At 41.0% G+C, this 576,716-nt stretch overlaps 6 protein-coding genes and 2 pseudogenes across 34 annotated transcripts; 6 read left to right on the top strand and 2 right to left on the bottom strand.

Moving 5' to 3' along the window:
• The first annotated feature begins 84,513 nt into the window (after positions 1-84,513).
• LOC120367283 (small nucleolar RNA U13) lies at positions 84,514-84,607 on the top strand (annotated as a pseudogene).
• Positions 84,608-118,020: 33,413 nt separating this feature from the next.
• DLG1 (discs large MAGUK scaffold protein 1) lies at positions 118,021-396,102 on the top strand. Of its 24 annotated transcripts, none has more exons than XM_039477338.2 (27): positions 118,021-118,232; positions 119,435-119,484; positions 120,188-120,319; positions 138,702-138,868; positions 226,649-226,813; positions 258,423-258,521; positions 271,603-271,656; positions 288,151-288,201; positions 290,926-291,050; positions 293,077-293,246; positions 294,757-294,893; positions 300,839-300,983; positions 316,054-316,174; positions 320,284-320,440; positions 331,632-331,734; positions 347,827-347,941; positions 353,397-353,573; positions 358,272-358,338; positions 363,796-363,895; positions 372,224-372,265; positions 372,945-372,980; positions 374,387-374,437; positions 375,299-375,400; positions 375,661-375,833; positions 381,260-381,369; positions 387,689-387,780; positions 394,307-396,102. In XM_039477338.2, exons 2-27 carry the CDS (start codon positions 119,466-119,468, stop codon positions 394,411-394,413), a joined length of 2,817 nt encoding a protein of 938 aa, XP_039333272.1. In that variant the 5' UTR covers positions 118,021-118,232; positions 119,435-119,465; the 3' UTR covers positions 394,414-396,102. The 24 variants fall into 24 exon arrangements, with proteins under 24 accessions (XP_039333272.1, XP_074260158.1, XP_074260159.1 ...); XM_074404057.1 differs by lacking the exon at positions 118,021-118,232 and adding an exon at positions 118,563-118,762; XM_074404058.1 differs by lacking the exon at positions 118,021-118,232 and adding an exon at positions 118,774-118,866.
• Positions 396,103-405,927: 9,825 nt separating this feature from the next.
• MELTF (melanotransferrin) lies at positions 405,928-435,124 on the top strand. The gene is made up of 16 exons (XM_039477672.2): positions 405,928-406,143; positions 407,846-408,000; positions 408,994-409,093; positions 411,571-411,753; positions 413,251-413,407; positions 414,910-414,977; positions 418,492-418,679; positions 419,388-419,568; positions 420,281-420,432; positions 425,836-425,932; positions 426,794-426,988; positions 427,645-427,801; positions 427,886-427,953; positions 429,848-430,035; positions 432,451-432,649; positions 433,083-435,124. Exons 1-16 carry the CDS (start codon positions 406,095-406,097, stop codon positions 433,160-433,162), a joined length of 2,217 nt encoding a protein of 738 aa, XP_039333606.2. The 5' UTR covers positions 405,928-406,094; the 3' UTR covers positions 433,163-435,124.
• A 34,634-nt stretch (positions 435,125-469,758) lies between these two features.
• On the top strand, positions 469,759-494,860 carry PIGZ (phosphatidylinositol glycan anchor biosynthesis class Z). Of its 3 annotated transcripts, XM_039477588.2 has the most exons (4): positions 470,791-474,723; positions 475,561-475,608; positions 486,937-487,135; positions 490,652-494,860. In XM_039477588.2, exons 3-4 carry the CDS (start codon positions 487,018-487,020, stop codon positions 492,178-492,180), a joined length of 1,647 nt encoding a protein of 548 aa, XP_039333522.1. In that variant the 5' UTR covers positions 470,791-474,723; positions 475,561-475,608; positions 486,937-487,017; the 3' UTR covers positions 492,181-494,860. The 3 variants fall into 3 exon arrangements, with proteins under 3 accessions (XP_039333521.1, XP_039333522.1, XP_074260155.1); XM_039477587.2 differs by lacking the exons at positions 470,791-474,723; positions 475,561-475,608 and adding an exon at positions 469,759-470,783; XM_074404054.1 differs by lacking the exons at positions 470,791-474,723; positions 475,561-475,608 and having other exon boundaries at positions 482,749-487,135.
• Positions 480,196-482,657, top strand: LOC141585339 (eukaryotic translation initiation factor 3 subunit J-like; annotated as a pseudogene).
• NCBP2AS2 (NCBP2 antisense 2 (head to head)) lies at positions 494,450-495,360 on the bottom strand. The gene has a single exon (XM_003926198.4). The coding sequence runs from the start codon at positions 495,278-495,280 to the stop codon at positions 494,981-494,983; it is 300 nt and encodes a 99-aa protein (XP_003926247.1). The 5' UTR covers positions 495,281-495,360; the 3' UTR covers positions 494,450-494,980.
• Positions 495,361-495,419: 59 nt separating this feature from the next.
• On the top strand, positions 495,420-504,545 carry NCBP2 (nuclear cap binding protein subunit 2). Of its 3 annotated transcripts, none has more exons than XM_039477139.2 (4): positions 495,420-495,571; positions 499,283-499,464; positions 501,436-501,574; positions 501,992-504,545. In XM_039477139.2, exons 1-4 carry the CDS (start codon positions 495,494-495,496, stop codon positions 502,061-502,063), a joined length of 471 nt encoding a protein of 156 aa, XP_039333073.1. In that variant the 5' UTR covers positions 495,420-495,493; the 3' UTR covers positions 502,064-504,545. The 3 variants fall into 3 exon arrangements, with proteins under 3 accessions (XP_039333073.1, XP_074260156.1, XP_039333072.1); XM_074404055.1 differs by having other exon boundaries at positions 495,549-495,627; XM_039477138.2 differs by lacking the exon at positions 495,420-495,571 and adding an exon at positions 495,634-495,810.
• A 1,095-nt stretch (positions 504,546-505,640) lies between these two features.
• SENP5 (SUMO specific peptidase 5) lies at positions 505,641-569,785 on the bottom strand. Of its 2 annotated transcripts, XM_010336952.3 has the most exons (10): positions 569,602-569,785; positions 546,672-548,215; positions 535,528-535,633; positions 535,235-535,373; positions 534,884-534,931; positions 530,894-530,971; positions 515,676-515,813; positions 510,975-511,058; positions 509,181-509,231; positions 505,641-508,061 (listed from the first exon to the last, which is right to left on the bottom strand). In XM_010336952.3, the coding sequence occupies exons 2-10, from the start codon at positions 548,182-548,184 to the stop codon at positions 507,951-507,953; spliced, it is 2,268 nt and encodes a 755-aa protein (XP_010335254.2). In that variant the 5' UTR covers positions 548,185-548,215; positions 569,602-569,785; the 3' UTR covers positions 505,641-507,950. The 2 variants fall into 2 exon arrangements, with proteins under 2 accessions (XP_010335254.2, XP_010335255.2); XM_010336953.3 differs by lacking the exon at positions 510,975-511,058.
• Between the last annotated feature and the right edge of the window lie 6,931 nt (positions 569,786-576,716).

Raw genomic sequence — 576,716 nt, 5'->3', positions numbered from 1 at the left:
CTTGGATTTCAAGTTTGGGGGTGGAGCTGGGGGGGCAAAACATCTCAGGTGTGTTTCCTTCCCCTCTTTCTATCTCTTTTCCTTCTCCCAGTGCCCACTGGAGCAAAAGGGGGAGGCTCCCACCTCTTTGTTTTGTGTTGTGTCTTCCATCTTCCATAGGGCGGTCACCCTCATGGCCTGGACACCACCAGAAAAACAGGGATCTTCTCTAAGCTGTGGAGGAAATCATGAGGTGGGGCCCCCAGTCTCGACTTTTGGTATGGGAGATGCCAAACAAACAGGAAATAAAGATGCAATTACACTGCTTTACTCTCTCCCAAATAGCTACATTATGTTTTCTTTTTTACCTTTTTTTTTTTTTTTTTTTTTTTTTCTGAGTCTTGCTCTGTTGCCCAGGCTGGAGTGCAGTGGCACAATCTCTGCTCACTGCAACCTCCACCTCCCGGGTTCAAGTAATTCCGCTGCCTCAGCCTCCCGAGTAGCTGGGACTACGTGTGCATGCCACCATGCCTGGCTAATGTTTTATATTTTAGTAGAGACATGGTTTCACCATGTTGGCCAGGATGGTCTTGATCTCCTGACCTTGTGATCCACCCGCCTCGTCCTCCCAAAGTGTTGGGATTACAAGCATGAGCCAACACACCCAGCTGGCTCCATTATGTTTTATATTTATGTGTGATCCCTAGTCTTTCTCCAGATGAACATTGTTGCTTAGGAAGACATAAAAGTTAAGCAGATTATATATGTTTTTAATTTCTATTCTATGAAAGTCACTGTGCTGGGGAAGGGGAACAAAATGATAAGATATGGTCTCAGGCCCCAAGAAACTAATATTCTGTGAACTGTGAGCAACGTAAACAAGGAACTGAGCTGCAGCAGGAACCTGGAGATGCTTGTGAGGGGCAGTGCAACAGCTGACACAAGAGGACCGGGGTGCTTTGAATGAGATGCAGATTGGAAGGGGACTGAAGAAGTCACAGATGACGAAATGACTTAGATTTCAAGACTGGATGTCAGGAATACGCAGGGTTTGAGATGATCTGGTTTGGTTTTATAATGCTTTGCTGCTAGAATCGTAGCTCTAATCGCTCACCACATGCCAGGCCTGGTTCCTGGTTACTCCCTGGAGTTCAGGGCCCATGGGGCTGATGCATGGATTTGCACCCTACATGCCTGGCTCGTTTTTAATGAGACAAGTCTACAGCAAAACTTGACTCTTTTCAGGGTTTGCTGAAAAGATCAAAATGGTTTTTGAAAACAGAATGTCTCACAGAGGTTACCTCCCCTTTTCCCAGTGATCGCCTAGCTAGCTGCCTTCAGGATTGACAGCAGCCACAACAGCTACAGCTACAGCTTAAAATGCTATAGCTAGAACAGCCCCAGACATGGATTACGGCAAGCCAACTGGGCTCCACTCTAAAGAGGGTAAGGAAGATAGAAGATATTCTCCTTAGGAGCTGGTGGTGAAGCTAGGAGGCCCAGCATTTGGCGGTGCATTAATGCAACAAGTATTTATTGAGCACCTACTATATACAAGGTCTTGTTCTAGGCATTGAGAATACAGTGATGAGAGAGAGATGGAAAAGGACTACGTGCTAGTAGAGAGTATAAACAATAAGTAAAAAACAAACTAGAAACATGAACTATAAAAATATCAGAGTGGCCAGGGGCAGTGGCTCACGCCTATATTCCCAGAACTTTGAGAGGCCGAGGTGGGCGGATCATGAGGTCAGGAGTTTGAGACCAGCCTGGACAATATGGTGAAACCCTGTCTCTACTAAAAATACAAAAATTAGCCGGGTGTGGTGCTGTGCACCTGTAGTCCTAGCTACTTGGGAGGCTTGGCGAGAGAAGGTGGAGGTTGCAGTGAGCCGAGATCACGCCACTGCACTCCAGCCTGGGCGACAGAGTGAGACTCTCTCTCAAAAAAAAAAAAAAAAAAAAAAAGGGCTGGGCCCGGTGGCTCATGCCTGTAATCCCAGCACTTTGGGAGCCCGAGGCAGGTGGATCACGAGGTCAGGAATTCTAGGCCAGCCTGACCATCATGGTGAAACTTTGCCTCTACTAAACATACAAAAATCAGCCAGGCGTGGTGGTGCACGCCTGTGGTCCCAGCTGCTCAGGAGGCTGAGGCAGGAGAATCACTTGAACCCAGGAGGCAGAGGTTGTGGTGAGCTGAGATCATGCCACTGCACTCCAGCTTGGGTGACAGAGCAAGACTCTCTCCACCCACCTCCCCACAAAAAAAAAAAAATCAGAGTGGTAAGTGCTATGCAAAAAATTAAAACAGAGTGATTGGCTAAAGAGAAGTTGAGTGGCCCCTTTGGAAGAATTGATCAGCGAAGTTCAGCAAAAAATGCAATATTTCTTGTGGGCCTCTGAGTTGAGCATAAGTCTATACTCATCATTGAAGTAAATTGTGTTAATTGTCTCCACATGCCTTAGAACAGTTGTGTGTATTTTTTCTGACATTTACAGTTTCTAAAGTATTTAGCAATAATTTAATAACAAGCCACACTTGTTTCCTCTTAAGCTTCTATTAGATTGGATTAAGATAGTCCAGTCTATTTCTTTTTTTCTTTTTCTTTTTTTTTTTTTGAGACAGAGTTTCGCTCTTGTTACCCAGGCTGGAGTGCAATGGCGCGACCTCGGCTCACCGCAACCTCCGCCTCCTGGGTTCAGGCAATTCTCCTGCCTCAGCCTCCTGAGTAGCTGGGATTACAGGCACGTGCCACCATGCCCAGCTAATTTTTTTGTATTTTTAGTGGAGACGGGGTTTCACCATGTTGAGCAGGATGGTCTCGATCTCTCAACCTCGTGATCCACCCGCCTCGGCCTCCCAAAGTGCTGGGATTACAGGCTTGAGCCACCGCGCCCGGCTTAGTCCAGTCTATTTCTAGTTGAAGTGGATGGAGTGAGAGAGGGTTGCTTCTTTGGCTCAAACTGCAAATAAATCTGATAACCTTGCATAGAGAGCAATTTCCATGAAGAAAAATGGGGAAAGCAATCAATTCATTAAAGGAGGAGTCAGAGGAAAGGAAATGAGGGCACTGGGTATAGGAAGCATGGACCGTAAGTCGTGAGCAATCTTCTCATTTCTACTTGATGGGAATGTTATACCTCCTTTCTTGTCTGCCATTTAACAGAGCTAATCCTCAGCAATGGGTCATTTCCCCCTAAAATAACCTCTTGTTTATCTGAAAGGAACCTCTTAGGAGTACGCAATGCTTAATAGCCTTGCTGAGACACTGAGTCTAATGGTGTCACACCCTAAAACAACAAGCACGCTGGCAATTGCAAACTAAGGTTTCTGAGACTTTACAAAAAGAATCACCAATAAGACAATAACAAGCCCAAGGAAAAGGTCAGCTCATGCCAGTTTGGAGGCTGGGCTAGTACCGCCGTTAGAGGCAGATATAGCTGTCTCCTTCCCCAGGGAGGACCACTAATTAGTTCTGCTCTGTAATTTAAAGAGCTATCGATTTGTCCGTGACATTCAAGTATTTCTGAAGAATAGGGTTGAAATATGCTGTTTCAGAGCATTTTACCCCAAATGACCACATGGAATAGTGATTGGAATAATATATAGAAATGAAAGGAGCCATATTCCCTTAAACCCCATTATCGTTTTGATTAGCCAATTCACATTCTGTTCAACATTCTGCTTAATTTTCTTTTTCTGTATAGTGAAATCATAACCTTAAATGTTGTTCCTATTACCAGTGGGAGACTCAACAAGTTAACAGTCATCATGTTAAGGCAGAGTGCAATGGTTCACGCCTGTAATCCCAGCACTTTGGGAAGCCAAGGTGGGCGGATCATGAGGTCGGGAGTTTGAGACCAGCCTGACCAACATGGTGAAACCCTGTTTCTACTAAAAATACAAAAAATTAGCCAGGCATGGTGGTGCATGCCTGTAATCCCAGCTACCCACGAAGCTGAGGCAGGAGAATCACTTGAGCCTGGGAGGCAGAGGTTGCAGTGAGCTAAGATCATGTCATTGCACTCCAGCCTGGGCAACAGAGTAAGACTCTGTCTCAAAAAAAAAAAAAAAAAAAAAGTCACCATGTGTAAAATCAGTAGCCTAAGTGCACAAGACCTAGCTGGGCATGGAGGCCCATTCCTGTAATTCCAGCTACTTGGGAGGTTAAGGCAGAATTGCTTGAACCTGGGAGGCAGAGGTTGCAGTGAGCTGAGATTGCACCACTGCACTCCAGCACTCCAGCCTGCATGACAGAGCAAGACTCCATATCAAAAAAAAAAAAAAAAATTTTTTTAAAAAAGCACAATACCAAATGGGAGGGATCTGAAGTGATTCTTTCTTTTGTCTTCCCTGTGAGAGGGACAATTTGCTGACTTCCGAGGGGAGAATCTAGGTGAGGATTTGTAAAAGTCATCTTCTAGTACAAAGAGATACTGTGTTTTGGCATCTCAGAGGGACTGGAGCCCTCCACGGTGAGCAGAAAGAAGAAACTAGCTACCTGGAGAGAGAGGCGTGCTCATTGGCTAAAGGAAGACACCTTCTTCATGCCATTTGGGTCAGACAATAATAGGAAGAGTTTCTGCTTAGCAGGGAGCTAAAGCTGAGGTGCGAAGTAGCAGGGCTGCCATGTGTGAAAATGTAGGTGGCAGTAGTGGCGAGCAAGCCCTCTTCCCAGACCAGCCCACATCCCCTTCTCAGAGAATCAACTCCGTGTCTCGCTGCTGCGTCCCCTCAGCACTTACTCCCTTACCCGCTGGCAGCTGATTAGATCATGAGTAGGCATGTGACTCCAGCTGGTCCAATGAGACCCATTCTGCCCTAGGAATGTGAAATTGGCTCTCAGAAACTTAGATTTCTGGTGAGTGCTTGAACTATGGGTTGGTTATTGCTATGGTTTGAATGCATAAATACCTCCATGTTGAGACCGAATACCCAACATGATTGTATTAAGAGGTAGAGCCTTCTGGGAAGGGATTGAGTCATGAGTACTCTACTCTCATGAATGGGATTTGTGCTCTTATCAAAGGGATTGAAGAAAGTACCCGAATCCCTTTTTGCCCCTCCATCTCTTCTGCCACGTAAGAACACAGAGTTGATCGCTTTTACCGCCTACCACCATGCAACAGGGTTTCATCTTGGAAGCAGAGAGTGAGTCCTCACCTGACGCTCGATCTGCCGACTTGATCCTGAACTTTCCAGCCTCCAGAACTGTGAGAAACAAATTTCTATTATTTACACATTACCCAGTCCAAGATATTTTGTCACAGCTGCACAAACAGACTAAGACAGATAAAAAGCTAGTATCAGGGCACCCGTGTTCAAACACGGTTAAGTGAGCAAAGAAAAATAATGAAAGCAAACGCTTGCAATGTGCCAGACACTGTTTAAAGAACTTGCCATATATCGATTCAATCTCACAACAATCTTATGAGGTTAGTGCCGTTGTTACCTTCATTCCCACTTTACAAATGAGGAAACTGAAGAACAGAAGCTTAAGGAACCTGGAACTTACCCAGTCGCCAATAACTAAGTCATGGGCCTGGCATTTAGTACCCTGGCTTGGATACTGCGCTTAACCACACACCACATGCTTAACTGTTCTCTGGAGAGAGACAGAGAGAGAGATTGAGAGAGACAGAGGGGAAGCATGTGCTTTAGAGAGAGAAAGAGATTTGGAGAGACAAGCCAGTCTGGCTCTTGTCAGCTTTGCAGTTTCTGGCATTAATTCCTGTGAAGCCTGGCCTCATTTCCTGTCTTGGGGCTCCACCAGATCCCTCTATTTCTAATCAATGTTCTTTTTTGCTTCTGTTAGCTTGAATGAGTTCTGTTCATTGCAGCTAAATGCTCTCTGACTCAAGAAGTTGGAATACGAGGGAACATTTTCCACTAGGGGGTCTGCTAGAATTGTATTATGTTAATCAGTTAGAGAAGTATGTGAGAGATGTTTTAATTTTGCTCTTTTAAAAGTTCACACAGTATACTAAGCAGGGATAATCTAATTGCTTTTATAGCCAAGAGTAAGTGATTCTAATTTGTTCTGTATCTGTTCAATGCCTAGAACCAATGCAGTCACGCCTGCACTTCCACTTGGTGGAATTGGAACTGAATTACAGGGATAGAGTTTTGGAAAGGGAGTAGATTAACTGATCAGTCAGAAGAAGGGTATAGATGATACATTTTTAATGAGTCTTAATTTCTGTTTCTTAGCTAATGGGTTTTAATTTTTGCATGAGTTTTCCATTGCTGTATTACAAATCATCTCAAAAAACTCATTAGCTTAAAAAAATTAGTGTAGGCCGGGCGCGGTGACTCACACCTGTAATCCCAGCACTTTGGGAGGCCGAGGCGGGTGGATCACAAGGTCAGAAGATCGAGACCATCCTGGCTAACATGGTGAAACCCTATCTCTACTAAAAATACAAAAAATTAGCCAGGCGTGGTGGTGGGCGCCTGTAGTCCCAGGTACTCAGGAGGCTGAGGCAAAAGAATATCTTGGACCCCGGAGGTGGAGGTTGCAGTGAGCCAAGATTGCACCACTGCACTCCAGCCTGGGTGACAGAGCAAGACTCCGTCTCAAAAGAAAAAAAAAAAAATCACTGTATTATTTTACATGGTTTCTATGAATCAGGAATTCAGACAGGCCAAAGCAGAGATGGCTTGTCCTTGCTCCCCAATATCTGGGACCTCAACTGCAAAGACATGAAGTCCAAGTGTGGCTGGAGGCTAGAATCATCGGGGGGCCGCCTTTTGCTCATATGCGTCACTCTTCTTGTGACTACTGGCTAGTATCGCGCTTGGGCTGTCATCCAGAACACCTACATTTGACTTCTTCCTGTAAGTTCTCACACAACCTAAGGGGTCTTCCCCATAGCATTGCTGCTGGGTTCTAAGAACAAGCATCCCCAGAAAGAACCACAGAGCAGCTGCATCACTTCATGATCCAGCCCTGAAAGTTACATAGCATTGCTCCTGCCGTAGTCCCAGGCCTGCCCACCTTAGGAGGTAGGGGTGTAGAGCCTACATGTTGAAGGGAGAAATGTCAAAGTCACATATTTAGAAGATAACATTGGATGGGAGATGTTGCTGCAGACATCTCTGGAAACCCGCATCGAGGCAAAATACAATGACGAATGCTGACTTAAAAAAACACATTGTGTGGAAGCCTATAAGCCTCCTATTTCTTTAAAAAGCAAAGCATTTGGTAAAGGTTTAAGTAGCCTGATTAAAATTTTCACCACTTGAAAGAAACAAGTAACAGCAAGAGGACCAGCAAAAGACTGTGAGTGATGTGAAAATAATAAGAGCTTGGAAGAGCGTCCATCCTATTCAAACAGGATGTGTGACTCCAGACTTACAGACTTGAGGAAAGCAGATTTCAAAAATTCAAAATAGATGATCTCATGGTGAGAACCTCTGAAAGGGAGTATGGCTAAAAAAGGGTGGCTCTAAAAATAAAATTCAGAACCTAAAATTGCAAATGAGCCTAATGAGGAAGAGAAAAGGAGACATCCAAAGAAAACAGCATTTCGGCAGATGAGCGCCAATTTGAAGAGAACACACACAAAGATGGAAGGAGGGGCACAAAATCAAGGGTGTATACAGAAGAATGTCACAAACTCCTATGAATCTCAGAGGAAATCAAAAGCATAGAGAAGGCTGATATTTCAAGGGTTGAGGGAAGCTGGTGATAATCGAAAAGACCCATTTGAGGCCGGGCGCGGTGGCTCAAGCCTGTAATCCCAGCACTTTGGGAGGCCGAGGAGGGTGGATCACGAGGTCAAGAGATCGAGACCATCCTGGTCAACATGGTGAAACCCTGTCTCTACTCAAAATACAAAAAATTAGCTGGGCATGGTGGCTCATGCCTGTAATCCCAGCTACTCAGGAGGCTGAGGCAGGAGAATTGCCTGAACCCAGGAGGCGGAGGTTGCAGTGAGCCGAGATCGCGCCATTGCACTCCAGCCTGGGTAACAAGAGCGAAACTCCGTTTCAAAAAAAAAAAAAAAAAAAAAAAAAAAGAAAAGACCCATTTGACTGTGTGCAGAAGAACAGGGAAAGAACAGGCGCAATCCATGTTCAAACCATAATATCATCTGTTAAAACAACCAGTTAGCCTACTAGATGATGACACAATAAGTCTGGAAGAAAGAAAAGCTTCAGTGCAAACACAATTTTGTAACATTTCCTACAAGTGGCAGAGAGAAAGTCAAATGAGTTCCCTAACATCCTAGAGGGACCAAACACTCTAGGAGCTGAATTTCCTTTGTGGGGCATCATATGTGGAGACCTAAGGCAGCATTTGGGGTCCCAGAGGTCCTTCTGAGTCAGGGCATCTGGCTTCAGGATGTGGCTTGAGCACGTGACTCTGGATAAACTGGAATTGTCCTGCTTCTCTGTAAGATTCTTCTATACCATAGTGAGAGAGTCTTAGATAATCTTTCAAGCCCCTTCAAAGGAGAACATTCCAGGATTTGGGAAAGTTGTGTGTTTTACCTCTGTGAACACCCCTGTCATGGAGGATCTGCACTAATCAGTGTGCTGGGTCTGTGCTGAATAGAAGAGGTAAGTAGGGCCAGGTGCAGTGTTTCACATCTGTAATTCCAGCACTTTGGGTGCCCAAGGCGGGTGGATCATCTGAGGTCAGGAGTCCAAGACCAGCTTGGCCAACATGGTGAAATCCTGTCTCTACTAAAAATACAAAAATTAGCTGGGCACAGTGGTGGGCGCCTGTAATCTCATGTACTAGGGAGGCTGAGGCAGGAGAATCACTTGAACCCAGGAGGCCGAGGTGGCAGTGAGCTGAGGTTGCGACATTTCACTCCAGCCTGGAGGACTGAGCAAGACTCTGTCTCAAAAAAAAAAAAAAAAAAAAAAAAGATAAATAAACATGATTCTAGCAACTTGTAGGTAGTAACTAAAATTGTGCACAGAAGATCACACGATTTCTCTTTTGAAGGCTGGAAGGAAGAGAAAGCAAGTTTGTCTCCTCTGCTGCCAGAACAGAGAGGACACCCTGAGTTTACCCCATCTTTGTCTTGGTCTGTTCCTATCGACAAGAGAGGCTCCAGGTCTCGCTCCCTGCCCCCCAGGGAGGAAGGTAAGCCCACCGCACTGGGGTTTTTAATTCCGAGGGTAATCTCTTCCTTCCATGCCAGGCAGGAGGTGGGGAGACCCCCGGTGTCCAAGTCTTTGATCTGGGTTGAAGCAAAAGAGAAGGACTTCTATAAAACTGTCAGGCAGATGGGAAGGGGCCTTGAAAGAGAGGTTGTAAATGGTCAGTTCACCTTTGATCGGTCGCCCCAGATTCTTTTAATAGCCCAGGATTATGGGTTTAGAAGTGCCCTGCGTGTGTCCCCAAAGGAATCCTGTGACTTAAGAACAATTACATTGCTCTGAAAGTTCGGAGAGACTATACATAAAGGACTTTCGTTTTCATTAAAAAAGGAGAAAGAGAAAAGAAGAGAAAAGAAAACATTGGCTCAAATGGTGAAGTTGATCCCTAAGTTAGTAAAGTTAGTCATAAACTAGAAACCCAGTCTGTTTCTTTCCATGTAATAGGATATTCTCTGGCCTGGTAATGCCACTACAATCTATTAACTGATGAGGTACAAGATATATTTTTATTCCCCATTCCCCTGCCACCCAGACAAAAGAAACAAGGTATTTGTTGTCCGTTATTGTTGGATTTTTATTTCCTGCTATTAAAATGTAAGAAAAGCAGAAGCTTAATGCTTTTGTTTATAAACAAAAGCATATAAACAGATATTAGACTTCTGCACATAAAGAGATATTAGAGCTGACTGCTAAGTTCCAATGAATTTAATGTGTGTGGTCAAATACTTCATAGACAAACTGATTCATCATGGCTGGGTCTCTATGTCTTTCAACAGATGTCTCTATCCCCTCCTGCCCCCATCACCACTCAAAGAGAAGGAAAGTTTGCAATCTGTTGTTCGTCTTAAAATCTGGTCAGTCTTTTGCTAGGAAATATAAAACAGCTTCACGTTGGTGTTGACGGAAAGTTTGTGATTTAGGAGAAGGAAGCGACATTTCAATGTGGCTGGCTGTAGCCACGGCCCTTCTTGCTCAGTGAGCCCTGCTCTCTCAAGCAGGTTAACTGTGAACAGCTGTGTCCCCGAGCCACAGTAGTTGCCACACCCTGGGAATGTCCCATTTCCTGCCACAGCCCTGGCTTCCCCTGCATGTGCATCAGCTGGAAAGCAAAGTCAGATCTGTGAAGCTGAAAGGCTTGCCTGGCATTCGTCACATCTAAGCTGCCACCCAGACCCATTCCAAGCCCATGGGAGTCACAGGGAACAGTCACCTCTTTGTCTCATGAGCACCTTTGTTCCATGATTCTTGGTACCTACCTCCTTGTCCAGCATCTTTGGCCCTCACTTAGAAGCAGGATCCACTATTCCCTTGGCCAATACTGAGCCGTGGGGCCCAGATAGTGGTTCTGCAGCAGGTCTAGCCCCAATTACAGAATTAGCCAGTCCATCATTGTCTCAGAGTGGGGACAACCAGCATCTGCTAGATAGTTAGGACATTCTTTCTTGCAGTGAGATGAGAAGAGAATTAAATTCCTCACAAGGCCCCGACAGTCATATTCAAGGGCCCAGACCTGGGAAAGTGTACAGCAACCTCCTGAGAACTGGAGGGCCCATTTAAACTCACAGCAGACTCCTGAAGACTGACATTGGCAGAAAGGGATGGGGCCCCGCTCACAGGAGCTGATCAGGGGAGTCCTCTTAAAGACAAATATTGAAGACTTGAGATTTTTTCCATTACAGAATCGTTTTCTCATTTTTCCCGTCCTCAGCTACACACATTCATAAACGTATACCACAATTCCATCTTTATCTGATTATCAACAAGCACCAGAGATTTTCTTCCAATCCCTGCCTAGTGGTGCACAGCTTCTCAGGGGACAAATCGCAAGGAAATTGGTGAACTCCAGGTGTTTACATATGTATTTAAACATTCAATGCCTGAACCCGTCATCCCAGCACTTTAGGAGGCTGAGGTGGACGGATCACCTGAGGTCGGGAGTTGGAGATCAGCCTGACCAACATGGTGAAACACCATCTCTACTAAAAATACAAAATTAGCCGGGCATGGTGGGGCATACCTGTAATCCCAGCTACTCAGGAGGCTGAGGCAGGAGAATCGCTTGAACCCGGGAGGTGGAGATGGCAGTGAGCCATTGCCCTCCAGCCTGGCAGTAGTGAAACTCAGTCTCAAAAAAAAAAAAAAAAAAAAATTCAATGCCTGGGTGTTTATGATTCCAAAATATCTGGTTGGGGTGGTAAAAACCTCAGGCAATTTGAGACAAATGAGTGCAAGTATTCATATATTTACTGTTCATCTAACAAATAAATACCGAATGTCTTGTATGAGCCAGGAAGTATCCAGGGAACACAGAGGGGAACGAGACACAGACCATCACTGTTTGTTGATGCATAGATAAGCCCTTGGTGGATTAATCAGACCTCTCACATGCTTGCTGTTGCTCTGGCTTTTTAAAGAGCCTCCTTCTGTGTCCTCGGATCTGTGTCAGCTATCTCCGGCAGTCCGCTCGTGTCTGGCACACACGCACTCTGGGCTGCTTGGAAATAGGGCATCATCTCCACTCACTCTCATCATGATGGGATCTGTGTGCATATTGTAATTTTACATTTTTTCTGCTGGAGGTTACTCGTCATCTTAAGACTGTGGCTAGGAGAGCAGGTCCCAGAATGGTAGGCTCTCAAAGGGCTACTGGTGGTGATTGACCGTGGGAAGGCCAGGGGGCCCAGTCCTGTGGGGAGGAGAATGGGAGAACACAGAAGAAAAAGGGACTTCATTTAGAGGCTATTATTTCTGCTGTGTCATTCCTCTGAGCTTAACAGAAGTGGATTCTGGAGCCGTGCCAGTTCTGCCTTAGGTGAAGGGATTTTGTTAGACATCCAGGAAGTGGATTAGGACAGCGTGGAGGGATTGGGAATGGGAGGTGCACTGAGCCCCATTCCAGGGGGAGCAGACTTCCCAGGTAGAGGAGGCAAAGCTGAGTCTAAACCAGAGGATGAAGCTGGACAAGGGAGAAAGAAGCAAAGGCCTCGCATCCAAGAGATCACTCAAGGCCCAGCGGGACAAGCTTCTCAGCTTCTTGCCCAGGAATGCTTCAAAGCCCCCGAACTGTGGTTGGCAGTTTCTCAGTCGCCCTGCCTTGGAAACTTGGACTCCCCACCCAGGGATCATCCCACAACTCCACTGTCAGTAGCTCCTCAGATCCGTACACTCTTCAGCAGCTATCCAAGAACTGTCCCCAGGGGAATGGGGCACACAAACGGAACCCAGGGTCCCTTATCCTTAGCCACGGAAAACTGAACACAGAAACCCCATCTACCTCTATACATTCAAGAGAAAAAATGCATTCGTCACAGGATTCACCAGACTAATTATCAAATCTTTATGATATATGTATTCAATTTTTAATGAGCATGGGTCAAGAAATAGTTGCTGAGCTTTTGCCTACTGGACTAGGGGAATAAACCTCCTCTAATTCTCCTCCTCCTTGGGCCTTTCTCTCAGTCCCTATTCCTTCTTGGCGGCCCTCTATTTGTAAGAGAAGTCTTCTCAACCCCTCCCCAATCCTGACACCATCAAACCCAGCTCTTCCCTCTCACCATCCTTTCCTGCATCGGAGACTTAGAGATGTGTTGATTGGTTAGCTCCTCCGCTAGACTACCAGCTCTCTGAAGATGAAAACCCAAACTTCTTTTTCCTTCTTTCTTACTTTTTATTTTATTTTATTTATATTTATTTATTTATTTATTTTTGAGATGGAGTTTCGCTCTTGTTACCCAGGCTGGAGTGCAGTGGCGCGATCTCGGCTCACCGCAACCTCCGCCTCCTGGGTTCAGGCGATTCTCCTGCCTCAGCCTCCTGAGTAGCTGGGATGACAGGCACGTGCTACCATGCCCAGCTAATTTTTTGTATTTTTAGTAGAGACGGGGTTTCACCATGTTGACCAGGATGGTCTCGATCTCTTGACCTCGTGATCCACCCGCCTCGGCCTTCCAAAGTGCTGGGATTACAGGTGTGAGCCACCGCGCCTGGCCCCTATTTTTCTTTCATCTCCCTCAGTGCCTAGCACTATGCTTAGCACAGAGTGAGGAGCTCTGTAAACATTTGTCAGACAAGTGAATGAATGAGGGAATGAATGAAGGAGTCTAGAGATGCATCTGATGTGGATGCGGGTGACAGGGCAGACAGCAACAGCTAGGTGGGCATGAATGTGCCTGGCGCCCACTTGTGCCAGGCACAGTAAGGATGTCAATGCTGCTCCTTCACCTTCCTTCCAGCCAGAAAGGGACTGAGAGTATAATATGTGTGTGCATGTGTGTGTGTGCCTGGGGCTTGCTTCTTGTAGGAATACGGGGGTCCCTGCAGTTCCAGAGTCTTGAGAAGCACAGAATGAATGCTCTTTCAGATGGCATCCTTGTCAGTTTACATTCCAATTGCCTTCTCCCAAAAAATTAAATTGCCTTTTCTTCCTCAGGAGGTATAATAATCCCTGCAACAGATTGTTTCCTGTTCTATAAAATGACTCCCTTCTGCTCGCCACATCCCCGCCACAGCATTACCTTCTCTCAGTGTTTCCTACAGCCCTCTCTTAGGCTCCTTCTTCCTTTTCAAGTAAGCCTCCTTCTCCCTGAGCATGGGTCCGTCAATTGACCCTTAAACCTGACCTGGTCTCTGGTGGGTCTCAGTCCCAACTCAGCACGCCCTTGGCTTTTATGTAGATGACAAGAGTCTGTGCAATCTTCTCCCTGCCACTTTCCGACCCTCGGCTCCGGGAGTGTGTAGCCTGGGGAGTTTTTTTCATCTAATTTCCCAGCAAACTTAAACTAGACAATTGAAGATTCAATTAGGGAGTGGAGTTCTGCCTGCTGCCCCAGGGGAGTCCACTTAGCCTCTGAAAACCTTAGCTTACAGAAATCACCCCCATCTTTTCCAGATTCTCCCTTTTAGTAGGCTCCTGAGTTTTTGGAGGGTACCAGGCACTTGTGGTTAGCCAGCAAGGAGTGGGGTGGAGTGGGTGGGAGGTGTGGGACTCAATAAAGCAGGGGCTGAGGACAGTGGGAATGGGAACCAGCCCATGGAAGGGACCGTGGATGAGCTTTGTGAGGCCAGAGGCACAGAGGCCCCAGGGGCTCAGACCCACAGCTAGGCTTGAAGAAAGTATATTCTGATAGGGACTAAGAGTATAATACTCATGCGTGTCCATATGCATTCACACACACACCATCAAATAGTGTCCTGTGAATCTACCTCGGGTTAGAAACCCAGACAGGATGGTGGCATTGGGTGGGGAGTTGGTAAGTTGTGCCCATTCAGTCACTGTATGGACTAAGACTGGTTATGTTAACAAGGAAATAGGGCAATTTAGGCTATGACTTAGGGCAATGCCACGAGGTAAAAAAAAAAAAAAAAAAAAGCAGACAGCTCTTTGTTTTTTTGTTTGTTTGCTTTTGAGATGGAGTCTCTGCTCTGTTCGCCCAGGCTGGAGTGCTGTGTTGCCATCTCGGCTCACTGCAACCTTCTCCCCCCAGGTTCAAATGATTCTCCTGCCTCTGCGTCCCAAGTAGCTGGTATTACAGGCGTGCACCACCACGCCTAGCTAATTATTGTGATGGGATTTCGCTCCTGTTGCCCAGGCTGGATTGCAATGGCGCTATCTTGGTTCACTGCAACCTCCACCTCCAGATTCAGGTGATTCTCCTCCCTAAGCCTCCCAATGCCTGGCTAGTTTTTGTATTTTTCAGTAGAGATGGGATTTCGACGTGTTGGCTAGGCTGTTGCAGACAGTTCTCTCCCTCTCTAGATCCACCCATCCTCACATTCCCACCTCCAGCCTTCTTCATTTCCTCCTGCATAGAAAGAGGACTAGAGCTACAGCGATTCCATCTCCTCTGGCTTCTGACTAGATTCGGCCAATGAAGAGCCTTAGCAAATTAGGGGGAAGGAGAAAAGGGATGCCAGGGTACCCGTTTCTTTGGCTGCATTCCTGTGACAGTGCCCTGGGGTGGTGGATGTGGGGTAGAGTGGAAGAATCCTGGGTGCTGAGTCAGAGTGGGGAAACAGGTCTTCAGGGTTCTCCCTCCTCCCTGTCCGGTCTCCATATGCAAGCCTGGAGCCTGAAAGGCTGAAGTCCTGCCGGCCTCAGCTACTGCTCACCCCTACCCCGCCAACAGCCTGTGTTCGCCATTGTCCCTCCGCCCATCGTCAGCGGGGGAGCTTCCCCTGACAAGCCCCTCACCCAACCCTGCCGTCTTAACTGTTCTTAGGAGAATGTGAATACCTCTCATCCAACCCTGCCACCGTAACTGAACTTGTGGTCATGTATCTCCTTGCCCCTACCCTCCACGGCTGTAACTGAACTTACTCTGCAACACCCCCGCCCCTGCAAAAACTACCCAAACCTATAAAACCAACTCCCATCCCACTGCCCTTTGCTAACGCCCTTTCCGTTAGCCCACCTGCACCCAGGTGAATAAACAGCCACATTGCCCACACAAAGCCTCTTCGGAAGGTCTCTTCATTCAAAGTACGCTGCTTTTCCACACTCCCCCTGGTAAGGAGGTTTCAGAAGAGGCGCCTGAAGAAAACCTCAGCCCAAGGCCTCGGAGAAACAGACTTGGGAATGAAGACACTGGGCTAGGACTGCAAAGATGTGAGGCGTGTAGCATAGTGGGGCTGTCCTTGGCCACACTGCCCTCAGAGACTCCTGTGTGCTGGCTGGGCACCAGGTCTGGTGCGGGGAGGGCAGCTTCCCCGGGGAGGCTTGCTGGGTCGAGCCTCTGTCACTGCTTGCAGTCAGGTCTGAAAAATCACACAAAGGTGTTTAACTAGGCGCCAACTCCTCAAATACATATACCCACACAACGGAGGGAATGCGCCAAAATGTTATCAGTGGTTTCTCTTGATCAGGGCTGTCCAACAGAAACGTGGTATGAGTCACATACATAATTTTCTGATTTTCAGTACTTTCTAAAAACAGTAAAAAGAAGCAGGGAAAATTGATTTTAATAATGTATTTGTTTAATCCAATATATCCAGAATAGTATCATCTCAGGCATGTAACGAGTATTTTTAAAAGTATTAATGAGCCGGGCACGGTGGCTCACACCTGTAATCTCAGCATTTTGGATCACCTGAGGTCAGCAGTTCGAGACCAGCCTGGCCAACGTGCTGAAACCCCGTCTCTACTAAAAATACAAAAATTAGCCAGGTGTGGTGGTGCATGCCTGTAACCCCAGCTACTCAGGAGGCCGAGGCAGGAGAATCACTTGAACCCGGGAGGCAGAGGTGGCAGTGAGCTGAGTTGGCGCCATTGCACTCCAGCTGAGTGACGAGTGAAACTCTGCCTCAAATAAAGAGAAAGTATTCATGATATATTTCACATGTTTTTGATGTTTTTGGTACTAAATCTTCAAACTCCGGTGTGTATTTTGTACTTACAGTGCATCTCAGTTCAGATCAGCCACATTTCAAATGCTCAGTAGCAACATGTGCTTAGCTGCTGCCATGTTAGGCAGTGCAGGGCTGGGTGATAGGTGGGCTTATGGATTCTTAAAATATATTTTCCAAGTTTTCTACCATAAATATGCATTTTACATGTTATTTCGAAACTATAGTCTATAAATATGATCATATCTAGGTTTTGTTTATTTTCTATTTTATTTTAGTAGAAATTTTCTCTTTAAAATCCTGGCTTTGTCTGCCTCTGTGGTGGCCTAAGAATAAAAGGGGCTACTTCCTTTTTGAGAGAGGGAGCCCAGAAAGCATTGACTGGGCAAGGACTGCACTCCGCCCAACTTGGAAGCTCAGGAAGAGGAGGTCCGAGTGGTGGCAAACAGAGAGGGCTGCCCCAGGGTGGGCACTTGGGCTGGCTGAGGCCTCCTCTCTGCCTGGTGCTGCTTCCTGCATAGGTCTGACCACCACCCAGACCAAAGCCACCCTGCCCCACAACTGGGGTCTGATCAGACATCTCTCACTGGATCCCACTTAAAAATAGGCAACGCTTTCTTAGCAGCTGCATGTTTTTCAAGGAATAAGTGGGACGCTATGTTTAAGTTCCAGAAATTGAAGCTGGACTCAAAAAAGCAGGTCAGTTCTGCTCTGCCCCCAAAATTGAGTGCTTACTGTTTACTGTCGCATTTTGGAACAGTAAAAAAGAATAATTGTTTATAGCAGAGCATCAAGGAATGCACAGTCCTAGGCTTACATGAAATACTTGCGGGCTGATTAGCTGGTTGGCCAGTTGGTTAGTTGGGAAATGTCTGCCATGGGAAGGTAGAAGACAACTGACCCTTTGCCTAGAGACAGTTTGGAAATGGAAAAAACCCCGAAGTGGTCTCAGGACCCGATCCCCAGACCTCCCTATGTGACCTTGAGCAATTCACTTCCCTACCTGGAACGTTATGTTCCTCCACAGACAGGGGATTAAGTAGGTATCACAAGATGCTTCTGAGACCCATTCCAGTGAAAGCGTTTTGCGACTTTTGCCTCTGGAGGAAGCACTGAAAAGTCAGACAGTCCAAAGATGAATTTTAAAATGACTTCCAAGTCTGACTCCTGGGATAGCTAGAAGAGGAAAACCTGCGTTTATCATTAGGCCCAACATCGAATGGAAAAGAACTGCCCCAGAGCCAAGGACCTGAGTAGGTAGGATTCCATGGGAACTGCCTGGGCAGACAGCGTTTGCAGACGCAATGCTGCTGATATTTTTTTTCCAATGGAAAAGTCCTTATTGTGTGAGGCAATGTTTTCCACAGCTCTAGGGGCCTGTGGTCATTTCCTAACAAGATTTTCCCTATTTTGTGCAACTGTGGTATGGCATTTGAAACAGAGTGTTTTCAAGCTGAAACTCACTTAGGTCCTCCAGGGCCAAAGGCTGGTGGGTAAATTCAGGGCCTGGTGCATTCTGTGCTATAGTCTCTGTCCCTCAAATCAAGGGATACTGTGCTTTTCTTTAATACTTTGGAACTATAGCATTAGATGCATAAAATTAAAAATGATCAGAGCTATAAAGACTTTGAGAGGTCACCTAGTCTAATCTTCTTATTCTATAGAAGGGGAAACTGCAGGCTGAAAAGAAGAGGAATTGACTCCCAGCCACACATTCAGTTAGAGAGAAGACCACCCTCCTGAATCTTGATCCGGGTCCTCTGGACTCTTCACAACTTGCTATGAATGATTTAATATGTCTCAACTTTTCATTTCTACCTCCTGGACACCTGATGATACCTCTTTCTCTGTTTCCCGATTACTTCATTCTTGTTCTTTGGCTTTCTGTGTTTATTAGAGATAATAGACGGCCTACATGGACACACGAGTTCATTCCATCGATGTTCATCAAGAGCCTTCCACTGCCGAGGATGCAGGAAGAGTAAGTTACAGGTCCGCTGCAGCCTGGGAGAGTCACTTTCCCTGTGCGAGGCAGTGAGGATAGCAGCATCTGAGGAAAGTACTGCTTAGGCAGCACGGAGAAGTGGCTTGCCTTGTCTAAGGCAGATCAGGAATTGTAGAAGGAGATTGCTGGGCAAATAGAGATCTAACTACATATAATCGATACTGGTATTTTGGTAAAGGAGTTGACATCAATTTTTAGTGTATGAGGAGGTGTTTAATTTATCATGACCATCAGACAAGGACCGTGAGAAACAGGGCCTCCCCTGGATTTAGCCTCATCTAGTTCTGCCTCAGGTGGCAATTGTGCAGCCCCTTTCTCGACTTTATCTTTTTCGGTATTCAGCTTACACTGCTGACACAATGCACCTGCCCTGTTCACAGCCTAAAAGCCTCTGCCAAAGTCTCATCCCACTGAAGACACAGCCCTCAGGAAGGGACAGCAGGCTAAGCCAAGGGCATGACTGAGCTGAGCCAGTACCTTTGTCACATTCAGGAGGCACAATGGGACTGGGGATTCCCTTTCCACTGGGAGGCTGGGAGAGAGTGTGATGGGAGTCAGTCTTCCAGGTCTCTGTGAAAAGAAAGTCAGTTTGAAAATGTCAAACACTTGGCTCAATTAGTCCTTTCTCCAGGTTGGCCTTTACTTGGAAAAGGAGCACTAGTCAAGCCTTAAATGTCAGCGTCTTGCCTCTAAAACTGTGGGGTCAGGCCGGGCACAGTGGCTCACACCTGTAATCCCAGTACTTTGTGAGGCCGAGGCAGGCGGATCACAGGAGGTCAGGAGTTCGAGACCAGCCTGACCAACATAGAGAAACCCAATCTCTACTAAAAATACAAAATTATCCAGGTGTGGTGGCACATGCCTGTGATCCCAGCTACTCAGGAGGCTGAGGCAGAAGAATCGCCGGAACCTGGGAAGCAGAGGTTGCAGTGAGCCGAGACGGAGCCGTTATACTCCAGCCTGGGCAACAAGAGCGAAACTCTGTCTCGAAATTAATTAATTAATTAATTAATTTAAAAAAAACTGTGGGGTCAGGTAAACCCCTGAGCACTTCAGCCTGTGTACTCTTACACCAAGGCCTGGGCTCCCTGGCTATTAGTGGAGGGCAGTCAGACACCCTGCCCAGGAATCAGCCCCAGGGAAATGTCCCGTAGGTACCAAAGACTTTTGGATTTTGGTCTGTCTGTGAGTTTAATGCAACTCATTCCTGAGGGCAGTTCCTAAAACTTTAACCTTATATATTTGAAAGATGACAACTCTTTCAAAACACAACCAGACCTGAGCTTTAAGTCTCAAGCTTGGGTCCCTTTACCTGGCAGCTCTTCCTAGATCCAGACAGCCGCCTTCTCTGAGCTAATGCCTGCCTTGGCTCCTGTCTGTTACTCGCCTTCCCCATCCCTGTGAGGCACCATATGCTTAATGATAGCCTCTAAAGAGGACGAATCTCCCTTAGCTGTTCTCTAACTTTTGGAATGTACTGTCCCCTCTATAGCATTAAAACAGAACAAAACAAAACAAATAAAGGTCTAATGCAGCTGGAGAGCTAATAGACCTCTCTTTCCTGGGAAAAGGAAAACACAGATCCAATCATTTGCAGCTCCAGAAAAATCCCGCTGAGAGATGATCAGCCTCATTCCGGGCTAACTGCTAACGAGCTTGAATTCGCCTATTCAGTGATGGTCCTTTGTTCACGTCTCTGCTACCTGAATTGTCTTCTCACTCTGCCTTTGGACACAGTGAACCAGAAGTTCAGCTTAGGGGCAAGAAATGGCCTCTAGTCATCAGAGACCACCACAGTGATGTCTGGAAATTCAAGGCAATATAAGTCTGTGTTACTGGTTTTATGATGAGCCAGTATTACGAGAAACACTAGGGCATTTCCTGGGGAGATTATTTTAAATGACAGAGCTCTTTTTTATTGTCACTTCTCCATTCTGGCCGTAGAATGATTATTGAATATTATTGGGCCCTAACCATATTCACAAAATGTGATTGTCACCCAGTATTTCCATATTATTGCTCTAGATTGCTTTAAATGGAATATACATACAGGAATGAGTCAGTTTTAGGAGAAGAGGCTTATCCTCAAACCTTACATAACTGCACTGTAATCTTGACTTTGTCCTATCAAGCTACTGGGCTAAAGACTGACAAAGCAAGTCAGCCAATTCAGATTAACATCTCCTTTGACTGTGTCTTCCCCCCCCCACACCACTCCCCTCCACCTCCCATACCCCCCCCACCCGCCTACCCCCCACCCCACCGACACACACCAAATTAGCACATTTCTCAGCCATCATTCAGAACAATGGTTCTCAATTCTGGCTGCAATTAGAATCATCAGGGAGCTTTTTAAAAACAGAAAAAAAAAAAAAAATCAATGCCCAGGCCCTACTCCAAATCAATTAAAATAGATTTTTGGGGGATGGGCCTCAGGCATGGGAATTTTTATAAAGCTGCCATGGTTATATCCATGTGAAGCCATAAATGGGAATCACTGTTTTAAACTGGACCAAAATTAATGATTATAGGTTCTGCTTGCACACCAGGCAAGCACATTTAATATTTAATATTTATATAAAACTTAAGATCATCACTCCTTGAATCAAATAAAACCAACAGCAAGCTACGTCTCCATAGTGCGACCAAGTTACACAAGAAGAGAACAAAAAACAGAGATACTTGTTCTAATGCTACCTAAACCTAACCTGGCCAGACCTTTGGACACCCTCAAGCAATAACATACACAAGCAAATAAGTTTCCACCAAGTCTGCGCAGATGAAGACTTAACTCAGGGACGAGGGTTGTCACAGTCATGAGCTGGATTCCCAAGCGTCTGGCCTTGGCAACCAGTTATCCCCAGACTGGGTCTTGCTTTATATGTGCCCTTTAGCTAAGAGGACCTAACAGGCTAATGGGAGTCAGACTAGAAATCTGGCAGGACTGATGCCCCAGGATCCAGGCCGTTCTATTACTATTCCCAAAAGGGGAGCAATGGTAAATAAGAGCTGAAGTAGAATCAGCTTGTCAGTGGGACAGGGTAAGGGGACAGGTGAGGAGCGAGAGGGCTCAAGACAGATGACAATACACCTTGTTGAGTTCTCTTTTTCTTTTCTTTTTTTCTTTTTTTGAGACAGAGTCTCACTTTGCCATCTAGGCTGAAGTGCGGTGGTGTGATCTTGGCTCACTGCAAACGCTGCCTCCCAGGCTCAAGAGATTCTCCTGCCTCAGACTCCTGAGTAGCTTGGACTACAGGCATGTGCCACCACACCCGGCTAATTTTTTGTATTTTTAGTAGAGACAGAGTTTCACCGTGTTAGCCAGGATGGTCTCGATCTCCTGACCTTGCGATCCACCCACCTCGGCTTCCCAAAGTGCTGGGATTACAGGTGTGAGCCACCTCGCCCAGCCTCAGTTCTCCTTTTCAAGGTCTCTTCAGACAGAAATGTGCCATTCTCAGCAGCCCCTGAGACAGTTCCACGTCAGGCTTATCCATCCCTGTACCCACCATGGCCTAAAATGCAGGTTTGACTGTACTAGGGACCGGGAATGTTTGCACTCAGCTACAGTATATCCCAACAGCCATGTGTCCGTGACTTCAGCTTTCCAAAAACCTGGAAAGAAATCTGCTCTCCAAACAAATGTGAAATATTTGCAAGTTAAAAAAAAAAAAAAAAAAAAAAAAAGCTGGGTCTGTTTTCCATAGGAGAGAAAAAGAAAGCTGTAAATGTAATTAGGAGCAGATTATCTCCCCCATTCTTTTAAAGCAATGAAGATGTCGTAGGATTGCAAATCAGATATCTCTATGGAAGGACCATCTGGGGACACATGAATTTGGCAAACAAATTCAGGAAAGAAGGCTCCGCCTCAGCAGGGAAGCCACAGACCTGCGGCAGCCAGGATGTCTTTTCTGGAGCACAGTTGGTCAGTCATGTCCAGTTACCAGCTGCCCTCAGGATCAGCCTAAGGTGTGAGTTTGGGAGGGGAGGGATATGGCGAAGCTGGATGACATTTTTGAGATGGATGCTTCAGGTTGTCATGGAATCCTCAAGAAGAAGATGCCACAGTCTCCCATGGTCCCAATATCAGTTCGAGGAGGTTGTGTCCTGGGTCTAATCTCAGCTGTCCCCATCCCTAGTACTGTCATTAAACCATTGGCTTTTATTTCAGGCACCCTCAATGGAGAGAATGGAAAATGGATCATGACCACCTCCCACAGACTTAGCTCTACCAGAAACATGTCAAACTGGGAACTGCTTTGTCACGGGGATTGACAAAATGCTGATCAAACTCACAAGAGATGACAAGATTATTTAATGTAGGCATTGGAGTATTAGCATTGGAAGGAGTCGCTGGTATTATAGAGGCAACCATGAGGTTTAGCCAAGAGAAGGGACTTTCTCCATGTCCACACTAATTAATGCCAAAGATTGAATGAGAACCCAGAAACTCTCGAAAATCAGTACTCTTTCTACTACTCTCTGCTGTCAAATCTTAATGAGAACTAGAATATGCATATAAGATGTTCAATATATTCTTCTTTCAGAAAAGAAGGCTACTTGGGGAAATAACATCATGAATAGAAAGTTTTTGTAATGTGCAGAGGGCCAGTCCAGGGAATGTGCTGGAGAGAAGTAGATGAAGCTAAAATCCGATTCGCAAGGAACCGTGCTGGGAAATCAACCCAGAGAGACAGTCTGCTCCCCACAGTGGGAGGAAGGCAGACCAGAACAGCTGGGACAGTCAATAGCTCTCCGGATGGTCAATGAAGGAAAGAAGCGGGCTCCAAGAGGAACCTATGTTCCCGAATTCGACGTGGAAGTATTCTGAGAAAGGACAGAGAAACCAACTGAGGGAAAAGTTAATCCCTGCTTAACTGTTCCTTGTTCCTGGACACAAGCTGAAGCAAGTAAGAAGAATTTCCATCCTAGAACCCCAGTGCGAAAGCGCTGGTCAGTTGATTCATTTAACCTACTGCCAGCTCCAGAGAGGAGACCTGCAGGGAATTAAAGGGACACCGCCATTCTATGGGGGAAAAACTCAGCCGCCAGAATGAAACTGCAGTTGCGCCGGGCGCGGTGGCTCAAGCCTGTAATCCCAGCACTTTGGGAGGCAGAGGCGGGTGGATCACAAGGTCGAGAGATCGAGACCAACCTGGTCAACATGGTGAAACCCCGTCTCTACTGAAAATACAAAAAATTAGCTGGGCATGGTGGCGTGTGACTGTAATCCCAGCTACTCAGGAGGCTGAGGCAGGAGAATTGCCTGAACCCAGGAGGCGGAGGTTGCGGTGAGCCGAGATCGCGCCAATGCACTCCAGCCTGGGTAACAAGAGCAAAACTCCGTTTCACAAAAAAAAAAAAAAAAAAAAAAAAAAGAAACTGCAGTTGCGAGCGTTCCCAGACCAGTCCTGTGCCACCGTTCGCAGGAAAGATTCCCTTGATGCCAAACATGGGGCAGAGTTCCCAGGGGCTGTTGGGTAGGATATGGCTGCTTCCTCCCCCACTCTCTGGAAAAATACAAGCAAGGAAACTTGCACTTGGCTCTTGAATACACTCATTTTGTATATCAGTGTAACCTGAGCACCTAGCAACCGCCAGGGCTTGGTGTCTGGTGACTTCCCTTTTAGCAGCTCTGGAGACGGCCACAAGGAGCTGACTGCTCAGAGTCCAAGTCAAGCTTCCCTCTAGTTTAAATCAAACTAAAAAATGGAGGGTGCCAAGAATGTGATGGGGTGTAAGTCAACCCTAGAGCGCAGCTCCCCACTCCGCGCGAGAACCAGAGTCATGTTTGACGAAATGCCCCAAAGACATTCTTCGGAACAACCAAAATGAGATAAGGAGATTTCTTAGAAAATGATGAGTTTTATGTCAAAACGAGGATGGGACCAGGAGCGGTGACTCAACGCCTGTACTTTCTGAAGCCAAGGTGGGCAGATCACTTGGGGTCAGGTGTTTGAGACCAGCCTGGCCAACGTGGTGAAACCCGGTCTCTACTAAAAATACAAAAATTAGCTGGGCATGGTGGGGCACACCTGTAATTCCAGGTACTGAGGGCTGAGGGCTGAGGCAGGCTTGAACCCAGGAGGCGGAGGTTGCAGTGAGCCAAGATCGCGCCACTGCACTCCAACTTGGGAGACAGAATGAGACTCTGTCTCAAAAAGAAAGAAAGAAAGAAAAGAAAAAGAGAAAAAACCAAGAGTGAACTAGAAGTCACTGAAGTGGAGCACCAGGGAGCTGCCCAGGAGCCAAGCAGTGGGTTGACATGGGCCCAGACTCTGAGGAGCCATCTGCCCCTACATAAGGGGTGCAGGTCAACTCCCTGGGGACATCCTCCACCGAGGTCCCTCCCCCACCTCTTCACATGGTAGGCTTCAGGCCCATTTATGCATTATAGAGACCAGGAATGGAAACCAAATCTCTCCTGCATCCTTCATTCTGGCCTCTATGCCAGGAAAATCTCTTCCCACAATGCCCCGTGTTCATTCCCAGATCCTGAACAACAGGGCTGTGAAGCAAGTGTTGATTATGGAAAGGCAGTTACCCACTCCCCAGTCCTCTGAGGCAGGACTTGAGCAGTTCTAAAGGCCCACTCAAAGAGGGGGCTGACAGATCAAAGGATACGGTGCCAGCACGCATCAGCCCACTGCTGAGGAAGCAGTAGACGGCACCAGTTTCTTCCAAACAGAATCCTGGGTTGGAGAGGACTTGGTGATGGCCCGAAGCTGTGAGGTTCTGTCCCAGGAACTTGCAGAGGCTTTTAGGGACAGCACCTTGCTACCAGTCAGTGACGATGTATTGAGCATCCACCCTGTGTTGGCACAGGCAGACTTTGGGGAGGAAGCAGAGTCCACAGTTACAGAATTACTTTCTCATGAGAAAATAGATAGTCAAATATTACAGGTGCAGCGAGTGTTAGGAAGGAACTGTGAGGGAGCAATGGGAGCAGCTCGTGGAGCCTTCAGGGTCTGGAAAGACACCCCCCCCCCCCGCAAGGACGTGACGTCAACCTGAGACCTGAAGATGTGAGGGAATTAGACAGACAAATAGGGGAGATAGTGGGAACTTTGAATTGTCCCTCAAAGTCCATCTCCTTGGGCCAGGAGCAGTGGCTCACACCTGTAATCCCAGCACTTTGGGAGTCTGAGGCGGGCAGATCACGAGGTCAGGAGATCGAGGTCATCCTGGCTAACACGGTGAAACCCCCTCACTAAAAATACAAAAAAAAATTACCCGGGTGTGGTAGTGGGTGCCTGTAGTCCCTGCTACTTGGGAGGCTGAGGCAGGAGAATTGCTTGAAGCAGGGAGGTGGAGGTTGCAGTGAGCCGAAGTCTTGCCACTGCACTCCAGCCTGGGCAACAGAGTGAGACTCCGTCTCACCAAAAAAAAAAAAAAAAAAGTCCATCTCCTCTTCTTTCATAATCAGAATTTTTAGTCAAGTATAGGCTTCCCAGAAAACAACTGCTTTACCCAGCCTGTCTTAGAGCTAGATGTGACTATGGACCCTAACAGGAAGACGGAGCAAATGTATAGACGGTGCTGAGTTATGGGGACAAGGCTTGCCCTCCCTCAGCCGCCCTGCCCCTTCTTCTGGCTGGCATGTGGTCACGGCAGGGAGCCATCTTGAAGCAAGCTAAGGAAGGTAATAAGACAGAAGGAGCAGGGCTCTGATGACCTCACAAGCCAGAGCAGCCATGCCAACATGGGGCTTTATGTGAGAGAGAAATAAATTCTATTTTATTTAAGCCATTGTCATTTTGGTCTCTGTGACAGAAAGCAGTGTCCTGACTAATATATAGTCAGAGGGAACAGCAACGTGATTCTGCAAATCCTAACTTCATTTGATCTTCCCAAGAACCCAATAAGTAGGAGAATATTATCATTATTTTAATGTTACAGAAACTGATGCTTAGAGGGATCATTATCTCTGCAGTGGCAGAGGCTGGGACTCACAACTCAAGGCTTCTTCATGCCAACCCAGGGAGCAGCCACTATGCTACGCCACCTCCCTTTATCTAGACTGGGTTTAGTTGCTTCCTCCATTAGTGAGGCGAGTTTTTACCAAACCAACCACACTCTTTTTTTCTTTTTTTTTTTTTTTGAGATGGAGTCTCACTCTGTCACTCGGGCTGGAGTGCAGTGGCTTGATCTAGGCTCACGACAACCTTCTCCTCCCGGATTCAAGCGATTCTCCTGCCTCAGCCTCCCAAGTAACTGGGATTACAGGTGCCTGCCACTATACACAGCTAATTTTTTGTATTTTTAGTAGAGACAGGGACTCACCATGTCGGCCAGGCTGGCCTTGAACTCCTGACCTTGTGATCCACCCGCCTCAGCCTCCCAAAGTGCTGGGATTACAGGTGGGAACCACTGTGGCTGGCCAAACCATCCACACTCTTAACTTTATCCACCACACCTATGCCGGTCCACTCAGCAACACAGAGTCCTAATGGCGCATGCCCCGAGCACAGGAGGTTGAAATCCCTTCGTGAAGTGATGATTAAGGGGCAGGGATACAAGACTACTGTCACATTCTCAGAAAATATCTTACATTTTGTTCTTTTAGGCAGTGTTTGGAAGAGTCCCGTTCTCCCCCATTCCCACCCGTCCTTGCCTCTTTGCCAGCCCTACTTTGTGCAAAAGAGTCAGGAATTCTTGAAGACACCAGCACTCGGAGAGCCCGGGGGTCCTCAGCTCTTTCATTAGTGCAAGTGTCGTCTCTCCCTATTATGAGTCTAGACTTCTTAGCAGGAGCAGCCTGGCTCCTCTGGGATCTCCTTGGGAGAACAGTTCTGCTATTTTATCTTTTGTCAGCCCTTTGACTGATTGCATGGGAAATTGCAGGCTAAGCCATGTTCACACAAATCCTCAGCCCTGTTCTCCTACTGAGGCGCTCTGCAAGTTATGAATCCCCTCTGGGGTATAGCATTTGAATAATTAAGGTCTTATAATATTGATTTTATTCCTCACAGCCGGGAGACAGCTTTACACATGCATTTGGTTGATTGGGCCATCATGTGGCTCAGATGCTTGTAACTTGCAAAGATTTAACAGAGCCTTCTGTCTGCAGAAGACTGAAGCAGCCAGGGAGACTAGGCTGCTCACACCCGTAATCCAAACACTTGGAGAGGCCGACTGGCCTCTAGTGATCCTCCCACCTTGGCCTCCCAGAGTGCTGGAATTACAGATGTGAGCCACTATGCAAGCCTAATCCATTTTCTTTCTTTCTTTTTGAGACAGTCTGTCACTCAGGTTGGAGTACAGTGGCGTGATCTCCACTCACTGCAACCTACACCTCCTGGGTTCAAGCGATTCTCCTGCCTCAGCCTCCTGAGTAGCTAGAATTACAGGCTCCCACGACCACGCCCAGCTAATTTTTGTATTTTTAGTAGAGATGTGGTTTCACCATATTGGCCAGGCTGGTCTCAGACTCCTGACCTCAGATGATCTGCCCGCTCCGGCCTCCCAAAGTGCTGGGATTACAGACGTGAGCCACCACGAACAGCTGCCTAATCCATTTTCTAAACTGCTGTAAGAGCAATCTTCTAAAATGCATATCTGATTATCGTGGGATTTTGGAATTCGTTCGATGGCTTCCTCATGGCCTCATCACTGTAAAGTCCAAATTCCTTAGCACCCCTATAAGACTCTTCCTGATCTGGCCCCACCTCCACCTCTACCCCTCCCTCCACTCCCTGCTGTCCCCAGGTGCTATATAGTACCTGCAAAGGGCCGAGTCCTCACCCCTCCAGGCCCTGCCCACGTTGCTCTCTCTGCCTAGAATGACCTGCCTTCATCTCCTCACCTGGACAGCTTCTTCTGGACAGTCTTCTCTTCCAGGTGGCTTTCCTGACCACTCCCCACCCCCCGCCCAGCACCCTTGTCACACTGTCAGAGTCACCTGTGGCCTCATGATTTCCATGTGTATCTCCTCTTCTAGTCTAGGAGCACCTTAAAGGCAGGAGCTGTGTCTCATTTGTCTTGACCTAGAGTCTGGCAGCGCACCTGGCACAGAGTAGGTCCTCATTCAATGTGTGTTGAAACAATGAGGCTCTGTGGAACCCTAGGTGACACAATCATTTCCTCCCAAGATTTCTGTCGCTTCTACTTCACTAATTTTTTTTTTTTTTTTTTTTTTTTTTTTTGACAGAGTCTTACTCTGCCACCTGGGCGGAAGTGCAGTGGCGTGATCTCGGCTCACGGCAACCTCTGCCTCCTGGGTTCCAGCCATTCTCCTGCCTCAGCCTCTCGAGGAGCTAGGAATACAGGTGCCCACCCATTAAGTTTTTGTATTGGTAAAACTTCATGCAAAACTAATTTGAGCCCATGAAAGCAGTTATCTCAATTTATTTTTTCCTGTGGGAATGTGACTGTATTAATTTATTTAGCCATCCATTAATCAGTCACTTCAGTTAACGAATATGGGCAGGGCATGGTGACTCCTATTCACCCCAGCACTTTGGGAGGCTAGGGTGGGCAGATCACTTGAGGTCAGGAGTTTGAGACCAACCTGGTCAACATGGTGAAACCCCTTCTCTGCTAAAAAAAAAAAAAAAAAAAAAAATTAGCCAGGAGTGGTGGCGGGGGCCTGTAATCCCCACTACTCGGGAAGCTGAGGTGGGGGAATCGCTTCAGCTCAGGAGGTGGATGCTGCAATGAGCCAAGATGATGCCGCTGCACTCCAGCCTGGGCTTCAAGAACAAAACTCCATCTCACTAAATAAATACATACATAAATAAACAACAAATATGAAATGCATCCTCTAAGCCAGACCCTGTGCTAAGCATTAGGTTCATAAAGCTAAATAATACTCAGTCTCTGTCCTCAAAATGCTGACAGTTTGGTGGGAAACAGACAGGCAGACATACCATGACAAAACGATGTGGCTGACGTCACAGTGGACGAGGGAGGTGATGGATAAGGGAAGATAATGGATAATCCCTCGCAGCGGATAAGGGAACGTAACGAATGCTGGGTTAGGCAGCTGTCCTTTCAGGTTCTGCTATTCATATTCTCTCCTGGCTCCTAGATTAGAATTGCCTATAGTTCTCTTCCCCCGCTTGCACTACACTAAGAGTTCTTTAAGGACAGAGACCATGTTATTCACCTTTGTATTCATTCATTTATTCAACAAATATATATTAAATGCCTACTGCTGGGAAAGCTTTTCTACGTGCTGTGGTTACCACACATAGTGGGTTAGACTGACCTCCCAGCCTTGGTGGAGTTTACAAGGTGTCTATCTCAGTGCTGGAAACATGGCAGGCTGTAGAGAGAGATTTGTTAAATGAATAAACAGTGGCGTCAGAGGGATGTGAGCGTTGTCCTCAATCATCTGGAGAGCCACCGTGGGAAGAGGAACACACATATTCAAGGATGTTTCAAAGGGCAGAGCGGGGCCAGTGCAGGGACATTGCTTGGGCATTGGTCTGGGAAAATGAGGAACAATTTGTTAGTAAAAGCTGTTCCATGTTATGATATAGTGACAGTAAATGATAACACAGAAGCTTGTGGGAGAAATTTCTACAGGCCAGGCGCTGTGGCTCATGCCTTTAACCCCAGCACTTTGGGTGGCCCAGACGGGCGGATCATGAAGTAAGGTGTTCGAGACCAGCCTGGCCAACATAGCAAAACCCCGTCTCTACTAAAAATACAAAAAAATTAGCTGAGTGTGGTGGTGCATGCCTGTAGTCCCAGCTATTCGGGAGGCTGAGGCAGGAGAGTTGCTCTTGAACCTGGGAGGTGGAGGTTGCAGTGAGCCGAGATCTTGCCACTGCACTCCAGCCTGGGCAAAGGTGCGAAACTCTGTCAAAAAAAAAAAAAAAAAAAAGGAAACAAGGAAGGAAGGATGGAGAGAGAGAGAAAGAAAAGAAACAAAAAGAGAGAGAAAGAAAGAAAGAGAAAGAAAGAAAGAAAAAAAAGAAAGAGAGAAAGAAAGAAAGAAAAATAAAGAAATTTCTACGGTGAGTTCAAGGTTAAGCCAAATGACCTTCAGGTCCTTTCCAAATCTGGAATTTTATTTTTGAAAACACTGAGGTTTGTCAAAACTTTCAGCCATCAAGATACATGGCAAACTGGCCATTGACTTTGGAAATTTTCTCCGGTAAGGGAAACAAGCAAACACTGTCACCCATAACAGCATCACAGCAATTTTGCCCTGGGCATTTGGGTATACAGGGACTTCTCTGTCTTACTTGTCACCTGAATCACAACTCCTGGCTAAGTCAGGCTCTCAGGAGAAAATCAAGGGGCAGGAGGATGAGCGAGTGTTCACACACAAAAAAAGAGAAACTTCAAAATCTTCCTGGACTGAATTGTACGTCCATTTGACAAAATATTATTCAGCTGTTGTAGAGAATAAAATAGATTTATATGCATGTATAAAAGATAGATTATTAAGTTTAAAATTGCAAATTAGGGAATACTATTTAGGATATGACCACTTTTGTGTATTTTTTAAAAAGAGGGCATGTAAATATGTATACATAATTTTTCTGGATGGAATTATAGGAAACTGTTAATAGTTTACTTTTGGGGAATAGTTACAATGGAAAGCGGGAATGGGAGAAGGTAACTCAATTTTCATTTAGTATGTTTCATTTAGATGATCTGCCCGCTCCGGCCTCCCAAAGTGCTGGGATTACAGACGTGAGCCACCGCGCACAGCTGCCTAATCCATTTTCTAAACTGCTGTAAGAGCAATCTTCTAAAATGCATATCTGATTATCGTGGGATTTTGGAATTCGTTCATATTGATTCTATTTTTCTTTTTTTTTTGAAACAGAGTCTCACTGTACTGGCTGGAGTGCAGTGGTGCAAACTCGGCTCACTGCAACCTCTGCCCCCTGGGTTCAAGCGTTTCTCCTGCCTCAGCCTCCCAAATAGCTGGGACTACAGGCTCACGCCACCACGCCCAGCTAATTTTTATATTTTTAGTACAGACGGGTTTTACCATGTTGGCCAGGATGGTCTTGAACCCCTGACCTCAGGTGATCCAACCACCTCCGCCTTCCAAAGTGCTGGGATTAGGAGCACTTTGGATATACATGAACCACCTCACCCAGGCCTTGATTCTATTTTCTAATCATGTGCCTCCTCCCGATCTTTCAATGCCTACAGATCTTACCTGAATCATGGATTATAGCTTCTTTTTAAAATAGTTTTCTATTTAAAAACTTAAGATTTAATATTTTTCATTTTCCAGAAGCTAGAAAAAAGGGAGTGGGGACCAAGCTGGGAACCACCAAGATGGATTATACTAGCTCCATTTTTTTTCTTTTTTTTTGAGACAGAGTCTTCCTCTGTCGCCAGGCTGGAGTGCAATGGTGTGAACTCGGCTCACTGCAACCTCTACCTCCCAGGTTCAAGCAATTCTCCTGCCTCAGCCTCCTGAGTAGCTGGGACTATAGGCGCCCATCACCATATCCAGCTAATTTTTGTATTTTTAGTAGAGATGCGTTTTTCCATGTTGGCCTGGATAATCTCACATGCCCGACCTCGTGATCCACCCACCTCAGCCTCCCCTAGTGAGCCACTGTGCCCAGCCACTAACTCCATTTCTAAACATGAAAAACCAGAGTCAGTGGAAAGAAGGCATCAGGGAATGGGAGCCTCTTGCTGAAGACCAGGCTGTAAAAAGATACCTGAGCCAAGAACAGAGGCCGGATCGCCTGGGTTCCAGCGTGACTTCTCAGCTAAAATGACAAGGGAGAAGGAAATGGGGTAGGGAAGGGAGTTAACATTTGGAGAAGGCCTGCTGTGCAGAGGCAGTTTATACCATCACCGACCAACTGCTGTCCTTAGAAAGCCTTCAACAGCAAGACCCATCTTACCCTGAGCTTTCAGGGATGAAGTCTTTAGGCAGGCACAGAAGTTTGCTTTCTGAACCCAGAAGGAAAACATGATTTAAAAATTGTACCTACACAAACTCCATTACTGTGTATCCTGGGACTCTCATTTTTCCTATGGATCTTAGTTATTACAAACCTGTTTGTGGAATGCAATGCTGGTGTTCTAGAAGAGACCCTTTGTGTAGTTAAAAACTGGGCCAGGCACGGTGGCTCACGTCTATAACCCCAGCACTTCGGGAGGCTGAGGTGGTCTGATCACGAGGCCAAGAGTTTGAGACCAGCCTGACCAACATGGTGAAACCCCGTCCCTACTAAAAATGCAAAAAAATTAGCTAGGCATAGTGACACATGCCTGTAATCCCAGCTACTCAGGAGGCCGAGGCAGGGGAATTGCTTGAACCAAGTAGGTGGAGGTTACAGTGAGCTGAGATCACACCACTGCACTCCAGCCTGGGTGACAGAGTGAGACTTGGTCTCAAAAAATAAAATTTTTTTTAATAAATAAGTAAATGAAATTTTAAAAATTATATATGTAGTAAAAACTGTATGTTATCATTATGATAGTGAGAAAAAGTAAGGATTAACCTGGGAGTCCATGCCTGGTGCTGGCCAGGGGATTCAGAGCAGTATTTATGACCACTTGACTTTCTGTTTCCACCTGTGAACCCCAAATATCTGAGACAATTCTCTGTCAATTTAGAAAGTTTATTTTGCCAAGGTTAAGGACACGCCTGTGACACAGCCTCAGGAAGTCCTGACAACATGTGCCCAAGGTGGTCGGGGGTACAGTTTGCATTTATACATTTTAGGGAGACATGGCACATCAGTCAATATGTGTAAGATGAACATCGGTTCAGTTTTGTAAGGCAGGAAAACTCGAAGTGGGGGCTTCCAGGTAGGAAGTAGATAAGAGACAAAAAGGTTGCATTCTTTTGAGTTTTTGATCAGCCTTCCGTGAATCTGGCTCCGTGAATCTGGAGCTGTGATTTAGTCTGGCTCCGTGAATCTGCTTTTTTTTTTTTTTTTTTTGAGACGGAGTCTCACTCCATCACCCAGGCTGGAATGCAGTGGTGCCATCGGGCTCACTGCAACCTCCACCTCCTGGGTGCAATTGTGAATCAGCATTTTTATATAAACAATAGGGCAAAGGAAACAATGGGATATACATTTGTCTCAGGTGAACCTCAGAGGGATGATTTTGAGTTCTGCCAGTCCTTTGTTCACAAGGAAATTCCCCATGGGCAAATTGTGAGGGAGGTTTGCAGCTTCTTATCTTTTAGCTACCTTATTTAGGAATAGAATGGAAGGCAGCTTTGCCTGACAGCTCCCAGCTTGACTTTTCTCTTGGTTTAGTGTTTTTGGGGTCCTGAGATTTATTTTCCTTTCACACATTTATGAGCCTGAGTGGCAGGGCCTCCCTCACTTTTCCCAGCCTGGCTCTCCTCTGCACTCCTGGGTCTCAATCTCTGTTTTCCTCATTTTGGATTGGCAACCTGACCTTGGTTCTCAATTGCTTGTGGGATAGGGCTGGGGACTTCAGGGGTAGCAGTTGGGGGTTGGAATAGCCACTGTGGGAAATGGGACCTGAGATCAACTGATAAGCCTCATTATTTTTCTGGCTTTCACGGGGCCTCCAGGTTTTCTGGGACTGATAGGTCAGGCGGGATAGATTTCATAAGAGGGTTCAAGCTCACCCATTCTCCGTGAGCCCAGAGGACTTTTCAGGCCAGTGGCAGGCCAGATGTCACCTCACTGTTTTGGGACCTCTTCTAGGTGGGCAAGATCTACGACATCACTCCGAGTTGGTTGTGTTTCCTCTGCCTGTCATGAGGGTCTGATCAAAGTGGGGCACTGAGCTTACGCCTATTGCATTTCGGTTTGGGTGGTGACTTGATTGGAATCAAAGGTGGGAGAGTTTGCGGGAAAGAGAATGGACGGTATCCTTCCCTGTAGCCGTCATTCTGCCTGGGAGAGGCATGAACCTCTATGCAGGTGCCAACCTCTTTAGCCCACTGGAGATCAGAGGGGGGTGTCATTTCATTTATCTGTAAGAGCAGGGAGTGTTGTATGGTAGGGCTCTGCCATTTTCCAGTGACTCAGCCTGTGACCTTTGAAGGGCGATCTCAGAGAAAGAGAAGGGGCAGAACTGGAACTTGCCTTCTTGGGGCTCAGGTGGTGGTGGTTGCTGCTGCTAGTTTTAGAAATCAGATGGATAGAGCTGAGTTACTCCTACTCATTGGCTCATGGACGTCGGCATCGTGGGGCCCCGTGAAACCCCTTTCTTGAATTATTTCATTCCTTATTCCTTTTACTCCCCATCCTGCAATTCCATTTCCTTCTCTCACTCCAAATGATTCTTAGGCGTTTCATGTATGTCTTTTCGTTTGCATGTTTTCATACAAATAGCATTTGCAGTATTTTAAATTTATGTACATATTCTTTCTTTCTTTTTCTTTTTTCTTTTTTTGAGACAGAGTCTTGCTCTGTCACTCAGGGTGGAGTGCAGTGGCACAATGTCCACCTCCAGGATTCCAGCAATTCTCTTGTCTCAGCCTCCTGAGTAGCTGGAATTACAGGCGCCCACCACCACATCCGGCTAACGTTTGTATTTTTTGTAGAGACAGGGTTTTATCATATTGGCCAGGCTGGTCTCAAACTCCTGACCTCAAGTGATCTGCCTGCCTTGGCCTCTCAAAGTGCTAGGATTACAGACACGAACCACCATATCTGGCCTTATGTAAACATTCTATCTCATTATTTCTAACCTTTTTCCACATGTTTTCCCCATTTTTCAGTGTTCTTAAGATCCATCTATGCTGCTATGTGTACGTCTACTATTTTGCCTCAGTCCTGTTGCATTGTACTCCCTGGTGTGCATTCACTGTATTTTATTTCCCAATCTCAGTGATGGAAACTCAGGTAATCTCCAAGTCCCACCACAAATTACTGTGCAGGCAACATTTGCATACACCTCTCCTTACAGAATTGTGTAAGAGCAGCCTGGGATGTATAGCTAGTGGAGGCATTGCCAGCCTGTTATACTGAACGTGACTAACGATGCCTGCGTGTGTCTCGGAACACTGCCAAGGCAGACTTCTCTCAATCTGCGCACTGGCCAGCAGCGTACAGGAGTGGCCATGTCCCACATCCCTGCCGATACTTGGCATTACCTGTATTTCTATATTTTGCCAATATAAAAGGCATACAGTAACATCCTGCTGTTGTTTTAATTTTTTTTTTTTTTTTTAAGACAGAGTTTTGCTCTTGTCGCCCAGGCTGGAGTGCCGTGGCGCGATCTTGGCTCACTGCAACCTCTGCCTCCCCGGTTCAAGCGATTCTCCTATCTCAGCCTCCCGAGTAGCTGGGATTACAGGCACCCACCACTGCACCCAGCAATCCTTTGGTTTGTTTGTTTGTTTGTTTGTATTTTTAGTAGAGACAGGGTTTCACCATGTTGGTCGGGCTGGTCTCGAACTCCTGACCTCAGGTGATCTGCTCATCTTGGCCTCCCAAAGTGCTGGGATTACAGGCATGAGCCACCGCGCCCAGCCCTTTCATTCCTTTCATTTTTTGTGTTAACTAAGACTTCTGAGTCTCCCTTCCTGGTCGATGCATGGTATACCGCTCTGGTTCCTCTTCCAGGACTAAGACGCCTCCTCTTACTCCTCTCCGCCCGTCCCTGCCAGAATGCTGGCTGCGAATTGCTCACAGGTGAAACCCTCCCCAGGAATTGCCCTCAGCCCAAGGAAGCAGCTTCACCCACGCTTATGAACTCTCTATGGGGCAGCATCCACCCAGTGGCTAGTCAGTGCAAGGGTACAAAGCCCCAGTCCCTTGCATAAATTCAGGACATCTCTGAAAAGACATGCCAGCATCAGCATTTCCTTGTGGCATCAGCCGAGGCCTGTGCTGCACCCACATCACAGTTCAGATTCTCGCTCTGCCCAGTCCTGTCCTGATTCCTCACTCCCTCACAGTTGCTGCTGAGGCCACTCCCACAGAGACCTCCTGCTCACAACTCTCTAGCTCAGAGTCAGCTTCAGCAAAACTGACCTATGCCACGTTGTTAGCTTTTTGGAGTTTCATCTTCTGTATAATGTCTGTTTATATCCTTACCCCTGGGAGTTTTTTGTTTGTTTGTTTGTTTGTTTGAGACAGAGTTTTGCTCTTGTTGCCCAAGCTGGAGAACAATGGCACCATCTCGGCTCACCGCAACCTCTACCTCCCGGGTTCAAGGATTTTCCTGTCTCAGCCTTCCAAGTAGCTGGGATTACAGGCCTGCGCCACCACACCCAGCTAATTTTGTATTTTTACTAGATACAGGGTTTCTCCATGTTGGTCAGGCTGGTTTCTTGAACTCCCGGCATCATCTGATCCACCCGCCTTGGCCTCCCAAAGTGCTGGGATTACAGGCGTGAGCCACTGCGCCCAGCCCCATTCCCCATTTTTAATTAGTCATAAATGTTCAAAATATTTCTGTATTCTTCAAATTAGTCATAAATGTTCAAAATAATTAGTCATAAATGTTCAAAATATTTCCATATATCAATCTCTCATTGATTTAGATATTACAAATATCTACCCTTGTTCTGTTAACAGTCTATTAACTTTGTCCATGGGGACTTTTTTTGATTAGAAACCCCTACTTTTAATTTAATCATATTCATAAAAATTTGTCTTATGCTTTTGAAATTTTGTTTGGAAGAGGATTGATCACAAAGATATGTTCCTGCACTCTCCTCTGCTAATTTTATTTCCACTATTTTTCTTTAACCTTTTGTACTTAAGTCTTTAAAGCCTACAGCGTCTTCTGTTGTATGTAGTGTGAAGTAGGGTCCAGTTTTGTTTTCCTCTGTACAATAAGCCCATTTCTCAAATGCCATTTCCTACATAATCTGTCCTTCCTCAGTGCTGCGTGGAACTACCTTCATCCCGTATTAAGTTCTGACTTATAAATGGGTTTGAATCTGAACTCTCTATTCTGTTCTGGTGATCTGTTTGCATGGTTTTAAATTACCGCTTTTATTCTGATGTGTTGATAATATGTCCTTGTTGCTGTTGTTGAGACAGGGTCTCACTCTGTCACCCAGGCGGGGGAGCGCAGTGGTACAGTCACATCACTGCAGCCCTGACCTCCTGCACTCAAGGAATCCTCCCGTCTACGTCTCCTGAGTAGCTTGGACTACAGGCACGTGCCACCATGACCAGCTAATTTTTTTTTTCTATTTTTCGTAGAGATAAGGTCTCATGTTGTCCAGGCTGGTCTTGAACTCCTGGCCTCAAGTGATCTTCCTGCGTCAGCCTCCCCACCTGTTGGGATTACAGCCATGAGCCACTGCACCTGGTTATCCTTTATAACAGATAGAGTAAGAGCCCCTCTTCACTCTCCTTTTTATTTTATTTTATTTATTTATTATTTGTTTTTGAGATAGGGTTTCAATCCTGTCGCCCAAGTGCAATGGCATAATCTCAGCTCACTGCAACCTCTGTACCCCTGGCTCAAGCAATTCTCCCGCCTCGGCCTTCCAAGTAGCTGGGACCACAGGTGCATGCCATTGTGCCTGGCTTTTTTTTTCTTTTCTTTTCTTTTTTTTTTTTTTTTTTTTGGTAGAGCCGGAGTTTTGTCGTATTTTCCAAACTGGCCTCAAACTCCTGAGCTCAAGGCATCCGCCCACCTTGGCCTCCCAAAGTGCTGGGATTACAGGCATGAGCCACTGTGCCACGCTCCATTTTTAAAGGTCGCCTTAGCTGTGGTTCTTTGTTTCCAACCTGAGTGTCCTTCTTTGTCCTGTCCTGCCATAGTTTTTAGAGTAAGTTTAGCCCAAGTGCTTTGGACTTTATATCTGGGCTTGGTTTGGGTCAGAAGCCCTTGTTTCAGCGGGCAGCAGTGGGTCTGAATGGCGACTTGTGTCACTGGCAGCGAACACACAGGACAGGGAGAAACTTCAGGAAGAAGTGAAGCCAAGAGATGGTATCTTGCCTGCACTGGATGCTTTGAAGCTCTGACAATTCTCTGCACAGCAGAATCCAATCTGATTCAAGAGAAACAGTGAAAGGCACACAGATTTTAATGAGCCTGGGAACCTAATCAGACGTGGTAATGAATGAAATTACAATTCAGGCCTGCCAAGGAGAGCGAACTCTCTGGATCCGTGGTGGCTTGGCCCCTGCTCCCGAGGACCTCGAGGACCTGTCAAAAGCTTAGCTCATCGCCCACCCTGCATCTCCATTCCTTCTGCAGCTCTTCTCATCCTATTCCCCAAACCTCAGCTTTAAGGCATGTAGCATTTTCATTCTGTGATAATTAGGAGACGGTGAGCAGGCCATCGTTAGTCATCTGTGGTGTGAAGATGACGGGTGCTCCCGTTCTGGAGGTGCATGCGGGTTCAGACACGTCAGAGCTATGGCTAAAGACAGAAGCTGGTGAGGGGGAACGAGGTGACTCATCACCGAGACCTTGAGAACCAAGTTCAAGGAGAGAGCCTAGCTTTCCAAATGCAGAATCTGCTTTCTTTGAGGCTGCTGAGGCTCCACCCAGGCACGGTGGATGCCATTAACTTCTGTTCTCTTCTCACTGAGGACTGTGAGGCCAAGATAATCAACTGCAGTGCAGTCCAATCAGGTCTCCGAGCACCGCCCAGTTCTGCCACGCGCGTTGCTTGTGCCTCCCCCTTCTCCATGCTGTTCTCTTCCTCTCCTGCCATGGCATGCTCAGGTCCCTTCTTTCTGTTTCTTCAAGGCTCTTACTTCTCGGTTAGTGGTCTTTAAGAATAGACATTTTTGCTGAGTGCTGTAGTTCATGCCTGTAATCCCAGCACTATGAGAGACCAAGGCTGGAGGATCACGAGGTCAGGAGTTCGAAACTACCCCAGCCAAGATGGAGAAACCCCGTCTCCACTAAATAGGCAAAAATTAGCTGGACGTAGTGGTGCATGCCTGTAAACCCAGCTACTTGGGAGGCTGAGGCAAGAGAATTGCTTGAACCTAGGAGGCAGAGGTTGCAGTGAGCTGAGATCACACCATTCACACTCCAGCCTGGGTGACAGCGCCAGATTCCATCTTAAAAAAAAAAAAAAAAAAAAAAGACATTTTTGATTGATTCGTGTGGATGATGCTTCTTCCTCCAAGCGGCCCTAAATATACAGGTTGTTGGCTTCCCACATTTACCTCAAGAGTGCTAACCAAGTCTGATGGCTTAGTACTGTAGCTCTCATGTCTGTCCCCATCCTGCACCCATGCTGGCTCCCACACTGGTACAAGGAGGCCCGTGTCATCTGCTTTCTTTGGAAAAGAGTCACATCTTGATTGGGGCCCCAGCGGCCTGGGCAGTACCCTTGTTTGACCCATCTCTCTGCTGAACCTCGGGAGGCCTTACTGCCTTGCCTCTCTGCACTCCAGGCCACAGACCGCAGAGAATCACTCCAGGGGAGAGGCTTTAATCTCATCATCATTCTCCTCTCCTTTTGCTGCTCTAGGCAAATGTTGGGAGATGAAGGAAATGCATCAACTATCCTTTTGTTTCCTTTAGCTCATCTTTAAATGTACTGGCCAGCAGCCAGAGCCTCTAGAGGCTGCTTCAGAGACCAGCTACTGTGTCTTTTTTTTTTTTTTTTTTGAGACGGAGTTTCATTCTTGTTGCCCAGGCTGGAATGCAGTGAGGCTATTTGGCTCACCACAACCTCCACCTCCCAGATTCAAGTGATTCTCCTGCCTCAGCTTCCCAAGTAGCTGGGATTACAGGCATGCGCCACCACACCCAGCTAATTTTGTATTTTTAGTAGAGACAGGGTATCTTCATGTTGGTCAGGCTGGTCTCGAACTCTCGACCTCAGATGGTCTGCCTGCCTCGGCCTCCCAAAGTGCTGGGATTATAGGCATGAGCCACTACACCTGGTGCCACTGTGTCTTAAACAAGAGCAGGCTTGGCAGCAGGCCTTGTAGTGGACTTTTGGGATTTTGTGCTGAAGGATACAGGGGGCTTTATCCAGCGTTAGCCTGTCTGGAGTCAGGGGTGGATACGAAAGGGACTGGGCGGGCAGGTGGAGGGGGTTGGCTCCTTTTTTTAGAATCAGTGAGGGAAGGAAGCAGGCTGTGCTGTTTTAGGATGCTCAGTGTGGTTGTCTAGGGAGAGTCCTTTCAGAAGCCTTGAGACCTAGCATGTGGGTAGGTAAAATATTCACAGAAGGAGATTTCTCAGTGGTGGGGATCAAGTTGTTGACTAATCCAATGCACCCTTGAAAAATGAGATCATCCATTCTTTACCCCCAGCCTATTTCCTTAGGAATTCCAGATTTTCTGAGGAAACAAGGATTACAGTCCAGCCCTCAGTCGGGCCCTGGACAGGATGCTGGGCTGATTTTAGAGGGTCAGTCACAGAGTCTGCTCTGGTGCCAGTCAGATGGCGACCATATCTAGCAAGATGACAATGACCTTGTTTAGGGCTGTTGAAGATCCTGGAATGTTCCTCTGACTCTTAAACCCTCCGCTTGTCCACATGTCTAATTATAAGACTAGAGAAGCCATAGTCCAGCTCTTACAGGGCTAACAGTTTACCAAACACATAGGCAAAGAGGCTTCTTACAAAAAAAAAAAAAATGTATGCCACAAACTGGCTTTCCTGTATTTGGTCTCTCCCAGGGGTATTAAATATAACTCTTTACGTGCTTCAGCCTTCAAGGCACACCACATGACCAATAGACTTCCTTGTGTGGGCTCTAAATATGGCCTACCAGTCCTGAGGGGACCCTTGAAAGTTTGGTTACACTAAGTCACTCTGAAAAAGTTGTACGTGAGCAAGGAAAGGTGGGCGAAGACAGAGATGGACCCGTGAAGCTAGATATGAGGGTTCTCTCTCTGGCCCGTCATTCCTGCCCCTGAGCTACCACTTTCTCTCAGGGGCTTCTGAGAGCTCAATTCAGCTATTGGCAACGTGGGAGACCAAACACCCGGGATGAGCTATTTTCCTGGGACACTTGGGAGCCACTCAGCTTTACCTTCCTTTTTCCTTTTTTTTTTTTTTGAGACAGAATGTTGCATGGTCACCTAGGCTGGAGAACAGTGGTGAGATCTTGGCTCATTGCAACCTCTGCCTCCTAGGTCCAAATGATTATCCTGCCTCAGTTTCTTGAGTAGCTGGGATTACAGGCATGCGCCACCATGCCGGGCTAAATTTTGTATTTTTAGTAGAGATGAGGTTTCACCATGTTGGTCAAAAGTGCGGGGATTACAGGCGTGAGCCACCACGCCTGGCAGCTTTACCTTCTTGTAAGCCATTGGGTCCCTGAATGAGGAGAAACGAATGTGGAAATGGACCTATGCTCTTTTTTGAGACTGCCACCAGTTTGCAGGTACAAGGGTCCCTCAAGGGCTGAATAGTGGAAGAAAAAGAAACGTTCTGCGAATTTTGTGCCCTCATCATAAAAAAATAAATAATGGTTCAATGTTTCTTGAAAGGGGTAAGAGCCAGAACTTTCCAGCAGAAAGCTGGTCTCCTTTAGAAGAGGACTCCTGAGACTTAACTTCAAGTTTCCCGAGCAAGACACTCTGCACAGCCCTGAAACAGACCCAGGGGCTACAATGATCAGGCACCTATGTCAAAACAGTTCGTCTCCATCCCAACTGCGCAGGGAACTGTGCAGGCCGAACAGGAGTAGGTCACAGAAGCTTCAGCCAACCGTAGACAGAGCATTTCAAGCAAGTGAGAAATTCTCCCAGGTGCGTTGTGATCACGAAGAAAAAGAGAGGCAAGAGAAAAATAGAAGCTGTCAGAAACAGTGGCCTGTGACGGTATGCAGAAAGGACTCTTACTGCCCCTTCTGTCTCTAAATCTAACGAGCACATCTGTCTTTGTTCAGCAAAAAGTGGATGATGAGGGAAGGACAAAGAGCTTGGAAGAGAGGAATGATTTTTGTGTGCTTTGGGCAGAGACAGTGAATGGTCTCTTGGCTGCTTTAGCAGCCAGACTATTATAAAAGCGTAGGTAAAGTTCTTCTCATTAAGAGTGATCGAATAGGAATACGGCGAGGTGGGAGCATCCTGTCTACAGCAAAGATCTTCTGGGGACAATGACCACAGCATCTTTTATGTGGCCCCATATGAGTAACAAATCATTCCAAAACATAGTGGCTTACAACAACAGCCATTTATTTAGATCTCAGTTCTGTGGGCTGGCTGGGCAGGACTTCTGGTCTGGGCCAGCTTGGCTGAGCTCTGCTGGGCTCTCATGCACCTGCGGTCAGCTGGCAGGTCGGCTGGCAGTTGAATGATTGAGGATGGCCCATTCACACGTCTGGCAGCTAGCAGGCTGTTAGCAAGAGTTATGGGCTGCTGGGGTCACATGTCGCTCATCAACCAGGCTAGCACAGGTTTGTTCATGCGGCGCAGATTTCCAAGAGCAGCAAAGGAGGAAGCTTCGAAGCCCCTCGAGGCCTAAGCTGGGAACCTGTGCTGTCACTTCTAATGTACCCTGTTGATCAAGGAAGGCACCAGTCAACAGGGTAATCAACTATGCCGCTTTTCCTGGAACTGAGGGTTTTTCCAAGACGCAAGAGTTTCAATAAAAAAATTGATGAAGTTCTGGACAAACCAGTATGGTTGGTCACTCTAGTGGCCAGCTCAGATTCCCCAAGGGCTGGGGAACTTGACTAGCCATTTCTCCCAAGAAGATACATAAATGGCCACTAGCACATGAAAATCTCAACATCACTAATTATTAGGCAAATGCAAACCAAAACCACATGATACCACTTTGCACTCACGAGGATAGCCATTATAAACAATGACAAACAGAAAATATATGTTGGCAGGGATGTGGAAAAATTAGAATGCATATCGGTAGGAAATGTAACATGGTGCAGCCACTATGAGAAGTGATATCATGAATCCTCAAAAGATTCAACATAGAATTACCATATGGTCCAACAATTCTAGTTCTGGGTATGTACCCCAGGGGACTGAAGGCAGGGACTCAGGTATTTGACATACACGCCCACAGCAGCATTACTCCCTATCGCTAAAAGGTGGAAGCAATTGAAGTGTCCATCGACAGACAAATGGATAAACAAAATGTGGTATATACAAATGGCAGAATATTCTTCAGCCTTAAAAAGGAAAGAAATTCTACACGTTACAACACAGATGGACCTTGGAGATACTATGCTAAGTGAAATAGGCCAGACACCAAAGGACAAATATTGTATTATTCCGCTTACATGAGGTACCTCATATAGACAGTAAATTCCTGGAAACAGAAATTAGACTAGTGGTTGCCAGGGGCTGAGGGAGGGGAAGTGGAGAGGCTATTTACTGTGCGCAGAGTTTCAGTTCCGCAAGATGAAGAAGTTCTGGAGATGGATGGTGGTGACGAGAGCACAACCACATGAACGTACGAAATACCACAAATGGCACGTGCAAAATGATTAAGACGGTAAATGTTATGGCATGGATATCCTATCACAATTGAAAAAAAAAAAAAGGAGTGGGGAAATAGGTTTCCCTATTGAGGAGACGAGCTGCAAACTACTGTGGCTATTTTTGCCATCTGCCACAGGGGCAAACAGGAATTTAATGAAATAAAGCCAAGCTGTTGCCGTGGCACACAGTGTCTGAGTAAGCATGCTGGGAGCCAGCAGGCGGCATCCAGAGTGATGATTCTGATCCTCTTTCCTTTGGGAGCCAGTCGTTATTAGTACTGGCTTATAAGCCATTACTGGGGAGCTTATGATGATTCATTCAGGTGGGAGAAAAAAGACCATGTTGATGAGTGAATGAGGTGGGAGGATGTGTGGTAAGACTTTGGACCTGGCTGGAAAAACAGAATGAAAACAACTCAGAGTCCTAAAGAAATTACTGAAATGAACAGAGGAACGTGAACCACCTTTCCCTGCCTACCCTACTCCCTGGCACAGGGCTGGGCACAGAGCAGGTGCCAATAAATAACAGGCTTGAGGCAGTGACGGAGCCTGGCTCCCAGCGACCTGGCTCCAGGCCCTTTCTGTTTGCTGTTCATGGGATTGTGTTTATGGCAAACTCTGAGTGTGCTTGAATCTCTAATTCAGCGACAGGAGGAGCAGACGGCAGGGAGGAGTGAGGAGTCATCGGAAAGTGTGGATAGCAAGGCTGGGGTGAAGGCAGAGAGCTGCCGAAGGAAACCATGAAGCAGATGATCATGGAAAACCACCAGCCTCCCAGAATGCTGCAACTGCAAGGGACTTGGAGAACACGTCATCCCCTCTTCGCACTAGAAAGATGAGGAGAATGAGCCAGGAAGCTTCAGAGAGTTGCTTATGGCCACCAGGAAGTAGGAAGTGCAGAGCTGGTACTTGGGATACAGTTTTCTCACTTCTAAGTTGATGCTGTGTCCTCTATTTCTAATGACCTCCTTTTATTTTATTTCTTTATCTTGAGACAGAGTCTCATTCTGTCCCCCAGGCTGGAGTGCAACTTCTGCCTCCTGGGTTCAAGCAATTCTCCTGCCTCAACCTCCCGAGTAGCTGAGATAATAGGCATGTGCCACCATCCCTGGCTAATTTTTGTCTTTTTAATAGAGATGGGGTTTCACCATGTTGGCCAGGCTGGTCTCAAACTCCTGATCTCAGGTGATTCACCTGCCTTGGCCTCCCAAAGTGCTGGGATTACAAGCATGAGCCACTGTGCCCAGCCTATATCCAGCGACTTCTGAGTCCCTAATGTATCTTCTCCACACTAGTCACTGGAAGAGGGGGAGGTGAAGTCCCACCCAAACATGTCTCCTTTCCCCCAGATTTGATGCTCCAGGTGAAACCATGCCCTCTGGTACACAGCAGCAAGTCTTCCAGCTCTCCTCGCCCTAGAAAGCCTAGTACAGGGGTGTACCTGTCCTCTTATCAGCTGCTTAATTAAGGGGTTCCATTGTATTTCCCAGTCAATTTTCCCACTCAGCTCCCCAGGAGAAGTTATTTTTAAGTGTTACAGGAATTACAGTACTAACGAAGTCTTTCTTCTGGGATCAGTGATTAAGACTTAACTTGCTCTGGGTGTGTTACTTAACACTTAAAGGTCGTAGGTGGGCATAGCTCATCTCAGGGAAGTTGAAGTGCCTGCATCTGACTAGGACTGAATGCCACATCCCTCCCTGTTTTATTGGAGAGAAGAACTTCTTGGAAGAGCCCCAGTTGGGAAGCATCTGGCAAGTTGATTTATTGATCCACTTGTGTTTTCCAGCTGGATAGGCTTCAATAACTGGGAAAAGCTAGTAATGAGCCCACAGCATTTGGCACCATTCAGGACTCACTGTGGAGCTCTAGGAATCCCAGGATGGGAATCTATATACATCGATGAAGGGCCTGCTATGAATCAGTTACTGGGAGTCCAAGTAGACGAGATGAGGGCTCAGGAGACACAAAGTGCTTGGTGTCTAAGACCCACAGAGCAAGGGTTGGAGCCAAAAGCAAACAGAATCTGGAAATGTCAGCCTGACCCCCAGCGCTCTCCCCCTGCCATGGCTGCCTGTCTGGGCAGTGCCAGAGAAGCCTCTCGGGAGGTCGGGTCAGGCCAAGGCGGGAGCAGAAGCCGAGAAGCTGGGAACTAAGGCAGTGGGCTGGAGGGTAGAGAGTCATGGAGTGGGGGAAGCCCACAGAAGCCGAGCACGCAAACCAAGTGGGGTGGACACTGCATTAGTTAGGATACAGGCTCAGCTACACGGCACAGAGACCCAGAGTAACTGTGGCTTTAAAAAGATAAACGTGCTGGGCGCGGTGGCTCAGGCTTGTAATCCCAGCACTTTGGGAGGCCGAGGCAGGTGGATCACGAGGTCGAGAGATCGAGACCATCCTGGTCAACATGGTGAAACCCCGTCTCTACTAAAAATACAAAAAATTAGCTGGGCATGGTGGCGCGTGCCTGTAATCCCAGCTACTCAGGAGGCTGAGGCAGGAGAATTGCCTGAACCCAGGAGGCGGAGGTTGTGGTGAGCGAGATCGCGCCATTGCACTCCAGCCTGGGTAACAAGAGCGAAACTCCGTCTCAAAAAAAAAAAGATAAATGTGGTTTTTTTTGTGGGGGGAGGGGGTTTGTTTTTTTGGATTTTTTTGAGACGGTGTCTTGCACTGTCACCTGAGCTGGAGTACAGTGCCCCGACCTCGGCTCACTGCAAACTCCCACCACCGGGTCACATAATTCTCCTGCCGCAGCCTGTTGAGTAGCTGGGATTGCAGGCACACGCCACCACACTTGTGGTGGCTAATTTTTTTTGAATTTTTAGTAGAGACAGGGTTTCACTATGTTGGCCAGACTGGTCTCGAACGCCTGAACTTGTGATCCTCCCACCTCGGCCTCCCTAAGTGCTGGGATTACAGGCGTGAGCCACCGTAACAGGTCAAATGTGTGTTTCTTAAGCAAAGTCTGATAAAATGGCCGGCTCAGTGAAGTCATTGGAGGCTCAAGCTTCTTTTCTCCTTGTTCCAGCATCTCTAGGTGGTCACCCTCATGTTCATTGCTCAGCACAGCTCCCCACCACGTCCGCATTCCACCCGTGGACAGGCAGAAGTAACCCGGCTGGGCAGGGCCCTTCTCCTTGCAGGCAAAGAGAATACATGCACCATTTCTGCTCACATCTCATTGGCCAGAACTTGGTCACATGGCCACACCTAGCTACGAAGAAGGCTGGGGATGGTATTTATTTTGGGCGACCATGTGCTCTGCTAAAATGCCTACTGCTGTGGAAAAAGGGAAGAATGGACATTGGGGCACACCAAACAGTAGGCCATAGACGTAGACTAGCTGAAAGTGGGGCAAAATAGGGTCCACATGAGGCAAGTCCCAATACCAAGTGCAATGCTCCTCTGTGAAGCCTGTCAGGATGGTGGAGCCTGCAAATGATGGCTCTGCCCAGACACAGAGTAGACGAGCACAGAGAAGAGAGATTCCAGTCACTGGAAGAACTAAGGAAGGCAGCGTGCGGCATGCATTTGGGGTTTTTGTTTCTGAGACAGGGTTACTCTGTTGCCCTGGTTGGAGTACAGTGGTGCAATTTTGGCTCACTGCAGCCTTGACCTCCCAGGCTCCTGTTATACTGGATTCCATTCCTGCCACAATCTTGACACAACTGGCCTCTCGTCTTGGTGTGTTCCTTCTCTTTATCGACTGTCAGAATCCCGCCTCTACTTCAGGACCTGCTTCAAATGCATTTGTGGGTGCTTAAATAGGAGAAGAGATGGAGAAATACTTCCGCTGGTCTTCATGGGCCAATACAACGATACTTTGATGCTGAGATAAGCAAAGGAAAAGATCGCAGGGTAAGATGAAACTTGGGGCTCCAGACTGAGTTTATGCCTCCCCAGAAAGAGTTGCATCTCACTGGTTTTACTTAAGCAAGTGATGTTTCCACTGTGCTCCAAAGAGGCTGAAATCCTTGCCTTCTCCTCTCATTTATTTGTGGGTGAGACGGCTGTGCCCTCTAATGACCCACTGTCTCCCAGAGCCCAGATGCTTAACGCCGAGCCTTAGGCCGATGCTCTCATTCTCAGTAGGAATCTCTATGGGGATGGGGAGAGAAGATGGGAGCCAGGCTGGCATCATTACGAATATGTAATAGAGCCGGAAGAGTTGTGAAACCCAGGAGGTTCTGCTAAGCTGTTCCACAGTAAATAGTTGTTATAAAAATAAACTGATTCTGCTATTCAACAACAATGAGCAATACCCTAGGGTTGCCAGTGCTGGAAGTACTCATACGTCTCTGGGCACGCTGCTATGGGTACAGTCCAGCCCACGCAGCGCGCACACAGACTTGCCTCCTTCACATGTTCAACTGATGAATCTGTAGCACTGCAGCCAGGTACAGAGAAATATAAAGTCCCACATCTGAGCCAACAAAATAAAACGAAGCAACAATCACCAACATAAGGGAAGCAAAGCTTGGGTGCAGCTGGTGTAACAAAAAGATCTAAAGGTTTTTGGGGACTTCACGTTTAATGTGAGTCAATGGTAGGGAGTTCTGGCCAGTAAAACGCTACTGGCTTGAATGCGGTTAAGGACTATGTTACTCTGACCTGAAGCAGAATCCTGTTTCAGATGAGAGTAACATATAAAGAACATGCAGATAGGCCAGATATGGCGGCTCATGCCTGTAATCCCAGCATTTTGGCAGGCCGAGGCAGGTGGATCACTTGAGGGCAACAGTTCAAGACCAGCCTGGCCAACATGGTGAAACCCCGTCTCTACTAAAAATACAAAAATACGGGCATTGTGGTGGATGTCTGTAACCTCAGCTTCTCGAGATGCTGAGGCAGGAGAATTGCTTGAACCTGGGAGGCAGAAGTTGCAGTGAGATGAGATCGTGCTACTGCATTCTAGCCTAGGTGACAGGCAAGACACTGTCTGAAAGAAAAAAAAAAAAAAAAAGAAGAAGAAGAGCATCCATCTAAAAAGACTCCAGGATGAATCGAGAACTCAAAACTGTCGAGGTAAATCCAGAGAAATGAAACTCTACAGCCTGGAGGAGACCCAGAAGGCCATAACGACCATCTTCAAATACCCAAAGGGTTGTCATGGGGATAAGAGAGCAATGCATTCGTGTGGGCCCAAGGAGGAAGTTATAGCCTGGCCAATTTTGTCTCAAAATGGAATTATCTTAAAATGTAATGCTCTTTCTCGTGAGACAGTGAATTCTCCCTTACTAGAATTTGAAAAAGACTCTGGGTGAATCTGTATGAGAGGTGCAGTCATAGTAATTCACATATTAGATAAAGACAGGGCTAAGTTGCCGGGCGCGGTGACTCATGCCTGTAATCTCAGCACTTTGGGAGGCCGAAGCAAGTGGATCACAAGGTCAGGAGTTTGAGACCAGCCTGGCTGAGATGGTGAAACCCTGTTTCTCCTAAAAATATTGAAGAATTAGCCAGGCTCTGTGGCGGGTGCTTGTAATCCCAGCTACTTGGGAGGTTGAGGTAGGAGAATCACTTGAACCTGGAAGGTGGAGGTTGCAGTGAGCCGAGACGGTGCTCCTGCATTCTAGCCTGGGTTACAGAGTAAGACTCCATCTCAAAAACAAACAAATAAACAAAATAGACAAGACTAAGTGACCTCCTGAGTTTCTTTTAACTTTGAGGTTTTATCATCCCATACATTTTTTTCTAATAAACTTTTTGAGATAATCGTAGATGTATCTGCAGTTGTAAGAAATAATCCAGAGGAATCCTTTGTATTCTTTACCCAGTTTCCCTTCATGGTAAAACTTAGAGACTACTACAGTCTCACAGCCAGGATACTGACCACTTCAATGAGCCCTCATTCTTTTCATGCCTCCATACTCCCTGCCCTTGAGGAGCTACCAGTCTAAAGGAGAAAAAGACACGGGTGCAATAAAAAATCATGCTGGGGGAGCGTCAGCCAGTTGAGTGGGACCATGAAATTGAGTGGGACCAACCAATGCTACTGATGATCAGAAGACAGAGAGACCACATCTGCCTAAGAATATCAGGAGAGGCTTTCCAGGGGAAGTAGGTAGAACTCTACCAACAGAGATAAGCATACTTAGTTAAGGACCTGTGGCAGTCCAGCCTCATTATTCATTAAGAGTTAGAAAGAAGATACATTTTCTTGTGAATGGCTTTCTCTTGTTACAGATCTTTTCATTTATTTATTTATTTTAGCTAGGGTTTCACTCTGCCACCCAGGCTGGAGTGCAGTGGCACAATCACAGCTCACTACAGTCTCGACACCCACCCAACCCCACGTTCAGGTGATTCTCTCACCTCAGCCTTCTGAGTGGCTGGGGCTACAGGCACGTGCAACCTCATCTGGCTAATTTTTAAAAGTTTTTTTTTTTTTTTTGTAGCCAGGTGCCGTGGCTCACACCTGTAATCCCAGCACTTTGGGAGCACGAGGAGGGCAGATCACAAGGTGAGGAATTTGAGACTAGCTTGGCCAAGATGGTGAAATCCTATCTTCACTAAAGATACAAAAATTAGCTGGGTGTGTTGGTGGGCCATCACTAAAAATATGAAACTACAGGCATCATGGTAGGCACCTGTAATCCCAGCTTCTCGGGAGGATGAGGCAGGGGAATTGCTTGAACCCTGGAGGCGGAGGTTGCAGTGAGACAAGATCATCCCACTGCACTTCAGTCTGGGTGACAAAGTGAGACTCTCTGAAAAACAGAAAAAAAAAAGTGTGAGAAAAAAAGAAGCGAGACATAGTCCCAGCTACTCGGGCGGCTGAGACAGGAGAATTGCTTGAACCCAGGAGGCGAAGGTTGCAATGAGCTGAGATCATACCACTGCACTCCAGCCTGGGTGTTAAGAGCAAGACTCCGTCTCGGGGGGAAAAAAATTTTTTTTTACAGAGGGATTTCATCACGTTGCCTAGGCTGGTCTCAAACTCCTAAAGTGATCCTCCTGCCTTAGCTTCCTCAGTGCTAGGATTACAGGTGTGAGCCACCATGCCCAGCCTCTTTTTTTTTTTTCTTGAGACGGAGTCTTGCTCTGTCACCAGGCTGGAGTTGGAGTGCAGTGGTGCCTTCTCTGCTCACTGCAACCTCCGCCTCCTGGGTTCAAGCGATTCTCCTGCCTCCCGAGTAACTGGGACTACAGACGCGCAACACCATGCCCAGTTAATTTTTGTATTTTTAGTAGAGACAAGGTTTCACCATGTTGGCCAGGATGGTCTCAATATCTTGACCTAATGATCTGCTCACCTCGGCCTCCCAAAGTGCTGGGATTACAGGCGTGAGCCCCCACGCCCAGCCCATGTGCCCAGCCCCTTGGTCCAGATCTAATTCGTAACATCAAAGTGTCGAAGCGATGCTCAGAGAACCATTGGCAGCCCGTGGGCCATGCTTTGTCCAGTTCCCATGCATCCCGAGGGCCTATGTACAGTAGGTGCTTAGCATCTGCTGAGTGAATGCATGAGCAGAGAAATGAATGAATAGGTTACTGTCCCTGTTGTACCAGTTCCGCTCTCCTACCCCCAAAGTAGAAGAGCATGCAATAGCATGGAAAGCAATGGCATTGCTTTTGATTGCTGAAACCCTGGTAGTTTTCTAGTGCTACTGAAGAGCATGTGATGCTGATTAAGGCTGAGGTCACAGGTGCCCCAAACATCCCTGACCCAGGCCACTTCATTTTGTTTTCCTCTGTGGCTACAGGTTCAACACTCTATATACCGCTGTTCAAAGAAATCACAGAATCTATGGTTGTTGACCTTTTCCTTAAACATTTTGGTAATCGAGCCTGCAGAGCAAGTTTCTGTAACTAGTTGCCTTTGCCCCTGCCTAACTTCCTTCACCTCTGGGTTTCTGGTGTTAAGAAAGGAATGTTTCCTAGAAGCAAAGAATGGCAGAGCTTCGGGACTTGGGGTTTGTCGCGGCATGTGCGACAAACCGTCTGGCCCCACTCCCTTCTTTTACAGACTAGAAAATGAAGGCCAGGAAGGGGCATGGTCTGCTCAGTGTCATCTTGGGAGCCACTGGGAACAGAGTCCAGAGCTCCAGCCTCCTGGCTCTGCGTTTGATGCTCACTGTGAGGCATCCGGCTGTTTCCTTCTTCCACAAAGCCAGCCCCTCTCAGACCTCTTACTGATGGCTGTGTGCCAAGAGTTTCTAATTCTTATGACAACACGCGTAGGAATTGGGTGTACTTGGTTTTCCTTATGTACAGAAGCATAAAAAAGATCAAAGCACTTACAGTTTGATGATGTTCCTAAATGCAAGTTCAAATTGCTGAGTTAAACAGCCAGCAATTCTTTTAGAGGCCTTTCTGAAGCAATTACTCAGGATGGAATTAAACTGTGTTTGCCTTTGGTTCCTTCTTATTCCTCCCTCTGCCTGGAAGGAGGAGGAGCGGGGACCCAACAAAGAAAATCTTGAGCGACTATTGTTAATTGCAGATTTTTACCTGCCTGATGTTCTTTTGCTTTGCACATTAATTAAATCAAGACCAGGTGTCTTGCAGATGGGTTAGCTGCTGGCTATGGTATGAAATTAATAGATCCCAGCAAATGGGGAAGGGAAAAAGTTCCTGAGTTTTTTTGGGTCACTGATGCTGCTTCCCTCAGCATAAATTACTGCAGAGAGAGAAAGAACTCCTTGAGCTTAAGCAGTCTAGTTCATTAGAGAGCTTCCACAGCTGCTCACATGTTAATCATCTCCAGAGCCCCAAGAACAAGCAGATCCCCTCTACAGTAGACCTGGCTAGGCCATTAGATCTGAAGGAAGTCAGACTTCAAATGATGATTCTAAAGGAAATTGGTTCAAGATTTGAAGGTTTGTGACCTGGGTCGGAGGTTGCCAACAGGACCCTAAGCAGCAGCTGGGAGTCAGTGACGTGACCAAATGCTGGTCTCCTGCCTACCTACCCTGCCTCTGCCAGCTCTGATAACTTTCCTATCGCTGCCAACTCTGAGAAAGAGGTGATAGAAACAGAGCCAGGCTTTAAAAGGTGTCCTGGCAGTTTAGAGCACAGCTCTGCTCCTAACGGCCAGGGCCCTTGCTCCTCCACCAAGAAGAAAGACTTTGTATTTGAACACAGGGTGACGCCGCCTTCCCAGCTCTCTCATGGCTTGGGGTGTCCAATTCCATTGGCAAGGCCAGGTCAGGTTTCCGTCTGGGGGATCCAGGGTCAGTACTGAGGCCAGGATGAAGCAGGGGCTGGGGGATGCTGGGGCAGAGGGAAACAAAAGTCACTTCTTATTTACAAAGGACACGTTTGTTCTAGCGTGTAAAGCCCTGAGTTTTGCACAGTACTGGACCATTCACTGCAGCCCTGAGCTCACACTAACAAACTAAATGGTCCCAAGTGCTCCTCAAAGATCTGTCTTCCATGGTGACAATTCTGATTCACCACCGCTGGGACGGATTTCTGGACGAGACAGATGATGAACAACCAGGAGCCATGCAAGGGCGCCGTTTCGCCCACACTCTTTGGAGGCAGGCACACATGCTCTTTCTTTGCGACTGTAACAGACCATGAACCCACATTGGTTTGTGTAACTTGAATTCCTTTCTCAAGAACCCTGGACCTAGTCCACCCTCCCCTACAGTCAGTCAACCGAAATGTCGTGGTTTGGAGAGCTGGTAGAAATGACGCAGCTGTATCTGGCAGCTGATAGTCATGTTATGTCACTCTCATCCCAGAAACCAGCACAGTGTTTAAGGTAGTGATTTAATCTGTTCGTTCTTTGGTTTTCTGCCTTCTCTTTCCCCAGACCGATTCCCCAGCTGGCGCCTTGGCCCCATGACACTTTCATCTGTACTCTTCAGGTGCCTTCCAAAGTAGGGGGACTCATAGCTGGGGTTACCTCTAAAAATTGGGCCCAGGGGCCAGGCATGGTGGCTCACACCTTTAATACCAGCACTTTGGGAGGCCAAGGTGGGCAGATGGCTTGAGCCCAGGAATTTGAGACCAGCCTGGGCAATATGATGAAACCTCATCTCTAAAAAAAAAATCGAAAATTAGCTGGATGCAGTGGTGCGCACCTGTGGTCCCAGCTACACGGAGGCTGAGGTGGGTGGGGGGATCGCTTGAGCCCAGGAGGTCAAGGCTGCAGTGAGCTGTGATTGTGCCACCGCACTTCAGCATGTACAACAGAGTGAGACCCTGTCAGAAAGAAAAGGAAAGGAAGGGGTAGGGAGGAGAAGGGAGGGGAGGGGAGGGGAGGGAAAATCGGGCCCAAGGAAGGGACCTACCTGGAGAGGAGAATGGAGCAGGGCCACGACTGTATGAGGCAGTGAGGCACCTGAAACTCGATAGGCAAGGGACGGGGGTGCTCTCAAGGTTCTATGATCATGACGCTTACATGCCCTTGACACCACCACTTACATGATCTTGACAGTAAGTGTGTCTGTAAATTTTGCATCGGAGGTGTCTCGCTCGCCTCACACTCATTCTCGCCCCGGTGTGGAGGAGATTTCTGTTCCTGAAGTAGTTCACTTCACTGGTTTGTAAGCCCTGGGCAGCTTTTTAAAAAGATACCAATGCCAGACCCATTCCACCTGAACCTTTGGGCGTGGAGCCTGGGCATCTGAGACTCATCCGCAGGGGAGTCGACTGTGCAGCTGCGGCTGCCGGCTGCCAGCCCGAGGGCTCACTCTGGGCCCAGTAATAGACGGACGTTCTGCTGCTGTCTGCTGCAGTCGGGCCAGGACTCTGCTGTCTCTGTGCTTGTGCAAGTCATTTGTCTCTGACTTGTCCCCTTTGGGATTTTCTCTGGGCCCCACAAGTCCCGAGGTCTGGCTGGACTCCCACGCAGACTTAATCAGGCCGTCTGCTCTTGGCTACAATACCAGGCGCAAGCCTCTCCCCCTAGCTCCCAAGATCACAGCCGGGCTTTCAGCTAAGTTCCTTAGCTGCCTCTAGAGCAGGCAGAGACTTCCCATGGTGTGCTACGTTTTCTTTGACGTGGCCACAGATACCCCCAAATATTTTGGCAAATATTCCAAATATTGCAAATAATAAATATCCCAAATACCCAAGGACAAAGTGCCCCCCTCAACTTATTGAACACATCTTCTCTCAGACTGAAACCCGGGGAGGGGAAATGAAGATCCGTGCATATCTGACTACCCACCTCCCCCTTTCCCACGATCCTTGGAAATAAAAGAGCGGGTCTCCCTCCCCTCTTCCTGCTTTGCAGGGAATCTCCCCTACAGAAAACTCCTTGATCTAATCCTCCAGGCTTTTAGAAAATCCTCCTTCCTTAGCACTTGGCTTTTGAGCCTATTGTCATGTTTGGGACTCATAAACATTTAATTTGACAGTGAAACCTCAGTGGCGGCAGATATGAGCTCCTCCCCCGAAGCACTGAAACCGCCTGAACGGGAAGCCCCAGAGAAACAAGATTTATAGGAGAGAGAAACCCTCCTGAAACTCCTTCAAACGACATCATCTCCACTCTACACACCTCGTGCCAAAGCTCAGCACTTTCCACAGAGCCTTGGAACACACGAGCTGCGTTCTGGGTCTCTACTCATCACTCCCTCAGCATTTGGAGAGGAAGGTAGAAGGGAGACATTTTTATTCCCATCTCATATTTGTATAATGAGACAGAGGAGAGAATTAAGTGACGACTGGGGCCCTCAGAGGGCAGGCGGTGGAGTAAAGGAGACAGACGCTGAGACATGAAGGGTTCAGGAGAGGAGCTGGAGTTTCTGTTTGTGTATTCAACTTATTAGGCTCCTGTTTTTTCCTTTTTTGAGATGGAGTCTTGCTTGTTGCTCAGGCTGGAGTGCAGTGGCGTGAGCTCGGTTCAGCTCGCTGCAGCCTCTACCTCTTGGGTTCTCCTGCCTCCGCCTCCTGAGTAGCTGGGATTATAGGTGCGCGCCACCACGCCTGGCTAATTTTTGTAATTTCAGTGGAGACCAGGTTTCACCATGTTGGCCAGGCTGATCTTGAACTCTTGACCTCAGGTGATCCACCCACCTCAGCCTCACAAAGTGTTGAGATGACAGGTGTGAGCCACCACGCCCGGCTAAACTTATTAGGCTCTTAAGCAGGTCTCTTTCTTTTATTGAGAAAATTGAAGTCTCAGCTATGAAAAACTGAAAAATGCATAACTCATCTCTTTCTAGTTCCGAGTGCACAGTCTGGACGGGCCTCATGCACACTGATTTACCTGACTCTCCCCCTGCCCCCACCCACCCCCACCCACGCTCTGTCTCTCTGCCAGTCCCTCTGCAAACATTCCCTTTGTGGGTTGGTGCGGCTCACCTCTCCCTCTCCAAAGAGCTCATCCTGCCTGTCACTCCTCTCTCCTGCCCTGCCCCACTCTCCTACCCTTCTGTCTGAGGCTCAGCAGGGCTTCGTGCCAGCCCACAGGCCCTACTTCTGTAGCTGCGCAAACCCCACTAAGCCCTGCAGGCTTCTAGGAGCTAGGCCTGCCCTCCACAGGAGATTCAGAGCCACAGTGAGTCAGCAGCCCAGCTGGGCCTCTATCAGCTGGGGCATTCCCTGCTCTGAACCCTTCTCCTCGTCCTGCCAGCCCTTAGGACAGCATCTTCCCCCACACTGGGCCAGCAGAGTCCCAGCGTGGCCCCCTCCCCATCCCCATCCCAGCTCTGGAGCTGTCCCGCCGAATACTCTTGGCCTTGGCGGTTACCCATGTCTACAAGGCAGAGCAGCCCACAGCTGCTGGTGATGGCAGCATTCTGGAAGACTGAGGGAATGGGGTGTGGATACCTCCTCTCTGTGGCTGTGACCCTCTGGGTTCAAGGAGGGAGAACGGAACAGCTGCCAAGACTCATCCGCAGGCCCTGGGTGCCTACACACTCTGAATCACAGCTACTGTACCCTGCTGAGTCACTGCCAGGAATCTGAGGAGACAATAAGGGCCTATTTTAAAAAGATTTGCTAGCATACCCAGGCTTTTACAAATGCTTGATCATTATTGCCAAAAATAGGTATTGGTTCAGGGTCTCCAGCGCTGCATCAGCAGCTCCGTTGCTGAGGGGCCTGCACCGCGTGTGCGGTTCCTACCTCGCCACAGAGGGCCTGGTTGTCAGCAGGCCGGGCACCCCTAGACCCCACAGGGCGGGCATTAGGGACCACGCCTTTGCTGCTTGAGAGGAGGAAGGGGACCTGCAGGAGAAGCTCTCAGTGCCAACTTTAAAGAACAGAGATTGTGTCTTTGTGCCAACTGCTGTGAGTCACTTAATGCCGTTCCCATTCACGAGAAGAGAAAAATCTGGTACCCAGGACTAACCAGTTTGAATTTCTAGTTTCTTGGCAATCCAAGAATTTCAGGCTTCTATAAATAACAAGTCCTCCCACGCTCGCTTCTCTGATGGGGGCTGCCCCCTTTCCAACCTTGCATTCATTCAGTGAGCATTTAGAGAGCTATAGACCAGAGGTCTCAGAGCTAGGCTGCACCTTAGAGATTATCTCATGCAACCCCTCATTTAACTGATGAGCAGGGATGGGACTTGTCCAGGTCACAGAACTAAATACCAGGGTGCCCAGCCCTGGGGCGAACCCTGTAGAGAGGAAGATGGATGAGACACAACCTCTGCTCTCAGAGCCCCAGATGAGCGGGAGAAGCAGTCACTTGCTCAGAGAGCAACAATACAAGGGAAAATATAATTTGATCCACAAAATGTTGAAATGGCCAGGTGCGGTGGCTGACACCTGTAATCCCAGCCCTTTGGGTGGCCAGTGTGGGTGGATTACAAGGTCGGGAGTTCGAAACCACTCTGACTAATATGGTGAAACTCCGTCTCTACTTAAAATACAAAAGTTAGCTGGGCGTGGTGGCAGGCACCTGTAATCCCAGCTACTTGGGAGGCAGAGGCAGGAGAATCGCTTGAACCCGTAAGGCGGACTTTGCAGTGAGCCGAGATTGCACCACTGCACTACAGCCTGGGCGACACAGCAGGACTTCGTCTCAAGACAAAACAAAACAAAACAAAAAAAGTTGAACTGAAGAATCATGGGAAAGCAAAGACACAAGGTCATTCCTGCACAAAGAATCTGGAACGAGATCATGGGGAGGAGTATTAGATTGACCCTCCAGAGCTGAGCTGGATTTAGGCACTCGGGGAAAGAAGAAAGACAAAAGGGCTATGCAGGTAAAAGAAACAGCTTGACATGGCAGAGACGGGATGTGTAACGAATGCAGGCCAGAGTGGCTGTTATATAGGAAGTTGAAACTGAATGCTGGGGGTGGTAAGGGGAGGAGGTTAGGGGCCAGGATGATGGAAGGTATGGAGTGACAGGGTGAGGAATTTGAACTCCACCATCATCATTATCATCTAAAAGCACCACATGGCAAGGTGCCAGGCATTTTACTGTGCACAATTACTCATGTAATGCCGAGTCTGCACTTTATAGGAGCTTGGAATTCAAGAAAGAATAACATTATGGACAGATATTGAAGCTATATATTATACATAAATCAAAGCGATTTAACACGTAAGTATTTAGTGTAAGTAAGGGAGCAGGTGCATTTAATGGACTAGTGAGGGAAGAAGGCATCTGGGAGTTTGTTCCTGGAAGGATTCCTTCTATCCTCAGCCTCCCCTGTGCTCTGCAGCTCTGGGGAAGGCCTAGAAAAGCAGAGATATCACTCTTAATATTAGACACTGACAGTGTGGCTTTGTGTCTTCTAGATGGCTGATTTCTGAGATCAAGCAATTCCCAGAGCCTCCCATTCATTCCTATTAATTGCTCCAGTTCTTTTTTAAACCCAGTCCTGAGATTGTAGCCCCCGGAGGGCCACAGATTGGAGGGGACAGGGGGTGGTGGGCGGGGCCCACTGAGCACAGCTGTGCAGGCTATCTACTGCACCAGAAGTGGCAGGTAAGAATTGAAATCCAGACCTCCTCCTCTCATTGTCAAAATGAGCTGTGTCCATATGGCAGCGAGGGGGTGCTTTTTCTAATCCATACAAAGGCATTTTATGGGATTGTGGTCCCGACAGAGATGCGACCAAACAGCTTCTCTCGATAATGCCTTCCAGCCTTACCCTCCCACTACTTCCCACTATGGGACATGGGAAACACTTCCAGCCTGATGCCCTGGACCAGGTGCTCGCATGGAGATAACTCCCAGCTACTCAGCTCTCCATCCTGCACCCTTAGCTTGAGATCTGAGATGGGGTAGAGAGAAATGTTTGCTAAAATATATCAAAGACTCAGAAGAATCCACACACATACTCTAAGCACCTATTGAGTCTGGCCCTGCCGTTAAACTACTGAACAGACCTCTGACTATCCTGTCAGACTGGGTCAAACACAGCACTCAAAACTCCAATGTGTCCAGGCACAGCAGCTCATCCCTGTTATCCCAACACTTTGGGGGGCTGAGGCAGGAGGATCACTTGAGCCCAGGAATTCCAGATTAGCTTAGGCAAGACAGTGGGACCCTGTCTCTATAAAAAAATAATAAATAATAAATAACCTGGCATGGGAGCATGTGCCTATAGTACCAGCTACTTGGGAGGCTGAGGTGGGAGGAATACTTGACCCTGGGAGGTCGAGGCTGCAGTGAGCCTTGGTTGCGTGACTGCACTCCAGCCTGGATGACAGAGCAAGACCCCATCTCAAACAAACTAACAAAAACCCACTTCAATGCAACGTAAGGGTTGGAAGCCCCTCAGAGCCCATGATCAGCAGCAGCCCCCCCACCACATGCCATCCCTGACAGGCACTCCCCAGCTTCTGTCTGAGCACTTTAATTGAATGACAGAGCTGATCATCTCCAATGGCCACTTCATTGTGAGGGAGCTCTGGTTGTTCTAGCAAAGTCCTCTTTTTGTTTAGCTGCAATTAGACCTCTGTAACTTTCACTATTGATCCAGCTTCTGTTCCCTGTTGCCCTATAGATTTGTAGTTAAAAAAAAGAAACTGGGCTTGGCACGGTGGCTGACGCCTGTAATCCCAGCACTTTGGGAGGCTGAGGCAGGCGGATCACAAGTTCAGGAGTTCGAGACCATCCTGGCTAACACAGTGAAACCCCATCTCTACTAAAAATACAAAAAATTAGCCAGGCGTTGGTGGCATGCGCCTGTAGTCCCAACTACTCAGGAGGCAGAGGCAGGAGAATCGCTTGAACTTGGAGGCAGAGGTTGCAGTGAGTGGCTACATACCACTGCACTCCAGCCTGGGCCACAGAGCAAGACTCTGTCTCAAAAAAAAAAAAAAAAAAGAAAGAAAGAAAGAGAAGAGAAAGATAGAAGAAAGAAAGAAAGAAAAGATGAAATAGGAAAAGCCCCTCCACAATAAGTTATTCCTTCTTTGCCTCACTCATCTGTCTGCCTAGGGAGATCAAATTGCATAAGAAATGCCCTTAATACTCCCAGCTAAACATTTGCCTATGGCCCATATTATTACATTCTTTCCCATTCTTTGCCTTCTTCCTGTTCCCAGCTTCTGACTCCTGGGCTGATTTTCTGATCACAGGTCAGCAAGAGTCACTTGGATCTGATTCCCCTCCTGACATCCCTCCTCATAGCCTCCCACCGCTTTGATTCTGCTCCTCTGGGCAGCTCAAGATAAATCCTTTGCATGCATCAGCATCAGAGTCTTTATGAACAGTTGCATAGGTTGCGCATTTTCCTGCTGCATTTCAGCCTCCAGACCCTACGTCTGTTCCCTCGGGTTCCTGCCGTGGCACTCAGTGTTCCTGCCGAGTTCACTGGGTCCCTTTTGAGGGGACAAGATAGAGGCAGAAGAAAATGAGACCTCCTTCTCTGGGGTCCCATGGTCTTCCAGCAACACACCTACTTTTCCCAAATGGATTATTAGCTCTGAGAGGGCAGAGTACACCTCTTATTTATCTCTGGGTCCTTTATGGCGGAGTCCAAGCCAGGGCCCTAAGCGAGGTAGAGGCTCAGGAAGTGTTACTTGAGTGAACGAATGAACAAATGTTAGGAGAGTAGGGTTTTCTCTTTAACAAAGCCAGATACCTGTAAGGCATCTCCTGAAACAGTGATGATGAGGGTCTGTAATGTGGTACAGTGCTGTTGGTAGAGACGGAGAGGATAGAACAGGAATGAAAAGCAGTCTGGGGCCGGGCGTGGTGGCTCACATCTGTAATCCCAGCACTTTGGGAAGCCAACACAGGTGGATCACAAGGTCAGGGGTTCGAGACCAGCCTGACCAACATGGTGAAACCCCGTCTCTACTAAAAATACAAAAACACCAGGTATGGTGGCGCATGCCTGTAATCCCAGCTACTCAGGAGGCTGAGACAGGAGAATCACTTGAACCTGTGAGGCGGAGGTTGCAGTGAGCCGGAGATCGCACCACTGCACACCAGCCTAGGTGAGAGAGCAAGACTCTGTCTCAAAAAAAGAAAAGTAGTCTGAAGGGTAAATCATGAGAACTTGACCCGGAGTGAGTGGTCAGTAGAGACACAAGGTAGAGAAGGGAGAGAGGAGTCAAAGAGAAGTCCTCCAAGAGAGGGCAGCAGTCCCATGGATGAAATGTAGATGTTGAAAGGGCATGCCGACTGGGGCAGACAATTAGTTTGAGTTTGAGTTTGTGCCTTTTTTTTTTTTTTGAGATGGAGTTTTGCTCTTGTTGCCCAGGTTGGAGTGAAATGGCATGATCTTGGCTCACCACAACCTCCACCTCTCAGGTTCAAGCGATTCTCCTGCCTCAGCCTCCCTAGTAGCTGGGATTACAGGCACCCACCACCATGCCCAGCTAGTTTTTTTGTATTTTTAGTAGAGACAGGGTTTCACTATGTTGGCCAGGCTGACTCGAACTCCTGACCTCAGGCAATCCATCTGTCTCCGTCTCCCAAAGTTTGGGAAAGGCGTGAGCCACCTCGCCTGGTTGATTTTGTGCATTTTTGTGGTGACATCTGGACAAACAGCCAGAATTGTACAAATGGTTATTGGAGATATAAGATTTGATAAGACTACTGTAATAGAAACATAGAAATCTGAGATGAGATGATGGTGAGCAAGCGAGGGGGGAAAGTTTGCCTTAAGACTAGCTGCTGCGTCTTTTAGCTGTTGATGTCAGTACAAAGGCCCAGCTGTGCCTGTCTCAGAGCTGCGAAGAAGCAGAAAGAAAGAGAAGCTAGGATGTTCTAGGAACTGTGCCAAGCGCTCTACACAAGCCAAAATTCAATTCTTACTAGAGATCTAGACCAGCGCTATCCAACAGAACTTTCTGTGATGATGAGAACGTTCTCTGTACGTGCTGAAACTGCTAGCCGCATTTTGCTGTTGAACACTTGAAATGTGGCCAGTACACCTAGGAAATGGAATATTTAATTTTATTTAAATTTAATTAATTTAGGTATAAATGGCTGGGTGTGATGGCTCACACTTGTAATCCCAGCACTTTGGGAGGCTGAGGTGGGTGGATAATGAGATCAAGAAATCAAGACCATCCTGGCCAACATAGTGAAACCCCATTTCTACTGAAAATACAAAAAAAAAAAAAATTAATCAGGCATGCTGGCAGGTGCCTGTAATCCCAGCTACCTGGGAGGCTGAGACAGGAGAATTGCTTGAACCTGGGAGGCAGAGGTTGCAGTGAGCCAAGATCACGCCACTGTGCTCCAGCTTGGGCAACAAAGAGCGAAACTCCATCTCAAAAAAAAAAAAATTAGGTGTAAATGTAAATAGCCATGTACAGCTAGTAGATGTCATATTGGAAGAGCAGATCTATTTTAACCTCCTCAGTTCATAGGTGAGAAAGCAAAGTGATTTCTCGGCAAAATTACTTTCATTAATATGAACTAATTTGCAAACATTCCATTGTCATGTAACTCTTTTTGTATAACTGAGGCTATATGTGGTTACTATGAACCTGACATGGTTGAGATTTAAAGTCTGAATAACAAAAAAGATTTTTTAATGAATGGAGGGTTTGGGTAAACTTTTAAATTTGTTCTCAATGTTAGGGCCAACTGGATTTTTTGTTTTTAGTAATTTAGATATTCATTAACATTAACACAGATAAAATAGTCAACCTTGATTGAGTACTTATTATATGCCAGGTACTTGTATTAGTCATCTGTTGCTAAGTAACAAGATACCACAAAACATAAACATGTTGTATTAGTTTGTTTTCACGCTGCTGATAAAGACATATCTGAGACTGGGCAATTTACAAAAAAAAGAGAATTGGACTCAGTTCCATGTGGCTGGGGAAGCCTCACAATCATGGCGGAAGGCATGGGGGAGCAAAAGTCACATCTTACATGGATGGTGGCAGGCAAAAAGAGAGCTTGTGTAGGAAAACTCTCTATTTTTAAAACCATGAGATCTTGTGAGACTCATTTACTACCATAAACAGAGCAGGAAAGACCCGCCCCCATAATTCAGTCACCTCCCACTGGGGTTCTCCCATGACATGTGGAAATTGTGGGAGTTAAAATTCAAGATGAGATTTGGGTGTAGACACAGCCAAACCGTATCATTCCACTCCTGACCCCTCCCAAATGTCATATTCTCACATTTCAAAATCAGTCATGCCTTCCCAACATCCCCCAAAGTCTTAACTCATTTCGGCAATAACCCAAAAGTCCATAGCCCATCATCTCATCTGAGACAAGGCAAGTCTCCTCCACCTATGAACCTGTGAAATCAAAAGCAAGTTAGTTAATTCCTAGACACAATGGGGGTACAGGCATTGGGTAAATACAGCTGTTCCAAATGGGAGAAATTGGCCAAAACAAAAGGGGCTACGGGTCTCATGCAAGTCCAAAATCCAGCAGGGCAGTCACATCTTACAATTCCAAAATGATCTCCTTTGACTCCATTATCTCACATCCGGGTCACACTGATGTAAGAGGTGAGCTTCCATGGTTTGGGCAGCTTCACCCCTGTGGCTCTGCAGGCTACAACCTCCCTCCCAGCTGCTTTTACAGGCTGTTGTTGAGTGTCTGTGGCTTTTCCAGGCACATGGGGCAGGCTGTTGGGGGATCTGCCATTTTGGGGTCTGAAGGATGGTGGCCCCCTTTTCACAGCTCCACTAGGTTGTGGCCCAGTAGGGACTCTGTGTGGGAGCTCTGGCCCCACATTTCCCTACCACACAGAGGCTCTCCAGGAGGACACTGCCCCTGCAGCAAACTCCTGCCTGGGCGTCCAGATGTTTCCACACATCCTCTGAAATCCAGGCAGGGGTTCCCAACCCTCAGTTCTTGACTTCTGTGCACTTTCAGACTCAACACCACATGGAAGCTGCCAAGACTTAAGCCTTGTACCTTCTGAAGCCCAGGTTGTACTTTGGCCCTTTTTAGTCACAGCTGGAGTGTCTGGGACCCAGGGCACCAAATCCCTAGACTGCACATAGCATGGAGACCCTGGGCCTGGCCCATGAAATCATGTTTTCCTCCTAGGCTTCCAGTCCTATGATGGGAGGGGCTGCCATGAAGGCCTCTGACATGCCCTGGAAGCCTTTTCCCCCTTGTTTTGGGGATTAACATTTGGCTCCTCATTACTTTCTGCAGCCAGCTTTAATTTCTCCTCAGAAAATGGGTTTTCCTTTTCTATTGCGTTGTCAGGCTGCAAATTTTCTGAACTTCATGCTCTGCTTCTCTTATAAAACTGAATGCCTTTAATAGCACCCAAGTCACTTCTTGGATGCTTTACTGCTTAGACATTTCTTCCACCAGATACCCTAAATTATCTCTATCAAGTTAAAGGTTCCACAAATCTCTAGGGCAGGGGCAAAATGCCAGCAGTCACTTTGCTAAAACATAGCAAGACTCAACTTTGCTCTAGTTCCCAACAAGTTCCTCATCTCCATCTGAGACCACCTCAGCCTAGATTTTATTGTTCATATTACCATCAACGTTTTTTGTCAAAGCCATTCAACAAGTCTCTAGGAAGTTCCAAACTTTCCCACATCTTCCTGTCTTCTTCTGAGCCCTCCAAACTATTCCAACCTCTGTCTGTCACCCAGTTCAAAAGTCACTTCCACATTTTTGGGTATCTTTTCAGCAGCACCCACTCTCAGTATCAATTTACTGTATTAGTCTGTTTTCACACTGCTGATGAAGACATACCCAAGACTGGGCAATTTATAAAAGTAAGAGGTTCAATTGGACTCACAGTTCCACATGGCTGGGGAAGCCTCATAATCATAGTGGAAGGCAAGGAGAAGTCAGTCACATCTTATGTGGATGGTGGCAGGCAAAAAGAGAGCTTGTAAAGAGAAACTCCCATTAAAAAAAAAAAAAAAAAACCATCAGATCTCATGAGACTCATTCACTATCACAAACAGCACAGGAAAGACCCATCCCTATAATTCAATCATCTCCCACTGGTTCCTCTCATGACATGTTGGAATGATGGGAGTTACAATTCAAGATGAGATTCGGGTGGGGACACAGCCAAACCATATCACATGTATTATGTCACATAGTTTCCGAAGGTCAGGAGTGACTTAGCTAGGTGATTCTGACTTAGGGTCTCTGAGGTTGCAGTCAAAATGCCATGTGAGGCTGCAGTTTTCTGAAGACTTAACTAGGGCTGAAGGATCCACTTCTTTTGTTTGTGTGTGTGTGTGTGTGTGTGTGTGTGTGTGTGTGTGTGTTTTGGAAGTTCCACTTCTAAAATGGTTCACACATGGCTGTTGGCAGGGGGCCACAATTCCTTACTATATGAACCTCTCCTTTGGACTGCTCACAACAGGGCAATTGTCTTCCCCATGAAAAAGTGATCTAAGAAAGAGAGTGATCAAGCAGGAAGCCTTAATGCCATTTTATGACCTAGCCTTGAAAGTGACGTATCATCACATTTGCTGGATTCTATCGGTTACACAGAGCAATCCTAATACCATATAGGAGGAGATTCCATAAGTGTGTAAATACATGAGGCAGAGATTGTTGAGGACCATGTTGGAGATTGGCTAACGCCGTACTTCACATTCACAACCTCACTTTATCCTCACAAAACTAGCAAGTAGAGGCCATTATTATCTGCTTCTATAGATGAGGTGATTATGGTTCATAAAGGTTAAGTGAATTCCCAAGGTCTCTCAGGTAAGAAACAGCAGAGCTGTGTCTCCCCGTGTTCCTCGTGCAAAGGCTGCCAAACCCACACGTTTGTACTAGCAACCACTCTACCACACCAGGCCAGCGGATTCCTTCTCCATCCATTCTGTTGACTCAAGGCATTTTGCAGCTGCTAAATCTTTATCAGAAAACATTCATTCCTGATTTGTTAAACAAAATTTGAACTGGGAATAGAAAGATTTTTTTTCTTAGCAATCAAATGCAATTCATGATAGTAGCAAATGTACTACTTGATTAGAAAATATTAGACATACTGCCCTACCACTCTGAAGGTGCTCAATCTTTTCTGATCTCAGAAGCTAAAACATTAGACACAATCTAGTTAAAATCAGGAACAAAACTCTTTGCCATTACTACTATTCTTTAATATTGGGAAGATGTGATTCGTGCAATAAAATAGAAATAAGAAGTAGAATTATTCAAAAGAAGAAAAAATTATCACTAGAAATTCCCAGATAACTGAAAACACTTGCCAATATTAATGAAATTTTATCAAAGGGCTGTATCTAAACTACATGGCTCAGGGCAGTTGCCTTCCTGTAGATCGGCAATAACCAGCAACAAGATACGACAAACTCCCCTTGTGCCCCAGCTCCCCTGTGCCACCCTGGAGCCTGTGCTACAGCCGTGCTCATTCTGTGGCAAGCATTTGTGCTTGTCTTAGTCCCTTTGAGCCACTGTAACAAAATGCACTAAACTGAGTAGCTTGTAAACAACAGACATTTATTTCTCACAATTTTGAAGGCTGAGAAGTCCAAGATCTAGATGCCTGCAGAGTCAGTGTCTGATGAGGGTCTACTTCCTTCAAAGGCAATGTCTTCTCACTGGAACCTCACATGGTAGAAGGGGCTAACTACCACTCTGGGGTCTCTCTCTCTCTCTCTTTCTCTTTTTTTTTTTTTTTTTTTTTTGAGAGAGTTTCACTCTTGTTGCCCAGGTTGGAGTGCAGTGGTATAATCTTGGCTCACTGCAACCTCTCCCTCCCAGGTTCAAGCAATTCTCTTGCCTCAGCCTCCCAGGTAGCTGAGATTACAGGGATGTGCCACCATGCCTGGCTAATTCAGTATTTTTAGAAGAGACATGGTTTCTCCATGTTGGTCAGGCTGGTCTCGAACTCCTGACCTCAGGTGATCTGCCTGCTTTGGCCTCCCAAAGTGCTGGGATTACAGGTGTGAGCCACCATGCCTGGCCCTGGACTTTCTTTTATAAGGGACTCATCTCATTCATGAGGGCTTCCCTCACGACCTAATCACCTCTCAAGGGCCCTACCTTCTAATACCATCACCTTGATCATTAAGTTGTCCCATGTGAATTTTGGGGAGGCATGCAGTTCAGATCATAGCATGCCTTTTAATGGCCTGTGTGTGGAGCAGGTGGCCTGAAGGTAACCAGGTTAAGGTCTGGGAGGTGCCCCCGCTACATGAGGAAGCCTCATGCTGGAAGTGTTCCAGGTAATTCTAGGATTGTCCAACCTTTTGAGGGATCACAGGCAAGATCTTGCCTGCCATATTGGGTTTTCCTCTCAGAGGAAAATAAAGGATGGGAGATAGGATTCTGGCAGGAACTGGTCAGTCTCTCACTTGTAAAAGCCAAATAGAGTAGAAAGTGCCCTGGGTTTTTTAATCCAGAAGATCTAGGTTGGGGTCCTGGCTCTGGCTCTATTCACCCTGTGACCTCTGTAATCTTCACTCTCTTTCCCTGTGCAGGGAAAGTGGGATGGTCCACCGCCTAGGGGTTGTGGGGTGAATGGAATACAGTAAGGAGGGGGAAAGAGCTTTGCCAACTAAAGTACAATGGAAACAGAAAGTGAGACCGTTAGCATCAGTGAGGGCTCCATGCCAGCCTGCTGACAAAGCAGCATTCAGTGCCAGCTCTCTGACTGGTCCCCACACTGCATTTGATCCAGCCATAACGCTACACCCTGGTCCCACACAGGGCTTACACTTAGGTGAACTGACCACAGTGAGCTGCTTCAGACCCCTGTTGACTCTTTTTTATTTTTTTTTAAGATGGAGTCTCGCACTTGTTGCCCAGGCTGGAGTGCTGTGGTGCCATCTCAGCTCACTGCAACCTCCACCTCCCAGGTTCAAGCAGTTCTCCTGCCTCAGCCTCCTGAGTAGCTGGAATTATAGGTGCCCACCATCACACTTGGCTGATTTTTTTTTTTAGTGAAGACGGGGTTTCACCATGATGGCCAGGCTGGTCTCGAACTCTTTCTTTTGAGATGGAGTTTGCTCTTGTGGCCCAGTCTGGAGTGCAATGGCATAATCTCAGCTCATGGCAACCTCGCCTCCCAGGTTTAAGTGATTCTCCTGCCTCAGCCTCCCAAGTAGGTGAGATTACAGGCATGCACCACTGTACCTGGTTAATTTTTTGTATTTTTAGTAGAGACAGCGTTTCTCCATGTTGGTCAGGCTGGTCTTGAACTCCTGACCTCAGGTTATCTGCCCATCTTGGCCTCCCAAAATGCTGGGATTACAGGCATGAGCCACCACACCCGGCCCTGTGTTGACTCTTGTGGGCAGGGAGGACAGGCACAGGAATGCAATTATCTTACAAGATTATCTGGACCCAGTTTCCTAGTCCAAAGAGGAGCTTTGATTTCTCTGATGGTTTGTTTCTATTGCAATGTCTACTGTGAGGTCCCAGGGTCAAAAGGGATCATTTTTTAGGTATCACCTCCCTTTTCAACAGGGAGATGATAGTACATCCCATCTCAGGGCAATGCTTGATGCCCCTCTTGGGCTCTAGGTCTGGCCAGCAAGAGAGTTGGTGGCCCACAGTAGGTCCCAGGGGCAATGACAATGACAAGCTCCTGAAATGTCTTGGGGTGAGAGTGGGCAAATGCTGTGAGAGACGCAGAGCAAGGATGGAGGAAGGACAGCCTTCGCTGTCATCAGAACATAGTGGAAACGGGCAGGAGCTGGGAGGACACAGAATAGCCCAGGGAGCCAGGAGGAGACAGAAGCAAGGCGGAGGCTCTGGGCTCAGGGCCCCTAGCATCTTAGGAGTATGAGGTTGATTCTCCTGCTTAGAGCCCCTGCCTCTGGGGACCTTCAGAAGGACCATTCTGTAAACCAGATAGGATTTCCCAGGTGAACACTTCTCCATCCGACTCTTTCCTGCTATGTTGAGAAACATGGAGGTTCTGAGTTGGCTGACTCTAGTTCCTAAGCCCTCTGCTTAAAAGGAGCCGTTCAAGGCCGGGCGTGGTGGCTCAAGCCTGTAATCCCAGCACTTTGGGAGGCCGAGGCGGGTGGATCACGAGGTCAAGAGATCGAGACCATCCTGGTCAACATGGTGAAACCCCGTCTCTACTAAAAATACAAAAATTAGCTGCGCATGGTGGCGCACGCCTGTAGTCCCAGCTACTAGGGAGGCTGAGGCAGGAGAATTGCTTGAACCCAGGAGGCGGAGGTTGCGGTGAGCCGAGATCGTGCCATTGCACTCCAGCCTGGGTAACAAGAGCAAAACCCCGTCTCAAAAAAAAAAAAAAAAAAAAAAAGGAGCCGTTCCCCCAGCAGACTAGAAAGTGCATGTGTGTATGTGGGCCTGTGAGTGGTGGGGATGGGGGTGTTGCTTAGGAAATGGGGCTGGCTGCTCCCCATATTCCTGAAATGACAGCAAAAGCCTACATCCACAGCCAAGGCTGTGGGGGCTGCTGTGGAGTGGAGTGCAGACCCCCCAGGTCCCCTGCAGGCTGAGTATCTGCATTTGGAGACTCCTCCCCCTCAACTGGGTCAGCCCTGGTCACAGGACACTGCAGGGTCCCTATTGTGTTCCTGGAGGGAGCTGGACGGGGGAGCCTCTTGAGCTCCCCAGCTTGCCTGCGGGCCTGGCCCATGGATGAAAGGGCTGGCCGCTGTAACCCACAGCTGAAGCCCAGCTGTCCCTGTAAGTCTGCCCGGCCCACTTTCGGAAGTGTGTAGTCTGGAGATGATCCTCAGCTGCCTGCTGACAGCTAAGAAGCTACTCAAGTGTGGAGACGCCTGGTGCAAACTGCGCACGTCCCCAGTTGAGCCACTGTGCTGTCCTGTCTCCCCCTAAGTCCAGCATTTCTCTTCTGCCTCGTCTCCCCTGAAACTCTTTGTTTTCTCTCTCCCTCTCTGAATGTGTCTCGTCTCTCTGTCTATAGCACTGCCTCTGTAATTCCGTCTCCGTCTCTGTGCATGCCTGTCTATGTATTTCTCTATATTTACGTTTGCGTCCTGTCTGTGTGTTTCCATTTCTGTCTCACTGTGTGTTTCTGTTTCTCTCTGTCTCTCTTTGTCTGCCTTCGGCCTCTCTGTTTCTTTCTGTCTCTTTAACACACACACTCTCTCTGTTTTTTTTGTTTTTTTGTTTTTTTTTTTGATACAGAATCTTGTTCTGTCACCCAGGCTGGAGTGCAGTGGTGTGATCTCGGCTCACTGCAACCTCTGCCTCCCGGGTTCAAGCGATTTTCTTGCCTCAGCCACCAGAGGAGCTGGGATTACAGGCGACCACCACCCTACATGGCTAATTTTTTGTATTTTTAGTAGAGATGGGGTTTCACCATGTTGACCATGCTGGTCTCGAACTCCTGACCTCGTGATCCTCCCACCTCAGCCTCCCAAAGTGCTGGGATTATAGGCGTGAGCCACCGTCTCTTTAACACCCTCTGCTGTCTCTGTCTCTCGCTTGCTTTCTCTCCCCTGCCCCATATCTGTCTGTCCCTCTGCCTCTCTGTGTGTCTTTCAGTCCTAATCTCCCTGTCTCTGTCTCCTTGTCTCTCAGATTGTCTCCGTGCTTCTCTCTGTACCGCTGTCTCTTTCTGTCTCTGTCCACGTCTCTTTCAGTCATTGTCTCTGTGATTCTCTCTGCCTCTGAGACTCCCCTCTCTGTCTCTGTCTCTCATTCCTTCATTCTTGAGTAAAAGTGCCCAGGGAAAATGTCCAGCAAGAACGAGACACTCCTGGGCTCCCCAAAACAGAGCAGGGTGAACTGCTAGGCTGGGTCCATGTGCCAGGTTGGCTCAGCAGTTTGGCTGGGAACTCCCTTCTGGCCACACGAAGTCAGGGCCAGGGAGGGAAAGTGTCCAGCAGTAGATTCTGGGCATACGAAGCCAGGCTTCATCTAAGCTCACTTAAGAAGCAACAGTAACACACATCCTCCTGGCCTTAGGGAGCAGCAGAAAGGTGATTACATGCTGTGTCAGCTAATCCCATGAAACCCTGTGTCTCCCTCCGAGGAGTCAAACATTCTCGATCCTTGGATTCCTCAGTCCTTCCAAGTGACAGGAAAGACCTTCAGAAACCAGTGTCTGAACAACACACCCGCAGGAAAACCACAGGTCTCTGCTAAATCAAAGCGAGTGGGAATAAGCAGAGCTGAGGCTGAGGGATGGATCAAGAATTAATGAGGTTGCAAGTAAAACAATGTAGGACTCCAGGACTCCATAACCCGAACGCTTCAGAGAGGACCGTGGAGCCCGTGCTTCTGGCTGTACATACCTGTGATCAAGTTACACCCTCTCCCCACAAAACAGCCGCCTAGCAACCAATACAATCTGAAGCAGAGTCATACTCACAGCCATTTCTCTCGAATTAGGGGTCCTGTCAGCCACTCTTCATCTATCTGCTTAGTCTGTCCTACCAAAAACCCTTGGTAAATAGTCACCTCCCCATTTTGTAGATGAAGAAACCAAGGCTTATAGAGGTTAAGTAACTTGCCCAAAGTTACACAGGTAGTGAGTAGAAGAGCTAAGATGACAACTTGGGACTGCCAGGCTCCCAGCCAGCCTGTTTGCCTCACTGTAACTCTGAGGAAACATTTTTAGTCAAGTGGAGACGTTCTTTTCACATCTGAGTGTCCTTTTCTGTAGTTGGATCAGAGTATAGAGACATTTGGACACAATTAAGCATCAGGTCAAGCTGACCTCCCTTCCCTGGCTGCAGGCAGTGGGTGGTTTCTGAGCATGACCAGGAGCAATGCTGTTCCAATTAGTCCGAGTAGCACAGGCCCGCAGTGATGTCCCCGGAGCTTCGGCAAAATAGTTCCCTTGCCGTGTCTTCATCTCACCAGTGGTCAAAAGAAAGACATTAAGAGCTTAAGAAAAATAGATGAGGGAAAATTCGCAGTTGAGCAAATTCTATTTTGTTGTGTTTTCTTTGAATTGGGACAAAACCGGCATTCTGCCCATTGTTAGGGCAGAATACTTTTTCCACTGCACTTGACCTCAAGGTCTAAGAATGGAGGGGAGAGTGCGCTGAAGACTGCTCATCTGGGGCAGCGGTGATTACGAGGTATGCGTGTGCCATTCAGGTCTCAAGTCAGGGAAAATTTCAGAAACAAGAAGATAAAAAGAAAAAGGGGAAAAAGACGTTCAGCCCATTCCTCTGTGAATGCCCCACTCCGTCCTTCAGGGAGAAAGAGGTCTCATCCGCAATCATTGCTCCTGCAGATGCATAGCGGGCGGGGCAGCCTGAAAGAAAGCCAGGCAGTGTAACACGCTGCCACACTCAGAGATATTTAAACCTGCCTGGGCTCTTTGAGTTAATCTCCCCCTGCCATGACCTCATGGGGACAAGATGTGTGTATTTCGTGCCAGGATGAGGCTGTGGCCTCACATACAAAAAAAAGTTTGTGAGGTTTAAAATAATCCATTGCTCTTATTGTACAACAGTGACCCAGAGAGTACATGCCCAGAGTGGATTTTGGCCCAGTTGCCAAGCTGATGGTCTTTATTGACGACATAAACAGGATTCCATTTCATTCCACAAATACTTCCTAAGTTCCTACTGTGTGCCAGTGCTGAGCTAGACGCTGAGGATACGAAAATAAATCAGCCTTGCCCTCTGACCTGAAAGAGCCCATAACGCCAGTGAGATCAAATAGAAACTCAAAGAGGAAGGGTTATTCAACCTTCAGCAGATATTTTCGGAGGACCTACTGTATGCCAGACGTTCAGAACTAGAGATTTCTAAAATGGTAGTCTAATGGCAAATTTGACTGTCTTTTTTGATCAGTCAAATCAGATTCAATTCAGTTTCACGGGCAAGTCCCTATCATTTAGAAACTTTTTAAAAATATTCTTATTTATTTATTTATTTGAGACAGAGTCTTACTCTCTCACCCAGCCTGGAGTACAATGGAATGACCTTGGCTCACTGCAACCTCCACCTCCCAGGTTCAAGCGATTCCCTGGCCTCAGCCTCCCAAGTAGTTGGGATTACAGGTGCACACGACCACGTCTGGCTAATTTTTTTTTTTATTATTATTTTTAGTAGAGACGGGGTTTCACCGCGTTGCCCAGACTGGTTTCAAACTTCTGAGCTCAGGCAATCCACCTGCCTCAGCCTCCCAAAGTGCTAGGATTACAGGTGTGAGCTACCACACCTAGCATTAAAAATGATTTTTAACCCTGTCCTTTCTGCTAGACTGTAAGCTTCGTGTGGGCTGGGCTACAGACATGCCTTGTCCGCAGTGTGTCTTCAGTGCTGAGATGGGTCTGGTCTGGTGAGTTTAAGAAACACATGAACCTGGGGAAGATCCTAGGCTATGGGGGAGCAAAAGATGGAGAAGGGATGGGGAGCAAAGAGTTCACTCAAAACTTACCCTCTCTCTCTCATTCACTCTCTCATACACACACACACACATGCACACATACACACACACACAGAGTCAATTAAGGACATAGAATGAACTGTGGACCTCAAGCTCCCACAGCTCCCTGAACTTGTCATAAACTTGTCACAGTTCCCAGGCTTTGAGCCATGGCATGGCAGATCTCTTGGTTGGCTCTCTCAACACCCACTTCAACCCCTTGCCCTTGCCATGTCTACCATAGAGTCTAGAAAGCTGAAGTGCTTAATTTCTCAGCCTCCTTGGCACCTAGGGAAGGCCATGGGACACGGTTCTGGCCGGTGGGATGTTGGTGATGTCTCTGGGCAGGGCTCTTCTTTAAGAATAAAGAAGCAACAGAAGAAGAAGAAGGTATTTGCCTTTTGGACCTTCCTTCCCAGAACCTGTGTCCTGGGAGAAGTTAGTGAGCTGTCATGTCAGCCCTGGACTGCTCCCCACTGAGCTTCTTCCCTTCTGTTGTGGGTGGGAAGAGATTCCCTTCATTATCCAGGCCACTGTAGTGTTTCTGTTACTTGTTTCCGAACACAAGCCATATCTATACAAAAACTATTATTAGGGAGTTTCCATGTGTCACAGGCTTTACCTCCGTCAGTCAGCATGCAGAGAAGAACCAAGAGCTAACATTTATTGAGCATTTACTTTGTGCCAGACATTATTGCAAGTTATTTACATGTATCTACTCTTTACTGCTCATTATTATCAACCCCATTTTACAGATAAAGAGACAGGTTTGGTGCAGCAATATAGCTAGCAAACACCTGATGGCTGAGCTCTTCATCAGCCCCTATGTCGCCCCCTATCTCTTTAATCAAGTCATTCTCAAAGGGTGGCCTCCAGACTGCAGTATCAGCATCCCCCGGGGAACTTGTCAAAGGGGTAAATTCTCAATCCCCAACCCAGACCTCCTGGGTCAGATGCACTAGGGTGGAAGCCAGCCCTCCAGGTGTCTCGTAGGTGTTCGCAGGCGTGAGAGCCGCTGCATCCGTGCAGGTGGGGCCTCTCGAGCTCTCTTCTGACTCCCTTTGTCGCGGTTCCTGGTAGGCTCCTCCTCCTTGGACTCCAAATCTTGAGGTACTGGTTGAGCTCTGCAGCTACATTTATGCACCAAGAAAAAAAATTCTTTGCTGTTTTGGACCCAGGCCCACGTCAGGCTACCGGTCCCCAGAGCTACCTGAACTCAGTGGTGTCCCAAGACACCATCCATGCGATGTCTGAACAAGTCTTTCTACCTCTGAGTTAACCTAGCCCAGCCACAGCTGCGGCCGCATCAGTTCATTTGCCACGCCAATCTCTGTGGCCTCTTTCTTCTTACTCACGTCCCAGCCCCACCTGGAGCTCCCACTTCCCTCCCATTCTTTCTTTCCATATTTGATCCAGGCAGCCTCTAAGGGTCTCTGACATAGGGCCTGGAGCCACGCTGGTGTTTCTAATTTCTATTTTGCTACCTTTTTATTTTATTTTATTTTATTTTTCATAGACACAGAGCTGGAAGGGACCTGAGAGACCATGCAGTTCAATCCCCTGATTTTACTGGAAAACTGAGGCTCGAAGACGAGAGGTGATAGGTCTGTGTTCATCAGAGAGTTCACGACAGAATGATGTTCAGCTCCACTCTGCAGTGCAGGACGCCACATCTGACACCCAAGAGCACTTTCATGTCACCAGATCAGGACACACGCCTACTGATCGCCCTGAGGGCAAACAGGCACCAGATGCTTCAGCTCCGGTGGGTCAGTGCTAAAGGTCAAACTCTGGGCTAACCCGCACTCAGGGGTGTTCCTCGTGAGGTGTGGACAGAAATCTCAAACCAGTGAGGTGGAAAGGAGAGGGGACAGGGCTACTGGCTTGGCTGGGAAGAGACCAGAGATTTGCTACAGCAATCATTCCTTTTGGGTGGAGGCCAGTTCAGGCTTGGGCTGTCCATGGGGGAATGCTAAAGAGCTGTTTATGATGTCGATGGGGTTGAGGAAGAGAAAAATGAGGCTTATAAAGAGAAGACCTCTAAAGAAAGGCAAGAATGACTGGGTTTGTTTTCTCCAGGGCCACAAGGGAGATAAAGACAGGCCCTTCCAGAATGGAAGGTCCCATTTACTGCTGTGTTCCCTTAGTACAAGGCCCCATTTCTCAAGGTGACGGGGGCAAAGGGACATCACGCCTCCAAGGTGAGTCTCAGACGAGGGCCTCTGCCTGCTCTGGAGGATGGTTTAACAGAGGCTAAGCTAATGTAATTAAATTGTGCCACATGCAGGTGCCCAGCATAATTTTAAAGTGATATGAACATCAGAACCCTTGTTTCTGGATGAGTTATCTAGTTATGCCTCCTGGCATTCGCAGGCAGCCAGCTTCTTCCTGAGGAATTTCCACTAATCTCTTCTCCAGGAATAGACCTTGGCTCTTAAGGTAGTGTCAGTGAGTTCAAGATGTAGCTTGAGTCTAGCTTTCAGATCACCAAGCAAAACACCCTAGCCGTAGGCAAAGATTGGAGATTTGCAGAGCCTTCTCTGGGACCCTAAGACTAGTATGGTTGCAGTGGTCTGGAATCTTTGGAGTCTTCCCTGCTTCAGGGACCTGAGGACCAGGTTTGAGGGGGAAAGAGGTGGCATTGAGGGAGAGCAGAAGCTCACATGCTCGGGATAAACCTTAGCCACTCTCTGACCCAATTCTCCTTCCTCATCCACCCTTTCTTTCTGTGGCAGCCTCCCACCTCCTCTGCCTTCCATCTTCATGCCTCAAAGATTTAAACAATTTGGGGTGGAATAGTATTCATTAGTTTCAGACTCTGATTCTCCATGGGAGTGATCTTCAACCAAACAGAAAAGGTAATGGTAAAATACTTCATTCGGATTTACTTCAAAATAATATGAAATGGGGAAGTGGGTGGGGTTACAGTGGCAGCAGGATTGGCTCTGGGTTGATCATTGCTAGAGCTGTGTGATGGCATTATTCATAACAGCCAAAAGGTGGAAGCGATCTAAGCATCCATCGACAGAGGAACGGATAAACAAAATGTGCTACACACAATGGAATACTATTTACTCTTAGGGAGGAAGGAAATTCCAACACATGCTACAATGTGGCTAAATCTCGAGGGCATGACGCTAAGTGAAAGAAGCCAGTCATAAAAGGACAACTACTACATGATTCCACGTACATGAAGTACTTAGGGTAGTCAGATTCCTAGAGGCAGCAAGCAGAATGGTGGTTGCCAGAGGCTGGGGGAGGGAGGGAGAGGGATGTGTTATTTAATGGGTGTAGAGTTTCAGCTTCACAAGATAAAAATAGTTCTGGAAATTGTTGCAGAACAATGTGAGTGTAATTAACACTACTAAACCATATCCCTAAAATGGGTAAGATGGCAGATTTTGTATCTACTTTACCTCAATTAAAAATTTTAGGCGGGGTGCAGTAGCTCATATCTAATCCCAGCCCTTTGGGAGGCTGAGGCAGGCAGGTCACTTGAGACCAGAAGTTCAGGACCAGCCTGGCCAACATGGTGAAACTCCATCTCTTCTAAAAATACAAAAATCAGCCAGTTGTGATAGGCACCTGTAATCCCAGCTACGCAGGAGGCTGAGGCGGGAGAATCGCTTGAACCCTAGAGGCAGAGGCTGCAGTGAGCCAAGGAGATCACTCAAAGATCACGCTATTGCACTTCAGCCTGGGTGACAGAGAGACTCTGTGTCAAAAAACAAATAAAACAACTCTGAGGTAGTGATACAGGGACTACCTGACTCTAGAGATCAGAAAACCTGAATAGAGTGTGAAGAAACGGGGATTTAGGGACAGCAGCAGCTTGACGCGTCTACTTTCCCTCCATGTAGCATACCACTCCAGCGCTACCCGCCACCTCTTCCAAGCCAAGTTGTTGCTGGGGCCAGCAGGTGGGCATGAGCCTGAAAGAAATGTGCTGGATTGGTGAGGTGGGGCTTTCTCCCTCCAAGAGAGCCTGGATGAGACTCCAAGGGAAGTGTGGTTCTGGCCACATACATGTACTTGTCTCCCCACCCCCCAAAAAGCTAAGGAGGAACAGGTGAGCTGTGAGACCCAGGAGCAGAGAGCTCCTCTGCTCAGTAGGGAACACCTACCTGTCTGCCAGCTCTTACCTGGACCTTCAGAGACCAACAGCACCGAGGCCCCTCTACAACCTGTAGTTATAAAGCTGCTGAGCCACAGGGGTCAGGCAAAGAAACAACATACAGAGGAGGCTGAAGCCGCAAAGGGAGGAATGCACCAATATTCCAGAACGGGCTTCCAAAGAGCTTCCAAGGAGGCAGAGCACAGAGCACAGTGCAGCAGCAGCAACAACGGAAGAACTCAGCAAAAATGACCTGAAACTTCACAACATTCTTTTTTTTTTTTTTTTTTTTTTTGAGATGGAATCTTGTTCTGTCACCCAGGCTGGAGTGCAGTGGCATGATCTTGGCTCACTGCAGCCTCTGTCTGCCAGGTTCAAAAGATTCTCCTGCCTCAACCTCCTGAGTAGCTGGGATTACAGGCATGCGCCACCACACCTGGCTGATTTTGTATATTTAGTAGAGATGGGATTTAGAAAGAAAAGTGCCAAGCAGTTTCAGCAACACCTAGACATCGGAAGCAGGGCTTGTGGAGCAGAGGCACCCCATAGACTTATTGGGGTGATAGGAAGAGAACTGGGAAAGTAACGGTGTTCTAAATATCTCATTGGTGGAGGAAGGAAGCACCTGCAGGGGATGAATAGTCAGAGAATAGAGTGTCTAAGTGGAGAAATCATATCTCATATCCCTATAATACTAAAGAAACAGAGTTCGATTATGAATACCAGGAAAGGAAAGGTGATGTAACCATTCATGAAATGAAAATCTCCACATTAATAAGGTGGAAAGCAACCTGGCAAGCCACTAAAATTAAGAAAAAAAACCATGAGAAACATAAGCTGGAAGGAATAAAACGAAATACAACAGTGTACACTAAATGTGAATGAACTGAATTCTCTCTTTAAAAGACAGGATATAGAGTGGGCCAAAAAATCAACTCTATTTTTTTTTTTTTTTTTCCTGAGACGGAGTCTCACTCTGTCATTCAGGCTGGAGTGCAATGATGAAGTCTCAGCTCACTGTAACTTCCTCCTCCCGGGTTCAAGCAATTCTCCTGCCTCAGCCTCAAGTAGCTGGAATTACAGGCGTGTGCCACCACGCCCAGCCAATTTTTGTGTTTTTAGTAGAGATGAGGTTTCACCATGTTGGACAGGCTGGTCTTGAACTCTTGACTTCAGGTGATCCACCTGCCTTGGCCTCCCAAAGTGTTAGAATTACAGGTGTGAGCCACCAAGCCTGGCCACAAAAATCTATCTTAATGCTGTTTATAAGAAACAGACTTTATGGAGTGAAAGGAAAATTTAAAATCCAGGAATAGATCCATGTAGATGGGAAATTTTACCACATGGTAAAAGGGTAAAAGTGCCATTTCACATTATCAGGGAATAGATGACTATCTTCCCAAAGAATTCTGGGACAATCAGATATACATTTGGAATAAAGCAAATTTGAATCAAAAATCACCTGGGCTGGGCGCAGTGGTTCACGCCTGTAATCCCAGCACTTTGGGAGGCCAAGGCGGTGGATCACCTGAGATCAAGAGTTCGAGTCCAGCCTGACCAACATGGTGAAACCCCGTCTCTACTTAAAATAAAAAAATTAGCCTGGCGTCGTGATGCATGCCTGTAATCCCAGCTACTCAGGAGGCTAAGGCAGGAGAACAGCTTGAACCTGGGAGGTGGAGGTTGCGGTGAGCCAAGGTGGTGCCACTGCATTCCAGCCTGGGTGACAGAGTGAGACTTCGTCTCCAAAAAAATAAAAATAAAAATAAGAGAAATCATCTGAAGCAAAATAGACACACGCAAGAAAATGAAAAGACAAGCAATAGATTCAGAGAAGGTGTGTCCAACATATATTTATTAATAGACAAAGAAGTGATAGCTATAATTTGTAAAGATATCCTACAAATCAATAAGAAAAAGGTAAGCTACCAAATACAGCAATGGGCAAAGAATATGTACATTTCACAGAAGAGAAAAGCCAAATGGCCCACAAACCCATATAATGATATTCAACTGCACTTGGAATAAATGGGAAAAAGCACTTTAAAATAAGGCAATGCCTTTTTTCTCTCATCGGATCAACGAAAATGTTAAAGATTTACAATATGAAGTGATGGCAAGGGTTTGGGGGACTTTAAATACTATCTCTTTGGAAGTCAATTCGACATCTAATATAATTGTTTTGCTTAAACCTAATACAAGTTTACAAATGCCTTTCTTTTGCCTCAGAGACTCTGCTTCTCTTTATTTTAGAAGAAGGTACGTGCAGGAAGCGTTGTACAGGATGCTTAGCGCAGTATTGCCCTAAGGAAACACTGGAAGAAGCTAATGTCCACCAATAAAGGAGTGGTTAAAGAAACCCCGACACATAAAAACGATGATATCTTGCAGCTGTTAGAGTCAGATACCATATATTGAATATACAAAAAGATAAAAAATGTATCTTTGACATATTGTAAAGAGAAAGCATCAAGCTGCAGAATAATTTATACCATATACTGCTTTTGTAAAAAACAAACTAACGAACCCACAACGCTATATTGTACTTGCATTTTATAGGTGTGTAAATGTGGAGGGGATTGGGATTGGGGCGAAACGAAACTTTAGCTTTATTTATATTGTTTGAGTGTTTTGCAGTAAAAACGTAGTCATGCATTATATATATGGAATTAAAATACATGTTTAACCCATAGCAAGAAAAATACCTTCATGCTTTGAAGAGCATGCATTCATTCACATCCAGTATTAAACACCCACTGTAGGCCAGTCGCTATGGGAGAGAAGAAAATGAATGCTGCCCAGCTGTGTCCTGGAGGCACTCTCTGTCTGGTAGAGGAGATAAGATTTGTAAACCAGTAAGTGAAATTGTCAGCAAAATATGATCTGCGCCATAGGAGGCATACAAGCAAATGCTGTGGGACTTGTGAGAGATTAGTTCCTGGGGAAAAAAAAGAGGAGGAGAAAAAAGCAAGAAAGGCTTCATAGACAAAGCAGTGTGTGTGTGCAAGAAAGGCTTCATAGACAAAGCAGTGTGTGTGTGCAAGAAAGCCTTCATAGACAAAGCAGTGTGTGTGTGCAAGAAAGGCTTCATAGACAAAGCAGTGTGTGTGTGCAAGAAAGGCTTCATAGACAAAGCAGTGTGTGTGTGCAAGAAAGGCTTCATAGACAAAGCAGTGTGTGTGTGCAAGAAAGGCTTCATAGACAAAGCAGTGTGTGTGTGCAAGAAAGGCTTCATAGACAAAGCAGTGTGTGTGTGTGCAAGAAAGCCTTCATAGACAAAGCAGTGTGTGTGTGCAAGAAAGCCTTCATAGACAAAGCAGCGTGTGTGTGTGCAAGAAAGCCTTCATAGACAAAGCAGTGTGTGTGTGCAAGAAAGGCTTCATAGACAAAGCAGTGTGTGTGTGTGCAAGAAAGCCTTCATAGACAAAGCAGCGTGTGTGTGTGCAAGAAAGCCTTCATAGACAAAGCAGTGTGTGTGTGTGCAAGAAAGGCTTCATAGACAAAGCAGTGTGTGTGTGCAAGAAAGCCTTCATAGACAAAGCAGTGTGTGTGTGTGCAAGAAAGGCTTCATAGACAAAGCAGTGTGTGTGTGTGCAAGAAAGGCTTCATAGACAAAGCAGTGTGTGTGTACAAGAAAGGCTTCATAGACAAAGCAGTGTGTGTGTGTGCAAGAAAGCCTTCATAGACAAAGCAGTGTGTGTGTGCAAGAAAGCCTTCATAGACAAAGCAGTGTGTGTGTGCAAGAAAGGCTTCATAGACAAAGCAGTGTGTGTGTGCAAGAAAGGCTTCATAGACAAAGCAGTGTGTGTGTGCAAGAAAGGCTTCATAGACAAAGCAGTGTGTGTGTGTGCAAGAAAGCCTTCATAGACAAAGCAGTGTGTGTGTTTGTGGGTGTGTGGTGTGTGCGGTATGTATGCATGTGTGTGTGGTGTGTACATGCAGTGTCATGTGTAGTAGGTAGTGTGTGTGGAGTGTGGTGTGTGTTTACAGTGTAGATGTGGTATATGCACATGTGTATGTGGTCTGTGTGTTGCCTGCAGTGTGTGCATATGTATGTGTGGTGTGTATACAGTGTAGATGTGGCATATACACATGTGTATGTGGTCTGTATGTTGTATGCAGTGTGTGCATATGTGTGTGTGGTATGTGTGCAGTGTATATGTGGTATGTGCACATACATCGTGGTCTATGTGTTATATGCAGTGTGTGTGTGTGTGTGTGTGTGTAGTGTGTGTGCAGTGCATATGTAGCACGCACACATATGTATGTGGTCTCTGTTGTATGCAGTATGTGCATATGTGTGTGTGACGTGTGTACAGTGTATGTGAGGCATGTGCACATAGGTATGTGGTCTGTGTGTTGTATGTTAATTTGACATCTAATATGTATGTGGTGTGTATGCAGTCTATATGTGACATGTGCATGTGTGCATGTCTGTGTTCCCACAAACACGTGGGCAGAGGCCGGAAAAGAGTGGCAGGAGGGCCAGGGAAGAAAGCCCTCAGTGGGGTACATGTGAACAGCACAGATGAGAGGTGAATTTGGGCACGTGGGTGAGCAGTGAGCACGTGGTTTGACTAGCCTGATTGGGGAGCGTGGGTTGAAGACAGAAGTAGAAAGAGAGGTGAAGGTAAAAGTGCTCATTCACTGAGCGAGCATTTCCTGTGAGCACCCGGCCCTGTCTCCTCTTTGAGAACTTCGCTGTCTAATGGGGAGCGGGGAGAAGTTGTTTGGGGGCAAATATTTAATTTTATATTTTAAAGTGACTGCAATACCACATGCATGCCTGACTTCAGAATACAAATGGCCAGGCTGAAAGGTTGGATTCCATTTCTAAGGTGACAGAGAGCCCCAGAAGGTGTTTGTGCCGAGAGTGACACGCTGTTTTAGGACTCTCACCATGGCACTGTGAGCGGGGTGGATTAGAAGGCAGGGAGCCGAGCAGAGTGGCTGCAACAGGTCTTGCCAGAGGAGGTCAAGACAATGGTCTGGACCGGAGGTAATGGGAGCCTACACACTGGAGTGATGAGGAGAGAGAAGGGAAAACAGCAGATCTGAGCACTATTGTAAAGGGAAGATTGTCAGGATTTGGTGAGTGTGGTCTTGAGTATACGGCCTTTACAGTATTTTTGGAACACCTGAGCAGTGGTGCGTAACAGGAAGTTGGATGAAAGGATCCGAGGAAAGCCAGCTGGCTGGAGACAATAGCAGATCTAGGAGTCCGAGTTTGTGGGTGGAGGACAAAGTGTGGGGGAGATCATCAAGGGAAAGCATTGATGGGATGAGAAGAGGAAAGGTCACTCTGGAATCCCTCGGGATCCAATGGAACGGGAAAAGACCTAGGGAAAGATCCAGGATTTCAATTACCCAGGATGGTCACAGAAGAGTCAACAGAGGATTCTGTTCTGACACCTCCACCCCAAATGTGGGCTTCTGTCTTCCAAGGGCAGGAGGGCCCTTTGATTCTGTTTGTGCAGCTAACACTGGCCATGCAGAGCTGCCTCTGGGAGTTGACTGAGTGAGGCAGAAACAAGAAGACGGGGCCTCAACTACAGTGTGGAGGAGGGTGGGTGCACCCGGGACACCCAGGATATCAGGGCTGCTAACGGCATCCTCGGACTCACTGCAGCCTCTGATTGCATCAGAGTGGTCATGTCCATGGTGGTGGTGTTCTGCCCCTTCGCCTTCATATTGTTTGCTGGCTTCTTCCCAATAGTTTCCTTTGGGATGCAAATTCTCCAGGCCACAGAAGACAGGAGAAGGAGCAGACACGTCCTCTGGGGGGTACATGGACACAGGACTTTGGTTCACCCATGGTGAGTGGCGGGTGTCTTCTACAACCCCAAATTAAAGTCTCCTTTCATATAGATTTTTGTCTTTATGTCACTCAGGTTTTATTTTTCCATGAATAAAGGGCAAGCTGAGCTTTCAAGGCCTCCATAATTTGGCTCCGTTTGCTGAGCTGTGCCTGCCAGCTTCAATGTGTGCCCCCGATCCACTCTCCACCCAAGAGGCTGACCTCGAGTGGCTCCCTGGCTTCCGTTGGGTTCAGCCAGAGGGGAGCTCTAGGACCCCTGAGGAAAGGGGGACTGTGACGTCATGGGATCTAAGTGTGGATCCTGGTTTTACGGGCCATGATTCATTCAACTTTTCCCAAAGTTCCTCAAATGCTAAGCAGATTTCCTGCACTCTCTGTGATAGGCATCTCTTCTCTGGTCAAAATGCGGCCCCCATTTTTTCACTGCAGGAATAAATACCGCCCCATGGCCATCTCCTATCTGGGCAGCAGCAAAGCCTCCCCAGGCTGTTCTGCCCCATGGAAGAAAAGGCCTGGGGCCCACTCTTCCCAGTCTCCTTTTCTGGGAGGTGGCCAAGACTTGCTCCCATTAATCTGAGCAGAGGCCGTTTCCCATCTCTTCCTGCGAGTTACTTCATGGAGCTTCAGAGGAGACCTGCACTCTGCTCTCCTGGGATTACTGCTGTTCAGCCCACTCTTCTGCCAGGAGCTCCCTTCTCTGGATCTGACACGACTTTCTCTTCGGAGACAGGCCCAGCGGAAAGGATGCATTCGTGTTCTGCCCTGCATTCCTGCAGTGTCCCTCCGGTGCTGTGGCTGGAAATGATTTGTGCAGGGCACTCAGCCAGCGTCCCATACTCACAGACAGAGGGAATCCCAGCCCCTCACCCAGGAGAGGGAAGGAACCTCTCTCACTTTGACAGGGTCTGCCTCTCTGGTGGGATAAGCAGTGATTCTGATCTTCAGGAAAGATGGTGTCAAGAGCCTCTTCCTCTGAGGCCTAATTACAAAATCAATATCTTCAGGAACTCCTCCTCCTTTCCTGAGCTTCTGCAGGCAGACACTGCCCAGATAATGTTCAAACACGCATTCACCCTTCACGGCTTCCCGAGCACCACTCTGGCTGAGGAGGAGGATGGGATCAGCTGGGCCTGGAAGAATGGGCAGAGTTTGCTGAGGACATTTCAGGGAGGCAGATTAATTAATTTCTTTGAGCCTCAGTTTCTTCATCTACAGCTCTCCACTCTGAATTTCTAAGTCCCTAAAATGCAGGGACTTTCAAATAAGTAAAGTACCAAGAAAGAGCTTTTGTGGTTTATAAGTGTGATGACTGGGTTTTGAGAGGTGCCTTCCTCAAACCCGGAAGACATTATCATCAGCACATTACCTGTCTGAAGTGAAAAAGAGAAAGAAAAACAGGTAGCAAATATCCGGGGAATTTCTTTCACTGGTTGCTTTTAAATGCTTTAAAATTAACAGACAGTTTTATCCCCTATATGAAATCGGAAAAGTATGCCTATCTAAGGGTAAGGAAGTGACCAGGCATGGTGGCTCACTCCTGTAATTCCAGCACTTTGGGAGGCTGAGGCAGGTGGATCACCTAAGGTCAGAAGTTTGAGACCAGCCTGGCCAACATGTCGAAACCCTGTCTCTACTAAAGATACACAAATTAGCTGGGCCTAGTAGCACGTGCCTGCAGTCCCAGCTACTCAGGAGGCTAAGGCAGGAGAATCACTTGAACCCAGGAGACAGAGGTTGTGGTGAGCCAAGATAGCATCACTGCACTTCAGCCTGGGTAACAGAATGAGGCTGTCTCAAAAATAAAAAATTAAAAAAATAAATAAATAAAGCTAAGTGAGTGATTGATTACCTCTTGGTTCACACGTGAGTGTGTGGGCATGGGCGATGGTGGTGGTGATCATAATCTGTGGAACATGTGTGTAGATATAAGTGTAGGTATAGATAGAGATACAGATATATGTCACAGTCAGTGGAACCTAATATTAAAAATTCGTGGAAAGAGCTGTCAGTGCTGACCATAGCCAGCCGATCTGTGACCTAGACCAACCTCTACTGCTAAAATTATTGTGACCTTAGCAAGTCAGTTTCCTATTCTGAGCCTAAGTGTTCTCATCTATAAATGAGGTAATTGGACTAGATGACATTCCTGTCTCCTCTGGTTGTAAAAATTTGATGTTTCTCTGGCTGGCGCAGTGGCTCACGCCTGTAATCCCAGCACTTTGGGAGGCCGAGGCAGGCAGATCACGGGTCAAGAGATCGAGACCATCCTGGCCAGCATTGTGAAACCCCCATCTCTACTAAAAATACAAAAACTAGCTGGGCGTGGTGGTGTGCACCTGAAATCCTAGCTACTTGGGAGGCTGACACAGGAGAATCTCTTGAACCTGGGAGGTGGTGAGCCAGGATCATGCCATTGCACTCCAGCCTGGCAACAGACTAAGACTCTGTCTCAAAAAAAAAAAAAAAAAAAAATTGCAAGCTGTTAAGTGAGTAAACAGTTTTTAGTGCTCTCATTAGGTAAGTGTATTCTGCTTTGTGCAACTCAGTAAGAAAGCCAGGAGTCATAATACTTGGGTTCCCATCTTGACTCTGTCTTTCCATCTGATGAGCTTGGATAAGACAACATGTGTTTGAGCCTCAGTTTCAGGAAAGAATCTATCACTTCTCCAAAGCTCATGTACTCAGATCTCGTCTATCATTCCCCAGAGAAAGATTTTGTGGTGCAAAAACGAAAATGTTTCGGGTCTCATTTTGTCACTTCCAGCTAAGGAGACAGCATTTCTGAGCCTTCTCCCTTAGGCACCCTATCACAAATAATAAATGTTAGTCCATCCAATTTCCTGACTTAAGAGGCACCTCAAAATATAATCCCCTGGGGCTTAACTGGAGCATAAATGCACAGCAGATGGAAGTACCTTGGGGTTTTCTGCATGTAAATTCCCATTACCTTCTTAAGCTGAGTCTCGGTCCCTGACCATGTCCCTCACTTAGATGGCTCAGGCTGGCCAGACTAGTTATGGGACCATTTGGGAGAGGACAAGACCCATGTCCTTCTGGCAGTTTTCCATGATCTGGAATTCTAGAAGCAAAAAGAGCACCCCAGTGAGTCTCAATTCTTCGGATTGTATGAAAACCACCCTTCCTGTTAATTTGCTGGTAACAGAACACAACGCATAACTTCCTTGAACACAGGCACAGGAAAGAGGAATGTTTTCATGAGGCAACAGGTGGAAGAGGTAAGTATGAAGGCCCTGCCTCAAAGCACCGGCAAACCCAGATTTGATTCTCAGTGGATTACTTTCTAGTTATATGAGCTTGGATAAGTTACTTAAACGACTCTGAACCTCAGTTTCCCCCTCTCTAAATATCTACTTCCCAGCATGATCATGAAGCTTAGACTTCCTGTCTACAGAGCAGTAGTTTCCATGCAGGGATTTGCATTCATCTTCTCCTTCCTTCCACAAAGTATTATTAGAAATGTGACAAGTTGATGACTTGGCTTGGTGGCATCATGGACCCATTGTATCAGGCCTGTGCCTAACACTTCAGGTTCTTACCTTCTCTGATCTGGAAATGTTGCTGAAGCGGATCTGGGCTGGCTTATCGCGGTCCTGATAGGCGCCCTTCCCGCGGCCATCGGCAGCCCCAGCAGGTGCCCCACTCCGGGGTGCCACATTCTCAGGCATGGCAAACTCGGCTGGGTCTGGCAAACTCGGGAAGGACGGATGGACCCGGATCGGAGAACCACCCACCATTCTCAAGTCACACCCTACACTGTGCCATTGTGTGCACAATTTTTTGCCTGAACTGCCCTCCCCAATCTCCACATACCCAAGTATTTCTCGTTTTTCTTTTCTTTTTCTTTTTTTCTTTTTTGAGATGGAATTTCACTCTCATTGCCCAGGCTGGATCTTAGCTCACTGCAACTTCCACCACCCAAATTCAAGCAATTCTCCTGCCTCAGCCTCCCGTGTAGCTGGGATTACAGGCACCCACCACCAGTCCAGCCAGTTTTGGTATTTTTAGTAGAGATGGGGTTTCAACATGTTGGCCAGGCTGGTCTTGAGCTCCTGACCTCGGGTGATCCACCCGCCTCAGCCTCCCAAAGTGCTGGGATTATAGGTGTGAGCCACTGTGCCTGGCCATATTTCTAATTTTTCAGGTCCCAGTTCATCTATTTTTTTCTCCCCTTTACCCTCAATACTGGCAGCAAGGCCCTGTTCGAATGCCATGTTATGTGGGAAGCACTCCCTGACTTCTAACTGGAAGTAAACGCTGCCTCTTCTGAGAGACCACAGAGCTTTTGCTGCGTCTCTCATCATTTTTCCCTTCTATAATAAAGAAGAAAGAATATCGGTCCCTCTCCCTCCACCAGCAGACTAGGAAGCCCTTTGAGAAGGATCAACACTGCCCATGCATCATCCTGGAAACCCTAGGGAGAAAACCCCGAACAGAGCAGAAACCCAGCAAATACTATTGACTGAATAAATGGAGATAAAGGTATTTGGAGATTATGAGAAAGAGAAACTGTGCTTTTCAGACAAGAAATAGAAGAAAAAGAGAAATTACACTATCTGCGTACTTATTGTGTGAGACATCACAGTATCTAATCACAGAGGAAGAAAATGAAACTAGTAGAAGCTAAGTACTGATGTTATGTAACCATTAATGGGCACCGCTATATGCTAGGCACTGTTCCCAGAGAGCTCTGCACGCGTCATTTCATTTAATACTCACCACAACCCATATGAAGCAGTCTAATCCTCATTTTGTAGATAAAGAAACTAAGGCTCAAAGAAATTAAGTAGGTAACCCAAGTTTACAAGGTTCACGTAGAGGCAGGCTGTCAATTTATACACACCACATCAGACGTGGATAGTTGGTGGGTACTTCCATTTTCTTTCTTTTTATTTATTTGTTTGTTTTGACATGGAGTCCAGCTCTTGTTGCCCAGGCTCGAGTGCAATGGCACAATCTCACCGCAACCTCCACCTCCTAGGTTCAAGCAATTCTCCTGCCTCAGCCTCCCAAGTAGCTGGGATTACAGGCATGTACCACCACGCCTGGCTGATTTTTATATTTTTTAGTAGTGACAAGGTCTCTCCATGTTGGTCAGGTTGGTCTTGAACTCTTGACCTCAGGTGATCTGCCCGCCTCAGCCTCCCAAAATGCTGGGACTACAGGTGTGAGCCACTGTACCCAACCCATTTTCTTTAACCGATCATTTTGTTCTCTAGAATCTCAAATCCCACTGAAGAGCAGGAAACAAACAAAAAACTTATCAAGTAGAAGATATCATGGTTTTTTGTGGGGGAAGGGATGCAAAAGAATTTCAGTTTTTGTTTTATCCATTGTCTGTTTCTTTTGAACAAGTGCTGTGTTCAAATAACAGCTCAAACTTGCTTCCAGGACTGCTTCTCCTCATTCCCTCCTCCCCACAGTAAGGCTAGTCTTCGTCCTGTCCTCTGGGTTCTCACCACCTGAAGAGGAGAAGTTTCCCCTGTGCCTGCTCCCCGGGGCCCAGTTCACACCTGCAGCTAAAGCCCCTGCCAGAGAAACTTGGGATCTGTTCCCTGGGCCCTGGGCCCTGGGCTCAGCCGGGGCCTGGTGTTCCCTGAAAATCCAAGCTTTTCCAATTAACCAGTTTTCTTCTTTCTCTTTCACCAACAGACCCTGCCCACTCCAGGGCCTCCCGGGGCCCTGCTGTGGGTCTCCTACCTGGCTGAATTCACTTCTAATCTTTTCCAGGGGCTGCTTCAGGGGCAAGGTCTATGGGTGGAAGAAAAAATAAAGACCCTAGTCTTCATCTTACTAGGGTTCCCATACTTAGCAAATCAAAGCATGGGATGCTGGGATCTGCATTCTCTAACAGCCTGAGCCGGAGTCCTTGAACCCTCACTTCAGCACCAGCTCCTACTTCCTCCCTCCCTGCAAGCAGAGTCCAAAGTATCTCCAATGTTGACTTGAGGGTGCTTTCGGAGCAGAAAGGCAGAAGACCTTTCTTTAAAAGCACACATGCATTTGCTTCCCGGCTTTGGATCACTGATGGCAGGCCTTAGCAGCCTCTTAATAGGTTTGTTTTGTGGTTGGTTTATTCCTACTTTGAGGTGAGTGAATTTCACTCTGCTGCCTAAAGGAAGAAAGGCAGTTTGTAAGCCAAGTGGAGTAGCAAATGTCAGATCAGGCTGAAGGATGCTGAAGTTTCCCACAAGCCTCAGAGACCCTCTTGAACAACGTATTCTGCTGGTTTAGTGCAAGTGTTTTTCTCTTTTTCCCCCTCAGCCAGACTTTTGGGATCTGTTTTACTCACCTGGAAAATTGCATAATCTTGACAAGCCAAGCACAAAGCGATTAAGAGATTCCTAGCTGCTGCTGCTGCTGCTGCTACTATACACTGGCAGGTGCAAGAACGGACACTGGCCTCTAGGATTAAAGACTCTGCTTTCACCGGTAAGGAGACATAGAGAGCAGAGGCAATTCCACAGATCATTCTGATCAATGTGAACTAGTTGTGTCCAAAATATGTTGGGTCATAAATTTCAGGTAGACACAAAAGTAATGCACCTCCTTGATTACCTCAGTTATTTACAATTGACTTGGAGCAATCCCCAGTCTAAGGATTTAGTTTAGCAAATATGTATTGGGTTCCTGATGCATAAAAGGAAAGCCCTGGCCCGGTCAGAGCTTTGATTACAAAAATAACTAAGACATGGTCTTAAACCTCACATGGTTTCTGCTGGCTGGCTGTAGCAAGGAAGGGAGAAAACCACAATATGAAGTGTCTGCTCCCCTTAAAAACATGCTCCCTGTCTTGGAGGGGAACATCACACACTGGGAACTGTCAGAGGTGGGGGATAAGGGGAGGGATAGCATTAGAAGAAATACTGTAGATGACGGGTCGATGGGTGCAGCAAACCACCATGGCACATGTATACCTATGTAACAAACCTGCACATTCTGCACATATATCCCAGAATTTAAACTGTAATTTAAAAAAAAGAAAGAAAATTCTCCCTGTCTTAAGCCTGTTCCCTACCCTATTGCTTCAAAGCCTGGTTTCCAGGAGGATTGACTGACACGCGTCACCTCCCAGTCCCCTCCTGCATCTGCTTCCTGCAGTCCTCTGATTTAGCTTTAACTACAAAATCTACCTACAGATTTTAGTCTTTCTCTTACTACGGTTCCCATACGTAGCAAATCAAAATAAGATACATACTTATACTTAAAAAAAATACTCATCTTGGGGAAGGTGGGGCTGGTTAATGGGCACACAAAATAGAAAGAATGAATAAGACCTACTATTGGATAGCACGACAGGGCGACCATAGTCATAATAACGCTATTGTACATTTTTAAATAACTAAGAGTATAACTGGATTGTTTGTAACACAAAGGATAAATGCTTGAGGGAATAGATACCCCATTCTTCATGATGTAATCATTTCACATTGCACGCCTGTATGAAAACATCTCATATACCCCATAAAGATATCCGCCTACTATGTACCCACAAAAATGAGAATTAAAAAACATTTGTTCATTAAAAATATTTTTTAAAGTATTCATTTGTATCTTAATGCAAATGTAATTGGGCATGCTGTATTTTATCTGGCAACACTACGTCTTGCTAGACTTACCTGCCAGCTCTAACCTAACGACTGTTCCTTCCTTCTTAAAATGATTTTCTTCTTGAGCAGATGTAACACGGACTGACGTGGCTCTCTCCTGATCATCCTCCTTCCCCTTGGACCACACATTCAGTCTCTCGCACAGCCTTCCCTTTCCTCCATTTCCCTTAAATGTTGAGCTCCATTAGAGCTCCAGCCTCTGTTCTTCTCCCTCCCTCAGTCTTCCCAGGACATGTTCAACACCTCATCTTCAATTGCCTCAGCCAAGGTGGCATCCACTTGATGAGCCTTCTTCTAGCTCAGAGAGAATACTTTCTTGCGCTCACTCCAAGCTCTATGCCTCGTGGTCTCTTGGGCAACTCCAAGCAAGGTGTACCACAGACTTCCCAAGATCAGCATGTTGCAAATGTTACTCATCTGTTCCCTCTCCATTTCTCCTCTTCCCAATCCCGGTGAATTTACATCCAACCCGCTACCCAAGTCAAAATTCCAGCAGTGGCTCTTGATTTTGCCCTCTTCCTTCCCGCAACCCCCACATCTAATTTGTCTCCTTGCAGGTGAGATTCTGTCTTCTAAAAATTTTTCAGCTGTCCCTGTTGGTTCTCTGCCATTGCCCTGTTACAGACCATCATTATCTCTCACCTGACCGCAGCGGCAGTCTCCTAATCGGTCTCTCTGCCTCCGTTCCTCCTCTGTAGTCTATATTCCACAACTTCCCCTCCCTGAAGCACGTGCCTAACACAAAAGTCACATTACCTCCTTCCGTTATTTCATTGGTTTCTCATCAACCATTGGGGAGCTTGACACATGGGACTCTTCACCACTTGGTAAATGCCCACTTCTCCAAGTTTATCTGCAGACACAGAGCAACCCCAGCCATACTGAAAATAGTCTCTTCCCCAAGCACATGATTTGGTCTCCGAGTCTGATTTTACACATGTCAGGGCTTTCTGCAGCACAATCCTACCTACACTGGAAACCATGGAAAACTGCTTATCCTCTAAGCCTCAAGTCAGGCTTTGCCTCTTCCCAGAAGCCTCCCTACATTCTCCAAGAAAACATGGAGGGGGAGTGTACTCCATACTCTATGTTCCTGTGGCTGCCAGAGTCTAACACCTTGTACTAACCTCTGTTAGAAAGCTCCCTAGAGGAAAGATCTGTTTGCCAGTCTTGAATTTACTGTAATTGATTACACATTACCAGACGCTGAGCTCCTGGAACACAGAGACCCTATCTTTTGTTTGGCTTTGTTTTGTTCATATTTAGAATTTTTAAAATATCTGTAAGAATACAGAAATGAATACAACCAACACCTGTGTTTCAATTATCCGGAATTGACCACTATTACTATTTTGTTATATTTGCTTCCAGTCTCACCCCTTTGCTCTCTTCCCTCAGAAGCAAAATTGTAAGTAAAAGAAGCAGACAAGGGATCCTGGAGTAAGGGTCTAAGAACAGCAGGAGGGCTGAGGCACAGTAGCTCACACTTACAATTCCAGCACTTTGGGAGGCCGAGATGGGTGGATTACGAGGTCAGGAAATCGAGACCATCCTGGCCAACATGGTGAAATCCCATCTCCACTAGAAATACAAAAATTAACTGGGCATCGTGGTGTGCACCTGTAATCCCAGCTACTCAGGAGACTGAGGCAAGAGAATCGCTTGAACCAGGGAGTTGGAGGTTGCAGTGAGCCGAGATGGTGCCACTGCACTCCAGCCCGGTGAGAGAGTGAGACTCCATCTCAAATAATTAATTAATTAATTAATTAAAATTTTTAAAAAAGATCTGGAGTGGGGTGGAGGATGATCTGGGAGGTGAAGGAAATGAAACAAATGGAATCAGTTAAAGCATTCTTGTAATGGACTTTGAAACGGCAGAAGTTCACATATTTTTCTTTAAAATGCCCATTTTCCCATAGACTGATGGCCCACTTGAGCTGTATGTATACTGGTGGCAAACAGAAAACATTCAATGAAAGAAAACCTTATTCATGTGGTTTAACTTGGCAAAAATTTTTTTAGAAGATAGCATCACTGGCCGGGCATGGTGGCTCAAGCCTGTAATCCCAGCACTTTGGGAGGCCGAGGCGGGTGGATCACGAGGTCGAGAGATCGAGACCATCCTGGTCAACACGGTGAAACCCCGTCTCTACTAAAAATACAAAAAATTAGCTGGGCATGGTGGCACGTGCCTGTAATCCCAGCTACTCAGGAGGCTGAGGCAGGAGAATTGCTTGAACCCAGGAGGCGGAGGTTGCGGTGAGCCGAGATCGCGCCATTGCACTCCAGCCTGGGTAACAAGAGCGAAACTCCGTCTCAAAAAAAAAAAAAAAAAAAAAAAAAGAAGATAGCATCACTTTAAAACTCTAGCAAAACTTATTTTCAGTTTGTTTTGGTGCTTACTAACAAAAAAAACCCCAATAAAACAAACAAAACCTCTCTCCAACAGCCTGGAAGATTTTGCACCAAAATATTAATTGTGATTATCTTTGGGTGGTAGAATTGGTGACCATTTTATTTTGTTTGCCTGTCTGCATTTTTTTTTTTTTTTTTTTTTTTTTTTTTTTGAGACAGAGTCTCACTCTGTCGCCAGCCAGGCTGGAATGCAATGGCACTATTTCGGCTCGCTGCAACATCTGCCTCCCAGGTTCAAGCAATTCTCCTGCCTCAGCCTTCTGAGTAGCTAGGACTACAGGCACACACCACCATGCCTAGCTATTTTTTTTTCTTTTTTTGTATTTTTAGTACAGAGGAGGCTTCACCATTTTGGCCAGGATGATCTTGATCTCCTGACCTCCTGATCAACCCACCTTGGCCTCCCAAAGTGCTGGGATTACAGGCCTGAGCCACCATTTCCGGCCTGCCTGTCTACATTTTTTAAAGCAATGAAGAAGAGGAAAGATGCCTTTAAAAATATATTCTAAGTAATATTCAGGGAAATGTAAACAGTTTGATAATGTTTTTCGTGATAGACATAGAAGATTTGAAGAGAGGGAGAGTGTTAGCTGGCAGCCTGGAATTTGCAGCTTGGACTTTATTTCTCCCTAACAAGATTATAGATTGATTGTACCACCCAGGGAGCAAACAGCTGACCTCAAATCACATGCCAATACATTCACAATTAAACAATCACTGAAGAAGCTATAAAGCACACAAAATGCGCAGTAGTTAAAAATAATAAACAAATGAAGCTTCTGTGTTTTCTTGCCTGAGAACAAGGGCCTGTTCTTCTAGTCTTTATAATGAAATAGTGAGACTCTGTGGAAAAAAATACAGCAGTTGGTAAATGTTCTAAACGAAGCATTGCAAGTATGTCATAAACTCCGAGTGCTTCTGACTTCACCTGTGATCGGGTGAGAATGCTGGTTGGCTACGAGCAGGTGGCCAGTGGGCCTCTGGATATTAATTCACTTCAGAAAATGGCCATTAGGAAATTTCATTTTTTTCTTTCTTAAAGTCAAATTCCTGAATTAGGTTTTTAAAACAGAAGAAGTATTTCCTAGTGAGAAAGTGATTTATTTAGTTCTTCCACATTACTGAAACAAGCTTATGCTTTTTTTTTTTTAAGGTAACATCCCTGTTCAAAGACAGATTAGTTGATAAAAAAAAACAGTTTAGAAAGACTCGCAAAGTTTCCATTTGGGAAGCAAAACACCTTTCTCTATTGTGTTTATTCCTGTGCATTTGGCATAGCGAAGCGAAAACAAAAGCCCTGCTCCGTCCTCCTAATTAGCTGCCCACTTTGGTTTCATGGGTTTTGATTCCCTTGCTACCTGGGGGAGAAGAGTTGTGCTAATGCTTACTTTTTGGACATCCAAATGGTGGGGATAGTTTGTGGCAACCCCTCCACTAGCCGGTCCTGAAATACTTTTTTAGTGCGGGGTCAGGCATCTGCATTCCCTGAGGAAGCTTTCCTGGATAGCTTGCCAGGACACCACAGGGTGCAACCAAATCCTAGAGTATGAAATGAAAGAGGCGGTGGCGATATTTGTGCTTGATGGGCGGAGAACTGAGGATGGCAGGTCAGCCTGCTGGGCTCTATTCCAACAAATGTCCTTTAGACAGTTGATCTCTTTGCTGGGCCGAACTCTACTAGACACCATGTGGGATTCTGGTGACAGGAGGAGAATAACTGGAGATGTTTCTTGATTTCGGTTAGTCAGTTGACAAATCTTTATTGGGCATCTGTAATGTGTTAGATGCTAATAGATGCAAATAATTTTACAAAGAAGACAGACCTATGAAAGTGTTTCATAATTTACAGTGAGTTTTCATCTGCATTACTTCAAAGAAGATAAAACAGGCATGGTCCTTGCATTCAAAAATTCATAATCTATCAGGTGAGATAAAATATGTAGATAAATCATTACACTACAGAGTAGAATACGATACAGGTCACGAGAAAAAGGGCCAGACCCTGACCAGGGAATGAACAGCTATGCCGGAGTCACATGCCAATGCTTGCCCACCTCGGCGTTCAAAAGGGACAAGTCACGTCCAGCTCTGGTTCCAGCTGTGTCTGAGCAAGATGTACATGATGGAATCTCGACGTGTGAATAGAGAGAATAGAGTGGTTGTACTTTTGTCACCTTCAAAGTACTTAAAGGGTCACACTCTTGGTTTTGGTTTCCTGCTCAATGTCTTATGGAGGATGTGTACAACAGCCATTTGGTTGCCTTTGCAGAACCTGTACTTTTTTTGTTGTTGCTGTTGAGACAGAAGCTCACTCTGCCACCCAAGCTGGAGTGCACTGGCAGATCTCACCTCACTGCAACCTCTGCCTCCTGGGTTCAAGCGATTCTCCTGCTTCAGCCTCCAGAGTATCTGAGACTACAGGCAGGCACCACCATGCCTAGCTAATGTTTGTATTTTTAGTAGAGAATGGGTTTCACTATGTTGGCCAGACTGGTCTCGAACTCCTGACCTCATGTTATCCACCCCCCTCAGCCTCCCAGAGTGCTAGGATTATAGATAGGCATGAGCCACCGTGCCCGGCCTGAACCTGTACTTTAAAATTTTAAATCATTTTTGGAGCCCACGAGCTAATCAAATTGCAGTTGATAATTCAAGTGGAATTAGGCTGGGTACAGTGGCTCGTGTCCACAATCTCAGCACTTTGGGAGACCAGAGCAGGCGGATCACTTCAGATCAGGAGTTCAAGACCAGCCTGGACAACATGGCGAAACCCCATCTCTACTAAAATACAAAAATTAGCCAGGTGTGGTGGTGCAAGCCAGTAATCCCAGCTATTCAGGAGGCTGAGGCAAGAGAATCACTTGAACCTGGGAGGTAGAGGTTGCAGTGAGCCAACATCTGCCACTACACTCCAGCCTCGGTGACAGAGTGAGACTCTGTCTCAAAAAAATAACAATTATTATAATTCATGTGGAATTAAACCTCTTGACAATGGTCTAAGTCTCACCTTTGCACCATTTTCTAAAGCACCACAATTTAGGGAATAATTTTTTTCAGTTGTGGGGGATAATTTATAGACCTCAGTGACTTAGATTATTAACTTGGTCCTAAAATTTGTGACTCTTCAATACAAGTTCACAAAGATTCATCATGGTGCCTAGGGGAGACCTCTCTTGGCTAAGAGACAGTTTTTCAGTAAACATTCTTTGTTTCAACTCTTTATTCTGATAAATATTCTAAAATGGTGTAGAAAGATTTATTGCCTTGGTAATGAGGAGACATTATTTTTTTCTTGGGTAATTTAATATCTTGTAGTGTCTCAAATTTCTTATTCTGAGTGCCAGTTGCTATTGAACAGCACTATAGATAAGGAAGATAAAGGCATTATCAACAAATGTCTACTGACATCAGAAGTTTCCTTGAAAACAAGTAACTTACTAAACTTCCTCTGATATAATTGTATGTGTGTGTTGTTCTTCTGGTAATTTTAAAAGAATTTTTAAAAATAGTAATTCATTAGAGATTCTGATTAATCTGATATTTTTGCATTTCCAGTTTTGCTTATAATTTACTGCATTCATCTGGTTTTGTGACTCTCATGTCCTGATGTGTCCAGAAAGGTAAAGACCTGCCTTAGAAAGTCTTCCACATTATACAGCAAGAGAAATTAAGGAATGTGCCAAGTTCTTGAGCTTGATGTATCCTTCTTCTCCCAATTGGTTGAAACAAATAACTAGTATGCCTCTTAGGAACACAACAATAATCTGAATTCTTGGTCTGATTAAATAAAAGGTAGAAATTAATCACATTTATTTCCAGATAAAATCCACTAGTATCACCTGAAATCAAAAGCCACATAGAACGAATTTTGTTTCACTGGTCAGAGCATTTCTAATATGCCTCTGTGATGACATACAAATGAAGATGAGAAGCAAACTTAAGTCTACTGGCAAATATAGAACATGTTTCACGTCCTGAATGAGTGTGTCCATGTTTTTCTGTTTCCATCTGGATCCTTTTCAGTGTGATTACTTATTTTTAGGTTGGCATTTTAGCAGGAAGATGAAATGGCTTCAGGAAATAATGTGAAAGGTTAAGAAGATGGATGAGAAATGTAAGTCAAGAGCTGTCATAAAGGGAAACGTGGCCTCACAGTTTCATGTTCAGTGTATCTCTTAGAAAAACTAGATATCAGGCCGGGCGTGGTGGCTCAAGCCTGTAATCCCAGCACTTTGGGAGGCCGAGGCGGGTGGATCACGAGGTCAAGAGATCGAGACCATCCTGGTCAACATGGTGAAACCCCGTCTCTACTACAAATACAAAAAATTAGCTGGGCATAGTGGTGCGTGCCTGTAATCCCAGCTACTCAGGAGGCTGAGGCAGGAGAATTGCCTGAACCCAGGAGGCGGAAGTTGCGGTGAGCCGAGACCGCGCCATTGCACTCCAGCCTGGGTAACAAGAGCGAAACTCCGTCTCAAAAAAAAAAAAAAAAAAAAAAAATCTAAATATTGACTGGGCGCAGTGGCTCATGCCTGTAATCTCAGCTCTTTGGGAGGCCAAGACAGGCGGATAACAAGATCAGGAGTTCGAGACCATCCTGGCTAACACGGTGAAAACCTGTCTCTACTAAAAATACAAAAAATTAGTTGGGTGTGGTGGCAGGCACTGGTAGTCCCAGCTACTCAGGAGGATGAGGTTGCAGAATCGCTTGAACCCTGTAGGAGGAGGTTGCAGTGAGCTGAGATCATGCCACTGCGCTCCAGCCTGGGTAGAGGGAGACTCCTTCTCAAAAAAAAAAAAAAGAAAGAAAGAAAGAAAAAAAAAAAGAAAAACTGGATATCCATATTTCTGCTCAATCTCTATCATCGAACCTTGTAAACTTGAGTAGCTATGCCATAGTGTAAAGGATTGTTAGAGAAAGTATGGAACTTGAAGACATGTAAGTGTAGGAGAGGCAGTGTAACCAAATAATGAAGTGGAAACCAGGCCCTAAAACAGGGCTGTGCTATTTATTCTAAAGGCCTTTACAGTCATATGGGAGAAGGAGGTATGAACTAGCTAGAACAAGCAGCAATTTGGTAATGTTATTCATGTTGAACCGAGGCAACCTACCAAAACTGAATGACACAATCTTCAAAATAGTGTTGAGGAAAAAAAACCCTTACATATTGTATTATGCATATTGCATAAATATTACGCATATTGGGCCAGGTGCAGTGGCTCAAGCCTGTAATCTCAACACTTTGGGAGGCCGAGGAGAGTGAATCACGTGGTCAGGAGTTCGAGACCAGCCTGGCCAACATGGTGAAAATCCATCTCTATTAAAAATACAAAAAATTAGCTGGGTGTGGTGTTGGGCGCCTGTAATCTCAGCTACTCGGGAGGCTGAGTCAGGAGAATCACTTGAACCAGGAGGCGAAGGTTGCAGTGAGCCAAGATCGTGCCACTGCACTTCAGCCCAGGCGGCAGTGTGAGATTCCGTCTTAAAAAATGTATATATTATACGTATTGTATTAGGCATATTGCATAAACACTCACTTTTTTCTAACAAATTAAGAAGTCCAAGCTATTTTAGAAAGCTTCATATTGTCAGCCAGGTGCAGTGGCTCACGCCTGTAATCCCAGCACTTTGGGAGGTCAAGTTGGGCAGATCACAAGGTCAGGAGTTCAAGAACATCCTGGCCAATATAATGAAACCCCGTCTCTACTAAAAATACAAAAATTAGCCAGGCGTGATGGCAGGCGCCTGTAGTCCCAGCTACTCAGCAGGCTGAGGCAGGAGAATCACTTGAACCCAGGACTCGGAGGTTGCAGAGAGTCAAGATCTTGCCACTACACTCCAGCCTGGGTGACAGAGCAAGACTCTGTCTCAAAAACAAAACAAAACAAAAAAAGCTTCATAGTCTTCTCACTTCTTTATGTAGTGAGTAACTGATGAGGTAGTCAGCTCTGGCTATCCCTCTAGGGCATGTTGACCAGCTATAGTGACAATATTAATATCAGACAAAACAGATTTCAGGACCAAGAGTATTACAACAATGAAAGTGGATATTTCATAATGTAGACAAGTTAATTCAGCAAGATGTAACAATTCTAGATGGATGTGCAGTTAATAACAAAGCTTTAAAACACGTGAAACAAAAACTAACAAAATGCAAAGGAGAAAAAGAGGAATTCACGTGTAGTTAGAATTTCCCACAAAGTCCTATTTCAAAAATGATAGAAAAAGTAAATAGAAAAGCAGTATGAGCAAGTTACAAAAAACAAGTTACAGAAAACACGAACAACACTATCACCCGACTTGACTCATTACTCTTTCTAGACCAGTGTTTCCCGAAACAGCAGAATACACATTCTTTTAAAGTATACATTGAACATTCCCCGTCTCTGATCACAACAGAATTAAAATAGAAATTAATAACTGAAGATATCTGAAAATCTCCAACCATTTGGAGGCTAAACAACACAACTACTAAATAACCCACTGGTAACAGAAGAAATAAGATAAACCTAAAAAATATTTGAACTGAATGATATGAGCCTACAGTTTACTAGAGAAGCCTTTCATTATCTTCTTTAATCAGCTGAGGGATCAGAGAAGGCTATTTTCTCTCTTAACTTGTTTGCCAGCCCCTTTCATGTACCCTTCTCCCCAGGATAAAACAGAGGAGCAGTATTACCTAGGTCCTTAACACCTAGTAGTAAGAATTACTGTGTATCAGGCAGTGAGCATGCGCCAGGTACCGTGCTGATTGCTTTACTGACATTATCTCATCCAATCCTACAACAATCCACTGAGTTGGGAGCTCTTGTTAGACATTTTGCAGGTAAAGAAATAGAAGTACAGAGAGGTTGACTTGTTCAGACTACAAAACTAGTACTGTGGTGCCAATATTCAAATCCAAGCAGGATGCTCCTACAGCCCATGTGTGTCTGGCAACACTCTATACCAGCACCATGAAGGGCATCACACAATTCTAAGGGGAAGAAGGAGTGCTATTTATATTTTATATACTATGTTTTGGCCACAAAATGGCCTCTTATCAAATCATAGCTTTTAGTTACTTTGCAAAAAACATTACCATCTTTTTCTGGTTTAAAAAAGAAGCTTGGTAAAGTCTCTACTATGCTTACTCACTATAAGGTCTCAAGGACTGGTAAATGAATCATCTGTAAAGCAGTGCTCTTGGAACTAGAAGACACTGATGATCAGCTCTGTGGCGTCGGGCAAGTCACTTCTCTGGGCTTCAATTTCTTCATGTGTAAATCAGGGAAAACAATCACTAACTATAAGGAATATGTAAGAAAACACAAGTGGAAGTGGTTTGTAAACTAAAAAATAATATATAAATTTGAGGCAACTTTTTATGCTTACTGAGGGAGGACCATTTAAAAATGGATTTGGTATTACTTATATTAATTTACAATTTAAGCAGCAAGATCTGATCATTCATTGTTTTTATTGTGAATGATGACTTACGTAACACTTTCACTTCTGAATAAGAATTTTGGTATAAAGATTTACTTTCTTTGACGGTAAAGTTTTTTTTTTTTTTTTTTTTTTTGAGACAGTTTCGCTCTTGTTACCCAGGCTGGAGTGCAACGGCGCGATCTCGGCTCACCGCAACCTCCACCTCCCGGGTTCAGGCAATTCTCCTGCCTCAGCCTCCTGAGTAGCTGGGATTACAGGCATGCGCCACCATGCCCAGCTAATTTTTTGTACTTTTAGTAGAGATGGGGCTTCACTATGTTGACCAGGATGGTCTCGATCTCGTGACCTTGTGATCCACCCGCCTTGGCCTCCCAAAGTGCTGGGATTACAGGCGTGAGCCACTGGGCCCGGCCCCGATGTTAAAGTTTAAAAAGACTAGAGGGTACTTCAGCTGCCAGCCTTTGCCCTGCTTGTAAAGAGTACTGGAAACAGAGGCCGATGTTTCATAAAAATAAAAGGTTTGTACTTGTTCCATAACACTATGCATCAACATTTTTTAAATGTACTCCTCTTAATCCAAGCAATTTTGCTTCAAAAAATTCATCTTATGGCTAAATATTTGTTTACCTAGCATGGTTTTTCATAATGGAAAACTGGAAGCAACCAATTTAATAAGTATGACCATTTGATAAAACATTCTGTAGATAATAAAAAAAACCTATTCTGTAAAAGGTTGGTTTTTTATTTACCTGAGAAATTATTAATTTGGGGAAAATAAGTATTAAAGAGCAATATTCTATTTGTATTGCTCTTTAATACTTATTTAAGGAGGCTACACAAATAGAATTATCATGTGATCCAGCAATTTCACTTCTAGGTATATACCCAGAATACAAAACAAATTCTATTTGTATTGCTCTTTAATACTTATTTAAGGAGGCTACACAAATAGAATTATCATGTGATCCAGCAATTTCACTTCTGGGTATATACCCAAAAGAACTGAAGGTAGGGTCGTGAGGAGATAATTTGTCTACCTATGTTTATAGCAACCAACAAGTGAAGACAACCCGAGTGTCCATCAACAGATAAATGGATAAACATAAAGAGGTATATACATACAATGGAATTTAATTCAGCCTTAGAAGGAAGGACGTTCTGACAAATGCTATAACATGGTTGGACCTTGAGAACATTATGCTAAGTGAAATAAGCCAGCTATAAAAAAAGTCAAATCCTCTATTAGTCCACTTGCATGAGGCATCTAGAGATGGGAGGTAGAATGATGATCACTAGGGGTGGGGAGAGGGAGGAATGCAAAGCCATTGTTTAATGTGTGTGCAATTTTAGTTTTGCAAGATGAAAGCGTTCTGGGGATTGGTTGCATAACAATGTGAATGTACATAACACTACTGAACTTAAGCACCCACTTAGATGGTTAAAATGATACATTTTATATCCACTTTACTAGAGTTTAATTTTTTTTTTAATTTAAAAAGATAGGAATGAATTAGGCAGATAGGAAGGAGTGTTTCAGGCCCCCCTGTTAAAAAATAGGGCAGCACAGAAGAGCATGGTATATTCTGGGAGCTGCATATGAGTTTTTATGGCTACATATGCCAGACAAGATTGGGACTTTATCTAGAGAAGCAATATTGAATTGATCTGCTTAAGGCCACTCATCAAGTTGTGGGCAGAACGCTGGCAGGCTCACTCAGATCTGATTCCCATGGTGGAAGGTGTATGTTTATGTAAACATGTGATGTATGTTTAATACTCATCATAAATGGGAAACATCTAAATAAAACACTGATTTCACAATACTTAACATTTGACTCATTAACTGGATTGGCACATAGATTTTTCAGGGGGTAAATATCCCTTGTATATTTATCAGAAAACCATCTATCTATCAGGTGCTATGCTTGATTTTTGTCATTATCACACACCAAGCCTTTTTGAAGCTGTAAAATAAATGTATATTCCTTAAAAAAAAAAAGGAGACTACAGAATAAGATGTATGATACTACTTTTGTAAGAAACACACACACATATATATTTGCATGGAAAATACTAGACACGGCTACACCAAGGGACATGTCCATCAGCCTTATCCTCATAGCATCCTATATGGACCCGAGGGACAGGAGGGATTTCCTTGGGGCAGAGGGAGTAATGCCGTAATGCTGCTGCTAGCATTCACTCTGGACAGCCTAAAAGAGTTTATTTCTGTAATAAAATCTCTGATCTAATCATATCCCTAGAAAGTTATCTTTTACATCAAAGGAAACTGGAGTTGGGGGCCGGGCGCGGTGGCTCAAGCCTGCAATCCCAGCACTTTGGGAGGCCGAGGCGGGGGGATCACGAGGTCGAGAGATCGAGACCATCCTGGTCAACATGGTGAAACCCCGTCTCTACTAAAAATACAAAAAATTAGCTGGGCATGGTGGCTCGTGCCTGTAATCCCAGCTACTCAGGAGGCTGAGGCAGGAGAATTGCCTGAACCCGGGAGGCGGAGGTTGCGGTGAGCCAACATCACGCCATTGCACTCCAGCCTGGGTAACAAGAGCGAAACTCTGTCTCAAAAAAAAGAAAAGAAAACTGGAGTTAAGAATTTTAAGGTCGTCTCCTCCTTGAGGATGATTTCTAGAGTAAAAACTTACTCTGAACAGGAGTTTCTCTTGCTCACTACTGTACCAGCCTTCTATTCATGATCAAATTCATGAGGCACTCAGTGAGATTCTGTGCTCAGAGCCCAATTGCAACACACAGTACAATTTTGCTGACCATACCAAATACTTTGGCTTTGGAGAATAGATCTATTAACCCCCAGGAACCTGGTTGTGTTTCTCAAGCGATCCTAGCCTAAAAAAAACATATGTGGCCAGGCACAACAACTCACACCTGTCACCTGTAATCCCAGCACTGGGAGGCTGAGGTGGGCTGATGGCCTGAGCTCAGGAAATTGTGACCAGCCTGGGCAACACAGTGAAACCCCATCTCTACTAAAAAAAAAAAAAAAAAAAAAAAAAAAAAAAACACAAAAAATTAGCCGGGCATGGTGGCGTGCACCCGTAGTCCCAGCTACTTGGGAGGCTGAGGCGGGAGAATTGCTTGAGGTGCGAGAATTGCTTGAGCCTGCGAGACAGAGGTTGCAGTAAGCCAAGACCACGCCACTGCACTCCAGCCTGGGGGACAGGGCTAGACTAAGAAAAAAAAAAAGACATGTGAATAGGCTGACCTCAGAGTCAGCCTGGCCTGAGCTTGCCCTCAACCTGATCTGAACTTCCTGGCACTTTGGATTGGAGCAATAGTAGTCACACCTGAGTTTCCAGTACAAGGTCACAGTGCAAAGAAGAGAATCAAAAACACTGGTCCAAGAAGATCTTCCTAATCCCTTCCTAAATGAAGTGGTTAGATTAGAGATTTATGTTTGAGTTTTTATTCTCTGCTGATTTGTTCACAATTAATTTGCAAAGCTGTGTTAATAGACAGCTTCGTAAACAGAGATTCCAGAGGCTAGAGACCTGTAAGAATTGTACAGTATTGCAGCATTTCTTTGGAAGATTCTTCAAATTAGGCCATTAGCTGCATTCTTTTCTGGCTCAATTTAGAGTCACCAAACCATAGCACAAGAATGATTCACCAAACACACTTTGCTTTTCCTTTTCTGGTGCTTCATTTAACTGGTTTATGCCTCAGAGTAAAGCTATTATAACGGCATTATCCTTCTAATGAGGAACAGTGCAATGTTTTCCTGATGGTAATACCCAGAATTATGCAGTGTTTAAAAGCCACCATTCACTAAGGGAACACTCACTAAGTTTTCTATTGCAAATACTCTGGTCATATTAAAAATGAATGAGTGTAATTCTTTTGGTGTTTTAAAAAACTGTTAATTCTTTTAATAAATCATAGTTCCCAAAGGAATAAGAATAGTTCATTAGCAGTACTAATGAAAATTTCATCTTCAATAAAACTTAGCAGAATATCATTCCCTGTAACAAAATGTTTTCAGATGCTTTGTTTGCCAACTTTATTAGTGAAGAATGTTGTGGTCTAGCTTCATAAATTGAACATAATTGAGAGAAAGAGAAAGAGAAACCATCCTAGACAAGTAGTTATATGTATCATTTAAAAAATAGTGGCTCTAACAATAGTGTCAGAAATCTTCAGAGGTGCTGAGAAATTTTTTAAAAAATAAAGAGTGGCATAAAAAAACATCATTCTCAGTAAAATTATTTTCGGGGCATTATCTTTATTGCTGGGGTGTTCTCTTCATGCCTTCATTCATGTTTAACCAAGGAACCTTGAGAAGTTTGAAGCTGTTTGCCTGCTACAGACCATAAGCAAAGACTGCAGATTTGAATTTTCAGCTCCCAAGGCTTCAGCTTTGTGATTTCCTTCTCAAACAAATTTTCCTAGAGAAATATAATTTATTTTAGTTCCTGGCTCATAGTAGATGCATAATGCATATTAATTGAATGAATGACCTAATGAACAAGGCTTTTATTAAAGTAGCAGATCAAACAGTTTTTCTGTTTGTTATTGGGAACTTTTGCTTGTCCGTGGAAGTAACTGATGACCACCTGAATGAGAACACAGGCTGTTTATACCAAGCTTGCTATAGCGAGGGAGTGAACCACCATCACTTGCATTTGGCAGAGGCTCAAAGGCAGGCAGGGGAGTGGGAAAGTTTTATAATTAGAAGAAGAAGAAAAAAGGAGATCTTCAGGTATGGAAAAGCTGGAATGAAGATGACTAGAAGCAGGGCATTTTGTGTGGTTGATTTGAGGAGAATATTTGGCTTTCTCTGATTGGTTTTGAGTTGAAAGACAGGGCAAAAATTAGGGAAGCTGGCAGTCATTGACCAGGTTCTGATTATTGCAGGCCAATTGCAGCAGTGGTTGTTGTCTGATTTCCTGGGTTGCTTGCTGCAGAGGTTGTGGATCAGAGAGTTCTGTTGTCATATATGGTCTGGCGTGTATTTAGTCTTTCATCACATAAAGCAATTTCTTGAATTAACTTTCTCATCCCAATCCCCCTTGACATTTCAAAATGTAGTGGCATGCAAAGTGACTTACCAACCTGTTAAAAATCATACTTGATGTGAGTTGGGGTTGAGGAGGAAAGGTGATAGAAGATGATTTTTTTTTTTTTTTTTTTTTTTGAGACAGAGTCTCACTCTGTGGCCCAGGCTGGAATGCAATGGCGAAATCTTAGCTCACTGCAACTTCTGCCTGCCAGGTTCAAGTGATGCTCATGCCTCAGCCTCCCAAGTAGCTGGGATTACAGGTGTCTGCCACCACATCTGGTCAGTTTTCATTTTATTTTATTTATTTATTTTGAGACAGAGTCTCACTCTCGTCGCCCAGGCTGGAGTGCAATGGCACGATCTTGGCTCACTGCAGCCTCTCCCTCCCAGGTTCAAGCGATTCTCTTGCCTCAGTCCCCCGAGCAGATGGGACTACAGGCACCCACCACCATGCCAAGCTAATTTTTTGTATTTTTCGTAGAGACAGGGTTTCACCATGTTGACCAGAATGGTCTCGAACTCCTGACCACAAGTGATCCACCCACCTCGGCCTCCCAAAGTGCTGGGATTACAGGTGTGAGCCACCATGCCCATCTGGAAGATGAATTTTATTGGTAAGTATATGTTCTTCCAAACTGCTTGCAGTTTTACTTTTAACCATAAACTAATATTGGTTATGTAATTAAAAATTTTGCAAATTTGTTTAAAAATATACCCTTAAATAAAAGTACTAGAATATAAACTAGGACAGAAATATTGTATGACAACAAATAGTGCGTTTGTCTGTCTGTCTGTCTGTTTGTTTGTTTAGACGGAGTCTCCTCTTGTCGCCCAGGCTGGAGTACAATGGCATGATCTTGGCTCACTGCAACCTCTGCCTCCCAGGTTCAAGCGATTCTCCTGTCTCAGCCTCCTGAGTAATTGTAATTACAGGCACGTGCCACCATGCCTGGCTAATTTTTGTATTTTTAGTAGAGACAGGGTTTCGCCATGTTGACCAGGCTGCTCTCGAACTCCTAACCTCAGATGATCCACCTGCCTTGGCCTCCCAAAGTGCTGGGTTTGTAGGCATGAATCATCCTGCCTGCCCTAAACAGTGCTTTTACTTGGAGTTTTGTCATTAGTAGGAGGAAGAAACTTGACTTTTTCACTCACAGAGGATCTTCTATTTGTTTCTAGGAATTTTAGGGACTCATATACATAATAAATTTGGAAAGATTCTGAGAAGTAATTTTTAAATTATCTATGGGCAGAACCACATTTAAATCTTTCTAGTGAGGCTGGGCACAATGGCTCATGCCTATAATCCCTGCACTTTGTGAGGCCAAGACAGGAGGATTGCTTGAGTACAGGAGTCTCTACAAAAAAAATTTAAGGAAGAGATTAGCTAGGTGTGATGGCCTGGACCTGTAGTCCCTGTTACTGGGAAGGCTGAGGCAGGAGGATCACTTGGGCCTGGGAGGTCAAGTTTGCAGTGACCCACGATGGCACCACTGCACTGCAGCCTGGGCAGCAGAGCAAGATCCTGTCTCAAAAAAAGTAAAAAATGTTAAAAAAAAAAAAAATCTCCCTAGAAAGAATGTTACAGACTGCCTAGAAAAAAAGATCCTGGCTGGGTGTGGTGGCTCACACCTGTAATCCTAGCACTTTGGGAGGCTGAGGCAGGTGGATCATTTGAGGTCAGGAGTTCAAGACCAGCCTGGCCAAAATGGTAAAACCCCATCTCTACTAAAAACACAATGGCCGGGCGCGGTGGCTCAAGCCTGTAATCCCAGCACTTTGGGAGGCCGAGGCGGGTGGATCACGAGGTCGAGAGATCGAGACCATCCTGGTCAACATGGTGAAACCCCGTCTCTACTAAAAATACAAAAAATTAGCTGGGCATGGTGGCGCGTGCCTGTAATCCCAACTACTCAGGAGGCTGAGGCAGGAGAATTGCCTGAACCCAGGAGGCGGAGGTTGCGGTGAGCCGAGATCGCGCCATTGCGCTCCAGCCTGGGTAACAAGAGTGAAACTCCGTCTCAAAAAAAAAAAAAAAAAAAAAAAAAAAAAAACACACACACAAAAATTAGCCAGGCATGGTGGTGCACACCTATAATCCCAGCTACTGGAGAGGCTAAGGCATGAGAATCACTGAACCTGGGAGGTGGAGGTTGCAGTGAGCCGAGATAGCACCATTGCACTCTAGTCTGGGCAACAGAATGAGACACTGTCTCAAAAAGAAAAAGAAAAAGAAAAAAAGAAAAGGGGATCCTGCATTCTTGCCATTCTGGTCCTGTGATGGACCACTTCCTCCAGTTGTCTCATTCTTCCGAAGGGGTGGTCACTGCAGCATCTACTGCAGCACAGGGTAGCAGCAACTGGAGTTCTATCGGATGCTTTACTGCCACATCTACCATTGGAATTCTGCTTCGATGCGGCACGAAAGTCAGTGTACATCACCTGACTCCTCTTTATATACATTTCATTATAATTTTTATTTTTACTCAAATTATCACATGCAAATAGTTTCAAAATTCATAGTGGTAAAAGCCTTATAGAAGTACTTAAAAAGTAGTTTCTTGACCTCTCCTCCCTTCTCTACTGCTCCGATTCTCCTCTGCATAGAAACTTTCAATTCTTTTTTTTTTTTTGAGACAGAGTCTTGCTCTGTCACCAGGCTGGAGTGCAGTGGCGCAATCTCGGCTCACTGCAACCTCTGCCTCCTGGGTTCAAGTGATTTTTCCACCTCAGCTTCCCAAGTAGCGGGACTACAGGTGTGTGCCACCACACCAGGCTAATTTTTGTATTTTTAGTAGAGACGGGATTTCATCATGGCCAGGATGGTCTCCATCTCTTGACATTGTGATCCGCCCATCTCGGCCTCCCAAAGTGTTGGGATTACAGGCGTGAGCCACAAGTCCCGGCCAGAAACTTTCAATTCTTTTAACTGTTTCTTCTGAAATTCACTTTTATATTACTAAATAATATAGAAAACTGGTACTTTTGTTCAGTAATTAATGCAATCAGTTGATTTTCTATTATGTTTAGGTGAAGATTCCCCTCCTCCAATTACAATTGTATTTTCTTTATTTGTTGATGTTAAATCACTATTCATTGCTCTATGTTTTTGTTGCTAAGACTACAAAAATATTGCATTTTTAAAACAAATAGTCTACAATGATTATATTTTCTTTTTCTTTCTTTTTTCTTTTGAGACAGAGTCTCGATTTGTAACCCAAGCTGGAGTACAGTGATGCAATCTCAGCTCACTGCAACCCCTGCCTCCTGGATTCAAGTGGTTCTCCCGCCTCAGCCTCCAGAGTAGCTGGGATTGCACACAGGTGCCACCAGTCCTGGCTAATTTTTGTGTTTTTAGTAGAGATGGGGTTTCACCATATTGGCCAGGCTGGTCTCAAACTCCTGACCCAAAGTGATTCACCTGCCTATCAGCCTTCCAAAGTGCTGGGATTACAGGTGTGAGCCACTGTGCCTGGCCTCATGATGATAGCCTTCTCCAAAAGCCTTGGTTGGCTTTTCTTGTTGAAAGCTGAACTGATTGGAGGCTCTATGTATATCTGAGAGGTTCATAGACAGGTCTGCATTCTTGAAGAGCAATAAAATGACCAGCTTGACATTTTTTTAAAGCAGCTTTATTAAGATACCACTCACATACCATATAATTCACCCATTTAAAATGTATAATTCAATGGTTTTTCACATATTCACAGAATCGTGCATCCAAAACCACTATTAACTTTTGAACATTTTTATTAAAATAAAAAAAACCTCATCCCTTAGCCTTTACCTTCCAATCCCTTCCATCCCATGCTCCTCAACCCTAGGCAACAACTAGTCTACTTTTTCTTTATATAGATTTGTCTTTTCTGGATATGTCACCTAAATGGAATTGTGCAGTATGTGGTATTTTGTAACTGGCTTCTTTTACTTAGCATGTTTTCAAGGTTCATTCATGTCGTAGCATGTATCAGTACTTCATTCTTTACATTGCTAAATAATATTATGTTGTACGGGCATACCAATTTTATTTTTCCATCTACCAATTCATGGGTGTTTACATTGTTTCCGCTTTCTGGCTATTACCAATAATGTTGTTATAAATATTTGCGTATAGGTATGTGTTTTCACTTCTCTTTGGTGTGTACCTAGGAGTGGGATTGTCACATCATATGGAAATTATAGGTTTAACTGTTAAAAAAATGCCAGACTGTTTTCCAAAGTGGATGCACCATCTTACAGTCCCACCAGCAGTGTGTGGGGTTCTGAGTTCTCCACATCCTTTGCGCAATTGTTATAATAATTGTTATAGCTATGTCTTAACAGATACGTCTTTTTGATTAGAACCATTCTAGTGAAGTCTACCTCACTATGGTTTTTATTTGCATTTTTCTGATGCAAAAAAAAATGGCCTTTTGCTGTAAGCCTCCCAACTGTAAGTATCTATTGATCTTTTTTTCTGAGGCAATTCCATTTTTCTGAAAGGTATATCCCAGTTATAGCTAGCAGGAAGAAAGAGGTGGATGTGAAAGAGTTATCTCTGTTCAATATGCTGATTTTCCCTTAGTTTCCTGCACTACAAACACCACTATCTTCCTCTGTGTCTAGTGGTTCCAAATCTAAAGCTTCTCTTGTTCTCCAGTAAATAGAATTCTTGCCTTTTGGAGGAGTGAGGGAAGATGGTCACCTGTCTGAATATGTGGGAACCTGGATATCTAACTTCTTTACGTATTTAACAATTTCCTTGTTTTTGGCTCCCACCTCATCATACCTAGCTATATGCCATCTTCAATGGTATCTGGAGTCTCAATTTCTTAAACTGTTTAAGGTAAGTCTATCTGATTGTTTAAAGGTTTAAACATTTTATTAAGAAATATTTCAAATATTCACACACATGTCTGGAATAAATAGAACAGAAAACCTTGTATTCATCATGCAAAATCCGCATGTTTCCACATTTGTGATATGTATATGATTTCCCTCCCACTTGCTTTTTTTTTGGTACTTGCATTTTCCATTTGCCCAACCCCCAGCCCAGGCAGTTGGATTAGACCAATTCTCCATCTACTTTCTGTTTTGTTGGGGGTTACTAATCAAGCTTCTTTTTTTTTTTTTTTTTGAGATGGAGTCTCACTCTGTCGCCCAGGCTGGAGTGCAGTCATGCCGTCTCGGCTCACTGAAATCTCCGCCTGCCGGGTTCAAATGATTCTCCTGCCTTAGCGTCTCCTGAGTAGCTGGGATTATAGGCGCCACCACCATGCCTGGCTAATTTTCGTATTTTTAGTAGAGACAGGGTTTCACCACATTGGTCAGGCTGGTCTCGAACTCCTAACCTCAAGCAATCCACCCGCCTCAGCCTCCCAAAGTGCTGGGATTATAGGCGTGAGCCATGGCACCCAGCCACTCTCCTTTTTTTTTAAGGTTGGAGGAACAAGTTTCTCTTTGTTCTAATATTTTTGGAGTGTTTTTCTGAGAAAAAAAAAGAATAAAAATACAGTTTTATTCTGCTCTCTTGAACCCAAGCTTCTCCAAATTATTATGGTAGCATTTCTTACTAAATGTGTGCTTCTCTCTTATTCTTAAATTGCTTTATTCATCTTCATTAGTAATTGGTAATGCCCCACCCCCTTTAAATTATTGATTTATTGTTGTCATTATACTGTCTCCTACTCCCTTTGAGCTTGGCTTTGTTTATTCATGTGGTAATTTGCAATTTGAAATGATATCCAACTTGGGAAATTTTTGCAGCATTTTTAAAAAAGTGTATTTGGAAAAGTTTCTTCAACCGTTGCCCAAATTATTTATAAAAGGCAGAGGATGTTTTAATCACAAATGTTTAATCTCAATTGATAAAATTGTCTTGGGAAGAAATTAATTTAATTCAAAGAAAATTTAAATAGAAAGCAAGATTTAAATGATTCATTATTGTTACCATTCTCGTGAGTGTAAAATAGAAGGAAATAGTAAATGAATTTAGGTTTATACAACATGAGGAACAGGAAAATAACAGCCCTAGTGAGTGTCACTTCCCCAAAATGAAAGACTGGCACACAAGTCTTTGTTTTGGAAGGCTGTGGCAGTTTTCCATCCTAAATGAGATTGGTCACTGGACACAATCCACATATAATTGTGAAGAATCCTTTGGCTTCTCCGCTTACCAGAATTCTATCCAGGTCACGTCTCAGAAATGGAATACAAATGACTTCCTAAAATTCTAATAGCATTTCTTCAAATTCCAATTAAGTTTCCAAGTTTATGTTCTCCACCTACATAAAAATAATCTGACTGAGGGGCCCTACCCAAAGCCTTCTTTGAATAGATAATGGTAATCCTCCTGGCAGGGGGTGAGGTGAAGAGGTTGTTTCATGTAAGGAGATTTTAGTATAATCCTGAGGATTTTCATATGGGATCCTATGGTTCTGTCAATACCACAAGTTTTTCAAAAGCAGAAAAGCAAATGTGGTTAATTTAGAAATGTATCTTTAGTAAAGATTACTAGTTTCTCCTTACCCCCAGCTCCTACTCTAAAGAAAGAAGGATTATGCTGGAAATGTCAGTAACTTTTTGCTATCAGGGAAAACTCCTTTGAAAATTGTGTGCTGATGCTGTCTGGGAGCTCCTCTGGAGCTTACTTTACATGTTTATCAAACATGGGGATGGGAGTAGATGGGCACTTCCAGTTTGGATGTCCCATGTATCTAGAAAACCTCTTTCATACTCAAGGATACTTGTCTGGGTAAATGAAGGAGAGAAGGAAGCTACAAGGTATTTTAAACATATACCTTTGCATTATAAAAACCCCACAAAACAAAAAACTCCGAAACAAAAATCCAACTCTTTTAGTTATAGCATATCACCAGGGTGTGGATATGCATTTCTTTGAGGTCCTATTTCCATCAAAATTATCTCCATTGTTAAAGGCATTCAAATAGACGAGAAGTATACTGACTAGCCCATTACTTGTGCCTTATTTTATCTGAATCTCTCTCAGGCCCTGTCTTTTTTCTTTCACTTAGTCTCTCTCTTCTATCTCTCTGTCTCTATCTCTCACACATATACACCACTCTGTGCCCACAGTTTTTTGTTTTCTTTAATTTAGAAAAGGAGCCAAGTAGAGAAAAAGCAGCATAGATTAATGGAAAAAACAATGAACTAATGTTCAACCCAACTCCAGCCAGTTGTGATGTCCTAAACTAAGTTATCTTAGTTTCTTCTTCCTCCAAACCCTCCTTTGCAAAGTGGGAGATCATAACTAATGAGTTTATCTTACAGGTTACTGTGGACCTGCAGTGAGTTAAATCTGTCTTTGAACACTGTATGAAGAGCTATACCACTGTCAGAGTGTACCAGTTTACATGGGAAGCAGTTGTTAGTCCTATACTGATTTAACAATCCAATATACAATATACAGGAATTCTAGGGTGGCTCTTCCATTAAAAAGCATTAGTTCAGTGCTTAACTACCCATCATAGAGATGGAGATGTCCAATTGTCAACATTTTAAAGGGAATTGATTTCGAGTTGTAGCTTTTATTCTGTTAAGAATTATCTACGAGAAAGAGATCAGTCTTGGTACCACTAAAACTGGGTAAGATGAATTCTTGATGTAGACTAAAGTGTGCTAATACCATTTCACTATTCAGCAGGGACTGAAGTTTCAACAGCTTAGGACTGTGGTCTCAGAGGTCACCTACTTCAACCTTGTGTCCTGGGTATCTCCCACCCTCTGACACAGAATCCTTTCTGGCTTTATTCGGCCCCTTCCTGGTTAAAAAAAAAAAAAAAAAAATTCCACTACCTTGAGGCAGTTCTTCAGAATTTTGGGCAGTTTCTGACAAATCACGTTAAGGAAGAACTTCCTGTGTGCATCCATTGGTTGAATTTTCATCCATTGACTGTACTTGCCCACTGGGTACACAGAATAAGCCTGTTTGATGACTGAAGTTAAGCTCCCTGGAGACCTCTCTTTTCCCAATGAAATGGCCCTAGATTCTACAATTGTTCCCTGATTGCTGTGGTTACTCTCTTCTTTCCAGATGCTGGTTTGTTTAGATTCCTTTAGAAGTACTATGCTGCTAAGAAATCCCTCTAGGCTCTCATAGAGGTCTGACCAACATGGTCACTTTCATCATACTTGACCCTTTTCCTCTTCTTGCAGCCTAAGCTGGCATAAGCTTTCTGACAGCAGTAAATCCTTTTCTTTTAGTGATTGCCTTGGCACAGGTAGCATGCTGTTACTCTGCTGGAGTGAAAGCAAAAGGTGCAGAAGAGGCTGATGGGACCTGGGCACCTTTACAGATTTACAGGCTGAGGCCTGGATGGAGGAAAAGACAAAGACAGGGATGTGAAGCTGCAAAGGTGGATTGGGCAGGGGGATGGTTGGGAAGGGAAGGTTTGGAACTTAAGAGACAATATCTTTGACATTGACTCTCCGACATTTCAATAAAAGAATGGGAAGTCCGAGCCTTTCCCCGTGGTCCTTTGACTCCTAAGCCTTTTAAGCTTTCAAAAAGACAAGTTAACTTGGAGCTGGAAAGTGAACAGCTTTACTCACTAGTAGTTTGTTGAAGTAACTTCTGTTCATTCATCTATCGATAGACAGATAGAAAATAGATAGATAGATAGATAGATAGATAGATAGATAGATAGATAGGATAGATGATAAATGGTTAAATAGATATTGTGTGTGTGTATATATATATATATATGTATATATATTTAATGCGGAAGTTGGAAAATTAGATTAGATACTGTGTCTTATTCAATGGCAGCTGCTCACTACACAAAGTAAGAAATACTTTGAGGAAATAAAGGTTGTTTAGAAAAATCCAGATGTCAGGGCTGGGTGCCATGGCTCATGCCTGTAATCCCAACACTTTGGGAGGCCGAGGCAGGCAGATCATGAAGTCAGGAGATCGAGACCAACATCCTGGCCAACATGGTGAAATCCCATCTTTACTAAAATACAAAAAATTAGCCAGGTGTGGTGGCGCATGTCTGCAGTTCTAGCTACTCAGGAGGCTGAGGTAGGGGAATCCCTTGAACCTGGGAAGCCGAGACTGCAGTGAGCTGAGATCTCACCACTGCACTCCAGCCTGGCGACAGAGTGAGACTCCATCTAAAAAAAAAAAAATCCAGATGTCATTGCTTTGTATGTTGTGTGATGTGGTAGCCAGCTCAAAGAAGATGGCCTCCAATGAGTCTTATCTCTGGTATTCATATCCTTGAGGCTGATCTAAGTAACTGATAGGATATTATGGGAATGATGGAGTGTGTTATGGTCTGAATGTTTGTGTCCTTCTTAAATTAATATGTTGAAATCTTCACCTCCGAAGTGATCATATTAAGAGATGAGGCCTTTGGGAGGTGAGTAGGTCTTGAAAGTGGAGCTCTTCTAAACAGGATTAGAGCCTTTGTAAAAGAGGCCTGATATAGCCTGTTAGTCCCTTACACCATGGGAAGATGCAGCAAGACGGCTCCATTCATGAGGAATGGGGCTCTTACTAGGCAATGAATCTCTCGGTAATTTTATTTTTAAAATTTTTAAATTCTCATTACTGTTAGATCACATCTGATGGTGTTTTGATCCTGGACTGCTTAGTCTCTAGAACTGTGAGTAATATATCTCTGTTGTTTATAAATCACCCAGTCTAAGGTATTTTGTTATAGCAGCCCAAACAGACTATGACAGAGTGTCACTTGAGACTAAGTGATGAAAGGCATTGTAGTGTCTTCTGTCTTGCCCTCTTGAATCACTTGCTCTGTTGGACGTCAGCCACTACGTCATAAAGACACTCAAGCAGCCCTATAGAAAGGTCTTCATGGTGAGAAATTGAAGCTTCCTGACAATAGCCAGCATCAACTTACTAGCTATGTGAATGATCCATGCTGAAAGAGCCTCCCTTAGTCCCACTGAAGCCTTCAGATGACTGCAGCCCTGGTAGACTTCTTGACTACAACATCTTAATGCCCTGAGCCAGAACCACCTAATTAAGCCACTCCTGAATTCCTGACACACAGAAACTGAAATTTTTATAGCTGTTTAAGTTACTGAGCTAATAAGTTTTAAACTATTAAGCTTTGAGGAATTTTTTATCCAGCAATAATGAAGATGTGTAGAAATGAGGAATGAAGAGTAAAGAACCTTCATTCATTGTTCATATACGTTCATTTGCTAAGCACTTGCTACTTAGGTTAAGGGGTAGAACAAGCACTAGGTTCACTGCTGCTTTTGGACGCTGCTGACAACCAAATAGTACTGTCACACAGAGTGATAAGAAAAAATGACGCATCCTCTTTTCTCTTCCTCCTCCTCCTCCTCGCCTTTAGAGAAGGGCTAGGATAACATTGAGAATTCACACAAATTTTGTTTTTGACTCCTCAGTGTCCTCTGGGAAAAGGTGCATTGGCCTTTGTCCATTTGCTATCAGGTTGTCTGTCTTTGAGAGCAGGAGCTGGATCTTATTTATTTCTATCCCATTTCCTAGCAAGTGAACATATATGAACAATAAATGTTATCAAGGGAGAGGGCAAATTTCCCTCCCTCTTCTGAATTCTGCAGAGATTCTTAGAATGGTTACCATTTTATGGAATTCCATTCCCTTCCATGGAAACCATTCTTAGAATGTTTTCTTATCTGCCGGGCATGGTGGGTCATGCCTGTAATCCCAGCACTTTGGGAGGCTGAGGTAGGTGGATCACGAGGTCAGGAGTTCAAGACCAGCCTGACCAACATGGTGAAACCCCATCCCTACTAAAAATGCAAAAAAAAAAAAAAAAAAAAAAAAAAATTAGCCAGGTGTGATGGTGCGTGCCTGTAATCCCAGCTACTCGGGAGGCTGAGGCAGGGGAATTGCTTGAATCAGGGAGGTAGAGGTTGCAGTGAGCTGAGACCACGCCACTGTACTCCAGCCTGGGCAACAGAGCAAGACTGTGTCTCAAAAAAAAAAAAAAAAGAAAAGAAAAGAAAAGAAAAAAAAGAATGGTTTCTTATCGCAACATTCCATTCACAGTCCCTCAATGAAATCTTGAAAATACCATACATGCCATGAGCCATTTTCACTATTAAATAACTTCCATCCCTCTGTTAAGTTCCTGGCTTTTAGGAAACCCCTGCTTTTAGGATCAATGGTCTCTTCTATCCCATCTTCTCTATGCAATGTTGCTCTGTTGCTCAAGATCCCAGAATGCTTGATCGAGGAAAGCACAGAGGTCTGCTGCCAACATACCAACACAATTCTCTGTCAAGTTGTCCAAAATCATAATAGAAAGAGCCCTGGGGAGCTAGGAGACCTGAGTTCTGCGCTGCTCTGTTACTGATTAGCGTCTATGTCCTTGGACAAGTTGCTTCCCTTTTCTGGACCTGGGTTCCTTTAACTTAAACTGAGAGAACGGTCCTAGATAGGTTCTAAAGTCGATGGGTTCTTACAACAAGTTAGGATTCCAAGGTGAAATCCGAAAGGAAAACCACGGGTCAGTATACCTCTGACTGGCTGTTAAGGTTACAGACAATACGAGGTTCCTCGGCCTTCCTTTTAGTAGCCAATGGATACGGCCTCAGTGAGAGGCCGTCACGTTTACTGGGAAGAGCCTTCCGGTTTTGAAAGACAGGATCTCCGGGTTTCCAGTTCTGACATTCACTGGGGGTCACTTTGGGTAAATTCTCTCTGGACCTCCGAGTAGGGAGGTCCTTGTCACCTAGAAGAGGTTCTAAGACCTGAGCAGTGACTTGGAGAGCTTCCCGAGATTCTCCTTCTGTAACCTAGGTGGCTCAGCCGGAGAACCGGGTCCCGGCCGGCCCGTAGTTCCGCTTGGAGGTGCGCTCGAAACTTAAACCTGCAGCGCGGGCCGAGGGCGGCTCCGCTTCGGAGGACGCGGCTGCAGGTGAGGTCTTAAAGGAACCGTCAGAGTTTGGGTAATACCTGCGACGCTGACTGGGCTGGGACGCAGGCTTGGGGGAATGAATGAATGAGCGAATGAATGAACAAGCCTTCTTTCCCCACCCTTAAGCACACCCTACTTGGAATTAATCACTGGGACTTAAAAATCTTGTCCTAAAACCCTCAAACTCTTGCCAAATTAACCAGTGTGTCTATTTCACATGTCCTTCTTTAATGAACCCCCTCCCCCCACGCCTATCACTGAGGGACGAATAGTAACAGAATCAGCCTGGAGTGGAAGGCAGTGCGGAGTTGGCACCCCCTCCCCGAACTCCTCCCTCTCCCCCAGGCCCCGCCCTCCCCGCCCCCTGGGAGGTGCCGTTGGCTCCTCCTCAAGGCGGCTTTTCCCCGTTGGGGATCTGCCCCGGGGTCGCCAGGGGCTCTCTTCGCCGCGGAGTTGGAAACGGCACGAGTTGAGTGAGGTTAAGGGGTGTCTCGGAATGCGCGCCTTGGAGCTGGTGTAGGCGAGGTCACTCCTCTCTTCAGGCAGCCCGACCCTTCCCGGCCTGGCGCGCCCAGCTCGGAACTGCGGGACACGCCGGTGGGCTAGGGCAAGGTAAAGGCGGGCTCCTCTGGGGCCACCCCGGGCCACCTGTGGCGTCCGTGTGTTAACTCCTTTGTTCTCAGAGCCACTTCAGCGGCCGCCCTTTTAAGCGAGAAGGTTCCCTTAGGATGCGCTCCAGGTTCCCCTTCCGTTCCCCAGCCCTCTCCCGACCCTCCTCCCGTTTCCAACCCCAAGGTAGCAGCCGGGGAGCCCGGGGCTCGGCGCGAGCCGCCTCCTCACTTCCCATTGGCTGAGAGCGCCGGGAGAGCGGTCACGTGGGGGCGCGGCAGGCCAGCTCGGGGGGCCGCCATCTTGGCGGAAAGTTTGGGGGGAGAACGGTTGGGGGTGCGGAGGGAGGCGAGGTTCTGGGGGTGGGGCGGCCGGGCGGCAACTGGGCGAGCGGGCCGGTGGGCCGCGGCGAGCGAGAAGGCGGCGCGGCCGAGAAGGAGGAAGAGGCCGTGGGGGTGCGGCGGCCCAGGGGAGCTCCTCCCCCGTCCCTTCACCCCCTCCGCTCGGCTCCGCGGGCCCCGGGCGGGGCGGGGGTACGTGGAGTGGGGCTGGGCTGGGGAGCTGCTCCGAGTCGGGCCGGAGCGCACCCCAGCTCCGAGCGCACGCAGCTCGCGGGAACTTTGTGGCAGCGCCGCAGGTGTGGGGGCCCGCGGAGGTGTGCATGCGGGGCGCGAGGGCGTCGCGGAGAGCGGCCGCTGCCCTGTCCGGCCCCCGCTGTAGGCAGCCGGGAGGCAGCGAGCAAAGAGAAAGGCTTGCGAGAGGAGGGGGCCCGAGCAGAGCGGGCGGCCAGCCCCACCGGTCCCTTCTCAGCGCTCTGCGTCCGCCGCTGGCTCCGGGGCCAAGGGTCGGAGCGCTTCACCCGCCCGTCCCCGGGAGCAGGTGGGGAGTGTGGATACTTGTACGGGGGAAGAGGTGGCCTCAGGTTTAGGCTGTTAGTGCTCTTTGGGGAGGAGGACGCTTTCGAGGAGAGCTGGAAGCTGACTTCTATCTGTTCTTAATTTGGAGGGGTACCCAGTCATAGGAAAAGCTTTCCAGTTGACAGACAACTGCTGGGTTTTGAGGCTCTTTCTTTGACTTGGTAAAACTTTGGAACGTGGGCTTTTCAAATAGGGCTGCAAAGATGTTCTGTTTCGATGGGGGAAATGCTAGTTGAACACGATTCTCTCCTTTACTTCTTTTTTCCTTTCTGTTGTGTGTTTTTAAAGGTGTGTGCCCCCTTCCTGATTCTGGAGAAAAATGCCGGTCCGGAAGCAAGGTGAGAATTTATTCCCTAACTCTGTTGACTGTGTCTCTTGCTTTTCCATCTGTCAGTTTTTTTATTACTGTTTTAGAATCGTTTGTGTGACTTTGATGAGACAGCACGGTCCTAGCTTTATTACTTAGGGAATCTAAGCCTAACATCATTTCAGAAGATGGAAACACGAAAATGTTTGCTAAACTTTCTTAATATTTCTTTAATGATTAAGAGAGGCAGTTAACCTCCCCCCGAAAGATGTCCTTGAAAATTCTGAATTAGTGTTTTAGTATTTCACTTTATCATTCTTACTATGCACTATTCTGTGAGCAACTGTGGGATACTAAGAATTTGTATTTTGAAATGTTAACAATTTGGATTATAATGACATTGTAGATAATCTGCTTTTGCATCTGAGGTAATCTGAAACTGTTGCTAATAGTTAGATCTTTTACTTTGGCAAATTACCAGTATACATTTATCCCGAACTGCTCATCCTCCTCCGTTTTCTAATGTGATATATATTTTAAAATTTCTTTTCTTTCTTTAATTTTTTTTTTTGTTGTTGTTATTCTAAGGAATGTGTGTACATGAACATAGTGACATCAGTTGACCTCAAGGACTTGGGGAGCTATTTAGATGTCATGCAGAATTATTTGCACTAGTATGTGATACTTTTTTTGTAAATATAGAGTTGTAATCAGGCTCTGCTTTATCTTCTCAGATACCCAGAGAGCATTGCACCTTTTGGAAGAATATCGTTCGAAGCTAAGCCAAACTGAAGACAGACAGCTCAGAAGTTCCATAGAACGGGTTATTAACATATTTCAGAGCAACCTCTTTCAGGCTTTAATAGGTGGGAATTAAAACTTTGTAACTATTATGCCAACTAGGCTTTATTCTCCTCTCAATTCAGTTATTTTAAACTTAAGAAAATGATGTACTTAATTCTCTCTGAGGCGTTCGGTAACTTGAACATCTTCAGTGAGTTGTGTGTTTTTCATAGGCCAATAGCCTTTCCTAAAATACCCAGTAACGAAAAAACTTTCAGTATTATTTCAGTGGCTTTTGAGAACATTGTTTCACATTTTACTAGCATTAACTATTAAAAAATGTTGCAAAAATGTCTCAGAACCTAAAAAGGTGTGACTGAGTTACTGTTAGCTTGTTTCTGTATTTGACTTGTAAATCTCTGAAGTCATTGAAAGTGTTTGAAGGATTCTGCTGTTACTAAGAACGTTCAGTCCCTTTTAAAAAATTATCTATTTATTTTTAAAAATTTTACTTATTTATTTTTTCCCCCACCCCACACCCCATTCAGTCCCTTAATATAGACTTCTGTTTAAACTTGGCATTCATAGAGTCAGAATTTTAGACTTGGAAAATGATCTCATAGATGATCTTGTCTAATAACTGTATTTTACAGGCAAGAAAATGGAAAGTTTTATTCTTAATTGTAACTTAATTTGAAGTGGTGCATTGTTTGAAAGGAGACCTGGACAAATAATCAAAAGTCCTGAGTTCTTTTGTCACTAATCAAATGATATATACGTCATTTAACCTTTCTTATGCCACCATATTAGCTGTAGAATGTAGCTGGTGAAATGGAACAGTGGGTTTAAAGCCTTTTTTAAGTAGATAAATCCTTTTTAAAAGCATCTTCTAATATTTTGTGTATAATCCCCTATGTATAAAACCAGGTGATGTGTCTGGCTCTTTTTTCCAGATGCCTCAAAAAGTTTGTAAACCACTGAACTAGAAAGTTTGTCTCTTCGAGTTCTAAGAATGAAATAAAATTTTTTTTGACTTATCAGCTATATAACATTTAAAATAAGAAGACATATACTTAATTGTATTACATTTATTTCCTCAGTAACTTCCAAGCAGATATGGCCTTACATCTGTCTGTTGATAGAGTAATTGTTGGTGTGATTTGAAGACTACCTTCAAGTCAGTGTTTTTTTATCAAATATATTATTGATAAATGGATGCTCTCTGCTAAGTTTTACTATGAAAGATTTTTGTACAGACCACTCGATGCACCTGAACAATTTTAAAAAATTCAACTTTTTTTTTTTTTTTTTTTGAGATGGAGTCTTGCTTTGTCACTAGGCTGGAGTGTAGTGGCGTGATCTCGGCTCGTTGCAACCTCCACTCCCTGCAACCTCTGCCTCCGGTTTCAAGCGATTCTCCAGCCTCAGCCTCCCAAGTAGCTGTGTACGGTCGCGCCCCACCATGCCCAGCTAATCTTTGCATTTTTAGTAGAGATGGAGTTTCACGGTGTTGGCTGGGATGGTCTCGATCTCTTGACCTTGTGATCTGCCCGTGCCAGCCTCCCAAAGTGCTGGGATTTCAGGCGTGAGCCATTGCGCCTGACCAAAATTTAACATTTTAATAGACTTTTAGAAATATAAGAATACAGATCACAGTATAATGAACTGCCTTTTAACTACCACCCGTCTCCAAAAATTATTAACATTTTGCAATTTTTCTTTACATTGATGGACATTTTTCACACAGTTGAATTTCTAAGGTTTAAGGTCCAAATGGATGATCAAATTGGATTCCTCTGGAAAAACAGCAAAAAAGGAAGGGAAAGAGCATTTTTTCATTACTTGTTTTCTAAATCAACATTGAGCCTAGTAATTTGGTGGCGCCACTGATGGGAAAAACAGTTTACATATGTATAGAGAACTAGATAGACAGACTGCAGTCTTTGTGCGAAGGCTGTGACTTAAAATTAAATTGTTAGTGAAATAACTAAACAAAATCTACATTTTTATTTCTTTCTAGATTGGGTATGGATTTGCTGTCTTCAGAGACATTTTTGACCTGCCTTGCCTATTTTGAATGTGTCTCTTTTTACGCACAATTGAACTTTGATAGAATTAGCTTTCTAATTATTAAGTTCATATTTGTGAATCTTCTGTATAATTTCATTGGTTGTGAATTTACTTTGACATTTAGATTTACTTATATTTAATGTTTTATAAAATGTGGTACTATATCAGATTTTGGTGTAAGAAAAGTAATAGATTTTAGGACTTTTGAAATAGATACATTTACTAGAAGTTCTCTGTTTCCGTACTATAATTAATTGTTGATACTACTAAATTAATAAATGTGTTCTCTTGTGTTTCCTGAAATTTGGTTAATTCATTAACTTTTAATACTTAGTCTGAAAAATGTTTAGTCTGATAAGATTTTCTTTGTATTTTGCAACTCTACCACTGTTTTGAAACAGTGTCATAAATGTACTTTAAGTTTGTAAATTGCCCTGAGGTAAGCTAGTTTGTTGTGTCCACAGTATTTGCAGAAAAATCCTGGATTAATGTCTTTTTCTTTCATTAAGTGGCACTTTCTCTTTCTAATTGTTATGTGTGGACAACTGGATTAAAGGACAGCAGGGGTCTTGACAACCTGAGTTGTTTGAAAGTCATTGAGTGCTTAGATTTTTGACTTCCTTAGTTTGGAAATCATTTGCTGAGGCTACAGTGAATTATCTAATTATTTGGGGTGCTGAGTGTCTTTGAATTTGCAATCTGCATTGATTATTTATTGATTGATTCTTTGAACGGGTAGTTTATATTTATTTTTCATGCATTTAAAAAAAGTTTGCGTCTCTAGGGGTTTTGGTTGTTCCCACCTGTATTTGAGATATAGTTTAGGTTCCCTGTGCTATTCAGAGGGACAAGCATATGCATACTGTATTCTATTTGTTCTAAAATACCAATTTTTTTTTTTTTTTGAGACGGAGTTTCACTCTTGTTACCCAGGCTGGAGTGCAATGGCGCGATCTCGGCTCACCGCAACCTCCGCCTCCTGGGCTCAGGCAATTCTCCTGCCTCAGCCTCCTGAGTAGCTGGGATTACAGGCACGCGCCACCATGCCCAGCTAATTTTTTGTATTTTTAGTAGAGACGGGGTTTCACCATGTTGACCAGGATGGTCTCGATCTTTCGACCTCGTGATACACCCGCCTCAGCCTCCCAAAGTGCTGGGATTACAGGCTTGAGCCACCGCGCCCGGCCTACCAATTTTTAAATATTTCAATATCTATGTCATTTTAATTGACAGTGTTTTTGCGTTCTTAGTGACACGTGAAATGGCGCATTTTATAATTGATACTTGCTATTTAATTAAATATAGAAATCATTGGTCTAGTGCTGATAGATACTTGGTAGTATCTTTGAAGAATGGTTTAAAGACTTAAAAATTATTGAAAACAGAAAAGTTTTCTTAACTTTGGAGTTTCTGCTGATATGTTGTTTCTTTAGAGCTGAATATTTAAAGTTATATCTTAACAAAAGTCCATGAACTGCACATTTGTTTAAAATTTACTCCCAAAACATATCTGGTGATTATTTTTGTATAAAGGAAGATAAAGCCTGCTTAATTTCACCCCATGATTTAGGTGAGAACAATTTGAAAACTTGCTTTTGTATTCCTATTTTTTGTATTTAAGTTTTAAAATTTTGTGAGTAGACAAGATATGGTTTGATGATAATCAGAGCCCAGGTGTTCAGGTCCATAGTGGTTTCAGTTCATGATTCTAAGGTGTCTGGGATCTGAGGTGACACTGGTAGAGCCTAGAGACTTCAACAGTTTAACCCCCTGCAGTTATTTCATATGGGATCAGAGAACTCATCTACTTTTCTTGTGTATGAGAAGAATCTGGGCCCAAGATTAGGCTGGCTTTAGAGACTTGAGTAAGTTGAATCATGTGAATTGTATATTTTGTCTGCAATAAATAAGCTTATTTTAATGCAGTGTTTTATTTCTGCGGATATTTCAAAATGAAAGTGGATAATGTAATAATGCTGCCTCTATGAGTTTTTTAGTTACCTGTTCATTGGTTGCTGCTCTAATAGTTTGACTAGCCCTTATGAAAGGACATTACCCTATCTTTATTTGTAGATGCTAGATTTCAAAAGTATGACTCCTTTGCTAGCTTAACCATCTTTAAATGTACAGTTCAGGAGTGTGAAATCGGTTCATATTGTTGTGAAACAGATCTTCAGAATATTTTCATCTTGCAAAACTGAAATCATGTACTGATTAAACAATTGCTCCCCTTTGCTCTCACTTCCCAGCCCCTGGTGACCACCATGCTACTTTCTGTTTCAGTGAATTTGATGATGTTTGCTACTTCATAGAAGTATTTGTCTTTTTGCAACTGGCTTATTTCACTTAGTGTAAGGTCCGCAAGGTTCATTCATGTGGTAGCTGTTGACAGGATTTCTTCCTTTCTGAGGGTGAATAATTCCATTGTATGTATGTGCCGCATTTTATCTAGCCATCCATTGATGGACATTTGGGTTGCTTCCTTCTCTTGGCTTTTGTGAATAATGCTGTTATCAACATTAGTGTGCAAATATTTCGTCAAGACCTTGCTTTCAGTTCTTTTGGATATTTACCCAGAAGTAGGATTGTGGGATCATATGGCAGTTACAGTTTTAATTTTTTGAGGACCCACCTCAATGTTTTCCATAGTGATTACACCATTTTACATTCTCATCGACAGTACATAGGATTTCCAATTTCTTCACATCCTTGCCAATGCTTATTTTTTCTTTTTTTTGAGATAGCCATCCTAGTAAGTGTGAGCATATGACTCCTCTTCCAGTGTATGTAAAACATAATAATACATTTATTCAGCACTTTCTATGTGCTAATACAAATATATCATTTAATCATTGTAATCCTTTGAGGCATACATTCACCTATATGAGATGTTTGTACCATTTTATAGATTAGAAAACTGAAGCACTGAGAAATAACCACATCTTGCCCTTGGACCCTCAGATACTAAATTGTGGAGCCAGAAATTGAACTCAGCTGATCTGAATCCATAGGTGCTTCTCACTTTCAACCATTAGGATGTTCTTTAACATTTTTTACCAGCACTGAATATTTTAATCTGATAAAGAGTACTAAATCACAAGCATGTTTAAGACAGATGGTGATGCTTAGGATTACTAGTCTTTAAATGATTGTCGCTTTGAAGGAAAATATAATGGTAAAATGATGTTTATGATGACGGAATTCACACATTTTTTAAAAAGTGTATTTAGTAATCAGGATTTGAGATCTAGCTATAGTGGTAAAATGTTAAAATTTCTTAGATTTCTTTTGCATTATTTTGGTTTCACTGATGTTACGTTTTAGTCTATTGCTAACTGCATATGTGTGTGTATGTGTGTGTGTATATCTTTGAAGGCTAGATTTGAGTAAGGAAAACAGGATATGGATCACATTTTTGGCTAAAACTTCATGAAATTGAAGGATAATTTTATTAACTTTTCACTTGGTGGTTTTGATTTAATTAGATTGAGTTATTTCTTTGCTAATAGTTTGCTTGCTACTGCTCTGAAACAGTGTTTTGATTATGTTGAATCTGGTTGAATTCTCTTTAGAACCTTGGAATCAGAGTTGTAAAATATTTCTTCTAAGCCATTTCCTCTCCGTAGGGTCATATTTTTCCTCCATACAAAATCCAAACTTGGACCAGATATTACTATTAGTTGTCTGTCTCTTTACTCTCCTTACGGCATATTTTTCACAGCTATTCTTTGTCTTTTGTGAAACTGACTTTTTTTTTTTTTTTTTTTTGGGGGGAGACAGGGTCTCACTCTGCCACCCAGGTCGGAGTGCAGTGACGGCTCCCTGCATCCTCTGCTTCCCAGGCTCAAGCGATCCTCCTGCTTCAGCCTCCTGAGAAGCAGGGACTAAAGGTGTGAGCCACCATGTCTGGCTAATTTTTTGCTGAGACAGGTGTTGCCCAGACTGGTCTCAAACTCCTGAGCTCAAAACAATCAGCCTGCCTCGGCCTCCCAAAGTGCTGGGGTTATAGGCATGAGCCACTGTGCCTGAAACTGACATTTTTGAAGAACACAGTTCCTTCCACTCGTATTTTTTAAATTATAATTTTCTCATTTTGGGTTTGTCTGATAGATGTTTGTGATTAGATTCAGGTTATGTATTCCTGGCTTAGGATTCTAGACATCCAGAGATAACACAGTGTCATCTGCCTTTCATTGATGATAACTGATTTTGATTATTCAGTTGTATGTTGTCTGAATTCTCTATCCTGTAGTCACTGTTTTTTACCCCTTGCAGCTTATAGGCAATATGCGGAGACACATTAACACCGTATACGTATCCTACTTCTTAGCAAAATTTCCACCTATATTTAGCATCCATTGGTGATTCTTACTTGAACCAGTTTATACTATGGTTGTTGAAAAACAAGACTTCTAACAGTAACACTTCTCTAGGTTTTCCAGTTAACACTTTGCATTTTACTGTAATCAAGAGCCCTCCTTTTTTTTTCTGTGTCTTTCATGAACTTGCAGATACCTGTTTTTTTCCAATGGCTTGTCATTTATTACCATCCTTAATGATATTTGTGCTCTGAGTGATCCAGTGGGGGAACTTTCAAGCTTGTTCTTAAGTCCTTATGACATGCCCTCATCATTTTTTGGAGTGTTTTCTTAATTTTTGGCATTAACAAGATGTTCCAGGTTTATCTTGTACTTTTCCTACCCCAGCCCTGGAATCAGCCATTTCTCTGAGAAGCTCTGGCTCCTTTTAGTACACACCTTGTTTTAAGGAATATGCTTGTGAGTACAGTATGATTGTTAGTCAAATAGTATCTAAAGTGTTGAAATACTTTATTTTTGCCTACGAGCTTGACATCTTTCCTTTTTTTAATGTGTGAAACAAATTATAATATAAACTTAAAAATTTTATTGGATACTCTTTTTTTTCTGGGGATCAAAAATGACTTTTTAAATGAACATTGGTTTGGAAGAAAGCGTATTTGTGCTTGAGTAGATTTGACCATTGTAGTATGTGTTAGTATGTCATCTGCCCTTCATTGATGATATTAATATTTTTTTATTTGTTTTCTCTTTTTTATTCTAAGGGAGAAACAAGATGATAATAATTTTGATTACTCAATTGGATATTGTCTGAATAATCATACTTGCTTTTAGTCAATGAACTGATACGATTTTTTACCTCTGAAATGCTAGAGTTATATTTCTTTCTTTTTCTTTTGTTTCTTTTCTTTTCTTTTTTTTTTTTTTTTAAATGAGACAGTTGCGCTCTTGTTGCCCAAGCTAGATTTGCAATGGCATGATCTCGGCTCACTGCAGTCTCTACCTCCCAGGTGCAAGGGATTATCCTTCTCTGTAGCTGGGATTACAGGCATGTGCCACCATGCCTGGCTCATTTTTTTGTATTTTTATTAGAAATGGGGTTTTACCATGTTAGCCAGGCTGGTGTCTTGAACTCCTGACCTCAGGTGATCCACCTGCCTCGGCTTCCTGAAGTGTTGGGATTACAGGCTCGAGCACTGCGCCTGACTGGGTTGTATTTTAATGTTCTTCAGCTTTCTAGTTGCCTTTCCTGTAACTCTCCAAAATAAATTTATTATAAAAATAAATGATACATGTTCTATATAAAACATTTGAGATCAGATTATTATATGTTAAATATTGTAAACAAGAAAATCCTCATACCAGAGGTAACCACCTACTTCATCCATGGGGTGAATATAATAGAATGTTATTCTGTGTGTGTGTGTGTTTGTGTGTATGTGTGTGTGTATACACATGTGTACATATCTTTATTTTGTGAAACAAACTTCGTACCTAAATAAAATAATTCTGTGAGAATTGATACTTAAAATCAGCATTTAAGTTGAAAAATCTCATCTAGTTAAAATTATCCCTGAAAATCCTTGAGGAATTTAACACTATCTCTTGTTAATTACAGCACAATTGTTTTTTTCCTCTAGTAGAAAGGAATGATTTCTTCACTTGAGCCCTAGATAAAGTCATTCGCTTGTTTGACTTCTACTAAAAACACCTAATTATAGAATCATACTCAGCACAGTGAGATATAGGAAGATGCTCACATTTTGAGAGGCATATGAAAACTTAGACTACCTAAAGGAAGAATGTTCTTCTCATTTTTTTATTTACGATAGTCACTTATTGAATAGACAGAGTTGCCCCTTTTTTTTTTGTCGCGGGGGGGAAGGGAAGTAGACTGCCCTTGTGTTTGTGTAAGTGTAAATAGTATGATTTCTCTGTACTATACACACTGTTTTTATCCTCTGAAGTTTATCAGCAGATGTCTTTACGTGTCAATAGATTTGTACCATTTTATATTTATTTATTTTTTGAGACAGAGTTTCGCTCTTGTTGCCCAGACTGGAGTGCAATGATGCAATCTTGGCTCACTGCAACCTCCACCTCCCGGGTTCTAGCAATTCTCCTGCCTCAGCCTCCTGAGTAGCTGTGATTATAGGCATGCGTCACTGTGCCTGGCTAATTTTGTACTTTTAGTAGAGACGGGGTTTCTCCATGTTGGTCAGGCTGGTCTCATCAGGTGATCCTCCTACCCTCTGCCTCCCAAAGTGGTGGGATTACAGGTGTGAGCCACCGTGCCCAGCCAGATTTGTACCATTTTAAATGACTGTTTATATAGATTATAGTTTTTTAAATGGTTTTCTAGGAACATTTAGGTTCGTAATTTTTGTGAATTATAAATATCATATTTGCATATGCATTTTTGTTTCAATTCTTTACTATATCCTTAGGACAAACTCCTAGAAATGAATTATTTCGTCAAAGGGAGTGTGTATTTTAAGGCTATTGATGTAATTTGTTAAATACTCTTAGGAATGTTGTATTTATTTTTTAGGAAATATGTAGAAGAATGACTGATTCACCATACCTTAAACAATACAGAGTATTATCCATCTTTTTAGGATTTTCTACTCTGATATGTGGAATATACATTTAGTTATTTTTATGTTTTATTGTGCATTTTGTTGATTAAAGAAATAACCAAAGATGTAAGTAAGTCTTTTATTATTTTATTTCTTTTGTAAATTAGCTGTTTAATTTTTGCCCCTTCCTCCTTCTGTTTCCTTTTTCTTAGAGGTGTAAAATTTACATTAGGCATATCAACTCTGCCATGTAAATTGCAGATAACTTCTCTTGTTTATTATTTGCTTTAAAACTTGGATTTTTAAGAAAACATATGTTTATGTATGGTTAGATTCACCAATATTTTTCTTTATCAATATTGTGTTTTCTGCCCTTGATAACATGTATTGGAAACATCCCCAGTACTCTAAACCCCAAGATTATTATAATCTATCCCCAAGAGTATAAAAACATTCACCTGTATTCAGATTCTTTCAAGACTTTTTAAAAACATTTTAATTTTAAATACATTTGGAAATTATCTTGATATAAAGTATGAGATTGCCTTTAACAGAAATTTGGTATTTATCCCTTATACAGTTAAAAAAAATTAAGTTTTTTTTCAGCAGTTTCAAATTTATAGAAGAATTGAGTGGAAAGTATAGTTCCCATATTCTGAACCCCTCTTTCCCTTTTTCGTCTTGCAGGCCATGTGTGGTGGCACATGCATGTAATCCCAAAGCTTTGGGAGGCCAGGGAGGGAGGATCCTTGAGCCCAGGAGTTTGAGACCAGCCTGGGCAACATAGTAATACCCTGTCTTTAAAAGAAAAAAAAAAAATCAGACATGGTGGCATGCATCTGTAGTCCCACCAACTTGGGAACCTGAGGTAGGAGGATTTGTTGAGCCCAGGAGGTCAAGGCGCTAATGTACCTCAGCTTAGGTGAGATAGTGAGATCCTGTCTCTTAAAAAAAAAAAAAAAAAAAAAAAGACTAGGCACAGTTGGCTCATTTGTATAATCCCAGAACTTTAGGAGGCCAAGGTGGGAGAATTGCTTGAGCCTGGGAGATCACAGCTGCAATGAGCCATGATCATACCACTACACTCCAGTCTGGGTGACCCTGTCTCAAAAACAACAAAAATACCTTGCATTAGTGTGGTATATTTGTTTCACTTGATAAGCCAGTATTAACATATTGTCATTAGCTAAAGTCTGTAGTTTTACATTAGTAGTCACTCTGCATTGTACATTGACAAATCTGATGTGCACATTTGTTGTTTTGACACATGTATCCACTATTGTAGTATTGTGGATACATGTGTCAAAACAACCAATGTACAGGGGTCCCAGCTAGAGTGCCACAGACTGATACCTTAGCGGTGAGCAAGTGACCATTGCCACCTGAGCTTTGCATACTGTCAGATTAGTAGCGGGATTACATTCTCACAGGAGCATGAACCCTGTTGTGAACTGCGCATGTGAAGGATCTAGGTTGTGGGCTCCTTATGAGATAATCTAATGCCTGATGAGCTGAGGTGGAACAGTTTCACCCCAAAAGCTCCCCACCCCCTTTTCCGTGGAAAAACTGTCTTCTGTGGAACTGGTCTCTGGTGCCAACAAGATTGGAGACCGCTGTTGTTTTTCACTGCCTAAAGATCCTGTGTGCTCTTCTTCTTCTTCCCCCGTGCCCCACTTCTACATCCCCAACACAACCTCCTGGAAACCACTGATCTTTTTACCTCCATAGTTTTTGCCTCTTCTAGAATGTCATGGTTGGAATCATAAGTATGTTACCTTTTTAAATTGGCTTTTTTCACTTAGCAATGTATTTACGGTTCCTCCATGCCTTTTCATGCTTGATAGCTCATATCTTTTTATGACTGAATAATATTCCACTGTGTGGACATACTACATTTTATTTATCTACTCACCTGTTAAAGAACATCTTGGTTGCTTCAAAGTTTAATCAATTATGTATAATGCTCTTACAAACATTTGCTTGCAGGGTCTTGAGTTGACATAAGTTTTCAGCTTGTACCAAGGAACAAAATTGCTGGAGCATGTAGTATGAGTACGTATAGTTTTTAAGAAATGCCAAAGCTGCCTTTCAAAGTAGTTGTGCCATTTTGCATTCCTGTCAGCAGTGTGTTGCCCTGTGTCCTCATCAGCATTTGGTACTGTCGGTCCTTTGGATTTTAGCCATTTTAATAGGTATGTAGTAGTATCTTGTTTTAATTTGGAATTCCCTAATGATATCTGATATATGCTCATTTGTCGTCTCTGTCTTTGGTGAAGTGTTTGTATCTTTCGCCTATTTTTTAAAATTGGATTGTTTCTTCTTGAGTCGTAAGGAATTTTTGTATACTTTGGATATTAGTCCTTTATTGAGTATGTGTTTTGCCAGTATTTTCCCCATCAACTAAAATTACTATTTTCTCATAGATTAGAAATGTCACCAGTATTATGTTAAATTATTACATACTGTTGGGCTTGTATTTAGATTTTCTACTCTGACCCTAAGTTAGTATTGCCTTATTTCTTTAGTTTGAGAAATGTTCCATGGCTTGTGGGTTTCTTGGTTTAAGGTTATATAAGTTGTCACCAAAGCTAGAAAAGTTTTTTGCCTGTTTGAAAATTCCCTTTCTCTCATTCCTCACCCCTGGCCCCGCCACTGCCCCCTTGAGAGTATTTCTGGGATTCTACACTTTCCCATTACTCCCATTGTTTGCAAACTTTGAATTCTAGCAAGAAAATAACAAAGGTAATGAAAAGTTTTTATGTAAAAGAAAATTGAATATTTGAAGGCTTCTGAAATGTTTAATCTTGGAGATTTCCAGTTTTTTTTTTTTAATAAGAAAGATTGTTGTCTGTTCTGTTGGACTAACTGCTTTTCTTCAGTTTTAGTTTTTGAGAGTTTCTTAGTGTACATGTTAGAGTTTTTTGTGGCCTTAATAAGATCTTTGTTCAGTAATTGGACTTGTGAAGACCCAGTTTAGGCCAAAACAGGGAAAGCACTTGCTGATTATAAATGATAAATGAGGAATAGACTGCGATAAGACTGATCTAGTAGGTTTCAACAAAATTAATGTTTTCAGTTGTGAATCAACCAAAATGTAATTTTTTGCTAATGTGTATTTTAGTATTTCTGCATTTTCTTCTTTTCTTGCTTGTTGTAGTGCATCATTATTTTCAAAGAAAATAGTTTTTTACAGGGCAGTAAATAAAAATGTAATAGGTGATTTCAACTTTGTGTCTGGTATTTACCTGGTAAGCTTTCTGGATCTTTAGGTGAATATGGAATCACTTTTATCTATTGGCAGTCTCTTGACTACTCCTCTATGCTCCCATTTCATAGTAAAGGTTTAAGTTTAGAGTTGTACTCAAGTTAAAATTTTTGCATAGGTTTGTTGAAAGACTGCCGTTTTATACTGTGTAGTAAATTTGGCAATTCCTGATAAAATAGTATTGAGGAATGTGACTTTTGAAGCATTGTTTTGCTATAGTTGGATTTTGTTTTACGTAATGTGAAGTATGTGTGTGTGTGTGTGTGTGTGTGTGTGTATGTATAGTGCATATGTGTGTATCTATGTATAGTTATGAGTAGCCTTTACTACTGACATTGGATATTGAAACACATGTGAAATGATTTATGTAAACCAAATGACTGATACAAACCAAAATAGAGAAATAAATTTTTGTTGTCTGTCATAGAGGTGGTTAATTTAATTTTGAAATTTTTGTACCCATGAAAGAGAATTTTAAATATGTGCTTGAGCTTTTGTAGCACCTTAGACTATATAGCCTTCACATTTTTCTAAAAATCTACTTTTTAAATGTTTTTAAATAGAAAACCTTAGGTGTTACACAATCTTTTTTCTAAATTTTCTTCATCTCCTAAAGACATTATTGTTGTATCCTCTCTTGCCATTTATTTCTTTTACGTTTCTTCCAAAACTTATTCACTCTATTATTAATGACTGGTTCAATACCTATGTGTTCAGAGTAAATTAATTACTTCAAGAATGTTGTCATGAAGTTGCATTTTTGAGAATAATGGATTTTCAGTTTTGGCATGTTAAATAGATTTTCAGAACTTAGGAGAGTTGCTACAATTCCAGGGTTAACCGTGTTTGTTTTTCTTTTCCATTTGACTTCTGCTTGGGTGGTAACTTCTGTTTTGCTTTAGGCTGGGTACCTTATAGGAATCAGTGTTATGCTCTGCAGTTTAGAAAGATCTCAAGTCAAAGCATAAGTATTTTGAATCCTAGAATGTCATTTTGTAGAAGAACCTTGTCGGCTGGGTGGGCTGGCTCACACCCGTAACCCAGCACTTTGGGAAGCCGAGGTGGGCAGATCACGAGGTCAAGAGATCGAGACCATCCTGGCCAACATGGTGAAACCCTGTCTCTACTAAAAGTACAAAAATTAGCTGGGTGTGGTGGTGTGTGCCTACAGTCCCAGCTACTTCAGAGGCTGAGGCAGGAGAATCACTTGAACCTGGGAGGTGGAGGTTGCAGTGAGCTGAGATTGTGCCACTGCACTCCAGCTTGGCGACAGAGTGGGACTCCGTCTCAAAAAAAAAAAAAAAAAAAAGAAAGAAAGAAATGCCTTGTCATAATGATAATCTAACTTTTTTTTTATAGAAATGTGCAGTGATTTAATTATCTTTTGACATATAAAATGTAGATTACCTATAAAATCCAAGGATTGCTGATATCATGGGAAATATAAAATACAGGTACTTTCGACTCATAGGAAAAACTCAGTCTCTATAAGCATTTTTTCCAGACTGTGCCCTTTTTGATTAGATGCTCATTTGAAAAACCTTAGCTGATATAACTAAGGAATTGTAATGGGGAAACTACAGCATTGTAATGGGGAAATAGTTTCTGACGAAGTGTTATTGTGTTGTTCACCACTATAGTCTAGAACACCCCAGAGATGAAGAAATACGGTGGACAAATGCAATAAAATGTATAACCTATGGAATATTCAGCATGTCAGAGTGAAATGAGTCAAGATTAAAGATGATGTATAGAGTGTATATTTTTTCGGGAAAGTGATAAAAACTGTGACATACTGTCGTATCAAAGACTTCACCACAACTGCACATGTATTACCAGAAATATTTTAATACTTATGCATAGGTTTTTGTTAGCCAAGTATGGCAATTAATCTCTTTTTTAGGTCTGGAATTATCTGATGATATCACATACCTTGACCTCAGAAACAAAAGCCTCTAGGTAGATAATTACAAAATTCATGTCTTAAATGTCATGGGCTTGATTCGTTTAAGATCTCCCCTAGACTCACTCTGAGCTTATTTGTTTTATTCTGATAAAGTTTACCATTGTAACTATTTTCAAGTGTGCAGTTCAGTGGCATTAAGGGCATTCACATTGTTGTGCACCTGTCAATCCTGTTGTTCATCCTCCAGAACTTTGTCGTCATCCCAAATGTAAACTGAACCCATCAAGCAATAATTCCTCATTTCCTCTTTCGGCCAGTACCTGATGACCACTGTTCTGCTTTGTTTCTGTAAATTTGGCTATTCGAGGTACCTCACATAAGTGGAATTATACCATATTTTTCCTCTTGTGTTTGATTTATTTCACTTAGCATAATGCCTTCATGGTCACCCATGCTGTAGTATGTAGAAATGTCTTTTTTTAAGGCTAAACAATGTTACGTTGTATATATATGCCGCATTTGTTACCCATTCATCTGTTGATGGATTTTTTATTTGTGTTCACCTTTTGATTATTGTGCATGATGCTGCTATGACCATTGGTGCATAAATAATCTGTTTGAGTTTCTGCTTTGAATTTTTTTCAGTATATATACCCAGAAGTATAATTGATGGATCAAATGGTCATATTTTGAGGCACTACCATATTTAAATATTAAATAAATTTAATATTTTGAAGAACTTCCATACTATTTTCAACAGTGACTATGATTTTACATTCTTTTTTTTTTTTTTTTTTTGAGACGGAGTTTCGCTCTTGTTGCCCAGGCTGGAGTGCAATGGCGCGATCTCGGCTCACTGCAACCTCCGCCTCCTGGGTTCAGGCAATTCTCCTGCCTCAGCCTCCTGATTTTACATTCTTATCAACAGTGCACAGTTTCCAGTTTCTCCACATCCTTATCAACGTTTATCATTTTCTGTTTTTTAGATAGTAGCCATCCTACTGTGTGTTTACCCAGTTTATTTTGCCTTAGCCATGATATAGTGAAAATAAGGTATATATTTAGTTTTCTAGTCCATAGAAGCTTAGATATAGCAAATTAGAAAGGGCTGTTTAATAGATGAATGTGGGACCCAGTCAAGGCATTTCAGTTGACAGAAGCCAGACATGACTGAACTTTTAAAAAATTCACAAGTGGAACACTATTCCTTGATCATACTGGTTAAGTGAAATGTTCCTATATTCGAATTACTAGTCTAGATTGCTTTTGTTCTATACAGCAGCCAATAGCCACATGTGGTTATTTAAATATGTTAAACCTAAAATAAATACAATTATAAATTAACTTCCTTACTCACATTAGTCACATTTCAAGTGCTCAATAACCATATGTAGCTAGTAGCTACCATATTGGACAGTGCAGTTATAGAACATTTTTATCATTGTAGAAAGTGTTTTTGGCTAGCACTGGTCTAGATTAGAGATGTTATTGAAGGATAATACAGCAGTGTTCTGTTAGTTAATCCTAAAATAAAGGGACTGATGCGGTGGCTCATGCCTGTAATCCCAGTGTTTTGGGAGGCCGAGCCAGGAAGATAGCTTGAGCTCAGAAGTACAAGACCAACTTGAGCAACATAAGGAAGACTCTGTCTCTACAAAAAATAAAAGAATTAGGTGGGGTGCCATGTGCCTGTGGTTCCATCTCTTCGGGAGGCTGAGGTGAGAGGATTGTTTGAACCAAGGAAGTTGAGGCTGCAGTGATCATGATCATGCCACTGCACTCTAACCTGTGTGACACAGTGAGACCCCATCCCAACATAAATAAAGGGTTATAGACATTTAGAGTTTGAAACTTGACTCAGAATAGTGTAAAAGGGGCTACTTGAGATACTGATAACCAGTATCAGTATGAACTCTTGGGGTCATAATACTATAATGGGCATTTTTTTTTTTGTAAGAGATACCTCCATCTATATATACAGATATATCTGTAAACACATATCTCTTATGTATGTCCTGCTAGATAAATACACACGGCCACATGTGTATCTTCTACAAAAGAATTATAAATATTTCCTAATGTTTTGTGGAAGGTAGTTCATATTTAAATTTCCCTAATTGTTCTCAGAATGTCTTTTGTACCTCTTCCCCACAGCTTCCTCTAGACAAAGCTTTCAAGGCTCAGACACTGCAATTGGTTGCTGTTTTTCACTTCTTTTATACAGAACAGTTCTCACTTTCAAATACTTTTTTTTTATGATATTGGGTTCCTAAAGAGACCAGGCCAGTTGTCCTATAGAATGTCTCCTTCTGGGTTTGTTTCATAGCTTGCTTTTGGTGTCATTTATCATGTTTCTCTATGTCCTGTCTTTGCTGTGAACTAAAAGTTGGTTCTAAAGGCTTGATTAAGGTTGGAGTTAAACAGTTTTTGGTAAGAATACTTTGTAGGTGATACCCTGATCTTGAGTTTTTTATTTCTTTCATATGGTTATGTCAGCAGTTTTATATAGTGGTTCATGGTTTATAAAATGCTTCCACAGATAATTTTCTCCAGTAATATCTTTTTTTTTTTTTTTTTGTTTGAGACAGTCTTGCTCTGGCCAGACTGGAGTGCAGTGGAGTGGTGCAGTCTTGGCTCACTGCAGCCTCCCCATCCCGGGTTCAAGTGATTCTCCTGCCTCAGCTTCCTGAGTAGCTGGGATTACAGGTGTACACCACCATGCCCAGCTATTTTTTGTATTTTTTAGTAGTGACAGTTTTTCACTCTGTTGGCCAGGCTGGTCTTGAACTCCTGATCTTGGGTGATCTGCCCGCCTGGGCCCCCCAAAGTATTAGGATTATGGGTATGAGCTGCCATGCTTGGCCTCTAGTAATACTCCTAATATCCTGTGAGGTAGATTAATATTATCCTCACTGTACAAAGCATTAGTTTTTACCAGCCTTTTACTTGGAAAGTTCTGCAATTCCACTGGTATTAAAACTGAAAGGGGGCTGGACACAGTGGCTCACACATGTAATCCCAGCACTTTGGTAGGCTAAGGCAGGCAGATAACTGGAGGTCAGGAGTTCAAGACCAGTCTGGCCATGTTTTGGCCACAGTGAAACCCCATCTCTACTAAAAATAACAAAAATTAACTGGGCATGGTGGCACGCGCTGGAAGTCCCAGCTACTCGGAGGCTAAGGCAGGAGAATTGCGTGAATCTGGGATGTGGAGGTTGCAGTAACACGATCACACTGTTACATTTCAGCCTGGGCAACAAGAGCGAGACTCTGTCTCAAAAAAAAAAAAAAAAAAAAAAACAGAAAAGAGAATTAAGTTTGTCTCTATTTTGTGAGGTTCATTTTTTAAAAGAAATGCTAATGCTTTCAAAATAATGAGAAGCTGTAAGTATAAGTTATTCTGGCTAAATGTTTACAGTTATTATGAATTATTCTATACAGGATAATACTATTATTGTTACCTTCCCTTTAAAAAAAATCCAAAATTATACAAGTTGGTGAATAGGGAATTAAGAGTAGTGAACCTAAGCATTGTATAACTGCTACTTAGAGCTTCAGAATAATCAGGGTAAATGTACTAAGTTCCTATAATTGTTGCTGATTGTAGAGTCATTTGATCTTTTAAATTATCCTGTGCTATTACAAATAAATTTGTCATTTATTTTAGAGTTACATCATGACTTTAACTGATTGTTTCTAAAGTAGTGTAAAATATTTAATTTACTGTTACAAAATATTCAGACTAGAGGATATCTGAAAGCTTTTCTGGTTCTTTGATTTTTAACCTTTTTTTTTTTTGGCTTTGGCTCTGGCTAGAAGGGCAATTAAAACCACTTGAGTGATTTACATTCCCAGCTTATGTATCGGTGATGACTATATAAAATATCAGGAATAACTCATTATCTGTAGAATTTACAATAATGATACTAGCTACCATCTGTTAGGAGCCTATTCTGTCCTATAGTGCTAGGCATTTTGTGTATATTATACTGAATCCTTGCAACAATTCACAGTGGTAAGAGGCAAGTTACCAGAAGTTAAGTAGTTTGTCTGAAGTTGTAGCTAGTTGGTGATGGAGTTGGGATTTGAACCAGGCAGCGACTTTGAAGTGTAAAAAGCCTATGAATTTTACACAGTGCCCTGCAGATTCTGATATGATTGTGATGTAATGAAATAAGAAAATATTTACTGTTTAAGACATTATACGATGGGACTTAATTTACTAATCTAGAATAAAAATTGTGCTTTTGAGTTATGTTGTTGTAGCATTGTGTAATTTAGTTAGAAAATATAAATACTTACTAATTTTAATTTTCCTTCTTCTAGATATTCAAGAATTTTATGAAGTGACCTTACTGGATAATCCAAAATGTGTAGATCGTTCAAAGCAGTCTGAACCAATTCAGCCTGTGAATACTTGGGAAATTTCCAGCCTCCCAAGCTCTACTGTGACTTCAGAAACACTGCCAAGCAGCCTTAGCCCTAGTGTAGAGGTGAGATACAAAATTTGTTCTGAAGCTGTTTTTTAGTGATCAATTTATTTGTGCTGGTATGTTTTTTCATTTTATTAAAATATTTTATACAGAAGGATTTTTTGTGGAAGTATAATTTATAATAGAATAAAGAGAATGGGGTTAAAATATTTTTGAAAAGCAAAGCTCAGATTCTCTGTTGCCCCTGTTTTAAAATGTTATGAATTATTTGAGAATTAAAAAATTCTTTGCACGATAGATCTCTACAAGGCTTCAACTATGTGTAATTAAAATGGAAATGGTACTTTGAAAAGATGGTTTTCCTCTGGAATTCTTTCCTAAAATAGTTTTGTGGTCTAGGCCGCTAAGTTGTACCCATTTATCTCAAAGATTCTCTGTTTATTGGCTTGAAGGATGGCATTCAAACTCACTAGAGACTGAAGCGTAAACCTGAACATCAGCATTGGTTTCTACATTTCTGTAGTTAAAGCTATTTCTTTGAATATTCGTAACTATCTTAGTAATATTCTTTTTTTGTTGTGTTATACCAGGCGTCCCCAAACTTTACACAGGGGGCTAGTTCACTGTCCCTCAGACCGTTGGAGGGCCGCCACATACTGTGCTCTTCTCACTGACCGCCAGTGAAAGAGGTGCCCCTTCCTGAAGTGTGGCGGGGGACCGGATAAATGGCCTCAGGGGGCCGCGTGTGGCCCGCGGGCCGTAGTTTGGGGTCGCCTGTGTTATACTGTCGCCCACTTGGATGTGGTATAGCAGAGATACGAAGCATTTTGTAACAAGGATTCTGCCCAAGAAGCATTAGTCATTTGAAAGTGGCTGTCTGAATTTGAATCTGCCCTTTCTAGTTAGTATAAGGTAGTACAGTGCCTGGAAAATGGAATGTTTCTGTTTGGTGAATAATAAATCAGGAAAAAGTGGTGGTAGGCAGCAACCAGATAGCAGTTTGGTAAAGAAATTAGATGGTTTCTCAGTTTTTAGTGACATAGAAGTACAGAATTTTAGAGCAGGAAGAATCAGAGCGCATCTGATCCCTTACCTTCATTTTAAAGATGAGGAAACTCAGATTAAGAATAAAATGACTTGCCGGGCGCGGTGGCTCATGCCTGTAATCCCAGCACTTTGGGAGGCCGAGGCGGGTGGATCACGAGGTCAAGAGATCGAGACCATCCTGGTCAACATAGTGAAACCCTGCCTCAACTAAAAATACAAAAAATTGGCTGGGCATGGTGGTGCGTGCCTGTAATCCCAGCTACTCAGGAGGCTGAGGCAGGAGAATTGCCTGAACCCAGGAGGCGGAGGTTGCAGTGAGCCGAGATCGCGCCATTGCACTCCAGCCTGGGTAACAAGAGCGAAACTCCGTCTCAAAAAAGAAAAAAAAAATAATAAAATGACTTGACCCACTTTATTTAGCTAGTTTGGGCAATTCTACCTTTGAATTTCAGGCCTCTTACACAACTCAACAGTTTTCTTTATTAATTTTAGAACTTGTATGCTTCTCTTTGATTAGAAAGTATAATATTTATTGTGTGTGTCCTTATTTTTTCATGCTTTTATTTTTTTCATCACTTTTTCTAGGATAATTTTCATTTCTATACTCTTTATTTGATATATCACTTGCTTTTATAATAGTTCATTTCTGAGGTCTATTTGAAATGGCTTTCTAAAATGTCTTCAGTCAGTTACTGCTATGGTTTGAATGTGTCACCTCCAAAATTCAGCTGTTGCCAATGTGATAATAGAGGTGGGGCCTTTAGGAGGTGATTAGGCCATGAGGACTCCTCTATGCTTCATGGGATTAAGGCCCTTATAAAAGTGCCTCCACAGGTTGGGTGCGGTGGCTCACGACTGTAATTCCAGCACTTTGGGAGGCCAACATGGATGAATTGCTTGAGGTCAGGAGTTCAAGACCAGTCTGGTCAACATGATGAAACTTTGTCTCATGTCTAAAATACAGAAATTAGCTCTGCATGGTGGCATGTGTCTGTAATCCTAGCTACCAGGAGGCTTAGGCAGGAGAATTGCCTGAACTCGGGAGGCAGAGGTTGCAGTGAGCTGAGATTGTACCACCAAACTCCAGCCTGGGCGACAGAATGAGACTCTGTCTCAACAAAAGAGCCTCCACAAAGAGTTTAGCATTTTAGCTTGCCTTTCTGCTTTCTGTCCTGTTGAGATGCAACAAGAAGGCCCTTACCAGACCAGATGCCTGGATCTTGGACTTCCATCCTCCAGAATTGTGAGAAATGATTTTTTGTTTTTCATAAATTACCCAGTCTCAGGTATCCAGTTGTAGCAGCACAAAATGGACTAAGACAGTTATACAGTTTGTATTTCACATTTATTGTCTTAGTTCTAGGTTAGAAAACTTGCTTATGTAAAAAACATGTTAAACTTTAAGAGAATTCGACTTGCTTAATAAGAGAATTAATTGCTGACTAGTGTTTTCCATTGTCTGATTTAAGATACTTAACTTTGATTATAAAGCCTACAGTTCTTATACTTGGTATACTTATTTTTGTAGGCGATTGTTTAAATAATGGCTGGATCAGTGCAACCATTAAAAGTAAATACTTGACGTTGGTGGGAATGTAAATTACTACAGCCATTATGGAAAATGTATGGAGATTTCTCAAAAAAACTAAAATTAGAACTGCCCACCAGCAGTCTCATTAGTGGATATCTGTCCAAAAGAAAGAATATCAGAATATCAGTGGGATACCTGTACCCCCGTGTTTATTGCAGCACTGTTCACAATGGCCAAGATACGGAATCAATCTAAATACCCATCAACAAATAAATGGATAAAGAAAGTGTGGTGTGTACACACACACACATACACACACACACACACACAAAGTGGACTATGTTCAGCTGTAAAAAGAATGAAATCCTGTCATTTGCAACAACGTGAATAGAACTGGAGGTTATTATGTGAAATTAAGAAAGCCAGGCACAGAAAGATAAATATCACATGTTTTCATGTGGGAGCTAAAAATGTTGATCTCACGGAGGTAAAGAGTAGAATGGTAGCTACCAGGCTGGGAAGGGTGGGAGAGGGAAAAGATGAAGAGAGGATGGGTAATGACTTTACAAATACAGTTAGCTAGAAGGAATACATTCTGCTGTTCAGTAGCGCAATAGGGTGACTACAATTTATTGTATATTTCAAAATGGTTTAGAATACACAAAGAAATGATAAATGTTTGAGGTGATGGTTATTCTAAATACTCTGATTTGACCATTACACATTATATGCATGTATCAAAATATCACATGTACCCTATAAATACAGACAATTATGTATATATCAGTAATAATTTTTTTAACTGTAAATATTGATTAAGGTTGAATAAGTTGACAGTTTTGTAAACTGGAAGTTTTTTTCCATATAGATTTCATTCAGAAAGATCAGTAGTGCATTGAGTAGTGCATTGAGTTTCATCAAAAATGACATTGGAAACACTTCAATTTTTATAAAATTATGAGGCACTTATACCTTAAATGCTATTTGCAGCTCTGGGTTCTACACCTCCTGAAAGGTGTATTATGAACCTGATAAAGGCACTTCAAGTGAATAGGAGAATAAGAACTTTCGTATTGTGAATGTCAGATCGTATTAGTTTGGAAAGTAGACGAGAAGAGAGATCACAAAATGTTGTTTAGTGCGTGGCACGTGGAAAATGCTGTAGTAATGTTTGAAATCTGTTCCCATTCATGAGTAGACTCTAAGGGGAACATTGGGATATGTCCAAGTTCTAGATTTTTAAAAAGTAGCTAGTCCTAGATTTTTAAAAAGTAGCAAAAGCCTGTGTGTATCAAACTTGAGTGAGCAAGGTCAGCTGGCATACCATCTTACAGAGACGACAGTATCTTGACAGGTGTTTGTCTGAAAATGTAAATAGTTTTAAAACACACTGATAGATGATAGTTACAATGATATTTTTAAAAACCTGGAATGTTTGGAGGTTTAATTTCTACTTTTTGAGGGTGTTATGAGAGAAGATAAGTATGTTCCCCTTTCACCCATCCATTCATGCTTCATTTGGAAAACTTGGCTAAGTTATTATTTGATCTCGTTTCATTTGCTACTTTAGAGTCTTGGGGGCATGATGTTTAGGACTAAAAAGAGACTTAGAGAATCTACTTATTCAAATTAAAACAAGTAACTTAAAACTTCAGAACGTTTATTATACTGTAACTTGAAAAATTTGAAAATCATGAAACCATTTTGTCTTAAACAGAATTTAGGTTATTATACTTGTACACTAATTCTTGGATATAATGATCTCTTCCAACAACATTGTATATAACATGCCTCTTTCACTTCATGTTTGCTTTTGCAGGACTAAAAAAGGGTTATTTTTGCTAAAAGTATTTAAGATTGTTCAATTTCCACAAAAGCTGGCCTGTTACTCTCTTAAAATACAGATCTTCATCTTTTAAAGCATCTATCCAGTTTTCTTTGTCTTTGTCTTTTTTTTTTCTTTTTTTTTTAAATAGCAGTTGGTAACTGATCTGACTCTTGCCAGGTCATTTTTCAGTTACTTTGTGACCCTGTAACTTCTATTTCTTCTGATGTAGTAAATTTAAAGTGACAGAATTAGTGTCCCATTTTCTTAAAAAAATTTTTTTTATATAATATCTTTTACGTTGAGCCTATGTCGTGAGATTTTTGGAATAATGTTTAATATTTAATCATTGTTTCAGAGTGATAGGGATTTTCTTCTTTTTTGTACTTTTCTGTATTCTTTTTTTGTTGTTTTAGAAACAGGGTCTCATTCTGTTGCCCAGGGTGGAGTGCAGTGCTGCAATCATAGCTCACCATGTCCTCAAACTCCTAGGCTCCAGGTATTGTCCTTCCTCAGCCTACTGAGTAGCACCACTACACCCAGCTAAAACCATCTTTTTTGTTTGTTTGTTTGTTTGAGACAGAGTCTCCCTCTGTCACCCAGGCTAGAGTGCAGTGGTGCAATCTCAGCTCACTGCAACCTCTGCATCCCCGTGTTCATGTGATTCTTCTGCCTCAGCCTCCCAAGTAGATGGGATTACAGGCAGCTGCCATTATGCCTGGCTAGTTTTTGTATTTTTGTAGAGATGGGGTTTCACCGTGTTGGCCAGGATGGTCTTGAACTCCTGATCTCAGGTGATCCGTCCGCCTTGGCCTGACAAAGTGCTGGGATTACAGGCCTGAGCCACTGTGCCTGAGCCGAAAACCGTTTCTTTAAAGCAGGCATCCCCAAACTTTTTACACAGGGGGCCAGTTCACTGTCCCTCAGACCATGGGAGGGCCGCCACATACTGTGTTCCTCTCACTGACCACCAATGAAAGAGGTGCCGCTTCCTGAAGTGCGGTGTGGGGGCCAGATAAATGGCCTCAGGGGGCCGCATGTGGCCTGCAGGCCGTAGTTTGGGGACGCCTGCTTTAAAGTTTTTTGGAGATTGGGTCTTACTATGTTGCCTAGGCTAGTCTCAGACTCCTAGTGGTGGTCTCCAGCAGTCCTCCCACCTCAGCCTCCAGAGTAGCTGGGATTACAGACGTAAACCACTGCACCCAGCTCTATTAATTTTTAAAAATAACATGTCATTTTTATAAGAACAATTCTATTCTAAAATAAGAGTGAATTACTTTTAGAGATGTTAAGGAAGGATATATGACTAAAAAAAAAAAAAGCAAGACGAAAGAGTAGGAGGAATTACCTGATTTAATGGGACATTTCAATAGAAAAGCGTTGATTTATAAGGAAGGTTAGGTGACTCTTAGAAAAACCAAGATAAGGCAGGGCGCGGTGGCTCACGTCCGTAATCTGACCACTGTTGCAGGCTGAGGTGGGCAAATAACCTGAAGTCAGCAGTTGGAGACCAGCCTGGGCAACATGGTGAAACTCTGTCTCTACTAAAAATACAAAAATTAGCCAGGCATGGTGGTGCACACCTGTAATCCCAGCTACTAGGGAGGCAGAGGTATGAAATCTCTTGAAATTAGGAGATGGAGGTTGCAGTGAGCCAAGATCACACTACTGTACTCCAACCTGGGTGACAGGGTAAGACTCCCTCTTAAAAATAAATACATAAATAAATACATAAATAAATAGAGCAAGGTGAAAGAGTAGGAGGAATTGCCTGATTTAATGGGACATTTCAGTAGAAAAGGATGCACCCTACTCCTAAGCACAATACATTTCAACTGGAACAGAGAGTCAAAGGTTTAAAAAAAAAAAACAACCATAAAAGTAAAATTTTGGGGCTGGGTGTGGTGGCTCACACCTATAATTTCGGCACTTTGGGAGACCAGGGTGCGCAGATTGCTTGAGCTCAGGAGTTCGAGACCAGCCTGGACAACATGTCAAAATTACATCTCTACAAAAAATACGAAAATTAGCTGGGCATGGTGGCTCTCACCTGTGGTTCCAGCTACTCAGAAGGCTGAGGTGGGAAGATAGCTTGAGTCCTGGAGGTTGAAGCTGGTCTTGAACTGAGCTCAAGCAATCCACTTACCTTGACCTCCAAAAGGGCTGGGTTATAGGTGTGAGCCACCACACCCGATAAACTTTCTTGTTCAGTGAAGTATGTATAATACTTGCAGTAGTTGTCCTGTAAACATTTTTTTGAATGAAGTGAGAACTGTGGTTGTTTTTATTGTAATTAAAGAATGGGCCAAAGGTGATTATGTTTCTTCTAAATTTTTATTATACAGAATTTTGAAGATAGAGCAAAATTAGGAGAGTAATACAACAAACATCTATATAGATTCAATAGTTGCTAACATTTTGTCATAATTACTTTTCCTGTATGTATGTATTTTTTGGAACTATTTGAAAATCAGTTGCAGACATCATGGACTTAAACTATTAAAACTTTAGCACGAATCTCCTAAGAGTAAGAATAGTTAGGTATTATTCTGTGTGATCTTAGTACCATCATCACATCTGAGAAAATTAGCAGTAATTGTTCAATTTCCTCTCCAATCTATATTCAAAATTGTCCCCAGTCTATTTTGTGAGACTTAAAAAAAAAATCAGATAAATCAGTGCATATACCGTTTATGCATTTGATCTTTAGGTGTCTGTTTTTAACTGGGTTTTCCTAAAAACAGAACCTGAGATAGATTGCTTATGTGCTATTAGTTTATTTAGAGAGTTTATTCGTAGAGAGCAAAAGTGAGGGAAAAGGTGAAGAACTGTTATAGCAAGACGAAAACCTAATACAAAGATGCTTCTTGCCACTAAGTGTGACTGATTTTTGTATCCTCAGTATTGCATTCCTGAGAAGCTATGTATATTTCATGTTAGGACTCTGCAAGGAAAGAGAAAGAATTTATCTACTGGCTTCTAGTGGGCAGCAATTCCCCCATACTTTAGGGTTGTGGACTTGTCAATGTTAGTGATAGTAGTGTCCAGTGTTATGGTTAACAGGAAAGCCCCAAGTGAGTGGGGTGAGAGGAAGAGATGTGGACTGGCGGCCAAAGGCACGTGTGAAGATCTGGGGATGAATTTTGGAATGGGTTGGGAGTAAGTATACCAAATCTGATACAGCATCTCTGGTCTTTTGTAATCTAGTAGAATAGTCTTCCTTTTCTTCTTCCCTCCACTTTAAATGACATTACCTTTTTGAAGAGACCATGCCAGTTGTCTTACAGACTATCATACATTCTTTATTTGTCTAATTTGTTTCCTCATGTTATTTAACTCATTCTGGTAAGAGGAAGTTAGGTATAAAGGTTGATCAGACTCATTTTTGGTAAGCAGATGTCATAGTGATACTCAGTGTTGTATTTCATATTGCATCATCAGGAAGCACACAATATCAGGTTGTTGCACTTGTGGTGCTAAGTTGGATTGCTTAAAGGTAGGGACCTCCAGCTCTTCCACTGTAAAGGTATGTTTTTCTTGTTGATATTATGAAGTTTGTATGGGGTTGTACTTTGGCAACTTGTACTGAGTCAATTTCCAGCCAATGGTGATCATTGCCAAATCATTACATTTGAGGTTTCAAAACGTTATTTTTCTTTCTAATTTTATCATTCCACTCCTTTTCCTCAACTAGGATGAACTTCTGTTCCTTCTAAAAAGACAGGCTAAAGTTTACATTATTTTCTTTTAATGACCAGTTATTTGAGTTGTTTGTATGATAATCCCTTCTAGAGGTTGCTATGTTCCCCACTTTTTCTGGATTTCTCTCTTTACAAAGTTATCACTGTAGTCTGAGAGATTTTTATTTATTAAATGTTTATAATACATATCAGTTTGGGTGCTCATATTTATCTTTTACTAGACGAATCACTTGAAGGGATATCTGTGTTTTCTTTTCATATGCCACACTAGTCTTTGAGCATGTCCTTGCTTTCCAACAATTTTCCCAAGTTTATTTTGAGTTTTCAGTGCTCCCGAACTAGAATCCATGCGTAATGACTTTTTCTCTTTTTCTGTTCATAATGATTGCTTTTTCTTTGAGGTGGTATTTTTGAGAGGTAAGGAAGTGGACAGGAAGGTGACACATTCTTTCAACTTTAGTCTTTTACCCCAGAACTGGTAAAATAAAATTTGAAAAATATTGTGTGAGAAAGTAAGCCTTCCTTTCTTAAATTCTGATGTGTTCCACAAGAATGAATTAAAATAATAACTATTATTTTTCAAACAGCATAGTTTTAAAAGGCACCTCACATACATTGTAATAATTTGAATGTCACAGGAGCATGAATTCATTCTTGCTGTAGCCTCCTAACATACATGAGGTGAACAGATTTTGATTCTTAATACATGGAGCTTATATGTACTGTGTTTACTTTAGAATTTAGCAAACTGTCATTCAGGGATGTTGGTACTGCCCAACCTTGCGGTATTACCATATAGAAAAACTGAGATTAGAATTCAGAACTTCAGGCTTTAAGATTGATGTTTCTATTTTTGTTTAATAACTTTCTTGGCAATTGGACTTGTTACATAGACAAAGGAAAATATTGCAATAAAGTTAAAATAAGGAGAGAAAGGACTAATTTTCATAGAGAGAAATACAACAGGCAAGTTTATTTTATTTTTTTAAAAAAGCTGTAGAAATATAGTAGTATGCGGCATGACGATGTTTTGGCCAATCACAGACCACGTTAAGTAGCATCACTTAAGATTATATTCAAGCTGAGAAATTTATATCTCCTGGTGACATCATCGCGGTTATAACATTGTAGCACAGTGTATATCAAGTGTTTGTGGTGATGCTGATGTAAACAAACCTGTTCTGCCAGTCATATAAAAGCATAGCAGGTGTAATTAGGTACAGTACATAATACTTGATAAATATGAACAACTGTGTTACAAGTTTATGTATGTACTTTACTTTTAATCATTATTTTGTAGAATGTACTTAAACATTTTAGAAAAAAGTTAATTGCAGAATGGCCTCAGGCATGTCCTTCAGGAGGTATTCCAGAAGAAGACACTGTTTTCGTAGATGATTGCACCATGCATGTTATTGCCCCTGAAAACCTTCCAGTGGTACTGTCCAGTCATACTGATAATTCTGACCCTGGGAAGGCTCACGCTAATGGATATGTGTGTCTTCATTTTTAGCAAAAAGGTTTAAACAGAAAAAATAAAAATAAAAAAATAGAAAAAAGCTCATAGAATCAGAATATAAAGAAAATATTTGTATAGCGTTACAGTGTATTTGTGTTTTGAGCTAAGTGTTAAGGTGAAAGAGTCAAAAAGTTAAAAAAATTAAATTTATAAAGCAAAAAGTAAAGCCAAGTTTAATTTATTACTGAAGAAAGAAAAACGTATTTCTAGAATTTCTGTATAGATCAGCCTGGGCAGCACAGGGAGACCACATCTCTAAAAAAAACAAAAAAAATTAGGTGTGGTGGCTCATGCCTGTAGTCCCAGCTAATTGAGAGGATGAGGTGGGAGAATCGCTTGAGCCCAGGAGATCAAGGCTGCAGTGAGCTGTGATCAGTCCACTGCATTTCAGCCTGGGTGATGGAGCAAGACCCTGTCTCTAAAAATACTGTAAGAGAAGTGGAACAACTGCCATATTATGCCAAGCTGTTAATCTAGGAGAAAACTCAGCATTACATAGTTACTGAGAAAATAAAAGTCTCTGTGAAAGCTTAATTATGTCACATCAGTTAGATTTATCTGTTCCAAGAAGGCACCCCCAATTAGTTTTGAATTACAAGTTTTGATTATGTGACATTTTCAGTAACTCATCATTTGAATAATTTTGATTGCTCTATATCTGTACCTATTACTATTTTTAGTATTAGCATAGTGATATTTCATGTGTTCCTAAACCTCGTCCCCCTCCCGTTTTTTGAATTTCCAAAGTGATGCATGTTTATTGCAAAATTTCTGAACTTTATATGTTTTTAATTATAAGAAAGGCATATCAGAGAATAAATACTAACAGCTTCTGTTAATGCTTTTAATACTTTTTTCTTTTAGAATCTCATTCTCCTTTTTCGTCATGGAATATCTATAACCTCTTTCCTATCTTGGGCTTCTGTTCCACTCTTTATTTTATCCTGTAAATATGTTCAGAGATTCCATTAGAAAAACAGACAAACAGAAAAAAGTACTTCTCAGTAGGACCCTAAGTAATAATAATAAGCATATAGGATTAGCTGAATGAATGCATGCCAAATGGTTAAAAGAGGTTATCTCAGGAAAAGAATATAAAAAAAGACTTTCAACATTATGCTTCTCACTTTATAAGTGTGTTTAAGGTGTGCCTGAATTATTTGTGTAGGTAGATAATTTTTTATAAGGTAAATAAAGGAAAAAAGAGAACAGTTAATGTGGAAAAGGAGGGTCAGAAGCTAGGTTACAGAATATTGGGAATGGGAAGAAAAGAAAGAAAAAAAGGCAAACTAGTTTTTCAAGAGCTTAGCTAAGAAGAGAAAAAATGCTATAGGGTCCTACTAAGAAGTGCTTTTTTCTCCTGCCTGTCTCCTAATGGCATCTTTGAACATACTGTATTTACAAGATAAGGAACCAGAGGCCCAAGATAGAAAAAGAGGTTGTAGATACTGTGTGAAGGGAGAATGAGACTCCAAAAGAGAAAAGAATCAAGAGTATTTATTATCTGATTTTTTGGTGACATTTGCTACTGTGTACTCTTTGCTTTTGAATTTTTTTTAACTTCTTGGCAATTAGTTGCCCTGTTGGTTTTCTTTCATTTTGTGTTTTTTGTTTTTTTTTTTAAAGATTGTAATCATGCAGAAACTGTAGTAAATATTATAAATAACCATGTATTTACTACTACCTTAAAAAGATAAAATGGTGTAAGTATAGTTGAAGTCCCGTGTGTTTTCCACTGTAATCATGTTCTCCTGCCTTGTTCCCCAGAATTAACCTCTGTCTTGAATTTGGTGCTTGCCACTTTCATGCCATGTTCATCATTACAGTTTTCTTTACCTTTTTTGTGCTTGGGATTCATTGAGTTTCTTGGATCTGTCGGTTTATAGTTTTTACCTATTTTAGACATTTTTCACCAATTATTATTTCAGATTTTTTTCTCTCTTCCCTCCCCTTTGCTTCAGGGATTCCAGTTACATGTATGTTGGCTTGATTGACTTTGTCTGCATTTTACTGATATGATTAATCTTTTTTCAGTCTTTTTCCTTGATGTTAAATTTTAGACAATTTCTGTTGCTGTGTCTTCAAGTTCATTAGTCTTCTGAAGTATTCAGTCTACTGTTAATCTCAGTTAGTTTTTTATTTCAGACAGTTTATCTTTAAAAGACTGATTTAGTTTCTTTTTTCTTTTCCTCTCCCTCTCCCTGTTTTTGGAGACAGGGTCTCGCTGCACTGCCCAGGCTGCAGGGCAGTGATGTGGGCATGGCCTGCTGCATCCTCAGCCTCCTGGCTTCAGGCAGTCCTGTTGCCTCAGCCTCCCAAGTACCTGGGACTACACATGTATACCACCAGACTGGGCAATTTAAAGAAATTTTTTTTTGGCAGAGACGGGGTCTTGCTGTATTGCGCAGGCTGGTCTCAGTAGTTACGTTTTTATTTTTGTCTAATTAACACACTTATGCTTTTCTCTGTCTTCATAAACATAAGGGACAGAGTTAAAGTAACTTTTAAATTGTCTACTGATTTCTGCTGTGTCATTTCTGGGTCAGCTTTTACTGATTGTTTTTTTTTTCTCTTTGGGTTGTGTTTTCTTGCTTCTTTACATGCCTGGCAATTTTGATGAATTTGGCAGACATTGTGAATTTTACCTATTGGGGACCTACATATTTTTGTATTCTTTTAAATATTCTTGAGCTTTGTTTTGGGATGTTAAATTACTTGAAAAGAGTTTGATCCTGTTCAAACTGCTTTTAAGTTTTTTTTAGTGGAACTGAGCAACCTTTAGTTGTAGAAGGCTTACCCAGTGCCCCCTGTATTAAGCGTTTTTCCATTATTCTTGGCCTTGTGTGAGCTCTGGGTTTTGTTCCATTTGCTTCTTTCTAAGATTCTTTTTTCACCTTCAAGTTTTCTTATATGCATGTACTGATTAAAACTAATCTGAAGACTTGAGGGGAACTCTGCAAATCTCTGGCACTTTCTCTGTGCAGCTCTCCTTTCTGGTGCTCTTACCTGGGAATTTTAGCTCTGTGCATTCCAGCGCTTTCTCCTCAACTCAGGCTGCTGGGCTATGTTTCCCCCTTCTTCTGCTATAGCCTGGAAACTTTCTGGGCATTTACAGGACACACTTCATTTGTTTCTCTTCTCACAGGGATCACTGTTTTGCACTTTGTCCGATATTTGAAAATCATTGTTTTATACTTGTTCATTTTTTTAGTTTCTTAAGGTGGGAAAGTCAGTCTTCTTTTATTTTGTTACGGTTGGAAGCAATTGCTTGTTTATACAAAGCCATTGGTATTCTAAAATACTGTTAATTATCTTATGTGCCTATTAGGTGAAGTGTTACCATCCCAAAAGGCTTATATTTCAGTCCTTCTAAAGGTGCTCATATTACAGGGTGATTTCTAAATTACTTTTAACTGCAAATGACCATCTGAGGAGAACACATAGGCTTGAAATGTACCCTACTCAGTGCCACTTGGATATTTATAGATACTTAGAAAAGATGTGGTTAGTGTAGAATTTAACACAAATTGAATAATCATTCCTGAGTATGGCCTTAAAACCTGTAGTAGATATATGCAAGATTTTTTGAAGGCTTCCTAGGTATATTAAAAAATAATATAGTAAGGGGTTACATCATGAAGGTTATAAATATATGCCTACAGTACAGGGGAAAATCAGCTTCCTGTTCTGTGAGTGAGCACTACAGGTTGAGTATTCCTTATCCAAAATACTTGGGACCAGAAGTGTTTTGGATTTTGGATTTATTCATATTTTGATAATTTCATCATACTTCTTGGTTGAATATTTCTAATCTGAAAATTAAAAATCTGGAATGCGGCTGGGCATGCTGGCTCACACCTGTAATCCCACCACTTTGGGAGGTGGAGGCAGGTGGATCAACTGAGGTCAGGAGTTCAAGACCAGCCTGGCCAACATGGAAAAACCCCATCTCTACTAAAAATACAAAAATTAGCTGGGCATGGTGGTGATCATCTGTAATCCCAGCTACATGGGGAGGCTAAGGCAGGAGAAGCTTGAATCTGAGAGGCAGAGGTTGCAGTGAGCTGAGATTGCACCATTGGACTCCTGGGTGGCAAGAGTGAAACTCCATCTCAAAAACAAAAACAAAAACAAAACCGATAACAAAATCTGGAATGCTCCAATGAGTATTTTCTTTGAGGATTATGTTGGCACTTAAAAGGTGTTGAATTTTGGAGCATTTAGATTGTGGATTTTTGGATTATGGATACTCAGTCTGGAGTATTAATTTGGGATAAATGGTCACGTGACATTATAGTTCAGAAAGGGCAGTATCTTAAACAACTTAAATTCTATAAAATAGATGTTTGAGGCCAAATAGATTAGATAATTAACAAATGTAAACAAATGTAAATCATGACCCTAAACATCGGAGATGAATGTGAGGAGTTTGACTAAAATTGTTTTCTGAACTGTGGCTGGAATAATATATTAGACGTACCATTTTAATAATGTGTTGTTAAATAATTATATGTTAACTGATACATTTAGCTATTTAACTATTTAATCTTCTTATAGGTTTATAATTGAGTTGGCAAAACTTTTATTTTTACTGGGAAAATGGAGTGTCTAATTTTCAGGGTTGTTTCAAGCTGTTTTCAGTTTCGTAATCACCTGTAGTTTAAATATTAAAAGGCCGTTCTTTAATTCCACAAACATTCTGGCCACCATGCTATCCCCCAAGGTTATGGGGGTAAAATGGTAGGTACATGAGACATTCTTTTCCCTCCCTCCCTCACCCCCAATCTTGCTCTGTCACCCAACCTGGAGTGCAGTGGCGGGATCTTGGCTCATTGCAATGTACCCTTCCCAGGTTCAAGCGATTCTTCCACCTCAGCCTCCCGAGTAGCTGGGATTACAGGTGTGCATACCACCATGCCTGGCTGATTTTTGTATTTTTAGTAGAGACAGGGTTTTACCATGTTGGCCAGGCTAGACTTAAAATGCTGACCTCAAGTGATCTGCCCACCTTGGCCTCCCAAAGTGCTGGGATTATGGGTGTGAGCCACCACGCCTGGCCTCATGAGAGATTCTTCAGTCTTGTCCTGTTGGACCTTAGAATCCATTGGATTTAGAAACTGAACATAGGCTTGGTATAAGTTCAAGGACTCTTAGAAGCCATTGAGGCTTTTATTTTACAAAAGGGGAAGTTGAGACCCTCTCCCCATCTCCTAAAGAAAGTGCCTACTTGGCCGGGCGTGGTGGCTCACGCCTGTAATCCCAGCACTTTGGGAGGCCGAGGCGGGTGGATCACGAGGTCAAGAGATCGAGACCATCCTGGTCAACATGGTGAAACCCCGTCTCTACTAAAAATACAAAAAATTAGCTGGGCATGGTGGCGTGTACCTGTAATCCCAGCTACTCAGGAGGCTGAGGCAGGAGAATTGCCTGAACCCAAGAGGCGGAGGATGTGGTGAGCCGAGATCGTGCCATTGCACTCCAGCCTGGGTAACAAGAGCAAAACTCCATCTCAAAAAAAAAAAAAAGAAAGAAAGTGCCTACTTAAGTTACCCCAGCTGAATGATATTTCTGACTTGCTGTAGTGATTTTGAGCCTCTTCTATTATGAAGTCTGCCAAACCTAGGGATGCCTGGCCTCTCTGGGCTAGACTACTCTAGATGTCATAAAAATTTCACAAGAGAAATTTCAGAATACTAAGAGAGCAACCAGGTGTTTTACATAGCTCCTTATTTTCTTTCACAGAATGCAATGCCTCTTCAGTACTTAGATATTACCCACACTGTTTTCAGTATTCTAGTTAAAAATGATAAACTATTTAAGGAGACATGAGCCTTGAGCCTCATATGAGCTTTACTCTTTTAAGTTGGGAGCAAATGATTATTGTGTGAGTGGGGTGGGGAAAAGAGAGTATTCAACAGAGCTGTAATTTCCAGGCTACATCCTGCATGGGATAAGGGAAGTGTTGGCCCATGATGAAATTTACATAGCTACATACATGTGTATTTAGGTCTGAGAGGAGAAGACAAACCATTTTTTCTCTCTACTCTCAACACAGCACACTTCTGTGACTAGATGTATGAGGAGTTTTTTGTTTGGTGAAGGTTTTCTAGTGGACACCCACTGGGTGTCCTATAATTCAATTCTAATACTATCTACTTAGAGATAGTAGCATTCTCTAAGTAAATACAGTCCTGGCAGTATCTACTTAGAGACAGTAGTACTCTCTAAGTAGATAGTGTCAGATCCCACAGGTTGGGGGCTTAGCCCCACAAGACTGTCCCCACTTTATATATAGTAGATTGTGACCTATACTTCTGACTGACTAGTTATAAATAGGGGTTCATTCACATGACCCACTCTTTGGGTTTGATTAATTTGCTTGGATGGCTTTGAACTCAGGAAAATGCATATACCAGTTTATTATAAAAGATGTTATAAAGGATGCAGATGAACAGCCAGATAAAGAGGCACATAGGGCAAGATCTGGAAGGGTCCCAAGTGCAAGAACTTCTCTCCTGTTAGAGTTGGAGTCCTCAGCCTTCCCACCATGCTTTTGCTAACCCAAAAGCACATCGCATCTTGTTAAAAGAGTTTTTATAGAGCTTGATCTCCAGCCCTCTCACCCCTGCCCCTTTCCTGGAGGTTGGTGGGTAGAGCTGAAAATTCCAACCCTATAATCCTCTAATTTCATGGTCTTTTCTGGTGAAGAGCCTCATCCTTAGGCTTTCTGGGGGACTCACTCTAAGTTACCTCATTAGCATTAGTTGTGATCCAAAGGGCTAAAAAAAGACCCTCCCATTAGGAATTTCCAAGAGTTTTAGGCACCCTGTGACAGAAAAAAAGACCAATATATTTCATATTATACCACAGTAGATACATAGCTGTAACTGGAGTTTATTGAGCACTATTGGACTATTTATTGCCACTGTTGACTTAACAAGGTCAGCATTATTCTAAGTGCCCTGTGTGTATTATTTAATCCTCACATAACAGCCCCATTAGGTAAAGCAGGCGTCCCCAAACTATGGCCCGTGGGTGGGCCGCATGCGGCCCCCTGAGGCCATTTATCCGGCCCCCCATCACACTTCAGGAAGGGGCACCTCTTTCATTGGTGGTCAGTGAGAGGAGCACCGTATGTGGCGGCCCTCTAACGGTCTGAGGGACAGTGAACTGGCCTGCTGTGTAAAAAGTTTGGGGACGCCTGAGGTAAAGTAAGGTTAAGTCCCATTGAACCTGTCTCAAGTATATCCTGTTACGCTTTAAATAAAAGACTGTAGTCTGATACATGTCAATGATAGTAATAACATTGATAATACTTACTATTTGATAGTAAGTATTATCTCACTATTTGATAGGTTCTACCAAGTGATATGTATGTATTAACTCCTTTTCATAACCCTTACAGTGAAATTTGGTTTAGTCTGAAAGTTGGTGCAGCCCATGTGTATTTGAAATGTTAGGAGGAGGAATAGGGTATAAAAGGCAAGTAGGAACACTTCAATTGTTTGAACTTGAGGTCATTCATAATATCTGTAAACTATGAGGAAACTGTGGACAAAAATTAGATATAATACTCTTCCTTACTATGCATTGAAAACTTTTTTAGAAATTTTTTTGGATTTTAAAGTTTTTTACAGACAGGGTCTCACTTTGTTGCTTAGGCTGGAGTGCAGTGGTGCAGTTAAAGCTCACTGCATCCTCAAGCTCCTGAGCTCAAGCCATTGTCCAGTTTCAGCCTCCCAAGTAGCCAGGACTACAGGTGCAGGCCACCACATGTGGCTAACCTTACTATGGCATTTGTATAGGGGAATGTGGCTGGAAGCTTATGCTGAAAGCCAGCTATATCCCTCTGCCATGTACCCTCTCTTTTAGCCTGTCTTCAGTCCTAATAATCTTAGAGAAGGGACATCAATTCACAAAGTTAGTTTGGCTTCTGGGTTAAAAACGAAGACTTCTTGAGGAGTTTGAAAGGTTATATAGTTATACTATCTTTTTGTGGTGGTTTTCTTTGATCGGGGGGGAATCAGTGAAATGGATTTAGTAAGGTAATAAAGTTAAAATTTGCCATCATTAGTAAAATGTTATTTATTCATTTTTTTTAGCAAAGAAAAAAAGGCAAGTTTTATATATAATATTTTAAATTATTATATTTTGTTTTTCCTGCTCCCCTTCTCAAAAAACCACATGGAATATTCCATTCATTACTGCTCGAGAAAGTCATTACTTTGCAGGCTGCTGTTGCTGAAATGGTTTAGTGGAGGAAATGTTTGCCGGCATATTTTTAGTGATTTTTTTTTTTGGTAGTTGTCATTTGAGTATCCAAACTGTAGCAAACAAAGAGAAGCAGATTTAAATTTATATTGGGGAAACCTCCTTGTGGAGCATTTCATCAGATGATTTCCTGTCAACCTCATATCTTGAAAAGAGGGATTAATGAAACAGCATCTGAAGAAGGAGTGGACTCTTGTGGAATAAGCCCTGACATCTTCCACAGTGTTTTGTGGGGTAATTTCAAGTTCTTCAGATACAGGTTACATAAAGAAGATTGTAGGGCACGTGACAGACTCTGGTTTCTTGTATTTCAGATAGTAGAAAAATTGCTACCTCTAAGAATGGATCCTGGAGCCATCTAGCTACAGTTATAACTTTTTCATTTATGGTTTTATCTCACAACTCTATTTTTATTTACATTTTTTGTTCAACCAAGCAACTTAAAATAGTTTGGTTTATGTATAAAATATTGTAATGGTAAAGTAATGGATTGCCTGTGCATTGTAACCACAAAGGTAAGATATAATATGCTTTTCTGTATTTCATTGTTAGTGACAGATGTGAGAGACCCTTTGTTAACTGTGTAGTTTAAAAATAAGGTGTAACCATTGTTATATATTTGAAAATATATATTTGAATCCATGTGATGCTTAGTTTATATCCTTTGGAAAAGGCAGTATTTTGAAATGTGTTTTAGATAGCTAAAAATGTGTTGCACAGAAATATTTTTCCCTGAGATATTCAGGAAGCCTTTCTCCCAATAGCAAAGGTCTGTAAAGCCTTGATTATATTTAAATCTTCTAAACATATTCTCAGAGTTATTCTCCTCCCCTTTATTTCGTGTCCCAACATGCCATGCTAGTTGAACGTATAACTCATTTTGAGAACATTTTCAGGACTCTTCCATCTGTTGTAATTATAGTTAATTTTTTGTGTTTTTTTAGGAAGAGGAAAATAGTCAAGTGCTGATTGTGTTGCTCTTAGATGTTGATTTGGATTTAAAATTATTAAATTTGTACAAGTACTCCTTGAAAGTACTTGTTTTGAAGTCTGTTTTGCTCATTGTCTTCAAAGTACAGCATGCTTCACTTAATCTCTAAGTTTGGCTTCTTTTATTTTTGAGCACCAGTTTGCAGACATTGTGTTGTTATAGATTCAGTGTGCTTACACTTAAAATGTATCCATTGGTTTTTAAAATATGGAATAATTTACCTTTTTTTATTTCTATGCACTTAGGATGTCTCATAGTGATTGCTAATTTAAAATCCCAAACTTGTTGAGATTTTAAAATTATGTTCAGTAATACAGTTTACTTAAAAGAGTAGGTAAATTTGTAAATTCTGAAAGTAGGCTATTTTTCCTGTATAGTGAATTATATTTCATAAGAGAAAAAGCAGGAAAATTGATGAAAATTAGTTTTCTTTTCTTGTTGCTCCTAGAGTTCTAGTTCAAACAGTAGTTCGTGATTGGATACAGACATGCCCATTATCTGTTTCCATCCCCTGTTTATAAAGAGATGTCTTCTGTGTACCTCTAGGTAAACTGTCTTGTTGAAATATTCTTAATGAATGTTTAAAGGGCACATAAGCCTGGAAAACAGGGTTGTTGTTGCTTTTTCCCTCTATAAATTTTTTTCATGTTTGTTAGTGGTTGGTTCTTCCCTGTGATTTACCTTTTATCATTTCATTCATTTTGGTTTTATTTCCAATACTATAGCAAAGTTATTTGAAATGATCCATCTCTTCTCTCTGCTCGATCTTCCTTGATAGACTGAGAATTTTTTTTGCATTGACCCTTTTTTAGCAAAAGAGGGTCTATTTTGCTTAAAAGAATTAGATGTAATCATTACCCTAAAGTATTTATAAATTTTTATTATGTAACTGTTGAAGCAAAAATAGAAAAGGATGTAGGTTGGAAATTAGAAGCCTAAAACATTGTTTGTAGTTGCTTTTGAAAGCTAAATTAAAACAATTTGTTCAATTATTAGAATATACCCTTTGAACATATTTAACCAATAGCTCTAGCAGGAAGAGCAAAATTCTTGATTTTCTTTTCAACTAAAGGCTGCAGTGTGAACCCCATCTGTTATTCTTTTCTCCCTTTTCTGGTCTTTACAGAGCTTTGTGGTTTTATGTGTTTTAAAAGTCTGACAATGTAGTTGATGTAATTTTATCATGTTAATACTAAGACACCTTTCCAAATGAATTTTTTTCATCATCCGCCTCCCCTCTCTCCCACTTGTGTAGGCATGGTGAACTAGGTAGGCACGTTGCATCATTGCTACCATGGATACCCTTAAGTACAGGCATGTGGGTTGAGCTAAAGCAATGATGGTTAGTTTTTTGGTTGTTCCCCCCACCCATAACTATATGCTCTTCACAATGAAGACTCTTATTTTAAAACATTTGCAAATGACAAGGTTGTGAGATGTAATGACTAAATAATCACTGCTATTGAACTGCCAAATCTTAGTCTCCATTTACAGTAGTATTAATGGCATTTACTAATTTAAGACTGTCAAAAGTAGCTCTGCATTCCTTTCCTGATGAATATATTTTAAACACAAATGTAATTTTTGTTTTGTTTTGCCCTTTAGTGGAAAGGAAAATGTACTTCCTCTTTGAATTAAAAATAATACTCTTCTGGATTTAGGTATTTTATGGGGGGAAAAGATGCTAGTGAGCATTTCTACCATGGCAGTATTTCTGATTATTGTTTGTACACTTACATACATTTTTATATACTTTAATCAGCATGGATACAGTATTTTGTGCTTTTCCACATAATGTCTTTCTAAGAGATTTAATTTTGTGTTTTTAAATTCTTGTGTTCTTAGGTAGCTCCTTTGTAAATATGTCAGTTGAGGTAGAGTTAATATTGTGAGAGGCCAGGCAGAGAAGTGTCATTTTTGTCAGGCTCGTAATCACTGTAGGAAAATTTACTGAGAGCATAAGAAGCCCAGAAAGAGTGATTTAGGATTATTGTTATATATTGTTTATTTTCTTATGTTAGCAATAAAGTACTCTGCTTTAACTGCAGCTGAGGACATTAATGTTCTTTATTATAGAGGTTTCCCAGCTGTCAAGTAACTTCTGAGAGTTGTGTAACTTTAGTACCAGAATTTTTTTTTTTAAATTGCATTTTAGGTTTTTGGGTACATGTGAAGAACATGTAAGATTGTTGCATAGGTACACATGTGGCAGCGTGGTTTGCTGCCTTCCTCCCCATCACCTGTATCTGGCATTTCTCCCCGTATTATCCCTCCCCAACTCCCCACTCCCTGCTGTCCCTCCCCTGTTTCCCCCCCAACAGACCCCAGTGTGTGATGTGATGTTCCCCTCCCTATGAGTGTTCTCATTGTTCAACACCTGCCTATGAGTGAGAACATGTGAGTACCAGAATTTCTTTTTTTTTTTTTCTTTTTTTTTTTTTTTTTTTTTTGAGACGGAGTTTCGCTCTTGTTACCCAGGCTGGAGTGCAATGGCGCGATCTCGGCTCACCGCAACCTCCGCCTCCTGGGTTCAGGCAATTCTCCTGCCTCAGCCTCCTGAGTAGCTGGGATTACAGGCACGCGCCACCACGCCCAGCTAGTTTTTTGTATTTTTAGTAGAGACGGGGTTTCACCATGTTGACCAGGATGGTCTCGATCTCTCGACCTCGTGATCCACCCACCTCGGCCTCCCAAAGTGCTGGGATTACAGGCTTGAGCCACCGCGCCCGGCCCCAGAATTTCTTATAGTAGGATCCTGTCTTTCTCCATTGTTTGTTGTACTGCTTGCTGATCAACTAAGCAGAAAAGGGATGTTCTCTGTCTCCCTTCATTTTAGGGTTATTTAGCAGTTTAGATAGCAGGAGAAAAACCTGAAAAGAAAAAATTTTTTCCTGTATGTTCTTAATTAAGAAAGGAGAGGCCGGGCACAGTGGCTCATGGCTGTAATCTCAGCACTTTGGAAGGCCGAGGTGGACAGATAATGAGGTCAGGAGATCAAGACGATCCTGGTCAACATGGTAAAACTCTGTCTCTACTAAAATAGAAAAAGTTAGCCAGGCGTGGTGATGTGCACCTGTAATCCCAGCTACTTGGGAGGCTGAGGCAGGGCAATCGTTTGAACCTGGGAGGTGGATGTTGCAGTGAGCCGAGATCACGCCACTGCACTCCAGCCTAGTGACAGAGCAAGACCCTGTCTCAAAAAAAAAAAAAAAAAAAAAAAAAAGGAGAAAATAAACATTGATATTTCAGGAGATTCTCTTACACTCAGTGCCAGTTGTTAAATATTTTTGTTATTGAACTTATTTTCCGAAACTGTGGAGTCCATGTTAAGTGCCATTAGGGCAATGTTTGAAGTATATACAGTCTTAGGCATGTCTCCCAATTAAGGAATTGGCCATACATATATTTTAGAAGCTGCAGAACAGGTTTTCATTATTTCTGTTGACAGAACTTTTTTCAGGTCTTGTGAGGTGTTTCCTTCTGCTTTGAGTTTGAGCTCTTCCCCACCCCAGACAGGGTCTCACTCTCGTTCAGGCTGGAGTGCAGTGGCCTGATCTTGGCTCACTGCAGCCTCTGCCTCCTGGACTCAAATAATCCTCCCTCTTCAGCTTCCCAGATGCTTTGAGATCTTTATGCATAAAAGTTTCCTCTATTTGCAATGCAAGCTATTTATCCCAAATCTTACCCTTCAGATTCCAGTTTATAGATTACTTCCTCAGGGAAGCCCTGCTTGATTCCCCATTAAGTTAGGTTCCTCTACTTCTGTAAGTATAGTTTATTTTTCTTTTATGCCACACAGTATGTCATTTATTTGTGTAATTCTTCACTAATGTATGTTTTTCTCATTGGCCTGTAAGTGTTAGAAAAAAGTAAAACTTCTGTTCTCTGTGATATTCCTGGTGACTGACCAAGTGTTTGATATATAGTAGATGCTTAGTAAGTTTACTAATTGTTAAAAGAATGAAGCTTTGGAACAGATGGTATAGAAATTTATGGATTCAAAAAGTATTTTAGTTTTTAAAATGGGACTTTAGTGCATTTAAAGTCATATAGTTCTAGATTGACATCCTGGAATATCATCACTATAATGTATCTATTATTCTGTATTTATAATGCATTCAAAAGGATCCAGAAAGTGGCTTATCTTCTTATTGTTTTCCATGAATTTCTTAGTTTATGGTGGAAAGGAAGTACATCATCATGTCTAGCCACATAAATATTTGACTGAAATTTGACTGATTTGTTGATTTTGTTGTATATTTGTTTCTGGCTTATATTTAATATGGGAGACACAGAATCCTTTTTCATTTTATCAGGTGTGCTTCTGTCTGTAGACTCAACTTTAGCACTGTCCAGTAGAGCTTCATACAATGATGGCAGTGTTCTGTATCTTTGCTGTCCTGTCCACTGGCACTTGAAATGGAGTGGCTGGTTTGACAGGGAAACTGAATTTTTAACTTTAATTAATTTAAATGGACTTGTTATTAAGTTATTAAGTCTGTAACAGCCATTCCCACACACCAGCCAACCCTTCATTTATTTTTTAATCTGTTTTTGAGTGGACAACAAATTCACAAATTTAAAAATCAAAACTGTCATATAAAAGTTTATATAGATATGCCTCACTTCTATACCTTCCTCCCAACTCATATAGGAAACTGCTTTTTTGTTAGTTTCTATTTATCTTTCTAGTATTAACACAAATACAAGTAAATAAGAATATTTTTATGTATCTTTCCTTACACAATAAGTAATATGTTTCATGTGGTATTTTGCCTCTTGCTGGTTTTACTTGCAGTATCCTGAAGGTCTCTCCATTTTAACACATAGAGCTTTTTCTCATTCATCTTTACAGAAATGTATTTGATCATGTGGATGTGCCATAGTTTATTAACCATTTTAAATAAATTACCTGGCTGGGTGTGGTGACTCATGCTTGTAATCCTAGCACTGAGGGAGACTGAGGTGGGCGGATCACCTGAGGTCAGGAGTTCGAGACCAGCCAGGCCAACATGGTGAAACCTCATCTCTACTAAAACTACAAAAATTAGCTGGGTATGGTGGTAGGTGCCTGTAATCCTAGCTACTCAGGAGGCTGAGGCACGAGAATTGCTTGAACCCAGGAGGCAGAAGTTGCAGTGAGCCAAGATGGTTCTGCACTCCAGCCTTGGTGATATAGTGAGACTCCATCTCTAAATAAATAAATAAATAACTGACTGACCTGTAACAACCTGTTCTGTTGGAAAAAGATGAAAGTTGGATCCATACCTAATACTGTATATCAGAAAAAAAATTCAAAACGTTCAAAAGATATATGCCAGGTTTGAATAATGGTGTTGCCTCCAAAATTCATGTTGAAACTTAATCCACAGTGTTGAGATGTGTGGCCTTTGGGAGATGATTTAAGTCATGAGTGGGATTAATACCCTAATGAAAAGGGCTTGAGGCAGAAGGGAGTGCTTTCTTTTCCGTTTGCCATGTGAGGATAGAGTTCTCCTCCAGAGGTTGTAGCAACAGAGTGCCATTTTGTAAGCAGAAGCAGTCCTCGCCAGACCCTAGTCTTGCCAGTGTCTTGATCTTGGTCTTCCCTGCCTCCAGAACCATGAGAAATAAATTGTTACTGTTTATAATTATGTAGTCTGTGGTATTTTGTTATAGTATCACAAATAGGCTAAGACAATATAAATGTATTTTTGCTGGACAGTAAATTTCTTTCTAATCTTTTACAAGCTACTTCAGGAAACAACTTCGTATGTATGCCACTTCATATTTGTGCAGGCATATCTGTATGAAATGGGATTACTTGTTCAAAGAGTATATGCAGATATAATTTTGGTGCCTGGTGTCAGATTCCCCTCCATAGGAGTTGTGCCATTTTGTATTCCTACTGGCAGTGTTTGAGAATGACTTTCCCTGCAACATTATCAACAGAGTATGTTTTCAAATTTTTATATTTTTGCCAATGCTTAATGAGAAACGGCATATCAGTATAGTTTAAATTTTCATTTCTTCTGTATATTTAAGCAAGGTTTATTTTACATTTTTTTTTCTGTTGGGATATTGGTCTTTTTCATCTCAGTTTCTAGGAGTTCGGTGTTCATCAGGGAGATTAGCCTTTGTCTCTGATATCAGTTGCAGTTTTTTCTCTCATACTTTGTCATTTTTTATTCATGGTATTATCAGCACTTTTTTTCTCTTTTCCTCCCCTCCTCCTTCTCTCCCCTGTCAACTTCTTCTTCCCTCTTTTTTTCTTTCCCCTCTTGGCTAGCTTCTGCATTTGGGTCATAGTAGTAAGACCTTCCACATTCCAGAATTATAAAAAAGTCACCCAGGTTTTCTTTTGGTTACTTTATGTAGGATTTCACTTTTAAATCTTTGGACCATTTTAAGTTTATCCTGATGCATAGTGTTAGTTGTGGAACCAGTGTAATAATTTTCCAAATGTTTACCCATTGTTCCAGTGTCATTTTATTAAGAAGTCTGTATTTATTTTCTCCCTCTGAATTGAGATGCTATCTTTTGACACATAATAATTTCTCATATGTATTTGGGTATATTTCTGGACATTTGATTCTCTGTTTCACTAGTCTGTCTGTTCAGATTGACAGTGCTTTACTTACTGAAGCTTTATATAGTTTACCTTAACATCTAGTAGGGTTATCCTCTATCTTTGCTTCTCTGTTTTAGAGCTTTTCTTAAAAAAAAAAAAAAAAAAAAAAAAAAAAGATTATTTATATTTTTCTGTATACACTTTAGAATCAATTTATCTAGCCTAAGAAAAAAATATTTTAGTAGCAGGAACACTCTCTAAATTTAAAGTAGTATACAGTAAGGAATGTTTTCTGCCCAGTAGAGTGAGGCAGGAGAGCTGGATAAGTTTATCTCATACATCTTCCCAATACTAGTGTTATACATCTTCCCAACTGCTAGTGTAAATCAGAGGCTAGGCAGTAGTCTTCTTGATTCGTTATCCTGGGAGGCAAGGTTTTAAGTTTATTTCTTGTAGTCCTTACCAGTGGGTTTTTGTTAATAGGAGAAGGTAAGAGAGAGAGGAATCAAAGACATACTTTAACCGATTTCAGTAGTTTTCCAGCTCCATGACTAACAGTTGTCTGAGTCAAACCTACCTTTTGACTAAATCAGATGGGTTTATTTCTGATGCCAACTCTGGCTGATGTTGGATGCCCAGAGATCTGTGTTGAGAATTCTGATAGCAGGTTAAAAGGAAAGGGTGCTGTAATCAGTTAGTAGTCTTTGCCATGACTAAGAAATTGGAGAAAGGTGGGAGACTTGGCAGAAGATGGGATCATTTGTATTTAATATGTTTTGAAAATCGTTAACATGTTGTTGAGTGTTTTCCTGTAGCTTATATTAATGGCTTCATGATTTGAATATCTTATTTTGTCAGTTAACATTTGGATTCTTTCTATTTTTTCCTCTTAAAATGATATGCTAGAAGCTTAATCTCTGGGTATAACCATGATTCTTTAGGTGAGAGGAATCTCTGGTATTAAAGACATAAAAATTTCTAATGTTTTTATAAATATTGCCAAAATTTCCACAAGTTAATCGCCTTTAGACTATTTTTCCAGTTAAAACATTGTACTTTATATTAAATATTTTCGTTAAATTGTCTCTCCATTTCCATTTGGAAAGGGCTCGTTATAGTTCTTAATCTTATCCAAAATGATTGGATTTCTTTGAACTTTCCATAGTATATTGTTTATTTTTTTTCTTGAGACTAAATCTCGCTCTGTCACCTAGGCTGGAGTGCGGTGGAGCAATCTTGGCTCACTGCAACCTCCACCTCCTGAGTTCAAGCAATTATCCTGCCTCAGCTTCCTGAGTAGGTGGGATTACAGGTGGCCACCACCATGCCCGGCTCATTTTTGTATTATTAGTAGAGATGGGCTTTCACCGTGTTGGCCAGGTTGGTCTTGTACTCCTGACCTCAGGCGATCTGCTCACTTCGGCCTGCCAGAGTGCTGGGATTACAGATGTGAGGCCATCACGCCTGGCCTATTGTTTTATTTCTTAACTATTGTACCTTTTTCTTAGTGTTTATTATTCAGTCAGTGTTCATCTCGTGTTCACTTCACTCAGGACCTGCTGAATTGGAATAATAGGGATCACTTTCAAGTGCTACCCTATTTTCTGCTCATTCTTTTGCAATCAGACAAAGGATAACTAAGGTTTTCATTTTCCTTATTTTGTCACTCTCACTTTTTAAATTCCTTGCGTTATGATTTCTCTAGCAGTCACTCAACTGAAGTTATTGCCCTTAGAGTAAGCAGAATAGAGGATAATAACCAAAAAGCTCAGTCTGTGGAGACTGTCTAGGTTCTAGTCCCAATATTTGATTGGGACTAGGTGCTTTTTATTTGAACACTAATAATAAAAGTAGATTATAGAGCTGTGATAATCCCTGGTCTTCTGAGACAGTTTGCTGAAACTTCGGTTGCCAACAGTTTATAATAACTATGCTACTTATTTTGGTGATTGGACTAATTACTAATATTCTTCTAGGCTTCAGTTTCTTCATTTCTAATGTGGAGGAAAATAATGGTATCTGTATGCAGGGTTGTTAAAGATTACTTGAGCTAATACCTGTTAAGTATATGGAACAATGATTAGCACATAGTATGACTTCACTAATTGTTAGCGGATCTTTTTAATAGTTTTTATTAAATAGTATAATATGTAGCTTTCTGGTTGTATGGACAGTCTTTTCTGAATGAGTCTTACTCTTTTCTCTCTTTTATAGTCTCCTTCTTTGCCTCTTACAACTAGTGTGCTAGTTTTCTTTGTTAGAGGTGGTGGATGGTTTTAAGTTCAGGTGTTTCATTACAGCAAGCTGGAGATAGGAATAAAAGGATTATGAAAGAGGAGGAGCTTTAAAGATGCTTTTATCTATATATGTTTCTGCTTTATCAGCCTATTTTTGCTGCCTTTATTTTAGATTTTAGAGTGATGCTTTGCCTGGTTTTCTGATACATTTCCTCGAGTCTTCAGTTGTGAAAAGTTTCTGATTCTTTTGGTAATTCTTCATGTGGATAAAGAAAATATGTGCCCATATGTGGAGGTGTTTGTCATTTCAGTGGGTACTCAGCAAATGATTCTTTTAACTCTATAACTGATACAATTTTAGGGATTTAGTTACCAGAGAAATGTTGAATTGTTTTGGTTTATCAGTTTGGGACTTATGAATACAAAATTTGATTACTTTGGGTAAAACAGCTATCTTTTATTTAAATATTCATATTTATATTAGGGCACTTCTACTTGTAGGTTGTATTAAAATTTTCTATTAGTCCGAAGCTTTGAAAGAGGTATGAAATATTTTAAAAGAAAGTCTCAGTACAGATATTTCAGATTTTTAAGATTTTTTTTTTAAAGGCTTCAAATTTTTAAAATTTTAATAGTGATAGAAATGCTGCCCTCTACTGTTGGCCAGTTGTTTTACTGCTACGTAAGTGTTCAATAAGCTGTAATAGAATGAATTTTTTTAGTGTATATCATATTACTATGTTGAAGTATAACTATGTAAAATATCCTTATAATTTATTTATTAAATTATAATCAAGTGTTACCTAATAATGCTAACTACTTTTAAATATATTCATTGCCATTTTGGCTTTTAGAAAACTTGAGTCCTGGAGAAACTTTCATTTAGTCTTAGCTTCTCATTTTATCTGGTAAGTTTTAAGTACTTCCTAGATTAATCCCTTATGGTTATGTAACTCAGACCTTGTATTGGTAACTTATAACCAAACTATAGGTAAAGGTAAATTTTTTCTAAAATAATTGTTTTTAATTTCTCCTGTATAGAATGTTTGAACTTTTGAAACTTTTGTTTCAAAATGTTTTACATGTAAAAAAAATTTGGAATTTAAATCAGTATTAAATCTTAACATATTTATTTAAATGAGGTACTGCTTTAAAAAGTGGTACTGTTGAGCTAATTTTAACCTCTGATTCGTATTTTTCACCATGAGTGGAGGGATTAGAAGAGATTATTTTAAAGATTTTTTTTTACTTTGCTTTGCTGAGTGCCTACTGTATATGCAGTACTATAGAAGATGACCGTGGAAAACAAAGACTGTTACAGTTCTTCCCTTTTAGATCAGGAGTTGGTGAACTATGGTGAGTGGGTCAAATTGGACCACAGTCATTCATTTACTTACCTTGTATAGCTGCTTTAGTGCTACAGTGGCAGAATTGGGTAGTTGCAGCAGAGACCATGTGACCTGCAAGCTGAAAATATTTACCCTTTAGCTTTTTACAGACAATGTTTGCCAGTCCCTGCCCCAGATGAACTTCTGATCTAGTGCAAAAGATATATCTAAAAAGAACTAATTTTAAACAGGTGTTTATAGGACACGTAGACAAAATGCCAAGAGTAGTTTAAATAAAGCTAGCACATAATTAAGGAAAAAAATGGTGCTTCTTTATTAGTACCATTCTTCCATTTCAGTTGTATCTTAACATCATCTAATAATTCCCAAAGATTCAGGTATTGTACTTCATAGCCTGGTTATTTTCATCATCATTATTATTACTTTTCTCTGTGTAAAGTGCACAAATCTAAGTATGCAGCTTGATGCCTTTTTATAACTGTAATCACTATCCATATAAAGACATAAAACATTTCCAGTACTCCAGAAAGACTCCCTTTAGTTCTTTCCAAGACATTCCACCTTCCCCAGAGATAATTTTTTTTTTTTTACTTACATCACTATAGATCAGTTTTGAACTTCATATAAATGGGATCATCTAGCATATGTGATTACTTACGGCTTCATTTACTCAGCATCTATATTACTGTGCCTGCTGGTAGCTTGTTCCTTTTTTTGCTGGGTAATATTCCATTGTGGGAATTTGAATTGTTTCTCCTTTTTGGTAGATATGAATAAAGCTGTTTAAAACATTTTGTCCAAGTCCTTTTGTGTACATATCCACTAATTTCTCTTGAACACATACCTGGGAGGTAGGATTTTTAACATATTATAGAGCCCTTACCAGAAAGTTTTTGTTTAATAGGACAAAGGGAGAGGCAGGAATCAATGACATGCTTTCACTTACTTTATAAGTTCACTTAGTCCCCTGCTTCATTACAAAGTGGTGACTTTACATTTCTTCATAAGCAGTGTGACTAAGGCAGCCTGCGTTTTGACTAAATCAAACAGGTTTTATTCCTGATGCCAGCTCTTCTTGGCATCAGAAGAGGTGTCTAGAGGTCTTTGCTAAGAATTCTGGTAACAGGTTGAAAGTGCTGTGATCATCTAGTAGTCTTTGCCACGGTTGAGGGATTAGAGACGTGTTGGGGAGGCATGTAACGGAAGAATGGGATCATTTGTGTTTAGTATATTTTGAAAATTCTTACATATTGAATATAGTACATTTAAAATTACCTCATTGCTTGAATAAGTCATAGGCTTATTATTATTTTTTTTGGAGATGGAGTCTTGCTCTTGTCACCCAGGCTGGAATGCAGTGGTGCGCTTTCTGCTCACTGCAACCTCCACCTTCCAGATTCAAGCAATTCTCCTGCCTTAGCCTCCTGAGTAGCTGGGATTACAGGCACGTGCCACTTTCCTGACCTTAGGAGGTGATCTGCTTTCCTCAGCCTCCCAAAGTGCTAGGATTACAGGTATGAGCCACTGCACCTGGCCTTTGAATAGGTCATAGACTTCTTAATTTCATTTATTGTATTTTTAACTTTTAGAATGTCTGTTTGCTCTTTTTAGAGTTTCTATTTTTCTTAAATTTGATATTGCATCTAATTTGCACGTCTTTTCCTGTGTACTTAAAAATTGCCATTTTAAAGTTCTTTTCTGCTGTATTTCCAACATCTGTGGTTCTGCTGTGTGGGTTCCCTTTTGATTGTTTTCCTCTTATTCATGTTATCCTGCTTCTTTACATGTCTTAAACTTTTTTGCTGTGCTCTAAATGACATATAAAAGAACCATGGAAAGAGAAACAGTATTCTTTCCTTTTCAGGAAGCTGCAGTGAGGCTAATAAATTAGGAGTTGAATTTGTTTAGGCCTAGATTTCTGCTGTAATTAGTTTCACTTCGCTTCTGTTTTCAACTATCATAAGGATGAGAGATCAGTTTTGTGTTTTTCATAGATCCTTTCCACCAAAAGGACTTAAGGATCTGTGAACTGTGAGACTGCAGAAATGTTTCTTTGCTTTTATATCCCCATTCTCAGCCTGCTACACTGCTGTACCCTCAGTAAGTGCCCTACAAAGGTGATCTAATGTGTGGGGACAAATAACTCTCTATTTTAGGATCCTCCAGATTCTAACTTGTCATGCCAGCATACGTCATTAAAAGTGCCACTCCTTATCCCATCAGAGTAACTTAATCTATATCAGGTTCATTCTTTTGCCCACCTGAGTCTAGGCTTGTCAGATAACACTATTTAGGTAAGTGTCTGCTTTATGAAAGGCTTTTTTTTTTTTTGGAGTTTAGATTCTTTAATTTGTGTGCAGAAATTTCCATTTCCATTGTTGTTGTTGTTTTTTTTAATTGTATTTTGGGTTAATTGTAGATCCATGTATGTTTGTAAAAAAATAATGTGGACATCACATGTGCCTTTAACTCAGTTTCCTTCAGTAGCAACCGTAGCACAGTATCACTAGCAAGATACTGACATTAATACAATCAAATTACAGAATATTTCCATCACCATGAAGATCACTCTTGAGACTTTTTTCTAGCCACACCCACTTTTCTCTCATGACATCCCCTTCTTAACTCAAAGCAACCACTAATCTGTTCTCTATTTTTGTTATTTTGTCATTTCAGCAATTTTATATGAATGGAATCATAAATACATAAACTTTAGGGTTGGGTTTCTTCACTGAGGAAAATATTTGAGAGATTGCCAGGGAGTCAAATTGATGGGTCACATGATAGTTGCATGTTTGTTTGTTTTTTTAAAGAAACTGCTAACCTGCTTTCCAGAGTAGCTGTGTGATTATACATTTCCATCAGCAGTATGTGAATGATCAAGTTTCTCCACATCCTTGTCAGCATTTGGTGTTGTCTCTTTTTATTTTAGTCATTGTCATCAATATGTAGCCACATTTCCCTGATGGCAAATGATGTTGGACATCTTTTCATGTGCTTATTTGCCATCTGTGTATCTTTTTTGGTGAAATGTCTCTTTGTGGTCTTTGGCCCATATTTCAGTTGGGTTCTTTGTTCTTTTTACTACTGAGTTTTGAGAATTCTTTATGTAATCTATTATAGTATACTAGTCCTTAGACATTTGCAAATATTTTCTCCCAGTATGCGGCTTGTCTTTTAATCCTTTCTTTAGGATCTTTCATTGAGCAAAACCTTTTAATTTTGATGAAGTCCAATTTATCATATTATCCTTTTGGTGGCAAATCTAATAACTCTTAACCTAGCCCTATTGTCTGAAAATTTTCTCTTGATTTTTTTTTTCCAATTATGTTCATAATCCATTTTGGGTTAGTATTTTTTATTTTTATGGTGGTAAACTATACATAACATACAATTTATTATGCTAACCATTTTTATGAGACTGACATGCTGCCAACTGCGCAAAGAAGACCATTCTTCTAACCTTTTTAAGTATACAGTAAAATGGTATTAAATACGTTAGTGAGATGCAGCCATTATATTACCACTATCCATGTACAGACTATTCACCTTGCAAAAATCAAACGAGGATGATTATCCTAACCATTTTTAAGTATACAGTTAAATGGTATTAAATACATTCATGAGATGCAGCCATTACCACTATCCAGCTATAGATTCTGTTTTTGCAAAACTGAAGCCCCATAGCCATCAGTCAGTAACTCCTCATTCCCTCATCCTCTCAAACCCTGGGAGCCGCCATTCTACTTTGTTTCCTTGAATTTAACTATTCTAAGTATCACATATAAGTGAAGTCAGACCGTATTATTTTTCTTGTGACTGGCTTATTTCACTCAGCATCATGTCCTCAAGTTTCAGCTATAGTATATGTCAGAATTTCCTACCCTTTTAAAGCTAAATAGTATTCTATTGTGTGTCTGTACCACATTTTTCATACCCATTATTTCGTTAATGGATACTTGGTTTCCATATTTTAGCTATTGTGAATAATGATGCTATGAACACAGTATCTCTCTTTGGTTCCTGCTTTTAAAATCCAAAGTAAAGGCAGCAAAAGAAGAGGTTGATAAAGCAGAAACAGAAATGGGTAGAAGCATCTTTAAATCTCCTCCCTTTCATATCCTTTTTGAGGGAACGTATACTTTCCGAGTCCACAAAAGGGCATGGTTTTAGGGGCAAGAACTCCCAGCGTCATGTCCCCCTTCCATCTCTCTCTATCCAGAAGATTTAACGGTTTATGTTTAAATTTCTTGGATGTGGGAAGAAACTAAGAGTCAATCACTGCAGCAGAAGTTCTGAGGAACTCCTTTCATTGGCCCAGGGTCTTAGAGAAGGTGAGGTTCCTCCCAGGTTAAAAGTCCCCTTCTTTTACACCCCTCAGACTCCATGTTTGGATCCCCTTCCACAAACATTCTCGTGGAAGCTATTTTTCTCTATCCTGGATTTTCCCTCTGGAGTCCCCTTCCACACTCGTGGAAGCCTGTCTTGCCCTCCTAAACTCCATCTCTCTATTTCTTCCCTTCCACTCAGTGTGGAAGTTGCCTTCCTCTCCTGGATTCCATCTTTCTGGATTCTCTCACTCAGTATGAGAGGAACTCTCCTTCTCTGGTTTTCCCCCTCTGGGAACCCTTCTCACTCAGTGTGAGAGTGTCTTTTCTTTCTCTCACTCAATGTGAAAGTTAGCTGTTTCTTTCTCTCTCCTGCTCCTGTTTCTGTCTCTCTTTAAATAAAATCACTTTCTACAACACTTCTTGAGTCTGGCATTTACTGTGCACTGTGCTGTGGTCTCCTCACCCATTCTTGGGGAGTGATTGACAAAGAACTTGGAGAAATGTCCTCTCAGGAGAACTCAGGGGGCACCCCTGAACCCCTGAACCCAAATGTTACACTTTTATTTCTACCTCCAGCTTGTCTTGATGATAGACCTTGATGATAGACCTGTACTTAAACCATCCACCACTTCTAATAAGAGAGAGAGAGAACTAGCACACTAGTCATAAAAGGCAAGGAACAAGAACTATGAAAGAGGAAAAAGAGAAAGAATTATTCAGAAAAGACTGTTCTGTATAGCCAGGAAGCTACATATTTTACTATTTAATAAAAATTATTAAAAAGATCTTCTGACAATTAGTGAATCTTACCATGCTCTGGTCATCATTTCCCACACTCGACAGGTATTAGCTCAAGTAATCTTTGATAAACCTGTAAAATAGATGCCATTAGTTTTTCCGAGTTATTTATTCCATGATCTGTCTTTTTGATAAAAGCCTCTTTAATGGAAATGAGACAATATCTCATGGTAGTTTTGATTTGCAGTTGTCATATTGAACATGTATCTCTTGGCCATTTCTATGTCTTCTTTTGAGAAATATCTATTCAGGTCATTTGCCCATTTTAAAATTGGCTTATTTGTTTTTTTGTTATTCAGGCTCTTTATATATTCTGGTTGTTCAGGCTCTTTATATATTCTGGTTATTAATCTCTTGTCAGATGGGTAGTTTGCAAATATTTTCTCCCATTCTGTGGGTTTTCTCTTTACTTTGTTCATTGTGTGTTGCCTGTAGTTTTGAGGTGTTACCTCAAAAAAATCACTCAATCATTCATTCTTCTGCATATGGATATCCAGTTTTCTCGGCACCATTTATCAAAGGGACTATCTTTTCTCTATTATATGTTATTGGCATCTTTGTTGAAGATAAGTTGGCTATAAATCCATAAATTTATACCTGGATTCTTTTTTCTGTTCTCCGTGTCATGTTTTTATTTCAGTACCATGCTTACTTGGTTACCATAGCTTTGTAGTAATTTAAAGTCAAGTAGTGTGATGCCTCCAGCTTTGTTCTTTGCCTTGGCCATTTGGGGTGTTTTGTGGTTCCACATAATTTTTAGGATTTTAAAAAAATTTCTGTTTCTGTGAAGAATGTCCTTGGTATTTTGATAGGCATTGCATTGAATCTATATTTTATTTACCCACCTCTGCCTCCCAAATGCTGGGATTACAGGCATGAGCACTGTGCCTGTCTCTGAATCTGTAGATTACTTTATTTAGTATTGTTATTTTTATAGTATTGTTCCACTATTCCAAAAATGGAATAGCTTTCCGTTTTTGGTGTCCTGTTCAATTTTTCTTTCTTTCTTTCTTTTTTTTTTTTTTGAGACAGAGTCTTGCTCTGTTGCCCAGGTTGGAATGCAGTGGTATGATGTTGGCTCACTGCAACCTTCACTTCCCGGGTTCTCCTGCCTCAGCCGCCCGAGTAGTAGGGATTACAGGCACCCATCACTGTGCCTGGCTAATTTTTGTATTTTTAGTAGAGATGGGGTTTCATCATGTTGTCCAGGCTGATTTTGATCTCTTGACTTCAAGTGATCTGCCAACCTCAGCGTCCCAAGGTGCTGGGATTACACGTGTGAGTTCATTTTCTTTGGTTAGTGTTTTATAGTTTTCCTTGTACAGATCTTTAACTACTTTGGTTGAATTTATTCCCATATGTTGGAAATAGATGCTTGGTGCCACAAAGGAAAATTAGCACTGAGAAAAAGGATCTTTTAGCAACGCAATTTTTACTTCCTGGACTGCAGGAAGGGTACACTCACTAGCCATCATGCCATGAGAGTGCAATAAACAAAGGAAAACACACAACTTTGTCCCTCATGCTTTTGGGGTTGTCCTTACTGTTATGTCTGATCTCCACTCGATGGAGCCAGACCTCACAATCTAAACGAAAACCCAATTGCCTAACAATGTAAAACTTTTCTAAACAGGTAAAAGCAGTGGAGAGCTGGGACATGCCTGTGGGCACATCCAGCACAAATACCTTGGTTAAAGTGCAAGAACGTAGAATGTACTATGTACCTGTAAGCATGGCGTGTCTGACAGCTACATAGGATAGGGCTTAACAAAGTTAGTGGCACACTTACTATTTATTCTTTAACAAGAAAGGAAACTTTTAACAAGAAAGGAAACTTTAAAAAGGAACTTTTCTACTTCCCACACCATACATTTTATGTTCTTTGTAGCTATTATAAATACAATGGCTGTTTTAATTGCTTTTTCAGATTGTTCACTGTTGGTATATATAATGCTATTGATTTTTCATGTTGATTTTGGATCCTGCAACTTTGCTAAGCATGTGTATCAGTTCTTACAGTTTTTTGGTGAAGTCTTTGGGTTTTTCTAAGTATAAGATCATGCCAACTGTAAACAAGGCTAATTAATCTTCTTCCTTTTCAGTTTTGATGCCCTGTATTTCTTTGTTTTACCTCATTGCTCTGGCTAGGACTTACATTACTATATTAAATAAAAGTGATGAAAGTAGGCGTATTTGTCTTGTTCCAGATCTTGGAAGAAGGACCTTCAATTTTTCTCCATTCAGTATGGTGTTAGCTGTGGGTTTATGATATATGTCCCTTATTATTTTGAGCTATGTTTCATCTATACCAGTTTGTTACAGGTTTTTATCACAAAGGTATGTTGAATTTTATCAAATACTTTTTTGGCATCTATTGAAATAATCATATATTTTATGTTTTCAGTTCTGTTAATGTGATGTATCATGTTTATTGGTTTGTGTATGTCAAACCATCCTTGCATTCTTGAGATGAATCCCACTTAATCATAATGAGTGATCCTTTTAATATGTTGTTGAATCTGGTTTGCTAGTATTTTGTTGAGGATTTTGCATCTATGTTTATAATCAGTGGCATTGGCCTGTAGTTTTCTTTTTTTGTTGTGTCCTTGACTGGTTTTGTTATCACAGTGATGCTGGCCTTGTAGCATGAGTTTCAAAACATTGAATTTTTTTTTAAAGAGTTTCAGTAGAACTGGTAGAATTTAGTAGTGAAGCCATTAGGTCCTGGGCTTTTCTTTGATGGGAAACAATTTTTTATGTTTAAAAATTTTAATGTTTAGTGGAATGGGAGACTTTTATTATGGCTTCAGTCTTGTTACTTGTTATCAGCTTATTGACGTTTTCTTTCTTCATAGTCCAATATTGAAAATCATATGTATCCAAGAATTATCCATTTCTTCTAGTTTTTTAATTTGCTGGCAGTAGTTGTTCGTAATAGTCTCTATTTTTTTTTTTTTTTGTATTTCTGTGGTCTCAGTTGTGTTATGCCTTCTTTTTCATTTCTGATTTTATTTATTTGAGTCATCTTTTTCTTAGCCTAGCTAAAAGTTAGTTGATTTTATCTTTTCAAAAAACCAACTTTTCATTTTGTTAATCTGTATTGTTTTATTCTCAACTTTATTTCTGCTATGATCTTTATTATTTCTTCTATCAGTTTTAGGTTTGGTTTGTTCTTGCTTTTCTGGTTCTTTCAGGTACATTTTTATTTCTTTGAAGTCTTTTAGATTTTTTTATTTTTGAGTCAGGGTCTTGTTTTGTGGCCTATGCCAGAGTGCAGTGGAGTGATCATACCTCACTCTTGTCTTGAACTCCTGTGCACAAGGCATCCTGTTGCCTAAGTCTTTGAGTAGCTGAGACTACAGGCATGCCCAGACTCCAGGATCTTCAACTCTTGGTCTCAAGCGATCCTCCTCTCATGACCTCCTAAGGTGCTGGAATTACAGGTGTCAGTCACCATGCCCAGCCTCTTTACTACTTTTTTGATATAGGTGTTTATTGCCATAAAACTCCTGCTTAGTGTTGGTTGTGCTGTATCCCATAGATTAGGTATGTTGTGTTTCCCTTTTCATTTGTTTCAAGTTTTTAAGTTTCCTTCTTAATTTCTTTATTGAACCATTGGTTGTTTAGGAGCATGTTGTCTAATTTCCATACATTTTTGAAGTTTCTGAGATTCTTTTTATTGATATGTATTCTTCTTTGTGTGGTCAGAAAAGATATTTGATGTGATTTCATTTTTAAAAAATTTGTTCAGACTCATTTTTATGGTCTATGATGATGGTCCATTCTGGAGTATGTTTTATGTGCTGTTAAAAAGAATGTGTATTCTCCAGTACTTGGGTGGAATGTTCTATAAATGTCAGTTGGGCTATTAGGTCTAGTTTTTTTGTAGTCTGTCTCCAATGTTTATTTATTTTCTGTCTGGGTAATCTGTCCAGTTGTGAGAGTGAGGTGTTAAAGTCCCCTACTGTTATTTTATTGGATGTATTAACTATATATATATATATATATATACACACACACACACACACACACACACACACACACACACACACTTGGGAGCTCTGATGGATGAATATTTATAATTATTATATCCTCTTGCTGAATAGGCTGACTTCCTTATCATCATATAGTAATCTGGTCTCTTTTTACAGTCTTTGATTTGTAGTCTACTTTATCTGATACAAGCATAGTCACTCCTGAGCTTTTTTGGTTTCCAGTTGCTTGAAATATCTTTTTCCACTCTTTACCTTCAGTGTATGTGTGTTTTAATAGGGGAAGTAGGTTTCTTGTAGACAGCATGTAATTGCTTCTGTACCTTTTAATTGGAGAACTGAGTGCGTTTACCTTCAGTGGTATTATTGATAAGTAAACACTACTGCCATTTTGTTGCTTGTTTTCTGATTGTTTTGTAATTTTTCCTTTCTTGTGGTTAAGAGATTTTCTCTGGTGGTTTAATTTGTTGTTTTTTATTTTTAGTGAATGTATTATAGGTTTTTGCATTGTGGTTACCACGAAGCTTACAAAAATATAAGCAATTATTTTAAAGAGGTGACAACTTATCTTAGATCACAAAAGAATAGAAACGAAAACTTGAAAAAACTTCCACACTTTAACTTTATCTCTCCAAGAATTTCTTAGACTTTTAATTGTCCCAATTTGCCTATTTTTATATTATCTGCCACTTAACAGATTGTTGTAACTGTTATTGTTTTTGATAGATTTATCATTTGGGCTTTATATAATACTAGAGTCATGAGTGGATTGAATACCACAATTACAGTAGTAAAGTATTTTGAGTTTTTCTATATATATAAGTTTACCAGTGGATTTTATACCTTCAAATGTTTATAAGTTTTTTTAATTTTTTAAATTTTGTTTTATTTTTCATGATAGTGTCCTTTTTCTTTCAGATTCAGTAATTTTAGCTTTTTTTTGTAATATGAGTCTTGTGGTGGTGAATTCTCTCAGCTTTTGTTTGTGTGAGATTCTCTCTGTCTTTCATTTGTGAAGGATAATTTTGCTGGTAACAATATTCCTGGATGGTAGTTTTGTTTTTTTTCTCTGAGCACATTGAAAATTTGTTCCAGTCCCTTCCTGGCCTGTATCATTTCCATTGAGAAGTCTGCTGTCATACAAAGTAGAGCTTCTTTATATGTTACTCATTTCTTTTCTATTGCTGCTTTTAGGATCCTCTCTTTGTCCTTGACTTTTCAAATTTAATTATTATATGCCTTGGAGTAATCTTATTTGGGTCAAATATGTTTCTGACCCTTCTGTACCAGGATATTTGCATTTTTTCTCAAGTTTTGCAAAGTTTTCTATTATTATTTCTTTGAATAAGCTTTCTGCCTCATGCTTTTGCTCAACTTTTTTTGAACACTAATAATTCTTTTATTTTTGTTTTTGAGTAATTTTCTATATCTTGTAGGCAATCTTTGTTGCTTTTCATTCTTTTTTTTCTCCTATGTGTGTTTTCAAATAGGAGAAAAAGCTTACTGATTGTTTCCTCTGCTTGATCCACTCTGATATCGAGAGTCTCTAATGAAACCTTTCAGTTCAGCAGGCGTATTTCTCAGTTCCAATATTTCTGTTTGATTTTTTTCCTTTTTTTCTTTTTCTTTTTGGTGTCATGACTTGGGTGATTTTTAAAAATTACTTTGATTACTTTTTTAAATTTCTCAATACAGTTCTGTGTTATATTGGAGATCACTGAATTTTCTTAAAAATACTATTTTGAATATTGGTCAGAGAGCTCATATATCACCATCTCATTAGTTTCAGTTATTGAATCCTTGCTTTTCCCATTTGGTGAGATCATGGGTAGCTGTTTTGTATTGTTTACTGTGGATGTTTTATTCCAGCCCTCTCGGTCTAGCTTGTTTTGGTTTTTATTGGATATGTTTGCTTATAGGTTCTTTACTGTTAGGTTGCTGCCTCCTTTTTAGCTGTCTCTGGTTGCCTTAAGCCCAGGTTCTCCTATGTTCTGGTAAAGAACCAGAGCACTGTCCCTCCCAAATGAGGGAGATTCCAAAGGGGATGTCCCAGTAGTATGGGAATGTTGGCTAGGGTTTCTGCCCAGGGGACCTGTACACCACCTTCTACAGATGGTGCTGCTGAACATCTACTCTGATTTGGTGTCTTGTCTGACTGAGTTACAGAGTAGAATTTCCAGAGCTGGAGATGGTAGTCTTGCCTCCCTGCTTTGTTTCTGCCTATCCCCAGGGATATTTCTCCCTTCTGGCATTTGAGATGCGTCCTGTGGGGTAAGATAAGGGACAGTCTTCTGCCAGAGAACATTAGATGGTAAAGAAGCTGGAATTATACGTCACTCTTGCTTTTTCCAGTGTAAAAATAGTGAGTTGTGGGAAAATTTTTTGCCCATTAGGTGCTAGCCAGAATGAGGGGAGGAACATCATGGATGTGGAAGTCCAATTATTTTACCATCTGCTAGCATATGTATTTTTTGACTTCTCTGTGGCCCCTGGAACTGTCTCATCTTCATACTTGAGTTCTGGGATATTTCTGGTAATAATCTTGGCCATCTGTTTTGTTTTTGGTTTTCGGTGAGAGGAGTGAAGCCAGCTTGCTTCTGTGCTACTGTTTTGTAACCGGAAAGCTTCGTGATTAATTTTTGTTGGTTGAATTATCCTGTATTCCAGGAATAAATCCCACTGGATCATGGTGTATAATCATTTTAATATGCTGCCAAATATGATTTGTTAGTATTTTATTGAGGATTTTTGTATCACTGTTCATGAAGGATATTGGTCTGTAGTTTTCTTTTCTAGTACTATCTTTGTGTGGCCTTGGTATTTGGGTAGTGTTGGCCTAATAAAACAAGTTTAGGAGTATTCTCTCCTCTTTAATTTTTTGGAAAAGTTTGAGAAGGATTGGTGTTTTTTTTTTTTTTTTTTTTTTTTTTTTTTTTTTTTTTTTTTAAATCGTTGGTAGAATTCACCAGTGAAGCTGTCAGGTTCAGAACTTTTCTTTGTTGAAATATTTTTATTACTTATTCGGTCTCTCTGATAATTATAGGTCTATTTAGATTTTCTCGTTCTCCATGGTTTAGTCTTGATAGGTTTTGTGTTGCTAGGAGTTTCCCATTTCATTTAGGTTATCTGACATTTACTTGCTCATAGGACTCTATTATCCTATTTATTTCTCTAGAATTGATTGAAATGTTCTCACTTTTATTTCTGATTTTAGTAATTTGAGTCTACTTTCTTTCTTAATTCCACATAGCTAAAGGTTTGTGTTTTTGTTTTATCTATTTAAAGAAACAACTTTTGGTTTCATTAATCTTTTTCTACTGTTTCTCTGTTCTCTATTTTGTTTAACGCTGCCCTTGTCTTTATTATTTTTTCCTCCTGCTAGCCTTGTATTTAGTTTGTTCTTGTTTTACTAGTTTCTTAAGTTTTAAACTAGGTTCTTGATTAGATGTCTTTCTTGTTTTGTAATGTAAGCATTTAGAGCAATTATGTATTTCCTCCTTAGCAGTGCTTGCACTGTATACCATAAATTTTGGTATGTTATGTTTTTGTTTTCATTCATATGTGAGTATTTTCTAATTTTCTTTTTGATTTCTTCTTTAATTCATTGTTTGTGTAAGAATGTGTTAATTTCCATAAATTGTCGAATTTTCCAGTTTTCTATTATTAATTTTTGACTTCATCCAGTTGTAGTTGGAGATGTTAGATCATATATCTATCATTTCAAATTGATTGACACTCTGTATGGTGTCTCACAGATCCCTTAGGCTGTATTCACTTTTCACTTAAAGAAATCTTTTTCTTCCATTGTTCAGATTGAGTATTTAGTTGTTAGTTATTGTATTATCAGTTCTGTCATTTCCATTTGGTTCTTTGTGTCTTGTATTTCTTTTTTTTTTTTTTTTTGAGACGGAGTTTCTCTCTTGTTACCCAGGCTGGAGTGCAATGGCGCAATCTCGGCTCACCGCAACCTCCACCTCCTGGATTCAGGCAATTCTCCTGCCTCAGCCTCCTGAGTAGCTGGGATTACAGGCACGCGCCACCACGCCCAGCTAATTTTTTGTATTTTTAGTAGAGACGGGGTTTCACCATGTTGACCAGGATGGTCTCGATCTCTCGACCTCGTGATCCACCTGTCTCAGCCTCCCAAAGTGCTGGGATTACAGGCGCGAGCCACCGCGCCTGGCTGTGTCTTGTATTTCTTTAGCCTTTCTGTTTCTTTACTGAGAGTTTTTATTATTTCATTTGTTTCATGTATATTTGTAATTATTCATCGAGCTGTTTATATGACGCCTACATTAAACTCTTAGGTAAGTCTAACATCTGTGGTGTCTTGATGTTGGCATCTGTTGATTGTCTTTTTTATATTCAGTTTGAGATACTCCTGATTCTCAGTGATTTTCAATGGCAATTTGGACATGTTTTGTATTATGAGACTCTAGATCTTATTTAAACCCTGTGTTTTGGCTGACTTTCCCTGGCACTGTTCTGACAGTGAAAGGTGGGAACTGTTTTCTTACTGCTTAGTGGATGTAAAAGTTCAGGTTTCTCACACTGCTTCCTTCCACACCTAAGAGAGGGTACTCCTCACTCTTGTTGGGACAGGATGTTAGTTCCAGTTCCCCATGTGGTCTCCACTAACACTGCATGGGTGAGAATTTTTTGTTACCAGTGGGTTTGGATGAAAGTCCAAGCTTCTTACTTATCTGCTTTTGGAATCAAGGGAGTATTAACTTCATAAAATCAGTTGAGGACTGCTGGGTGCTAGTGGGAGTCCCAGCTCCCCATTATTCCTCCATTCATACTGGCTAGGAGAAGTTGGAATGCCCCATTACTGCTCCTCATGTGAGAGTATGCAAAAGTAGGGTTGTATGGCCTTATTACTGCTTGATAGTGGAGAAAATCCTAACTCTTGACTATACCTTTTCTAACATTCCCTCTACCCTCTGCCAGTGGAGAGGGTTGTCTCTTTACTGCTGGATGGGGACAAAAGTCCCAGCTTCTTACTCGGCCTTCTCTGACACAGCCAAAGTTGGGGAAGATGTTTGGGATACCTTGTTACAGCCTCGTAAGAGTGGAATTCCAGGCTACCTACTGGTCTTTGCTGGTGTGTGTATGGTTGGTGGCACAGTTTTTTTATGTGGTATTTAGCTGGAGTAGAACAGTTGTCATCTAAAAGTTTTTTCTTGCTTGGCTGCCCCTTTCCGGTCCTGTGGTAACAAAAGCCTGAAAGAGCAGGCTCTCATTGGTGTCTGTGGGTTTTTCTTTTATGGCATGAGGTGGGTCTGCACCCATTGGCGTTTCTGGTTTGCTCATTTCTTCAGCTGAAAGTCTGGGATAATGTGAGGTAAAAAAGAAAACTCAGGGACTGACCACCATGCCTATCTTAGGTTTCTACATTCCTAGTTAGACTGCTGCCCTCTTTTCACCTTTCAGAGTCTTTTTTTTTGTTTTGTTTTATATGTAATGACCAAAGATTTTAGTTGTTTGTATGTAGCATGTGGCATAGGAAAATGTCTACTCTCTATTCTTTCAAGTGGAAGCCCTCATTATTATTTTTTTAAATTGCATTTTAGGTTTTGGGGTACATGTGATGAACCTGCAAGATTGTTGCATAGGTACACATTTGGCAGTGTGGTTTGCTGCCTTCCGTCCCCTCACCTGTATCTGTCATTTCTCCCCATGCTATCTCTTCCCACCTCCTCACCCCCCCGCCCCTCCCCCATTTCCCCCCAACGGACCCCAGTGTGTAGTGCTCCCCTCCCTGTGTCCATGTGTTCTCATTGTTCAACACCCACCTATGAGTGAGAATATACGGTGTTTGATTTTCTGCTCTTGTGTCAGTTTGCTGAGAATGATGGTTTCCAGGTTCATCCATGTCCCTACAAAGGACGTGAACTCATCGTTTTTGATGGCTGCGTAATATTCCATGGTGTATATGTACCACATTTTCCCTATCCAGTCTATCATCGTTGGGCATTTGGGTTGGTTCCAGGTCTTTGCTATTGTAAACAGTGCTGCAATGAACATTCGTGTGCACGTGTCCTTGTAGTAGAATGATTTATAATCCTTTGGATATATACCCAGTAATGGGATTGCTGGGTCAAATGGGATTTCTATTTTTAGGTCCTTGAGGAATCGCCACACTGTCTTCCACAATGGTTGAATTAATTTACATTCCCACCAACAGTGTAAAAGTGTTCCTATTTCTCCACATCCTCTCCAGCATCTGTTGTTTCCCGATTTTTTAATGATCGCCATTCTAATTGGTGTGAGATGGTATCTCAATGTGGTTTTGATTTGCATTTCTCTGATGACCAGTGATGATGAGCATTTTTTCATATGTTTGTTGGCCTCCGGTATGTCTTCTTTTGTAAAGTATCTGTTCATATCCTTTGCCCATTTTTGAATGGGCTTGTTTGTTTTTTTTCTTGTAGATCTGCTTTAGTTCTTTGTAAATTCTGGATATCAGTCCCTTGTCAGATGGGTAGGCTGCAAAAATTTTTTCCCATTCTGTTGGTTGCCGATTCACTCTACTGACTATTTCTTTTGCCGTGCAGAAGCTGTGGAGTTTGATTAGGTCCCATTTGTCTATTTTGGCTTTTGTTGCCTTTGCTTTTGGCGTTTTGGTCATGAAGTCCTTGCCTACACCTATGTCCTGAATGGTTTTGCCTAGATTTTCTTCTAAGGTTTTTATGGTATTAGGTCTGATGTTTAAGTCTTTAATCCATCTTGAGTTAATTTTGGTGTAAGGTGTCAGGAAGGGGTCCTGTTTCTGCTTTCTGCACATGGCTAGCCAGTTTTCCCAACACCATTTATTAAACAGAGAGTCCTTTCCCCATTGCTTGTTTTTGTCAGGTTTGTCGAAGATCAGATGGTTGTGGGTATGTTGTATTTCCTCTGAGACCTCTGTTCTGTTCCATTGGTCTATATCTCTGTTTTGGTACCAGTACCATGCTGTTTTGATTACTGTAGCCTTGTAGTATAGTTTGAAGTCCGGTAGTGTGATGCCTCCTGCTTTGTTCTTTTTGCTTAGAATTGACTTGGCTATGTGGGCTCTCTTTTGGTTCCATATGAAGTTTAAGGTGTTTTTTTCCAGTTCTGTGAAGAAGGTCATTGGTAGCTTGATGGGAATAGCGTTGAATCTGTAAATTACTTTGGGCAGTATGGCCATTTTCACGATATTGATTCTTCCTAACCATGAACATGGAATGTTTCTCCATCTGTTTGTATCCTCTCTTATTTCGTTGAGCAATGGCTTGTAGTTCTCCTTGAAGAGGTCCTTTACGTTCCTTGTTAGTTGTATTCCTAGGTACTTTATTCTCTTTGTAGCAATTGTGAATGGCAGTTCGTTCTTGATTTGGCTCTCTTGAAGTCTATTAGTGGTGTATAGGAATGCTTGTGATTTTGCCCTCATTATTTTTAAAAGATATGTTTATCTTTTTTTTCCTAGTTGTTATGATACAAGCCATTGTCTATGTGACCTTCCACATTCTGAGCTGAGTAGGAGCTCCCAGACACTAATTATTGTGGGCCGTTTCTGTTTTTTGCACTCCTAAATTTTAGTCAATTAAAGGGCTGCCTGTTCTCCAGTATATAAATTAAATAACTTCCTAATTCATAGTTTTGTAGTAACAATTCGTTATGGACACCAAGTGATATTTGAATAAAATAATACATTTATTCTGAAAGGTGAATTTTCTTGAATAAAGCTAACAGCTAAAGTATACTTAGCATTTGTTGATCTGCTTCCTGATTCCTTTTTCCCCCCTCTGATTATAGATTGTCTGCCACATTCTTTGTTATTTAGTAAAACTGTGAAAATAGACTTTTCTTGACTTTGGTTCTGCAGTTGTAACTTTTCCCTGCCGCCCCCTTTAGGGACAACCCACTTTTGAAACTAGGACCACTGCTAGTGGAAAGAGAGTTTATGGGACTGGGAAGTTGAGTCCCATGAACACGGAGCTGAATAGTTTGGACTTTTATCTCATAGGCAAGGTAGGGCCAGCCAAATGATTATTTTGAACAACTATTGTTTGTATTTATTGTGTTAACAGTTATATCCTAGACCTATTCTAATGTGTAATAGACCTAGACCTATTCTAATGTATAATAGCCAGTTCCAAAATACATAGCCCTAAATGATTTTTTTCCTTCTTGGTCTTCATACTGTTATGTAGTCCCTTCTCCCAGTGAATAGGACTTGTCTGTGTAACCACCAGGATATTGTGGAAATGATGGTATGTGACTTCAAAGGCTAAGCTGTAAGAAAAAATTGAGATTTCCTCTTTGCTCTCTTGGATCACCTGCCCTGGGAGAAGCCAGTTGCTATGTCATGACAAGACTCAAGCAACCCTATGGAGAGTCTGCAGGGAGAGGAAATGTGGCCACCTGCCAACAGTCAACATCAGCTCATCAGCCATTTTAGTGACCCGTCTTGGAAGCAGATTATTTGGTCCCATTCATGCCTTTAGTTGACTTTAGCCTGGTTGACATCATCACACTACCTCATAGGAGACCACCACTCGGAACTACCTAGCTAAGCCTCTCTTGAATTCCTGCTCACAGAAACTGTAAGATAATTACTGTTTGTTGTCACTTCATGGCACTAAGATTTGTGGTAATTTGTTACACAGCAGTAAATAACTAATACCCTACATAAACTCCATCACTTGTGAAATACTGATTTCTAACATTTGGCTCTCCAAATTTTAATATAACTTCCTAAAGTTCTAGCACATTTGCAAAAGTTTGCTCTCTCTAACGTTTTTCTACCTCTCTGAGTTGTTACCCTCTCCAGGTTATTGAAGCCACGATGTTTCCATCTCCATTAGCCCCTTTGGTCTCCTTTTCAACTTCAATTATATAGTTCTTAAATATAGTCATTTACTAGCCAATGCTCTTGTCCTTCTCTTAAGCTGTCTTATTTTTGCCAGGTAAAACCTAAGTAGGTTCAGCCTTTTACCTTCTTAATGCTTTGTACTGAAAAACTGGAGAAAATTACACAGTTGGCTGCTTTTTATATTCATGAGCTTAGGTATCACATGGTCTGTGGTATCCACAATTCTCCTGGAATTCTAACATATTTCTCACATAAGCACACTTCGCTACTTTTCAAGATTACATCTGTGTGCTTTTTTTTCTCCTCATACCTCCTCATTTCCCCTTATTTGAAGAGCTTGCCTCATACCCAGTTAGAAAAAATGGCTATCCATAAAACCTCTTACTTTCTTACCACAGAATCCAAAATTCTGTTGCTTCCTCACTCTTCTTGTGTCTTCTTGTTACAATGGAAGAAGTAGCTCTCCTCTCAAAGGCCAGTTCTTCCATTTGTTCACTCCTCTGTATTCTCTTTTTTGTGAGGGACTTCGTTTCTTTTGTTATTAATTCTTCCTATCTTACTGTAATTTTTACCGCATGCAAACATACTATGTATTTTCCCAACTTAAGAAAACTCTTGATCACCGACTCTTATCTCCCTGCTGTCCTTTGTAGCTATATTTCTCTAAAGATTTATCTACATAGTCTCTCTTCACTTTCTCACTTTATTTTAACTCTTAAATTAGCTTTAATTTATCCCAGGCTTTTCATTTAATTGCCTTTCGCAAGATTTCCAACAACTTTTCTGTTGTCAAGTTGAATGAACTGTTTTCCTCTCCTATTCTCCAGCCTTTAATGGTATGTTCTACAATTGATTACTTTTTTAAAAAATATATGCATCCTCTCTTGGTTTCTGTGATAATGTACTCTTTTGTCTTTCTTTCAAACCTTACTGCTTCACCAGCTTTTCTAGCATTTTCCTCTGCCTTACCTATAATCTAGTGTTTCCCAGGGTTATGACCTTGATCTTTTTCTGTTTTTCGTTGTGAAGGGCAATCTCATTTATTGCCTTGACTTTAACCATGATCTATATATTGATGACTCCTGAATTTATATCTCTAGGTAATTTTTCTAGATTTTGTATTCAGAATCTTACTTGGCTATCTAATAGTTATTTTGTATTTAAAATATTCCATATCTTTTCCATTGCTTCCACCTAACACTGTGTTTCTCAAACTAGAAAACCTGTTAGTCATCTTTGTTTTCTACTTTGTTTGACATTTACTTCCTCAGTAAATCCTCTCCAATCTACCTTTAAAATATAAACTTAATCTATCATCTTCTTATCGCCACTGTTAGCACCCTTGTCTAAGCCATCGTCATTTCTTCCTTGGACCCAAGTTCTGAGTAGTTGATCTTCCTGCTTCCACTATGAACTCTGTATAACCCGTTGTCCACATAAATCAGAGTGGAAAAATATGCATATCAAATTCTCATTTCTCCCTTGCTTAGAATCCTCTGAATCCTCACAGTTGTAGTTAGAATAAAACCCAAATTTAGGCATATTCTGACATAATAGATCCTTATGAACTAAACCCTGTCTCATTCTGACTTAAGCTACTCTTCTCCTGGTTAATATACTAGCCTTCTTTAGTATGCCAAAATTGCGTTTCTTTTAGGTTAGGTACTTCTTGCCTGAAAGCTCTTCTTAATTTTTACATGTTTGCTTTCTTCTAACCCTTCAGTTCTCAGCCTAAATGATACCTCCTCAAAGAGGTATTATCTGATTATTTAAGTAAAATCTTTGCCACTCTTCTTGACAACATATAATTTGTTTCCTTTTCAGTGCTTACCACATTTTTAAATTATTTACTTTAATGTACAGATCCATAGGGAAAATAAAAATTATATGAATGAGAATCTTTCTGATACATAAATAAAAACCTAATAAATACTTATAATTTTTGGCATGTTGACATTTGAAAAATGTAATAGGAATTATATGTGTAACTTCAAGTGTTTGTCCTTCAGCAAATTATCAGTTTACTTAGTAGATTATATTCACATGAATTTTGCAATTAAATATATTAGAATAAATCTTTTGGTACCCCTTTGTCCCATTTGGTGGACACATTTAGACAATTTACATTTAATGTAATTATCAGTAGAGTTAGGTTTAAATCTGTCATCTTGCTATTTTTTTCTATTTGTCCCACCTGTTCTTTGATCATTTTCCTTTTACTGTCTTTTTTAATTAATTATTTTTAATGATTTTATTTTATTGTTAACTATTGCTTTACTTACTTCTCTTTGCTTTATTCTTTAATAGTTATTCTAGGTCCTCGAGTCTGATATTGACAGTATGCACCTCCCGGTTATCATAGTCTGTCTTCAAATATTATATCACTCTGCATATAATGTAAGAATCTTACAACATTGCGTTTCATTTTCCCTTCCCTTCCTTTATGTTATCATTTTCTTTTTTTTTTTTATTTTATTTTTTATTTTTTTTTAATATTTTTTTTTTATTTTATTTTTTATTTTTTATTTATTTTTTTTTTTGAGACGGAGTTTCGCTCTTGTTACCCAGGCTGGAGTGCAATGGCGTGATCTCGGCTCACCGCAACCTCCGCCTCCTGGGTTCAGGCAATTCTCCTGCCTCAACCTCCTGAGCAGCTGGGATTACAGGCACACGCCACCATGCCCAGCTGATTTTTTGTATTTTTAGTAGAGATGGGGTTTCACCATGTCGACCAGGATGGTCTCGAACTCTCGACCTCGTGATCCACCCGCCTCGGCCTCCCAAAGTGCTGGGATTACAGGCTTGAGCCACCGTGCCCGGCCGTATGTTATCATTTTCATATGTCTTCTACATGTTATAAAACCTGTAAAACTGTTATTATTTTTGCCTTAGAACATTGTCTTTTAAAATTAATAGACTTTATGTTTTTAGATTTACAGAAAAGTTGAGCGAAATATACAGAGCTACAGTCAATAAACCAATATTATACATTTTTATTATCTGAACTCCGTAGTTTGCATTAAGGCTTACTTTTTGTGTTATATAGTCTGTGAGTTTTGAAAGTGTAGGATGACATGTTTCATTGCCCTGAAAATTCAGTGTTTCACCTATTCATCTCTCCTTCCTTCACCTGGAACCCATGGCAAGCAACGATTTTTTTTTTCTTTCTGCACAGTTTTGACTTCTCCAGAATATCATATAACTCTTTACCAACGAGTGTGTGATTTCTAGATCATGTGATAAGAGTTTGTTTAATTTGTAAGAGATCACTAAACTGTCTTCCCAAGTAACTGTACTACTTTGCCTTTCTACCAGCAACAAATAAGATTTCCTGTTGCTCTTTTTATCAGCATTTGATATTGTCAGCATTTTAGATTTTTAGTCATTCTAATAGATGTGTAATAGTATCTTGTTGTATTTTGAAATTTGCCTATAACACATGATGTTGAGCTTCTTTTCATACCTCCCCCCCCCCCTTTTTTTTTTTTTTGCCTTCTGTGCAGTTTCTTTGGTAAAGTTTCTGTTCAGCTCTTCTGCCTGTGAATTGAGTTTTTTGTTTTCATATTATTGAATCTTAAGAGTTCTCTGTGTATTTTGGTGGCTAGTCTTTTACCAGATATGTTTGCACATATTTTCTCCCAATCTATATCATGTCTTTTAATTTTCTGAACAGTATCTTTTGCAGAGCAGACATTTTTAATATTGATGAAGTTCAACTTAACAATTTTTTTCTTTCATTAGTCATGCTTCTGGTATTATATCTAAAAAGTGATTCATTCAGAAGGTCACTTAGATTTTCTCCTGTGTTATATTCTAGGAGTTTATTATTTTTCAGATTTGTCTTTTAAAGAAATTTAAAAATCAGAAATAAAGTCTTCAATATTCACACAATTGTTTACCATTTTTTATGGTCTTTTATTTTATCTTATAGATCACTTGATTTTTTTTTTTTCCACCTGAATAACTTCTTTAACATTTTTTTGAAATGCATTTCTTCTGGTGATGAATTCTCTCAGCCGATGTTTACCTGAAGTATTTTTGTCTTCTTTTTTTTTTTTGAGACAGGGTCTCACTCTGTTGCCCAGGATGTAGTGCAGTGGTGCCATCTTTGCTCATTTCAGTCTTCACCTCCCATGCTTAAGTGATCCTCCCACTTCAGCCTCCCAAGTAGCTGGGACTATAGGCATGCCCCTCCATGTGCAGCTAATTTTTGTATTTTTTATAGAGACGGGATTTGGCCATGTTGCCTAGGCTAGTCTTGAACTCCTGGTCTTAAGCGATCCACCCACCTCGGCCTCTCAGAGTAGTGGGATTACAGTCATCAGCCACCATGACTAGCCTGCCTTTATTTTTGAATGATGTTTTTGATGAAAAAAAAGAAATCTGAATTGACAGGTCATTTCCCAGCACATTTAAAACCTCATCCCAATTGGTATGTTTTTATTGCTTCCACTTCTGTCATGATATTCATGTTTTCCTTTAAGTCTTTGAGCATCCTTAAGTTTTATAAAAGTGTTTTTGAGTTTTTGTGTGCTGATTCTTGCTTGCCTTTCTGAGTCTGTTCTTAGGAACTGACTTTCGTCCTGTGATGGCTCACAGTTTTCTGCTTCTTTGCATGTCTGGTAATTTTTCATTGGATGCCAGACATTGTGAATATAATTGAGTGTTCCTAAATATTGTTTTCTTTGAAAAATACTGCTATTTGTTTTGGAAGACAGTTAAGTCATTTGCAGATAAGGTTGATCAGTTCAAGAATTTTTTTTAAAGCTTTTTAAAAGTTGAATCTCAAGTAGCCTTTTCTTTAAGGCCAACTTAGTCTTAATACTTGACTGTCTGGGAGTCTAAATTGCTCTAAATGTTTATTGAAGTTCCTCTACTCTATATAGTTTGAACACCCCTCAGCTTACTGTGAGCTCTGAAGCTTGTTTATCTTAGAAGTCCCTTGCAATTTTTATTTGCCTAGCCTTCTTGAATTTTATGCTGATCATGTGTTGATTAGTATTCAGACTGAAATCTCAAGGGGACTCCCTGTGTTCATTTCTGGAACTCTTTTTCTACTTAATCTTCTTTACAGTATTCTCCCTTGCAAATTCCAGTGCTTCAGCCTCCTTGAACACCAGTCTTGATGTCAACCCAGTAAGATGGATGTGTTTGCTTGGGTTTCTCTATCCTGTGCCAAGTTCCAAAACATGGCCTCCAGGCAGGAAGCCAGGAAGATAGTAGAGCTCACTTTGTTTTCCTTCTCTCAGGTATCATAGCCCTTGTTGTCCAATGCTGAAAACTGTTGTGGCATGTATTTTTTCCTAGTTTTCTAGTTGTTTTAAGGCAAAAGGTCAAGTTCTGTACCAGTTAACTTCTTCCTGGCCTGATGTAGAAGTTTTTCATATTTTATTTATTTAGATTCTGTTTAACTTCACAATAGATTTAAGATGGTTACTCTAGAATAGGAACTACCACTTCAGTAGTTTCCTTAAATAAGATAACATTCTTGACTTTTTGGGATGAAGTAGATATAATGTATGTTCATTGTAGAATTCAGAAATAAAAATGTACCCAAGTCTCCTGTGTAAACTCAGACTCCGTATCTTACCTCTATTAACATTTTACTTTGTTCTAGTCATTTTTCTGTGATCATAACCCTTTTTATGCATATTTACGGGGCATAAACAGAAATATAACCCTGTTTGTTCCCTCAATTTGTAATTTGTGTTGTTTTTTGTTTTGTTTTGTTTTGCTAAAAGGCAAAATAGTCCAAGATACATGTTCTTTAAAAGTATGCATGTCTATCTGTTTTATAATGGCAGTTTAAGATTTCACCACAGGAATATATAACTATTTATTCAGAGAATGTGGGATCGATTAAACATTTTTTTATTCTGTGCAAAAGTATGATCTCTAGTCAGTTAAAACTCTACTCCTAAATTCATCCATTATACTTTCTGGGAATGTTTTTCCTCCTCCCTGAGAAAAACATTCTGTGTTGAAATTTTGCACTCAGTTTGGTTTGAAAACTGTGCTTTTCTTTTCTTAATTGTATCATCTGGGATTGTAAGCCTGTCTGTGTATTAGAACCAGATAGGGAGTTTTTAAAAAAAATAAAGATAGCCTTAAATTAGACTAAATCCTTGGGAATCTTATTTGCATATCTCACCATTTGGGAATCACTATTCAAAACCTTATCTCTGGTACTTTAGGTGTCCTTAAAATCCAACACCTGTGTGTTGATTGACTTAATAGGACATAAGATGGGACTCACTGCTGCTCAGCCACAGCCTCTCTGTGTTCATCTATTTAGTTTTTTTGGGACTTCCACCTAAGATACCGTTTCAAAGAAGTTTTATGGCAAAAGCAAATTTGCTTACCTATCAGAGCTGTGCTTCCAGTGTATAATGAATTTATTTAATTTCCTTGAACATGGAGAAGCCTGAAGCAAACTGTGGAAGATAGGAATCATGGCATGTTGATGCTTATGTAAAAAGGCTGGGAGCAGTGGCTTATGTCTGTTATCCCAGCACTTTGGGAGGCTGAGTTGGGTGGATCACTTGAGGTCAGGAGTTCAAGACCAGCCTGGCCAACATAGTGAAACCCAGTCTCTACCAAAAATACAAAAAAAGCCGGGCATAGTGGTGCACGCTTGTAATCCCAGGTATAGGCTGAGGCAGGAGAATCGCTTGAACCTGTGAGGCAGAGGTTGCAGCAAGCCGAGATCCCACCACTGCACTCCAGCCTGAGTGATAGAGCTAGACTTTGCCTCAAAAAAAAAAAAAAAGAAAAAAAGAACTTAAGTTTTAAAAAAACCTTTCAATAGAAGTCTAAGTTGAAAAATTATAGTTCTTACTTCTACTTGATAGTTCTTCTAATCCATGAATACAGAATGTCTATTTATTTAAATCACCTTCAGTTTCTACTAATAATGTTTTATAACTTTCAGTGTATGAATATTGTACTTTTATTACATTTATTACTAAATATGCTTTTTAATGTTATTGTTCGTGGAATTATTTTCTTAATTTTGTTTTCAGATTGTTCATTGTATATAATCCTAATTTTTGTATTTTACTCTTCTATCCCACAGTTTTAAGTTTTCTGTTGATTCCTTAGGGTTTTCTGCATATTTTTTACTTCTTCCTTGCCAGTCCATATGCTTTTTATTTTTCTTGCCCGATTACACTGGTTAGAACGTCCAGTATAGTTTTGAATAGGGATAATGAGAGTATAAATCCTTTCCTTGTTTCTGGTCTTAAGGAGAAAGCATTGTCTTTTATCATTAATGATGATGTTAGATGTACATTTTTTGTAGATGCCTTTATCATGAATAGTTGTTGAATTTTGTCATGTGCTTTTTCTACATCTGTGGAGATACTTAGTAGTTCTCAAATTGGTGATTCATTTGGCACAAAGAAACTTTTCATAGTTCTCCCCCGCAGATAGATGGCAGTTGTAGATCAGCTGTGCATTGCATATCATGTAGCCTTAAATGAGAACCATGGCAGATAATCAGATATTTATTGAACAGATATTCATGAAGTGCCTACAGTATGCATTTCTAACAAGTTCATTTGCTTCTGATGAATGCTAAAGATTTGGATCTAGTAGGTTAGAGGTCAGAGTTTTAGACAAATAATAACAAAGTTTTGTTTTCTCCATGAATTAATTTTTTTAATGGTTTTAAATATTTAAGCATAGAGCTATAAACCTAAGTAATACTGAGTCCAGTTCTAGCTTTTCCCAAAATAATAGTTTTCTTTTTGTTACCATGAGCAGTATCATTATCATTAGCATGGCTCTTCTTGCACCTTTTTTTTTTTTTTAAAGAGACAAGGTCTCTGTCATCCATTCATCCGTGCATGTACAGTGGTATGATCATAGCTCACTGTAGCCTGAACTCCTGTGCTCAGCTGTCTTCCTACCTCAGCATCCTAGAGTGCTGGAATTACAGGTGTAAGACCATACCATATGTTAGTATTCTTATATTCTTACTCACAGCAAAAGGTATTTAATCAGTTTTACCATATTTTTACTAAATCAATTTTGTAAGCCTGCTTGTAACAGCAATGTCCACATTATTGTGGGTTGTTCTTTGCCAGAAAAATTGATGGCAAATTCATAGGTAACTAATGGGAGTGCTTAATACCTACCATTTCAAAAAGACAGCAAGTAAAGCAAAACCACAGCATTAATTCTTCATGTAATTTAAGAAAAATAATATTTTTCTAACTTCATTTTTTATTTAAATCCCATATGGTTCTCTTAACAGCAGTGTGATCTACCTACATTTTCTTGACTGTAAGAACTATTAGACATTTCTGTTGGAGATAGTTTCTAATGTTGAAATTTTCAGTAAATAATTTTTTAAGTTCAAACTGTCACCATGGAAACTTAGGTGTTACATCAACTTAGTTATATGCTATAGCTTACTTAACATTAAGATGATTAGGTAACTTACTATATGTAAAGCAATTGGAAGAGTCATGAAAAACAATGCCTTTTTTTTTTTTTTAGCAGATATTACTATCATTTAATTCTTGTTTTTTTAGCAAGGTGAAAATTAAATTCAGATATTCTTTAAGATGTATACCTCTGGTCTTTAGATGTAACATCACTTTGTGATCTTACCTAAGTCCTCTGCTCTGTAGGAATTACAATTGTTTATATAAAGAGGCTAATACTGTCTTTGGTATAAAACTCAAATATTTATTGATTTACCATGATGTTTTGAAAGTCAGTGGGATGACAGTGACATGTCAAAATCATCTGGAAATTAAAAAAACAAAGGCATAACACTGCTCAAGTTGGTCTCCAACTTTAGCTTCTTATGGACTTAAAATTTGTTAGCTTACCCTTGTTTTGTGTTAATAACTCATCATTTGTTTGATAATGAATTAACATATAATAAAAAAGGCATGACTAAATAGTTTGATGTTTTTATTGAATTATTTGATCAAGGGTTAATGTGACAGGTGAAAGAGTTTTGCTGGCTGTTGCTTTTGTATTTTAACCCCTTTTTAAGATTTCAATTGACAGTGAAATCTTAAACATGGAAATGTAATACGTAATATAGGTAGTATTTATTACCATATATTTACTTATAAATTCTTATTTATAAGATTTGTTTATTATATAAATCTAAACAGGCAGTTCTGAGTAATGCAAACATTTTGATATTACTAATCTCAGCATCTTTTTTCCCCCTAATTTTGTTATACAATATTGAGAAAAACCCAATTTAAACAGATTAGTAATTGATAACTGTTTTAAAGCTTGCCTTACTGCCTTAAATTGTCATTCTGGCAGGTAGAAAGGATAGTAAAGACTTTGGACTTAACTAAATATGTAACCTTGGCTTGCATTTATTAATTGTTGAAAATGAGCTTTATAGTCAGACACGATTCTCATTTCTGCTAGCTGTTACACCATAGATAAATTATGTGACTCCTCCAAGCCTTGAGTTTCTCATTTATCAAGTGGACGTTGAAATAGCTTTTACCTCATAAGAGGTAAATCGTATTTAGATTAAGTAAGATAATTACATGTGTTAAAGTATATCCAAGTAATCATATTTGGATTAAGTAAGGTGATTATGTGTGTTAAAGTATGATTGTCAAAAAAGCAAAGTTCTTACACTTAGGCAAATATAGAATATGTGTAACAGATTGTATTCCACTCACTTATTAATAAAATAGTAAGATGTTAAATTTGCCCAGAGTGCATTTGTGGATCCAAGTATTTATAGGCAATGTTAATAGAAGGCTGCTGAGTTAGATAAGAAACTGATTAATATCCAGCAAGGCCAGGAATTTTAATCTTTGTGGTTATCAGGGCAAAAATTACTTGCTTCTCTATTGGATAAAAAGCTACAAGTTAACATACATAACCTCACTGTCTAGGACTTTTGCTTTTTTAAGAGACAGGATCTCACTCTGTCACCCAGTCTGGAGTACAGTGGCTCAATCATAGCTTACTACAGCCTTTAACCCCTGGACCCAAATGATCTTTCCACCTCAGCTTCTTATATTTATATTTATTTTATTTTAGAAATGGACTTTTGCTGTGTTGACTGGGCTAGTCTCAAACTTCTGGCCTTAAGCAGTCCTCTCACTTTGACCTCCTAAAGTGCTGGGACGGAACTTTTAGTAAATAGAAATGTACATTCTCCTAAATTAGAATTTCTCAACTTGGGCATTCTTGATTTTGGGGCTAGATCATTTTTTGTTGTGGAAAGCTGTCCAGCGTGTTATAAAATGTTTAGGTCCCTGGCTTCTACTCACTAGGTGCCCTTAGACTCTTCTCTTCTCCCTGATTGGGCAGCAGATATTGCCAAGCGTTCCTGAGGGTGCAAAATTGTTCCACGATGAAAACCATTGCCCTGGATAATTTTGAACAACCTTTCTCTCTGTTACAACATTGGATATACTACCAGGGTTTTTTTGCCTCTTTTTCCAAGCTTTTGATAATTTTTCTGACACATGAAAGCACTTTGCACAGTGCTTCACTAGTAGTAGATAATTGTTAAATGATAACTGCTACTGTTTTAATTATTTATTATTACTAATATGTTGTTTCTTAGGTAGTTTGACAGGCATTATTTGGCTGAATTTACCTGGGATATTGATTTGTTAGATAACATCATTAGAAAACAAATAAAACAACCTAAGACACTTTAGTGCAGATCTATCAGATCTACTCAGAGTTTCAAAATAGTCAAAATCAGTCATTTTTTCTGGTAAGTCCCAAAATCAAATTCATGTTTTTTAATACTCTCTTCTGCAGTTGTAGGTATGGTAAATTTTAACCCAGAATATATACATTGAACTCATTCATTCAGTTTACCAAAAAAAAAAAAAAAAAAAAAAAAATCAAACAAGAAACACTGGTTAATTCCTAATAATCATTAAAATGATTACAGCATAATATTGTAGTTGAATATATTTCATGTTTATTGTGTAACCAGCTCAATAAGGCAGACTGTATTAAGAGCACAGGCTAAGTAGACATGCTTGAACTTTGACTGACATTTTATTCTATTAGACGTGCTAAATAATGGGCTTGCTTATATAGTTTTAGGTGAGCAGACATGTCTGAACAGAACTGAATTTTATTAAGACTCAGTGCATACAACCTACATGATCAATGAGACAAATCCCCCATGTGCACAACAATTTTAGAAGTTGTATTTTGAGATTTACACAAAATGAGTTTACTTGGTAGTATTGGTAAATCAATTGTTATAGGTAAATACCAGTATTAAAACTTGTTATACATTTGTGCTTCCAGGCTTTTAAAATTAAAATTTCTAAATTTGAAAATGAAAGTTTTAAAATGAAAGAACATTGGTGACACCCCAAGGCACTGCAGCGAAAAAGGCTGAGAACTACAGCATAACAACTATAGTTCTGACTTAGTAAATGCATTTTTAAATATAAAGTCTTTTAAGGAGCATAGTTTACTTTTTCTTGCCCTAGTTACAGTTGACATTTGACTTTTCATTTAAGTTTTACAAGAGTCGTGTGATTTGCAGTTAATCAGATTGGAGAACCAGCTATTTCCTATACTGTTTTAGAAAGTAACCTAGTTTTCTCTCTTTTTCCCCTTATAAAATTATGTAAGTAGGAATGGAACAGAGTAGAGAATTGCATAGGAAATTGGAATTATGAGTGTTCTTAAGCAGGTTTGGAATTAGAGTAATGATTGGTGACAAGAGAATTTTTGTCTTTTGGCACACTGTCTCTGGTGTATAGCAAAATATAGTGTACCTTTCCACAAACAGCTTTACTTACTAAGCATATAGAGACATAAGATCATTGAGTATAAGTATATGAATTGATAATTTTAGTTTTGTAAAATATTTTGTTTGTTTGTTTGGAGATGGAATCTCACTCTGTCACTCAGGCAGTGCAGTGGCGCAATCCTGACTCACTGCAACCTTTGTCTCCCGGGTTCAAGCAATTCTGCTTCAGCCTCCCAATAACTTGGACTACAGGCGTGCCGCCACCACCATGACCGGCTAATTTTTTTGTGTTTTTAGTAGAGACAGGGTTTCACCATGTTGGCCAGGCTGGTCTCGAACTCCTGATCTCAGACCATCTACCCACCTCAGCCTCCCAAGGTGCAAGGATTACAGGCAGTTTTGTAAAATTTGGCAGTCTTCATTAGCAATTATATTTCTTAACCACAGTATAAATATAGTACTTATAACAACCCAAATAATAGTGGAAGAAAGAAAAGATAATTACACAGATGAAGCAGTAAATATTCCTTTGAGTGTTATTTAATTTTTTGATGGCATTTGTTAATTCAGCTTTTGAGTTTCAATAAATATTGTCCATTTAAATTGATGCTACTGCATAAGATGTAACATTTGTGTGCAGGATTTTAAATATAAAATACTCTAAGAATGACATTTTCATAGTGTTATTTGTTGCTTTGGCTGTAATTAGATAATGTTAACTTTTTTGCCAGTGGGTTGATTAAAAAGCCAAAGCACAGAAAATAATCTTTGAAACAGTAGATGAATCAGTGACATATCAATGAATTAAATTACTTAACTTTCCACATGGTGTAGATATACATAAAAATCAGTTCAGTAACATTTTCTCAGATTTTAAGTTATTTTGATGTATTAGAAAATATTGAACTTTTTTTACTGTCTAAGTTTAATTTTGTGATTATTCTACTTAACTTTAGCAGATGATTGATTTTTGTTGTTGTTGCTTGAATTGTTTATAGAGAAAAATGATAAGTGATTGAGGTACTCTTTTTACTATTAACTACATATTTTAAATCAGACTAGAATGTTTAGTGGTGTAGTAAGAAAGCATCACATACGACAAGCTCTGGGCTTATCTCTTACTAAACCATGTAATGAATCCCTTGCTGCAACATCTTGCCCCTCCCCCAAAGCAGCCAGCATATATTTGAGCAGAGTGGCTCTGTTCCAGTTGTATCTTATTCTCATGGAGGAGATAGCAGAGCTTAATACTGCAGCAAGTGGAGCTTCTGTGGTGAATCCGATGCTGGATTAAATTTTAAGGCTATTAGCAAGGCCTTGACAAAGTGGTGCTAAATGAGCACTTTCATTCTGGGAATTTGGCTATAATTTTATTGAAGCAGTTTTATTATGCAGGAAAAAGAAACAGCATCTTAATTCCAATCATAGTATACCGACTTGATCTCTGCTGTGGGGGTGGAAACAGCTGAAGAATGCAACATTTTAAGACAGTTTCTTTTTTAAAAAAAAAGAGTACTTTGGATCTAGAGTAAATGTTCAAGACAGTCAGCAAACAACATTCACCAAGGCATTTTTCTGGAATTTCAGTCTTGGATCGATTTAAGTACTCAGGGTCTGAAAAAATGTCTCCTAGCATCAAAAACTTGGATTGCTTTTCTCCGATGTTATGCCACTGTAAAGTAGCATGCACCAACAGCACAATATCCTTAATGTTTGGATGTAAGGTGGGTTTGAATAATATTTCCTTAAAAAGCTTGGTTTTTAAATCCAATAATATTTCAGCAAAGAAATATAGTTTAGATTAGATGATTTGATTGACTTTAATTCATGTAATAGATTTCCTGTCCTTTGTGTGTGTGACATGAGTAAGACACACAAATGGGTCTGTGCACACAGTTAAGGTATAGTAGAAAAGGATCTGATTTTTATGAAAGCTGCATATAAAATGCTGTCATTCTCCATTAATGAGGATTAATAATTGACTTGCTTTTTATGTTTTGCTACTGTGGAGAATGTAGTGTACAGAAAACACCATTGATATGCAGGATTGAAGATGCTTTCTGATATCACTTTGATGGAAGAAATTGCTTGTGGCAGGTTTCATATTTAAACTAATGCCATAGACTTTGTGATTTTGATACTAAATTGTGTTGCTATTTAGATTGTATAGAAGAAAAAAAGCTTTTAAACAAAATAAACACCGAAAGAACCATAACTTTACTATTCATTTCCTATAAATGAAACAGTGGTTGAGTAAGGTGTTCTATATATAAATGTAAAGTTTGCCTTAAAGATAAATTTATGTTTTTTTATATAAAATGCTAAATGGAAGAAAGAACAGATGCATTTTTACCTGATTTCTGCAATCAAAAACAACATATGGTTTAAAGCTATTTGTAGACAAAGAGAGCCCTCTACTGTGGTATTTGAGGGAATAATTATTTTCAAGTATTGTTTCAAATGAAACTTTTATTTTCTTTTTAGTTTTTGTAAGACTGAAACTTCTCAATTGATGGTGTGAAGGGGTCTCAAACTGCTAGCTGATTAAATTAGGCTGAAAGTTTTTTACCCCTTTATTAAAGAATATATTGCTTTTCTGGTCACCCAAGCAGTTTCCCCCTTCACTTTAAATTCTTTGTTGTGTCAGAGAATTCTTATTTTCCTAGTGAGATTTCAGAAATTTTCTGAACTAGAATATGGAAATGATTGCATAAGAAAAAGTATGCTGCTAGTAGAAACAGATTTTTAACAAATTTACAATTCATATTGGTTGTTCAACTATGAGCCAGTGTAAAATTCATATGCATTGTTTAAATAGCTAAGGCTACATTTTCTTTTTTCCCTGATTGTTAAGCCTGTTTTGTCATATGGTATGTACAACAGGGTGTTTTAGGAAAAGGATTTAAAATTTTTTAAGGAATGTTTCTATAAAGCTAATCACTGTAAAAAATGTTTGTAGGTAAATTAAACATCTAATTATGTATATAAGATGTTTTAAAATACTACCCTTGTTATAGAGTCAGTTTTAAGAAGTAACATGCCATTGCTTATGACTAGTCTGATAGTCTCAGTGAACTTTAAATGCCTCCCCTATCCTCTACTCCTTACACATTGGATTCTGTTAAATTGATTGTAGAACACCGCTTGAGGTTCTTGGTTGCCCTCTGGTGGGAAAATGAAGAAAATATTCTATTGAAAATGTCTTTGTTGTGGTCATACTTGGTAATTAAAGATAGTTAAAAGGGCATCTGAGTTATATGTTTACAATTTAAGAAATCAGATACTTTAATTTGGGAAATAACAAGAAGTGAATTATTTTGGGGCTTAACCATTTGTGGATAGAATTTTTTAAAATTGTTCTCCAAAATGTTTGAATTTTATGGCAGGTAGTATTGACAAGAGACTATGTAGAAATATAGTTTCTAAGACTACAGCATCCTTGCCACATTTTTTATTAGTGTATTTTGATAGATGCAAAATTAATTATTTGAAGCTTTGCAGAGAAACTGACAACTAAATTAATTAAAAATTTTAATATGTGATTAAAGAAGAATACCTATTGGGGGGAATTGTACCAGAATTATCCCACAACTTTTAGTTAGAACATTTCAGAAATAGCTTGAGACAATAAGGGTAAACACATGCTTCTTTCCAGTGTATAAGCCAATACCAATATTGCATGTGCAAAAAGTTTATCTTCTAATACCAGTGGTACTTCTAATGCCAATTAATAACTGTTCACTTCCTAATTTGTAGGCAAACTTGGGTGAGCAAGTAATCTTACTATGTAAATTCCAAGTCACATTTAAAACTAAGCTTACTATATTCATTTGTGACATGAGCTTTTGAAAAGGAATAAAAGCACCACCTTGTTTGTTGGAAATTAAATGTCTTTTTTAAAAGTCAGTTTTCTAGGTGACTAGAGTTTACCTCTTAACCATTCTTTTCTTTATGAGACATTTATCCAAGAAGGTTTTAGTAATAGATTATCATAAAGAAGCAATCTGTTTACTATAGAATCTTGGAAGTCTCCATGTGTGTCAAAATGAGAGTGTGCCTGCATGTTTGTAATTGGAGCAGTATCATCAAAAGATGAGTTAATTTCTGGTATCAGTCCATATGGAAAGAAGCCTGTTTATCTCTCATGTCTCATGTTAGAACTCAGAGAAAGGACCTTGGGTAATGTAAGGAGAATGCAGAGGACATTTAGATTCTTCTTCTTCTTCTTCTTCTTTTTTTTTTTTTAAATAGAGATGGGGTTTCACCATGTTGGCCAGGCTGGTTTCAAACTGCTGACCTCAAGTGATCTGCCTGCCTCGGTCTCCCAAAGTGCTGGGATTACAGGCATGAGATGCCACGCCTGGCCTACATTCAGATTCTTAATCTAGAGACTGTGAAGCTGTTTAGGAGGCAGTTCTTTGGGGGTAGACGTGAACAAAAATTAGCAAACTCATAGTGCCTCTAAAGGTATGCCAACTCTTTAGTGTAGAACTAGCTATTTCAAAATAGAAGGCACAGTAAGACCGGAGTCTTAAGATCCCTAGGAGGAGATGAGCTGTATGAAGATCAGAAACTTGTATTTTGTGAAGCTAAAGTTGTTTGTTTGTAATATCAAGCTGTTGAAAGTTCTTGCCTTTACTAACTACACTAAGAGAAGCCATGAGAATGCTTTTTGCAATAAAGCGTTAAAGTATGTTTGATGACAGGCAGTAATTGAAGTGAGAGAAGCCCAGAGGGAAGGCAAAACACCTAGTATAAAGTTAGGAGTGTTGTTTTGGGTGTCTTAGCTCCACAGCAAGATAGTGTAAGGTGTTAAAACCTTGATGATTCTATTTTATTAGAAAAGGTACTCTATTTCCACTTAGCTGTGATTCTTGACCTGGGATACAGGTAGCTTCAGGGACAAATCTGGTATGTCAGTGGGTACTCTACAGTCATCCTAACATCATTTTTTCTCAAACCTAGTTTTAATAAGAAAATGACTTTAAAAGTTTATTTTCATATTGAAACTTACAGTATAGCATTTGAGCGGGTTAAAGTATAATTTTTATGGATAATTTATGTAAGTGTAATTGTATACGTAGAATTTGTGTAAAAGATGAGATTTTCAAGAAATATTGTTCGTGTAGCCATGACTTCTTGCTGTGTTGCTTCCTATTCCTAATGTTTTGTTTTTTTGCTGTTAAAAGATAATTGGGTGGAAAACTTTGAGAAGCCCTGCCTTACAATTACATTATTTTCCCCACTACCCATCTCACTTCTCCCTGGGTGAAAAAGTGTTACAGCATAGATTTGAATGGTATGACCCATTTGCTTCACTTAGTTCACTTGTGCTTAACATGATGTTTGCAAATAATAAATTCTAAACCAACAATGACTTTAAGCAAATGGGTCCTTATCTTTTCCTCATTATAGTCAGCTTAGAAATATGCAGCTGCTACAACTTTGGACATCTTTTCCTCTTGGCCTTTGCTTCATTCAAAGATGTCTGTTACAGCACTAGTCATAAAGACAGGAAGAAGAGGTGGAAAGGGAAAAGGAGCATGGTTTATAATGCTAGTAGATATCTGCCTGTATTTCATTTATTAAAACTGTGTCACACGGACTCTCCTAGTAGTAAGGAAGAGTTTGGAACCTACTGTAGCCAGCTCTTCATGTCCATGGCTTCCTTTCTGATCAGCCAACTGTGGATCAGAAATATTTTGGGAAAAAATTTGCTTGTACTGAGCATATACAGACATTTTTTCTTGTCATTTATCCCTAAACAACACATTATAAAAACTATTTACATAGCATTAACATTGTACGAGGTAATGTATGTACTCTAGAGATGATTTAAAGTATAGGGGAGGGTGTACATAGGTTGTGTGCAAATATTACATATACCACCTTATGTCAGCGACTTGAGGATCTTCAGATTTCAGTCTCTTTGGGAGGTCCTGGAACATGTTCCCCACAGATACTGAAGGATACTATACAGTATTTAGCTTTTATAGTCTCTATATTAGACAAAAGCAAGGAAAACAGGCTGTAGTGTTGAGCAAAGCGATCTACAGTGTCTGACTTAATGCATATGCACAGCATTTTTACTGAAGTCTAATCAGACTTATTTAATTCATTCAGTTTAAGAATGGGGTTTGGGGTTTTTTTTTCTCTGTACCCCTCATCCGGCAGAGAAAGATAGGAGTTTAAATACATCATCCTAAAAGACTAAGGAGCTAGCTAGACAAATTAATTTACTTATCAAGTAATGTGTCTGTTCAGCTGAAACAAAGCAGAAAAGTCCAGTTGAGGCTCTCTTTTCACACATCTGGTTGGTAAAATGTCTACGTAAATGTTGAAACGTAACTTCATGGAGTATTTGCTTCCTGTTAATGTTTATTTCTTTTCTTTTTTTGTTGCTGTGTCACCCAGGCTGGAGTGCAGTGGCATCATCTTGGCTCACTGCAACCTCTGCTTCCCGAGATCAAGCAAGTCTCCTGCCTCCGCCTTCTGAGTAGCTGGGATTACTGGCGCAGGCGACTATACCTGGCTCATTTTTCTGTATTTTTAGTAGAGTCGGGGTTTCACCACGTTTGCCAGGCTGGTCTCGAAGTTCTGACCTCAGGTGATCTACCCACCTTGGTCTCCCAAAGTGCTAAGATTCTAGGCATGAGCCGCCATGCACAGCCCCTGTTAGGTTTCTTGATCCTTCTTACTTTTTTTGTTCCAACCTTCAGAAGCAAAAGTAAACATTGTAAAAAAGCTACCATTACACTCAAGTATAAGGAGCATGTCCCTTTACCTTTAGGGTATGGTGTATGGTAGCTAAGGTTTCCTTGAAATGGTTCAGTGAGCACTAATAGGTAACTTAAGATGCTCTTATTTAAGAATACTGTTTCAAAATAGACTTCAAATTGAAAAATACTCCATAATAAATAATGACCAATAGCAGTTTGCTTGTTAGAATTGGATTATAATAATTTTTTAAACAATAATTAAGGTTAAATGCCTTTTGATGTTAAAAGCACAACCCTCCTCTAATCTTCCTTCTTATAAGATGAAATGTGCTTTCTCTTGTCTGTGCTACCAAACCTTTACATTCAGCCAATATATCTAGGGTGCTATTCTATTTTGAAGTCCCTTTTTATTGACTTCATGGTTTCTCCAAAGGAAAAAAAAGTAATTTTTAGTGACTGTGGAGCTCCAGGTAGCTCCTTAGTCTTTTAGGATGATGTATTTAAACTGCTATCTTTCTCTGCCAAATGAGGGGTACAGAGAATAAACCCCCAACTCCATTCTTAAACTGAATGAATTAAATAATTTTTTCATGTATTGGTGAATAGTTTTTATTAGCACTTGCTGATAGCAGTGACCCCATAATATGTCTGCACCTAGAAATAGTTGATTGTTGTTCTCCTATATCCATTAGAACTGTACTGATATGTATTATTAGCCTTTTCTTTGAAAATCTATTACATTTTGTAATGTAATTTTTCTTATCCTTTAAGAATGTACTTATTTTTGAAATTTTCTTTTTAACAGTTTATATACTTATGAGTTTTTTTTAATAAATGGAAAGTGATAGTATGTTTTAAAATAACGTTTTGTTTTAAAATAAATACCACTTGTTTAAATATATAACATTGAAGCAGTGAAATAATTTCAGGAAGTTAAAATAGGGTATGTGCCTTTCTCATTTTTACAAAGAAAATTGTAGTCATTTACAATTTTTTGTAATTGTTTAATTTATTGATTAATTTATTCATTGATGTATTCACTCAGTAATTTATTACTATGCACTGGGTATATAGCAGTAAACAAAGGAACTCCTGCTCTTACGGCAATCATGTGTTACCTAGTGTAACTTTTATTAATTTAGAAATTCCGTCGGTGGAGATGCAGGAATAAAACTTTAGAGTATTAAATTCCACAGTGTACATAGTAATTTTGTTTAAAGCTCTGAATTAGTTGGCTAGGGCTGCCATAACAAAAAACTGCAGATTGATTGGTTGGCTTAAACAATAAATTTAATTTCTCAGTGTTCTGGAGGCTGAAAGTTCATGCTCAAAGTGCTGGTGAGATTTCCTCTGATGCCTTTCTCCTTAGCTTGCAGATGGCTACCTTCCTATTGCCTCTTCACATAGCCTTTCCTCTGTGCATACATATCCTTGCTGTGTCTCTCAATGTGTCCAAATTTTCTTATTTTATAAGGAAACCAGTCAGATTAAACTAACATACCCTGATGACCACATCTTCATCACCTTTTTGAAGGCCTTGTCTTTGAATAAAGATACATTCTGGGGTACTGGAAGTCAGGACTTCACAATATGAATTTTGGATGGGGAAGGTGGAGGATATAATTCAACCAGGGCTGATTAATAAAGGAAAGCCAGGGCTTCTAAGTTTACAAGCATGTGAAAGAGGCTTTGAATCTAGGCTTTGATGATGTATCATGTTTGTAAAACATTTTATTTATAAAGTTCACTGAACATTTGTATATTTGGTTTGAACAAATCCTATCATGAAGGAAGATTGCCAAGTGAGTAACTAAGGGTGCTTTGTTTTAAGAATATTCAAGTTTTAAATTACTTGAATTTTCAGATTAAGAAAGTCATGGTAGCCTTTGCTTCTCCATTTGGCCATCCTATGCCTGTTTGCTACTACCAGAGAAGAAATATTTTGAGCATGTGTTTAGGAATAGAAGGCAGGTAAGAAGACAGTAAATATTTTAGTAATCTCAATTTCAATTTCAAAACACCTGTGTGTGTTTGATGATGATGACTACCTGTTTGAATTCATATAGACCTAACGTATGTTATGTTAAGTGGGTGTTTTATGGGTTGGCTTTAGGAACTTAGTCATAATTTCCATTGTTATTTCAAATTTTTCCAGATAATCAAAAAGTACTAATTTTTGGGATACAGCGTATCTGTCAGTTGGGAACTTCTATACAAACATATTAGACAGCAGGAGAATTTATAATTCCTGATTGCTTATTAGTCTTACAGAGTAGAAAATAACAACTTTTGTTTTGTTTGACAGTATGTTTTAAGGAGGGAAGCAGTTGACTCTTTTTCTGGACTTACGGTCCAAGACTGGGTTTGTTCTGACGGTACAGCTGTGTTTTTTAAGAAAATGAATCTGTTTTAAGTTATCTTTGGCAGTTGCCAGAAATAAAGTACATAAAAAAGAAATCTTCCCTTGAAGTTCATAGCCATGAAGAGATGTGATACACAAACCACTGGGACCCCCTGGCAGAAGTTTTTTTTTTAGGTTTCCTCAGTTGGTTTTAGAGAAAAGAGCAATTCATATTTGACATATTTCACAAATTTGAAATGTAAATCATGATTATTATAAATTTTATTATGCTCTTTTCATTGTTTTTGTAAGTGTTGGATATTTGCTATACAGATTGCCTTGAACATTTCTTTTAGCTGACAATAACTTAACCCGCAGTGTGTCTAGAATATTATTCATCATTCTTTGTCACTTTTTTTGTGTGTTCTTTTATTTTTAAATATTTGAAGTTGTTTGTAAATAACAGAAGAATAAAGGAGCAATGGAAAACCTTTATTAGAAATTTTAATTAGAATTTAAACATAGCAAATAAAATCAGCTTTACTGGGATATAATTCACAAATAATAAGCTGCACATATTAAAATAGTACGATTTCTTAAGCGTTGACATCTGTGTACACCTGTGAAACCATCGCTGTAATCAAGATAGTAAATGTAGTCATCGCCTGGAAAAGTTTTCTCAACCTTCTTTTCAGTCCCTCCCTCTTGTCCTTCCCTGTTCTCTTCTCTCCCAGGCTGGTATCTGGAAACTTACATTTCAGGAGGATTTCTACCACTGACTGATCAAGTTGCTTACTGTGCCTAAACTGTTTGTAGAAAATATTATTTATGTCGAACACCTCTTTCGAAGAGTCTGGAATTTTGTCGTGTCCTAAGGCAGAGGCTGCCTATGTGACCAGCCCACAGTGAAACCCTGGGTTCTGAGTCTCTAACAATCTTTTATGGTTGATAGCATTTCACATGTGTTGTCACAACTTGTTGCTGGGTGAATTTAGGGAATCTTCCATGACTCCACTGGGAGAGGATTCTGGAAAGTTTCCTCCCAGTTTCCCCCAAACTTTGCCCCATGTGCCTTTTTTCTTTGTTGATTTTTGCTTTGTAGACTTTTATCATAATAAATCATAACTGTGTATGCGACTCACTTTCACAAGTCATACTAGCAAATCATTGAATCTGGGAATAATCTTGGGAATCATTCAACACAGGCAAAAAGTTAAAATTTTTGAATTCTTAACTGTTCAGCAAAAGCTTAAGGGGAAAAAAAAAGGAAAGACTTAATCTTGGAAATCTTTCAACACAGGCAAAAAGCTAAAATTTTTGAATTCTTAACTGTGTTGAGCGAAAGCTTAAGAAAAAAAAAGAGAAACTTACCAGGTTGGTATCTGAGGGATGATAGGATAGTGCTGATTTCTTTCCAGATAGAAGGAACCTTATTCATATGTTAAAAAGTAAGTTTTCTCTTTGTTATGTGAAAGATCTTAAGAAAGAGTAACAATATCGGAAAAACAATCCTTACAAATATTTAGAGTTGCTTTTAAACGACACCCCTGCCCCTACCCCCCAAACTAGAATTGAGTTCAGTGAACCCTAGTGGTCTACAAAAGTTTGACAGAGTATGATTTCTTGGTCATTTGCATGCTGTTTAAAATTTGCTTTTATTAAATATTGAGTAGATACAAACTAATAGGTATAAAATATATGTAGGTGTAAAGAATTGCCACGTAACATTTAAAATAATGAAAGAGTATGTAATAGCTATTCTGTTAGAAGTGCCCTGTTAGCTCTCCTCAGATTATTTGCCATTCCTTCCCAACTCAGTAATAATTCTGAATTCTATATTTGATATTCCTTGCTTAAAAAAAATTCCTAAACAATAAATAGTTGATTTTATGTATTTTTGAACTACCGGGTAATGTTGATTATAGTTGTTAGAGATTTTATGGCTTGTAGCTTTTTGGTTCAGCATATTATGATATGTTCTTCCTTTACTTTTCTTTTCTTTTTTTCTTTAACAACTCTGTTGACTGACCATTAATGTATAGAATCAGTTAGTAATTTTAATGTCAGATTACCAGTGTTTTCTGTTGAGGTTTATACATTTCTTGTCTTGTTTTGAATATCCTTACATAGCCAGAAGTCATAATCTCCTATGTAGTATTGTCTTCTAAAAGTTTTATATTTAGATGTTTTCACATTGAGATCTTTAATCTGCCTGAAATTTTTGTTTTGGTATGCTATAGGAGTCACATTTCATTTTTTCTAATGGATACCCCATTGTCCCAGTCTCATTTATGGACAAATTCTTTCCATGTTCTCAATGATATATGATGTCCTTAATTCCCACATGAGTCTGTTTCTGAACTCTTTTTGTTCCATTCATCAGTCTGTCTCACCCTGTGCCAATACACATTATCTTAATTACTAAAGCTTTAGAATAATGCCAGTTTTAATTGTTGGTTTTTAGATAAATAATTTTATATTTTATATACAAATAGTAATATCATTTATAAATAATAAGTTTTGCTGCCATTAAAAACATAAAATTCCTAGGTCAAATATTATATGTATTTAATATTTTTATAGTGTTAAATTGCTGGCAAAAAGTTACTTTCATTTATGTTTTTACTTGGCTTAGAGTTTCTCTTTTTCCACACTTTCATCAAAACTAGGTGTTATTGGGCATTTGTGGTTTTGTGGATCTGCCCAGGAAAAAGTGATAGATTATCGTGTTTTTTTTTTTTTGTTTTTTGAGACGGAGTTTCGCTCTTGTTACCCAGGCTGGAGTGCAATGGCGCGATCTCGGCTCACCGCAACCTCTGCCTCCTGGGTTCAGGCAATTCTCCTGCCTCAGCCTCCTGAGTAGCTGGGATTACAGGCACGCGCCACCATGCCCAGCTACTTTTTTTTGTATTTTTAGTAGAGACGGGGTTTCACCATGTTGACCAGGATGGTCTCGATCTCTTGACCTTGTGATCCACCCGCCTCGGCCTCCCAAAGTGCTGGGATTACAGGCTTGAGCCACCGCGCCCGGCCAGATTATCGTTTTAATGTGCATTCCTTTATGAGTGGGAGGATGAACACTTTTGCATTATTTATTATTTGTAATTCTTTATAAGATGAACTGCCAGTCTATGTTTCCTGCTCATTTTTTTTCTTTTTTATAAAATTGATTTGTAAGACCTTATAAATTTCAAAATTGGCCCTTTTGTAATATACTTCTGCTCTCCCTTCTCCTACTTCTCGTCCCTAACTGGTTGGCATTTTCATTTTAAGTTGGTGACACAAAAGTTTTAAACGTTATCTATTCAAATTTATTAGTCTTTTTTGTTTCTGAATAGCATTTCTTACTTAGACTTGACCACTCCAGCAGTAGGAACAAGTTTATTCATGTTTTGTTTAGTGTTTGGATCAGTTCTTTATTTTTAGGTCTGTGATCTAATAGGTAATTTTTTTTAAATTGAAGTTATGCCATAAGAATCTTGATTTTTCCCCCCCCCCCCAAGTGGCCATTTACCAAATACTATTTATTCAATAATCTATCATTCCTCTACTGATTTAAAATATTATCCTTATTACAGCGATTACATTTGCATATTTATTTGGTTGTGTTGTGGACTCCGTTCTACTCAAGGCTTTGTTTCTTTTTGTTTGTGCTGCTATCAAACTTTTAATTGTTGAGACCTTCTAATGCTTCTCTGTGAGAGAACTGGATAGAGCCAGCTGCCTCTCATGATTTTTAATTCAGAATTTCCTTGACTTCTCATATACTTGTTTTTTCAAATCATAATTACTAGTACCCTGCCACGTACTCTGACTCACCTAAATAAAATTATATTGATATTTTGATTGTAAAAACATTTTTATAGATTATTTTATTGGAAAATTCAAACTTAAAATATTGAGCCTTTATCCAAGAATAACTAAGTAGTGTTCCGTAGCATTGCTTCAGTAGCATTTTTAAGTTTTCTTCATAGAGATTGGCCCTTTACATTTAATTCAGGTTCTCTTTTTTGTTGTTTTGTTGCTGTTGGAAATGGGATCTTTTCTAACAGATTTACAAATACATATTATTTTATTTTTATTTTTCTAGTTTACATTCTCTCATGAGGTTGTACATACTATTTTATTTAATCATTTTTACTGAAGTATAATTTACATTCATCGTAAGCTGTGTCTGTGTAAAGCGTACAGTTTGATGAGTTTCAACAGCCGCAGCCCCCTGTGAAACCACTTCCATAGTTGAGTTACAGAATATTTTCCTCACTCCAAAAAGATTGTGCTCCTTTGTATTCATTAAACCTTCCACTCCCCACAAGATACCACTAATCTGCCTTTCTCACCACAAATTATTTTATATTTTCAAAAATTTTATGTAAATGGTTCATAGAATAAGACTCTTTAGTATGTTTTTAAAAAAACTCATAATAATGCTTTTGAGATTTATTGAGGTTGTTGTTTGTTGCAGCAATTTTCTTCTTATTGAAGAGGTGTATTCCAGTGTCTGGATATAAAACGCTTTGTTTATTCCTGTTGATGGACAGTTAACAATCTGTTAATTACTAAAGCTTTAGAATAATGCCAGTTTTAATTGTTGATTTATAGATACATAACTTTATATTTTATATACAAACAGTAATATTTATAAATAAGTTTTATGCATTAAACAATAATAAGTAATATTTATAAATAATGTTTTAATATTAAAGCTATTTTGGATGGTGGTATAGGGATATTCATGTACAAGTTTTTGTGTGGATGTTTTTATTTCTCTTTGATATCTAGTGGTTGTTTTCATATCCTAGGTATAAGAATGGTTACTTTCACATTCTAGCAGTGGATCAGTGTCTTGGTCACACCACATTTTTACCAATGCTTGTTTTTATCTCCCCTTTCCCCCCACATTTAGCCATTTTAGTGGATATGAAGTGGCTTAGTGGGTATTGTGGCTTTATTTGCATTTCTTTGATGACTTGTGATGTTGAGTATCATTTCATGTTTTACATGAGTAAATCTTTAGTTAAGTGTCTTGGGTTGAATTGTGTCTCCCACAAAAAAAGATATGTTGGAGTCCTAGCCTCTAATATCTCAGAATGTGACCTTATTTGGAGATAAGGTCTTTACAGCAAAATTAAATAGCAAAATTAAAATGAGGTTATTGGGGTGGGCTATTCCAGTATAACTGGTGTGCTTATAAAAAGGAGGAATTTGGTCAAAGAGACATGACACGGCAAGAATGCCATGTAAAGATGAAGGCAGAGATTAGAGTGATGCATATGTAAGCCAAGGAATGCCAAAGACTGCCAGCAAGCCTCCAGAAGTTAGGAAGAGAAGCATGGAACAGATTCTTCCTCACAGCCCTTAGAAGAAACCAACTCTGCTAACACCTTGATCTCAGACTTCTAGCCTTCAGGACTGAGAGACAATAAGCTTCTCTTATGGAAGCCACTCAGTTTGTAATAACTTTGTTGCAGTAGCTCTAGAAAACGAATGCATTAAGTATTGTTTATATTTGTTCCCCATTTAAAAGAATTGGATTGTTTGTATTGTTGAATTGTAAAAGATCTTTCTATATTCAGATATGAAACCTTTATCGGTTTTTATTGCACATTATTTTATTTCATTCTGTAGCTTGCCTTTTACTTTTCTTAGTGACTTTCAAAGAGTAAAAATTTTAATAAATCCCACTTTGTCAAAAACTTGCATCATTGTGCTTTTTGTGTTTTATATAGTAAATCTTTTCCTGCTCTTAATTTGCAGACAAATTTTCTTATATTTTCTTCTAGAAGTTTTATAGTTTGAGGTTTTACATTTAAGTTTGTGATTCATTTCAAATTTTGTGTCTGTCATGAGATAAAGGTTGATGTGAATTTTTTCTCTGTATAGATATCTAGTTGCTCTAACACTGTGTTGAAAAACTTTTTTGTCCTTCATTGGATTGCTTCTGTACTTTGTCAAAAAACAGTTGACCATATGTGTGTGAATTTATTTCTGAACTCTTTATTCTGTTTCACTGATATGTGTGTTTTCCGTTTGACTGATACCACACTGTCTTGACATCAGGTAATGTAAGTTGTATGTCTTCTGACTTCGTTCTTTTTAAAATTTGGTTCAGCTCTTCTAGGCTGTTTGCATTTCAACATTTTAGAATCACTTGATTATCTTCTTCAAAAAGTGTGGTGGAAATATTATTAGGATTGCATTGAAGCTATAAATTATTTGAAGAAAATGAACTTCCTAATAATATTCAGTCTTCCAAACCACAAACATATGACGTCTATTTCTTTAGGTCTTAATTTATTTGAGTAATGTTCTATAATTTACAGTGAAGACATCTTGTACATCTTTTGTTCAATTTATTCTTAAGTATTTTATCTTTTTTGGAGTGGTGCACCAAATGGAACTTAAGTTTTGGCTTTCAATTATTTACTATTAGTGTAAAAAACACAATTTGATTGATTAACTTGTAGCCCGCAATCTTACTAAAATCAACTGTTGTTTTAGTAGTCTTGTAAATCCCTTGTGGTTTTCAGTGTGAACAGCCAGGTCATTTGCAAATAGAGAGTTTTACTTAATCGTTACTGGTGTTACTTTTTTTCTTTTCTTTCCTGCCTTACAACCTCTTTTTCGTTTCTTTTCTCTTCTCCTCCCCTCCCCTCCCCTTCCCTCCCATCTCTGCTTCTCTTTCTTTCCTGCCTTACAACCACAGTTAGGGCCTCCAGCATAATGCTGAAAACAGGTAAGGCAAGTGAGCATCCTTTCCTCCGTCTTTTTATGTTCAGCATCTCACCATAGTGTACGTTAGCGGTAGGGTTGTTTGTTTTTTTAAACTTTTAGGTTCAGGGGTACATGTGAAGCATTGTTACTTAGGAGAACAGATTATCACATCACCCAAGTACTAAACCCAGTATCCAGTAGTTACCTTTCCTGTTTGTCTCTCTCCTCCCACCCTTCCCTGCTTTCTCTCTCTTGCTTCTGTTCTCACTGTGTGACATCCTACTTCCTCTTAACTTTCTGCTGCAATTGAAAGCTTCCTGAGGCCTCACCAGACTCTGATGCCAGCACCATGCTTTGTGTAGCCTATAGGACCATGAGCCAATTAAACCAACCTACTTTCCTTCCTTCCTTCCTTCCTTCCTTCCTTCCTTCCTTCCTTCCTTCCTTCCTTCCTTCCTTCCTTCCTTCCCTCTCTCTCTCTTCTTTTTCTTTCTTTCTCTTTTCTTTCTTAATGGGGTCTTGCTCTATCACACAGGCTGGAGTGCAGTGGCACAATCTCGGCTCACTTCAACCTCTGCCTCCTGGGTTCAAGCGATTCTTCTACTTCAGCCTCCTGAGTAGCTGGGATTACAGGCACATGCCATCATGTCTGGCTACTTTTTGTATTTTTTGTTTCACCATGTTTGTCAGGCTGGTCTCTAACTCCTGACCTCGTGTTCCGCCCACCTCAGCTTCCCAGTCCTCAGCTGGGATTGTAGGCGTGAGCTACCATGCCCACCTCGGAGTTTAAATCTATTGCTAAAATTGTAGCATGGTCTATTTCTCACTTTAAATTTCATTGGTTTTGCTTGTGTATTTTAAGGCCCTGTTATTAAGTATACACATTTATGGTTCTTAAAACTTCCTGGTGAATTAAATTTTTAGCAGTTTGAAATCTCTCTTTTTCTTTAGATAAATGCTCTCTGTCTTGAAGTCTGTTTTATCATATATTAATTTAGCCACTTTAGCTTTCTTGTATTTTATATACTCTTTTTTTTCGTTCATATGCTTTTAGTCTGTCTTTATAAAGTATCTCTCTCACTTTGCATGCAGTAAGATTCATGCTCAGATTCTCAACATCATTTAATGGTGGCCCAAGTCATATTTATTTAATTTGCCTTTAAATATGAGACATGTGATTCTTACTCATTAATTAAAATCAGTTAACATGCTAAATTCTATTAATTTTTTTAGTGAATTTGCTTGGATTTTCTAGCTGTGTACCAGTATCTCTGTAAGTAATGATTGTTTTATCAACTCATTAATTTTTTTTTTATTTTAAAGGTAATTTTGTGAATGAATAATACATCCACATGGCTTAAAATTTAAAAGCTATATGAAGATGAAAAGGTCTCCCTCTTGCCTCTTTCCCCCAGGTGTAAATCTCCTCTCATCAAGCAACTAAAGTTATCTGTTTCATGTGCCTCCTAGTTTCTCCGTATATAAGTAAATATGTGTATTTTCTCTCTCCTACCATCCCCTCAACTTCCCCCACCCTGCCACACACACAGGAGTATAGTCTACACTATTCTGGACTTGTTTTCACTACTTAACATTATATTCTGGAACTTTTTCTATTTCCATACCTGAAGACCTTTCTTATCTTTTTTTATAGCTTATGATATTCTCTTACTTGAATAGGGATGATTTATTTGACAAGTTCATTGTTACTGGATATAGTGATGGATGTTTTAAATTATTTGTTTTACAAACAATACTACAATAAATAACTGCCTACACACATTGATTCTAAACATGGCAATATATCTATAGGATAAATTCCTAAAAGTAGAAATATTAGGTCAGAGGTTATATGTATTTATAATTTTGGTAGAGGTTGTGAAATTGTCCTTTATAGAGGTAGTACCATACGTTCTACTGTGTATGGTAGTACCATAGATTTTACTATGATAAAACAGGCACTTTCATATGAATGTATGGTACTACCATAGATTTTATTATGGTACTACCATAGATTCATGTGAAAATGCCTGTTTTTCCCATGTCCTCATCAGTATATAATATGTTATTAAGTTTAGACATTTGATAATCTAATAATCTGAGAAGTAGTATATCAGCTTAGCTTGAATTTACATTTATCCTCTTGGGAGTGGATAAACATATTTTTGCACATGTAAGAATTACTTGATTTTTTTTTTTCTTTAAACTGTTTGGTTATTCTTTTTCCATGCATTAGAGAGAGGGCTGGAAGGTTTTGTATCTTTTTCTTAGAGACCTAGTAGTCTTTAAATGTGTTTGTGAAATTGGTAGTTTGGATTCAAGTTACAAATTTTTTTTTCCTAGTTTTTAACTTTTTGTCTTCTGGTCAGATTTATCAGTCTTTTTTTTTTTGTTTTTTAATTGCTTCTTAGTATTATGTTATAGTTATACAGGTCTTTTTATAATTATAAAAGAATTTCTCTAGAAGAATCTTGTGTTATAGTCTCATTTATAAAAATCTTTAGGATATTTTTTGTTTTAGCTACCCATTTTTCTCCTTGCTATTTATTGAATAATCCATCTAAATTTCTATTAATATAAGATAACAATTTTCATCTTTATGTCACTGATCTTTCTGTTAACACCACTTATTAATCAGGGTTTTATAATAGGTTTTAAAATTTGTTAAGATAGTGAACACTTATTATTCCTTATTTGTAGACTTTCTCTTTTTCTTTCTGGTTTTTTACATGAATTTTAGTTACCTCTTCTAATTCCTGCATAAATATTTGAATAAATGAACAGATTTTCTTTTGGCCTGTTTGTTGGGATTATGTTAAAGATAAATGTGTAGATAAACTTAGGAAGAAGATTATATCTTTGACTTAATTATTTCTACCAAGAATCTGATGTCTTCTTCCCTTTTGGTAAAGTTGGACATTTGGATACTTCGGTTTAATTACTTCCTGGGCATTTTACCTTTTTTGTTTGTATTTTAGATATGGCCTTCTATTTCCTCATATCATCTAATAGATTATTATTAGTTTAAATCAGAGATCAGCAAACTTTTCTGTGAAGGATCAGATAGTAAATATTTTATGCTCTGTGGGCCATCTACTTCCCAGCTTCCCCACTGTATTAGAAACGCAGCTAGAAATCAGCCATAGATCATACATGACGTATGAATGAGTGTGGCTGTGTTCCACTACAATGTGATTTACAAAAACAGGTAGCAGGTCATATTTGAAAGTAGTGCAACAAAATTTCCATTATACTTACATAGTTAAATGAAAGCAATTGATATCTATATATTCATTTTCTGCCTGGATACTTAACTGAAATCTCTTAATGTTTATTGTTGGTATATTATTTATTTATTTATTTATTTATTTTGTTTTACATTTCTCTTGGATTTTCTGGATTTACCATTAGGTCATCTATAAATTGTGATAATCTTATTTTTTTCTTTCTAGTTTTTTTATCTCATCTTTTTTTTCTTTTATCTCCTGAACAGTGTTAGCAATAGTTATAATAATGAAATGCTTATTTCTGACTTTAACGTGAATGATGTGTTTCCCTAGTAATCAGATTAATGGTGGACTTTGGGTGAATAAAAAGATAGTGTAAATCAAGAAAGTATCTGCTTGGCATGGTGGCTCATGCCTGTAATCCCAGCACCTTGAGGCAGGTACATTGCTTTGAGCTCTAGAGTTTGAGTCCAGCCTGGACAACCTGGTGAAACCCTGTCTCTGTAGGAGATTTGTCAGAGGTCAAAGTGTTGAGAGAAACTCAGAAAGGAACAGGCCTTCTGAAAGGTCAGAAGGCTCTGCATAGCTTGGGGGAGAATAGCGGAAGGCAGCTGTTTTCTAATCTTGAGGCAAAGGATGAGGAGTATGTTCAAGAGAGTGAAGGGGAAGTTATCTTCATCAGGCTTGTTTGTTTGAAGTTGTCCAGGAACTGACCTTTGTACGCATGACATTCCCTGAAATGGGAACAATAAATGTCTCTGGCCACTAGAGCCATGCAGTCACCTAGCTGCTCTTACATTGCATACCTGTGTCTCGTTTTAACCATCAGTTAGCCAGGGTCTGCGCGACAGACCCGGCATGTCTCTAAAAAAATACAAAAATTAGCCAGGTGTGGTGGCTCACGCCTGTGGTCTCAGCTACTTGGGAGGCTGAGGCTGGAGGATTGCTTGAGCCCAGGAAGGGGATGTTGCAGTGAGTCAAGATCACACCACTACACTCGAGCCTGGGTGACAGAGTGAGATCCTGTCTCAAAAGAAAAAAAGAAGAAAGAAAGCATCTTATATAATTGTTATTTTTTATTTTTATTTTATTTTATTTTATTTTTTGAGGTGGAGTTTCGCTCTTGTTACCCAGGCTGGAGTGCAATGGCACGATCTTGGCTCACCGTGACCTCTGCCTCCTGGGTTCAGGCAATTCTCCTGCCTTAGCCTCCTGAGTAGCTTGGATTACAGGCACATGCCACCATGCCCAGCTAATTTTTTGTATTTTTACTAGAGACGGAGTTTCACCATGTTGACCAGGATGGTCTTGATCTCTTGACCTCGTGATCCACCCCCCTCGGCCTCCCAAAGTGCTGGGATTACAGGCTTGAGCCACCGTGCCCGGCCCATGTAATTGTTATTTTTAAAATCAAAAGTATATACTGATTTTTTTTCAAATGCCATCTTAGAAAAATCCATAGAAATCATTTGACCCTTTACATCATAGATTTATTTGTTTACTTTTCAGTAGCCTACTGTAATAGCTGCCTATTAATGCTCTTCCTGCCCACCCTTCTGCCCCCTCAAAGATGTCTTTACCCTATAGATAGCCCCTTGAACCTGTGACTATGTGGCAAAAGGAAATTAAGGTCACAAATGGAAATGAGGTTTATAATAAATGGATTTTAAGTTAGGAAGATTATCCTAAATGGGTAGACCCAAAGTTTCCTTAAAAGTGAAAGAAGGAATTGGAAAACAGAATCCAAGAGATGACAGCCTGAGAAGGACTTGGCCTGACGTTGTTGGCTTTGAAGATGAAGGAAGTGGGCCTCCTGCCAAGCAGTATATATAGACAATCCCCAGAAACTGGAAAAGGCAAGAAAGCAGATTCTCCTCTAGAGCCTCCTGACACCCAGTGAGACACATTTTGGACTTCTCAACTACAGAACTATAAAAATTCTGTGTTGCTTTAAGCCACTATGTTTGTGGTAACTTACTATAGCAGCCATTGAAAAGTTGGTTCTCAGTTTTGGTGAATATATTTCACCATTAATTGTAATGTAGGTTTTAGTTTGGTTTGTAGTAGGAAACTGTCCAGTTACACTATTTTATTCCATGAGGTGGTGATGGTTGTTTTTAATCATAATGGATGTTTTTATTTGTTGATTATTTAGTATTCATTAATTTCTTTTTCCTTTTGACTTGTTAATGAGGTCAGTTATATTAAATGCTTTTTTGATATTTACCTATTCTGACATTTTTGGAGTGTATTCTACTTGGGTTGTAATAGTTTGATGTTCTGAGCTCTTTTGCTAATGTTTTATTTTGGGATTTTGTGTTCGTAGGCATAAGTGACTAGTTTCTAGTTGTTTTGTCCTTTCTGAGGAATTATTGTTTGAGAATGTTGTCCTTTCTTATGATTATTGTTTCAAGGCTTTATCTCATTCATTCATGGTCAGTTTTGGAAATTTATATATTCCTATAAAGTCATAACACAATTTTATTTGTACTGTATTTTGCTGCCCCCCTTTCCCTAATCCAGACTTAACTTCTGGGGAAAGTGGTAGATCCCAATATGGGTAAGGGATACCATTTTTCACCTGTATAGCTTTATTGTATGAAGGTTGAACACATTTTGATTTTTTTATTTGTCGGCATGCTCAAGGTGGTTTGGTATGTGGAAATCTTACCTTGGTATTTGACAGTTCCTTCCTTAAAAAGCTTGAATTAGTAATTCTTTTCTTCTTGGGCCTTAACCTTTTGGCAATTACTGTCAATGGTTTTGGGGATTTTTAATTCTTTTTTATTCCAAGCAAGTGAATTATCAGCTTCCTATATCCACTGGGGATTGGGTCCAGGATACAGCCTGCTGCCCATGGATACCAAAATCAGTGGATGCTGATAACCAAATCCCTGATACATAAAAGACCTAATACTTGCATATAAACTATGCACATCCTCCTGTATTTTAAATCATCTCTGTGTTACTTATAATACCTAATTCTGTGTAAACGCTACATAAATAGTTGTTATATTGCATTATTGTTTATTTGTATTATTTTTGTCGTATTGTTATTTTTTATCTTTTTCCCCAAATGTTTTCCATCTGCAGTTGTTTGAATCTGCAGATATGGAACTCACAGATAAAGAGAGCTGGCTATAGTTGGGAGAACTAGTTTAACCACAGGCAATAGTTTAATTGTACCTAAACTCTTCATTCCAGCTCCCAGTTAATGTGTATGACAACTAATTTTATTAACACACTAATGGAACAGGGAAAATCATACGGTGGTAGTTCCTATCACAAAGTAGCAGGTGTCTTACAAAGAGCATAGTTAACCTCATTTGAAAACAGTTTGTCTGGATGTGGCTCTAAACTGGTCCTGTAGCAGCTTTTGTCATGTTCAGGAAAACAAGCAATCTAGTATCAGTTGTTACAGGACTCTTCTGTTTCTGTTCCTGCAGCTTCATATTAAACCATTGTCTGGCCGGGCACGGTGGCTCAAGCCTGTAATCCCAGCACTTTGGGAGGCCAAGGCGGGTGGATCACGAGGTTGAGAAATCGAGACCATCCTGGTCAACATGGTGAAACCCCGTCTCTACTAAAAATACAAAAAATTAGCTGGACATGGTGGCTCGTGCCTGTAATCCCACCTACTCAGGAGGCTAAGGCAGGAGAATTGCCTGAACCTAGGAGGTGAAGGTTGCCGTGAGCTGAGATCGTGCCATTGCACTCCAGCCTGGGTAACAAGAGCAAAACTCCGTCTCAAAAAAAAAAAAAAACAAAAAAACATTGTCAAGAATAAAAACGAATAGTGTTTTGTATGCATTTTTTCATTGCGGTTAGCTGGTTTGAGATTTATTAGTAGAAAAATGAAGTCAATATAATGTGGAAATCACATTGACTCACGTAAATTTTCCTACACATGGGAATGGACTGAGCAGTGGGAATAAGATTATAATCTTTAGCTGGGGAATACAAAAGCTCTTGACTCTTGAGCTGCCTGTGAGCAAGGTGTTGTTTGTACTCTAAGTAAGTTAGGGCAAGGAAAACAATGGAATCTGTCATCTGCAAAGAGTCATGCTGGGTTAAGAATGAATCTTTCTGTGGCGGAAGGCCCTGGTGTGGGTGCTTGTTTTTAACTTAAAGCATCTATATTGTTTGGGCAACCACTAGCCTTATTTGAATTATAGTGTTGTCAGTTTGTGTACTTCACTGCTTGCTGTGGCTCTTGCCTGCCTGAGCCATACAGATTAATGACTGTTCTTTTTCCCAGACAGAGGCCATTTATTTTAACCTTGAAACCAAGAGTATAGTTTTGCTCTTGAAAGGATAATTTTTTAATTTTTAAAGATTGAAAAAGTGAAAGTAATGATTTTGGAGAAGAAATGGTGTAAATCCCTGTGGCTTTAAGTTAATGTATTTTATTGATCCTGAAATGTACTTTTCTCTACTGTTAACTTATCTCAAATTTGGAATTATTTGCAGTTGATGCACTTCACAATTTATTTGGTAGTATTTTTTTCTTTTTGGGGGATAAATATAATTAGTGGAGCATCTTAGAATTGATGGTACATACTGGATTCATGAAATACAGTACTTGCTAGTTAAATTTTAGAATTTAAAATGTCCTGGTTTTGACTTTCAGAAAACCGAGTCTTCGAATGGTGATACTGTAATCTTTAAATTTTGGAACTGTTTTCGAAAGCTCGTGACAGACTATATGACAGAGTTTTCTGAATATTTTCTAAAATGGAGATTTTACAAATTTTATCCTGTTGTATTTTGAGACAGGGTATTACTATGTTGCGCAGGCTGGAGGGCAGCATTCCTCCCTACCCCCTAGACTTAATTTAAAGTAATTTTCCCAAATCCTTTTGAGAAATTGGTTAAGGTTGTGCACATTTCTTTAGAAATAATGCTCACATCTCTTTACAATTTGCGCATGAAACGGAGTTTTGACTGCAGTCCATCATATGAGGTCAGATGTGGAGTTTTTCACTTGTGATATGTTGATGCTCAAAAAGTTTTGGAAATTGAAGCATTTCAGATTTTGGATTTTCAGATTAGGGATGCTCAACCTGTAATAGAGAATGGATTTTACCTTTGTTAACTATATTATGTAATAAAAGGTTTTCTTAAAGGTACAAGTACAATGAAACTCAAAAACTTAAGAGATTCCCACTGGCTAGAGATATGTCAGTTTGAGCTTCAGAAAAGATTTTTTTCAATAGATTTTATTCAGTCAAATATGTGTAATCCATCCATTTATCATGATAATTTTTATACTAATTTAAAGATACTTATATCCTATAAAATTTACTCTTTTAAAGTATACAGTTATATGCACAGAGTTGTACACCTAGCACCACTAACTAATTTCAAAAGGTTTTCCTCATCCCAAAGGAAATCAGATATTCATTAGCAGTTGATACCCATTTCTCCCTCGTGAGTGAAATTGCTGAGTCTTAAGGTACTTTATGTAACCTTTTAAGGAATCATCAAACTGTTTTCCAGAGAGATTGTACCATTTACATTCCCATCAGTAACGTATGAGGGTTCCCATTTTTCCACATCCCTGCGAGCACCTATCAGTCTTTTTTTTTATTATGGTCCTCATGTTGGATGTCAAGTAGTATCTCATTAGGGGTTTGATTTGCATTTATGTATTGACTAATGATGTTAAACATCTTTGCATGTATTTGTTTATTGGCCATTTGTATATCTTCTTTGGGAAAATGTTGAAATCTTTTGGACATTTTTAAATTGGCTTGTCTTCTTGTTGAGCTATTCTGGACACTAGATGTTATCAAATATATTATTTGTAAATATCTTTTCTCATTCTTTGGGTTGTCTTTTCTTTTCTTTTTCTTTTCTTTATTTCTTTTTTGTTTTGAGACTGTTGCCCAGGCTGGAGTGCAATGGCCAGTCTCGGCTCACTACAACCTCTGCCTCCTGGTTTCAAATGATTCTCCTGCCTCAGCCTCCTGAGTAGCTGGGACTACAGATGCGTGCCACAACACCTGGCTAATTTTTGTATTTTTAGTAGAGACGGGGTTTCAACTATGTTGGCCAGGCTGGTCTCGAACTCCTCACCTTGTGATCCGTCTGCCTCAGCCTCCCAAAGTGCTGGGATTACAGGCATGAGCTACCAAACCCAGCCTCTTTTGGTTGTCTTTCTTGATAGTGGCTTTGGGTAAACAAAAGTTTTCTGTTTTGATGAAGTCCAGTTTATGTTTTTTCTTTGGTTGCTTATGCTTTGGATGTCATAGCTAAGATATTATTGCCTAGTCCCAGCATCACAAAGATTTACACTTATGTTTTCTAACTGTAGTTCATACTTACGTTTTGATTAATTTTGTGTTAGTTTTTGTACCTAGTGTAAGGAAAGGACCTGATTTCATTGTTTTGTATCCAGTTGTCCCAATATCACTTGTTAAAAAAACTATTCTTTCTCCATTGGCACACATGTCCAAAATCAATTGACCATAAAGGTAAGGATCTATTTCTGGACTGCTAATTCTGTTGATCTATGTTTATTCCAGTACCATAGTCTTGATTAACGTATCTTTGTAGTAAGTTTCAACGTCAGGAGGTATGAGCCTTGTGCTTTGTTGTTCATTTTCAAGATTACTTTGGATATTCTGCATTTCATGCAATTCCATGTGAATATTAGGATCAGCTTCTCAGTTTCTGTGGGGGAGAACTGCCTGATGGAATTTTGATAGAGGTTGCATTGAATGCTATATGGAAACCTGATCGATCACCTTAGGGGATGGCAGGGAGCCAGTTTTTCAAATCTGTCTTGAAAACTAGTAAGTAAGGGTAATTTTCCTGTTTCACCTGTGTGAACCATACCAACAGGTAACCAAATAGTAGGTGAAGTATCTCTTTATACATGTATTCCATTGAGTTAATAAAAAAGAAATATAGAATTAGTTTGTCACAATTTTGCACATCCCAGTGAATGAATTAGTTTAGGCATTGAGTATCAATATCTGCTAACTTTTTTTTTTTTTTTTTTGAGACGGAGTTTTGCTCTTGTTACCCAGGCTGGAGTGCAATGGCACGATCTCGGCTCACCGCATCCTCCGCCTCCTGGGTTCAGGCAATTCTCCTGCCTCAGCCTCCTGAGTAGCTGGGATTACAGGCACGTGCCACCATGCCCAGCTAATTTTTTGTATTTTTAGTAGAGACGGGGTTTCACCATGTTGACCAGGATGGTCTCGATTTCTTGACCTCGTGATCCACCTGCCTCGGCCTCCCGAAGTGCTGGGATTACAGGCGTGAGCCACAGCGCCCGGCCAATATCTGCTAACTTTACAAAAAGAGAACCAGACATTATGTGCTTCCGAAGAAAATAACACACCACCACCTGTAGTCTCAACAAAAAACTAAACGTGAGGCTAATCAAGTTGTTGCATACAGCTACCAATTTGCAGGAAATGCAGAAGCAAAAGGACCCCTACACTGAAGGGACCCGTGATTTTGCAGTCATTTTACTGGAACCTCGATAGGTCAAATGCCTTGAGTTTTCAGTAATTACAGGGAATGAAAAAGGGTCAAGAGGGAACTTACAGATTAAAAGGTACTTAAAAAAACATTATTTTAACATTATTTCTTCCTTTCCTTTTCAGAGTGAGGCTTTTGTTTTGGTTTTAATTCCTTTCACATCCCTCCAAGTTACTTCATAGACATGGATACACACACACATACACATATAATGATACATATATACACTATTGCTTAAAAATGTTCAGTGTATTTATATAAAATTTAAATAAGTTTATGTACATATGTAGTTTTATGTATAAAATACATATCCTGTGTATACATATAGGTCTGTAGCTTTGAAACATTGTTTCCTTATTGTTTTTACTTTGTGCTATTAGAAGATGTAGATTTTTTGCCAATTTAACTTCTATGTAGTATTTCCTAGGATGGGTGTACCGTATTTCCTTAGACGTTTTGATAGTTGATTGATAGGCAGTTTGTTGTCAGGTTTTTAAAATTCCAAACTGTATTGAATATCCTTGTGCATTTATCTCTTCTAAAGTATATCCTAAGTTGTTGAGTACCTGTAGAGTTTCAAAAGATGGTACCAAATTTCCTTCCTTGTATCTACTACTGTACTGAGAGCACTTAAATTTTGCTTCCACTCAACTGAGTATGTGAACTGTGTTAGGTTTTCTAAGTATGTTTATGTTAACTTCAGCCTTGCTTATAGGATAAAATTAGAGAACCTTTTTTTTACTGGTTTTGAAAATAATTGAAGTTACCTGTGATAACACTATTCTTAATCATGTTTAATAAGCTAGGTAATGTTGATGGAAGCCAGATTGTTGTTTTCCATGTAATTGTACCATTTCACAGAAGGATGTTGTTTAAAAAGTGATACCAGAGGTTGTATAGTATCTTGCAGCAGTCAAGCTCATAGTTACGATTCTTTTTTTTTGTATGTATTTAGAAACATACATTTTTCCTCTTATCTGTACAACAGATATCCGGTATTCCTCCTTAATACTGTCTCTCATTCCTAGAAGTGGGATTACTAGATCAAGTTGTAAAAACATTTTCAAGGCTTTTGAAACATACTGCCAAACTGTCCTCCAGAAAGAGGCCTCTACTATGAATGTGGTGATCGATGCCCAGTTTCTCTGAATGCTGATGGTGTATTTTTTTTGCTCACTAAAGAAGTTGAACATTTTCCCCTCTAAGTTTACTCACCCGTTTTTTTCTACTCTTGTTCAGGGGTACATATGCAGGTTTGTTACATGGGTAAATTGTGTGTCACTGAGGCTTGGCATGGGAATGATCCTGTCACCAAGGTAGTGAGCATAGTACCCAATAAGTAACCATCCAACCCACACCCCCTTCCACCCTCCCCATTCAAGCAGTCTCCAGTGTTTATTGTTCCCATCTGTGTGCCCATATGTATTCAGTGTTTAGCTTCCACTTATAAGTGAGAACGTACAGTATTTTGTTTTCTCTTCCTGTGTTCGTTCACTTAGGACAATGGCCTCCAGTTGTTCCATGTTGCCACAAAGGACATGAATTAATTTCTTTTTATGGCTGCATAGTATCCTGTGGTGTATATGTACTGAATTTTCTTTATCCATTCCACGATTGGTGGATATCTTGTTTGATTCTGTTTCTTTACTGTTGTGAATAGCACTGCAGTGAACATATATGTGTCTTTTTAGTAAGATTCTCCCCTCTCTCCCTTCTCTCCCCTCTCCCCATGTCCCCCCTTACCCCTTTTCCCCCTTTCTCCCACCCTTCCCCCTCTTCCCTTTCCCTTCCCCCCTTCCCCTTCCCCTCCCTTTCCTTTCCTTTTCTTTCTTCTTTCTTCCTTCTTCCTTCTTCTTTCTTGGTTTTGTACACAGTAGTGGGATTGCTGGGTACTGACCCATTTGTATGCCTTTTTAAAATATCACTTTCCGTTTGCTATTATTTTTTAAAATCACTAATAAGAGCAACTTAATAAACCTTGGTTTGCTGTTGAAATTCTTTATTTATTGTGCCTTGTTTTGTGCCTTTTCTTTATGAGTAGGTGATGAGAAAGAGAATATTTTATTTTGATGTGGCTTTATTTATGCTATAGACCTCAGCTTGGTGTGAAATAGCTTTTTTATGTAATTACGGTAATTTTTTAGAAATAGATTGCACAGAGACGTATGTGCGAGGGGAGAGAGATTATAGTGAAAGGAAAAAATGAATGCTGTTGTCGGCTGGACTAATTTCCAGTTAGAAATTAAAATGGCTTACTTTTTAAAAATTTGTGTACAGGTTAACAGAGTAAGAAAACCAGACTAAGGTGAATAACTTTAGCTTTTCACGTTGACTTTATTTGAACAATTTTATCTTAGAGATACATGGTTCAGCTAACATTGGGTAAGAAATGAGCAATCAATATTCAGTCTTTTCTATCACCTAGCTTTGACTTATTATTAATATTTAAATTAAATAATTTTATTGTTGGCATCATTTCTAAAATAAAATTCTGTTTCTCTCAGATCTGATGTATGAAACCATAAATATACTTTTTATATTACTAAATATTGAGGAGTTGGCTAGTCATGAAAACCATGATTTAAGTTAAACTCACTTTGCTTATCAGGGCTTCTTCATATTTATTTTCTTTACAGAAATACAGGTATCAGGATGAAGACACACCTCCTCAAGAGCATATTTCCCCACAAATCACGAATGAAGTGATAGGTCCAGAATTGGTTCATGTCTCAGAGAAGAACTTATCAGAGATTGAGAATGTCCATGGATTTGTTTCTCAGTCTCATATTTCACCAATAAAGGTAGGATAGTATCTATTTATTATTGTTATGAATTATATATTACTTTTGTTATAGCTTATGCTCAGAGAGAAGTATTCTTTTATGTAGATTCCCCCCACCCACCCCCATTTTCGTTTCATAATTATGGAGACTTTCAAGGTACTTATTAGTACTCAAAAAAAATCTTAAAATATGTATTTTATAATTGAATGTTATTCAGTGATACTATCTTTAAGTCTAAAAATTCCCATGAAGGAAATAACTGTTAAATTTTAAATACCACACACTGAAATATTTTCAAACACTTGTTTTTCAGTATTAGTTGGTAGGTATAGAAAAAGAGCGTTCCCAGCACTTTGAAAGCCTGAGGCGGGTGGATCACTTGAGGTCAGGAGTTCGAGACAAGCCTGGCCAATATGGTGAAACCTTGTCTCTACTAAAAATACAAAAAAATTAACCAGACATGGTGGCACGTGCCTGTAGTCCCAGCTACTTGGAAGGCTGAGGCAGGAGAATTGCTTGAGCCTGGGAGATGGAGGTTGCAATGAGCCAAGATTGTGCCACTGCACTCCAACCTGGGTGACAGGGCAAGACTCCATTTCGAAAAAGAAAAAGAACATTAACATTATGTTTAAAGTCCAAATATGTCACTTTTCCTGATTGTGTCATCTCTCCCTTCAGAAGTAACTACAATCCTGAGTTTATTTACCCTTTCTTATTAAAATTCTACCATATTATTTAGACTGCTAACTAATTGTTTTGCATATTTTGGATTTCATAATAAATGGACTCATGCTGTATATCATCTTTAACTTGCACTTTTTATTCAGTATTCCTCAGATTGATTAATTTCACTGCTTTAGAGTTTTCTATTTTATGAGTATACTATAATTTATTTTACTTTTGATGGATATGGATTTATTTTCAGGTTATTACTGGTATAAGAAATACTTCTAAAAACACAGGTTATATATACATCTTTGTGGGTAATGCCAGACTGTTTCTCAGCAGCTGTGTCATTTTCATTTTCAGCAGCAATATGTAACAGTTTTTAATTGATCTGTATTCTCATTAATTGGTATTCTTATTTTTGGCATTATTTTGGTTTTGAAATGGTATCTGATTGTGATTTTAATGTGAAGTTTACTAGTAAGGTAGGATGTATTTATTGGTCCTTTAGGTTTTCTTATCTGTTACATGCCCATTTAAGATTTTTGCTTGTTTTTATATTGGGTCGTTCTTTTTATTGATTTGTATTTCTTTATATGTTCTGAATGCTAATCCTTTGCTGGTTGTATGTATTTTGATTAAGGCTCATTTCTTACTAGTAAATTTACCTGGATTTTGTAATTCTCTTTGAGGGGTGATATCATACTACTGGTTAAAATTGTTAATGGTCATAGTACCATTCAGATTTTCTATCAGTTAACTTTGCTAGGTTATTTTTTTCTAATAATTTTTAAAATTTCAGATATATTTTCAAATTATTAGTTATGATATCCTGTTAGTACCTTTTAATGACTATACCATATGTAGGCATGGCCCCTATTTTATTCATAATATCGTTTATTTCAGACTCTGTTTTTATTCACCATTCTTGCCAAAAGTGTCAATTTAAAGATGACCTTTTCAGAGAACCATCTTTAAAAAAAAAAAAAGTTATCTTGTGTCCCTGCCCTGTGTGCCACCACCCTTACCCCTCTGTTCTTATACACAGATACACATATATGTAGACATGTTTATGTACGTACATGCATATGCATATATGTAAATATAAATATACATGGAGGATAGCTGAGTATCAATTAAAGATTGTGTTCAGTATAAGTAATCTAATCCTCCCTTGGGGAACTAAAAGAGAGTTATGGAGAGTAAACAGCCAAAAAAAAATCAGTTGGCTGTTTACCAGTTAGTGGCAGAAACAGTTCTTTTTCTTTTATTCGTTTCTCTTTTTATCATTATTATTTTTTCTTTTTTGCTTTCTTTGAGTTTATTCTGTTTTCCTCTTTTTCTAGTTTCTCAAGTCAGTGGCTTATTGCAGTAATTACCAGTCTTCTTTTTTAATAGTATTTGTTTATAAATATTTCTTGAAACCGCTTTTTTTTTTTTTTTTTTAAATTGAGACGGAGTTTTGCTCTTGTTACCCAGGCTGGAGTGCAATGGCACGATCTCAGCTCACTGCAACCTCTGCCTCCTGGGTTCAGGCAATTCTCCTGCCTCAGCCTCCTGAGTAGCTGGGACTACAGGCGCACGCCACCATACCCAGCTAATTTTTTGTATTTTTAGTAGAGACGGGGTTTCACCATGTTGACCAGGATGGTCTCGATCTCTTGACCTCGTGATCCACCCGCCTCGGCCTCCCAAAGTGCTGGGATTACAGGCTTGAGCCACCGCGCCCGGCTGTATAATTTTTTTATTTCTGATGTTTTGAATTTCTAGTCATCCTTATTGTTACAAATCAACCAAAGCTAATTTGCACATGGCCAACTCTGGTCCTTTGGTAGATATGTTAGTAGTTTCTTGGGTATGTTTGCAGATTATGACATAAGCAGGCATTTAAACAGACAATGAGCCAGCATGCATATTTTATGTAGCCTATTCTTTAAATCTGATGAAACCCCAGCTTTCTGTTATTGCCTAAAATGCTCACTCTAGGCAGATAAGACAGTTTCAGACACAAGATTTTTTTACCCAGAAGAATCTCCAGACATCTTAGGGATTAAACTTAAGGTGTTATCTCTAAGGGTTTAGGCCTCTCCAGAGTCTTCCCTTTCCCTTACGCATGAGTGAATTGTGTCTCTAAATTAATTTAGCCAGTTCACATAACTGGGATACTATGGATTACACCAGTGAAATCTGATTTTGCTGTTCAGTAAGCCACTACTTCATCATTGAAAACCCACTTCATTATGATACTTGGTAAGACTTTTGGTGTAAATCAAAGATTAATAGGACAAAACCCTTTTAGCAGCCATCTCCCTATATGATTCTTATAATTAAATGCTAGGTGATCAGTCTTGAGATGTGAATTGGAATGCAGACTGGCCTTTGGGAGGGTTACAAGTTCTCCAGGTGTTTCTAATTTGTGGGCACAATTGCAAAGCATTATGCCACCACTATTACTGCTACTGTAGTTGGCGTTTGAACTGTACTGCTCCACTTATATGCGGGTCAAACAAATGCAGATCAAATTTGTAGGATGCAAAACCCATGTATACAGAGGGCTGACTTCCTAAGTGCGTAACTGACTTCAGGACTTCAGTATGTGAGGATTTGGCTATTCTCGGGCAGTCCTGGAACCAGTCCCTCATGAATGCAAAGCTTGAGGTATTTTCCTGCAGTACTGTGCTATCTGTGTTGAGCTGTTAATATTTACAAGTAAATTTCTGACGTTTGTTGAATTCTCACTCTAGAATGAGATTTAAATTTATCCTAATGAGAGAAAAAGCATTAATAGTTTAAGATTTTCACTGCTTTCTTAATCTGATTCATTTTTTCCTTAATTTTCTGACCATAAGAGATGAAGAGTCAGTTTTTTGGTATCTGCTTTAGATTGCTCTTTTTCTTTATATACACTTGCTTTTTGTTTATTATTACATGATAAAGGATTATGTCCCTCATAATTATGTCCCTCATAATAAAAGCTTTTTAAAGAAATATTTTATAGAGGCTTATTATTTAAAGGACTATGTTATTAAAATTAAAATGTCCTTTATCAGTTATAAGATGTACCTTTTCCACATTTATCGTTTCTGAAATTGATATAATCTTACAGTTGCTGGTATTTTATCATTGCCTTAGCCAAGTGGCAATTGTATATAACCTTTGCTGACACATTTTGCTAAGATCAAGGAAGTACCAGCATGCTTTCATGGGTCTTAGGGTACTACGGTAATAATTCATCTGGTCCCATGAGAAGCAGCAGAAAACCTGGCCATCTTTGTAGGCCATTCTCTTGCTCTGCCTTGTTCATTTCGTTTCCTTTTGTTAGGTATTAACAGAATCAATCTCTGCAACAATTATAAATAATCCTCTGGGGCTCGTAAGTGAAACCACTAGTCCCCTTTCCCTCACTTTGGTTTGCTGGTTGTCTGATTCATATTTGCAAATTCAATAGATAAGGATTTTCTATTCCTAGGAGAAAAAATTGTGTAAATTCTGTATTATGTTTTTAAATCACACTTCAACATGTTAATATATTTTTTCCTATTGTAAACTTACTAAACACATTCTTACGTGTCTGTTTCCTGTGTAATATAATGATGTATCAAATGTAAACTTTAAAAGCATAAAACTTGATACATCATGTTACCTGTTAACATTTGTACCATAATTTGACCGTGTCAACGCTCTGATATCTGTTTATCTCTGTTTTTATTAGGTTTTGTAAAGAAGCTATACTTAGTAATCTTTGGACAGGAAACATATTTAGTTTATTTCATTTTGATGAATTACCAGAAGTCAAATTACTGGGTCAAAAGAATATGAACATTTCTTAAGTTCTCGAAACTTTCTGACAGATTGTGATCTGATAGAATTGTAATTTAAGAATTATTAAGGCTGCTTAGTTTGGGGAATTTCTTCCTGCTTCCCCTCTTTCATTCATAGGTTACTGTGGCAGGTACCACATAAAATAATTATTTGAGGGGTAGAATAGATTTGGAGTGGGTAGGCATTATAGCAGAATAGGTAGGGCTCCTTTAACTTTTTGTTAGAAAACCAAAATTGAAGCGGGGGGAAAACCCTTATTTCGACATAAGAAAGCAAGCTTTAATGCTTTTTCATCTTAATTTTTAAAAAACCAAAATAAGTGTTAAAAGAAGCTGAACAATTTATTTAAAATACAATGTCAAGTATTAGACTAGTAGTCTCTTTTTTAAAATAAAAGCTAATATAGAAAGCTTTTCCACTTTTATAGTATTGTGGTTTGGAGCGAAGTGAACAGCTGTTATGCTACATGTAGAACTCAGTATGTAAATTATTATTTTTTAATTTGAAAAAGTATCTTAGAATAATGGTGGTTTGCTGATTAGATTGTAAATTAGGCACAGCTTTAGTCTTTACAATTTTAATAAAAGCTAATGGTAAAAAATAAAATTTAATAGATGCTTTAAAATCAACTCCTAGGATACTAGTTGTGTCAAGCAATACATGCATTTGGCAAACAGTTATTAAACATCTATGCTAGTAACTTTGTTGGACATCAGTGATTAGTATTTTTTATGGAAAGATAGTTAACACAGTATAATGTAACATGAAAGAAGGAGAAATTAAATTCTTGGAGTTTTCTGAAAAAAGCAAGATGATATTTGAACAAAGTGTTGAAGGATATATAAGACGGCAAGTCAGAGGCGGCGGCAGTTACTGGAGTAAATAAATACAGTGGGAGGGTGATAGTCATAAGAAAATGTAGGAACACAGGAAGGTCTGTGATATTATTGCTGATACTTAAGGTGCCTGTTAGGAAATGAGGGGAAGATGTAAAAGGCCTGTATAATGAATGTTTTAAGAAGTGTTTGCCACCATGAAACATGCTGTGAATTAATCTATTAGATGATTATGGTGCTGGTAGTGGTGGTGGTGGCTCTTATTACTGGAATAATGAATAAGGTAAGGTAGTGATTGGGTTACTTTATTCAGGGCTTGGCATAAAGATAATTATGATTTTATGATTTAAGACTCTGAAAGGGATACTTTCTTGCCAATTGGGAAGAATCTCAAGAGTGAAATTGGGGATATAATAGTTTTTTAAAAATCTTAATGCAGAAGAGAAGGACACAGTGGGTAAATTTTGGGGTTACATAAGAATAGTGTCGGGATTTCCAACTCTCTGGAATCCCCTCCCACATGGTGGGAGCTTCCTCTGGGATTTCCCCTCTGGAATCCCCTTCCACACTCTTCGCGGAAGCCTTTCTCTTCTTCTCCTTTCCTTCTCTACCTAAATAAAATCACCTTTCTGCAACACTTCTTGGGTTTAAAAAAAAAAAAAAAAAGAATAGTGTCAAGATTCTAAAACTAAAAATTAGCTGAGAATTAGGAAAAATTGTTAGAACAATAAATCAAATATAATCCTCAGCCTTTCCCCAAAAAAGTTTGAAATGTACACGAAGCAACAAGGAGGACAGTAGGAGCATAATTGGGTGTATGGGAGGTTGCTGTGATCATTGAAAAAACAAAGAATTTACTGGTTTTTGTCTTCAATGGCGACAAAAATTATGCTCAAACTATTATATACAAAGTTAACATTGCTAAGAGGGGCTTGAAATCAAACAAGAAAATTAGCAGATAATTGTGCTAAATAAGTATATCTCCTAGCATTTTATTTCATCGAGCAATACTGATAATACTGTGAAATGAAATCACTAGCAGCTCTTGGTAGTTTTTTAAAAATTGTAAGAAATGAGAATGGCAGAAAAATGAACACAAGCAAATACAGCCTTTTCAACCAAATGCTAGAGGAATATAATTTTTCCTATTTCTAGTATATAATGAGCAGTTTTTGAAATCAACTTTATTTTTACATCTCTGGAACATATTAAAATATTATTGAATTTTATCTATTTTAGATGGACCTGGTATACTAAAGCCAGCCTATGGTTTGCATACATTGACCACTAGATGGTGCTCATACAGAAGGGATTTTGTATGTGTGATAGTCAAGATTTTTCTAGATACATAACAAATCTATGTTCTTTTCAGTCTTGTCTTAGTACAGTTGTATGTTTTTAAATTTAATAGCCCACATTAGAAAGGAGTAATACAGATGCCTGTTACATTGCATTTACAGTACCTTAGCTTTGTAGTTACTTTGCATTTTTTCTTTCTTTTCTTTTTTGTACTTAGAGTTTCAGTGTTGCTTTTCCTCTTGTCCTTTACCTTTTTATATTTTTCACTAAGATTATTTCGTAAACTCAGCATGGTGGTAACCTCAGCTACATAGATGGCTGAGGCAGGAGAATGGCTTGAGCCAGGGAGTTCAAGACCGGCCTGGGCAACATAGTGAGACTCCGTCTCAAAAGCAAGCAAATAAAAGATTATTTAATACTTGCCTTTGTTTCTGTACCTAAAGACTGCTGGGTTTGCAACTTTAGAAACATACACAAATAATTGAGAGCCTATCCAGTATAAATGTTTAACTGTTTTTACTCCACTTAATGTTATAAAGTAAATATTCCTCATAGTCATAAATTTTTCATAATCATGTTTTGAATTACATAGCAATCTACTGAACTAATTGTATTTAGTTCACTAAATTAAGCTTTCTGCTATTGTTTAGGCTAGAATTCTATATTATCACTGAGAAAAAGAAAAATTAAAACTTTACAGAAAAAAGGATACTAATTATTTGTATATCATATAAAAATGTTAATAGTGATTCCTTTTGGTAGTTTAGGTTTGTATACCATCTTTTAATCTATTATTTTAAATAGGTTTTCTAGGTTTTTCCTTAATGAACTTAAATGTTGTTTTAATATAGTTTTATCTTTCATCTCTGCTATGTAATGAGTGAGGATATTCTAAAGCAAAAATAGTTGGTTGCCTTCCACTTCCCAGTCTAATGTGATGTGAAACCCCTCTTGTGATTTAGATACATAGATTTTTTTCGTGTGCATATACTGGCTACTGGCCAATGATGAGATGATCCTAGATTAGTGTAGGTCGCATAACAGCCTTTCCAAAAACTTGAAGTTGTTTTCTTGATGTGAATGGGCTTGTATAGGAAATTCATGCTTTGAAAAGTATTTGTTCCCTATACTTTGGAGAATATGGGAGGGAGTGATCTATCAACTTTAGATTGTACCCCTTAGTTCTTTGGCTCTGTAGGATAAATGTATGTACACTAAGAGCCTATTATTGTGTGTCTTTTGGTACCATTTACAGTTTGAAGTAGGATTTGCATTCAACAGTTGTATTCAGTATCTTCATCTGTTCTAATCCAGAATCACAGGACCCATATCAGTTTTAGGGTTTTCTCTTCCCCTTTTCTTAAGGTTTTCATCAGAAATGGATCAAGGAACATCTTTTAGGGCCAGACCAATTAGTATAGCATTTGTATATCAACCACATGAATCAGGTCTTTTTTAAGTACCTGGTCCATAGTAAAACTTGAATTTTTTCCCAGGAGGTTTTACCTTTTCCTTCAGAAGAGGATTCTTAGTTACCTGTCTACCCTAGTGTTTTCTTATATTCCCCTACTCCGAATTAGATAGGATCCCTCTATCTAGGGCCATAAATTGTCAGCTACTGCCTGCACAGTCCTTGAGAAGAAGCACCAAAGTTTCTGGTATAATCTCTGTCATAAAATATCTTACCCAAAAGAGTACCATGTAGCTCTCAACCCTTACTGAGCACATGTTCATATTTTAGCAAAGGAATCGTAGAGACAGCAGTTAGCTTTTTGTTTCTGCTGAGTCAAGATTTGCAGTGGACCTCAAGGTTGTGGTTTGACAAAAGGCTGCATTTAGTTGGTGCTGGTAAGCACATAGACAAGCAAGATTTTGTCAGGCCACATCTGAAAAAAATACCCATGGCTGAGGTTGGGACTTAGAGTATGCTCTTATCAACTTAAAGATTGATTATTCAACCAATAGTAAATTATCAGGTAGCGTTTTTATTCATGTATTGTTTTAAAATGACCATTATTGTAATATTTACTAATATAGCACAGTGTTAAGAGGACTTGCTTGGGAATTTGTGGTTCTCAAACTTGAAGGTTCATAAGAGTCACTTGGGAAGCATTTTAAACATAAAAATTCCCAGGTTCTCCCTGCCCCTAAAAATTTTGATGGAGAGAGGCTATACCAGTCTACATACTCAGCTAGCACCCCAGCAATTCTCAGGTTAACTATTATATTAACCTAGATATTAGATGTTAGAGTATGTTCATTCAGCAATCAAGTCATAATGTTTTGTGAACCAGAGTAGTATTTATGTAGAGCTGGATAAAACACATTTCACTGATTATAAAACAAAAAATTTACTAGTATTAATTCTTTTTCATTTTTAGAAATTTATGACCTTGTAATCTTAATGTTTATAAAATGCTAGAGAGATGATGCCCATGACTTCTTTAAAGTTCTTTTTTATCATAAAAGTTCCGGAAGTGAAATAGTTGTTTACTAATTAATCTGCCTTGAGTCTCAGTTAGCAATCATTAAAAACCAATACATGACATAAAATGATAGAGGAAAATCCATTTGTAATGAAGCACTCTCATTAGATACTAAGAGTTTAATGTAGGCAGCACTTTTGAACAACAGAGCCAGTGCCACATGACGTGTAAGATCCTTCCTGCTGTAGACATTTGGATATGAATAACAAAGGTTCTTTTAGTGAAGTAATTTTTAACAGTCAGAACTGTTTGCAGAGAGAATCCTCTTGGATGTTTTAATTCAGTTCCTATTTGTAATTTATATAAGCAGTGAAGGTGCCATTGGATTTTACTACACACTGTGGTTGAAACTTGGTAATCCAGGGTTTTTCCACCCGGTGCATTCAATCAGGCAGCCCCACAGGGTCTTGGTAGTCCAGTGTTTATAGCATCCTTCTTTACCTGCTAATCGACCTCACTTCCTGGATTTCAGTCCATCTAGTTGTCAGCTAACAAAAGAACAGCTTTTAGTTCCTGCAGACGCTGGTGAAAAAATAATCATGAGAAAGAAATCCACCTTATGTCGTCTTTTTTGTCTGCAAAAATAAACTCAGCCATCATACAGCTAACAGGTACAGAGGGAAGATATGAGCTCTTTCATAGGAAGAAATCGCTGAGAAAATGAGCATCATTTCTCAAGGTTTTTATTTTCCCTGATCTACAAGTGATGCTGCTGTAATTCTAGCTGCAGTTTTTACCGATCATTCACCACTCAGCAGCTGGTAGAGAAGTAAGCCTGCTTGGCAACCACCTGCAGGGCTGCAGAGATGAATTACATTTTCGGAAACAACACACTTCTATACTCTCGCGGCAGTCGAGGAGGCAATACTAGCTCTAGCCATGGCTCAGTAGGCCCAAAGCAGAAACACTGGGCAAAAAAGGGCTCGTCAGATGAACTGCAAGCTGAGCCAGAACCTTCACGCTGGCAGCAGATAGTTGCATTTTTCACTCGAAGACACAGCTTTATTGACTGCATCTCGGTAGCCACCAGCTCCACCCAGGTAACATACCACTTGTTGAAGTTATTTTCAATATATTTCTGTTTCTATTTGCTTTGTAAAAATGTCTTAATATAGATTTTTTAAATTTAAAAAAATAGTCTTATGCCTTGAAACCTTGGATGTTCAGAAATGTATGCTTTCTGTCCATCTGTGCAGATCTTTAGCACCAAAGGGGAGAACAAGAAATATTTTTCCTTATGCTCTTATGTAATACCAAACAAAATAGTCTCAGATTCAATAGAATGATTTTTCCAAAAATATAAACCCATTGATACGTAAATTAAAATGGAAATTAATAATGCTCATCTCCTTTTTAGACTGTGCTAAATGCTATAGAGTATGATGTCTGACCAAAGAAAATACTGGTTTCAATTTTTATGTGTTATTAGATAACCTTAGGGAGACTGTTTCAGTAAAGAAACAGAAGCTACTTGGAAATATTTTTATTTCTCAGTGTTTTGAAAATAGATTGAATGTAATATAATTGACTAGTATTATATATACTTAAATCTTAGCTATATTATGGCTTATTCAAGGAATTTAATGAATCCTTTTTGTAAATAAACATTATCTAGCTTAATTTGAAATTAGTAAATATGTGCAATTACACAGTCATGGGATTTTTTTCACATACTCAAATCACAAATTAAAGAGATGAGCAAATACTAAAAGTCTCTCAAAATTAAAAAAAACACTTAAAACCACTTCTTTTTGAGGAAATGAGCTATTAAGTATAGTGGGGGAAACAAAGAACAATGAATAAATAATTGTTTGAATGAAATACCTTTTGTTTGGTACAAGGGTGGATTGGGGAAATATTCTTATTTCTAAATATTTTTAAGCAGTCAATTCAATTTTAATAAAAATAAAAGGATGAGAAATGGTCTACTTTAAAAACAAGTTTAGAATGCTTTTGTCCTTTGACATCAGTGATATTTAAATTAATGGATTCCATGCATACACATTCCACATTCCTTAAGACCTTTTAAAATAAATTCCCTTAAAGCCATCTTTTAAATAAAATATTTAGAAGCAGCACAATAAATATAAACTCCAGCTGTCAACAGTTCTATAATTCTTCATATAATTTTTATGAATTTCTTTATTTTTTTGGTTACTAGAATTGTCTTTTAATAGTTTTGATTTAAAATAATGTCAGCTTTCTTAAGTAAGAAATTCTATTTATTATTCTTAAATATTTGGGAGAAATGGAATTACCTGGGCAGGGGGAGTCATTACATAGGCATTGAGGTTAATTTACAATCAAAACTTATTGATGGGGCAATGATTGATTTAACTCTTAATTTGAATACTGCCCCAAGAATTTTACTAATCTTACTTTGACTACAGTTAGGTATATCACAAAAGGATGCAAAGACTGAAGGCTGACATTGTTATTCATTGTAGATTAATATCAAATATTTTCTATTGTCAACAAGAAAGGTATGTTTAAAACTTTATGTGTGTGTGTGTGTGTGTGTGTGTGTGTGTGTGTATATATGGCTTATGTAAATACACACCCTTCTATAAATGTATACACACATAACACAGCATTAATATATCTGTAACTCAGTTTATTACAAGCATACAAATGAAAAGACAGGAAAAGTAGTTCATGTATAAAACTATTGAAACTACAGAATTATATTATAGTTACTTGGGATTTGGAGTAAAAAGTTGCTATCACTGCACTAAAATAGAGTCGTGACCTCTATTTGCAATCAATTCTGCAAAGCCATTTTAAATTTTATCACCCTCACCCAGTTTGGTTCAGAGCATTCCTATATGCTAATGCATGAGTTACTAATAGATCTTATTTCTTTCACACCTCTTTCTTGATTCTCATCTTGTCTTTTTCATTACCTTTCTATTTTATTTCCAGAAATACATATATTAGGGTAGAGGTTTTAGCTACTATTTTTCTTGCACTGGAGTACCCACATTTTATCTTTCATTTTATATATTTTTATAACTGATAAATCGGATAGTTCATATACCCACAATTTTTTTAATAACTTACTGGAGTTCATTTTACAACTTGAAGTATAATGGGACTGAAAGATAACCATAGACATAATTGGATCTTAGTTGATGCTAGAATACATTTTTAAATTTTCACTTACTGACTCATGGCTGGCAGCTTTCTTTTGTAGCACCAAGGGATTTATTGTTAGAAACAACAGATTGAAATCTCATACTTTATTGAGCATATAATATATACCTATGAATATAATAGGGTGATAGTGTTTTGTACTGTGATTGATAAATAAGAGGTCTCTTATTTCACTGATGTCAAAAATATTCTAAGATTTGATAGAAAGATTAACTTTGAATCTAATTCCTTGTGACTAAGCCACATTATACTTTTTGCAGATTGGAGAGTTGTTATAAGTCAAGTTCTGTTAGTATAAAAATTATCTGGTTTAATGTCCCCCCCAAATATAATATGAAAATTGTCTGGTTTAGTATTCTCCCCAAATATACACAATAAATAAAAAGAACCTTTACATACTTTAGAGTTTCATTTAAATTTCTCATCTGCTCTAGGTATTCACGTTCATAACTAAGATTATGTGCCAGGTTCTACTGTGATACCTGGAACTCACTGGAAAATCGTTAATGTTTTTGAATGACAAGGAAACTGAGTGGTTATAAACTTTGGCAAGAACACCTAGTTTCTCAGATAGGGTTTGACATGTAGTTGTTGCTCAATAAATGCTTATGGAATTAATTAATTTTTATTCTAGTCACCTCAGATGTTATCTTCCGGCCTTCCAAAATATGACACCTAATCTGATACCTCTTGAGTACCTGTATTTATTGGATCTTCTCTCTTCTCTCACAGGTCTTTGGTTTTTCACAGCAGTCCATCTCCTTTTCCACTGCCTTTTCTTATCCCCCTATTCTTCATATTATCCTCCAGTCACACTTCCCACACTTTCCTCACCCCTTTCAGTCCCCACTCAATAGTGATAACCATATAGCTTACAGACTGTCTCTTAAGTTTTTTCATTTGATTGTATCTCATTTTGCATTGTAAGTTTTTTGAGGGCTTATTTTGGTTTTTAATGTTAAATTAAAATGAGCTTTTTATGAATTACATTGGTGAAATCTTTTCTGTTTGGGGCTTCATAGTGTTTTTGTCCTCAATTTCAAAGAATTAATATACAAAAAGTTCTCTATGCGTTGTTGGGCTCTCCTTGGTTCCTCACCCTCAATATCCCTCCTATTCTTGTGTTTAGGATCACTTAATAATCTGCCCCATCCTGCTTAGCATACGCAGTCCTGTTCCAATCTAAGACCAGTTTTTATATTCAGCAGGGTTGTAATGAACTCTGGCACAGTGCTTCTGGACTTCACTTGATTTAATGCCTAGGTGAAAAGTTTTATCTACTTAGTGATACCTACAGTTATTAATGACAGCAGTAATCATATGAACTTTAAATAGCTGTGAAGTTTTGGGTCATTTTGAATGTGTATATAGCAGCTATTTATATATTTTGGACTACTAAAAAATCTCAACATATAGATCATTATGAATATTAAAAAAGGCTCCCCTGAAAAAAAAATTAGCATGCCAAATTAAGCTGAGAGCACCAAAGCTGTATTCTTAGTAGTAAATGGAACAGACATGAGATAAGTTGTCAGCATTGAAATAGAGTAATAAAATTTTCTTAAAGAGTAAATATTAGCTGAGTTGAATAATCTGCTTAGAGAAAAATCTATCCTATGTTAAAAATACAGGAAAATGTTGTTCAGATGCTTGTCTGGAAAAATATGTAGGCTAATTCATATATTTTTAAAAATATTATTTGTCCTAAACAGGTGCCTTCTGAGTTATAGAGGATTTAATTTTTAGAGCTATGGGTTGTATATATTGTTCAAAAAATAGAAACAATAACAGTATCAATGTCATTGAGTCACTTCTACCAAATGATTTAATATATATATTAATAAAGTACTTAGAACAGCATCTGGCACATAGTAAGTGCTACATTAGAGTTAGGTGCCCCTGTTATTTTAAAATTAGCTTTGATAGTATTTGAACAAATTCAAATACAGATTATTAGGAATTATAGCACCTAGGATAGCGCAGTACATTCAAACATTCAGTAAATATTGTTGACTGATTAAGTTAATTGTAAGTACAAGCCATCCACTTTTTTTTTTTAAAGAACAAGAGATCTCAACACCTTTAATTACAGGATTTAAGGGAGGTGCTCCAAAGAGCCTTTCAAATTCTTGATATGACTGCCAGTTTCCTGACCTTTCCTCCGCTCCTAACACTCCCTTCTACAAATTGCTAAAAACCAGTCACACGTAGATGACTAAATTTAAGTGATTATCCGCTTCTTTCCAGGCTCCCCTAAACATCCCCCAAACATACCATTAGGACTATTTTTAGATCCTACATCCCTTTTAGTCTCAATCACCACAAAAGGTCCAAACCATCCAGATTGCAACTCTGCCTTCCCTGTACCAAATCGCAAACTGCACATTAAACTTCTAATACCTGATTCCTGCTTATTCTCAAATAAATAATCTTGCTGTGTGTTCCAGCCTGTTAAAATAAATGAACTGTCTGTGTACCTAAAGTTCACCCCTTCACTTCTGTACTAGATCTTAGTGCCTTTGGTTGTTCAAGAACTTCTGAAATCCCCTTCTCTCTTCACTGCATCATCTATCTTGTTTCTATACTGTCCTTATATTTCCCCTATAAGTTCCATCAGCATATACACCTGCTATAATAGCTTTCAGTAAAGCAAACAACCAAGAAAACACTCTGCGTGTGAGTGAAGATTATCAAATCCAATAGTCAGTTCTCAATGTTCATTTTAGTTGACTCTACAACAACTGTTAACACAATTGATTACTCCCTCCTCTAAATTCTTTATTTTTCTCCTTTGACTCGTCAATAGTACTGCACTTTTAATATTCTACCAGCCTCAGTTTCCTTTACAGTATCCTCCTTTTTCCTACTGCTGAATGTTTGAACGTCTCAGGGCTCAGTCCTTGAACTCTTTTTATACTCACATTTCAGGTGATCTCATCTACTCCTATGCCCTTAAATACCATCAATATTTCTATCTTTATTCCAGAGTTAAACCCTGTACACTAGACTCTTCTACACAATATCTCCACTTCAGTTAAGCATCTGAAAGTTAACATATTAAAAAGAGAATTTCTAGTTTTATTGATGTCACATCTTTATTCAGTATGCCATTCACTACCATGCTGAAGACAAAAACCCGTAAAATTATCTACTATTCCTTTTTCCTTTGTTCCATATGCAGTCTAATGCCAAATCCTATTGGCTTTATATTCAAGATATATTTATGATCTGGCCACTTTTCAGTATGTCTGCAACCACTGATTCAGTATTTGTTGCCTGAACTACAGCAGTAGACATCTAACTTCTCTCTTGTTAATTAATATTCTTTGCTTCCTCTAAGGTAGCACCCCTTCACTCCAGACATTACTCTGTCTTCTTACCTGATTCTGTATTATCATAATTTTTTTTATCTGTGTTTTTACTTGACTAGATTGTCAGCTCCATGCGGGTAGGAGTTTTCTGTTATGTTTACTGCTATGTCCTCCTCAGTTTCTGTGACAGTGGCTGGCACATTGTAGATAACCAGAAAATATTTGATGAATGAGTGCAGAGACAGGGACATACAAACTTGTGCTAAGGAGGGCCAAAGCAGATGTGTTTGTCTTTTCCCTTAGACTTTCTGTGAAGCATGCATCACACTATATTTAGCATTATAATAGTTCTCTAGCTGATGATTCTTATTTGACCTCTGGGAAGAAATACACTTAAGGAGATAAGGTAGGGAGAGAAGAGAAACCATTCAGTTTCCTCGTAACTGGGATAACTATATAACTCAGACCAAACTATTTTTTTCTTCATATCTCAGGAATGGAATTGTTCATATTTATTAATGCAGTGCCTTTGTACTAAAGTAGTCTACACAGAAGGTAGGTAGACAGTTTTCTTAAACTGCTTTGAAAATGCTGACTCTGATTAATAGTAGGTTATTTTCCAGGGAAATTGATAGAAATATCCTCCTTTGGTATTGACTAACCAAACATTCACACGATAGAAGCTCTGTTGTACTGATAGTGAGATGCTAACTCTTGGCAGATACATTTGTTTCTTAATTTTCTACTCAAAAGGCCACTAACCTTGTGAAATTAATACAATGACTCAGACTTGGAAATCAGTTGTTCCCCCTTTTACACAAAAAATACTGTAGGATTTATTTTATGTCTGTTTTTCTGGAAACTTTTACAGTGCACCTACATGTACTGACTCAAAAATGTGTTTAAATGGTGTTAAAGAACCAATCATTTATATAATAGGACACTCTAGAAAAGCATAGAGATGAAGATTAAACAAAAAGTAATTGGTTACTATGATTATATAAGCTTTTTTACTTTACAAAATTGACCATACCATCAAGCAGTTGTATCCCTTGGTATTTACCCAAATGAATTGAAAACTTACATCCACACAAAAACCTGTACAGAGATGTTTATAACAGCTATGTTCATAATTGTCAAAACCTGGAAGTAACCGAAATGTTCTTCAGTAGGTGAATGGATAAAGTGCATTACATTCAGACAATGAAATATTATTCAGCACTAAAAGAAATGAGCTATCAAGTCATGAAACGACATGGAGGAACGTCAAATGAATATTACGAGGTGAAAGAAGCAAACCTGAAGCCAGTCTAGGAAAAGGATACACACTCTTTGTTTCCAACTAGATGACATTCTGGAAAAGACAAAACTATGGAAACAATAAAACGATCAGTCGTTACTAGGGATTGGGGAGAGGGATAAATAATAGAGCGCAGAGGATTTTTAGGACAGTATAGCTATTCTGTATGATACTATAATGGTGGAAGCATCATTAAACGCATGTCAAAACCCATAGAATATCCAGCCCCCAAAGTAAACGCTAATGTGTGAACTATGGACTTTGTGATGTGTCAATGTGGGCTGATTGATTGTAGCAAATGTACCATTCTGTTGCCTGGATGTTAGTAATTGGTAGTTTTTGTATGTGTGTGAGCAGGGGGCATATGGGAGCTAAAACGGCTCTAAAAAATATAAAGTCTATTAAAAACTATAAAATTGGTATCTTGATCTAGATTAGATTGGCTTAGCTTGAAGACATTTGAAATTTATGATATAAGGTCTTTATAGTTAGGAAATATGTTGTATTCATCTTTGTAGCTTCTGTATGGTGTCTTGTTTAAATGGCCTTACTGTCAAAGATAGATAGTGATAAAGAAGTTTCACAGACTATAATTTATATATTCTTAATATATTCAAACAAGTTTTAAAGTTAACCTTTAAAATAATGTGTTAATAACAGTACTGAAAAATGATTGACCCATATGCTCATGGGATCAGGACAAGAGTCAGCATAAGCAACATTTTTCTCCTTTTTTTTTGAGATGGAGTTTTGCTCTTGTTGCCCAGACTGGAGGGCTGTGGCACAGTCTTGGCTCACTGCAACCTCTGCCTCCCAGGTTGAAGCAATTCCCTTGCCTCTGAGTAGCTGAAATTACAAACATGTGCCACCACCACCACGGCCAGCTAATTTTGTGTTTTTAGTAGAGATGGGTTTCTCTGCGTTGGTCAGGCTGGTCTCGAATTCCCGATCTCAGGTTATCTGCCCACCTTGGCCTCCCAAAGTGCTGGGATTATAGGCATGAGCCACCGTGCCCAGCCTTTTCTTCTTTATTTTCAAGCACTGTTTGTCTTCATGAGAATTATACTTGGTATCTCTTGTCACAACTGTAATTCAGTAGTCATTTGGGTAATGATTTTGTTCAATGTCAGCTTACTAAACCATAAGATTCGCAAGAGCTGGTGCTACAAGGTGTGTGGTTTTTTTCCCTTGCCCAGAGCCTAGCATGGAGAATGCACTTGATAAATGTTTGTTGAGTGAATAAACAGATATTATATAGGTGTTAATTTTTATTTAATGTTGGCTAAGTGGAAGTTTGGAACTGCTAAATATAATTGAATTACTATAAATTTCCCAAGCCATTTCTATATAAAACTGGCTTAAAAACTAGCAAATCTATGTTACCAGATTTTGTAAAGTTGTGAGTTTCAGTAATTCAAAGCCCTCCATCAAAAAATTGTGAAGCATTTATACTTCTCCATATCTGAAGAACTTAAATTTTTATCATTAAAATTTTACTTAGTATCGGTTTCTTTAAAGAAATTTTAAAAAATTATTCCTTGTACTTCCTGGCACTAATATTTAGATAACGTTTTCAGCTGTCCATTTTTACATCAAAGTTTAGAATTTTGATAAAGATAAAAATAGTTGTTCACACTATGTGGAGAACAGTAGCCTACAATTATGAACTTTTAACGAAAAGTTTAAACCAGCTGATGTGGTAATTTTACAGGCATATGCAAATAAATCGACGAAGACTGGACCTATTTTGTGTAAATGCAAACCAACTGGCAGTGACACCTGGGAGCAGTGGAATGTTATAGAAGCCTAAACACAACTTAGGCCCCTCCAGACATTTATTTAAAAGACTTGTTCCTCCTCACTTCATAACAGGAGCACTGCCTGTACATTCTTTTTACTTTAGTAAGTCCTAGTTTGGTTGCATTTCTGAACAGTGTTTTCAGTATCTGTGAAATCAAAACTCTTACTGACCCAAGCAACTCTGAAGTATGAAGAAGTTATAGCTGTGACAGAATGGAACCAAATGATTGCCTTACAATTTTTGTTGTTTTGTTGTTCTGAGAAAAAGAATTGGGGATTATAACCTGGCGTTTAATTATTTGTTTATTTTTTTAACACCCACTTTCGAGAACAATAACTTGGCATTTAAATTAAAACAGATCCCACTCTCAGAAATATTTAAATCTGACAAATCTTGGTAGGAAGATCTAATGTATGAAGGGTTATACATTTGGAAAGAGATCAGCTGGAAAGTGTTTTGTGAGATAAAGAGAAAACAAGCAAGACGCATATCAATCTTCGAATTAATTGCTTTAGCCAAGCTAAGTACCATAGCAGGATTTTGAAGGGAGAGTGGAAAAAAAAAGGAAAAACAAAAATTATGTCATTACAATCACAATTTTCCAAACTGGAAGGCTATATACAGTATAGAGGCAAAATTCTTTCAGTTGAAAGAGCACAGCTGTATTAAATAGACTTTTTAATTATAAGTATTTTAAAGAACTGTAGGTGAAACTTAGACATTCCATATGTATATCTCGTTTGCTTGTTTTTTAAATTGTCATATTCATGGTTTGTGGGGAGAGGCAGTTGGCTTATTTTTACTATTGTAGACTAGGAATTGCAACAGAATTAAACCAACTATTATTAGTAAAAGTTAACACAGGTGTCTTAAAGCCATTTTCTGTTTTCTTCATTGACCTAATTAGCCTTCTTTCCCTCTTTTTAGAAAGCACTTAAAGTGGGAGTCAGTAAGCTACAATCTCCAGGCCAGATGTAGCCTGTTACCTGTTTTTATAAATAAAGCTTTTTTTGTTTTGTTTGTTTTGGTTTTAAGACAGTCTCACTGTCACCCAGGCTGGAGTACAGTGGTGCGATCTCAGCTCCCTGCAACCTCCACCTCCTTGGTTCAAGTGATTCTTAGGCCTCAGCCTCCCAAGTAGCTGGGATTACAGATGTGTACCACCATGCCTGGCTTTTTTGTGTTTTTAGTTAGAGATGGAGTTTAGACATGTTGGCCAGGTTGGTCTTGAACTACTGGCCTCATGTGATCCACCTGCCTCGGCCTCCCAAAGTGCTGGGATTATAACAGTCATGAGCCACCATGTCTGACCTTGTAAATAAAGTTTTATTGGAACACAGCCATGCCTATTTGTGTATTGTCTATGACTACTTTTGAACCACAATAGCAGCATTGGATAGTTGCAACAGTTACTGCATAGCCCATAAAGCTTCTTTTGTTCTTTCCAAAAATGTTTGCCAACCCCTAATCTAAGGATTGATGGAGTATTTATTTCTTTTTACAGCAACTATTTTAACAGGAAAAATATAATACATGGCATTGGTTAGATAAGTATTGGAGAACTGAACAGGCAAAATGAGAATGCCAAGGTAAAATCAAGAGTAACTTCTGGAAGTAGCTACCTATAGGGAAACAAAGGACCCTAACTGAGATTAGTAGAACCTCAGATGAAGGGCACTATGGATTTTTAAATATGAACCCTCAGTGAGAAGTTGTACTTCCTAATGCAGTTTGAATAGCAAATAATGAAAATATTTTGAGCAAATACACTTGACTAAGACATGCTTGTTTTCAAATAAGACATTATTAGGCAATTAGTTATTGCTAGATAGAGAGCAACATGAAACTGGCAGTTTTTTACATTTTGAAACTTCTGTTTTAAGGTTATCTAATTGCAAAACATCTTGAACACCTTCTGATTGGTGGTGGCTGCCCAAGAACACAGAAAGAACCTTTTAGCAATGTCTGCTGTGTAGGGGAAGGAATACTGTACCTACCCAATCTATTGCCCAAGTCATTTTAGAGTACTGATGAAACTGATCTCTTTTGAAGTCACATGGTTTTATTCATTCAACAAATATATGTTAAATACTTCCTATGTGTGCTTCTCTAGGCACTAGGTATATAGGAGTGAACAGAACAGAAATCTGCTCTATTAAAGTAGAAGACAGATAATACATATAATTATCTGAAATACAGTCACATGTCACTTAATAGGGATACAGTGTATGTTTATTTTTGCATATAATATACAAAAGATAAAAAGTATAGTATAATAAATATACAAACCAGTAAAATAGTATCATTCTGAAGTATTATGTAGTATACATAATTATATGTGTTATGCTTCTTTTTTTTAAATGGTGAAAAGATATGCATATGTTTAGAATTAGCCAGCTGGACTCAGTTTAGATGATCCTAATTTTGTTGGCAACATCCAAAGCATCATAATCAGGAGCCAGTCGAACATATGCCTTCTTCTCTCCATCAGGCCGAATCAGCGTGTCGACCTTGGCCACATCAATGTCATAGAGCTTCTTCACAGCCTGTTTGATATGGTGCTTGTTGGCTTTAACATCCACAATGAACACAAGTGTGTTGTTGTCTCCTGTCTTCTTCATGGCAGACTCAGTGGTCAGCGGAAACTTGATGATAGCATAGTGGTCCAGTTTGTTTCTCCTGGGGGCGCTCTTCCAAGAATATTTGGGCTGCCTCCAGAGTTTCAGTGTCTTGGGCCGCCAGAAGGTGGATCTTTTTTTTGTGGCTGTGGACACCTTTCAACACTGCCTTCTTGGCCTTTAAAGTCTTCACTTTGGCTTCGGCTTTAGGAGGGACAGGAGCTTCCTTCTTCGCTTTCGGAACCGTCTTGTGAGAAGGGTCCTATATGTGTTATACTTCTTCCTGTACGACTGGCAGTGAAGTGTAGTTGTTTACACCAGCATCACCACGAGTGTAATCCATTGTACTGCCACATTACTATGGCTATGACATCACTAGACAGTAGAAATTTTTCAGCTCTATTATAGTTTTATGGTACCACCATCATACATGTGGACCATTGTTGACCAAAATGTTGTTATGTGATATATGACTATATATAGTATTCTGGAGGAAAAATAAAGAAACAATAGAAAATGTGTGTATTTGTGTGGGGAGAAATAGAAGTAAACAACTCAAGAGAGTGATAACAGGGACCTGAATCATTATGGACTTGTAGAGGGTGAATAATATAAGGCAAATTTGATTACTGGGAAACATTAAGGGCCCATTTTAGGTTATTAGTCGTGAAGTCTGTGGTTGCGCTTATTTCTCTAGCCACACTCTGATAAAAAACAGGTAAAAAAGCATATTGCGATTGGTAATTTCATCCCCATTTGTCAATTATGTAACCGTATCTTTTACATTTTAGGTCTTTGTTTACTTTAAATTTTTAGTGGTTGGCTCATCCTTTACCAGGACAGGACCATCATTTGAATGCTGATAGAATACTGTATTTTCATAATGAAGAGATAAGAAACCTTAACTGAATATTATGAATCTTACAAGTAGAGATAGATTTATGAACTAGATGATCTGTCTGTATGAACTAGCATACTTGTACTCATGTTTCTGTAATTGCTAGACCTGTTTTCCTTTTTACCCTGTTTTGTTTTAAATTTAATGATGTACTTTTTTTTTTTTTTTTTGAGATGGAGTCTCACTCAGCCGCCCAGGCTGGAGTGCAATGGCCCATTCTCCGCTCACTGCAACCTCTACCTCTCAGGTTCAAGTGATTCTCCTGCCTCAGACTCTGAAGTAGCTAGGGTTATAGGTGCGTCACCACATCCAGCTAATTTTTTTTGTATTTTTAGTAGAGACAGGGTTTCAGCATTTTCTAGGCTGATCTTGAACTCCTAACCTCAGTTGATCCTCCTACCTTGGCCTCCCAGAGTGCTGGGATTACAGGCGTGAGCCACCACACCCAGCCAAAATTTAATGATTTACATTTTAATACCCTTATTGATTTGTTTAAAAATGTATTTAGTTTTATAAGTTTGCTTCTGAGATAGTTATGACATAGAAGTCATATGAAGCTGGTTCAAATAACGTATTGTTGGGTTGTTATTACACCAGTTTATGTGGAAGATACCTGTTTGCAGTGACAGGGCAAAAGGGCATTTGAATCAAAAAACAGATTTAAACCATAAAAAACACCTTTTTGTCAAGGTATTGGACCCCTGTTGAGTACAGTGATTCCTAAGCAGAGTTTTTATAAATCTACTGTGTTATATTTTATCCTTCTATAAACATTCAAAAGGCTTGCAGCTTTTTATAGTTTCTCTCTTACTTTTAAATAGCTTCTTTGACATTTAATCAGAGAAACATGCCACATTACAGCGTATCTTTAAACAAAGAACCAAAGAACTTAGATTAAGAATATTAATTATGCCATACAAAACCAAAAGAAGCTTCTTACTAACCAACAGTGACAGGACAGTTGGTACTTTTCCTTGCCATCTTAGTTATTGGTACCAAAAGATTTGCTAATGCATATATCTCATTTTCTCTGAAAATACGGAAGTGTGCATACAAAAATTAACTCAAGATAAAAGACTTAAATGTAAAACCCAAAACTATAAGACAACCTAAGAAGACAACCTAGGCAGTACCATTCTGGACATAGGGATGGGCAAAGATTTAATGATGAAGACACCAAAAGCAATTGCAGCAAAATCAAAAATTGACATATAGGATCTAATTAAACTAAAGAGCTTCTGTACAGCAAAGGAAATTATTAACAGAGTGAACAGACAACCTACAGAATGTAAGAACGTTTTTGCAAGTTATGCATCTGGAAAAGGTTTAATATCCAGCATCTATAAGGAACTTAAAAAAATTTACAAGAGAAAAATAACCCCATTAAAAAGTAAAGGACGTAAACAGACACTTTTCAAAAATGTGACCAAAAATCATATATAAAAAAAAAAAAGCTTGTCACTTTTCATTAGAGAAATGCAAATCAGAACCACAATGAGATACCATCTTACACCAGTCAGAATGGCTATTATTAAAAAACAGACAACAGATGCTGGCAAGTTTGTGAAGAAAAAGGAACACTTATACACTGTTGGTGGGAGTGTAAATTAGTTCAGCCATTATGGAAGACAATGTGATGGTTCCTCAAAGACCTAAAAACAGAAATGCCATTCAACCTGGCGATCCTATTACTGAGTATATAGTCAAAGGAGGATAAATTGTTCTGTTATAAAGACATGAATGCATAAGTTCATTGCAGCACTGTTCACAATCACAAAGACATGTAATCAACCTAAATGCTCAACAGTGGTAGGCTGGGGAAAAAAATGTGGCACATATACACCTTGGAATACTATGCAGCAATAAAAATGAACAAGATCATGTCTTTTGCAGAAATATGGATGGAGTTGGAGGGCATTATCATTAGCAAACTAATGCAGGAACAGAAAATAAAATACTGTATGTTTTCACTTGTAAGTAGGAACTAAGTGATGAGAACCCATGGGCCTATCAGAGGGTGGAGAGTAGGAGGAGGGAGAAGATCAGGAAAAATAACTAAATGGGTACTATTCTTAATACCTGGGTAATAAAATAATCTGTATAGCAAATCCCAGTGACACAAGTTTACCTGTGTAACAAACATGCATGTGTACCCCTGAACTTAAAATAAAAGTTAAATTAAAAAAATATGGTAGTGAATCTTTCTCTATATTCTGAGGTCAGTTTACCCCATTCATGTAACATGTTAATGTAAAATAACTAACTACTAGTTATCAGATAGTATGTTCATTTGTTGTCTTTGGAGTTTCATCTTATGCTATGAAAGTTATTTTAATTATTTGGTGAGAAAATGTTTTTAAGTATATTTAGATAGCCTTGCTACCTCATTTTTAGTGGCTGTTGTGTTAATAGACCTTCCTCATTCCAGACTTCCCATCAGTCAAAGATATACCAATTCTACATTCAAAATATATCTTGATTTGACTACTCATACATCCATTTTTAGCATTACCACCATTCACTTTAAGCCACCAGTAACCTTTCAGCTGGGTGATTACAGCAGACTCCTAATTGTCCCTTCTGTCTCTTCCTATATTAATTAGGATTCATATATATATAATAAAAACCACTTGAGCTGCTTTAAGCAGCAAGGGCTTTAATAAAAGTAGTAAGCTCATTCAGTATACATTTATTTTTTAATGAATCAAATTGAGGGAGGACGGTACATGGTCATAAATGTGGATGTGCAGAACACATGTATGTGGCTATATGTAATGAGGCTTCAGACCACTTTTATGAAAATCTGTGTTTTATGTGCTGGTTCTGTAATTTTAAGATCTTAAATTAGATGTAAAATATAAAGCTATAGAGAAAATTAAGAATCTCTAAAAACAAATCAGTTTAAACATTTTTTTCAGATAGCCATCCATTTGATACTGGTTTTTAAATGATACTTTAAAATATGTACAATGTATCCAATTTTATAGAAATTTGCAATTTTCTGCCGTGTTCCTTGTGACTGTTAATATTATAGCTCTGTTGTCATGGAAACAAGTCTCTGAAGGCAGCTTCAGAGGCTAATGATTCTATGGTGTTGCTATGGATAGAAACAACTGAGACCATTGCTAGTCACATGGTCAAGATTTTTTTAAAAACAACAACAACAAAAAAAACCTCTCCATCTGATCTTACTGAGTGATACAAATGGAACAGAACAAGTGTAATGGCATAACAGTCACTGTCTAATTAATGAAATAGTTACATAAGAGTTTTCAAGTTTAAAATGCTATACTGTATTCTTTTCTGTAATAATCAAAATATAATAGTTACTGTATATTGCTGCCTGATTATTTATATTGGAATCTTAAGTGTGACATTTTCTAATTTAGAATCTTAATACAGCTCCTCAGAGTTTTACCGTGTTCTAAAACCTGTGCCTAAAGCATCCTATTATCAGATCTAGTGTCTTTGCTGTTTTCTCATCAGTCAGCCTTCATTTGAATATTATTTGTTTAGAGTTGTATTTTTATTCACGTGAACTAAATGAATTACTCTGTTGTTCTGTAATTCTTTGTTACCAGAATCGATTATCATTTGTGGTTAGGAAATTGTGTGTATTGATAACATCATTTACTTTGTCAGCAGCGTTTGGCTACCTTCAGGGACATAGATTCTTCTTCAAGGAACTTGCTCAGTGCCCTGTGGAGAGTGGGATGGGTTAAGATGGTGTAAGCTATTTGAAAATTTTTTAAAATGGTATTCACATACTCATCTAAAGAAGATGATTCTAGAAGAGGCTCAGAGACAAAGGACTACAAGTGGGATTAAAATGTAACATTGAAGGATTCATAGTTTATCATAAAGGGTTTTGGAGAGCAACTGCCCAGTGGAGGAAATGTTTGTGCTTTGGCTTGAAATTTGACATATAAGCATGTACTTTTGTCTTATTTTGACTATCAAAGTAGATTATTAATCAGCTATTATCCAATTATTAGGGCTGGAGACTATTAGTAAAATAAGTTTAACATATTACATTTGTAACATTTTCAAACATTTAAAAAATGAACTTTAGTGTTCTTAAAAGAACTGAAGCAAAACAAAAAAACAACAGAGGCACAAGATAGTTTTTAGAGGTGATAGATACATTTATTACCTTAGTGATGGCGATGGCTTCATGGGTGTATGCCTATGTGCAAACTCTCAAATTGTATACGTTAAATGTGTGCAGGTTTTTTTATATCAGTTCTACCTCAGTAAAATTGTTTTAAAAAATAGAATTGAATTTAAAAAATAACTTTAGACTTTCATGACTTTGACACTTGATGACTACAGCCAGTTATTTTGTAATGTCACTCAGTTTGGGTTTGTCTAATGTTTAATGATTAGATTCAAGTTATACATCTTTAGTAGGAATATCCTGTAAGTATTGTACTCGCATTACATCTTATCACATAATACATGCTTTTGATTTGTCCCGTTACTGGTGACGTTAACTTTGATCACTTGATTAAGGTATTATCTGCAGATTTCGCCACTGTAATTAATAAATGTTTTGAGAAGAGACACTTTTGTATGAGTATATCCCATTCATCCACTGGAATGGACATTTCACTCAGCAGCAACAGGAATTTTTAATATTCATTAATATTTCTTGAATGAATTACTCTATTACTATGATGACTGCCAAATGATTTATAATTCCATAATGACATTTTTAATTAGCATTATGTTATAAGGAAATGGTCTTATCTTCATTTATTTACTCATGTATTTGTTTGTATCAGTATGAGCTCCCAGATTCCTGTTTTATTCAGTGGGATTTTATGCCATTGTTATCATTAATTGAGGCACAGATTGTTCCCAGTCTGACCAGTGGCAGCCCTTCAGGCCAACTTCTGTGTCTTTTGTCATCCTCTTTGAGCACTTCCTTTATTTTCTGGCACAGCAAGATGTCTACACTCATATTGTACTTTCTGAGCTCTAGCACTGGAATCAGCCATTTCTCCAAAGACCCATGGTTTTGTTTTGCTTTGCTTTGTGTTGTGTTGTTTTTAATTGCAGAACGAGTATTTAGAAATCAAGAGTTGGATGCTAGGTGTATTCATGCTGTTGAGCTATTAACTGCCCCTAGGTCCTCATAGTTAGCAGAGCTATGTACATGCATGCATACACATTTATATCTGTTTTTGTGTTTATCTATTTATATTGTAAACTGTTTATACCAGTACCTCCAATTTCAGTGTAGCACCATAGGTTCTCATGCTAATTTTCTGCCTTTCCATATTTATAACTCCCTTTTCGGACATGAAGAACCTTGCTCTCAATATCCTTCATGTATTTATTTATTGGATCAAAATGCCTTCTATATAAGCAGTCTCCTGTCACTATTGCTGCCCTAGATGGAGACCCTTCTCACTCTGCTCAAGCTCCGAAAGATCCTGTTTAGTCCCTGACAGTGCAAAACCTTATGCCAGACTACAGCTGCTGCCTTTTACATACTGTCTGTCTCAGTGAGGTTCCAACCACACACATCAGGCTGGCACTACTGCTCTGCCCATGTGGACACCCTCCTCACAATGCTTAGGCCTCAACATTCTTTGCCAGGCTGTTGCTTCCTCTCCACTCCCTGCGCACAGATGCTTTCCTCACACTGCTTGGGCTTCAGCAACACGCACTTTCCTATTCAAGAGGTCATCTACACCAAAGTCATGATGTTACTCTACCATATCATCCTCTAGAAGCTTTATATTGTTTACTTCTCTCAATTACGTCAGCAAACCAACTGAAATCAATTCTATGTAAGTTTAAGGGTAGGAATCAGTATTCGTTTGATTTTTCCATGTGTGTATTCACTTGATCCAGGCACAGTTCTTACAAAACCACCACACTTTTCTTATACATTCAAAAATCAGAAGTCTGAACCTATGGGTTTTCAGACCTTTTTAGAAGGTCATATAAGTATTGCAGTGAATGTCAGTTACTGTTGTTATTAATTTCGAGCTCATAACATGGAATTCAGAATTTTTTTTCTCCAGGAACAATATATAAATGGTGATTAGAGTCCCAGGCTACACACAGAGGCTTTATTCATAATATACTTTTTTATTGTGTTAAATATACATAAAGCTTACCATTTTAACCATTTTTAAGTGTACAATTCGGTGGCATTAAATATATCCACAGTGTCGTGCAAGTATCATCACTCTCCATCTTCAGAACTTTTCGTCATCCCAGACTGGGAACGTTGAAAGAGAAAGAAAACACAAAATCCAGCAGTTTAAAAATCTCTTTCTACAGGAAGTAATAAATCCAGGTAACAGGAGTCCATAATGTGAAATACATTTTCAGTTTATTTTTTAGAAAATGATAGTTAAAGATAATGATAATTGTTTTTCTGTTAATATTCCAATGGATCTCCCATCCTTCCTGTTGCATTTATATTAATAACACCACTGTGTGTTCCTTGTCAACAACTGGAAAAGTGTAATTCAGAATAAAGAAGCAAGGATAGGGGAAGGCACTCATAATCCTGCTCCCAGAGATTAATTTTTTAGATAGTTCTTTCCATTTTTTTACATGAGTTTTATCTTCCCTTTTTTACTTAATATTATGTCATAAGCTATACCCCATGTAATTTATAAACTGTTCTTACAGATAATTTGAAATATCTGTATGATATTCAATCTCATATAATTTTCTTTTCCTTTCTTTCTTTCTTTCTTTTTTTTTTTTTTTTTGAGATAGTCTTACTCTGTTGCCTAGGCTAGAGTACAGTAGCATAATCTTACTGCAGCTTTTTCCTCCCAAGTTGAAGCAGTTCTCCTGCCTCATCCTCCTGAGTAGCTGGGACTACAATTGTGCACCACCACACCTGGCTAATTTTTGTAATTTGTTTTAGTAGAGACAGGGTTTTGCCTTGTCCAGGCTGGTCTCGAACTCCTGACCTCAGGTGATCCACCTGTATCTTCCTCCTAAAGTGCATGGATTACAGGTGTGAGCCACCACAGCCGGCCTCAATCTCATATAGTTTTCATTTTTCTACTTTTTTACTTAACCATTCTGACATCTTTGGTATTTAGAATATTCCACAATTCACCAAATTGAAGCAATGTTCAACAGAATATCTTAAAACCTTAATACCTTAAAACACGTTATGAGATACCTTAAAACATTGAGTTTTAAAATTATTTCCTTAGGATTTCTAGAATTACTAAGTCAAAGAGTTTAGACATTTTTAAGGCTGTAGATATTTACTGCCAAATTACTTTTTCTAAAGTTTGTATGAATTTGTATATCCAACAGCAGTGTGAAAGGACCAGTTTTCATGCCATTTTAAAAACTTTTTGGAATTTTTTTATTGTGGTAAAATATGTGTAACAAACATTATTAGTCTTTAAGTGGAATCATGCAATTTTTATCCTTTTGTTTCTGGCTAATTTCACTTAGCATAAGGTTCATCTTTTAGCATGATTCATTTTTAAAGCTGAATAATATTCATTTTATGTATATTACCTTATTTTGTTTATCTGTTCATCTCCGGATAGGCATGTGATTTCTTTCCAGCTTTTGACTGTTGTGAATAATGCTGCATTGAACACTGGCATATAAGTATCTGAGTCCTTGCTTTCGCTTTTGGATGTATGCCTACCCAGTGCATATTTACCTACCTACCTAACCTATTTTTAGGTTTTTAAGGAACCACCAAAATTTTCCACAGAAGCTGTACCAGTTTACATTTCCCACCAGCCTTGTACCAGGGTTCCAGTTTCTACACATCCTTGCCACTACTTGTTACTTTGTTTTTTTGTTTTGTTTAGTTGGAGACTTCTCTAGCAAGGGTGAAGTGATATCTCATTATAGCTTTTATTTGTATAACCCTAATGAATAATGATGTTGAGTATCTTTTCATGTGCTAATTGGCCACTTGTGTATCTTCTTTGCAGAAATTATTCAAGTCATTTGCGTATTTGTTAATTGGGTTTTTTTTTGTTGTTGAGTTGTAAGAGTCTTTAAATGTTCTGAATATTAAACCCTTATCAGATGTATGGTTTGCAAATATTTTCTCCCATTGTGTAGGCTGTTTTTTCACTTTCTTGATAATGCCTTTTGGTGCGCAAAAGGTTTTAATTCTGATAGAGTCTAATTGATGTTTTCTTTCGTCACTTATGATTTTTAAGAATCCGTTGCCAAATCCAAGGTCACAAAGATTAACTCTATGTTCTCTTGTAAGAGTTTCATGTTTTCAAATCTTATAGTTAGATTGTTAATCTTTTTGAGTTAATTTTTATATATAATATGAGACAGGGGTCTATAGACCTTAATCTTTTGCATGTGGATATCCAGTTATCTCAGCCTAGTTTTTAGTCTGGCAATTTGTTGTTACTGCTTTAAGGCCTGTTAAGGCAGGCTATCCTCATCTACTTGATTTTAGTGTTTTTCTTCATCTTTTGCATGTGGATATCCAGTTGTCTCAGCACCATTTTTGAAGAGACTGCATGCATTTTTAATAAATCTTAATTTGACTAATTTGATAGGCAAAAAAGGTCATCACTGCCGTTTTATTTTGTATTTAGCAATGAAGATAAGCCTAGTTTTTAGTCTGGCAATTTGTTTCCTGTTTTAAGGCATGTTAAACCAGGCTGTCCTCATCTACTTGATTTTAGTGTTTTTCTTACATATGTTAAGTTATTTTATTTATATAGCAAATGGGTCTTATTACAAAACAACATCCCTGTGTTCCAGTTACATCCTTTTAAAAATAACTTAATCAAGCCAGGTAAACACTAAATTTCTTAGTTTAATTTATACAAGGATTCTCTCTGCATTGTTTTTTTTTCATTTTTATTGGCTATGTCTGGCATATAGTAGACAATGAATGTTAGTTGAATTAATTACAGGCATGTTGAGGCAGGTTATTGCTGTTCTTGATAATAGAAGTTAATATCACAGATATTTTAAATGATATAAATTCAGTTTTGAAGTACTTTGAATTTTATGTTTGTGGATTTGTAAACAACTCTCTGTCTGCCTGATTGGGCTAATATAATTACTTTTAGTTTCTGAATGCATAGAGGAAAGCAGTCAAATGTGTTCTGAATGGTAGAAAAAATAATATTTTTCAGTCTGTCTATGAAGCAAGTGTCTTATCTCCTAGATAGGGAAGGAATATCGTAAGTGATAATCTTTTATTATTATCATGTAAGCATCTAAAGACTAGTCACTCATTTTAATTACAGGATCATTAAAATTATTATTGGGGTATAAGTATTTTTAAAATAATTTCTAAAGAGTATTTTCTAATTATATTAGTGTAATAGTTTAGCTGTTGCATAGTTATTTCTGAAAATTATAATTTATTTTTATGGCACAACTTTCTGTTATGTGTTTCCCTTTTATTTTGGTGTTTTTCCTGATTGTTTGTCATTGATGATTTTTAGCCAACAGAAGCTGTTCTTCCCTCTTCTCCCACTGTCCCTGTGATCCCTGTCCTGCCAGTCCCTGCTGAGAATACTGTCATCCTACCCACCATACCACAGGTTTTTATTAGTTTCTTTTTTTCTTACAAAAATATCATTTGCTTTTAATGTTTTATTTGTGTTCTTTTTAAAATTGTTTAGCTGCTTTTTTGTTGAATTTGGTACTTTACTTTGGGCTTCAAATTGTAGTTTTAGGGAATTAAACATTTGGGATTTAATATAACTGGAGTCAAGATTTGCCATTTTATTAGGTTATCTGTGAAATGAGACACATTGTGAACTTCATAATATTGAACCTTAGATTTGTTTTCATGTCTTTATACTTGTAAATCTGCTTAAGACCTTTTTTTAAAACATTTTTACTTTAGAAAACTTAATTTTTCTAAAGTTAGTAAAAATCATTGTACTTTTGATCTTGTACTGGATGTATCATTTCATTTAACACTTTGTTTCCCATTATATATTTATGTATTTTGGAAATATTCTCTGTTACTTGATTAGATAACATACTTCACATTTATTAGGTAAAAATAATAACCAGCATATCTGGAGTATATGGGATCTCTCTGTGCTATCTTCACAACTTTTCTGTAAATTCGTTGTAAAATTTTATTTTTTAAAAATAATGTGTAACAGTTTAAAAATAAAATAATAGCCAATGTGAAAGAATCTAATCATTTTTACTTTTTCAAAGCTTTACTACTTATAGGGGTGACTTGAGACATTAACTGGCCTTCCAACAGTTATCGAAAGTCAAAATAATGGTACTGTTATTAAAGATAATAAAAAAGGTCTTTGGTATGAAAGATCATGATCTCATTTAAAGGGTAAATATATGCACCCATAGATTTTTTTGCCATTATTAATCTATAGCATAAAATCTGGGTAAACATTATCATGTTTGCTGTGTAAACAGTTTCAAAATAAGCTCCACTGGGGAAAAGAATGAGATATCAACTGCAGTTATTCACATCTCAATATCCTTCACTTCTCCTAAGAAGTGAAGTCAATAAGAGCATCCATATAACCCAAGAATTCTAGAGGAAATTATAGTGTTACAGTGACTTCAGCCTTACTTTATAAGACTGAATTGTGATAGTATTACTAGCATATAATTTTTGATTATGAAAATAATTTAAAATTAAGTCATAAATCCACCAACAATGAATAGATGAATCCAAATGGATATTCTCTCTATATTGCAGGAGAAAAATTGAATTTGTAAATAAAACATAATTCTGAGTAAGCAGTTTAAGGGTTATTATAAAATTGTAATGATGTAACATCTTTCCAAATATATAGAGTTTTTTTGTACAGTTTTTTTTTTTTTTTAAGTAAAATTGAAAGTTTATTTTACTCTTCTCACTTCAGTGAACTTTTGGTGTTAAAACAGTTTTCTGGAATCCTTTTGAGAGTTTGTATCAGTCTCTGTTCTTATATTCATTTGGGACCCTGTCTTTTCCTATTCAGAATTCTCTTGTTAATTTACTCCAAACTTAACATCTAACTTAACGTCTTACTACATTTGAAAATTGTTGAGATCTTGCATAGCCTTATAAAAATACAGGTTTTAGAGTCAGAATGACCTGGGGTTGGAATTCCAGTCCTACCACTTAACGTATGTAACTACACGCTTTACTTAACCACAGTGTTATGGACAGGAGTACTAACTTGAGGTGTTTTACACTGATTGAGAGGATAATTAATACATGTGAAGTACACATCAAAGCAACTGGCACATAATCTTGGCTGTTCATATTCTTAGTGTTATCTCATAGTTTGCTCTGAGACAGCAAACTAAGGAACACGTTTTTTGTTTTTTTGTTTGTTTTTAATGAGGATATTTGTTGAGGATACACAAGAAAAAGACCTCTTTATTCTGCGTAGCTTCACTTTGGGTTTAAAATACACTACAGAAGTTCATGAAGGATAGTTTAACCATTTATATTGTGTTATGTGAGAAGCCAGTGAGTGTACCTTACTTTTCAGAATAAGTGTGTTCCTAATTAGTCAAGTATAATATGTACATTATAAAATTAAAATAATGGACTAAAATGTCTGTCCCAAGTAAAATTTAAAATCCATACTTAACATATATCCCAATTTCAACATATTTAGTGAATATGTATTCTTAAAAGATCCACTACTTTACATTTAGATGCATTAGGATGTAATAGAAATAGAAGCAAAAGAAAAGATTTAGAACCTGGTCTGCCTTTGTCACTCAAACAAGTTACCCTCTCTGAGTTTCATACCCCCTTCATCTTTTAAAACTGGCGGGTAATGCCAACCTGACTACTTTAAAATGAGTTTGAGAGTCAGGCAAATTAGCAAGATACATAGATGATAACTTTTTAAAAGGTATGTTGTCTTTCATTATTTGTAGAATACTTTTATACTTTTCAGAGTACTTTTATATTGATCATATTGTTGGTACTTTATGAAAGCCCTCTACACATCAGAATTCTGCTTATTATACAGAGTGGCACAGGTAAATATAATATTCAGTTGCTGCTTAAGACTGCATAAAGAGCATGGACTTTATAGTCATACTTGACTCCACCACTTCCTAGCTTCACCTGTTTCTACATGTGTGATGGTGTGGAAATTACTCAACTTCTGAGAGCATCAGTTTCTCCACGTAGAAACTGAGTTCAGAGTAGGTAACAGATACTAGTTCTTACTGGGAGTGTAAATACATAATCTCTGTGATAACAGCCTATTAAATCTAGAGGCTTATTTCCACCCTGGAGTGAATACTCTGCTTTAAAAATGGATGCTTTGAACATTTATTTCTGTCATTTCTGAAAAGCTATCATTTAATTAAGGTATTGTTGAAAATGCTTTATAGCTAATTTATTGTGTGTGGTCTTTTTTGATATTTGAGCATGTGCTTTGAAGATGAATAGAACATTGTCTCTGTCCTCTAGGAACCACTAGGTGTTTGTGCAAGAGACAAGTTAACAAATAACTGCCACCTAATGTGAGAGTAATTACATCAGAAGTGTGTCCAGAGCAGAGCATCATAGTGCCTCTGGACCTTTTAAATTTCATGAAACATCTGACTGTTGGGTCTTAAATGATTGGATCATTAGTATAACCTAAAACGTGACTTGATATATTGTTACTCTGTGGGTAATGTTAAATATAATAGCATACTTTGGATTATGTGGATGAGCCTTTTTAATTGCTAACACTTGACTGAGTACCCTTATTCTGTTTGCTGTTGGAAAGGAATTATTTTGTATATTTTTGTACTATTTTCACAGTATTTCAAACTTAGCAAGAACAGTAAAAAAAAAAAAAAAAGTTTCATATACTTTTACCCAAATTCCCCACATCTGCTTTATCAATTTCTCTTTTTATATGTTTATATAACTTTTTTGTGAGCCATTTGGAAGTGACAGACTTGTGTGCCTTTCCCAAATCCTATTATTTTATAATGCTAAATACATTTTTATAAGAACATTACCACAATACAATGAACTAAATTGGGAAACTGACATTAACATAATACTGTTGTCTATATACCTAAATTTTATTTTACTAATTGCTCCAATAATGTGCTTTATAGATAAAAACAAAAATGACAAAACAGGTCCCTTGGCCAGTCTGAAGACCACACATTATGTTTAGTTTTCATGACACTATAGTCTCCTTTAATCTGGAATAGCTCCACAGTGTGTCTTCTGTCAGGTGTATGGCATAAAGAGAACCAGCTATTTATTTTACAGAATATCCTTCAATTTGTGTTCAATGCATTTTCTTTTCTTTTTTTTTTTTTTTTTGAGACGGAGTTTCGCTCTTGTTACCCAGGCTGGAGTGCAATGGCACGGTCTCGGCTCACTGCAACCTCACCTCCTGGGTTCAGGCAATTCTCCTGCCTCAGCCTCCTGAGCAGCTGGGATTACAGGCACGCGCCACCATGCCCAGCTAATTTTTTGTATTCGTAGTAGAGACGGGGTTTCACCATGTTGACCAGGATGGTCTCGATCTCTTGACCTCGTGATCCACCCGCCTCGGCCTGCCAAAGTGCTGGGATTACAGGCGTGAGCCACCGCACCCGGCCAATGCATTTTCATAATAAGATTGTGGTTACATTTTTTTTTTTTTACCAACTTTTTTATTGTAAAAGCAGATAACATAAAATTTACTATCTTAACCATTTTAAAATTTGCTGTGCAGCTGTATTATATACATTCATAATTGCTGTGCAGCCATCATCTATCTCTAAAACTCTTTTCATCTTACACACTGAAACTCTATACCCATTAAACAATAACCTCCCATTCCCCACAGGCCCAGTCCCTAGCATCCGCAATTCTACTTTATGTCTCTGATTTTGATCACTCTCGGTACCTCATGTTAGTGAAATCATGTAGTAGTTGTCTTTTTGGCTGGCATATTTCACTTAACATTAAGTCCTCAAGGTTCATTCATGTTGTAGCATTATCAGAATTTGCTTCCTTTTGAAGGCTAAATAATATTCCTGTGTAAATAACAAATTTTCCATATTCATTCGTTCATTGATGGACACTTGAATTGTTTCCACGTTTTAACTACTGTGAATAATGTTGTTGTGAATATGGATGTAAAAATACCACTTCAAGACACTGCATTCAGTTCTTTGAGGTTTATACCTAGAAGTGGAATTACTTGATAATACAAGTAATTGTTTTTTTTGGTTTTTTTTGAGGAGCCGTCATACTATTTTTACAGTGGTTGTAACATTTTAGATTTCCACCAAAGTGTACAAGGATTCCAGTTTTTCCACATCCTCACCAACACTTTTTATTTTCTGTTTTTTAAATAGTAGCCAGTCTAATTAGTGTAGGTGACTTCTAATTTTAATTTTGATTTGTGTTTCTATAATGATGAGTGACACATCTTTTCATGTGCTTATTGTCCATTTGTATGTCTTATTTGAGAAAATGTCTGTACGAGTTCCTTGACCATTTTTTAATTGGGGTGTTTGGTTTTATTGTTGAGTTTTAGGAGTTTTCTATGTAGTCTGGGTCTCACGTTTTGTCAGAGATATGACTTACCTGTTTTTTCTTTCTTTGCCTGTGCCTTTATGTTATATCAAAAAAATCACTGTCAATTCCAGTGTCTCGCTTTCACCCTGTGTTTTCTTCTAACAGTTTTATAGTTTTAGGTTTTACGTTTAGATCATGACCTATTATAGGTTGATTATTGAATATGGCATTTATTTCTGGATTCTGTTTTATTCCATTGTTCCATATGTCTGTCTGTATGCCAGGACCAGACTGTTGTTATAACTGTATCTTTGTTGTAAGTTCTGGAATCAGGAAGTTGAAGCCCTCCACCTTTATTTTTTTTTTCTTAGGGTCATTTTGGCTTTAAGGGTACCATGAAATTCTGTGTGACTTTTAGGATGAATTTTTCTCTTTCTTTAAAAACCCCATTGGGATTTTGATAGGGATTGCATTAAGTCTGTAGATTGCTTTGGGTAATATTGACATTTTTTGCAATAACAAGTCTTCTAGTCTATGACCACAGATCTCTTCCCATCTATTTATGTCTTAATTTATTTCATAAATGTTTTATAGTTTTCATTGTACAAGTTTTTTACCTCCTTGATGAAGTTAATTCTCTCTCTCTCTTTTTTTAACATTTAGGAGACTCAATGTTCTGCTGAAAATTTGTTCTTTTTTATGCTATGATAAACAGAATTGTGTTCTTAATTTCCTTTTTAGATTTTTCAGTGTTAGAAGAAATACAAATGATTTTTGTATACCGACTTTGTATCTTGCTACTTTGTTGAATTGGTATATTAATTCTAACAGTTTTTTTGTAGAATCTTAGGGTGTTTTACTTATAAGATTATATCATTTGTGAACAAATAATTTTGCTTTTTCCTTTCTAATTTGGATGTCTTTTATTTCTTTTTCTTGCCGAATTGCTCTGACTCTAGCTAGTGTCATGTTGATTACAAGTGGTGAAAGCAGACATACTTGCCTTCTTTCTAATCCTAGATGAAAACCTTTCAGTCTTTTACCACTGAGTATGATGTTCACTGTGGGTGTTTTGCATATGGTTTTTCTTATGTTGACATAGTTTCCTTCTATTCCCATGTGCACTTGAGAAGAATGTATGTTCTGTTGTTGTTAGAGTTCTGTGTTTATTAGATCTCTTTGGTATATTGTGTTTGTTCATCTCTTCTGTTTCCTTGTCATCTGTCTGGTTGTTCTATCCATTATGGAGAATGTGGTATTGAAGTCTCCAACTTACTGTAGAACCACCTTTTTTTTTTTTTTTTTTTTTTTTTTTTTTTTTTTTTTTTGAGGCAGAGTTCCACTCTGTTGCCCAGGCTGGAATGCAGTGGCGCCATCTCAGCTCACTGCAACCTCCAACTCCCAGGTTTAAGCAATTCTCTTGCCTCAGCCTCCTGAGTAGCTGGGATTATAGACAACTGCCGCACGCCCGGCTTTTTGTATTATTTGTAGAGACGTGGTTTCTCTGTGTTGGCCACAATAATCTCGAACTCCTGACCTCAGGTGATCTGTTTGCCTTGGCCTCCAAAAGTGCTGAGATTACAGGCATGAGCCAACATGCCTGACCAGAACCATTTCTTTCTTCCAGTCTGTCTCATTTTTGCTGCTTACATTTTGGTGGTCTGTTATTAGGTATGTAAATTTATGATTATTACATATTCCTGTATTGAACCTTTTATAAATATATAATACCTCTGTTGTCTCACAGCCTTTTTTTTTTTTTTTTTTTTTTTTTTTTAATTTAAAGTCTATTTTGTCCGTTAGGAGTACAGCCACTCCTGCTCTCTTTTGGTTACTATTTGCATGGTAACCAAATCAGTTTCTATCCTTCGCTTTCAGCATATCGTGTCTTTGAATCTACAGTGAGTCTCTTATGTACAGCTTGTAGTTGGAACATTTAAAAAATTTATTCTGCCAATTTCTATCTTTTGATTGAAGAGTTTATTTACAAGTAAAGTAATTATTGGTAAAAAAGGACTTACTTTTCTCATTTTGCTATTTATTTTCTTTACATATGTGCCTTGTAGCTTTTTTGTTCCTCATTTCCTGCATTACTGTCTTCTTTGGTCTTCGATTAATCTTTGGTAGTGAAACATTTAACTTCCTTTCTTATTTCCTTTGTGTCTGTTTTCAGTTATATTCTTTGTGTTTACCATGAGGGTTACATTTAACATCCTAGACACTTCTAATCTTAATTTATACAAGCTTAACTGCCTAATACACAAAACCTCTGCTCCTTTAACTGCTGTCTCAACCCCTTTCAGTTTTGATGTCACAGAATTACATCTTCATATATTGTATGCTCCAAAACAGAAACTAATAATTTTTAATGTATTAGTTTCTTAAATTCCATAGGAGACAAAATACGAAGTTACAAAGCAAAGTTATAATGTTAGCTTTTAGACTAATAATTGGTTTTCATTATTTACTAATACTGGCTCTATTAATGTTAAGCTTATTTATTTATTTGTAGGCAGGGTCTCATTCTGTAGCCTAGGCTGGAGCCCAGTGGTGTGATCACAGCTCACTGCAGCCTCAACTTCTTGTGCTCAATTGATTCTCCCTTCTCAGCCTCCTGAATAGCCATGACTACAGGCATGTGCCCACCACACCTGGCTAATTTTTGTTGTTGCTGTTTTGTTTTGTTTGTAGAGATGGAGTTTCATCATTATCCACAGGCTGGTCTTGAACTCCTGGGCTCAAGCCATCTGCCTGTCTTGGCCACCTAAAGTGCTGGGATTACAGGTGTGAGCCACCATGCCTGGCTAGGCTATTTTTTTTTTTTTTAGTTTGAAAATGTGGAATCATGGAAAACCAAAAGCAAATTTACACAATCATTGTTACAATACTACTAACTAGCATTTATGATTACCTATGTGTTTACCTTTACTGAGATCTTTATTTCTTTGTATGACTTTGAGTTACTGTCTAGTTTCCTTTCATTTCAACCTGAAATGCTACCTCTAGTGATAAGAAACTCCCTCAGCTTTTGTTCATCAGGGAACATCTTAATTTCTCCCCTACTTTTGAGGGACCATCTTGCTGGATATAGTATTCTTAGTTGACAGGTTTTTCTTTTTTTTTTTTCCTCTCCTCTTATTTTATCACTTTGAATACTTCTATCCACTCCCTTATGGCCTCTAGAGTATCTGATGTGAAGTCTGCTGATAATCATATTTAGGATCTGTTGTATGTAACAAGTCACTCCTTTTGTTGCTTTCAAAAATCTACCTTTGTTTTTGGCCTTTGACAGTTTCATTATAATGTGTCTCAGTGTGAGTCTGTTTGATTTCATTACTTGTTTATTGAACTTCTTGAATGTTTATATTCATGTTTTTTCATGAAATCTGAGAAGTTTTGGCTATTACTTCTTCAAATATTTTACCTACTCTTTTCTCTCTCACTTGTCATGCAGCTTCCCCAGGGCATTAGTTGGTCTGCTCGATGATGTCTCACGGGTCCCTTAGGTTCTGTTCACTTCTCCTTAATCTTTTTTTTCTTTTCTTCAGACTCAGTACTTTCCATTATCCTATCTTTATGTTCACTATTTTTTTTCACCTGCTCAAATATGCTTTTGAATCTCTGCAGTGAATTTTCAGTTACTGTACTTCTCAGTTCCTGAATTGTTTTAAATTTTTATTTCTCTTTATTGATATTTACATTTTGTTCATATGGCGTTTTCTTGACTTTGTCCATGTCTTTTAAGGAAGTCTTTGTCTAGTAGATTTGCTATCAGGTCTTTTTTTTTTTTTTTTAAGGGACACTTTCTGTTGATTTATATTTTTCCTTTGAATAAACCATTTATTCTTGTTTCTTTGTATGTCTTGTGATTTTTTCCCCCCGAAAATAGCATGTTTGAATTTAATAATGGGGTATCTCTGAAAATCAGGTTCCCCTTCTTCTCCAGGGATTTCTTTTTTGTTTGTTCTTGTTTTTCTGATTGTTGTGGGCTGTCAAAGATCAGCCTCAGGTGTAAACTTATGGTCTTCTTAGATATTTTCTGAGCCTGTGCTGTCCCCTGTGCATGCACAGTGACTTTCTGATTTCCTCCAAATGTGTGGTTGGTTTTTAATGTCCTAGTCTTCAAAGCCTGGCTCCCCAAAACAGGAAAAAGAAAACTGAATTGGTGTGTAGGTAGGGGAGGCCTCCAGCTCTTTGACCTGGAAGTCAGTTCAGCCTGAGAGGTTGGGGTAGGGTTTGCAACAATGAGAAGGAGATGCAACAGCAGCATCTGCAGCCTGTTTGCACCTTTGTGATTAGAAGCAGCAGGTAGAGCACAGATCTCCAATATTTGGAGAACGTGATTTTCTTTGCCTACCCTGGGTCATTGCAAGCATTACACAGTTGACTGAGGGATAGTACGGGGAGCTGCTACTGTGCTAAAGCTGCAAGTGAATGAAATTAGCTACAATTTACTGTCCAAGCCTTCACCTGGAAGTTGTAAGCCTTCAATAGATTCCAGAGTTCCAAATTATTTACGTCAGACGGATGCTGCCACTAAAACTGTTTTCTAGGTGGAGAGATGAATTTGTGGTGCTGCCTACTCTTGTCGTCTTGCCAGAATCCATCCCCTTTTTTACAGTCACTTTAACCTACAGTGATCACCTCAGTCATAGCATTTAACTTTTAATGCAATGTGTCTCAAATTAGAATCTAAGAAAATCTCTAGAGTTTGTGAGTTCTACATTGGAAAAGCACTTGTTTATAATTGAGTAGAGGAGAAACAGACATTAGCAAATAACATAATGAAACTTAGATAAATGCTGAGAAGGAGAAATACAGTGCACATTGTAAAAGTGCATTTTCCAAACTATTTTCATCTATTTTAAAATTACTGGATCTTAGAATTCATTTTAACACAATTTTTAAAAATGTAATATTGCCCTCTGAACTTCACAAGCTGCTTCAGTCTGTTACAGCAGCAATCACTGCTAGATCCTTTGTAATGAAATAGAATGGTAAAATTTGGGTGAGCCACGTGCCCAGCCAATAAACTTGATTTTTTAAAAATTCTACCAGAAGACAGAGCAAGACTCCGTCTTAAAAAAAAAAAAAAAAAAAAAAGGACTTTGGGATTCTTAACCAAGACAGTGGGTAGTAGAACAGGTAACATGGAAAATCAGACAGCAACAACTAAAAGACTTGGAAAGAGTCTATGTGAAATTATTTCAATTGAAGAAAAACCCTTCTGTAATCTCAGACCTTGTTCTAGGTCTCTCTGTACTTCCCTCTACCACTCAATGACATTTGAGTATAGGGGAAATCACATTTATTGTTGAAATTCATTTTCTCCATGTGTAAAAAAATAGCAACACCTGCCTTTACCCAAGAGGACTGTGTGAGGCTCTAGAGAAGTAATATAGAAGAAAATGTGTTGCAAACCATAGGAAGCTGTGGAAATGCTTATTCTATTACTAAATTTATATACCATTGTGTGTATTTCCAGCTTGGACAATAATGAAGTCCTGTAGTTCACTTAAGAGATTAGGGGTAGAAGCAGTAAAAGGGCAAGGATATTCCAGAAGGAGGAGCTAAAAAGCCCCTAGGTAATTTGCCCCAAGCCATCAGTAATAAGACTTATACATAATTTTGCTCACCCATGTTGGCCATTCTGGTCTTGAACTCCTGGTTTCAAGTGATCCACCGGCCTTTGCCTTCCAAAGTGCTGGGATTACAGGCATGAGCCACCATGCCCAGCCTGAATGCCAATATCTTAAGAGCAACCCAGAGCCAGAGTATTTCACAACTTTATTAACCTCTTTAAAACTGAGTCCTTGGCTCAAAATGATTTTTTGGTTTACTTTTTATTATGCAAAATTTCAGAAATACTCAAATCTAGAAAGACTAGTACAACGAACTCTACGTATATGCATCACCAGCTACAACAGTCAACTCCTGTATTTTTATTTGATCCACAGCCCCTCGTACTCCCAACTTTCCATTGTTTTATTTTGAAGTAAATATAACACCTTATGTCATTCTGTTTATATATATTTCAATATTAGCAACATTTTCTAAATGAATAGAATCAAAAGGTAATACAATACAATAATGATGAGTTGGTACTGATAAGCAGTTAACATAATAATTATGGTATAAATTAGATTTTCATAAAAACCAACTTTTTCCATTGTATGTTAAAAAATCAGCAGAAGGGCCAAAAGGCTTTCTTGCCATCATATTTTTAAAATGTAATTTCTTTCATAACTTTAAATATCCGATTCTTTCTTGCCCTCTTCTTCTATAATAGCTTAAGCAGAATAAAGTGAAATTATATTATTAATTTTTTTAGCAAAGTAAAACATTATCAGTGTGGGTAATCTCAGTATGCTTTTGGGAAATAAGTAATTTGACACATTTATAAAATCTCAAATGTCTGTAAGTTTAGTAGCTTTGCTTGAATAGCAATCTTACAATTTTTATATATTAAGTGGGCCTTCATGGAGTATTCAAGGGTAAACTTACTCAGTGGTGGGACTCAACAAAATACTAGCTACTCATTTTTAACTTACTGCTTTATGTAGCCCAAATGCATGCTGTATAATTTTGTTGTTGTTGTTTTTGAGACAGAGTTTCACTCCTGTCACCCAGGCTGGAGTACAGTGGTGTGATCTCGACTCACTGCAACATCTGTCTCCCAGGTTCAAGCGATTCTCCTACTTCAGCCTCCTGAGTAACTGGGGACTACAGGCGCATGCCACCATGCCCAGCTAATATTGTATTTTTAGTAGAGACGGGGTTTCTCCATGTTGGTCAGGCCGGTCTCAATCTCCTGACCTCAGGTGATCTGCCCACCTTGGCCTCCCAAAGTGCTGGGATTGCAGGCAAAACCCACCCCGCACCTGGCTGCATACTGTATAATTTTTTAGCCATGAAGCTAGGTTGTTTTTAAGCATTTTGTCGTAGCATCCAGTTGTAGTACTGTGCTGAAAATAATGTGTCAATTGAACTTTGAATATTCACCTTTATTGAAAGCCTATACATTTGGAAGAAAATGGTTATTTTGTGTTATAATGTTCTTTCATACAGCTTTTGTGTATAATTCTTTAGTTAATTGAAGTAGAACTATTAATGTTTATAAGCATATCTTCTAAAGTTTGTTTAAAGGGTAGTCATCTTTTTTATTCTCTGAAACTTACTGGACTTGGTACTTTTATAACTTTAAATATGCACAGCAAATAATTTTAAGGGGAATTACATCAGTTTTTTAATGTATTTTTCATTTGGTATTAATTGCATTTTATTCTTTAGTTTCATATGCATAATAATTTCTAACCTAACCAGAAAACCAAGATTTTTTCAATCCAAACTTAACTAGGTGTGTATTATTCTGCTTGTTTTTCTTGCTGTAATAAATCACTGTTAATTCTGTGAGGGTCTACAGGCGTCCCCAAACTGCGGCCCCCCCGAGGCCATTTATCCGGCCCCGTGCCGCACTTCCGGAAGGGGCACCTCTTTCATTGGTGATCAGTGAGAGGAGCACAGTATGTGGCGGCCCTCCAACGGTCTGAGGGACAGTGAACTGGCCCCCTGTGTAAAAAGTTTGGGGACGCCTGGTCTAGAATCACAGTGATAAGCAATCATTGCAGCTGAAAATAATCAGGGGTTTTTACATTGACTGTATTTTTAGTTTTCTGAAAGATTACAGTTCTTTTCTGTAATGGGCTTTTTTTTTTTTTTTTTTCTTGTTTAAAAACAGTTCACTTTTGGGAATAATTTTTTTTTCCTGAGTGATCAAATGATTGGAATCTTAATGGTATCCTTGGGAATAGAAAACAATGATTTCTAAGCAACCTAGGAAGAGTTGATCATACACTAAAGAATATTGATGTATTTTATGAGAAGGCTGTGGTGATCTCCTGTGTAAAACTTAAGAAAGTCATGGCTGTTGTAGCAGGAATAGCAATTTATTTCTTAAAAGCAAATCTAGTTTAACTGCTTAAACATTTATTATTTTCTGTTTGGTGCTGGAATAAGGATATATTGTTTTAACATATAAAAAGCTCATATAAGGTTATAACTTAAGAAATAACAAGTCTTTCATACACCGCTAACATTTGTGAACATTAATATGTAATGTTTTTATTTTCTTGTTAACATATTTGTAATTTTTTTTTTCTTTAAAGGCAAATCCTCCTCCAGTACTGGTCAACACAGATAGCTTGGAAACACCAACTTATGTAAGTTTCCTTTCCTCCCCTCATTCAAATAATTCTGCTTTTCCTGTTCAGTTTTGATACGAATACAAATATCATGGCACTATTTTCTCTAATACATTTTACTTAATATGCTCTTTCACTGTGTACTATAGCTTTATTGTAGTATGGTACTCCTTTGGTGGTTTTGTTTTTTTCTTATGTAAAACAGATTTTGAAATAGAAATTTATAGTTTAATTTTGAAATTTTGATAGCTAACTTTTACAAAAGGTTGTCTCTGGCCATTGGTCCCTTACATAGCACTATATATTCAAATCATTTTAGAAGTCTAATCAAATGACTAGATTTTTAGTAACTAGATTCATATATTAAAATAATTAGTTATAACTTTGTAATTTTTAATTGGTTAGTGCCTGTCTCTTAACTTCATTTGTTAAAAAGCCCTATTTCCCAGAAAGATCAATGGCCAGAATGACCATTGATCTAACATTTTTCACCCCAAAGGAAAATATCTTTGGAGATACAGATATAGTACCTGTGTATTACTGTTGTTGCTTTTTAATCAAATGGTACATAATTTTACAGGCTTTAAAAATTATTTCTCCCCTTTTTGAACTATAACTGGTCTTCTATCAGTACTTTAAAATATTTTATTTGGCTTTTTATTCTGTTTGTATTTATATGAATATGGGTTTATCAGATATTTGGGGATTTTTGAAAATATTCAAAATAAGACTTAATATACAACCAAAAAAGCTGTTCTGCGCTTTTTCTCAGATTCTTTATTTCATTCAACATTATCTTTCACACTGATGTAGAATATTTAATCAAGCAGAATTTTGCTAGTACTTTCTTCACACAGGATTTTCGTTCTTCCTCACTAGTTCTCTTTGTTTAGATATGTCTTGTATAGGGGCATAGTCAGTGATTAAAATGTTTTTATTGTAACATCCTTTCAGCTGAAAGGTTAATGTATAAGAACTAGTGGAGAAAATGATAATCTCAAAAGAAAATAAATTCACGTGCATTTTAGAGGAAATACCAAATTGAAAGCAAAATTAGCATGCCAACCAAGAAACTTAAAGTTGTGTAATTTCAATTTTGTATGACATAGTCTTGAAAAAATATTTTCTCTGCTAAGCAAGGTATGTTGGAGATCTTGAAGACCACCCCTGTGATTGAAGTTTCGCTAGAAGGACTCACAAGACCGAGCATATAGTTTACTCATAGCTAAAACTTATTACAGCTATATAGTAAAGTAAATAAGGATCTGTAATCAGATCATAGGGACTGTATGTCTAGAAGAAGCCATATTTAGACTTCCTTACACTTTCTTCCTCCTGTGAGGGGTCACCCATAGCATTTTGTCCCACAGCAGTGAAAATGCAGCAAACAACATTTTCTGCGTGTTTCTGCCCAGGAAAGCCAAGAATCAAGCTTGGCAATCAGGTTTTTTATTGTCAGTTGATCCCATAGAAGTCCTCTGTCTAGTACTTGGCAAATTTCCATACTCACAAAAGGAAAGCAGATGTTCAGCATAGTATGTATTATCTCTAACAAAGTTTAGACACATTAAACCACCCTATCAGTTGGGGAATCATGAGCTCCAATTTCCCAAGACATCAGCTAAGACTCAGTCTTGAAAGCAAGCCTTTTTAGAGAGAGTAGCCTCAGACCCAGTATGTTAAGTAACCCTTTTCTGTGCATAAGGAAATAAGTTAAATCCCAGTTTCTCAAGCAAGATTTGTCAAAGAGAGGTACTTTATCATATTTAAAAGAACACTATGAATGTTTGGTATTTTTGTCTCTTTAGTATTGATATAAAGGAATACCTGAGGCTGAGTAATTTATTTTATCTTTTTTAAAAAGTAGTTTATTTGACGATTCTGCTGGCTGGAAGGTTGGGCCTCTGATAGAAGCCTCAGGCTACATGGCAGAAGGCAATGGGGAGCCAGCATCTTCAGGATCACATGGTAAAAGAGAAAGCAAGAGAGAAGGGGAAGGTGCCAGGTTGTTTTTAACAATCAGCTCTCATAGGAAGTAATAGAGTTAGCATTCACTCATTACCATGAGGACCATACCAAGCCATTCATGAAGGATTCACTCCCATGACCCAAATGTCTCCCATTAGACCCTACATTTTAACATGAGATTTGAGTAACAAACATCCAAACTGCATAGCAAGTAGCAGCTATTCTGTGTGACCCTTGGAGCACACACATAGGCAAAAACCATGTGTTTTGTTTGAGTAAAACAACTTTAAACTTTCAGGAGACTGAGGAATTTCATTCCAAAATATAAAATATGTTCTAGAATGTTTTTAAAACATTTTTAATCCATTTGTTAATTCCCTGATCTCTTATTATTTGCTGTGTATTGATGAATATGAATAAGAAAAACTGTATCTGCCACCTTAAAACACATTTTTTTCTGGCTACAGTTGTCACACATTCCAGAATTAATTAATTGAAAAACTAATGCATATACATTATACACAATTCAGAGATATAAAGAGACATCCAGTGAAGAGTAAATCATTCTTCCACCCCTGCTCTCAATCTTTTGAGTTCCCCTTTTACCTAAAGCTAAAAGTGTTACTAACTTTACCTCCTTCTATGAATATTATGTATGTGAAGGCCCATCTAAGTGTTGTTTCCAAACTTTTACCCTTTAAAATCAATGCCCTAGTCATAATTTTTGTAGATATTCTTGTGTGTATGTGAAAGTGCAGTCATCCCTCAGTCATCCCACGGGAGATTGGTTCTGGGGGCCCTACGGATGCTCACGTCTCTTATATATAAAATGACATAGTATTTGCATGTAACCTGTGCATACCTTCCCGTATACTTTGTCATCTCTAGAATTACTCCTGATAGAATGTAAATAGTTGTTACATGCTATACTTTTAGATTGTATTATTTTTTGTAGAAGTTTTTAAAATTGTTTTTTCTTTTTCCCCAAATATTTTTCGTCAGCAATTGATTGAATCCACAGATGCATAACCTGTAGTTTCGGAGGAACAACTAGACATAATAAGAATATATTCATATAAATAGAATTGCTTAGAAACTGTTAATTTGGCTGGGCATGGTGACTCACACCTGTAATCCCAGCAATTTGGGAGGCCAGGCAGGCGGATGACTTGATGCCAGGAGTTCAAAACCAGTCTGATCAACATGGCAAAACCCTGTCTCTACTAAAAATACAAAAATTAGCCAGGCATGGTGGTGCACAGTTGTAATCTTACCTACTTGGAGGGCTGAAGCATAAGAATAGCTTGAACCCAGGAGGCGGAGATTGCAATGAACTGAGATGAGATCCTGGCAGTACCTTGACAGGTTAAACACAGAGTTATTGTATGACTCAGTGATTTCACTCTTAGGTATATACTCAAGAGAAATGAAAACATATCTATACAGAACTCGTAATGATGTTCATATCAGCATTATTCATAATAGCTAAATAGTGGATACAAACCAAATACATATCAACTGATGAGCAGGTACACAGTTTGTAGTATATCCAGACAATGAAATAATATTTGGCAATAAAAAGGAATGAATTACTGATGTATGCCACAACATGGATGAACCTTGAAAACATTGTGATAAGTGAAAGAAGCCAGACACAAAAGTCCACTTGTCGCATAATTTTATTTATATCAGAGAACCAGAATAGACAAATACATAGTTACTGAAAGTAGATTAGCAGTTGTCAGGTGTTTGATGTAGGGCAGAATGGGGAATGACTACTGATAGGTAGGGTTTGTTTATGGGGTAATAAGGATGTTCTGGAATTAGAAAGTAATAATGATGGCACAACTCTGTGAATAAACTAGAAACCACTGAATTGCATACTTTAAAAAGGTAGATTTTGTGGTATGTGAATATCTCAACATAATTTTTTAAGGTGAAAAAGTAGAAAAAGGTAAGTAATAACATAAAAGCAAATTAGAACAATTAATACATTTTAAACATCATGTTGCCAAAAGATCAAAAAGTTTATCAGTAGATTCTGATGGTGACAGTATGGGGTAAAAATATACTGATACATTTTTGTTAAAGTATAAATGGATAAAACTTCAGAAAATGCAATTTTGTGATAATGATCAAGTCTAAAAATCAGTACCTTTTTTCCTATATTTTTTCTTTTGTAACTTTTTGTACTATATCCAAGAAGCCATTGCATAATCCAACATCACAAAGATTTACATCTCAGTTTTCTTCTAAGAGTTTTATAGTTTTGCTTCTACATTTTGGTCTCTGGTTCATTTTGAGTTGATTTTTGTATAGTGTGAAGTAGAGGTCCAACTTCATTCTTTTGTATGTGGTTATTCAGTTTCCCCATCACTGTTGAAAAGACTATTCTTTCCACATCGAATGGTCTTGGCAAACATATAGAAAATCAATTAACGGTAAATTATGGGTGAAGGTGTACCTCTCTAATTTTTTTCAATAGTTTTCTGTGTACTAATCTTGCAGTTCTTTTGTTAAATTTATTTCTGAGCATTCTTTTTTCTGAGACAGAGTTTCACTTTGTCACTCAGGTTAGTGTGTTGGCCCAATCTCAGCTCACTGTAACCTCCACCTCCCAGGCTAAAGTTGATCCTCCCACCTCAGTCTCCCAGTACTTGCAACCACAACTGGCTATTTTCTTTTTTAATTTTTGGTAGAGATGAGGTTTTACCATATTGCCCAGGTTGGTCTCAAACTCCTGAGCTCAAGTCATCCACCTGCCTCAGCCTCCCAAAGTGCTGGCATTACAGAGGTGAGCCACCATGCCAAACCAGTATTTTATTCTTTTGACGCTGTTATAAATGGAATTGTTTTGTTTATTTTTGGAGTTTTTCTTATCTTTTATCCTGCAACTTTGCCAAACTCATTTATTAGCACTAGTAGTTACATAGTTTGAATTTTCTGTGTACAAGATCATGTCATTGGCAAATAGAGATAGTTTATCTCTGGATGCCTTTTATTTCTTCTTTTTATTTTAAAGGATGGGAAACTTCAGGATTTTGTTTTTAGTTTTTTTGAATTTTTTATTTATTTTTCAGTAGGTTTTTAGGGAGCAGGTGGTGTCTGGTTACATGAATAAGTTAGTGGTGATTTCTGAAATTTTGGCACACCTGTCAACTGAGCAGTGTACACTGTGCTCAGTGTGTAGTCTTTTTAGCCCTCACCACCTTCCCATGCTTTCCTTTGAATCCCCAAAGTCCAATGTGTCGTTCTTATGCTTTTGCATCCTCATAACTTAGCATCCACTTATGAATGAGAACATACTATGTTTGGTTTTACATTCCTGAGTTACTTCACTTAGAAGAATAATCCAGGTTGCTGCAAATGCCATTCTTTCATTCCTTTTTATGGCTGAGTAGTATTCTGTAGTGTGTGTGTGTGTGTGTGTGTGTGTGTGCGCGCGCGCGTGCGCGTGCGTGTTTGTACATACCACATATTCTTTATCCACTCATTGAACAATGGGCATTTGGGCTGGTTTCATCTTTTTTTTGCAATCATGAATTTGTGATTTGCACTGTTACAAACATGCGTGTGCAAGTATTTTTTCATATAATGACTCTTTTTCCTTTGGGTAAATACCTAGTACTAGAATTGCTGGATCAAATGGTAGATGTACTTTTAGTTTTTTAAGGAATCTCTGTACTGTTTTCCACAGTGGTTGTACTAGTTTACATTCTCATCAGCAGTGTAAAAGGGTTCCCTTTTCACTGCATTCACGCCAACATCTATTATGTTTATGGACATTCTTCCCAGGGGTAAGGTAATGTCACGTTGTGGTTTTGATTTTCATTTCCCTGATAGTGATGTTGAGTATTTTTCCATATGCTTGTTGGCCATTTGTGTATCTTCTTTTGAGAATTGTCTGTTCATGTCCTTAGCCCACTTTTTGATGGGATTCTTTTTTTCTTGCTGATTTGTTTGAGTTCCTTGTAGCTTCTGGATGTTAGTCCTTTGTCAGAAGTATAGATTGTGAAGATTTTCTCCCACTCTGTGGGTTGTCTGTTAACTCTGCTGATTATTTCTTTTGCTGTACAGAAGTTTCTTAGTTTAATTAAGTCCCATCTGTGTATCTTTGTTTTTGTTGCATTTGCTTTTGGATTCTTGGTCATGAAGGCTTTGCCTAAGACAATGTTTAGAAGGGTTTTCTGATCTTATCTTCTAAAATTTTAATGGTTTCAGATCTTAGATTTAAGTCTTTGATCCATTTTGAGTTGATTTTTTATAAGGTGAGAGATGAGGATCCAGTTTCATTCTCTGCATGTGGCCAGCCAATTATCCCAGCACCATTGTCAAATAGGGTGTCCTCTCCACACTTTGTTTTTGTTCGTCTTATTCAAGATCAGTTGGCTGTAAGTATTTGGCTTTATTTCTGGGTTTTCTATTCTGCTTTCATTCTGTGTGCCCATTTTTATACCAGACCCATGCTGTTTTAGTGACTATGGCCTTATAGTATAGTTTGGAGTCAGGTAATGGGATGCCTCCAGATTTGTTTTTGCTTAGTCTTCGTTTGGCTATGTGGGTTCTTTTTTGGTTCCATATGAATTTTAGGAGTGTTTTTTCTAGTTCTGTGAAGAATGATCATGGCTTTTTTTTTTTTTTTTGGAATTACATTGCATTTGTAGATTGCTTTTGGCAGTGTTGTCATTTTCACAATATTGATTCTACTCGTCCATAAGCTTGGGATGTGTTTCCATTTGTGTCATCTGTGATTTCTTTCAGCAGTGTTTTGTAGTTTTCTTTGTAGAGGTCTTTCACCTCCTTGGTTAGGTATATTCCTAAGTATTTTATTTTATTTTAGCTATTGTAAAAAGGGTTGCATTCTTATTATTTTATTTTAAAGAGACAGAGTCTCACTCTGTTGCCCAGGCTGGAGTACAGTAACACAACCTCAGCTCATTGCAGCCTCCGCCTGCTGGGTTCAAGCAATTCTCCTGCTCTGACCCCCAGGAGTAGCTGGGATTATTGGCATGCCCTACCACTCCCGGCTAATTTTTGTATTTTTAGTAGTGATGATAGTTCCCCATGTTGGTCAGGCTGCTCTCGAACTTCTGACCTCGGGTGATCTGCCTGATTACAGGTGTGGGCCAGGGCATCTGGCCTAGGGTTGAGCTCTTGATTTGATTCTCAGCTTGGCCACTGTTGGTGTATAGCAGAGTTACTGATTTGTGCACATTAATTTTGTATCCTGAAACTTTGCTGAATTCACTTAACCAATTCTAGGAGCTTTTTGAGTCTTTAGTGTTTTCTGGGTATACAGTTATTATATCAGCAGCAAACAGCAACAGTTTGGCTTCCTCTTTACTGATCTGGGTGCCCTTTCTTTCTCGTCTGATTGCTCTGGCTAGGACTTCCAGTACTGTGTTGAATAGAAATGGTGAAAGTGGGTATCCTTGTCTTCTTCCACTTCTCAAGGGGGAATGCTTTCAACTTTCCCCATTCAATATAATGTTGGTTGTGGGTTTGTCATAGATGGCTTTTATTACCTTAAGGTATGTAGGCTATGCTGATTTTGCTGAGGGTTTTAGTCATAAAAGGATGCTGAATTTTGTCAGATGCTTTTTCGCATCTATTGAGATGATCATGTCATTTTTGTTTCTAATTTTATGTGGTGTATCACATTTATTGACTTAATGTATGTTAAACCATCCCTGGTATGAAACCCACTTGATAATGTTGGATTCTCTTGGTAGGCTGTTGAGGATTTTTGCTTTTGTGTTCATCGGGGATATGTGTCTGTAGTTTTGTTGTTGTTAGGTCCTTCCCTGATTTTGATATTAGTGTGATACTGGCTTCATAGAATGACTTAGGGAGGATTCCCTCTTTCTCTATCTTTTGGAATATTTTCAATAGGATTGGTACTGTTTCTGACAGAATTCAGCTGTTATCTGTCTGGTCCTGGACTTTTTTTTGTTGTTAGCAATTTTTTAATCAGCATTTTCACTGCTTGTTACTGGTCTGTTCAGAGTTTCTGTTTCTTCCTGATTTATGTAGGAGGGTTGTATATTTCCAGGAATTTACCCATCTCTAGGTTTTCTAGTTTATGCACATAAATGTATTCATAGTAGCTTTGAATAATCTTTTGTATTTCTCTGATCAGTTATATTATCTCCTGTTTTATTTCTAATCGAGCTTGCTTGGATCTTTTTTTGTTTTGAGATGGAGTCTTGCTCTGTCACCCAGGCTGGGGTACAGTGGCACAATCTCAGCTTACTGAAGCCTCCACCACCCAGGTTCAAGCAATTCTCCTGCCTTGGTCACCTGAGTAGCTAGGATTATGGGTGCACGCCACCACGGCCAGCTAATTTTTGTATTTTTAGTGGAAATGGGGTTTCACCACGTTGACCAGACTGATCTAACCTCAAGTGATTCACCCATCTCAGCCTGCCAGAGTGCTGGGATTACAGGAGTGAGTCACCACACCTGTCCATTTGGATCTTCTCTTCTTTTCTTGATTAATCTCGCTAATGTTCTATCAGTTTTATTTATCTTTTCAAAGATTCAGCTTGTTGCTTTATTTGTCTTTTTATTTTTGTTTGCTTCACTTTCATTTAGTTGTGCTCTGATCATCGTTACTTCTTTTCTTCTGCTGCGTTTGGGTTTGGATTGTTAGGGTTTCTCCAGTTCCATTAGGTGTAACCTTAGATTGTCTTTGTACTCTTTCAGACTTTCTGATGTAGGCATTTAATGCTATTAACTTTACTCTTAGCACTGCTCTTCCTGTATACCATAGGTTTTGATAGGTTGTCTCACTTAGGTGTAATCTTAGATTGTCTGTTTGTGCTCTTTCACACTTTTTGATCTAGGCATTTAATGCCATGAACTTTACTCTTAGCACTACTTTTGCTGTATCCGAGAGGTTTTGATAGGTTGTGTCACTGTTACCATTCAGTTCAAATAATTTTTTAATTTCCATGTTGATTTCATTGTTGGCTCAACGATCATTCAGGAGCAGGTTATTTAATTTCCATGTATTTACATGGTTTTAAGGATTCTTTTTGGAGTTGATTTTCAGTTTTATTCCACTGCTGTCAGAGAGAGTACAATTGATATGATTTTGATTTTCTTAAATTTACTGAGATTTTTTTTGTGGCCTATTATATGGTCTGTCTTGCGGAATGTTCAATGTGCTGATGAATAAAATGTATATTCTGCAGTTGTTGGGTAGAATGTTCTGTAAATATCTGTTAAGTTCCTTTGTTTTAGGGTATAGTTTTAAGTCCATTGTTTCTTTATTGACTTTCGGTCTTAGTGATCGATATGGTGCTGTCAGCAGAGTATTGAAATCCCCACTATTATTGTGTTGCCATCTATCTCATTTCTTAGCTCTAGTAGTTATTATAAATTAGGTAACTCCAGTATTAGATGCATATATATTTAGGATTGTGATACTTTCCTGTCAGACTATCTTTTTATCATTAGAAAATTATTATTTAATCAAATGTAAACATAAGGAATTAGTAAATTAGGCTTTTTAAAAATCTTTCCTTGGACAAGTCTTGTACCTTTAATGTAATGGGATTTGTCTTGTTTGAATATATTAGTGCTAACTGATTAGAACCTTAAAATCCTTGGGCCGGTAAAGGACCAAGAATATCTGTCATAAAATTTTTTCTACTTAATTATGACCTATATGTACCTATAAGTAAAGGCTAAAATTGTACTAAGGCCTTTAATTATACTAAAAAGATAAACAATTTAAAAGTTAAACAGTAAATGCTATTCCATTATACCAGCAACAACCTGATGGAAATATGAATCCACTAACTATATTAACAAAAATGTGAAATATCTAGCGATAAGCTAAAAATGAAATATATAGAGTTTGTAGTAAGAAAACTATAAAACTTTACTGAGTAGCATGAAAGAGTACTTAAGTAGAGAACAGGTCATGGTGCTGAGCAGGAAAATAATGTAAAAATCTTCATTTTCCCCAGAATAATCCGTAAATTTAGTGTAATACCAGTCATAGCCCCCCAAAATGGGGGTGGGAGTGGGGGAGAGGTGGGAGAGTTAGGAGAGGGAGAGAAGAGAGAAAGCAAAAGAAAGAGACTGTGTGATTATGTTTTAGAAGGACAAAGTTGAGCTTAGTGGAATGATTTAACTGGAACTGTGCCATCCAGTAAAGTAGCCATAAGCCACATGTTACTGTTTAAAGTGGTTAAAATTTAAAAGATTTTTAAATTTTTCTTTGAAACAGAGTTTCGCTCTTGTTCCCCAGACTGGAGTACAACAGTGCGATCTCGGCTCACTGCAACCTCCGCCTTCTGGGTTCAAGCATTTCTTCTGCCTCAGCCTCCCACTTTGCTGGGATTACAAGCACCCACCACCACTCCTGGCTAATTTTTGTATTAGTATTTTTGTATTTTTAGTAGAGACAGGGTTTCACCATGTTGGCCAGGCTGGTCTCCAACTCCTCATCTCAGGTGATCCACCCACTTCGGCCTCCCAAAGTGCTGGGATTACAGGCATGAGCCACCGCACCCACCCAAAATTTAACAAAATTTAAAATTTAAATTTCATTCTGTTATTGTGGTAGGTCACATTTGTTCCTTTGTTGAGCTATCATTACCTCCCAGGGTTAAATCTCACTTGATATGGTAAGTAATCCTTTTAATGTGCTTTGAACTTGCTAATACCTTGTTGAGAATTTTAAAATCTGTGTTTATCAGGCATATTAGCCTGAAATATTCTTTTCTTACAGTGTCCTTGACTGGCTTTGGGATCAGGGTGATTCTGGCCTTGTAAAATAAATTTGAAAGAATTTGAGAAGAGTTTGGTATTTCCTATTCAGTTTTTGGGGACAGTTTGAGAAGGATTGGTATTAATTCTTCTTTAAATGTTTGGTAGAATTCAGTCATGAATTTATACTCATCATACTCTGGGCTTTTCTTTAATAGAAGATCTTTGATTACTGATAATCAGATTATTGATAATCAGACTTTTAATGCTCTGTTTAGAATTTCTATTTTTTCTTAATTCAGTCTAAGTAGGTTTACATTTCTAGGAATTTATCTTTCTTCTTGGTTAACCAATTTGTTGGCATATAATTGTTCATGGTAGTTCCTTATGATCTTTTATATTTCTGTTGTATCGGTTTTAATGTCTCCTCTTTCATTTCATGGCATTTACGGTAGCACCAAAAAATAAAGTAAAATGCATAGGAATAAATTTAACCAAAGAGGTAAAATATCTGTACAGTGAAAACTATAAAACATTGATGAATGAAACTGAAGAAAACACAGATAAATGGGAAGATATCCCATTTCATGATTGCGGAGATTAATATTGTTAAAACGTTCATGCTACCCAAACAATCTTTGGATTCAATGTAGTCCCTTTCAAAATTTCAGTGATACTTTTCATAAAAGTAGGAAATATGCTTCTAAAATTCATGTGGAACCGCAAAAGACCCCAAATAGCCAAAGCAATCTTGAACAAAAAGAACAAAGTTTAAGGCATCATCCTGCCTGGTCTCAAAATCTGCTGCAAAGCTGTAGTAATGAAAACAGCATGGTACTGGCATAAAAACAAACAGACCGATGGAATGAAGTAGAATTGAGAGCTCAGAAATAAATCTACACATTTATGGTAAACTGATCTTAAGAAAAAAATAGCAAGAACACACATTGGGGAAAGGACACTTTCTTCATCATATGGTATTGTAGTAACTGAATATCCACATGCAAAGAATGAAATTGAACCCTTATCTCATACCATATGCAAAAATCAACTTAAAATACATTCTGGATTTAAATGTTAAGAACAGACACTGTAAGACTGCTGAAAGAAATCATCGGGGAAAAGCAGCAGGATGTGGAGGCCCATGCCTGTAATCCCAGCACTCTTGGAAGAATGAGGTGTACAGATCACCTGAGGTCTGGGGTTCGAGACCAGCCTGGCCAACATGGTGAGACCCCATATCTACTAAAAATACAAAAATTAGCCAGGCATGGTGGCTCCTAATTGTAATCCCAGCTACTCAGGAGGCTGAGGGAGGAGAATTGCTTGAACTCAGGAGGCAGAGTTTGTAGTGAGCCCAGATCATGCCACTCCAGCCTAAGCGGCAGAGTGAGACTCCATCCGTTCGTCTCAAAAAGGAAGGGAGGGAGGGAGGAAGGGAAGGAGGTAGGGAAGAAAGGAAAGGAAGGAAGAAGACATAGGGAAAAAGCGTCTTGACATTGGACTGAGCAGAAAGAAAAAGAAAGGAAAAAGGAAGGAAAAAAGAAAGGAAGGAAGGAAAACAGGGGAAAAGCTTCTTGACTTTGGACTGAGCAGATATTTTGAAACCTGAAAGCATAGGCAATGGAAACAAAATAAACAAATGGGATTGCATCAAGCTTGTGCCTAGCAAAAGCAACAAACAATCAGCAGAGTGCAGAGACAACCTACAGAATGGGAGAAAATATTTGTGAACTGTAAATCTGATAAGGGGGTTAATATTATTAAATTTATAAGGAACTCAATTCAATAGCCAGAAAACACATTGGGACTGGTGGCTCATGCCTATCTGTAATCCCAACACTTTGGGAGGCCAAAGTGGGAGGATCACTTGAGTTTAGGAGTTTGAGACCAGCCTGGGCAATATACTGAGACCTCATCTCCACAGAAAAATTTTTTTACAATTAGCTGAGTGTGATGGCACATGCCATTAGTCCTAGCTACTCACAAGGCCGAGGTAGAAAGGATTGCTTCAGTCCAGGAGTTAAAGGCTGCAGTGAGCTGTGATCACAACGGTGTACTCCAGGCTAGGCAACAGAGTAAGATGCTACCTCTAAAAAAAATAAAAATAAATAAATAGCAAGAAAACAAATAACCCAATTTTTTAAAATGGACAGAGAACCTGAAAAGACACTGCACCCTCTCAAAAAGACCAAATGGCCAGCAAGTATATTTAAAAATGTTCAACATCACCAGTCATTAGGAAAATGCACAACCACAATGAGACATCACTTCACAGCCATTAGGATGGCTGATATAAAAAAAGACAAGATAAGTGTTGGCAATGCTGTAGAGAAAAGGGAACCTTTGTGTACTGTTGGTGGGAATGTAAATTAGTACAGCCATTATGGAAAACAGTATGGAGGCCCCAAAAACTAAAAATGGAGCCATGTGATTAGCAATCCTGCTTCTGAGTATATATCCAAAGGAAAGAAAAATCAGTACACCGCAGAGATACCTGGCTCCAGTGTTCATTGCAGCATTAGTCACAATTGCCAAGTTACGGAAACAACCAAAGTGTCTGTTGGCACATGAAGTGGATATAGAACATGTGGTGTATATACAGAGTGGAATGCTGTTCTGCCTTTAAAAAGAAGGAAATCCTGTCATTTGTGACAACTTGGATGAACCTGGATGACACTATGTTAAATAAACCAGGCAAAGAAAGGCAAATACTACATGATCAAATCTCAGAAGGTCAAACTGAAAGCATGAAGTAGAATGGGAGTTACCTGAGGATGGAGGGATTGAAGACCTGTTGGTCAACTGATATAAAATTTCAATCTAGAAGAAGTATCTTCACAAGATGTGTTGTATAACATGGCAACTAGAGTTAATGACAATGTACTGTACACTTGAAAATTGCTGAGAGTAGATTGTAAAGGATTCTCTCTCTCTCTCTCACACACACACACACACACACACACACACACACATGCACACACACACACACACGTTTTTGATAATAAACTCTTGGCCCTGCAAAGCTCAGTGTGAGTATGTTTAATGTTAGTGAATTGTCTTGGTATTTGAAAGTATCAGCAGTTTTAAGTTTTTGAGGATTAGGGAATAAAGTTACTAGTGGTCTATATAGCCGCTGCCTCATGTTTCACCTTTTTAAAAGTACCGAGTGCTACCCAAAACCCACCTTTCTGTGCTGCCTAGAAACCTACATGAATTGGCATTTAATTAAGCACCAGAAACATTTACTGAGCACCTACCTTATAAGGAAACTTAAAAGATGAAAAATCTTAGATTCCTTAAGGCAAATCTTAAGGTCATGATATCAGAATTTCATGTTAATGCCAAAAGGGCTGTATAAGTACACTCATTTGGAAATGTTTTCCAAAATAAAATTCTAGATTATTTAGAAATAAATGAACAAAAATGGAGCCCAATGTAGCAGTTGTGGGATTTGTCCTAATCCCTATGTCAAGGAAAATTTATAAAGTTTGAGGTTTTTAAAAACAGAAAAGAGTAAGCATAAATTGAGCATTAAACTCAAAAATCTTTTTTTAGAAAATCGAAAGAATAAGGAATTGTTAAAAGCAGAAAGTAATACCATGAAATGTAATAGACTCATCGATAATGTTAAAACTACTTTGGTAAAGACTGATAGACTTTTAGCAAGTCTTGAGCAAGAAACAAGATGATACCAATAACCTTTAGAATAAGAAAGGGGATATTGCTGCAAATAATAATTTTACTTTTACTCATAACAAAGGACTTCCAGTCAAGTGGGTGGGATATATACATGTGGAACCCTCCTGTACTCTAGATGCATAGACATGATCAACACATCTCTTGAAGTTACTCCTCAAACTGAGATTAAGAAATTTTATGTGTGTGTGTGTGTGTCTAAGTCTAAATATGAGCCTGGGCAATATAGTGAGACCCCATGTCTATGAAAAACAGATAAAAATAAACTTAGCCAGGCATGGTGGCATGTGCCTATAGTTTCAGCTACTTAGGAGGCTAAGGCAGGAGGATCACTTGAGTCCAGGAGTTTGAGGCCCCATTGAGCTATGATTATGCCACTGCACTTCCAGCCTGGGTAACAGAGTGAAATCCCAACTCTCTCTGTGTAAATACTTACATAATATCTAAGAGGAAAATGTCTTTAGATCTAAGGAAGAGGGAACAGAGTCGTAATAGGATTTGAATCCAGGAGAATCACAAGAATTCAGAACCCGAAAGGATAGTAGAGATGAGTTTCAAAAGTTCTCAAGGAAGAAACTCCTGGTTCCTCTATCAGACTTGAATTAAGGGTTACTTTTTATAGTAAGGTTAAGAAAGCAAAGTGGCTTATGTAGGTTTTGTTATTTCTCTTGTGGTTAACATTGCATAACAAACTACCCTGAAGCTTAGTGGCTTAAAAGAACAACAGTACATTTTTTCTCATAATGAATTAGATGGTTCTGCTTTACATGCTGTCAGTTTTGGGTACTGGAAAAGGTTGGGAGGTCCACATAGCCTTATTCACATGGCTGATAGTTGGTGCTGACTGCTGGGTAGGAGTGTAGCTGGGGCTTTTGGCTGATGTCTTTGGTTCTCCTTTGTTTAGATCTCCCTGCAGGCTGTTTGAGTTTTCCTCATGTTATAGCTGCTGGGTTCTAAAGAAAATACATTCTAAGGCAAAAGCAAATGCTACCAGGCATCAGATGACCTAGCCTCTGAAATCATATAGCATCATTTGTGCCACATTTATTTTTAGCTAGTCACAGAACTTGCCTAGATCCAATGGGAGAAGAAAGGGACGCCTTTTGATGGTAGGGTGGTTTAGTCATATTGCAAAAGGATGTCTGGAATGGAAGATGTGAGGCATCTTCAGAAATATAATTTATCACAATTCCCATTTGATTTAGATATTTTGCTCAGCCTCATATCACTAGAAGTTTTAAAGCAAGGATTCAAATCCATGTTCATCTGATTTCAGTGACTTGTTTCACTAGTGGCCTTTACTGTAGAAGTTAACGTCTTTCAGGTGAGACTAGGAAATAAATTGGAAGGAGATAAATTGTGAGCAAGTTATCTTGAATGGTGACTCTGATTTTGACACAAAACATGTACGTGAAATTTGTGACCAAGGAAGCACAAAAGTTCCAGATATAGAAGTGGAAAATTGCAGAATATGTAATGGAAAGAGCAAGTCATTCAGACTAGATGGTATGTAAGGTTTATGAAGGTGAGTGGTACACTGGGGTCAGTTCATTCAAAGACTTGATTACCAGATTATAGAGTTTGGATATTTTTAGGAAGGGAAAGTTTTGAAAGTTTTAGAGGAAGTGTGTTATGGGCTTTAAAAAGATCCTGTTTAAAACACAGTGACTTGGGCAGTGGGGAATACTAATCTAAGCAATTAGGCAGACTGCATTGACAGTATTCCATTCCAGAGGAGATTTAACAAGGCCTGAAGAAAGGCATTAGAAATGAGAGTGAAGAGGTGATGATTTTCAGAAAAATTAAAGTGTTCAAATCTGGAAGAGTTGGCAACTGATTAGATATGTGGATCAAGGCGGAGAAGGATCAGAGGTCAAAACTATTAAAAGCGGATATACCTTTCCTGGATTTGAAAGTCATGATACCACGAATGTTGTCAACTCATTAATCACATTTGTATTCCATGCCTTGAAAATCTTCCCCAGAATTATTAAAATGAAGCTATTTTGTTTGATTACTGTTGCACTTAACAGGTTTTCCTTAATAAATCATAGAAAAATACTGTCTTGCCATTTTATATTTTACACTCTTAAGTTTCTGAGCTGTTTCTTTTTTCCCCTGTAGGTTAATGGCACAGATGCAGATTGTGAATATGAAGAAATCACACTTGAAAGGGTAAAAACTATTATCTTAATCTGTTGTTTTAAAGAACTTTGCATATTGCACATTATATATACTGCTTTTTCATATAGAATCCAAGGGAGATCTTTCAAAAACGGAACTATATAACATTTTCTAAGTTTCCAGTTCATAAAATTGGCCAAGACATTTTCAAAACATGTTCCTTTGCTTTAGTAACCTTATTTTTTTAAGTAAACTTTTTGTTTTAAAATAATTTTAGATTTGCAAAGAAGTTGTAAAGATTGTCCCAAGGGTTTCCATTTACCCTGGACTCAGCCTCCTCTATTGTAACACCTTACATTACTAGAGTATGTTTGTTTCAACTAATAAGCCTATATTTATACATTATTATTAACTGAAGTCTCTGTTTCCTTACATTTTATGTTATTCTCTTCCAGAGGCTTATCCAGGACACCACGTTACATTTAGTTATCCTGTCATCTTAGACCCTTCTAGATTGTAATAGTTTCTCAGATTTTTCTTTTTTTTTTAAATTTTGTTTTTATTGTTTATATGCACATGGTAATGAAATATTGTTCATATTAAGTAAAGAGTATACTAGTAAACATGGTCATTGTGTCAATTTTCTTTTCTAGCAAAATAACATAGCTCTTTTTTTTTTTTTTTGAGACGGAGTTTCGCTCTTGTTACCCAGGCTGGAGTGCAATGGCGCAGTCTCAGCTCACCGCAACCTCCACCTCCTGGGTTCAGGCAATTCTCCTGCCTCAGCCTCCTGAGTAGCTGGGACTACAGGCACACGCCACCATGCCTAGCTAATTTTTTGTATTTTTAGTAGAGACGCGGTTTCACCATGTTGGCCAGGATGGTCTTGATCTCTTGACCTCATGATCCACCCGCCTCTGCCTCCCAAAGTGCTGGGATTACAGGTGTGAGCCACCGTGCCCGGCCCAAAATAACATAGTTCTAACAGACAAAACTGTGTTAAAAACTTAACGTGTACTCCCCCAATCAGAAAATGACTTAAGTGTGCAATGTGTAAATTTTCTTAAGATATGTTTTCTCCTTAATGTCTGCATTCAGGCCAGGTATGCTGGCTCATGCCTGTAATCCTAGCACTTTGGGAGGCCAAGGTGGGTGGATCACTTGAGGCCAGGAGTTCAAGACCATCCTGGCCAACATGGTGAAACCCCGTCTCTACTAAAAAGTAAAAATTAGCCAGGTGTGGTGGGGCATACCTGTAATCCCAGCTACTTGAGTCAGGAGAATCACTTGAACTCAGGAGGTGGAAGTTGGAGTGAGCCAAGACTGCATCACTGCACTCCAGCCTGGGCGACAGAGTGAGACTTCATCTCCAAGAGAGAATATTTGCATTCAATTTTTATTGTATGTTATAATAGTAATGCCACCTTATCTAGCTAGCATTTTATGGAAATTTAGTGTTCCACACAAGCAGATTTCTTAAGTAAGTGAATGTCTGTATATTCAAGACTAAAATCCTAGATAATTAGATTTGTGTTGGAATCCAAGAAAAATAAATCTGAAAGAATCTTTTACATGTGTATCTTTATTGTCTTCTACTTAAATTCGGATCACCTGCTCAAGTTAGGTGGCTACTGGAGTAACATTCAATTAAGCACAGTATTAATGTACTGTACATATTTTAATGTAGTAGTTTGTGATGTCTCCTTTTTATTTTATTCATTTTTTTATCCTTTCCCAGGGCTTTTAAAATTCCTTTTGTTTAGTCAGAACTATACATTGTATTCTTCACTGGTTGAAGAACTTGAGTGCCTAAGTAACTTGGTAACCTCCCATCATACACTGATACTGTTGTTAAGATTCAGGTAATTCATGAAGTTAGATTGAAAAACATTTTTTAATTAAGTTAGAATTTTAAGACAAATGGTGGTAGAGTGAGTGATTACACTATTTAATAATAAAAGTTTAGGTCCAGATATATTTGCTTACTTGAATTGCCTGAAATCAAGTTAGAACATTCTTGCAGATACAAATATTTTTTAATACCATTGCTTAAATCAATTATTTTTGAAGACTTTTTGTGGCAGTTGAAACCTTTCTGTGAAGCAGAAATCCAGTTTCTCCAGTTCATAAAACAAGAAAAAGTAGAGCTGCCTTGGCAAAATCTACTTTGCTATCAAGAAAATTCACCAATGTTAAGTTCTCAGGTTGGACTTTCAGTATTAAAAAATACTTTCTCTAATCAGGTATATTGGTTAAACATGTCAAGGATTGAGGCAGCTGTCACGTAGCATCTACAGTTTGGTCATTTAAAAATAAGCTGCTGGCAAGTTAGCAGAAGAAAAACACTATCGCCTCCCCCTTTTTTAAAGGCTAAAATGTATTGATTTTACCTATTCAGAAATAACAGCAGGAAGATCTCTTTAGCATTTGTCTCTTTATAAAGATGTGCCCTACCAAACATGGCTGAGGTGCAGTCTAAAAGAAACAGACTTATAGTGACACCTCTGCAGATGGGTGAATAATCCAAGGACAAGCTGCACATACTTTTAAAGAAAGAACTGTGCAGTAGACTTCAAACGTCCTTGGTATGTTTTCTTGAACCTCACCTGCTGAGCAGGTAATGCCTCTGAAGGACTTTCCTTTAGAACATGTCCATTTAATTTAGAATCTTTATATTACACATATACCTTTATTTGTTTCTACATCCTTTAATGACAGGAACCTGTCAACAAAGATAAATCATACTCATGTCAGTTTTTTTTCTTCTATCCTCAGGGAAATTCAGGGCTTGGTTTTAGCATTGCAGGAGGTACGGACAACCCACACATTGGAGATGACTCAAGTATTTTCATTACCAAAATTATCACAGGGGGAGCAGCTGCTCAAGATGGAAGACTGCGGTATGCTTTGCACTTTATATTGTGATGCCGAATCTACTTTGTGTATTTTTCTTGAAGCAGACTGGACAAGCGATAAATAGAAATAACAAACACTATCATAGTAACTAACATAGGGTAGATGCTTTAACAACATGCAAGTCAATGAATGAGATAATTATGTCTAAGCATTGTTTTACTGTTTTCATTTAGGAGTCCAGTTTTTTTAATCTTAGATATTATAACATTTCGAATAATAAATTTGGTTGATGGTTGAAATATTTGTGAGCATATTTATAGAAATCATGAGTTTCCCTTTGTATTTTCAAATACACTCGCAAAATATTTTCCATTTCCTCTATGGTTGGGAAGCATGTATGTAAACTTATTTAAGATATGGAGGGTAGAGGATCACACATCCATGTTGTTTCCCACACCACAAAGAGTAAAGTATATGCAAACTTTAAATAATATATTTTCTTAATTGAATAGATGAAAATAACATTTGTCTCTGTTTAAATTTAGTGTTCCATTTTGGAAGATATATTTTGCAAACTTTGGTTTCTTGGGGGAGGTCATAAATTATGGCATTTTTCCTATTTCCTTGTTGTTTGTTAAAATAGCGTGAAGTTTTAGGACAAAAGAGTTTATATAGTCTGTTAAAAACAGCATCTTATTTTAAGGCTGTTGGTACATTATGCAGTTTTTCAGTTTCTAAGCTTCTCACTGGATATGACAGGTGGTATATTAATGAAATAAAATAGATAGAAAAATTAATCATTTGACCATTCATGTAAATGTAGACATTTACTTCCTGATTCTGTTAATTAGATATAGAAATTTGTCAGGACCAGTTTTAATATTTTATTTATGTTTTGTTTACCCTCTCTATCCAAATTGAGATGACCATCTTTTTTTCCAGATGAAATACCATGTAATCGGAGACCAGAACTAGGGAAAAGGCTAAGACTAGGAACAAATCAAACTTTTAAAAAACATAATACCATGGCAAATTATAAGTTCTTTACCTAAGAAACCTTTGAACTAAGTGACCTAATCTTCAACTTTATACAAATTTCAAAAAATAACTTTATTCTTTTAAGTCTAGTATGTAGGTTGGAAATGGCACTCAAAAAATTATTTTTAGTTTATCTCGGTTTTCACACTATCTCTGTGATCTTAAACTTATTACTCAGACTATTTGAGCATCAATTTTCTTATCTTTGAATCACAGCTCTGTCACTTATTATCTGGGTGGCCTTAGGAAAGTTATTTAAATTCTTTATGCTTCAGTTTCTCCATCAGTAAAATAGGGTTTAAAATATATATTTACCTAGGCCGGGCGTGGTGGCTCAAGCCTGTAATCCCAGCACTTTGGGAGGCCGAGGCGGGTGGATCACAAGGTCAACAGATCGAGACCATCCTGGTCAACATGGTGAAACCTCGTCTCTACTAAAAATACAAAAAAAATTAGCTGGGCATGGTGGCACATGCCTGTAATCCCAGCTACTCAGGAGGCTGAGGCAGGAGAATTGCCTGAACCCAGGAGGCGGAGGTTGCGGTGAGCCGAGATCGCGCCATTGCACTCCAGCCTGGGTAACAAGAGTGAAACTCCGTCTCAAAAAAAAAAAAAAAAAAAAAAAAAAAATATTTAGCTTACATATGTCATGAGGGTTAAAACACCAAGAAAGTGCCTGGCATGTGGTTAGTGCTAAATAAATGTTTGCTATTTTCATAAAGTATATCTTAATGCCTACACAGAATAAGTGTGCAATAAGCATAAATGTGGTAGCTATAATTATTATTTAATATTTTTGTATAATCTGTTATTTGCACTATATTTTGTTTGTTTCTTTTCCTGGCCCTTGGGAAATGTTTATATTTGTTTTTGATATATTTTCTTCATTTACGTTTTTTGGAATTACTCCAGAATTATTTATAATTCTTATTACCTTAAAAATAAAAGGAACAAAATGTTGGTAAAGTAGAAAATTAATATTTAAAGTATCTTATATTTAATTTTATTTTTAATATTTACTTGTTTTCTCAGGGTCAATGACTGTATATTACGAGTAAATGAAGTAGATGTTCGTGATGTAACACATAGCAAAGCAGTTGAAGCATTGAAAGAAGCAGGGTCTATCGTACGCTTGTATGTAAAAAGACGGAAACCAGTATCAGAAAAAATAATGGAAATAAAACTCATTAAAGGTCCTAAAGGTATGTGGTAAGTCAAACTAAGATAAATCTTTAGGTAAGAAATCTCTGAGTTAAATATACCTATGAACTTTTGTGATATACATTCCAAGGTTAATAATATTAGTAATATTCTACAGAACTTGAGAGGATTTTTAATTTCTCTGTTATCTCTACTGATTTTCATCTTAAATAGAATTTTAGAATATTTGTATTTCTACCAAGATTGCAGTATTTGAAAAGTTCCTATGCTTTGGGTTTTTTTGTTTGTTTGTTTTTTGAGGCAGGATTTTGCCCTGTCACCCTGGCTGGAGTGCAGTGGTGCAGTCATGGCTTACTGCAGCCTCAATCTCCCAAGCTCAATCAGTCCTCCCAAGTAGCATTGACTACATGCATGCACCACCACACTGAGCTGACATTTTTATTTTTTGTAGAGACAGAGTTCTCCTTGCATTGCCTAGGCTAGTCTCAAACTCTTTGGCTCAAGCAATTCTCTCCCCTCAGCCCCCCAGATTGCTGATATTTCAAGTGTGAGCCACTGCACCTAGCCCAGAGTTCTTATGTTTATGCATACTTTTTATACATTTTACTGCTGTGAACATATATATAGATTTATGTTTTATACGATTTTTGTATTCAGTATTTGCTTAGCATATTTTTAAGAGTTTTTAAAAGTAGGGAACAAAATCTGTACTTATAAGTAGATTTGTTCTGGTTTGTATTAAATATTATTATGTTGAAGACTTTTCTCACATTGAAAGAGTGAAATATTTGTGTTCCTGAACACTTTGAAGTTAAGTATAGTATTGATATTAACTTGTGATAATTAATCTACAAAGTACTTTAAATGCAGATACACGGGCCATGTTAAGAAATGTTTATAATATATATTATAAGCAGTTACATCTGTAGTAAAGGACTATTAAGATGAGATTTCTAATTTTGAAAACTGATGGATTGAGGATAATTGGAAATATTAGTTTCACTATGTGGCTTCATGGAAGAGGGAAGATTTCATGAAATGAGCAAGGAATGGAGAGCTGAGAAATTATCTGATATTGAAGCTATGGGATTTAAGAATTACAGAAATTCCTTACTTAAAATTATTAATTCATAGAATATTGAAAAAGAACAAAAGTATTCACATTTTTAAAGCCTGTTGGTTCTGCCCACCACCACTTTTTTTTTTTAAATTATTTTATTCTTGTGAAAATATTAAGAAACATAATTGTGATGGAAACAAAAGTAAAACATAATTTTGTGATGTCGCTTTGGAATAACAAGTGCATTTGCAAAAAGATACTAAGAAGGAGCCCGAGGGATAAAAGGAATCTATTTGTAACTATAGGAGCAGCCATGTTTATAATTGTCCCTTGATTCTAGAACATATACTAGCAGATGACTAAATAGATCCTTTTCTATTTCAAAAAATAATAGTGTGGTGGAACTATTACCTTCTAGTTTTCAACCATTTCTTTCTGAGCTTAAGTTCATATTTATGGATAAGAATCTAAAACTAGTGTTTTCCAAACAGGTCTTGGGTTCAGCATTGCTGGAGGTGTTGGAAATCAGCATATTCCTGGGGATAATAGCATCTATGTAACCAAAATAATTGAAGGAGGTGCAGCGCATAAGGATGGCAAACTTCAGATTGGAGATAAACTTCTAGCAGTAAGTATAAGAAACCTGTTGTCTTTTAAATCGTTTTGTTGACTGTGTTTTTCTAATAGATATTGAAATTTCCGCATACCAAAAAGGTCTAAATGAAGTTTAAATTAGTAAATACTAGCCTTGCTGTATCAAATCCTAAAAGTGATTCTTGGTTATATCTTTGTCATTTCTGTTTTCTCTGCCGCTCCTCCTCCCTTTTCCTTTTATTCCTTTGTTGTTCTTGAAGGGTTGAGGGCTTATATGCACAGAAGTGTTTCATTATTATCCTTAGGTTTATAAAACGTCATCATTTGTTTGTGCATGACCCTTTTTTTGTTTTACTTCAATTAATAATATAACGAATTACCCAGTGCAAGAATTAGAACATCAACCATTTTGTGTTTCTTATTCCTTTGCTTCTTTTTTTTTTGAGACAGAGTTCTACTCTTGTTTCCTAGGTTGGAGTGCAATGGCACCATCTTGGCTCACCGCAGTCTCTGCCTCCTGGTTTCAAGCAATTCCCCCAAGTAGCTGGGATTACAGGCATGCGCCATCACGCCTGGCTAATTTTGTATTTTTTGTAGAGACAGGGTTTCTCCGTGTTGGTCAAGTTGGTCTCAAACTCCCAACATCAAGTGATCCACCCACCTCGGCCTCCCAAAGTGTCCTTTGCTTCTTAAAAATTATTAAATCAGGCCATGTATGGTGGCTAACACCTGTCTATAATCTTAGCACTGGGAGGCAGAGGTAGGCAGATTGCTCAAGCCCAGGAGTTTAAGACCAACCTGCACAGTACTGCAAAACCCTGTCTCTACAAAAAATACAGAAATTAGCCAGGCGTAGTGGTATATACCTGTAGTCCCAGCTTCTTGGGATGCTAAGGTGGGAAGATGCCTGAGCCCAGGAGATCAAGGTTACAGTGAGCTGTGATTGTGCCACTGTACTCCAGCCTGGTGACAGAGTGAGAGCCCATCTCAAAGGAAAAAAACAAAACAAAAAAGTTTAATTACAAACATATGCCTAAATATTTTGTTTAGTATTATTTGTTTTGAAGCTTTTTCAAAATGCTATTGCACTGTATTGAGACTTTCAGTATTTTTTTTTCACTCAGTATTGTTTTACTGAGACCCATGTCATTGCTTAATGATATATAGGTCTCAGTAAACCCTAAAGTTTGTTCATTTTATCTCTACATAATATTCCACTGCATAACTGTACTGCAATTTATTTGTCCAGTCTTCATCAATGTATTGGTTTGTTTTCACACTGCTGCAAAGAATTACCCAAGACTGGGTAATTTTTAAAGGAAAGAGTTTAATTGATTCACAGTTCTCCATGGCTGGTAAGGCCTCAGGAAGCTTAGAATTATGGAGGCGGTGAGGTGGGCAGTGGGGAGGGAGGAGCAAACACGCCCTTCTTCACATTCCAGCAGGAGAGAGAAGTGCCAGCAAGGGAAATGGCAAATGCTTATCAAACCATCAAATCTTGTGAGAGTCACTCACTATCACAAGAATATCATGGAGGAGCCACCTCTATGATCTAATCACCTCCTGCAAGGTCCCGTCCCTAACATGTGGGTATTACAATTCACAATGACATTTGAGTGGGGACATAGAGACAGACCATATCAATCAATAACTGTCTCAGTCCATGTTACTTAGGAAAACAGAATCTGAAGAAAAGCTAATGTGCTAAGGTGTTATTGGGAGATGTGATCTCAAGAAAACTAGAGTTCGTAAAAATGAAAAGTGAAGCAGAGAATGAATGAGAGCCAACAGAAGGTAGAATGTTTCTGGCTATAATTTTATAAGGTAGCCTGTTGCTTGTCATGTAGAACAGTCTACCAGGCAGACGCTGTAGAACACCATCCAGCCATCATAAACCTTACATCCAGCCATCCAGAGGAAAAAAAAGATGGGTTTATCTGCTGGCTCCTTTTCTTCTCCTTTCTCTTGTCTAACTCCTAGGGGTTGTCTCAAGCTTTTGGATTGTGTTACCCAACTCCCCTGGGCAGTTTCTAGGGAAGCCAGCTTCTGTGCTCCATGACACAGCACTTCACCCAAGCCCCAAAATGGTGGGCAGACCTAGAGTTGCGGTGGTATAGACAGGTCAGACATAGGTGTGTGCCTTGTTATGGCTCTCACTGTGTGGAGCACGTCATGGAAAACTGGGAAGGACCATGCCCAGTCCCAGCCAGAAGTGGCTGAGAAAACTGGGAAGGGCAGGAGACAAGATGAAAGTAGTAGGAGTCAGGACTCTCCACTGAGCAAGCAGCCAAGGCCTAGCAGAATCTGAAAAGACACATCAGCTGGGTCTGGCATAGAGTAGGTTGGTTTTAAAAAATCTATTTTAAGTCACATTCTTTTTTTTTTCTTTTGGTATTATGAATAATTTTCCTAGGAAGACCTGCTGTGTGTTCTGGTGAGCATGTTCAAGAATTTCACTTGACTGTCTACCTAAGCATGGAATTTACTGGATCATTGATTATCCTACTAGTAGCATTCTTTTTTAAAAAAAAAACTGTCCTGTTGTTTTCCAGGCTGCTTGTAAAAATTTACTACAACAATATAGAAAAGATTCCTTTGTTCTACATCTTGTTCAGTACTGTTTACTGTTGCAAGGAGATTTTTTTTTTAGTTAATGATGAGGAAAAGGAAAGAGCAGAACTTGAACTACATTTCTCCAACTTACCCTTTCACAGCTAAAATCACCACTCTTGCCTCAAATTATAACCACCCCTCACACACAAACACAGAGTCAAGACAGCCTTCTCTCTCCACTTGTTTTTTCTCACTTTCACTTTTTAATTTCTTGGCTACCATGTTTTGCTTTATGGTTTCTCTAGAACTGGTTTTGGTGGTAGGAGACAGCAACTTGTCCTGATACCATTGTGGCAAAACTCATTCTCTCTTAAATCAACTTTAATTGAGGCTTTTGTTCTCATAATTACCCTGAAATCATTCAAGTCTCAGTCCTTGTCTTAATTGACTTATCTGGCTGGAATTTGATGCACCTTTATCTTGGTATTTCTCTTCTTAGTAGCTACTCTTCAGTCTTCTTTTCTGGTGTCTGGTGTCTCCTCATATCCCTAACCTCTAAACATCGAAGTAATCCAGGACGCACTCCTTGTACATTTTCTTCTCATTATTATTCATTACAAAGGTCACTGTTTTTTTTTTTTTTTTTTTTTTTTTGAGATGGAGTTTTGCTGTTGTTACCCAGGCTGGAGTGCAATGGCGCGATCTCGGCTCACCGCAACCTCCACCTCCTGGGTTCAGGCAATTCTCCTGCCTCAGCCTCCTGAGTAGCTGGGATTACAGGCACGCGCCACCATGCCCAGCTAAATTTTTGTATTTTTAGTAGAGATGGGGTTTCACCACGTTGACCAGAATGGTCTCGATCTTTTGACCTCGTGATCCACCCGCCTCCGCCTCCCAAAGTGCTGGGATTACAGGCTTGAGCCACTGTGCCCGGCAAAGGTCACTGTTTTTTAACATGTAGGTCAAGACTCTGGTAAATGATCAAATAACGTCTAGTCTAAAACGTTGGGATCATCATCTTTCTTTCATGTTCCACATTGAATCCCTCTGCAAATTGTGTCAGCTCTTGTATCAGTTATTTAGTGATATGTGAGAAAGCACAAAGATTAATGGCTAAAAAATCATTACTCATGTATTTGTTTATAATTCTGCAGATAGGATAGGGCTTCACAGAAACAGCTTGTCTTTGCTTTTCTAGGCTGCAAAATCCACTGCTAGGTTGGCTCACACATATGGTGGGCAAGTTGGCACTCACCTGGGAATTCAGCTGGGACTGTTAATCAGGTGCTTAATTCTCCACTGGCCTTTTTGCATGGCTAGGTTGAATTTCATGCAGGATGATGACTAGGTTCCAGAAGTGAACTTTCCAAGAAGACAAGCAACAATGCATTGCTTTGATCAGTCCTCTCGTTCCTTCACAATTACTATACCTCATTGGCTAAAAAGCTAGTTATATGGCCAAGCAAAATTCAGTTTAGGAAGAGATTTTTACAAGGGTATGAATACCAGGATTCATGGCTTATTGTAGGCAACCAAAGAAACAGTATACAACAGCCATTTAATATGTATTTCAAATACATAATATGTATATTGCACAGTAATGTGGTAATAAATGCTTTGCATGGTAATACGGAACCATAAAAATGACCATGCTGCTGAAACTCTGCAAAGCAATGTTAATAATCAATGGGGGAAATTATTCTTTTGTGACCTTCACATTTTTGTGTGAAAAAAAATTAACAGCTGCTATTGTCAATTATAAAGGTACAAATAGGAAGATGAAAAATATATTAATGTTTTAGTACATGTTAATTTAAAACAGAAACATTAATGTTTTTCTTTGCAAAAAAGAATGTAACAAAGAGAAGAGCAATCTAAATGTAAAACAAACAGAAGGGTAGAAATAATAAATATCAGAGCAGAAATTAATGAAATAGGTAATAGGAAAGTCATAGAGAAGATAGACAAAACTGGAAGTTGGTCCTTTGAAAAAAATCAAAATGACAAACCTTTAGACCAGCCAAGAAAAAGAGAGAAGGCTCAAATCTCTAAAGCAAGAATGACAGAAGGAAAACAAGAGACTATTGTGAGTAACTTAAACGGGCAGATTGCTAGAAGAACACAAACTACCACTTCTTTTTTTTTTTTTTTTTGAGACGGAGTTTCACTCTTGTTACCCAGGCTGGAATGCAATGGCGCGATCTCGGCTCACCGCAACCTCCACCTCCTGGGCTCAGGCAATTCTCCTGCCTCAGCCTCCTGAGTGGCTGGGATTACAGGCACGCGCCACCATGCCCAGCTAATTTTTGTATTTTTAGTAGAGACGGGGTTTCACCATGTTGACCAGGATGGTCTCGATCTCTTGACCTCGTGATCCACCCACCTCGGCCTCCCAAAGTGCTGGGATTACAGGCTTGAGCCACCGTGCCCGGTCACAAACTACCACTTCTAATCAGTGTTGTATTTGAGATTCTGTCCAGGGCAGTAAGAAAAAAAAAATTTAAAAAAAATTCAGATTAGAAATGAAGAAATGAAACAATATTTGCAGATGTCATCATATCGTATATAGACTATTCTAGGGAACCTGCTAATAGAACTAATAAATTCGTTTAGTACTGGTTGCAGGATATATCACTACCTAAAAATCAGTTATATTTTATACAGACGATAGATGAATCGCCAACAAATAATTGGGAAAAAATGTCAGTTTGAGTATTAAAAAAGCAGAAATTTAAAATTAATTGATGTATAAATTAAAACATGCATCATTTTACGGATTTTTAAAATTAATTGATAATGTTTAATGTCAAAGGTCTAAGCAGACAGGCACTCTCATATTCTATGGTAGTGAGTATAAAAACCATTTACGAGAACAATTCAAATATCTATGCTCAATTGTGTTCTAATAATTTTTCAATTTAAATATGGGAATATTAACAGATATATGATAATATTTAATTATGATATAGTCACACAGTGCGGTACTGTGCAACCGTTTGTTACAATGTAGTAATTCTATTAATTTGTGTCCCAACATGGAACAGTCTCTAAGGTACCTTACATTAAAAATCCTAATGTAAGGACAAATATTTTAGTATGTTTTCATTTGTTCAGAAAAAAAAGAAAAGGTCTGAAACATAACTACGCACATTCCTAAATGCCTAAAAAGAGAGAAAAATAAAGACTGGGAGAATACGAGGGATGGAAGCTGGAATCAAAATGGGCCATTCTGTTAATGTACAACAACTTCACATGTCATGATAACCAACTTACTGATATCATAGACATCAAACATGGGTATTTTCTTTCCACATACCTTTATTTTCCTGATGCTCGTATATTCCCTCTCTTTTTGTGAAATTGTTTGCAAAACTCAGAAAACAAGTGAAAATGTCATAAATGTCTTTTGGGATTTTTTTTTTTTAGGTAAATAATGTATGTTTAGAAGAAGTTACTCACGAAGAAGCAGTAACTGCCTTAAAGAACACATCTGATTTTGTTTATTTGAAAGTAGCAAAACCCACAAGTATGTATATGAATGATGGCTATGCACCACCTGATATCACCAACTGTAAGTCTGTTAGCTTATGTTTGCTTAAGTTTATCTTATTTCTTCAGTTGTGATGCCCATCAGTGAAGTGGTCTCAGTATAATAAAGTTTAAACATTATAGATTTTTTTTTTTTTTTTTTTTTTTTTTGGAGATGGAATCTGACTCTGTTGCCCAGGCTGAAGTGCAGTGGCACAATTTCAGCTAACTGCCACCTCTGCCTCCCAGGTTTAAGCGATTCTCCTGCCTCCACCTCCTGAGTAGCTGGGATTACAGGTGTGTGCCACCACACCTGGCTAATTTTTGTATTTTTAGTAGAGACAGGGTTTTACCATGTTGGTCAGGCCAGTCTCAAACTCCTGACCTCGTCATCCACCTGTCTCAGCGTCCCAAAGTGCTGCGGTTACAGGCGTGAGCCATCGTGCCCAACCACATAATGCAAATATTTTTAAAGAAACTATTAAGCATTTTAATCTACTCGATTTAAAAAATCTATTTTAAGTCAAAATTTTTATAATTAGAAGGGGGGATCCCTTTCACCTTTATTATTTTATAGTAGCAATTACTCTTACATTTAAAGGGTTGATTTGCAAACTTTTATGTAAATAAGAGTCACAAAAGAACATTTTCAAATATTGAAATTCTTACATTGTTATAATAGTTTTTCAATTGAGCACAGAAATTTGCTTTAACAAGCAGCTTATTGTTTTAAAAGTAAAGTACAGGCATACTTCACTTTATTGTGCTTTGCTTTATTGCGCTTCACACTATGTTTTTTACAAATTGAAGGTTTATGACAGTCCTGCATTGAGCAAATTTATCAGCACCTTTTTTTCTTCAGTAGCATGTCCTCACTTCATGTCTCTTAATGTCTCTGTCACATTTTGGTAAATCTTGCAATATTTCAAACTTATTCATTGTTGTTAATCTACTATAGTAATCTTTGATCACTGGTTTTTGACGTAACTATTTTAATTGTTTTGGAATACCACAACCACCCTTATATAAGACAGCAAGCTTAATAATAAATGTGTGTGTTCTGACTGCTCCTCTGATGACCAGTTATTCCCCTGTTTCTCTCCCTCTCCTTGGGCCACACTATTCCCCAAGATACAGCAATATTGAAATTAGGCCAGTTAATAACTCTGCAATGACCTCTAAGTGTTCAAGTGAAAGGACAAGTCTCGTATTTCTCATTTAAAGTCAGAATGATTAACTTACTGAGGAAGGCATGTCCAATGGCAATAAAGGGAGAAAGCTAGACCTCTTGCTCTACAGGTAACCAAGTTGTGAATGCCCAGGAAAAGTTCTTGAAGGAAATTAAAAGTACTGTTACAGTGAATACAGTAATGATAAGAAAGCAAAACAATCTTGATTGCTGACATGGACAAATTTTGAACTAGTCTGGATAGATTAAACCAGCCGTAACATTCCTTCAAGCCAAAGCCTAATCCAGTACAGGACCCTAACTGTGCTTCAATTCTGAGAAGGCTAAGAGAGGTGAGGAAGCTGCAGAAGAGAAATGTGAGGCTAGCAGTGGTTGGTTCATGAGGTTCAAGGAAAGCAGTCATCTCTATAACATGAAAGTGCAAAGTAGGCTGGGTGCAGTGGCTCAGGCTTGTAATTACAGCATTTTGAGAGGCCAAGGTGGGCAGCTCACAAGGTCAAGAGATTGAGACCACCATCCTGGCCAACGTGGTGAAACCCTGTCTCTACCCAAAATACAAAAATTATCTGGGCATGGTGATACATGGCTGTAGTCCCACCACTCAGCAGGAGAATCACTTAAACCCAGAAGGTAGAGGTTGCAGTGAGCTGAGATCGTGCCACTCTACTTCAACCTGGCAACAGAGCAAGACTCTACCCACCCCCCAAAAGAAAAAAGAAAAAAGAAAATGCAAGGTAAAGCAGCAAGTGCTGATGTAGAAGCTGCAGCAAGTTACCCGGAAGATCTAGCTAAGATCATTAATTGAAGTGGCTACACCGAACAGCAGTTTTTCAGTGATGAAACAGCCTTCTACTGGCAAAAGATCCCTTCTAGGACTTTCACAGCTACAGAGGATAAGTCAGTGCCTGACTTCAAAGCTTCGAAGTACAGGCTGAGTTTCTTATTAGTTGTGAATGCAGCTGGTGATTTTCAGTTGAAGCCAATGCTCAATTTACCATTCCAGAAATCCGAGAAATTATGCTAAGTCTACTCTACCTGTGCTTGGTAACTGTAACAACAAAGCTTGAATGGCAGTGTATCTGTTTACAGCATGGTTTACTGAATATTTTAAGCCTGCTGTTGAGACCTACTGCTCAGAAAAAGACATTTCTTTCAAAATATTACTGCTCTTAGACAATGCACCTAGCTGGCCAAGAGCTATGATGGCAGTATGCACGAAGACTGATGTTGTTTTGATGCTTGCTGACTTGTCATTCATTTTGTAACCCATGGATCAAGGAGTAGTTTTAATTTGCAAATCTTACTATTTAAGAAATACATTTCAGGCTAGGTGCAGTGGCTCATGCCTATAATCCTACCACTTTGGGAGACCGAGGCAGGCAGATCACAAGGTCAGGCATTTGAGACCAGCCTGGCCAACATGGTGAAACCCTGTCTTTTCTAAAAATACAAAAAAATAAGCTAGGTGAGGTGGTGTGTGCCTGTAATCCCAGCTACTCAGGAGGCTGAGGCAGGAAGTTCACTTGAACCCAGGAGGCTGAGGTTGCAGTGAGCCAAGATCGCACCACTGCACTCCAACCTGGCAACAGAGCAAGACTCTGTCTCAAAACAAACAAAAAATACATTTTATATGGCTATAGCTGCCATAGGTAGTGATTCCTCTAATGGATCTGGGCAAAGTAAATTGAAAACCTTCTGCAAAGGATTCACCAGTCTATATGCCATTAAGGACATTCATGATTCATGGGAGAAGGTCACAATATCGACATTAACAGGAATTTGAAAGATGTTGATTCCATCCCTCTTAGATGACTTGGAACAGGTCAAAACTTCAGTGAGGAAGTTACTGCAAATTGATAGAAATAATAAGAAAACTAGAATTAGGAGTGGAGCCTGAAGATTTGACTGAATTGCTGCAATCTTGTGATAAAACTTTAACAACTAAGGAGTTGCTTCTTATAGATGAGCAAAGAAAGTGGTTTCTTGAGATGGAATCCACTCCTGGTAGGGGGAGATACTGTGAACATTGTTGAAATGGCAACAAAGGATTTTGGAATATTACATAAACTTAGTTGATTCAGCAGTGGCAAGGTTAGAGAGAATTCACTTCAGTTTTGAAAGAAGTTCTGCTGTGGGTAAAATGCTATCAAACAGCATCACATGCTTCAGAGAAATCGTTCATGAAAGGAAGAGACAATGGGTGTAGCCAACTGCATTTTTGTCTTATTTTAAGAAATTAACATGGGTATCCCACCCTTCAACAACTACCACCCTCAATATCAAGGCGAGACCCTCCACCAGCAAAAACATTACAACTTGCTGAAGGCTTAGATGATTGTGAGCATTTTTTTTTTAGCAGTAAAGTATTTTTAAATTAAGTCTTGTACATTGTATTTTTAGATACATGCTATTTCTTAATATAATGTGAACATAACTTGTACATGCACTGGGAAACCAAAAAAATTCATATGACAGGCTCTATTGCGAATTTACTTTATGCATTGGTGTGGAACTATAGTATTTCTGAGATATGCCTGTAATTCTGATGTTTCTGGTGCTGCTACTTTGTGGCCTGCACTTTGAGAAACACTGATTTACAATATATCTAAAACTTATGGGATTTTCTGTGCTCTTAGCTACACGAGGAAAGATACTATTTATCTCTGTACTTTAAGGCTCTAGTGCTTATATTTCTATGCAGTTGAATTGTGTTGCAGTTGATTGAATTGTTCTTAAAGTACTTACGTATTTTTAGGCTTCTTATTTTCTATTCAGTTTTTAAAATGTATAAGCTGAGAAGAGATTTAAGTATATTTTTTAATGTGTTTGTGTTGGTGGAAAAATGAAAGCCGTATTTGTTCTTTGCATTGAGTTAATTGTTGAAGAACCCATAAATAATAAAGATCTAAAATGTACTATGTATAATCTGCTTTTGAGTGTTCCTTTTTTAAATGGTAGAATTTTAGAAGTATTTGTGATTTTTACAATAACAGTGTTTGCAATTTTAGAACTGTCAAGATTCATCGTATTACTAATCATTATAAGTGAAAAACATATTTTGAAATCTGCATACTGCCCCCCAATAATGTATCTGCAGTATCTGCTCATTGATTTACTACTTAGTCAAGTATAATTGAATTATTCCTTAATAGTAATTAACCTGTCTGATGTTCAGGAATGGTGTCTTATACTTCTTTTGTGTCAAAGAAAAGAACTTTGCTACTTATTTGAAATTTTTACATATACTTTCTCTTGCACATAAACTTTATATATAGGATTTGTGTATTTTTAAAATAATAAGCCATTCCTCAATGCATGTGTCTTATTTTAAATGCTGCCTATCTAATAACCAAGTGCATATTGTGACAGGTGTTCCACGAGTAGAGTATTAGTGCCCTGATTATGATTATGTTCCTTTTTTTCCAATCTGTTATTGAACTAATAGAGCATTATGAAAAAGCTGAAGTTCACCTTGCAAGTTCAACTTTATTGAGACGTTTTGCTTCTCTTCCCTTTTTAGGCAACTGTAGATGTTGGTTTTGTTGTACACTTCTAGTTCGTGTTTATTCTGCATATGCAATTCATAAACAATTCAGTAGTGTTTTTTAAAAATCACTTGTGTTTAAAATTTTTTTGCATAAATGATTTTTACTTATTAGTTCTTCTGAAGCCCTCACTGTCACCCTACTGTCAGACTATTCAACTTACTATCTGTCCCTGTTAGTGGTGATCTGGTATTCTCTTCATCAATCTGGCTTTGGTTGAAGACCTTAGTACCAAGGCCCATTGTCATTTTGCCGCTATTACTCATGCTGTCATTCTTACTCATGTCCAAAAACCGCACTAATGATTATTCCAACACCCTGACTTGTTAGTTTCTTGGATCTTTTTGTAACTATCCTGCCCTTCACTTCAACTCAGTTACTTACTTCCAAGATAACACTTTAGATTTTATTATCTATTATTATTAATGTTTTCATCATCCCTAAAATATCGTTTAATCATCCCATTCTGTGACTACAACCCTCAGTTCATTTACCCCTATTCTAGCAATTCAACTTCATTTTGACCTTCAGTCGTTTGACATTATTATTTTGTTGCCCCTTGTCTCAATTTTTCTATTCGTATTAGCTTAATTTTCATGATTCATCATCATATTTACTTGGTAGCACATCTTCAAGTCCTTTGCCCCTTCTTCACAGCAAAATCCCCCAACACTGGTGCAGCCAAACTCTGCTGTTTCAAAGCAGAACGTGGCTGGAGAAAAGCACAAAATTGTGCTTTTTACTTGTGACCATAAATCATAGATGGTGCCGTACTCTTGCCTACAGTCCTACTACATTTCCCGAATTCACTCTCCTACTCTTAAGAATTTTTCCCTCCCCTCAAACCTTCACTTGCCATCCACTATTCAGTCATAATTGGTTATCTCACTTCATATTTCATATAAGCACCCAGAAGAGGATTTCCTTATTTTTCCACTTTCAGATACACCTATGTAACCATATTTTTACCCCACAACTCCACTTTCACTTGTGTTACAATGGGAGTAACTATCATTGCTCCTGTTGAAAACCAGGTCTTCCATTTGTATGCTGAAGGTCTTTATTTCTTGCCTGCAGGGAATCTGGTTCTTGCAGCTGTCGGTTCTCTCTTTTGCATAATCAAATTCTCTCTTTACTGGATCATTACCATCAGCACATGAACATGTTTACATATTCCTTATCTTAAGGAAGTAGACGGGACCTTCTTACAATGTCAAGATACCTCTCTATCACTGCTTGTTTTCTCTACTTAATATCACAAAGAGCTGATTTTCCTGCCATGTTAAGAATTATTCACATCAAAAAGGAAAAAAGCCAGGCACAATGGTGCATGTCTGTGGTCCTAGTTACTTGGGAGGCTGAGGCAGGACACTTGTTTGAACCCAGGAGTTTGGGGGGGTATAGTGCACTATGATTGCACTTGTGTCTAGCCACTGCACTCCAGCTGAGGCAACATATTGAGACCTATCTCTTTAAAAAGAAACATACCCAGTAAAGAAATGGGGAAAGTCTATAAAAATATTCTTTTATTTGAGACGGGATCTCACTCTGTTGTGCAGGCTGCAATACAGTGACATGGTCATAGTTCATTGTAGCCTTGAATTCCTAGGATCAAGCGATCCTTGCACATCAACCTCCCAAGTGTCTAAGACATCATACCCAGCTAATTTTTAAACGTTTTTTGTAAAGATAGGGTCTCACTGTGTTGCCCAAGCTGGTATCAAGCTCCTAGCCTCAAGTGATCCTACCTCAGCCCCCCACAAAGTGTTGGGATTACAGACGTGAGCCACTGTACCTGACCTCTTTATTTAATTTTTAATTGAAGTAAAACATAATGAGTAAGGGTACCAATTTTAAGAGTCTAGCTTAATGATCAGTCAGGTAACTTTTTAAAATTGCTATGTATTATTCCATTGCGTGAGTATACAACAGTTTTTTCATTTTACTGTTAAGTCACTTACAGTTTTGATCTTTTGTGAGTATAGCTGCTGTGGATATTTTTACACGTCTTTGTCAGACATAAGCACCCATTTCTCTTGGAGTGAGATTGCTGTGTTACAAGGTAGGCATATATTTAGTCTCCAGCTGATACTGCTAAACAGTTTCAGAAGTATAGGAGACAGTTAGTACCCCAGTTTTTCTATATTCCCATCAACTCTTGGTATTATCCATTTTTTAAATTATGAATAGTTTGGATATGTATAAAGTTATCTAATGATTTTATTGATGATGATTATTTTATTATGCCAACTCTTTCTGTTGATGAATGATTTTCAGCATTTTTGCCTGTGCTTATTGCTTTGACTCTCTTGTTCAGGGCAATGTCTGTTCATATCTTTTTACATTTTACTATTGGTTTTATTATTGATTTAAAGGAAGTTTTATGTATTTCAGAAATATCTCTAATCAGCTATATGTACTGCAGATGTCTTCATTGAGTTTGTTTTCTCTTTTCCCCTCTATAAATGGTGCTTTTTGATGGATAGAATTTTTTAACTCTTTGTCAATCTTTTCCTTTAAGGTAGTGCTTTTAGTGACCCATTGAAATTTTTCCTATCCTTTAGTCATAAGGGACCTCTAGAAGCTTTATTATTTTGCCTTTCACTTGTAGGTCTGATCCATTTTCATTTAATTTTTGCATGTAATGAGAGATTTTTTTTTAATATGCCAATATATAATTGATCCAGAACCATTTATTGAAAGACCATTTCTACCACTGAATTGCATTGGTGCTTTCATTATTTTAAGTGACCAAATATGTATGAATCTATTTCTAGGCTCTTCTGTTTCATTAAACTATTTATCTTTGTGCCACCTGCAGTCTCGTAATTATCATAACCTTATGATAAATGTTGATTTTTGTTAATGTAAATCTTGTTACTGTTAAGATTATGTTAGGTCTTTGAATTTCCTTTTTAATTTTAGGAACAAAAAAATTACAGATCAGTGTAGGAAGAATTTAAATTGAGTTTCTTAATCAGTCCATTAATATGGTATCTCTTCCTTTATTGAGATCCTTCTTACATTTTTTTTGCAGTGTTGTATAGGAGAGGTTTTATAAATCTTTTGTTAGATTTAGTCCTAAGTATCTGATGCTTTTCATGTTATTACAAATGTACTACTTTTTAAATGTTTCTAATTTTAACTGATATATGAGAAATATGACCTGTTTTTGTATATTAATTGCTTAGTCAACAGTCTTTCTAAATTCATTAATATTAAATTTTATAGATCTTTTGGACCCTCTGCATATATAACCATGTCATCTGTGAACAATGACAGTTTTGCTTTCTTTCCTATTTTTATGCTGTTCATTTTCTTTTTTCTTGTCTCATGCATTGGTAAGACCTCCAGTTCAGTGTTGAACAGAAATGGTGATAATAAATATCACTGTCATGTCCACGAACTGGGGGAACAGTATTTCGCCATTGTGTATGGTGTTACCAGCAAGTCTTTCGTAGATACCCTTTTTTATATTAAGAAAGTTTACCTTTATTTCTGGTTTATGGGAAGTTTTTATCTTGTGAGTATTCTTTTGTTGATGTGATAAATTACATTGATTTTCTAATGTTAAACCAGTTGTTGATGGGGAAAAAAAACCCACATCATTATAATATATATTATATATCATTGATTTTGAACTGCTTATATTTTGTTTAGGGTTGTACATCTGTACACAAGCATGAACTTATGATAGTGTCCTGAAATTTATCTGTCTTGTAATGTTTCGGATGGTTATTTCATCTCTAGATGTTTTGTTGAATTTACTAGTGAAGCTATATATCTTGTCTGGCTCTGGAGTTTTCTTAGGAAGGATTTTAGTTCTGCATTTTCCATAGCAGATATAAGAATGTTCAGATTTTCTGTCTCTTGTTGCCTAAGAGGACTAGATCACATTTGATTTTGTGCGTGTTTGTGTGGTGATTGTCAAGCACTGATGGAATGAGTGTTTCTCATGGAAGCAACCTTGCAAGTGAGCAGATATCAAAATTGGAAAACAATTTATGTACTATTAGAAAATATTTTTAGCAAGAATAGTAAAAGAAATCAAGAAGATTAAACAAGTTACACATGAACTATAGAAGATAAAGAGCCACAGTCAATGTTTATAACCAAAATGAGGTAATCAAAATATGGTACCCAGGAATAAAGTAGGAAAAAAAGAAGTCTATTGAATTTAACAGAGAATATAATTCTCTGCTGATGTTAAAATGCTCCTGTTTTTTGGCATTATATATCCTCTCACTTTTAACTTACATTCTCTTTAGCTGCAGGGCCTTGCCAAACTTCTCATTTGGCCACCAATCTCTTCTCACTTTAACTTCAAGCTCTTCTACTTGCTCTTCTATAAAATCTTAGAGGTGTTGAATCATTAATCTTAATATATAAGAAAAATGAATTAGGCACCCTTGTTTGGTGTTTCTCTGGGGGACCTTTTTGCATAAGATTTGGGGCATAAGAAGTAGTACTGTTTTATCTGATCCTTCTTTGAGGCTGTCATTTCTTTCAGATGAACATTAATTTTTAGTCCCTGTTGTCTGAGATTATGTTTTACATGTGAGATTAACTGCCCCAGAAAGGATGCATTGACTAAAGGGACAGCCTGGATGTATCAGGGAAAATATATATGTTTCTGGTTTGGGCATTTGACTGAATTTCTTGTCTAGTTGTTTTTTGTTTCATCTAAATATAAAAATGCAGCAAAAGAATTTAAGAGTCAAAAATCTGGGTTCTCCTGTATTGGGTCCATATATATTTAGGATAGTTAGCTCTTGTTGTATTGATCCTTTCACCATTATAAAGTGTCCTTCTTTGTCTCTTCTGATCTTTGTTGGTTTAAAGTTGATTTTATCAGAGACTAAAATTGCAACCCCTGCTTTTTTTTGTTGTTGTTCTCCATTTGCTTGGTAGATCTTTTTCCATCCCTTTATTTTGAGTCTGTGTGTGTCTTTGCATGTGAGATAGGTCTCCTGAATACAGCACACCGATGGCTTTTGACTTTTTACCCAGTTTGCCAGTCTGTGTCTTTTGATTGGGGCAATTAGGCCATTTACATTTAACGTTATTATTGTTATGTGCAAATTTGATCCTGCCATTTTGTTACTGGTTATTTGTTTTGCCCATTGTCGACAGTTTCTTCATTGCCTCACTGGTCTTTACCATTTGGTTCATTCCAAATACATAAAGCAAGTTCTTAATGACCTACAAAGAGACGTAGACTCCCACACAATAATAGTGGGAGACTTTAACACTCCACTGTCAACATTAGACAGATCAACGAGACAGAAGATCAACAAGGATATCCAGGAATTGAATGCAGAACTGGAACAAGTGGATCTAATAGACATCTACAGCACTTTCCACCCCACAGCCACAGCATATACATTCTTCTCAGCACCACATCGCACTTACTCTAAAGTTGACCACATAATTGGAAGTAAATCACTCCTCAGCAAAGGCAGAAAAACGGAAATCATAACAAACAGTCTCTCAGACTACAGTGCAATCAAATTAGATCTCAGGATTAAGAAACTAACCCAGAACCCCACAACTTCATGGAAACTGAACAACTGGCTCCTGAATGTTGACTGGATAAACAATGAAATGAAGGTTTCTTCGAAACCAATGACAACAAGAACACAACATACCAGAATCTCTGGGACTCATTTTAGCAGTGTCTAGAGGGAAATTTCTAGCAATAAATAGCCATACAAGAAATGAGGGAAGATCTAAAATCGACACCGTATCATCAAAATTGAAAGAACTAGAGGAGCAAGAACAAAAAAACTCAAAAGCTAACAGAAAACAAGAAATAACTAAGATCAGAGCAGAAATGAAGGAGATAGAGACACAAAAAAACCCTTCAAATCAACAAATCCAGGAGCTGGTTTTTCAAAAAGATCAACAAAATAGACAGACTGCTAGCCAGATTAATAAAAAGGAAAAGAGAAGAGTCAAATAGATGCAATAAAAAACGATAAAGGGGATATCACCACTGATCCCACAGAAATACAAACTACCATCAGAGACTACATCAAACAACTCTCTGCATATAAACCAGTAAACCTAGAAGAAATGGATAAATTCATGAACACTTGCACCCTCCCAAAACTAAACCAAGAAGAAGTTGAAACCCTGAATAGACCAATAATAAGGGCTGAAGTTGAGGCAGCAATTAACAGCCTACCAACCAAAAAAGTCCAAGTCCAAGTCCAGACAGCTTCACAGCCAAATTCTACCAGCCATACAAAGAGGAGCTGGTACCAATCCTTCTGAAACTATTCCAAACAATACAAAAAGAGGGAATCCTCTCCAACTCATTTTATGAGACCAACATCATCCTGATACCAAAACCCGGCAGAGACTCAGCAAGAAAAGAAAACTTCAGGCCAATATCCATGATGAACATAGGTGCAAAAATCTTCAATAAAATACTGGCAAACTGATTGCAGCAGCACATCAAAAAGCTTATCCATCATGATCAAGTAGGCTTCATCCCAGGGATGCAAGTCTGGTTCAACATACACAAGTCTGGTTCAACATACGCAAGTCCATAAACGTAATCTGCCACATAAATAAACCCAAAGACAAAAACTACATGATTATCTCAATAGATGCAGAGAAGGCCTTTGACAAAACTCAACAGCCCTTTATGCTAAAAACTCTCAATAAACTAGGTATTGATGAAACATATCATAAAATAATAAAAACTATTTAACAACAGACCCACAGCCAATATCATACTGAATCGGCAAAAACTGGAAACATGCCCTTTGAAATCTGTAACTAGACAAGAATGCCCTCTCTCTCCACTCTTATTCAATATAGTATTAGAAGTTTTAGCCAGAGCAATCAGTCAAGAAAAAGAAATAAAGGGTATTCAATTAGGAAAGGACGAAGGAGGAAGTCAAATTGTCTCTATTTGCAGATGAATTGATTATACATTTAGAAGACCCCATCGTCTCAGCCCAAAATCTCCTTAAGCTGATAAGCAACTTCAGCAGAGTCTCAGAATACAAAATCAATATTCAGAAATCACAAGCATCCCTATATACCAGTAATAGACAAACAACCAAATCAAGAGTGAACTCCCATTCACAATTGCTACGAGAAGAATAAAATACGTAAGAATACAACTAACAAAGGAGGTAAAGGACCTCTTCAAGGAGAACTACAAACCACTGCTTAAGGAAATAAGAGAAGACACAAACAGATGGAAAAACATTCCATGCTCATGGTTAGGAAGAATCAATATTGTGAAAATGGCCATACTGCCCAGAGTAATTTATAGATTTAACTCTATCCCCATCTAACTACCAATGACCTTCTTCACAGAACTGGAAAAAAAGCACTTTAAACTTCATATGGAACCAAAAAAGAGCCCTCATAGACAAGACAAACCTAAGCAAAAAGAACAAAGCTGGCAGCATCATGCTACCTGACTTCAAGCTATACTACAAGGTAACAGTAATCAAAACAGCATGGTACTGGTATCAGAACTGAGACATAGACCAATGGAACAGAACAGAGGCCTCCGGAGCAACACCACACAAATCTACAACCATCTGATCTTTGACAGACCTGACAAAAACAAGCAATGGGGAAAGGATCCCCTGTTTAATAAATGGTGTTGGGAAAATTGGCTAGCAATGTGTGGAAAGCAGAAACTGGAACCCTTCCTTACACCTTATACAAAAATTAACTCCAAATGGATTAAAGAGTTAAACATAAGACCAAATACCATAAAAACCCTAGAAGAAAACCTAGGCAAAGCCATTCAGTACATAGGCTTAGACAAGGACTTCATGACTAAAACACCAAAAGCAACGGCAACAAAAGCCAAAACAGACAAATGGGATCTAATTAAACTCCAGAGCTTCTGTACAGTGAAAGAAACAATCATTAGAGTGAACCAGCAACCAACAGAATGGGAAAAAATTTTTGCAATCTACCTATCTGGCAAACAGCTAATATCCAGAATCTACAAAGAACTGAAACAGATTTACAATTAAAAAAAAAAAAAAACTCATCCAAAAGTGGGTGAAGGATGTGAACAGACACTTTTCAAAAGAAGACATACATGAAACCAACAATCATGAAAAAATGCTCATTGTCACTGCTCATTAGAGAAATGCAAATCAGAACCACATTGAGATACTGTCCCATGCCAGTTAGAATGGTGATCATTAAAAACTCTGGAGACGACAGATGCTGGAGAAGATGTGGAGAAATAGGATCACTTTTACACTGTTGGTGGGAGTGTAAATTAGTTCAACCATTGTGGAAGACAGTGTGGCAATTCCTCAAGGATCTAGAAATAGAAATTTCATTTGACCCATCAATCCAGTTACTGGGTATATACCCAAAGGACTATAAATTGTTCTATTATAAAGACACATGCACATGCATATTCATCACAGCACTGTTTACAATAGCCAAGACCTGGAACCAACCCAAATGCCCATTAGTGTGTTAGACTGTACAAAGAAAATGTGGTACATATACAACATGGAATACTATGCATCCATAAAAAATGAGTTTGTGTCCTTTGTAGGGACATGGATGAACCTGGAAACCATCATTCTTGGCAAACTGACAGAAGAACAGAAAATTAAACACCGCGTGTTCTCATTCATAGGGGGGTGTTGAACAGTGAGAACACTTGGACACAAAGAGGGGAGCTGGGGTCTGTTGGGGAGGGCTATGGGAGGGATAGTGGGGGGGGGTGGGGAAGGGATAACGGGAGAAATGTTAGGTATAGGTGATCAGGGGGTGGTGGCAGCAAACCGCCTTGCCATGAATCTCCCTATGCAACAGTCTTGCATGGTCTGCACATGTACCTCAGAATCTAAAGTACAATTTAAAAAAAAAAGTCAAAAATCTGTAAACTCTGGATTTTTAAAAGGCTAGTAATTGTAGAGGTTCACATTGGTATCTCTTGATTGAGGGCCACATATCAGTTCACTTAAAAATCTCATATTCTTAGGTAGCACCCAGTAAAGCCTTTGGACTTTCAAAACTAAAAGTTACTGGTAGAAAGTCCTTTGGCTCAAATACAGAAGAGCATCTTATATATTAACTGGATAGAAAACAGTTGCTTTTGAATACTGCAAACCTGTAGTATCAATAGATACACTACATCTTTAAAATACCATAGTTTCAGTCTTTTCCTATTGTCTTTCATTCAGATCACTTTATTTCTTTATGTTACCTTTCTGGCCACTATAGTAATTTCAACTAATATGTCCTGCTTTTTTTACTCCAGTCTGTAATATAGTGTTTCTCTCCATAGAGGATACTCTCTAGTTTAATAAAAAAGAGATTGATGTTTGATAATTAAATAGTATAGCTACTTTTGAAGAGCTTTGTAACTTTATCATAGAGCCTCAAGAAGGTTAAATATTGCTTCCTGTGTGTTTTGGTAATGATTGGAGTAATTCAAGTGTCTTGTGTCTTTGTAAGCTACTGCTGCCATTTGTTAGCTATCTGGGTCTTTGGAAAGCATGGTCAGGAATTACTTCATAATTTTCTGTTCTTAGCTTTTGCTATAATGAAAATCTATATGTGGTATTTATTACTATTGTAATGAACCAATGGATGATTTTTGCCTCTTTTTTTTTTTTTTTTTTTTGAGATGGAGGAGTGGGGTCTCACTCTGTCACCTAAGTCAGAGTGCAGTGGTGCAGTCTTGACTCACTTGCAGCCTCCACCTCCCAGGTTCAAGCAATTCTCCCATGTCAGCCTCCTACGTAACTGTGACTATAGTCTGCGCCACCACACCTGGCTAATTTTTGTATTTTTTTTTGGTGGAGACAGGATTTCACTATGTTGGCCAGGCTGGTCTTGGAACTCCTGATCTCAGGTGATCCACCTGCCTCAGCCTCCAAAAGTGCTCGGATTGCAGGCATGAGCCACTACGCCTATATGGTTTTTGCTTAGTTTTCATTTTTGCTTTTTACCAGGTTTTTATTCTTTTATGGGTGAATTTAAAGGAATTGATATAAATTACGTTGACAGATTTGAGCTAATATAAGGACATAGTCTTTTCGCACTTACTGGAAAGCCTCTGGTTTCTATTATTCACATCACATTTAGACTTTGTATAATTCTTTAAAATAGTAATTCATTTGGGTGTGGTGGCTTATGCCTGTAATCCCAGCACTTTGGGAGACTGAGGTGGGAGGATTACTTTAGGACAGGAGTTTGAGACTAACCTGGGCAACATAGCATCCAGTTTTTTAGCTGATGATTAAATCTTCTCTACCAAATTCTGATATACAAAGGAGTGAATATAAATTACACATTAATCACTCATAAATGGAATACTGATGGGCTTGTTTCATTTTTAAAGTAATTTTTCACTTTTCTTTGTTTTGAAGCTTCTTCTCAGCCTGTTGATAACCATGTTAGCCCATCTTCCTTCCTGGGCCAGACACCAGCATCACCAGCCAGATACTCACCAGTTTCTAAAGCAGTGCTTGGAGATGATGAAATTACAAGGTAAGGAATTTTAACATTCATTCTTCTTCCATAAAATCAACTATTAATTGAATTTTAATCAGCCATGTAACATAGCAACAATTTTTAGGACTAAAAAATTTTATTGACAGTTAATGAGCTTAAAGCTTTATTTTTTTCCTTTGGAGGTTTCATTGAAGAGCCTCAAATATACAAATGTTTTATTTTTACAAATAAATTACTGCTCTTTTTTAAAAATTAATATTGCTTTTTTTTAAGGCTTGGTAAACTGTCCTTAGGAATTAGCTTAGTAAAACTAAATTAAGAAAATTCTTATGCATATTTAAACTAACATTTTATATATTCCATATATATACCATAAAAATATGGCAGTTATTTAATTTGTGTTCAGAATTCAACAAATGGTGAGTTTGCTTTGGTTTTAGCAGCAGGGTCTTACTCTTGCCCAGGCTTGAGTGCAGTGGTATGATCATAAGTCACTGCAGCCTCAAACTCCTAGAGTCTAGACTCAAACTATCCTCCTATATCTGCCTAAGTACTAAGATTACAGTCATGAGCCCCTGTACCTGGCTGCTGGTGGGTTTGTTTGTTTGTTTGCTATATATTCTTGATATTCTGACACAAAATTTACTTTCATCTAAAATTACTAACTGCACTGAAATTTATAGATTAACTGTCTTTTTAGTCCCAAAGAATTCCAATGAGGTAGAAAAAAATTGGTGAAGTAACATTACAGATCTTTTTCACATTGTTCAATATAGTAATAAGACACTGTAGTTTGCTTATAATTTGTACACGTATATTGTAGATTTAATATTAAAATGTGTGCCAAGTAATGTGTGTTTTTATGTTTATTGATTACATTATTAGCATTATAAATGTTTTTTACTTATCAGACTTCTGATTCTAGGCAGTGATCTTAAGGACAGATATGAGTGTTTGTCTCTTTTCTTTCATAAAAAATTAGCAATGTTGGAAACTTAATAGGTTGTCAGTTCATGTGTTTGGGATGAAAATTAGCAGAAATTGGCAATGTTGGATACTTAATAGGTTGTCAGTAATTGTGTTTGGGATGAAAATTAGCAGAAAGAATAGTGTTCTTATTTGTGTGTGATAGGAATATCCAAAGCTGCTAGTTTTCAGGCAGTGCTCCTAGAGTGATCTTTCATGGCCATTTATTTTTGTTACTTTCTAATAGTGCCTATTTAAGGCAGTCAAGAGGGAAACTGTAATACTGAATGGCTTATCTAGTCTTTAAACTCTTTGTATATTTTTGCAAACTAAAAAATAAGTTATATTTGCACCTTGATTGCTCTTCCTCATGCTGCTTCAGTTGAATCTCTTGTCTAGAATATTGCATTGGACTTTGATGTATTACTGTATAACAGGACTACCTGTTTTCGTACTCTTCTGTGAAACTCAGGTGGTTCATTACTGGATATGTCTTCTTAAAATGGTATATATTTTACCACTCCCTTTTGATAATCACAGTACTTTGTGATAATGAAGTACAGAATCTTTGCCTAGACATGAGAAGTTCTTCACAATTTGTAAGCAGTCTTTTTTTTTTTTTTTTTTTGAGACAGTTTTGCTCTGTTGCCAGGCGCCAGGCTGGAGTGCAGTGGCACAATCTTGGCTCACTGTAACCTCTGCTTCCCGGGTTCAAGCAATTCTCCTGCATCAGCCTCCCTAGTAGCTGGGACTACAGGCATGCACCACCACACCTAGCTAATTTTTCTATGTTTTAGTAGAAATGGGGTTTCACCATGTTGGCAAGGATGGTCTCGATCTCTTGACCTCGTGATCCGCCCACCTCGACCTCCCAAAGTGCTGGGATTACAGGCGTGAGCCACTGTGCCTGGTCAACTGTAAGCAGTCTTTCAGAAATTACCAATATCAAAAAAGTGAAAAAAATCACAACATACCTACACTTTGGTTCTAAGGTTTATTTATTAATAGATTTATTGAGATATGAATCACGTGGCAAAAATTTCACCTGTATAAAATATACAATTCAAGGCTGGGCACAGTGAATCACTCCCAGCACTTAGGGAGGCCTAGACGGGCAGATCACCTGAGGTCAGGAGTTCGAGACCAGCCTGATCAACATGGAGAAACCCCGTCTCTACTAAAAATACAAAATTAGCCGGGCATAGTGGCGCATGCCTGTAATCATAGCTACTCAGGAGGCTGAGGCAGGAGAATCGCTTCAACCCGGGAGATGGAGCTGGCAGTGAGCCTAGATCACACCATCACACTCCAGCCTGGGTAACAAGAGTGAAACTCAGTCTCCAAAAAAAAAAAGCATAAACAATTCAATTTGTGGTATATTACATCAGTTTTAAAAAATTGTAGTGAAATATATATAACATAAAATTTGGCATTTTAACTATTTTTAAGTGTATGCAATTCAATAATGTTAATTGGATTCACAGTTTTGTGCATCCATCACTATTTACAAAACCTTTTTATTACCTCAGACAAACTCTGTGACCATTAAGCAATAATTCCCCCCTTCTACTATCTTCCCAGCCCCTGGTAATCTTTAATCACTTTCTGTCTTTGTGAATTTGCCTATTCTAGATAGTTTATATAAGTGGAAACATATAATATTTATCATTTTGTGACTGCCCTATTTCACTTAAAGTAATATTTTCAAGATACATTAGTTAGCATGTATTAGAATTTCATTCCTTTTTACGACAATACTGTTCCATTACATGTATATGCTACATTTTATTTGTTCATCTAATGATGAGCCCTTGAGTTATTTTCACCTTTTGGTTATTGTGAATAATGCTGTAGCAAATACTGACATGCAAGTATCTATTGAAATCACTGCTTTCAGTTACTTAAGATATATATGTAAAGGTGGAATTGTTGGGTCATATGGTAATTCTGTGGTAGCTCTTTGAGGAACCACTAAACTGTTTTCCATGGTGCCTACACCTTATATTCTCACTATGAGTTTCAATTTCTTGACATCCTCATCGACTTGTTACTTTTTGTTTTGTGTTTTTTAATAGCCATCCTAGTAGTCCTGAAGTATCTCATTTTTTTTTTTATCTATTTCCTTAGTGACTAGTGATGTTGAGCACCTTTTCATATACTTACATTATTTGAAAATCAGAATGTATTTTCCCCTGGAAATACTGTTCCATTTTAGCTGAGTATTTTTTAATCAAATATAATTTCCTAATAAAAAATTCTTAATTCATACATATTTTAAAGCATAACAGGAACACTAAACCCAGAATTCACCATCTAATACAGGTAATAAAACATCACCAATATGGTAAAACCTACCTGTGCCCCTGCAAATAGGTTTTAATTATTTCATATAAAAAGCCTGAAGATGGGCAATTCCAGGATTGGTATGGTAATCTTAGGTCCATGGTGTCTTTAGTATACTCTTGGTTTCACTTTCCTGATTATAATATGTTGAAACCAGTGAGGAGATTTTATTATTCAGTTGTGTGGGGTTTTGTTTGTTTTGTTTTGTTCTGTTTTGTTTTTTGAGGAAAGGAAGGTAGTAATAATGTTTTGTCCTTGTTAGAGTCTGTCTGACTTTAGAAAATGACAGTAAAATTTCCCTGCATTTACCAGAGGTTAGAATGGGGTTATACCCTAACTTTAGCAAAGGGGCATGGGATTGCAGTGACTTATTTAGGATGGTTATGATTCATTCCTTTGAGACTAGAGAAAGGGCCTACCGTCTCTAATACAAAAGGATAGCTGCCTTTGAAACATCTGACTAGGGGCAGTGATTGCTTTGAAGGCAATAAAGTGTGTGCAACAACAGTTTTTCATGAGTATGCATATTTCCTGATTACGTTCTTTATTTTATTACTTTTAAATTTCCATATTGTTTTTTTCATTTTTGTTTCATTTCTGTTTTATATAACACGGTTTTTTACTTTTATATAAAGTTAAATTTTTTCCTTCAATTTGTGGGCTTTTAATCTCTTTATCCCATAGTTTTAGGAAAAAAAATTTATATAATTTATATTTTGTCTAGCTTTCTTAGTAGTGTGATAATATAAAAATTATCAATAGGTAGTTCTCACTGATAAAATATCAGGTTTTATATAAAATTTCCAAGATACTGAATATTTTTTTTTAATTTTTAGGGAACCTAGAAAAGTTGTTCTTCATCGTGGCTCAACAGGTCTAGGTTTCAACATTGTAGGAGGAGAAGATGGAGAAGGAATATTCATTTCCTTTATCTTAGCTGGAGGACCTGCTGATCTAAGTGGAGAGCTCAGAAAAGGAGATCGTATTATATCGGTAAGACATGTTCATCAAGATAATGTTTTTTTTATTTTCACTGGATGTATTTTTAAAGCAAGATTTTTTTAAATATCCTAAAGTATTGGGGATATCTTAGTTATCTTTTTATCATTTTACAGCTTAATTGTAGAATTATAGTGTCAGAGAACATACTTTTGTATAACAGGTTTTCTTTTGATACTCGACTCTCCTGAAGGATCAGTTTTTATAAATGTGCTTGAAGAAAGCATGTGTTCTGTATTTATTGACTGGAAAATTTGCTATGTGTCTATTAACTCAAGCTTGCTACTTATGTAGTTACTTATGTACTTCTTTGTACTTTAATCTGTTATCTTCTTGATCTGTCTTCTTGATCCATTGTTAAAAGACGATTGTTTTTAACACTATCCAAATGTAGCAGCAGGTTCAACAGTTTCTCCTCATAGCATGAGCTTTATTTACTATGTCTTTTGAAATTGTGTTATTAGGTACACATAGTTTTGTACTTGTTATTGTGTAATGATCATCTTCATTTATAATAATGACTTTGCTCTAGAGTCTATATTGTCTGATATTAATGTGGTCCATGTTTTTTGGCTTCATATTTATGTCATGTTTTCTCTTTTTACTTTCAATTTGTTTGTGTGCTTATGTTGTTACCTATACAATTTTTGACTAAAACTTAACTTACAGTTCTACTGTGACAGACTTTGGGAAGCTTTAATTCTAATCATGCTATTTATAGTGTTTTACTTCTATTTTATGTTTATACCCATAAATTGTCGTTTTTATTTTGTTTATTAAAAGTTAACCCACAGAGCATACAATTTTTGTTTACGATTCCGTCTTGCGTCTTCCTTCTGTGTTTCTCAGTAGACCGCTAACAGCATTTGGGTTGGACTGTTTTTCGTTGCATAGGACCATCTTGCTCATTATAGAAAATTAACCTTTTCTAAAAGCTTTCTTGTACGTGCTAGTAGATGTGCATGCTACATGCTACTAAAACTCCCTAGTCATTGTAAAAAGCAAAAATGCCCCTGAAATATCCAAGTGCACTGTAGTGCAAGCCCTTGGTTTGTCCTTTCAGCAGTGGTTCCTTAATCGTAAATATTCTAGACTTTTTCTGAAAATATTTTTATTTCACTTCACTTTAAAATTTAGTTCAGTCTAGAATTACAGGTTGATAGCTATTATCACTCAGCATTTTGAAGATACTGTTTTATATTGTCCGGTATGTTTTGTTTCTATTTAACAAAAAAGGTCTACTCTGTCTTGTTTGTAGGTGATTTGTGGGGGTTTTTTGCTGGATGCTTTTAAGATGCTTTGTCTTTGGTGTACTAAAAGTTTCACTAAAATGTGAAACTGTGTGTCTAGCATATTATTTATCCTGTATGGGATTCATTATGCTTAGTGAATCAGAGGAATCATGTCTTTCATCAGTTCTGGAAACTTAGCCATTTTCTTTTCAAATTTTGCCTTTCCCATGTTGTATGTACTCTGTCCCTAAACTCCTATGAGGAGATGTTAGTCTGGTTTTCATGTCTTTTAACCCTAGTTTCATATTTACAACTCTGTCTCCTTATAATTCATTTCACTCATTTCTTCAGGTCTGTTTTCTAGTTTGTAAATTTTATTTTCTTTTTTCTTTCTTTTATTTTTTCAGAGGCAGGGCTTCCGTGCGTTACGTAGGCTGGAGTATGTTGGCTATTCACAGGCACAATTATAGAGCACTATTATGGCCTCAAACTTCTGGGCTCATACTATATACCTGCCTGAGCGTCCCAAGAAACTGAAACTATAGCAGCTTAAATTTTCTTATCTATATCTAATCTGCTTTTAAGTCAAAGCTACGATTTTAAGATGCAGAAATTGTCAGCTTGGTTCAAAAAAGCAAGACCAAACTATATACTGTTTGTCAGAAATGTACTTTAAATATAAAGGCTCATGTATTGTAAGTAAAAGAGTGTAAGAAGGTATGTTATGCAAATAGCATACTAAAGCGTCTGTCTTAATATGAGACAAAATAAAATTTAAGACAAATAATGTTATTGCACATGAATTTCATAATTATAAAAGCAGCGAGAATGATGAAAGTATGATTTCATCAAGAAGACATACCTATAATACTTTCAAAATAGGTGAAGTGTAAATTGTCAGAACAAGGAAGGAAATGGACAAGTCTGCAGTCACATTTGGAGATTTAAGTGCCCTCTTCTTTTATTAATAGAACCAGTAGACATAAGGAAAAGAAGAAGAATCTCATTTCTTATTTCATGTCATATAGAAAAATTAACTTGAAATGGACCATAGAACTAAACTTCTAAAAGAAAACATACAAGGAAAGCTTAGTGAACATGGATTAGACACATTTCTTAAATAGTACCAGAGGACCACCAAGTCAGTTTGATAGAGAAGGGAAAGTCTTTTTAACAATTGGTGCTGTAATAACTAGATATCTGTATATAAAATTATAAACCTGAACCCGTCTTGGCTCCAGGCATAAAATTTAATTCTAGATATATTATAGATCTAAATTTAAAATTCAGAACCATAATCTTCCTAGAAAAAAATGTCAGAGACTATGTTTGCACACCTAGGGTAGCCAATAGTTCCTTGCACAAAATGCATAAAACACTAACCATAAAAAAGATGCCATTAATAAACCAAATACTTTGGGTGAAGTGACTCTTGCTTATATTCCCAGTGACTTAGGAGGCTGAGGCAGAAGGATCACTTGAGGCCAGGTGTTTGAAACCAGCCTGATCAACATAGCAAGACCTCATCTTTTTAAAAAAAACAGTTTTTTTTTAAATTAGCCAGGCATAGTGGTAGGTACTTGTAGTCCCAGCTACTTTGGAGGCTAAGGCAGGAGAATCACTTCAGCTTAAGTGTTTGAAGCTACAGTGAGCTTTGATACCACCACTGTACTTCAGCCTGGGCAACAGAGCAAGACCATGTCTTAAAACAAAAAACAAAAAAAAAAAAAAAAAACAAATAGGTAGACCACACAGTGGTTAAAAATAGTCTCAGCACATATGTGATATGCTACTCGTATCTAGAATATATAAGTATCTCCTATAAATCAACAATAAAAAAAAATGAGTGACCCAATTAAAAATGCACAAAAGACTTGAGCAGACACATCAAAAAAGGTATGTGAATGGCCAATAACCACTTGAAAAGTGGTTTGATGCTTAACTTAGGCATCAGAGAAGTGTAAAAACCACAATGAATATAGAGATTTGTAGGGATTTGGATGAGAGTGATGTAATTATTCCATACCTTGATTGTGGATGGCTACATGAAATTCACATTTGCCAAAACTTAACTATACATGAAAAGTGATTAATTATGCCTAGGTAAAAATAGATATTCTTAAAGTCATAATGAAATACTATATATATCTCACTTAGTTGAATGACAAAAGAAAAAATAACAACATTTGTTGATGAGGATGTGGAACAACTGCAGCCCTCATTCACTGCTTGTGGACATATAAAATGGTATATCACTACAAGACCTTTTAGGAAGGTTTTTAAGAAGTTAAACATACAACTAACCTTATCACCCAGGTTTTACCCAGGACAAATGAAAGCATACATCGACAAAAACCCTTTGACAAAAACATTCTTAACAGCCTTATTCATAATAATCTAGATCTTGAAATAACCCAAGTTTCCATCAACAGGAAAATTGCTAAATAAGTTCTGGCATGTTTACACAATATACTGCTACTCAACAATAAAAGTGAACAACTACTAAAACACAAAACAAGTATGTTGAGCAAAACAGATAAACAAAAATACATACTATTTAATTCCAGTTACATGATAATCATGAGCAGGTAACACTAATTTGTGGTGCTGTAAGTCAGAAAGTAGTTGCCAGTGAGTGGGACTGACTATAAAGTTGCACATTGAACATCAATGGAAAAGATACATGTCTTGTTTGGGGTAATGGTTTCATGACTTACACAATTAGCAAAATCCTTTCAGCTAAGCTGAATAAAATTTCCACATTTTATTGTTTGTAAAACATACTGTAATTTCTTAAAGTAAATTGTAGTATGATAAGGAAAAGTTAGTGACAAGGAGTGGACTTAAAAGATAAATATTGAACAAATTACCTGGTTATTTAGGGAAATAAAATTAGCTTAGAGCCTCACTTCATACTTTGTGTCAAAATAAATTTCCATTTAGCCTAGAGTTCAGTAATAGACATTTTTAAATTGTCCATTTGGAACCACTTTATATAGGTCATTGACACATTGCTAAAATGTGTGAACCAACCAACTCAACCTAGTTCACCCAGAACATTCATGGTTTGAGAACTGAATGCCCCAGGTCTGGAAACCCTGTGGTTTTAAACCCTCAATTTTAAAACTGAAAGTCTCAGGGCAGTAGGTCACTCTAATGTGAGTGCAGTTAAATGCAGCATTATGTTTAGCAGTATGCTCAGTAACCTTAAAATCTTAATGCTCAAGCCGGGCGCAGTGGCTCACGCCTGTAATCCTAGCACTTTGGGAGGCTGAGGTGGGTGGATCATGAGGTCAAGAGATCGAGACCATCCTGGTCAACAAGGTGAAACCCTGTCTCTACTAAAAATACAAAAATTAGCTGGGCATGGTTGTGCGTGCCTGTAATCCCAGCTACTCGGGAGGCTGAGATAGGAGAATTGCCTGAACCCAGGAGGCGGAGTTTGTGGTGAGCCGAGATCGCGCCATTGCACTCCAGCCTGGGTAACAAGAGCGAAACTCCGTCTCAAAAAAAAAAAAATTTAGGCCGGGCGCGGTGGCTCAAGCTTGTAATCCCAGCACTTTGGGAGGCCGAGGCGGGTGGATCACGAGGTCGAGAGATCGAGACCATCCTGGTCAACATGGTGAAACCCCGTCTCTACTAAAAATACAAAAAATTAGCTGGGCATGGTGGCACGTGCCTGTAATCCCAGCTACTCAGGAGGCTGAGGCAGGAGAATTGCCTGAACCCAGGAAGTGGAAGTTGCGGTGAGCCGAGATCGTGCCATTGCACTCCAGCCTGGATAACAAGAGCGAAACTCCTTCTCAAAAAAAAAAAAAAAAAAAAAATTTAATGCTCACTGAGCTTCTCAAGGGAAATGCCCTGAAAGCACTAGGGAAGAGTAGACTGATCAAAAAACTTAAAAGGAAAATTGGAGGACTGAATTTTTAATAAGGCCTTTGAAAACCTCCAGTGTATTCCTTGGAACCAGAAGGCCACACACATGTTCAAGGGCTGTGCACATGCTCAGAAAAGGCCTTAAAACTCACCTCTAGCTAATCATGAGCTTCTTTGCAAGCAGGAAGTGACAGTTTAAGGCAGTTGTTAACTGCTTATCTGAATGTTAAAGGTAGGCCTCCAACAGGCACACATAGCTCTTGGAAAAGAGTGGAATACTTAGAAGTTTCAGGCATTTAAGGAAATATCTGTTCAGTCATTAAGCTAACTAGGCAGACACTTCAGTGGCCAGACACAACAAAGAATACAGACTTTATAACATTAAGAAAAGTCACTAAAAGACAACAATGACAAACCCCGATAGGAGAGCAGGTCTGATATCCAGAGTTGCCATATTATATTTATTTTAATTTTTCAATATAAAATTTCAAGACAAGCAGAAGGAAAAGTATGGCCCATATACAAGAGAAAAATGCAATCAATGAAAATTGTCCCTAGGGAAGCTCAGACATGAGACATACTAGATAAAGACATTAAACCAGCTCTTTTAAATATGTTCAAAGAATAAAAGAAAACCATCCTATAGACTGAGAGTAAAGGAATAGTACTCACCAAGTAAAAAAAAATAAAGAGTTAAAATTATCAGTAAGAACCAAATAGAAATTCTGGAGTTGAAAAATACAATAAATTAAAAATTCTCTAGTCAAGTCACCAGCAGATTTGAGCTGACAGAAGAAAGAATCAGCAAACTTGAAGATGGGTGAATTGAGATTTTGATGCTGAAGAACTGAACAGTAACAAAAAAGAATGAAAAAAAAAGCAGCTTCAGAGACCTATGGAATGTTAACAAGTGTACCAACATAATGGGAGTGCATGAAAGATGGGAAAGAGAGAGAATGGAAGAAAGAATATTTCAATAAATACTGGCCCAAAACTTCTAAAATTCGATGAAAACCATTAATCCAAGAAGCTCAATGAACTCCAAGTTGAATTAAAGAGATCTACAACGTAGGCACATTACAATCAAACTGTCTAAAGCTGAAGGCAGAATCTTGGAAGTAGCAAAAAGAAGTGACTCATCACCCTTAATAAGATTAATGGCTGATTTCTCATCAGAAACCATGGAGGTCAGAAAGCAGTGGAATAACATACTCAAAATTCTGAAAAGAAAAAAACTCTGTTGATTATAACTGTATATCCAACAAAACTGTCTTTGAAAATAAAGGAGAAATCAGGATATTTCCAGATAAACAAAAGCTGAAAGAGTTCATCTCTCAAAACCTGCCCTGTAGGAAATACTAAAGAGAATCCTGCAGACTAAAATGAAAGAAAACTAGAGAGTAACTCAAATCTATGTGAAGAAATAAAGAGCATAAGTGAAGGCAGCTACGTAGGTAAATATAAAACAACATAAGGTACTATTTTATATGTAACTCTTTTTCTCCAGCCTGATTTAAAAGCAACTGAATAAAGCAATAATTTCAAATTAGATGTGTACACATTTTACAAAGATATAATTAACATGACAGCGTCACCACAAAGAGGGTAAAAAAACTAGGTTCGTATAAAATGTTTGTTTATTTTTAGAGGTAGCACCTCACTCTGTCACCCACCCTGGAGTGCAGTGGCACAGTCATAACTCACTGCAGCCTCAAACTCATTCACTCAGGTAATCCTGCTGCATCAGCCTCCTGAGTAGCTGGGACTGCAGGTATGCACTACCACACCCAGATAATTTTTTTTCTGTATTTTTTTTAGAGATGAGGGTCTCACTATGTTGCCCAGCCAGGCCTCAAACTGTTGTACTCAAGTGATGCTCCTGCTTCAGTCCGCTTGCCTGAGCCACCTGAGTCACTGGGATTATAGTCGAGAGTCACCACCCATCTGCCGTTAAATTTTTACTTGTAATCCAAGATAACCACTAAGAAAATTACTACAAAGTGTATGTAGTAAAAGAAATGACATGGGAATTAAAATGATACACTAGGAAATATCTATGTAATACAAAAATAATGTAGTCATTTAGGAATAGAAAAAGAAAACACAAGACATAGAACACAGCTAATTGAAGTAAATTCTACATTATCAGTAATTATGTTAAATATAAATGGATTAAGCACTCCAGTTAAAAGGCAAAAACGTTGATAGAGTAGATTAAAAAACAGAATCCAACTATACAGGGTCTACAAGAGAGACACTTTGGACTCAAAGACATAAAAATGTTGAAAGTAAAAGGGTGGAAAAGATACATTACACAAAAGTAGCCAAAAGATACCTAGTGTGGCTGTGCTAATATCAAGTATACTTTAAGAAAAAATTGTTACTAAAGGCAAAAGACATCTGTAATATATATATCATTATATAGTCATATATGTATTTTATAGTTATATACTCTAATTACCAATACATTTCTAGAAAGACATAAGCTATTGAAACTAACTCAAGAATAGAAAAATTTTTTAAATTTATAACAAGGATATTGAATTAGTAATCAAAAACTTCCAAAACACAAAAATCCCAGACCAGATAGCTGCACTAGTACATTCTGCCAAACATTTAAAGAATTAGCACCAGTCATTCACAAACTCTTCCCAAAAAAAGGAATAAGCATGAGGAATGCTTTCCAGCTCATTCTATGTGGCCAATATTATCCTTATACCGAACCAAAGATATCACAAGAAGAAAAAATTACAAAGCAATATCCCATATGAATATAGATATAAAAAGCAACAAAATAACAACCCGGATCCAGCAGCATGAAAAGGGATGAGATTCCATAAGCAAATGGAATTTATTTAAGGAATGCATGGTTAATTCAACATAGAAAAATTCTTAAATAACATAGAAACATACTTACCAATCAAAGTAAGACACCATCTTAATAAAGGACATAAAGCACATGATATCTCGGTAGACACAGAAAAAGCAATTGTCATAAACCAGCAGGTTTTGATGTTAAAAACAGTGAATAAACTAGGAATAAAAGCAAACTTCATGATAAAGGGTATCTCCAGAAACCCGATAGCTGACATCATATTAAATGGTGAGAGACTGAAAGCTTTCCCTTTAAAATCAGGAACAAGACAAGGGTTTCTGCTCTTCCTACTTCTATTCAACATGGTCCAGGAGATTCTAGGAATTAGGCAAGATTTAAAAAAAAAAAAAAAAAAAGGCTACCAGAATAAAAAGCAAGAAAACTATTTGCAGATGACATAATCTTGTTTAGAGAAAATCTTAAGAAAGACTATCAAGGTAATAAGTTCAGTAAAGTTGCAGGATAGAGAAAGAAAACATTTATACTATCAAAAAGAATAAAATACTTAAGTATAAATTTAAGGAAGTGGATAAACAAAAGGGATATATCTCCATTTTTAATGGATTGTAGTGGAGTATTATTTAGCCATAATAAGGAATGCAGTACTGATACATGCTCCAAGGATGAACCTTGAAAATATGTTAAGTGAAAGAAGCCAAGCACAGATGGCCGTATATTATATATCCCATTTATTTAAAATATATGGAATAGGTAAATTCGTACAGTCAGAAAGTAGATTCATAGTTGCCAAGGATGAAGAGGAGACATAGGAGTGACTGTCAGTGTATACAGAGTTTCTTTCTGGGGTAACAAAAATATTTTGGAATTAGGTGATAATGATGGTTGTACAACCTTACGAATGTACTAAAAACCACTAAACTATATGCTTTAAAAATGTGAATTCTATGGTATGTGAATTATTTCTCAATTTTCAAAAATGTTGGTGCAAATGAAAAAAAAATGACTATAAGGCTATTTATACAAATAGATCTCTTAGTACCGGAATTTCTTCTAAAATATCCTTAATAATGTATCTTCAATTGAAATGGTTCAATGATAGTGTGGAAAGGCTTTAATATATAGTTTCATTCAACAAATTACACTCTTAAGCGGGTTTGGTGAACAAAAATAATTCATCAACATTTTTCATCTTTTCTACAATAATTATGAAATATTATTTTTTCTTGCATTTCTTGCCTGGTTTGTTCTCCCAGGAACTAGGAGGATTTTCTTTATGCACTAAGTAGAACTATTTATACATTGTATTGAGTTCTGTATGGCCATCATCAGCAAGAGATTTTATCTAATTACCACATTGTTACATTTGTTTAGATTAGGGTTTTCAGATCTTGGTTTTCATTCAAGGGTAGGGGATGGGGGAGTGTTGGTGGTGGTGCTGGTTTGAGACAGTCTCTCTCTGTCACCCAGGCTTGCAATGGTGCAATCTCAGCTCACTGTAACCTCCGCCTCCTGGGTCCAAGTGATTCTTGTGGCTTTGCATCCTGAGTAGCTGGGACTACAGGCACACCTGGCTAATTTCTGTGTTTTTAGTAGAACAGGTGTTCACCATGTTGGCCAGGCTGGGCTGGAACTCCTGGCATTAAGTGACCCACCCATCTCAGCTTCCCAAAGTGCTGGGATAACAGATGTAAGCCACCGTGCTCAGCCTCAAGGGGCACGTATTTTAATTTAGTTGCATAATGGTTTCTTTTTAGATAATATAAAACACCAGATCTTTATGTAGTTAAAATGTTCTTTATGTATATTTATGATCCCAGGAATTTCTGGGCTCATAGTCAAATTTTTTAAAAGTGATATGTGATCTTTAACAGATTTTAGATTAGATCTCAACAAAACAAGTTTTTATATAAAAATTGCATGATGATCATTCCTTTCCAAAAATTTTCAGTGGAGGTCCTGAACATGGCTGTATTCTATTCATTGGTGGTTCTCAACTTTTTTTTAATTCAGTATTTAAAATTTATTACATTCAAGTATAATGCATCCATTAATGTTCTCTTAAGTTTGTCTTATTGTGAAAAAGGAACAATCTCTTAAGATAATGTACTATGTGTATATATATATATACACACACACACACATATATATTGTATGTGTGTGTGTGTGTGTGTGTGTGTGTGTGTGCACAAAGTATTGGCAACCTTGCAGAAACAAGAATTAAGTTGCCCCTTCTTCTGGAGTAGGATTGGTCACCTGCTGGTAGAATTGGATAATTACTTCACCGAAGGAAGCAATCTATTCAAAAAATAATTCCTGCTTCATTTAATTAACATTCTAATCAAATCAGTCCTTGCAGTCTGAGCTATTTTAATATTTCTAAATAATAGCTCTCCTATTATACTGAAAGAATGGAAGCTTTAGTTTATACAGGAAGAAAAATAATTGGAAATGTGTTGAGCAATAGCCGTGAGAATGTGGCAGGAGGTGAGTGGATGCTACAAGCAAAATGAATTTCCCTCTCATTGCTTGAGTCTCTAATAAAGTGTGCAAAATGGTGCCACTTCATTTTTCAGGTTCTCAAATTAAGGTACTTTTTTTGATGGATTGATGTCCAGCCTTCTGAAGGGAAGTGTTTTGACTTTGCTCACTTGACTAAGCAAAGTGGTTTTAGTAAATAAAATTGCTTTGAATGATAATATTTTGTTTTACTATACAGTATATTTTAAATAAATCAGAATGAGAAACATTTTAGTGATATGAATGATATTTTGTTTTACTATACGGTATTTTTTTTTTTTTTTTTTTTTGAGACGGAGTTTCGCTCTTGTTACTCAGGCTGGAGTGCAATGGCACGATCTCGGCTCACCGCAACCTCCGCCTCCTGGTCTCAGGCAATTCTCCTGCCTCAGCCTCCTAAGTAGCTGGGATTACAGGCACGCGCCACCATGCCCAGCTAGTTTTATTGTATTTTTAGTAGAGACGGGGTTTCACCATGTTGACCAGGATGGTCTCGATCTTTTGACCTCGTGATCCACCCGCCTCGGCCTCCCAAAGTGCTGGGATTACAGGCTTGAGCCACCGCGCCCGGCTATACGGTATATTTTTAATAAATCAGAATAAGAAAGAAACAAAAAGTTACTGCAACTAATTTTTTAATATATACCTACTCAAGAATAGGCTATTGTGATTTCTAATCAAAGTCATTATTTTCTCCCAAATTAAGATTTGGTTCCATTTACAGGTAAACAGTGTTGACCTCAGAGCTGCCAGTCATGAGCAGGCAGCAGCTGCATTGAAAAATGCTGGCCAAGCAGTCACAATTGTTGCACAATATCGACCTGAAGGTAATAAAATTCTTATTGTCTATAGTTACTCTTATTTTAGTTTTTAAAATTCTTCCTCGTAAATATTGTTTAACTTCCAAGCTTAACTTCCTTTTCTGTGCTTTTTTCCAATTTGTTAATCTGGTATTTGTTTAGTCTGAACCTACTTCCTTTTCCAGATGAAAAGTATTTTTTAATGATGTGGGAACTGGTATCCACAAGTTCTTTTGAGCATTGCACCATTATGTGGGTTAATTTAACTGTTTATTTTTTTAATCTGTTCTGTAACTGAAGTTGTCATACCTTTTAATGTCCCTTTTACTACTTTATTGATCTGAAAAAAAAATAAAAACCATTAAGCAGAGATAATGCCCAATAAAATAATAATGCCTCCAAAAAATTTTAGATCATCCAGCTTTTTTCTAGCTTTTGAATTAAGTTATAATTATTAATATCAAGATTTAAGGCATGTTTCTAATAGCTGTTACTACTATTTAAAATAAAGAGAAGAATGCCAAGTTTGGGGTATAATGTGTATCTAGGTAGTAAAGTATCAGTGATGTGACCTTATTAAGTTCCTAGGGGAAAAAGGTGGGAATGGAAAATTTGAGATCATGCCATATTAAACATTAAACATATGTAAGACTCTATTGTACATCAACATAAACACATCTGCAATCAAACCTCAGTGGAATTTAAAAAGCTTAAATACCCAAAAGAATTCATAGCATATTTGTTGATGCTCATAAACAACATGATGAAGAAGGAAAAAATGATGTAAGTAAAGGAGCTAAATGAATAATTCTGTAATTTAGCAACTAATTACATTTATTATTCTTTTTTGGAGCAGAATTAATTTTTTTAATCTAGTATGTCTTTTAGCTTACCAAAGTAGCATGTTGAGCATTGCTTGGTATTTCTTAAGTATGGGAGTTTCTTATATTCATACAAAGATAAGAGGTGGGGAAAATTTAACCTCAATCTAGTAAACCTTAGCCTTTTAGGCTCAGTAATTAGCAAGGGAAAATTGTTTAATTGGGAGTAAATTCCAAATATTAATTCACATCAACCAAACAAATAAGGACTAACATATGAAGTCAGAATGTCAATTCATTAATTTTTGTGAGAAACAAATCTGCCAGTGGGACCCCACATACTTTTATCTTCTGGCCAACACACTCCCATCCAGGGGGTATACTATGTGGAAGCCAGGTTACAGTCACTGGTTCTTTAGTGTTATAGACAGCCTCTCATTTATATGTTTATAAGGAATTTAAACTTTTTAGATATAATTAAGTGAAACTTAATATCTGCTCCTTAACCTCCACAGAAAACACACAAAAGCAGTAAGAAAAATGAAACATACACACATGCTTCTACCCATGCAACTTCAGTTCATATTAGCTAAAACTAAGAAGATAGGTATAATACCTGGACAACCAGGTACAGGTAAAGACTCCTTAAGCAGCTGAGATCTTGCAGAAGCCACATGGAAAGAGGGGAAGAGTTAAAATATGGAATGTTAAGAACATTTTCTGGTGGCAAAATTTTAGAATATGGTATAAAATGGCACCTCTTAAAGGTGAGGGGCTCATTTCTGAAGTATAAAAACGTGAGCCTTTGTTTTTTATTGCAAGCCTCATGGGAAGTGGGGTGAGCAGGCTGGAGCAGAAACCACTCGTGATTTGGTTTAGGAAAGCAGAGAACTCATATTTGGATAAAGCAGCCTGTCTCTTTAGATCAGATCATGTGACAGTATTTGGGTTTTAAAAGCTGTAAAAATTTCCTGTGCATCCATCTTTCCTGCACCCCTAGACTTTCTGGAAATAGCTAGTCTAACAAAATCTAGCAAAGTAATAAGTAATTGTTTGTTTTTCGTTTTTGTTTTTTGAGATGGAGTTTCACTCTGTCACCCGGGCTGGAGTGCAGTGGCACGATCTTGGCTCACTGTAACCTCCGCCTCCCAGGTTCAAGTGATTCTCCTGCCCCAACCTTCCAAGTAGCTGGGAGTACAGGCACCTGCCACCATGCCCGACTTATTTTTATATTTTGAATAGAGACAGGGTTTCACCAGGTTGGCCAGCTAGTCTCCTCACCTCAGTTGATCCGCCTGCTTTGGCCTCCCAAAGTGCTGGGATTATAGGCATGAGCCACTGTACCCAACCCCAGTAATAAGTAATTTAAAACTTGCCTTATATTCATACAAAGATAAGAGGTGGGGAAAAGCATCAAAGCTTAGTAACAGATTAGCTACACGTACACACAACACAAAAACATTAACACAAATCAGATGAAAATTTAACCTTAATGTTTTGTAGTTTATACATTCACTTTGAAAGACCACAAGTAGAAATATAAGAACTATAGGAAAAGATGAGTCAATAACCAAAAGAAATTAACTTTGACCTGATGGAACCTAGGAGAGAAGAAAGCAAACAAGTTAGTGAAATTAGAACACAAACACGGAGTCACTGCAGAAAACTCAGCAGGAGACATTAGAAGATACGATAGAAAAAGTAAACAAAATGAAGCAGAAATAGTGAGTCTGAGAAGACTAGAAAGAAAATGTCAGCAATAGAAGATAGGTAATTACTTTCCATATAATATATATATATAATTAGACTTCCTGAAAAATAATTTTAAAGAATGAATGTGTTAACTTATAATTCAATCAATTCAAGAAAACTTTCTTGAAGTAAAAAGAAATCAATTTTTATATTGAAAGGGTACAGCATAATACAGGGAAAATTGACTCAGAATGGCCAAAATTCAGACATATTCTTGTTAATGTTAAGAAAGAATTTTGGGGGACCCAGGCAAAAATACCAAGTCATGATACAGGAGTGAAAATTGGTTGATAGGAAAGGAAAGACTACTATAATGCTTAGTGAGCATGGAACAGAACAAAAAGAGTTAATTCACTTGTAATCCCAGCACTTTGGGAGGCTGAGGCAGGAGGATTGCTTGAGCTCCAGACTTGAGCACCACCCTGAACAACAAAGTGAGACCCCATCTCTACAAAAAAATTAGAAATTATCCAGGCATGGTGGAACATTCCTGTGATCCCAGCTACACAGGAAGCTGTGGCAGGAGGATCACTTGAGACCAGGAGATCAGGGCTGCAGTAAGCCATGATCATACCACTGCACTCCAGCCTGGGCAGAAGGGAAACCCTGTCTCAAAAATATATATATATTAATTTTTGCCATTTTAATAATTAGTGACCCTTAAATAAGTTTAATTTATCCACATATGCACTAAATATACTTTGCACTGATAGTTAACAAGGATAGGCTAGTTATCCTAGGTTAGTAATTGAATGGGCCCAGGAATTTCCCTCCCAGACGATCTTATAATGTGCTTCTATTGTTTGGTCTTTCCTTCTTTATTTTTTCTTTTTTGCTTCTTTTTGTGATTTCTGTACTTTTCTTTTGTATGACCCTTTCCAGATGATACTCTTTTTCTTTAATTGTATTCAATACTTTCACCCATTCTAGTATAGATGAACCCATTTTTATATCAAAGTGAATTTGCATTCTTTGATTATTCAGATAGCTACTGTTTAGTAGATAGCGTCTGTTTCAAGGGTTAGGCCCTTATGTAGATTACTCTCATATGTGTGTCTTTCAGACCTCTCCTGAACACCACACTTATGTGTCCTATTTGATTTCTTCAGCTGTATTTCTCAATGATAATGTTTCAGATTTAACATTTATGACATTTATTTATTTATTTTACTATTTCACTAAATGGCATCTCCATTCATGCTTAAGCCAGAAGTTCAGGGATCATGCTTGACTCCCTCCCCATTCACAACATCCCAGTCATAGCCACTAGTCTAGCCAAAGCCACTATCATCCCTTAACCTGAATTACTGTAATATCCTAACTTCTTTCTTAATTTTTTTCCAATCCATTCCCTATTCCTCAGCCAAAATGATCTTTTTAAATACAAAGATTGGGTTGAAGCATTCCCCATTTAAAACAGTACCCATGATACTCTTAATAAAATCCAAATCCTTTAATAGGCCTGCAAGATTCTTTGTAGTTGTCACAGCACAGCACACGTGATTTTACATCATGCCCTCGACTCTTTCCTTTGCTCCTTAAGCTCTAACCGTACAGGCCTTTTTTCAGACCCTTGACTATACCAGATTATTTCCTAATTGTCTGTTCATTCTCTTCTTTCTTAGAATATTCTTTTCCTCTGTTCTTTCGATGGCTAGTCTATTAGTCCTGTTCTCATGCTTCTGTAAGGATGTACCTGAGACTGGGTAATTTATAAAGGAAAAAGGTTTAATTGATTCACAGTTCCACAGTGCTGGGGAAGCCTCAGGAAACTTATAACCATGGGGGAAGAGAAAGTAAACATGTCCTTCACAAGGCAGCGGGAGAGAGAATAAGAACCAAGTGAAGGAGGAAGCCCTTATCAAGCCATCAGATCTCATGAGGACTTACTGTCACTAGAATAGCATGGGGGAATCCACCCTCATGATTCATTACCTCCCATTATGACCCTCCCACGATATGTGGGGATTATGGGAACTACAATTCAAGGTGAGATTTGGGTGGGGACACAGCCAAATCATATCAGCTAGTTCCTTCTCATAGCACTGATATTTTCACTTTATAACAGTTACACAGTTTATAGTTATATGTTTATTTAGGTGTCTATTTATTATGTAAGGCTTGCTGTATCCTCATAAGATAGGTAGCAGTATCCCTATTTACAGATGATGTAGTAGACTCAGATAACAAAGGTCTGTTGCCTTCAAAGTCTAGATAGTTTTCACTGGGAATATCTTGATGAGTGCTTAGTCTGTCAAGGTGATGTATGCTGTATTCTTTTACCATGGCTATGGTACTATTGCCTAATGAAGACTAAGTAAGTACCAGCAGTGCACAGAAGACAGACATTGCCTTAGAAATTTAAAAGGAGGGGATTATATTGCTTGGCATGATAAAAGTTACCATAAAGTGATATTGAAGTTTAACTGGGAACCTAAAGAATGGGTAGGATTTAGATGGGCAGAGAGAAAAAAATGACATCGTAGGTGAAGAATAACGGAAGACCAAAGATAGGAGAGTTAAAATTTTAAAGTATGTTTTGGGTTCTTTAAAAATGTGCCTGTCCTCCTTGCTGTGTTGCTGCTTACCTGTGTCTGCTTACTAATCAGTGACACTACAGCTTCATATTTTGTTTTAATATTATATATTTTTAACATGTATTTTTGTTGTACAGCACATTTAAAAAATTTTTTTTAGATTGTCAAAGTGTAAGTACTATGAGGGCCAAGGATAGAAGTTGAAGAGTCAAATTTTCTTTCTCAGCTGACTATTTTAAGAAGTACAAAAGGAGTCACCTGACACTCTGATAATCATCATCTTGCAGTTAGTGTCTTTCCTAAAGGCTTGGGATTCTGTGCTTTATAATCTTACATACAGACAGACAAAGAGACAAAGGTAAGCTTTTGGTAGAATTAAGTTTTTTATCTTTTAGGATCTATGGCTTGCTTATTAGTCTTCCATAAAAGTACTGTTAGGGGTTTTTCAGCTTGTATACTTTGAACTTTCTTGACTTGGATTCTAAATATGAGGAAAAATAATCTCTACAAGATAGTTGAAGGAACATTATCTTCCAACTTCTGTCAGTTTTATTAATTTCAAAGGCAAGGAATAATTCATTTAGGGGGGCCTCTATTGTGTTAATCATTTTGAAGAATCATTATCAGAAATTAGCTGGACGTGGTGGCTCACACTTAAAATCCCAGTGCTTTGGGAGGCCTAGGTAGGAGGATTACTTGAGCTAAGGAGTTCGAAACCAACCTGGGCAACATAGCAAGATCTTATCTCTACCATAACTTTTTTAAAAGTTTTTTAATTAGCCAGGCGTAGTAGTGCGCAGCCATAGTCCTAGTTGAGGCAAGAGAATTGCTGTGATTGCACCACTGCGCTCCAGCCTCGGCAACAGAGTGAGAACCCATCTCAAAATAAAATTTTTTTAAAAAGAAAGAAATTAAACATGGGAACTGGAAATGTAATCCAGTGCTCATTTTGGACTCCATATCCAGACATTACAAAATTTTGACAGATACTTCCTAGTCTATAATTTAAGAATCTCTTATGATAGAATATAATGATAAAACTGTATGCCATGCATGGTACTAACCATGTTACATTTATTAACTCCTTTAATTCCCAAGATAATTCTATAAGCACTGTTATCCCCATTTTATGTTATAGTTGAATAAGCTCTGCCATAAAGAGACTAATTTGCTGATTGCACAACTGTTAAATGGTTAAGATTTCTTCTAGCCCCTTTAAGGGAAGAAAACCTTTTCCTCCACCCTTGTATGTTCAGTAATAGGCCTGTGAATTAAACTCACAGATTAACATGAAAAAAAAAAAAAAGGGTTTCTTTCATATGGATGCAGGAGACAACAAAAGAAATACTGAGACTTTATTTTCATCATTCTTATACCAGCCAAAGAGAGAAGAGGTGGAGACAATCTGGGGAGATTACATTGGACTAGTGGCGTTTATTTGCAGGCATTTGTCATTTCTTATCACCCTTTTCAGTACTAGATAGGTAATCAAAATGGGTTTCAGTCTCCTACTTTACCACTTTCCTTGCTATATGTTTCTACTCTCCTGTGCTACAGTTAACCCTTGAATAACACAGGTTTGAACTGTGAGTATCCACTTACATGCATGTGCTGTTCAAACAAACTGGGATCAAAAATGCTATATGCCTTCCTATGTGAAGGGCTGACTTTTTGTATTGTCAGACTCCAAAAGGACTACTGTTAGACTTGAATATGTGTGGATTTTGGTATACATGGGATTCTGGAACTAATCCTCTGAATATACTAGAGAGCTACTGTACTTAAAACAACTAACTTGCCGTCTTAAAAAATTTCCCTTTTTCTTTTCTAGGGTAATTATAGTATCCATTCTCTGAGAGTTGTTTCTCTTGGGTTTAAGATATATATTTAATTAATATATTTTATTATGGTTATAAATGAATGTTTTTCTTTATAGGGATTACATGTTAAGAAGAGATTGAGGAAGTCCAGTTTCCTCTAGTGTGGGGGTGAAAACAAAGGTTAAAATTTGAAAGGGAAAATCAAATGAAAAAGCAGCTTTAAAATCTCTCTCCTTGTATAGGCGTACATATATTTATTAATTTTAGCCAGCAGTTCAGATGTTCCCTAATATGTTTCATGACAAGAAATATGGTTTGATATAGGAATTTTTGAGATATTGAATGGAGAAAATCTCTTATGTAAAATTATAGCTTTGCTGAGTTTTGATATGATTTCTAGGAGAGGGATGTCAATGACTTAACCGAAAAAAAGTATGAAACTCTTCCATCGGAATAAAAATATAAGAAAATTGGTGTGGTGGTTAAAGCCTGTAATCCCAGCACTTTAGGAGGCCAAGGCAGGAGGATCACTTGAGCCTAAGAGTTCAAGACCCCCTGGGTAACATAGGACACCCTGTCACTACAAGTAATTTTTTAAAATGAGCTCATAGTGTTGTGTGCCTGTAGGCTCAGCCACTTGAGAGGCTAAGGTAGGAAGATTGCTTGAGCCCAGGAGGTCAAAGCTACTATGAGTCGTGATCATGATACTGCACTCCAGCCTAGATGACAGAGCAAAATCCTGTCTCAAAGAAAAAAAAAAAATCTTAAAAAAAATAAAGAAAAAATACGTTGGTGGGGCTATTTTTAAAAATATACACAGGATGGGTAAAATACAGAGATTAGGCTGGGTGTAGTGGCTCACACCTGTAGTCTCAGCACTTTGGGAGGCTGAGGTGGGCAGATCACGAGGTGAGGAGTTCGAGACCAGCCTGGCCAGCATGGTAAAACCCCGTCTTTACTAAAAATACAAAAATTAGCCAGGCATGGTGGTGGGCACCTGTAATCTCAGCTACTTGGTAGGCTGAAACAGAGAATTGCTTGAACCTGCGAGGTGGAAGTTGCAGTGAACTGAGATCATACCACTGCACTCCAGCCTAGGCAGCAAGAGCAAAACTTCATCTCAAAAAAAAAAGGGGGGGGGGGTGGGTGGGGGGGAGATTGATAGGACTAAAAGTATCAATTGATTTGAAACAAAAGGAAAAGGTAGGAATCTTAACTAGGTAAATGAAATAGAAGGTTTAAAGGAAAAAGCAACTTTGAGGACGATGTTGAAGTATGTTTTGAACATATAGAAAGCTGGCTATGGGGAATTGTTAAGAGTAAGGCAGAGACTTGGCCAGGCACAATGGCTCATGCCTGTAATCCCAGCACTTTGGGAGGCCAAGGTGGTCAGTTCCCTTGAAACCAGGAGTTCAAGACCACCTGGCCAACATGATGAAACTCTGTCTTATAAAAATACAAAAGAAAATTAGCTGTGTGTGGTGGTACATGTCTGTCATCCCAGCTGCTGGGGAGGCTGAGGCACAAGAATCACTTGAACTAGAGAAGTAGAGGCTGCAGTAAGCCAAAATCACACCACTGGTCTCCAGTCTGAGCAAAAGAGTGAGACTGTCTTGGGTGGGAAAAAAAGGCTAAGCAAAGTCTATAGATACGAAGATCTGAATACAGTTGAACAATGTAAATCACAAATTTAAGAAATTATTGGAAATTGGCTTAGCTCTTCAGTATCTTAAATGTTTAGTATCTGAGACTATGTTAACTGCTTTGTAGTTAAAATTGATTTGAAACAAATCAATTATATCAATTCCTCATAGCCACCTTTCTATATTATATTAGTTATTAAGAAAGAATATTTTACTGCATCACTCTAAAAACTAATGTGTTCTTTTTTACAGAAAGTTTTTAAATTTCTAAAATGTAGACTATTTTAAATTACTAGGACTTCTATTATCAGATCAGCAAAATTGCTAAAAACTAATAATCCTGCATGAAATGTAATAAACCTCTTATTTAAAAAGCATTGCAGAGCTGTTAACGCAGTAAGGAATTAACAAAAAGTGAAGGGAAACTAGGAACTCAGGGCTAAGGAAGCACAGAAGTCTCTTTTGTTTCAAGAGCAGAGGTGAGCCAGTTAAATTTTCAGAAATTTTGCAAACTAAAACATAGCCTTTATTAAAAGTAAAATTATACAAATGTACACATAAATTATATTTAAAATAGTAAAATACTAAAAAACAAAGATAAACATTGGAAAGTCATCACTTCCTAGTTGTTTTTTAAGAAGTAAATTCATTGAAACATAAACCAGTGAGACTAATGGAAAATACAAAAAGAGATAGTAGATTTAAAGCTGAATTGCCCAGAACTCCTCTCCCTAAAAAAAAAAAAAAAAAAATTAGGAAAGCAAAACCAAAATTTGTTTAAAATGTACAATAAAACTAGATGAAAAGATGAAAGATATCCTATGTACCCCAAATATAAGCTGATGTAAACAAGGTATCAGCTGTATACAAGACCATCTGATATCAGCATCTATGTAAGGGGATGCAACAGGAGAAGCCCAGTGTTAACCAGTACCCACGAGAAAATGCAGTAGGACAATTTGAGAACACCAGGTGAACTGTAAGAGTTTTTGTATAGCTGTAGATTCCTGCATGTTGAGTGCAAGGAATCTACAGTAAGAAATGAAGGGGCTAGAGCAGTCTGGGCCCTATGACACAGTTCACCACCTCTAACTCCCTTTCCATTTAAAGCCCCACACTATGGAAGAACTGCTGGGAATAAAACCCAAATAGAATAGGATAGGGATAATAGGGCCAAAGTTTCAAAATAGAAGGACCAGATTTGCAGGGGTGAATAGCTTCAGGAAATCTCACAGTCCGAGATCATGTCTTTAAACATGTGAAAGAAACAACAAAATAGAGAGGTCTAGAGCTGTGAAGTTAAAAAACCTATCTTGACTCGTAACTTCTTTGTAAAAGTTGGGGAAAATAATTTCATATAAAAATGAGCAATAGGAAAAGATCATGATTAAATCCTGTGGAAACCTATTTGAAAAGTGAAAATAAGGATTAGAGTAATATCTCCACAGACTAAAACTACCAGAAAGACATAGTTTATGAAACGAATATAAACTAAAATTAATATTTCAAAACAACTTAAAGAAAAATGGTAGAATATGTGTAAGAAGAACATCAATAAATTGATAGAACTCAGAAAATTGTTAGAAATAAAGACATTGTTTTAAAGACTAAATTTAACTAGAAGAGACATGCTATTTCCTTAAAGCAATAGGATGAAAAAGAAGAAAAAATTTTAAAGCAAAAGTAGCTATTATCTTTCTACAACTTGACCAGTGTAGTCCTAAAGCCATTAGGTAGAGCAGAGCAAAATAGTTTAATGTACACCTCAGGGCTGGTGAGGTTTAGGAGAGCTTTGGTGGCCTGTTGGACTTACCCATGAGGATGGCTTCCATGCAAGATAATGCCTTGGTTTCAGGAGTCAGAGCCTGAGGCCTGGTAAGGAAAGCACATATGGAAATACTCAGCACCCAGTCAGGGAAGTGGATGGTTGATCAAATTGAGATTGGCAAAATTAATATATATGTTAGGTTATTGTTATTCATAATTTTCACTATTGAGAAGAGAGTTATAGATATGGAAAGGAAGAAAACTTAAATTTGAATCCTATAATGCTGGATTAGAATTGAAGAAATTGGTTTGAAGGGGTGGTTTTCCATTGATATAGATGTAAACATAAATATCTATATCAGTGTGTATGTATCTGTGTGTATATTATTTTCCCTGGCTCTGCTCATGGAGAGGGCTTGAGCCTAGTGCCACCCCAATAGCAATAAAAACCTAGCATCCAGATCTTGCCTTGCAAATATTATTCCCCACCAAAATTACTAAGGCTTTTTTTGTCAAATGGCAGATTCCCCAGGAGTCAGGGAAAGAAAATGCTAGATTGCTCTGTAATATCCTCTGCCAGATTCAAGAAAGTACTCAAGGAATGATGGAGACTTGGCAAATGGACACAGAATCTAACTTCAAGGGACTTTTACTGGCCAAATCAGGAACAATTTCAGCATTCAATTGGTGATAATAATGGCTGATTATAACCCACTGAATAAAGTAGGAAATCAGTTTTTACTAATATAAGTAAATTAATTAATTGAAAGTTTAATGAGAATGGAGAATTGTAAACAGTTTCAGTAACTTATTTGCAAAAGGAAAAAGTAACTTTACAGTGGAGAAACCTGGCAGACACAACTTTAATCAAGTGATTAAAGTTAATAACGTTGGTAATGGGACAGATCAAAATTGTGTACCACCTGATAAAGGTGTTTTGGGTAGAACGTAATGTCTGTGATATTCCTGCCACAGTTGGATAACCTCAATTTCATTGTATGGAAACTTAAGGCAAACCCAAATTGAGATGTTCTACAAAACAGTTTGACTTGTAATCTCTAACAGTATTAAGATCACAAAGTCAAGGAAAGACTGAGAAACTGCTGTGACTCAAAGAGACTAAAAAGATATAACAACTAAATGCAACAAATGATTTTGAATTACATCCTTTTTCTATAAAGAACATTATTGGTGACTCTTCATTGGGATCTGAGCATTAGATGGTAGTAATGTATTAATGTTACTTTGATTTTGATGGTTTTATAGTTACATAGGAAAATATCTGTAGGAAATACTGAAGTATTTAGAGGTGATGAGACATCAAGAAGGCAAATTGCTATCAGATGGTTCAGGAAAAACAGTTTGTGACTGCTTTAGTCTTTTAAAAAAATACTAGAAGAAAGAAACAAAAGATTTGAAAGTGACAGATACAAAAGATAGGCAAAGAATATTCAACATGCACATAATGGGAATCTCCTAGGAAGAAATCCAAAACAATGCTAGAAAAATACATAAATGAAATCTGTTCTAAAATTTTAAAAAGTTGTTTCAAACTACAGAGCAAAATGCCATAATAAAATTATTAGAATTTAAAGAGAAAAAAAAAACCCTGGAATTCCACTCCCCCTTCCCCACCAAAAAAACTAAAGAAAATTCGGTTGTTCTCAATTTATAGAAGGCAATGGAGTGAACATAAAGAATCAAAGAAAGAAACTGAATCAAACAGACTTTCACATATAAAGGCTGGAATCAAATGTGTCAACAAAGAATTAGAGTAATAATGTTTGTATAAACACTTCCTGGGGAGAAAGAACAAACTTCAGACATCCAAAATAATAGGAGGAGTGATACTGACATAAGGACTAGTGTTAGCATTAATGAAGATGATTTTAAGAAAGAGAGTGTATAATATGAAAAGGCTATGTGGTCTGACAATTTTGATAAGGTACAGTTATTAGAAAATGGGGGCAGAATTTGAAGATAATATGAAAACAGAATAAGCTTCCTGATTGCTTTAAAGTTTTTAATTGGATGTAAAAGGATAATATTTCCAATCAGATCTGGGATGATTGCTTATAGAAGGAGACCAAAAGACAAAAGCCAAACAAAAGTGACATTAGAACAAAAGGACAAATGTGTCTGGATTTTTATGCACACATACTTAAAAGAACAAATAAATGATACAGTGAGACTGTCCTTCAGTTACTATTGCTTCATAAGATACTACCCCAAGCTTAACAGATTATAACACCCTTTTAATAGATTTTGTAGGTTAGGAATTAAGGCAGGATTTTGGCGAGATGATTCTTGTTTTCTTTCTGGCATCAACTGAGGTCACTTAGTGGGACTTAGGTGGTGAATGAGCTGCTTTGGAAGGCCCAGTTTGGCTTTGCTCCCTTTGCCTTATGTATTGGTGGTGCTGGCTGGAAGTTTGGGCTCAGAGCACCATCATGTGACCTCTGCAGTATGGTGGTTTTAGAGTACTTAGTCTTGTTACATGGTATCTGAACAAGCATTGCAGAAGTGTTACGGAAGCTTCATAGCCTCTTCTAATCTGACTTTGAAAGTCACACAGGATTACTTCACATTTTTTGGTATACAAATGACTCAAAGCACTAACCCAAATTCAAGGAGAGGGAAATTAGATTCTGCTCTTGATGAGGAAATGGCAAGGTCACAGTGTACAAGAACATGTGGGATGTGGGCATCTTTGGAAAATATAATCTGCCACTGGTTTATTTATGTTAAAAGCTTGAATAAATAAGACAGGATAGTAAGAATAGAACTGAGATTAAACAATTTGAATCATTTCAAAAGTTAGCTCATCAAAGCATACGATTTCTAGGCTTCCTAATAAAGCATAATTTAACCCTATGCAATATATATGAATCATACCTATGACAAAGAAGTAAAGGTTAAAAACAAAGGACTACATACAGCTGTTAAAAAAAAAATCACGGACGACATCTGTATATATTATTGTGCAGTGATCTTCTGGATATACTATTAAGCAAAAAAAAGCAAAGCAGAGAAATATGTGTTCTCCTGCTTTAAGAAAGAAGAGAAATGTTGGCCAGGCACAGCGGCACACATCTGCAATCCCAGCACTTTAGGAGGCTGAGGCAGGCAGACCACAAGATCAGGAGTTCAAGACCATCCTGGCCAACATGGTGAAACCCCGTCTCTACTAAAAATACAGAAATTAGCTGGTGGTGGCGTGCGACAGTAGTCCAGGAGCATCACTTGAACCCAGGAGGCGCAGACTGCAGTGAGCCGAGATCACACCACAATACTCCAGCCTGGCAACAGAGCGAGACTCCGTCTAAAAAAAAAAAAAAAGAAATGTATCTGTTTGTGTGTGTATATATATACAGATATAAAAATATAGAATAAATGTATTTGCATGTTTGTGTTTATCTTTATATTGTTAAAAATGGAAAAATAAGCCTTTCTTTAAATGTTTACATATAAGGATCAGGACAGAATAGGATGAGAAAAAGGGATAGAAGCTGGACTTTTCAAATATTTGTGTTATATAGATTTGACTGTGGAATTATTTTACCTGCTTATAAAATCAGTGAAAAATTTTAAAGGCAAATTGAAGTTGAAAATAGAGTACAGTGGCCGGGCACGGTGGCTCAAGCCTGTAATCCCAGCACTTTGGGAGGCCGAGGCGGGTGGATCACGAGGTCAAGAGATCGAGACCATCTTGGTCAACAAGGTGAAACCCCGTCTCTACTAAAAATACAAAAAATTAGCTGGGCATGGTGGCGCGTACCTGTAATCTCAGCTACTCAGGAGGCTGAGGCAGGAGAATTGCCTGAACCCAGGAGGCGGAGGTTGCGGTGAGCCGAGATCGCGCCATTGCACTCCAGCCTGGGTAACAAGAGCGAAACTCCGTCTCAAAAAAAAAAAAAGAAAAGAAAATAGAGTACAAATGAATCTAAATGTATATCCACTTGGCAACAGTAATACTTAGGGAGGAACTATTCCAAGTAATTTTAAAAGGGTAATTGGCCAGGTACAATGGCTCACACCTGTGACTCCAGGGCTGTGAGACGCCATAGCCAGAGGATTGCTTGAGGCCAGGAGTTCGAGACTAGCCTGGACAACATAGCAAGATGTCATCTGTACCAAAAATATTCTTTAAAAATTAACCAAGCATGTTAGTGCGCACCGTGGTCTCAGCTGCTTGGAAGGCTGATGCAGGATTGCTTCAGCCCAGGAGCTCAAGGCTGCGGTGAACTGTGATTGTGCCACTGCAGTCCAGTCTGGGCAACAGAGCAAGATCCTGTCTTTAAAAATAAGAAAAAAATAATTACACTGTATATCTCTAGCTATAGCCTAAGAATAAAAAACTACATGAAATAGTTAACTGTTTACAGTAATCAAAACATGATATCATAGTGGTAGTGTTGGTGGTATAATTCACTGTTGCTAATGTAATATTGGATAAAATAACTAGGTCATTATGTGATACTTTTATTCTGCTATCGCCACTATCTTGAGAACCAGAATTACTCATATCCAACAAAGCAGATACAATGCTGAAATAGAAGAGATTAAGCAAAAACCCAGTGGTCCTAGTTTTTCTAAACTTATGATGTCCTTACGTATTTTTATTAACATCTCCATCAATCTGTAGTTTAACTTTGTCTACACATACTAAAGACAAGTTGCCATGGATTGATAATTATTGAATTATAATGGATACATTTTACTATTAAGACTATGTTTTTATTTTGTTTTATTATATTTTTGAAAGGATAGTATTTTATTAGCTATTAATGTGGAATTTTAAATGTTTCTAAGCTTTTTGATGAATTGTTGCTTCAGTTGAGCTTACTATCCATAAAACAAACTTGAGGATTATGGTAAAAGGAAGAGTAACTCAGCAGTAATCATGCTTACTCTTACTCTGTCATCTTAACCTATACAAACTCCCAGAGAAGTTGTTATAAGACAGGCTTTGTAAGAAACTCAGATTTGATATGACCTAATTGTCTGCAATTTGTTTGTTATGAATAGAGGGGTAAAAAATACATGTTTATAACCATGTGACTGCAGTGTTTTTGAAAAGGTGCTTAAACCTTTGTTAACAGGTTATTAATAGACTTAATAGTTTTAAATATATAGTTTAAAATAGTCCATCTTCAAAATCATATTTTTGTATAAAAAGTATTTTAAATGAAAATATTCATGAATGTCCCTTCAGACTGCTTTTGTGTCTTTTGAATTTTGACAATTTATAAATTATAAAATGAGTTAAAATAAATTTTGTTTATCAGTTGTTAAGGCATATTTTTCCCTTTAATGTTGACCCTGCACAAGTTCGGTATTTAAGTATATAAAATGAACTGATTGTCTCAAGGGGAAAAAGTCAATAATTAAAGCGTCTAGTGTATTAATTATTATTATAGATTTTTTAAATATAAAAAGTAGAATAAATCTTGATTTTTAAAATTTACACTTAAATTCAACAGTAATATAAGATTATTGCTGTCTGCTGCTTGGAAATTGTCATTTAATTAATTAAATGTGGTATAAACTTTAAAAGAACACATAAATTCTAGCCCAGCCAATTCTAATTTATGGTACATTTAGGTTATTAATAATTGTTTTGATATTTGTGTGTTAGACAACATTTTATGCATATTACTATATTAAGGTTCTAACCACATTTAATCAATTAGAGGACAGTTTGTGTATTTAACATATTATCGTCAAATAACTTATTATTTGAAAATCTATAAATGTATTTCTCTTTCTCTTCCATCAGAATACAGTCGTTTTGAAGCTAAAATACATGATTTACGGGAGCAGATGATGAATAGTAGTATTAGTTCAGGGTCAGGTTCTCTTCGAACTAGCCAGAAGCGATCCCTCTATGTCAGGTAAATTTTTTTTTACTTCTAATTATGGCAACTCTTAATTAGTTATGCATGTAAATTCTTTTGTATTTTTCACTATAACTTAGTTTTACCATAAGAAAATATATTGCAAATCAGTGTTGTTTTTCCATATTGATTCTCTGACAGTGCATCTTTCAAGAATTGAAATATTTTTGTATTAATAATTTTATTAATGGAAGTTATATAATCCTTGAATAATAATTATAGGATAAAGGAAGAAATTTTGGTGGACCAGAAGTTGTTTTTAGATTGATGTGTTAATAGTGACTACAAGCTTGATACTATTATATCTAATACTTAGATTTAACCTGTATCCCTTTCTAATATATTTTCCATTCAAGTAACATTTAATTACCTTGGCAATTTCCATAGTAACAAAGAAAGCGTATGTAAATAATAGTTTAAAATATGAATAGCCTGAGTAAATAATGCATATTCAGAAAATTTCTACACACTTTTTTTAAACACTTGAAAGAAGGCAAATATGTTAATTTTCTATAATATGTAAAGGTTAAGTGGCAACATAGGTCTAATAAATGGGTGCTATTAGTATGTAAACTGGGTTTGTTTTTTCATTTTGTTGGCTCATAAGACATTAAGCAGAAATCTGAATTTATTTGTATTCTGTATACTTCACTTTTAGTAGAGCTTTGATGACTTTTTTATACTATTATTGTAACATTAGCACTGTAAGTAATCTGAACCATTTTTTATAAATTATTATCTCATTCGTCCTGATACTCTTGGGTGACCTGTTCTTAATATGTTTCATTTATCCTTCTGATGAGAGATATATGTTACACATATAGACATGTATCCTATACACCTGTATATCTCTACACACAAACATGTACTCTGTACTTGTTTACATATGATATGACTTACTGTCTTCTCATAATCAATCTTACTGTGTGATACATCATGAAGGAAACTTTTCTTACTTTTCTTCTTTCTATCCCTTTTGTCTTCTGCTGTAAGTTGTTTGCTGCTTAAAACCCTACCAATGATGTGGGAATCTTAAATGCATCAGATTTTTTTCTCCTTTTGTGAATTCTAGCAGTACTTATTAAACTCTTATATTCCAAGGTCATTAAAAGTATATTATATTTACAAATACTTCAAAGAAGGAAAACTACATAGATTTTTGTACTCTCTTTTTTACATTTTCTTCCTTTTTGCTTATCCACATTTCCTAATTGTAATATAATTCATGTGTTGCCTTTTATTTGTGCTTGATTAAATATTTACAAAGGCATAAAAATCAAATCATATTAGGTTATATTTATTTTAGGTACATTTAGTAAATCATCTTCACTTTTTATCATTTTTAGAGAAGCAATGCTCTATTTTCTTCCTTTTTTTTTTTTTTTTTGAAGACGGGGTCTCACTCGTCATCCAGCCTGCAGTGCAGTGGTGCAGTCTCAGCTCACTGTAGCCTCAACCTCCTGGGTTCAAGCGATCCTCCTGCCTCAGCCCTGTGAGTAGCTAGGACTGTAGGCTTGTGCCACCATGCCCAGCTAATTTTTGTATTTGTAGTGAAGACAGGGTTTTGCCGGGTTGGCCAGGCTGGTCTCAAACTCCTGAGCTTAAGGGCCTCATCCACCTTGGCCTCTCAAAGTGCTAGGATTATAGGCATGAGCTACTGTGCCCAGCCTCTATTTTTTAAAATCATATATTATCAAAAGGCATATAATGAAAACTGTCACCTGCACCAGCCTGTAGTTTCATTCTCCAGAAACAAGCATTCTCTATTTTCCTAGCAAACTTCCTTTACCTCCTTATTTCTAAATATGCAGCCTTCACCTCCATATTTCTAAATGACATGCATATACTGCTATCTTCTACTTTACCAGTTTTGTACATCAGTGTTACTACCATGGTAGATGATAACTTTTCTCTGTAATACCAAACGACTCATTCAGTCTCATCATCATCACCCAAACATAGCCTATCTCTGTTAATAAAACTAATAGATTTTAGAGTCATGTGACTTTGTAATAGCTTTCATGACTCAGTCGAGTAGTACCCTGTGAGCTTTCTTTCTTCTGTGAACCTTCATTTTTCCTGGACTTAATAATTGTCTCGCCTTTTACTTAATTTTGCATGTACTTAACTACTAAGTATCTTTCCATATCTTCCAGTAACCACTGTAGAGTTTTTCACATGATGAAAACATGGTCACATATAGTCTGTCAGTTCAGGTTTTTTCCATTTTTCTGCTCCAGTCTAGACTAGTTGCTCTGTAAACTTGCTGTATATCTCTCAACTGGGACTTCCCTTTGCCATTTTTCTGTTCCCTTTGGCTGTCTACTATGTCACATGTTTCCTAGATGCCACATTTTCTTCTTTCTCAGTCTTCCTAGAGCACATCCTACGGTAAATTCCTGCAAAAAGGTGTGTGGGAGGTACCTTTTGAGTCTTAGCATGTCTGAAATGACTTTATTTTGCCTTCTGCCCAGTAGAGAATTTGGAATGTGTGGGAATGTATGATATCCTGTTTTATTTTCCACGAGCTCCCTGATCTTCTGTTTCTTTTGTGGACATATCTTGTGTATCTCATGGATTTTCTTCTGTGTTTTGTATTCTTTGCTTTCTCTGTTTTCTTGGGTTTTTTTCTTTAGTGTTTTATATAAGGCATTCTTTAAATATCCAGTGTTCCTTTCATTGTTTTACATTCTTATAAATAGAGAAATGAAGATAATGCGTTTAACTAGAAGATAATGGGGTAAAGTAGGGGATAAATTGGCTCTTACGTTTCCTCTGCTGTCCCACGTGATTCTGTTATTTGGTATAAATATCACTAGATGAGAATCCCTAATCTCCTGCCAATAGTATAAAGCAAGTTGCTAGAATTTCCATTTTCAGTATTTGAATTGTCCTTTTCATCCATTTCAGTCCAGCCACTTCCCCTTCTCCACCAAGTTTTAGAGTATACAAGTCTTCAAATTCAGTTTATCTGGAGACTAAACCTCTGGTCTTCTGTGGTTTTGGGAATGGGAAAAGGAACTTTGGTGGAGATGGTCTAAGTGCTACATACAATGTTTGAACTTCTGTTTTTAGTACAGTAACTTATCCCTGCCTACCTTGGTACTACTGTATACTTCTAATTTGTGACCATTTTCAGGGTTCTTGTGGAATAAAACTTGTTTCTATTACCCTCTCTGCTGACACTCCATTTATAGCTTCTTTCATTATACTAAATTTAATTAGCATCATCCAAAAGTATATCAAAATCTCTCTTCCCCTGTTGTCTTCTCTCTTTTGTGTTTTTCTTATTTTTTTGTCATTTTAATGAGTCAGATTGGAAAAGAAATAGACACAGTCTGCTATGGTTAATCAGAAGTCTTGCAGTTCTTTTTGAGATGGGGCCGTGCTTTGTTGGCTAGGCTTGTCTTGGACTCCTGGGCTCAAGGGATCCTCACACCTCAACCTCCCAAGTAGCTGGAACTACAGGCACACACCACCACACCTGAATCTTGTGGGGCTTTTTTAGTCATTGTATTTTTTATTTCAAAAGCAAAAAAAAAAAAAAAGGCTACAAAAAACTACCCACAGTATACCTCTTTATAAAACTCTGAAACAAGTAAAAACATACATTATATTGTTTAGTCACTCACATATTATATGATAAAACCAAACCAACAAAAAAAGAATGAGTCAAAGAAATAAACATTGTATTGTAAGAACGATGGTTACATTCTGATAGTGGTTAACTCTTGATCCAAGGAAATCAGGATCAGAGGGAATATACGCAGGTGAATTACTGATAAAGGTTTTGTGGGTAGTCTCAAGTATGATAGTAGGTTAGCAGATGTTCACTGCACTCTTATAATACATGTGATTAATAACTCACATTTTCCCATGGTTTCTTTTTTATGAATCAAATATATTAATAGAGAATATTAAAATGCTAACATAAGAGATTGTGGGTGGTTTCTTTTCCTTTGTTGTGCAATAATACAGTTATATTTTGTGATTCAAAAGATGACTTTTTATAATGTAAGAAAGTATTCTCCTTTTCTGAATGTCTTGACATTTGTACTGTCTCTAAAGGTGCTTTATTTTCTATTTTATATTATGTTTATTTGTACCCTCATCTTCTCTATGTTTGAATGTATGTTTAAGTGAGCCTTCCTACTTTTGATTCCCCTTCTTTCCCTAACACCTTTGGCCCCTGAAAGGACTTGAAATAACTCATTTGAAAAACCATTAACTACTAATTTATTTATTTAGCCATCAAATAATTCCACCCCTCTTGAGTTTTCCTTCAATAGATAGGTTCTTAAATGTTAGGTAGTGTGAAAAAAATTATAATTTGCATCCTAATTTCCAGTTGCCAAATTAGAACAAAAGAATGAATAAATTATATTATAAATGTAATTGTTGTGATCCTTTCTTATACTCTTGAGAAGGCTTATTTGGACTTAAGAATTTGATTTATGGCCGGGCGCGGTGGCTCAAGCCTGTAATCCCAGCACTTTGGGAGGCCGAGGCGGGTCGATCACGAGGTCAAGAGATTGAGACCATCCTGGTCAACATGGTGAAACCCCATCTCTACTAAAAATACAAAAAATTAGCTGGGCATGGTGGTGCCTGCCTGTAATCCCAGCTACTCAGGAGCCTAAGGCAGGAGAATTGCCTGAACCCAGGAGGCGGAGGTTGCGGTGAGCTGAGATCACTCCATTGCACTCCAGCCTGGGTAACAAGAGCGAAACTCCATCTCAAAAAAAAAAAAAAAAATTTGATTTATTTAAATATTGTACATTAATTAATCACATGGCAGGACACAATGTTTTTATCCAGTTTTAAAATATTCTTAACACTTTGCAATTACCATATTAAATTTTTACTTTTACCAAAATATTTGCCATCTGATGAAGTCATCTATAGTTAGTTTTCATCATTGTTATTGACTCTGAAACTATCAACTCTAGTATTGTAAACAAATGGAATGATTAACTGGCAGAATAATCACTATATTGATCTAGTCTTACACTCCACAACTAAGGGATAAATTTATCAGGGAATTTGTTTTCCTGTGTGTATCTAATTAAAGTAAAACGAACACTATATCTTAATACTTTTATTAATTTCAAACTCTCTCAATTTGTCTTCATTTTAGAATTCAGTTTAGGTTGCCATTAGATTACAATCCAGGAGCATTTTTAAAATTTTTCTTGTGATATTGAAAGAAACAGACAATATAATACAGTATTTTCATAACAAGTTGATTTTGCCGTTTCTTTTTGTCTCGCATGTAGTGCAGAATTGAACTAGGCATTATTTGGCCTACTGTGGTATATTTGATTATCTAAATTACATATACTTTCAGAATTGTATGTTTATTTACATATACTTTATATGTACTTTCAGGACCCTATGATACATTGATTAATATTATAACAAGTAATTAAGGACTTTTTTCTTCTGATTCTAGAGCCCTTTTTGATTATGACAAGACTAAAGACAGTGGCCTTCCCAGTCAGGGATTGAACTTCAAATTTGGAGATATCCTCCATGTTATTAATGCTTCTGATGATGAATGGTGGCAAGCCAGGCAGGTTACACCAGATGGTGAGAGTGATGAAGTTGGAGTGATTCCCAGTAAACGCAGGTATGTCTGTTTTTCTTACCACTTGAATGTGATACAACATAAATAATTGATGTTCTTTAAAATTTCTTTTAATTTGTGGCAACATGGATGGACATGGAGTACGTTATGCTAATTTTTAAAAAGCCAGGCACAAAAAGACAAAAATTAGTATGATCACATTTCTATGTGAAGTCTAAAGTAGTCAAAGTCATACAGAGAGTAGAATGGAGATTACCAGGGTTAGGAGGACTGGGAAATGGAGAGATACGAAGTGTTAATATGAGAAAGTTCTGGATCTCCTACATATAAGCATGGCAACTATAGGTAATAGTACTGTACTTGAAATTTGCTAAGAGGGTCTATCCTAAGTGTTCCTACCACCAGAAAAAAGGTAACCAGGTGAGGTAATGGATATGTTAATTAGGTTGACTAGTGATTATTTCACCCGTGTGTGTGTGTGTGTGTGTGTGTAATCATTAAGTTGTGCAACTTAAATATATACAATTAGGCTGAGCCTGCACTTTGGGAGGCTGAGGTGGGTGGATCACCTGAGCTTAGGAGTTCAAGACCAGACTGGCCAACATGGTGAAATCCTGTCTACTAAAAATACAAAAATTAGCTGGGCATGGAGGTGCACGCCTGTAGTCCCGGCTACTTAGGAGGCTGAGGCAGGAGGATTGCTTGAACCAGGATGCAGAAGTTGCAGTGAGCCAAGATCATGCCATTGCACTCCAGCCTGGGCTACAGAACAAGACTCAGACTCAAAAAATATATGTATATAATGTGTATATATAAATAATAAATGTATATGTAAATAATATTTTTATAATTAAATATATATAAATGTATATAATGTATATATAAATAATAAATTTTGTATAATGAAAAAATATATATATGTGTGTATATATATGATGCTGCCAAGCAGAAATTTTATCTAAAGCTACTAGTTGCTGAAAACAAGTATATATTAAGTCAGCATGCCATTTAGGTATAACAGTGAAGAGAAAACTCAAAGTGTCTATAGTTCATGTAGATAGATGAGAGGACCTAAATTTTTTGTTTTTGTTGAATTGCTTCTTTCATGCCAAAATTTTTGGAAATGTCTGGTAATATGCTTCACTTCCCTTTTTTCTTGTTTAAATTACACGTATTGGTACTGTTCACCAGTCTTTCCTCTTTGCTTTTAATGATTATATATAGGTAGATAGATAGATTGATTGTTGTTGTTGTTTTTTTTTTTTTTTTTTTTTGAGACGGAGTTTCGCTCTTGTTACCCAGGCTGGAGTGCAATGGCGCGATCTCAGCTCACCGCAACCTCCGCCTCCTGGGTTCAGGCAATTCTCCTGCCTCAGCCTCCTAAGTAGCTGGGATTACAGGGACGCGCCACCATGCCCAGCTAGTTGTTTTGTATTTTTAGTAGAGACGGGGTTTCACCATGTTGACCAGGATGGTCTCGATCGTTCGACCTCGTGATCCACCCGCCTCGGCCTCCCAAAGTGCTGGGATTACAGGCTTGAGCCACCGCGCCCGGCCGTTTTTTTTTTTAAGAGACAGGATCTTGCACTGTCGCCCAGGCTGGAGTACAGTCACATGATCATAGCTCAGTGAACCTCGGACTCCTGGGCACAAGCTATCCTCCCACCTCACCCAGTAGCTAGGACTACAGGTGCATGCATGTCACTGCACCCAAGCTAAGTTTTTTGTTTTTGTTTTTGTAGAGATGGGTTCTAGGTATGTTGCCCGGGCAAGTCTTGAACTCCTGACCTCAAGTGATTTCCTCACCTCAGCCTCCCACAGCTCTGGGATTACAGGTGTGAGCCACTGAATCCAGCCCTAGTGATTCGTTTTAGTGATTCATTGGTGCATACTTACCATACCGCAAAAGTGGTTAAGTACAGGCTCTCTTCGCAAAGGATGGTCCCAGCTTAGAGAACCCCTCCTAAAGACTGTGAAGTGCTGTTGAATGTCTCTGTTTTCATGGGAAAGATATTAAAATGTCCTTTCATAATTCCCCCAAGATAGCTTATTTATGAGATCTGGTTCATCCAAATCATTGTCTAGAAGTTCTTCTTTTTTTTTTTTGAGACGGAGTTTCGCTCTTGTTACCCAGGCTGGAGTACAATGGTGCGATCTTGGCTCACTGCAACCTCCGCCTCCTGGGCTCAGGCAATTCTCCTGCCTCAGCCTCCTGAGTAGCTGGGATTACAGGCACGCGCCACCATGCCCAGCTAGCTTTTTGTATTTTTATAGGAGAGACGGGGTTTCACCATGTTGACCAGGATGGTCTCGATCTCTCGACCTCATGATCCACCCGCCTCGGCCTCCCAAAGTGCTGGGATTACAGGCTTGAGCCACCGCGCCCGGCCCTAGAAGTTCTTCTTTAAGAGCTTTCTAAAGTAGTAAGATAACCAGCAAAAATAGTTAATGAGATAATAAAGAAATATTTATTACAACTAGTTCATTTTAAGTCAAGATTATGCTGTCATAAACTTGTTTTCTTATTAATTAGTTGGATTTATACCTATTTTGTAATTATTTCTAGACCTTTATAAATATTTATTTACTTGTTTTTAGAAGTTCAAAAGTAGTAGTATTAAATTACAATCAAGATTTATAATTATGATTTTGGGGCTTAGATCCATATATTTAGCATGATCCAACTATTTGGCTAGATCTTACCGTTGATGGCAGATCCTCTTTTAGCAATGCAGCGATCAGCATAACTTTTTTCCAGAAATAGAACATAGTCTGCTTTAAATTCGGAAATGCTTCCTTTATGCCTTGTTGAGTCAGTAGAAACTTTACATCTTAAATATCAAGGTCAGAGCTCCTCAAAATTGTCTTAGTACTTAGAGTCTCATATCTTGCAAAGGCTTTTTGTGCCTACACCCAGTAATAAACACTGCTGGCTTCATTGGAGAGGTTTTTTTTTTTTTCATTTTGTACAAAATTCTATAAGATTGTGTTTTAAAGCAAGAAATAATGTAAGAGAGATACCTTGAGACCTCTGCCAATTTCCAAATTCATGAGTAGCATTGCAGAATATAATCTTACTCCCATAAAATACAATAAGAAACCACAACTCATTATGCCATTAGTTCTTGAATGTGCATTTTCTTAAACAGAACTCTCTTTCTTAGACCTCTTCTAAAATAACAGGAATTGTAATTCCTACAATTCTTGGCTTTCTTTCAGGAATAATATTTGTAAATACAGACAATTTAAGTTGCTAAACTACACTAAACAAGATAATGACTAGAAAACAACGTTGAGTTGTAAAAGCTCACTCACTAAATACTAGTTTTGTGGTGCTGTTAATAGGTACCTAGGCAAGGTTATAAATTATTCATGTCATGGAGTCTCAGAATTGTTCTCAAATAGTAAAAATCATGAGTTTTAATTTTTTTTTTTTTTTTTTTTGAGATGGATTCTTGCTCTGTCACCCAGGCTAGAGTGCTGTGGTGTGATCTCACCTCACTGCAACCTCCTTCTGCCAGGCTCAAGTAATTCTCCTGCCTCAGTCTCCTGAGTAGCTGGGATTACAGGCACGCACTACCATGCCCAGCTAACTTTTGTATTTTTAGTAGAGATGGGGTTTCACCATGTTGGCCAGGCTGGTGTCGAACTTCTGACTTCATGATCCACCCACTTCGGCCTCCCAAAGTGCTGGGATTATAGGTGTGAGCCACTGCGCCTGGCCTTAGATTTAAAATTTAAATTCATGAGTGCTAAGGTCCTGTTGTACCCATAGTAAAACTGAATAGAGAGATGATAAGGAAAAAATAAAATGCATTTATTCATAGGCTTGTTTTGGTAGGCTTTTCTGTTATATACTAACAATTGCTATGTTGAAATTCAAGAATTTATTAAAGCTTAATTTACATGAAATTTTGCAAGATTTACATTAGTGTTACAATCTACGTGAAAAATTTGTTTCATTGTAGTTTATTTGCTTGCTTATTTTGAATAGGTAAAGTTCAGAATTTTAAAGATGTAAAAGCTTTACAGGCTGCCTCTCACAACACCCATTTCACCTCCATAGGGGTAAAGATGAACAGTTCTTATGTATCCTTCCAAAAATACTTTACAACTCTTATACACTGTAACTAGTTATTTATATATTTACACACACAAACACACACACACACACACACACACACACGTCATTTAATTCTAATTCTAATTCTGGCTTAAGTTTTTAATTTCCCACCTTTTTATTATTAAAAGTTTCAGAGCTATAGAAAAGTAAGTACAAAAAAGGCAGTAAGTAGTATAGTGAACCTCTACATATCCTTCTCACATATCCTTCTCCCACTTTCACCAATTTTTAACAATTTGCCACATTTGCTTTCTCTTCCTCAAGCTTAATTTTTAGCTTGTGTTCTTCATGCTAAGCTAATACTTAAAAAAACAAAACTTGGAAAATTGTTAAACTCAGAAATGGTGCCTCACACTTTCATATAATTTTGTAACATACACACACACACACACACACACACTATGTATTGATACTTTATAGCATCAGGTTTTGTTTCATAATAAATTGAGCACTTCATTTCATTTTTCAACAATTCTAATTTGGGGATGCAAATCTAGATGGCTTCTAAAGGTTTTAGAGTATAAAAATGCCCTTTATAAAGATAACAGTTCTGGTTATTTCTAGTAAGACTCCTAGATATGTTTGGTTTAAAAAAATAACATTCTTTACTTTGACAGAGTTGAGAAGAAAGAACGAGCCCGATTAAAAACAGTGAAATTCAATTCTAAAACGAGAGATAAAGGGGTGAGTATTTGACATCTCTTATTTCTGTAAATGCATAATTTACATAATTCCTGTTTGAGCTACACTGTTAAAATGAAAAGGATTTTGCTGTAAGCATTAATCATGATCAGCTCTTGCCATGGTGCTTTACAATGGTAGATGCTTAAATAAGCATTTGTTAAATTAAAGTACCCATTTCACAGACCCTTCCAAATTATCAAAACTGTCATTTGATATATTGCTAGCAACATACTTTTGGCCAAGCTTATTTTTATAAATGAAATGTATTTGACCTTCATTCAATTTTCAATTAGAAATTCATGTTACCAGGCCAGACATGGTGGCTCACTCCTGTAATCCCAACACTTTGGGAAGCCAAGGCAGGCAGATCAGCTGAGGTCAGGAGTTTGAGACTAGCCTGGCCAACATGGTGAAACCCCATCTCTACCAAAAATACAAAAATTAGCCAGCCATGGTGGCAGGCGCCTGTAATCCCAGCTACTCGGGAGGCTGAGGCAGGAGAATCACTTGAACCCAGGAGCGGGAGATTGTATTGAGCCCAGATCATACCACTACACTCCAGTCTGGGCGACAGAGTGAGACTCCGTCTCAAAAAAGAAAAAGAAATTCGTGTTACTAGTGTTAATCATAGCAGATAATTTGATAATGACTCTTCTAAGAAAATAGGCATCTCAGAATAACTAAGTTATAATCTAAGTTTACCAGTTATTACAAATGAATTTTGGGAAATTTTTTTGTTCTTTCCTTACATTATTCCTGCTGTTATTTCCTTCTTTTTTTTTTTTTTTTTTTTTTTTTTTTGAGATGGAGTTTCACTTTTGTTACCCAGGCTGGAGTGCAATGGCGCGATCTCAGCTCACCGCAACCTCCGCCTCCTGGGTTCAGGCAATTCTCCTGCCTCAGCCTCCTGAGTAGCTGGGATTACAGGCACATGCCACCGTGCCCAGCTGATTTTTTGTATTTTTAGTAGAGATGGCGTTTCACCATGTTGACCAGGATGGTCTCGATCTCTTGACCTCGTGATCCACCCGCCTCGGTCTCCCAAAGTGCTAGGATTACAGGCTTGAGCCACCGCGCCCGGCTGCTATTATTTCTTAAGAGAATCCATGTTTTAAATGCTGGAATCAATGTGAAGTTTTATTTGGCAGAAATAAAATGCCAGTAAGATGCATGAGAAGAAGTTTGTAGATAATCAAGAAATATATCCATTAGCCAGGCTTGGTGGCACATGCCTGTAGATAATCAAGAAATATATCAATTAGCCAGGCTTAGTGGCACATGCCTGTAGTCCCAGCTACTTGGGAGGCTGAGACAAGAGAATTGCTTGAGCCCTGGAGGTCAAAGCTGCAGTGAACCGTGATTGCACCTCTGTACTCCAGCCTGGGTGACAGAGGGAGATCCTGTCTCAAAAGAAAAGAAAGAAAAATATATATTGAGGCTAGGCAAGATGGCTTACTCCTGTAATCCCAGCACTTTGGGAGGCCAAGGCAGGAGGATCACTGGAGCCCAGGAGTTCAATACCAGCTTGGACAGCATAGCGAGACCCAATCTCTACAAAAAAATATATAAAACATTAGCCAGGCATGATGGCTTGCGTCGGTTGTCCCAGCTACTCAGGTGGCTAAGGTGGAAGGATTGCTTGCGCCCAGTAGGTCCAGGCTGTAGTGAGACATGAGCATGCCTGGGTAACATAGTGAGACCCTGTCTGGGAGGAAAAAAAAAAAAAGGAAAGAAATATATCAGTTCTTTCAAATGTATTTTAGAAGCGCATTTATTTTTCCTTCACTTTTAAGTCCTTCTGCTTGCATCTAAATATTTGGGCTATCAGTAGGTGAGAAAGATGGTACAGGCTTCATCCTATATTATGTATGTAATTCTTAATAATTCTGAACTCTCTGAAATGGAATATTCTAGCAGTAAGCCCAGAGAACAAACTGAATGCATGTTATGTTAAATACCATTTATAGCATTGTTTTATGTTTGGTTTTTTTTTTAACATAAAACAAAATTTTTATGTCTTTTGATCATATTTGAAATGAATGTGGAATGTTAACTCAGCAAATAAATTTACTGTCTGTACGTCTCTGGTATCAATAAGCACTCAAACTTAAAGGTTTAAAATTTAAAAGATGAGAACTATCTTTGGTCCAAGAAATTAAATCTGAGTAAATTGTATGTTACATTCAATTTTTTAGAAATAATAAATTCCTGGGGAGGGATAACACCCAGAGAAATGCCTGATGTAGGTGACGGGCGGGGGGATGGAGACAGCAAACCACCATGGCATGTATGTACCTATGCAGCAGTCCTGCAGGATATGCACATGTACCCCAGAGCCCACATACAAATAATAAAAAATCCTGGGGAAAACCACACACACACAAAAGGTGAATTCCTTTAAAATTTACTTGTAGCTTTCAGAAAAATACCAAATTATATAGTGTGATCTGAAGCAATATTAAAGTAGAAATTTGTATTAGGGGAAAAATCCCAGGTAAATGCCCAAGATGCGAAAAATGTGAATTTTTTATGCTTATTTTATGTATATCTTTAAAAATGATTTAGTACAGTATACCATCAGTAAATTGAAAAAGAGGTTGCATGTTGTAACTTTTCTTTCATACTGTAAGAAGTTAACTGGATTAACGACATATTTAAATCTTAGTCTTTTTGTTGACTGTAACCAACTTTATTCAGAGTCACTGTGTTCTAACACAGCACCAAAACTATGCATGATACTGAGTGGGGTAAAAATACGCTTGCCATTGATCAGAACTGCATTTCTTTCTCTAATGCCATTTCCTACTCCTCCTTCTCCTTTCCTTACATAGTGATTTGTGGACTTTATTTTCACTACAGATTTATAACATTTTAGTTTCTCATTAACATGTCTAACATTCATTTGGCTGTTTTGAAATACTGCATGTGGAAATTATATATTTAGATCATATATGTATCATGAATTTGTGATATTTTATCAATTCTTATATTACACTGTCTCTTGCAATATTGCATTAATGACAGTCAGTATTAAATGTAGTGCTTTCTATTGAAAATACAGAGAAACTAGAGGTAGCAAGTCTTCAGTTTTGTGTTTACACATTTTTGTCTTGTTTACTTGTGCGTTTTTTTCACTTTAAATAAGTTCTTCACCTGGAGGATATTAAATGTGATACAATTAATACATTTCTTAACTAACAAGCATTTCTTTCTGTCCTGAATTATGATATCTTTATGATATCTCATTTTGGCTAACTGCAAAGATAATAAGAATCAAACATTTTAAACTTCATGTTTCTTTTGGTTGTTTGCTGTGAAACTGACTCTGACCACTGTAGATGCAGTAAGAGGGATGAATAAACTTTTATAAAAAACACATCAGTTGTATCAGATATTATAGAATTACTGCTAAATTCAAAACCATTGATTCTTATGAATGAAAAGATTTAGATTTTCCCTAAATTAGATTGCCGTAATTTTTTTCTACTAAGACACTTTCTCTTTTCTAAAATTTGAATTTAAGCAAAGATTTTTATTTAAATAATGCTACTTGACAGTTTATAAAATAGTTATAAGCCCAGACTTCTCCATAATACTTTTTCTCTCAGTTGAATTTTTAACTTCTACTTAGAGTTCTCTTTTATCTAGTTCCTCAGAGCCTTCAAACTTTAAGATTGAAATCAAGACAGTCTGCTTGGCTAATGAACTGTGAACTTATTAATCCTGAATTAATTATATGAAAAGGTAAAAATGAAAGTTTAACCTTGTTTTTATAAAGATCTTTATCAAAATAAGTCTTCTCAAGTCATAGAATTTGAGCTAAAAGTCACTTTAATCTACTTTACTTTTTTTTTTTTTTTTTTTTTTTTTTTTTCTTAAAGATGAGGTCTCACTCTATCACCCAGGTTGGAATGCAATGGTATGATCATAGCTCAGTGCAGCCTCAGACTCCTGGGTTCAAGTGATCCTCCTGCCTCAGCCTTCCAAATAGCTGGGACTACAGGCACACACCACCACTCCCAGCTAATTTTTTGTTTGTTGGTTTGTTTGTTGGTTTTGTTTTGTTTTTTTGAGATGGGGTTTTGCCATGTTGCCTAGGCTGGTTTTGAACTCCTAGCCTCAAGCGATCCTCCTGCCTCAGCCTACCAAAGTGCTGGAATTACAAATATGAGACACTACACCTGGCTATTTCACCTTAATCACCTGGCATCACATGCTTAAAATAAGGGCATGCCAAAAACACACTGGTCTTGTCAATATACTTCAAAATAATAAATAATATAGCATCTTAAGATATGTATAAATGCAGAAAATCAGAACAAAAAAAATTCTATTCTTTCTATTCTTCCCTTCCCCCTCCAACAAATATAATTCTTATTGTCACTGGTAGGAAAGCATGTTTCCTTCAAAACATAAATGCCTATGACAGAGAAATGACAAAAGAAGCTATTTCTCTTTAATAGCCTTATCATTCTTGTGCTACATAATCATAAATCAATGAATGCACAAATGGGACATTCAAGGAAAAATAACTTTTTTCCAACATCTGTGCAATACAGGACATCAGATCAGCTACTCAACTCCCACGTTACAATTATGTGTAAACTGTTAGAATCTTAACTGCCTTTGTGGCTTTGGTGGACACCAAACTTTTTATTCCCTATGAAGGACATGGTGCCAGTGGATTAGCTGTGGTTCTGTTTTTATTTTATTTGCATATACTTTTAAAAATAGATAAGTATAGTAGAACCTAAGAATAACTAAATCAGTACTGATAGCATTCACATTGATCAGACTTCTGACTTCTTGCATGGCTAAGAGATAGCATTGATTTAGTTTTCTTCCCATTTTCTGGCTTATAAGCATTTAGTTACCTTTTATCCTTTTCCAGGAAGAAAAAAAAAAGATTTGTTTTTAAATATTCAGCATTAACAACTTTCTCATAATCGTTTTGGTATACTTTTTAAATAACGTCTTTTCTGTTAGTTCATCATAGCCACAAAAGAGATAAAGAAATAACTGTGGTCAGGCCAAAATAAAATGAAAATTACTTCCTAATAAATAAAGTGTAATTGAGCAGCAAAGTAACATTAAAGAACTTTTGCTGTAGAGCACTTAGTACTTAGAAATTTTTCTGGAAACATAGGGATTAATATAAACAAATGTTAGCTGGTTTGTACTGTAGTAGTAATTAATCTGATTTGCCTTTGTCAAGTAGCATTTTTATTTTTAGGTATAAATGAACTGTGCTCTTTGAAATTCTTAAGTATTTTCAGTTACAAAATGTTAGAATTTATACAAAAATAGAAATTCACTTTATATGAGATTAAAGTAAAATTCATGTACAAACTGCACACTGTGGTCATAGGAGTCAGCTTCCACAGAGCTGCTAGGCTGGGCCTTTGTACACACAGACAGTAGACATCCCTTTGTTTTGCCCCTCCTTCTCTTCTTCAGCAGTCATTCAATGACAAGCGTAAAAAGAACCTCTTTTCCCGAAAATTCCCCTTCTACAAGAACAAGGACCAGAGTGAGCAGGAAACAAGTGATGCTGACCGTAAGTATGTGGATCCAGTGGTCAACTGAAAATAAAATGTAGAGGGACCTACTGCCCTGCAGTTGGTTGTTACCATGGAGACAGTTTCAAGAGCTGCAACAGGTTGTTAATCGTCTTCAAGGGCAACCTAACAGATATAAATTAAGTTATATGCCAGTCTTTTTCTGGCACCTTAGGAAATCTTAATTTAAAGCAAACAACATTTTTAAGTTAAATGTTTATAACTTGAACATAAAAGTATGTATAAATAAGTACAATTATTTGAAGGAAAGATTATTATGAAAAACACAGCATTCATGCATTCAAAGAATATTTTAGAGGGAGAACATAAATAACTGAGAAGCTACCTATTGATTTCTAGGTATAACATTGCTAGTCTTTGATACTGGATTATCTAGAATCATTCCATTTTATCCTCTTTCTTCATTATAAGTACACAATCTGGATTTTACTTTTAAAATAGCAAGAAATGTTCTAAAATTTTGCTTCTCTACCTGAATCAGCTTTCATGCTAGAACTTACATTCTTTTGGCAGATTATAGTCAGTAGCTAGCTCATTTCAAAGTTCTAGAAATCTGTAAAAAAATGCTCTGTAAGATACATGTACCTGTAATGGTCTTGGAACTGTCTCTTACTGTAGCACCAATTTTATGCATTACTGACAACTATTTTCTTTGATTATCTTTTTATTGCTTGCTCTCTGGGGACTACTCTCTACAGGAGATCCCTGACGACATGGGATCAAAAGGCCTGAGTAAGTGATCAAAATACTCCCAAGTTATTTTTTAACCTCCATCTACACAGACCTACCTTATTCAGATACATTTTGAGATTCATGGTAGTGCCTTTCTGGCATGAGGAGGTGTATGATTTAGATTGCTTTTAGAATTTTTATGTTTATCACATGTTTGTCACATGCTTGGGACTTTTATTTCTCTAATACATAACTTTTTGTTTTTATTTTTCACATGTCATTTGAAGAATTCTCTGCTCATAGCTGTATTTTCCTTTTTGTAATTCTTATGACAGTTACTTTTGCTAGGAACTTCTAAAATATAAAGAATTTTAGGGGTTTTTTTAATCGTACTATCTGCCCTTATTATTAGAATTAGAAATATGCTTCCTTGAAGTTTTATGTTTCCTGGTTTTTGTTGTTGTTGTTAAAATAATTTAAAATAATTTTCATTATGTGTTAGAAAAGCATTACTATAATATAAAAGTATAAAACACAATAGAATACTACTCAGGTAGTTAGAATACTAGTCAAGTAGCAGTTTATTCAGGGGATAAATTGTGTATCTCTTTTTTTTGAGAAAGTTGTAAGTTACCACAAGAGTATAAGAACTATTTTGTTTTTCCATTAGCTAAGATGTTGCCTTTGTTTTTGGTTTTTGTTGCTGCTATTGTTTAATTTTCTAGCTAGTTAATACTCATATAAAGCATATAGGGTCTACTATGTAGAAGACATTCAATAAACATTGGAATGAATGAATGAAGCAAGAAGCCAAAATTAGCAAACAAAATTTTTAATTTGTGTGTTTTCAAATTGCTTAACTATGAAAATTTACCAAACATTACTGAGTAACTTTAGGTTACAGTGCTCATAGAAGTAATCTTTTAATTTACTGTTTTCTAAATGGTTCTTTCTATTTAGATTATTAAACATTTTGAAAACTTCTTTGTAATTCATTGATTATTAACCATATAGTCAATGTCTTTTAACTAAGACCTACATTAATAAACGTTAAATTTTACATAAGACATTTTTCTGATTTATGCTAAGTTTTTCCTGGAATTTTAATCTAAACTGTAGGTACTTTTATTTCAACCATAATTATTTAAGTTTGTATTAGATTGAAGACAGTGTGTTTATGTACAACTCTTTCTGTTAGACACAACTTATTATCTTTGCATGTACCCTTATAGGATTTAGTAAGGGCCACAGACTTCCTGTCACTAGTGGCACCCTTTTTTAAATCTCTTATGTTTGGGAAAAATTATCAATGAAAACCTCTAAAACTGGAAAATACTACCACAAGTTAGGTATGCTTTAGAATTTATTTTGAGATTGATAGCGTACTTTAGAGGTGGTATGGATCAACAAATGGACCCACAGATTTTTCTTATCTGTTAAGTGAACAAAGACATAGGAAACTCATAGAAAAACGAAACGAAGAATTTGGTTCCCATATTGATGTTATAATAGATGATAATTACACCTTAACCCTATATCCCTGGTTCTAGTAGATTGGGACTTTAGAAGAGAAATAATATGAAAAATGGTAACATTATCAGACAACATTATTCAGAAGTATTTTATTTTCTGGAGAGTGACCCAAGATTCCTTGAATAATAGATTTCTGTGCTTCATCTCACAGGAATTAAAAGAATTTATTCACCTGGTAACTTGATGAGCAGATCAAGATTTTATTCAGAAAATGTTAGAGAAGACAGAAAAATATTAGTAAAATTCTAAAACTGGGTATGATGGAGGTTATCACATAAAATAGATGATATAAGGCAGTTGACAAGGTGCCCATGATTATGTAGTAGTAAATACTGGGAAGAATAATGTGTTCAAGGACATTACTTGTGGCCTCAGTTATTTATATTCTAAAGTTAAGAATATAGGGAAGAGGCCAGGCGCGGTGGCTCAAGCTTGTAATCCCAGCACTTTGGGAGGCCGAGGCGGGTGGATCACGAGGTCGAGAGATCGAGACCATCCTGGTCAACATGGTGAAACCCCGTCTCTACTAAAAATACAAAAAATTAGCTGGGCATGGTGGCATGTGACTGTAATCCCAGCTACTCAGGAGGCTGAGGCAGGAGAATTGCCTGAACCCAGGAGGCGGAGGTTGCGGTGAGCCGAGATTGCGCCATTGCACTCCAGCCTGGGTAACAAGAGTGAAACTCCGTCTCAAAAAAAAAAAAAAAAAAAGAATATAGGGAACAAACTAAGCAAAATTTTGAGAGACTTTAATATAAGAAAATAAGTGCAACTTAATACAGGTAGTCAGCAGGCCTTATTGGAAGGCCTTATTGGAACAAAACTCATAAAAGAACTCCAAACAGAAGGTTAAGTTATTCTAGAGAAGCAAACCAATTGAAGAGACATAGAATAACACTGAATATCAAGAAAAAAATGCCTATCAGCTGTAAATTCACACAACATATTAAAAAAATGGAGTATTTAATTGAAGAGCGGACGGAGAAACAAGTGATACCAAAGAATACTTTGTATACACATGAATTCATTTGTTCTTTATTCTAAAAAGGAGAGAGTCAAGTAAATGATTGATTTGCCTTGTTGACTAGGGGAGTAGAGAAAACAGAAATTGTTTTACCAAACCTAATTTTGCTAAACAGAACTAATTGAGAATACAGTGGAAGTTTGGAAGAATTCAACTAAGTCATCATTTGTGAAAAGCTAGAAATAAAAACCTGTGTAGCTTTTATGGCTTTTAGGAGTTAATTTTGAAGAAGCTCAAAGGACTAAAGCTAGGTAAGATTCCTTTAACAGAGACTAAAAGGAAACATAACTGAATAAAAGATACATGAGGTACTCAGAAGTGAAATGATGACATAATGTTTGAGACAAAGTTTATTCTTATTACATGTAGCCTCTCCATTTTTACAACTTTCCATTTTGTACAACACCTCAAAAATTTCCTCAGGCACATAGGTTTCCTGTCACATATGTCTTCTTTCTTCTCATTTTAAGAACTTGTACATAGTTGTGCAAAGCTTGCAAATGCCAAAACCAAACTTATTTTCGTTTGCATTACGAATAAGATTTAAGAGTAGTATCATTGCTTCAGATTGGTGATGTAGTATTAGAGGAGAGCAGAAGAGAAACATGATATACTCTATCAGGAAGAAATGTTTGAGTACAAAGATAAAGGTTGGTTTGAGAGATTTAAAATCAAACATCATAAACAGGGTGGGTACAGTGGCTAACACCTGTAATCCCAGTACTTTGGGAGTCTGAGGCCAGCAGATCACCTGAGGTCAGGAATTTTAGATCAGCCTGGCCAACATGGTGAAAGTACCTATCTCTGCTAAAAGTACAAAAATTAACCAGGCATAATGGTGCATACCTGTAATCCCAACTACTTGGGAGGCTCAGGCAGAAGAATGGCTTGAACATGGGAGTTGAAGGTTGCAGTGAGCCAAGATCATGCAGCTGCACTCCAGCCTAGGTGACAGAGTGGGACTCTGTCTGAAAAAAATATATATATATCATAAATAAAATAAAAATAAAATCTTGAAGAATATATTTGTACCATGTATGTCACAGGGATAATTATCCTTACACTATGAATTTTTAACAGATAAGAAACAAGTTAACTCTCCATTAGAAAACTAGATAAGATGTGATAAGAATGTTTAAAAGATAAGCAAATGAAATAAGCATATAAAAAATGTTTGATTTCCCTAGCAATGATAAACAAAATGATGTTTTACCTGTCACTTTGGCAGACTTTTGTTTAAAAGGAAAACCCATGATGGAGAGAGTTCTGCTAAATGCCTGCTTTTATCGTACTACAATTGGGAGTGTAAATTGGCACAGCCTTTCTGAAAAAGCACACCTTTGACCTGCTAAATTCTCTTCAAAGAATTTATCCTAAGAGTGTAATTAGAGATGGAAATAAAGCCTTATATATCAGAATGCTTATTATAATATTATTTAGTAATAACAGCAAAAAATTTAAAAATATCTTAAAACATCTTAACAGGAAATGGCTAATGAAGTATGATTTATCCATATTATGTAATATTACATAACCATTGAAATCATATTTAAAGATAATGACATGGGGAAATGCTCACTATAAATGAAAAAAGTAAAATAGGAAACTGTACATATATTGCCTCAGACTTGTAAATAAACATGTTTGCAGCTATTTTAAATAGTTTTGCTTTGAACATTCTTATGCATGTGTTTTGGTCAGCACATAATGCCTTTCTGTTGGAGAAATACCTAGGAAAGGAATTGCTGAGTTATATGGATATGCATTTGTCCAGCCTTAGTAGATATTGCCAAATAGTTTTCCAAAGTAGTTTTACCAATTTGCCCATTTCTAATATATATATACTCCCGTTGCTACATATCGTTGTCTATGCTTGACGTGTCTGTTTTGATTTTTCATTTTAGCCATTCTGGTGGATGGTAGAGATACTTGTGATTTTAATTTGCATTTCCCTGACAAATAATTAACTTAAATACTTTTTAATATGTTTATTGATTATTTGACCATCTTCTTTGGTAAAATGCTTTGAAGAGCAACATTTTCAATTAATAAAAGAAAAACATTTTATTTTTCTAACAACATTACAAACAACTATGATGCTATTCTAGGGACTATACTTTGAGTAGTGAAGTTTTATTCTAGAGGAGCAAAGTAAAATGATATTTGAAAGAACTTGCAGAATTTGTTCTATAGCTTTTGGCAATCTTAGAGTATTTAAGGTAAGTAGGAGACATCCCAAAAAAAGATAGTGAAGACATTATAGTAACTTAAAGTTTTTGTTATATAAATGTCAGATATATTTAATAGTAGAAGAGTGGTAAAAATAAACCCTGTAAGTATTTGTTTATCCAGCCTTCATAATTGTCAACTGAAAATTTACCAATTCTGTTTCTTCTGTACTCCACTTAAACTCCCCTCTCTTCACCCCATTGCATTAACTAATTTTTCTTTAGTTTACAAACTAGAGATTACAGAGGGAATACCGATCGTAATATAAACAGAACTCTTTTTTTAATGTGGTATGCTTCTGGGAATGACATTTAAGGAAATAGGACAAAAGGTTAAAAGGTATATAAATGAAGACATCCTTAATTGTTGATACTTGTGAAAAACAGTTTAAAGCAAATAAAAAAATCTAAAAAATAAATAGCAAGGTAAATAATTTATCAGTCTAATAGAATATTATACACCCATTTTTTATTATTGCTATAAAGCCCATGTGGTGACATGGAAAGAAATATTTAAATATAAGCTTTTCTGAAACCTACCATTTTACATGTGCTTACATATATTAGTGAATTCTGCTTGCATTTTTAAAGTCCTTGCTTTACTTAAAATGTATGTAATCAAGATTAAGGAAGTTATAGCTTGTCTTTGAAAGTTAGAATAACAGACTCATTTTTCACCATAATACCAATTTAAGAATCCTTTTATTCAATTTGAAATCTTAAGTTCAGCCATTCTTAGTACATTTCACTAGTGCTACTTGATTTTAGGAGACTCTCTGGGTGGTATGGTATAGCAGATATTTATCTTCAAACATTTTCTTTTTTGTCTTTGTTTCTTAGAGACAGGATCTCACAGTGTCATCGACACTGGAGTACAGTGATATGATCATAGCTCACTGCAGCCTAGAACCCTTGGGCTCCAGCAGTCCTCCTGCCTCAGTCTCCCAAATGGCTTGAACTACAGACATGGCACCGCCAGGCCCAGCTAATTTTTTTTTTTTTTTTTCCACAAAGTGTCTCTTCGTGTTGCCCAATCTGTTCTCGAACTCCTGGTCTTAAAGTGATCCTTCTGCCTCACCTTCCCAAAGTGCTGAGATTATAGGCATGAGACACCATGACCAGCTTCAAACCTTTTTTTTTTTTAACCTTAAAAAATTGTATTTCCAGCTGAGTGAAGTGACTCGTGCCTGTATTCTCTGCACTTTGGGAGGCCGAGGTGGGTGGATCATATGAGCTCAGGAGTTGAATACCAGCCTGGCCAACATGGTGAAACCGGTCTCTACTAAAAACAGAAAAATTAGGCCAGGCACAGTGGCTCACACCTGTAATCTCAGCACTTTGGGAGGCCAAGACGGGCAGATTACCTGAAGTCAGTAGTTCAAGACCAGCCTGACCGATATGGAGAAACCCCTGTCTCTACTAAAAATACAAAAAATTAGCCAGGCATGATGGCACATGCCTGTAATCCCAGCTACTTGGGAGGCTGAGACAGGAAAATCACTTGAACCTGGGAGGCAGAGGTTGTAGTGAGCCAAGATCGCACCATTGCACTCCAGCCTGGGCAACAGGAGCTAAACTCCATCTTAAAAAAAAAGGAAAAATTAGCCAGGCATGGTGGTGTGTACCTATAGTCCCAGCTACTCAGGTGGCTGAGACACAAGAATTGAATCGCTTAAACCTAGGAGGGGGAGGTTGCAGTGAGCTGAGATCGTTTGACTGCACTCCAGCCTGGGCAACAGAGGGAGACTGTCTCAAAAAAAACAAAAAAAAGAAATTCCAGCTGGGTGTGGTGGCTCATACCTGTAATCCCAGTACTTTGGAAGGCTGAGATGGGAGTATTGCTTGAGGCCAGGAGTTTGAGACCACGCTGGGAAACATACTGAGACCTATCTTTAAAAAAAAATTTAGCAGGGCCTGGTAGCATATTAATTTAGGTTTTCCTGTCTCATTGAACGTTTTATGTTTTAGAAATGTAAGTATTAGTCTTTTTTTAAATTCAGGGAAGATATTTATTGAGAGAATACTTGAGGTTACATTTAAGTGGATGAGAAGAGTGTCTATTGTTTGCTAACCAATAAAGTTGTGAAATGGGGTCACTTTTAAGGAAGGGCCAGGCAATTTTTGGCTGGGTTATTTGTTTTCATTGTCTTTTTTATGTTTTGCAAAACAGCCACTGTCAATTTTATCAAAGCAGAGTTTCTGAGAAATATTAGTTGGTTTTAAAATGCAGTGTCGCAATTGGCACATTCCCTTCCAGCTGACTCTTTTGAGACATCTGAATTTATGACTTCTAAAATGCTTCATCTGTATGATCTCAGAAACATGGACTTTCATTTTCAGAAACAGGAGTGGAGCTGGACTATAAACAGCATCGCCTATTTATTTTTAATTACAAAGACATCCCTTCATTAAAATGAGCATCTATTTCCTTAAATATAGTTTGTCCCCTTTGCCAGTTATTGCTGTTTCAAAAACTGAATTAGATAGTGCCAACAATATTTTCTCTTTGGGTTGTATATCTACATTTAGACTAATTCAGGATCACTTTGCCTTTGTTGTCATATTCTACTTGCTATTTATAATAGAGACTTGTTCATAAACTGTTGTATAAAAAATAAGGCACTGTCCTTAATTACAGGTGTTTTCCCTTGCTAATATATATTTATTTGAAAAAATTAAGCTTTTCAAAGAAAGGAAAAAATGCTTTTAAAAAATTACTTTGTTGTGTATGGCTTATATTGCAACATTTTATGTCACCCTCTTTTATTTTGATTATTTGCTTTTATCAGCTTTTTAAACTCATGACACTGTGTTTTCTTTATTTGTCTTCCATTGTCCGGCAATTTCAGAGCATGTAACTTCTAATGCCAGCGATAGTGAAAGTAGTTACCGTAAGTGTCTTAAGTTACTTGTTCTTTTATCATTTCAAGTAATAAATCCTCTGCAGGGGTGGAGGGATTCTTAGTAATATGTTCTAAAAACCTAAAGTTAATATGATTAATATTAAAATCAGGGAGAGCCAAGTAAAATTTTATGCTTGAAAAAATCATAATATGTAGAAGTTAATTTATAAAATTTTAATAAAATACTAAAAATATTATTTATATACCTAGTACATACATATGTGTGTATATGTATTTTTTATTAGAAGTAAATACTTATATGGGGAAAAACTTGTATTTTGACATTTTGTTGAGTTCTGTTTTTAACATGTGCTAAAATAATGTTTTTCAGTAATGCTAAATTATAATTAGCTTTATTTCTGTTTTCATTCTTTTTCACCAATACTTATCTGAATCAAGTCATTGTTTATCACCAGCACTCGGTGAACAGAAGAAATAAGGAAGGAAACATTTTCAGTGATTGCTCAAAAAATAATGCTAATTTCTCTTCTGATGTTTTATATTACATTCTTGGTTTTATTAAGTGAACTACACAAGCATGTGATGTTTTTAAAGAGATTTGGGTATGGGAGAAGGGGAAAGTACATAATGTTATCATTTGTAGCACCTTAAAAATTAAAATTGCTTTTCTAACTTTTTTTTTTTTTACTGCTGTCTAAAATGAAAGTAATCTTGATTACAGATGAGTACGGCTGCTCAAAAGGTCCATCCTGTTAATATCAGTCCCTAATACTTTTCATGTTGACAGTATATACTTTTAACCATCATTCATTTGGTTGATTATTTTTCTACATAATAGTTACTTAATTTTTTTTTGGTGTGGAAATGATTTCTTGTATTTCAGCATTTTATTACTTATAACCAGAATACACTATAGAGTGGTTGAGTGGCTTTCTAGGCTAAAAAGAGGTAATGAAAGTATATACTGTCTGTGTCACCATTTGCATGAATTATTAAGGTATGGAATATTCAAATTGCATGTGTTTGCTAGTATGTAAGCCATGTTTTACATCCAGTACTTTAAATAACAGCTTATATTGGTTTTATATACTTTGATAATAAAATTGAAAACAAAGAAATACACACTTAAAGCAGAAAAGAATGTTTATGCCAATATATGGATTTAAAAGACCTGCAGCTACATACATATAAAACAATTGCAAAATTCATGGTAAAATTATGATAGGATCTCGATAATTAAAGAAAAAGTCTTCAAATACATTCTCCAATATTGATTGTTTTCATTGAACCACTTGGGTTAACACAATCCTTTCTAATTTTGGGTGTGGGGGCAAAGGGGATATGTATTAATTAAAAACTGCTAGAGTTTTTAATTTTGTAGTTATTTTCATTGGATTCAGATATAATTTGTAGACGCTTTCATTTAGAATATTTCCTAAGCTCTAAACTTTTAATTTAACCTTTAATTTAGAAGCTTTAACTTCTTATATGCTTTTAAGTTCACAGCAGAATATATTTATCTCCTTTACTATCACTGTGGTTTTTTTATTAGAAGAATTTAGTTTTATCTAAAGCTCTTTTTGATTCACGTTAAATTTCTTATTTTTTACAAAGCTTAATTTGTGAATTTTTTCATCAGTGTAATAGTGACAATAGTTTTACCTTTGTGTTTATAATTTTAAATTTTAAGGTAGTTGTAATTTTTTAAAAATATATTGTTTTCAATATTATAGTTGGTGGGAAAAGTAGCGTATTTTTAATAGTAACAAATTACCTAATATGTATATATATAGATAGAGCAGCTCATTAAAGCATTAATCTTTAACAGATTTAATAATTCTTAAATTCTAAATAAAGAAGTAGCACATAGCATCACAAATGATTTTAGATTTGATGATTATTTATAAAATAAGTTACTGATTTAAAAGCTCATTTATATTTTGTTTTACATTTAGCAAACTCACTTTTTTGACTTTATAATTTGCTGCTTTTGTTTTTTTTTTACTCAATTTTGCCATAAAGTACCTCTTTCCATATCTTTGCCATTTTCTTAGGAAAGTTCTAGTAATGTATATGTTGTTTATGAAGAATTAGATTAGCATCAGTTATCTTTATGTATTTTTCATCTGTGCCTTCACTTTCTAATAGGTGGTCAAGAAGAATACGTCTTATCTTATGAACCAGTGAATCAGCAAGAAGGTTTGTGAAGCCTATTGATGTTTTATAATCTTCTAGAAGAATATATTTTTAATTTGGGGAAAAAAAGTCTAATTCCCCCCCACCAAAATGTTGTATGTAGAAATTTACTACATGTAGTTTATGAAACATAGTTTATTCCACAGTATATTAGAATCTAGTCATTTCATATTGACTTTTATATTTGTGTTTTATTTCCTAAGCAACTTTTTTCAAGGGTTCTTGTTAATATCGCTATCTTCCGAATAACTCTTTTTTGAAATTCTTGGGAGCATCTTTAACCCTTCTCTGATCCTCATGCTCCTCAGCTAATCAGGTTCCAGGCACTATTGTACTTCTTTCTTATTTATGACCTTCTCTTCGTCCCTTCTACCACAATGTTAGTTCTTAGTCTCACTACCCACCTCCATTCTTCCAGCATGATCTTATACCACCTAGAGTTTACACTTCTTTAGATCATCTTTCTAAAACACTACTGTGATTATATCACTTCCTACATCTAATTTCTCTTCTGCCCTTCTTTGCTGTGCTTCCTTACAATTTCTACTTCAAAACCGTCTATAAAACACTGTATGTTATTCTGTCATTTGCAATGTAAATAAACATAATCTGCTAAAATACTAAATTTAACTTAGTTGAATTATCAAGTATATGACTTCTAGCAGGAGACTGAGTAAACTTTGAGATCTTAGTCAAGATTATAAAACAGCAAATTAGGCATCTTTGGTTAGTGGAAGAGGAAGATAGAGAAAGAAGAAAAAAATTCTTTGTAACAGTTACGGATATTTTTGTTCTCTGGTGAAATAAAATATATTGATATTTGTTGAATGTTAATTCCTTTTAACATGCAGTTTATTTTTACAGTTAATTATACTCGACCAGTGATCATATTGGGACCTATGAAAGACAGGATAAATGATGACTTGATCTCAGAATTTCCTGATAAATTTGGATCTTGTGTTCCTCGTGAGTAACCCAAACAACAACATTTAATTGTTATTCTTAACATTTCCTATCACTGTGTGTGGGAAAAATAAATATAACCTTTTTTTAATGGTTCGTACTTATTTTATCAGTTACTCTTCCATCGTCCATATTATTGTCCTTTCTCAGGTTTAAATTAATTTGATCTGTTGAATTTTACAAAACAATGATGTAAGTGGAAAATGGATTTATTGTGGGTTTTTAAAAATATTAAACACTTCCCAAGTTTTTTTCTGTTAAAGATACAACTAGACCAAAACGAGATTATGAGGTAGATGGAAGAGATTATCATTTTGTGACTTCAAGAGAGCAGATGGAAAAAGATATCCAAGAACATAAATTCATTGAAGCTGGTCAGTATAACAATCATCTATATGGAACAAGTGTTCAGTCTGTGCGAGAAGTAGCAGAAAAGGTAAGCATCAAACTAACCCAGAATATAGCTTCTAATCAGATATACCTTTGACAGTATGAAAGAGTGGTAGGATAGATACAGCACTGATCAGTTTTATTAATGTAATGAATTTGCTTATCTAAATATTTAATTGTACATGGCCTAGGAAAGTGCATAAAGATAAAATAGGTAGACCAAGAAAGTGAGAGGAGAAGTTATCATTGTAAGGTCATTTGCTAGAGATAGACCAATAAAGAAAGGAAAGAAAAAGAAAGAAAGAAAGAAAGAAAGGAAGGAAGGATATAAAGGAAAGAAAGAGAGAAAGAGGGAGGGAGAGAGAGAGAAGAAAGAAGGAGGGAGAAAGGGAAAGAGGGGAAAGAAAAGAAAGAAAGAATCTGACCACTTAATTTTTTTTAAAACTAACCGGGCATGGTAGCTCACGCCTATAATCCCAACACTTTGGGAGGCCGAAGCAGACGGATCACCTGAGATCAGGTGTTCAAGACTAGCCTGACCAACATGGTAAAACCGCGTCTCTACTAAAAATACAAAAATTTGCCAAACGTGGTGGCTCATGCCTATAGTCCCAGCTACTGGAGAGGCTGAGGCAGGAGAACTGCTTGAACCTGGGAGGTGGAGGTTGCAGTGAGTAGAGATCGCACCAGTATACTCCAGCCTGGGTGACAGAGCAAGACTCTCTCAAAAAAAAAAAAAAAAATTTAAAATTTGTTTTATGTCCAAAGAACTTTTCCAAAAACTACTGGAAAATGCCATTAACAATGTCAAAAGACAACTGATGGAGAAAAAAATTGCAAGAAAGGGGCCGATAGTCCCACTATGTGAAGAACTCATAAAAACAGGGAATAGAGGCCAGAAACCCAAGAGAAAAAAATGGACAAAAGAGGAGAATACATGGTTCACACAAAAATATGATAATAGGCCTCTGTACAGAGGAAATGATGTCCAGCCATAGTCATTATTAAAGAAATGTAAATTGGCTGGGCGTGGTCGCTCACACAGGTAATCCCAGCACTTTGGGAGACCAGGGTGGGTAGATCACCTGAGGTCAGGAGTTCAAGACCAGGCTGGCCAACATGGTGAAACCCCATCTCTACTAAAAATACAAAAATCAACCAGATGTGGTGGTACACACCTGTAATCCCAGCTACTTGGGAGGCTGATGCAGGAGAATCACTTGAACCCGGGAGGCAGAGGTTGCAGCGAGCCAAGACCGCACCACTGCACTCCAGCCTGGGCAACAGAGAAAGACTCCATCTCAAAAAAAAAAAAAAAAAAAAAAAAAAAAAAAAGGTAAATTAAAATTACTCTAAATTCCATTTCTCCCCTATCCTACTGGGGGAGAAATATGAAGACATTTTCTTCATGAGGCTGAGAGGAAACAGACAGTCGTTCATTGCTGGTGGAGATGCAAACTGGTGCTGCCTTTTGGAAGGGTATTTGGCAATATCCAGCAGCTACCCTTCAACCCAGCATTCCACTTGTAGGAATTTATTCCAGAGATACCCCAGCAGTGTGAAAACACATGGGCAAAAGGGCATTCATTGTAGCATTGTTTATAATTGTGAAATACTGAAAACCATCTAAATGCTCAGATAAAAGAGTGATTGAACAATTAATTTTACATTCACAAAATGAAGTTCTCTAAAACTGTTAATAAAGAAGGTATCTATCTGAACTGATACCTCACATGCAAAAGAGTATCTGTGGTATAAAATAAGAGGAAATGGGGAAATACATATCTCTACTCAGTTGTGTGAAAATAAACACAGGAAAAGTAAATCAACTTGATGAGATTGGTTACCTACAGAGGGAGGGAAGTAGAAAGGATGGGGAATTTGGAATGGATTGGAAAGGATGAGGTACAACATTTCTGAGCATACATATTTGTATTATTTTAATTTTTAGAAAGTATGTTAATATTTTACGTATTTTTAAAACTCAAAAATACAATCCAAGAAAGATGGGGGAAAGCAAAATGATACACAAATAGAAACTAAATAAACCCGACTGTATTTCAGATGAATAACTTAACTACATTGAGGAGGAGAGAATTCTTAATCCCAGAGATTCTTTAACGCAAGCTGAAAACAGACATATCTGTAAATAAAATCAAACTCTAATTAGTAGGTTTGTTGTGTGCAGTGTATGGGCTTGTAGTTCTGAAACTAATATATATCCTAGGGTTGATCAAGTAAACTAATATAATGACAGTAGTGAAAGTGAGGCTTGCCTGTCAGAAAAAGGGAGAGAAGGTAAAATGAACTCTGATAATTGGATTGGAGATACCAGACAATTAGAGCTATGACTATGAACCCATGAATTGTAATAGAGTAGATACAGAAATAGATGTGTATTTATATATACAGACATACATGTTTATTTGCTCTATCCACTGAGAAGACCTAAAATTAATACTGAATAAGCAATGAGAATATCTGTTGCTCAGATGTTGGCTTCTAAATATAATCCTTTATTTAAAAGATCCAGGACTCTTTAGATAAACGGCTGATTCTGGGGCCAGGACTGGAAAAGTTCAAGATGATCCTGTAAGAACATTTTGCTTCCTGAAAAATAAGGAAGCACTCAAAGAATCATGAGGTTATATAAAAAGATACAGGAACCAAACTGTAGAGTTCCCCACTGGCCAAGTCTGAGATAATTTGAATATCAAAATAAGTGATAATAACAGATTATAATACATAGAGTAAAATAAAAATCCTAGAGTCCATAATGACATAAACACAGATGGCCCCCAACTTAGCATGGTTCATCTTTACAGTGGTGTAAAAATGATGCATATTCAGTAGCAGCCATATTTAAAGTACCCATACAACCATTCTGTTTTTCACTTGTAGTACAGTATTCAGTGAATTACATGAAAAATTCAACACTTAATTATAAAACAATTACACTGGATGATTTTGTCCAACTGTAGGGTAAGTGTTCTGAGCATGATTAAGGTAATCTAGGCTAAGCTGTGTTATTCAGTAGGTTAGGTATATTAAACACATTTTCAGTTTACAGTACTTTAAACTAGTGGTATTTTGGGATGAAACTCCCATTGTAAGTCAAAGAGCATCTGTATGTGAGTAAATAAGTGGATAGAAGGGAACTATCCTTCTATGTGTCTACTAATCAAGGTAGAAGAAATGATTACATCAGAAAGTCTTTTGAAAACCACATGGTAATAATTGTTTCAGGCAAAAACCATCAATGTATTCTAAAATTAGTGAAAATTTGATGAAAACCGGGGTATTTATATAGTGTCAAAGTGTCCGCCCCCAAAATACCAGTTACAAAAGCAAAAATAATAATTTTGATAATTTTACAGTGGAGATATCAGATAAAACCTTAAACAAGTGATCAAAATTAGCATCACTAGTAGTGGGACAAATAGACATAATATTGCCTCCCAGATAAGACTGAGGAGGACACAACATTATGTCTGTGGTATTCCTGTCAAAAATATGTAACTTACCATCCGAGAGTGAGGAAACATACAAACCCAGGTTGAGGCATATTCTATGACGTAAATGTTTTTTACTTTTTAAAAATACCAAGAGCACAAAAGACAGGAACTGTGCCAGATTGACAGAGACTAAGGAGACTTTACAACTAAATATAATGTGTGATCCTGTGATCCTGAATTGGATCCTGGACCAGGAAATTTTTTTATTCTTTTCCAATAAGGAATATTAGATGGCCAGTTGGAATCAAATCATGATTATCTAAGAGATGCCATTGTTTTTAAGAAATATGAGGTAAAGGAACATTATGCAATTGATTCTCAAACTATTATGTAAATATATGTAAAGAGATAAAGCAAACATGGTAGAATATTAATATTTCAGTGTCAACTTACTAAAATTTTTAAGCAATCATGTAAAATATATCTGGTAAAAGTAGACAATGGGTTTATGGTGTCTATTATTTACTTTATGTTTGGAGTATTTTACAGTATTAAATTTTTTATTGTAAATGTGCCCATCAAATTGAAATTATCACGTACTGACTTGGACTCAAGTACTTGGGTTAGAAGTTGCATTATGGGGCCCAGCACAGTGGCTGACACCTGTAATACCAGCACTTTGGGAGGCCAAGGCAGGCAGATCACCTGAGGTTGGGAATTCAAGACCAGCCTGACCAACATGGGGAAATGCTGTGTCTACTAAAAATACAAAATTAGCCAGATGTGGTGGTGCATGCTACTTGACAGGCTGAGGCAGAAGAATCACTTGAACCCAGGAGGCAGAGGTTGTGGTGAGCCAAGATCACGCCATTGCACTCCAGCCTGGGCAATAAGAGTGAAATTCCATCTTAAAAAAAAAAAAAGAATCCAGCACTTTGGGAGGCAGAGGTGGGTGGATCACCAAAGGTCAAGAATTTGAGACCAGCCTGACTAATATGGTGAAACCCCATCTGTACAAAAAACACAAAAGTTGGCCAGGCGTGGTGGTGCGCACCTGTAACCTCAGCTACTAGGAAGGCTAAAGCAAAAGAATCACTCAAACCCAGTGGATGGAGGTTTCAGTAAGCCAAGATCACGCCACTGGCATTCAAGTCTGGGTGACATAGTGAGACTCCATCTCAAAAACAAACAAAAAACTGAAGTTGCATTATGAGGGAGGGCCTGATTTCAAATGTATTACAAGAAAAATGTCATAAATAGTAAGTACTTCTCTTCTTAACATAGAAATGCTCATCTGTATTAAAAACCTAAGTAGCCTTTGTCAATAAATTTAACTTTGCCACTTAAATCCAAAATTGGGGTCCCATATGCTAGTTTATGATAATTTTTATCAGTCCCTAATAAAATGAGAAATAAAAGGATTGAGTAGTAGTGATGAGGTTTCACAAATTCATTTATTTAAAATATTTTCCCTTACTCTAGGAATTGTTATCTTTTATGAAATGATAGCTATGGGGAGATGATAGTTTGGAGTCTTTATAAATGCCTTTTCTTTTCAAAATGAACAATAGGAACCTGGGCCTGGCATAGTGGCTCATACCTATAATCCCAGCACTTTGGGAGGCTAGGGTGGGAGGATTGTTTGAGCCCCAGGAGTTCAAGACCAACCAGCCTAGGCAACAGAGCAAGACCCTGTCTCTTAAGTCTTAAGGAAAGGGAGGGGGGAACTCTGTTGTTCACCATTTTGAGAGATTACTAATCTATGAAAACTAGGAACTGTATTTTCTTTCCTTTTTAAATATAACATTTGTTTGAAAATGGCAAATTAATTATGCCTAATCAGCCATTTCGTTTACTATCTAAAGTTTGCTGAGAGAAATGACAAGTTTGCTTAAAATGAACAAGGATCCAAACATATCATAATTTAGACTTTGTACATGTAGGAAATGTACCTTTGATATTATTGAGAATATTTGGTTCACTTGTTTTTTTTTTTTCTTTGTTCCCTTTATTTTAGGGCAAACACTGTATCCTTGATGTGTCTGGAAATGCAATAAAGAGATTACAGATTGCACAACTTTACCCTATCTCCATTTTTATTAAACCTAAATCCATGGAAAATATCATGTAAGTGTAAATGCCTAAGGCATAGCCTCTGAGTACAAATTCATTCACTGTAGGGTTTTTACTCTCCCTTCACCTCATTTTATTTATCTATAAAATTGAAATAATAGTGTGTATAGTCACCTCAGATTATGTGCTAAGGATTAAATAAGCACTATAGGTTATAAATTGTCATTGTAATCATCATCATTAATATTACTAAAGTATAAGGTAACATGTATTAGAATAGCCCCATGTGGCTAGTGGCTACTGAAGTATGCAACACAGCTCTCAGGTAACCATTAAGAGAATAAAAGAATGTATAACCATTACCTAATACTTTAGGGGGACAAAAAAATAAAATCTAAGTAAAAATTAAGAAAGAGCAAATAGAAACAGAACAGGTGAGGCAAAATCATATAAATAGTAAGATGGTTTAAACTAAGGCAAATATTAGACTACTAGACTAAACGTTCCAATTAAAAGACAAGGATTGTCAGAATGGATGAAGAAAAAAGTAAACTATATGTTGCTTTCATCAGACACTCCTTCCTGTGGGAAGGTGGAAAGCAAGAGAATAGAGAAAGATATACCATGCTAACATTAACCAAAACAAGGCTGATTTTTATATTATTGTCAAAATATACTTTAAGGCAAGAAGTATTACTGGAGATGAAGAGTGACATTTCATAAAAGTAAAAGATTCACTCCAACAGGAAGATCTCTTTATACATTTGTTTGTACTTAATAGCATTCTCAAAATATATAAAGTACAAATTGACAGCTGCATAGGGGCAAAAAGGTAATTCCAAAATCATCGAGGGGAACCTAACACATTTGTCAGGAAGCAATTAAATAAGAAAACAAAAAATCAGTGAAGGTACAGAATAACACAAATGTAAAACTTTACCTATTTGACATGTTAAATACTGCTTTACCTAATTGACATGTGTTAAATACTGCACTCAACATCTGCAAAATGCGTATCAACTTCAAGTGTACGTGAAACAATTCCAGGACTGATCATTTGCTGGATTATAAATTTCCAATGATAGAAAACAATATTCTCTGACCATAATGAAATTTAAATGGAAACCAATAATTAAAGGATAAATAGAAAATGCTCATATGTTTGTAAATTAAGCATTATTCTTCTGAGTGAGTCAAAGAAGAAATCACAGAATAAATTAATTGATGTTTTGATCTAAATAGTAATGAATTGCCCAGTGATGAGTTTGGAGGCTGTTGTGGCTTTGTTGAAGGAATATACGTAGCTTTAAATGTTAGGAAAGAATGTTGAAAATCAAATATTAGGAAAGTTGAAAGTCTAAGATTTTGACAAATTAGAAAAATATCAGTCAGTTAAACTCAAAAAAGATAGAAGGCAGGGCACAGTGGCTGGCGACTATAATCCCAGCACTTCAGGAGGCCTTGGTGGGTGGATTGCTTAAGTTCAGAAGTTCAAGATCAGCCTGGGCAACATGGTGAGACCCTGTCTCTACTAAAAATACAAAAAAATAGCTGGGCATCGTGGTGTGCACTCAGACAAGAACTGCACTGACAGTCTGTTACTATTTTGGAAATCTGTTCACCATTTTGATTGGTTTTGGAACTCTAAAGTCTGAAGGCTTATAACTTCCAGGGGAAGGTTTGAAAGGTTAATTTCAGCTCTTAATATGTTAGCAACTACCTATTTCTCTACCCTTGGCCCCATAGCATGCAGCTATGCACACATTTTTCAAGCAGCTTGCATAGGGTTTGTGGGAGCCAGTGTGGACAATAAGGATTCTGTCCTCCAAATATCAGGGATCTTTGCTCTGATAGCTAATTACTGCTTCTGATCACAAAGGAGCAGCCATACAGCCTACGGTGAGCCATTGTTGCAAACCCCACTGTCATTGTTACAGGCCCCTCCACTTGAGGCTGAAGTGACTTTCAAAGATTTAAAGGGCCATTGCCTTCATTGGTGATTAGTGAGGAGAAGAAAAAAATAAAATAAAAACAAAGAGCTAGTGCCTCCCCCCTCCTCCCCAACCACACAAACACACTCCTTTCCCCCACCACCAGCCAATCCCCCACTTTGGGAGCCAGGTCAGGACATTCAAAAGTAACCACATATACAAGGAGTTATTTTCACGTCCATGAAAATTTACAGGCTTAGAAAATACCTGTAAAGACTATAAGTTTACACCTCAGGCTGATCCCTGGTACAGAAACACCTTGCAACAATAAACAATAAAATTCATTTTAAATAAAACGGCAAATCCTGGGAAAGGAGAATTTGATCTCCAGAGTTACCACATTGTAAAATTCAAATGTACAGTTTCTAACAAAAAAATCACAAGGCATATAAAGAAATAGGAAAATATAGCCCATTCAAAGGAAAAATAAACAAACTATCCCTGAGAAAGAGTTAGACTTACTAAATACTGTAAAACAAGATGCTAAATGAGCCGAAAAACATGGACAAACTTTTAAGAAACTGATAGGCCTTACACAGTGGCTCGTGCCTATAATCATACTTCCTCAATCACTTGGAAGGCAGAGGTGAGAGGATCACTTGAACTCAGGGGTTCCAGACTAGCCTGGGCAACATAGTAAGAGAGCTTGCCTTTATAAAAAGTAAACAAAAGTTGGCTGGGCACAGTGGCTCACGCCTGTAATCCCAGCACTTTGGGAGGCCAAGGCAGCCTGGGCAACATGGTGAAACCCCATCTCTACTAAAAGTACAAAAATTAGTCAGGCGTGGTGGTGGGCACCTGTAATCCCAGCTATATGGGAGCCTGAGGCATGAGAATCGCTCGAACCTGGGATGCAGAGGTTGCAGTGAGCCAAGATCACACCACTGCACCCCAGCCTGAGTAACAAGAGCAAAACTAAAGTAAACAAAAATTAGCTGGGCATAGTGGCGAATACCTGTAGTCCCAGCTACATTCGAAACTGAGGTGGGAGAATCTCTTGAGCCTGGGAGGTCAAGGCTGCACTGAGCCAAGATCACACCACTGCACTCCAGCTTGAGCAACAGCAGACCTTGTCTCCAAAAAGATAAAGGAAAAAAAGATGAAAAAGATACATGAACAGAATGGAAATATCAACAAATCTAAAAAGAAACCAAAAGGAAATTCTGGAGCTGAAAATAACTGAAGTGGAAAATTCACTAGAGGGATTCAGGCAGATTTGAGCAGACAGAAGAAAGAATCAACAAATTTAAAGATAAAACAATTATTTAGTCTGAGAAACAGAGAAATGATTGAAGAAAAGTGAACAAAGCCTAAGGGACCTGTGAGACACCATCAGGTAATCGGTGTACACATTGTGGGGGTCCTAGAAAGAGAATAGAGAAAGGCAGAGAGATTATTTGAAGAAATAATGGCCAGAAACATCCTAAATTTGATGAAGGACACAAATGTAAACATTCAAGAAAATCAGTGAACTCCAAGCAGGATAAACTTCTATACCCACACTGAGGCACATTGTAATCAAACTGTCAGAATACGGAGAGAATCTTGAAAGCAGCAACTTACCACATACAAGGAATTTCCCAGTAAGATTATCAGTAGATTCGTTGTTTTTGTTTTTTGTTTGTTTGTGTGTTTGTTTTTTGAAACAAAGTCTCGCTTTGTCACCCAGGCTGGAGTGGCTTACTGCTTACACAGGTTACTGCTGCCTTAACGTGCTGGGCTCAAGCAGCCTCTCACCTCAGCCTCCCAAGTTGCTGGGGCTACAGATGTGCACCACCACACCTGGCTAATTTTTGTATTTTTTATAGAGACAGGTTTTTAACATGTTTCCCAGGCTAGTCTCGAACTCCTGAGCTCAAGTGATCCACCTACCTCAGCCTTCCAAAGTTCTGGGATTTACAGGTGTGAGTACGGTACCCACCATGCCCACCTATCAGCAGAGGGTTTTTGTTGTTGTTGTTTCCTTGTTTGTTGTTGTTGTTTGCTTGTTTGTTGTTTTTGAGACAGGGTCTTACTCTGTTATCCAGGCTGGAGTGCAGTGGTGCAGTCTTGGCTTACTGCAACCTCTGCCTCCCAGGTTCAAGTGAATCTCCTGCCTCAGCCTCCCTAGTAGCTGGGATTACAGGCTCCCACCACTGCACCTGGCTAATTTTTGTATTTTTAGTAGAGACAGTGTTTCACCATGTTGGCCAGGCTGGTCTCAGACTCCTGACCTCAGATGATCCACCTGCCTCAGTCTCTCGAAGTGCTGGGATTACAGGTGTGAGCCACCGTGCCCCACCAGCAGATCTTTTACCAGAAACTTTGGAGTCCAGAAAACAGTGGGTTCAAAACATTGAAGAAAATAAGAAATTTAACTGTCAACAAAGAATCCTATATCTGGCAAAACTGTTCAAAAATTAGGGCGAAATTAACACATACCCAGATAAAAACAGAGAGTTCGTTACCTGTAGTCCTACCTTACAAGAAATGCTGAAGAGAATTTTGTAGGATGGGATGAAAGAAAACGAGACAGTAACTCTATAAAATATCAAAGCAAACATCATAATTAATGGCAAAATATGGAAGGCTTTCCTTTAAGTTGGGAATAAACTGTCACATACTTACCTAGCTGCAGCAATAATCATCCACTTATGACCAATCTTGTTTCATCTGTCCACTCACACCCACCTCCTCACATCTTCATTCCAGATTATTTTGAAACAAGTCTCAGATGTTCATATCATTTTGTCTATGTATATCACTGTATATTTGAAAAATAATTTTTCAAAAAAATCACTGATTATCATACTTAATAATTCTTTGATATAGTTCAAATTTTGCTGGTTATTTCTTAAATTTTGTTTACGTTTCTTCAGTTTGTTTATTGGAATAAAATTTCAAATAAGATCTGTTCATGGCAGTTGGTTAAGTTGTTTAACCTATAGCTTCTCTCTTCACATCTCTCTCTTTTATGCCCCCCCTAACCCCACCTCCCATTTATTTGTGATGGAAACCAGGTCATTTCTTCTACAGAGATTTTCCCAGACTGTATTTTCTGATTACCTTCTGATGATGTTATTTATATGGATGTGTGTCTCCTTGTTTTCTATAAACTGATAGGTAGATCTGTAAGTCATTTTAATATGAAATTTTGATTAAAGTCAAACTGTCGTAAATTAATAGCTTTTTGGCTACATTGAGCCAATGCAGAACTTGTTAAAACCCTCTGGCAAGGCCGGACACGGTGGCTCATGCCTGTAATCCCAGCACTTTGGGAGGCCAAGGTGGGTGGATCACGAGGTCAAGAGATCGAGACCATCCTGGTCAACATGGTGAAACCCCGTCTCTACTAAAAATACAAAAATTAGCTGGGCATGGTGGCGCACACCTGTAGTCCAAGCTACTCGGGAGGCTGAGGCAGGAGAATTGCTTGAACCCAGGAGGCGGAGGTTGCGGTGAGCCGAGATCATGCCATTGCACTCCAGCCTGGGTAACAAGAGCGAAACTCCGTCTCAAAAAAAAAAAAAAAAAAAACCCTCTGGCATTCGAAGTATACAGCAGCATGTTCAGTGACTGAGTCTAGTTTTTATTTTTATTTTTATTTATTTTTGTCTTTGTTTCTGTCACCTAGGCTGGAGTGCAGTGGCACGATCTCGGCCCACGGCAACTTCTGCCTTGCAGGTTCAAGCTATTTTCCTGCCTCAGCCTCCCAGGTGGCTGGGATTACAGTCATGTGCCACCATGTCTGGCTAATCTTTATATTTTTAGTAGAGATGGGGTTCTGGCTTGTTGGCCAGGCTGGTCTTGAAGTCCTGGCCTCATGTGATCTGCCCTCCTCTGCCTCCCAAAGTGCTGGGATTATAGGCATAAGCCACCATGCCCAGTCTATTATTTTTATTTTCAAAAATCCCAGAAACAGGTCAGGCTTGGTAGCTCACACCTGTAACCCCCCAGCACTTTGGGAGGCCAAGGCAGGTGGATCACCTGAGGTCAGGAGTTTGGGACCAGCCTCTGCCCAACATGTTGAAACCCTGTCTCTACCAAAAATACAAGAATTAGCCAGGCTTGGTAGCACACACCTGTAATCCAGCTCCTCATGAGGTGGAGGCAGGAGAATCACTTGAACCCGGGAGGCAGAGGTTTCAGTGAGCCAAGATCACACCACTGCATTCCAGCCCGGGCAACAAGAGCAAAACTCTGTCTAAAATTTTAAAAATCCCAGAAACAGCCAAAATGATTCAAGTTTTTAATGATGTTCATATATTTTCAACAGAATTCAATATATTCAATATATATTTTCATGATTTTCTGTTTTATATGTCTTGTCTCCTTTGTAATCTTTTTTTTTAAAAAAAGTATTATAATGTATTAATTATCAATTTCTAAATTTATTTGCATAGGGAAATGAATAAGCGTCTAACAGAAGAACAAGCCAGAAAAACGTTTGAGAGAGCCATGAAACTGGAACAGGAGTTTACTGAACATTTCACAGGTTGGAACAATGTTGTAACAGTCCTCTTTATTATAGAATTTTGCTTTGAAGCCATGTGAACTGATCCATTCAAGTGGATTTTGAACTATGCCTCCATCTACCAGTAGTAACTAGTACTGTCATTTTCAGAATAAACCCTTAAGGTCAGTGGTTTTGTCCCATGGGAAATTCATCTAGCCTAGGCAGTGGTGCTGGGGAATCCAGATTTAATGTGTAGGCTATTTATTAGAACAGCAAAAAGGAATTTTCACACTTGACCAAAGAAAAATAGATTTAGATATCATTATTCTATGAAACTCTGATTTTTCTCTTATACTTTATAAATTTTGATCCATTTTCTCTAGCCATGTTGAGGTATTATTGGCAAAACTTGTACATATTGAAGGTGTATAATGTGATTTGATAAACATATACATTGTAAATTGATTAACACAATCAAATTAACATGTCTTTCACAGTTACCATTTTGTGTGTGTAAGGAAGATGCTTAAGATGTGCTCTTTATTAACTATGGTCACTATGCTGTATATTAGATCTCCAGAACTTACTCATCTTATAACTGAAAGTTTGTACCCTCTCACCAACATCTCCCATACTCTGCAGTCTGCAGTAGGGGAGATGTTGGTGAAAGGGTACATCGCCATCCTACTCTCTGTTTCTATAAGGTCTACTTTTATAGATTCCACATGTAAATGAAATACAGAATTTGCTTTTCTGTGTGGCTTATTTCATATAGCATAATGTCCTCCACTTTCACTCATGTTGGTTGTTGTAGATGATAGGATTTCCATTTTTATGGTCTAATAAATATTCCATCGTTGTATGTATACCATACACACACACACACACACACACACACACACACACACACACATGTATTTGATACATTTGTTGTATTTGTTTGTTGGTGGTGTTTGTTTTTGGTCTTTCGTTCATTTTCAAGGCAAGGTCTTGTTCCATTGCCCAGGCTGGAATACAGTGGCATGATCATGGCTCACTACAGCCTCAACCTCCTGGGCTCAAGCAGTTGAGCCCTCTTCAGCTTCCTTAGTAGCTGGGACTACAGGGGTGCAACACCACACACTGACTGATTTTTTATTTTTGTAGACACAGGGTCTCGCCATATTGACCAGGCTAATCTCAAACTCCTGGGCTCAAGCAATCCTCCTTCCTCCGCCTCCCAGAGTACTTGGATTACAGGTGTGAGCCACTGCACCTGGCCTACAATATTTTCTTTATTCATTCATCTTTTGACAGACACTTAGGTTATTTTCATATCTTGGCTATTATTGATTATGTTGCAGTGAATATAGTAGTGCACATTTCTCTTCAACATACCATTTTCTTTTCCTTTGGGTTTTTATTGTTGTTTGGAGACAGAGTCTCTCTCTTTTGCCCAAGCTGGAATGCAGTGGGATGATCTCAGCTTGCTGCAACCACTGCCTCCTGGGTTCAGTTGATTCTCCTGCCTTAGCCCCCCAAGTAGCTGGGACTAGAGGCATATGCCACTACACCCAGCTAATTTTTGTATTTTTAGTAGAAACAGAGTTTCACCATGTTGACCAGGCTGGTCACAAACTCCTGATGTCAAGTGATCCACCTGCCTCGGCCTCCCAAAGTGCTGGAATTACAGGTGTAAGCCATCGCACCCAGCCCAATTTCCTTTCCTTTGGATGTATATCCGGTAGTGGGATTGCTAGATAATATAGTAGTTCAATTTTTAATTTTTTGAGGGATATCCACACTATTTCCTATGATGGCTTTACTAATTTATATTCTCACCATCAGTGTACAGGGTTCTCTTTTCTTCATGCCATTGCCAACTTGTTATCACTTATCTTTTTGATAACAGCCATCCAAACAGGTCTAAGGTAATTATTTCATTATGGTTTGGTTGGTTGGTTGTTCGTGACAGAGTCTTGCTCTGTCACCCAGGATGGAATGCGGTGGCATGATCTCAGCTCACTGCAACCCTGTCTCCCGGGTTCAAGCAATTCTCATGCCTCAGCCTCCTGAGAATAGCTGGGATTACAGGTGTTCACCACCACACCTGGCTAATTTTTGTGTTTTTAGTAGAGACAGAGTTCTGCCATGTTGGCCAAGCTGGTCTCAAACTCCTGGCCTCAAGTGAGCCACCACGCTTGACCTCATTATGGTTTTGATTTCTATTTCCCTGATGATTAATGAGGTTGAGCCCTTTTACTGATACCTGTTGGCCATCTGTATATCTTCTTTGGAAAAATGTCTACTCTAGTTCTTTGCCCATTTTCTAAATGGATTATTTGGTTTTTTGCTAATGAGTTCTATGAGTTCCCTATATATTTTAGATATTAATCCCTTATCAATTACATGGTTTGGAAATATTTCCTCCTCTTCAATAGGTTACCTTTCCATTTTGTTGATTGTCCTTTGCTGTGTAGAAGGTTCTTCATTTGATGTCCCACTTGATTATTTTTTATTTTGCTGCCTGTGCTTTTCTGCCTGTACTTTCGAAAAAAATCATCCAAGTTCAGTGTCAAGGAGCTTTTTTCCCTATGTTTTTTTCTAGGAGCTTTATGGTTCCTGGTTTTACATTTAAGTATTTAATCTATTTCAAGTTAATTTTGTATAAGATAAGGATCCAATTTCATTCTCTTACATGTGGATATTCAGATTTTCCAACACCATTTATTTAATACATTAGCCTTTCCCTATTGTGTATTCTTGGCCCCTTGTCAAAGATTAGTTGCCCTTTAATCTGTTGAAATATTATTTGGTTTTTTTGTTTGTTTGTTTGTTTGTTTTGAGACGGAGTTTCGCTCTTATTACCCAGGCTGGAGTGCAATGGCGCGATCTCAGCTCACCGCAACCTCCGCCTCCTGGGTTCAGGCAATTCTCCTGCCTCAGCCTCCCGAGTAGCTGGGACTATAGGCACGTGCCACCATGCCCAGCTAATTTTTTTGTATTTTTAGTAGAGATGGGGTTTCACCATGTTGACCAGGATGGTCTCGATCTCTTGACCTCGTGATCCACCCGCCTCGGCCTCCCAAAGTGCTGGGATTACAGGCGTGAGCCACTGCGCCCGGCGAAATATTATTTGTTTAAAAAAAAAAAAAGAGTAGATAGCAATTCCCCGATATTCTTATCTTAGTTTGTCCTTTGAGTTGCTCCTCAAGTCTTTGGACATTTTTGTTGTTGCTGTTTGTTTGTTTGTTTGAAATAATATCAGCCTGTCTTTGACATTCACATTGAGTATCAGTAAGGGTCAAGGTTTTGTAAGCCTTTTGCTTTCTTATTTTATTTATTTTTTTTTTTTCAAACTAATTTCAGACTTAAATTGAAGTTACAAGAATAGTACAGGGAAGTCTCATGTACCCTTCACCCAAATCCTCAAGTGTTAACATTTTACCACATTTGTAATTTTTTTTTTTTTTTTTGAAACATTTGAGAGTAAGTTTTAGGTAGATGCCCCTTTAGGTAGATGTGTATTTTCAGTGTGTATTTTCCAGGAAAAAAAAAAATTTTTTTCAGTGTGTATTTTCCAAAAAAAGAGATATTTCCTTATCAGGAAATTTAATAATGTCTCATCTAACTGTAGATCTTCTTATTTTACTATTCTAATCCCTTTAGAGCGAAATGAAAAAAATGGATTCTCTGTTCCAATACAGGATTAATTTCAGGGTCACATATTGCATTGAATTATCAAATCTTTAATGTACTTTAATCTGAAATCGTTCCCAAGTCTTGTTATTCATGACCTTGACTGACATTTTTGAAGAGTAAAAACTTTGTTTGTTTTTGTTTGTTTGTTCTGAGACAAGGTCTCTGTCTGTGGCCCAGGCTAGGGTGTTGTAGCGGTGCAATTTCAGCTCACTGCAACCTGCACCTCCCAGGCTCAAGTGATCCTCCCACCTCAACCTCCGGAGGAGCTGGGACTATAGGCTAGAGCCACCATGCCCAGCTAATTTTTGTATTTTTTGTAGAGACGGGATTTTGCCATGTTGCCCAGGCTGGTCTTGACCTCCTAGGCTCACCCAATCTGCCCACCTTCACCTTGACTTCCCAAAGTGGTGGGATTACAGGTGTCAGCTACTGCACCTGGCCAAAGACTAGTTCTTTCTTTTTTTTTTTTTTTTTTTTTTGAGACGGAGTTTCACTCTTGTTACCCAGGCTGGAGTGCAATGGCGCGATCTTGGCTCACCGCAACCTCCGCCTCCTGGGTTCAGGCAACTCTCCTGCCTCAGCCTCCCAAGTACGTGGGATTATAGGCACACACCACCATGCCCAGCTAATTTTTTGTATTTTTAGTAGAGACGGGGTTTCACCATGTTGACCAGGTTGGTCTCGATCTCTCGACCTTGTGATCCACCCGCCTCGGCCTCCCAAAGTGCTGGGATTACAGGCTTGAGCCACCACGCCCGGCCAAGACTAGTTCTTTCATAAAATGTCCCTCCCTCAATTTGGATTTATCTGACGTGTTCTCATGATTAGATTTAGGTTATGCATTTGGGGCAGGAATAACAATGAAGTAAAGATGTATCTTTCTGTACAAAAAGGTTTACAATGTCTACTTGTGCGATTACTTGTGGTGCTAGATTTAATCACATGGTGAAGGTGTCTGCAGCCTTAATGCTTTACCGGTTTCTTCCTAAGGAGTATCCTGGTTTACTTGCCATTCTATTAATGAATTTAAAAAGTAAGCAAAATGTGTGTTTCCCAAGTCAATTCCTGACTAGCTCTTTTCTCCTAAAATAAATCCTTCATGCTGTTGTCAGCCTACACTGTGAAATGCTCTGGGGTTTTGTCCTGTGCTGTTGGAGTGCATCAAGATGCCAAACTCACAAACCAAGTGTTTTTGTCAAATGAACTGAGTCTTCAGGGACATTGAGGCATGTCGGTATTTAGCTCAAAAGGTAGAACTCTCACAAAACTGATACTAGCGAATATTATGTTACTTAAAATTTTTGGTTACTCAGGCATTCTTAGCTACATATGTTATAAGCCCTTCCTACGTACATACAACTTCTTTCTTCTATGAACATAATCTCAGGCACCAAACAGTGTTATTTAAAATCTCCTTTTGACATTTTATGTTCAGTTTTTCAGACTGTGGAAATCTACATCTATGATGTGCTTCCAAATCATTGGACATCTTTTTGTAGTTTAATAAGTGACTTACTTAACTTGCAATTCTGAATTATTTCATTTATATGTAAACTTTTTTATAAGAGACAAGGTCTGATTTTATCACCCAGGCAAATGGTACGATCCAGTGGTACAGTCATAGCTCACTGCAAATGTGAACTCCTGGGCTTAAGACATCTTCCTGCTGTCTCAGCCTCCCAAGTAGCCAAAAGGACAGGCACGCACCACCATGCCCAGCTAACCCTTTTTTCTTTTTTTAAACACAGGGTCTCACTATGTTGCCCAGGCTGATCTCAAACTCCTGGCCTAAAGCAACCCTCCCAGTTCAGCCTCCTAAAGTGCTGGGATTGCAGGCCTGAGCCATCATGCCCAGCCATAAACATTTTCTTTCTTCTTAAAAAGTTGCTCATGCTTAGGGTTGTCTAGTGATACTTTGTGTTTTTTGTTCGTTTGTTTTTCTTAAACTGATCCTCATCCCTCACAGACATCAAGGGCTTCAGCTGTTTCCAAAGACTTAGTTGTTAGTAATTGTTACTCGTTTTTTCATACATTATTTCAGGCAGCAAATAAACATTGATGGTGAAGTCTCTAACCACTAACAAGCCAGCTTATATAACTCAGTTCACCTACACTACAGTACCTGACATGCTAGCATACTGAAGAAAGTAGTATCAGTCTGTAATCAGCTCTTTTCCCCCACAATCCTACCCAAAAAATAAAAAAGTATCCACACATCATCCTCTCTGTGGGATTGTACCCAGTTTCCTTTTTTCTACATTTATGGAGAAATCAGGAAAGTTAAGAAAATAATTTATTTTAAAAGAATAAAACTAGGCCAGGCATGGTGGCTCAAGCCTGTAATCCCAGCACTTTGGGAGGCCGAGGCGGGTGGATCACGAGGTCAAGAGATCAAGACCATCCTGGTCGACATGGTGAAACCCCGTCTCTACTAAAAATACAAAAATTAGCTGGGCATGGTGGCACACGCCTGTAGTCCCAGCTACTCGGGAGGCTGAGGCGGGAGAATTGTTTGAACCCGGCAGGCGGAGGTTGCGGTGAGCCGAGATCGCGCCACTGCACTCCAGCCTGGGCAACAAGAGCGAAACTCCGTCTCAAAAAAAAAAAAAAGAATAAAACTAATATATGCCCAGATGGTAAAAGAACAAAAGAAAAGGTCACCAAGTCTTGTGATCCATTTTTAAGTAAAAATTTTATACTATACAAATAGGAAAATTAATGAAGTGAGCTGTTTTTTTCTTTTTCAGCGAACAGTGCATAAATGGTGATTCTTCCTGCAAGAGTAACTTTTTCAAAGATACTAGCTTCTACTATTTCACCAATAATTGTAATGACAAAAATAGACAATTAATTGAGATTTCTGATTTTGTTTCTATCATTACAGCTATTGTACAGGGAGATACGCTGGAAGACATTTACAACCAAGTGAAACAGATCATAGAAGAACAGTCTGGTTCTTACATCTGGGTTCCAGCAAAAGAAAAGTTATGAAAACTGATGTTTCTCTATTTCTCTTTTCCACAATTCCATTTTCTTTGACATCTCTTTGCCCTTTCCTCTGGAGTCTTTCTTCAATACTTACTTCATGGGGAATTATATCCCACACATCATGGTCTGCAGTTGCGCTTATTTTTTACATGTAGTGTCTCCTTCAGATTATATCATGTGTATTATTTAATGTCACTATTGGTTAGTGGCCATTTTTCAGAACTGAAGATGGAATGGCCTGATCAGCTATTAAGAATTTGGGGAGACGCAGAAATTGTGGTAAAATTCCTTAATGTTTAAGGGAAAGTAACTTTAAGAGATTTATGAAAAGCTTTATATACATTCTTTTCAAATTTCAGTACAAATGAAAAAGTGGTTTTAATCAGTGATTTAGTAGACTTTGAGCAACTATGCACGCTTAAGTTTAATAGCATGGTTTGGCCAGTGTAGTATTCTCAAGTCTTTTTCTCAACTTCTATCATCAAAGCAATTGTTTCATTATAGACAAATAAGGCAGACATATTTTTTAATTTCAAAATTAATGTCTGAGTTAACTTTCATAAGGGATTTCATTTTTCCTAAGAGTTCTTAAAGTCTTTATTATTTGAGGGTTCTTTTTTCCCAGTACATTTGCTAGGAATAACAATGTTTAAATGTTTTTCATCTACTTGAGCAACACTATTGTGTCTTACAGAAGTTGTTCATACATAATGATCATCACATTTTCTGAATTGAGGCCACGTTCAGGTGCTAAGGAAGTTCACCTCTTACACAGAAGGTTGAGAAAATTTCCTAGATATAAGTACAGACGAAACAGTGCTGATGTAGTAACCATAATGGCAATGGAAAAGGAGTCCAATTCATAGCCTAAAATGTCAAATGTATTCTTAGGAGTCAGATTTTACTGAATATTTTACCCACAATAGCTGCCTATTTTGTTATAATAAAATATATATAAATATATATATAAACCTTTCTTTAAACTCTGTAACTATGGGAATTATTTTCTTTACATAGTTGCACACACACACACAAACATATATATATATATATTTAAAATATATTTTGTTTCTTTTACCACCTACTCCTAACTTTTTGTTTGGTTTTTAAATTAAATATTAATTGAATAGACTTATCTTCCTTAATCATGTGAACTGAAAATGGGGGCATGGTGGTCGTGAGGAGAAACATTTAGGGAAATTAGATTACAAATAAAAGTATGGGAATATTCTCCTCTTTCCTGCAAAAGTTTTCAAATGGTTCCTGGGGTTTTTTGTTGTTATTGTTGCTGTTGTCCTTGTCATCAGGTTTGATTTTGGTCCTTGCCCTTTCCTTCTAGTTCTCCTTTTATTAATAGGAAGGCAGGCAGAAGCCCCATGTATGTGTGTCTTCCCCTCGGACACCTTTCATCCGCTGCTCTGCAGTAGAATTGCACAAATCTTCATGGTGAGCAATTTTAGGAAATCTTAGTGAAAGGTAGAAATGACTTCAGAAATCAATTTCTCTGGTCCTTTATATTAATAATATTTGGCTTCCCATTGCTCTTTGGAGTTGTTTATTAAATATGTGTTTTGACAACCTCTTCATTACAGTTTCTTAAATGAGTACTGGTTTGTAAAGAATTATCAACGTTATCCATTCCATTTATGAAGAAGAGGAGAACAGCTAATAAACTATATTGTAAAACCCGTATGTTAAATGTGTCTTGAATTTTGAAAGAAAAAAATATTTTACAAGCTAACAAATTCTTGAAACAATTTGAAGCATCATGTAATTTATAAATGAATTCAGGAGCCATTAGGCAACAGAATATGTTAACACATTGAAATACACACACACACACACACACACACACACACACACGTGCGCGCGCAATTGCTGTTACACTAAATGTTGTAGATTGTTAACCAAACATAAACATACTAGGAGAAATCTGTAAAATCTCAAGAGCTTCAGAATTGTCTTACAAGACCCCAGCATAAGCTATTTTGAAGTGTTTGCCAAATAGTCACGTCGTAAAATATCAAGTGGTTATAAAATGATGTCATTTATGTATTAAAATCTTTATAAGATTGTTTTCTGGATGTTCTTGATAAGTGTTTTTTTTGTAAGAATATATGATTGTGCAGGTTTCTAGATTGCATAGGACTATCAATAATGAAATTACTAATTGCTGAATATTATGCAATAGCCACTTTAGTATCCTACCTCTTAATTAAAAAAGAGCAAGAATTTAAAAAGAGAGAGAGAGAGAAGGTGGTGTTATTAGCTACACTGTAAGGTTTACATTAAATTGCTTGCCCAAGATGACTTAGCTAATAAGCGGCAGTGCTTAGGATTTGGATCCAAGCCTCTCTTCCCCAAGTCTACATTCTTTTCAATACACTTTGCTGCCTCATTTTTCAGTCCCTACTGTTAAAGAACTATAACTTAAATTATCATTTTAGCAATTCTTTACAAATAAGGAGAGTCTTACATGGAAGTATTTGCCCAAAGTCATACAACTAGTAAGGACAGACCCATAGAACAAGTCACTCCCATCACAACTGAAAAGACTGAGGGAAATAAGTCAGCCTAGACCTGTCACAATGTCATGCAAAGAAAGAACCCTTTAGAACCAGAATTGAAACGATATTTGTTAGAAAGTAGTCCATTATTGTAATGTCCAGAGAATAATACATAGTTTCAAATGTTTTGTAAAGTCTCTTTTTTTTTTTTTTTTTTTTTTTGAGACGGAGTTTCACTCTTGTTGCCCAGGCTGGAGTGCAATGGCGCGATCTCGGCTCACCGCAACCTCCGCCTCTTGGGTTCAGGCAATTCTCCTGCCTCAGCCTCCTGAGTAGCTGGGATTACAGGCACAAGCCACCATGCCCAGCTAATTTTTTGTATTTTTAGTAGAGACGGGGTTTCACCATGTTGACCAGGATGGTCTCGATCTCTCGACCTCGTGATCCACCCGCCTCGGCCTCCCAAAGTGCTGGGATTACAGGCTTGAGCCACCGCGCCCGGCCAAAGTCTCTATTTTTAATATACCTCTTCATATTCTTAAGCTGGCAAAAAGAAAAATGTCTCTTAAATGTGGCTGGACCTGTCTGGTTGATTTGCTGTTCTGTGACTACCTAGGGCTCTTAATAAATAATGAAAGCAAGCCTGCAGAGCTCATTCCAGCAAAACATACTCTCTGGTTGACAAATACTTGCTAAACACTACATAGTATTTCAACTCCAAAGATGGCAATTCAGGAACTTCAGCAATGAGTAAAATTTGTTGTCTAAGATATTAGAGCAGTTACCTTTTAAGATTCTCTGCCTTGAATACTCTTAATTTACATGTGACAGAATAGAAGCCTAAAGATCCGTATGTCTTAAGTTACAATGCAAATCAGGGACAGAGCCAGGATTAGAACCTTTAACTCCTGACTCCTAGAAAATTGTTTTCCTACCATACAAATTCCTTTTCCTCCCGTTCTAAGAGCTGGAATTTGTGGGTTGTTCAGTCCCTGAAGGTTTGAATTACTTATGTTATAAATATTGGTACATTTATGATATTACAATAAAGTTGCATTTTGTAAGATATCAGGGAAAAACATGAGTGTCACTTTGCTGACCCAAGTTTAGAGCATCTGGTAGTCAAATCTAGGATTGCATTTATCTGCGTCCAGAATTGCACAGTGTACTGCTCACTGGCAGCAGTGCACTGATGTGAAGAATGTGGGCTGTGGAATCAGCTTGATCTGCCACTTACGTAACTGGGCAAGTCACATAATCCCTCTTACTGTTTACTTATCTGTAAAATGGAGATACTTTGAGAATCAGTAAGATTTACAGATGAAGGGAACTAACACATAGAACATTCTAAAAGCTAATTCCCTTTTCCTTTGGAATCAGAAGCTTAGAATTGTTCAGCTTCTCTTGTGAGAATTAACCTGACCCTCCATTTTGCCATATTTTAAATGGGATTTGAATGACTACCTTGCAGGAGTGTTATAAGGGCTAAATAAAGAGTTATATACAAAACGCAGTCATACCATCTGATGCTTGAAACTTAACGTGTGAATCTTCCCCTTACTAAGCGGTGTGTTTATGATTGACCGTGGAAGACTCAGAATATTGTCTACCATTCTTTATAGGGAAATTTCCTTTGACAGAATTTAAATTATTTACATTTCAGTCTCTAGAATCATGTTTGCTGTTGTCTTCACAGGATCCCTATTTTTTGTCAAAGGTGCTGTGAGTTGCGGCCCACCATAACTCAGTCTCGAACATGGAACTGGAAAGCGTCACGGTTTCATAAGCCATCCCCCTTTCTGCGTGGTCCTAGGCCCAGCAGTTCCTAGCAGTTCTCCAGAATGTTAAGAGAGTCTCAAAACAGGCCTAAAATAATCGTGTGGAAAATACTACTTAAATCACCCAGATAAAATATTTTATCTTTTATTTCATTTGACTAGAAATAGTCACTGCTTACTGACTTTACACCACTGGCTTTCTCCATTTCACCCCAAATATGGTTACCTAAAAGCTGGCAAAACAATAAATCCTAGTCTGCTAAACAGCATTATGGACAGAAATGGTGATCAGGTAACTTTTTATTGATGTGTAACGTATCTGTAAAATGTATAGATGTGCATAAGTGTACGTATACCTTAATAACTTCTTTCCAGTATATATCACCTTATGTAATCATGAAGAAGAGCATGACTGACACCCCAGGTGACCTTAGCTTCTTCCTGGTCACTCCTCCCACCCCAGGGGAAGCTGCTGTCTTACATGTTTATTTTTTAATTTGTCTATAGTAAAATACACTTTTTTGGTGTATCATTCTAGCTTTTGTCACATGCATAGAGTCATGTAACCACTACCACAATCAAGAATATGAAACAGTTCCACTGTCCCAAAGAAATTCTCTGATGCCTTTCCCTATGTAGTCCGTACCTCCTCCCAGCCCCAGTCTGTGGCAGCCACTGATCTGTCTGCAGTGCCTACACTTCTGCTTTTCCTAGAATGTCATATGGAATGAAATGGAGCATTTGGGGTGTGGCTTAGCAAAATGAATTGGAGAGTAATCCAGGTTGCTGCATGTATCTGTGGTTTTCGTTGCTGAGCAGTATTCCATTTTTTGGATGCACCACAGTTTGTGTTCACTGGTTGAAGGACTTTTGGGTTATTTCCATCCCATGATAGCTGTGTATTTCTTTGCCGCCCTAGACTACAGGACCAAGTGGCAGCAAGCAGGAAAGGGTTTGTGATGCTGAAAGCCATGATGGGCCCAACCCCACGCCCACTTCTGTCAGTACTGTGAGCATCCACATGCTTAGGCAATTGCACAGGAGCCTGTAGTCCTGAAACAAATTGTAAAGGCAGAACGATAGATCCAGAGAGCCTGTTTACAGAAGAAATTTGTGTCTAAAGCAGGAATGACTACAAGAATGAGCACTTCAGAATTTCAAGCCCTCAGGAAAAAAACACTAATGATCCAATAGCTAGGTGTGCCAGTAACCAATGCATGACTCATTAGTGATGTCCTAAGTGAAATACATGTAGTCTATCTAGGACAACAGTGAATGAGAAGAAGAAAGACTGCGAACAGGCAATTTGCAGAAGATGGGATTGTCTATTAGCCTTAAAATTTAGAAAACAGTCCATGGAGACAAAACCCTGATCTTTCAAGAAAATTTTGTTGGGATTTCAGACAAAGGATTGTTGTTTTTCCAAATTACTGTTTTCTTTGGGTGGTAACCTCTATGCATTTTAAATATTACTGATGCAATTTATAGAAATCTAATTCTAGTGCAGCATACCTAAGAAATCCTTGATGAGCCTTGGTTCCGCCAATGGGTGTGACACTTTCCTACATGCAGGTAGAACATGTGGCCCTGACAGTCTCCCATTTTTACCACAATATGACTGCTCACTTGTGTGTTATCAAAAAAAAAAAAAAAAAAAACTACAGGTCCCTGCCTGAAATTGGCTCCAGATTAATCCTTAGGAAATACTGGTGTTTACTGAAAGTAGAAATAAACTACTTGTATTCTCCATATATTTATCCCTGTTTCTGCAGCTGTTAACTACCAGTGTCATTAAGACAATTTTTAACTACAGTAGAATGAATTTCTTTATATACAAGTCAGTGCAAAAAAACAATTAGCATGTGAAACTTGCTAATGAATTAATGATAAAATGAATTTTTTCTGATGGAGGAAAATATCTAGAGTGATGTAATCTTAACTTCTTTAGGATGTCTAAAATTGGGTACGTTTACCTCACAGATGGGATAGCTAAAGACAAGACGAAGTGTATGAAAGTCCCATATGTTCCACACTATTGAGTCTCTACAAAAAGCTTTTCTAAATCACGTGTCATCTGATCAAAAATATCTACTTCCCTAGTGGTATTTAAGACTAGAAAAGACATCTTTTGAAGATAGATCCCTTTCTCTGAAAGTTCAGTGCATGGTTTAGATTCAGTTTATCTGACGTACCCTCACTAGGAAAAAGCTTTACTAAACTTTTAACTACTTTCCTACTCGTAGCCAGTAATGGTTATACTTTATATTCTCTCGGTCACCTGAACTTTAGCTTTACGGCTTTTGACACTTCCCTTTCTTAAATATCCCATCATCACCAAACACTATTATTTTTTTCTTACTCTCATTTCCATTGTCATCACTAATCCAGGTTCTTCCTCACCCCTGACCTGTATTATTGTAGTGGCCTCTTAAATCATCTCCCAGCCTCTAACCTGCTCCTTGCTGATCCAGCTACCCACCAGGTGACTTTTCCTAAAATGCAGCATGTCTTTTCCTCTCTTCGGTGACCTTCATGTTATCATAGATCCAAATGAATGAATTCACCTGTAAAATAGTTCCTAGAATATAGCATGTAATCAGTAAGTCCTCTGCCAACACTAACCTCCCTGGCCATACCTCTTACTTACACCCTCTGCAGAGCTTGTCTTGGCTGTTTGTCAATGCAAATGCCTCCTTTGCCAACACCACCTCCCAAATGTGTCCTCCCCACCCAAGTCCCCTTATCAAAGCTCTAGTTTCTTCAAAGCCACCCTAAGTCCCTTCACCTGCAGAAACCTGGCCAGTTACAGCCCTTGATGCCTGTATTCCTCCAGTACTTCTTGGGTGTCCCCTTAACGCTGAGAATGTGCTTTCTGTGCTGCTTTTACCATTTTAGATGTCTCAAGATTAGATGGCATTTCTTATTGTATTTATTTTCCCCAGTGAAGTACCCACGGCAGATCAGGGTGCACAGCTTCTCTATTCCAGAACCTGCCAGCCTCGGTAGCATGGTTGTCACTGCTGTGACTTTTTAAGGGTCTGGAAACAGCTGCCTTTTCAGTGTTGGCAGTGACTTCATTTGCAAATTGGTAGATGTGGGGATGGAGAAGAGGATAAAGAGGTCTGACTATAGGCCAGGCGCTGTGGCTCACACCTGTAATCCCAGCACTTTGGGAGGCCGAGGCAGATGGATCACCTGAGGTCAGGAGTTCAAGACCAGCCTGGCCAACATGGTGAAACCCTGTCTCTACTAAGAACACAAAAATCAGCTGAGTGTGGTGGTGCACACCCGTAATCCCAGCTACTCAAGAGGCTGAGGCAAGAACCTGGGAGGTTGCAGTGAGCCGAGATCATGCCATTGCACTCCAGCCTGCGCACCAAGACAAAAGCAAAACTCCATCTCAAAGAAAAAAGATCTGACTATAAATCTCTAAGCCAATTTTTTGGTTCAATTATAGTCTTTCTTTTCTGGTTCCTGTATAATACTCTCCCTTCTCAAACATGCTTTATGATTTTTATCTTCCTTGTGCATATGTGTTTTCTTTATAAGTCAGCTGAAGCCCTCCTTGGAAGTAGCTGTGGTATAAATAATTTCTCTGGAAGTCTTTAGTGACAAAGCCAAATATAGTATTCTTGATTTTACTTCTTCACTCTTTGCGTCCTTTTATACTGGTTTCTTCTCAGATTAACTCTTATATTCAGTGAAGTTGATGGAGATGTGTTAATGGCTTTAAAACTATATCTTCAAAGTTCACCTTGAGTCTTTATAATCATCTACACATTAAAGTCTGAACTGCGAGTAAGTTTTTCAGGAAAAGAAAGCTTTTGTGGTTTGATAATAAACTGAGCTCAGCATTGAGAGGCTTACACTTGATTGCAGGCCCAGTTGAAGCCTTTCCCATCCTCCTCCTCTCCCAGCCCCGGGAAGAAGCATGGTTTGTTTTCCTTTCATGGTTGCCCGCTCTGTCTTGATCTTATTCTTCACATTCTGATCAAATATCTTCTGTAAAAACTTACCCTTGATGTTGAGTCCCCTGAAAACAGCCCCTCTCCCTTTCTTAGCCAGATGTCCTGAGATACTCTGTTCACTCTTCCCTTCATTTATAATAATACCATAATTATGTGTTGAATGCCTACTGTATTCCAGACCTGATGCTAGACACTGGGAACCATGGCAGACAAGACACCATCCCTGCCCTCTTGAGGTTCAGTTTCCTGGCCAAGCCTCAGCCCTGGCCATGCCATTGAAACCTGCTCAGACAGCTCGTTGGGGCCACCATAGTCCCCAAATCCTGTGATTCTTATCATTCTTCGCCTCAGCAGCATCAGACACCAGCAATGATAGTTAATAACATCCTAAAACATAATAGTTCACACTTAGAAATCTTCCTTTATGTTCAAGCCCTGTGCTGAACACAGAAACAATCAAACATAGACTCTGCCTTTGAAAATCCCGCATGTACAGCATCATGTAGCCCAAATGAACAGGACTCCTCCTAAGTCTAGCTTCATAGGAAAAATACTTTTCCTGTAAAGGTGGGGGGGAAGCACTTATATTTCTAAAATTTGCTCGCTATGTCTGCCATTGTTCTCAATATACAAATTCAGATTTATTAACCAGTCAGCAAGAGTGTAATATCCTTTGAAGCCACACTAATGCAAATGTTCACATCCTAATTTTCTCCGGGCACACCAGCCCTTCCAAGAGTTCCCCAGAATGAAAATTATTTGGCTTGATCTTAATCAAAGATATTGTGGACCACAGAAATAGACAAATAGCAATTATGATTTTTTGGAAAAAATATTTTTTTCCTAAGATTTTGGGTAGAGGAGTTCATCCTTTGCTGGCTCATTGGCCAATACCTGCTGACAGACCTCCTCAGCCTCCTGTCGAAGGCCGCCTCTCTCTGAGGCTGCCTGTAGTGTATTCCCTCCATGGGATCTACTGTTCCTCACCTCCCTGACAAGCTCAAGGCTTCTGAATCGTTGGAGAGCCAGAGCTGTGTCTTTGGCAAGAGTGGAGAAGAGTGCTTTGTATTTCACAGTATGGGGTAGGGTCAGGGAGTCCCAGGCAGAGTTGCTTGGGCCCCAGAATCTTATCAAAGTGTCAGTGAAACCAGTTCCTTTAGTTTGTATGCTCTCTCTCTAACCTCAATATGAGTCTAGAATGGGGACCAAAGTAACCTCAGCTTCTGCTCCTCCAGAAGGCTGTTTGTGGATTCGATTGCTGGCTCATTAGGCTCCCATTACGTCCCACCCATTTCTCTGGCACACCAGAAATGGCAGAATCCTGGCTCAAGCTGAGGCAGAGTTCCCCACTGTACAAAGGTGATACATGTTCATGCTAACACTGGGCAAATGGACCCAACGTAGAAGTCCCTAGAACCCAGCGACAGCAAGTTAACTGATGAGTCACAGTTGAATGATATCCAAGAGATAAGGGAAGAACCTCATTGTGAAAGAGCTCACCAGACTTCTTAGGTTATGGTCATCCTGACTCCCTATCAACATCACTTGAAGTGATGCCAGAGGAAGGACTTAGTCAACAAACATCCTGCCGGTAACCTGGTGGCTCCTGGAGCGTGCCAAATGAGTCTACCCTCGTGGTCAGGAGGGCGAGGCTTGTTGAGAAAACTTCTATTTATTCTACCTTCTAGACAAGCCGTTAGCCCCTCTGGCAGGGCTACCTGCTAGTCCCTTTGGCACCTTTGTACGAATTAGGAAGAAGTACCCCCGCTTCTGGGTGGACCCAGCTTCCACAGCACGTGAGTCCTCCAGAGCAGACAGGAGAGGAAACAGTATGGCGTGTCAGAGCCGTCATGACCTACCTTTTACATACGGGGTTGATAAGCCCAGAGAGGGGAAGGAACTTGCCCCCAGTCAGTAAATCGTTGCCCATATTCCTACCCCGATCCACTGTGCGATAAGCAGTAGCTTCATGGCGCAGTAGGAGGGAGGGCTTCCTTCCCCAGGGCACAGAGCAAACTCAAGGACTGACGGACTCAGAGGGATCTTTCTCACTGTTTTAATTACCTATGTCAGAGAGAGAGCCGTCATTTCTGAGCACTCACGAAGGGCTCGGACAAAAGGTGAGACCTAAATGGTGGCAGATGACTACAGTTTCTTCAGTGCATTCCCCACATCCCCAACCACACGAGGAGTGCAGCTTTTGTCTGCCTGGAACCGGGGTTCTCAACATTTGCTGTGCCCCAAAATAAAAACAGATCTTGGGACCCGCCCCCAGAGCTGTTGACTCAGTGGGTCGGGCCCGAGCACTTGCTTTTCCAACAAGTTCCGGGGTGCTGCTAACGTGGCTGGCCTAGGGACCGCACTTTTTTTTTTTTTTTTTTTTTTTTTTTTTTTTTTTTTTTTTGAGACGGAGTTCCGCTCTTGTTACCCAGGCTGGAGTTCAATGGCGCGATCTCGGCTCACCGCAACCTCCGCCTCCTGGGTTCGGGCAATTCTCCTGCCTCAGCCTCCTGAGTAGCTGGGATTACAGGCACGCGCCACCATGCCCAGCTAATTTTTTGTATTTTTAGTAGAGACGGGGTTTCACCATGTTGACCAGGATGGTCTCGATCTCTCGACCTCGTGATCCACCCGCCTCGGCCTCCCAAAGTGCTGGGATTACAGGCTTGAGCCACCGCGCCCGGCCAGGGACCGCACTTTGAGAACCACTGTCCTAGAAATACGGTCAACCCACCTTTTCCTCCCTCACCTCCTTCACTCTCTTCCTCCCTGTCTCTGCCTCTTTCTCCTTTTCTGCTTCCTCCAGTTCCTCTCTGGTCCTCTTCTCGCCTTCCAAAGCAGGGTGGAGTCAGCTGGCTCTTCCATTGACTGGGTACCTGACTCGGGCAAGTCACCTCCCTTCTCTAGGCCCGAGGAGAGGCATCGGCTGGCCGGAGACGCCCCCGCCCAGCTCCTCCCCAGCCAGGGCAGGTTGGCCTGGGCTCCTGTGTGCAGGTGTGTTGGGAGGGAACTGCTGCTTGAATGAGCTGTCCATCCAGCTCTCCTCCAGTTCAGGGCCTGGGATTCCGACCTCTTCTTCCTTCCACATCTAAGCTTTTCTCTCTCCCGTGAGACATGGCATTTGGAGCCTTCTAGGACAAGAGGAGGGGAGGGTAGAGTTCCGAACAGCTGTGCCCGGGCCCGAGCGTTAGGCCGGGACTCCAGCAGGGGGCGCGAGAGGGCCGGTCCAGGCGCGTCGGGTCAGCCCAGGTGTGGGGTCCGGGGCCGGCGGGAGGTGACCTGCGCCCCAGGGGCGTGGATTCCGCCCAGGCACTCCCGGCCGCACTTAAGGAGCTCGGACCAGCGGGAGGAGGGAGCAGGGAGGAAGCCGGGCCGCTGCCGACTTCCTCGGACCTGGACCCAGCCCGGCCCCAGCCAGCCCCGACGGCGCCATGCGGGGCCCGACCGCGGCCCTGTGGCTGCTCGTGGCTCTGCGCACCGGTGAGGCCCCGCTGGGAGAGCCCAGGGTGCACAGAGTCCTGGGCTCTGCAGCCGGGGGGAGCAGGTCGCGGGGCTGGAAATGTGCCTGAGCCGAGGCCCCTGGGGCGTGAGATAGGGGATGCCGGGGCTCGGGGTCGAGTGAGGAGGGAACTAGCACTGACGGGCAGACGGGGAGGTCTGGAAGGCTTCTTGGAGGAGGCGGCCTTGAACCGGGCCTGGAAAACGTGAGGCTTCGGACGCGCCAAGGAAAAGCGCGGTCTGGGACGTGGTGGGGAGGCCTTGGAGAGTGGAGAGGAGGTCCCAGAGGGCGGCGCCTCCTGACGGTCGCGGGCACCCAGGGAGACTTTGCGGGGCCAAAGCAGCTCTTTCTCCCGAGTCCCTGCAGGAGACGATTCAGAGGGACTGACCAGGAGGGGCGCGGGAGACTGCCTGGGAGGGCTTGCATTTGCCGGATGGAGGTGGGACGGAGGCTGGGTCCCTTCGTGTCGGTGCCCCGGGGAGTGGGGGCCCAGGATGGTGGGACGGGAGACGGGACCTCGGGGAGAGGCTCGCAGGGATCGCGGGCGGCGTCCGCTGAGGGGATGGAGGTCACAGCACCGATGTGGCTGGCGACACACTCATCAATGCAAACAGTGAAGCCACTGAACTTTGCAGTTTCCCGCATGGGTGGTAGGGGCCTTGGAGCGCTGGGGAGGGGGGGGGGCAGTTCGACTTTCTAGGGTGCCGCTGAGAGTGGGGAGAGGAGGGGGTGACCTGGTTTCCGGGAGTGGGGAGTCATCCGTTTCTCTCCAGCACAGGCCTCTGGCAGTGCTGGCTGGGACAGGGTGAATGGCAGAGGAGCTCAGGCCTGAAAGTCATCAACCCCAAGGGACTCACACCCCTTCCCCTGGGCCCCTAGCCTGGGAGCTCTCGGGGACTCTGACCCGCTCAGCTCCTGAGGCACAAGCAAAACCCCACTGAGGCTCTGTGTGTCTCGGGCTCTCTACATGGGTTCACTTTCAACACAGAGGGTGGGTTTATCTGCTTTCTCAGAAGATGAAGCAGGCTCAGAGAGGCAAATAAGTTACCTGAAGTTACCAGCTAGAGGGCAGGAACTTGAACCCACCCTGATGGTTCCTCAGCCTCCCCTCTGTCTGCTGTCTTCCCTTGGCAGGGCCTGGCACTGTGCCCTCCAAAGGTGGGTTTGCAGCCAGCACAATCGCAGATGCTCCCTGAGGGTGCAGGGCTCGTGGAGAGTAGCCCACCCACAGCCCCCTCACCTCATTTTCATGACCCAGTTCATGAGGAAGGCCCAGGGACACTGCTCTGTGACGGAACCCACATGGGCGCCCTCTCTGGGAGGCCTGGAGAGGGGAAGGAGCTTCCATTTCCGGAGCCTGCCGAGGCTCCCCAGCCAGTGCTCCCTCCAGGTGGGGGAAGCTGAGAAGCAACCTGTAGACCCTCCCGCTCCTCTGTAAACGGCCTGGTTCTGAGCCATTCCATTTCCCAGCAGCCATGCCCCTGGTCAGAGAGGCCCTGAGCACAGGAATACCAGCCGTTTCCCAGTGTCGGTGCCTGGTGCCTCCCTGTGGGAGGGCAGGCTGCTTTAGAGGACTGGCTCTCCAGGCCGATGGGCCCACACAGAGCTGCTGGAGCCACCCTCCATGGTGGGCCAGGGCTGGGCCTGGTGGGGGAGCCAGGCCTCACAGTCCCCTGCCCGCAGTGCTTGGTGGCATGGAGGTGCGGTGGTGCACTATCTCGAACCCAGAGCAGCAGAAGTGCAGCGACATGAGCAAGGCCTTCAGGGAAGCGGGCATCCAGCCCTCCCTCCTCTGCGTCCAGGGCACCTCAGCCAACCACTGCATCCAGCTCATCGCGGTGAGTCCTCTCCCTTCCGCCCTGCCAGACAAAAGGGCTCTGACTCAGGAGGGAGCACATAACGGCCTCATTCACCGGGGAAGGGCCAACCTCGCCCTGCCAGGCCCAGCCAGTAGGACCTCCCAAGTCTCCCCAGCAACAAGGCCAGCTTGTCTCGGCCGGGCCCAGGAGGTGGGAGCCTTGGGAGTGCTGCTGCTCAGAGGGGCGCCAGCAAGGAAAGGGGTCTGAGAGGCTTCTCTTCCATGAGGCCCCTGCCAAGGGGCCCCCAGATGGTAGTGACCCCTCAGTGGCCCCAGGCGGCTACTTGCTCACTTTGCCATGGGGCTTTCCAGAGGGGGCTTGTGTGGTTTCTGGGGAAGGAGGAGCAGGGGCTGGACTCCCAGGTGGGTGAGTACGGGGTAGGAAAGCAGCTCTGAGAAGCAGGAGACCTGCTAAATGACCCTGGCAATCTTCAGAGGCACCACAAAAGAGGGGCGGGCCTTGGGGCAGGCGCACAGAAAGCTGGTTTTTCATTCCAGCTCTGCCCCCACTATGCCCCCAAGACCTGATCCAGTCATAGGCCCACACAGGGCCAAGGCTGTGGGGCAGGCACCACCGTGTGTGGGCGGAAACCCCACGCATAGACCATCTTAGAGGAAAAAAGCTAGAAAACCCAGGGTAGCAGTAGAGGCAGGGGGGAGGAGGAGAGAAATCGAGGGAGACACATTTCACTGCGTGCTGTTTTCTACTATTTGATTTTTTTAATATGGCATCTGAGCCCCGCAAAGTCCATGATTAATATTTTTTAAATAACATTACTAGGAAAGCAAGGTGAATCCTTGGCCTGGGAAGCAGGGAGAGCCCTGGGCCCCGCTTGGGCTCCTGGGCCAGAAGAGAAGGACAGCACAGCCCTCGGGGCTCGGGGTGGGGCCCTAGGCCATCTGGTAGGTGTCCCGAGTTCCCTGCTGAGTGTGCTGGCTGGGACAGGTTTGGCTGAGCCACATTTCCTTGCAGGCCCAGGAGGCTGACGCCATCACTCTGGATGGAGGAGCCATCTATGAGACGGGAAAGGAGCATGGCCTGAAGCCCGTGGCGGGCGAAGTGTACGATCAGGGTAGGAGGGTGCAGGGGGCGGACGGAGGCAGGCTGCCCTTGCTGGTCCAGGCCTGACCCTGCTGCCCTGAGCTGGTCATCAGCCCTGTCCACACAGCAGTCTCGGAGTCCCAGCCAGACGAATGCCCTGAGGGCGCCCTAAGTCCCTCTCAGATTCCCCAGGGACAGGAGGAGCTCCCGGGACGTGGAGAGCTGGCCCGAGTCTGCTCTCCCCTCAGGGAGCCCAGCAGCCCCCCCCGGCCTTTGCCCCCCAGCCTTTGCTAGACTCCCTGTTCTTACTGAGGGCTCCCCTGTGCCTGGTGCAGCGCTAGGCCTGGTGCTGTTCACGTAACTGCCTCAGGTGGACAAGGTGTCCTTGAGGCCGGGCCACCTGCATGCTTAGGGCCTCCATGTCGGAAGCACGGCTCCGGGTCGGGAGGTGCTGCCTGGGAACTGCACAGCGCAGCAGACCCAGGGCTTCCCCTTCCCATGACTTCTGTCACCCTGGACAACCTCATTTCCCGGGCTGTAAAATGGGGATAATAACAGCTGCCCTGACACACGGATTAAATGAGCCAGGCCGTGTGCCCACCTGACATGTGGTAGATGCTAGCAAGTGTGAGTTCCTTTGCCCAGTCCCCGCGTCACACACAGGACCTGCCCCCAGCTCAGCCTGCTCCTGTGTCTCCCCCACCACCTCTGCTTGGCCGGCGCAACCGTCACCTCCTCCGAGGTGCTCCCTGAGCCCCTCCCACCCTTGAGCAGAACCTCTCTTTCCTGTACCCCCATGGCCTCGGCAAGCCTCTGCCTGCTCAGTCACGTTAGTCCCCTGAGGAGGGCCAGTTCTCCCGTGTCTACCCTCTGCAACTCCACACAGCATCTCGCTTGGAGAAGGCACTGGCTGGTTCCTTGTTGAATTCGTGATTGTCAAATGCCACATGGCACAGTCCAATCCTGCATACCAGTCAGCCCGAAACAGCCCTGCCTCCCGGCCGCATGCAGCTCTTCCTCTTTCATTAACTCCACACCTTGTACTGAGCACCTGCTGCCCGCTGCTCAGGACCACGGAGCAGTAAACAGAGACCTCCTTCCTGCCCTCACACAGCAGAGTAAACAAACCAAAACGAGACAGTGAAGCGTGTGGTGGGTGCTGTGAGGACAAGGAAACGGCAGGACAGAAAACGCAGGCTGCAGGAAAACCCCCGGAAATAGAGCAGGCAGGACGGTGCTCTGGGGAGGTGACGGGTAAGCTGAGCTCGGCAACCATCTCAGGCAATTCAAGGAATTGGAAAGAAACAGAGGGTGGGTGAGTCAGAGGTTGGTACCAGACAAAGTTGCTTAGGTTGGCTGGAGCCAGACCCTGGTGGACAAGAAGTAACACTGGCTTTTTTTTTTTTTTTTTTTTTTTTTTTTTGAGACGGAGTTTCGCCCTTGTTACCCAGGCTGGAGTGCAATGGCACGATCTCGGCTCACCGCAACCTCCGCCTCCTGGGTTCAGGCAATTCTCCTGCCTCAGCCTCCTGAGTAGCTGGGATTACAGGCACGCGCCACCATGCCCAGCTGACTTTTTTTATTTTTAGTAGAGACGGGGTTTCACCATGTTGACCAGGATGGTCTCGATTTCTTGACCTCGTGATCCACCCGCCGCAGCCTCCCAAAGTGCTGGGATTACAGGCTTGAGCCACCGTGCCCGGCCCAACACTGGCTTTATGTTCTGGAACTCAACTGCATTCTGATCATGGCCTCCCACACCACGGGGCAGTTTGTGCGGTGTGCATGCATGTGTGTGTGCGCGCTCATGTGATGGGAGGCCCTCTGGTCATCAGTTACCATAACTGAGTCGTCTGTGTTTTGCCTGAATGGCCCCTTGGAACCACCTTGGCGCAGCGGAATGTTTTGCAAGGCTGCACAGCCCTGCCCCACCACACGCACCCTGCAGCCATTCAGGGTCATCAGTGACTGGGGACCACATGGCTAGTTCTCTGTCTCTCTGTCTCTGCCTCCGTCTCACTCTCCTCCAACCCCCTCGGCACCAGGAAATTGCCTCTCCTAATCGGGGAAGCCCCTCCCCTGCTCCTCCCAGCCACTCTTCTTCCCATGACCCCGACACCGTTCCCTCAAACTCTCCAAGTTCTGGGGGCCTAGGCTTTTGGAAAGCGAAGACTTGCTGGCTTCTTCTGCCTTCTGTCCAGCTAAAGAACTCCCCCGATGTGAGCAAATGTGGACCCAGCTAAGCACCAGCTGCTTGAGAAGGAAAGTGGGAATCAATGAATACCTCAGCATCTCAGGACTGTATCTACCTCAAGAGGCTGAAGGGCAGGGTCTCGCATACCTGTGGATTAAGCCCACTTGCTCTCTTGTGACTAGAGCGCTATGCGTACGTCCACGTGCACGCCCATGCTCCATGCACACTCTCCCACAGCTGTCCCGGGCAGGGTGCTGGTGCAGCCTCCCTGAGGCTTCTCCCTGCTGCCCTCACTGGCTCCCCTCCCCTCCTAGAGGTTGGTACCTCCTATTACGCCGTGGCTGTGGTCAAGAGGAGCTCCCATGTGACCATCGACACTCTGAAAGGCGTGAAGTCCTGCCACACAGGCATCAATCGGACAGTGGGCTGGAACGTGCCCGTGGGCTACCTGGTGGAGAGTGGCCGCCTTTCAGTGATGGGCTGCGACGTACTCAAAGGTGAGGGCTTTGGGCTGGACAGGAGGGTCCCCAGGCCTCCCCTCTCGTTTCCTCGGCCCATGCTTGTCCCTTCACTGGGTAGCCTCGCTCTGCCCTCACCGCATCCTTCATCCCTGGAAGGCACAGCCACCCCGCCTCCTCCGGGCCGCCCCACTCTGCCACTCTGCCGCCAACCCTGTGCACCACCACTTGACTTCCTGCTTGCTTGGCCCCCGTGGGGCACAATTATTGCTCATCCATCGTGGTGTCCTGCTCGACATAGCCAGGCACAGGCCCAACCCATGAATGGGAGGCAGTGAGCCTCCAAGGTGCCTTCCACCAGCATCAAGCAGCACAGGCCACTGTGTCTAGAAGCGTGTCCTCAGCTTTACAGGACCAGAAAGGCTGTTTTTTCAGGACCCAAGCAAGGCACTGAATTGCACCCAGAAAGCTCCCAAGTGGCTCATCAGCCCAACCAGCCGTGTAAACCCACACCACCCCCAAGAGGGTGGAAGCCTCACCCTCTCAGCTGGTGGCCAGGTGTGGGTGGCTCGTCAGTCCCTTGGCATATTTATTAAATATCCACTCTGGGAGGACACAAAAAGACCAGGAAGAGGGCTTACCCCGGAAAAGCTCAGTCTGGCTGGTGAGGAGCGTGGCCCAGCTGACTCAGATGCCGGCCGGAGGGCCTCCTGGCACAGCACAGGATAAATACTTGTGAGTTTTGGTGCCGGCAGGGCCTGAAGAACCCTGCAGGACAGCGGACCCTGACCTCGTTCCCTATGAGGCCAGCCACCGCTGCGTTTGCCTCCTTCCGTGTGCCGGAAGAAGTGTTGTCTCTCAATGAATGATCCTCCTTCAGTAATTCTTTATTTCCCCTCTTTTTTTTGTTTTTTTTTGAGACAGAGTCTAACTCTGTCACTCAGGCTGGAATGCAATGGCATGATCTTGGCTCACTGCAACCTCTGCCTCCTGGGTTCAAGCTATTCTCCTGCCTCAGCCTCCCAAGTAGCTGGGATTACAGGGGTGCACCACCACACCTGGCTGATTTTTGTATTTTTAGTAGAGACGGCTAGGCCAGTCTTGAACTCCCGCCCTCAGGTGATCCACCTGCCTTGGCCTCCCAAAGTGCTGGAATTATAGGCGTGAGCCACCATGCCCAGCCTCCCCCCTGTCATTAATCACACTTTGCTGATTTGGAAGTGAAGTCTATGATAAGGAGAGCATCTAGCTGTTACTTAGTTACCCTGAGTGGTCGTTTATGAGTAATTTTTTATTCCTCCAAGCCACTTGTAAGTAACACTCTCTAGTGCTCACCGCTGCCTTGGTGGACCTGCTTCGGGAGTTACCGGTGGGGTCCAGCTCCCCAGTTTTGCTCAAACCGAAGCTAGAAAATGGAACCGTTCTCAGCAGAGTCCAGATGAGACCCTGCAGGGCCCGGGCCCCCTGCTTACCCTGGGAGCTTGGCTTGCTCTGAAGAAAGTTCTGCTAAGTGATCTCTCTACCTCCTTCCCACAGCTGTCAGCAACTACTTTGGGGGCAGCTGCGTCCCTGGGGCAGGAGAGACCGGTTACTCTGAGTCCCTGTGTCGCCTCTGCAGGGGAGACAGCTCTGGGGAAGGTGTGTGTGACAAGAGCCCCCTGGAGCGATACTATGACTATAGCGGGGCCTTCCGGTGAGTGAAAGTCGGGGGCAGGGAGGGGCGACGGGCAGGGAGGAACTGAGTCCCGCAGGCGGAGGCGCTTCAGGCCACAGATGCTGGGGAAAAACACCTTTGCCCAGAGAGGGCCGCGGAGGGGGAAGTGGCGGGGTTGGCTGCGTCTCATCAAAGCACCCTTTATATAGTTCTGTGCCCTGGTTAGTTTAAAAACATCCAGCTGGAATATGCCAAACTGGATTTGCTCATAAAATCAACATGTTTGGTATATTTAGTGAAGTGAGGGCTCAGAGAGAAGAAAATGGAAAAAACGGCCTTTTGGCCACTCCCACGTCCCCATTCTCAGACCAGCAGGGAGAGGGGGTGGGGGAGTGTGTCTTGACACTTGGGGACGGGCTGTCTCTGCCACTGGTTGAGGCTGGCACTTTGGGTAATCCTTTCGTGGATACAGAAGGGAGTCTCTACCAGCTTGTGGTCCAATTCCTGCAGAGGAGGAAACGTGCTCCCCAGGACTGGAAAGGAAGCATCCCGGGTCCTTTAGCTACCTCACATTCCCACCTGCAGCGGGGAAGCCTGCTGGCGCCCCATGCTCCAGATGTGATCTGAGTGGATGCAGTGTTTGGCTTAGAGAGATAAACAGTCCTCAGCACCTCTGAGCAGAAGACCCTTGCCCCTCCACTGCCCCATGCCCTTGGCATGCACCCCTTATCTCTGACTCTCCTGGAGCCTCAGAGCCCTCTCCTGATGTCACCCCTCCCTGACCTGCTCTAATCCCTGCACATTTTCAGTGCGTGGGGACCCAAGCAGCCCCTTTGCCCAGAGCCAACCTGCCTCCAACACTGGGCAGTGACATCAAGACAGCACGTAAAAGTCAATGGTCTTTCCCACTCAGGATTCTGTGGTATGGCATGAAAAGGCCTTCTAGTCCAATCCCCGGCCTCAGAGCAGAATGCGCTTCAAAACACCCTGAAAATTAGCCCAGCATGGTGGTACACACCTGTCGTCCCACCTACTTTGGAGGCAGAGGCAGGATGATCACTTGAGCCCAAGAGGTCAAAGCTGCAGTGAGCTGTGATTTCGCCACTGCACTCCAGCCTGGGCAACACAGTGAGACCCTATCTCTAAAAACAAAACAATGAAAACAAGCACATATGAAACCAACCCCTGAGAGTCAAGGCTGCTGATATGATAGCAGCTGCCATGGGAGTACCTGCTCCATACAGGCCTGAGCTAGGCTGTAGAGGGTCTCTACTGGGTTATAAAGAACGTCTCATCCTCAGGCAGCCCTGTGGGAGCTGCTTTCCCACCCCCACCTTACAGGTGATAGGGGCTAGGAAGGGGCCACAATTTGACAAAGCCACACAGCCAACCAGCCAGGGAGCTGGAACCCAGACCGAATGACTGGAAAACCCATGCCCACCATGGCCACCCCTTACTGCCCAAGCCAGGCCTCCAGAGGTGGAAGACGGGCAGGGGCCAGGGGCTCAGACCCATCCAGGCTCACAGCTTCTCCTCCGCAGGTGCCTGGCAGAAGGGGCGGGGGACGTGGCATTTGTGAAGCACAGCACGGTGCTGGAGAACACTGACGGTGAGTGGGGCAGGGAGAGGCATGGGCCGAAGGACAGGGTGTCAGGCCAGGCCCGCCTGGGGCAGGACCCCTAGATGGCAGAGTTGGGATCAAACGCCCTAGTTCAGTGCTGCTCTGAGTCTCTGGGTGACCGTGGACAAGTTCCACTGTCTCTGAACCTCAGCACTCCCGGCTGCCAAAGAGCAGAGGCCAGTCTCACCAATGGTCAATGGACTGCCCACTGCTGACAGGGCCGGAGAGGGGGCCCAGCGGGCAGCTCTGCTCTGCTGATTTGAATATGGCATTGGCTTCGGTTTCCCTCTGAAGACGGGGGCCTGATTTTTTAAAGACTTTGCAAACCTTTGCACTGGATCTCCCCTACTAGCCCTTCCTGGCATTTTTCTGCCCTTGCCTGGAGAATCAGTCCCTCATCCCTGAGAAGGTCTGGCTGCAGATATAGGTTGGTGTTATATATTGAGCCATATCATTGTCATTTAAGTTTTTTTAATTTTGAAAGAATTGAGTTTTGGAAAAGTTACAAGAAGAATTCAAAGAACTCCCATCTATTCTTCATCAAATTCTAACTAATTAGCGTTTTTCTACATTCGATGTATGTGCGTATGTATGTGTGTGTGTTCTGACCCATCTGAGAGCACATCTGCCGATGTCATACCCCTTGAATACTTCAGTATGTATCTCCTATGACAAGGAGATGTATACCTAGCCACCGTAATCAAAATTAGGAGATGCAACTTTGATACAATCCTGTTATCTAATCTACAGTCGATATTGCAGATTCACTAACTGTCCCAGTTCTGTCCTCCATACCCTTTTTTTCTGACCAGAACCTACACTCTCATCACACATGGCTTCCGATGTTAGATCTCTTGAGTCTCCTTTATCTTGGAACAATTTCTCAGTCTTTGTTTTTTATGACATTGGCATTTTGAAGCAACAGGCCAGTTATTTTATAGAATGTCCCTCAATTTAGATTTGCCTGAAGATTGTTTCTTTTTTTAAATTGAGATATAATTTACATGCAGCAAAATTTGTTCCTTTTGAAGTATAGTTCTATGAGTTTTGCCAAATACATACGGTTGTATAACCACCATCATGATCGAGATCTTGCAGACCCTTCAGCCCAGAAGTTCCTCAGACCCCTGTTCCTTATACCCCTGCCACCTGCCAGCGGGCAGCAAACGGACTGTTCTGTCTGTAGTTTTGCCTCTGCCAGAATGTCTGAGGATTGGCTTAAAAAAAAATAAGTCATTGTCATTTTTCGCTGTTATTAATCATTGCCTTTTAAATCAGAAAGTCCGTCACGTGGTCCATCATGAAGGCAAACATGGGCCAGATCTGAGAAGGAGGAAAACAAGTCACCTGCACACACCGAGCATGCAGGATGATGTGTGCCGGTGCTGGGCGGTCCTATGAAAAGGGGCCCCTGTTCACAGGCCCCAAGATGAGTCAGACAAAGGAGAATTTGGAAGATGGGCAAAGAGTAGGGATATAAATCAGCTTTTTCAAACTTGGGGTTTTTTTAAGATGGGCTCTCACTTTGTTGCCCAGGCTGGTCTCAAACCCCCTGCCTCAATTGATCCTTGCATCTCAGCCTCCTGAGTAGCTGGGATTACAGGCATGCATCTGGAAGCTTTTTCAAAGTTTTGTTTGTTTGTTTGTTTGTTTGTTTTTTAATGAGATAGAGTCTTGCTCTGTCACGAGGCTGGAGTGCAGTGGTGCTATCTCGGCTCACTGCAACCTCCACCTCCCAGGTTCAAGTGATTCTCCTGCCTCAGCCTCCCGAGTAGCTGGTACTACAGGTGTGCATCACCATGTCCAGCTAATTTTTGTATTTTTAGTAGAGATGGGGTTTCACCATATTGGCCAGGATGGTATTGATCTCTTGACCTCGTGATCTACCCATCTCAGGCTTCCAAAGTGCTGGGATTACAGGTGTGAGCCACTGTACCCAGCCTTTTATTATTATTTTTTTTCAGATAGAGTCTTGCTGTGTCGCCCAAGCTGGAGTGCAGTGGCACGATCTCGGCTCACTGAAACCTCCGCCTCCCGGGTTCAAGCGATTCTCCTGCCTTAGCCTCCCAAGTAGCTGAGACTACAGGCGCCCGCCACCACGCCTGGCTATTTTGTTGTTGGGGTTTTTTTGTTTGTTTGTTTTTGTTTTTGTTTTTTTAGTAGAAACAGGGTTTCACTATGTTGGTCAGGCTGGTCTTGAACTTCTGACCTCATGATCTGCCCACCTTGGCCTCCCAAAGTGCTGGGAGCCATGGTGTCCTGTCAGGTGAGCCACTGCTCCAGGCCTCAAAGTTTTTATGGTAATCTAAGGAAATCTAAGGAAGTAATTTTTAATCAACTTTATACAAAAAGATTGATAAGAGCAAAGGAGTAGAATTGGCATAAGTGACTGTCATTGTTCTTGGCTGATGAGAAGTGGGAGTGGCTGATGGAAGTACCTAAATGATGCATTTGTCTGTGTGAAGGCAAATGATACCCCAGAGATCTAACCAAAGGTTTTGCAGCAGCCTAAAAACAGAGGAAAATTGGGAAGCGTGGGGAGAGTTGCACTGAATAATTAAGAGTGCTGTAAACTACCATGTGGCCATTAAAAATAACCTTTATGGAGTTTTTCCAGACTATTACTCTGTTGTGGGTTTTAGGTTTTGTTTGATAATAGCTTCACAGCGAAAGCTTTCATGACGATACAAATTATCTTTTTTTTTCTGCCTATTTCCTTGTAGAGGTTTTTTCCTCCTTGTCTTAATTTAAAGTCATAAAAATCTTGTTATGTAGGACCATCTGTGGTTTAATTATAGTCCTTAATATTCATCTTCTCAGTATCCCCATTTGGTGTTAATAGTTACTCTTTTAAATTTTCTTTTCTGTTGAGAAATAAGTGAGTTTATGGAAAGTTTCCAATACTGTGGAAAAATTCTCTACCAAGTAGGATGAGAATTGCGGGTCAACGATGTCCTTAGCCAGGTTAAAAGTGGTCAAAAGACAGGAAATAAAATAGAAAAAGGACTTGAAAGAAATCCATCGAAATATGAATAGTTGGAGTTAAGGAGTTCCGCTTCTGTCGGGGTGTGTTTCCACCACGGCCGCTGCTCCCTGAGCCCGGACCCGTCACCACTGCTCAGAGCCAAGTGTAGTGCCTCATGGCAGCCTTGAGCCATCCTAGACGCTTGGCACATTTGTCTCTCTCATCCAAAGCCTTTCTTATTTTCTTACCCCTTTTATCTTTAATAGGTAGTCCTATTTCTAAGTATTGTATTACTGTCAGATACCTCCAGTACATTTTAGCAACAGAAATTGGTGAGAGCTAAAAAATGGGAGGAACGAGATATTCTGCATAGATACCTGGAGTTAGGTGCAGCCACTAAGCTCTGCCACCTTCTGAGCGCTGGGTTCTCATGTCCACGACACCCAGCCATCCCCCAGAATTCTTCTCCTGGGCCTTCCCTGCCACCCACCACAACCCCTTTAGGAGCTGGCTCAGCCCAGGCTTCCTTCTTCCCAGGGAAGACGCTGCCCTCCTGGGGCCAGGCCCTGCTGTCACAGGACTTCAAGCTGCTGTGCCGGGATGGCAGCTGGGCCGATGTCACTGAGTGGAGGCAGTGCCACCTGGCCCGGGTGCCTGCTCACGCCGTGGTGGTCCGGGCTGACACAGATGGGGGCCTCATCTTCCGGCTGCTCAATGAAGGCCAGGTGGGCTGAGGGTCCCCTGGTCCCCGCACAGCTTCCCGCGTGGTGCTGGGCCTTGTGGCTGCTCACCAGGGTGGGACCAGGAGGGGCAGGACCCAGAGACTGTCCTTGGGATGGACCCCAGCCTCGGGTCAGGTCAGAGTAAGGAACCCACTGCTCTGGCTGACCGGGAGGAGGGCTGGCCACGAGAGGGGGACCCAGAGACTTCGGCACCCTCAGAGGAAGCTCCTGGTACTTGCGTCTCTAAAAGCCAAAACAAGAACATATGAGCAAAAGTGACAAAACCAGTGCCTTTCAGAGCACACCGTTAACTAAATGTGGTGAATAAGGTTTTGCTAAAACCACTGCTTATGACAGCCATATGTTCCTGATTGCTGCTGCCCCGGGCTCAGTCTTGCCCCACCCAGGCCGCTATTGCCAGCCCCATGGCGTGTCCTCAGGACCCTCCCACCCTTGGCCACAGTCAAGTGTCCAAACAGCTGAATGTGATGATGCCGAATGAACTCAGCACAGACCCAGAGCTGGCAGGCCCAGGGGAAGGGGACGGCGGATCGGGGGAGGTGCTGCAGAAGACGGAGGGAAGCCTCCCCTGGCCCTCAGAGTGGGCACCTGGTCTGAGGTCAGGGAAAAGGAGGTGGTGGCTGAAATGGGAGGAAAGGATGTGGCCTGTCAGCACCCTCACCACCCTGTAACCCACCCCTTGACACACAGCGTCTGTTCAGCCACGAGGACAGCAGCTTCCAGATGTTCAGCTCTGAGGCCTACGGCCAGAAGAATCTGCTGTTCAAGGACTCCACCTCCGAGCTTGTGCCCATCGCCACGCAGACCTACGAGGCGTGGCTGGGCCACGAGTACCTGCACGCCATGAAGGGTCTGCTCTGTGACCCCAACCGTAAGTCCAGCTGTCCTGGCTGCTGCCAGCTCCAGCCCAGCGTGACCGTGGGCATGGCGAGGCTCCCTGGGAAAGTGGCTGGGGGAAGATGGTCACCAGGGAGGCCTGGGATGTGCCTCTCAGCCTCTGCGGGAACCTGTCGTCTCCATCTGCCTGCCTCTGGGGCTTTGGGGAAGAAGCATCTCTTTAGCTGCATGGCCTGTTTCAGAAGCCCCACCAGGCCGCAGCGGGGTGGGATCCATGCGGGATCCAGGCCATCAGAATCTGTCTTGAGAAGGGTCTCCCCGCCCCTCTGTCCAGGAGCCAGGGTGTCCTGTCAGTTCTTCAACCTCTCACGGCTACTCCCCGTCTCCACCCCATGGCTACAGCCCTGGCTCAGGCATTGTCTTCTGCCTGGACTATTGCAATAGTCTCCAAGTCAGCTGCTTGCCTTTAGCCCGCATCCCATGTATCTTCCACCTGTAGCCAGGGAAATGGGTGCCAGACACTGAGTTAGATCCATGACAGCCATGGTCTTCCTCAGGCCTCACAGCCTGGTGTAAGAGGTACAGTTGCCCCTTTTCTGTATGAGGAAGCAGGATCGGATGGTTAAATAAATTATCCCAGCCACACAGCTGACAGGAGAAAGGCCCAGAATTTCCCTTGGGTCTGACTCCAAGCTCTTCCCTGGCGGTCGTGGCCTGGCAGTGACCGCTGGCTTGCCGCACACCAGGGCTGCCTCTCTACCTGCGCTGGTGTGTGCTCTCCACTCCCGAGATCCAGAAATGTGGAGACATGGCTGTGGCCTTCAGCCGGCGGCAGCTCAGGCCGGAGATCCAGTGCGTGTCAGCTGAGTCCCCTCAGCACTGCATGGAGCAGATCCAGGTGGGGGTCTCGCCTGCCCGGGGAGGGGCAGCTTGGGCCAGGTGGGCAGGTGGTGGCAGTGCCTGGGTAGTTCTTCCTACCCACGCCCCCTGCTGCCTGGGGAAGACTGTCTCCGGCAACAAACCCACAGACTTGGGAGGAAGGTGGGGAGGAACGAACTCCGCCCCAGGGAACAGGCAGAGAGGGGTATGTCCCCTGGGGACCCTGGGAGCTCCTTGCTGAGCAGGTGGGCAGGGAGCAGAAAGAGTGCTGGCCCAGCTGGGCACTGACACCCTGGAGCATGGGGCAAGCCCCCTCCCCTTTCTAAATCTCAGCTTTCCCTTGTACAATAGAGGGTGGGTATGGATTCTTGTTCTGCTTTTTTTTCTCTCTTTTCCTAATTTTTCTAAATAGACAAATAACAATTATGCATATTCATGAGATACATAGTGATATTTTGATACATGGAATACATGGTGATCAGAGCAGAATAATAATTAGCATACCGTCATCTCAAACATTGCTCATTTATCTGTGTTGAGAAAATGCAATATCTTCCGACCTATTTGAAACTATGTATTAGGTTAACTCTAGTCATCCTACAGTGCCATAGAACACTGGAACTTATTCCTCCTGCATCTTATTTTATATCCTTAACACATCTCTCCTGGCCAGGCACAGTGGTTCACGCCTGTAATCCCAGCACTTTGGGAAGCCAAGGCGGGTGGATCACTTGAGGTCAGAAGTTCAAGACCAGCCTGGCCAATGTGGTGAAACCCATTTCTACTAAAAGTACAAAAAAATTAGCTGGGCATAGTGGCACACACCTGTAATCCCAGCTACTCAGGAGGCTGAGGCAGGAGACTCGCTTGGACCTAGGAGGCAGAGGTTACAGTGAGCCACGATCACGCCATTCTACTCCAGCCTGGGTGACAGAGTAAGACTCTGTCTCAAAAAAAAAACACACACAAAAAAACAAAAAACTCCCTATTTCTCCCTTCCCTCACCCTTCCCAGTCTCCAGTATCCTCTGTTTTACTTTTCACTTCTGTGAGATCAACTTTTTTTTTTTTTTTGAGATGGAGTCTCACTCTGTCACCTAGGCTGGAATGCAGTGGTGAAATCTCAGCTCACTGCAACCTCCGCCTCCTGATTTCAAGCAATTCTCCTGCCTCAGCCTCCCAAGTGGCTGGGATTACAGGCATGCGCCACCATGCCTGGCTGATTTTTGTATTTTTAGTAAAGATGGGTTTTACTATGTTGGCTAGGCTGGTCTCAAACTTCTGACCTCATGATCTGCCCACCTCAGCCTCCCAAAGTGCTGGGATTACAGGCATGAGCCACCACACCTGGCCAAGATCAACTTTTTTTACCTTCCACATATGAGTGGGACATATGGTGTTTGATTTTCTGTGCCCGGCTTATTGCATATAACACAATGTCCTCCAGTTCCATCCATGTTGCTGCCAGTGACAGGATTTCATTCTTTTTAATGGCTGAATAGTATTCCATGGTGCATGTATACCACATTTTCTTTATCCATCCCTCTGTTGTTGGACACCTGAGCTGATTCCATATCCTTGCTATTGTCACCAGTGCTGCGATGAACATGGGAGTGCAGACATCCCTTTCCATAGGCTGATTTCCTTTCCTTTGGACAAATTCCCAGTGGTGGGATTGCTGGACCATATGGTATTAAACAGATTGATTTGTAGTTTGTGGAGGGATGTCCATACTGTTTTCCATAGTGGCTGTAGGGGTTTATGTTCCCACCAACAGTGTGGAAGAGTTTCCTTTACTCATCCTCACTAGCCTTTGTTATTTTTTATCTTTCTGATAACAGACACCCTAACTGGGGTGAGCTGATACCTCACTGTGGCTTTGATTTGCATTTCCCTGATGATTAGTGATGCCTGCTGGCATTTTGTATGTCTTTTGAGAAACGTCTGTTCCTGTCATTTGCCCATTTTTAAGTTGGATGGTTTCTGCTGTTGCGACATTTCCGTTGCATGTATATTCTGGATATTAATCCCCTGTTGGATGAGTAGTTTGCAAATATTTTTTCTCATTCCCCCCAGAGGCTGTTGTCATTTCACTCTGTCTATTGTTTTCTTTGCTGTGCAGAAACTTTTCTGTTTTATATAATTCCATTTGCTTATTATTGCTTTTCTTGCCTGTGCCTTCAAGGTCTTTTCATAAAATCTTTTCCCAGACCAATGTCCTGAAGTGTTTTGCCTATATTCTCTTCAACAGTTTTATTGTCTTGGGCCCTACATTTAGGGCCCTGATCCATTTTGAGTTGATCCCTGTGTAGGGTGAGGGATGGCGGCCCAGTTCATTCGGCCCTTGGACATCCAGCCTTCCCAGCAGCATCCCTTGAAGAAGAGATCACTCTTTCCAATGAGTGTTCTTGGAAACTTTGTCAAAAATTAGCTGACTGTAAAAACGTTGGTTAATTTCTGGGTTTTCTATTCTGTATCATTGGGCTGTGTGTCAGTTTCTATGCCTCTATCTTTGTTCTTTTTGCTTAGGATTGCTTTAGTTATTCAGGGTCTTTTGTGGTTCCATACAAAATTTAGGATTGTTTTTGCTAATTCTGTAAAGAATGTCATTGGTATTTTCATAGGGAAGTTCAACATTTTTGACAACACCATGCACTCGGAAATATATTTGATACCAATCACAATCTAGTACACAAAAACTTTTTTTGTTTGTTTTGAGATGGAGTTTTGTTCTTGTTGCCCAAGCTGGAGTGCAATGATGCGATCTTGGATCACTGCAACCTCTGCCTCCCGGGTTCAAGCAATTCTCCTGCCTCAGCCTCCTGAGTAGCTGGGATTACAGGCACATGCTACCACACCTGGCTAATTTTTTTTATTTTTTATTTTTATGTTTATTTTTTGAGACAGAGTTTCGCTCTCATTACCCAGGCTGGAGTGCAATGGCATGATCTCGGCTCACTGCAACCTCCGCCTCCTGGGTTCAGGCAATTCTCCTGCCTCAGACCCCCGAGTAGCTGGGATTACAGGCACGTGCCACCATGCCCAGCTAATTTTTTGTATTTTTGGTAGACACAGGGTTTCACCATGTTGACCAGGATGGTCTCGATCTCTCGATCTCGTGATCCACCTGCCTCGGCCTCCCAAAGTGCTGGGATTACAGGCTTGAGCCACCTCGCCCGGCCTAATTTTTTTTTTTTTTTTTTTAGTAGAAACAGGTTTTCACCATGTTAGCCAGGCTGGTCTTGATCTCCTGACCCAGGTGATCCACCTGCCTCGGCCTCCCAAAGTGCCAGAATTACAAGCACGGACCACTGCTCCCAGATAAACTTTTCTTTCGGATATAAATAAATGAAAAAATGTATATCCGGTATATACAGAGATAGAACACAAACAGTACCCGCTATTTTCTATTGTATTCTATTCTAATCCTTTTTGTTCCTGACACTTGTCATGACCCATGAAATTGATTTGGCCCCCATGAATAGCTCACCATCTGCAGCTAGAAACACTGGCCTGATCTCTAGTGCCCGTTCAGCTCTTTCCTCATTTGCTTCTCTGCCTGGAGACTCAGGCCAGATGCAGAGGAGGCCCCAGAGGCCCTGTAGTCAGGGAGGAGGACTGCTGTGGTCACGATGTCCCGCCTCGGGCCAGAGCCCTAGCTTTCAGCCCCTGGTTGCCCACACCCCCTAGTTTCTGTTTTCAGAGCAAGTAGGTGGGGCCTGTTCAGGGGGTCCCCAAGCACAGGCTATAGCCCCTCAGCGGTGCCAACCTTGCCCAGGTCAGGGAACCACACTGACTGGAAGGCCACAGAGAGGAGACCAGGCAGGAATACAGGGTGACCAGGCCTATGACAATATGATAATGACCATCGCACAAGCTGACACTTCTGTGTGCCCCACGCAGTGAAGGCCACTGCGTGGGTCATCTCATGTAATCCTCACAACAGCCCCGCTTTTGGATCTGGAACTGGGGAGACAGAGGCTGGGAAAGTAACTTTCCCACGGCCACCAGCCAGGATGTACTGAATGGGCTTCCCCCCACCACTTGGCCTGAGCCAGGCCACAGCCCTGCCTCCACACTTCCGGATCTTGGGAGTGGAGAATACCCCAGCCTCATGCCAAGGAGTGCCCAGGCCTGAGGTGGGGGTGTTGCAGGAGCTTCCCCAGGGGCCGATGGAAGCCTGTCCTTGTGCAGAGCTGAGCCTAAGAGTGTGTGATGTGGACAGAGAAGCCTCTGCTGGCACTGAGGAAAGGGCTTGGTGGGGGGGTCTTTATTTTCCAGTGCCAAGCAGGCTGCCTTGTTCCAAGAGCCCTAGAGCAGGAAGAGGTGCAGGGAGGGAGCTTTCAGCCCCTCTAAGTGACAGCCTCCTCTCAGTCTGAGTTCACAGAGGGCTGGGAGCTGCCCAGGGGCCTCTGGGAAGAGGAGACTTCAGGGGCTCCTCAGAACCCCAGCAGAGGGCTCAAAGACCCTCAGTTCTAGCTGCTAAGGTTCTCAGAGAGGTGTCCAGTGTGGCTCTACACCCACTCCTGCCCTGCCAGTTACCCAGGGAAGGGACCGTCAGCCAGTGGGCCCTGGGCTGCGGTGTAGGGTCTGTGTCCTGCCCGACAGCACAGTAGGAGGAGGTTTGGGTGGTGGGAAAAGGGCCCTTAGAGGTGCACCCTCCTGGCCCTAAATACCAGCACCGCTGCCTGTTATTCCATCACCATCACTTCACGCCTCTTCAGGTGTGGGACACCCTCCTGGGCCACAGATGTTCCCCACTCTGCCCCATTGTCACCCCCTTCCCTTGAGGTTAATCACACTACTATGGCTTCATTACCAGTTAGCCCCTTGGTGGGGTCCTGGGGCTTCAGAATGGACAAGTGGGGTGGGTGCAGGTGACCTGGAGGGCCCCAGGAGGCTCCTGGGAAGAAGGTCCTGGGTGCCTCCTGCTGCCTCTGTAGGCAGAGCTCTATCCCTCAACCCTGGAGCCTCCTCCCAGGCCCTGAGACTGCCATCTTTTCAGATCTGGGTCATTCTTCCATCTGTACACGCGTTTAGCAGACAGGCACTGCACCACAAGGTGTGCGGCCCTTGGCCAGGTGCTGGAGATGCGGTGCCTGGCTGTCTGGGGGCTGGCAGTGCACAGCCCATTGAGCATGAGGAGAGGGATCGGCTTGCTTTGCTCAGAGCAGGGACACAGGGGACCCTGGGTAGCCACACACAGGAGTGCTTCGTGAGGCACCCCTCCTGGCCAGGCAACTTCACAATGAGAGGAAGGGGCAGATCACCAGGATGGGGTATTTCCTACCCAGGTTCCCCAGGGGAAGGAAGCCCGGGGCCACAAACCCCGAGAGGCCAGGCCCTGCCACCTCCAGAGGACCCCAACATCCAGAACCATCCAGGGCCCACCCCCGCCCAGTTGCTTCTTCTGTTCCCTTCAGGCTGGGCACATCGACGCTGTGACGCTGAGTAGCGAGGACATTTACACGGCCGGGAAGACATATGGCCTGGTTCCTGCAGCCGGGGAGCGCTATGCCGGTGAGTGCAGGGCCTGCTGCCTGGCCTCAGCAGGGAGGTGGGGATATTTTTATAAATATAAAAATGTGTCCTCCTCAGTCATTTTCAAAAGCTCCATGCCCCTCTCCTGGGGATAGAAGCTGTCTGTCACCAGGCCTGCCCCTCCTGCCCCAGGCCTCAGTTTCCCCAACTATTCAACAAACGTCTCTAAGGGGTTGGCAAACTTTCTGTAAAGGATCAGAGGATAGATACTTGAAGCTTTGCAGATGACAGTTTCTCTTTAAATAACCCTTTCAAAATATAAAATCATTCTTAGCTTACAATCCAGGCCATACAAAAGAAGGCCTTGTGGTTTACCATCTTGGACTACTGGGGTTCCTCAGCCTTTTCTGGCCCTAACCAGCCATGAGAGGCAGCCCTTGAGAGTCCCTCAGCTCATTCGCACCTTCTCAGGGGCCTGGGCTGGGGCTTTGGCCTCTGTCTTCTTACTGGTGACCTCAGAGGCCTGGGTCCCTTCCACTTGGGTGTGAGGAATCTCTGGGCTGTGGGAAAATGCTTCTGCAGCCTCGTCTTTCCTCCCGGGCAGTGATAAAAATACCACTTGGTATAAGGAAAGAAAGAAGTCCCTGTGAGTAAGGACTGCCGGGGACCTGAGGAGGACAAAGCTGAAAAGTGGAGCCGGGAGGCTGCTTCTCACAAGGGATGCAGGCAAGGGCCCTACTGGGCCTGCTCCTGGAGCACCCCAGCGCCAGGTCTGGGCACTCTGGCCTGCACAGCTCAGGCAAAGAGCCAGGAAGGAGAGGGTTTAAAGGAAGGACCCCCCCAGGCACTTGCCAGGGCTGTCAGATGAGGGGCCCCTCATGTGAGTCCCTCTCTCCCCAGCGGAAGACAAGAGCAATTCATACTTCGTGGTGGCTGTGGTGAAGCGGGACAGCTCCCATGCCTTCACCTTAGATGAGCTTCGAGGCAAGCGCTCCTGCCACGCCGGCTTCGGCAGCCCTGCGGGCTGGGACATCCCCATGGGCATCCTCATTCGGAGAGGCTTCATCAGGCCCAAGGACTGCGATGTCCTCACAGGTACCCCCCTTTGAGGAACGCAGACTGGGAAGCCTTCTCTGGGATTGGCTAGGGACCGGCAACTACTTGAGGAGGGGACCTTGTTGGAAGGTGGCCAGGCATCTGCATAAGGGCCCAGGTGTCTTGGCAAGGTGGGGACAGAAGCCCCCACCATATGCTGTACATGAAGCCCTTCCCATGTATTAAATCACACAACACCCATGGAAACTGGCAAGATCCTTGGGCTGACGGGCACGCACCTCTGTCCTGGCTGTTAACTCAGAAAACACACCAGCAGTTTTTTTCTAACCACTGACACAAGCACACAGAGGGCACGAGGGTTGGCGGCTCCCACTCCCAGACAGCTGGACAGTTGCTCTGATTGGAACAAAATAGTGAGGTAGTGAGTTTCCTGTCCCTGAGGGAGTTCACGTGAAGGCTGGGTGGTGATGTTTGGTGATGGGGTTCCTCTATCTAGACAACCTCTACATTTTCCCCTTGATGAGATCTTCCAGGAGGAGACACTCCACTCAGAGCTAAGAGGGGAGCAGAGCAGACAGGTGGCCTTGCAGCATAGGCCCAGGCGAGTGGGCAGATCTGTGGGGGAGTGGCCATCTATCTCCCTGCCACACTTTCCACTGCTGGCCCCTCATCATTGCCCTTCCTCTCCACCCCAGCGGTGAGCGAGTTCTTCAATGCCAGCTGCGTGCCCGTGAACAACCCCAAGAATTACCCTTCCTCACTGTGTGCACTTTGCGTGGGGGACGAGCAGGGCCTCAACAAATGTGTGGGCAACAGCCAGGAGCGATACTACGGCTACAGCGGCGCCTTCAGGTACTAGGGTGGCCTGGTGGTCTGGGGCTATGTGCAGAGGTTGGGACCCTCCTGCCAACACCTGCCCTGCCCTCTGTGTGGCAGGTGCCTGGTGGAGAATGCCGGTGACGTTGCCTTCGTCAGGCACACGACTGTCTTTGACAACACAAATGGTAGGTGAGGGCCAGAGCAGAACTAAAGGTAGGTCCAGGGGACTGTCCCCATCCTCAGCACAATCCAGACACCAGGTGTGCTGGGTTTGGACCAGGCAGCAGCTCAGAGACTGAGTCTAGACTGAGCCCCCTGGGAAGCTGGGAGCCCCACAGGGTAAGAACAGACCTCAGACCACACATCCAGGGGTGCTGGACACATGACGGTCTTCACTGGTCTTCACTGGTCTGGAATTCAAGTCCCTAATCCCCTGAAATGGTAGAAACTCAATCCCAGTCTATTTGGAAAGACCCCCTTCTGAGGGTATTTATGTAGTGCCAAGGTGTGAGGTGGGGGTGGCATGAGCCTCTCCACAAGGTCATGAGTTCAGTCAGTATCTGGTCTGTGTTCCTGAGCACATCACTGCCTCATGCAAGGAAATCTCTCTGCAGTCCCCAGGCCACACTGAGGCAGAGCACACCTGAAACATCACACAGGCGGGTTTCTTCCTGGAGTCACCTTCCCAGGCTCCACCTGGGATAAACAGCTCAGGAATGCTCTGCTCCGGGACCCCCATACATACACAGACCCATCGTAGCACATGGTCCTAACGTAGCATCACTTCCCCGTATTCTTGTTCTCCATGAAGGAATCTGTGTCCGTTTTGAAGATTAGAGGCTATTTTCCTCCAACACCAAAGGCTTGTACTTTCTGCATACTCTGCCTACACCCCAGGCTTTGAAACCACCAAGGCTGGAGGCTCAGTCTTCTCCACTCGCTCCCAACACATCTCCTTCTGGAAACAGCCCAGAAAGGCACAGCTGTAGCCTGGTGGGGAGGGGATTGGACAACGGGAAGCAAGACTTGCAGGGGAAAAAAAAATTCAAAAAACATCAGTATTTCAACACTTGGATCTTGCCTCCTGTGGAAGTCATCAAGGCGGTAGAACCATTTGCCCCAGCAGATCAAAGGGAGGGCTCCAGGCCCTGAACTCTTCCTGTTGCCACAGCCCAGCTTCCCTGCCCGGCCTCCCACCAAGAACACCTGAATCCGCCCCCAGGAGGAGGGAGCTGTGTGCTCCTGCATGAGCCCGGTGGGCATGCCTGGTCCCAGACCTGTGCACGGTGTGGTCTGCGATGGGGTCAGGGGAGGAGGGCAGGTGCTCGGGAGGCTTTGGAAGATTCCCTTGCAGTGAGTCACCCACCCCCCAGGACCTCCCACTCTTTTCCCTTTTATCTTTAGCTCTCCTTGAGGCCCACCTGGATTTCCTGGAAATGGGAAGAGGATGGACACTAAGTTAATGTTCAGAGACACAAAAATGTGATTCTAAAGGCAGCATTTTCTCAGGAAGCCCTGGGACCGCCTGCTTTAGAATCACTGGGATGCTGTTTTAACATGCAAATTTCTGAGCCCCATCTGAGACCTTTGCAGATTCTTTGCAAGCAAGGGCCACTGAAGCTGCCTTTTACATCCACAAGTGATGCTACACCCTGTTCCATTTGAGAACTTCAGCCTTCAGGGGCAATCACCCACCACCTTTAGGGAGCCACCCTGCCCTCAGGCTTGAGGATGTAACATATAGATGGGGTTCTTTGCCTGGGAGTGACTAACAGCCTCAGTTTCCTCACCTGTAAAATGGGGACAACAACACCTGTCCAGCATTACTGTTGTGAGGATCAAGCAATGCTTGTAAAGTGCTGGTCACATAGTGGGTCCTCCCTCCTCCCTGCTAATGGCAGCTCCTGCTAATGGCATTAACACAGCTGGGTTCTCTCACCCTGGCAATATAGCAGAGCACGTGGAGAACAGAGAGGGTTGGGTGCTGACCAGAGGTCAGGGGACCCAGGATAGCAGCCTCTCTTTACACTTCTCCCCACTCCCCTGAACATCTCCCTATACACTGTTTTACCTCCCCAGGCCACAATTCCGAGCCCTGGGCTGCTGAGCTCAGATCAGAGGACTATGAACTGCTGTGCCCCAATGGGGCCCGGGCAGAGGTGTCCCAGTTTGTAGCCTGCAACCTGGCACAGATACCACCCCATGCTGTCATGGTCCGGCCAGACACCAACATCTTCACTGTGTATGGACTGCTGGACAAGGCCCAGGTGAGCCAGGGTGGGGCTGCCTCACTGATGGGTATGCAGCAGGGGTAAGCTAAGCCCCTGGGAGGCCTCAGTCTACCTGGAACAGACCTCTAGAGAAACCGAGGAAGCATGGGGAAAATTCTGTGATTTTCACTTACCCAAGGACATCCCTTTGGAAACTATCCCGTCTCCTGCCTCACTGATTTTCCCTTCTCAGATGGACCATTTTCGCCAACACGAAACAAGCTGTTATTTCTGCCATCCTTAAAGGACAAACTAAGCGCTCTCACATCCGTCCTCTTGCAGCTGTAATCCTGCTCCCTTTCAAAGCAAAACTCCTCCAAAGAGTGGTCTCTGGAGTCCTCTCCTCTGGTCTCTCTTAAGGATGGAGACTACTGCAGACAGGTTCCCAATAGGGCCCTGAAGCTGTTCTTGTCAAGGTCACAGTGACCCATGTTGCTAAAACCAGTGGCCATTTCTCAGTCTTCATTTTACTTGACCTCTCAGCAGCACTGGCCACAGCTCTACCTCCTCCGGTAAACAGCTTCCCTGGCAGGCTCCCAGGTCCCCAGCCCTGCCTGGCTCTCCTCTCACCTCTCGCTACTCCTCAGTCTTCTTTGCTGATTCCTCCTCATCTCCCTGACCTGTTAGCCCTAGGATTCAGTTCTCAGTTCTCCCTCTTCTCTCTCTCTCCACCTGACCCTTGATCTCATCCAATCCCATGTCATCCAATCCCATCTATATACAGATGGCTTCTAAGTTTACATGTTTAGTCCAGACCTCAGCCCCAAACGCATATTTAACTACATACCTGACATTTCTACTTGTGATTCTAACAGGCATCTCAAATGGATCAAGTCCAGAGTTGGACTCCCATTCCTCCTTCAGTCTTCCCCTCTTTAATTAAGAGCAACTTTAGCCTTTCCATTTCCTCAGGAGTCATTTTTGACTCCAGTCTTCCTCTCATGTTCTATATCCAATCCATCAGCAAATCCCATTGGCTGTGCCTTCAAAATACACCTAGAATTTAAACCTGGGTTGTCTGACAATGGAGCCACTGGTTTCTAACCACTCCCCCTCGCCCAGCTGACTTGAGCTGAACTTGCCTTCTCCATACCCACCAACAGCACGGAACTGCAGAGCTGGCTGGCTCGTCAGGCCTGTTCCTAAACTTTAACATTTTGAAATTATGCATGTTCCTCTCACCTTCCCCACAGAACCCCTCTATCCCAGGAGTGCTTTACTCTGGGTCCCTGGGCTTCCCTAAAGGGTTGCTAGGTCCTCTGAAGTAGTGTGGAAGAAGAATCCTGGGTGGATATGCATTTTTCTGGGGAGAAGGCTGACAGCTTTCATCAGATCTTCAGGAGGATCTGCGAGTCCCCTCCAAAAAGGCTGAGGACAACTTGATTCCTTTGTTCCTCCTTGATCAGTACTTAACACTTGATGTAGACGTTCATATATGTTCTCCAGAAGTCCTGTATTTATATTTGTATTCATAAGTTCCCGTACTACTTCTGGTCTTTTTAGTAGCTTTTTCTTTTTCTTTTTCTTTTTCTTTTCTTCTTCTTTTTTTTTTTTTTTTTTTTTGAGATGGAGTCTTGCTCTGTTTCCCAGGCTGGAGTGCAGTGGTGCGATCTTGGCTCCCTGCAACCTCCGCCTCCTGGGTTCAAGCGATTCTCCTGCCTCAGCCTCCTGAGTAGCTGGAATTACAAGTATGTGCCACCACGCCTGGCTAATTTTTGTATTTTTAGTAGAGATGGGGTTTCACCATGTTGGTCAGGCTAGTCTCAAATTCGTGACCTCATGATCTGCCCTCCTCTGCCTCCCAAAGTGCTGAGACTACAGGCGTGAGTCACGGCACTCGGACTTTAGTAGCTCTTTTAGAGCTGTAGCTGCAGAACGGTCATTCCAGTGATTCTGAGCAGGAAGGAGAAGAATGCAGCAACCCTGGGTGGAGGCTCAGTGAAGACGCGCCCAGCTCACCTGTTATTCTACGACTGGTTGCAGAACACAAGTCTCTCTCGAAATTGTTTAGGTTTGAGGGAAGGAAATCTGTAAGCTAGAGTGAGAGAGTCTTATGGAAAAGGCCAAGAAATGCTGAGCAGGCCTAGCAGAACACTCAGGAATCCCACCCACACCATCCCTCATTTCTGGGTCTTTCTTCCTGGACGTCTCAGGCCTCAGTCCCGCATCCAGGAGCTGGAGCACTGCAGTGCTTCTGAATCCCTCTTCCAGTGGCACCTGTGTCCCCACATCCCCTTGGGTGACAGAGGCGGATCAGTTGTCAAGCTTACAACTTGCAGTCGGAGTCGTGGGGCACCGCAGTGACTTGCTCTTTGGGTCACTGTATGTAAAGCAATTTGCAGCAAGCGGCACCTGGGCGGGTGACCCTGTGTGAGCCCAGGTGAGAAGCAGGGCTGCTTGCGGTGCTTCCAGGATCTGTTCGGAGACGACTACAATAAGAATGGGTTCAAAATGTTCGACTCCTCCAACTATCATGGCCAAGACCTGCTTTTCAAGGATGCCACAGTCCGGGCGGTGCCTGTCGGGGAGAAAACCACCTACCGCGACTGGCTGGGGCTGGACTACGTGGCGGCCCTGGAAGGGATGCTGTCGCAGCAGTGCTCGGGCGCAGGTAGGACAGGCCCGCCCTGCCGCCTCCCTGGTGCCATTCAGACCCCTTCACCCCAGCACCTAGAGGGAGTTGGGGGGTGGGGATGCTGCGGGTCCGGGGAGCCGGGTGGAGGCCAGGTGGGGTGTCCCGGGACGCTGCAGTCCAGGAGGGCAGGAGCCCGGCCGAGTCTGCAGACAGACGTGGGCGATGAGTGTAAACGCTCAAAGCCGCGGCGCAGGGAGGATCTGGGGCCAGGGAGACATCTGCATGTGCTGTAATTCTGGAAGGAACGAATATAACGGCAGCGAGGGAAAGAAGCATCGCAACCGAATAGAAAAGTGGGAGGCTGGGGCGAGGTCGGTGCAGAGAGATCCCCGCGCCGCGCCAGGGTCGGTGCCTCAGGCGGCCGCCGCGGCCCGGGCTTCGCGGCCTGACCTCCCGCGTTCGTCCCCAGCGGCCTCGGCCTCCGGGGCACCGCTGCTCCCGCCGCTGTGGCCCGTCCTCGCCGCCCGCCTGCTCGCGCGCGCCCTCTGAGGCTCGGTCGCCCCGCCAGAGCCCGCGCCCTCCGAGACCCGCCGCGCCCCAGAACTCCCGGAGCCGCGATTCCCGCCTGGGGAGTTTCCGCGGCTGCTTCGCGCTGGAATCCAGAAGGAAGCTCGGAAAGGCCCGGCCCGGCGCGGGCGGGAACAGGCGCCTCCCCGGGAGCCCCGCCGCCCCCGGGCGCCACCTGGCGCTGCTACCTGAGGCGCCGCCCCCGTGCCCGCGCGGCCCTTCCCGCCAACCGCCGCCTCCCGCCAGCTGGAGCCGCCTGGGCCGCGCCGGAGGAGGCTGGTTGCCCAGGAAACCGCTGAGCCCGGGCTTCCCGCCGCCCGAGGGGCCCGCCAGCCTCCTCCCCGCAACCCTGCGCCCCCGTGCGCGAGGCCTCCTGGGGACGCGGTGGCCACTGAGGCACCTACACCCTGAGGCTGCAGCCAGGCCCTCCGAGGAGGCCCGGCCGCGGGCGCCATCGGGACCCAGCCCGTGGGACAGCGGCCCCTGCTGGCGGGGGAGGGACGGAGAGAGGGAGGCTGGACCAGGGCGGCTGGGAGAAACCCACCAGGGACCCCCGTCCAGCTCCTCGGGGAAAAGCCTTCTCCAGTGGGACCTTGTGCGCGGCGGGAGCTCCAGTCCCTCCGACCTCCGGTGCGCTGGGAGGGAGGCAGGCCCCGGGGCATCTCTGTGTGCCCTGCCGGGTCCCCGCGGTGGCCGCGCCGGCGCCATCCCGGCCCAGCTGCGCCCGCGGAACCCCCTCCTGAGTCTCCTCTTAGGCTCAGCCTCAGGCTCCCGGCTCCCCTACCTCCATGGGTGCCCACCGCCCGCACCCACGTCCCAAGCCTGGCAGCAGCCGCCGCCCCAGCCCGAAGGAATCCTGACGCCCTCTGAAGGGCTGGGCGTGGGGAGACGCCTTTCTTCTTGTCAGAGGAGCCCCCGGCCTGGGTTCCGAACGGGGCCGAGCTCCGTCTGTCTCCGCACCCAGCCCTGCAACCTGCCGGGCCCGGGACCACTCACTCCAGAGGCCCCTCCTGGGCCTGGGGACCACCCGCTCCCCGATCCCGCGCCTGCGCGAGGCAACAGAAAGAGCCTGGACAGGGCCTGTCTCTACTCCATTTTGCCACAGTTGCCTGAGAAGCCAGAAAAAGTTTCCAGAACTGCCAGCCCTTAAAAAAAAAAAAAAAAAAAAAAAAAAGGAAGAGAAGAAATGGGAGCAAGCAGCCCTCGTCAGCAGACTGGGAGCGGCGTGGGCCCGGAGCTATTTGCATTCCGGTCTGCGGGGGCTCAGGGATGCTGATGACAGGCCCGGTTCCTGGTGGCTCGCCCCCGCCTGTGGGCGTCGGGAAGGATCCCTTCCATGTCTCAGCAGCAGAGGAGGCCCTGGCAGCGTCCTGGCTGTAGCCATGCAGTCCCAGGGAGCCCCAGTCATCTTCACCCCCCCCGGGAGGGGCACAAGCATCTGGCCCTCTGCCAGCTTTGACCCCTCTTGCTGCAGGGAGCCAGCAATTGATTCTCCCACCTGATGATTGCTTGGTTTTTTTCAAAAGGGAGATTTGGGCGGTGAAAAGCGTCTTTCTGGTCGCTACTCTAGGCTAGCCTGCCGTGAGCCGTTGAAGGTGTGGCCTGCTTGAGTGCTCTGTAAGTAACGTTGGATTGTCAGGTGGCAGTCGGGGGCCACTGCTGGGTCAGTGCTAACGAAAGATGCTGGTTTGTTTCTAAAATAAAGCCAAACAGCCCTCCACATGCAGAGGCTTGGAGCCTGATAGAAACATCCTGCTGCTGATTTGTTTTGTTTTGTTAGGTTCTCAAAGACCTACCTGCTCCACCCAGAAAGGCAGATTCTATTCTCCAAGAGCCAGCCAGGGACCCCTCTCGTCCTCCAGTCAGTGAGGCTCCCAGTGCCCTTCCTCAGCCTGGACTGGTTCTCTGGCCCTTGCAGGGTCTTAGCTGTCCTGGCACATTCCAGCTGCCTCCATCCCATCTGTCTCTGAGGTGTCTGTCCCTCTGGGGATGGGTGCAGAGGAGGGTGCCAAATTCTCTGCTGCCCCCTGCCCCATACCTCCAAAATAAGCTGCCCACCTGTTTTCTCTGGCAAGCTTGCTGCTAACTCACTAGACGGGGAGGCGTGAGGAGCTGATCTCTGAGGGACCCTACAGTGGGTGCTCTCTGGTGTGTACTGAGATGTAGGTGGGCCCGTCTGGTCTTGATCAGTGCTCTGTCCTCCCTCGGGAAGGAGAATTTTCTCTGCCTCCCTCTCATGGCTCCTACCCTTCACTGGGCCCCCATGCCACCCTCCCCACTGTGGCCATCCCCCAGAGCCAGGTCTTACCCACCACCGTGCATGGACCATTTCCCATGACGTTGGCACAGTTATCACAAAGCCAGGCAATTCCTGGGGACCTGGATCGCCAAAGTGGACAGACCCCGTCTCTGCATCACGTGGCCCAGTCTCAGCTGCACAGTCACTCCAGCTTGCCTCATGCTGCCACTTCCCCACCCTGAACCTTTGGAAAAGGAAAGTTAACCTTTGGGCACACACCTTAGCTCCTCATCGGAAACACACACAGAGTACAATCACCGGCTTGGCGAGGTGGTTGCAAAGATCGAGTCTAAGATGTAAAACACTCAGCACAGTGCTTGGCACACGGTGGGTGCAGGAAGATGTTCATTGTCTCCACTGCTATTACTCTAGAGTCCATTTTCTTGTCTCCAAATTCCTGGGAGAGATCATCCGATTCGCCCAGTGTGCGTCAGGTGTCTACTACTGGGCCAGTCAACACAGGCCAGAAGCAGGGGGTATAGCTGACACGTGCCCACGGAGGCTTCAGAGAAAGGAAATGAAACGCTTGTGAGTCAGGCAGCCATTCCCCAGCTCCTCCCTGGCTATCAGGTCTGTTGTGGGGGCTATTTGCCATTTGTTGAGCAAATATTTACTGATACCTACAGTCAGTACCATACCCAGATCTAGGTGAGAGGGACCCTAGTCCTTGCTTCTGTGCTTTCAAGCAATGTTTTTCAGACCTTGATGTGCACATGAATTGCCTGGGGATCTTGTTGAAATGCAGATTCTGGTTCAGAAGGCATGGCGTGAGTGAGGCTGAGAGTCTGTAGTTTTAACTCCCAGTTCGTGCCCACGCTGGTGGTCCAAGGACCACACTTTGAGAAGCAAGCCTTCAGAGGCCTCTACTGGAGCCCTCCCCCAGACCACACCCCACCCACAGAGGGAGGGACACAAGGAAAACGGATGCATTCACTCAGAGGGCATCTTTTTTTTTTTTTGAGACGGAGTTTCGCTCTTGTTACCTAGGCTGGAGTGCAATGGCGCAATCTCGGCTCACCGCAACCTCCGCCTCCTGGGTTCGGGCAATTCTCCTGCCTCAGCCTCCTGAGTAGCTGGGATTACAGGCATGCGCCACCATGCCCAGCTAATGTTTTGTATTTTTTTTAGTAGAGATGGGATTTCACCATATTGACCAGGATGGTCTTGATCTCCTGACCTTGTGATCCACCTGCCTCGGCCTCCTAAAGTGTTGGGATTACAGGCGTGAGCCACCACTCCTGGCCACAGAGCCCATTTTTTACACCATGTTCCAGATATCCAGAATCCTGGAATTCATACCCCAAACAGCCCTGAGCCAGCTTCCAGGGTTTGGAGGGCCCCTTCTTTAGATCCTCCCTCCCAAGGGGGCCAGAGCTCTTGCAGGAGGAATAGTTGAGCATGATGAGCAGGCTGCCATGTCCACCTGCACATGCACAAGGCCCTTGAAGTGAGGGATGCAGCCTGGATGGGGAGACAGCGGGTGGGCTACGGTGGGAAAGCCTGTTCTCCTCGCACCTCCTATTCCAGGCTGCTGAGCCTTTATAAAGGTTTGTTTGTCAAAGTAGGAGGATAGGACACATTCTCTTTAATAGTTTGTTAGCTTGATTTGCAGCATTTAAATATGGAACCACATAGTAGGTGGCCCTCCATGGGTACTCTTGTCCTAGGCCCCACAAGCGTTTGGGGTGGGCTGGCCTGCTGTGTGCACAGCCCTGTGCTCAGGGCTCTGGAAGTATAAAGAAGTAAGTACACGGCCTTACTAGCCCTGCCCTTGGCCTCTTTTGGAGAAGCCACTGAGCTGGTGTGGTAGAAGAACACTGCAGTGCAGGAGGGGCAGTGACCAGCATAGACAGGTCCTTGTGGGCCACGTGGCATGTCTGTAGACAAGCCGTCACCCACAGCTTCACACTCCTCCCCAAGTGTTCTCGACTATTTACAATGAGGATGTGCAATCTTGGCTCACCATCTCTGCCTTGAACCTCTGCCTTCTGGGTTCAAGCAATTCTCCTGCCTCAGCCTCCAGAGTAGCTGGGATTACAGGTGTGCATCCATGCCTGGCGAATTTTGTTTTGCTTTGTTTTTAAGTAGAGATGGGGTTTCTCCATGTTGGTCAGGCTGGTCTTGAACTCCTGACCTTAGGTGATCCACCTGCCTCGGCCTCCCAAAGTGCTAGGATTACAGGCGTGAGCCACCACGCCTGGCCTAAATGCTACAATTTTTAAAAAAGATATATTAGGCTGGGTACCGTGGCTCACACCTGTCAGCCCAGGGCTTTGGGAGGCTGAGGTGGAAGAATCACTTGAGCCCAAGAATTTAAGATTAGTCTGGGCAACATAGTGAGACCCCATCTCTACAAAAAAAATTTTTTTTTTTTTTTTTTTTTTGAGACGGAGTTTTGCTCTTGTTACCCAGGCTGGAGTGCAATGGCACGATCTCGGCTCACTGCAACCTCTGCCTCCTGGGTTCAGGCAATTCTCCTGCCTCAGCCTCCTGAGTAGCTGGGATTACAGGCACGTGCCACCATGCCCAGCTAATTTTTTGTATTTTTAGTAGAGATGGGGTTTCACCATGTTGACCAGGTTGGTCTCGATCTCTCGACCTTGTGATCCACCCACCTCGGCCTCCCAAAGTGCTTGAGCCACAGCGCCCGGCAAAAAAAAATTTTTAATTAGCCAAGTGTGGTGGCCCACACCTGTAGCTCCAGCTACTTGGGAGGCTGAGGTGGGAGGATCACTTCTGCCAGGGAGGTCGAGCTTGCAATGAACCATGACGGTGCAATGCACTCCAGACCGGACCCTGTCTCCAAAAAAAAAAAAAAGATATTCCAATTTGTTGAACAGAAACCAGCTCACTCACCTAAGATTCAGGACACTTGAATTCTAGTTCCACTTTGGTATTCACCTTGGGCCGATACTTTCTCCTCTCCCCATCTCCCCCATAGTTCCCAAATCTATAAACTGAGAAATGTGTATGGTGCCTCGACGATTTCTAGCTCTAACAGTAATTCTTAGACTAAAAAACATGAGAGTCTTCACAGAGTTATTGCCTGTGTTGAAGCGAGAGGAGCCGGATGGGCTTTTTTTATTTCTTCCTTTCTCAGCTGCCTTTGGGTTGGTGCTAACAGCCTAGAATCTGGGTTTCACAGCGGAGAGTCATATACATCAAAGGTTCTCACCTTGAGTGTGTGTCAGGAGGACTTGTTAAAACACAGACTGTGAAGCTGGGTGCCATGGTGTGTGCCTGTAGTCCCAGCTACTTGGAGGCTGAGGCAGGAGGATTGCTTGAGCCTAGGAGTTGAGGACAGCCTGAGCAATATAGTGAGACTCCCATCTCTAAATATATATATATTGGCCAGGCATCGTGGCTCACGCCTATAATCCTAGAAATTTGGGAGGTTGAGGTAGGAGGATTGCCAGGTAGTTCAAGATCAGCCTGGGCAACATAGACCCAATCTCTACAAAAAAAAAAAGTTTTTAACTAGCCAGGCGTGGTAGGGTGTGCCTGCGGTCTCAGCTACTCGGGAGGCTGACAGGGGAGGGTCGCCTGAGCCCAGGAGTTTAAGGTTGCAGTGAGCTATGAGCTATGATTGTGCCACTGCACCCCAGCGTGGCAGGTTCCCAGGTGGTCTGATGCTGCCGGTCAAGGCGCCTCACTTTGAAGGCCTGGCGTGAGGCTGAGAGTCTGCAGTTCTAACCAACTCCCAGGTGGTACTGGTGCTGGTGGTCGGGGGACCACTCTTTGAGAAGCAAGCCTTCAGAGGCCTCTGGAGCCCTCCCCCAGACCATACCCCACCCACAGAGGGAGGAATCACAGGGAAAACGGATATGTTCACTCTGATGCCATCTTTTTTTCTTTTTTTTTTTTTTTGAGACAGAAGCTTGCTCTGTTGCCCAGGCTGGAGTACAGTGGCATCATCTTGGGTTCAAGTGATTCTCTTGCCTCAGCCTCCCGAGTAGCTGGGATTACAGGCGCCCGCCACCACGCTCAACTACTTTTTGTATTTATTTATTTATTTATTTATTTTTTTGAGACAGAGTGTCGCTCTTGTTACCCAGGCTGGAGTGCAATGGCACGATCTCGGCTCACCGCAACCTCCGCCTCCTGGGTTCAGGCAATTCTCCTGCCTCAGCCTCCTGAGTAGCTGGGATTACAGGCATGCGCCACCATGCCCAGCTAATTTTTTGTATTTTTAGTAGAGACGGGGTTTCACCACGTTGACCAGGATGGTCTCGATCTCTCGACCTCGTGATCCACCCGCCTCGGCCTCCCAAAGTGCTGGGATTACAGGCTTGAGCCACCGCGCCCGGCTACTTTTTGTATTTTTAGTAGAAACGGGGTTTCACCGCGTCGGCCGGGATGGTCTTGATCTCCTGACCTCGTGATCCACTTCAAGGCCATGTGAGCTCGCACCCAATGAGTGCATTAACAGGTGCCTGCCCCAGCGGTCCAGGGCTTGGGTGAGAAGGATGAGTGGTTCCCCCTAACCAGGGAACCTCATGGAGGAAGCCAGGCCCAGCCTGGAAGAAAAGCCAGGTCTGTGGCCATGGCCCCCATGGTCTCCATGTGGAGAGGTGGAATGTGCAGGAAGATGCGTCAGCATTTCACCCGGGTCTCTGAGCAGGTGGGCTGCGGGTAGGATGGCATTCTGACTTCACTCTTTCCAAGCATGTGGCTCCCCCTTCCCTCTGGCCCTGCACTCCCCACCCTCACAATTCTGAGCAGGGCCCTCAGGAAGGAGGAAACACAGAGGGTAGCAAGTGAAGGTCGTGTGGGGTCAGAATACCCCCTTCCTCCTTCCTAGCTTCTGATGTCCCTGGAAACCTGCACCTCCACAGAAAAGCCAAATGTCATCTTCTCCACAGGGGTCAGTCTTTGGGTCGTTGGGGTTGGAAGAGAAGGGCCTGTGGTTTGCCAGGCAGGGCATTCTTAGCCGAGATCCCCATCCAGTGTCTGTGTGGCACTCTCTGCTGGTCTTCTCCCCTTCTTCCTGTCTAGCAGACCCCGATTTTGTTCGGGTGGCAATGTGCCCAACTAAAAATACTCACTCATGCGTGCCCAGGCAACTCAGCTCTGGCTGAAGAAACCGGAGCAGAAGTTCTAGGGTGTGGGTTTCAGGGAGGCTGTTTTAGGAGAAACAAGTAGCTAACACAGCCCATTGCCCCTGTGCCCTTCTCCCTCTTCCTGCCCGGAAAGTGGACAGGATCGCTGGAAAATGGAGCAAGAAGCACAAGGAAAAAGACCACATGGTCAGGAGAGCAGAGCAGAAAGACCAAAGCACTCGGCTCAGGTGGCAGCGCCATGCCTGGAACAGTCTAGACTCCCTGACAGCTAATTCCGGCCTTTTCTCGCTTCAGCTGGCTGCTGATGTAAGTGGTTATAGTGGAAAGAGCCCAACGTGGGTCCTTGGGGCTCCTAGATTCTTGTCCTGGCTTTGTGTGTGACTCAGGGCAAGTCACGGCCCCTCTCTGGGCCCTGTTACTTCATCTGTGGGGTGGACCAGAGGGCCTCCAGGGTCTCTTAGGCCCTTCTGTAGCTCAGATTCAAGAACCAGAGCTGGTCCCAGCTGAAAGTTCCCGGGATGGGCATAAGTGGGTGATGTCAGGTACGGGGCAGGAAGTCACCTTGCGTGCGAACAGGTGACAACCTGAGGTTGGTGTCTTATCAGTGTTCAGCCACAAGGAAATCTCGACGCACAGAATTTGAGGGGTCTGCACTGTTCAGTCTAGTTGTTGAAAGCCTTTTAACATCCAAAGGGGAATTGTTTCTAAGTATCTCCTTGACTTCAACGTTGGGATTCGTATTCGTCCCTAGAAGAAGCTCCAGGGGAGCTCTGCAGACCTGTCCCCTGCCCCACATGTACTGTAAGTTAGGTGGGATGGCTGGTTGGAGCTGCCTCAGAAGAGAAGCCTGAGGCGCTTCTGATTGGTTGCCACCGGGTCATGAGGCAACCCCTGTGATGTGGGGTCAGCTTAGGCCTGTCATGTGACAGAGCCCTGGTTCTGGGGGACAAAGCCATCCCCTCCAGAAGTACAAAGCCTGAGACTGGGGAAGAAGAAAAGAGCAGGGTGCTGTCAGTAAAGAATGAAGGAATGAAAAATAGATTCAGGCCACCCTCAACCACGCCAGCCTCCGCCCTGGCCCAGCCACAGCCCTGACTGACGTGGATTCCTTAAAGCACCTGTCGGTTTTGTGAGCTTTCTAGGGAGGCAGCAGGGTGGGGCCTACTGTCTCAGAGGCAGAATGCACCAAAAGCACTTTGTAAAGGCCATCTGTGGGCAGAGGCACTAACTGGAGACTGCAACAGATGTTTTCATGATCGAGCTGGTGTGAGTCGGCTCAGGAACAGTCACCCTCCCCAGAGACAACCTGTGAGCCTCTGTGAAAGAGGATGCTTGGCCGGATTCCACCACGAGAGCTCTGGGATTCTGCCTGCTCCCTCCTTCTCTTCCTGCCCGCTTTGGAAGGCCTCCTCCAGACTCCGAGCCCAGCCGGTGATGGAATCACCGGAGCCCTGGTAAACCAATCTGTGACTTTGGGACACACTGCGGGGTGAAGAGGAAACCTTGCCTTTGAAAACAGTAAAATAGTCAGATTCAATTCACCTATGTCTCTTCCTTTGGAAAAACACTGTGTGTGTGCGTGTGTGTGTGTGTGTGTGTGTGTGTAGGGGTGTGTGTGTGTGTGTAGGTGTGTGTGTTGGGGGCAGGGGAGTTGCACTTTCACTGCAAGGCATATTTTTAAGAAATAAAGGGAAGCTAACTACAAATGTATATGACATGTATCCACCACGCAAGATACTACAATGGTGGGTACATGTTGCTATGGATACACTAGTCCAAACCCATGGAAGGACAACTGTGGACTCTGGGTGGTGATGCTGTGTCAAGGAAGAGCTGTGAACTGTGACACATGTACCCCTCTAAGGGATGCTGACAGTGAGAGCTGTGCCTGTGTAGGGGCAGGAGGTAGATGGAAAATCTCTGTACCTTCGGCCCAACTGGCCTGCCCTTTAAACTGCTCTTGAATATAAAGAAAGTCTATGTGTTTTTTAAAATGCCTTACCTGGCCAATATATAGGCCACAGTCTGATAATGGAGAGACCACCCCTGTCGCCTTCCAATCTCCTTTCTTATGATCCACCTGCCCCACCAAGTGCATGAGAATTGTCGCCCCAATGATCATCTGGCTGTGGGTCTCTCTCCCAGCTGTGAGCTTGAAGTCTTTGATCTCACAATCTCAGCTCCTATCTCAGAGCCTGGCTTTCCAAACAAAAGAAGCAACAAGTGAGAGAAGCAGCAGCACCAAGCCAAGGCTTCCGTCCTGGCCGAGATGCCACTGGCCTGCTAACCACCTTTGGCCTAAGTTTATTTTTTCCTTTTTTTTAATACCAAGTCTTGCTCTGTCTCCCTGGCTGGAGTGCAGAGGCGTGATCTCGGCTCACTGCAACCTCCACCTCCCGGGTTCAAGCTATTCTCTTGCCTCAGCCTCCTGAGTAGCTGGGACTACAGTCACACACCACCACACAGCTAATTTTTGTTGTTGTTGTTGTTTTGTTTTTTTGTTTGTTTGGGTTTTTTTTTTGCAGTAGAGATGAGGTTTCACCATGTTGGCTAGGATGGTCTCGATCTTCTGACCTTGTGATCCACCCACCTTGGCCTCCCAAAGTGCTGGGATAACAGGTGTGAGTCACCACCATCCAGCCTGGCCGAGGTTTCTTTAGCCCATTTGCCTCCTGGAGGAAAAGCCAAGCCCCCTACAGAGCTACAAGCCAACTGCAGGCCCCCCAGACTCCAGCAGGAAGTGGAGCAGGCTGTCATGGGGACAACTCGTCACGACTTTAGATTTGGACTGGAAAACTTCACAGCTTGAGAGGCAAGGGTTCCTCTCTGCCTCTCCCCCGGAACTTCCCGAGGAGAAAGCTGCCTCCTTGTGTGATTCTGCTGCCCTGGCCCTTCAGGGAGGAGTCCTGGGTTTCCCGAAAATGAGGATCTGCCATTGCAGTGAGGAGGCACCGTGCCCTCACTTGCTGTAGGAATTGTTCTCTAAGACCAGCCTGCTGATGGACCTGAAGACAGCAGCTGGACAAATGGCCAAGACAGAAGTATCAGAGGGCTCGTCTCTCTGTTTTTTTTTTTTTAACAGAGACATCCTGGAAACAACCTCAACACCCAGTATTAGGCTGGATAAACGAAACACCGTTCGTACTTTCATTCCAGTGGAATGCAACGGATGATGGTCTGCAGCTGCTAAATGAAGGGTAGAGCTATATTTACCGATGTGGAAAGAGTTCCATGGCATATTGTTGAGTAAAAAGAGCAGGTTATGAAACAGTATATAATCCCATTATCATAAAATCTCACATACAAACTCACACGCACTCTCACACACACAGAGCTGTCTGGAAATCTGTTCACCAAACTGTTAACAGTGACTAGCTCCAGTTGGTGAAATTTAAGGGTAATTTTTACTTTCTTTAAACTTTATTTTAGTTTCTTTAACTCTTTATTTTGAATGTTACTAATCAGTATCATATTGGAATGAATAAATAAGCAAGCCACCAGGCACAGTGGCTCATGCCTGTAATCCTAGCACTTTGGGAAGCCAAGGCAGGCAGATCACTTGAGGTCAAGTATTCAAAGACCAACCTGGCCAACATGGTGAAACCTCGTCTCTACTAAAAAATGCCAAAATTAGCTGGGTGTGGTGGCAGGTGCCTGTCATCCCGGCTACTGGGGAGGCTGAGGCAGGAGAACCACTTGAACCTGGGAGATGGAGGTTTCAGTGAGTCAAGATTGTGCCACAGCACTCCAGCCTGGGTGACAGAGCTAGACTCTGTCTCAAAAAAAAAAAGAAGGAGGAGGAGAAGAAGAAGTAGGAGGAAGAAAGGGAAGTCTATGAGGCAAGGCCACACTGAGGGGAGTAGACTAAAATCTAGGCCCACGTGGGCCAGCGACAGGTGTCTTAGCATCAGAACCTGAGAGGGCTCGAGGGTGGAAGGGGAGGGCCTGAGCCCACAAGGAAACAGTCTGCTTCAGGCAGCATGGGCCACAGGAAATCTCCTCCAGGCCCCTCCATCCATCATCCTCTGCTTATTCACACTGTTCGCTCCAGGGTGCTCCCATCCCACCCAAATCCCTCTCCCTAGTTCCTGGGCTTGTGCAGGATGCTAGAGCTGGAAAGAACCATCATGAATCAGCTTGGCCAGTCAGCTCACCTCACTCCCTCATATTTCAGGAAACCAAGGCGTTTAGGAGACAGGACTTCCTGCAGATGAGGACGTAGCCATCACAACTCCAGACCTGAACCGAGGGTCTGCTTCCCAGCTGTGGTGTAACAGGACACAGTGTGTGGGACCAGCCTCCATCAGAGCACCCCTCCCACCCACTCCCTACTCGCTCCCCACCGCACGAGCTGGAACAGCTGTGCCCCAGCCATGTGCCTGGTCCTCCTTGCCAGCTGGCCGGCAGAGGACCCAGCACCAAGATCCCATTTTAGAGTCTGTTCCTAGGATCCTTCCTGGCACCAACTGTCACAGGTTGCGTTCCCAGGAAAACACTTGAGGACAGAGATTTGTGTGCTGGCTTCTCGGGGAGTGCTCTCACGAATGGTGCCTGCCGGAGATAAGGAGCCATGGGCAGGCAGAGAGAAGATTGAGTGGCATGCAGTAGCCAGGAGGTCCCTGATGAGGTTGATGAACTTTCTGAGTTGTCCTGCCTTGAGGCGAAAGGGCCTGGCCTTTCTATCCCTACAGCAACCCTCATGGACGCAGGTTTGGAGATGGGGGTGAGCTTGAGCAAGGTGGTTCTCTTCAGCTGAGGGCAAGCCCCACAGAGAAACCCAGCTGGGCCCCACCAACACTCCCTGCAGCTCCAGGAATGAGAGCCTCTGTCCTGAAGGGGCACTGGGTAGTGCCCCACAGCAGCCACTAGAGAGAGGGTGGTGACCTGCCCTGAGATCATGTTGCCCATCAATTGTGCCCCTGAATTCACATCCAGGGGACCAAAGCCCACACCTTAATCCCAGTAAACATGAATATCTAACATGTAGAGGCTGTGCCTGCATGTACTAAGCACTGCCTACAAATGTCATTGTTTAAGCCTCAAAGCAACATCATGAAGTACTAGAAGTATTCAAGACACATTTTACAGATAAAGGAACTGAGTCTTGGAGATGATAGGTGATATATTTGGATGTGTTCCTATCCAAATCTCATCTTGAATTGTAGGTCCCATAATCCCCTCATGTCATGGGAGGGACCAGGTGAGAGAGAATTGAATCATGGGGCGGTTACCCCCATGCTGTTGTTCTCGTGATAGAGAGTGAGTTCTCATGAGATCTGATGGTTTTATAAGGGGCTTTCCCCTCTTTTGCTCAGCACTGCTCCTTGCTGCTGCCAGGTGAAGAAGAATATGTTTGCTTTCCCTTCCACCGTGATTGTAAGTTTCCTGAGGCCTCCACAGACCTGCAGCACTGTGAGTTAATTAAACCTCTTTTTCTTGTAAATTACCCAGTCTCAGGTATGTCTTTATTAATAGCATGAGAATGGGACTAATACGACAGGTAACTTGTCCTCAGTCACTCAGCTCATAAGCCAGGATTGGAGCCCAGGCAGTCCAACTCCAGAGCCGCTACATGATCAGGCCACATTGACATATTGGACCCTGCCCAGTAGCTTGTGGGTAACATACATTTCAGGAAGAGAGTGGTGAACTCTGACCTTGGCAAGCTGGTGGTCTGCAGACTGATAGTGGCTCTCAGAAGGCAGAAGCTCCCTGGAATCTTCCCATCCCTGCAGCCTCCCTACCCTAGGCACCCTGAGCTCCAGTGCTCAGGGGCGCAACCTGGCTGGAGAAGTCGTCCCTCAGCCCTGCTTACAGCCCAAGTCTGTGTAGATCAGCTGGTGCCAATACCAGCCAGGCAGCCTGGGTCTGGCCACACAATCTCTGTAGGGCCCTGGTGCCTTGGCTTACAGAGCTGTAAGCAATAGAGTGTCCCCACTACCATCACGCTCATGGCCCCCTCAGCTCTCTGTGAGAGGGCCGCTGGTGAAAAATGATTATGGCACACACAGAAAAATGCGGATGCTGGCTGCATTCTGCAGGCTCACCAGCCCCTGCAGAGGTTGACTTGGACAGCCAGCCACCCCACATTCCTTGGGAGAGGCACCTTTCCTATCACCTGTGAGAGGCTGTTCTGAGAACCAAGATCTTCATTCCTCAAAGGCCTTGAATGCATGAGAAAGGAGGCTGGCCTAGGTGAGGAGACCAGAGGTCCCCAGGCCATTCTTCAGCCCAGCTTGTCTCTATTGCATGCTAAGAAAAGTCTGTATTTGGGAAGGGTCCGTATCCCCTCCAGGCTGCCAATGAGCCCTTTAAAGGCAGGGACAGAGCCTGCCCCCTGCCCAGTACATTCCCAGTGCCCACCCTCACCTGCCACAGAGCTGTCACCCAGACAGTGTTTGCTGAACACATGAATGAGATGAGACATTAGTTTTGCCTCCTGGAAGTTGGACTGGTCCTGGGGGAGTTCCAGGAATACTGAGGGGCTTGGTCCTCCCTGGCAGACTCATGGACCATAGAGCTGGTTTTAAAAAGGATCACTGTTGGGGCTGGGCACAGTGGCTCACACCTGTAATCTCAGCACTTTGGGAGGCCAAGGCGGGCGGATCACAAGGTCAGGAAATCAAGACCATCCTGGCTAACATGGTGAAACTCCATCTCTACTAAAAATACAAAAAATTAGCTGAGCATGGTGGCACACACCTGTAATCCCAGCTACTCGGGAGGCTGAGGCAGAAGACTCACTTGAACCCAGGAGGTGGAGGTTGAAGTAAGCCAAGAAGCCAAGATCACGCCACTGCACCGATCACTGTCAGCCTCAGGGCTGGCCGGTATCCATCCCTGGTCCTGAGGCTGACCTCTTTCCCGGGGTATGTGTATTGGTTTGCTAGGGGTGCCATAACAAGGTACCACAACCTGAGTGGCTTACACGACAGAAGCGTATCATCTCACAGTCCCAGAGGCCGGCAGTCTGACACTAAGATGTCTGCAGAGTTGGTTCCTTGGCCTGCAGAGACGTCACCCACACTCTGCCTCTGTCTTCACACGGCATTCTTTGTGTGTCTGTGTCCAAACTCCGCCTTTTTAGGAGGACATCAGTCATACTGGGTTAAGCCCCAACCTAATGGCCTCATCTTAACTAATGACATCTGAAACAACCTTTCAAATAATGTCTCATTTTGAGGTAGTGGGTCGGGGGTAGGACTTCAATACAGGAATTTGGGAGGGATACCACTCGATCCATAGCAGTTTGTGATTGTTCTGTTGGTCAAGGCTGGGCAAAGAACACCCCATAGGCTCTCTGCCCCATCCCCTTGTACCAATGCTAAAATATTAAGATGATGTCTGGGTGACATGCCAACCATGAGAGATCAAATCATCCAGGCAGCACTATCTCAGCCCCAAGGTGTGCCCTGACCCTCCACTTAACATCCGTTGGTGAAGAGGTGACGGAGCAGGTGTAGACAGATCTCACTCACAGCTAGACGGGCTCAGAGTTCTTTCTGGTGCTAGTTCTGGTACATCTGGGAGGGGGAAGAAGCTGGCTTTCCCAATGCCAGGCTCTGGGCACCAGGCTTAGTGCCATTGGGGTGTGCTCAGGCCCAATCCCAACTCGCTCACTTCACTTTCTCTTCTCCTTTCCTCCCTCTCCAGCTCCAGCTGTTGCTGCTTCCTAGAACCCAAACCATCCATCGTGGGCTGGAAATGAAGCAAAAGGGCCCCAGCATTTCCCAGAAATGTTACATGTTGGCAATTATCAACTTTAGGTGTGACCTCCTCTTCTCCCTCCCCCCTCCCCACAGGGAAGCTATTAGCATTATCCCCATTCTACAGGGTTGGGATGTGAGGTTGCGAGGCTGAGGAACTTGCTAGAATATGAACACAGGCACCACCAGCCCCTGAGGGTGGTGGTGACCTGATGGAGGCCAGGCCAGGCTAGGAAGCCTATGCTGCCACAGGACCGGCTGCACCACCTGCCTGCACCTCCAGGACACCCGAACCAAAGTCCAGGTGCAATTGCCTTTATCTCCTCGGCTCCAGTTCTCCATAATCATCTCAAGGACACTGCTCAGGTGGCCCCCAGGAGCAGAAGGCTGGTCAGCGTTTGTCAGAGCAGGGCTCATCACTGATAACAGAAGTGCTGGCCACACCAACACTGGAGACTGGTTGGGGACTGCGCTTATCTTTGAGAGGCAGAATTTCACAGCAAAACTTTTCAGCCTGCCCTGGCTTCTCACCTGAGCCTTGGTCAGGGCATGAGGTCCCGTCTCCCTCTTGCAGGGGATATCCTAGAGCAGAGAGCTGTTCTACCTAAAGATCTGCTCTGCCATTGGCCCTCCTGGCTGAGGGGTCTTTGGCCCTTCAGCAAAGAATGTGTGCGGCTAGGAAGGAGTGACTTGCAGGGACAAATAGGCCACCTGGTCCAGATACTAAGGCACGGAGAATGGTGTAACACACTGTAAACACACGGGCAGATCCCCATGTGGATGTGGCGGCTGCATTTACACAACGCAGGGTAAGCACGTATACCCTGTTTCCAGGCCTGCCCCCCCCCAGCAGAGGACAACAGGAGCTGTTCTCGCCCAGGAGGGTCTCGGGACTGCAGACGTGTGAAGTCTCTATTCCCATTTCTATTTCCATTAGAGGATAAGAACGTTCGGCAACAAAAGCCAAAATAGACAAATGGGACCTAATCAAACTCCACAGCTTCTGCACAGCAAAAGAAACAGTCATTAGAGTGAATCGGCAACCAACAGAATGGGAAAAAATTTTTGCAGTCTACCCATCTGACAAGGGGCTGATATCCAAAATTTATAAAGAACTAAAACAGATCTACAAGAAAAAAACAAACAATCCCATTCAAAAGTGGGCAAAGGATATGAACAGATACTTTACAAAAGAAGACATACATGATGCCAACAAACATGTGAAAAAATGCTCATCATCACAGGTCATCAGAGAAATGCAAATCAAAACTACATTGAGATACCATCTCACGCCAGTTAGAATGGCGATCATTAAAAAATCTGGAGACAACAGATGCTGGAGAGGATGTGGAGAAATAGGAACACTTTTACACTGTTGGTGGGAGTGTAAATTAGTTCAACCATTGTGAAAGACAGTGTGGCGATTCCTTAAGGACCTAGAAATAGAAATCCCATTTGACCCAGCAATCCTATTACTGGGTATATATCCAAAGGATTATAAATCATTCTACCATAAGGACACATGCACACGAATGTTCATAGCAGCACAGTTTACAATAGCAAAGATCTGGAACCAACCCAAATGCCCATTGATGATAGACTGGACAGGGAAAATGTGGTACATATACACCATGGAATATTATGCAGCCATCAAAAATGATGAGTTCGTGTCCTTTGTAGGGACATGGATGAACCTGGAAACCATCATTCTCAGCAAACTGACACAAGAGCAGAAAATCAAACACCGCATGTTCTCACCCATAGGTGGGTGTTGAACAATGAGAACACATGGACACAGGGAGGGGAGCACTACACACTGGGGTCCATTGGGGGGAAATGGAGGAGGGACAGGGTGGGGGGGAGGTGGGGAGAGATAGCTTGGGGAGAAATGTCAGATACAGGTGAAGGGGAGGAAGGCAGCAAATCACACTGCCAAGTGTGTACCTATGCAACAATCCTGCATGTTCTTCACATGTGCCCCAAAACATGAAATGCAATAATAATAATAATAAAGAACGTATTAAGAGCCAGGGGCTTCCTTTCTTTCTACTCTAACTTCAGTTTCCTTCTGAGATTTCCCCAAGGAGAGGAATGGAGGTTGCTTCGAAATGCGTCTGCTTCGCTTAGTTTCTTCTTAGGCAACTTTTTAAAAATTATGATAACATATCCCATTTTAACCACTGAAGTGTACAGTTCTGTGGCGTCAACTCTGATGTGCAGCCGTCACCCTCCATCCATCTCTAAAGGCTTTTATCCCCAACTGAACCTCTGACCCATTAAACACTGACCCCCCCAACTCCCCAGCCCCTCAGCCCCCAGCAGCCACCATTCTACTTTCTGCCTTTACGAGCTTCATCATTTTAGGCACTTCTTTTAAGTGGAAGATAGATACCGTATTTATCCCTTAGTGACTGGCTTATTCTGCCTGAAATTCAGTCTTCAAGTTTCATCTATGTTGTAGCGTGTGTCAGAATTTCCTCCTTTTTTAAGGCTGTATAATATTCCTCTCTCTCTCTCTCTCTCTCTCTCTCTCTCACTCTCTGTGTGTGTGTGTGTGTGTGTGTGTGTGTGTGTGTGTATACATTGTGTTTATGCACTCATCCATCAATGGGAACTTGGGTTGTCTCCATCTTTCAATGCTGCTCTGTGCATGAGTATACACATCTCTGTTTGAACTCCTGCTTTCAAGTCCTTTGTGTATATACCCAGAAGTGGAATTGCTGCATCCTACAGAAAGCCTGTGTTTAATTTGAGGGGAGTCATCAGACTGTTTTCCACAGTAGTGATACCGTTCTACATTCCTACCAACAGGGCACGAGAGTTCCCATTTCTTCAATCCACACTAACTAACACTTATCTTCTTTTTTGTAATAGTTATTCTAACGAGTGTGAAGTGGTATTTCGTTGTGGTTTTGATTTGCATTTCCTTAATGATTAATGACATTGAGCCGTCTTGTACTTAGTGACCATTTGAATCTCTTCTTTGGAGGAATGTCTTTCCAAGCCCTTAGGCAACTTTACATTAAAAACAAAACAAAACAAGCCGGGGCGCGGTGGCTCAAGCCTGTAATCCCAGCACTTTGGGAGGTCGAGGCGGGTGGATCACGAGGTCGAGAGATCCAGACCATCCTGGTCAACATGGTGAAACCCCGTCTCTACTAAAAATACAAAAACTAGCTGGGCGTGGTGGCGCGTGCCTGTAATCCCAGCTACTTAAGAGGCTGAGGCAGGAGAATTGCCTGAACCCAGGAGGCGGAGGTTGCGGTGAGCCGAGATCGCGCCATTGCACTCCAGCCTGGGTAACAAGAGCGAAACTCCGTCTCAAAACAAAACAAAACAAAACAAAACAAACAAACAAGAAACAAAAAAACTCCTTGATGCCCTGAAGGTTGTCATTTGGGACCATTTCTCTCTGAGATTTCCTGTGGCCCATCCCTGGGCTTCCCTTGCTCCCAACGCAGACTTTCCTATGGGAGCAGGAGGTGAGACGGGAAAGGGAGCTGGAAAGGCAAACATCACCCAGCCTTGGGACCAGCCTGGAAAACTTCGCTCTTGAGGATTTCAAGCTTGTTGCTTGAGACATCCAGAAACTGAAGCTGAACTGCGGCCAGTATGCTGTGCTTCCTCCGAGACGAGAGGCTGGCTTTGAGGGGTCTTTGTCTGGGCTGGGAGGGCCGCTGACACTGTGCTCCTGGCAGGAATGTGCAGCGCCTGCCTCCAGACCTGTCTTCGGGCCCCCAGCTTGTGATTTTCCAGGGAAAACCTGCTGCCGACTGGCACATGACACCTACGGTCACATGCACAGGCCTTTCTGCTGATGGGAAAGATTGTAATCACGTCTGTAACTGGAAGGTGTGTACAGGGCTGGGCTCATCATCCACCTCAGTTCAGAGTTTATTGCTGTCATCAGCCTCAAGGCTGTTCCCCTGTTTCCTTCCTCTTTCCCCCTTCATCTCTGGGCCCAATTCCTGTCCCCACCTCCCCTCCACCCCGCCACGGGCATCCATTCCAATGTGTCTGATGTGGATCCTTGCATCTTTGTCAAATGCGTGTTTATGTGTGTGTCACTGTCCTGTGCTAATAAATTGCATTCTCTTTCTCACTTTATTGTTCACCTAAGAGTTCATTTTAAAAACCATTCATACTTCATCATGTATTTCTAATTCATAGAGGATTCCATCCTGGCCACCATTTCTGAGAGGTAGACAATCAGCTTCTGCCATTTCTTGCTACACCTTTGCTTTTTTTTTTTTTTTTTTTTTTGAGGCATCTCATTCTGTCACCCAGGCTAGAGTGCAGTGGCATGATCTTGGCTCACTGCAACCTCCACCTTATGGGATCAAGTGATTCTTGTGCCTCAGCCTCTCAAGTAGCTGGGACTACCGGGCCTGCCATCATGCCTGGCTAATGTTTTTCTATTTTTAGTAGAGACAGGGTTTCACCATGTTGACCAGGCCGTTCTCAACTTCTGATCTCAGGTAATCTGCCCACCTTGACCTCCCAAAGTGCTGGGATTACAGGTGTGAGCCACCGTGCCTGGCCCCGATACACCTTCACTCTTAAGATAGGAACTAAATTAGTCTAATCATCTATGCCTTTGCTTGCTTTTCCTATTGAACTATCTCTTCCTGAGAAGGTGGCTTCATTAAAATCTCCAACTACAATTGTTAGCTGTTTCTTCCTACCATTCTGCCTGTTACTGCTTATAGCTTTTTAAAGACTATTGTTATATGTGTGTGTGTGTGTGTGTGTGTGTGCGAGTGTGTGTTTGTCCATTTTATCATATGCTATATCTCTCTTTGACAGTATGATGGTTTTACCTTCAGTTATATTTTGTTAGCTGTTAATATCACTACTCTTTTTTTTTTTTTTTTGAGACAGAGTCTCTCTGTGTCGCCAGGCGCCAGGCTGGAGTACAGTGGCACGATCTCGGCTCACTGCAACCTCTGCCTCCCAGGTTCAAGCAATTCTCCTGCCTCAGCCTCCCAAGTAGCTGGGACTACAGGCGCACGCCACCACACCCAGCTAATTTTTTTATTTTTTAGTAGAGACAGGGTTTCACCATGGTCTTGATCTCTTGACCTCGTGATCCGCCTGCCTTGGCCTCCCAAAGTGCTGGGATTAGAGGTGTGAGCCACTGCACCCAGCCAATATCATTATTCTTTCTTTGGTTCATATTTTACTTGCTGTATCTTTTTTCTGTTTCTTTTCAGTCTTTCTCTATCCTTTTAAGTATATTCCTCACAATCTGAGAATCAAGACTAAGAGTTTCTACCTAGATATTTTCTGCCTTTGTATTTAGCTAGTGACATTTTATTTATAACTATTATTAATACTGTTAGTTTAGGACTTATTTGTATCTTATTTTCTATATTCTATTTACCATATGTTTCGTTAACTTTTTCCCTTTTCCTTCTGCTAGTTTGAAAGTGTGTTTTAGAACCATGTAAAATACACCACTGAAGAGAGGGATCTCAGGAGTCACGGTGACTGAGAACGCCACAGTATCTTGGCTGGGGTCCTGAAACACAATTGGCCATTCATGGAAGAACCGGAGAAAACCAAATAAAGTCTTCAGTTTAGTTTCTTTTTTTCTTTTTTTTTTTTTTTTATAAAGAATAATAAGAAAAAGAATAAAGAAGAGGAAGAAAGAGAAAGAGGAAGAGGGAGAGAGAATGGGGGTATTGCTTTGCTGCCTGGGCTAGAATGTAGTCTAAATATGGGTATGCCTATAATTGTCCTTAATAATGGAGACATGAAAGAAAATGAGGGAAGAGAGTAACAAACGAGGAGCCAACCAACATTTCGTTTAAACTTCTAAGTTGATATGATGTGGTACTGATAAGAGTGTATATTTTGTGTAAAGTGGAGAGTTCTATAAATGTTAATTACGTTTACTTGTTCCAGATCTGAGTTCAAGTCCTGAATATCGTTGTTAATTTTCTGTCTCATTGATCTGTCTACTATTAATGTTGAAGTCTCCCACTATTATTGTGTGGGAGTCTAAGTCTCTTTATAAGTCTTGTATGTCTGGGTATTCCTGTATTGGGTGCATGTATATTTAGGACCTTTAACTCTTCTTGTTGTTGCATTAATTCTTTTGTCATTATATAATGTCCTTCTTTGCTTCTTTTGATCTTTGTTGCTTTAAATACTATTTTATCAGAGGCAAAAATTGTAACTTCTGCTTTTTATTTATTTATTTTTGCTCTCTGGTTGGTTGGTAAGTCTCTCTCCATCCTTTGTTTTGAGTCTTTGTGTATCCTTGAATGTGAGATGGGTCTGGATGCAGCATACAGTTTTAGTTTTTTGTCCAAATTGCCTGTCTTTGAATTGAGGAATTTAGTCAATTTAAATTTAGAATTAATAATGACATATGTGAGTTTAATACTGCCATTTAATATTAGCTGGCTATTTTGCCCATTAGTTGATGTAAATTCTTCATTATATTGATGTTTTTTACTTTTTGGTATTTTTTAGAAAGGCTGATACTGTTTGTTCCTTTCTATGTGTAGTGGTTCTTTCAGAAGCTCTTGTAAAGCAGGCCTGGTGGTGATGAATTCTCTGAGTGCTTGCTTGTTCACAAAAAACTTTATTTTTCCTTCACTTATGAAGCTTAGTTTGGCTGGATGTAAAATTCTTGGTTGAAAGTTCTTTTCTTTAAGGATGTTGAATATTGGTCCCCACTCTCTTCTGGCTTGTAGGGTTTCTGCTGAGAGATCTGCTGTGAGTCTGATAGGCTTCCCTTTGTGGGTAACCTGACCTTTCTCTCTGGCTGCCCTTAGTATTTTCTCCTTCATTTCAACCCTGGTGAATCTGACGATTATGTGCCTTGGAGTTGCTCTTCTTGAGGAATATCTTTCTGGTGTTCTCTGTATTACCTGGAGCTGAATATTATCCTGCCTTACTAAGTTGGGAAAATTTTCCTGAATAATATCCTGAAGCATATTTTCCAGCTTGGATTCATTCTCTTCGTCACATTCAGGTACACCTATCAAGCGTAGATTAGGTCTTTTCACATAGTCCCATATTTCTTGGAGACTTTGCTCATTCCTTTTTATCCTTTTTTCTCTAATCTTGTCTTCTTGTTTTATTTCATTGAGTTGGTCTTTGACCTCTGATATCCTTTCTTCTGCTTGATCAATTCGGCTGTTAAAACTTGTGCATACTTCACGTAGTTCTCGTAATGTGTTTTTGAGTTCCATCAATTCACTTATTTTCCTCTCTAAATTTTGTATTCTTGTTGACATTTCGTCAAACCTTTTTTCAAAGTTCTTAGTTTCTTTAGATTGTGTTAGCACAAGTTCTTTTAATTCACAGGAGTTTCTTATTATCCACGTTTTGAAGCCTGCTTCTGTAATTGGAACACACTCGTTCTCCATCAAGCCTTGTTTCGTTGCTGATGAGGAACTGTGATCCCCTGCTGAGGGAGAGGCGTTCTGATCTTGGGTATTCTCAGCCTTTTTTGGCTGTTTTCTTCCCTTCGTTGTAGATTTATCCATCTGTGGTCTTTATAATTACCGTCTTTGTAATTGGGTTTCTGAGTAGACGTCCAACTTATTGATTCTCAGCGCCGAAATCTGAGCAACCTACTGCGCCGACTAAATCAGCGGCGTTAAGATTGATGGTGCCTTTCTGACTCTGCACCAAGAACCGACGCTCCAAGGCGCCGGCAAAACCGCCTCGCCGGTCACAAGAGTCGCGCTGGCGACCCGTGGGGCTCCTCCGCTGGGAATCTCCTGGTGCGTGAGCAACAAGAATTCATGTGAAGGTGTGGCGTCCTCTCGTTCTTTGCGTTTTCAGTGGGAGCTACAATCCCGAGCTGCTAGTGATCAGCCATCTTGGATCTCTCTCCAGTTTAGTTTCTATCAATGTTAATTTCTTACTTTTGATAAATATGCTATGGATACGTAAGATGTTAACATGAAGGAAATCTGTACTCCCTATATTACCTTTGCAGTTCTCCCACAAATCTCCAGTTATTTCAAAATACAAATTTTAAGATCCATCTATGTATAAAAATACATGTATGCATGTCTTTATGAGCAGGTAACAAGAGATTATCAGGAATGGACAGGTAGATTTAAAAAAACTTTTGCAATGAAACATAAATCTTAAAATACCAATTAGAGAGTTGGGGGTTAACAAGCTACCAAAGTTGCAACCATGAAATACAGATAGAAAGAAACAAAAAGAAAGTATGAGTGAAGATGTTTGTGTATGCACATGTGTGTGTCATCAGGTCCTCAAAAATGTAGCCCACTCTATGGGCTGAGACATGTGTCCTAGCATCTACAACTGTAGTTACCATACAGGACAGTTTCACTTCCTTGAAAATAATCAGGGCCCTACCTATACATCCTCTCTCCCACAACCCCTGACAACCACTGACCTTTTTAATGTCTCCATAGTTTTGCCTTTTCCAGAATGTCATATAGTCGGAATCATATAGTATATAACCTTTTCAGATTGGCTTTTTTCATTTAGTAGTAAGTGTTTAAGATTCATCCATGTCTTTTCGTAGCTTGCGAGCTTATTTCTTTTTAGTCTTATATAATATTCTATTGTCTGAGCATACCGGAATTCATCCATTCACCCACTGCAGAACATCTTGGAGGCCAGGCATGGTGGCTCAGGCCTGTAATGCCAGCACTTTGGGAGGCCGAGGTGCGTGGATCACCTGAGGTCAAGAGTTCGAGACCAGCCTGACTAATATGGAGAAACCCCGTCTCTACTAAAAATACAAAAAAATTAGCCGGGCATGGTGGTACATGCCTGTAATCCCAGCTACTTGGGAGGCTGAGGCAGGAGAATCGTTTGAAACTTGGGAGGCAGAGGTTGTGGTGAGCTAAGATTGCGCCATTGTACTCTGGCCTGGGCAACAAGAGCGAAAGTCCATCTCAACAAAAAAAGCAAAGAACATCTTTGTTGCTACTAAGTTTTGGCAATTATGGCTAAAGTTGCTGTAAACATTCATATACAGGCTTTTGTGTAGACCTAAGTTTTTGATTCATTCGGATAAATGTCAAGAAGCTTGACTGCTGGATTGTGTGGTAAGAGCGTGTTTAATTTTGTAAGGAACTGCCAACTCTCTTCCAAACTGGCTATATACCATGTTGCATTCCCACCAACAATGAATGACCCTTCCTATTGCTTTTCATCCTCACTGTTAGGCCTCCAAGTCCAGTTCTGGCCATTTTAGCCTTGGTGACCCACATGTGCACCTCTGAATGGTCCCCAGGAGCCAGAAGGTTTGAAGTAACCACAAGTAACAAGGTGGCAACAGAAAGAAGTAAAACAACTTGTTTCTGCCTCAACTAATTGCTCTGTAACCTGCACCCATTGTTCCTGTTCAGCCTTGCAAAAATTTTCTCCCGGACATTGGGTTTCTCAAGACCCCCAGCTGGTAACTACATAATCTACCACACCCTCCCCTCTGACTGCAACCGATACTCCCCACCCTCTTTGTAATAAATGACCCCTACCCTTTCGATTATTCATCCAGTGACAACCTTCCCCTCCCCAAGATAGATTACCTCCTTTACCTGACCATTTGCCCCAACCTATATAATCAATTCCCACTCCTGCCCCCTTTGCCTAATTCCTTTCTCGGACTTGGCCCACTTGCACCCAAGCACAAAATAAACAGTCTTGTTGACCACACAAAGCCTGCCTTGCTGTCTCTTTATGTGAGCAACACTTGTGACACTCACCAGCATTTGGTGTATAATTTCTGAGTAAAATTTTTTGTGTTTTTCAAGTATACAGTTATTTTGATCTGAAAATAATAATTTTTCCTCCATTCTTATTTCTCTATCTTTTATCTATCTCTTGTCAAAATATATTGGCTAACACAACCAGCAAAATATTAAGTAATATCTGTAAAAATTGATAAACCTCTTTTGTTCTTGACTTCAAGTTTGGGAGAGCTTTTATTATGTCCCCATTAAGCATGATGCTGGCTTTTTAAGTATATTTTTTCATGTAAAGAAAATATAGCCAGGTGCAGTGGCTCACGCCTGTAATCCTAGCACTTTGGGAGGCCGAGGTGGGTAGATCACCTGAAGTCAGGGGTTCAAGACCAGCCTGGCCATCATGGTGAAACCCCATCTTTAAAAAAAAAAAGGAAGAAAGAAAATATACCTATTCCTATTTTATTAAGAGTGTTTATCAAAAATAAACTGTTGGCCGGGCGCGGTGGCTCAAGCCTGTAATCCCAGCACTTTGGGAGGCCGAGGCGGGTGGATCACGAGGTCGAGAAATCGAGACCATCCTGGTCAACATGGTGAAACCCCGTCTCTACTAAAAATACAATAAAACTAGCTGGGCGTGGTGGCGTGTGCCTGTAATCCCAGCTACTTTGGAGGCTGAGGCAGGAGAGTTGCCTGAGACCAGGAGGCGGAGGTTGTGGTGAGCCAAGATCGTGCCATTGCACTCCAGCCTGGGTAACAAGAGCGAAACTCCATCTCAAAAAAATAAAAAATAAAAAACTGTTGAATTTTTCAGTATCTGTGGGGGATGGTACACTATTTTTCTCTTTTATATATTAAATATCAATATGATAAATCACATTGATAGATTTCATAATATTAAACCATTCTTAAATTTCTGGAAGGTAACCTTTATAGAAAATCTCCTTAGGTCTGGCACAGTGGCTCACACCTGTAATCCTCGCACACTGGGAGGCTGAGTCAAGTGGATCACTTGAGGCCAAAAGTTCGAGACCAGCCTGGCCAAAATGGTGAAACCTGTCTCTACTGAAAATACAAAAATTAGCTGGGCATGATGGCAGGTGCCTGTAATCCCAGCTACTTGGGAGGTTGAGGCAAGAAAATCACTTGAACCTGGGAGGAAGAGCTTGCAGCGAGGCAAAATTGGGCACTGCATTCTAGCCTGAGAAAAAGAAAAAAAGGAAAGAAAACAAAAGAAAAAATCTCCTTAAATTCTTTTTTTTTGTTGTTTTTGTTTTTTTTGAGACAGAGTTTTCGCTCTTGTTACCCAGGCTGGAGTGCCATGGCACAATCTCGGCTCACCCCAACCTCCGCCTCCTGGGTTCAGGCAATTCTCCTGCCTCAGCCTCCTGAGTAGCTGGGATTACAGGCACGCGCCACCATGCCCAACTAATTTTTGTATTTTTAGTAGAGACAGGGTTTCACCATGTTGACCAGGATGGTCTCGATCTCTTGACCTCGTGATCCACCCGCCTCGGCCTCCCAAAGTGCTGGGATTACAGGCTTGAGCCACCGCACCCGGCCTAATCTCCTTAAATTCTTAAAAACAACAACTTATCTGCATCCTTATCTCTGAAGAGAGTGTTAAATAAAGGCACAAATATGAAAAATCTGCTCATGAGGTGCTCCTGTTTCTTTGGCATATCCAAATCCCTCCACATATGGAAAACCCTGGGACCTTTTGTCTAGAAAGACACAGGCAGAGCACCCACAGGGAACTCCCTGCAAATGCCAAGTTTTGCTTAGCTTCAGTTCAGCCCAGGGGCTGTTTGTCTGAGGCCCTGTTTTAGACCAGGAGCTACAGGGCTAGGGGCCCCCTCCAGCCTTCAGGTGAGTCACTGCCACTATTAGAGTCACCAGGCAATTCTGGGAATGATCCAAGATCTTTCTAATGTTTCTCAACTTCTTTTACAATGCTGGGGCCCCCAAGGAAAAGTCTACTAATACAAAATGGGAGACTTCTGCGTCTACAAATCAGACTCCTGTGATTGCAGCCTCTGTCCTCAATTCTTTTTTTCTTTTCTTTTCTTTTTTTTTTTTTTTTTTGAGACAGAGTCTCACTCTGTCACCCAGGCTGGAGTGCAATGGTGCCATCTCAGCTCACTGCAAACTCCACATCTCAGGTTCAAGCAATTCTCCTGCCTCAGCCTCCCGAGTAGCTGGGACTACAGGTGCATACCATCATGCCTGGCTAATTTTTTTGTTTTGTTTCATTTTTTTGTTTGTTTGTTTTTGTTTTTGATACAGAGTCTTGCTCTGTCACCCAGTTGGAGTGCAGTGGCGCAATCTCAGCTCACTGCAACCTCCACCTCCCAGGTTCAAATGATTCTGCTGCCTCAGCCTCCTGAGTAGCTGGGATTACAGGCACCTGCCACCATGCCTGGATAATTTTTTGTATTTTTAGTAGAGATGCAGTTTCACCACGTTAGCCAGGATGGTCTCAATTCCTGATCTCATGAGCCACCTGCTTTGGCCTCCCAAAGTGCTGGGATTATAGGAGTGAGCCACTGTGCACAGCTGAATTTTTGTATTTTTTTTTTTTTTTTTTTTAGAGACGAGGTTTCACCATGTTGGCCAGTCTGGTCTTGAACTCCTGACCTCAGGTGATTCACCATGTTGGCCAGTCTGGTCTTGAACTCCTGACCTCAGGTGATTCACCTGCTTCGGCCTCCCAAAGTGCTGGGATTACAGGCATGAGTCGCCACACCCGGACCCCTCAATCCTAATGCTGTCTTTCTAGCCCTCTCTTCCCAGCTCAGATGAGCCCTTGGCCCCAAGTCTCCAGTGGCAAGTCCCGGTGGGCTCCTGAGCCTACTCTAGCAGGCTCAGGCCATCCACGCCATAGACACAGCCCTGGCCTCCCAGGTCCTGGGCAGCTTGGGCTGCACAGAGAACCCAAAAGGCTTGCAAGGAGCCCCAGCACCGAGTCCATGAAATGTGTTTGTGATTCGCTAAGACGAAGCCAAAGGGAAACAGCTCAGTGCAGGGGCACTGCAAATATTAGGAAGAATCATATGAAATTGCAGATCATTTGCTGGTTTTGACCTACGAAAAACCAGCATTATCATATTGTTCAACCAAACCCAAAGGCTGCCTTTGAGACAGAAATAATCCCAGAACCAATTCTGTGGTGCCACCCAGTGGTCAGAAGAAGAAGAAAACAGCTTGATTTTTTTTTTTTTTTTTTTTTCAAAAAGCCAGTCAAATTTAGCAGTGGGGGGTTGTATACCGACTTTAGTGACACTAAAGTTAATAAGTTCTGATAACCCACTACCATCGGACCAGCTTTTTTTTTTTTTTTTTTTTTTTTTTTTTTTTTTTTTTTGAGACAGAGTCTTGCTCTATCACCAGGCTGGAGTGCAGTGGTGCAATTTTGTCTCACTGCAACCTCTACCTCTCGGGTTCAAGTGACTCTCCTGCCTCAGCCTCCCAAGTAGCTGGGATTTCAGGTGCCTGCCACCATGACCAGCTAATTTTTGTGCTTTTAGTAGAGATGGGGTTTCACCATTTTGGTCAAGCTGGTCTTGAACTACTGACCTTGTGATCAGCCCGCCTTGGCCTTCCAAAGTGCTGGGATTACAGACGTGAGCCACAACGCCCAGCCAAGCTTGATTCTTAAATGATGATACTGACAGTAACAGAGTAAGGGGTGTTTCTGGAGCTTCCATGAGGTGCTGGGTGAATAAAAGTTTCACACAAGTGATTATTTAATGCTATTGTGTTTGTGGCAACAATCAAGTATACTTATGTAATGCAAACAGCTCTCCTGAAGTAAGCAGGTAGGTACTACTATTATTCTCATTTTAGAGGTGAGAAAGATGAGGCTCAGGGGACTTAGCACGTGGTGCAAAACCACACAGCTGAGGGAGGCCGACCCAGGTTTGAGCTCAGAGCCTGGCTCAGAGTCATGCTCTTCACATGCAGGTTCCCATTCCACTTTAGGGAGAAGGTGAGGCTCCCAAGCCAGAGGTCCAAACTCTGGGAGGTCTCCAGGCAAGACTGACCTAGGCACACACACTTGAATTCCTCAGCACTTCACATCAGAAGAGAGGATGAGGCAGGTGTGGTGGCTCATGCCTGTAATCCCAGGACTTTCTGAGGCAGAGACAGGCAGATTGCTTGAGCCCAGGAATTCGAGAACAGCCTGGGCAATATGGTGACACCCCATCTCTACAAAAAATACAAAAATTAACCAGGAGTGGTGGCGTTTGCCTGTAGTCCCAGCTACTCAGAAGGCTGAGGAGGGAGGATAGCTTGAGCCTGGAAGATCGAGGCTTCAGTGACCTGAGATCACGCCACTGCACTTCAGCCTGGGTGACAGAGTAAGACTGTGTCCCAAAAACAAAACAAAACAAAAGCCCAAAGAACGGAGGATGTCAGTGGAACCATTGAAGCAGGATATTAAAGTAATAGTGTTAGGCTGGGTGCAGTGGCTGACGCTTGTAATCCCAGCACTTTGAGGGGCTGAGGCAGGTGGACCACCTGAAGTCAGGAGTTTGAGACCAGCCTGACCAACATGGTGAAACCCTGTCTCTACTAAAAATACAAAAATTAGCCACACATCACGTACTCTGGAGGCTGAGATGGGAGAATTGCTTGAACCCAGGAGCCGGAGGTTGCAGTGAGCCAAGATTGCACCATTGTACTCTAGCCTGGGTGACAGAGTGAGACTCCGTCTCAAATAAATAAATAAATAAATAAATAAATAGTTTCAAAAATTATATTAAAGGAAGTTCATTAAAATAAAAAAGAAGGCCGGGCACGGTGGCTCAAGCCTGTAATCCCAGCACTTTGGGAGGCCAAGGCGGGTGGATCACGAGGTCAAGAGATCGAGACCATGGTCAACATGGTGAAACCCCGTCTCTACTAAAAATACAAAAAAGTAGCTGGGCATGGTGGCACATGCCTGTAATCCGAGCTACTCAGGAGGCTGAGGCAGGAGAATTGCCTGAACCCAGGAGGCAGAGGTTGCGGTGAGCCGAGATCGCGCCGTTGCACTCCAGCCTGGGTAACAAGAGCGAAACTCCGTCTCAAAAAAATAAATAAATAAAAATAAAAAAGAAAACTACTATAAAGGCCATAAATCAAGTAATTAATTGTCGGCTTTGTGAAATTCATTCTGGAAAATTATCTGTCTAAAAAATAATCAGTATTTGCATAAATTGGATGCTCTATTTTGATTCACATCTTTTTTTTTTTTTTTTTTTTTTTTTCGAGACGGAGTTTCGCTCTTGTTGCCCAGGCTGGAGTGCAACGGCACGATCTCGGCTCACCACAACCTCCGCCTCCTGCGTTCAGGCAATTCTCCTGCCTCAGCCTCCTGAGTAGCTGGGATTACAGGCACACGCCACCATGCCCAGCTAATTTTTAGTATTTTTAGTAGAGACAGGGTTTCACCATGTTGACCAGGATGGTCTCGATCTCTTGACCTCGTGATCCACCCGTCTCGGCCTCCCAAAGTGCTGGGATTACAGGCTTGAGGCACCGCGCCCGGCCCCTTGATTCACATCTTTAAGGATAAAAATGTCCTTTGAATCCTTTGAATGGCAAGGTCCAAACATTACCGTTCCATGCTGCCGTGGCTGCTTCCTCCCTTCCTATGAAACACAGGAGGTAGGGTAGAGGCTGGGAGGAAAAAGGCTGCTTGCCAGTCAGGCTGAGGAAATGGCAAAGCCAGCAGGATTCGTCGTGCCCCAGGGCTCCTATGGGCTCCGGGCAGCGGGCTCCCCAGGAAATGCAGAGTCAGGAGGGAGCCACAATAGCCAGTCTCTGCAGATATCCCAGGAGCTGACACCATGGTACTATCAGCGCCATCATGGCCTGAAAGGGCTGGGACTATATCAGATCGCTTACCCCCAAGATATTGAGCTGCGTGGCTTTCTAGAGATCACTGGTCATATGACAGATGGGGAAGCCGATGCCCTGGAGAGGAATCAGCTGGCTCAGGGTTCTACATCTAGTGGGTGGCAGGGCCAGGACTGTTACACAGGCTCTGACTTCCCATCTAGATCCTTCCAGCTCCTTGCCAAGGTCAGAAGCACTGCTACTCTGACTGACCTGTAACTTGGTGAGTTAGGAAAACCACAGGAAGGCCCAGACCAGGACTTCAGCTGTTCCTGAGCCTGGATCGGCTTGGGAACTTTGTCCCTCTCCATGCAGGCCTGGGGCAGAGGAAGAGAGAAATGAAGAAGCTCCTAGCATGGGCTCTACAGCCATCTTTCAGCTTCCTACAGTGTCTTGGCACCCTTTGGGTGCTAGTACTGCTTACCAATAGTGACAGTGAGGAGGAGGAAGATAAAAGGTGAGGAGGACAAAGGAAGGGGAGAGGACTTGATGACTGAGAGAAGGACGGCTGGACTTTTTGAGAGAAGATTGCAGTGAGTCTGTTTGACCCAGAGAAGGCCTTAGAGTTACTCAATGACATCTTCAGACTAAGGAAATGCTCTTATTTTAGGGGCTGTTGTTTCTCATTTTAAGTTTTGTCAACCAGGCGCAGTGGCTCACGCCTGTAATCCCAGCACTTTGGTAGGCCGAGGCAGGTGGGATCAGGAGTTGGAGACCAGTCAGGAGGAGGTCAGGAGTTCAAGACCAGTCTGGCCAACACGGTGAAACCCCGCCTTTATTAAAAATACAAAAATCAGCCAGGTGTCATCGCGCATGCCTGTAACCCTAGCTACTTGGGAGGCTGAGGCAGAAGAATTGCTTGAACCCAGGAGGCAGAGGTTGCAGTGAGCTAAGATCACACCACTGCATTCCAGCCTGGGTGACAGAGTAAGACTCTGTCTCAACAACAACAAAAAAAAGTTTTGTACATCTATCTGAACTTTTACAATTGTGCACCTATATTACTTTGGTTAAAAATGTAAATTAAAGCAGAAAAGACTTTAGTCAGATACAAGAACCTAAAAGGTGACAAAGCATTGCCGTGGCAGCTAGAGAAGTATAGATCCTTGGCACCCAGGGGCCTGAGGGTAGGCAGATGGCACCTGCCAGCTGGACCAGAGGAAAGAAGGGGCCTTTTCCCTTCTTGTCGTGGACCGTCCAGGACGGGTAGGCACGTCTGCCCGGGGGTCTCTCGACCTGCAAGAGGGTCCCAATACCTGGAAGAGGGAGTGCGCCTGGAAAATTAATAAAGACAGAGAGACAGAAAGCGAGGCGTCTGGAGGGCTGATAGGCTGTGCCTAAACAGCAAATTTTATTTTTCAAAGGCCAGGAATAAATACACTTTCTTGGCTTTGGTTTACGTCATAGTAAGAGGAATGTAAATGTATGCCTCACATGGCCTATACAATAGAGAAGTCAGATATGCGATCAGTGGTTGTAAAAAGTAACAGAATTTCCTGTAATCACAAAGCTTGCATCCAAACATTATTCACAAAGCTTGTTTACATCCAAACATTATTCACAAAGCTTGTTTACATACAAACATTATTCCTCCTGGCTGCAGGTATCTCTGGTTTGACCTTGTTTTAGAACTGAGATGTGAAAAGGTTTTTTGGTTTTGCTCATCAGAATTATCTTTTAATCGGATTCTCCTTTGTCTACTCCTAACTCAACTTAACTCAACTTCCCCATTCAGAAATCTCTGAGTCAGGAATCAAAGCCATCCCTTATGGTGGCATTTGCTTTGCTTTGTTAAACCATTAGGCAGTCAGGTAAGTAAAGAAAAGGTTAAAACTTATTCTTAAAAGAGAGTCATAAAAAAGGTTAAAAGTAGGAACCGGTTGCCGGCAGGGGGTCACTCAGTCTAGCAGCAACGCATAGTTTTAGGCCCAAACGATATTGTGGTTATTAGAAACTGATCATTCATCTTTCAGTTCCTATATTTCCGGATAGCTCGACTGCCTCCAGTAGGAAACTGTGTTTGGGATCAAACTCACCGTATAGTGAGACTCACGCCTTTTAGGGGTCTCACACGGGAGTGTTCCCCACACCTTCTTGCCCTAGCAGGGTTCCACAGTAATCTTACTTTTTCCCATGGATCAGCCACTGTCCTCATCAAAGACTCTTAACTTTTGTGGGGTCATGGGCCCTGTGAAATCAGAAACCTTTATTTGCCCCAGGAAAAACAATGTACACATATACATACCCACAAAACTGTCCATGTAACTCCCTGGGTTTACAAGCTCCTGGTTAAGAACCCCTGCTCCACGTGCTGATGGCCAACCAGACTGTCTTCCCAGTCCAGACTTTCCTTCTGAGCTTCAAATCCACATATTCAACTTTCTTCCGCATGGAAATCTCCTCGGCCGGGCGCGGTGGCTCAAGCCTGTAATCCCAGCACTTTGGGAGTCCGAGGCGGGTGGATCACGAGGTCGAGAGATCGAGACCATCCTGGTCAACAAGGTGAAACCCCGTCTCTACTAAAAATACAAAAAGTTAGCTGGGCATGGTGGTGCGTGCCTGTAATCCCAGCTACTTAGGAGGCTGAGGCAGGAGAATTGCCTGAGCCCAGTAGGCGGAGGTTGCGGTGAGCCGAGATCGCGCCATTGCACTCCAGCCTGGGTAACAAGAGCGAAACTCCGTCTCAAAAAAAAAAAAAAAAAAAAAATTAGCCAGGCATGGTGGCATGTGCCTGTCGTCCCATTTACTCAAGAGGCTGAGGTGGGAGGATCATTTGAGCCCAGGAGTTGGAGGTTGCATTTAGTTACAATTATACCACTGCACTCCAGCCTGGGAGACAGCATGAGACCCTGTCTCATGGAAGAAAAGAAAAAAGAAAATGAGAAGACAAACCATAGAACGTTATGTACTCTGATACATTGCTGGTGGTAATGTAAAATATTATGACCACTTTGAAAAACAATTTGACAGATTCCTATAAAGTTTTTTTTTTTTTTTTGAAACAGAGTCTGGCTCTGTTGCCCAGGCTGGAGAGCAGTGGCCCAATCTTGGCTCACTGCAACCTCTACCTCCCGGATTCAATTGATTCTCCTGCCTCAGCCTCCTGAGTAGCTGAGATTACAGGCACGTGCCACCAAGCCTGGCTAATTTTTGCATTTTTAGTAAAGATGGGGTTTCACCATGTTGGTCAGGCTGGTGTCAAACTGCTGACTTTGTGATCCACCTGCCTCAGCCTCCCAAAGTGCTAGGATTACAGGCATGAGCCACCATGCCTGGCAGCTTTCTATAAAGTTTTTTTTGTTTGTTTGTTTGTTTGTTTGTTTGTTTTTTGAGACGGAGTTTCGCTCATTACCCAGGCTGGAGTGCAATGGCGCGATCTCGGCTCACCGCAACCTCCGCCTCCTGGGTTCAGGTAATTCTCCTGCCTCAGCCTCCTGAGTAGCTGGGATTACAGGCACACGCCACCATGCCCAGCTGATTTTTTGTATTTTTAGTAGAGACGGAGTTTCACCATGTCGACCAGGATGGTCTCGAACTCTCGACCTCGTGATCCACCCGCCTTGGCCTCCCAAAGTGCTGGGATTACAGGCTTGAGCCACCGCGCCCGGCTTTCTATAAAGTTTTTTAAGACTCATCATGCAATGAAGCCATCCCACCTAATTCCAGACATTTTACCCAAGAGAAATGAAAACATAAGTATATTTAAAGACCTTTCTAGGAAGGCTCAAGTCAGTTTTATTCACAATGCCTTCAAACTGGAAACAATGCAGACATCCAGCAACAACCTCTGCAACCTCCTTTGCGGTCCTGAGAAGGTGCCTCCCCACCAGCCCAGCTAGGCTGGCTTTAGTCCATCCACCGGTGTCCAGATGGACAGACAGCCTGTGGCATATCCATACAATGGAATACAACTCACCAGTGATGAGGAGGGAACTTGATACACACTCTAGTAAATACTTGAAATGTTATGTTGCTTTAGTATTCATTTTGAGTATAGGGTTAACAGTTTCATACTAGAAGCAGGGCTTAGTCACCTTGGATACAGTTTCCAGCTCTCTGCCTCCTCCCAGTTTCTAAGCCCATTCCATCCAGATATCTGGTCCTATGTAGCCACCTCCTGATAACCACCTCCCTGCGGGATGTATACATACAACCTGCTAGACTCAACCCACTGATGCCTACACCCTGCATGAACTATGTAGATATGCCACAGTGACCACTCCTAAGTCACAAGGTGACCACACAGGGCTCCAGTCTGCTCACTCTAGATGAACCAATTAGAACTCCCCTTGGGAAAACTGCTTGAGTAATGCCCTGGACTCCAATAAAAGCTTCAGCCCATACTTCTATCTCTCTCTGGCTCCCGGCACGGTGGTTATGTACAATGACCCCAAGACCTTCCTGATGGCCCTCATTGTGCCCTCTTCCCCTGTGGATCTGGAAGTAATAGACCATTTCTGTTAGTGTCTGTGGTTCATTGTGTTGCCTGCTCTGTGTTGTGCCTGACTGACACGCTCAAACCTTACGTTTTCCCTGGTCAGGGCTTTTCCTAGACAGCAGCTATCTTGGTGGGAATAAACTAGATACAGGTCAGACAAGAACTGAAAGGGCATCTGCCAGGATAGATAAGTCTCCTGGGAGAGGGATGTCTGGTCAGCCAGGATACAGAGGTGTCCCATGAAAGCCCCACTGCAAACACTCAGGACCAAATCCCAGGAGCCCTGCCAGGGCAGAGTTGCCCTTTACAGCGACTCTCCAGAGAGGTCTCAAGACCACAGTAGAGGAAACTTACAACACACACATCATAGGGGTGACTCTCAGATGCATGTGCTAAGGGAAGAAAGCCAGGCACAAAAGACCAGGCAGTGAATCGTTCTTGTATGCAATTCTGAGAAAGGCGAAGTGCAGTGGCAGACATCGGATGAGCAGCTTGTCTGGAGACAGGGTCGAGGGGAGGTGAAGGATCTGCTGCAGAAGGGCAGGAGGGTACTTTTGGGAGGAGATGAGATATGCTTCTTGAACTGAGGGGAGGCTAGCATGGTGGTTTCATGTGTCATAAGTCATGGAACTGAGCCGGGCGTCATGGCGGCGCCTGTGGTCCCAGCTACTCGGGAGGCTGAGGCGGGAGGAGCGCTGAAGCCCAGAAGGTCAAGGCTGCAGTGAGCCAAGATCGTGCCATTGCACTCCAGCCTGGGCCACAGAGAGACACCCTGTATCTAAAAAATAAAAAAGTCATAGAACTGTATACTTCCATGAACCGCACTTAAATTTTCTGGTATTTATAGTTTGTCTATAATATATCACATCTCAATAAACTCGTTTTTTAAAAAAATATATACTTTTTAAAATAAAGATGGGGCTTCTCCATGATGGCCAGGCTGGTCTTGAACTCCTGACCTCCGGTGATCCACTCACCTCGGCCTCCCAAAGTGCTGGGATTACAGGCTCGAGCCACCGCGCCCGGCCTCTCGTTGTTTTTCATGTGAGGGCTGCCACGGGACATGGAGGGCGACCCTGTTCCCGACCCTCCAGGCCAGCGGGGAGGTCTGGTCCTGCGGCTCCGCCTCGCCGGGGCTCCTGCAGCGCTCTCCCGCCGGGGGGCAGCGTCGGGCCCGCAGCGCCGGCGGGACGCTCACGCGGCGGGGATGCCGTGGGGTCGTCGCGGTGACGCCTTCTTCCCCGGCGTGGTGAGGGGCCGCGTCGCGCTACCCCGCTCTCCGCGCAGCCCGCAGCGGCGAGGCCACCGGCCGGGACGCGAGTGTCCGCGCGTCGCGCCCTAGCTCCCGGGAGCCTGGCGTCGCGTTCCGGGAGGCAGCCCGGCTCCCGGGCACAGGCTCCCTGCCCACACGGCGGCCTCCCTGCAGCCCTCCAGAGCCGTCGCCCGTCCCCGCCTGCGGAACGCGGAGGGCAGCACTGCCCGGCCCCGCCCACCCGAACCCGCTCCGCGGCGCCGCGTGACCGTGTCAGGTCCCGGTCGGCCTCGCTGTGCGGACCCCGGCCGCCTCCGCAGTGGCTCGGTGGCCAAGTGAGTGCCCGGATGCCCGGTTACCCGAGGCTCTCCCACCCCGCCAAGCCACCGGCCCCCACAGGCGCAGGCCGAGGAGAGGCAACCGCGGCGCCGGCCCCGCGCGCCCACAGCGACCCCTCCGGGCCGCGCGTGCCCGCGGACGCCGCCCTCGCGCGCAGGGAGAGGCGCCTCAGGGCCCGCTCGGACCGGCTCCTGCGGGCGTGGCGCCCGGGGCGGCGTCCTGCGGGGTTCCGGCACCTCCGCGGTGTCGCCACTGCTCTCTCAGCCGCCTCTCGGCTCCGCTTTCCCGTCAGGTCCGGGGCTGCCCGAGGCGCGACTGCCCGGGAACGCCACGCACACGCCGATCGCTGCGGGGCTCCGCAGCCTCCCCGTGCGCTGAGTCACCTGTCATGAGTGACTCCATTTTGAGGCGTTGCGGGCCACGGAGCAGGACCGTGGGCCGCACTCCCGGACCGCGCGCTGCCCTCGCCGACTTCCGGCGCGTGGAAGCGGGGCGGCGCCGGCAGAAGTCCCCACCGCGGAGAACCCCCAGATGGTCATTTCGAACACAAGAAGGGTGGCCGGGGTTTTTGGTTTAAGATCCCCTGGCGCTGAAAGGGCGCCGCTCGCGTAGGAGAGGCTGCCGAGGGGGGAGCCTGAGGCCGGAGGGACCGCGGCGCCCCCCGGACCCTCCCCGGCGTGGCCTCAGCCCGCCCCGGGACCGCCGGACCAGGCCGGGAGGCAGCGCGGGGACGCACACGGCGGCCCCGCCCGCGCGCTCCTCCTCCCTCCCCCGCCCGCCCCGCGCAGGAGGCGACAGTCCGTCTCCGCGCGGCGCGCTCTCATCGCCTCCCCTCCCGCCCTCCGGTTCCACCGCCTCTGCGGCCACCTGGGACCCGGGCCCTCGCCGGGCCGGACGCCGCCAGCGCTGCAGGCGCAGCCCGGAGGCCGCGCGGGTGAGTCGGTGCGCAGCCCCAGCGGGCCCAGAAGAGCCGGTGCGGGGAGGGCGAGGGGACCACAGTCGGCTCCGTCCCCAGCGTGCGCACAGCCGCGAGACCAGGAGGCCCAGCCTTTGGGGAGGACAGCAGGGGAGCCGAGGGCCCCCGTTCTAGTGGGCACCTGTCCCTAGGTCAAGGTCCGCTGGCTTGGAGCACTGACCTGCTCCGGACCTAGGGGGACCGGGGCAACGGTGACATTTGCCCAAGAAGGGCAGTCGTGGGTAAACTCCACCCCAAAGCACGGCTCTGGGCCCAGGCTGAGGCCTGGGGTTGAATCCCCTTGTGCTGGCGGCTGGTGTTCTCCGGGAGGCCCCTAACCCTACTGGGTCTCAGTTTCCCCAGGTATTCCCCCTAGGAGAATGCCCCCTCAACAGGGCAAGAGGTGGAAAGCGCTGGGCCCGAAGCCGAGAAGAATCTCAGCTCCCGGCCTTAGGGGCAGCACTTCGGGCCAGGCCTGCCCTCCCAGGATGAGAGGATGGCCTCCTGGCCGGGGACGCATGGGGGCGTGGACAAGGCAAAGGCGACCCTGCCAGGGAGCACCCAGGGCTCGGGTTGGTGGTCATGGGGCCTTTGCGTGGGACTCACAGTGTGGCGGGGAAAGTTCGGTAATGACGACATTTCTCACCAGTCCTCAAAAAAAGTCATTCTCAGCCCCAGACACCTTGGCCTCGGAAAACTGGGAACCGCTTTCAAAATTAACACCCCCATCTCCTGCTACAGAGCGGAGCCCTCACTTTGCAGAGGCGCACTGCGAGGTCGCGGGTGGTTAAATGGTGCGCCCTTGTTGATGAAGATGCCTTGCTCTCTTTCATTCTCTTTGTGTGTGTTTAATGTTGTGTTGTGTTTTCTGTTGAGCGAAGGATAAACACGGGCCTTTTCAGGCAACCCGCAGAATAAGGCGGCCAGCATCGGATCTTCCCATGCTTCAAGGTGGAGCACCCTGCAGGGCTTACTGCAGGCCCCAGAGTCAAAATGAGGATGCAATGCTACAACAAAAGGCAAATGTACTCTGGGGAGCCACTCTCACTCTCTACCCCTGGGGTAGAGCCCTAGGATTGGAAGACTGGAGGACTGGAACAAGATCTTAGTCCTGAGGGCCGGAGAAGCAGCCTTTGGTGGTTGCGCAGGGGCCCCACTTTTCCCGAAGTCTTAAAACCTGCTCCAAATACCAGATCCAGAGAAAGGGGCCGAACCTTAGGCCCGCCGCCCTCTCTTGTAAGCCCCGACCCAACTGCTTGGTAAGGAAGTTTACATATGAAGGTAGGGACCTTTCTTGGAATGAGCCACACGCAATGGTTTTGCCATTCTGCACGGTGCTGGTTCACTCCGTCCCCAGAGCCGACACAGTTCTGCTCACACACTGGGCGCCGGTGAAACATGGAGCACTAAAAGCCTGCCCAGGCCCTCGGATTCAGCGAGCTTGACAGGTGTCCCCATCACCCGCGGCTGGCCAGAGCAGTCTTTCCTACTCTCTTCACTCCCCTCCTCCCGTCCCACACATGTGCTGTCTTTCCCGGCCTCCCCCACGCTCCCAGCACAGTGGTTTCTGCTTGGCTGTTCCCCTGTCTCCGAGATGGTCTCTTCCTCCTGCTTGCCTTACACATTGTCCCACACACGAGCGAACGCGGGATGCTCCTGTCGGCGTGGTTGTCAACGCTGGTTCCCCTGCCCAGTCTCTGCAACTCAGCGCTGTCCCTTCACTCTAAAGCCGCTCACGAACCCTTCCGGGGAACGACGACCAGGAGGCTGCAGGAGATGCAAGATTTGGACCAGCACCTGACTGGCACCCTGACAGATCTCTCTGAATAAATGAATGAATGAGCAGGCTGCATCCTGATTAGGTTAAGGTGAATCGCCATGCTTGGCGTTGGCTCCACCTCCTGGGATAAAAGATGAGAGGCGGCCACTTGGACAACTCCTACAGTGGGGTCTCAGACTGGGAAGCCAGCGGCGAACTGGTGTCATTCTGCAGAGCTCCTGCATTTGTTATACTCGATGCCCCACTATGTTACCACCTTCTCCGGAGGACCTCCTGCTCTGTCCTTGACAGATGGGCCACAGTGGGCCTTCCCAAGCTGTACTAGAGCCCTGAGATGACTCTCAAAAGGATTCTAGGCCTGGAGACCTCAGCCAAAAGAGGCAGAGAAACAGTCAGACAACTGTCAGTGCGTGGTGCCTGTAGAGTTTTGCACAGGGTCCTTCAGAAGGAGGGTTAGGGAAGCCTTCTTGGGGGTCAGAGCAGTTAAGCAAAATGGATAACAAAGTCAACCACTTATATCTGCCTGTTTTCTTCATTTCATCTTCACAACAGCCCCTGAGGTGGGTACTCTTTTTATAGCTGGGGTATACATTGGGGTTCAAAGAGATTAAGTGCTCTTTCACCATGAACAAATGACAGAGCAAGGACTTGAACCCAGTTTACCTGATGCCACCGCTGGTCTTAACCTCCATGTTATTAGCATATTGGGCAAGTGAAACCACATGAGCCAAGAAGCTGGGGTGAGAAACAGCACAGAACAGAGGAGAGGACTGCAGAAAGGCATGATGTTTCTGGAGCACTGACTTCTACTCATGAAGACATGAGGCAGGAGGGGACACTGGAAGCCATGGAGGGCCTTGTCAGCTGCCAAGACCAGTTCGGTCACAGATACCCCAACCCAGGCGGCACTGAAGGAATCAAGAAACAGACACAAAGATAAAGAGCAAAAGGTGGGGCATCAGGGGCTTCAGCCTTCCCAGCTGAGAGCCTTGAACAGAGTTTGACCCACATATTTATTGACAGCAAGCAAGTGATAATCATCATTACTCCAGTTTATAGATTAGCTAAAATAATTCTTCACAAGGAACAAAGCATTCTTTCCTAGTGGCGATAAATAGGCTCTGATGCATATATCTACTGCAACTGGAACATGTTTTCAGGGCACCAGTTCCGGAATGCCTTTAAGCGGTCTTCTACCCAGGATGGGTCAGGTATTTCTTTCCCTCGCTCCAGTAAACCAACAACCTCCAGCAATGTGCGTCGCTGCCATCACAAGTATGTTACAGTGCTATAGACATTTTGTTTGTGGCCAGTTGCTTTAAGGCCTGTTGCCAGCAATAAGCCACAATAAGTAATGTGGACCTGGTCCTGAGGGTGGTGAGGGGATGGCCCCCCCATCCAGAGGTTTATCACAAGGGAGTGATTCAACCTCTCTCTGCCACAGTCAGGAGGAAGGATGCAGTGAGAGAGGGAAAGTGGAGAGGTGGGTGGTGGGTGCAGTCTACTCCAGGTCATGCTTCTTAACATGTTTCTCATTGTGTATACACAGAAAAAGATTCCTGTTGTATGACACACTGGTTGACAAAGGAGGGGGGCTGTTCGCAGATAGAAACAACCAACCCAGGGGCTCCAGCCATGCGAAGATTCTGCACAGCGAGCCCTGAGGCTGAGAAATCCCAGGCACATGCACACCAGTCACAGCATACCTGGATTCAGATAATGATAGTGGAGAATGAACAAGAGCTGGGTTCAAGGAATAATTAGCAAGCCAACTTGGCATTACATAGTGAAGGGACAAAGGAAAAGGGAGATAGCACCTGCATTTCACCAGGGGATTCTGGACTAAATTGGGTAAATGATATGATACAGTTTTGATTTGTGTCGCTGCCCAAATCTCATCTTGAATTGTAATCCCCAGGTGTTGAGGGAGAAACCTGGTGGGAGGTGATCGGATCATAGGGCAGTTTCTCCCAAGCTGTTATCATGATAGTGAGGGAGTTCTCATGAGATCTGATGGTTTCATAAGCATCCGTCTTTTCCTCCACCCATACTCTCTCCTGCCACCTTGTGAAGAAGGTGCCTGCTTCTCCTTCTGCTATGACTATAAGTTTCCTGAAGCCTCCCCAGCAATGTAGAACTGTGAGTCAATTAAACCTTTTTTATTTAGAAATTACCCAGTCTTGGGTAGTTCTTTATAGCAGTGTGAGAATGGATTAATACAGTAAATTGGTACCAGAAGTTTGGGACACTAATGGTAGTTCCCTCATTGCTACAGGGAGCATGGGGACAGGGCTGTTTCCAGGGAAGATGATGAGTTCTGTTTGGCTGCCCTGTGTCTGAAGTAGGTTCAGAAGCCTAACAGGCAATGGAGTGGGGCACGGGAGTCAGACAGACGGTCCAACTTCTAGTTTCACCAACTTATTAGTTCTGCTACCTTGAGCAAAAAACCTGTTTATTTGTCTGTAAGCCAGGAATAAGAATAGGTTTGCAGAACCTGAGGTGGGAGGATTGCTAAAGCCTGGGAGGCAGAGGTTGCAGTGAGCTGAGATCACACCACTGCACTCCAGACTGGGTGACAGAGTGAGACACTGTCTTAAAAAAAAAAGTGGGCGGTGGGGGGATAGGGTTATAGAGTTGTGATAATTAAATAAGATAAGGTACAGAGCCTGGAAGTCAGTACAATAAATGTCAGTACTATTATTATTGTTATATTATTTCTTATTAATATCAGTAAATCTGAAGCTCAGAAAAGAAGCAGTTTCAGAAGTCATAAAGTAGAAACTGAAACCATAAGAATAAATGAGATGATCCAGAAAGAGTGTGTATAGAGGATATTGAAGACCAGGTGTATTGACATTTAAGGGGTGGATGGAGGAAGAGGGGCCTAAGAACAAATGGCCAGGGGATGAGAGCCTGTGGAAGTTACATGTAGCAGCCACACAACTGATCCTCTGCCTCCTTTCTCCTTCCTAACAGAACCTGTTGTTAGGGTAAGCACCCACAGTCCCAGCTCCAACCCCAAAGGTGAGTCTTAATTGGTAATCTCATTTCCCTTGCCAATGACTGGTTTGGGAAGGTGTAGTTGATGCAGTTCTGTTCAACAGCACTTCATAGAAAGTCTTCTGGGGAACTTCTGGAAAAGATTTCCTTGATCTTAAAAAGAAATGCAGGTGCAGGTCAGGCACAGGGGTTCACACCTGTAATCCCAGCACTTTGGGAAGCTGAGGTGGACAGATCGCCTGAGGTCAGAAGTTCGAGACCAGCCTGGCCAGCATGGTGAAACCCTGTCTCTACTAAAAATACAAAAATTAGACAGGCGTGGTGGCGTGTACCTGTAATCCCAGCTACCCAAGAGCTGAGGCAGGAAAACCACTGGAACCTGGGAGGCGGAGGCTGCAGTGAGCCGAGATCGTGACACTGTACTCCAGCCTGGGTGACAGAGCAAGACTCCATCTCAAATAAAAGAAAGAAAGAAAGAAAGAAGAAAGAAAGAAAGAAAGAAAGAATGAAAGAAAAGAAGAGAAGAAATAAAAAAGAAAAGGAAAGGAAAGAAAGGAAAAGAAAAGGAAAGAAGAAAGAAAAAGAAAGAGATGCAGGTGCAAATCAAAACTACAGTGAGATACCACTTTACACCCACTGAGATGTCTGGAATCCAAAGGTCAGATAACAACAAGTGTTGGTCAGAACTATCATACATTTCTGGTGGGAATGTAAAATGATACGGCCACTTTGGAAAACAACCTGGAAGTTTCCTCAAATAACTAAACATAGTTACCATAGGATGCAAGGACTCCACTCCGAGGTATATGCCAAGAGAAAGGAAGACATATGTCAACGCATAAACTTGTACACAAAAGTTTATAGTAGCACTGTTTACAATGGCCAAAACATGGAAACAACTCAGAGGTTCATCAACAGATGAATGGACACACAAAATGTGGTACATCCATGCAATGGGATATCATTTGGCCATACAAAGTAAGGAGGTACTGATACCTGCTACAACACAGATGAACCATGAAACCATTCTTTTAAGTGAAAGAAGCCAGGCACAAAAGCCCACAGATATTTTATTCATCTGGAAGCCCAGAATAGGGAACTCTATAGAGACAAAAAAAAATAAGATTAGTGGTTTCCAGAGTCTGGGGTGGTAGAGGAGGATGGGAGGTGATAACTAAAGTATATGAGGTTCTTCATGAGTGATGAAAATTTCTAAAACTGACTGTGGTGATGGTTGCACCTGTCTAGGAATATACCAAAAACAATTGAATTGTACACTTTAAATGAATTGTACGGTATATTAATTATATTTCAATAAACCTGCTTTAAAAAGAGATAGCCTCAAAAATACAGTGTTGTCATGTCTGGATGGGATGGCTGGAACTGAGGATTATGTCCACACAAAGAGAAAGGCAGCATCGCGGCTGACCTGAGAAGCGGCACTGGACCCTGGCAGTACCAAGGGTTTTTTTTGTTTGTTTGTTTGTTTGTTTTTTATGAGACATGATGAATTGTTTCCTGCCTTATTTATTTATTTATTTATTTTAAGAGATGAGGGTCTTGCTGTGTTGCCAGACCTTGAACTCCTGGGGTCAAGCAATCCTTCTGCCTCCATCTCCCAAGTAGCTGGGGCGACAGGGGTGCACCACCAGGCCTGGCAATATGATGAATTGTTGAAGCCAGCTTGCATTGTTTTTGTTGTTGATGTTGTTTGCAAACAACTAAATGTTTTATGTAAAAGGTAGTTTAATATAGGGAGTTAACTGCTTACAAAGCCTTTGGAAGTGCTGGGTGATCAAGGTCTAAGCTGAATCCCCAGGAGTGATTACTAGAACACTGCAAAACTGACCAGTGAAGCTACTACTTCTGTCCCCTATCAGGAAAGTGGGGACGTAGGAGACCGCCACTGGAACTATCACACTCAAGAGCACAGTGCTTTATCTGTGACTCCGGGTTAGAAAGCCATTGCCAAACCACCACAAGCCGCCTATCAGCAGCACCCAGTGAAGCTGGTGAATGAACATGGAGTACTACTTCAGAAACGGTATCCATCTTCTAGACCTTATTTGCTAGAAGAAACCAGTCAAAGCAGCAGGAAGATGATATTTATTTGACTTCTACCTTCCAGATGTCTCTCACTTAATGATCAACTTCTTTGATCTTTAGTCCTACTTCCATCTCAGATCTATCTGGCATCATTTTGCCTTCTGCCTGATAAGTATTCTTTATAATTTTCTGAAGATCTGCTTGTGAAGACTTTTCAGTTTTGGTTTTCTTTAAAATATCTTTGTTTTGCCCTTGTTCTTGAAAGATTATTTTCTTTCTGGACATAAAGGATAGACAGGTAGTTACTTTATCTTAGCAAATGAATATTGTCATCCTTAGGGATCTATTGGCTACAGGCACTTCTGATACTAAATGGTGAAGGTTCAGTACAAGAAATAGAAGCCAGCAGAAAAGGAATTTGATACAGGGAAATAGGTAGTAAAAACCATTCAGTACACTGAAAAATGATCTCTGTTTGGACCTCCAGGAAAGACTCCAACACCAGAAGTAACTCCATAGAGGAGCTACCACTTCTGTGACAGCCAGGCTAGTGTAAAGCCGCCTGTAGAACTTAGCTGGGTTTTGTAACACAGCACTGTGGCCACCATAACTGCAGCTGTGTCCTCCATTCCCACAAAGCAGGGACTGGATAGTGGAGAGCCGATGCAGGAAAACTCCGTGTTTTCAACAATCTTGTTTGCCAGGAGAAAACAAAGAAAACTGCAAAAACATATGGCCTGTCTCACATCTGTTTTCTAAATTCTGAAAACCTAATTTGCATAACCCAACTTCAAGAGTATCTACAAAATGTAACTTTTTGTTTTTTACCCTTCACAGTACAGTAAGGCACCCTAGAAGGAGACAGGAAGAGTAGAAAGGATCCCTGCTGTCAAATGGCATGCAGTGAAGGGGCCTGAAGTGGCCAACGGTTTTGACAGTGGGGAAGCTGAGGAGGCAAGATCCCCCTCTCTAAAAAGAAATTGAAATTAGAAAGGGAGGAGTGCAGAAGATTTGAGGATTCCTGTGAAGGAAGGAGGAGAGAGAGGTAGTAGTAGAAAGAGGGGACATACAGTTTCAAGATAATTTTGGTTGATTGATTTTCTAAGAATGGTGGAGAATCAAATGTGTTTGTCTATGGAAAGGAAGGTGTCAATCAAAGAGAACAGAGAGAGGGAGTAGATGCTTGATGAAAGGAGAACTTGCAGATGGTGAAAGGGGATGTTCATGGTATATGGAAAGATGGTCATATTTTGCTAAGTGATATAAGCATATTTTAAAGCAAGGATTGTATGATCCTCTTCCATTTACAAATATATAATAGATACATTGAAAATACTCACTGAATTTTCAGACATCCCTTATAGAGACAAAACTCAATTTCAATGTTGCAAAGCTACACTATTGAGATGGAGCAGCCCCAGCCAATGGCACAGGCGTGGGCAGGGTGTGTAGTAACTGAAGAGCAAGATAAGAGTGGGAGAGGGTGAGACAACAGACTCATACTTTTTAAATTATTATTATTATTTTTTGAGACAGAGTCTCGCTGTCGCCCAGGCTGGAGAGCAGTGGTGAGATCTCAGCTAACTGCAACCTCCGCCTCCCAGGTTCAAGCGATTCTCTGCCTCAGCCTCCCAAGTAGCTGGCACTACAGGCATGTGCCACCACGCCCATCTAATTTTTTTGTATTTTTAGTAGAGATGGGTTTCACCATCTTGGCCAGGCTGGTCTTGAACTCCTGACCTTGTGATCCACCCACCTTGGCCTCCCAAAGTACTGTGAGCCACCACACTTAGCCAGCAGACCCATACTATTGAAGTCCACATGCCCATGAGACTGGCTTGCTCCATAGCTGAAGTCAGGATGCCAACTTTCCCACCCTCCCATACGCTGAGGAACAGCCTGCCATCAGTTCTTCTGGAGCTCAGCTCAGAGACCTCGGCATAGCATCCTCTATCCCCACTCACCCTCAACAGATGCCTTCAACAGTTGTGGAGACATAGAAGTTCCCCCAGAGTAGTCTTGAAACACATCCTTAGAAAACACTGATGTGACTGCAACACAGTCCCCTCGTGTTTCCTGCCCTCTTCTCTTAAATCATGACCAGAAGGATCTGCTGACTAAGGCTGTCCCTTAAATATATGACTTCCTTGAAATTAACTTGACACAGCTTAAACTAACTTAGCTGTTCTCAATCCCTGTCTTATCTCTCAACATGACTATTTCTTATTGCCAACACTATGCCAAACTGTAGATATGTATGAATAAGCAGAAATACAATCCTATATTTTCCAAGAAAAATCATATATCAAAATGTTAACAGTGTTTTTTGAGTGTCAGGAACTGCATGTAATTTTCATTTCCCCCTTTTGACTTATTGCACTTTTTACTCTTTCTACAACAATCTTGTATTACGTTTATGAATAGTAAAAAAAATAATAAAGGTTGTTAAACAGGACACAAGTGGAAAGTTGTCCTTGAATTATAAAAGGACTGAAGTGCTAAAAATAACTAAAATGCTGAATAAAATAGTATTTAAGCTGAATAAAACATAAGTCATACTTAGGCATGAAGACAGAGACTTCTGCCGGGGAACGCTGGGAAGGCGAGGACGAGGATGAGAACGTCAAAGATAACTGGGATAATGATGATGATTAAAAAAAAAAAAAAAAAGGAGGAAGAAGTAAAACCAGAGGTAAACATTTCAGAAAAGAAGAAAATAGCAGAGAAGATAAAAGATAAAAGAGAAAGAACAGCAACAGAAGAAAAGGCAAGAAGAAGTTACAAGAACCTGAAGAACCTGAAGTGCTAACACCAGAAGAACAATTAGCAGATAAACTGCGGCTAAAGAAATTCCCGAGAGAGTCTGACCTCGAATTAGCAAAGGAAACTTTTGATGTTAATAAAACAGTTTATGGAATAGATGCTATGAACGCATCTTCAAGAGATGACTTTACAGAATTTGGAACGTTACTAAGAGAGAAAATTACACCATATGAAAAGTCACTGTATTATGCCAGTTTTTTGGAAGTCTTAGTTCGAGATGTGTGTATTTCATTGGAAACTGATGATTTGAAAAAGATTACCAATTCACTGACTGTGCTTTGCACAAGAAAAACAGAAGCAAGAAAAGCGAAGCAAAGCCAATAAGAAGAAAGGTGTGGTTTCTGGAGGGGGATTAAAAGCCACCATGAAAGATGATCTGGCAGATTATGGTGGTTACGATGGAGGATATGTACAAGACTATGAAGACTTCATGTGACATTTTTATCTTCTCCTGGTGTCATCTTTATGTTGCCCACAATCCCTTGAACATGTAGCACAACTTCCTTTCCTTTCAGTTCTGCCAAATGCTACAATCAGAAGTGCAGTATCTTTTGTGCTTATTATTTAACCCCTTGACACTTAGGTGCTAATGTGCAAATAAGGGAACTTGGATCTTGCTGCCAAGGGGTTAAAATTGGGAACCTCAGTTGCTACTAAATCATAGTTCAAACAAACCTAATAATGTTGTCATCGTTGCTATCTGATTTCATAGTAGCAGTCACTAAATTGGAAAAAGGTTGCAACATGACAAAAAAATTTGTGTAGTATTTACCAGCACCATTCAGTAATCCAGCCTTAACCATACCTCCTTGAACTACTTCATAGCTTGTCAAGAAAGGCAGTTTGCAGCAAGGGCATGTGGTGTGCACCTAGTATTAAAATTGCTTTGTCTTAAAATTGAACATGAGGATACTAAAAATACATTGTGAAGAAGACTGCTTATCTCAGAGTGAAGATACTGTGGCTGAAAAGCACTAGTTTGAAATAAAATTTAAATGACCAAAACCCTCCAACTTTGAAGCTAAAGAAGGTAAACCTCTCCATTATTGCATTACATGTTGTGGAATATCTTGAGTGCAAAGACTGTCTAGTTATTTATCAGGCTATTTCTACTGATTAAGTGCTTCAGATGGGAGAGAGAAACTCTTTACCTGTTTTTATTTGCCTGATTTAAATGTCTGAGAAACAAATCTTCGTTTTCTTAGGCTGCAATGGAACAACTTTACCAGGGTTTTGGCATTTCCTTTCCTTTATAAAACGTGCTTAGCAAACTGTACCAGTTAACTACAGTTTGGTAAATTGTTATGTTAACAATTATGACATCTGCAGTGTTTTATAAAGCAACTAATTTAATAAAATCACTATTGTGAAGGAAAAAAGATCAGGCAGATATAAAAAAATCAATTTATAGAAATGAAAAATGTAACAACTGAAATTTAAAACTCAATACGCAGGTTTAACATCTAGATACAGCTGAAAGGATGACTAGAGACATGAAAGACAGAACAGAACTTATCTGACATATAGCCAAGAGAGATAAAGATATGGGAAATATGAAATAGAACTTAAAGAGACATGGAAGATAGACTGAGAAGGTCTATGATATGTTTTGGCTGTGTCTTCACTCAAATCTCATCTTGAACTGTAGCTCCCATAATTCCCACATGTTGTGGGAGGGACCTCGTGGGAGATAACTGAGTCATGGGGGTGGTTTCCCCCATACTGTTCTCGTGGTAGTAAGTCTCACGAGATCTGATGGTTTTATAAGGGGAAACCCCTTTTGCTTCCTTCTCATTTGCTTTTTGCCTGCTGCCATGTAAGACGTGCCTTTGCCTTCCACCATGATTGTGATGCCTCCCCAGCCACATGGAACTGTGAGTCCATTAAACCTCTTTTCCTTTATAAATTATCCAGTCTTGGGTATGTCTTTATCAGCAGCATACAGTCCAATGGAGGATTACTTTCTATAAATGACAAAGGGTCCTAATCCACAGGTTCAAGAAGCCAAAAAATTTTCAACTATAATAAGTAAAAAGAAATGTGCACCCAGAATTTAATAGTGAAGACACATAACATAGTATACTAAATTTTAAAATATTAAATAATATATTGTATTTTATAGCATATTGGAAACTGAGTATATATAACTTCCAAACTGGTAGAGAGAAAAGGGAAAAAATATCAATCCAAAAGAAGGCAAGAAAGGACCAAAAAAAAAAAAAAAAATCATTGAAAAAACAAGAAAAGAAAACAAAATAGGGTGGTAGAAATAAATAAATCAATAATAACAGTAAATTGGCTGTGCACAGTGGCTCATACTTGTAATCCCAACATTTTGGGAGGCTGAGATTGTGCCACTGCACTCCAGCCAGCAACACAGCAGATTACCTGAGGTCAGGAGTTCAAGACCAGCATGGCCAGCATGGCAAAACCTCATTTCTACAAAAAATATCAGAATTAGCCGGTCATGGTGGTTCATGCCTATAGTCCAAGCTACTTGGGAGGCTGAGGCAGGAGAATTGCTTGAATCCAGGAGGCAGAGGTTGCAGTGAGCTGAGATCATGCCACTGCACTCCAGCCTGGGCAAGACAGTGAGACTCCATCCCAAAAAGAAAAAAAGAAAAGAAAGGGTGGAAAAGTATGTACCAGGTAAATACTAAGTTTCTGAAAAATGTGTCTACCTACATTAATATCAGATAAAATATACTTTAGGACAAAGTAGTATTAGAGATTAAAAGGTAACTATATAATGATAAGATATTCGATTTTCCAAAAAGGTATAACAGTTATAAACTTCTACAAATATAATAATATAGCTTCAAAAATAAACTAAAATTGACAGAATCATAAGGAAAATTACCCAAGTTAACTATTTCATGAGCTAGTTCAACATACATTTCTGTGACAGTAAAAAATCAACAAATTAAGGACATTAAAAGATTTGGGCCAGGTATGTTGGTTCATGCTTGTAATTCCAGCACTTTGGGAGGCCAAGGTGGGAGGACTGCTTGAAACCCAGGAGGTCAAGACCAGCCTGGGCAACATAGCAAGATCTTGTCTCTATAAAAAATTTAAAAATTAACCAAGCTTGGTGGTGCGTGCCTGTCTTCCTAGCTACGCAGGAGGCTGAGATCAGAGTATTGCTTGAGTCCAGGAGATCGAGGCTGCAGTGAGCCATGATCATGCCACTGCACTCCAGCATAGACAACACAGTGAGACCCTGTCTCAAAAAAAAAAAAAAAAAGATTTCAACAACACAACTAATGGGCTTGATCTAATGTCAATATATAGAACTCTTCATTTAGTAAGTATAGAATATATAGTGTTTTCAAGCATCCATGGAATATCTGCAAAAATGACCATTAAAAATTAAATCCTGGCCCGGCACGGTGGCTCATGCCTTTAATTCCAGCACTTTGAGAGGCCAAGGCAGGCAGATCACGAGGTCAGGAGTTCAAGAACAGTCTGGCCAACATGGTGAAACCCCGTCTCTACTAAAATTACAAAAATTAGCTGGGCGTAGTGGCACGTGCCTGTAATCCCAGCTACTCAGGAGGCTGAGGCAGGAGAATTACTTGAACCAGGACCCAGGAGGCGGAGGCTGCAGTGTGCCAGGGTCGTGCCACTGCATGCCCTTTAGCCTGGGCTACAGAGCTAGACCCCGTCTCAAAAAAATAAAAAATAAAAAAAATTAAATCCTTCAGCCGGGTGCGGTGGCTCACGCCTGTAATCCCAGCACTTTGGGAGGCCAAGGTGGGCGAATCACAAGGTCAGGAGATCAAGACCTTCCTGCCAACATGGTGAAACTCCATCTCTACTAAAAATACAAAAAGTAGCTGGGTGTGGTGGTGCATGCCTGTAATCCCAGCTACTCGGAAGGCTGATGAAGGAGAATTGGTTGAACCTGGGAGGCAGAGATTGCAGTGAGCCGAGATTGTGCCACTGTACTCCAGCCAGCAACAGAGCGAGACTCCGTCTCAAAAAAAAAAATTAAATCCTTCAACCATAAGACATTGGTGGAAGAAGAAATTACAATGGCAATTAGAAATATTTAGAATCAAAAGTTGATGAAATTGTTACATAGCAACACTTGTGGCATGCAGTTAATACTATATTTAGAGAAAAATGTGTAGCCTTGAATACTTCTCATAGAAAATAAGGTTCAAAATTAATGCTGTGTTCATATCAAAAGATTTGAAATAAAACAATAAAATAATCCCCAAAAAGAGTAAAAGTGAAAAAAAAATAAAGATGAGCAAAGAAATTAAAAACAGCAAGGCCAAAAGTTGATGTTTTGAAAAGATTCACAAAATCAACAAAATTCTGGTGAGGATTATAAAGAAAGAAAAAAGAAGGTACAAGTAACCAATATTAGGAATAAACATGAATTAAGAATATAAGCTACAGTATAAACATGCGGTTAGAAGATTAAAGTTCTAATGTTTGATAGCAGAGTAGGGTAACTATAGTTAACAACTTTTTTTTTTTTTTTTTTAATATTGATTGATTGAGACAGAGTCTTGCTCTGTCTCCCAGGCTGGAGTTCAGTGGTGTGATCTCAGCTCAGTGCAACCTCCACCTTCTGGGTTCAAGCGATTCTTGTGTCTCAGCCACCTGAGTAGCTGGGATTATAGGTGTCCACCATCACACCTGGCTAATTTTTGTATTTTTTTGGTAGAGAGGGGTTTTTGCCATGTTGGCCAGGCTGGTCTCAAACTCCTGACCGAAAGCGTTCTGCCTGCCTTGGCCTCCCAAAGTGCTGGGATGCCAGGTGTGAGCCACCGCACCTGGCCATTTTTTTTTTTTTTTTTTTTAAACAGGGTCTTGCTCTGTCACTCAGGCTGAAGTGCAGTAGTGTGATCATAGCTCGCCACAGCCTCGAATTCCTGGGTTCAAGTGATCTTCTTGTCTCAGCCTCCTGAATAGCTGGGACTACCAGTGCACACCACTGTGTCCAACTATTTTTTTTTTTTTTTTTTTTTTGTAGAAATGGGGTCTCACTTTGCTGCCCAGGCTGGTCCGAATTCCCAATTTCAAGCGATCCTTTTGCCACAGCCTCCCAAAGTTCTGGGATTACAGATGTGAGCCACATGGCAGTGTGAGCTCTCAGGTGTAAACCTGAGAGAAAGCACTATTTAAGGTCAGAGTTTAAAACATCAAGAAGTCAGGGGAACATCACTATTTCTGGAGAAGAGACAAGCAGGTTGTCAAACTTGCTTTCCTGTTGAGCAGTGATGCTCCCGACTTACAGATCCAGCATGCAATGGGCTCAGATTGTCACTGCTCTTTGAGTTACATAGCCAAACTTGTGGGATTCAGTTAATACTATATTTGAGTTGAGGGAGTTAGAATTCTCATCATATGGAGTTATAAATGTTTCCGTCACCTTCCAAAAGGCAGGTTCCAGGGTATGTGAAAGTTGGAGGGAGTAACTGGAAACCATGGGGCTGAGTGTAATTTTTGCAGTGAAATGGGTGGAATCCATTGAGTTTCCCAAGTTTTCAGAAATGCAAGAAACAGCGTGCCATACTGGTCTGTGGATAGGAGCTAGTGATCAGGATGGGGCTGTAAGACCCAGATTTGCTGGGTACACTAATCCTACTTGCAAATGTCACATTGAGCAAATGTCATATTTAGACCCTGTACAAGCCAGGGCTTTCCAGAGACACAGAAACAACCAGGAATTGGCTTTCTCATTTACTATGAAAATTGGCTCATGCAATCATGGGGGCTGGTGAAGTCATGCAATCTGACACCTGCAAGCTGGAGAATCAGGGAAACTTGTGGTTTAATTCCATCTGAGTCAGAAGTCTTAGAAACAGAGGAGCCTGCAGTATAATTCCCAGTCCTATTTAAGGACAGAGATCCTGATTCAGGGAGGTGGGTTGGGGGGCACTTGCGTGAGATCTGGAGTCTGAAGGTCCAAGAACCAGGAGCACTAATGTCTGAGGACAGGAGAAGATGGCTGTCCCAGCTGAAGAGAGTGCAAATTCACCCTTCCTCCACTTCTTTGTTTTATTCAGACCCTCCAAGGATTAATCATGCCCACCCACATTGGTGCAGATGATGATCTTAGTCTATCAATTCAGAGATTAATCTCTTCCTGAAATGTCCTTAAAGACACTGCCAGAAATAATGTTTTACCAGCTATCTGGGTATCTCTTAGCCCAGTCAAGTTGATACATAAAATTAACCACCAGACTCCTTAGCAAATATGAGCAGGAAGTAATCAAGTTACTCAACAGAGGCCTCCGTTTCCCGAAATCTGTAAAATAGGGATACTAAGACCCACTGCTCCAGACCATGGAAAGGATTAAATGAAATATGCATGTCAAGTGCCTGGCAGTTAGTGGGCATTTAGTATAAAGTAGCTATTATTATTATTGTCATTTTTATTAAATATAGATCCATTTTGAGTTTGTTCAGACAGTTGAATGGATAATAATTTACATCATGGTAACCAACAAGTGTTATCCTCAACAGACGCAGATCTGTGGATCCAACGTAGCATCTGTAGCAGCTGGGACATTATTCCAGGTTTGGGCGCGGTAATCGGATCTGAAGATGGCAGTCAGGGTGCTTTGGGGTGGCCTCAGCGTGCTCCGAGTGCTGTGGTGTCTCCTTCCGCAGACAGGCTATGTGCACCCAGATGAGTTCTTCCAGTCACCTGAGGTCATGGCAGGTAAAACACTCCGCATGCGTGGCTGAGACAAGTTCCAGCAGAGTCTGGTTGGGAAGCTGATGGGAGATTTTGTGGGGAGGGAGTAGCATGTCCGTGCAGATGAGTAGTAAATCCACAAGCAGAGAAGCAGCTTCTCCGGGGTAAGAACTTGGAAGTGGGGACTTCATGTCTCCTTCCTGAATGGTGACACTGACCTTCTGAGTAATGCTAATAAACCACCAGTCTCTTGGATGTATTCCTGCTTGGACCAACACTACAGGTCATTCAGGATGAAAGCTGTGTTGAACTTCCCAGTGGAACACTTTTAGAGTTGGACTTCCCCAGTATTTGGCGTGAGCCGACACAGGCTGTGATCTGAGATAATGAAACCTCTCTTCTGTAGACTCAGCTGAGGGTTAAGGGAACCCAGACCTGGGACACTCACTTATCTGTTAGGTGGTATAGGACACATCATAAGGGTATTTGCCTTACCCATGCCATCCTGCCCAAAGTCCTTGAGGCCTTTCAGATGTTATGAACATGTGGCTTCATCCTCATGGCTCAAGACGGCTACTTGAGCTCCAGCCATCAAGTAAGTCTTCAACCAGTCTTTCCAGCCAACAAAGGAGAAAGGCATTTCTTCTCTCTTTAAGGTCATATTTTGAAGGTTGCATGCTTTTTACCCATTTCCATCACACTGAACATAATGTATCATGAGACCACACTTAGCTGCAAAGGAAGCTAAAAAATATAGTCTTTATATCTGACCAAGTACCCAGCTAAAGAGTCTAAGGAGCCAGGTGCAGTGGCTCACACCTGTAATCCCAGTATTTTGAGAGGCCAAGGTGGGTGGGTCACCTGAGGTCAGGAGTTTGAGACCAGCTTGGCTGACATAATGAAACCCCATATTTACTAAACATACAAAAAATTGCCTGGGCATGGCGTCAAGCAGCTGTAATCCCAGCTGCTTGGGAGGCTGAGACAGGAGAATCGCTCGAACCCTGGAGGCAGAGGTTGCAACGAGCCAAGATCGTGCCACTGCGCTCCAGCCTGAGCAACAGAGTGAGACTCTGTCTCAAAAAAAAAAAAAAAAAAAATGTCTAAGGAAGGAGGAGGGAATATAGATAATGGGGAAGCACCAGCTTTCTTTGCCATAGGGCTCAACAGGTGAATTTGTTTTTTAAGTTAAAAGGTTCATCTTCTTTCCCACACATTTTTTTTTAAAACCAGAAAAGCAGCCAGATTGATTTGATCCTGGATCTTACTTCCCTTTCACTGTCTAACATAGACAGATAAAACAGCTGGAGAAATAAGTAGCAGAATCAAAGAGCCCGAATGATCGCCAGGCTGTATAATTAACTCTAGATAACCAGCAGGGTGATCAAGCAAGAGATGCTGTGAACAATGAGGCTTGGAGTGGAGCTGTTCCCTCACAGCCACCCCTCAGAGCTCTGGAACATTGGGCACAGGGTTACAGACCAGGAAGCAAGTAGTTCTTAAATTATATAAGTACTACTTGGATATATTCTTCTTATTAAAAAATTAGGCTGGGCGCAGTGGCTTAAGCCTGTAATCCCAGCACTTAGGAAGCCAAGGTGGGCAGATCCTGAGGTCAGGAGATCAAGACCATCCTAGCTAACACAATGAAACCCTGTCTCTACTAAAAATACAAAAAATTAGCTGGGTGTGGTGGCACGTGCCTGTAGTCCCAGCTACTCGAGAGGCTCAGGCAGGAGGATCGCTTGAACCTGGGAGGTGGTGGTTGCAGTGAGCCAAGACTGCACTACTGCACTCCAGCCAGAATAGACAGAGTGAGACTCCATCTCAAAAATAAAAAAGGCTGGGCGCGGTGGCTCACGCCTGTAATCCTAGCACTTCGGGAAGCCGAGGCGGGCAGATTGCCTGAGGTCAGGAGTTTGAGACCAGTCTGGCCAACATGGTGAAACTCTGTCTCTACTAAAACTACAAAAAAAAAAAAAAATTGGCGGGGTGTGGTGGTGGGTGCCTGTAGTCACAGCTACTCTGGAGGCTGAGGCAGGGGAACTTCTGGAACCAGCGAGGTGGAGGTTGCAGTGAGCTGAGATCTCGCCCCTGTACTCCAGCTTGGGTGACAAAGCGAGACTGTTAAAAAAAAAAAAAAAAAAAAAAAAAAAAGAAAGAAAGAAAGAAAGAAAAGAAAAGAAAAAAGATTTGGGCCAGGCACGGTGGCTCATACCTGTAATCCCAGCACTTTGGGAGGCCGTGGCGGGTGGATCACAAGGTCAGAAGTTCAAGACTAGCCTGGCCAATATGTTGAAACCCCTTCTCTACTGAAAATACAAAAATTAGCTAGATGTGGTGGCATGTGCCTGTAGTCCCAGCTACTCGGGAGGCTGAAGCAGAAGAACTGCTTGAAGCCAGGAGGCAGAGGTTGCAGTGAACTGAGATTATACCACTGTACTCCAGCCTGGCGACAGAGCAAGACTCCATCTCAAAAAGAAAAAAAATTTAAGTATCATAAACAAAACTAAATATAAATCACCTTTGACATAACCCGAGGGCTCGTCCCACCCCTATTTTCTCCCCCCATCTCCTGATAACAATCATTATCAGAGATGGGGTTCTGAGTCTGACCTTTGAGATCTTGGAACCCCGAGAAGAGGGTAAGCCTCCCCACACCTGCACACTTCCCACACACTCTTCCCAGGACACACTGCTCCTTTTCCCAGGGAAGTTTCTCCTGCCCTCTGCACTCTGAGCTCCCCTACACTTGTTTCTGCTGCTGCGTGATGAATCATCAAAAACCTAGCAGCTTAAAACTGCACCAATTTGTGAGTTCACAGTTCTGTTAATCAGAAGGGCAGCATGGGCTCTCTGCTCACAAGGTGGACATCAGCATATGGATTGGGCTGAGTTCTTGTCTGGAAGCTAATTCCAGCAGCATCTAATTGATTTCAGCTGTGGAACTACGGCGTGGTTTCCTTGCTCTTAGCTTTCAGAGGCCACCCCCATTCCTAGCCAATGCCCCTTCCATCTTTAAGCCAGCAGTGGCATGTCAAATCCTTCTCATGCTTTGAATCTGACTGCCCTTTCTGCATCCAGATGGTAAAAACTCTGTTATTAAAGAACTGGTGTGATTAGGTCTGGCCCACACCATAGTCTCCCTCTTTTACAGTCAGTGCCTCTGTATAACATAACCTAATCACAGGAGTACAATCCATCCTGTGGGCCAGGTGCAGTGGCTCAAACCTGTAATCCCAGCATGCTAGGAGGCTGAGGTGGGAGAATGGCTCGAAGCCAGGAGTCTGAGATCAGTCTGAGTAACATAGCAAGAGCTATGATCTTGCCACTGCACTCCAGCCTGGGTGACAGACAGCCTATCAGGGAGGGAGGACGGGAGGGAGGGAGGGATTCATTCTGTGCACAGTCCCAGGGTTTAGGCTGGGCAGGCACACCAAAAGGTGGAAAATGTTGGGGGCCATCCTCGAATTTTGCCCACTACATCCTGAGCTTGGTACTGGCTCACCTCTGCCTCTCTCTCTCTCTCTCTCTCTGCAGAGGACATCCTGGGTGTTCAGGCCACCCGGCCCTGGGAGTTTTACCCCAGCAGCTCCTGCCGCACGGTGGTCTTCCCCCTGCTGATCTCTGGCTCTACCTTCTGGCTGCTCAGGTTCTGGGAAGAGCTAGGCCTGTGGCCTGGCCTGGTGAGTGGCTATGTGCTGCTAGTGGGGCCCCGACTCCTCCTCACTGCCCTCTCCTTTGCCCTGGATGGGGCGGTGTACCACCTGGCCCCACTGTGGGGGGCAGATCGCTGGAACGCCCTGGTCCTGCTGTCTGGTTCCTACGTCACCCTGGTCTTCTACACAAGGACCTTCTCCAACACCATCGAGGGACTGCTCTTGGCGTGCCTGCTGGTGCTGGTATCCTCCCATGTTATGTGGGGCCCCACACCCAAGGAGCCTGCGCCGGGTCCGTGGTGGCACAGCTGGCTTCTTGGAGCCATCATGGCTGCTGGCTTCTTCAACCGGCCCACCTTTCTGGCCTTTGCTGTGGTCCCACTCTACCTCTGGGGCACTCGTGGAGCTACAAACCCTGGCTTGAAGTCCCTGACCCGAGAGGCTCTGGTGCTGCTGCCAGGGGCGGTCCTCACAGCAGTGGTGTTCGTGGCCGTGGACAGCTGGTATTTCTCCAGCCCCACTACATCCAGTACCCTTGTCCTTACACCTGTCAACTTCTTACACTACAACCTGAATCCCCAAAACCTGGCAAGGCATGGCACGCATGTGCGGCTCACTCACCTGGCAGTCAACGGCTTCCTGCTCTTCGGGATGCTGCATGCCCAGGCCCTGCAAGCCGCGTGGCAGCAGCTGCAAGTCTGCCTTCCGGCCTGTGCACAGAGGAGCCCTCTGAGGGCGCAGCGTGCCCGGAGTCTGCTGTCCAGCCCCAGGTCGTATCTCCTTCTCCTCTACTTCACACCCCTGGCCCTGCTGTCTGCCTTTAGCCACCAGGAGGCTCGGTTCCTGATTCCCCTCCTGGTCCCCCTAGTCCTGCTTTGTAGTCCACAGACCCAACCTGTGCCTTGGAAGAGTACCGTGGTCTTCTTCAATGCCCTCGGTGCCTTCTTCTTTGGCTGCCTACATCAGGGGGGCCTGGTGCCCAGCCTGGAGTACCTGGAGCAGGTGGTCCACACCCCTGCGCTCCCAAGCGTGCCTACCCACTACACACTCCTCTTCACCCACACCTACATGCCTCCTCGGCACCTTCTACACCTCCCAGGCCTAGGGGCACCAGTGGAGGTGGTGGACATGGGTGGGACTGAGGACCGTGTCCTGTGCCAAGCCCTGAAAAGCTTTACCAGACAACCAGCCTGCCAAGTGGCCGGCGGGCCGTGGCTCTGCCGCCTCTTTGTGGTGACCCCTGGCACCACCAGGCGTGCCGTGGAGAAGTGCAGCTTTCCCCTCAAGAATGAGACTCTTTTATTTCCCCATCTGACGCTGGAGGATCCACCAGCCCTGTCCTCCTTGCTGAGTGGGGCTTGGAGGGACCACCTCAGTCTTCACATCATGGAGCTGGGGGAAGAAACCTGACAACATGGCAGAGCAGCCGCTGCCCAAGGTTCAGCCAGAGAAGATGCCACTCCACCTTCTACTTGGGTAGCTGGGCTGGGACACTGGGACAGAGCCCTGGTTCTCCTTCACAACTCCCACTGCTGCCTTTCCTGGGCGTGGCCATTGGCTGTTCTGCCTTCTTGGTGAGCTGGCACTCTTCTCCCTGAGACCAAAGATCTGACCTGTCAGTCTTGATGTCAAGGTCCCCAAAGAACCTTGTATAAGCAATGGCACCTGTTTCTGCCCTACTGCTTCCAGCCACTGTGATGTCTGAAATAGATAGATAGCACCTGGTTGCGAAAAAAAACAATGAACTGCTAGTGACATGCCTGAATTACTGCTCCCACACTTTCCATGATGCCTTACCTCTTGCTGTCATGACAACCCTCTGGCTTCCTAAGACTGATCTGGCTATCCAAATATGTGGAAGTCAGTGTGATGAAGTATAGAGAACGGACGGTCCAGATCCAGGGGACCCAAGCGCTAGTCCCTTGGTCTGTTACTGTGAGTGGAAGGGAAAGCCCCTTCCACTCACCTGCCCCACTTCCCAATGTGTTGACATCAGAGGATCTTTGAGGTGTCTGCCAGCTAACATCGTGTCATTCCTGGAGTCCACAGGCATATCTCTCACAAAGCTCTTAAAGCACGGAAGTGGGGGTTGTGTTGTACTTCATGGCACCCTGATGCCTGCTGTCTCAGTGTTTGGTTATTATGCAAACAAGCGATGTTTGAAATATATAATAGCACCTAGAGATTTTCTCCCTGCTTTCTTCTACTCCTGTTCCTGAGAGGTGGTGGGAAACTCTCCAGTCATTTCTGCACCTTGCCCTTAAGAGTCATCCTCCCGGCCGGGCGCAGTGACTCATGCCTGTAATCCCAGCACTTCGGGAGGCTGAGGTGGCCAGATCATGAGGTCAGGAGTTTGGGACTAGCCTGGCCAACATGGTGAAACCCCATCTCTACTAAAAATACAAAAATTAGCTGGGTGTGGTGGCAGGCACCTTTAATCCCAGCTGCTTGAAAGGCTGAGACAGAACTGCTTGAACCCAGGAGGCGGAGGTTGCAGTGAGCCAAGATCGTGCCACTGCACTCCAGCCTGGGTGACAGAGCAAGACTCCATCGCAGTTGCGGGGCGGGGTCGGGGGGCAGGCGGAATCATTCTCCTAGAAAGCAGAGAACATGCAATGCTCAGCCAGCATCTGGTTACCAGCTTAAATTTTTCCTATGGCTTCAAGTTTTCTAGATTGCATGATTACAGGATTGTGTTGCCTAATTAGAAATGATCAGAGTCGGGTGTGGTGGCTCACACCAGTAATCCCAGCACTTTGACAGGCCGAAGTGGGAGGACTACTTGAGGCCAGGAGTTTAAGACCAGCCTGGGCAACAAACTGCAATGCCATTTCAACAACAACAACGTTTTTAATTAGCTGGACATGGTGTCACGGGCCTGTAATCCCAGCTACCCTGGAGGACCAGGGAGGCAGACTGCTTGGCCCACAAGTTGAGGTCGCAGTGAGAGCTACGATTGTGCCACTGCACTCCAGCCTGTGCAACAGTTAGGCCCTGTCTTTAAAAAAAAAAAAATCAGAGACTTAGCTAGGAGCTTCAAATGACAGGACATTTCTATATACAATGGATTTTCTAATCATGGGTCCACTAACTTGCTGGACCATAGTCTTGGTGTGTATCCCAGACCCTCTAAAATGAGGGATAGGAGTCCAGGTAGCTGGTTCCATGGGAGGCAGTAGTCTTTTTTATTTTCGAGACAGGTTCTCGCTATGTTGCCCAGGCTGGTCTCATCTCTTTGGCTCATGCAATCCTCCTGCCTCTGGAGAGGATCCTGCCTCAGGATCAGACACAACTGCCACCACACCCTGCTCCCAGGCAGTAGTCTTAATGCCTGATGGTGGGGAGTTGGAGAAGGAAGGCATCCAGCGTCAGGATAAACGCTGCAGAGCTGTGTTAAGGACTTAAGCCCAGCAGTCAAATGCCTCTGCCCACATCTTACTCTGCAAGGTTTTGGGCAACTTAAGCAGCAGCCTCTGCTTCCGTTGCAGTGGCTCTTGCCTGTAATCCCAGCACTTTGGGAGGCTAAGGTAACAGGATCAGTTGAGCCCAAGAGTTTGAGACCAGCCGAGGCAACACAGTGAGACCACCTCATCTCTGCTTCCTCATGTGACTGGTTTTAGGGAAATGACACAAAAACAAACACACAGAGTGCTATTAGCAAGTCCCAGCACAGAATAAATACTTATTTCATAAAGTACGTGTTTATTATTACCATAGGCCTACAGTCCCCACTATTCTTAAACCATCTTGCCTGAGAAGTATCACACTCATGCCTATTAATCAGCTCACACATTTAATCAAAGGATTTTGGCAGCTGTAGGGTGGTCTTTTCATCCATATCGTCCCTGGAATTAAGCGTCCTGCTATACCCGTGCAGATTCAGCAGCATCTGTCAAGAGTTTCAATCCCATTTGCAGAGGAAAGGCTCTGTGGCTTCGGCCGGTGGCTCTCCGTAGGTGCTGTGACGGGACCCAGCCCATCTTCATCTGTTAGGCTTCGGGGTCTTTCTCCACACTGTGCCTTGTCCAATCACAAGACTTCAACGGAGACGGCGGTCGGGCCTAGGCTCTTCTGACTGGGATATCCGCAGGCCAAAAATCGGAGTCAGGATTCGAAGCCGTGCGCAGTGCCCGGAATGACCCCTCAACGACGAGACCAGTATAGAGCCCAGAAGGGAAAGTAAGCGGCCTCGGCCCCGCGCAGCCCAGGCTTAAATGTTTGCGCCCGGGCCCCTCTGGCTACCTGGTGGTGGCCCTGAGCGGCCCCGGAGGCCGCGGCGTAGCTCCTGGGTGAAAGCGTCTTTGAATCGCTCAGCGCGGCGGCCCAGGGAGCCCGTGGGCCCAGCCGCGAGGTCCCGCAGGCGGCGGGCCGCGTCTTGGCCCCGCAACTGGGCCTGTAGCAGTGCGAAGGCTGTGAGCTGCGCTGCACGTCGGATAGGCCACGACTCCGACAGACGATCCACTAGCTGCGGGCTGTGCAGCAAGGCGGCCAGCAGCCGTCGGAGCACCATCCTCTCCGGGCGCCCGAGAACCGGAGCGCGCCGCCCTTGCCTTCCGTTCCGCGGGGGCAGACCGGACGCCTTTTGCGCCCGCGCAGTTTGATGACGACACTGTAGCCCGGACTGGGTCCAATAAGACGCGCGTCTCGGCGCGTTTCCGCTTCCGCCGCGGCAGCCACCGCCTCGCGTCAGGAGTCGTCGTATTCTCGTCCGCTTCTCGGCACTATGTCGGGTGGCCTTCTGAAGGCGCTGCGCAGCGACTCCTACGTGGAGCTGAGCCAGTACCGGGACCAGCACTTCCGGGTGAGGGAGGCCGGGCCGCGAGAGGGGAAGGCCCTGGGCCAGAACGCTGAGAAACGGTTTGCTCTTATCTCGTTGTGTTGCCTCCCATTATGCTGGAGTCCCCAAACGCCAAGTGGGGCCTCGGTGCCTGCTGGAGAGGCAGGGAATGGGTGCTGGAAGGGCGTTTGGATATCAGTGAAGCCACTTTGGAAGAATGGGAATTTGAGGCTCGCTTTCCCATTCCCTCGCAGGCACTCCCGGTACCCTGGCCAGCGCCGAGAGATTTGAGTGGTAGAAGTAGTCGTGGCTCCTGTTTCCACGGTTTTGCCTCGGGAGGGTGACTCCGTAACAAGGGGGGGGAGGGGTATCCTAACTCCCTGAGTCTGTAGAGGCGCCTTCCTGGTGCAGCTACGGGGCTTTTTACTTTGTTTTTTAAATCAGCGAAGCTGTGCCCTTCGGCGATTCGGGCCCCTTCTCTAGGAGGGCGGTCCTACGGAAACTGTACGCGGTGCGTGGGAGACAAGTGGAGTCCTCACTCTGCCCTTGGGGAAGCGTCGGAGTGGGAGGTGGACCCGTCAAGCTGGGCACGTTGAGGGTGTAAAGATGGGAGAATTGCTGCATTTCAGAAGAGGGAAATTTTTAGTCCAGACTATATCGAATACTGTATCACTGTATTTTGTGGGAAAGGGGGAGGCTGCAGATATTCAGAGTAGGCTTTTCAGTATCAACAAAGGCTGAGATGGAATACGGTTGGGGGGAGCGGGACTCATTAACCCAGTTATTTAGTAAACGTTTATTGCGTGCTGTTGCTAAAGCCTTGTATTAAACCCTAGAGGGAGAGGGAAGACAGTTTTCTGCACTCTACGAGCTCATAATTCCCCGTAGTGTGGATTATAAATGGAGGGAAGTAACCAGAATCTAAGCAGAAGTGAGTTAAGAGAGAAGCAGTGAGGATTCAGAAAAGGGAGAGGGGGGAAATCCCCTTGTGACTGGGAAATGAAGGGGTGTACATAGCAGAGGGTAGGTGTGGAGAATGTGGGAAATGTGTTACTAAAGTAGGGAAAAGGAAATTTTGTTTGGCAGCAAATTGGGGAAGCTCTTAAATTTATTCAGCCGAGCATGGTGGCTCACGCCTGTAATCCCAGAACTTGGGGAGGCAGAGGCGGCCAGATCATGACGTCAGGAGATCGAGACCATCCTGGCCAACATGATGAAACCCCGTCTCTACTCAAAATGCAAAAAATTAGCTGGGTGTGGTGGTGCGTGCCAGTAGTCCCAGCTACTCTGGAGGCTGACAGGAGAATGCTTGAACACAGGAGGCGGAGGTTGCAGTGACCTGAGATCGCGCCATCGTACTCCAGCTTGGGCAACAGAGCGAGACTCCATCTCAAAAAAAAAAAAAATTATTTATTCAAGGACGGGCACGGCACAGTGGCTCACACCTGTAATCCCAGCACTTTGGGAGGCCGGCACAGGTGGATAACGAGGTCAGGAGTTCAAGACCAGCCCGGCCAAGATGGTGAAACCCCATCTATGCTAAAAATAAAAAAATTAGCTGGGCATGGTGGCAGTTGCCTGTAATCTTGGCTACTTGGGAGGCTGGGGCAGGAGAGTCGCTTGAAACCCAGAAGGTGGAGGTTGCAGTGAGCTGAGATCACGCCACTGCACTCCAGCCTGGGCGACAGAGTGAGACTATGTCCCCAAAAAACAAAAAAGATTTATTATTTACGCATTCCAGCCTGGGCGACAGAGTGAGACTATGTCTCAAAAAAAACTAAAAAAAGATTTATTTATTTTTTGAGACGGAGACTAGCTCTGTTGCCTATGCTGAAGTGCAGTGGCACAATCACGGATCATGCAGCCTCAGCCTCCCGAGCCCAAGTGATCCTCCCACCTCAGCCTCTGGAGAAGCTGGGACCACAGGTTTGCACCACTACGTATGGCTTTTTGTAGAGACAGGTCTCCCTGTATTGTTCAGGCTGGTCTCAAACTTGGGGACTCAAGCAGTCCACCTGCCTGGGCTTCCCAAAGTGTTGGGATTACAGATGTGAACCACTGATCCTGGCTTGTCAAGTTTTTAGATGCTTAAGTGCCAGGCATGATTTGCACTTCTGCCACTTTTACAGCTATTACTTTAGACAGTTCCACGTCCTAACCATTTTTAACTTAATTTATCTCGTAAAATGAAAACTGAAAACTTTTGACGTTGTCTATTAATCTCTTCGGTCTAAAACCTAGAGCTTTATTTAGACAGTAATAACATACTGTCATGTGGAATTTCTAGCATTCTGTGAATGGAATCCATATTCCTATACTTAAGTACTTATTTATGCCACAGTTATCTTAAACTGTAGGCTATTTGGACCTTACTTATGTGAGGAAAGTAGAAAACGAAGATGCCCCATCCATGTTAACAAATCAGTGACAGCAGTAAAATGACAGGAATTTACTTTGTCTAATGTCTCATAGTTCTGGAAACCTCTTTTTAACATAGAATGACTATTGTTCTGTGGATTTTTTTTTTTTTTTTGAGATGGAGTTTTGCTTCTGAGGCCCAGGCTGGAGTGCAATGGCATGATCTCGGCTCATTGCAGCCTCCACCTCCCAAGTTTAAGCGATTCTCCTGCCTCAGCCTCCCAAGTAGCTGGGATTAACAGGTGTCCACCACCATGCCCAGCCTGGTCTTGAACTCCTGACCTCAGGCAATCCACCCTCCTCCACCTCCCAAAGTGCTGGGATTACGGATGTGAGCCACTGTGCCCAACCTCGCTGAGCCATTTTGGATCCAGGGATTTGTCAATTGCGCTGGATGAAGCCCAGTTATGTTCTTGTCTCTGGCTTCATCCTTTCATCCCAATTTGGATGCCCATTAGGAAAATGAGGTCTGGTTTTTTTTTTTTTTTTTTTTTTTTTTTCTGATCACTGCATTTTTTCCCTAAACTCAGAAAAATATATGAGCATGTAAAGCATCCAAGTTGTTGCTCTGAACAGTTTCTATAGGTGTATTAAAAGAGGAACTCTATCTCTGAAAGTCCACTTACTTTTCACTGTAGAGGATAAAAGGGCCCTTATAGGTCAAGGTCCAGAGTTTAAACTCGGGTTTAAAGGATGCAGTACTGAGGATATGGTGTGTACATGGAAAAGGCAAGCCACTTGTGAGAGTCTGTTGTAGAAGTTATTTTGTTGTATGTGGTATAACTTTTGAGTCTGTCTCTCTATTAAAGGTCTGGATTTTCCATACGTGCTTCACAAAATGTGAACAATCTCCGCCCCCCCCTTTTTTTTGAGACCGAGTGTTGCTCTTGTTACCCAGGCTGGAGTGCAATGGCGCGATCTCAGCTCACCACAACCTCCGCCTCCTGGGTTCAGGCAATTCTCCTGCCTCAGCCTCCTGAGTAGCTGGGATTACAGGCACGCACCACCATGCCCAGCTAATTTTTTGTATTTTTAGTAGAGACGGGGTTTCACCATGTTGACCAGGATGGTCTCGATCTCTTGACCTCATCATGATCCACCCGCCTCGGCCTCCCAAAGTGCTGGGATTACAGGCGTGAGCCACCGCGCCTGGCCACAATCCCCCCCTTTTTTGGGCAAGGCATTTGTAGTAGATTGGGATGAGAGAATTTGATTTCCACATCAGAATTAGTAAATGTTTTTTTTTACCATGCTTAGAAATACTATTTAAGCAAGGCTCTTAAGTTGCTTAACTTTTGTTTCTATTTGAAATTCTAGGGTGACAATGAAGAACAAGAAAAATTACTTAAGAAAAGCTGTACGTTATATGTTGGAAATCTTTCTTTTTACACAACTGAAGAACAAATCTATGAACTCTTCAGCAAAAGTGGTGACATAAAGAAAATCATTATGGGTCTGGATAAAATGAAGAAAACAGCATGTGGATTCTGTTTTGTGGAGTATCCTTCCTGTGTTTAATGTAGCTGTTGAACCAGGGTAGAGCTGAGAGTGGTTGGTTGCCTGTTTGGGGAAAAAAAAAAAAAAGTGAGGCTGTTAGCTCATAAGCATCCCTGCGCTTGTCCCTACGTTTTCCTTCATCTCTCTTCTACCTTCTGTCATATTTACCTCTGCTCTTATACTATGAAAGCTGCCACTATTTACATTGTCTTGAAATCCATGGTTTATGGTTAAGAAAAAGTTTTTCAAGAATATTTGCCCTTCATGTAAAAAAACTTCCAAAGAGCATAGTGAAAATATAAAAACCTTGTTCTGTTCTAAACACCCAATTCCCTTTCCTAGAAGCAGTCAGTTACCAGTTTCTTGGGTTTCTTTCAAAAAGTAATCCTGTGGGTGTGCAGTAGTGTACTTCATGTGCTGGTTTTCTTTTTAAATAAATTTTTTTATTGTTCATTTCAGCACATGTAGGTTTGTTTTTTTTTTTTTTTTTTTTTTTTTTTGAGATGGAGTTTCGCTCTTGTTACCCAGGCTGGAGTGCAATGGCGCGATCTCGGCTCACCGCAACCTCCGCCTCCTGGGTTCAGGCAATTCTCCTGCCTCAGCCTCCTGAGTAGCTGGGATTACAGGCACGCACCACCATGCCCAGCTAATTTTTTGTATTTTTAGTAGAGACGGGGTTTCACCATGTTGACCAGGTTGGTCTCGATCTCTCGACCTCGTGATCCACCCACCTCGGCCTCCCAAAGTGCTGGGATTACAGGCTTGAGCCACCGCGCCCGGCAGGTCTGTTTTAAAGACAGCTGTGTAGCTGGGTTTCATGGCTCATATTTGTAGTGCTAGCTACTCAGAAAGCTGAGGTAGATCCAGGATCACTGGGGCCCAAGAGTTAAAGGCTGCAGTGAGTTGTGATGGTGCCACTGTGTTCCAGCCTGGGTGACAGAGCAAAACAAATTTTTTTAAGTAAAATACCTGTATAGTATTTCATTATGTAGATGTATATAAGTTGACTGTATAGGTAAAAACCAAAACTTTACTTGTGATCGTTTAATTACCTTACTAGATTCTTTAAATACTGGACCTCCTGGATTTATCCTATGTTCTTTTTACTATATTTTATGTTTTGTTCATTCAATTTAATATTCTGAGAAGTTTTGCAGACCCAATCTAATGTTTCTTTTGAATTTTGTTCTGTGCCCTGATTTTGTTTGATTTGGTTGAAAATTTTCCTTAAATGTCTGGTAATCCCTGGATTTCTGTTCATAATTAAAAATGCTGATTCATTGGACCCAGGCAGGGCTTCTCTCCCAGACTGCTGGCTTGCCTTGGGGATATGTGGGTTTCCCAAATGCTAGTATGAAGAAAGATTTTATTTTGGCCTGCTAACATCAAAGCTACTACTTCTTCCAGATGGTTTATTGAGAACACTATTGTCTTATTTGTCTGGGATTAAACGTCTTCCTGCTTACAAGTCTTCCCAGATAGACATTTAACTAAATGGAGATCTCTCTGATTAAGTAGGTTTGGGAACTACTACCTTCTTGATACCTTGAGTCTCTCCTTTAGTGAAATGCAGTGCGATTCCATATGCACTGTGACCTCTTTATTAAGGTTGCTCTGGAATATGTTGCACCTAACTTGAATATATAGCACTTGTTTCTTGGGTAAGAAGTGTACAGTGGTCTAAACCTGCACTGAATGTATTTTATATTTTGCAAACCAAAATACGGATATGAGACCAAAAATTATCAACAGGAATGTCCAGGAACTCATGATCAGTGTAGCCATGGTTAAGTGTTACATTTGACTATGTGCTTCTAGACCAATTGCAAACAGGCCTATGCAAGCTGAATTACTGTCTTTGCACTACATCTGGTTGGATTAGGTCTTACACTTTTTAACAACTCGGCTTCATTTACATGTTCTCCCATTTCCAAAAATGCTTGGGAAAATGCTAGTGTTCCTTAATATTTAAGATATTACTCACGAGCAGATGCAGAAAATGCCATGCGGTATATAAATGGAACTCGTCTAGATGACCGAATCATTCGCACAGACTGGGACGCAGGCTTTAAGGAGGGCAGGCAGTACGGCCGTGGGCGATCTGGGGGTCAGGTATGCAAGAAGGGTCTCTGGGATCAGCCATTGCCTGGGATTCTAGTCACAATGACAGGTGTTTTGGCAATTTATATTTACTTTTTTATAAATAACTTCATGTCTTTAATCTTGGCTTGAAGTGATGTAAAAACCACCTAACGGTTTGGGTAAATTGATTTTTTAAACCCTGAAATAGTCTATTCTGTACATTTCTAACAAGCATCCATTCTTGAATTTTTGCTAGGGGCTGGGTATCTTCCACCTGCAGGAATATCTACAAAGAAAGCAAAATGCACTGAAATGAGTTGAAGTGCATTATGTCCTGCTTGAAATGTTCACATTAGGGCATCTGAACAGGTTCCACTGACATGTTTGTGGGAGGCGTATTTTTTTACCATTCTTCTCTATATTGTAACTCTGTTCTTTTCATTAAAGGTACGGGATGAGTATCGGCAAGACTATGATGCTGGGAGAGGAGGCTATGGAAAACTGGCACAGAACCAGTGAGTGGTGAGAGCTCCATCAGTGAAAAACACTCCTTTGGCCTGTTTAATTTGTTGAAGAACATCACTTAAAGTCTGCATACAAGCCCATTTTTACCAAGCTTTGATCAGTGTCTTTACTGGGCTGAAAGCCTCTTCTTGATTTTCCTCTGAAAGTTATGAAAGGACAGAATCCAAACGAATGCCTTTTATTCTTGTCTGAGAATCTTGGCCATGTGTCGGATTATCAGAACAATTTCGTTACCAGGTCAGAAACTGTGTTCTTTGACAACGATTGGATCTATAATGTTGATGAGTCTTGAGCCAAAACCATTATACTTCTTTTAGGAAGACTAGAACAATTTAAAACATTTGTTTTTACCATATTGAGTGTTAAGTAGGTTCATGATCTACATCGGAGCCTGGAATTATTTTTTAAATTTTAAGTTTACATGAGATAATGCCTAATAAATGGAGGTGGGGCCAGGCATGGTGGCTCACACCTGTAATCCCAACACTTTAGGAGGCTGAAAGGAAGGATAGCTGAGGCCAGGAGTTTGAGACCAGACTTGGCAACACAGCAAGATACCCTTCTCTACAAACAAAGCAAAACATAAAACAACAAATGGAGTGTGCTGCGTTGTATGGCTTTGCACTAAATTAGGAACAGGTATTTGACAATTGAATTTGTTTTCGATGAATGTTAATCTCTAAAGGCAAGCTTAGAGATCAAAGACCTTCCTAAATAGTTGTGCAAAAGCAATCTACACAGGACAGCCCTGCTTCCATGCTTTACACATCAGGAAATGAGGCCAGAACTTGAGTATTTACTGACACATTTTTCCAAAGATGTCAATGTTATACCTAAAGCTAAAAAGCAAGGGTTTGTCATAGAACCTCTAAATAATTTCAGGGTTAGGGGAGACACTGACAGTAGGAAATGGGATAAAATATCAAATGACAGTAAAAACACTGCATTGACATGAGGACCATCAAAGTTACTCTTCATTTTCAGTGATGTTAGGAATGAAGTGGGTTTAAAAAAGGATGTTGAAGTTAGAATGTTTAATAGAAACAATCACAGAAGGTTCCTGTAGGAGATGCTGCTTTTAGCCATTTCTCATGGTGAAGTCTGTTTTATTTTTTTCCTCAAATTGTACTTATTGAGGCTTAAGCCTTCACAGTGAGCTGATGGTCTCTACAGAGAAGGGGAGTCTAGGGAATTTATTTTGTATTTGTAAGGCAAGAGGTGATTTTTCTCTAATACATGTGAGTTATTGTTCATTTAAAACTGTTAGTATAGTATAATTTTCCCCGATATGAAAAAATGTGAATTTTTTTCACTTAGCAATGAAGTACTTTCTAACTTCCAATAGTTTGTGAAACTTGGGGCTGAAGTACCTTAGTGTGAACATCTCTCATTGAACAGTGAGTGTAGAAATCTGAAAGTGCTTAGGAAGAAACTTTGCAAACATTTAATGAGGATACACTGTTCATTTTTAAAATTTGTCTATACTGTAGTTTAAGCTAATGTATTTTATATTCTTTTGTAGTAAAACTTAACTCATATTTCTACAGGAGACTGCTTTTCTTTGAATTGCCTTCTATATAACAGGTTTCAGTAAAGTTGGAAGACTTACCGTTGTCACTGCCCGTTTCCTGCCTTATAAAGAGGGATGTGTTCTGGAACTCCTGTACTCTGGACTACACATGAATGAGTTCTAGGGGGATTCTATGAATAATGTGGAAATTTGCATGCCCATTTTGAATGGAGAGTTAGAAATAACTAGCTGCATGTGAGGAGAGAACACTGATGATGTTGTGAAAGTGATAAAATAGGCACCAAGCAACCTCTACTGATGGAAGAATAGCTTAGTTTTCCAGAAAACATACTCTGGATGATTGCAGGGGAAGGGAAATGGGGGCTGAGTTAAGATAATCTTAGGTTTCTTGTGCTTGAGAACACTAAATATGAGTTTCTACTGCACCATTGTTTCCTGTTTCTCATGGATAGCATCTGATGACCTATTTGTCACTTTAATCAGAGAAAGTGAAAATTCAAACATGTACACTAAGATTAGGGAACCACAGTTAATATAGGTGGTGAAGTAATGAGAATTAAACATTCAGTTTCTCAGTCAAGCTAACCTTATTTTAAATGCTCAGTACCCACATATGGCTAGTGACTACTGTTGTAGATGAAAATACAGAACATTTCTAACATCATAGAAAATTCAGTTGGATGGTGCTGTTCCTTTAAGGGTAAGCTGGTTAGGGCCTGCCTGCACTGCTCACTGTTCTTAAATGACCCTTGTCATGACTAGAATGTTATAGGAAAAAAAATTACCAAACGGTGCATGTTTTTCAACACAACAGAACACAAGTTTATAAAGGTATTTATTTATTTTTCAAAAAAATATTCTGCTAGAAGGGTTGAGTACTGTAATTTCATATGATGATAATCTTTAAATAAATTTTTTCTGACCAACAGGTACCAGTTAAGTGAACAGCCTGTCTGGGTCTGCTTTTGTAACACCCAAATGCAATTAGCACTTCTCTGATGGTATTCCCTGGGTCGTCTTAATTATCTACAGGCCAGGAGGCAGAGCCTAGCACATAACAAAAGTACGTATGTGCTTTATAACTGCTGATTTAATTCCGTTCCTTAACTAAGCAGAGCAGGGAATCAGTATCTCTATTTCACACTATTAACAGACTGTCTTGCCTGAAGAGTCTGACCTGCCCAGACCCCCCCAGTTACTTCTAGCCCAGGGAAGCAGTAAACTGTAACTGCAGAGAAAAAGGGCAGCTAAGATGAGACTAGTGCTGGCTGAGTCCCAGTTAGGTCTGTTACTGTTTTCTTCCAACTATAAATCCAGGATGACAATGTTACTCAGATTCAGTGCTAGGTAGAAAAGAGAATGCAAAGCCAAAAACAGTTTGGGGATTATATTGGCAGCAACTTCTTTTCCCCTTCTTAAGAGGCCAACAGAAAGTTGATTAGGATTCTTGAGAGAACTTAACTAAAAGTTGAATTAAATCTATATTCATTGCTATGGATTTAACAAAAGGAAAGACCACTGTAAAGAAGTAACTACAACCTGGTATGTTTGTTGAGGAGAGGACTGGGCAGCTTGTTGAAGGCTCATCAAAAGTAGCTTTTAGTTAGCACAAGGCGTGCACTCAACCTCAAAAGCATAAGGTCTAGGCCTGGCACAGTGGCTCACACTTGTAATCCCAGCACTTTGGGAGGCTAAGGCAGGTGGATCACCTGAGGTCAGGAATTTGAGACCAGCCTGACCAACATGGTGAAACCCTGTCTCTACTAAAAATACAAAAATTAGCTGGGCATGATGGCGTGTGTCTGTAGTTCAGCTACTTGGGAGGCTGAGGCAGGAGAATTGCTTGAACCCAGGAGGCCGAGGTTGCAGTGAACTGAGATTGTGCCATTGCACTCCAGCCTGGGCAACAGAGCGAGACTCTGTCTCAAAAAAAAAAAAAAAAAAGGTGTAAGGTCTGCCTACCTCGTGAGCACCCAAACAGTTCAGTGCCAAACTAGTACCAGTAAAACCACGTCTGCCTCTTTCACCAACAGTCCAGAGTGTGTTTCAAAAATACCTTTATTAACCAAGGAAGCAATTACTGTAAACATCAGAAAAACAGGACATTCTGATCTAGGACTTAAGTTAAACAGAGGTTAATACCTAATTTAGAGATCAAGATCATGCTACTGCACTCCAGCCTGGGTGACAGCGAGACTCTTGTCTCAAAGAAAAAAAAAAGTGGGGGAAAAATAAAGACCAAACTCAACATTTAGTCTAAGCCACACTGGGCGGCATACCTCAAGATGCCCTATGAAGCATTAAGCTGGAAGTGAGAGTCTCTGGACTTGGACAGCTCACGTTTCGCAGATTGGAGGAAACGGCAGCTCATGCTCTTGATTTTCTTACAGGAACAATTCTGTCTCTTCTGCATGCCAGGTTCTGTCAATGAAGAACTGAAATACTTCCTCACTCTGAGGTATAAGACATTCTGAATCAATAGCCCAGTGACTGGCTACTTTGGTATACCGCACCCCCACCAAAAAAAATTAGAGGCAAATGCCTGGCATATGTTTTGGAAAAATCTCATGTTTGCACAATTATGTTTGAAAAACTCATGAAAAGCTCTTCCTCACCTTAAACTCATTTTTCCTAATGCTGACAGAACCCCATCTATAGCAGCATAAAGTGCCTCTACTCTCAGTCTTTGTAACGACTTGAAACACAGTAAGAAACACTGACCTGGTTTTAAATTAAGGATTTTGAGTCTGGAGGACTCAGGAGAGAAAAGTGCTGGGGCTGCTTCCCAGTGTCACCCCTGGTGTTGGGAACCCTGCGTGTAAACATGGTCTGACTCAGTTCTCAATTGCTGGCATCAGCCTTCTCTCAGCCATACCTTAGGGCCATGTGAAACTAAACAGTTTAGCTTTTTCAACATCCCAAACCTACCCAGGCATAAATTTGAGTATCTTCTGCCATTTACTTGGTGTTTTTCTATTCAAACTTCTGAGTTTCTCATACATACACTGGTGGTTTTTCCTCCCCTGATTCAGAAAAGATAACTGCGTAGGTTTAACATACGGCTTTCCTTTCCAGTGTCACAAAAGGCTGGATTAAAGATGTAAGGTGCATGACATTAATCCTAATGCAGCTAACTGTATGGACAAGGCCATTTAGACCTTCCTTCAGAAGACGAGGTTCAAAAGGAGGAGAAAAAACAACTGCTAGTGTCAGCATTGGTCACACAGAAGCCAGATGTGCCCTGCATGTTACTGAGATCACTAAAGGGACAGGAGAAAAAAAAAACCTGATACAGTTGCTGCACTCCCATGGGAGTAAGTTGCCTTTACTACCTTCCCTCTTCTCTCCAGCCACTTGCAAAAGATCTAAAGTCAGTCAGTCTTCAATTTTGAATGTTTAAATTTCAGATACCCTTGAAAATAGAAATGGATTTGGTAAACCTTAACTTCTTCCAATTGGGAGGCAACACAGGGAAATGACAACTTACAAATTACTCCTAGCTGCATTATTTGTTTGACTACTAGGTTTGATGGGATAATTGTTTTTCAACAGGTCAAAACCAGAAAAATCCAGGGAATTCACTATCCCAGCAAAAGCCTTTATAAGATGTATACCATGTATTATAATTCTTAAAACCACAACTGAAATCTATCATTGTTACTGGCCCCGAAAGTTGCTGTCTTTTTCTCACACCTTAATTTACTCTTCCCGAAGCAGGCACTGTGCTTACAAGTGTGCCTCCTGAAACAGAACACACCAGTCAGTTTACGGCCACTTCCATCTCGCCCTTCAAAAGGAATGAACTGCACTCTCTAAGACTCACTTGGAGAGGAAAGTCAGTGAAAAGTGCCACTGGTAAAAGTAAAACAGGACTGGATTTGTCAAAACCACTCCTAGCTACCCTTAATGCCCCAGGGAACACTTACTATTCTCAGAGTTATGTTGTATCAAAAACATCTTGCATTTTTAGGTTCTGGGAATAAATTTGAAACCTGTATTCAGTTCACATCTAACTAAGTTTCAAAAGCTGCACCAAATCTACTAAGCTTTTTTTTTTTTTAATACTCTTCACTGCATGCTCTGTCTACATGCATGCGTTTGAATAATAAATATTAAATATGGGGGACGCACAGAATCCATAAAATTAAAAATGAAACCAAACTGAACATTAAACAATAGTACATGGTAGCTGGAGAAAGAATTAAGGGCAAAAAATAAATTTGAGGTAACAATAGTGGCCCAACACCACTGATCTGAAATATCTGTAAAAATTCAACTAAGTGTTTGGAGATTCAAGTAACAAACCATCTGCTCCAACTTGGTCAGACTTCCCAGAGTCCCTGCTGAGTTTCAGTCCATGAGCCGGCACTCACATAGCTCCTTGTAAATCCTCTTCCGTACCCGGGGCATGTCTTCTTGTGAAAACTGGAAAGGCTGCTCTAAGGCGAGGCACTTGCAGTACTGCAAAGGTCCCAGAAATACTTAAATGGCAGGAGCTGTGTGCCAGCCCGTTATATTTTACTAAATGCAGACCTAACAGGGTCTAAGGCAGACGTTCCCAACCTTTTTTGGCACCTGGGACTGGTTTCATGGAAGGCAATTTTTTCCACAGACTGATGGGGGTGAGGGGAGGAGGTTGGTGTCAGGATGAATTATCAGGTATTAGATTGTCATAAGGAGCATACAACCTAGATCCCTTGCATACGCAGTTCACAACAGGGTTCATGCTCCTATGATAACCTAATGTAAATGGTATCTGTCCGTGGCCCAGAGGTTGGGGACCCCTGATGTAAGGCAGCATTTTCATGTCTGTTTAAACTACTGTAAAAACACACTGTTTTCAACATTTGTCCAAATTGCAGTCAACTGAACAAGTTAGTATACGGCTTGGGATTGCCTCTCCCTCCTGACCCAATATTGTGAAAAGCAGCAACTGATGAAAAGACCTAAATTCCTCCCGAAGTGCAACCTGCTGAGTGCAGCTAGATCATGGCCCTTAAGTGGGAAGTTGAATTTGCTTACAAAACCTCAAACATGTATGAGGTATACAAATGAACCCGTCTTCCAAGATCTTTACAAATCTCTAAATTCATGCATTATATTCTGTAATTTCCTTCATACATATATATAAAACTGAATTTCTTCCATAGCCCTTTTTGATCTCTAAGGAGATCTACAGCGTGAGATGGCAGTTTTTCTATGTGGACCATATTTAAAATTTAATCACTCTGTGTCAAAGACCTGCAGATTGCTTACCAATGGTTTTTTAAAAATTCTGCAGATGCCAATGGTTGTGATACAGACAAATTCAAGTCAGCCTCCAATGTGGCTTACTAATAACCTCCAATGAGACATGGATGATACCCACAGGTCATTCTTGGTCCCTGGAAGGTGGTTCTTCCTAATGATAACATCTGAAAATGTAGAAACTACTGCTCCTCAGCAATAAAGGGGAGGGAAGGTACTCTGTTGCTTGTACCTAGCATCATGTACACATACAGGAACTGCCGTAACTCCCCACTCAACCCAACAAACTCAATTCACATATCATAAATTCTGAAAAAAACAGTATTTCTTTACCTGGAGCACAAAGACTCCACAGTCACTGTCATTTTTCTGTTGTGGAATACACTGAGGGGAAAAACAAAAGAGTCATTAAAATAAGATCAATTACTCCTCTTAAGAAAAACTCCTTTATGGAAAAATGTGCAAAAGATACGAAACTTTTCTCTCTGCAGGACAGCTGGTATATCCTCTGATATTTCAAGCATCTAATTTTATGGAGGCACCTGGCCACATAAAAAGAGCTATCAAGTGGCAATCACAATTATAGAACAATGTTTTACCTAAATATGAGAAATGGGAAATCAAATGTAAAAACCTACTTTAAAAACATGCATTTGGATCAGAGTTCTATCATCAATTCACTGACAAGAGTCAAAATGGAATTGTGGCTGGGAGAACACAGGCCTGGCCTCTGGATGCTAGGATGGTCACAACTCTGCTGAGCAGTCTTCACTTTCAATCTCACATCACACAACCCTGTCCTATTCTTTGAAAGAAATCAGGAAGGTAAATAGTATGGTTTTTGTTTCTTGGGGTTTTGAGACAGGGTCTCACTCTGTCGCCCAAGCTAGAGTGCAGTGGCAAAATCTCAGTCTCCTGAGTTCAAGCAATCTTTCTCAGCTTCCCAAGTAGCTGGAACTACGCTTGGCTAATTTTGTTTTGTAGAGATGACGTCCCACTATATTGCCCAGGCTGGTCTTGAACTCCTAGACTCAAGCAATCCGCCCACCTTTGCCTCCCAAAGTGCTGGGATTACAGGCATGAGCCACTGTGCCCAGCCAACAGTATGTTTTTAAAATAACTGGTTACTGTATTCTGCCCAAAGTGGGAATACAGAAGATCCTGACTAAATTTAGAATACCTAGACTTTTTAGTCAAGTAAATTCAGTAAATTTACCAGTTCTGGTTTGAACTGGTATACTAGGTTATTCAAAACACAAAACTTAAGCTTAATTTTAAAATTCAGCATTGATTCAGTTCAAGGATGAACTAATAAATCTTCTCTCTTTGGGTTTGGCTTAAAGGTTTGTTTCAAGACCCTGCCTATAACATGTGTCAATGATCCAGATGGACCTGTGTTTAAGGACCTGACTATCAATAGATGTCCTTTGGGGAAAATCACACCTGGGCTTTGGGGAAAATCACACCTGGGCTTCAGTTTTCTCATCTAAAAAATAAAGATGATGTTTACCCCTAAATGTGCTGCCTACCTCCCAGGTTATGTGGATCAATTGAGCTCTAATGCACAAAAACACTGACAATACAGCTCACCATAAATGGAAGACACTGGTATTTACAACAGGAATGAGCAGCTGTGCCTGGGCACTCTGCCCCACAGTTTGAATGTCATGGGCCAAACATGGCACTGTATCCAGACTGCTGGGACTGAAGCTCTTGGGCTATTTTCCTCACATGCCTGGCAAGTAGCCTAGTGTACTTTCGCCCCTCAGTGGATCCAAATAGTCATTTCAGCATTTCTCTGGGTCTATATAGGTCATCTGGAAGTAAGAGCCATGACACAAGAGGCAAGTGCCACCCAAAAAACATTTTTTTCCCCCAGAAAAGCAAATACATCATTAGCAACTGCCTCAGGGAGGAAATGACTGAAGTGATTTGCTCCCAGGAAGCACTGGGCAACTGAGCAGCAGATGATGAATACTAAACTGAAGTTTATTCTCAGCTGCCTCCCTAGAACCTCCAGGCTCTCCTTGGTAGCTCTGTCACCAGTCTTCAAATGTTCCTAAAGGCACCCACCCTTAGATAATTCCATCCCCTGGACATGCCTGGATTTCATTATCACATACTTACCTTTGTAACAGCAGTCTGCCAACCCTGAAGAAATTCAGGTCTATTTTTTTCTCTGGCTTCAGTCAGCAAATACTTTCTTATATTCTGGTTAAAAAGAAACCACAACACAGATGCTGTGTTCCATCAGTTGGTGAAAAATGGAACATGCCCACAGCAGACAGAAGCAAAGGAGAAGGCTGTGGCCCCATAATTGGGCAAAGTATGCATTAAGAAGCTTGGAACAAACTTTTTTTAAGACACGGGATCTTGTTCTGTCACCTAGGCTGGAGTGCAATGGCATGGTCATAGCTCACTGCAGCTCTGAACTCCTAGGCTCCAGAGATCCTCCTACCTCCGCCTTCCAAGTAGTTGGGACTACAAGTGCACACCACTGCTCCCAGCTAAAGCTGGATCTTTATTTCAGACTCTTCATTTCATATTGTTAAGGAGGACTCAGATCTTCTGTATTCAAGGTATGCACCAAGACTGTGGACACTGACATTTGTTTAATCAGAACATTTTTTGAGATGGTTAGCTAACCCTTCCTAGCAGTAAGTCAGCTTGCTGCATTTGAAACTTACATACTAGCAAGTCAAAAAGAAAGTCTTTATCATTGCCAATGCTCAACAGAGGAAAGGAACCCATTGCAGACATCATTAATAACTAAAACTAAACGAAAAACATTCCAGTCTTACATATTCTGATACTCCTTATTTCTGAGGATTGCAGTAAAGGTTAACATTCAGTTTCTGGAAAGTTATACTAAAATTCATTATGAATACTGAATATGGTCAAGTCCAGTTTTGAAATATCTACCAAGATGAAGTCTGCTGAAGTTTCAAAATGTCCCCAAGGCCCTCAACCTCTGTGCATCTCTCTCTCCACATCAAGAGTGAAGTCAGAGGTTATGTGATTAACCCACTCCCATCCCACCCCCAACAAAAAGTGGACTGGGGCCAGATGTGGTGGCTCACACCTGTAACCCCAGCACTTTGGGAGGCCAAGGCGGGAGGAACACATGAGGTCAGGAGTTCAAGACCAGCCTGACCAACACAGCAAAACATACAGATAAAGAATTACCCAGGCATGATGGTGTGCGCCTGTAATCCCAGGTACTCTGGAGGCTGAGACGTGAGAATCGCTTGAACCTGGGAGGCGCAGCCATGAGCCAAGACTGGGCTATTGCACTCCAGCCTTCCAGCCTGGGTGACAGAGACTCTGACTCAAACAAACAAACAAAAAGGTGGACTGGAAGCCACCTCTTCAGAAGAAAAAATACATGGTGAAAGCAAATACTTAACTAAGTATGAGAGCATGTTGCTCTTCTCCCTTGAAACAAGTTCTCAGAATAAGCAGTATATGTAAATTCCTTTTTTTTTTGAGACAGAGTTTCACTCTGTCGCCAGGCTAGAGTGCAGTGTTGCAATCTTGGCTCACTGTAACCTCCACTTCCTAGATTCAAGTGATCCTCCTGCCTCAGCCTCCCAAGTAGCTGGGACTACAGGTGCCCAGCACCACACCCGGCTAATTTTTGTATTTTTAGTAGAGATGGGGTTTCACCATGTTGGCCAGGATGGTCTTGATCTCTTGACCTCATGATCCACCCACCTCGGCCTCCCAAAGTGCTGGATTGCAGGCATGAGCCACTGCGTCTGGCCAGTATATGTAAATTCTTAAATAAAATATAGGCAAAAAATATTTGTCCTTAAAAATGGTCATCACACTCAAAATGTACTGAGCATCTGTAATGGTTCAAGTGCTGGGGACACTAGTGAATAAAGCTCTTGTAGTCTCTGCTGTCATGGAATTTACACATTTATGTGGTAACTGTATAAAACATTTTTCATCAATTCTTTGGAAATATAGGCCCCTAACTCAGTTAAAAGCCACTTCTACAACCCACACATCCTCTTAAAACAAATAACAGCTTGATCCCATCTGCCAGGATGACTGAACTGTACTTGGCTCTAAATTACTTCTGGCTATCACCAAAAAGGAGTCTGCTCTTAGGGTCTTTTTGCAAATGTGCAAAATTATTAGGCCAATTATAATTTTGCTGAAAAGGAAAGAACTCTGCAGGATGGCTTGGGCAAAAATTCAGAAGATGAATTTTTCAGTGACTGTGCAGAATGTGACTTTGCAGGCCCTAATGATTCAGAATCGACTTAGAACCCAACTGCATGTTTTACAAACAAAATCCTGTTTAATCATCATTTACTCCATGAAGGCAAATCTCTGTCTGGACCATCCGTGACTCCCTAGCATCAGTGCCTGGCACAAAGCAAGAGGCACAGTAAATATTTCCTAGATGAAACACTTTTCCCGACACCTCTGCTGTCTTCTGCCTGTCAGAAATCTGATTCTTAAAGGCACTGATACGGTTGCACTTTTGGTTATATCTTTGCAGGTTTGTCTAGGAAAGAGACAATATAGACAGGCTCTGGTCAGTATGAGAATATGCTGGTTGAGAGACAGGCAAGGAATTAGGGGAAGGGAACCGGAAAAGAATGCTCACACCTGGTATTGTACCAACTCTTCTGGGCTGGAGTTAAGAGAACTCGGCCCAGGAGGCTTCTTGTTTTTGGAGTTTTTCCTGGATTTCTTGGAAATGAAAATGTGAATTTGGAAAACTTGATTTTCCTCATAATTTGCATTATACTTAATTTTTTTTTTTTTTTTTGAGGCGGAGTTACGCTCTTGTTACCCAGGCTGGAGTGCAATGGCGCAACCTCGGCTAACCGCAGCCTCCGCCTCCTGGATTCAATAATTCTCCTGCCTCAGCCTCCTGAGTAGCTGGGATTACAGGCACGCGCCACCATGCCCAGCTAATTTTTAGTATTTTTCGTAGAGACGGGGTTTCACCATGTTGACCAGGATGGTCTCGATCTCTTGACCTCGTGATCCACCCGCCTCAGCCTCCCAAAGTGCTGGGATTACAGGCTTGAGCCACCGTACCCGGCATACTTAATTTTTAAATTAAACGTAAATTAAACAAATGAGTCAAGAAAATATCTTCCTTGTTAAAAAAAAAATCTCAAAATAAGGACAAAATATTTTCCTTGTAATTAAAATATCCCAAATAAGGCTAAATCCCCTTTGAGTCCTACTTTTCTACAATTACCCAAAGGTAATAATCATTGATATAAAAAATGCTAAGATCCCATCTTTTTACTTACAAATATATATGTATGTGTCTACATATACACATGCATGATTTGTATATATATACTCATATACATGTATGTTTTCTGTAAATGTACTATCCTGTATCATTCCACAATTGGCTTTTTAAAATTCTGTGCCTTGGACATCTTTCTATTTGAGGACTTGAAGGTCTACTGTATCCTGCTTCACTGCTATGCTCAGTTTAGTAGTATGAGTATACTGTACCATAGTGTATTTAGCTATTCTCTTGATAGAACTAAACTGAGATTGTTTTATTTTGCACTATTATAAATAATGCTGCCATGAACATCCTAGTACATGCCCCATCCTTGTGTGCATATACAAGCATTTTTATGGATACCAAGAAATCAAACTGATATGCAACAGAATTTGCATGTTTTAATTTACAAAGCACTTGGAATTGATGAGAACTGCAGTTATCCCCAAGTGGCTGTATCAACGGATATACTCCACCAGAAAATACAAGAATGCCTATTTCCTTATGCTCACATAAACACTTCAATAGCATCACTTTTTCTAACATAATAGGCAAAAAATGTTAACTGATGTAGTTTTAATTTGCATTTCTTTTATTTCTGGTGAGGCTGAACATCTCTCCATGTGTTTTTAAATGGTTATTTGTATTTTTCCTAAAATTTACTGAATTAGCCTTTGTCCATTTCTCTTAGGTCCTTTTTCATCTGCAGGAGTTCTCTATGTATTCTGGATAATCATTGTCTGTTACTTATATCATAAACATTTGCTTCAAGTCTGCTGATTGTCTTTTAACTTTATGATAGACATAAGTTTTAAATTATGAGGTAGTTAAATTTATCAAACTTTTGATAAATGTCTTTGGTTCCATGTAAGAAGTCCTTCCCCACTCTATGAACATAGCATTTTCTAAATTTCATTCAAATACTTTTACAGTTTTGTGTTTTACATGTAGGTCTCCCTCTCCATCTATTCAGATTTCTTTTAAGTACTTAAATAAAGCTTTAGAAGTTTTCATCATAAATAATTTCCACATTTCCTGCTAGGGCATATTCCTGGGTTATTTATGTTTTGTTGCTTTTATAAATGGAACCTTATTTCCAGTTACATTTTCTAGCTGGTTCTTGACAGTGCAGGAAAATCCAGAAACCTAATTTTTCTTGATTTTGTATCCCATTATCGTCTTGAACTGTTATTAGCTGAACACTAATCTTTTGTCAATTGATTCTCTTGGGTTCTAATTTATTCTACAGGAGTTATTTTGAAGATACAAGCCAATTTTAGCTCTAAGATAATCCAAGAAAAACAATTTCTAACCACATTCAAGATGTAGTTTTAAGGGAAAAACAAGAGAATATCCAAGTAGAGTATCTCAGAGTGGGATCCGGATCTGAGACAGATCCTCTCTTTATCCAGAATTCCTCTTCCAGTCCTTTTCTCAAGTAATATCTTAGAGGATTTTCATGAAATAAACTGTTTTGACTGCTGCTGTTCTATCTAGAGCTAAGATGCTATTTGGCCAATCATAAAATAAATGAAAAAATAGGCAGCATATTAACTTACCTCTACACAAAACTTAAAATGAATGCCTTGGGAATCATAAAATGAAATAATTCGATTAGAGAGTGTCACAGTAATGAGAGACCAGTGGACTTCCAGATGAATAGGAATCAACAGAAGACTCTTTTTAAACAAATCCACCTGATCAAGAAAAGAGAAAGAAATGCAGCCATCACCACAGGCTATCCAAACCACCAAAAAACAGCAGATTCCATTTGCTGACCTTTCACCTGCACAAGAGCAAAAAACTAGGAAGCAGTGAACCAGAATTTGAACCCAGGTCTTACTCAAAGTCCATGTTTGTAACTACTAAGCTATATAATATACAACAATAATAAAAAAATAAAGATATACAAAGTACAATTTTCTAGTTAATCTACTAAACCTGTGTGTCAACTGCCTGATACGATTTGGCTCCTTATTTTTATGCTTACCTCATTTTTTCATGTACATATTTAACCTGGATTCAACTCTTGTTTAGCAAGGAATCACAGTATTAGAAAACAGTATTAAGGGGCTAGGCATGGTGGCTCACACCTGTAATCCCAGAACGTTGGGAGGCTGAGGCAGAAGGACTGCTTGAGCCCAGGAGTTTGATGACTGGGCAACATAATGAGACTCTGTCTCTATAAAAAATCGCTGGGCACTGTGGCTCACGCCTGTAATCTCAGCTTTTAGGGAGGCAGAGGTGGGAGGATAGCTTGAGCCCAGGAGTTCAAGACCTGCCTGGGCAATATAGTGAGACTCCGTTATAAAAATTAAAAATAAAAAAAAAATATATAAAAAATAAAAAATAAAGCCAGCTCAGTGGCTCACACCTGTAATCCCAGCACTTTGGGAGGCCAAGGTGGGCGGATCACTGGAGCTCAAGAGTCGAGACCAGCCTGGGTCACATGGTGAAACCCTGTCTCTACAAAAAAATACAAAATTTAGCTGGGCGTGGTGGTGTGCACCTGTAGTTGCAGCTACTTAGTAGGCTGAGGTTGAAAGGATGGCTTGAGCCTGGGAGGTGGAGGTTGCAGTGAGCCGAGATCATGCCACTGCACTCCAGCCTGGGTGACAGAGCCAGACCTTGTCTCGAGGAAAAAAAGTAAAAATAAAAAATCAGCTAGGTTTCGTGGTGCATGCCTGCAATCCTAGCTACTTGGGAGGCTGAGACAGCAGGATCACTTGAGCCCAGGAGGTCGAGCCTGCAATGAGCCATGATCACACCTCTGCATTCCAGCCTGAGACCCTGAAACAGCATGTACAGACTTTCTGCAGATATGGTGTAAGCAGCAGTTAAGATCATGGGCTCCGAAGCAAGTCTGTTCAAGTTCAAATTGTGGCTCTTCCACTTATTGGTCAGATGACTTTGGTAACTTCCTTAGCTTATTTGCACCTTGATTTCCTCAACTAATAAAATGCATAGAACAACAGTACCTACCTTATGAAGTTTTTAAGAGTAATAAACGAATACGTGTAAAATGCATAAAGCTTTGTTAAGCACATTATAAGTAGCCAAATACCTTAGTTATCATTATGATTACTCATGTGGGTCTCTCAAATGTCAAACTTGAGAAAAACATCCTCAATAATACTTTATGCATCTTTTATAATCCCAACACATCCTTTATATCATAATATGTATCACTTTACAATCTAGAAATGCTTGCTACTGCACTCAAAATTCCAGTTTTCAAGTGGGAGATAAAGTAGTAGGTGCTCCATACACATTTGTAAAAGAGCGAATGAATTTCTCTTTTCAGGTTTTTTTTTTTTTTAGAGTAACTTGGTGATTACTTGGGTTAAAACATTTTAAACTGGCCGGGCGCGGTGGCTCAAGCCTGTAATCCCAGCACTTTGGGAGGCCGAGGCGGGTGGATCACGAGGTCGAGAGATCGAGACCAACCTGGTCAACATGGTGAAACCCCGTCTCTACTAAAAATACAAAAAATTAGCTGGGCATGGTGGTGCGTGCCTATAATCCCAGCTACGCAGGAGGCTGAGGCAGGAGAATTGCCTGAACCCAGGAGGCGGAGGTTGCGGTGAGCCGAGATCGCGCCATTGCACTCCAGCCTGGGTAACAAGAGCGAAACTCCGTCTCAAAAAAAAAAAAAAAAAAAAAAAATTTAAACTATCTCAAATTCTCGGAAACTAATTTCCCAAGATTTCCTTCTCACTTTCTGATGTTCAAATAATGTCATGCTCTAAATGAATTTTCTACAAGTCTACATGACCTTGGAGCAAATCATTTTAGCTTTTCAGTTTCTGCATCCATAAACTTGGGGGAGTAATGTGGGCAGAAGCAGTGAAAAGAATAAACAATGGTCCTTTCCAGATTAAAAATTCTGAGTATCTGTTTTTTTTTAATTCCAAGTATCTAAAACAAGAAATCATATTTAGAATACAGTAGTTAATAAAACCAGATTTATATTCTTCTCAAAAAGTAATGTTTTCTTCATTGTAAAATAGATTTCTGTATAAGAATTAGAAAATACAGAAAAAGACACACTTCATGTATCCTTCCAAATCTTTTTCTTCTTCTAACCCATTAACATATACATACATACAGCTTTATACCAGTTGAGTATCCCTTACCCAAAAACCTGAAGTCCTTCAAAATCTGGAACTTTTTGAGTGCTGACATGATGCCACAGACTGTCCACAGGGGTGGCTGAGATAGTGACACTTTTGCTTTCTGATGGGTTAATGTACATAAACTGTTGCATATACAAAATTATTAATATTGTAAATTACCTTCAGGCCATGCATCTAAAGTGTATATGAGACATAAGTGAATTTCGTGTTTCGACTTTGGTTCTACCTCCAAAATATCTCATTATATATATGCAAAGATTCCAAAATCTGAAAAAGTCCAAAATCCAAAACACTCTATTCCCAAGCATTTTGGATGAGGAATATTTAACCTGTATACATAATTAAGAAAAATGTGCATGATAGACTGCATCATTGACTCCAATTACTTGTTGCCCTCCCTATGATAAGATTATATAGGCCTGCCCATTGCCATGTGACTTCTCTGCCCCTCCCAAAGAGAGAAGTGTAGTCCTGTCATGTGATTTGCTTTAATCAATAGGATGTAATAAGCTGAAGTGAAGTTATATCATGATCAAATTGAAACTTTAAGAGCTACCATGTGAAACTGCCATGTCTCAAGATAGGTGCTGCTCCTTCAGTCTGCTGCTGCTCATTCACAGAATGAAGAAGAAAAACCATAGGATCATCTGCTTAGATGCAGTAAAGGTATTTGATGAAAGTCAGTATCTACTTATAATTTAAAACTCTCAGGCAAATAGGAATAATAGGAAAGCCTACAGTTGACATCATACACAATAGTGAAAAACTGAATGCTTTCCTTCTAAGATTGAGAACAAAGGAAAGATGTCCTCTCTCATTACTTCAACTCAACATTGTACTAGAGTCTTAGCCAGTGCAATAAGGCAAGGAAAAAAATGGCATATAGATTGCAAAGAATGAAATAAAACTGTCACTACTTATAGACAAAACTGTCTTTGAAAATTTCACAGAATATACAAAAAAAGCTCCTAGAAGTAGTAAATGACTTTGGTAAGGTCAGAGGATACAAAGTCAAAATACAGAAATCAGCTGGGCGCAGTGGCTCATGCCTGCAGTCCTAGCACTTGAGGAGGCCAAGGCGGGCAGATTGCCTGAGCTCAGGAGTTCGAGACCAGCCTGGGCAATATGGTGGACCCCGTCTCTACTAAAATAAAAAATTGGCCAGGTGTGGTGGCATGCACCTGTAGTTCCAGCTATTTGGGAAGCTGAGGCAGGAGAACTGTTTGAACCCAGGAGGCAGCGGTTGCAGTGAGCTGAGATCCCACCACTGCACTCCAGCCTAGGCAACAGAGTGAGACTCCATCTCGAAAAAAATTACAAATAATGCTGAGAAAAATTAAAGACCTAAATACATGTAAAGATATACCATGTTCATAGACTGAAAGGCTTAATATTATTAGATGTCAATTCTCCGCAAACTAATGTATAGATTAAACACAATCACAATCATAATCCAGCATGCTTATTAAACAACAGAGTTTGATAAACTAATTTTAAAGTTTACATGAAAATATAAAGGACTGAGAATTGCTAAAACAATCTGAAAAAAACAACAAAGCTGGCAGACTCACGGTGATTTTGAGACACATTATGAAGATACAGTAATACAGTGTAGTGTTAACATAAAAAATAGACATCAGTATAAGAGAACAGAAAGTCCAGAAGTAGACTTACACATATATGGTCAGTTGACTTTCTATAATGGTGTCAAAGCAATTAAATTGGAAAAGAAAAATATAGTAAGAAAAAAAAATCTTGATCCCTGCCTACCTCACTTCTTATATACAAAATTCATTGAGATGCATCAGAGATGTAAATATAAAACTGGAAACTACAGAGTTATTAGAAGAAAACTCAGGAGGCAAATATATTTTAGACTTGACATATAAAGCAGTAACTATAACAGAAAAAATATAGTAAATTAAACTTGATCCAAATGTAAAACTTCCAGTCATCAAAAGAGTTAAGAAAGCAGAGAAGCAAGCCACAGACTGAGAGAAAACAACAAAGCATAGACCTGACAAAGAACTTATATCCAGAACATAAAAACATCTCCTACAACTCAATAATAAAAAGATAAACAACCCAATAAATGGCAAACAATATTAATAGAGACTTGACAAAATATATACAAATTTCAGTTTTGCAAGATGAAAATTTTGGAGATTGGTTGCATAACGCTATGAATATACTTAACACTACTGAACTGTACACTTAAAAATGTTTAAGAAAGTATATTTTATGTGTATTTTATATAATTTTAAAAGTACTCAGCCAGGCATGGTGGCTCATGCCTGTAATCCCAGCACTTTGGGAGGCCGAGGCAGGCAGATCACTTGAGGTCAGGAGTTTGAGACCAGTCCGGCCAACATAGTGAAAACCTGTCTCTACTAAAAATATAAAATGAGCCGGGTGCAGTGGCAGGTGCCTGTAGTTCCAGCTACTTGGAAAGCTGAGACAGGAGAATCACCTGAACCCAGGAGGTGGAGGTTGTAGTGAGCCGAGATTGTGCCACTGCACTCCAGCCTGGGCAACAGAGTGAGACTCTGTCTCAAAAAAAAAAAAAAAGTACTCAGTACAGTCTTTCGTAGGAAGCACTTACCATGATAACATATGTAACAATACAATTTTTTTAAAGATACAAAAGGCCCAAAGACAGAAAAATCACATGAAAAGGTGCTCAATGTCATTAGTCACCAAGGAAATTAAAATTAAAATCACAAGGAGACAATATATATACCCATTAAAATGGTAAAATTAAGAAGAGGCCAGGCATAGTGGCTCACATCTGTAATCCCAAAACTTTGGAGGTTGAGGTGGGAGGATATAATACAGTATAGTGTTAGCATGAGAACACAGACAAACTGAAAGTTGTATATTATCTGTTGTGAAGTCTCTGTTGAGGCCAAGAGATTGAGACCAGCTTAGGCAACAAAGCAAGACCCCTTACTCTGTTAAAAAAATAACAACAATAAAATTAACAGGAATGACAATACCAAATGTGAGGATACAGAACAAAGGAACTCTCACACATAAAATGCTGGTTGGATTGTAAAACAGTGTATCGCTTTGAAAAATGGTTTAAGTTTCTTGAAAAGTTAAACCTGCAGTCACCATATGATCTAGCAATCCCACTTCTAAGTATTTACCAGGAAACTGAAAATGTGTATCTACACACAGACTTACATACAAATGTTATATAGCAATTTTATTCATAAGAGAGAAAAATGGGACACAACACAAATATCCATCAGCCAGTGAATGGATGACAAAATGTGATCTATCTAAATAATAGGCCACTACTCAGCAACTACAAGAAATACACTACTGACACATGCAGTAACACGGATGAACCTCAAAACCATTATGCTGAGTGAAAGAAACCAAACAAAATAGTATGAGGCATGATTCTACTTATATAATTCTAGAAAATGCAAAGTTATCTAGAATGACAAAAAGCAGATTAGTGGTTGCTGGGTTAGGGGCTGGGCCAAGAAGGGTTGTACAAAGGATTATGAGGACTCTTTTGGAGGTGACGGAACTGTCCTATAGCTGATTACTATTATGTAAATGGTAGTCATATTTAAGTAATGTAGTATACCAAGGTTTACAACCTTTATTTTCCCTTTCTTGTACATTTTTTCATGGTCCCTGAAATTAATTGTCTTTATCTTTTGCTTAGTGTTCTCTTTACCTACTAACTGCAAACTCTCTTCTGGTTGCCTATATCTTTTTTTTTTTTTTTTTTTTTTTGCATTGATACACTTTAGAAATTTTATCAGTATCACATTCTTAGAGCCTTTTTTTCCTGCTCCCTTGAGGATTGGTGGCTCTCCAGGCTTGAGGCACATTGTCATTCTGCATCTATTTTTACTGTTATGTTTAGTATTCTCTTTGCCTGACCCTTGTTTTGGATCTCACTGCTTGGATGCTATGTCTTCTTGCTAGAGTACCTCCTCCTGTGACTCTGAGAAGGATGAAAGGTAAATATCTGGATAACTTACATCTCTGAAAACCTTTTTCTGTTAGTTTTTATGTTAGTTTCAGTCTGTCATTTTGTGGCACTTTCTGGGAGACTGCTTCAAAATTTTAAATGTTTTAAATTTTTGGCCTGGTATGGTAGCTCACCCCTGTAATCTCAGCACTTTGGGAGGCCAAAGCAGGTGGATCATCTGAGATCACAAAGTTCGAGACAAGCCTGACCAACATGGTGAAACCCTGTCTCTACTAAAAATACCAAAAATTAGCACACACTGCTGGATGTGGCAGTATGCATCTGTAAAAATTAGCATACACTGCTGGATGTGGCAGTATGCATCTGTAAAAATTAGCACACACTGCTGGATGTGGCAGTATGCATCAGTATCCAGCTACTCGGGAGGCTGAAGACAGGAGAACTGCTTAAACCAAGATTGCAGTACTGCACTCGAGCCTGGGAGACAGAGCAAGACTCCATCTCAAAAAAAGAAAAAAAACAGAAAAGAAAAACTTTTTCTTTTCTGTTTTTTTTCTTTTTTCTTTGACATGGAGTCTCACTTTTGCTGCCCAGGCTGGAGTGCAATGGCGCAATTTTGGCTCTGCAGCCTCTGCCTCTCAGATTCAAGCGATTCTCCTGCCTTGGCCTCCTGAGTAGCAGGGATTATAAGCTCCCACCACCACGCTCTGCTAATATTTTTTAATTTTTTAGTAAAGACGGGATTTCACCATGTGGCCAGGCTGGTCTCAAACTCCTGACCTCAGGTGATCCACCCGCCTCAGCCTCCCAAAGCGCTGGGATTACAGACAGGAGCCACTGCGCCATCAATGAGCTTTTTTCATACATTATTTGGTCACATACATGTCTTCTTCCCTTTTTTTTGAGATGAAGTCTCACTCTGTTGCCCAGACTGGAGTACAGTAGTGTGATCTCAGCCCAATGCAACTCCACCTCCCAGGTTCAAGCAATTCTCCTGTCTTAGCCTCCTGTATAGCTGGGACTACAGGCATAAATGTCTTCTTTCGAAAACATTTCAAAATGTCTGTTCATATCCTTTGCCCACTTTTGGATGGGGTTGTTTTCTTCTTGTAAATCTGTTTAAGTCCCTTGTAGGTTCTGGATATTATACCTTTGTCAGATGGGTAGATTGCAAAAAAAATTTCTCCCATTATGTAGGTTGTCTTTCCACTCTAATGATAGTTTCTTTTGCTGTGCAGAAGCTCTTTAGTTTAATTAGATCCCTTTTGTCTATTTTGGCTTTTGTTGCCATTGCTTTTGGTATTTTATTCATGAAGTCTTTGTCCATGGTAATAATGCCTAGGTTTTTTATGGTTTTGGGTTTTACCTTTAAGTCTTTAATCCATCTTGAGTTAATTTTTGGGTAAGTTGTAAGGAATGGGTCCAAGTTTCAGTTTTCTGCATATGGCTAGCCAGTTTTCCCAGCACTATTTATTAAATAGGGAATCCTTTCCCCATTGCTTTTCTCAGGTCTGTCTAAGATCAGATGGTTGTAGATGTAAGGCGCTATTTCTGAGGTCTCTGTTCTGTTCCATCAGTAGCAGTCTGTTTTGGTACCAGTACCATGCTTTTCTGGCTACTGCAGCCTTGTAGTATAGTTTCAAGTCAGGTAATATGATGCCTCTAGCTTTGGTATTTTTGCTTAGGATTATCTTGGCTATACAAGCTTTTTTCTTCCGTATGAATTTTAGAGTAGGTTTTTCTAATTTTGTGAAGAATGCCGGTGGTAGTTTGATGGGAATAGCATTGAATCTATGAATCACTTTGGGCAGTATGGCCATTTTCACAATATTGATTCTTCCTATTCACGAGGATGGAATATGTTTCCATTTGTTTGTGTCCTCTCTTATTTCCTTGAGCAGTGGTTTGGAGTTCTCCTTGAAGAGGTCCTTCACATCCCTTGTAAGCTCTATTCCTATGTATTTCTCTTTGTAGCAATCGTGAATGGGGGTTCATTCATGATTTGGGTCTCTGCTTGTCCATTGCTGGTGTATAGGAACACCTGTGATTTTTGCACATTGATTCTGTATCCCGAGATTTTGCTGAAGTTGGCTGAGACAATGGATTTTCTAAACATAGAATCATGCCATCTGCAAACAGAGACAATTTGACTTCCTCTCTTCCTATCTGAATACCTTTATTTCTTGCTCTTGCCTGCTTGCCCTGGCCAGAACTTCCAATACTATGTTGAATAGAAGTGGTGGTGAGAGAGGGCATCCTTGTCTTGTGCCAGTTTTCAAAGGGAATGCTTCCAGCTTTTGCCCATTGACATTGGCTATGGGTTTGTCATAAATAGCTCTTATTATTTTGAGATATGTTCAATCAATATCTAGTTTATTGAGAGTTTTTAAATTAAGGGATGTTGAATTTTATCAAAGGTCTTTTCTGCATCTATTGAGATAATCATGTAGTTTTTGTCATTGGTTTTGTTTATGTGATGGATTGCTTACTGATTTGCCTATATTGAACCAGCCTTGCATCCCAAGGATGAAGCCCACTTGATTGTGGTGGATAAGCTTTTTAATGTGCTGCTGGATTCAGTTTGCCAGTATTTTATTGAGGACTTTTACACTGATGTTCATCAGGGAAATTGGCCTAAAGTTTTCTTTTTTGTTGTGTCTCTGCCAGGTGCTGGCCTCATAAAATGAGTTAGGGAGGGGTCCCTCCTTTTCAATTGTTTGGAATAGTTTCAGAAGGAATGGTACCAGCTCGTCTTTGTATCTCTGATTGAATTTGGCTGTGAATCAGTCTGTTCCTGGGCTTTTTGTGGTTGGTAGGCTATAATTACTGCCTCAATTTCAGGCCTTGTTACTGGTTTATTCAGGGATTTGACTTCTTCCTGGTAGTCTTGGGAGGGTGTATGTGTCCACCAATTCATCCATTTCTTCTAGATTTTCTAGTTTATTTGCATAGAGGTGTTCATAGTATTCTCTGATGGTAGTTTGTATATTTCTGTGGGGTCTGTAGTGACATACCCTTTATCATTTTTTGTTGTGTCTATTTGATTCTTCTGTCTTTTCTTCTTTATTGGTCTAGTTAGAGGTCTATTTTGTTAGCTTTTTCAAAAAACCAGCTCCTGGATTCATTGATTTTTTTTAAGCGTTTTTTGAGTCTCTGTCTCCTTCAGTTCTGCTCTGATTTTAGTTATTTCTTGTCTTCTGCTAGCTTTTGAATTTGTTTGCTCTTGCTTCTCTAGTTTTTTTTTGATAGAGTTTCACTCTTGTTCCCCAGGCTGAAGCGCCATGGTGTGATCTGGGCTCACCACAACCTCTGCCTCCCAGGTTCAAGTGATGCTGGGATTACAGGCATGTGCCACAATGCCCAGCTAATTCTGCATTTTTACTAGAGATGGGCTTTCTCCATGTTGGTCAGGCTGGTCTCCAACTCCTGACCTCTGGTGATCTGTTGGGATTACAGGCATAAGCCACCATGTCCAGACACTTCTCTAGTTCTTTTAATGGTGATGTTAGGATGTCAATTTGAGATCTTTCCAGCTTTCTGATATGGGCATTTAGTGCTATAAATTTACCTTTTATCACTGCTTTAGCTGTGTCCCAGAGATTCTGGTACACTGTCTCTTCATTCTCATTGGTTTCAAAGAACTTAATTTCTGCCTTAATTTTGTTATTTACCCAGGGGTTATTCAGGAAGAAGCTGTTCAATTTTTATGTACAGGTATTGATCAACTCACGACCTATGCAACTTACGACCATTCAACTTTACGACCACAATCACTAGCCACGACTGCTCCGCGTCTGGCAGTGCAAATGTTGCCTAGCTGGGCGTATGACAGTGCGGACCAGCTTCCAGCAGCACTACCATCTCCGCATGCACCATTTCAACTGTACAAATAGCCTACTCAACTTACAACCAAATTGTGTTATGACCGATCTGCAGTCCTGACCGTGGTCGTAAGTCGAGCACTAGCTGTTGTTGCCTTTCTTTTTTTTTTTAAATTGAAACAAGGTCTTAATCTGTCACCCAGGTAGGAGTACAGTGGTGTGATCAGGGCTCACAGCAGCCTCTACCTCCCAGGCTCAAGCAATCCTCCCACTTCAGCCTTCTGGATAGCTGGTACCACAGGCAAACTTTAGCCTTCTGGATAACTGGGACCACAGGCTGCCACCATGGCCAGCTAATTTTTAAAAATGTTTTATAGAAACAGGGTCTCATTAGGTTGCCTAGGCTGGTTTCAAACTCTTGGGCTCAAGCAATCCTCTCACTTATGGTAATTTTAGGCCTCCCAAAGTGTTGGGATTACAGATGTGAGACACAGCACCCAGCCTAGTACCTCTTTAAATGTCACATCATTTCCAACCTTTCTTTTTCATATTATGTTATGCCTACTTCTTATATCCAGTATATAGCTGGACTCTTTTTACTTAACCCAATCTGAAAGGATCTAGCTCAAAATCTGCAGCCCACAGGCAGCATATAGCCCAGGATGGCTTTGAATGCAGCCGAATACAAATTCATAAACTTTCTTAAAACATTATGAGATTTTTTTGTAATTTTTTTTTTTTTTTTAGCTCATCAGCTATTGTTAGCATTGGTGTATTTTATGTGTGGCCCAAGACAACTCTTCTGCCAGTGTGGCTCAGGGAAGCCGAAAGATTGAACATCCCTGATCCAGAGGAGGAAATAATTTAGTTCATTACTATTTAATGAAATAACTCACATATTTGACTTTATTCTTTTACTCTCATGTTCATCATTCAGATATTTTTCCATAAAGGTATATTTTCTGCCCACACTGCTTGCAATTTTCCCCACCCCAAACGGAATATAATCATTGTTCATTATCTGCATAGCTTTTCCTGCTTAAGTAGCATCCAATTACATGGATGTACATTTTTAATTTGAATCCCCTACTACTTGTCCTACATTTTTCTTTTTTTTTTGAGACGGAGTTTCGCTATTGTTACCCAGGCTGGAGTGCAATGGCGCGATCTTGGCTCACTGCAACCTCCGTCTCCTGGGTTCAGGCAATTCTCCTGCCTCAGCCTCCTGAGTAGCTGGGATTGCAGGCACGCGCCACCATGCCCAGCTAATTTTTTGTATTTTTAGTAGAGACGGGGTTTCACCATGTTGACCAGGATGGTCTCGATCTCTTGACCTTGTGATCCACCCACCTCGGCCTGCCAAAGTGCTGGGATTACAGGCTTGAGCCACTGCGCCCGGCCTTGTCCTACATTTTTCTAATGTAAATATAACCATAGGCCATCCAGTCACACAAGTCACACACGTGGAAGTTATCTTTCACACTTCCTTGTCCTTCATCTCCATAACCAACTTACCACCAAGTCCTGTTAATTTTACTTCCTACATCACACTCATCTTCCGTCTCTCCTGCTATCATTCTAGTTCAAAGTACCATGAATCTGAAATAGTCTCCTGTTCTACCCACATCAACTTTGCTCCCACACCCATCCATCTTCTTCAGTACTGTTAGAACAAAGACTACAAAGTAGATAATGTCACCTAAAACCCTATAATAGTTTCCTATTACATTTAGGATAAAATCCAAAACACAAACCTCAAGGCCCTTTTATCTCCGGATCAGATGCACTTCATGCCACTTTCTTCTTTGCTCTCTGTATTTCAGCTACACAGCCTTTTCCCATTCTTCTATCAGATACTTATTCCTTCTGTCTATAATGTTTCACATACTCCTTTTCTAGTCGACTCATATTCGACTTTGACATTTCTGCTTAAATATTACTAAATATTACTTCCTATGAGAAACATTCCCTTACTCTCAGGCTAGATTAACCAAACCCCCACTCCAATACACTCCCATAGTATCCAATACTTGTCTTTGTACCCACTAAACAAATAATGACACGAAATGTCTCTAATACTGTTTTACTTACCACTTTATTGATTTACCATATGTCTGGCATTATGATACTATAAAGTAATAAATTTGGTCTTTGATCTCGTTTCCTGGCATACAACTCCTAAAGTCCTTTAAATTTCCAAAATGACGTCTTTTTTTTTTTTTTTTTTGGACAGAGTCTTGCTCTGTCACCCAGGCTGGAGTGCAGTGGCGTAATCTCAGCTCACTGCAACCTCCACTTCCTGGGTTCAAGTGATTCTCCTGCCTCAGTCTCCTGAGTAGCTGGGAGTATAGGCGTGTGCCACCATGCCCAGCTAATTTTTGTATTTTTAGTAGAGACGAAATTTCACCATGTTGGCCAGGCTGGTTTCAAACTCCTGACCTCAAGTGATCTGCCCGCCTGGGCCTCCCAGAGTGTTGGGATTACAGGTGTGATCCACCACACCCAACCCAAAGAGATGTCAGTGATGTCTTTTTGTATGTTACTGATTAGCTGATGGCTGGCAACTCCTAGGTAGCTTTAGGATAGGGGCTGGTTACCAGAAAGAGCAAGGCAAAATTAGAATATTGTGACTTTCAGCCCCACCCAACCCCCCAACCACTGGGAAGGGAAGAGGAACTAAAGGTTAACCAATGGCCAGTGGCTTAGTCAATTGCCTATGCAATGAAGCCTCCATAAAAAATGAAAAGGACTGCATTGGGAGAGCTTCCAGATACTAAATATGTGGAGGTTCCTGGAGGGTAGTGTGCCTGGGGAGGTCATGGAGATTCCCTGTGGCCGCTCCCCTCTATCTCTTCCCATGCATCTCTTCATCCATATCCTTTGTAATATCCTTTATAATAAATGGCTAAATGTAGGTAAGAACTTCCCTGAGTTCTGTGAACTGCTCTAACCAATTAATCAAACTCAAGGAGGAGAGCACTGGAACCCTCACTTGAGTCTGTTGGTCAGAAGTTTCAGAAGCCTGGACTTGCAAATGGTGTCTGAAGTGGATGGGGGGGCACTCTTGAGGCATAAGCCCTCAGCCTATGGGATGTGGCACTGTCTCCAGGTAGATAGCATTGGAACTGAATTAGAGGGCAACTAGCCAGTGTTTGCTGCAGAACTGTTTGCTTGCTTTGGTCTTCTGTGCTGACTATTGTGGTATGACAGCAGAAGAAAAAACAGCTTTTCTATATGAGGCACAGAGCAGGTACTTAACTGTTTAATGAATGAATAAAGGAATGCTGCTAAGGACAAACCTATCTATCATTCACACACACACACTCACACACACCCTTCACCTGCTGTTTAAACTCCCTAATGTATTCATTTTTATTTATTTTTCTTTTGAGATGGAGTCTGCTCTGTAACCCAGGCTGGAGTAGAGTAGTGCGATCTTGGCTCACTGCAACCTCCATCTCCCATGTTCAAGCAATTCTCCCACCTCAGCCTCCCAAGTAGCTGGGATTACAGGCACGCACCAACATGCCTGGTTAATTTTTGTATTTTGAGTAGAGACAGGGTTTTGCCACATTGGCCGGGCTGATCTCCAGTGATCTGCCCACCTCAGCCTCCCAAAGTGCTAGGATTACAGGCATGAATCACCACGCCCAGCCTAAACTCCCTAATGTCTTCAAATTGCCCTCATCATCCAAACTCTTTACCAGGGCCTACATGGCCCCACATGACTCGATCCCTGCCTACATCCCTGATCTCATGTGTCTAACATTCCAACATACCAAGCTCACTTCTGCTTCAGGGCCTTTAACATTCATTGTTCCATCTACCCAGAATGCTCCTCTGATCTTCACATGGCTGGTCCTTCTCACCACTGAGTTTTCAGTGAAATGTGACCTCTTCAAACAGGCCTTTCCTTATGAGCCTATCTAAAAGAAATAGCCCATCTTTCGCCTCCCTCCTGCTACCCTATCCTCTTACCTTGTATTCTCATACTATGTTCTAATGTTTCTTTCTTTTTTTTTTTTTGAGATGGAGTTTCGCTCTTGTTACCCAGGCTGGAGTGCAATGGCGCGATCTCGGCTCACCGCAACCTCCGCCTCCTGGGCTCAGGCAATTCTCCTGCCTCAGCCTCCTAAGTATCTGGGATTACAGGCACGCGCCACCACGCCCAGCTAGTTTTTTGTATTTTTAGTAGAGACGGGGTTTCACCATGTTGACCAGGATGGTCTCGATCTCGCGACCTCGTGATCCACCCGCCTCGGCCTCCCAAAGTGCTGGGATTACAGTGTTCTAATGTTTCTATAGCAAATAGCACTTACCACTCTCTGATTAGAATACATCATACATAGTAAATTAGGTACATGGTGTTTGGAAATTCTTTCAATAACTTGTATATATATGATTTTACGTATAGATTGTGATATAAAAGATGTTTCTCGTGACGGATCAGTTAACATTTTAAGAGACAGGATCTGGCTATGCTGCCCAAGCTGGCCTCAAACGCTTGGGCTCCAGTGATCCTCTGGTCTCAGCATCACAAATAGCTGGGACTACAGGTGTGAGGCACCGTGCCCAGCACTGGCAAAAAATTTCTGAAAGCCTCTGCCAGCTGCTGACCAGCCCACCAGATAACCAAATGATGGCAGCTCTTCTTTATCATCCCACTGTTCTACCACTATAATTGGGACAAGGAGGCAATTAAGGTCTTTCAAACAGTAAGATTTAAAATAAACAATTTTAAAACTTCTCACATTAAAGAGTCTGTTTCCACTTAACATCAAATTGGCATTAAAGTTCTTATCCTTCCACACAAAGTGGCTTATCATCTGCATTCCAAATTTAGAATAAAGAAATAAAGAGGATACCTTTTTAGTCCATCTTTTTACTCCATTATATCCTTTGGTTACCAGCTGTCTATGAAAAAAGCTGTTGAAGAAGTGAACCTAGAACAGACAACAAATACAAGCAACCAGATTATACTAGGCTGTGCCCAGATTTAACTTCAAAAGAAAGTGATTTTTAAATGTTTGAATGTGAAGCAGATGAAAGAAAAAATTTCTTCTTAAAGACAATGATCAAGGTGGCAGGTGGATTATTTGAGGTCAGGAGTTCGAGACCAGACGGCCAACATGGTGAGACGCTGTCTACTAAAAATACAAAAATTAGCTGGGCATGATGGCGGGCACCTGTAATCCTAGCTACTTATGGGGCTGAGGTAGAAGAATCTATTGAATGCAGGAGGAAGAGGTTGCAGTGAGCTGAGATCATGCCACTGCACTCCAGCCTGGGCAAGAGCGAAACTGCCTCAAAATAATAATAATGATCAAAATATAGAAAATACATTATATGGTTTACAGAAAATGCTGTTCCAAATTTTTATTGGAATGACCTTACAGCTGTGGTCTATAGTCAGATTTGGAATGAGGCAGTAGACAGATTACCTGAAGCCAATCAAGTAGAGAAGCAACCTGACAAATCTCTCCAAACTAGGTGGTAGGAGTTGAAAAAGGATATGAAAAAAATGAGGTAACGATTACCTTGAACTCACAGGAGATGGATTACAAAACTAACTCCATGTGAAGGACGTGGATTTAGAGACTCCTGTTGTTATAGTTAACTATAAAAAGGGCTTAGCATGATTATTTCTAGTACCACAGAATTACCTTGGCTGTACAGAGTATCAGGTCTTGCATCCTTGGCTTTGAATTTCTGGCTTATAATTAAGTGGCATATCAGGTCATCTGAGACGGTAAACATATTGCGGTCTTAAACTGCTCATTCAGTAACCTGAAATGATAAGCCTGTTCCCTGAGCTCTGTGGTTCTCAGAGTGTAGTCAAGAGACCAGTAGTGTCAGTATCACCCAGGAACTCGTTAGAAATTTGAATTATCAGGCCTCATCCCAGACCTAGTAAAGCAGAAACTCCAAAGGCAGGGTCCAGTAATCTGGTTTTATAAACCTTTCAGATGATTCTGATGCATATTCTTTTTTTTTTTTTTCTTTTCTTGAGGCGGAGTTTCGCTCTTGTTACCCAGGCTGGAGTGCAATGGCGTGATCTCGGCTCACCGCAACCTCCGCCACCTGGGTTCAGGCAATTTTCCTCCCTCAGCCTCCTGAGTAGCTGGGATTACAGGCATGTGCCACCATGCCCAGCTAATTTTTTGTATTTTTAGTAGAGACGGGGTTTCACCATGTTAACCAGGATGGTCTCGATCTCTTGACCTAGTGATCCACCCGCCTCGGCCTCCCAAAGTGCTGGGATTACAGGCTTGAGCCACTGCGCCCAGCCTGATGCATATTCTTTTGATAGCCATGCAGTTTAACATACAGATAAAAAGAGCTGTCAGACATAGTGGTTCACATCCCTAATTCCAGCATATTGAGAGGCAGAGGTGAGAGGATTACTTTAGGCCCAGAGTTCAAGCTAGCCTGGGGAACATAAGGAGACTCCCAGCTCTACCAAAAATAAAAATAAATTAGCAGGGTATAGTGGCACATGCCTGTAGTCCCAGCTACTTGGGAGACTAAGGTGAGAGGATTGCTTGAGCCCAGGAGTTTAAGGGGGCAGTGAGCTACGACTGCACTACTACACTCCAACCTGGGTGACAGAGCAAGACCCTGTCTCTAAAAAAAGTTTTTTGCCAGGCGCAGTGGCTCATGCCTGTAATCCCAGCACTTTGGGAGGCCAAGGCGGGTGGATCACCTGAGGTCAGAAGTTAGAGACCAGCCTGACCAACATGGAGAAACCCTGTCTCTACTAAAAATACAAAAAAAATTAGCTGGGCATGGTGGTACAGACCTGTAATCCCAGCTACTCAGAAGGCTGAGGCAGGAGAATCACTTTAACCTGGGAGGTGGAGGTTGCAGTGAGCCGAGATCACAGCATTGCACTCCAGCCTGGGCAACAAGAGCGAAACTCCATCTCAAAATAAATAAATAAACAAACAAACAAAGTTGGTGTTTTTGTTGTTTTTTTTTTTTAATTTTAATTAGGCTGGCACGGTGGCTCATGCCTATAATCCCAGCACTTTGGGAGGCCAAGGCAGGCAGATCATCTGAGGTCAGGAGTTCAAGAGCAGCCTCACTAACATGGTGAAACCCCGTCTTTATAAAAATACAAAAATATCTGCCAGGCATGATGGCGGGTACCTGTAATCGTAGCTACTTGGGAGGCTGAGGTAGAAGAACTGCTTGAACCTAGGAGGCAGAGGCTGCAGTGAGCCAAGATCAGGCATCCCCAAACTACGGCCCGCGGGCCGCAAGCGGCCCCCTGAGGCCATTTATCCAGCCCCCCACCACACTTCAGGAAGGGGCACCTCTTTCATTGGTGGTCAGTGAGAGGAGCACAGTATGTGGCAGCCCTCCAACAGTCCGAGGGACAGTGAACTGGCCCCCTGTGTAAAAAGTTTGGGGACGCCTGGCCAAGATCATGCCATTGCACTCCAGCCTGGGCGACAGAGCGAGACTCTGTCTCAAATAATAAATAAATAAATAAGAACTTACAGTAGCTGTCTCTAGAGCAGTGATTCTCAAAATTGGTGTCCATCAGCGTCATCACCTGGAGGGCTTGCCAAAACACAGACTGGTGGGCCCCACCCTCCAGCAGGTTTAGGTTGGAGTCTGAGAACGAGCATATCTCGTAAGTTCTCAGGGCATACTGATACTGCTAGTATGGGGACCACGCTTTGAAAACTGCTGCCTTAGTTAAGTGTCCTTTAGACTCCACGAATGTTAGAATTAAATGCACAATGATGGTAAATGAAACCACTGAAATTAATATTTTTATGTTAAAGATAATCTATGTGTTTAAACTTTCTGATGACTGAGAAAATTTGACAATAGAGAATCTAGCAGATTAGTCTCTTGATCCCAATTTATAAATGTATAACAGATCTGTAATTTAAGTGGAAAGTCATAAAACATTTTCTATATTCATAAACGACATCAGAATCTGATTTTTTTAGTAGTTGTTACTTTATTAGATTTATAAAAGTTTTATATAATACTTGGAAGTTTTTGTACTCAGGTGTTTGTGTACTCAGAAAAATAAATTAAGTAAAAAAATAATTTTGGTATGTAATAAAACTCTTAAGATAATTTAGAGTTTATAAGAGTTTAATCTATATTTGAACTGAGTATCAAAGATTTATCCAAGAAAAAGTGAAAGATGAATACTTTTTAAAGAGAGCAAGATTTTAGGTTAAATAGTAAAAGCTGGCCAGGTGTGGTGGCTCACATCTGTAATCCCAGCACTTTGGGAGCTTGAGGCAGGCAGATCACCTGAGGTCAGGAGTTTGAGACCAGCCTGGCCAACACGGTGAAACCCCGTCTCTACTAAAAATACAAAAATTAGCCAGGCATGGTGGTGAGCACCTGTAATCCCAGCTACTCGGGAGGCTGAGGCAGTAGAATCGCTTGAACCAAGGAGGAGGAGGTTGCAGTGAGCCGATATCATGCCACTGCACTCCAGTATGGGTGACAGAGCAAGATTCCATCACACACACAAAAAAGTTAAATAAATAAATAAATGTAAGAAGCTTAACTAGTCCCATTTTGCACATCTCCCCACCAAAAACAACAACAAAAAGCCCTCTCCAGATATTAACAAACATACCTATCCTAACACAAATTAACACAAATAAATAGGATAACAATTGCACAGTAATTTTCTTATGCAGAAGTGATCTGATGGAACTTAAGGTCAACCCCAGTACGTGACCAAGACAAAACTGAATTCTCCTTTTTAAAAATGTAAGGAATGTCAAATATTTACAACAAGTTTAAAAATAAAACATAACTACTCCTTTTAATACACAAGGACACTCTCTCCTGGAGAAGGGGAAGTTTTCACTTACTTTGTCTGGGACTGCATCCATTATCAGCTCACCGTACATATTAATGACCTATAAGAAGTCAACATAAAACCAGCTTACAATCTCAGTACCAATAAATTGGAGAAAGAAAAACAAAACAAAATAAATAAATAAAACCAGGCTATTAACCCTATACAATTCAGAACACTCCAATCAGAAAGAATGATATATTATTACTGTCAGCAGTAATCAAACCATTTGGATCCTGGGGTTAGTAAGTAACGAATAAAGAATAAAGAACCCTTGACAATAGAGAGGCCAAACCAGAGATTATATTTAATTGACCAACATCCTCTGCAACTTCTCCACAATGACAAACTACAATATACTAACCTGGTCATTCAGCCAGTTCTGACCATCCAAAGTCGCCAGGTCGTCCATATCCAGCATGTGTTTATTATAGAAGATACGGAAGTTACATTTTTGATGTCTGGCCCGATAGTTTGTTATTTCTCTATTGATAAACGGTTTTCTGAAACAGAAAGATTTTGAAAGAAAAGGTAAAAAAAATTAGTACTTCTCAATTTACTGCTAAGTATCTTCTTTTTTTCCCTTAAATCAAGAGAAAAGTCATATATGCTAACAATTTTATTTTCAAGGGCTTAACTTTAGTATCATTTATATACCTATTAGAAAAATCTTCATTAAAGACATCTTTTAATCTTCCAAGGACTTCTTTCTCACTGAGTGGAACCAAACTGCCATACTTCTTCATAACTTCATCTAGGAATCCTTAAATAAAGGAAGAAAGACAAATTAAGACGGAAAAACAAGCCATTTTCAGTAGAGTCATTCACCAAACACCAAACACTTAACCTACACACAGCACTTAACACATACAGTAGTTAACCTATATTACTATGTAATCTTAATGACACTGGGAGGAAATATTTTTAAAGTTATGTCTTTTGTTAAAAAAATATATTGGACTCTAACCATTGTAATCTAGAGAGAAATACTGTGAGGCATCATTTCACATTAGATTTTTAAGTTACTGATGCATTGTTAGAGAAGGAATGAATAGGTACTAACAGCTTCCCATAGCTTAACCTTGGAGAAGAATCCTGTTTCTTAAAGCACGAAATCTAAAGGGCTTAATCACACAGACAAATTTGTCTATCCTTTTGGTAACTAAAATAATTGTTTTAAAATCACAGTAAGAATTGATGAGATCATTGTGACTCTATTACTTGGTAAAGGTGTGTAATTTAGTATCAGCAAGGAACAGTATCATACAACTTGATACGAGTTATTATACTCATGACACCGAATAACCCTGTAGGGTGAGCTCAACTGGGTAACAGCTAGTAAGGCACATTTTAAGATGGTAAATAGAATGTTTTTGGAGATCGGGTCATCCAGGCTGGGGCATAGTAACACAATCATAGCTCACTACAGGCTCCAACTCCTGGGCTCAAGCCATCTTCCTGCTTGGATGCTCAGCTGGGACTATAGAGCCATGAAACCAAACCCAGCTAATTTTTTATTTTTTATTTTTATATGGGGTCTTGCTATATTGTTCAGGCTGGTCTTGAACTTCTGGCCTCAAGTGATCCTCCCGCCCCAGCCTCCCAAGATAAGAAATAAATTTAAAGGTGACTTTTTGGCCACGTCATAGGACAGTCTTCAGGTTAATTTAAGTAACACGTATATGTACTTATAAATCACTGAATGATCCACCGAACCTAAAATAGCCCCAGGAAATAAACCCAGGACATTATTTCTAAGTAAATACAAAAAAAAAAAAAAAAAAAAGAAAGAAAAAAAAAAAAAGCTGAGGCAAGGCTTAGAAGCTCACAAAAGTACACACATGACTTAAGTTGTTCACCAATGCTGAATGGGCAGAGCAATAACCTAGCTAACTATCAGTCTGACAGTTAAGTCTACTGAGTTAAAACAGGAAAAAATGAGGATTGTTAGCCACATACCAGCTCCCTTTGTAACTTCAAGAATGGCCTCTCCTATGCAGTGACATAAACAGGACAGAAAAGATCACAAGAGTGTCTTGGGAATGAAGTGTTTCATCTCTTATGGGGGAAGAGACAGACAAAGAAGTGAAAATTTATTTTTCCTCCTGTTAATCTTCTCGAGTAGCTCTCAATTTTAAAAGCTTAACGTAAGAGCAAAGGTCAGGGCACAGTAAACAGAAAAGAGGTGCTTTCGCACATCCATTCGTCAGGCAAATACAGTAGACAGGAAGATAGTCCCATGTTTCAACTTAATCAGGGTAGTGGATAAAGATTTGGGGCTTCCAAACTAGGAACAGACCATACACTTGCCGCTAGTGTTTGCTATTTCACATCTTGCAGTTTCCTAATCATAACCTGTGTCTACGTTGGGGAACGGGCCCAACGGAAAATAAGGAATCTCAACATTTGAGAAACTGCACTTGAGAAACAAATTTCATAGAAAAATAATACCCCTAACTACAACAACAAAAATTAAACTTTAGGCCCCATAACCTTGATTGAGGCTCCTCAAATAAGAAAGCAATTCTCCACTGGGTGCAGTGGCTCAGGCCTGTAATCTCAACACTTTGGGAGGCTGAGGCGGGTGGATCATGAGGTTAGGAGTTCAAGACCACCAGCACTTGGCCAAGATGGTGAAACCCCATCTTTTGTATTTAGTAAAATACAAAAATTAGCCAGGCGTGGTACCAGGCGCCTATAATCCCAGCTACTCAGGAGGCTGAGGCAGAGAACTACTTGAACCTGGGAAGCAGAGGTTGCAGGGAGCCAAGATCACACCATGCACTCTAGCCTGGGTGACAAAGCGAGACTCTATCTCAAAAGAAAAAAGAAAGAAAGCAGTTTCTCCCACAATGGGATACGGATCTGAATTTCAAATAAGTAACATGGTGCTCTTGTTAACAATGTTATTTCTGGTGGTAGTATTATGGAGATTCTAAATTGTTACACATTTTCCTCTTATCTGTATCTTTATTTTCATTTTCAGATGATAAGCATGGATTTCTTATGCAGCAGAAATGCCCTTCAGGGAAGGATCTTCAAGGAGAACCCTAGATGACAATATCTCACTTATACACACCATTATCTCACTGGGACCAGAGTAAAACAACAGCTAAAGAAGTCAAGAATTCAAGACCAGCCTGGCCAACATGGTGAAACCCTGCCTGTGCTAAAAATACAAAAATTAGCTGGGCATGGTGGCGTTCCTGTAATCTCAGCTACTCAGGAGGCTGAGGCAGGAGAATCACTTGAACCTGGGAGGCAGAGACTGCAGTGAGCCAACATTATGCCCCTGCACTCAAGTCTGGGCAACAGAGGGGGACTTTGTCTCAATCCAATGGAGATATTAGAAGCTTACAGAGGTTAAGTAACCTCCCTAAGGGCACTTAACTAGCATACAGTAGAACTAAGATTCTGATTATAGGTCCTGTGACTACAGAAACTGGGCTGTTAACTATTATGCTATACTGCTTCCAAAGCAAGAAATATCTGTTATCTTTTCTCTGCAAAAACAACTTGGTTCTTCATCTTTCCTTTCCAATATCTGTGGGCCAAGAACTACTCAGAAACAGATTTTATAAAATGACAGTTAAATCCACCATTGTTCACCCACTTGCTTTCACTAAATGAATCAACTAAAAAAGGAAAAATACACTTGGTATACACAATCTGTTTTACTCCAAAATTACTAAAATTTCAAACTGACCCAAGAAACAAAGGGTAAAATGTTAGGAAAAAACAACAAACAAAAACTAGAGTTCAAATTTTAAGAGCACTCTGCAAGTACAAAAGGTAGTAATATGAAAAACAAAACCTATATAACTCAAAACAGAAAAATAAAAAATAAAAATAAATTTGAAAAAGAAAAAAGAAAAACAAAACCTGAGGTGTTATTTTAGAATTTAAAGTACCCCGGCCAGGCACGGTGGCTCACGCTTGTAATCCCAACACTTTGAGAGGCTGAGGCAGAAGGATTGCTTGAGTTCAGGAATTCAAGACCAGTCTGGGCAACAAAGTGAGACCCCAGTCTCAAAAAATATAAAAATTAGCCAGGTGTGCTGGCATATGCCTAAAGTCTCAGCTACTTTGGAGGATGAGGTGTAAGGATGGGTTGAACCTGGGAGGCAAAGATTGCAGCGAGCCAAGATTGTACCATGGCACTCCAGCCTGAGCAACAGAGCCAGACCAAAAAAATAATTAAAAAAATTAAAAAACAATTAAAAAAAAAAAAGAACTTAAAAGTACCCATCATGTTAAACTAAAGGCACTGGACAGTTTTTGTTTGTTATGACTGACCTGAGTCACATTCCACCCTGAATGTGGAGTGAGGTTCACTGTGTTATGCATATAAGAAATGCAACCACATGGTTGGTTCTCCAACAAAATACAATACATATAATACATACTTCAGTAAAGGCCCATCAACAATAAGGAAGGTATAAAGTATCTAAAAACAAACATAAGAGGCAGGGACAGTGGCACATGCCTGTAATCTCAGCACTTTGGGAGGCTGAGGCGGGTGGATCACAAGGTCAGGAGTTCAAGACCAGCCAGGCCAACACAGTGAAACACCGTCTCTACTAAAAATACAAAAATTAGCTGGGCATTGTGGTGGGCACCTAAGGCAGGAGAATCACTTAAACCCATGAGGCAGAGGGCAGAGGCTGCAGTGAGTCGAGATAGCACCTCTGCACTCCAGCCTGGGCAACAGAGCAAGGCTCTATCTCAAAAAGAAAAAAACGAAAAAAAAAAAACAAAAAAAGAACAAACATAAGGAATGTGAAAAACTTAAGTGAAAAGCTGCAAAATACTAAGGGACAGGAAAATTCAATATTGCAATAAAAGCATTTTCCCTAAATTAATCTATAAATATAATGCAACACCAAGTAAAAACCATACTTTTAAAAAAGATTACAAAACAAATCCAAAATTTACCTTGGGACAAAAATGTAAGAAATTCCTAGAAATTTTTGAAAAGAATTAAAGGAGAGAGGTGAATAAGAAGTGACTAGTCCCGTCAAATTATAAAACTATACCAATTAAGGCAGAATAGAGTCAGCATTGAATAGAGATCAAATCCAAAAAGAAACCCAATGGCAGGCTGCATTTCTGAACCACAGGGAAAAGAACAAATTATTCAATAAATAGTATTAGAACTAGCAACTTTTCATTGGTTACCAGACCCATGTAAATAAATTTTAAAAACTTATTAACAGCTGGAATTTATTTTGGTGTAAAGAATGAGGTAAGGATCTATCTTAACTTTTTTCCAAAGCACTAAATTAAAAATAACACATTAATAGTCTAGAAAAATAAAGAGCTGGACATTTTTATAAACATTTATTTTATATGTGGAAACAGGCTTTTAAGTGGTTCTTATTTTTTCTAATATATGACCATAAATATTTTTAAATAAATGGCAGTCAGCCCATAATTCCTTCTGGACTTTCAAGCCTTTGAACATGTATTTCTTAAACACACTATACTAAACTATTTTTTTTTTTTTTTGAAGACAGAGTCTTGCTCTGTCGCCCAGGCTGGAGTGCAGTAGCGTGATCTCAACTCACTGCAACCTCTGCCTCACAGGTACAAGCAATTCTCCTGTCTCAGCCTCCTGAGTAGCTGGGACTACAGGCGCATGCCACTATGCCTGGCTAATTTTTGTATTTTTAGTAGAGAAGGGGCTCCACCCTTGGTCAGGCTGGTCTTGAACTCCTGACCTCAGGTGATCCACCCACCTCAGCCTCCCAAAGTGCTGGGGTCACAGGCATGAGCCACTGGGCCCAGGCTAAACTTACTCTTCTTGAAGCTCATTTTTTCCGTTTAATACATAAGGGACAGTTCTTTTTTCCCTGAAAATACACATACTATATTTTAATCAATTCCCTACCGATGGCCATTTATTTTTACCTCTAAATAATGTGACAATTAAAATTCTTGATCTATCCTTGCTGTTTCCCTAGGACTCACTTGCTACTAAGTCAAATTTCTGGGTCAAAGGACATGCATATCTCAATTTTTAAATTTTAATCTGACTTTTGCTATAGACACACACATACACACAAGATTTAAATGTATGTAGAGTCAATTTGGTATATTTTCATTGCTTCTGAGCTTCCTATCATGGGTAAAAATGTCATCAACGTAAGATTATAAAAATGGTCTCCTGCTCAAACAACTGAATAGCAAGAACATAATTTAAAAATCAGGCAAAGGACTTGAATGTGGAGAAAAGGGAATCCTGTACACTGTCGGTGGGACTGTGAAATAGCACAGCCATGAAGAAAAACCATATACAAGTTCCTCAAAAAATTAAAAACAGAACTACCATATGATCAAACAATTCCATTTCTGGGTATATTTCAAAGACAATGAAATCAGTGTGTTGAAGAGGTACCTGTACCCCAATACTCACTGCAGCACTATTCACAATAGCCAACACATGGCATTGGATGAATGGAGAAAGAAAATGTAGTATATATACACAATGGAATACAATTCAGCCTTTAAAAATCCTGTCATTTGCAATGACATGGATGAATCTGAAGCACAGTATCTGAAATATGCCAGACACAAATATACTGCATGATCTCACTTATATGTGGGATCTAAAGTCAAACTCACGACGTAGAGAATAAAAGGTGGTTACCAGGGGCTAGAGGTAGAGCAGAGAACTGGAAGATATTGGTCAAGGGTTATAAAGGTTCAGTTAGACGGAAAGAAGCAGCACTAGAGATCTATTGTACAGTCTGGCAACTATAGTTAATGTACTGTGTCTTGAAAATACATAAGAATAGATTTTAAATGTTCTTACAACAAGAAAGTAAGCGTGTGAGTGATGGATATGTTGATTAGATTGATTCACTTCACAATGTAAACATATATCAAAACATCACACCGTACCCCATAAATATATATAATTTTGTCAATTAATAATCTTTAGGTCAGGTACATTGGCTCATGCCTGTTATCCCGGCACTTTGGGAGGCGAAGGCGGGTGGATCACTTGAGGTCAGGAGTTTGAGACCAGACTGGCTAACATGGTAAAACCCCATGTCTATTAAAAATACAAAAAATTAGCCAAGCGTGGTGGTGCACATTGGTGGTCCTCGCTACTCAGGAGGCTGAGGCATGAGAATCGCTTGAACCTGGGAGGTGGAGGTTGCAATGAGCAAAGATCACACCCCTGCACTCTAGCCTGGGAGACTGAGTGAGACTCTCACAAAGAAACCAAAAACTTAAAAAGAATGATTACTTGTATTTGTTTTTTTTTTCTTCTTCTTAAGAGACAAGGTCTTGCTGTCCTTCAGGCTAGAGTCCAGCAGAGCTATCATAGCTCACTGCAGCCTCAAATTCCTGGCCTCAAGCAGTCCTCCCACCTCATCCTCGAGTAGCTGGGACTACAGGTGTGCACCACCACATGTAGATAATTTTATTTTTTGTAGCAATAGTCTCACTAAGTCTATATATATGCCTCTATGTATTTATATTGCTATGTTGCCCAGGCTGGTCTCAAACTCCTACCCGCAAGTAATCCTTCTGCCCCAGCCTCCTGAAGTGCTAAGATTACAAATGTGAGCCACCATGGCCAGCCTGTATTTGTTTCTTTTTTAACAGCTTTATTGAGATGTGATTTACAAGCCATAAAATTTGCCCCATTAAAGAATAAAATTCACTGGTTTTTAATATATTCAGGTTGTATAACTATCACTACTACCTAATTCCAGAACATCTCCATTACCCCAAAAAGAAACTCTATACCCATTAACAGCCACCTCTCATTCCCCTTCTTCACAGCTCCTGACAACCATTCATCTACTTTGTATCTCTATGTATGTGCCTATTCTGGACTTTTCAAATGAATGAAGTCATATGTTACAAAGTCTTTTGTACTTAGCATATTTCCAAGGTGAATCCACATTTAAGAATACATCAGTATTTATTCCTTTTACAGAATAATATTCCATCGTGTAGATATGCCAAATTTTATTTATCTATTCATCAGTTGTTGAACATTTAGGTTGTTTTCACTTTTTGGCTATTATGAACAATGCTGTTATAAGCTTTTTTGTACACATTTTTGTGTATTTGGTTCTAGTTAGCCAAACTTTTAATCCATCTGGAATGTTTTGTGGCACAGGAATCTAACCCTTTTCCCTCAAAAAGAAGTAATTGTGCAAGTTATTTCTCTTAATCCTTAATGTGCTATAATTTTACTACACAAAATTTAGTGTGAGTTTGTGTACGTATTTGTGCATGTTTTAATCCCGATTGGCACTTACAAAGCCTTTCAACTTTAGACTCAGATCTTTATTTTTAGTTCTAGAAAACACTCCTAATTTCTTCAGTTTCCCTTCCATTATCTCCTGGCATACCCAAGACATGGAGGTTACAACTTTAAAGTGAAGCAAGAAGTTGTAAGAACTTGACAAGTAATTTCAGTACAGAGTCCTACATTTTCATACATTACCTCAAATCTTTTACAGTTGTCTGGCCTAAGTGTAACTCAGTATTAATTTTTGCAGCAACTCACTACTGTCATTACAAAGCATTCCATTGGTTTTCAAGGGAGGAGTTTTCCTCGTATTTCATCAGTTTATGTAATACTGAATAAAATAATCAATCTGCAATAAGTCAATTACCCCTAAGTATAATCGACTCTTAAACATATAAATCAACTGAAAGGAGCACAATGTGCAGTCATATTAAAGACAAGCCAGCATTCAGCATACCATAGAACTCAATAGTGGCTTATGTTGTAAAAGTCAGTTAAAAGAGCATCTATTGTACTCACTGCCACATTAATCATTATTGAGGTTTAGTTCTGTTATTTGTTGAATTTGTCTATTTCATTGTGTTGGCTTTTCTCAGATGATAGTGATAGACTGTGAGCTCCTCTCTACTTAGGTAACTTGCTGAGAATGAAGGACAAAGGGCTATGATGGGCAGTAGCTGCCGCTCTGCCTTGAACTATTTTCAGTGGAAATAAGGACCTTAAGAACCCCAGTAGCTGTTCTGAAAATGGATGTTCCTCACTCTTGCCAAGTGTTACAAAGTGGACGTGTGTGGAAGAGTATCCTGTCTCTTGTTCTAAGAATTTTGGCTTGATAACAGATTTGTTCTTTGTTGTTATGAGGCACAGGCAGGGAGAAATTTCCCAACTACTTAGTCTTTACCATGGGTGTCCCCCGTTCCTCTTCACTTCCACCATCTCCAGAAATATGGGCACTCAGTGTCACACCATTTCCCTGCACTAATCTTCTTCTGCCCCTCTGGACCTTCCCTCTACTTTCTGCCCAGTGGGAGCTGATTCCGAGTTTCTAATCTACCAAAACTCTCTCTTCCTTGTTTGTGAGTATGAAGACACATGTATTTTAAATATATTTTTCATAATTTCTATGGATTTGGTAGGAGGAAGAAGAGATTCCATGCGCTTACTTCATTGTCTTAAACCTAGAACTGCTATTGGTTTCTGATTGATATTCTTTTGTAAGTGAAGGAAGCCTCCTTTATTACTAGTTTTCTAAGAGATTTAAACATAATGAGAAATAATTTTACTAACAGGCTTTTCAGCACTTGCTGAGATAACATTTTTTTTCCCTTTAGCCTATTAAAATAATAAATTATATTATCACTAAATGTGAATTCTGTAAGAATTCCTACTTCCTCAGGTCATGCTACCCGTTTTACTATGTGCATATTCAACTTATCAATCATATTTGGAATTGTTACATCTATAAGGGTTAATTGGCATTTGTGGGTAAATGCTAATTTTTTTTAGGTTTACTTATCATGAACCTGCTAACCTCAGTAGGGAAATCTGTCTTTATTCTAGAACAGAAGAGGATAGACGGAATTTTTTTTTTTTTAATTTGCTAAGACTCTGTACTTTGTGCCTTTTTGTAAGAAAGAATTTCTTATACTTAGTGGCTGGAAAAATAAAGTGCTCAGAACTGTTTAAACTACCCAGAAATAACCCTCCTAACTAGCGCCCAAAAGCTATTTGTAATAATTTCATGTATCTGTCCTGATATGTCCTATACAAATGCATATGCACACATATATACACATATTAATGTACGTACCTTTTAAGAAAAAATGGTGGCCAGGAGTGGTGGCTCACGCCTGTAATCCCAGCACTTTGGGAGGCTGAGGCGGGTGGATCACGAGATCAAGAGATCAAGACCATCCTGGTCAACATGGTGAAACCCCGTCTCTACTAAAAATACAAAAAATCAGCTGGGTATGGTGGCGCGTGCCTATAATCCCAGCTACTCAGGAGGCCAAGGCAGGAGAATTGCCTGAACCCAGGAGGCAGAGGTTGTGGTGAGCCGAGATCGCGCCATTGCACTCCAGCCTCGGTAACAAGAGCAAAACTCCGTCTCAAAAAAAAAAAAAGAAAAAATGGTTTCATACCATTTTACAACTTGATGTTTTTTTTCTTTTTTTCTTTTTCTGAGATGGAGTCTTGCTCTGTCACCCAGGCTGGAGTACAGTGGTACAATCTAGGCTCACTGCAACCTCCACCTCCCAGGTTCAAGTGATTCTCCCTGCTTCAGCCTCCCAAGTAGTTGAGATTACAGGCACGCACCACCAAGCCTGGCTAATTTTTAGTAGAGACGGGATTTCACCATGTTGACCAGCCTGGTCTTGAACTCCTGACCTCAGGTGATCTACCCATTTTGGCTTGCCAAAGCGCTGGGATTACAGGTGTCAGCCACCACGCTCAGCCTGTTTTCACTTTACACAGACATCTTTCAGTATTAAAATACAGATCTATGTTCTTTTTTATTTGAGACAGAGTCTCACTCTGTTGCCCAGGCTGGAGTGCAATGGCACAATCTTGGCTCACTGCAATCTTTGCCGCCTGAGTTCAAGTCATTCTCCTGCCTCAGCCTCCCAAACAGCTGGGATTCCAGGTACATACCACTGCAACTGGCTAATTTTTGTAGTTTTAGTAGAGATGGGGTTTCACCATGTTGGCCAGGCTGGTCTTGAACTCCTGGCCTCATGATCCACCCACCTCGGCCTCCCAAAGTGCTGGGATTACAGGCATAAACCACCATGCCCAGACTAGAACTATATTCTTAAATAACTGCATAGCAAACTGTTGCCTGACTGTGCCGTAATTTATACTATCATATTGTCTTCCCAAAAAATGTTTATACGTATTTACTTCATGGGATAGTTTTGACAAGAGAAGGCTTTTTAAAAAGCATGACTAAGAACTAGAAGCCACAAATTTAAAGATAGATAAGTTTTAGACAGGGCATGCTGGCTCACGCCTGTAATGCTAACACTGTGGGAGGCCGAAGTGGGAGGATTGCCTGAGCTCAGGAGTTTACAACCAGCCTGGGCAACACAGTGAAACCCTGTCTCTACTAAAATACAAAATATTAGTTGGATGTGGTGGTATGTGCCTGTGGTCCCAGCTACTCGAGAGGCTGAGGCAGGAGAATCCTTGAACCAGGAGGTGGAGGTTGCAGTGAGCTGAGATCCCACCACTGAACTTCAGCCTGGGTGACAGAGCAAGACTCTGTTTCAAAAAACGAAAAGAAATAATTTCGTCGCACTATTACCTTATGGGAAAAAATGGAATCAATGCAAGCATCTATGAGCATTAAAGATTAAATTATGGAACATCTACATAATGCAGCAATATAAAAGGCTTCAAGAAGACTATCTGCTTTAAAGAAAAATCCATGTGTGGGAGAAAAAAATAGAACTCTTATTATAAGCAAGGATAATGGACAGCAGGTGTGAGCTTGGAGTCTGGCAGAGAATAAAGGAAAAGTGCATACCAGAAAGACAGACGGACAGCTGTTCATCATCCACTGGAGAGGCTTTTTGACTGTTCTTCCCACCTCCTACTTGATTTTCTAGTTTGAGTCCACTGCACACCAGGGGAGCCTCCAGTGGACTTTTACAGTAAGGGTGATCCAGCAACTCAGAACTAAGAATGTTCTGCTTGAGAGATCCATCCTCCTCCATCTGATATGAGTTCTCCTTTTGAACAGCCTTTTGGGGCACAGGCCCATCTACACTACTCACAGATGTATCTGCTCCAGACACTGACAGTTTTACTCTGTCATCACTGACAGAACTTGTCCGATTTTCCTGACCCAGAGTCATAATATCTCTTTCGGTTTCTGAAATGAACATGGTACTAGAATGATGTTCTGGTAAGGGGATGTCATGAATCAGCTCTGTACACTCCCACTTAGGAGAAGAACAGGGTGATTGGTCCCAGGCATGTGTGGCACTGCCATTCTGTTGGTCAGGGAATGCTTCGTCTAAACTAAGCTCCTTGCCCAAGAAAGGGCTTCCTTTAGTGTGGCCATCAGGCACAAGAGAGTTCGTCCCCTTCACCACAGCATTGCTGTCCATATCTGGAAAGTACGTTTGATGTCGACAAGAAGGGTCCTTAGGTTCTGGGGAAGGAAATGGGCTGCAACTGCCACCCTCAATGTTCTCCCTAAGGGTCTCTTGATGGTCCCCAGTGACCTTCTGCACCCAGCTTCGCTGGGCTTTTCTTAGCTTGCAAACTTTACTTTTGGTTCTGAAGTGCTGGGATCTGAGAATCCTGTACCGAAATCTAATCATGGATAATTTTTCATACATCATAAGAGGAGATAATTTTATTCTTCTATGTTGGTTAAGTTGGAACTTTTTTGGAATCAAGGGTCCCCCATTCCTGTGGCGCTCCAGCCCTTGGCAGCAGCCATAACAAAAGCACTTTCTCTTATGGTTGCTCAAGGTGACCACAATCGTGCCACTCTCACCTGGACTTTGGCTCTCCCCATTGAACTTCATGGGAAAGTCAGAAGCTTGTGGTTCTGTCCTAGGTCTGTGACCATTGGCCTGACCTAAAGCACTATTTGATGGAAAGTCAGCAACTGCCTTCAAGAGATTTTTTTCTCTGCAGTATTCATGGTCAGAATTCTTTGCTGATGACAGTAACTTCTCTGCTTGGAGTCTCAGGAGAGTTCTTGAAGAGGAAATGAAGTGCTTAGTGTCCTTTCTTTTCACTTTAGAGGACAAAGTACTAACATTTTGAGTAGCCACACTAAACTTGGTCTTAGCACAAAGGGGTTCATCCTTGATCCACGTTTTCTGGATTTGAAGGGCTTTCTTTCTACACTGGAAACGTCTCAAGTGTTTGTTCCAAGTAATTGGACTTCCCAGCTTAGCTTTCAGAATGCACAAGTGTTGGTAAAAATAAAACTTCTTAAAGCCTCCAAACCCAGTATTCCATTTCTCAGAAAAGGCTAAGTGTATTCCTTTCCTCCATAGAATTTTCCTCTGTTTTTTCATTTTTCTGATGCATAATGAGATCTGGATGCAGCTGTAAAGAAGAGAAGGAGGTTATAGATCTATCTAAAAATAAGGTCATGAAGAGATATTCACAGTAATTAAGGTAGAAAATTGAAAAAAAAAAAAAAGTACAAATACTTCAATTTAGACTATTAGACACAATGAAATCTTACCTGACCAAGGTTTTCATCACAATGAAAACTGGAGAGGAGGGAGGACATGAGTACTCTAACAAAAAGCCATTTATTGTACATCTGCCTCTGAGAAAAATACTTAAAGAATCATTTCCAGCCAGGCACAGTGGCTCACACCTATAATCCCAGCACTCTGGGTAGCCGATGTGGGAGGACTGCTTGAGCCCTGTAATCCTCACACCTGTAATCCCAGCTACTGGGGAGGCTGAGGCAGGACAATTGCTTGAATCCAGGAGGCGGAGGTTGCATTGAGCTGAGATTGCACCACTGCACTCCAGCCTGAGCGACAAGAATAAAACTCCACCTCAAAAAAAAAAAAAAAAAAAAATCTGATTTCTGTAACCTCAGTGTGATTTGGAGAAGGAACTGAGGTAAACGTGTGTTCAGCCCTCCATTCTTTTCCCCAGAGAAAACTTATATACAGAAGAGTAATGCCGCTTTTCTTAATAAATTGTTAGCAAGCTGAAATTAGAATACTGGCTTCTGATTTATAGGCTATTATTTCTTCCACTCTACCTGCAGTGACTAGTGCCTTTCTTTCTAGACTAAAGAGCCTTCATTAATATCAGATCTCATTAAATATTGAAGTGAAATCACTGTTTGGTTTTGACTGTCATTCATTTCCATCTGCTGTCTCTAGAGTATGTTCCTGCAGTATATGTGTGTATGCTTGTGTTGGTTCTTTTTTCTTATATTCATTTGAGATCCAGAACCATCACTGGATAAGAGCATTTGATAGAGCCCTGTCCTTGCACGGCTACTCAGAGAGTCTTTGACTGGTAACAGAGGATGCTGGCCTCCCTCTTGAGATGTTGACACCACATGTATTTATTGAGTATCTACTGGTACATGACTATACAGAGAAAAAGTACCTGCTCTTTCTTTTAAAAATTTGCTGTACACAAATTATTCTGCTATAAGAAAATTATAAATAAGTCAATATGGAATCAGTCTTAAGTAGTATTTGGTCTCCTCTCCCTTCCCCCTCCTTCATTTTACAAATGAGAACACAGGATTGGGTGTAGTGGCTGTCACCTGTTATCCCAGCATAATGAGATCTGGATATGTTATCCCAGCATAATGAGATCTTTGAGAGGCTGAGGCAGGTGGATCACCTGAGGTGAGGAGTTCGAAACCAGCCTGGTCAACTTGGTGAAACCCTGTCTCTACTAAAAATACAAAACAAGTTAGCCAAGCATGATGACAAGTGCCTGTAATCTCAGCTACTTGGGAGGCTGAGGCAGGAGAATTGCTTGAACCTGGGAGGCAGAGGTTGCAGTGAGCCAAGATTGAGCCACTGCATTCCAGCCTGGGAGACAAGAGTCAAATTCTGTCTCAAAAAAAAAAGGAAGAAGAAGAAAGAAGAAAGAAGAAGAAGAAGGAAGAAGAAGGAGGAGGAGGAGGAAGAGGAGGAGGAGGAGGAAGGAAGACGGAAGAAGAAAAAGAAGAAAAGAAGAAGAAGAAGAAAGAAGGAGGAGGAGGAGGAGGAAGAAAGGAAGAAGAAGCAGGAGGGAAAGGAAGAAGGAGGAAGAAAGGAAGAAGAAGGAGGAGGGAGGAGGAGGAAGGAGGAGGAAGGAGGAGGGAGGAGGAGGAAGGAGGAGAGAGGAGTAGAAAGGAGGAGAGAGGAGGAGGGAAGAGGAGAAAGGAGAGGGGAAGGAGGAGGAAGGAGAAGAAGGAAGGAGGAGGAGGGAGGAGGAGGAGGGAGGAGGAGGAGGGAGGAGGAGGAAGGAGGAGGAGGAGGAAGAAGAAAGAAGGAAGAGGAAGAAGGGAGGAAGAAGAAAGAACAAGGAAGAAGGAGGAAGGAGGAAGAAGGAGGAAGAAGAAGGAAGGAGGAAGAAAGGAGGAGGAAGGAGGAGGAAAGGAGGAGGAAGGAAGGAGGAGGAAGGAGGAGGAGGAAAGAGGAGGAGGAAGGAGGAGGAAGAAGGAGGAGGAAGAAGAGGAGGAGAAGGAGGAGGAAGAGGAGGAGGAGGAGGAGGAGGAAGAAGAAGAAGAAGAAGAAGAAGAAGAAAGAAGAAAGAAGAAAGAAGAAGAAAGAGAAGAAAGCAGAAAGCAGCAGCAGCAGCAGCAGCAGCAGCAGCTACTGCTGCTATAGCACCTCAGAAAGCAGAAAAGCTCAGAAGTAGAGGCAATATATACCTAGGAAAGTCAGGAGTATGCATGGTGCTTAAAAGGAAGGGCTGGCTCAAAGTCTGAATAAGAAGCAGTGAAACTTCTAGATACCATCTCCTACCCAGGCAGGTAATGAAAATTCCACTTTCTGGGGAAGATGACCCAGGATAGTCAGGTATATCATGTACAGCTGAGCACAGGAGCATACTAGGAAGATAAATACAAGCCCTTCCCCATTCAGCTTCCATAAGACTGGCAAGAAGCTCTATACCTCCAAGAAGGCGACTAGTCCCTGGGGGAAACAGATCGTTCAAAGAGAAAAAACCAACAGATAGTGATATTTGGGGATATCTCAACAAAACAAGCCTGAACAATTAATTGATATTTGTTGATATTTGTGGATATCTCAACAAAACAAGGCTAAACTTTAGGCTATAGGGTAGCCTGAAGTTTAAGAAGCAATTTGACTCCAGATCCCTACTTAACTCCACCATGGCAGTTAAGTGACCCTCCCCTACCCAAGATTGGAAGTTTATTCTTCAAAAAGAGTCAAATGGAAAGTCTGCAGACAGAGAAACTCCAGGTACAGTTTGAAGATGGAATTATATACTGACACGAGGCCCCAAGCACTCTTTGTCACTCATCTCCCAGAATGCTAGCAGTCTGTCTTATCCATACAGACTGGAAAATTCTTCTCTGGAGAATATAACTAGTCTATACACACAAAAAATAATCCATAAAGATACAGATATTCCCCCACAAAATGGCTCAACATAGCCCAAAGTTGACATGTCCCACCACGTGTTAAAGAGTTTCCAAGCAGTTTCTTAGTGGTCATTCTTAAAAACTAGACAGGCATGGTGGTTCATGCATATAATCCCAATACTTTGGGAGGCCAAGGGGGGTAGATCAGTTGAAGTCAGGAGTTAAAGACCAGCCTGGCCAACAAGGGAAAACCCCATCTCTACTAAAAATACAAAAATTAGCTGGGCATGGTGGTACACGCCTGTAATCCCAGGTACGTGGGAGGCTGAGGCACAGGACTGGCTTGATCCTGGGAGGCAGAGGTTGTGGTAAGCTAAGATCACACCACTGCACTCTAGCCTGGGCAACAGAGTGAGATTCAGTCTCAAAAAAAATAAAATAAAAAATAAAAGATGACCAAGAATCACCAGACCTCTAGAGATAAAAAGCAGATCAAAACAAACAGATAAAAACAAAATAGATAGGTTAATCAACTTTTATAAACTAACAGGGAAGGGGAATAAAGGAGGTTATTGCTTAATGGGTACAGAATTTCATTTTGGGAAGATGAAAAGGTTCTGGAGATGAATGGTGGTAATGGTTGCACAACAATGCCAATGTACTTAATGCCAATGAACTGTGCAACTAAAAAAGGCTAAAATAGTAAATTCTATGTTTACATATATTTTACCACAATTTTAAAAAGGTGGGGGTGAGTGCAGTGGCTCATGCCTGTAATCCCAGCACTTTGGGAGGCCAAGGCAGATGGATCGCTTGAGGTCAGGAGTTTGAGACCAACAGGGTCAACAGGATGAAAATCCGACTCTACTAAAAATACAAAAAAAAAAAAAAAAAAAAAAAAAAAAAAAAAAAAAAACTGGCTGGGCAAAGCGGCTCATGCCTGTAATCCCAGCAATTTAAGAGGCTGAGGTGGGCAGATCACCTGAAGTCGGGAGTTCAAGATCAGCCTGAACAACACGGAAAAATCTCGTCTCTACTAAAAATACAAAATTAGCCGGGCGTGATGGCACATTCCTGTAATCCCAGGTACTCGGGATGCTGAGGCAGGAGAATTGCTTGAACCCAGTAGATAGAGGTTGTGGTGAGCTGAGATCGCACAATTGTACTCCAGCCTGAGCAAGAAGAGCAAAACTCGGTTTCAAAAAAAAAAAAATTAGCTGGGTGTGATAACACGTATCTGTAATCCCAGCTACTCAGGAGGCTGAGACAGGAGAATCATTTGAACCTGGGAGATGGAGGTTCCAGTGAGCTGAGATTGAGCCACTGAACTCCAGCATGGGCACAGAGCAAGACTCTGTTTCAAAAAAAAGAAGAAGATGACAGAAGAAAAGAAAACTAACACTATCTTCAAAGAAGCAAAAGCAAATATATCCATTAGAAAAAAGAACAAGATGTTAGTTTTATTTAAAAGGAATTGCCAAAAATAAGAAAGGAGTCTTAAAAATTAAAAATAGCAGAAATTAAAGACTCAATAGAAAGCTCGGAAGTTAAAAAAAATAATAAATGACCAAAATAAAAAGACAACCGATAAACTAGAAAAAAAAATGTGCAACATGTATTATAAAAGGCTAATACCCCTAACATATGGAACTCTTAAACTGAGAGATAAATGAAAAAAAGGGTAATAGAAAGTAGGAAAAAGACCTAAGGAGACAATTTATAAATAAAGCTTTTTAAATGTTCCTTAAGCTTAAGAAAGATGTCCAACTTCATTCATAAGACAATTGGCAAAAGTTGTAACACATTCTCTTGATGGGGAAGAGGGGGGCCTTTCCGCACTGTGTTGTGAGGAATACAAATTGATCCAATCTTTTTGGAGGGTATCTGGTAACATTTAATAACTACAAAAAGTATTTACCTTTTAATCTAGCAATCCTACTTTAAGGAATTTACCCTGAAGACATGCCTACAATAATACAAATATACATATGTACAAGGCTATTCACTGCAACATTGTTTATAATAGCAAAGTATTGAAAAACAACTGTCAGGGTACTGTGGCTCAGCCTATAATCCTGCACTTTGGGAGGCTGAGGCGGGTGAATTGCTTGAGCCCAGGAGTTTGAGACCAATCTGGGCAACATGATGAAACCCCATCTCTATTTAAAAAAATACAGAAATTAGCCAGGTGTGGAGGCATGTCCCTGTGGTCCCAGCTATTCGGGAGGCTGAGGTTAAAGGATCACCTGAGCCCAGGAATTTGTGGCTGTAGTGAGCCGAGATCGCACCACTGCCACCCTAGCCTGGGCAACAGAGTGATATCTGGTCTCAAAAAAACAAAAACAAGAAAAAAGAAAGAAAAGAAAAGAAAAAGAGAAAACAACCTAAATGTCCACAGAGAATGGCTGAATAGATTATGGTTTATGCACACAATGAATAAAGCCATAAAAGAATCAGAATGAGTTCTATGAACTAACAGAGAGTGATTTTTAGGATATATCATTAAGTGAAAAAAGGAAAGTTCAAATGAACATCAATAATATGCCACTTCATGATAGGTGGGAATAAGGTGAGAAGAATGGAAGTATTGGGAAAGGGTCAAGTAAATGAGATAAGTAGCACTTCTCTGAATATGCCTTTTTGTAAAGTTCCCACTTTTCAGACCATGATAATGTTTCACATATTTTTTAAGTATACAAATAATGAAAACCAACCAGAATGCAGAGAAATCCAAAATGAGACACAAACAATAACTGAACTTCAAATGAATACCATAACTGCACTGAAAGGAGTAGAGAAGCAGCAAATGCAGGAAACAATATTTTGGCTGTAAAGACAAAAGGACTACATGCAAGTACGGTACACTGGTTAGCAAATTTGTTTTTCACAGAAGTACAAGTTAATTCTGAAACAAGTATTCCAAAATTGAGCAAACGAGTAAATACATGGTAGACAGAGCTAGGTTTCTTCCTGCTGGAGAAAGAAATTACAAATAACAGAAGACAAAGTGAGAATGAACTCATGGTGCTAGACTGAAATCAGAGTTATCAGTATGAACTCATCATAATTAACATACATACAGATACAGAAGTGCTAAAAAAAAAAAAAAAAAAAGAAAAAATGTCAAAAGGACACAAGAGGCAAGGTGTGGTGGCTCACTCCTGTAATCCCAGCACTTTAGGAGGCTGAGGCGAGTGGATCACTTGATTCAGGAGTTCCAAGACCAGCCTGGTCCACATGGTGAAACGCTGTCTCTCCTAAAAATAAAAAAATTAGCCAGGCGTGGTGGCACAGACCTGTAACCCAGCTACTCAGGAGAGGCAGAAGAACTGCTTGAACCCAGGAGGTAGAGGTTGCAGTGAGCTGAGATTGCACCACTGCACTCCAGCCTGGGTGACAGAAGGACACTCCATCTCAAAAAATAAAACAAACAAACAAACAAAAGGACACAGAAAACAATCTGAAAGGCCTCACTTATAATGGCCAAGCAACTTTGAGCAACCAAATACTACCATTATATTATTATCATTACAAATGACAGTAATAAATAACAGACCCAAGATTGGGCATGGTGGCTCACACCTGAAATCCCACCATTTTGAAAGGCCAAAGCTGGAGGAATGCTTGAGCTCAGGAGTTCAAGACCAGCCTGGGCAACATAGTGAGACATCTCTACTAAAATTCAAAAGAATTAGTGAGGTGTGGTGGCACACACCTGTAATCCCTGCTACTTGGGGAGCTGAGGTAGAAGAATGGCTTAAGCCCAGGGAGTTGAGGCTGCAGTGAGCCCTGATTGTGCCACCACACTCCAACATTCCAGTCTGGTAAATGGAGCAAGGCCCTGCCTCAAGAATAAAGTAAATATCCTTGTTTATAGGGATGTAAAAAACTAACTAAAAAAACAAACAGGCATAAGGGACAGCTATTCCTTACACAGAATCTCAAATTAATATAGAAAGAATGACAGAAAAGTTACCAAAGTATGTGTAACTTTTAATTCTACTGTTCAAATATTTAAATTAATATTTTAAATATTAAATACTTAATATTAATGTGTGACATTACTGAATACTTATTAAATACCTTATAAATATTTAACACTTAATTTAAAATTAATACCTAATAAAATCTTAATAACAAGAAAAAAAGAACAAAATAGAAAAATTAGGCTGGGTGGGGTGGCTCATGCCTGTAATCCCAGCAGTTTGGGAGGCCGAGGCTGGCAGATCACTCAAGGTCAGGAGTTCAAGACCAGCCTGGCCAACATGGCAAAATGCCATCTCTACTAAAAATACAAAAATTAGCCGGGCATGGTGGCATGTACTTGTAGTCCCAGCTACTTGGGAGGCCGAGGCAGGAGAACTGCTTGAATCCAGGGAGGCAGAGGTTGCAATGAGCTGGTATCGACTACTGCACTCCAGCCTAGGTGACAGAGGGACTCTGTCTCAAAAAAAAAAGAAAAAAGGAATAGAAAGTTATAATTTGCAGCCTCTCTCAGAAATAACTGACTCAGGAAGACTCATCAATGGATGCTAAAACTAGAGACTGAAAATATGAGAAATAAGATATATACATAGTCTCAAAATATCTCCCACAAAATACTTTAAATTAAAAAGAATAACTTTCTTTTTTTTGAGACAGTCTCACTATATTGCTCAAGCTGGAATACAGTGGCAATCTTTACTCACTGCAGCCTCCACCTCCCGGGTTCAAGCAATTCTCCTGCCTCTGCCTCCCAAGTAGCTGGGATTATAGGTGAATACCATCACATCAGACTAATTTTTGTATTTGCAGTAGAGATGGGGTTTCATCATATTGGCCAAGCCAGTCTCAAACCCCTGGCCTCAAATGATCCACCTACCTCGGCCTCCCAAAGTACTGGGATTACAGGGGTGAGCCATTGTACCAGGCCAAGATTAATTTTTAATGGAAAAACATGGCAAACAACATCTTAATCAGATGATCAAGATTAACATCACCAGACTGGCTCGGTGCCTCATGCCTGTAATCCCAGCACTTTGGGAGGCCAAGGCAGGTGGATCACCTGAGGTCAAGAGTTTGAGAGCAGCCTGACCAACATGGCAAAACATTGTCTCTACTAAAAATACAAAAATCAGCCAGGCACGATGGTGCACACCTGCAATCCCGCTACAAGTGAGGCTGAGGCATGAGAATCACTTGAACCTGGGAGGCGGAGGCTGCAGTGAGCCTAGATGGCAGGACTTCATCCTAGCCTGAGCAACAGAGAGAGATTTTCTTAAAAAAAAAATCATCATAATCATCATCATCATGAGGAAACAACAGATAAACCCAAATTTGGGGAGATATTCTGTATCTGGCTAATATATAACTGGCTAATACTCTTCAATCAGGTCAATCAAAGTCCTGAAAGACAGAGACAGACTGAACTGTCCTAGAATAAAAGACCGAGATTAAGGAGAAAACAATTAAGCAAGGTGTCATCCTGGACTGAGTCTTAGTTCAGAAAAAGAAAAGTCACGTGACAATTGATAAACTTTGAATAAGGTGTGTAGATCAGTTAATAGTATTCTCTTAATGTTAATTTCCTAGCCTTGATAATGTGCTATAGTTCTATAACATTAGAGAGGCCAGTTTCAGTGGTGCACACCTGTAGACCCACCTACGTGGGAGGTGGAGGCAGGATTGCTTGAGCCCAAGAGTTCAAGATCAGCCTGGGCAACATAGCAAGACTCTGTCTCCTTAAAAAACTAAAACAAGGCCAGGTGCGGTGGCTCATGCCTGTAATCCCAGCACTCTGGGAGGCTGAGGTGAGTGGACCAACTAAGGTCAGGAGTTCAAGACCAGCCTGGCCAACATGGTGAAACCCCATGTCTACCAAAAATACAAAAATTAGACGGCCGTGGTGGCACAAACCTGTAATTTCAGCTACTCAGGAGGCTGAGGCAGGAGAATCAGTTGAACCCAGGAGGCAAAAGTTGCAGTGAGCCAAGATCACGCCACTGCACCCCAGCCTGGGCAACAGAGCACGAATGTCTACAAAAAAAAAAAAAAAACCTGAAGCAAAGCTAGGTGAAGCATACAGGAAAACTTTGTAATATTTTGCGGGTTTTTTTTTTTGTTTTTTGGTTTTTTTTTTGGTAAATCTGAAGTTATTTCAAAGTTAAAAGTCAAAAAAAAAAAAAAAAAAAAAAAAATGGCCAGGCGCAGTGGCCCACGCCTGTAATCCCAGCACTTTGGGAGGCCAAGGCCGGCAGATCACAAGGTCAAGAGATGGAGACCATCCTCACCAACATGGTTGAAACCCTGTCTCTACTAAAAATACAAAAATTAGCCTAGCGTGGTGGTGCGCACCTGTAGTCCCAGCTACTCAGGAGGTGTGGAGCCACTGCACTGGGCCAAAAATTTAAAACATTTAAAATTTTGAGGCAATCTCCTAGAAAGTACCACAAAATTCCAGACTGAAACTAACTTAAAAACTGACAGAAAAAAGGTTTTCAGAGATGTAAGTTATCAAAATATTTAACTCCCATGCATTCTTCTCAGAGAGTCACAGGTACGCTGAGAAGGATGCAGAGATACTCTGGCAAATAAGGGAGTAAGTGAAGAAGACACAGGATCCAGGCAATGGTGGGAGGATCATTTGAGGTCAGGAATTCAAGACCAACCTGGCCAACACGGTGAAACTTTGTCTCTACTAAAAATACAAAAATTAGCCAGGTGTGATGGCAAGCACCTGCAATCCCAGCTACCTGGGAGACTAGGCAGGACAATCACTTGAACCCAGGAGGCAGAGGTTGCAGTGAGCAGAGATCGTGCCACTGTACTCCAACCTGGACAACAAGAAGCCTCTGTCTCAAAACAAAATAAATGAATAAAAATAAAAAGGTAGCCAGTCGTGGTGGCTCATGCCTGTAATCTCTGCACTTTGGGAGGCAGAGGCCAGCCTGACCAACATGGTGAAACCCCGTCTCTACTAAAAACACAAAAATTAGCTGGGCATGGTGGCACGCACCTGTAATCCCAGCTACTCAGGAGGCTGAGGCAGAAGAATTGTTTAAACCCAGGAGGCGGAGGTTGCAGTGAGCTGAGATCGCGCCACTGCACTCCAGCCTGGGTAACAAGAGTGAGACTCTGTCTCGAAAAATAAAAATAAAAAAATAAAAAGGTAATTTAAAGACATGTTGTTTATACCAAAACAATAGCTTAAACTTGAAAGAGGCTGCTTTTGGTGAATGGGAAATAATAGAAAGGGACAAGACTCTGAGAACTAAGTCAGGAAAAAAGGCTAGAGGTTTCTGCCTTCAGTATACAAATTTCCACTAGGCTCCTTTATAAGGCACAGTACCTTACCCTTAACTATGCATGGTATGCCTCTGTCTAGATGATAATTCTTTTCTACTCCAGATAGTAAGTCTCTATTTACCGTTTATGTCTACGGGGAGAAGAAAGGGAGGTCAGATGTGGAAATACTTTTCTGAAACAGACTTTCAAACAACTCATATTTTCTGTTCCACCTTCACCTCCACAGCACAAGACACAGCTAAAAGCTGAGAGTTTTATAGGGTTTGGTAACATAACATGACTATTCAAAGGCTCTCTCCACTGTTGGTTTATGATACAGCTTTTGCAAGTTGGTGAATTCGTCATCATTAGTCTTTTCTGCTTTCCAGCTTTCACAATATTGTTGTTATGCTCATCGTTCCTGTTGTTATCTTGAGGGTTTTGTTTTTTTATTTTTGAGACAGAATCTCGCTCTGCTGCCCAGGTTGGAGTGCAGTGCAATCTTGGCTCACTGCAAACTCTGTCTCCCAGGTTCAAGCAATTCCCCTGCCTCAGCCTCCTGAGTAGCTGGGACTACAGGCACCTGCCACCACACCTGGCTAATTTTTCTATTTTTAGTAGAGGCAGGGTTTCACCATATTGGTCAGGCTGGTCTTGAACTCCTGACCTCATGATCCACCCACCTCAGCCTCCCAAAGTGCTGGGATTACTGGCATGAGCCACCGTGCCTGGATGAGATTTTTGTTTGTTTGTTTGAAGTCTTCTATTGTTTTAATGAAATTTTCAGGCTGGCATAAAATTAAGTGTATATGTTCAATCCACTACCTTTACTATAATACACTGTTGAATGAAAAAAATCAAGTTGCTGTGCAATATGTACCAGCCCATTTTTGTTAAAAGGAAAACTACATGCATATGCTTGAATCTTTGGAGAAAAATGTCTAAAAGCATATACGCTAACCTATGAACAGTTTAGGATCACAGTTCCCAAACTGTGCCCAAGGCAACCTGGGATTCTGTAGAGATCTCACAAGGGCACCACAGGAAATTCTAAATTACAAGGAAAAAGTGATATTCTGTATTTGTCAATCACTCAGTAAATTACTAGTTCAAGACAGTTCAGGTTCAAAATAGATCATGCTATATTCCTTTTAATGATATAATAATCTTTGCAAAGCTGAGTATCTGTTGGTTGCTGTGATTAAAAAAAAATAGTATGCAAGTATCAATTCAGAGCAAAAAAAAAAAAAAAAAGAGTGGAGAAAGCAAAGATGTAAGCAAATGTTATTTATTTTTGAAAATAACGAGATGGTGGCCAGGTGTGGGGGCTCACACCTGTAATCCCAGCATTTCTGAAGATTGAGGAGGGCAGATCACCTGAGGTCAGGAGTTCCAGACCAGCCTGGCCAACATGGTAAAACCCCATCTCTACTAAAAATACAAAACAGCTGGGTGTGGTGGTGGGCGCTTTTAATGGCCAGCTTCTCAGGAGCCTGAGGTGGGAGAGTAACTTGAACCCGGGTGCTGGAGGTTGCAGTGAGCCAAGATCATGCCATTGCACTCCAGCCTGGGTGACACAGTGAGAATCTGTCTCTAAATAAATAAATAAATAAAAATTTTAAATTAAAAAAATAAAATAAGGTAGCAAGATGGGGTCTCACTATGTTGTCAAGACTGGTCTTGAACTCCTGGCCTCAAACGATCTTCCCACCTGAACCTCCCAACGTGCTGGGATTGTAGTCATAAAGCCTCCATGTCCAGCCCCCAAAGAAGTTTAATTAAAACAGTAAAAGGTAGTGTGGGTGGCAGTGTTCAATATGATTCCAGGGTTTGGGTTTTGTCATCCCCAACAAGTATATTCAGCAAACAACTATAGTTATTTAAGAATAAAATAAAAATATAATTTTTTCTCTTATTTTTTTTTTTGAGACAGTGTCTAATTCTGTTCACCAAGGCTGGATTACAGTGTTGCAATCAGTGCTCCCCATAGCCTCTCCCAGGCTCCAGCAGTCCTCCTTCAGCCTCCCCAGTAGCTGGGACTACAGACATATACCACCACTCCTGGAAATTTAAAAAAAAAAAAAATTTGTAGAAATAAGGTTTCACTATGCTGCCTAGACTGATCTTAAACTCCTGGACTCAAGCGATCCACCCACCTCGGCCTCCCAAAGAGCTGAGATAACAGACATGAACCACCACATCTATCTGATTTTGTCTTTTAATTTGTGTATTTCTTAGATGTCAATTAGGTTACTAGAACTTAAATACTTCTTAAGCTGTTTGAACATAATTATTTAATAAATTAAACTGTTAGGCTTAAGGACATGTAAAAAATATATTAAGGAGGCTGTAAACAGAAAGCTGAGGAACCTCTAGTTTAGAGTGGAAAAATCATATATAAACAAACTTCTTAATATGAAATAAACAATGTAATTCAAATAAACTCTTATTATGGTATACTGCCAATATCGGCCAGGCATGGTGGCTTATGCCTGTAATACCAGCACTTTGGGAGGCCAAGGTGGAGTATCGCTTTAGCCTGGGAGCTCAAGATCACCTTCCTGGGCAACATAGGGAGATGCTGTCTCAAAAAAAAAAAAAAAAAAAAATTTTTTTTTAGCCAAAACTGGTGGCACATGCCTGTGTTCCCATCTACTCAGGAGGGTAAGGTGAAGGATCACTTGAATACAGGAGGTCAAAGTTTCACTGAGCTATGATCACACCACTGCACTCTAGCTTGGGTGACAGAGCAAGGTTTTGCCTCAAAAAAAAAAAAAAAGGTCAAATTCAAGGCACAATGGAAATGTCTGGCAAAAGGGTCAGGAAACACCTCTCTGAAGAAATTATTTTTTCTCTGAATAAGTTATATTTCTGGTGAGACAAATGATGAGCAAGAGTTACTAGGCAAGAGAGGGAATTCAGTATTCCAAAGAACAGAAAGAACTTCAGTAACACTGAAAGGAGGCACCAAAGGGGTAAATAAAGAACAGAAGAGCTAAATTCATGATGCTGACACTTAACATAAGGTTGGTGTGAAGCCATTAATAGACAAACATCTGATTCTTATTCTTGAAAAAAATCATTCTACCTGAAAATGTGCAAAATCGCTAGGAGAAGGCCACAGCAGAAGAGACCCATTAAGAGTCTGTTACAGGTAAATAAATGCAGGTACAATGTGACAGCCTCTTGGATTAAAGGGAAAACTGGGAGGATGTAGCAAAGTGAATCAATCTTCAGGACACAGAAATTACAGGACTTGTAATTTGTCAAAAGCCTATCTGTAGGCGGTAAAAATATGAGCTACTAGGTAAACAGTGGTATCACTGAAACGGAACACAGATGGAGACAGGGGAAAGTTATACTGACCATGCCTTTAGTCTTTCACGTGTTGAATTTGAGATCTATCTATTTCACATGTTGAATCAGAAATCTAAGTGAGTATATCCTGTGGGATATACAGTTCAAGAATTCTGAAAAGAGGACACTATGGGAATTCTAGTTTTCAGTTCAGAGTAACCAAAGCTATATAAAATGATAAGATCACCTAGAAAGAATTTGTAAAAGGTAGAAGGGAATGTATCTTAGGGCAATATCCCAAGGAACTCCAGGATTTAAGAGTGAGATAAAGAAAGAAGACTAAGCAAAGGAAAGTGAAAAAGGACCAGCGAGATAAGGTGGAAAATCAGGTAAAGGTGGTATCGGCAAAGCTAGAACAAGTTTCTAAAAAGAGGGAAATAGTCAAAGGTTGTTGAGAAATCAAGAAAGATAACGATTAAAAGTGTTCACTGAATTCTGACATTTGCAGGAGAAATTTTAGTACAATAGAAAGGACAAAAACCAAGGTAGAATAAAGATGGCTATATATAAAACTGCTCAAGAAGCCTGGGTAAAGCTGAAACATTTTTTTAATGGAGATTCTTATACATGATTAAATGCTGATGAAGTACTTTACTTGTGGATAAAGACTGCAGATTGTTAGACACATTTTACCATCATTCCCTGCTAAAACTTAAGAATAAAAAAAATTTCCTTTTTTTTATTTTTTAATTTTTCTTAAGAGACAGGGTCTCATTCTGTCAGCCATGGCTCACTGCAGCCCCAAACTCCCAGGCTTAAGCGATTCTCCTGCCTTGACTACTTAAGATTACAGGTGTAAGCCATTAAAATTTTTTTTAAAAAAAACCAGCCAGGAACCATGGCATACATCTATAATCCCAGCTACTCAAGAGACTGAGGCAGAAGGATCCTTTGAGGCCAAGATACAAACCAAACTGGGCGACATAGCAAGACCCAATCCTAAATAATTAATTAAAATTAACTTATGATTTTTTTTTTTTTTTTTTTTTTTTAAGATGGAGTCTCATTATGTCACCCAGGCTGAAGTGCAGTGGCACAATCTTGGCTCACTACAACCTTGGCCTCCCGGGTTCAAGCATTCTCCTGCCTCAGCCTTCTAAGTAGCTGGGGGTATAAGTGCCTGCCACCACGCCCAGCTAGTTTTTGTATTTTTAGTAGAGAGGGATTTCACCATGTTGGCCAGGCTGTAATTCAGGTATTTTTATTTGGCAAATAATTGTGTATATTTATGGAATACAATCTCATGTTTTGATCGATGTATACATTGTAGAAAGATTCAATCAAGCTAATTAACATATTCATCACCTCACCAACTTTATTTTTTGTCATGAAAACACCAAAAATCTATTATTTTAACAATTTCAAAATACACACTTTTTTTTAAAGACAGAGTCTCACTCTTGTTGTCCAGGCTGGAGTGCAATGGCGAGATCTCAGTTCACTGCAACCTCCACCTTCGTGGTTTAAGCAATGCTCCTGCCTCAGCCGCCTAAGTAGCTGGGATTACAGGCATGCACCACCATGCCTGGCTAGTCTTGCATTTTTAGTAGATAAGCAGTTTCATCATGTTAGTCAGGCTGGTCTCCAGCTCCTGATCTCAGGTGTTCTGCCCGCTTCAGCTTCCCAAAGTGCTGGGATTACAGTCGTGAGCCACCGCATCCGGCCTTTGTTCTTAAGAACTTCATTCTTAATCGTGATTACCATGCAATGGGATAGATCACTAAAACTTACTCCTCCAGTCTGAGACTTTGCATCTTTTGATCTACATCTTAAGAATTTTTTTGCCAGGTGCAGTGACACATGCCTGTAGTCCCAGCTACTCGGGAGGCTGAGGTGGGAGGATTGCTTGAGCCCAGGAGTTCTGGGCTGTAGTGCACTATGCCAATCGGGTGTCCGCACTAAGTTCTGCATCAATATGGTGACCTCTCGGGAGCAGGCGACCACCAGGTTGCCTAAGGAGGGGTGAACTGGCCCAGGTCGGAAACGGTGCAGGTCAAAACTCCTGTGCTGATCAGTAGTGGGATCGCACCTGTAAACAGCCACTGCACTCCAGCCTGGGCAACAGAGTGAGACCCTGTCTCTTAAAAAAAAAAAAAAAGAAAAAAATTAAAAAATTTTTTTGCCGGGCGCGGTGGCTCAAGCCTGTAATCCCAGCACTTTGGGAGGCTGAGGCAGGTGGATCACGAGGTCAAGAGATCGAGACCATCCTGGTCAACTTGGTGAAACCCCGTCTCTACTAAAAATACAAAAAATTAGCTGGGCATGGTGGCGCGTGCCTGTAATCCCAGCTACTCAGGAGGCTGAGGCAGGAGAATTGCCTGAACCCAGGAGGCAGAGGTTGCAGTGAGCCGAGATCGCGCCATTGCACTCCAGCCTGGGTAACAAGAACAAAACTCCGTCTCAAAAAAAAAAAAAATTTTTTTTAACGTGGCTAGGTGTGATGGCCCACGCCTATAATCCCAATACTTTGGGAGGCCAAAGTAGGTGGATCACCTGAGGTCAGGAGTTCGAGACCAGCCTGGCCAACATGGGGAAACCCCAACTCTACTACTACTACTACTAATAATAATAATAATAATAATAATACAAAAAATTAACCAGGCATAGTGGTGTACTCCTGTAATCCCAGCTACCCGGGGGGCGGGGGGCCTAAGGTAGGAAGATCACTTGAACCTGGGAGGCAGAGGTTGCACTGAGCTGAGATCACGCCACTGCACTTCCAGCCTGGGCAACAGAGCTAGACTCTGTTTCAAAAAGGAAAAAAAAAAAGAATTTTTTAACTTAATTTTTTAAATATATAATTAAGGACTTTCGTTTTTTAAAGCATACGTACACAAAATGGAAGACTGAACAACAAAAACATCTGAAAGTTAGAATGCAGACTGACTGAATGATCTAAAGAAGTTAAATCTCAGCTGGGGAAGGTGGCTCATGCCTGTAATCCCAGCACTTTGGGAGGCCAAGGCAGGTGAATCTCCTGAGGTCAGGAATTTGAGACCAGCCTGGCCAACCCGGTGAAAACCTGTCTCTATTAAAATACAAAAATCAGCCAGGCGTGATGGTGGGTGCCTGTAATCCCAGCTACTCAGGAGGCTGAGGCAGGAGAACTGCTTAAACCTGGGAAGCAGAGGTTGCAGTGAGCCGAGTGGTTGCAATGAGCCGACTCCATGTCACTGCACTCCAGTGTAGGCAACAGAGGGAGACTTAAGGAAAGCAATCTAAAGAACAATACCTCAGAACAGGTTAGGAATTGTTCTACAGAGGTATGTGAACATGATACTAAAAACAAAAGGATTGGTCAAATGATTTAAATATCCTCCCACACTCCACAAAACCAGCCAACTGTCCCTTACTCATCCTTACAAAAACCTGGAGCCTTCCTCTCTAAACTAGAATGACACAGCCCAATAAAATTTCTGCAATGATAGAAATATTCTATATTTACTCTGCCCAATATGGTAGGCTCTCAGCAAATGTGGCCACCAAGCACTTGAAATGTGTCTAGTGCAACTGAGGACCTAAACCTTTAATTATTTAGATTTAAGCTGCTACATGTAGCTAGTGGCTACCATATTGGATAGTGGATTCCTGGACTGGAAAGCTTTTCAACTGGTCCAGCTGAGAATGAGGTCATCTTTCTGAAAACAGTTCAGTTAAATGAACATGAATGAGTGTTTAAATAATGAATGCTAAGACCTCCAGTTTTTCTCTCAATTTAGCAACTAGACAGCTGGAAGCCTGCTTTATACTCTCCAAGCAGGAGACCCCTTCTTCTTTAGGGAATCTGACCCTGGGGCAAAGACAAAAGATACTGCCATTGAAGATTCTCAAATAAAACAGTCCGGTAATTAAAAGCAACTTTCACATGGGTTTCCTTTTCATTTCTGTCCCTGTATTCACAGCCATGTTGTTACGTTTACATTGATCAAATATCAACATTCCTTCAAAGATAAAATGCACACACATATAGGAAATAGAAGTGAGCTTTACATTCTTGTTAGACATTCTCCAACTCCAGGACAGCCCCAAGCCTAAGCAACCCCTTAATAAGTAGCCCAATATTTGGGTGAAAGTTTGCAGCGCAGCCACTGTACAGGTTAACTGAAGCTTCACTATGAAAAAGTTGTATCAGCCAAGTGTGGTGGCTCACACCTGTAATCCTAACACTTTGGGAGGCCGAGGCAGGCAGATTGCTTAAATCAATCTGCATTCCAACTTCCAAATGTTTTTGCTGTTGTTCTGTCTTCCACTTTGTGTACATATGCTTTAAAAAACAAAAACCCTTAACATCTATGTATTTCACTGTATGTAATTTTTTTTTTTTTTTTTTTTTGAGAGAATTTTGATTGTCACCCATGCTGGAGTACAGTGGCCCGATCTAGGCTCACTGCAACCTCCACCACCCAGGTTCAAGTGATTCTCCTGCCCTCAGCCTCCTGAGTAGCTGGGACTACAGGTATGTGCCACCACACCTGGCTAATTTTGTATTTTTAGTAGACAGGGTTTCAGTATGTTAGCAAGGCTGGTCTCAAACTCCTGACCTCAGGTGATCCGCCCACCTCAGCCTCCCAAAGTGTTGGGATTACAGGTGTGAGCCACCACAGCTAGCCGTAATTATATATTTTAAAAATTAAGTTAGCTGGGCATGGTGGCTCATGCCTATAATCCTAGCACTTTGGGAGGCCGAGGTTGGCGACTCACAAAGTCAAGAGATTGAGACCATCCTGGCCAACATGGTGAAACCCTGTCTCTACTAAAAATACAAAATTAGCTGGGCGTGGGAGCGCATGCCTGTAGTCCCAGCTACTCAGGAGGCTAAGGCAGGAGAATCACTTGAACCCCGGAGGCAGAGGTTTCAGTGAGCACTCCAGCCTGGACAACAGAGCAAGATTCCATTTAAAGAAAAAAAATTAAGTTAAAAAAATTCTTCGAAATTTTCATTTCAAGTAGTTCCAGAGTCAGAAGACTGCCTCAAGAGCCAGCAGGTGACTTCTAATCTTTACTTTTTGCTAGGCTGTTACTACTCCATAGCCCTGCTTTGTTTCAATGTTAAATCTGTAGTATCAGTTTAGACTGAAACTGTAACCCTGGGTTCATACCAACCCTTCATATATACCTCTATTTGTTTCCTGTCAGAAATGTGAAAAGTTTCCTGTCAGAATCTGAAATTCAACATCAATTCATCAACTTCAGAGTTAAGGTATTTCAGACACAAAAATAAAATTTGAGAGATTCAGCTATTTGGTTTTTCAGATACATACCAGGTCTCTGTAGACTCAGTATATTAGACTACCTTTATGTTACCATGACTTTAAATCAGTGACTTTATGATGTCTTTTATCATCTGGTTGTAGAAAATCAACACAAGGTCAAGAGATTGAGGTCATCCTGGCCAACATGGTGAAACCCCATCTGTACTAAAAATACAAAAATCAGCCAGGAGTGGTGCCGAGTGCCTGTGTTCCCAGCTACTTGGGAGGCTGAGGCAGGAGAATTGCTTGAACCTGGGAGGCAGAAGTTGCAGTGAGCTGAGATTGTACCATTGCCCCCAAGCCTGCGCAAAAAGAGCGAAACTCCATATCGATAAAGAAAGAAAGAAAAGAAAACCAACATGCTATAAACATGGTCATCTTAGAGAAAAAAAAAAAGTAGCATCTTTGGAAAATCTGCGATGTAGGGTCCATTTCTGGCTCTACCAATAACAGAGTAGGAATTGCTAAAGCAATGAGAAGGCTACAAAAGAATAATTTGAGAATGAATATATTTCCCTAAAACAGAATGTTCAACTCAGCCTGATGGCCTATTTACCTTAATTTTGAAAATATTACCCATATCCCAAAAAAAGTCATCACAAGAGTTTCATCATAATGGATAAGAAAAGTACATGTCAAACACTGTGACCACCTTATCAGTTGACCCTTTCTAAAGCATCTACCAAAGTCTTTAAATCAGTGACAGAGTACAATTTAACGAAAAGAAAAATGAACTAAAAATTCACAAAGACATGCTTAATATCGAGAATGCCAAGGTGATCCACTTCAATAAGACGTTTGTATGGCAACTAGAGAAACACAGAACCCCCTGTTCTCAAACTCAGCTCCACAGGAATCTGGCTAATAACACAAAGTAAATGGTCATGAATACGAGGATGGAGGGAAAGGCAGGCCTGCGTATACAGCACTGGGTTTATGACAAGCTAGAATGAAGGCAAATTATTGTTAAATTTCAATTTTTCTATGATTTTTGAAGGATTCACATAATAACCTACAAAAAAAAAAAAAAAAAAAAAAAAAAAAGCCTGATTTATAAAGTGATATAGGCTGAGTGCAGTGGCTCATGTCTGTAATCCCAGCACTTTTGAGAGGCCGACGCGGGCAGACCACTTAAGGTCAGGAGTTCGAGACCAGCCTGGTCAACATGGTGAAACCCGACTCTACAAAAAATACAAAAATTAGCCGGGCGTGATAGCGGGCACCTGTAATCCCAGGTACTCGAGAAGCTAAAGCAGGAGAATCGCTTAAACCCGGGAGGTGGAGGTTGCAGTGAGCGGAGAAGACCGCGCCACTGCACTCCAGCCGGGGCGTCAGAGTGAGACTCTGTCTCGAAATAAATAATTTTTTTAAAAAAAAAAAGTAAGACTGAACCAAGGTGCAAATGAAGCCTCCCTCCCTATCACCCTCCTCTACTCTCCTAGAAAAGATCACCTGGGAAAAAGCCATCTTGAGTAAAGATCAAAACTGATTTAAGCCATCCCTCATATAACCAGTAACGTGCTATCAATAAGCGTGAGACATGCAGATGGCTAGGAGACAGTCTCCTTTCTTCCTGATGCTGCCCACCCAAAGCAGAAGCTGCAGTTAGGCTCTGACCACGCAAGAGCCTGGCATGTCCGGGCACCCTTCTCCATAGCAAGCTTAGCTATTCCGGGCAAAATGGGCGGGGTGGGGGGGGACCAGAATTAGGAACCTTTCATGAAGTGTTCTGGATATTCTTAAATTTAATCATATTCTCAAAACATTTCATAATAACGTCTGCTTTCTTCATTTAATTCTCCCAACATTACAATTTATACTGGTAGAAAAAAGTCCCATTTTTACATGCGGCGAAAAAGGTTGAAATGTCTAGCATGAGATGAAAAACACCACCAGACAGCAGGGTAGGATGTCACCTCGTGTATTCTGGCTCTAAGTCCAAAACTCCCACATCCTCTCTGCATCCCTCTTCCCACGACAGAGTGGCCACTGGGCGTAGAGCGGGGGCTGATACCGCCCAGCGCAAACCGAAGGGAAAAGACGGCTCCCGCCGCGCTCATGACCAGCCAGGCTCTCTGGAAATCGGTCCCGGGAGCACGGTGGAAGGAATCAAGGCCAGAAGGAGGCAGGGCAGTCCGAGCAAATAAATAAAAACCCTGGACTTCCAAGGCGGCCGGAGCTGGAAGCCTGTGACAGCCGATTCTCTTCCCAGAGCTTTCAAGACTTCAGGAGGAGCTGGGGGTGTGTGTGTGTGGGGGGGTGGGGTGGGGACGGCGCCAGCTTCCCGGTGCCTCCGCCGCACAGCCCGGTTGGAGCGAGAGCGCAGGACAGCGGCCCCTCGGGACGAGCTCGCGCGCCCCCCCCGGAAAGGCACGCTGTGGCCGGGACGGACCGCGGCCTCCGGCTCCGGCGGGGGGAGGGCGGCTTTCGGCCTCCGGGCCGGGCGCTGAGGTGGCGCGCACCGGCGCCGGAATGGCCAGCCAGCCCAGCCAAGCGATCGCTACGTCCGGCACTCGGCCGCCTGCGCCCCAGCTTACCTGCCCCCTCGCTCCCGGCACCTGTCCCGCCGTCGGCCCCGACGCGGCAGCAGCCTGGACCGCGGGCCCCGCCTTCGCCAGCTCCAGAGGAAGCCCAGCCAGCAAGTAGGCGTCCGGCCTGCTCGCCGCGGCCGCCACCGCCGCCGAGCTTCCTCTGAAGCCGCTGCCGCGACGCTGGCGCTGGCCTACTGCGTCACCTCCTCCGCGCCCTTCCGCCTGCGGGAGGGGTGGTCCTGACACCGCCCCGCTTCCCCTGTTCCCGCCCCGCCTCCCAGCCCGGAGCCGTTCCGCCCTCGCGTGTCACAAAGTCCCCAGCCCCGGTCTCCCTCGGAACGCGCCGGGATGAGAGCCGCGTTCAGGAGCTGCGAAGCGCGTTTGAGACTTCTGTTCAGCCCTTTCTCCAGTTTATAACCTCAGAGGGCGAAATCAGACCGCAGCTAATGTACACCGCTGCCCTTCACTGATCCCGTCACCCCTGCGCCGAAATCCCGTCACCCCATTCCACCTCTGGACGTTGTGAGGCCTGGCGCAGGCGTCCGTCTCCTCTCTGGTTTTCCCATTGATCTTGCCCCCGGTATCGTGATTGGCCTCTTTATGTGTCCTACCCGCCCCAACTGTGAATGCTTTCCAAAATTATAAGCCAATGTCCTGATAGGTAAAAACATAATAATAGCAGATTTATGGCAGAAGATAAGTTCAGTTTTGGACATACTCAATCTGGAAGAATAAAGAGGTGACTGCAATGGAATACGAAGGGTGTTCCTGAGCACCTGTGTAAGCAATAAAGATAAAAATTGATGGTGGAGAAGATAAAAACTGTAATTGGCCTGGAACGGTGGCTCGCCTGTAACCCCAGCACTTTGGGAGGCCGAGGCAGGCGACTCACAAGTTCAGGAGATCGAGACCAGTCTGGCCAACATGGTGAAACCCCGTCTCGGCTAAAAATACAAAAATCAGAGGGGCGTGGTGGCGCTTGCCTGTAATCCCAACTACTTGGGAGGCTGAGGCAGGCGAATCGCTTGAACCAGAGAGTCGAAGGTTGCAGTGAGCTAAGATCGTGCTATTGCCCTCCAGCCTGGGAACCAGGGAGAGACTCTGTCTCAAAAAAACAAAACAAAACAAAACAAAACAAACACAAAAAAACCATAGTGAAGCCAACTGCAGGATGGTTTGCTTTTAATTATCGCCATCTGTCAGAAAATTCTAAACAATGTTAATGATAAAGTACTCCTTTCTAAGCAAAAGCTTTGTTTAGTTTTAGTTCTAAACAATTACTGCAATTACTGTTGATTTTTTTTCTTTTTCTTTTTCTTTTTCCCCAGACAGGGTCTTGCTCTTTCGCCAAGCTGGAGTGCAGTGGCACAATCTGGGCTCACTGTAACCTCTGCCTCCTGGGCTCAAGCAATCCTCCCACCTCAGACTCCAGAGTACCTGGGACCACAGGATCCTGCCATGTTGCTGGACTAATTTTTTTAACTTCTTCTTATTATTATTTTTGTAGAGATGATGTCTCCCTTTGTTGCTCAGGTTGGTCTTGAATCCCTGGACTCAAGCAATCCTCCCACCTGGGCCTCCCACAGTGCTGGAATTACAGATGTGAACCACCACGCCTGGCCCTCTCACTTCTTTTTAAGAGTTTCTCTTTGTCAATGATTTTTAGCCATTTATTTTGTGCCCTATCTTGGTTTTCTTTGTATTTATCTGTCTTGGATGTCATTGAGCTTCTCTGATTTGTGGCTTGATGTCTTTCATCAGTTTTGGGAAATTCTCAATCATTATCTCTTCAGATAAGGCTATTGCTGTATTTTCTAAGCCTCTTCTTCAAGACATCAATAACCATATGTAAGATGATGATGATGATGGTGATTATTATTTGAGACAGAGCTTCGTTCCTTTTGCTAAGGCTTGGACGCAATGCTGTGATCTCACTTCACTGCAACCTCCGCCTGCTGGGTTTAAGTGATTTTCCTGCCTCAGCCTCCTGAGTAGCTGGGATTACAGGCACCCAACACCACACCCAGCCAATGTTGTATTTTTAGTAGAGATGGGGTTTCACCATGTTGGCCAGGCTGGTCTTAAATTCCTGACTTCAGGTGATCCACCCGCCTCGACCTCCCAAAGTACTGAGATTACAGGCATGAGCCACCACACCCAGCTCATATGTAAAAATATTTGACCTTGTTCACCATGTCTTTTACACTTTTACTGAGTCTATCTGCTATAATCTCCAACCTGCTGTTAAATCTATACATTGAATTTTTATTTTAAATACTAGATTTTCTGTTTTTTTTTGTTTGTTTGTTTGTTTTGTTGTGTTGTGTTTTGTTTTGAGGCAGAGTTTTGCTCTTGTTGCCCAGGCTGGAGTGCAGTGGCACAATCTCGGCTTGCTGCAACCTCTGTCTCCCAGGTTCAAGTGATTCTCCTGTGTCAGTCTCCTGAGTACCTGGGATTACAGGCGCCCATCACCACGTTCAGCTAATTTTTTGTATTTTGAGTAGAGATGGGGTTTCGCCATATGGCCAGGCTAGTCTCAAACTCCTGACCTCAGGCAATCCCCCCCACCTCAGCCTCCCAAAGTGCTGGGATTTCAGGCGTGAGCCACAGTGCCCGGCCTAGATTTTCAGTTTTATAATTTGATTTGTAGCTGGGCACCGTGGCTCACACCTATAATCAGTACTTTGGGAGGTCCAGGTGGGCAGATCGCTTGAGTCCAGAAGTTTGAGACCAGCCTGGGCAACATGGCAAAACCCTGTCTCTACTAAAAACACACACACACACACACACACACAAATTAGCTGGGAGTGGTGGCATGCACCCTGTAATCCCAGCTGCTCGGGAGGCTGAGGCAGGAGAATCGCTTGAACCCAGAGGTAGAGGTTGCAGTGAGCCAAGATTGCACCACTGCACTCCAGCCTGGCCAACAGAGTGAAACTCTGTCCCAAATAAATAAACAAACAAACGAAATAAAATTTGATTTGTTTTTACAAATTCTTTTTATACATTGTAGTTATCTGTTGAAAGTCTCCAATCTTCTCATCCATTTTAGTTTTTTGTTGTTGCTGTTGTTGTTTTGAGATGGAGTCTCACTGTGTCACACAGACTGGAGTACAGTGGTGCAATCTCGGCTCACTGCAACCTCCGTCTCCCAGGGTCAAGCTATTCTCTTGCCTCAGCCTCTCCCATAACTGGGATTACAGGCCCACACCACCACACCCAGCTAATTTTTGTGTTTTTGTAGAGACGGTTTTACCATGTTGACCAGGCTGGTCTCGAACTCCTGACCTTGTGATCTGCTGTCCTTGGCCTCCCAGAGTACTGGGATTACAGGCATGAGCCACCACATTGGGCCCTAGGTTTTTAATAGAAAAACCTTGTAGATCTTTGTCTCCTCAATCCTGAAAGACTATAGGACTTTCAGTTCATCCCTTTAGAGACTTTGAGCTTAGTTTAACATTGAGCTTAGCTTCTAGCTTATTCAGCTTCAAAATAGGAGAAATATCTTGAGAGAGATACTAGCCATGAGTTTGAGGAAGCCATATCCTTCTAATGGGGCTTTGTTTCCTAAACACAATGATTTTACTTTTGAAAAGTTTTGAGCCAATCCCTGAGCCTCCCAAGCAGGTCTTCAACTCAGCAAATATCCCACATGAAAAAATCAACCATGCTTTGGGACTTATCTAATTTTCAATCAGTTCAGTAACCCCAAACGACCACAAAGCTCTTCTGGGTTTTCTTTGTCCCAAAAAACTCCTCTGCCTATGTTAAGAGTGATCTAAAATTAGCAAATGTTTCCACAAAAGAAAACAGCTAGTTATTATCAATTCACCTTGGAAGGGCTTCTTCTTGTCTGGAATTTTAGTTTACTTAATCCTTGAAGCCAGGTATAGTGGTTTATATCTATAATCCAAGCACTTTGGGAAGCCAAGGTGGGAGTTTTGCGGGAAATCAGGGAACCAAAGAGACCTATGAGGTTTTAGGAGGATTTATTTAAGGCAGGCATCCCCAAACTTTTTACACAGGGGGCCAGTTCACTGTCCCTCAGACCGTTGGAGGGCCGCCGCATACTGTGCTCCTCTCACTGACCACCAACGAAAGAGGTGCCCCTTCCTGAAGTGCGGCAGGGGGCTGGATAAATGGCCTCGGGGGCCGCATGCGGCCCGCGGGCTGTAGTTTGGGGACGCCTGATTTAAGGTGTACAGAGGCTCAGTGGATTTGCATCCAAAGGACTGAGCATCGGACAAAGAGGGCAAGTGCCTTTTATGCATCTAAGGGTGTGAAAAGAAGCAGGCTTACAGAAGCAAGAACAAAAGCAGTTAATCAATAATACAGTGACAGGCTTACACATGACTCTTGGTATGTGTGCCAGGTGGCCTTATCTCAAACCTAGGCTAGTTCAGAGTGACCTCCTTTCTGATGTCTAGGGAGCCATCCTGTTTGGACATTTCTCATGGCCTTCACTGTGTTATTTAGATAGAAAACAGGCTTGCAATACACAGATATCTATAAATTCTTAGGCTTACTCATATCATGCGGGTAGGGATGTGGGAGAAAATTTATGCTTTCCTCCAGATGGTGAGGGACTATTGGGAAAGTCTTCAGAGCACATTCACTTAAGTTCTGGCTTCTGAGATAACGATATCAAAGCTCCTGCAGAGCCTGGGCTTACAGACTGTCTTCAATTTAACACAAAGAACTTACTTTTATGTGACTTTATTTATTCTTTTATTTCCCTGCCTCATTCCCCCTGTTGATGCTTCCTGTGAGTAAAAACTCAATAGAAAGCATCACTTCTATTTAGTTCTTCATGACGGGGTGGGTCTTCTGTTGTAGGCAAAGACTGATATTTCATAGGAGCCATCAGTCAGGTTGCGGTTGTTTTGTCTACGAAAACTTCTGTAGTAGCCTGAATGCTTCTAATAAGGGGCAAGAGATGAGAGTATTAAGCAATTCCCTAATATAGCCAGCATTACTCCTATTAATGTTTTAAAACCACCAAAGGGTGAAAACCAACCTCCAAAAAGGGAATCTGGAAACCATCTGGGTTTCCAAGTCTGAACTGGAACATGAGCTAATTTTTGCATCTTCGCAGTAATTTCCATGATAGTTTTTCTATTATCATCAATTTCTAAGCAACAGTTAGTTAAGTTGAACTTTCCACATACTCCTTCTTCCTGGGCAAGGAGATTCTAAAGCTAGCCTATTCTGGTAATTGTATTCCTCATCTTTGTGGATTGCTGGGCTAAGAGATCTAAAGCATTTGCTGTTTCATTGGTAATGATCTCAGGTACTGCTTGTAACCTTATGACGCGGTTAAGCATATAAATTGGGGTACGGTATCCCCATGATCTAGCCTGTGCTCAGGTGGCTGGTCCATAATATTAAATTATTCTCTCAGGGGGCCAATCAGTATCTTTCCAGTCTCCTATCTTTATGTCTCTCTTGATGTCTACATCTCTTCTGTTTCTTTCTTTGATTTCATCATAAATGGAATACCCAAGAGTCTCCCCTTGCTGCAGTGGGAGTAGGAAGAAAGATGGTCTAATTGTTCCCAGTAGGCAGGCCCCTGTCCAGTTGGCAGATAACTGTTGATAAGCCTGTTGCCCACAGATCCAGTAGAGGCCAGAGGGTGTATTACTAGCTATTAGGTGCCTCTAGTTGGTACCAGAAGTGGTTCTGAGAAAGGAAGCGAGAAAATGGGTTGTGGCATGATAGTCTGGTGGGATCTCTATCTTGCTTGTTTTTGCCTTTCCATAGAGTTTTCTTCATTGTTTCATTATGACATTGCTGTCCTAAGCAAACCAATTCCCCAAATGGGTTGGTGAAGGTTTTCCCCCAGCTGGCAATGCAGTATCTCCCTATGATAGAGGATTTCAAGAGCCAAATTCTTGAATGTTTGAGCATCGGCTCAGTAGAAGAGAGATATAAGGTAAAGCTTTCTTGAGGCGTTAACTCTTTTGCTTCCCATGGCCGTTGATCTCCCATATTGGCTCCTCCGCAGACATAACAAGAGAAGACACATAGATTTCTGGCTGCGTTTCGGCCAGAAACAGGCTGCAGGATGGGGCTCGGGTATCTCTTAGTTGAGATTCTTATAGAATGACTTAAATACCTGGAATTGTTATTGAATGGGACGGACTCAATTTTTTTTTTTTTTTTTTTTTTTTTTGCAATTTACAAAATGATTCTCCAGCTGCCTCTGTATATTGTCATATAGTTACCCATTATCCATATAGACAGATCTGGCTTAAGAATTGAAAGAGTTACAGGGTGGCAGCTGCTTACTTTACAGTCTGGTTTCAGTAGAAAAAGGAAAACTGTTTTCATAACCATGACTTGCCTTGGTTGCTGCTGGTTACTGGACCACGTCAGACAGTTCCAGCAAATTGTTCACCAACATGCAGAGGATAAACACCTAGTTCTGTGACAGACAGTGGTGAAACCTGTGGAGTTAGTAATTGCGGGGGGAGCCGTATTTGTGAATTTCACTTGACAGAAATTAAAGTATAAATCTATAGCTTCTTTCTGGGAAGGAGGGGCTTTAGTTTGGTTCAGAAGGTTCCACCTGTCCTCTTCCTTGATCCAAACTTCAAACCAGGACCCAGGGGAATACTTAGGCTCGTAACAAGTGTTAAGACTGGCCATTTCCTGGGTCACAAACTGAGTAAGTTGTCTGGTTGTAAGTACAAGTCCTTAGGTGGGTCCCTGTACATTCATAATATTTCTGATATAGTAAAGTCTTAACTACTGTATTCCCTATCCAAGTAGTATGCATGCAGTGTGGACATCCTTCTACGAGTTACCCTTCCTCCTGTACAGATACAGGAACTAGCAAGAGCAAAGCAAAGGATAGCATCCTTATATGCAACATGGGCAGAATGAATCTCTCCTTGGGCAGAGGGACTGGCAAAAAATGACCACATAGCAATAGAACAGTTAACAGTACTAAAATGGCAATCAAGCTTAACATTTCTAACCACATTTACTTGGATGACTCCTCAAACTTTGGCTTTACGTGGACTAGTCAGCTTCTGGTTGTGTGACTAGAGCAAGGCTTGCAGATTTCCTCCGGCTTCTGTCGTGAGTAGACTGGCCAGCTTCTAGAGTGGCCAGAGCAG

Source organism: Saimiri boliviensis, chromosome 8, assembly GCF_048565385.1.
Source record: "Saimiri boliviensis isolate mSaiBol1 chromosome 8, mSaiBol1.pri, whole genome shotgun sequence".
Lineage (NCBI taxonomy): Eukaryota > Metazoa > Chordata > Mammalia > Primates > Cebidae > Saimiri > Saimiri boliviensis.
Note: the sequence above shows the minus strand (reverse complement) of the source record. Positions and strands in the feature narration are given on the sequence as shown.

What these genes read in the sequence shown, in the direction of transcription:
- NCBP2AS2 (XM_003926198.4), bottom strand. Translation starts at nt 495,280, where the DNA reads ATGGTGCTCCGACGGCTGCTGGCCGCCTTGCTGCACAGCCCGCAGCTA.
- SENP5 (XM_010336952.3), bottom strand. Translation starts at nt 548,184, where the DNA reads ATGAAAAAACAGAGGAAAATTCTATGGAGGAAAGGAATACACTTAGCC. An exon ending in TGGATGCAGTCCCAGACAAA is followed by an intron (nt 530,972 to 534,883) that starts GTAAGTGAAAAC and finishes TGTCTGTTCTAG; the next exon opens with GTTCACTTCTTCAACAGCTT. An exon ending in ATTTTAAGTTTTGTGTAGAG is followed by an intron (nt 511,059 to 515,675) that starts GTAAGTTAATAT and finishes CTTTTTAACCAG; the next exon opens with AATATAAGAAAGTATTTGCT.
- DLG1 (XM_039477338.2), top strand. An exon ending in ATTTGGATCTTGTGTTCCTC is followed by an intron (nt 375,401 to 375,660) that starts GTGAGTAACCCA and finishes TTTCTGTTAAAG; the next exon opens with ATACAACTAGACCAAAACGA. An exon ending in GTTTACTGAACATTTCACAG is followed by an intron (nt 387,781 to 394,306) that starts GTTGGAACAATG and finishes CTATCATTACAG; the next exon opens with CTATTGTACAGGGAGATACG.
- MELTF (XM_039477672.2), top strand. Translation starts at nt 406,095, where the DNA reads ATGCGGGGCCCGACCGCGGCCCTGTGGCTGCTCGTGGCTCTGCGCACC. An exon ending in GCTCGTGGCTCTGCGCACCG is followed by an intron (nt 406,144 to 407,845) that starts GTGAGGCCCCGC and finishes CCCTGCCCGCAG; the next exon opens with TGCTTGGTGGCATGGAGGTG. An exon ending in GACTATAGCGGGGCCTTCCG is followed by an intron (nt 413,408 to 414,909) that starts GTGAGTGAAAGT and finishes TCTCCTCCGCAG; the next exon opens with GTGCCTGGCAGAAGGGGCGG.
- NCBP2 (XM_039477138.2), top strand. Translation starts at nt 495,661, where the DNA reads ATGCTGGAGTCCCCAAACGCCAAGTGGGGCCTCGGTGCCTGCTGGAGA. An exon ending in TTCCCTCGCAGGCACTCCCG is followed by an intron (nt 495,811 to 499,282) that starts GTACCCTGGCCA and finishes TTGAAATTCTAG; the next exon opens with GGTGACAATGAAGAACAAGA. An exon ending in TGTGGATTCTGTTTTGTGGA is followed by an intron (nt 499,465 to 501,435) that starts GTATCCTTCCTG and finishes TTAATATTTAAG; the next exon opens with ATATTACTCACGAGCAGATG.
- PIGZ (XM_039477587.2), top strand. Translation starts at nt 487,018, where the DNA reads ATGGCAGTCAGGGTGCTTTGGGGTGGCCTCAGCGTGCTCCGAGTGCTG. An exon ending in GTCACCTGAGGTCATGGCAG is followed by an intron (nt 487,136 to 490,651) that starts GTAAAACACTCC and finishes CTCTCTCTGCAG; the next exon opens with AGGACATCCTGGGTGTTCAG.